This window comes from Hypanus sabinus, chromosome 2 (assembly GCF_030144855.1).
Source record: "Hypanus sabinus isolate sHypSab1 chromosome 2, sHypSab1.hap1, whole genome shotgun sequence".
Classification (NCBI taxonomy): Eukaryota; Metazoa; Chordata; class Chondrichthyes; order Myliobatiformes; family Dasyatidae; genus Hypanus; species Hypanus sabinus.
This window is the reverse complement of record NC_082707.1, coordinates 8,600,113-9,176,828: the sequence shown is the minus strand read 5'-3', so window position 1 is coordinate 9,176,828 and position 576,716 is coordinate 8,600,113. Positions and strand designations below refer to the sequence as shown.

The 576,716-nt window shown below is 46.4% G+C and overlaps 4 protein-coding genes and 1 long non-coding RNA gene across 5 annotated transcripts in view; 3 read left to right on the top strand and 2 right to left on the bottom strand.

Annotated features, from left to right (window-relative positions):
* tnfsf10 (TNF superfamily member 10) overlaps nt 1-16,087 on the top strand; it is a 41,093-nt gene extending 25,006 nt beyond the window's left edge. The window contains exons 3-5 of the mRNA XM_059991791.1: nt 2,838-2,883; nt 5,258-5,377; nt 13,274-16,087. Of these exons, the coding sequence (XP_059847774.1) occupies nt 2,838-2,883; nt 5,258-5,377; nt 13,274-13,725 (618 nt within the window). The 3' untranslated portion in view covers nt 13,726-16,087. The remainder of the gene's footprint in view (nt 1-2,837; nt 2,884-5,257; nt 5,378-13,273) is intronic.
* Nucleotides 16,088-53,317: 37,230 nt separating this feature from the next.
* On the top strand, nt 53,318-72,958 carry ghsra (growth hormone secretagogue receptor a). The gene is made up of 2 exons (XM_059985954.1): nt 53,318-54,086; nt 72,567-72,958. Exons 1-2 carry the CDS (start codon nt 53,318-53,320, stop codon nt 72,869-72,871), a joined length of 1,074 nt encoding a protein of 357 aa, XP_059841937.1. The 3' UTR covers nt 72,872-72,958.
* A 49,736-nt stretch (nt 72,959-122,694) lies between these two features.
* On the bottom strand, nt 122,695-468,184 carry fndc3ba (fibronectin type III domain containing 3Ba). Its single transcript, XM_059991776.1, has 26 exons — nt 467,953-468,184; nt 375,377-375,514; nt 344,447-344,522; nt 252,695-252,771; nt 250,729-250,969; nt 246,937-247,230; nt 223,260-223,318; nt 211,360-211,517; nt 208,830-208,889; nt 204,896-205,034; nt 204,233-204,286; nt 201,541-201,665; nt 199,101-199,275; nt 195,034-195,120; nt 189,665-189,803; nt 184,247-184,318; nt 182,719-182,837; nt 174,592-174,697; nt 170,744-170,913; nt 169,200-169,313; nt 165,974-166,123; nt 152,967-153,241; nt 141,243-141,464; nt 138,181-138,347; nt 136,522-136,649; nt 122,695-127,509 (listed from the first exon to the last, which is right to left on the bottom strand). Exons 2-26 carry the CDS (start codon nt 375,485-375,487, stop codon nt 127,198-127,200), a joined length of 3,630 nt encoding a protein of 1,209 aa, XP_059847759.1. The 5' UTR covers nt 375,488-375,514; nt 467,953-468,184; the 3' UTR covers nt 122,695-127,197.
* LOC132404176 (uncharacterized) lies at nt 380,417-401,725 on the top strand. Its single transcript, XR_009515442.1, has 3 exons — nt 380,417-380,434; nt 395,276-395,651; nt 397,970-401,725. It is a non-coding gene; the product is annotated as an uncharacterized LOC132404176 (long non-coding RNA).
* An 82,179-nt stretch (nt 468,185-550,363) lies between the features above and the next one.
* Nucleotides 550,364-560,528, bottom strand: LOC132406299 (transmembrane protein 212-like). Its single transcript, XM_059991763.1, has 4 exons — nt 560,320-560,528; nt 557,670-557,729; nt 556,502-556,822; nt 550,364-553,955 (listed from the first exon to the last, which is right to left on the bottom strand). Exons 1-4 carry the CDS (start codon nt 560,506-560,508, stop codon nt 553,935-553,937), a joined length of 591 nt encoding a protein of 196 aa, XP_059847746.1. The 5' UTR covers nt 560,509-560,528; the 3' UTR covers nt 550,364-553,934.
* Between the last annotated feature and the right edge of the window lie 16,188 nt (nt 560,529-576,716).

Below are 576,716 nucleotides of genomic sequence, written 5' to 3'. Positions count from 1 at the left end.
CAGGTGGAGAAGAAGTAAGTGGCCAGAGTGGGCAATAGAAGAAGAGGAGAGGGGGAGGGAAGTTTTTTTTACTGAAAGGGGAAATTGATATTCCTGCCTTGGAGGCTACCCAGATGGAAAATAAGGTGTGGCTCCTCCACCCTGAGAGTGGACACATCTTGGCCCCATCCATAGATGCTGCCTGCCAGCTGAGTATCTCCAGCATTTTGTGTCTGTTACTTTAAACAACTTTTTATTAATGCTCTTTGCATTGTGAATACATGCTGTTATTTATGTATTTATTACATTTTATTCCACATCTGTACTTTAATCTTTGAATTTATTTGTTATTCTATAATTGTTGAACGTTGTTTTTTGTTGTATGTTGTGCCAACTCAATAGAGTTCAGAAAAAGTAAGGGGTGATCTCATTAGAACCTTCCTGATTCTGAAAGGCCTGGATAGAGTGGACACAGGATCTGTGGGCACAGCCTGAGAATAGAGTGACGTCCTTTCAAAATTGAGATGGAGAGGAATTTCCTCAGCCAGAGAGAGGTGAATCGGTAGAATTCATTGCCAGCGAGGGCTCTGGAGATCAAGCAGTTGGGTATATTTAAATCAGAGTTCAGATGTAAATATCTAACCAGCAATTCATTGCATAAAAGCATGCAGACATGGTCAAGAGGTTCAGTTGTTGTTCAGACCAAATGTCAGAATGGGGAAGGAATGTGCTCTAAGTGACTTTGACTGTGGAATGATTGGTGGTGCCAGTTGGGGTGGTTTGAGTATCTCAGAAACTGCTGATCTCCTGGGATTTTCACACACAACAGTCTCTAGAGTTTACAGAGAGTGGTGTGAGAAACAGAAAGACATCCAGTGAGCGGCAGCTCTGTGGGTGAAAACGCCTTGTTAATGGGAGAGATCAGGGAGAATGGCCAAACTGGGTCAAGCTGACCGGATGGTGACTGTAACTCCGATAAGAGTGTCACAACAGTGGTGTGCAGAAGAGCAACACATCGAATCTGAATACACAACACGTCGAACCTTGACGTGGATGAACTACAGCTTCAGAAGATTGTGAACACATGCCCAGTGACCACTTTATTAGGGACCAGAGGTACATAATAAAATGGCCACTGAGTGTTTATGGCAAGTTATGCCGATCTTTGATCAAGTCCACATCTGCACTGAAATGAAAACAAGAAATGCCTGAAATGCTCAGCAGGTCTGAACAAGTGAAAAAGAGTTAAAATTATCCCTTCAGGTTGAAGAGCCTCGGTCAGGTGATGATAAATCAGAACTGACAAAGGTTTTTTGACTCCAGTGTTGTTGAATTTGTTTTACTTCCCACAAAAGATATTTCTGGCATTTTCTGTTTTTGTTTTAGATCTCCCATTTTCCAATTTCCCACTCAAGTTGTCCATGGTGATAATATTAGGCCTGTCCTATACATGCCCCCAGACATCTCTATGTAGTCTTTGAGCAGTAGAGTGCAGAAACAGACCTTTTGGCCCACCTAGTCTGTGCTGAGCTGTTAATTGGCCTCATGCCATCGACCTGGACCTGGGCCATAGCCCTCCATACCCCTCCCATCCGTGTACCTATCCAAACTACTCTTCAGTGTTGAAATTGAACCTGTTTTCGCTGGCAGCTCCATCTACATCCCACCACACTCCTGAGTTAAGAGGTTGCTCTTCAGGTTCCCCTTAAACATTCCACCCTTCACCCTTAACCCTCGAACTCTAGTTGTAGTCTCACCCAATGTCATTAGAACAAGCCTCCTTGTGTTTACCGGGTCTATCCCCCCACCATAATTCCAATGTGCCATAAACTCCTTTATGACCCCATCTACCAGTGATGTCACATTCAAGGAATTATGGACCTGTATTCCCAGATCCCTCTATTCTATCTCACTCCTTAGATCTCTGTGTAAGTCCTACCTTGGTTTATCTGCCCAAAGAACAGCACCTCCCATTTGTCTACTTCCATCTGCTATTTATCAGCCCATTTTTTCAGCCACTTCACATCCTGCTGCAAGCTTCCATTCGGCCCATCGAGTTTGCTCAGACATTCTTTAACACCCTTATAAATTATTAACGTATCAACCACTTTAGATATACCCAATGACGGACTCCACAGCTGTCTATGACAATAAATTCCACAGATTCACCAACATTTGATGAAATTTCTGCTCATCTCTGTTCTAAATGGATGTTCCTCTATTCTGAGTCTGTGCCCTCTGGTCCTAGACTCCCCCACTAAAGGAAACATCCTCCCCACATCCATTCTATCTGTGTCCTCTGGTCCGAGACTCCCCCACTATAGGAAACATCCTCCCCACATCCACTCTATCTGTGTCCTCTGGTCCGAGACTCCCCCACTATAGGAAACATTCTCTCCACATCCACTCTATCTGTGTCCTCTGGTCCTAGTCTCCCGCACTATAGGAAACATCCTCTCCACATCCACTCTATCTGTGTCCTCTGGTCCTAGTCTCCCCCACTATAGGAAACATCCTCTCCACATCCACTCTATCTGTGTCCTCTGGTCCTAGTCTCCCCCACTATAGGAAACATCCTCTCCACATCCACTCTATCTGTGTCCTCTGGTCCCAGACTCCTCCACTGTAGGAAACATCCTCTCCACATTCACTCTATCTGTGTCCTCTGGTCCCAGACTCCCCCACAATAGGAAACATCCTCTCCACATCCACTCTATCTGTGTCCTCTGGTCCCAGACTCCCCCACAATAGGAAACATCCTCTCCACATCCACTCTATCTAGGCCTTTCAATATTCGAGAGGTTTCAATGAGATGGGAGTATTTTTTAAACTCACACTTCTTCAAAAATATTTTACAGACCATAGCGAAGCGGTATGAACAGAACATGTCTCTCATTGCGAAAGGTAAATGCACCCTAATTCTCATTAACATTGATTTCTTCTTCTGGAATTCTTATTCTTCCTCCGTTTCCTCTTCTACAGTTTCCTACTCTGGCCGCTTACCTCTTCTCCTCACCTGCCTGTCACCTCCCCCGATGTCCTTTCTTTCTTTCTCTACACTCTTTTCCAGTCAGATTCCTCATTCCTCATCCCTTTTCCTTTCCCACCTACGTGGTCTCGCCTATCACCACAAATTGAATTGACTTTATTTCATAGATCCTTCACATACATGTGGAGTAAAAATCTTTATGTTATGTCTCGGTCTAAATGTGCAATCATAGTAATTTATAATAAATAGATAGAAGAGTCAATATAACATAGAATACACTCAAACCAGAGTGAGTTAATCAGTCTGATGGCCTGGTGGAAGAAGCCGTCCCGGAGCCTGTTGGTCCTGGATTTTATGCTGCAGTACCATTTCTCAGATGGTAGCAGCTGGAACAGTTTGTGGTTGGGGTGACTCGGGTCCCCAATGATCCTTCGGGCCCTTTTTACACACCTAACACCTGAATCATGGGAAGGTTACAACTTCAGATGCGTTGGGGTGTCTGTACCACTCTCTGCTGTGTCCTTTGGAAAGTTCATGTGCACAGCATCCACTGTACCACACTCAGCTGTGATGCTGTGATCCAGGGAGAAATTGGGGAATTCAAGATAAAAGATGAGGGGCAGATGATGAAAGGGTCAGGGGGAAGGAGAGAAAAGAGATTAATAAATACACAAGACCATAAGACATAGAGGCAGAAATAGGCCATTTGGCCCATTGGATCTGCTGGACCTTTCCGGCATGACTGATTTATCATCTCTCTTAACCCCATTCCCTGCCTTCTCTCCATACCCTTATGAATCAAAAACCTATCAAGCTCCACTTTAAATACACCCAATCACCTGACCTCCACAGCTGTCTGTGGCAATGAATTCCACAGATTCACCACCCTCTGGCTGAAGAGATTCTTCCTTATCTCTGTTCTAAACAGACATCCTTTTATTCTGTGCCCTCTGGTCCTAGACTCCCCCGCTATAGGACATATCCTCTCCACATCACTCTATCTGTGCCCTCTGTCCTAGATTCCCCCACCATAGGACATATCCTCTCCACGTCCACTCTCCACATCACTCTATCTGTGCCCTCTGGTCCCAGACTTCCCCACTATAGGAAACATCCTCTCCACATCCACTCTATCTGTGTCCTCTGGTCCCAGACTCCCCCACTATAGGAAACATCCTCTCCACATCCGCTCTATCTGTGCCCTCTGGTCCCAGACTCCCCCACTATAGGAAACATCCTCTTCACATCCACTCTATCTGTGTCCTCTGGTCCTAGACTCCCCCACTATAGGAAACATCCTCTCCACATCCACTCTATCTGTGTCCTCTGGTCCCAGACTCCCCCACTATAGGAAACATCCTCTCCACATCACTCTATCTGTGCCCTCTGGTCCTAAACTCCACCACCTTACGAAACTTCCACTCTAGGTCTTCTAATATTCAATTAGTCAGTTACAGTGTCTTGTATAGACATTGTATATACAATGTTCCGATAGATCAGTTCCTTAAACTGTGCATGGAGGTCATTCAAGGAAAAACAACATGAAGCAGAACAAAGTGTTACAGTTATAGAGAAAGTGCGGTGCAGGCAGACAATAAATGCAAGACCACAATACCTCTTTTTTGAGATGGATCCCATTTGGAGGACTGTTCGGTAGTCTTGTATATCAGTGGGATAGGAGCTGTCCTTGAGCCTGGTGGTATGTGCTTTCAGGTATTGTTAGCATTAACCTGATGGCAAGAACATCAATTCCTCCTGGTAAAAACAATTCCCTCCTCCTCTCCACCACTCCTATTCCCCACTCTGGTCCCTTACCTCTTCTCAACTTTCTATCCCTTCCTGTGGGCCCACTCCTCCCATGGTCCATATTCCTCTCCTACCAGATGTCTTCTTCTCCAGCCTTTACCTTTCCTACCCATCTGTCTTCACCTCTCTCTTTCTAGCTCATCCTCCTTCCCCTCCCCCCACCCTTTTATTCTGGCACCCTCCCCTTTCCTTTCCATTTCTTAAGAAGGGTCTCAGCCCGAAACATCGACTGTTAATTCATTTCCATAGATGCTGCCTGACCTGCTGAGCAACTCCAGTATTTTGTGTGTGCCATTTTTGTATATTTTACACGGGGGGATAAGAGACGGTGTCCGGGGTGGATGGGGTCTTTGATTGCTCTAATGAAGTGTGTATTCATACGAGGTAGATTGTGAGATAAACACTCCACCTCATCATACAAGCAGTGACCTGAAGACCCTGACGACACCTGAGCTAACATTGTTTGATCTTCGATCGGCCTAGGTGAACTCCCCCGGTTCCTTTCGTACCTGAGGCAGTCGGGATCTGGAGCCCAGCCACCCGTACAAAAGGTAGCAGCTCACCTCATAGGGAATCACAAGATGAAGACAGTTTCTCTGGAAGGTGAGCACAGGTCGCAGTCACGCTGATGATCTATCGTAACCTCCGCAGGGGTTCTCCACCTGAGAGACCTCCAACATGAATTCATTCTGTTAATGCAAATTTCCTGTCTTATCCAGTCTTCCCAACCACTGAGGCCAGGCTAGCTGGTCTATAATTTCCTTTCTGATGCTACCCTCCTTTCTTAAAGAGTGGAGTGACATTTGCAATTTCCCGGTCCTCTGGCACCGTGCCAGAGACCAATGATTCTTGAAAGATCGTTAACGATTCCTCCAAAATCTCTCCCGCTACCTCTTTCGGAACCCTAGGGTGCAGTTCATCTGGTCCGAGTGACTTATGTGCCCTTAGGTCTTTCAGCTTTTTGAAAACCTACTCTCCAGTAATTCTAACTGCACCCACCTCTCTTCCCGCGCACCCTTCATTGACAGATGTCATGAAATTTGTTGTTTTGCAGCAGCAGTACTGTGCAAGGCAAAATAAACTATAAACTAAAATAAACATTTTACGCTCAGTGGCCACTTTATTAGGTATACCAGTGCACCTGCTTGTTAATGCACTCTCTGGAGTTTATGCCCTGGCTAATCAAGAATCTTTCAAACTCTTCTTTAAATGTGGCCAATGACGTGGCCTCCACAGCTGTCTGTGCCAATGAATTCCACAGATTCACCACTCCCTGGCTAAAGAAATTCATTCTCATCTCTGTTCTAAAGGGAAGTCCCTCTATTCTGAGGCTGTGCCCTCTGGTCATGGAGGTGCTGGAAGACGTCAACAGGTCAGGTAACTTCTATAGGAAACTCTGCAGTCACTCTATCAAAGCCTTTCCACAGTCAGTAGGTTTCAATGAAATCCCCCCCCCCCCCCCCCGTCCCTCTGATTTCCAGTGCTTATGGGCATAGGACCATCAAACGCTCCTCATGTGATAAGCCTTTCAATCCCTGAATCATTTCTGTGAACCTCCTTTGTCAGTACATCCTTTCTTAGATAAGGGGCCCAAAACTGCTCACAATACTCCAAGTAAGGCCTCACCAATGCTAGATAATGTGAGGTGGTTCATTTTGGTAGATCAAATATGATGGCAGAATAAAGTATTGATGGTATGGCTCTTGGCAGTGTGGAGGATCAGAGGGATCTTGGGGTCCGAGTCCATAGGGCATTCAAAGGTGTTGCACAGGCTGCCTCTGTGGTTAAGAAAGCTTACGGTGTATTGGCCTTCATCAATTGTGGAATTGAGTTTAAGAGCCGAGAAGTAATGTTGCAGCTTTATAGGACCCCGGTCAGACCCCACTTGGAGTACTGTGCTCAGTTCTGGTCACCTCACTACAGGAAGGACAAGGAAACCAGAGAAAGGGTACAGAGGAGATTTACAAGGATGTTGCCTGGATTGGGGAGCACGCCTTATGAGAATAGATTGTGTGAACTCGGCCCTTTCTCCTTGGAGCGACGGAGGATGAGAGGTGACCTGATAGAGGTGTACAAGTTGATGAGAGGCATTGATTGTGTGGCTAGTCAGAGGCTTTTTCCCAGGGCTGAAATGGCTGGCACAAGAGGGCACAGTTTTAAGGTGATTGGAAGTAGGTACAGAGGAGATGTCAGGGTAAGTTTTTTATGCAGAGGGTGGTGAGTGCGTGGAATGGGCTGCCGGTGGCGGTGGTGGAGGTGGAAACGATGGGGTGTTTTAAGAGACTCCTGGATGAATACATGGATCTTGGAAAAATAGAGGGCTATGGGTAAAGCCTAGGTAGTTCTAAGGTAAGGACATGTTCGGCACAGCTTTGTGGGCCGAAGGGTCTGTATTGTGCTGTAGGTTTTCTATGTTTTCATAAAGCCTCAGCACTACATCCTTGCTTTTATATTCTAGTCCCCTTGAAATGAATGCTAACATCACATTTGTCTTCCTCACCACCAACTCGATCTACAAAGTAAACTTCAGGGAATCCTGCACAAAAACTCCCAAGTACCTTTGGACCTCAGATTTTTGAATTTTCTCCCAATTTAAAGTCTACGCATTAATTCCTTCTACCAAAGCGCATGACTATAGACCTCCCGACACTGTATTCCACCTGCCACTTCTATGCCCATTCTCCTAATATGTCCAAGTCCTTCTGTAGCCCCTCCACTTCCTCAACACTACCTACCTCCCCACCTATTTTCGTATTGTCCGGAACAAAGACCCTTGGGGAACTCCACTAGTCACCGACATCCGTCCAGAAAAGTCTTCCTTTATTCCCACTCTTTGCCTTCTGCCAACCACCCAATGCTCTATCCATGCTAGAATCTTTCCTGTAATACTGTGGGCTCTCAACTTCTTAAGCAGCTTCATGTGTTGCACCTTGTCAAAGTCCTTCTGAAAATCTGTACGCAACATCCACTGATTCTCTTTTATCTATCCTGCTTGATATTTCTTCAAAGAATTCCAGCAGACTGTCAGGGAAGATTTTCCCTCCAGGAGACCATGCTGACCATGGCTTATTTTACTATGTGCTTCCGAAAGCACATTCTTGACAATCGACTCCAACAACTTCCCAACCATTAAGGTCAGACTAACTGGCCTATAATTTCTTTTCTTCTGCCTCTTTCCCTCTTTGGAGTGACATCTGCAATTTTCCAGTCTTCTGCAACCATTGCAGAATCTAGTGATTCTTGAAAGATCATTACTAATGCCTCCATGATCTCTTCAGCCACCTCTTTTGGAAAACTGGGTGTAGACCATCTGGTTCAGGTGACATACCTACCTTCAGACCTTTCAGTTTTCCAAAATCCTTCTCATAGTAATGGCAAATTCATTCACTTCTGCCTCCTGACAGGCTCAAATTTCTAGCATACTGTTAGTGTCTTCCACACTGAAGCCCATGCTACATACTTACTCAGTTTTTCTGCCATTTCCTTGACTCCATTACTACCTCTCCGGCATTATTTACCAGTGGTCCGATACCTGGACCACTGGTCTGGATGTCTGGAGTGTATTATATTGTAGCTTTTTAACAAGTTGTCTTCATTTTTCTTCTGTCATATATCTTTGGGATTCTTTTTCTAATTTTGTAATCTCTTTTTCTAATTGATCTATTTCTACCATATATTCCTTCTTAATTTTAGAAGTATAACTTATTATCTGACCCCTTAAATATGCTTTCATCACTTCTCATAATATAAATTTATCATCAACTGAATATGAGTTTGTATCCAAAAAAAATTGGATCTGTTTTTTCATAAAATCACAAAAATCTTGACGTTTTAATAAAATTGAATTAAATCTCCAGCTGTAAATCAATTCCTCCTTATCCATCATTATCATTGTCATTACCAAGGGGGAATGATCTGACAGTATTCTCGCTTAATATTCTACACTTTTCACTCTATCCTAAATATTCATTGATAATAGGAAAAAATCAAACCTTGAATAAGTTTTATGTCTATTTGAATAAAATGAATAATCTCTTTCTCTTGGATTAATTCTTCTCCATATATCAATCAAATTTAAGTCTTTCATCAATGATAAAGTTAGCTTTATTACTTTTGATTTTGTAATAGCCTTAGTTGACCTATCTAGAACTGGGTCTAGACAAAAGTTAAAATCGCCACCTATTAATATTTTATCATGTGCGTCGGCCAAATTCAAAAAAACTTCTTGTATGAATTTTGCATCATTTTCATTTGGTGCATAAATGTTCATAAGAGCCATAATTCCAAAAAGATTTGACAATGTATAATCACATATCTCCCCACAGAATCAATTAGTACATTTTGTATTTTAATTGGTAAGGTTTCATTAACCAAAATTGCAACTCCCCTCGACTTTGAATTAAATGAAGCTGCAATAACACTTCCAACCTAATCTCTCTTTAATTTCTGATGTTCTGTCTCTGTTAAATGTGTATCCTGCAAAAAAACTATATCTCCTTTCATTTTCTTAATATATGTTAAAACTCTTTTTCTTTTCACAGGTCCATTAAGCCTGTTAACATTAAAACTTAAAAAATTGAGTAAATTAGTCATTCATAATACCTTGGGGAGTCTCTTTAAAATTCTCCATGTTGCTATGTGTCTCCCCCCCCCCCCCCCAATCATCCAGGCAAAAAAAGAAAAATAGAAGAAAGATAGCAAAGAAAAAAATAACAAAATACCCCCCCACTAATGTTGTGAATGAATAGAAACACAACATTACCCCGCTCCGTCTTACGGGTCATGGCAATCGCCAGGATCATACACTTGAATCCCGCAGCAATCGATCAGAAGCTCCTCCAGCTCCCCCGTAACAAAAAAAAATGTATATAAGTGAAGAAAAAAAAATTAAGATCTCTACTCCCAATGAATATTCCTCAATTTTTTTAATTTTGTTCCCCTTCTATCATAAGGTATATTTGTATATTCTTCTACTCATAAATGTCCATCAAATCCGATCCCTATCTCAATCTTCATCTTTAATCCATTTCATTTCCATAATTCTTTACCGCATCTCACGAATATTAGGAAGTTCTTGTACAAACTCCTCCGCTTTCTGATGATCAGTAAAAAATCTTTCTTCGTCATCCAAAAACATTATCAGTGTTGTTGGGTAGCTCAATATAAATTTATAACCCTTTTCCCATAAGATTTCTTTCACTGAAAGTGGCGTGCATCTTAAATAGACTCCAACAACCAAGTCCAGCTCTGGGCCTTCACATGTGCCATGGCTACTTAGCCCGGTGGGATCATTTCTACTGATAGGAGAAGAGGCAAAGGTGGATTACTGACACCTTAGAACCAGTTACTTCGGACAGTTCAGGCTCGTCAGACATGGTTGGCGGCTCATCTCAGAGGAGGAGATCTCTGATCTGAACCCTCCCCTGGTTTGCACCTGTACCCACTCAAGGGGAAGGCTTTGGGTGTAAATCCCAATGAAGAATCCGGAGTTGCAGGCACTGACACAGTTCTATGTTGAGTTTAATGTTGACTGGCAACTCGTGCGACACTTCAGGTGCCAAACTGCATTGGTTTCTGTCACTCTTTTGGATTCATCAGGTGCGTAGAGAGGGGGACCTTGTTGCTTGGTAACAGTTTTCTCTCCATATCATACTGCCCTGGCTTGCATATCATGCAGACAGCTAGGATACAGCAGCCATGTTCAACCCTGACTTTCCGAGGGCCACCTCTGTTCTAGTGTGAATACTTGCAATAAAATGCATCTCAAGGTAGTATAGAGTGACATATATGCATTTCATTTATAAATTTACTTCGAACTTTGAACTTCACTTATTCAAATATCTGTCAATCACCAAAATCTGGCCCTCTCCCTCTACTCCTCGACTCCACCGGTTCAAATTTCTGTCAGTCACAAATGGATTCAGAGGATGCTGGAAACCTTAAGTTCCAGAGGAACTCAGCAGGTCAGGCAGCATCTGTGGAGGGGAAACAGGAGTCAATGTTTCAGGCCCAGATCCTTCATCAGTGCTGGAACTGACCCTCACCTGGACTCGTCTATTAAGTGATGAAGAGTTCCAGTCTGAAATGTCAACTGTTTATTCCCTTCCACAAATGCTACGGACCTGTTGAATTTCTCCAGCATTGTGTGTGTGTTGCTCTGGATTTCCAGCCTCTGCAGAACCTCTTGTGTTTATGATGCCCTTTCGCATGCTCCTCTCCCTTCTGCTTCCCATTTGTTTTAGCTTCAGCCCCCTTCCTTATCAGACCATAAGACTACAGGACATAGGAGCAGAATTAGGCCATTCAGCCCATTGAGTCTGATCCGTCATTCCATCATGGTTGATCCCGGATCCCACTCAATCCCATACACCTGCCTTCTTGCCATAACCTTTGATGCCCTGACAGACCAGGAAATGATCAACTTCCACCTTAAATATACTCACAGATTTGGCCTCCACAACACTCTGTGGCAGAGCATTCCACAGATTTACTACTCTCTGGCTAAAAAATTTCCTCCTCCCCTCTGTTCAAAAGGGTCGCCCCTCAATTTTGATGCTGTGCCCTCTAGTTCTGGACACCCTCACTATAGGAAACATACTCTCCACATTCAGCTGATCTAGTCCTTTTAACTTATGGTAGGTTTCGATGAGATTCTGTCCCTCCACCCCCAACATTCTTCTAAATTCCAGTGAGTACAGGCCCAAAGCTGCCAAATGCTCCTCATATGTTAACCGCTTCATTCCCGGAACAATTCTTACAAACCTCCTCTGGACTCTCTCCAATGACAACAGATCCTTTCTGAGATATGGGGCCCCAAACTGTTGACAATTCTCCAAGTGTGGCCTGACTAGTGTCTTATAAAGCTCCAGTATTATCTCCTTGCTCTTATATTCTATTCCCCTTGAAATAAATGTCAACATTGCCTTCTTTATCTGTAAATTAACCTCCTGGGAGTTTTGCACAAGGACACCTAAGTCCCTCTGCACCTCTGATGTTTGAACCTTCTCCCCATTTAGATAATAGTCTGCACTATTGTTCCTTTTACCAAAATGCATTATCATAAATTTTTGAACACTGTATTCCATCTGCCACATTTTTGTCCATTTTTCCAATTTGTCTGTTCTGCTGCAATTGCATTGCTTCCTCAGCACTACCTACCCCTCCACCTACCTTCATATCATCTGCAAACTTTGCCACACAACCATCAATTCCATGATCTAAATCATTGACAAACAACGTGAAAAATGGCAGTCCCAATACTGACCCCTGCAAAACACCTCTAGACACCAGCAGCCAACCAGAAAAGTAACCCTTTTTATTCCCACTCACTGCCTCCTGCTTGTCAGCCATTCTGTTGACCTGTAATGCCGTAGGAGTTTCTCTTGTTAAGCAGCTTCGTGTGTGGCACATTTTCAAATGCCTTCTGAAAATCCCAATAAAGGACATCCACTGCCTCCCCATTGTCCACCCTGCTTGTTACTTCCTCAAAGAACTCTAACAGATCTGTCAAGCAAGATTTCCCTTCACAGAAACCGTGATGACTTTGACTTAGATTATCATTAGTATCTAAGTACCTCACAACCTCATTGTTAATAATAGACTCCAACACTTTCCCAGCCACTGTTAGGCTAACTGGCCTATAGTTTCCTCTCTTTTCCCTTCCTCCCTTTTTATAGAGTGGAGTGATGTTTGCAATCTTGCAGTCCTCTGGGAACATGCCAGAATCAAGTGATTCTTGGAAGATCATGACAGTGTATCTGTTATCTCTTCAGCAACCTCTCTTGGGTCTCTGGGATTTAGTCCATCTGGTCCAGGGACTTATCCTCTTTAAGACCTTTGAGCTTGCAATAACAATGACACTCACTTTTGCTCCCTGACACTGCTAGTGTCTTCCACAGTGAAGACAGATGCAAAGTACCCATTAAGTTCATCTGCCATTTCTTTGTCCCCATTCCTACCTCACCAGCATCATCTTCCAGTGTCCAATATCAGCTCTCACCTCCCTTTTACTCCTTACATAACTGAAAAAGACTTTTAGGGTCCTGCTTTATGTTATTAGCTAGTCTGCCCTCATATTTAATCTTTTCCCTTCTCATGACTTTTTTAGTTGCCTTTTGTTGGATTTTAAAAACTTCCCACTCATTTTTGTCCTTTCCTTGGCTTTTATGCAGTCCCTTGTCAGCCACGGTAGGCTACCCCTGTCATTTGAGAACTTCTTCCTCTGTGGGCCCTATCTATCCTGCACCTTGTCAACTATTTCCAGAAACTACGCATCTCTGCTCTGCAGTATCCTCTGTCAATCCACTGGGGCAAGCTCCTCTCTCACGCCTCTGTAATTCCTGATGAAGGGCCTCAGCCAGAAACGTTGACTATACATTCCCCTCTGTAGATGCTGCCTGACCTGCTGAGTTTCCCCAACGTCTTGACTGTGTGTTGCTGATAGATTGTTGTTTGTGAAGTATGCCGCAGTTCTCATCGCCTTCCCTCTTTGTGGTGCAGGAACGTCGTCAAGGAATCTCCACGGCCAGAAGATACAGGCGTGGGAACCCAAGAGAGGGCAGGCATTCCTACACAATGTGGAGTACACTAACGGAGAGCTGATCGTTCCGCAAACTGGGCTCTACTATGTTTATGGCCAGACCTACTTCCGTCAACAAGACATATCGAGGGAGAAAGGTTCCAGTCCGGGCGAGATGCTATCCAATTCTAGGAACAAGCAGATGGCCCAGTACATTTACAAGACCACTGCCTATCCTGACCCTATTCTATTGATGAAACATACCAGGACTACTTGCTGGGCCAGGAATGCAGAATACGGCTTGCATTCCATTTACCAGGGTGGGATCTTCGAGCTGAGATACCAAGACCGGATATTTGTGGCAGTCAGCAACGTCAGCCTGATTGACGTGGCCGGGGGCTCGAGTTTCTTTGGAGCTTTTCTCATCAGCTAGTCAGCAGGCCTCTGCTGACACGCTCCTGCAGTGTTTTGTTTTTGATCCGCAGAAGACAATCAGGCCCTAATGAAGGGCCTGAAGAATGCTTCAACAATTTCTCAACCTACAGGCAACAACACTTCTTTCATTGAGCAACTGTCCCAAGATTGCTTAGTGGGTTGTGAGAAACTGAATGTTAGAGCATCTGCAGAGAAATGTGTGTTCATTGGTGCTGATTTCCATTAGACATGGGATCAGAGTAAGGCCATTCAGCCCATTAAGGCTGCCCCACCATTCCTCAAGGTTGATGAGTTTTTCAACAGTACAGGAGGAGAGCCTTCTGTCTGCAACCCTTAGTGCCCCCTTACCAAGCCAGAAGAAATAAACCCAATGGTTTGGCCTTCACCACTGCCTGGGCATGCATTTCAAACATACAACACCCTCTGCTGAAGAAATCCGTCCCTGACTGATGCACCATCAATAACTTTCTCTGAGACGTAAAGGCGAGATATCGGCTTTTATTGACTGGAAGAAGGAACAAGCAGTGGTTGACCACCATACTACATCCTGGAGACTGAGGGAGGAGCAGTGCCTCCAATCGCTTTTATACAGGGGTCTGTGGGAGGAGCCACAGGAGCAGTCAGCAGAGGGGCATGTCCAGACAGGTATATGTAGTTCACCACATTGACTCATTTCTAAAGGGGCATCCTAGTGCAATACCCATGGATTCTAACCTCCCTTACTATTGGGAAAATCCTCTCCATGTCTGTTGCATTGACACCACAGCCAAGAAGGCTGACTAGTGTCTCTATTTCCTCAGGAGGCTAAAGAAATTTGGCATTACCCCATCGACCCTCACCTCTTTATCGGTGCACTTCCTTTTCGGTATTTGGTAGGTGTCAATGAGATCTCCACCCCCCCCCCCCAACCGTTGTGAACTCTATTGAGTGCAGGTCCAGAGCCATCAATGCTCCTTGAACATTGAGATTTTCATTCTTGTGAATCTCCTCTGGACCCTCGCCAGAGCCAGCACATCCTCCCTTTAGATATGTGGCCCAGAATTGCTTACAATATTCCCCCCGGATCTGACTCCAAATCCATCTCCTCCCACCAGGCCACAGGGTTCCACCATTCAAAGTGGATATTTGACCATGATTTTTTTGGGACAAACTTGACTAAAGTCACTGGAGAGGATGTGTAAGCTGATTTGAAGAGACATGGAAACAGAATGAGACCATGTGTCCCATTGAGTCTGTTTTGCCATGCCGTCATGGCTGGTTTATTATTCCTCTCAACCCCATTTTCCTGCCTTCTCCCTGTAGCCTTTGACAATCGTAATGCTCAAGAGCTTATCAAGCCCCACAACCCTGTGAGGCAGGATTGGAGAGATTCACAGCCCTCTGTGATGAGAAGTCAGGGGAATGCCTCACAGGGCTAGTGATTATGATTCCATCCCTGCCACTGTCTGTCTGATCTCACAGCGATCACATGGGTTTCTCCAAGTCTCTCCCACATCCCAAAGGTGTATGGGTTAGGGTTAGAAAGTTGTGGGGATGTCCTCTAAACCCAGGATAGCCAGACTGCGGCCTACAGTGAACGTGGAGTCGTGGACAGTGGGCATCTGACTTCTCCAGCGGACTTGCTGCGATTAACAGACGTGGGGCGCTGGCCAACGGGGCTTGATGGCTGGACTTCCGCTTGACCCTCAGGCCTCAGCATCGATCCCAAACCCAGCCCATCACTGAACAGTAGGGCCCAAACTCCGGACTCACCAGTGATGGGACCCTGTACAGGAGGCTTTCTCTCCAGTCTCACTGATTCGCGATATCCCCACCTCCTCATTCACCAATGTAAACCAGAAGATGGTGATGGATTCTAACAACTGATGACCCACCCCAAATCCCACTGGTTCAGCTCACTTAGAACATAAGACATTGGAGCATCATTAAGCCATTTGAATCATCATCTGCTTCGATATTGCTTCATGGCTGATTTGTTATGCCTCTAAACCCCATTCTCCTGAGCCAATGCTACTTGCACTCAGAATGTATGTTTGAGAAAGTTTTATTTTTTTAGCTTATACAGAAAGAGTTCCCCTTTGACTTTGGGAATCAGAATCAGATTTATCAGTACGGACGTGTGTGCATGAAAGTTATTTGTGAAAGCAGTATGGTGCAAAGACCAAAAAATTACCAAAAACTGGAAAACATACTGAACGTTAAAAGGAATAACAACACCCTCCTGCATTTCCACGCATCCGCCCTGAGCAAAATCAGGATCAGCTTTAATATCACTGATATATCTTAGCAGATTTGTTGTCATTGTGACAGTTAGAAACAGCAATACAGAATAATAAAAATAGTGAATATATACATAGAGTAGTTATTGAATAAGTAGTGCATAAAAAAGCAGCAAGGTAATGTTGATGGGTTCATTGTCTGTTCAGACATCTGATGGTGCTGGGGAAGCAGCTGTTCCTGAATCAATGAATGTGCCTTCAGGCTCCTGTAACTCCTCCCTGATGGTAGCAAAGAGAAGAGGGCGTGGCCTGAGTGATGGGGTCCTCAATGATAGATGCTGCTCTTTTTGAGGCATCACTCCCTGAAGATGTCCTGGATGCTAGTGCCCGTGATGGAGCTGGCTCCCACCATTCCTCCACCATAACAGGTAGGATTCCCTTGCCCTTAGTGGCAGCTGCGAAAGGAGAGACTGAACAAGCAGAAGACCCAACCACTGACCACAGCCACCACCTATTATTGCCCACACGGCACCAGAATATGAGGATGCAAGGTTAGCCTCTACTGCCACCTGAAGACCCACCAATAGACAATCCCTTCAAAGAACATCATCCCTGATTCGCGAGATCACACTGCTACCCACCACCCCATTAGCCTCCATACCCAGAACATCATTCTCCACAATGTTCACCACTTCTAATTGGACGTTACCACTTGAGGCTCTCTGTTGGTTGAGTTTGACCATGGATGTTGCATTCTAGCGGTCTTTGTGATGTGCAAGAGTGGACATTATGATAAGGAGAGCAAGCTGATGCCCAGGCAGCAGGTTCCCCCTCTCCACGCTGCTGATGAATCCAAAGGAATGGCAGAGACTGATACAGTTTGGCAGGAATTCTATCCAGCATTGAACTCAGTGTAGGAACTCCAGCTCTGAATTTCTCCTCTTAGCTTACTTCTGAAGCCTACCCCATGAGTGGGTATAGCTGCAAGGCAATGGGGTTTGAGATCAGAGTTTTCCTTCTTCCTAAATAAGCTGTTAACCATGGCTGATGAGCCCCATCTGCCCAAACAAGTGGTTCTATGGCTTTAAAGCCAATCCTACCACTAAACACATCTTTACCTCCCTGTATTCTCCACTTTCTGCAGCTATCACTCCTTCCATGCTTTCCTTGACTATTCGTCACTAATCTCCCTCTTGGCCCTTAGCCCTGCAAGCAGAATAGGTGCTAACTACCCATTCACCTCCTCCCTCACCTCCATTCAGGGCCCCAAATAGTTCTTCGTGAGGCGACTCTGCCACCTCGCGAGTCTTTCAGGGTCACCTGCTGTAACTGATGCGCCTGGTGTGGCCTCCTCTGCATCAGTGAGGCCTGACGTAGATTGGGAGACCACTTCATTGAACGCCTTTGCTCCACCCTGAAAAAGAATTTCCTGGTGGCCAACCATTCTAATTCTCAGCCCCATTCCCATTCTGACATGTCAGTCCATGGCCTCATCTTCAGCCAAGATGGAGCCACACTCAGGTTGGAGGAGCGACACTTCATCTTCTGTCTGGGTAGCCTCCAACCTGATGGTATAAACGTTGATTTCTGTAACTTCTGGAAATATCTACCCTCCCTACCTTTCTCTCTTTCCATTCCCATTCTGGTTCCCCTCTGGGCCCTGAGGGAGTAGAAATTGTCGAATAACCGAGGATCGTCGCATTATGGGTTATCCATAGATCCACTGGGATCACACAGGAGAAACTAATCTTCTAAGGTTGGAGGAGCAACACCTTGTATTGTGTCTGGGTAGCCTCCAACCTGAAGGCACGAATATCAATTTCTGCTGGTAAAATTTTCCCCTTCTTCTCTACTATTTCTCCTTCTGGCTAAGGATCTCTATTCCTCATCTGCCCATCGCCTCCTCCTTCCGTTTCTCCCATAGTCCACTTTTCTCTCATATTAGATTCCTTCTTTAGCCCTATACATTTTCCACCTATCGCCTCCCAGCTTCTCACTTCATCACCCTCCCCCACACCCCAGGTCTCACCTATCACCTGTCTGACTGTACCCCTTCCCTTTCATCACCTTCCCCCACCCCCACCACACCACCACTTATCTTTCAGTCCTGATGAAAGGTCTTGCCCTGAAGGTCTTCTCCATAGGTGCTGCCTGGCCTGCTGAGTTCCTCCAGAATTTTGTGTGTGTTCTGGATTTCCAGCATCTGCTGAATCTGTTGTGTTTATAATGGAGCAATGTTCATGAATTCATGAACTATTCAGAAATCAGACAGCAGAGGGGAATAAGCTTTTTCTAAAAACTGTACCTCCTACCTGATAACAGCAATGAGAAGAGGGCATGTCCTAGATGAGTTTGAAGAGCAGTCCCTTTGTATTTCTTCAGTATAAGGTCAGAAGTCAGAGATATTCACCAATGATCGTATATGTTCAACGCTACTCAAACTGTTTGAAAAATAAAGTAGCCTTCAGCTAGAAAATTTACAAGGATTTTGCTAGAAGTTGAGGACCTGAGTTATAAAGAAAGTTATAAAGAAAGGTTCACACACGAAGTGCTGGAGGAACTCATCAGGTCAGGCAGCATCTGTGGCAAAGAGTGACAGTTGACGTTTCAGGCGGAGACCCTTCAGGAATCCTAACGAAGGGTCTCAGCCTGAAATGTCAACTGTTTATTCCTCTACATAGATGCTGCCTGGTCTGCTGAATTCTTCCAGCATTTTATGTGTATTGCTTTGGATTCCCAGCATCTGCCGATTTCTCTCATGTTTATAAAGAAAGGCTGAACAGGTTAAGGTTTCTCCTCTGGAACATAGAAGATTGAGAGGAGATTTGATAGATGGATACAAAATGATGAGGGGTGTAGATAGGGTAAATGCAAGCAGGCTTTTTCCACTGAGGTTGGGTTAGACTAGAACTAGAGGTCTTGTGTTAAGGGTGAAAGGGGAAATGTTTAAGGGGCACTTGAGGGGTACCTCTTCATTCAGAGGGTGGTGTGAGAGTGAAATGAGCTGCCAGTAGGAGTGGTGGATGCAGGTTTGGTTTCATCATTTACCTTGGATAGGTACATGGATGGGAGGGCAATGGTCCGGGTGCAGTTGATGCAGGCGTGTCTACGATAATAACAGAACCCTTGAGGATCATGAGGAAGTGATCAGATAATTTGTACTGAAGATAAACCTCTCCTGCCACTGTCACTTACCATTATTTCCTCCATACTGTATACCCTAGATTTATACATTCATCGAGCAAAGGAACAGCCACTTCGGCCTGTCTAGTTCATGCCAAACTACTTTTCTGCCCAGACCCATTGATCTGCAGCTGTGCTATAGTCCTGCATAGACCCCATCCATGTACAAATTTCTCTTGAACACTTAAATTGAACCCCCCATCCACCGCTTCCGCTGGCAGCTCATTACACTCTGTCATCACCCTCAAGAGTGAAAAATTTCCCCATGTTCCCCTTCTTTGAGGATGTGTCTAAATACATCGATGAAGGTAGAGCTGTGGATGTAGTGTATGTGGATTTCAGTAAGGCATTTGATAAGGTTCCCCATGCAAGGCTCATTCAGAAATTAATGAGGCATGAGATCTAAGGAAACCTGGCTTTGTGGATCCAGAACTGGCATGCCCACAGGTGGTCGGTGACTAGTGGTGTGCTTCAGGGATCTGTTCTGGGACCCCTCTGCTTTTTGATTTTTATAACTGACCTGGATGAGGAAGGGGGGTAAGTTTGCTGATGACACAAAGGTTGGGGGTGTTGTGGATAGTCTGGAGGGTTGACTAAGATTACAGCAGGACATCAAAAGGATGCAGAACTGGGCTGAGAAGTGGCAGATGGAGTTCAACCCAGATAAGTGTGAAGTGGTTCATTTTGGTATGTCAAATTTGAAGACAGAATATAAAATTAATACTAAGACTTTTGGCAGTGTGGAAGAACAGCGAGATCTTGGGGTCCGAGTCCATCAGACACTCAAAGCTGCTGCACAGGTTGACAGAAGGCATATGGTGTGTTGGCCTTCATCAATTGTGGGATTGTGTTCAAGAGCCGTGAGGTAATGTTAAATCTATATAAGACCTTTGTTAGACCCTCTGGTCACCTCACTACAGGAAGGATGTGGATACTATAGAGAGAGTGCAGAGATTTACAAGGATGTTGCCTGGATTGGGGAGCATGCGTTGTGAGAATAGGTTGAGTGAACTTGGCCTTTTCTCTTTGGAGCAACGGAAGATGAGAGGTGACCTGATAGAGGTGTATAAGATGAGGAGAGGCATTGATCGTGTGGACAGTCAGAGGCTTTTTCCCAGGGCTGAAATGGCTAGCATGAGAGGGCACAGTTTTAAGGTGCTTGGAAGTAGGTACAGAGGAGATGGCAGGGGCAAGTTTTTCACACAGAGAGTGGTGGGTGCGTGGAATGCACTGCCGGTGACAGTGGTAGAGGCGGATACAATAGGGTCTTTTAAGAGGCTCTTAGATATATTGAGCTTAGAAAAATAGAGAGCTATGCGGCAAGGAAATTCTTGGCAGTTTCTAGAGTAGGTTACATGGTCAACACAACATTGTGGGCTGAAGGGCCTGTAATGTGCTGTAGATTTCTATGGTCCTATAAACATTTCACCTTTTACTCTTAATCCATGACCTCTGGTCTCACCCAACCTCAGCGAGAAAAGCCTGCTTTCATTTACCCCTCGTAATTTCGTATGTCTCGATCAAATCTCCCCTCCAGTTAACCTGTCCCTATAACTGAGGTCCTCAAGTCCCAGCAACATCCTTAAGCATTTTCTCAGCATTTTATCCATCTTATTAATAGGAGTAGACAGTTTAAGTGGTTCAATACAAACTCGATCGGCTGAAGGGCTTGTTTCTGTGCTATACTTTTCCATGACTCCATGACTTTATATCTTATATATAGGTAGGTGGCCAGAATTGTGCACAATACTCCAGATTAGTTGTTACCAACATCTTGTACAATTTCAACATAACATCCTAAAATCTGTGTTTAATACATTGATTTATGAAGGAAGATGTGACAGAAGCTACCATGGTGGCCCTATTGGCCTGTGATGCAAACATTTGGCTGGCATCAAAGTTTTGAATGTGGTGTAACACTTCATGGATGAGAATAGCTCAGTCGAAAGGAGTGAAGGCTGGCTGAAAGCTGCAGTTTGGTCAGCAGCCCATAGAGCACAGAACATAGAGTGTTACAGCAAAGTACAAGTCCTTCAGCCTATGATGCAGTGTCAACCCACAGAACATAGAACACAGAGCAGTACAGTGCAGGCCTTTCATCCTATGATGTAGTGCCAACCATTTAACCTCCTCTAAAATCGATCTAACTCTTCCCTCCAAAATTACCCTCCATGTTCCTTACATCCAGGTGCCTCCCTAAGAGTCTTCTAAGTGTCCCTGACGTAGCTGCATCTACCACTGCTCCTGGAAATGCACATACCACTCTCTGTTTTAAAAAGAAGCTTCTCCTATACTTTGCTCTAACAACTTTAAAATTATGTTGTTCCATCCTGGGGAAAAAGACACTGGTTGTCCACTCAATCTATGTCCCTTATCATCTTGTACCCATCACCCTCCTTCACTCCAAAGAGAAAAGCCCAATATTGCTCAACTTTTTCCTCATGAGAGATGCTCTCTAATCCAGGCAGCATCCTGGCGAATCTCCTCTGCACCCTCTCTCATCCAGGCAGCATCCTGGTGAATCTCCTCTGCACCCTCTCTAATCCAGGCAGCATCCTGGTGAATCTCCTCTGCACCCTCGCTAATCCAGGCAGCATCCTGGTGAATCTCCTCTGCACCCTCTCTAATCCAGGCAGCATCCTGGTGAATCTCCTCTGCACCCTCTCTAATCCGGGAGGCATCCTGGTGAATCTCCTCTGCACCCTCTCTAATCCAGGCAGCATCCTGGTGAATCTCCTCTGCACCCTCTCTAATCCAGGCAGCATTCTGGTGAATCTCCTCTGCACCCTCTCTAATCCAGGCAGCATCCTGGTGAATCTCCTCTGCACCCTCTCTAATCCAGGCAGCATCCTGGTGAATCTCCTCTGCACCCTCTCTAAATCTTCTACATTCATTCTATAATCAGGTAACCAGAACTGAGCACAATATTTCAAATGTGCTCTTACCAAAGTTTATTAGAGCTACCTTGTGGCTCTTGAACTCAATCCCAATCAAGGACAGCACACCACATAGCTTCTTAGTGACCCTATCAATTTGTGTGGCATCTTTGATGAATCTACAGGAAGGATGTTGAAGCCATAGAAAGGGTGCAGAGGAGATTTACAAAGATGTTGCCTGGATTGGGGAGCATGCCTTGTGAGAATAGGTTGAGTGAACTTGGCCTTTTCTCCTTGGAGCGACAGAGGATGAGAGGTGACCTGATAGAGGTGTATAAGATGATGAGAGGCATTGATTGTGTGGATAGTCAGGCTTTTCCCCAGGGCTGAAACGGTTGCCACAAGAGGACACAGGTTTAAGGTGCTGGGGAGTATGTACAGAGGAGATGTCAGGGGTAAGTTTTTTTTACTCTGGTGAGTGAGTGGAATGGGCTGGCGACAACAGTGGTGGAGGCGGATACAATAGGGTCTTTTAAGCGACTTCTGGATAGATACATGGAGCTTAGAAAAAATAGAGGGCTATAGGTAAGCCCAGTAATTTCTGAGGTAGGGACGTGTTTGGCACAACTTTGTGGGCTGAAGGGCTTGTGTTGTGCTGTAGGTTTTCTATGTTCCCATGTTTTCTATGAATGTGGAGCCTGTGATATCTCTGCTCCTCCACATCATTGAGAATCCAGACATTAACCCTGTATCGTACTTTCAAGTCTGACCTTTCCAAGTGTATCAGTTTGCACACTTTTCTGGACTGAACTCCATCTGCCACTTCTCAGTAATTGGAATATTTGTGGCGGAGGTAGAGAAGCCCTGCATCTGTCAATGTTCTGTTGCTACCGATGACAACCTTCTACACTATCCACAACACCACTAATCTTTGTGTCATCTGTAAACTTACATCCGTCCACCTCATCTAAGTCATTTTTCCATCCCTTATTATGAAGCTTCACTTACTCCAGCAGCAGCACCCAGTGTCTGCAGTGTTTCCTCTCTGAGGCCACTCCCAGCAGCACTACTCCTATCTGGGATCTCCACCACCGAGAGGAAGGGTAGCAGGAACAGGGAAACACCATTCGTCACTGGCTCCACTCCTGGTCTCAGAACCGACAGCTAAAGACTGGAGGTGGTCTCTGGAAGATCTATAGGTTCTGTTACACCTGATCACATGTTCAACCAAGAAAGGAGAGAGAACTGTGAAAGGTCTCAACACCATTATCAGGGACCAATGCTTCCACTTGAGAAATGCAAGAACAATTTCATCTATTGTCATCTGACTGTACAAACGAAAACTGCTCCTCTGGAGCACGGTGCACCCGCACAACATACATCACACACAGCACATAAAACAAAATATTACCATAAATAAGTTAATAAAATAAAGTAAATTAACCTTTGACCAGTGAGCAATCCGGACATCGGAAATTGAGAGGAGGGGATTTCTCTCAGGTCCACTCCAGAGTAGAAGAAGGCAGCGGCGGATCCCGGCAGTGCAATTGAGCCCTGACCAGTGACCAATCCGCGTTTAGGATTGATTACAAGAGCAAATTAAAGGAAGGCAGGGGTGAATGCTGCAACCATTGTCTGAGTGGGCAGCGTCAGAGTGGTAAACTTGAGGCTTTAATTCTCCCAGGATTCGGGCAAGAGAGGCTTCAGTTAGAGAAGGAAAAAGCTCTAGGTAAAGCTCTTTTTCCCCCCTTCCCTTCTTTATATCTGCTCAGGACGGCGGAGATGCCTGGCAGGATAGCTGAATGCTCCACTTGCAAGGAGCTACAGCTTCTAACAATCTGTATTAATGAGTTGGAGCTGGAACTGGATGAACTCTGAATCATTTGGGAGGCTGAGGGGGTGATAGATAGGACATGTGATGAGGTAGTTACACCCAAGGCGCAGGACACAGGAAACTCGGTGACAGGAAGGGGGAAGGGGTTAAGGAGCCAGTGCAGAGTATCCCTGTGTCCATCCCCTCAACAACAGGTATATCTGTTTGGATACTGTCGGGGGACGGGAGGGATGACGTCCCAGAGGAAAGTCACATTGGCTAGTCTGTGGCACTGAGTTTGTCTCCGTGATGCAGAAGAAATGTGGGGAAGAGATGTGCGGGGGTGATAGGGGATTCATTTGTTAGGGGAACAGACGGGAGGTTCTGTGGGTGAGAACGAGATTTCTGGATGGTATGTTGCCTCCCGGGTGATAGCGTCCAGAACATCTCAGATTGTGTCCTCGGCAAGTGGGAGGCTGAACAGCTCGAGGCCATGATCCATGTAGGTACCGATGACACGGGTAGGTCGAGTGATGAGGTTCTGAATAGGGAGTTCAGAGAGTTAGGTGCTACGTTAAAAGGCAGGACCTCCAGGGTTGTGAATTCAGGATTGCTACCCGTGCACTGTGCTTGTGAGGACAGAAGTAGGAAGATTATTCAGCTCTGAACATAAGCCAGGAAATTATCAACTGGTGAGTCTGACATCAGCTGTGGGAAAGTTATTGGAGACTATTTCAAGAAGCCACATATATAAGCATTTGGGTAGACAGAGACTGATTAAGAACAGTCAGCATGGGTTCATGCACGGTAGGTCTTGTCTAAGCAAACTTATAGCGTTCTTCTAGGAAGTTACCAGGAAAGTGGTTGAAGGCAAGGCAGTGGATGTTGTCAACATGGACTTTAGAAAGGCATTTGATAAGGTCCTGCATGGGAGGTTGGCCAAGAAGGTTCCACTGCTCAGCATTCAGGGCGAGGTTCTAAACTGGATTAGGCATTGGCTTTGTGCAAAAAGCCAGACAGTGGTAGTATATGGTTGTCTCTCTGACTGGAGGCCTGTGGCTAGCGGTGTGCCACGGGGATCAGTGCTGTTGTTTGTCATCTATACCAGCGATCTGGATGATAGTGTGGTTAACTGGATCGGCAAATTTGAAGATGACACCAAGATTGGGGGTGTAGTGGACAGTGAGGAAGCTGTCATGCCTTGCAGAGGGATCGGCATCAGCCGGAAAAATGGGCTGAAAAATGGCAGATGGAATTCAACGCAGACAAGTGCGAGTTTTGTACTTTGGTAGGACAACCAGGGTAGGTCTTACACAGTGAACGGTAGGGCCCTGGGGAGTGTGGTACAACAGAGGGATCAGGAAACACAGGCCCATAATTCTTTGAAAGTAGCATCGCAGGTAGATAGAGTCACATGGAAAGTTTTTGCCACATTGGCCTTCATAAATCAAAAATGTATTGAATACAGGAGATGGGATGTTATGTTGAGGTTGTATAAAACATTGGTGAGGCCTAATTTGGAGTATTGTGTGCAGTTTGTGTGGTGAGTTGTGTACAGGAAAGATGTAAACAGGGTTGAAAGAGTACAGAGAAAATTTACAGATTTGACAGAGATATCAAAAATTATGCAGGGTATAGATAAGGTAAATGCAAGTAGCTTTTTTTTCCACTGATTGGGTGGGACTAGAACTAGAGTTCATGGGTTAATGGTGAAAGGTGAGACATTTAAGGGGAACACAAGGGAAAACTTCTTCACTCAGGGGGTTGTGAGAGTGTGGAACAAGCTACCAACACGTGGTACATTCAAGCTTAATTTCAATGTTTAAGAGATGTTTGGATAGGTAAATGGATAGTAGGGATAGGTTTTCATAATGGACTAGTTGGGCCGAAGGACACATTCCTTATTGTGCTGTACTCCTCTAAGACTCTAAATAGAATTCAAAAAGCATGAAGTGCACAGCATAGATAAACAATACAGTGAGCAGAAAACAGCTCACTATCCTAGTGACGAGACCGCAGTGGTGGCAGGGTAGTCATTAGTCTCACAGCCTGAGGTCTGACAGTCCCAGTCCTGAACCTCTTTCCTGATGGAAGTGGGTCAAAGAGATTGTGGGATGGACGGTGAGGATCCTCAACAATGCTTTGGGCCCTTTGTCTGCAACGCCCTGGGTAAACGTCACAGATAGAGGGGAGGGAGTCCCCTATCTTTATGGAGTGTCAGCAAATCTCAGAGAACTTTCAAACCCTGGCGGTGGGGGGGTGGGGGAGGTGTTCCTAAGAAGTTAAGTGTTGACTGGCAGATGGAGCATCATCCTGTTGTAGAGGTCCCATCGCTGTGCAATAAGGAGTTTGAAATGGAGGAACGATATAAACTGCTGGAGGAAATGAGCGATTCAGGCAGTATCTGTGCAGCAAAGTGGGCAGTCAATGTTTCAGGGCCAACATTTAGATGGAAGGTAAGCAATGTTGAGGAAGCAGGGAGCGTGCAAGAGTTAGACAGATTAGGAGAATGGGCAATGATAGATAGGCCTAGATCGAGTTCATGTGGAGAGGATATTTTTAGTAGTGGGGGGGTTTAGGACGAGAGTGAACAGCTGCAGTGTAAGACATGGGAGGATTAGAAGGATATCTCTACAGAATAGATGGATTTATTTAGCCGGGGTGGTACAGCTGTGGAATTCATTGCCTCAGATAACTGTGGAAGCCAAGTTATTAGGAAGATTTAAAGCACAGGTTGATAGGGGTTGTTGATTAGTCATGGCATCAAAGATTATGGGTAGAAGACATGAAAATGAGATTGAGGGGTAATAAATCAGCCAAGATGGTTTGGTGGAGAAGACTGGATGGGTTGAATGGCCTAGGCCCACTCCTCTGTAGGAATGTTGCTATCAGCAAACAAGAAATATCCTACCCCAACACCTTTCAGATCATTGTCAGAGACTTCAATCAGGCTTGTGTGAATAACTCTCTGCTCACTCATCATCAACATATCCCCTGCAGCACCAGGGGTCTGTACTCTGATTATGAAGCCTGCTGTCCCATGACTCGACTTTCAAGAAATCTGATCACTCGGCAGTCCTACCTGCTTACAGACAGAGGCTAAAGAGTAAGACTCCGGTGACAAGGACAACAAAGAGGTGGCTGTAGGAGGCAGAGAAGTGGCTTCGTGTCAATGGACTGGGCCATGTTCAAGGACTGATCAGAGGATCTGAATGAATACACTGCAGGTGTAACAGACTAGAAAAGCAATTGTCGATCAGTGTGTTCCCACAAAATCATTCAGCCTCTTCCCCAACCAGAAGCCCTGGATAAACTGTGAGAGCTGCAGGCTGCCAGAGACACCACTCTAATTACCTTACACTTGAGACTGTGGAGCTGAGCACAGCTCCAGTGCCATATTTAAGCTGGCCGCATCAAAGGTGGTGCCAAATTAGTGTGTAGGAGGGAGATTGAAAATCTGGCCAAATAGCGCTACAACAGCAACCTCTCACGCAATATCAGTAAAACCAAGGAGCTGATTATTGACGTCAAGAGGAGGAGACCAAAGGACCATAAGCCCGTCCTCATCAGGGGATTAGGGGTGAAGAGGATCAGCAGCTTTAAATTCTTCGTTGTTATCATTTCAGAAGCCCCGTCCTTGGCCCAACACATAAATGCAATTATGAAGAAAGTGTCGCACCACCTCTACCTAGCAGTACATGAAACAGCATGGCATTAGAAGCCATGACAGACTTTTACAGATGTGTGGTGTAGAGTACCACAGCCTGGAATGGTAGCACCAATGCCCTTGGATGGGAAATCCTACAGAAAGTGGTGGAAATGGCTCCGTTCCCATCAGTCAGCACATCGACACCGTGCGCTGTTGTAAGAAAGCACCCCCACCATCCAGGCCATGCTCTCGTCTCGCTGCTGCCATCAGGAAGGAGGTACAGGAGCCTCAGGACACGCACCAGGTTCAGGGACAGTTATTACCCCTCAGCCATCAGGTCCCACACCACCAGGGTCAGGAACAGTTATTACTCCTCAATCATCAGGTCCCACACCACCAGGGTCAGGAACAGTTATTACCCCTCAACCATCAGGTCCCACACCACCAGGTTCAGGAACAGTTATTACCCCACAACCATCAGGTCCCACACCACCAGGTTCAGGAACAGTTATTACCCCTCAACCATCAGGTCCCACACCACCAGGTTCATAACAGTTATTTCCCCTCAATCATCAGGTTCCACACCACTAGGTTCAGGAACAGTTATTACCCCTCAACCATCAGGTCCCACACCACCAGGTTCAGGAACAGTTATTACCCCTCAATCATCAGGTTCCACACCACCAGGTTCAGGAACAGTTATTACCCTTCAACCATCAGGTCCCACACCACCAGGTTCAGGGACAGTTATTACCCCACAACCATCAGGTCCCACACCTCTTGGTTCAGGAACAGTTATTACCCTTCAACCATCAGGTCCCACACCACCAGGTTCAGGGACAGTTATTACCCCTCAACCATCAGGCTCTCGAACCAGTGGGGATAACTTCACTCAGCATCACTTGCCCCATCACTGAACTGTTCCCACAGCCTATGGACTCACTTTCACAGACCCTTCATCTCACGTTCTCAATATTTAATACTTATTTATGTATTTATTATTATTATTTTGTTTCTTTTTGAATTTTCACAGTTGATAGTCTTTTCCAAATTGGTAGCTTATTCATCCTGTCAGGTAAGGTCTTTCATTAGTTCTGTTGTGTTTTTTAGACTCACTGTGCATGCCCATGAAAAAATGAATCTCAGGCTTGTACATAAGTGTACATTGATAATAATTTTACTTTGAACTTTGAATGTCTTATGACAAAGACAAGGTTCGCTGAAAGTGGCATCGCAGTTGGACAGGATGGCGAAGAAGGCTTTTGGCACTGGTGTTCATTAGTCAGGGCGCTGAGGAGAAGAAAGGGGACATTACATTGTAGTTGTGCAAGACTTTGCTGAGGCTGCATGTGGAGTATTGTGTATCCTATTAGAGGAAAGGGGTAACTACGTCGGAAAGAGTAGAAAGAACATTTATGAGGATTTTGCCTGTACTCAAGGGACTGAGTCACCCGGGCACGTTCAGCAGAATGAGGGGAGATTTGGTAGAGGTTATGAAATTTAGGGAGATAGGGTAAATGCATGCAGGATATTCCCACTGAGGTGGGGAGGGACTAGAACTAGAATTCATGGGTTAAAGGTGAAAGGTGAGATATTTAAGGGGAAGCTGAAGGAGAAATTCTTCACTCAGAGGGTGGTGAGAGTGTGGAATGAGCTGCCAGCTGAAGAGGTGGATGTGAGTTTGATTTTAATATTTACAAGATAGGTACATGGATGTGATGGGTATAGAGAGCATGAGGGCATCAATAAGGTGAATAAAACACAGGTGGGGGTCAAAGATAATTTGAGACAGTGTTTTGCAGTCTCTGGGAAGCGAGCATGTACTTGGATGGCCTCATGTGAAGAAACTTTAAGGCTTGGTGCAGCCGATGTTCAACTCCTTTTTGCCAGTTAAAGTGTCCATTGATCACCGATTAAAGTGCTGAGGAAGACTGAGACATCGAGGTGAATGCAAAAGGCCAGCGGAAGTTTCAGTGCCAACTGCCCGTCTTTTGATTGCTGCTGGCAAAGGAATTTGTGCTTGGCCTGTGCTAGGTGGTAGGCCTCTACCTCGTGCAGTGTCCCTCTCTTGCAATGAATGTGGGTGATATCGGAGGAAGGTATCGTGGTTCTGCGCTTATGGACTATGGACTTCTTCAGTCTGATGGTTCTTCTGTTTTCTTGTATGAGGGGAGGATGTTTGAGAGTTTTTTGTTCTGTAAATGTTCTGTTAGTTTTTGTGCAGGAGAGGGCTTGTTCCTGTTCAGTTTTGTGTTGTAAGAGGGGGATTCTGGGGGTTGATGCTGTTCATTTTTGTACTGGGGGGCAGGTGGGTTTGGTGTTTCTCTCTGAAAGACTTCCATGCTCTTTCCTTGTTTCGTGGCTATCCAGAGAAGACGAGATTCGGAGTTGTGTACGGATACATGCTTTGATAATAAATGAACTTCTGAAATTAAGGTCATGGGAAAAGGCAGAAGAAAGGGGTTGAGAGAGACAATAAATCACCACGATGGAATGGCAAAGCAGACTCAAAGGTCCCAAGGTTTAAAGGTTCATTTACTTTCAAAGCATACCACTCTGAAATTTTTCTTCTCCAGAGAAAGAAAAGAACTGCAGTATAATCATCAACCAGCAAATCACCCACCCCTACACACAAAAAAAAAATGAGAAAAACTGGCAAAAAACACAGAAAATAAAAACTCAGACTGAAAAACTGGTCCATAGTCTATTTTCCAAATCCATATCACTATCCATATCCAAAACAGAGAAAACCTACGTTACTTTCTCCAGGCACAGCAGCAACCTCTCCAGTGGCAGAGCGATGCCATTAGCTATCAGAAAACAGTTGTCACCCCTCTCTGGCAACAGAGTGATCCCACCAGCAATCAAAAGGCAGTCTCCCCTCTCCATAGCAGATCAAAAGGCAGTCTCCCCTCTCCATAGCAGATCAAAAGGCAGTCTCCCCTCTCCATAGCAGATCAAAAGGCAGTCTCCCCTCTCCATAGCAGAGTGATCCCACCAGCAATCAAAAGGCAGTCTCCCCTCTCCATAGCAGAGTGATCCCACCAGCAATCAAAAGGCAGTCTCCCCTCTCCATAGCAGAGTGATCCCACCAGCAATCAAAAGGCAGTCTCCCCTCTCCATAGCAGAGTGATCCCACCAGCAATCAAAAGGCAGTCTCCCCTCTCCATAGCAGAGTGATCCCACCAACAATCAAAAGGCAGTCTCCCCTCTCCATAGCAGAGTGATCCCACCAGCAATCAAAAGGCAGTCTCCCCTCTCCATAGCAGAGTGATCCCACCGGTGATCAAAAGGCAGTCTCCCCTTTCTGGCAACAGAGCGATCTCATTAGTAATCAGTAAACAGTTGTCTACCCTCTCCGGTAGCAGAACCATCCCACTGGTGATCAAAAGGCAGGCAACTGGCACTTACCCTCTACTTCTGCCTGGATGCTTCAGTCTCCCTCATGGCTTTGAATCAGTGCCCAATGGAAGCTTTCATCGGTGAATTGGACATCAGCTCACTCCCCATCTCGCAGCCTTCTCACCACAAGGTTCACCTCATGGCATCCTCCTGGAGAATGCTCTGGAACACCCAAACTGCAAATCACAGGTTTCAGCAGCTCCAGATTTGCATTCAGCACAAAAAATTGACATACAAGACATAAAAGAAATGAAAACGAGTTTTAAGGTGAGAAAAGAGGGTCCTGATGGACAGCGTTTTCATGCAGAGGATGGTGAATATATGGAGCGAGCTTCTTGAAGAAGTGGTTGATGCAGGTTCAGTAACAGAGATGTGGATAGGAAACACAGGCAAATGGGACCAGCTTTGTTGGACGTTTCAGTCAGCATGGTCCAGTTGGGCCAAATGGCCTCTTTCTGTACTATGCAACTATGATTATAGTGTGTACGGTCTGGGTTGAGATTGAGAAGGGCTAACAGCACCCAAAGGCCTTGGAAAAACTACCACTTTTGAGTTGTGTTCAGATTCAGATTTATGTGTCAGATGTACGTCTGACAGATGGTGAAATGTGATGTTTGTGTTAATATAACACAGTCGAGGATGTGCTGGGGGCAGCCCGCAAGTGCCGCCACAGAATCTGGCGCCAACACAGCGTTCCCACGATGCTAAGCAGCAACAACAACAGAGCGAAACACAAAGGCAAACAACTGCACTGAAGAGGCCATGCAGCAACGACATCAGGACCACCAGACTCGAAACAGCTACTTTCCCCAACACCTCCACCCACTAACCCAGCTCTCCACTGCTTTATCATCTCCTGTCAGTCACCTTATGTACAGGCACTCCTGTGCCTAGTCTCACTTTATGGACATACAATCAATCTATGTATATAAGCTATCCTATGTATTTTATTTATTGTGTTCATTATCTTACCATGCTTTTTGCGCTGCTTCCAATCTGGAGTAACAACTATTTCATTCTCCTTTACACTTGTGTACAAGAAATGACATTAAACAATCCTGAATCTTGAATCTTGAGTTTTGAGTATTGAATTCTCCTACACTCCAGGGAATAAAGTCCTAGCTTATCAACCTTTGCCTATATCTCAGCTCCTCAGATCTTGGCAACATTCTACAAAAAGTAACGGATACAGCCAAGCCCACCCACACCATTGAGCACATCTCCACAAAACGACATCACGGACAAGCAGTGTCCATCATCAGGGGCCCCTCCAGCCAGGACGTGTTCCATTCTCACTGCTGCTGACAGGAATATCAGTGCTCACACCACCAGGTTCAGGAGCAGTCATCTCCCCTCACCCCGAACCACGGGGGGTAACTTCACGCAACTTCACTTGCCCTATCACTGAACCATTCCCACAACCTACGGATTAACTTTCATGGATTCTTCATATCATGTTCTTGATATTTATTGCTTATTTATTATTATTTCTTTCCTTTTGTGTATGCACAGCTTGTTGTCTACTGCACCCTAGTTGATCACCCAAGTTGGTGCGGTCTTTAATTGATTTGATTATGGTTATTATTGTTTTATGGATTTATTGAGTATGAACACAAGAAAATAAATTTCCCGGTTGTATGTGGTGACATATATGTACTTCGATAATAAATTTACTTTGGACTTTGAACATGATTAAAAATTTTCTTTGCTTATTTCAAGCTTTCACTCTTTCAAGCTTATTGATATCATGTGTAATGAAAGGAAGCTCCTTTCCCACTGACCCAACCCTCCACACACAGAAGGGGTTTAGACGTTTTGACGGGGAAGTTGGAGAGGTGATGGGCGGTAACTTTCTTGGAATGGCTATTGAAACTTATTCTGAAGTGAAGTGTGAAAGTCTAATTTCAAAGTTCAAAGTCAACTTATTATCAAAGTACATATATGTCACCATATATAAGCCAGAGATTCATATTTTTGCAGGCATTCACAGTAAATTCAAGAAACACAATAGAATTAAAGACCACACCCAAAAGGTTGACAGATACCAATGTGCAATACTGTCGAAAAAGAAAAAAAAGAAATAACAATTATAATAATATTACAGGTTAAGCAAGCAAGAACAACTAACTTAATAGATATAACTATTCCAAACACAGATAACTTACAGAAATTATGAAGTGAAAATCTCCAGAAATATGCTGAATTACAAGAGGAAATTGAAAGATGATGGAACATGAACATTGTTGCAATAGTGATATCTACAACTGGTATCATCACAAAGTCACTACACAATAGCTTCAAACAATTCAGTCTACACAGAAATATCTATGTAAATCATCAGAAAATCACAGTACTATAAAAACTTTGTGAATTATCCAAAAGTTCCAGGCATTTGAAAAATGAGTATGCTTGGCTATGCCTGTACTTTTACCAGCTTGAGTGGAGAAATAATAAATAATAATAATATGAAAAAAGCAATATTTATTAAGAAGATGAGATGAAGAGTCCTTGAAAGTGAGTCCATAGGTTCTGGGAACGGTTCAATGTTGGGGTGAGTAAACTTGAGTGAAGTTATCTCTTCTGGTTCAGGAGTCTGATGGTTGAGGGGTATTAACTTCCTGAACCTGGTGGTGTGGGACCTGATAGTTGAGGGGTAATAACTGTTCCTGAACCTGGTGGTGTGGGACCTGATGGTTGAGGGGTAATAACTATTCCTGAACCTGGTGGTTTGGGACCTGATGGTTGAGGGGTAATAACTACCTGAACCTGGTTGTGTGGGACCTGATAGTTGAGGGGTAATAACTGTTCCTGAACCTGGTGGTGTGGGATCTGATGGTTGAGGGGTAATAACTATTCCTGAACCTGGTGGTTTGGGACCTGATGGTTGAGGGGTAATAACTATTCCTGAACCTGGTTGTGTGGGACCTGATAGTTGAGGGGTAATAACTGTTCCTGAATCTGGTGGTGTGGGACCTGATGGTTGAGGGGTAATAACTGTTCCTGACCCTGGTGGTGTGGGACCTGACGGTTGTGGGGTAATAACTGTTCTTGAACCTGGTGGTGTGTGTTACAAGGTGGGGAGGGAGTGCAATTTGGCCCACTATATCTGTGCCAGACATTTCCTCTCATTAGCTTTATCAATAGGCCAATGGCTGGGACTTACGTAGCATTGGGGATATTTCCAATTGTGGGGGAGTCTAGGACCAGAGGGCACAGCCTCGGAATACAACAACATCCCCAAGGAACAGAGATGAAGAGGAATTTCTTTAGGTAGGAGGTGGTGAATCTGTGTAATTTATTGCCTCAGATAGCTGTGGAGGCCAAGTTATTCAGTATATTTATTGCAGAGGTTGATAGGTTCTTGGTTGATAAGGAAGTTAATAATGAGAAAGCACTAGAAAGGGGTAAAGAGGGATGATAGATCGATCTCAATGGGCCAGATGCCTTAATTGTGGTCCTCACTCAAGGTCGTGTGTAAGAGGGAAGAACACATAATGGCCACTTTATTAGGTACACCTGCTCATTAATATAAATATTTAAAAAATCAATTGTGACAGCAACTCAATGCATGCAGACACGGTTAAGAGGTTCAGTTGTTGTTCAGACCAAACATCAGAATGGGGAAGGAATGTGATCAGTGACTTTGACTGTGGAATGATTTTCGGTGGCAGACAGGGGTTAGATTACCTCAGAAATAACTGCTTTGGGATTTTCATGCACAACATTCTCTGGAGTTTACAGAGGATGGTGTGAAAAACAAAAAAAAAACATCCAGTGAGCAGCAGCTCTGTGGGTGAAAAAGCCTTGTTAATGAGAGAGGTCGGAGGAGAATGGTCAGACTGGTTCAAGCTGACGGGAAGGTGACAGTAACTCAAACAATCTCACGTTACAACAGTGGGTGCAGAAGAGCATCTCTGAATGCACAGCACATTGAACCTTGAACTGGATGGGCTTCAACAGCAGAAGGCCATGAACACACACTCAGTGGCCACGTTATTAGACCATAAGACCACAAGGTCAAGGGGCAGAATTAGGCCATTTGACCCATTGAATCTGCTCTGCAAATTCATCATGGCTGATCCAATTTTCCTCTCAGCCCCGATCTCCTACCTTTCCTCCATATATTTTCACACCCTGACCAAGCAAAAATCGATCATCCTCTTCCTTAAATGTACATACAGGCTTGGCCTCCACAGTTGCCTGTGCAAGGAATTCCACAGATTCACCACTCTCTGGCTCAAGAAATTCCTCCTCGTCTCCATTCTAAAAGGACGCCCGTCTATTCTGAGGCTGTGTCCTCTTGTCTTAGACTCCACCACCATTGGAAACATCTTCTCTACATACACTCTATCAAGGCCTTTCACCATTCACTCGGTTTCAATGTGATTCTTCTGAATTCCGGTGAATACAGACCCAGAGCCATCAGACACTCTTCATATGACAAGCCATTCATTCCTGGAATCATTTTTGTGAATCTGCTTTGAACTCTCTTCAGTTTCAATACATCCTTTCTAAGATAAGGGGCCCACAACTGCTCACAATACTCCAAGTGAGGCCTCACCAGTGCTTTTTAAAGTCTCAACATTACATCCTTGCTTTTATATTCCAGTCCCATTGAAATAAATGCTAACATTGCATTTGCCTTCCTCACCATAGACTCAACCTGCAAATTAACCTTTAGGGAATTCTGCACAAGGACTCCCAAGTCCCTTTGTGCCTCAGTTTTTTTGTGTGTTTTTTCTCCATTTAGAAAATAGTTAACCCTTTCATTTCTTCTACCAAAGTGCATGACCATACACTTCCCGACACTGTATTCCATCTGCCACTTCTTTGCCCATTCTCTTAATCTGTCAAAGTCCTTCTGTAGCCTCTCTACTTCCTCAAAATTGTCTTCCCCTCCACTAATTCTCATATCGTCTTCAAACTTTGCAACAAAGCCATCAATTCCATCACCCAAATCATTGATATATAATGTAAAAAGATTTACATTAGATTAGGCAGGACTGGGCAGAAGTCGAGGTCAACATGGACCAGTTGAAGCTGTTTTTTAATTATCATTCATTTATACGTAAATACCCAAGAATACAGCTAAATGAAACAGGGTTGCTCAAGGGCCATGGTGCAAAACACAGTACCATCAGTCAAACGCAGCACTAGGCACCCATAGCACATATAAGACAGCAGTGAAATACACTCACACAAATATATATCATATGGTCCAAGTCCTTGGGTGTCATGTCCTGTAAACTGACAATGCACGGGTGTTATCAGAAACACAAGCAGATCTCAGCAGACTGTAGATGAACATACGCACATACACTTGATCCAGCTTGTCTTGCACTGAGTGAACACCGGAGGGCAGCACTTAACCTTTAGGGAATTCTGCACAAGGACTCCCAAGTCCCTTTGTGCCTCTGTTTTTTTGTGTTTTTTCTCTCCATTTAGAAAATAGTTAACCCTTTCATTTCTTCTACCCAAGTGCATGACCGTACACTTCCCGACACTGTATTCCACCTGCCATTTCTTTGCCCATTCTCTTTCCCATTCTGGAGGGGCCGACCTGCACCCCAGCACTGACGCTGCACTACACTGTCTCCCGTATCTCCCTTCCTGGACGGCATAGGCAAGCTGGTGTCTTGAAGCCTAGCCGGTCTGCAGGCAGGGCCTGTTTCCAGGCTGTATTGGTCTATGACTCTAAGAGTCAATCTTATCACAGCGGGTAACCATTCAGTAGGATAGAAGCTGCCTTTGTGCCTGGTGGTATGCACTTTCAGGCTTTTGTATCTCCTGGCCGCTGGAAGAGGGGAGAAGAGAGATTGAGCGCTCATTTCTCTGCGACTGTTGTTTTTCTGCAGGTGCTCCAGTTAGAAGGCCTGTGGTTCGACAGGGCTGTCACCCCAACTTCTCAAGCGCCACTGATGGGCAAGAGACACTAACCAACCCGGTTATGGGAAAGAAGGCGCTGTACTGGCGCTGTTTTGCAGCTACTAGTAGGTAGCGGTCTAACACTAGAAATGCCTCATCTGCCAGCCCATTTAGTCAGAGTCGCAGAGCACCGCACCACAGAAACAGGCCCGTTTGGTCACCTAGTCCACGCCGAGCCATTAATCTGCCTAGTTCCGTCGACCTGCACCCTGACCATAGTCCTCTATGCCCCTCCCATCCATGTAGCTATCCAAATTTCCCTTAGGTGTTGAAATCGAACTCGTGTCCTCCACTTTCACTGGCAGCTTGTTCTACACTCTCACCACCCTCTGAGTGAAGAAGTCCCTCCTCATGCTCCCCTTAAACATTTCACCTTTCACCCTTACTAATTTTGTTCTTTCTCACTAGGATTTAAAAATGAGCTTTTTTTGTCAAACGTGCATCAACGTACAGTGCAATGCGTCAACCACTCCACTGTCCGAGATGTTGCTGAGGGCAGCCCGCGAGTGTCACCATGCCTCTGGCGCAACATAGCATGCCTACAATTTATTAACTCAAACGCATACGTCTTTGGAATGTTTGAGTAAACCAGAGCACCCGGATGGAACAGGGACAAACTCCTCTGTATGAACAGCAACAGGAATTGAATCACGGTTTGCTGGTGCTGTAAAACGTTGTACTAGCCACTCTGAACTGATCAACTGGCTGGAGTGTTCACTGAGCTCTGTAAACTCTCGCTTCAGTGGTCTGAGTTACTCACCTGCCTCAAGCAGGCATCAATTATACCAGTGCCTAAGAAGAACGTGCCTCATTGACTAGTGTCCAGTAGCTCTGACATCCACTGTGATGAAGTGCTTTGAGAGGTTGGTGATTGAGCATCAACACCTGTCTGAGAAATTAGCTGGATCCCCTCCAATTTGCCTACTGGAGAAACAGGTCCACAGCAGATGCCATCTCCCTGGCTCTTCACTCAAATCAGGAACATCTGGACAGTGAAGATGCTCTTCATTAACTACAGCTCAGCATTCAATACTATCATCCCCCGAAAACTAATCAATATGCTTCCTGACTTCGGCCGCAGTAACTCTTTGTGAAATTGCATGCTCTCTTCTCACTGCGCCCATGAGGAAGGAGGTCCAGGGGCCTCAGGACCCACAACTGCAGCTTCAGGAACAGTTATTACCCCTCAGCCATCAGGCTCTGAGCCAAAGGGGATAACTTCACTCAACTTCACTCACCCCAACACTGAACTGTTCCCACAACCTATGGAGTCACTTTCAAGGATTCGTCATCTCATGTTCTCGATATTTATTGCTTATTTATTTATCATTATTATTTTGTTTCTTGTTTTCTTCTTTTTGTATTTGCACAGTTTGCTGTCTTTTCAACACTGGTTCTTTGTCCATTTTGTTGGATATAGTCCTTCATTGATTCTATTGTGTTTCTTGGTATTTACTGCAAATGCCCACAAGAAAATGAACCTTTGGTTTGCTTCTGCAGAGAGTGGTAACCTGTGCGAGTCTGGGGTCTTCGAGAGTGAGATGTTGACCTGGAGACAAACAACAGGGAGAATGGAACCAGCACAGAGAAGCACTAGAACCAGGCACCACACAGAAGGTACACAAGGGACTCGACTTTCTCAGCAGTTTGCGCAGAAACGGCATGTCATCTATAACTTTGACCAGCTTCTCCAGACACAGAGTGGAGAGCTTCACAGGCTCGTATGGAAACATCAATACCCAGGAATGGAAAAGTCCATCACAGGCAAAGTTCTCCCCACAACTGAGTACATCTACAATGACTGTGGCAAAAGAAAGCAACGTTGATCGTCAAGGATCCCCACCATCCAGGCCATGCTCTCTTCTCACTTCTGCCCTCAGGAAGGAGGTACAGGAGCCTCAGGACCCACATCACCAGGTTCAGGAACAGTTATTGCTCCTCAACCATCAGGCTCCAGAACCAGCATGGATAACTTCATCACCCTCAACATGGAACTGTTTCCACAACCTACAGACTCATTTTCAAGGATCGACAACTCAAGCTCTCAGTATGATTTATGTATTTGCACAATTTGTCTTCTGTGGCACATTGCTTGTTTGTCAGTCCTTGTTTATCAGAATCCGGTGCATTGTCTTTGGCATGTGTTGTGAAATCTATTGCATTGCAGCAGCAGTTCGATGCAATGCATAAAAAACTGAATTTCAGTAAGTATATTCATGTATATTAAAGTGTAAAGCTAAAATTAGTGGTGCAAAAACAGAATTAAGTAAAATAGTAGTGAGGTAGTGTTGATGGGTTCATTATCCATTCAGAAATCGGGTGGCAGAGGGGAAGAAGCTGTTCCTGAATTGCTGAGTGTGTGCCTTCAGGCTCCTGTACCTCCTCCCTGAAGAGGGCATGTCCTGGGTGGTGGGGGTCCTTAATGCTGGACAGCTCCTTGCTGAGGCACCGGTCCTTGAAGATGTTTGGGATACTACAGGGGCTATTACCCATGCTGGAACTGACAAAGCCTACAACTTTCTGCAACTGACTGCAATTCTGTGCAGTAGCACCCCCCACCCTCTGCCCGTAGCAGACGGTGACGCGGCCTGTCAGAATGCTCTCCGTGGTACATCTGTAGGGTTTTTTTGAGTGTTTTAGTTAGCAAAGCAAAACCCCTCAAACTCCGAATGAAATATAACTGCTGTCTTGGCTTCTTTAAAGCTGCATCGACATGTTGGGACCAGGTTAGATCCTCAGAAATCTCGGCAGCCAGGAACTTGAAGCTGCTCACTCTCTCCACTTCTGATCCCTCTATGAGGATTGGTATGTGTTCCTTCGTCTTGCCCTTCCTGAGGTCCACAATCTGCTCTTTGGTCTTACTAATATTGAGTTCAAAGTTCAAAGTAAGATTTATTATCCGAGTACATTCATAGCATCGCATGCAGCCCGGAGACTCCTTTTCTGTGGGCATACTCAGCAAATCTATAAACCGGTAAACATCTGGAACTAAAAACTGTAAACAATCTGTGCAACTGCAGATACAAATAAATAGCAATAAATAAATAAATAACAAGCATGAATTAACAATCTAACAGAGACCTTACTCCCTTTTGTTCAAGAGCCTGATGGCTAAGGGGTAGTAACTGTTCTTGAATCTGGTGGTGCGAGTCCTGAGGCACCTTCATCCCTATGGCGCTCCTGTGCTGATGGAGATTGTGGAGGAGAACATTTTGCCAATCTGAGCTGACTGTGGTCTACAAGTGAGCAAATCCAGGATCCAATTGCACAAGGGGGTATTGAGGCCCAGGTCTTGGAGTTTACTGATTAGGTTTGAGGGGATGGTGGTATTAAAGGCCAAGCTGTAATTGATTCTGATGTATGCATCTTTGTTATCCTGATGTTCCAGGGTTGTGTGAAGAGCCAATGAGATAGCATCTGCTGTAGACCTGGAGCAGATCCAAGTCGCCACTCAGACAGGAGCTGATATGCTTCTACACCAGCCTCTCAAAGCACATCATCACTGTGGATGTAAGTGTTACAGGGCGATAATCATTTAGACAGGTCACCACATTCTTCTTGGGCACCGGTATGATTGAAGCCTGCTTGAAGCAGGTGGGTACCACACACTGCCGAAGTGAGAACTTGAAGATATCCGTGAATACACCAGCCAGCTGGTCGGTCCCGTCTTCATTACTCGGCAAAGGTGCTCCATCCAGACAGGATGCTTTCCTTGGAAGTAGAAGGTTGATTCTGCGACACCACTCAACTAGCTGGTACATCTGGCTCCTCTCACCCTCTCATCACCATCTGAGATTCTGCCAACAATGGTTGTATCATCAGTAAACGTGTGGATGACATTTGAGCTGTGCCTAGCCACACAGTCATGGGTGTAGAGAGAGTTGAGACGTGGGCTAAGCACACACCCCTGAGGTGACCAGTGTTGACAGTCAGCGAGGAAGAGGTTTCCAATCCACACAGACTATGTTCTTCTGAGGAGATGGAGTTATAAGAAGCCCAGGTTCTGTATCTCTTCAGTCAGGGCTGGAGCAATGATGGTGTTGAACGCTGAGCTCTAGTCAATAAAGAGCATTCTGACATGGGTATCTGTATTGTCCAGGTGATCTTATGCCATGTGCAGAGCCATTGAGATCACGTCTGCTGTGGACCTATTGTGGCGATAGGCAAGTTGCAGTGGGTCCAGGTCCTTGCTGAGGCAGGAGTTCATTCTAACCATGATCAACCTCTCAAAGCATTTCATCACCGTAGATGTGAGAGCTACTGGATAACAGTCATTTATAACCATATAACAATTACAGCACGAAAACAGGCCATCTCGGCCCTTCTAGTCCGTGCCGAACGCTTACTCTCACCTAGTCCCACCGACCCGCACTCAGCCCATAACCCTTCATTCCTTTCCTGTCCATATACCTATCCAATTTTACTTTAAACAACAATACCGAAACTGCCCCTACCACTTCTACTGGAAGCTCGTTCCACACAGCTACCACTCTCTGAGTAAAGAAATTCCCCCTCATGTTACCCCTAAACTTTTGCCCCCTAACTCTCAACTCATGTCCTCTTGTTTGAATCTCCCTTACTCTCAATGGAAAAAGCCTATCCACTTCAACTCTATCTATCCCCCTCATAATTTTAAATACCTCTATCAAGTCCCCCCTCAACCTTCTACGCTCTAAAGAATAAAGACCTAACTTGTTCAACTTTTCTCTGTAACTTAGGTGCTGAAACCCAGGTAACATTCTAGTAAATCTTCTCTGTACTCTCTCTATCTTGTTGACATCTTTCCTATAATTTGGTGACCAGAACTGTACACAATACTCCAAATTCGGCTTTACCAATGCCTTGTACCATTTTAACATTACATCCCAACTCCTATACTCAATGCTCTGATTTATAAAGGCCAGCATACCAAAAGCTTACGTTCATAAGTTCTATTGTATTTATTTATTTTTCTTGTAAATGCCAGCAAGTAAAAGAATCTCTGTGTAGTATAATGTATAAATACATGCTTCAAAATTAAATTTATTTGAATCAAACTCTGAGGAATGACTTAACCCTCTTCCCCCTACCGACTTGCAGTAGGGGATACCGCAAATAGGGCCATTGCTTCACAATGTCAAAGACCCTGGTTCGATCCTGACCTTCACACTGTCTGTGTGGAGTTTGCACGTTCTCCCTCTGACCATATGAGTTTCCCCCAGGTGCTTTGTTTTCCTCCCACACCCTGGAGACGTGTGAGATGGAGGGAGCTGCAAATTGCTCCCTAGCTAGAGGGTGAGTGGGCACTGAACACAGAACAGGCCCTTCAGCCCAAGATACCTGTGCTGACCACGACATTAAATGAAGCAAATCTCATCTCCCTAAACATGTCAAATTCACCAATGACACAGCAGTGGTGGGGCTCAGCACCAACAACAATGAGACGACCAACAGAGGGGAAGTGCAAGAGCTCGAGGCCTGGTGCCAGCAAAGAATCTTAGCTCCTGTTGCTCTGGAAATCAAAGTTATCTAAGCTCTCAAAGTTCAAAGAACATTTATAATCCAAGTCTATACTATACCGTGAGGTTCATCTTCTTGCAGGCAGCCGGAAAACAAAGAAACACCATCGGATCGATAAAAAATCCCTCACCAAAGAGACAGTCGTAAATCTGGTGTACAAAAGAGAAAGAACAAATCGTGAAAACAAATAAAAAAGCAAAAAGAAATCGACAGACCATGAACCACAGACACCTAGAGTGAATTCATAGACTATCACACAGACACAGACACCACACACACACACACACACACACACACACACACACACACACCATCCCTTGTCTAATTCACGTGCCGCACACATCTTTTCCAGAGGTCAGTTAACTTACCACATATGTGTGGGAGGAAATGGAAGCTCGGGGTGACAGGGCGAGTGTGGAAAACATGTGCATGGACAGTGCCAAAGGTTGTGGAGCTACAAAGCAGAAAAGCCTCCTTGCCGGGACTTGAGGCACTGTGTTGAATGGAGAGGTCGGACAGGGTGAGACTCGGGGGACAGGTGATCTTACAGAGGTGTATCAGGTCATTGGGATGGGGCATAGGGAGTGAGAATGCACACGGATTCTGCAGGTGCTAACATGCTTGAGTAACACATGCAAAAAGCTGGAGGAACTCACCAGGCCAGGCAGCATCTACAGAGGGGAATAAACATCTGATGTTTCAGGACTGGAAAGGATGGGGGAAGAAACTAGAATGAGAAGGTGGGGGTGAGGAAGGAGCACAAGGTACAGGTGAGTCCAGACGAAGGTGCAAGTGGCGGGTGGGATGAAGTAATAAGCTGGGAGATGATAGCTGGAAGAGGTAAAGGAAAAAAGATGGAATTTGATAGGAATTGAGATTGGACCTTGGGCAAAAGGAAAGGATGACGGGTCCAGAGGAAGGTAATGGACAGGTGAGAAGGGGTGAGAGACGAGATAAAATGCAGAAGGGAAGAAGATGGAAGCGGCAGGGTGGAGAATTTACCAGATGTTTGAAAAATCAATGTCTTTGCCATCAGGTTAGAGGCTAGCCAAATATCATATGAAATGTTGCTGCTCTGGCTTCATTGTGGCTGTGGAGGAGTCGACCGACCGAAATGTTAGAAAGTTGAACTGTAATGGATGGCCACAGAGAGATAGATATATAGAGAGAGGGATACAGAGGGAGATATATTTATAGAGAGAGAGATGTGCCAGACCAATTAATTTAGTAATCAGATGGCCATATCTTCCGACTTTCCCCACATTCATGAGCCTATCTAAACACCTCTCAAGAGTCTCTAATGTACCTGCCTCTACCACCTCCCCAGGCAGCACATTCCAGACACCCACCCCTCTCTGTGTAAAAAAACTTGCCCCTCACATCTCCCTTCAGCTCAACCCATCTCTCACCTCCTATACATAATAAGTGACCTTGCATCTATGCGGTCCACAGGTCTGCAAAACAAAGTTGCAGATGCTGAAAATCCGAAATGTAAGTGAAAGGTGCTGAAAGGGTTTTTGATCTGAAGCATTAACTCCGATTCTCTCTTTACTGATGTTGCCTGACCTGCTAAGTGTCTCCAGCAATTGTTTTTCTTATTTATTTCCGTGAACCTGTGAGTTCTTTGTACACTCAGTGGCCACCTCCTGTACCTAATGAGCATGTTCATGGTCTGCTGCCGCCCATCCACTGCAAGGTTCAACGTGTTGTGCATTCAGAGATGCTCTTCTGCACACCACTGTTATAACTGAGTTACTGTCAGCTTGAACCAGTCTGGACATTCTCCTCTGACCTCTTGCATTAGCAAAGTGTTTTTCACCCACAAAACTGCCACTCACTGGATGTTCTTTTCCTTTTCACACCATTCTCCGTAAACTCTGGAGACTATTATGTGTGAAAATCCCGGGAGATCAGCAGTTTCTGAGATACTCAAACCACCCCGTCTGGCACCAACAATCATTCCATGGTGTTCACATTCCTTCCCCATGCTGATGCTCGGTCTGAACAACAACCGAACCTCCCGAGCATTTTCAGCACGTTTTAACTTTTAGGCACTGAGTTGTTGCCACACAATTGGCTGAATAGATATTTGAATTAATGAGCAGGTGCACCTGATGAAGTGCCCATGTTTGGTTTTATATTTGGATGTGGATGAAATCAGCATCAATGACAGCAGTAATAGTGCAGGAGTAATGGGTATCCGTCTCCCCAGCCATTGTAGGTGTTCAATGTAAATTTATTGTCAAAGTACATTCTGTATATGTCACCACGTGCAACCCCGAGTCGGGGTTCTTGCAGGCACTATGTTCACTTGTTCACTATGTTCACTTTCTTGCAGACATTCACAGAACAACGGAACCAATGAGAAACCACACACAAAGACGGACAAATTGTGCAGATAGAACGAGAAGCAACTCAGGAAAAGTGAAATAGATAGGTAAATAAATAAATAGTCAACCAATCAAATAAATGAATTAAATACAAGTAATTAAATATATTGACAGGTTATTAGATAGAACATAGAAATATAGAAACATAGAAAACCTACAGCACAATACAGGCCATTCAGCCCAAAAATCTGTGCCGAACTTGCCCTTACTTTAGAAATTACCTACAGTTACCCATAGCCTTCTATTTTTCTATGCTCCATGTACCTACCCAGGAATCTCTTAAAAGACCCTATCGTATCTGCAGAAAGACAGACAGATAGAGAGATAGATGGCCAGATAGTAGATAAATAGATAAATAAATACATAGATAGATAGATAATACTGAGAACATGAGTTGTAACCTCTTTGAAAGTGAGTCTGTAGGTTATAGAATCAGTTCATTGATGGGGTAAGTGAAGTTACCCCCCTGGTTCAGGAGCCTGATGGGGTAATAAATGTTCCTGAACCTGCTGGTGTGGAACCTGTTATTAGTCCCATGTTTTTGGCTATTTAACAATAAAGCCCCCTGCCCATTGTATCTCGTCAGACCTCTGCCACAGGATTATGATCAGATGGTGCACAGATTTTTTTCACATGTTGCTTACTCTTTCCCTCTCTGCCTCTCTCTCTGACGCTGTGAGAGCTAGCGGGGAACCTATCAGTCAGCAGAGCACACTCCCCGGCAGACAGCACTCCCTGTTTACCAGAGAGCAGTCTGATCCCAGGCTAGCTCCTGCACATCCCTACAGCTCGCTTCTCACACACGGACCGTTTTGTATGAGGAGTGGACTTTGTTTAAGGAGTGAATGGATGTTTGTTCAGACTCAGTAAACACAAAAACTCTCTCAGCGGGCCAGTTAAAATCTGCACAGAAGGTAAAAACTCGTTGGTTATTGGAGGAGAGTGCCACTTGTCCAGAGATTCAGGTACTCACTATTTCTCATTATTCTGCTTTTACCAAAGTCTAACTGCAACTGTTAGTAAGTTTAATCGTACTGTTAGTTTCTGATTCATGGCATTGTTTTTATTTTCTACCTAATCCATGTGTTGGATTGTTTAACTCATGTGTGGCACTTTGCGATGAGTCTCTCTGCCTCTCTTCAGCTTTGCCTCAATCTCTCTTTCTACCCATCCTTACATCAGCCTTACTCTCTGACTCTCTCTCTGTCTGTCTCCAGATCCCCATTAACCTCTCTGTCTTTTTCACTGGTCCTTCGGTCTATCTCGCTGTTTCTCGCTCTCTGTCGGTTACTGTTTCTCTCTCTCTCTCTCTCCCTCTTTCTGTCTCTCTGACTCTTTCTCCCTTTGTCTCTCTCTCTCTCTGTCTTTCCATTTCTCTCTCTCATAAACACAGGAGATTATATAGATGCTGGAAATCCAGAGCAACACGTACAAAATGCTGGAGAAACTCAGCAGGTCAGCAGCATCTATGGAAATGAATAAACAGTCAACGTTCTGGGCCGAGACCCTTCTTCAGGACTGGAAAGGAAGGGGGCAGAAGGCAGAATAAGACGTTGGGAGTAGAGGGCAGAGTAGCGCCGAGTGTTTATTCATCTCTGTAGATGCTGCCTGCCCCTGTCTCTCCTCTTCCCTCCCCCTCTTTCTCCATCTTTCCCCATTTTTCCTATTGCTTTAGTTGTTCAGTGAACATCATTCCACTCTGGACACTCGGCTTTCTTCCCACATCGGAAAGGTGTGCGGGTTGTCAAGTTGATTGCCCCAGTGGGAGAGTTTGGAAATAGGGGATTTGGATAAGGATGGTGTGAAGGGGATGTTAATGGTTAGTACAGACTCGATGGGCTGAGGGGCTGTGACTTAGCTTTCTTATATCCCTCCTTATAACTCAACATCTTTCCCCATTCCTCTTTCACCCTCTGTCTATCACTATGTGGCTCTCCTGGGCATTTCTATCTTTCCATTCCCTTCTCCCTTTCCACTCTCTTTCCCTCCATCTCCATCCCTGTTTACTCTGTCTTGCTTGGTAATCCTCTCTTTCCCTCTCTCTCTCTCTCACCCTCTCTCTCATTCTACCTCGTGTTTCTCTCTCCAGATCCACCAGGGTTCATTCACTCTTGCTTGATGCCTCTCCCTGTCCTCCCTCTTTCTATGCATCTCCACGTCTGTTTCTGTTCCTGACCCCTCTCCTCCCTTTTTTTCTCTTCCTCTCTCTCACCTCTTCCCTCTGTCTCTAAACCCTCCCATCTTTTCTCCCCAACTCCCATCCCCATCTCTCTCCCCTTTTCTCACCTCTCCCACTCTTTCGCAGTCTCCCTCCCCGTGCCTGCTCTCATCCCCCTCTCTCCCTCCCCATGCCCTCTCTCCCCTCCATCACCTCTCCCTCCCCGTGCCTGCTCTCATCCCCCTCTCTCCCTCCCCGTGCCTGCTCTCATCCCCCTCTCTCCCTCCCCGTGCCTTCTCTCATCCCCCTCTCTCCCTCCCCGTGCCTGCTCTCATCCCCCTCTCTCCCTCCCCATGCCCACTCTCATCCCCCTCTCTCCCTCCCCATGCCCTCTCTCTCCCCTCCATCACCTCTCCCTCCCCTTGCCCTCTCCCTCCCTGTGCCCTCTCTCATCCCCCTCTCTCCCTCCCCATGCTCTCTCTCATCCCTCTCTCTCCCTCCTATATCCTCTTTCATCCCCCTCTCCTCCTCCTTTCCCTTCGCCTCTCTTTTCTTTCTCTCTCCAAATCCAACCCACTTTTTTCACCCTTACTTGGTCTCTCTTTCCATACCCCCTTCTGCATCTCTCTATCTCTCTCCTTCCCCACCTCTCCCTCTCCCTCACTCTCTCCCCTCCTCTATTTCCTTCCCCGTCTCCCTCTCCCTCAATATGGGAGTACACCTCTGTAGAGAGATCTGTGTATATTTAACCGTGTAGTCAGGTTCTTCCTTTACAAACGCAGAATGTGTTCTGGGCTTTGAGAGGCTCTGCACCTCCCCACTCTGACCCTGAAAGCAGAAATAGAATTTGGAAGAAAATGTTTTGCACCAGGGAGAGAAGGGGGAAGAAATGAATCGCTGGAAAGGGGGGTGCTGGAAACAGAAAAGGAGAGAGAGAGGGGAAGAGAGGCAAAGGGAGTGAGAAGGAGGAGAGAAAGAGGTAGAGAGAGAGGGGGAGAAAGAAAGGTGGGGAGAGAGAGAAAGTGTGAGGGAAAGAGAGAATGGGATGCAGATAGAGAGAGTATAGAGGTGGAAGAGAGAGAAAAATGGGGAGAGAAAACGAGAGGAGTGAGGGAAGGATAGAGAGGTGAGGAGAGAGGGAAAGAGAGAGAGGAAGGGAGAGGAAAGAGTGGGAGGAAGAGGGAAGGAGAGAGAAAGGGAAAGAGAGAAGGAAAGGAAGTAAGAAAGGGGAGGGAGAGAGAAAGAAAGAGGGAGGAAATGAGAGATAGAGAGAGTATAGAGGTAGGGGAGAAAGGAAGAGAGGGAGGGAGAGAAAGAAAAAGAAAGAAAGAAAGGATGGGGAGAGAAAGAAGAAGAGAGGAAAGAGACAGAAAGAGAAGGAGGAAGAGGGAAGGAGAGAGAAAGGGAAAGAGAAAAGGGTGAGAGAAAGAGAGGAAAAGAAAGAGAGAAAGGGAGAGAGAAGAGAGGGAGGCAGAAAGAGGAGGAGAGAAAGTGAGAGAGAGAAAGAGTGGAAGGGAGAAAAAGAGTGAGGGAGAGAGAGGTGGGATTGGAAGAGGAAGGGAAGGGTGGAAGAGGGAAGGGGTAGAAAGAGGCAGAGAAGGAAGGAATGAATGATTGAGTAGCAATAAGAAGAAAAGGTTTGGGTGAGAGGGGAGAGAGAGGGGTGAGAGGGAGGGAGAGGGAGGGAGAGGGGAGAGAGGGATGAGGGGGAGAGAGGGATGAGGGGGAGGGAGGGGTGAGAGGGGGAGAGAGGGAGAGAGAGGGAGAGAGGGAGAGAGAGGGGAGAGAGGGAGGGAGAGGGAGGGAGGGAGAGAGAGGGAGAGGGGAGAGAGGGGGAGAGAGGGGTGAGGGGGAGGGAGGGGTGAGAGGGGGAGAGAGGGAGAGAGAGGGAGAGAGGGAGAGAGAGGGGAGAGAGGGAGGGAGAGGGAGGGAGGGAGAGAGAGGGAGAGGGGAGAGAGGGAGGGAGAGGGGTGAGAGGGAGAGGGAGGGAGAGGGGGAGAGAGGGGGAGAGAGGGGTGAGAGGGAGGGAGAGGGGAGAGAGGGAGGGAGAGGGAGGGAGAGGGGTGAGAGGGAGAGGGAGGGAGAGGGGGAGAGAGGGGGAGACGGGAAGAGAGAGAAACAATTGGAGATAGAGATCTGTGGGCCCAACACGTCAATGCAATCATGCCAGCATCTTTACTTTCTTAGACGGTTGAGGTTCAGCTCCTCAGATGAATTGTTGAAAGTGTCCAGTCTGCTATGGCAAACCAAATGTGCAGAAACGTAAAGCTCTGCCTAATATGTCACAGGCACGTCCCTCCCCACTATTGGTAGTATCTACAGGAGGTGCTGCCTCGAGAAGGTAATGTGCATCGCCTGGGCCACCCCATCTTCTCGCAGCTGCCATCGAGCAGGAAGCGCAGAACACTGAACAGCCCTTCAACCATTGGGTTCCTGAACCACCCAGCTCTGATCACTGCAGCTTAGAACACCAGCACTGCAATCACTGCAGTGAAACAGACATCTTTCTGGTTCTAAATGTGTTGTAAAATTGTGTAAAATTTAAGCTTTATTTAGGCTTCCTTGTGAGGTTTGCCTATCCGATGCTAAGTGTCTGTGATGCTGCTGCATGCGAGCCTTTATATTCTAGACCTCTTGAAATGAATACTAACATCACATTTGATTTCCTCACCACCAACTTAATCTGCAAATTAACCTTCAGGGAATGCTGCACAAGGACTCCCATGTCCCTTTGTGCTTCAGATTGAATTTTCTCTCCATTCAGTCAAACCTTTCATTTCTTCTACTTAACTGTATGACCATACACTTCCCAACACTGTGCTCCATCTGCCACTCCTTTGCCCATTCTCCTAATCTGCCCAAGTCTTTCTGTAGTCTCTCTACTTCTTCGAAACTACTTGCTGCTCCACCTATCTTTGTATCATCACCAAAATTGGACACAAACCCTACAATTCTGTCATCCAAATCATTGATATATACAAACCCCATTTCCAGAAAAGTTGGGATATTTTCCAAAATGCAATAAAAACAAAAATCTGTGATATGTTAATTCACGTGAACCTTTATTTAACTGACAAAAGTACAAAGAAAAGATTTTCAGTAGTTTTACTGACCAACTTAATTGTATTTTGTAAATATACACAAATTTAGAATTTGATGGCTGCAACACACTCAACAAAAGTTGGGACAGAGTTAAAATAAGATTGAAAAGTGCACAGAATATTCAAGTAACACCAGTTTGGAAGACTCCACATTAAGTAGGCTAATTGGTAGCAGTTGAGGTATCATGACTGGGTATAAAAGTAGCATCCATCAAAGGCTCAGTCTTTGCAAGCAAGGATGGGTCGTGGCTCACCCCTTTGTGCCAAAATTCATAAGAGAATTGTTAGTCAGTTCAAAAGGAACATTTCCCAATGCAAGATTGCAGAGAATTTAGGTCTTTCAAAATCTACAGTACAAAATAATGTGAAAAGATTCAGAGAATTCAGAGAAACCTCAGTGCGTAAAGGGCAAGGTCGGAAACCACTGTTGAATGCGCGTGATCTTCGAGCCCTCAGGCGGCACTGCCTAAGAAACCGTCATGCTACTGTGACAATTATAGCCACCTGGGCTCGGGAGTACTTCGGAAAACCATTGTCACTTAACACAGTCTGTAGCTGCATCCAGAAATGCACCTTGAAACTATAGTACACAAGGAGGAAGCCATACATCAACTCTATGCAGAAACGCCAGCGAGTTCTCTGGGCCTGAGCTCATCTCAGATGGACTGAAAGACTGTGGAACCATGTGATGTGGTCAGATGAGTCCACATTTCAGCTAGTTTTCGGAAAAAAAAGGGCGTTGAGTTCTCCTTGCCAAAGATGAAAACGACCATCTTGATTGTTATCAGCGAAAGCTGCAAAAGACAGCATCTGTGATGGTATGGGGCTGCATCAGTGCCCACGGCATAGGTGAGTTGCATGTATGTGAAGCTACCACTGACTCTGAGGTGTATATTAGGATTTTAGAGAGACATGTTGCAATCAAGGCAACGTCTCTTCCCGGGACGTCCATGCTTATTTCAGCAGGACAATGCCAGACCACATTCTGCACGGGCTACAACAGCGTGGCTTTGTAGACAGAGTGCATGTGCTTGACTGGCCTGCTGCCAGTCCAGATCTATCTCCTATTGAAAATGTATGGTGCATCATGAAGAGGAGAATCAGACAACGGAGACCACGGACTGTTGAGCAGCTGAGGTCTTATATCAAGCAAGAATGAACAAAATTTCCAATTGCAAATCTACTACAATTAGTATCCTCAGTTCCAAAATGATTAAAAAGTGTTATTAAAAGGAAAGGTGATGTAACACAATGGTAAACATGCCTCTGTCCCAACTTCTGTTGAGTGTGTTGCAGTCATCAAATTCTAAATTTTTGTATATTTACAAAATACAATTAAGTTGGTCAGTAAAACCATAGAAAATCTTTTCTTTGTACTTTTGTTAGTTAAATAAAGGTTCACACGAATTAACGTATCACAGATTTTTATTTTTATTGCATTTTGGAAAATATCCCAACTTTTCTGGAAATGGGGTTTGTAGTATAAAAAGAATCGGTCCCAACACAGATCCCCTACTAGTCATTGTCAGCCAACTAGAAAAGGCTCCTTTTATTCCCACTCGCTGCCTCCTGCCAATCAGCCAATGCTCTAACCATGTCTATCTTTCCTGTAGTACCATCGGCTCTTAACTTGTTAAGTAGCCTCATGTGTGGCACTTTCAAAGGCCTTCTGAAAATCCAATTACACAACTTCCACCGATTCTCCTTTGTCTATTCTGCTTGTTATTTCTTCAAAGAATTCCAACAGATATGTCAGGCAAGATTTTTCCTTGAGAAAACCATGCTGACTTTGGCCTATTTTATAATGTGCCTCCAAGTACCCTGAAACCATATCCTTAACAATCTTCTCCAACAGCTTCTCAACCATTGAGGTCAGACTAACTGGCCTATCATTTCCTTGTTCCTGCCTCTCTCCCTTCCTGAAGAGTGGAGTGACATTTGCAAATTTCCATTCCTCCAGAACTATGCCAGTATTAATTGATTCTTGAAAGATCACTACTAATGCATCCATAATCTCTTCAGTCACTTCTTTCAGAACCCTGGGATGTAAACCATCTGGTCCAGGTGACTTATCTACCTTCAAACCTTTCAGTTTTCCAAGAACATTCTCCATAGTAATGACAACTTCACACTCTTCTGATCCCTGACACTCTCAAACTTCTGGCATAGTGCAAGTGACTTCCATAATGATGACTGATGCAAAATACTTAGTCAATGGATCGGCCACTTCCTTGGTCCCTCTATTACTACCTCTCCAGCATCATTTTCTAGCAATCCAATATCCACTCTCACTTCTTTTTTTACACTCTATGTATCTGAAGAAATGTTTGGTATCCTCTTTAATATTATTGGCTAGCTTACTTTCATATTCCATCTTTTCCTTCTTTATGACTTTTTTAGTTGCCTTCACTTGGTTTTCAAAAGCTTCCCAGTTCTCTGACTCCCAGTAAACTTTACTATTGCTCTCCCTTCAGCTTTAATGTTGGCTTTGACTTCTCTTGTCAGCCACGGTTATGTCACTTTGCCTTTAGAATACTTCTTTCTCTTTGTGATGTACATATCCTGTGCCTTCCGAATTTCTTCCAGAAATTCCAGCCATTGCTGTTCTGCCAGCATCCCTGCCAGGGTTCTTTTCCAATCAATTCTGACCAGCTCCTCTCTCATGCCACTATAATTCTCTTTACTTCACCGTAATACTGCAACATCTGACTTTAGCTTCTCCTTCTTGAATTTCATGGTGAATTTGATCACTTGTCCCTGAGGATACTTTTACCTTAAGCTCGCTAATCAGTTCCCATTCATTGCACAAGACCCAATCCAAAATAGCTGATCCCCCAGTGGGCTCAACTATGAGCTGCTCCATCTTGTAGACATCCTAGAAATTCCCCCACATGATTTTCTCAATCTCCTTGCATATAGAAATCCCCCATATCTTTCACAACACTGCCCTTTTGATATGCATAGAATGTCAAAAAAGGGAGAGAGAGAGAGAGAGAGAGATTGAGAGAGAGAAACAGAGAGAGAGAGATTGAGAGAGAGAGAGACAGAGAGAGAAAGATTGAGAGACAGAGAGAGAGAGAGACAGAGAGATTGAGAGGGGTGGTGGGGGAGGGGGAGACTCAGCAGATATGCTCTCAGAGAGACCACCACATGGTCTTTCTGCACCTGCTAAACTTCTCCTTCTCTTGCATTGTAGGTTGGGAGTCCGGACTCTGGGCTTTTGGATGTCTCAGCACTCTATATCTTCAAACTCCTGCACCATTCTGACTCGCCTTGGCTGCTGTGATGGTGAGGTACCTCTCTGTCAGCCATTATTCAGTCTGACACCACGGAGACATACTTCTGCGATCTCACTTCCTAGACTGGAGACTAGCCATGTTCAACCATTTGGCCACCATGAACTGCACCCAGAACTGCAGCCTGTACACTGTGGACTACTTGGATTATGACATTAACCTCTTCTCCACCCCCATCCTGACCTTGGTCACCACCGCTTGTGTTCTGCTGGCGTTGATAGGGATTAGCGGCAACGTTTTGACCATCCTGATTGTGCTGAAGTTCAAGGACATGAGGACCACTACCAACTTCCATCTGTCTAGCATGGCTCTCTCAGATTTGTTCATTTTTCTTTGCATGCCTTTGGATTTGTACCGCATGTGGAAAGAGAGACCGTGGATTTTTGGAGATTTGCTCTGTAAGCTCTTCCAGTTTGTGAGTGAGAGCTGCACCTATTCCACGATCCTCAGCATCACTGCTCTGAGTGTGGAGAGATACTTTGCCATCTGCTTCCCACTCCAGGCCAAGATGGTCATCACCAAAGGTAGAGTCAAGGTGCTCATCTTCTTCCTCTGGTCCTTGGCATTCGCCTGTGCCGGACCCATCTTCATCCTGGTTGGCGTAGAGGTTGAGAATGGGACTGACCACCTTCTGACCAGCGAGTGCAAGCCAACAGACTATGCCCATGAATCAGGCCTTCTCAACACCATGGTCTGGGTTTCCACCTCCTTTTTCTTCTTGCCTGTCTTTTGCCTGTCAGTTTTTTATAGCCTAATCGGGAAGAAGCTCTGGAGGCAGAGGAGAGTTGACTTGGCATCCAACATTAGCAACAGGGAGAAGAGCAACAAGCAGACAGTGAAGATGTTGGGTGAGCTGATCTCAGTCTATCTATTCTCAATCCCTCTGTCCCTCTCTCTGGAACTTCCACATGAACCAAAGTGTTCACAAATGATGGGGCTGTTGTTCACCATAGTCAATGAAATAAGATCAGGAGAAGATCAGGAGATCAGGCAGCATGGTAGTGTAGTGGTTAGCACAATGCTTTACAGTTCCAGCAACCTGGGTTCAATTCCCACCGCTGTTTGAAGGAGTTTGTACGTTCTCCTGGTGATCACGTGTTTCTCCCCCGGGTGCTCCGGTTTCATCCCCCAGTCCACATGTGTTGGTCATTGTATGTTGTCCCGTGATTAGGCTAGGATTAAATCAGTGGTTTCTGGGCAGTGTGGCTCGAAAGGCTGGAAGGTCCTATTCTGCGCTGTATCTCAATAAATAAATAAAAAGGTCATAGTGAGAGAACTTTACCGGAGACTCTCCTTCCAGTGACACCGATCAGACACTGTGGAGACCTATACCATCCTCCTTAGACATAACTGTAGATTCTCAGAAGGAAGCGCTTTGTTCACTCTGCACTGACTGGCCACTTCTTTCAGTACCTCCTTCACCTGATAAAGTGGCCACCGAGTGCATGCTGCTATAGCCCATCCACTTCAAGGTTTGACGGGCTGTGCTATCTGAGACCTGCTGAGTTCCTCCAGCAGCTTGTGTGTGTTGCTCTGGATTTCCAGCATCTGCCGAATCTCTTGCGTTTGTACTCTGTGTCCATACTCTTTTCTCGGTTCCCCTTGCAATTCAGCTCAACAAACTGTTCAGAATGGCATCATAGAATGTCACAGTCATACAGCACTGAAACAGGCCATTTGGCCCAGCTGGCCTATGCTATCTATCCAGTCCCCATTTACACTAATCCTACAATAATTCTTTTTGGTACACCCATGTTGGCATGTGGCCAAGTGGTTAAGGCATTGGTCTAGTGATCTGAAGGTCACTTGGAGTATTGTGAGCAATTTTAGGCCTCTTAACTAAGAAAGGATGCTCTGACATTAGAGAGGGTTCAAAAGAGGTTCTCAGTTGTCATCTGAGGAGTGTTTGATGGCTCTGGGCCTTTACTCAATGGAGTTTAGAAGAATAAGGGAGGATCTCATTGAAAACTATCGAATAGTAAAAGGTGAATTGATAGAGTGGATGTGGAGAGGATTCAGTAGGTTTCAATGAGATTCCCCTCATTCTTCTAAACTCCAGCAAGTACAGGCCCAGAGCCATCAAACTCTCTCAGATGTTAACCCCTTCATTCCTGAAATTATTCTAGAGAAATTCCTCTGAACCCTCTCCAATGCCAGCACGTCCTTTCTTAGATAAGGGACCACATGAACAATTGACCGAGTAGCCAATTCGTCTTTGCAATGCGGGAGAAACCTGGAGCACCGGGAGGAAACCCACTTGGTCATGAGGTGAACATGCAAACTCCTTACAGACAGCTCATTGCCAGGATGGTACCAGGGTCACTAGTGCCTTGACAGAGTGTGGCCCCAAACCTTTCTCGCGGAGAGTGACGGGTACTTGGAATGAGCTGCCTGGGGCGTCAGAATCCTTACTGGCGTATGTCGTGAATTTTTTTGTTTTGTGGCGGCAGTACATTGCAGTATATAATAATAAAAACTATAGATTACAATAGAAATATATATAACAGAGCAAAAAAAGAGAAGAAAATAGTGAGGTAGTGTTCATTGTCCACTCAAAAATTGATGGTGGAGAGGAAGAAGCTGGTCTTGAAACATTGAATGTGTGTTTTCAGGCTCCTGAACCTCCTCCGTGATGGTGGGTACAATACAGTGGTAGTAATCAAAGTGCTTTCAGGTGAATTTCAGGGATTGGAGCAATGTGAAGCATTAATTCAATTTGCACTATGCTGGGCACAGTCTTTATGAGTCAAAGGGTCTTCTCCTATGTGGCATTGTTTTATTTTAGAAACATAGAAAACCTACAGCACTGTACAGGCCCTTCAGCCCACAAAGTTGTGCCAAACATGTACTAACTTTAGAAATTACGTAGGGTTACCCATAGCCCTCTATTTTTCTGAGCTCCATGTACCTGTCCAGGAGTCTCTAAAAATACTCTATCATATCTACCTCCACCACCGTCACTGGCAGCCCATTCCACGCACTCACCACTCTCTGCGTAGAAAACTTACCCTTGATATCTCCTCTGTACCTACTTCCAAACACCTTAAAACTGTGCCCTCTCATGCTAGCCATTTCAGCCCTGGGAAAAAGTCTCTGACTATCCGCACGATCAATGTCTCTCATCATCTTATACACCTCTATCAGGTCACCTCTCATTCTCTGTTGCTTCAAGGAGAAAAGGCCGAGTTCATTCAACCTATTCTCATAAGGCATGCTCTCCAATCCAGGCAACATCCTTGTAAATCTCCTCTTCACCCTTTCTATGGTTTCCTGTAGTGAGGCAACCAGAACTGAGCACAGTACTCCAAGTGGGGTCTGACCAGGGTCCTATATAGCTGCAACATTACCTCTCGGCTCTTGAGCTCAATCCCATGATTGATGAAGACCAATGCACTATACGCCTCTTTAACCAGAGTCAACCTGTGTAGCAGCTTTGAGTGTCTTCTATGAAGTTCCAAACTTCACACAGCCTGTGAAGTGCATTCTGAGGTACATTCGCTCTTACAAGGATTGAAGGGTGCAGTTTTATTCACTGTGGGACCTTGAGTCTTTTCTGTAAGGTACGACTGAACACTTCTTCATGAGGTAGCCCTGTGCGTGAATGGCCACAGGAAAGTTCTACTCCTGGTCTCTAAGCATCGGTCGCAGAGCTGACTTCATAATGGGAACTTTAGAGACTTCAAACTAAAAGATTAATTCCCTGAAGTGACATTCTGAAATGTGATTCTAAGTGCAGACTGTTTTAAAGGCTGTGTAACTCTAGAAACAATTAGATTGCTCTCAGTTCTAATAAATACAGAAAAGAATCAGATCATAGAATTGTTATGAAACTCAAAGAGGATGTTTGACCGAGTGAGACCATACTAGGTTCTAGTAGAGTCATCGCCTACCCTTTATAGAGTCATAGAAGAGTACAGCACAGAAACAGGCCCTTTGGCCCATTGGGTCCATACTGAGCCATTTTACACTGCATACTCCCATTGAGCTGAACCACGACCAAAGCTCTCCATATCCTTACCGTCCACGTACCTATCCATCCTTCTCTTAAACATTGAAACTGAGCTCGCATGCACCACCCGCACTGGCAGCTGATCCCCTTTAAATTTCAAGTTTATTTATTTTTTATTTGGAGATACAGTGCAGAGTGGGCCCCTCTAATTCTTCGAGCCCCAGCGTCCAGTGACACCCGACAGCCCTGATTAAATCCTAATCTAATCATGGAACAAAGACCAATGAACTTACCCAGTACGTCTTTGGACTGTGGGAGGAAACCGGAGCACACGGAGAGAACCCACGCAGAGGATGTACAGAGACTCCTTACCGAGAACACCAGGACTGAACTCTGAACTACAACGCCCTGAGCTGTAATGCTAACTTGCCTCACTACCCACAAGGTGACAAGACAAGTTTAATGAAAGTTTAATACAGCTAAATGAAACATCGTTCCTCTGGAACCAAGGGACAAATCACACCATGATTGCTCTTAGCAAATTTTTCTACTGAAGAGTCTGCCATTGTCTTCATCCGGTCAGTGACCGGAACCATTATCAATACTCTTCAGAGATTGTCTGCCTGGCAATGGTGGTCGCATAACCAGGACTCGTGACATGCTCCACCTGTTCCCATGGCTTCACGTGACCCGGCTCCGGGAGGCGGTGGGGTGGTGCTAAGCAGGTGGTACACCTTGCCCAAGGGTGACCTGCTGGCTAGCGGAGGGGAGGAGCACCTTACACCTCTTTTGGTAGAGACACATCTCCACCCGTGCCACACCAGGACCACCAGACTCAAAAATATTTACTTACCCCAAATAGGAAGGCTGATCAATACCTCCACCTACCAACCCACCCCCAATTCCTTTACCATTTCCTGTTAGTCACCTTATGTACAGACACTCCTGTGCCTAGTGTTACTTTATGGACGTATGAACTATCTTACGTATTTATATTTATTCTTTTTTTATTATTGTGTTTTTTACATTGTGTTGTTTGTGCTGCATCGGATTTGGAGTAACAGTTATTTTGTACTTGATGTTGGGTGGTGGAGTGGAGATATGTCTTTCTCAAAGGAGGTGTAAAGAGTTCCTTCCCCTTGGCTCAAAGGGCTAGAAGGCCCATTCTATACTGTGCCCCAATCGTAAATAAACCTCGAACTGTACAGCACAGGACCAGGCCCTTCAGCCCACAGTGCTGTGCTGACCAATTACACTGGTAATCAAATGGCTGACTAAACTCATCCCTTCTGCCTACACAATGTCCACGTCCTTCCATTCACGTGCCTATCTAAACACCTCTTACCATGGGCTTAGCGGTTCGCACCGTGCTATTCCAGCTGGAGGTATTCCAGGTCCACAGTTCAATCCTGATGCTGTTCGCAGTCCCTATGGAATGTGTGGAAACTCCCCGAGCGCTAGGAGCTTCCTCCCACAGTCCAGAGACCTACCAGCTCAGAAGATTAGCCGTTGTGAAATTGTCCCAAGATTAAGCTAAGGTTAATCGGGTTTGTTGGGGGTTGTTAGTGCAGTATGGCTCCAAGGGCTGGTAGGGCCGACTCCTCTCTGTATTGCAAAATCAATAATTGCAAAACTCCCCAATGTTGCTGCTTCTACCACCTCCCCAGGCAGCTCTTTCCGGCCACCCGCCCCTCTCTGTGTAAGAAACCTGCCTCTCACATCTCCCTTGAAATTACCCCCCTCACCTTAAATGCACATCCTCTGGTGTTAGACATTCCAACCCTGGGAAAAAGCTACACTCTGTCTACCCCAGGCAGTAGAACAAAATTCCCCTTAAATCTTTCACCTTTAACCTATGACTTCTAAGGCGGGAATGGGGAGCTCAATCACACAGGAAGAGATGGAAGTAGGCTGCCCACTGCCACAGAGAGGTTGGACTGAAGAATGGAGAGAGACTTCAAGGGATTTGGAATTGCAGGAGATGGAGAGGGGAAAGATGAGCACAAGGGCTGCATGTCCCAACATCATAATGTATAGTATCCTAGGTAACCAGGAAGAAGATCAGGAGAATAATCCCAGGAATGGAAGGGTTAATGTATGAGGAGTGTTTGATTACTCTGGTCTGGGGTTTTGAAGAATGAGGGGTGATCTCATTGAATAATGAAAGGCCTAGATAGAGTGGATGAGGAGAGGATGTTTCCTGTAGCGGGAGAGTCTAGGACCAGAAAGCACAGAGTCAGAATAGAGGGACAGCCATTTGGAACAGAGGGTGGTGATCTGTGGAATTCATTGACATAGACAGCTCTGGAAGCCAAGTCACCGAGTATATTTAAAGTGGAGGTTGATAGATTCTCGATAAGTAAGGGTGTGCAGATGAGAGGGATAATAAATCAGCCATGATGGAATGGTAGAGCAGCCTTGATGGGCTGAATGGCCTGACTCTGCTCCTATATCTTATAGTCTTATGGTCCTACATCGTTATGCAAAATGTCCTCAGCAAAACATCCAAATATTTAAGTCTTTCCAGAAGATCACAATTTTGCAGGACTTCCTTTGCATTTAGAGACAGTATGTGACTGTTCAAATTATGTGGAAAGAAATCTTCCTGTGAATTTAAACTGTATTTAACCAATGGAAATTATTGTCCACATTGTAGCCAGCCATCTGTCCCTGTGTTGATCCTTGTAAACTTTAATGATTTTTGTGTATTTTTTTCTTGAGGTTAAAAAAATGTTGGCTTGGAAGAATCTTGGTCAGTAGTGTTTGAGCCCACTCGGGCAAAGAGAGCTCAGTCCACGCTGATCCAACACTCACAGTCAGGGCAAGGACAGTATGACTTAGATACAGACTAGAGATCCCTCTACACTGATCCAGGGCATGCGACATAGAACTTACAACACGGAACATGGCAACACAGTACAGGCCCAAACATGCAAAAAGCTACTTAGAGCTGAACGCCTGATGGGGACCAAACGTAAGTGAGCTGCCCCAAATGGACACTAGGAGCCCCTTCACCAGAGGGGCTACACCTCTCTAACAATTATTTGACATTTTATTCTCATGAAACAGACTCTATCTACCCTATTGACACTCATTTGCCACTTTATTATGTACACCCTGCACCGAATGAAGTGGCCGCTGAGTGTCTGTTCATGGTCTTCTGCTGCTGTAGCCCATCCACTTCAAGGATCGACATGTTGTGCGTTCAGAGATTCTGCACACCACTGATATAACACCTTGTTATTTCAGCTACGGTCATCTTCCTGTCAGCTCGAACAGTCTGGCCATTCTCTCATTAACAAGAGGACTTTTGATCTCAGAACTGCTACTCACTGGATGATTTTATTTATTGTGCCATTCTCTGTGAACTCTGGAGACTGTTGTGTGTGAAAACCCCAGGAGATCAGCAGTTTCTGAGATACTCAAACCACCCCATCTGGCACCAATCATTCCATGGTTAAAGTCACTTGGGTCACATTTTCTGCTATTTGGTCAGAACAACAACTGAACCTCCTGACCATGTCTGCATGCTTTTATGCATTGAGTTGCTGCCAGATGATTGACTGATCAGATATTTGCATTAATGAGCAGGTGTTCAGGTGTACCTAATAAAGAGGCCACTGAATGTATATTTTTCATAATTTTATATACTTCTGAAGTATATAATTTTAAATACATTTGGGCATAAAATAAAATGTATGAATAATGAAATTCCTCCTCACGTTGACTAGGTGAGCATCATATGTCCCAATGTGTGGCTCCCATACTTTTACAATCTGTACCAACCTAACTAAGTGGGCAGATGGAATATAGGATGGAAGAATTGGAAGTGATCTATGTGGAATAATTTTGTAAACCTCTATCCGATCTCCCGTCAGCCTCTGCCACTCCAAAGAAAACAATCCCAGTTTATCCAACCTCTATGCAGGCGGCATCCTGGCGAAGCTTTTCTGCACCCTCTCCAATGCCTCCACATTCTTTTTATCGACGAGTGACCAGAACTCAGTGTAATAATCCAGATGTGGCCCAAGTAGAGTTATCAGGTCTCCCCTTCAGCCTCTGCCATTCCAGAGAGGACATCCAAGTTGGTCCAACCTCTCGTTACGTCTTTCCCCAATCCAGGCTGCATCCTGGTGAACCTCTTCTGCACCCTCTCCAAAGCCTCAACCCCTCACATCCCTCCTGCAATAGGGCAATCAGAATCGCACACAATACTCCAAATGTGGATGAAAATCTGAGAAATAGAAGATACTGGAAACAATCAGCAGGTCGAGCAGCATCCGTGGAGAAAGAGACAATTAATATTTCAGGTCAAAGATCTCCTTTATTTTCCCTCCCTGGAAATACTCGACATGGGTCAGGCCAAGAAGACAGTTCTTCCGAGGAAGTAGTTGTACTACAGGTTGAATATGAACACATCAGGAACCTGAAGGTCCAAAATCATCATTTTAAGAACAGCCTCTTCTCCACTGCCATCAGATTTCTGAATAGTCCATGAACCCATCAACACTACCTTGTTATTCCATTGTTTTTTGCACTTTTTATTTATTTTTGTAAATTTGGCAGCATGGTAGCATAGCGGTTAGCACAACACTATTACGACACCAGCAATCCAGGTTCAATTCCGTTACTGTCAGTGAAGAGTTTGTACATTCTCTCCATGCCACATGGGTTTCCTCCCACATTCCAAAGACGTACAAGTTTTTTTTGCTCACTTTTCTTTGCTCTCATTTTGCATTTTTATGTATCTGTACTTATTTATAGTTTTTATATGCATTGCAATGTACTGCAGCCATGAAACAACAAATGAAGTGTTATTAATCCTGATTCTGATTCTGTTAGTAGGTTAATTGGTCACATGGGTGTAATTTGGTAGCACGGCCTTGTTAGCCTGCAAGGGCCTGTCACCGTGCAGTATCTCTGAATTATATTATTCTTTTATGTCTTGCACTGTCCTGCTGCCTCAAAACAACAAATTTCTTGGCAGATGTCAGTGATAATAAACCTGATTCTGATTCTCAAAGGCTCTAGTCTGGCATCCATGGGAGCTGATGGGTGCTGAGCCAGAGAGTGTCAAATTAGAGAGTTAGGACCAATCATAACTTCACTCAGCTCAACACTGAAGAGATTCCACAACTGATGGACTCACTTTCAATGACTCTACAACTCACTACTAATTATTCATTATCATTATTTTTTGTATTTGTGCAACTTGCTTTCCGTTGCACATTGATTGTTGTATGACTTTGTTCAGCTGTAAATGCCTGCAAGAAAATGAACCTCAGGTGACATTTACACTCAGTGGCCACTTCATTAGCACACCTGCTTGTTAATGCAAATATCTAATCAGCCAATCATGTGGCAGCAACTCAATGCAGAAATGCATCATACATGGTCAAGAGGTTCAGTTGTTCAGACCAAACATCGGAACGGGGAAGAAATGTGATCTGAGTGACTTTGACTGTGGAATGATTGTTGGTGCCAGATGGGGTGGTTTGAGTATCTCAGAAACTGCTGATCTCTTGAGATCTTTGCAGGCGTCAGCCTCTAGAGTTTACAGAGAATGGTGCAAAAAAACAAAAGCACCAGTTCTGTGGGCAAAGAAAGCTTTGTTAATGAGAGAGGTCAGAAGAGACTGGCCAGACTGGTTAAAGCTGACAGAAAAGTGACAGTAACAGTGGTGTGCAGAACAGCATCTCTGAATACACATCACATTGAACCTTGAAGTGGATGGGGTATGGTTGAAGACCACAAACATACACTCAGCAGCCACTGCATTTGGTAACTCCTGTAACTAATAAAGTGGTCTCTGTATGTAAGTATTTTGATAGTAAACTTGTTTTGAGCTTTGAAACTGTGGTTCCCTTGTAAGGAATCCCAAGTTTAAAGCCACGCATGGGAAACAGTTCTTCATTCCCTTTTCTCCAAAAACAACCAGCATTTCTAACCTTGATTGTTCACCTTTGCTATATACATTTGCAGAAAGCCCCATTGTTCGGGGATCTTGGTTAACCTTTCTCTGTCCTGTAATTTTCTGCAGTAATCTGATTCTTTGAAGTATCCTTTGACAGCTCATTCATTGTGTCAGGAATTCTCCCAGATGGTTGAACTATAAATACCATGGAGAAAGACTTAATTGAAAGGTCAAAATACCTCTCACTACACTCTGCTTGGTCTCGTTCATTATAAAGGGAGACTGTTACTAGCATCAACAATGAATTTTCTTTCTTCTGACATTCATAAATTTCAGTGATTATTAATGATATTCATTGAAGGTCTTCTCATGATCTCAACCTCTAAATATTTTCAAATTTTCTTTTCCATATACACACCAATCTTATCCCTTCCGCCTCTGAGCAGAATCAGAGTCAAAGTTCAAAGCACCTTTATTATCAAAGTACATACATGTCACCATATACAACCCTGAGATTCACTTTCTTGTGGACACACTCAGTGAATCGATAGCATAGTAACCATAACAGAATCAATGAAAGACCAGACCAACTTGGACATTCAACCAGTGTGCAAAAGGCAACAAATCATGCAAATATAAAATCGAAAGAAATAATAATAATACATAAATAACAACTTATATCGAGAACATGTCTGGTCCCAATCCATTACTCTTTGTTGGACCTTCTGTTCAAAAAAAACTTCCCCTTCAGATGTCTTTTTAAAATTCCCCCTCTCACCTTAACTGCATGCCCTCTGGTATTAGGCATTTGAACCCTGGGAAAAAGATATACTCTCTGTCTGCTCTATCTATGCCTATCATTGTCTTATAAACCTCTATCAGATCTCCCCTCAGTCTCTGCCGCTCCAGAGAAAACAACACGTTTGTCCAGCCTCTGGTTACAGCGCATGTGCTCTAATCCAGGCAGCACCCTGCTAAGCCTCTGGTTACAGCGCATGTGCTCTAATCCAGGCAGCACCCTGCTAAGCCTCTGGTTACAGCACCTGTGCTCTAATCCAGCAGCACCCTGCTAAGCCTCTGGTTACAGCGCATGTGCTCTAATCCAGGCAGCACCCTGCTAAGCCTCTTCTACAGCCTACTCACAAGGTACTTGGACAGGCAGAGTCATAGAGCCATAGACCATTACAGCACAGAAACAGGCCCTTCAGCCCATCTAGTCTGTACTGAACCATAGTTCCAATGACCTGCACTTGGTTCAGAGCCCTCCATTCATTTCCCATTCATGTACTATCTAAATGTCTCTTAAGTGTTGAACTCACACCCGTATCTAACACATCTGCTGGCTGCTCGTTCTGGAGGCTAAGGGCTGGTTGACAGGACATACAGGGAGGTAGTTACCTCTTAGGTGCAGTCAAGGGAAAATTTTTGCCTGACAAATCTTTTGGAATTCTTTGAGGAAATAACAAGCAGGATAGACAAAGGAGAGTCAGGGGATGTTAGTTACTTGGATTTGCAGAAGGCCTTTGACAAGGTGCTGCACATGAGGCTGCTTAACAAGAGCCCATGGTATTACAGAAAAGTTGGTTAAATCAGTGGCTGATTAGCAGGAGGCACTGAGTGAGAATGAAGGAGGCCTTTTCTGATTATCTGCCAGCGGTGTTCCACAGGAGTTTGTGTTGGAACTGCATATTTTCATGTTGTATGTCAGTGATTTGGATGACGGAAATTGATGGTTTTGTGGCCAATTTTGCAGACGATGTGAAGATAGGTGGAGGGAGGGGCAGGTAGTGTTGAGGAATCAGGGCTGAGAGACTGGAGGAATGGATGAAGAGGTGGCAGATGGAGTAATGTGGTAGAAGGAATAAGGGTGTAGACTATGGAGAGAAAATACAAAAATCAGAGGTGCAAAGGGACTTGGGAGACCGTGTGCTGGATTATCTTTAATGTTGAAATTGACCCCAGTACATGGATAAGAAAAGCTTACAGGAAGACAGACCTAATGTGGACAAATGGGACTAGCTTAGATGGGAATCTTGTTTAGCACGGACCCATTGGGCCGAAGGGCATGTTTCCATCCTGTATGGATCTACCCTTATTCCATACCCTTACTTTCCCTCTTTCTCTTGATGTTTATACGAGGAAACTGAAAAGCCGAAACTAAGAGCAGAGAACTTAAAAGGGTCCATTTATACTGGTGGGAGATATTTAAACAGGATTAGCCCTGTCATAACAGAATATCTTGTAAACAGTATATCCAATTTAATTAGGATGTAGTCTATGCAGGGCTAAAATGATATTTATCACAATCTGCATACTGGCAAGATACAACTGCAGAACTTAGAGTCCAGGAGGAAGATAAATTTTCAATTAACAATTTCCCTAGCAAATCAAAACAAATTAGAATACATCAGCGGCCACTTTATTAGGTACACTGTACACTTGCTTATTAATGCAAATCTCTTATCAGCCAGTCATGTGGCAGCAACTCAATGCATGAAAGCATGCAGACATGGTCAAGAGATTCAGTTGTTGTTCAGACCAAACATCGGAATGGGGAAGAAATGTGATCTAAGTGACTTTGACTGTGGAATAATTATTGGTGACAGACAGGGTGGTTTGAGTATCTCAGAAATTGCTGATCTTGTGGGATTTTCACACGTAGCAGTCCCTGGAGTTTACAGAGAATGGTGTAAAAAACAAAAAGGAAAATCCAGTGAGCAGCAGTTCTGTGGAAAAACTGCCTTGTTAGTAAAAGAGGTCAGATTAGAAAGAACAAAATAATTGTTACTCCAGACCTGATACCACACAAAAAAACACAATAAGATTAGAATAGATTAAATTAGATTCAACTTTATTGTCATTGTGCCAAGTACAGATACAAAGCAAATGAAATGCAGTTAGCAGCTAACCAGAAATGCCAAAGAATAGTGTTATTTACAAAATAACTGCAAATAAAAAGTGCTACAGCACACAAATATAAAAGTACTGGGATAGTACAATATGGGTGCAATACTGTGATGTGAGGTTCAGCAGGGTCACAGCCTCATGGAAGAAGCTCTTCCTGTGCCTGCTGGTGTGGGAGCGGAGGCTCCTGTAGCGCCTACTGGATGGGAGGAGAGTAAAAAGTCCATGGTTAGGGTGAGATGCATCCTTGATAATGCTTTTTGCCCTGCCCAGGCAGCGTTTATGGTGGGTGTTCTCAATGGTGGGCAAATGGGTGCCGATAATCCGCTGGGCAGTTTTCACCACCCACTGGAGTGCTTTGCGGTTGGATACGGGACAATTGCCATACCACACTGAGAGACAGTTGGTGAGTATGCTCTCAATGGTACAGCGGTAAAAGTCCGTCAGTATCCTGGGACAGAGGTGAGCTTTCTTGATGCTCTGCAGGAAATAAAGACACTGTTGCACCTTTTTGATCAGGATGGAGGAGTTCAGGGACCAGGTGAGATCCTTGGAAATATGGACACCAAGGAATGTGAAGCTTGATACACGCTCCACTACAGCTGTGTTGATGTAGATGGGGACGTGAGTGTGGCTCCTAGCATGCCTGAAGTCCACAATGATCTCTTTGGTCTTCTGGGATTATGCACCCAAGGGTGACTGTTGCTTTAAGTGGCTTACCATTAACCCTTCAAAGTTCCATCTCCCAGACCACACCCCATTTATATTCTTCATTCATGGATCCTGGTGTGAATAGAGTGGCCCTCACACATGCCTGAACAAATAGGTAATAAGTTAGAAAGGAACTGCCTGAAGATTAAGAACACAATAATAATAAAAATCAATAATATAAGTATGTAGCATAGCTTTTTACATAGTTTGGATTTATGTCCATTCTGTAGGAACAGAATGAGGCCATTCAGCCCACCTAGTCTACTCCACCATTCTGCCATGGCTGATCCATCTTCCCTCTCAGCCACACTCTCCTGCCCTCTCCCTATAACCCCTCATTCCCTGACTAATCAAGAAGCTATCAACCTCTGCTTTATATATACCCAATAGCTTGGACTCCACAGCTGCACTTGGCAACAAACCCCACAGATTCATCACTCCTTGGCTAAAGACGTTCCTCCTCATCTCAATTCGAACACACACACACACACACACACACACAATCCTTCCTTTCCAACCCCTTGCACGTCCTGTACTCTGAGCTCTGGATTTCCCTGCCAGAACCTCTCCTCTTTTAAAACCATCTTTAAAACCTGCCTTTTGAGTGAGCGAATCGATTCCAAATTTGATATTTGTTGCTCTGGCAACCAGACCGGATAGGCTTAAGCAGTTCTTTGCTAACTTACTTGTTCAGGCATGTGTGAGGGCCGCTCTGTTCATACCAGGATCCATGAATGAAGAATATAAATGGGGCGTGGTCTGGGAGATGGCTGGAGAAATTTGAAGGGTTAATGGTAAGCCACTTAAAGCAACAGTAACCCTTGGGTGCACAGACTTGTTTTGTGGCCACTGTTACGAATACTAATGGGTTCTAATGGAAAATCTTTGGGATTTTGCCAAAATTCCGTAATGTAAGAACAGAATTCTGGAAATAGATGTTCACTAAAGTGTACACTTTATCCCTCAGTAATTTTGCATTGTTTACTGGTTTTATCTAATGGTCTGGAATTAATCTGAAATATTTTCTTTACAAGGATGTTGCTGAGATCGGAAGACCATTCAGGGTTGTGTATGGTGACATATACATACCTTGATAATACATTTACTTTGAACTTTGAGTTAAAGGAAAAGTTTGTATAGGTTAAACTTCATTCCCTGGAGTGCAGGAGAATGAGGGGAGATTTGGTAGAGGTAGACAAAATTAGAAGGGTACAGGTAGGATAAACACAAGTAGGTTGTTTTCCACTGAGGTTGCGTGGGACTATAACTGGAGGTCATGGGTTAAGGGTGAAAGGTGAACTGTTTGAGGAGAACTTGAGGGGAAACTTCTTCACTCAGAGGGTTGTGAAAGTGTTAAACGAGCTGCCAGTGAAAGTGGTGGACACAGGTTCGATGTCAGCATTTAAGAGGAATTTGGGTAGTTACATGGACGGGAGGGGCACGAAGGGATATGGTCCCGATGCATGTTGATGGGATTTGGGAGAGTAATAGTTTACACAGACTAGATGGGCTGAAGGGACTGTTTCTGCGCCATTGCACTCTTTGACGTTCCAGTGCTGGGTTTAATTGTCTCTGGCAGCCAAAAGGGGTGAGGCTAATAGTGGTAGGGTGCAGGGAGTTGCCCTGGAAATTTGTGAGAACTTAACAAGAGGGAATTGCCAGAGGGAAACAAAAGCAGCTGACACAATGAATTATGATCAAGGACGAATTATTTGTTACACAGATCTACCATTGTAATAATAATCAGCGAGGCACAGAAAGATCTGTGTTTACCGACAGGCACCTGTACTGTCTCCACGGAAGGGCACGTGAACTTACACAACCAACACCTACATACAAACTAACTAAGTTTTCCTGACCTTCCATGAACAGTCAGAGAACAGAGAATATATTAGCCATTAAAAATGAATTTCTGCTGCTGGCCATATGTTCTTCATAGTCCCGTTTTGAATCTCCACATGACCGTGGGGCGACTCACATCCGTGATAGTTGGTCTCCAACAGAGTTACTGCTGCCAAAACACTTGAAGCACCTGTTTTTATATTTATTTCCGACCAATTCAAAGATTGCACTCCGGTGTCCTTGCCTGTAGGACATGTGCCTGACCTTAACACCTTTTTATTGACTCTGCTCCAGGCCAGCATCCATTTATTACTGCCCTCTTCCCAGCAAGTGACAATCGGTAATTTATGGCTCTTTGTTCTCAATCAGCAACCAGTTTGAATCAACAACACACACAAAATGCTGGTGGAACACAACAGGCCAGGCAGCATCTATAGGGAGAAGTGCGGTCGACGTTTTGGGCCGAGACCCTTCGTCAGGACTAACCAAAAGGAAAGATAGTAAGAGATTTGATAGTAGTGGGGGGAGGGGGGGAAATGCGAAATGATAGAAGACCAGAGGGGGTGGGATGAAGCTAAGAGCTGGAAAGGTGATTGGCAAAAGTGATACAGAGCTGGAGAAGGGAAAGGATCATGGAATGGGAAGCCTCAGGAGAAAGAAAGAGGGGGAGCACCAGTGGGAGATGGAGAACAGGTAAACAACTAAATATGACAAGGATTGGGTAAGAAGGGGAGGAGGGGCATTAACGGAAGTTAGAGAAGTCAATGTTCATGCCATCAGGTTGGAGGCTACTCAGCCGGTATATAAGGTGTTGTTCCTCCAACCTGAGTTTGGATTCATTTTGACAATAGAGGAGGCCATGGATAGACATATCAGAATGGGAATGGGGTGTGAAATTAAAATGTGTGGCCTCTGGGAGATCCGAATTAAAATGTGTGGCCACTGGGAGATCCCATTCCCATTCTGATATTTCTATCCATGGCCACATGTCCCATTCCCATTCTGATATGTCTAGATATATGACAGTAGAAAGGACAGGCTGGTCAGTAATTGGTTAAACCGGGAGAGGGGGAGGGGTGAACTAAAGAGCTGCGAGGTTGATTGGTGAAAGAGATAAAGGGCTGGAGGAGGGGGAATCTGATAGGAGAGGGTAGGAAACCATGGAAAAAAAGGAAAGGGGGAGGAGCACCAGAGAGAGGTGATGGGCAGGTAAGGAGATAAGGAGATAAGGTGAGAGAGGGCAACAGAATTGGGGAATGGTGAAGCGGTGAGGGGGACAATTTACCAAAATCTATGTTCAAGACATCAGGTTGGAAGCTACCCATACAGGATATAAGGTTGTACTCCTGTGGTCTCATCACAACAGTAGAGGAGGCCATCGACTGACATGTTGGAAAGTCAAGAGATGGGAATGGGAAATAAAATTGAAATGGGTGGCCACTGGGAGATCCCACTTTTTCTGGTTGATGGAACGTAGTTGCCGGGGGCTGGATTAGGAGGTAGAGCGTAAGGTAAGGTCGGACATAGAACATAGAACAGTACCACAGGAACAGGCCTTTCGGCCTACAATGCTGTGCTAAATCAATTAAATTAGTAATCAATTGGCCAACAAAACTAATCCCTTCTGCCTACACAATGTCCATACCCTTCCATTTTCCTCACATTCATGAGCCTGTCTAAACACCTCTTAAAAGTCTCTGATGTTTCTGCCTCCACCACCACCCCAGGTAACGCATTCGAGGCACCCACCCCTCTGTGTGAAAAAACGCCCCTCACTTCTCCTTTGAAATTACCCCCTCGTGCATTAAATGCTCTCTGGTGTTAGACATTTTTACCTGGGAAAAAACTGTTCTCTGTACTCTATCTCATTCCTATGTGGTTTGCGTCATGTGCCGTAGGCAACCATGCTCGTTCCATGACCATTTCTTGCCAAATTCTTCTGCAGAAGTGGCTTACCGTTGCCTTCTTCTGGGCCGAGTCTTTACAAGACAATTCATGCCAGCCATTATCAATACTTTTCAGAGATTGTCTGCCTGGCGTCAGTGGTCGCATAACCAGGATTTGCGGTATGCACCGCCTGCTCTTACGACCATGCACCTCGTGCTCTGTGGCTTCACATGATCCTGATCGGGGCTAATCTGGTGCTACACCTCACCCAAGAGTGACCTGCAGGCTAGCAGAGGGATGGGGCACCTTATACCACCTTTGGTAGCAACATATCTCCACTCTGCCACCCATCTACTCCATCTATGCATCTCATAATCTTATAAACCGCTATCAGACCTCCCCTCGGCCTCTGCTGCTGCAGAGAAAACAATCTGTTTGTCCAACCTCTCGTTATAGCACACACCCTCTAATCCAGGCAGCATCCCTTCTGCACCCTCTCCAAAGCCTGGACATCCTGTACCGGGCCAGCCACACCTGTGTACCCTCCAGATGTAGCCTAACAAGCTACAACTAACTTCCTGACGTTTGAACCCAGTGCCGGCTTGCCATATCCCTTGGCACGCTGGAGCCATTCTGCCAAGGGGAGACCTCACTGACAGTTTTGGAGTTATGCAAGGCACTGATAGGGTGGACAGTCAGCAACTTTTCCCCAGGGTGGAACCGGAAGACATGAGTTTAAGATTAAAAGGAAAGGTTTAAAGGTGGCATGAGGGGCAGGTTCTTTACACAGAGAGGGTAGTAATCAAAGCCCCATTCCTCAGTCCCACACTCTCATACACATTCCTCTAACCCAAGCACGGCCTCCGACCTCCAGCGGACTCGCAGACACTGGGACCCGACTTCCTCCATGGACAGACTCAGATCTGCCTGACTTCCTCCAGCACTTTGTGTATGCTGCTTCAGATTGTACTGTTCCGTTGTATTTATTATCACTAAAGCTCAACGTTCAATTTATTCTGTAAGATACAGGAGCCAAAATAGGCCATTTGGCCCATCAAGTCTGCTCTGCCATTTCATCATGGCTGATCCACTTTCCCTCTCAGCCCCAATCTCCTTTCATGCCCTGACCAATCAACCTCAGCCCTAAATATGCATAAAGACTTGGCCTTCACATCCACTTGCGGCAAAGTTCAATATGTATCATTAAAGTACGTATGTCACCACATCCTACCATGAGATTCATTTTCTTGCGGGCATTTACAGGAAAAATTTAAAAACTACATTAAAATCAATGAACCACCACACGCACACAGAGACAGTAAATAAATGAATACTGAGAGCACAAGTTGTAGTTTCCATGAAAGTGAGACTGTAGGTTGTGGAATGGGTTCAGAGTCGCGGTGAGTGAAGTTACCCACCCAGGTTCAGGAGCCCGACATCGGAGGGTAATAATTGTTCCTCAGCCTGGTGGTGTGAGACCCAAAGCTCCTGAGCCACTGATGGTATCTGTGAGGAGAGGGCATATCCTGGATGATGGGAGTCTTTGATAATGGATGCTGTTTCCTTCCTCCTTGTAGAAGTGTTCCCCTGTAATGGAACGGGTTGTGTCACCTCTTAATGTGGACTTTTCTGTTCCTGGGCATCGGTGCTTTCATACCAAGCCGTGATGCAACCAGTCAGGATGCTCTCCACCGTGCATCTGCCAAAGTTTGTCAAAGTTTTAGATGGCATGCTGAATCTGTGCAAACTTTGAAGGAAGGAGAGATGCTGTTGTGCCTTCTTGGTGCTGGTCCCAGGGCAGAACCTCTGATATGATGTCGAGGAAATTCATTACACTGTTCACTCTGTGAGCAACGAATTATGTTGTACCTTGCCGTTCATGACAACATAACAAAAGTGTCCTTTCCATGACTGAGTGGATTTCCTCCAGGTGCTCCAGTTTCCAACCACATTCCAAAGACGTACGGGTTAATTGGTTAACTGGGCATTGTAAGTTGTGTGGTCAGGCTACGGTTAAGTAAGTGGGTGTCTGGGCAGTGTAACTTGTTGGGCTGGAAGGATCTGTTCCACACTGTATCCCTAAAGAATTAAAATAATTTGATCTGCTCTCATCCCTTGCAGCTGTGGTCATCTTCGCCTTCGTTCTTTGCTGGCTGCCGTTTCATATTGGGCGATACCTTTTCTCCAGAGCCTCGGAGGAGTGGTCTGAGCACATGTACCGGGTCAGCCAGTATTGCAACCTGGTCTCCTGTGTTCTCTTCTACCTGAGCGCAGCCATCAACCCCATCCTCTACAACGTCATGTCCAAGAAGTACAGAGTGGCTCTCTTCAAGCTGTTCCACCTCACCCAGGATCTGAGGAGGACTCTGTCAAAAAGCAAGGACCATAACTTACCGAGCTGGACTGAATCCTCGGGAAGCACTTGACCTCGCAACATCCCCCAGTTGGAAAGGCTGCAATGTCCGTGCACCTCACTGCACATAGTAAGGCGGACTCAGTGAGATGGACAAAGCGGTCAGCCGCGGGATGGGTGGACGTACATGGTTTTGGTCAAGTCATGTTGTGTCATTGTATGCACAACAGCAACTGAATAAAATAAACCTTGCAATTCTAAGGGATTTCTATCACCTTACCTGTCAAGGCCATTTATAAACTCTCAAACTGTTCTTTGTTGCAAACATACACTACACACAGTGGCCACTTTATTAGGTACCTCATGGCTAATAAAGTGGCCGCTGAGTGTATGTTTGTGGTCTTCTGCTGCTGTAGCCCATCCACTTCAAGGTTCAACGTGTTGTGCGTTCAGAGATAATCTTCTGCACACTCACTCACTGTCGTAACATGTGGTTATTTGAGTTACTGTTGCCTTAATTTCAGTTTGAACCAGTCTGGCCATTCTCCTCTGACCTCTCTCATTAACGAAGTATTTTTGCTCACAGAACCTCCGTTCACTGAATGTTTTTTTTCTGTTTTTCGTACCATTCCCTGTAAACTCTAGAGGCTGTTGTGTGTGAAAATCCAAGAAGATCAGTCTTTGAGATACTCAAACCACCCTGTCTGGCACCAACAATCACTCTGTTGTCAAAGTCACTCAGATCACATTTCTTCCCCATTCTGATGTTTGGTCTGAACAACAACTGAACCTCTTGACCACGTCTGCATGCTTTTATGCATTGAGTTATGCCACATGATTGGCTGATTAGATTTTTGCATTAATGAGCAGGTGTACAGGTGTACCTAATAAAGTGGCCACTCAGTGGCTAAGCTGGGGGTGGTGTGGTTTAGCCCCTGTGACTTAGGTTCAATTCCCTCCACTGTCTGTGTGGAGTTTGTACGTTCTCCCCATGACCATGTGGACTTCCTCCGGGTGCTGCGGTTTCCTCCCACAGTCCAAAGACACACTGATGAGTGGGTTAATTGGTCATACGAGTGTAATTGGGCAGCATAGTAACACAATGGTTCACACAATGCTTTACAACACAAGCAATCACCGATCAGGGTTCAATTCCGGCCTCTGCCTGTAAGGAGTTTGTATGTTTTTCCCGCAACCACGTGTGTTTCCTCCGGGTGCTCCGGTTTCCTCCCACAGTCCAAAGATTAATCGGTCATGTGGGTGTAACTGGGTGGCATGGGCTCGTTGGGATGGATGGGCCTGTTACTGTGATATGTGCAGTTTTCCGTAATACTGAGGCAGAAAGGATTCCCTTGGATGTGGTCAGGGTGCTGATTGGCAGGTGTCTCATCCATATGCACTGTCTTTCAACTATGTGTGGTGGAGATCAGTTGACATGAAAATGCAGGCATTGGGTTCCAATCTCTGAAGGCTGTAAGACCATAGGAGCAGAATCAGGCCATTTGGCCCATCATGTCTGCTCCATCTCCCTCTTAACCCCATTCTCCTGCCTTCTGCCCATAACCTTTCATGCCCTGGCTGATCCAGAAAATTGGGATCAATGTTTTTCATAGATTGATATTCATAGCGTTATACATCAGAGAAACAAGCCCTTCAGCAGATGCATCAATGTCCATCTAGGGCATCCAAAGTGGACCAGCTCAGACTCTGCAGTGACCATCTCACATCCAGAAGCTGCTCAGGATCTGGGTGATTTTTGGATCAGATTACAAGATTAGCTTTATTTGTCACAGGTACATTGTAACATTTAGACATCCAGTGAGCTGCATCCTTGGCAATCAATGACCAACAGAGTCTGAGGATGTGCTGGGGGCAGCCCACAAATGTTTCGATGTTTCCAGCACAGACATAGCATTCCCTCAACTTATTAGCCCTAACCCGCACATCTCTGGAACGTGGAAGGAGAATGGAGCACTCGGAGGAAATTCACGCAGTCACAGGGAGGACATACAAACTCCTTACAGACAGCAGTGGGAATTTCAATCTGCAGCACTGCCAGGGAATGTGGAGATTCTGTTCATGATCAGCTAGTTTCCAGAAGCACAAAGGAAACTGAGCAGCCATATGGTAGCATTTGGATTGTCAGCACTCGGACTTTCAAATCAATATGGAGGATGCACTTCTCAGGTCAGGCACTTTGGGAGAAAGAGAAACAGGGTCAACATTTGAGGTCCAGAACCCTTCACCAGAACTAGGAAAGGGAGAAGACAAAGTTCTAAATGGCAAAGTTGATGGGGGGGGGGGGGGGAGCGGTGGAATGGATAGGACAAATGGAATATACACTCTGTGGTCACTTTATTAGGTACACCTGCTCATTAATGCAAATATCTAATCAGCCAATCATGTGGCAGCAACTCAATACATAGAAGCATGCAAACATGGTCAAAAGGTTCAGTTTTTGTTCATAATAGGGAAGAAATAGGGAATCAGAATTGGGAAGAACTTTGATCTAAGTGACTTTGACCATGGTGCCAGACGGGGTGGTTTGAGTATCTCTAGAAACAGCTGATCTCCTGGGATTTTCACACACAAGTCTTTAGACTTTACAGAGAATGGTGCAAAACACAAAACAAAAACATTGAGTGGCAAACATCCAAATTATTGTTGGTGCCAGACGGGGTGGTTTGAATATCTCAGAAACTGCTGATCTCCTGGGATTTTTAAACATAACTGTCTCTAGCATTTACAGAGAATGGTGTGAAAAACAAAAATCATCTAGTGTGTGGCAGTTCAGTGGGTGAAAATGCCTTGTTAATGAGAGAGGTCACAGAGGAGAATGGCCAGACTGTTTCCAGCTGACAGGAAGGTGACAGTAACTCAAATAACCACACGTTACAACAGTGGTGCGCAGAAGAGCATCTCTGAAAGCACAACACATCAAACCTTGAAGTGGACGGGCCACAGCAACAGAAGACCACAAACATGCACTAAGTGACTATAGCAGATGTGTCTGAAACTTGTCCTCAAGTTTACCCACGTCTTGACCGTGTCTGCATGCTCCTATGCATTGAGTTGCTGCCACATGACTGGCTAGTCAGGTATCTGCATTAACGAGCAGGTAGAGTTTTAATGAAGTGGTGCTGAGTGCATACCCTATCCTGGGTTCTAGGTTTATTAGTAATTGGTTTTATTGTTGTCAGATGTTCCAAGGTACAGTGAAAAGCTTTGTTTGATTGCCATCAGCCTGAACAGGGGTTTCCAACCTTGTGCATGTTTATGGACCCCTACCATGGACCCCAGGCCGGGCTCCCCTGGTAGGTGAAGAAGCACAAGTTGTGTACCAGTGCAGACTCACACAGCTAATTTTATTTATTTAGAGATCCAGCATGGATCGTCCTTCTGGCTCAACGAGTCGCAACGCCCCTCAACCCACCAGCTTAATCCATCCTAATCACGACACAGTTTACAGTGACCACTTAACCTACGAACTGCTACGTCTCGGCCAGTGGGAGGATTCAGAGCACCCAGAGAAAGCACATGCACTTATGGGGAGAAGGTACAAGCTACTGACAGGTGACACTGGAACTGAACTCTGAACGCCTGAGCTGGAAGAGCACCACACTAACCGCTGCACTACCGTGGCCCCCACAGACGTATTGTCCAGCACACAGATCTGTTGAGATACCACCAGCACAGATGGAGAGCACTCTGCCGATTATGTCTGTGCTCACCCACTGGTAGCAATCTCATATTATCCTTGTGTACTATTTTTACTTATACTTGCCATTAGCAGAGTCTTAGAGTCATGTGGTGTGGAATCAGGCCCTTAGATTCTCCCCATATACTCATCAACTGCCCCCAGATTCTACCACTCACTCTCCTACCTACTTACTGAGGGCAATTTACAGTGTTCAATTAACCCAGCAACCCCCATATGTTACATCTGAGGTTCAGACCCCTCTGAACATCACACTTCACGGGCCATTGTTGTTCACTGTTACCTCCAGACACAACTAGGTGACCCAAACTTTATTACCTCACACTGAGTTCCATCTGGCACCACTGTGCCCAATCTTCAAGCTTATCCCTGCCCCTCAACCTTTAAAGCAACCATCCTTTACAACTACGGCTCCCCCGACCTTGGTGAGGTCAGCAAACCGGGCCTACAGGCTGCAGGCGTTCACACCCAGGTCATTTCCAGAAGCCCCAGTATTCATCGCAGGGTTCACATATGCCATAAGACATAGGAGAAGAATTAGGCCATTCGGCCTGTTGAGTTTGCTCCACCATTCCATCATGGCTGATTTAAATCATAAGACTAGGACCATACGAGCAGAATACTCCATAAGACCATAAAATATAGGAGCAGACACAATTCAGCCCATCCAGTCTGCTCTGCCATTACATCAGGGCTGATTTATTATCCCTCTCAACCTCATTCTCTTGTCTTCTCCCCACCCTGCCTAATCAAGAACCTATCAACCTCCACTTTAAACTTACCCAATGCCTTGGCCTCTACAGCTGTCTTTGGCAAAGAATTTCACAGATTCACCAGCCTCTGCCTAAAGAAATTCCACCTCATCTCTGTTCTAAATGGTCTTGGATTCCTCCACGTCCACTCTATCTAGGCCTTTCAATAATCAACAAGTTTCAGTGACATCCCCCTGTACGCTTCTAAACTCCAGCAAGTACAGGCCTGGAGCCATCAAACACTCTGCGTATATCAAGAATCATTCTTGTGAACTTCCTCTGAACGTCCTCCAATGCCAGCATATATTTTCTTAGGTAAGGAGTCCAAAACACAGTCACAATAGGAAACACCCACTCTACATCCACAGATGGTCAGTGTTGGATTATTGGATGCTGTTATCCATGGCAACCAATTTCAAAGAAAAGGGCTTCAACTTTTTACTTCAGTGACAATGAGAAAAATAAATGTAACATTTCTTCACAGGGCACAGGGATCTGAACAAAACCCCACCTGTTCATTCTCCCATCCTGAAGCAGTGACTGGAATGCATACGCACTGTGTCTGTAAGTCATTTAACATCTAAATATTTAAAGCTGCATAACTTCCAGCAAAAAAAAATATCTTCACGATTTGTGGCAAAGTGACAATGTAGCCGAGTGCTGTACATTTTATTGAAGTACATGTGAAGTGGTTTTGTTGTGAGCAGATCTTTACTAGATGTGCACGTGTCTTTCATCTGCTGGATTGAACTTTTAATTGAATAAATATTCTGAAACTCAACTTCAAATTCTTGCTGATTTCCTCTGGTGCTTTCTCTGTTGCTTTAGTTTCCATCACTGACGTCTCCACCACTCCATTCCCACACCAACATGTACAGACTAGATCACTGCAGCACGTTTTTTACTGGCCTTCCAAAACAATCTACTGACAACATTCAACCCATTCAGAACACCACTGCTAGACTTTCAACCAAAACCAAGATGAAGGAACATATCACTCCCTTCCTGCTTGCTCTGCAATGGCTTCCTCGATCTTTAAGAATTGATTTTAAAGTTCTCTTACTTGTTTATAAAGCTCCTAATGGTCTGGGACCAGAGTACATCACAGTATCATTTTTGTTTTATAATTCTGCTCGAGATCTCAGGTCTTCTGCTGATGGTCTCTTAAATTTAAACAATCTCCCTCGAAATAATAAATTAGCTATGATAGAATGGTGAGGCTGTCTTGATAAACTGAATGACCAAATTCTGCTCTGAAGTATTATGGTTTTCTGGTCTAAAAGATAATTGGCAGGTCAGCTTTTCTGAACTATGCTCCAAAACAATGGAATTCAATAGCTAAAACTATAGGGGATATAGACTCTGTTAAACACCAGCTCAAAGCCTATTTACTTAACCTTGCTTTTAATGAACACCTTTTTGTCTTTTATTTTCACATTTATTTTTGATCTTATCTTCATGTTTGCACTTTTATCCCATTAAATAGGTTGCTAGGCATTGCAGCTTATTGGGCTGAAAAGGCCTGTTCTGGGCTGTGAAATGAAAAATAAATAAGCAAATTCAAGTTTATTGTCATATGTACAGATGTATACCACCAAATAAAACAATGTTTCTCCCAGTCAAGGTATATGCTCAGACCAATGGTATGAGATGTATCTATTTTGATGCGAGGAGTATTATAAATAAAGCAAGTGAGCTTGGAACGTGGATTCGCGCTTGGTGCTATGGTGTTTGACCATTACAGAGACTCGGATGGTGCAGGGGCAGGAATGGCTATTTTAAGTGCCAGGCTTTCGATGTTTCAGAAAGGAGAGGGAAGGAGGCAAAAGAGGTGGGGGCGTGGCACTGTTGATCAGAGATAGTGTCACGGCTGCAGAAAAGGAGGAAATCGAAGAGGGATTGTCTACGGAGTCTCTGTGGGTGGAAATTTGGAATAGGAAGGGGTCAATAAATATGTGTTTCTTAATAGACCACTCAATAGTAACAGCTATATCCAGGGGCAGATAGGGAGACAGATTCTGGAAAGGAGTAACTTCTGGAAAGTACTTGATCTGGTATTGAGAAATGAACCTGGTCAGGTTGAGGTAAACTACCTGTCTGGACATGCCCCTCTGCTGACTGCTCCTGTGGCTCCTCCCACAGACCCCTGTATAAAGGCGATTGGAGGAACTGCTCCTCCCTCAGTCTCCAGGATGTTGTGGTCCCTTTTGCTGCTAATAAAAGCCTATCGTTCGCCTCCTGTCTCTGAGAGTTATTGATGGTGCATCAATTTTATTAACAGCAAAATCAAAAATGATAAAATTTTGAGGTGGAGAATAGAACTCTCCATCTACAACTATGACATCCTGTACTGACCTGGAAGGCTCAATGAGCCCCCTGATGCCCTATCCCGGGGAGCGTGTGCCAGCGCACAGCTCGACCAGATATACACCCTCCGTGCAGATCTTTGCCACCCGCGGGTCACCCAACTTCACCATTTCGTGAAAGCCCGGAACCTGCTTTACTCCCTTGAGGAAATCAGGATGATGACCAGGGACTGTCAAGTCTGCGCAGAGTGCAAACCGCACTTCTACCGTCCTGACAAGGCACAACTTATCAAGGCCCCTTTGAGCAACTGAGTGTTGACTTTAAAGGCCCCCTTCCCTCCACTGATTGCAATGTCTACTTTCTCAACATAATCGGTGAGTACTCGCGGTTCCCCTTTGCCATCCCCTGCCCCAACACCACTGCCACGTCCGTCATAAAAGCCCTGCGCCAGCTCTTCACTCTGTTCGGATATTCCTGCTATATCCACAGTGATAGAGGGTCCTCATTTATGAGTGATGAGCTGTGCCAGTACCTGCTAGCTAGGGGCATTGCTACTAGTCGGACCACGAGCTATAATCCCCGGGGAAATGGACAGGTGGAGAGGGAGAATGCCACGGAGTGGAAGGCCACACTCTTAGCCCTTAGGTCAAAGGGATTGCCGATCTCTCGATGGCAGGAGGTCCTCCCCAAGGCACTGTTATGTACGTCCAACAATGTCACCCCTCATGAGTGACTCTTTTCTTTTCCCAGGAAGTCTGCCACTGGGACCACCCTACCAGCTTGGCTGACGTCCCCAGGGCCAGTGCTGCTCCGGAAACATGCGAGGAGCAATAAATACTCCCCGATGGTCGAGAGGGTTCACCTTCTACATGCGAACCCCCAATATGGCTACGTGGTCTTACCTGATGGGCGGGAGAACACGGTCTCCGTCTGCAACCTGGTGCCCGCAGGAGCAGCAGACCCCTACCCCGAACACTCCACAGTGACAATGAACCCTGTACCCACCGGTGTATATACCCACGAGACACCGCGCACACCAAGCCCTACGCAGACTCCTCACAGCTCTCCCACGTACACGTATGAGGGATTACTGACGCCTAACGGGCTGGCACCTCCAGTCAGGCCAGAGGCAGCATAACCACTGTCACCAGTGCAAACACCACCGGAGCTACGTAGATTGCAGTGACAGACTCGACCACCTGATAGACTTAACCTGTAAATATACTTGTGAGAAACTTCACCCCATGGGGACTCTCTTTTAAAACAAAGGAGAGGTGAATGTGGTAAGCTATGTATACCTGTCTGGACACGCCCCTCTGCTGACTGCTCCTGTGGCTCCTCCCACAGACCCCTGTATAAAGGCAATTGGAGGCACTGCTCCTCCCTCAGTCTCCAAGATGTTGTGGTCTCTTTTGCTGCTAATAAAAGCCTATTGTTCGCCTCCCGTCTCCGAGAGATGGTGCATCACAGGTGTCAGGTCTCTCAGTGGGAGAGCATTTTGGAGACAGTGATCACAATTCTATCTCCTTGACCATAGCATTGGAGAGGGATAGGAACAGTCAAGTTATGGAAATGTTTAATTGGAGTAAGGGGAAATATGAGGCTATCAGGCAGGAAATTGGAAGCATAAATTGGAAACAGATGTTCTCAGGAAAATGTACAGAAGAAATGTGGCAAATGTTTAGGGGATATTTGCATAGGGTTCTGAGTAGGTATGTCCCAATGAGACAGGGAAAGGATGGTATGGTCCAAGATCCATGGTGTACAAAGGCTGTTGTAAATCTAGCCAAGAAGAAAAAGAGCTTATGAAAGGTTCAAAAAACTAGGTAATGATAGAGATCTAGAAGATTATAAGGCTAGCAGGAAAGAGCTTAAGAATGAAATTAGGAGAGCCAGAAGGGACCATGAGAAGGCCTTGGCGGGCAGGATTAAGGAAAACCCCAAGGCATTCTACAAGTATATGAAGAGCAAGACGACCAATCAAGTGTGACAGTGGAAAAGTGTGTATGGAACCGGAGGAGATAGCAGAGGTACTTAATGAATACTTTGCTTCAGTATTCACTACGGAAAAGGATCTTGATGATTGTAGAGATGACTCACAGTGGACTGAAAAGCTTGAGCATGCAGATATTAAGGAAGAGGATGTGCTGGAGCTTTTGGATAGCATCAAGCTGGGTAAGTCACCGGAACCAGATGGGATGTATTCCAGTCTGCTGTGGGAAGCAAGGGAGGAGATTGCTGAGCCTCTGGCAATGACCTTTGCATCATCAATGAGGATGGGAAAGGTTCCCGAGGATTTGAGGGTTGTGGATGTTGTTCCCTTATTCAAGACAAAGAGTAGAGATAGCCCAGGAAATTATAGACCAGTGAGTCTTACTTCAGTGGTTGGTAAACTGATGGAGAAGATCCTGAGAGGCAGGATTTGAGAACATTTGGAGAGGCAAAATATGATTAGGAATAGTCAGCATGGCTTTGTCAAGGGCAGGTTGTGCCTTATGAGCCTGATTGAATTTTCTGAGGACGTGACTAAACACATTGATGAAGGTAGAGCCGTAGATGTAGTGTATATGGATTCCAGCAAGGCATTTGATAAGGTAACCCATGCAAGGTTTATTGAGAAAGTAAGGAGGCATAGGATCCAAGGGGATATTGCTTTGTGGATCCAGAACTGGCTTGCCCACAGAAGGCAAAGAGTGGTTGTAGACGGGTCATATTCTGCATGGAGTTCGGTCACCAGTGGAGTGCCTCAGGGATCTGTTCTGGGACCCCTACTCTTCATGATTTTTATAACTGACCTGGATGAGGAAGTGGAGGGATGGGTTAGTAAGTTTGCTGATGACACAAAGGTTGGAGGTGTTGTGGATAGTGTGGAGGGCTGTCAGAGGTTACAACGGGACATTGATAGGATGCAAAACTGGGCTGAGAAGTGGCAGATGGAGTTCAACCCAGATAAATGTGAGGTAGTTCATTTTGGTAGGTCAAATATGATGGCAGAATATAGTATTAATGGTAAGACTCTTCACAGTGTGGAGGATCAGAGGGAACTTGGGATCCAAGTCCATAGGACACTCAAAGCTGCTATGCAGGTTGACTCTGTGATTAAGAAGGCATACGGTGTATTGGCCTTCACCAATCATGGAATTAAATTTAGGAGCTGAGAGGTAATGTTGCAGCTATATAGGACCCTGGTCAGACCCCACTAAGAGTACTGTGCTCAAATCTGGTCACCTCACTACAGGAAGGACATGGAAACCATAGAAAGGGTGCAGAGGAGATTGACAAGGGTGTTGCCTGGATTGGGGAGCATGCCTTAGGAGAATAGATTGAGTGAACTTGGCCTTTTCTCCTTGGAGTGATGGAGAATGAGAGGTGACCTGATAGAGGTGTATAAGATGATGAGAGGCATTGATCATGTGGATAGTCAGAGGCTATCTGACTACCCAGGGCTGAAATGGCTAGCATGAGAGGGCACAGTTTTAAGGTTCTTGGAAGCAGGTACAGAGGGGATGTCGGGTACGTTTTTTACACAGAGAGTGGTGAGTGCATGGAATGGGCTGCTGGCGGCGGCGGTGGAGATGGGAATGACAGGGTCTTTTAAGAGACTCCTGGATGGCTACCTGGAGCTCAGAAAATAGAGGGCTATGGGTAAAGGGTTAGGGTTACGCGGGTAAAGCCTAGGTAGTTCTAAGGTAGGGACATGATTGGCACAACTTTGTGGGCTGAAGGGCTTGTATTATGATCTACGTTTTTCTATGTTTCTATCTTTCTAATGCTTCTCCGGATCAAGGTGTATACCACCAAATAAAACAACGTTTCACTGGATCAATGTGTTACCGCCAAATAAAACAGGGGTGGCCAACCTTTGATATTCCATCTGTCAATTTTATCACGTACAAGTTCAGATGCGCCATACAACTCTTGTACCCCCATTCAATTCTCATAAAAATGTTAATATAGACATATTTAGCATTTTTACATGATATATTGATTTAATATAAAAACAAGATAAACATTACTTATCTTAATGAGACTTTTAACAAATATATTTTGTCTTCTTTTGATTTCTTCCTTTTACTTAATCACGTATTCTTTCCGTAACTCAGACCCAAGCACTACCTTCAGTTTTTCTTCTGGTTCAGTCTGATGTTGTGTTCTATAGTTGTCTATTAAGATCATGTCTTGTATTATCTGAGAAAGTATTTTCACAAACAATGCACAACAGTTTTCCTGACGGACCTGCTATAAATAAGAATTCATTTTCCCTCTGTTCATTGAAATCATGCTTACTATCACTTTCTGCTTTTCTTTTGCTCACTTTCTTTTGCACTATGATGGGAAACTGAATGTAAAAACAAGGCTTAATTTTTGAAAAAGTACAAAACTGCAAATGTTCACAAAGGACGAACGAAGCACAACACCGTAGTGCACGAGTGTCAATTGTAAACTGACTGGCAAAAACCTGCGACGCACCGCCGGTGCAGATGCCTGGCACCTCAGGATCAAACAAGTATCAAACGTGTATTGAACAGTTATGGAACGACTGAAGAACAAAAGTCCTTCTTTCCTAGTTTGACTCATTGAACATTTTTTAAAAATTGAAACCAGATTAAATTGAAAGAAGATAACTTTTGCCAAAAGATGTGCATGAAATCATAAAATCACTAAAAATAATTGCTAAGTTTTAGATTTATTCTCAGCAAAACCCATTTCTAGATCTGAGCTACATGAATTCCTGTTATAGATTATTTTTCTACAAATTGGTTTTTGGTTAATACTTTTTGCATGAGTAGGCTTACTTTTTATTATTATCACTGGGGTGCAATGCGCCGCTTCTGATCATCACTTTTGGTGCAAGCACCATAGGTTGGCCGTCCCTGAAATAAAACAATGTCCCTCTGGATCAAGATGTATACCACCAAATAAAACAATGTTTCTTCCGATCAAGGTGTAAATGACCAAATAAAACAATGTTTCTCTGGATCAAGGTGTAAACCAACAAATAAACCAATGTTTCTTCCAATCAAGGTGTAAACCAACAAATAAAACAATGTTCCTCTGGATCAAGATGTAAACCAACAAATAAAACAATGTTTCTCCCGATCAAGGTGTAAACCACCAAATAAAACAATGTTTCTTCCGAGCAACGTGTAAACCAACAAATAAAACAATGTTCCTCTGGATCAAGATGTATACCAACAAATAAAACAATGTTTCTCCCGATCAAGGTGTAAACCACCAAATAAAACAATGTTTCTTCTGAGCAACGTGTAAACCATCAAATAAAACAATGTTTCTCTGGATCAACATGTAAATGACCAAATAAAACAATGTTCCTCTGGATCAAGGTGTAAACCAACAAATAAAACAATGTTTCTCTGGATCAAGGTGTAAACCAACAAATAAACCAATGTTTCTCTGGATCAACGTGTAAACCAACAAATAAAACAATGTTTCTCTGGATCAAGGTGTAAACCACCAAATAAAACAATGTTTCTCTGGATCAAGGTGTAAATGACCAAATAAAACAATGTTTCTCCTGATCAAGATGTAAACCACCAAATAAAACAATGTTTCTCTGGATCAACATGTAAATGACCAAATAAAGCAATGTTCCTCAGGTCCAAGGTACACAACACATTACATATAACTCACACACAACACATAAATAAATTGACAACTAACAAGGTGCAGTTATGACGTAAGTTAAAAATTTAAATGGTATAATGTGACTGTTGATAGTGATGAGACCTGGGTGGTGGCAGTGATTTCAGTAGTGTCGTGGCCTGGGGGGAGAAGCTGTTTCCCATCCTAACAGTCCTTGTCCTAATGCTACAGTATCTCCTGCCTGATGGTAGGGATTATTGACAATGCTAAGCAATTTATAAAGTTCTTCTTGTTAATTGCTGGTGGGAAATGTACAGGCAGAATTACTCAACTGCACCCACTATCTCTCCTTATCCCACCAGCTACAATGTCTTTATTCCATGGACCATTGTCAGTAAGACCAAGAAATTGATTGTGGACTTCAGGAAGGGGAAGTCAAGAGAATCCACCAGTCCTCATCGAGGGGCTGTCAATGGAAAGTGTGAGCAGTTTCAACATCTCTGACAATAATCCTGGGCCCTACACATTGATGTATTTATGAAGAAGGCGTGTCAATTGTTATATTCCATTTGGAGTTTGAGGAGATTAGTGTGTCACCAAGGACTGGCAAATGTACCGTAGAGAGCATTCTAACTGGTTGTATCACTGTCTGGTATGGAGGGGGCACTGCACAGGGTCGGGAAAAGCTGCAAAGAAAATTGTGAACTCAGCCAGTTCTACCATGGGCACTAGCCTCCCACTGTTGAGGACATCTTCAAACAATAATGCCACAAGAAGGTGGCATCCATCACGGAAGAGATTCACCTTCTGGAAAATGCCCTCTTCTCATTACTATCATCAAGGAGGAGGCACAGGAGCTTGAAAACACACTCTCAAAGTTTTATAAATACCTTCTTCCCCAACACCATCAGATTTCTATGAATTATGCAAAATTTCTACAGGAAAACACAATTAGAACAAGAAAAACTAAATCTACAGAATTTTAGCACAAGATTGCCAAAATGTAGCAATTAGGGTTTTGCTGGTCAAGACCGAATGGTTAAAGAGTAGTAGCTGTTCCTGAACCTGGTGGTGTGGGACTTCAGGCTTCTGTATCTGCTGTCCAAGGAGAACTGCGAGAAGATGGCATGAACTGGATGATAAGATTTGCCCTCTTGAGGCACCTCCTTCTGTATAGTGTGGAGGGATGTGCCTATGACATCTTGGACTCAGTTCTCTACTCTTTGCAGCTTGTGACAATCCTGTGCCTTTGGATCACCATACCAGACCATGAGGCAACCAGTCAGGATCATTTCAACAGAACATCCGAGAGTTTGCTAAAGTATTCAGCGACAAGTTAAGATGGCGCTAAATGGCAACTCCCTTGCTTGCATCTTCGGAAGCAGCTCTATTTCCACCTTTAATATTTTTATTTTTCCCTTTCAGGAGTTACATGCTGACTTTGGTTCTTTGCGGGAAAGGGACGTGTTCTTGGAGTTTCAGGACTGGCCAAGGGTTCGGTCTGAGTCTGGCTCAGAAATGGAAGCCTAAGATTTGGGGCTCTGGAGGCAGGTGGACCAAGGGTCAGTGTCACGGCAGGAGACACGTGTGTCATCAGGGGAATCAGAAAATCTACTGCTGAGGGATCTTTGCAATATTCAGGTACAGAGCTAAAAAAAAAAGCAACATAATGGACTTTTAACATCGTAAACCAGTGAGGTGTTTGTTATGTCTCCCCACTAGCTGGGAAAATGGAGACACCCCCTTCTACCTTATTAGGGAAAGAAAGAACTTGTGGTATGTCAAATACCAGGTGAAACGCAAAGTCTTTGGGGTAACTGTGTCTGTGTCCTTGCTATCGCTTTGCTCACGCTGGAGTACTTGGTGGCAGTGTCGATGTTTGCTTTTTTTTGCTGATGGGTGGAGGGGGGAATGTTGCTCGCTGCCACTTACGAATGGGAGGGGGAACTGGGGGGGACTTTGGGGTTCTCACATTTAACTGTCATTCATTTTTTGGGGCACTTCTCTGTTTTCATGGATGGTTGTGAAGAAAAAGCATTTCAGGATGTATATTGTATACGTTTCTCTGACATTAGATTGGACCTTTGAATCTTTGAACAAGCCGCACCTTGTTAACATTCAAAGAAAGTAAAGGTGATGCTGTACTTTGTCTCACTAGATGAGGGGGACCTGTACAGGAGAGACGGTTTGCACCTGAGCTAGAACAGGAAGATTGACCTGGCGGGAAGGTTTGTTAATGCTGCACGGTGGGGTTTAAACTAGAGCTGCAGGGGGATGGGAACCAGAGTGCCAGAACAGTTAGCAGAGAGGTTGTGAAGAGATGTTGGTAAGACCTCGGACAAAGGTAGGAATCAAAAGGTTGAGCGTGGAGTGACTGGTGTCTGGAGATGAGTATATTTCAATGCAAGAAGTATTGTAGGAAAGGCAGAAGAGCTCAGGGATCAACACATGGTATATTGTCGCCATTAGTGAGACTTGGTCACAGGATGGGCAGGACTGACATCTTAATATTCCGGGTTCCATTGTTTTAGATGCAACAGAGCAGGAGGGATAGTGTTACTAATCAGGGAAAACATCACGGCAGTGCCCAGTCAGGACAGACTGGAGAACTTGTCTAGTGAGGCGATATGGGTGGAACTGAGGAATAAGGAAGGTATGGACCATGTTAATGGGACTATATTACAGACCACCCATCAGTCTGCGGGATTTCGGTAATCAAATTTATAGAGAGATCACAGACTGTTACAAGAAATATAAGGTTATTAATAATAGGTGACTTTAACTTTTCACATATTGACATGGAATCCCACACAAGGACTGGATGGGATAAAGTTTGTCAAATGTGTTCTGGAAGGTTTCCTTATTCAGTACCAGAGGTCCCAACAAGAGAGTGTGCAATACTTGATCTGATTTTAGGGAATGAGTCAGGGGAGGTGACAGAAGTTTGTGCAGGGGAACACTTTACATCCAGCGATCATAATGCTGTTAGTTTCAAAATAAGTATGCAAAAAAATAGATCTAGTCCACAGGTTGAGGTTCTAAATTGGAGAAAGGTCAATTTTAATGCTATTAGAAGAGGGCCTGGCAAGGGTGGACGGGGCAGGCTGTTTTCTGGCAAAGGTGTACTTGATAAGTGGGACGCCTTCAAATGTGAATTTCTGAGAGTACAAAGCTTGCATGTCCCTTTCAGAATAAAAGGTAAAGATAAGAGATGTAGGGAACCTTGGGTTTTCAGAGTTATTGAGACCCTGGTAAGAAAGAAAAAGGAGGTGCGTTGCAGGATCAAATGCTTATGGAGTACAAGAAATGTGAGAGTACACTTAGGAAACCAATCGGGGGGCTAAAAGATGGCACGAGGTTGCTCTAACCGAGAGGGTGTAGGAGAATCCTAAGGGGTTCTACAGATAAGTTAAAAACAAAAGAATTTCAAGGGACAAAATTAGTGCTCTAGGAGATTAGAATGGTAATTCATGTGTAGAACCAAAGAGATGGGTGGATCTTAAAGTAGTTTTTTTCATTCATTTGTATTTATTCAGGAGATGGACACAGAGTCTATAGAAGTGAGGCAAAGTGTTATCAACTTCATGGACCCTGTACAGAGCAAGGTGTTTAATGTCCTGAGGCAATGGTGGATACACCCATAGGGCCTGACAAGGTGTTCCCTCAGATCCTGAGGAAGCTCTGTGTGGAAATTGCCTGGGTGCAAGCAGAGATACTTAAAACATCATTAGCTACAGGAGAAGTTCCAGCGGATTGGAGGATAGCCAATGTTTTGTTGTTTAAGAAAGGCTCTAAAAATAAACCAGGAAATTACAGCCTAACGAGTCTAACATCAGTGTGGGAAAGTTATTGAAAGGTGTTCTCAGGACATGATGTATAAGGATTTGGATAGCCAGGGACTAATTAAGGATAGTCAGCATGGCTTTGTTCATGGTAGGCCATGTCTAACCGATCTTGTAGGGTTTTTTGAGGAAGTTACCAGGAGAGTGGATGAAGGCAAGGCAATGGGTGTTGCATATATGGACGTTAGCAAGGCATCTGACAAGGTCCCACATGGGTGGTTGGTCAAGAAGGCGCAGTGGCTCAGCATACAAGATGAGGTAGTAAACTGGATTAGTCATTGGCTTTATTGGAGAAGCCAGAGTGGTAGCAGATATTTGTAATGTAAAATCTGTACAAATAAAATGTGGCAATTACTGAGATGTACTATAGGCCTCCAACAAATCAGTGGAAAATATAGGATTAGATTTGTAGGTAAATCACACAGAACTTTCAGAATTATAAGGCTATAGCAGTGGAGTATTTCAAATTCCCCAATATTAACTGGGATCATTTTTATTGTGAAAGGGATTTTGGAGGTGGAATTCTATGTGCCAATAGTTGAACAGATGTACAAGAGGTCGTATAAGGAGGGGTTGAACAACTAGGAATGCTCTCTCTCCAGCACCGGAGGCTGACGGGTGATCTGGTAGAAGTATATACAAATATGATCAGGGAGATAGCCAGAGTCTTTTTTGTCCAGGATGGTAATGTCAAAAATTAGAGTGCGCAGGATTATAATGAGAGGGAGGAAGACTAAAGATTTACATGGTAAGTTATTTACACAAGGTGCCTGAAATGAGCAAGAGGGAAATAGCAGAAACAGATATATCATTTAAGAGGCTTTGACATAGGCAGGTGAACAGACAGGAGCTGAGGGATACTCACCATCTGCAGGCGGTTATGCAGTTTTATTTGGCATCTTTGTCAGCACAGGTATTAATGGCCAAGGGGCCCACTCCTGTGCAAACTTTTATCTGGCAGGTATTGGAAAAGGTCAGAAGGAGCACATTTTGGTAATAGTGACAGAATATTTGTAAATTTTGAGGTAGTTACGGATAAATATAGGAACAATCTAGAAGTTAAGGCTCTGATTTGGGTAACAGCCAATTTCAATACCATAAGCCAGGACTTGGCCAAATGGAGAGCAGGAGCAGTTACAGTAGAAATAGAGGCAGAGGTGGAGATAGAGAGGAAGACAAGAGAGATAGAGATGCTAGAAATGGAGACAGAGACAAGGATAAAGATAGAGGTAGAGGAAGAGATACAGGCAGAGGTGGAGGCTCAGATACAGATAGAAATGGAGTTAGAAATAGAGATGGAGATGGTGATAGATGAAAGTGGAGATGGAGGTGGAGATAGAGGCAGAGATCGAGGTACAGATAGAGTTAGAGATACAGATACAGTACAGATAGAGAGAGAGAGAGAGAGAGAGAGAGAGAGACAGATGGTAGAAAGAAGTGGGGAGAAGGAGTGGAGGTTGAGCTGGTGGATCCAGGTGAGGAAGAGTTGAAGGGGGGGGGTTAATGGAAATGATGTCAGAGCTGGGAGTTGACAAAGGGCTGAAGAAGATGGACTCTGACAGGAAAGAAGGTGGACCACAGAGTAAAGGAAAGGAGTACGTGGACAGTGTGCAGATGGAGAGGGCTATGGAGGGGAATGAGATGGGATGATGGGGCCAGTGGATAAAGGAAAACAAAGGGGAGGCTTCGTGGCTTCTGACCCCTACCTTTCCAGTCCTCATGAAGTTTTTGGCACTGAAAGGTCGACTCTTTATTCCCCTTCATAGATACTGCCTGACCCGCTCAGTTCCTCCAGCATTTTGTGTGTGTTACTCAAGATTTCCAGCATCTGCAGAATCTCTTGCATCTCAAATCACTACATGGTGCATTGAGTCGTACAGGGAGAACAAAAACAGAATGCGGACTAAAGTGCAACAGTTACAGTGAAAGCGCAGTGCCAGGCGATAATAAGATGGAGGTCATAACCAGGTAGATTGTGAGAACAAGAGTCTGTCATATCATACTAGGAGATGATCCAATAGTCTTTTCCTTAGCATGGTGCTACACACTTTCAGGCTTTCGTATCTTCTGCCCAGTGGGAGAGGGGAGAAGAGAGAATATCCCGGGTACGAAGGGTCCATTATTATGCTGCCTGCTTTATAGAGACAGTGAGAAATGTTGACAGACAACATGGAGGGAGAGGGTGTCCTGACTACTTTTCCTGTGGCCCTGGAATGCCTGAGTATGTTTTGGGGGATGTAAGAGTGTGGAACGAGCTGCCAATGGTTACTGCTGGTTTGATTTCAACATTTAAGAGAAATTTGGATTGGTTAATGGATGGGAGGGGTATGGAGGGCTATGATCCAGGTGCAGGTCAATACAACCTGGCAGATTAATAGTTCAGCATGGACTAGATGGGCCAAAGGGCCTGTTTCTGTGTTGTAGTGTTCTGTGACTCTATGACATTGCCTGGATTGAAGGATTTTTTTTATATATATGGGGAAAGATAGGATGAGCTGGAGGCACAATACAGACTCCCTGATAGCCACTGGGATATCGGGGAACAGATAAGTAATCAGATTAAGGAAGTGTGTAACAATAATAGGGTTGTTATCATGGGGGATTTCAATTTCTCTAATATAAACTGGACCTTCTTAGTGTAAAAGGTTTAGATGGGGTTTAATTTGTTAACTGTCTCGAGGTAGGTTCCTTAAATCAACCTGTGGATGGTCCATTGAGAGGAGGGGCCACACTGGACCTGGTGTTGGGTCATGAGCCTGGCCAGGTGACTGACCTTTCAGTGAGTGAGCAGCTAGGGAACAGTGACCACAACTCCTTATCTTTCAGGATAGCTGTAGATAAGGATAGGTATGGTCCTTGTGGGAGAGTTTTAAATTGGAGTAGGGAAAATTACAGGGCATTAGGCAGGAATGAAGAAGCTTTAATTGGGGACACCCTTACTCTGGCAAGTCCACATCAGAGGTGGAGGGAGTTTAAAGATCAATTGCACAGAGTACAGGAAAGGTACGTTCCTGTTAGAAGGAAGGACAGGAATGGAAAGATAAGAGAACCTTGGGTGCCCAGAGACGTGCTGAATTTAATGAAGAAGAGAAAGGAAAAGTTTGTAAAGGTTTGGAAGTCAGGATCAAACAAAGCCCATGAGGAGTTCAGAAACTGGAAAAGCTGGATTTTAGTAAGGTGTTTGACAAGTCCCTCGTGGGAGGCTAGTTTTGAAGATTATGATGCATGGGGTCCCTGGCGAATTGACTGTTTCGATTCAGAACTAGCTTGCGCATGAAGACAGAGGGTGGTGGTTGAAGGGACTTATTTCCACTGGAAATGTATAATTAGTTCCACAGGCATCTACTGTTTGTGATGTATATTAATGACCAGGATAAAAATGTAGGTGGGTGGATTGGTAAGTTTGCAGATGATACCAAATTTGTTGGAGTTGTGGATAGTGTAGAAGACTGGCAAAGAATACAACATGAAATGGGCAGAGGAATGGCAGATGCAGTTTAACCCAGATAAATGTGAGGTGTTTCACCTCGGTAGGACAAATGCAAGGAGACAGTACATTGTTTAAGGACAAGATCCTTAACAGAGTTGCTGAGCAGAGAGATCTTGGGATCTAAGTTATTGCTTCATGAAAGTGGCTACACAGGTCAATAAGGTTAAGAAAGCTCATAGAATGTTTGCTTTTATTAGTCAAGGCATTGAGCTCAAAAGTTAGAAGGTTATGTTGCAACTGTTAAAACTCTGGTTAGGCCACATCTAGAGTGTTGCATAAGTTCTGGTCGCCCCACTATAGGAAGGCTGTTGCGGCTTTGGAGAGGGTGCAGAAGAGGTTCACCAGGATGCAGCCTGGTGTAGTGGACATGTGCTATCATGAGAGGCTGGATAAAATTGAATTGTTTTTTTCTGAAGCTTCGGAAGCTAAAAGGTGATCTGATAGAGGTTTACAAGATTATGAGAGGCATAGATAGAGTGGAGAGAGAGTATCTGTTTCCCAGGGTTGAAATAATACCAAAGGGCGTGCATTAAAGGTGAGAGGGGTAGGTTCAAGAGGGATGTGAGGGGTAAGTTTTTTTTTCTCAGAGTGGTGGATTCCTGGAATGTGCTGCCTGGTATGGTGGTGGAGCCATATACATTGGAGGCTTTTAAGAGATTTTAGCTAGGCATATGGATGCAAGGGAGATGGAAGGATATAGACGTGGAATAGGTAGGAGGAGGGATTAGTGCTTGGCTGATTTTTTGATTTATTTTTTAGCTGGTTTGGAACAACATTGTGGGGTGAATGACCTCTTCCTGTGCTGTACTGTTCTATGTTCTCTGTACTCTTAAGATCAATTAGCCAGGAGGTGCTTGAGAGGTCAGCCTGAATTCCAATTACTTTAGAAAGTAGAGTATAGAAGCTGAACTGTTTGAAAAGAAATTAAAAACAGCGGTATCCTTGACAAGAAATTGCTTAATGCCGGTGAGCACAGGGAGAAAGGGTGAACAAACTTTGTCTGGGGTTTGTATGCCTGATATCATTAAGAGAGAATTAGATTACTAAAGTGAGGCAATTGCTAAAGTTTGACAATGGTTCCGAGTAAGATGAATTAGCCCCTAAAAGCTAATGCCTTGAATCATTTACAGCTCCTCATATTCTAAGAATTCATAGCTGGATTTGGAGCTCTGAAAATAGAATAATGGTTTAGATAAAGTTACAAAGTGATTCACCATTTTATTGCCGATCCTGGCACTGGGCCGACAATGAGGAATATTGTCTGAAATGTCCACTTCAGAAAAATCAGGATGAATCCACTCCAGTTAATTAGCCCCGTTATTAATTTCTCAGTCCTTGTCAGAGTGCTGGAAGATGTCAGGACAGAATGATCAAGTGGTTTTTACTCCCCTGTAATCTGTGGCCATTTTGCTACTTACCTTCTGGACCTAATGAAGCAGCCACTGAGTGTTTGTTCGTGGTCTTCTGTTATTGCAGCCCATCTATGTTCAGCACAGCACTGTTGTAACTCATGGTTAGTTGGGTTACTGTCACCTTCCTGTGAGTTTGAACCAGTCTGACCATTCTCCTCTGACCTCTCTCAGTCACATGACATTTTGACCCACAGTGGGGCTGCTCACTCAATATTTTTCACACCATTCTCTGCAAACTCTGGAGACTGTTATGTCTGAAAATCCAAGAAGATCAGCAGCTTCTGAGATACTCAAACCACCCCATCTGGCACCATCAATCATTCCACAGGAAAATTCATTTAGACCACATTTCTTCCCCATTCCAATGTTTGGTTTGACCATCAACTGAGCTTCTTTCCAATGTCTGCATGGTTTTATGAACTGGGTTGTTGCCACATGATTGGCTGATTAGATATTTGCATTAATGAGCTGGTGTACGGGTGTATCTAATAAATAAGACCACTGAGAGCACTTCCCTCTTCCACAAGACTATAAGATTCACCACTTTCTGGCTAAAATATTCCTCCTAATCTCTGTTCTAAAAGAATACCCTTTCTGTTTTGATGCTCTGTCCTCTGGTCCTAGCCTCTCCCACTACAGGAAACATCCTCTCCACATCCACTCTATCTGTGTCCTCTGATCCTAGACTCCCCCACTACAGGAAACATCCTCTCCACATCCACTCTATCTGTGTCCTCTGGTCCTAGCCTCTCCCACTACAGGAAACATCCTCTCCACATCCACTCTACCTGTGTCCTCTGGTCCTAGACTCCCGCACTATAGGAAACATCCTCTCCACATCCACTCTATCTAGGCCTTTCAATATTTGATAAGTTCCAATGAGATCCTCTAAACTCCAGCAAGCCATCAAATGCTCCTGATATGTTAACTCTTTCATTCCCAGGATAATTCTCGCAGCCTTTTCACAGCTACCATGAGGCAGGAGGTACAGAAGCCTGGAGCCCTGTCTGACTAGGCTCAGGAACAACTACTTCCCTTCTACCATTCCCTTCCGTAACCAATCAGCACAGCCCAAACCACTACCTCAGTACAGCAACACCGTGAACACTTCACTACGATTTTCCTTCATCTAGTTGCTCTCTTTTTTGTATAATTTTGTATACCTTAGATTGTTTTCCTATGAACACTGCTCAATTCAAAGTAAAATTTATCAGAGTACATGCATGTCACCACATACAACCCTGAGATTCTTTTTCCTGTGGGCATTCTTGGCAAATCTATAGAACAGTAACTGTAAACAGGGTCAACGAACAACAAACTGTGCAAATGCAAAGATAAATGAATAGAATAAATGACGAGAGCATTGCCAAACCAAAGACTGTGGATGAACCAGGAGGTATGGCATCTGCTGAAGGCTAGATCTGTGACATTCAGGTCTGGCAACCCAGGCCTGTACCAAAATACCAGGTATGATTTGTGGAGGGCTATTTCAAGGGCAAAGGGACAATATCAAATGAGGTTGGAGGCAACATCAGATGCACGGCAACTCTGGCAGGGTCCGCAAGACATCACTTCCTACTAAGTGAAACCCAATAGCATGAATGGCAGCGATGCTTCACTACCAGATGTACCCAACGCCTTCTATGCTCGCTTTGAAAGGGAGGATATAACTACAGCTGCAAAGATCCCTGCTGCACCCAGTGACCCTGTGACCTCTGACTCAGAGGCCAATGTTAAACTGTCTTTAAAGAGGGTGAACCATCGCAAGATGGAAGGTCCCGATGGAGTACCTGGTAAGGCTCTGAAAACCTGTGCCAACCAACTGACAGGAGTATTCAAGGACATTTTCAACCTCTCACTGCTACGGGGGCAAGTTCTCAATTGTTTCAAAAAGGCAACAATTATATCTGTGCCTAAGAAGAATAGTTTTAGCTACCTTAACGACTATCGCCCAGTAGCACTCACATTGACGGTGATGAAATGCTTTGAGAGGTTTGTCATGACTAGACTGAACTCCTGCCTCAGCAAGGACCTGGACCCATTGCAATTTGCCTATCGTCACAATAGATGCAATCTCAATAGCTCTCCACACGGCTTTGGACTACCTGGACAACACAAACACCTACATCAGGATGCTGTTCATCGACTATGGCTCAGCATTTAATACCATCATTCCCACAATCCTGATTGAGAAGTTACAGAACCTGGGCCTCTGTACCTCCCTCTGTAATTGGATCCTCGACTTCCTAACTGGAAGACCACAATCTATGCAGATTGGTGATAATGTATCCTCCTCACTGACGATCAACACAGACGCACCTCAGGGGTGTGTGCTTAGCCCACTGCTCCACTCTCTATATACACATGACTGTGCGGGTAAGCATAGCTCAAATACCATCTGTAAATTTGCTGATGATACAACCATTGCTGGTAGAATCTCAGGTGGTGATGAGAGGGCGTATGGGAGTGAGATATTGCATAAGTAGAATGGTGCCACAGCAACGTCAGTAAGACAAAAGCACTGATTGTGGACTTCAGGAAGGGTAAGACGAAGGAACACGTACCAATCCTCACAAAGGGATCAGAAGTGGAGAGAGTGAGCAGCTTCAAGTTCCTGGGTGTCAAGATCTCTGAGGATCTAACCTGGTCCCAACATATCAATGCAGTTATAAAGAAGGCAATACAGCGGCTATACTTCATTAGGAGTTTGAAGAGATTTCGCATGTCAACAAATACACTCAAAAACTTCTATAGATGTACTGCGGAGAGCATTCTGACAGGCTGCATCACTGTCTGGTATGGAGGGACTACTGCACAGGACTGAAAGAAGCTGCAGAAGATTGTAAATCTAGTCAGCTCCATCTTGGGCACTAGTCTACAAAGTACACAGGATATCTTTAGCAAGTGATGTCTCAGAAAGGCAGCGTCCATTATTAAAGACCTCCAGCACCCAGGGCATGCACTTTTCTTGCTGTTACCATCAGGTAAGAGATACAGAAGCCTGAAGTCACACACTCAGTGATTCAGGAACAGCTTCTTTCCTTCTTCCATCTGATTTGTAAATAGACATTGAACCTTGGACACTAAATCACTTTTTTTAAATATACAGTATTTCTATTTTCGTACGATTTAAAAAACTATTGAATATGCATATACTATACTTGATTTACTTATATATTATTATTGTTGTTTTTTCTATATCATGTATTGCATTGAACTGCTGCCACTAAGTTAACAAACTTCATGTCACATGCTGGTGATAATAACCTGATTCCAATTCTGAAATAACAGGATAAAGAGTCCTTAAATTGAGACCATCGGGAATGGAATGAGTGCAGTGACGCCCTTTTGCTCAAGAGCCTGATGGTTGAGGGGAAGTAACTCTGCTTGAACCTGGCCGTGCGAGTCCTGAGGTAACTGTACTTTCTGCCCGATGGAAGCAGGGAGAAAAGAGAATGGCGTGGTGGTGAAGATCTCTGATGATGGATGCTGCTTTTCTACGGCAAAGTATCATGCAGATGTGCTCAATGGTTGGGAGGGCTTCACCTGAGATATATTGGGCTGAATTCACTACCAGAAAAAGAATTTCTGGATGTACATTGTATACATTTCTCTGACATTAAATGTACCTGTTGAAACCTTTTGTAGGATTTTCCACTTTGGTGTTCCCATTCCAGCCAGTAAGCACACTTTCCACCACACGACTACAGACGCTCTATTTCTGATGCTTTGTGCCTGTGATGCTTCTGCAGGTGAGGTTTTCATTGCACCTGAGCGTACCTCCACTTGCGCAGACGACAATGAACACTGCTCCCGCTGAGCTGTGCAGTAACGGGGGCTTTGTCGCTGCGCAGGTCGAACTGAATGCAGCTACAAAACGTTTATGAAAGGTGAAAGATTTTCTTTGTCATACTGTATCAAAACTATGTGATTTTTCAATTTTCATTCTAAATATTCTAGGTTCAACATTCAAAGTAAGTATATGATCAAAGTACATATATGTCACCCTATACAACCCTGAGATTCATTTTCCTGTGGGGAGACTCAATAAATCCATTGCAGAATAATAACCAGAACAAAATCAATGATAGACTGCACCAACTTGGGTGTTCAAATAGTGTGTGCAAATGCAAAACGAAAGAAATAATAATGAATAAATAAATAAATAAGCAATAAACATCAAAAACATGAGATGAAGAGACCTTGAAAGTGAGTCTGTAGGATGTGAAAAAGTTCAGTGATGGGGTGAGTGAAGTTATCCACACTGGTTCAAGATCCTGATGGTTGTAGGGTAATAACTGTTCCTGAACCTGGTGGTGCGGGACCTGATGATTGAGGGGTAATAACTGTTCCTGAACCTGGTGGTGCGGGACCTGATGATTGAGGGGTAATAACTGTTCCTGAACCTGGTGCTGTGGGACCTGATGACTGAGGGGTAATAACTGTTCCTGAACCTGGTGCTGTGGGACCTGATGACTGAGGGGTAATAACTGTTCCTGAACCTGGTGCTGTGGGATTTGATGGCTGAGGGGTAATAACTGTTCCTGAACCTGGTGCTGTGGGACCTGATGATTGAGGGGTAATAACTGTTCCTGAACCCGGTGGTGTGGGACCTGATGGTTGAGGGGTAATAACTGTTCCTGAACCTGGTGGTGTGGGACCTGATGGTTGAGGGGTAATAACTGTTCCTGAACCTGGTGCTGTGGGACCTGATGACTGAGGGGTAATAACTGTTCCTGAACCTGGTGCTGTGGGACCTGATGACTGAGGGGTAATAACTGTTCCTGAACCTGGCGGTGGGAGTCCTGAGGCTCCTGTCCCTTCTGCCTGGTGGCAGCAACGAGAAGAGAGGATGGTCCGGATGGTGGGGGTCCCTGATGAAGGGTGCCACTTTCCTGCAACACCATTTCATTTAGATGTGCTCAATGGTGGGGAGGTCTTCACTCATGATGGACTAGGCTGTATCCACTACTTTTGTAGGATTTTCCACTCGACATTGGTGTATCAAACATGCATATTACAAGAAAAATACATTCAAAGTGCCACACAGTTTTCAGTCTGTGTAAATATTTCCTTCCCAGAGCAATGGTTGGTCCGCACAGCTGTAAAATCAAATTGGGGGGGCGTTGACTTTAATTTTGAGGGGCAAATGCCTGCCCTGACAGTATATTATGGAATGAGGAATCAAGATGCAACACTGAAACAAGCCAACAAGCATCAAGGAGAAAACCCAAGCTTCGTTGGATTACTTGGCCTTGGACTTTTCTCCTTGTCCTCGGCCTTTTCCTCTTGGAGCGACGGAGGATGAGAGGTGACTTGATGTAGGTGTATAAGATGATGAGGGGCAGTGATTGTGTGGATAGTCAGAGGCCTTTTCCCAGGGCTGAAATGGCTAACACAAGGGGGCACAGTTTTAAGGTGCTTGGAAATAGGTACCGAGGGGATGTCAGGAGTAAGTTTTTCACACAGAGAGTGGTGTGTGCATGGAATGCACTGCCAGTGAAGGTGTTAGAGGCAGATGCGATAGGGTCTTTTAAGAGACTCAGGTAGGAACATGGAGCTTAGAAAAATAGAGGGCTATGTGCTAAGGAGATTCTAGGCAGTTTCTAGAGTAGATGACATGGTCAGCACAACATTGTGGGCCGAAGGGCCTGTAATGTGCTGTGGCTAGGCATAGCTCAAATACCATCTATAAATACAACCATTGTTGGTAGAATCTCAGGTGGTGACGAGCGGGTGTACAGGAGTGAGATATGCCAACTAGTGGAGTGGTCCTGCAGGAACAACCTGGCACTCAAGGTCAGTAAGATGAAGGAGCTGATGGTGGATTTCAGGAAGGGTAGGATGAAGGAACACATACCAATCCTCATAGAGGGATCAGAAGTCTGATCCCTCTATACTTCGTTGGGAGTTTGAAGTGATTTGACATGTCAACAAATACACTCAAAAATTTCTATAGATGTACCATGGAGAGCATTCTGACAGGCTGCATTACTGTCTGGTATGGAGGGGCTACTGCACAAGACACAAGAAAGAAGCTGCAGAAGGTTGTAAATCTAGTCAGCTCCATGTAGTTTTAAAATTTACTCAATATGTGTATACTGTAATTGATTTACTTGTTTATTTATTATAATCATTATTATTTTATTTTTTTCTCTCTTCTATATTGTGTATTGCATTGAACTGCTGCTGCTAAGTCAACAAATTTCACGTCACATGCTGGTGATAATAAACCAGATTCTTATTTCTGATAAATTTCTATGTTCTATGTTGTATTAGGGTCTAAACTGTTATTATTCTTGTAGTTCAACTTTCTTTATACATGCTTATACACTCAGCGGGCATTTATGAAGTGCTGTAGCGGTGTGCTACAAACAGCGCTAAAATTACGACACGGAGTCGGTAACTGCAGTCGAAGGAAAAACTTTATTCGAAAACTTCAGCCTCACTTTTAAGCCTCTGTCAACCGGCCCCCCATGGCGAAGAGGCCCCAAAGCTCTGTGCTCGCAAACCCCCGAAGGCTATCTAATTGTGAGTCGGTTCGCATACGCTAGGAAATGAGCCGCCACAGTGCCACCAGCACCTCTCATACTGAATAAAGTAGCCAATGAGTGTATGTTCGTGGTCTTCTGCTGACATGACCCATCCACCTGCAGGTTCGATGTGTTATGCATTCAGAGATGCTCTTCTGCACACCACTGTTGTAATGTGTGGTTATGTGAGTTACTGTCACCTTCCAGTCTGGCCATTCTCCTCTGACCTCTCTCATTAACAAGGCATTTTCACCCACAGAACCACAGCTCTAGAACTCTGTAAACTCTAGAGACTGTTGTGCATGACAATTCCAGGGGATCAAGTGAAACTAATCAAGTGGCCACTGAGTGTACATTTGAGGTTCTATTTAAAATAACATCACTCTCATGCCATCGGTGATCATTACTGACCAGAGAGAGACTAACCATCTAACTTCAATAGTCAATGACACTACCATCACTGACCCCTCCATCATCGTACACTATCAAAAGCATCCTACTTAGATGTGATGTGGCCTGGTATGCCGACCCCTCCGTCTGTGACTGTCAGAAACGGCAGAGAGTTGTGGACGCAGATCAGCATATCACAAGAACCAGCCTCCCCTCCATGATGTCTATCTGTATTTCCCTCTGCCTCAGTAAAGCAGCCAGAATAATCAATGACCCCACCCACCCCAGACATCCTCCCCTCTCCCCTCTCCCACTGGGCAGAAATACAAAAGCCTGAAAACATGTACCAGCAGGCTGAAGGTTGGCTTCTACCCAGATACTAAAACACTATTGAATGGTTCCCTGGTACAATAAGGTGGACTCTTGACCTCACAATCTACCTCATTATCGCCTTGCACCTTATTGTCTGCCTGCTCTGAACTTTCTCTAAACCGTTCTGCATTCTGTGATTGTTTTACCTTCAACTACCTCAACGCCCTGTGTAATGAAATGATCTGTATGAACAATATACTAGACAATTAGTTTAACTGTATCTCGGTACATGTGACAATAATAAACTGGGGTTCCAATGGTAAACGAGAAGTTCACTACCCCACAGTGTCTCACCCAGCATGCGAAACATTCCCTCCTTCCTCCACCAACGCTCCGTGGCTGAAGTGTGCACTGCCTACTCTGCGATCTAGGGCATAAGGGTCTGGAGTTTGGGGTCCTGGGATTGATATTGAAGGCTGAACCTGAAGGCCAATCAGAAGTCCTTGTATCTGAAGCCCTGGGAGCCCGCGGTCTCTGAGGAATTTGGCCGTCAGTCTGCTGGAGGCCCGGAGACCTGCCCTGGCATTGGAGGACTGTCTGTGTGGGCGGATGGGAGGGAGCATAGGGGCTTGTTTCTCTGTTATCGTCATGACGTGTGCTGGCGATATTGCAACCCAAGTGTGGAGGAAAGACAGACACTGATGTAGAAATGGCGACTGGAGTTAATTCATAAGAATTCCAACACAATGACACTGTGAGATGTAACATTCTCAAAACCAGGACCCTGCGATCAGCACTAATCAGGCGTCCGCTTAAGTAATACAAGTAACACAGAGTCGTGGAGCCTATCAAAGTAAACTTAAGCAGAAAGCACCAGGAGACAGCATTACAAAGAGCAAGTCGTTTGAGCAAAACACAAGGAACTCTGAATGATTGACGTCTCTCGGAAAACAACAATCAACCAATTTCACTGCTCTCAAAACTCAAAGCGCAATTCTCTCCGGTGCCCTGCACAGGCTCGAGGAGTTCATTATAGCTGTCGTTTCATTGCTGGCTGTGTTCTGTGTCGATCTGCTGCACATTGAGGGTATTCTATGTTGGTGCCAGAATATACCAGCTAGCTGAGTGGTATCGCAGCAACACAAAATGTCAATGAGATCAAAGAACTGACTGTGGACTTCAGAAGGGGTAAGATGAGGGAACACACACCAGTCCTCATCGAGGGATCAGAAGTGGAATTTCAAGTTCCTGGGTGTTCCCATCTCTGAGGATCGATCCCGGACCTAACATATCGATGCAACTACAAAGAAGGCACGACAGTGACTATAATTCATTAGGAGTTTGAGGAGATTTGGTACGCCACCTAAAACTCTTGGAAATTTCTACAGATGTATTGTGGACAGCATCACTGATTTGTACAGGGAGGGCCACTGCAAAGGATTGAAGTAAGCTGCAGAGTGATGTAAACCTTGTCAGCTCCATCATGGCCACAAGCCTCTGTAGCATCCAGGACATCTTCAAGGAGCGGTGCTTCAAAAAGGCAGCAGCCATCATGAAGGACCCTCATCACCCAGGTCATGCCTTGTTCTCATTGCTACCATCAGCGAGAAGGTACAGGAGCCTGAAGCCACACACACAACGATTCAGGAACAGCTTCTTCCCCTCTGCCATATATTTCTGAATGGACATTGAAACCATGAACACTACCTCACTACTTTTTAATTTTTATTTTGTGCTACTTATTTAATGTAATCATTATATATATATATATACTTCAACTATAATTCAGTTTTTTTTCTCTATAATTATGTATTGCATTGTACTGCAACTGCAAAGTCAATAAATTTCATGACATATGCCAGTGATTCTGACCCTGAATGTGTGCCCCCAGTATTTCCTTCAATCGGGTTGGTTCTTAATACAAACAACGTATTTCACTGAAAGCTTTGAAGTCCATGTGATAAATAAATCCACCTGAATCTGAACAGCGGCAAAGACCAGCAGAAGGACAAGAGTTCTCAGAGAGCACCACCGCCTACCGGCTCCCCTTCAGCCACACACCAACCTGACTTGGAAATACATCGCCGTTCCTTAACCCTGGAACTCCCTCCTCAACAGTGCCGTGGGAGCACCTTCCCCAGGACTGCAGAGGGTTAAGAAAGTCTGGAATAATTTGCAGAGTTTGTGAGATAAAGTTCAGAGTAAACTTATCAAATTACATATACATCAGCATATACAACCCTGAGATTCATTTTCCTGCCAGTATTCACAGTGAATTCTCCGAGACCACAACCTTGTCCTGGTTTGGAGGCTGATGTGCCTCAATAACCCAGAGGGCGATGTAGGCTAGAATCCTTTTACAACTGAGTGACCAAGGAATTTGCTGTGTTGTGTTGATCAGAGTGCCACATGCACCAAACAAAAGTATAAAAATAAAGTTAGAATTTAAAGTTCAGATATGGAATAAGATGTGCAGAAATACATAAATGCCAGCATGAATGACGTGTCAGATGAAGAGCGTCTGATGGCTCTGGGCCTGTATTCACCGGAATTCAGAAGAATGAGGGGTGATCTCATTGAAACCTATCAAATGGAGAACGGCCTTGAGAGAGTGGATGTGGAGAGGATGTTTCCTGTGGGGGGAGAGTCTAAGACCAGAGGACACAGCCTCAGAATAGAGAGGCATCCTTTTAGAACAGAGATGAGGAGGAATTTCTTTAGCCAGAGAGTGGTGGAATTTGTTGCCACAGATGGCTGTAGAGGCCACAACTTTACATATATTTAAGGTAGAGGTTGATATATTCTTGATTAGTCAGGGCTTGAAGGGGTATGGGGAGAAGGCAGAAGGTGGGGACTGAGAAAAAAATTGGATCAGCCAATTGATGAAATGGCAGTGCAGATTCGAAGGGCCAATTTTGCTTCTATATCTTATATTCTTAAGGTCTTATGGCATTTACTGAGGGGAGAACTGATAGAGCTTAAAAGATTACAAGACAAATAGATAAAGTAGATTGACATGAAGATGGCCAAGGACAGACAGAGATGGAAGACCTTCATTGCTGCCCTAAGTGTCAGGAGGCAGTAAGTAATTCACAGTAGATACACAGAAGCACAATAAAATCAATGAAAAATATTAGCAAATGTTTTATAGCGAAATTCAGAGAGGAGGGACAGAAACAGTGATAGATTAATTATCCTGACACCCAAACAAGAGATTCCATGATCCAAGAGACAAGATCATAAACTTGTATGTTTATAGTTCAACATGGCAAAATTTAGAACACCTTAAAGAAATGGACAGGAGAACAGACTCCATAACGATACCAACAAGTGGGGGTGTAGTGGACAGCGAAGAATGCTATTAAAGCTTTCAGTGTGGTCTGTAGAAACTGGGAAGGTGGACTGAAAATGGTACTCAGAAATTAATGCAGACGAGTGTGAAGGGAGGACAAACTCGGACAGGGCTATCACAGAGAAGACAGGGCAGTCTGTGGTGCGGTGGAACGGAAGGATTAGAGAACACAGACCTGGAATCCCTTGGTGTCACTGGCGTACAGAGTCATAGGGAGAACTCCGGGCACATTGGCCTTCATAAATCAGGGCACTGAGTTCAGGATGTAATGTTGGAGTTATACAAGATGTTGGTAAGGCCAAATTTGGAATATCGTGTGTAGTTCTGGTCACCTACCTACAGGAAAGATATCAATAAGCTTGAAAGAGAACAGAGAAAATGAATAAAAGGTGTTGCCAGAACTTGAGTTATTGGGAAAGGCTGAATAGGTTCGGACTTTATTCCCTGGAGCGCAGGAGAATGGGCAGAGATTTGATAGAGGTGTATAAAATTATGAGGGCTATAGACAGGCCAAATGCGAGCATGCAGTTTCCACTGAGGTTGAATGAGACCAGAACTAGAGGTCATAGGTTAGAGGTGAAAGGTAAAATATTTGAGGGAACCTGAGAGGGAACCTGTTCATTCAGAGGGTGGGGAGGATGTGGAACGAGCTTCACTCAGAGGGTGGGGAGAGTGTGGAACGAGCTTCACTCAGAGGGTGAGAGTGTGGAACTCGTTCATTCAGAGGGTGGGGAGAATGTGGAACGAGCTTCACTCAGAGGGTAAGAGTGTGGAACGAGCTTCACTCAGAGGATGAGAGTGTGGAACGAGCTCCACTCAGAGGGTGGGGAGAGTGTGGAGCGAGCTTCACTCAGAGGATGAGAGTGTGGAACGAGCTCCACTCAGAGGGTGGGGAGAGTGTGGAGCGAGCTTCACTCAGAGGGTGGGGAGAGTGTGGAGTGAGCTTCACTCAGAGGGTGGGGAGAATGTGGAACGAGCTTCACTCAGAGGGTAAGAGTGTGGAACGAGCTTCACTCAGAGGGTGGGGAGAGTGTGGAACTCGTTCACTCGAGGGTGGGGAGAATGTGGAACGAGCTTCACTCAGAGGGTGGGGAGAGTGTGGAACGAGCTTCACTCAGAGGGTGGGGAGAGTGTGGAACGAGCTTCAGTCAGAGGGTGGGGAGAGTGTGGAACTCGTTCACTCGAGGGTGGGGAGAATGTGGAACGAGCTTCACTCAGAGGGTGGGGAGAGTGTGGAACAAGCTTCACTCAGAGGGTGGTGAGAGTGTGGAATGAGCTTCACTCAGAGGGTGAGAGTGTAGAACGAGCTTCACTCAGAGGGTGGGCAGAGTGTGGAACTCGTTCACTCAGAGGGTGGGGAGAGTGTGGAACTCGTTCACTCAGAGGGTGGGGAGAATGTGGAACGAGCTTCACTCAGAGGGTGAGAGTGTGGAACGAGCTTCACTCAGAGGGTGGGGAGAGTGTGGAATGAGCTTCACTCAGAGGGTGAGAGTGTAGAACGAGCTTCACTCAGAGGGTGGGGAGAGTGTGGAACGTTCACTCAGAGGGTGAGTGTGTGGAATGAGCTTCACAGAGGGTTTGAGTGTGGAACGAGCTTCACTCAGAGGGTGGGAGTGTGGAACTCGTTCACTCAGAGAGTGGTGAGGGTGTGGAACTCGTTCACTCAGAGGGTGAGTGTGTGGAACTCGTTCACTCAGAGGGTGGGGAGGGTGTGGAACTCGTTCACTCAGAGGGTGGGGAGGGTGTGGAACTCATTCACTCAGAGGGTGGGGAAAGTGTGGAGTGAGCTTCACTCAGAGGGTGAGAGTGTGGAACGAGCTTCACTCAGAGGGTGGGGAGAGTGTGGAACGAGCTTCACTCAGAGGGTGGGGAGAGTGTGGAACGAGCTTCACTCAGAGGGTGGGGAGAGTGTGGAGTGAGCTTCACTCAGAGGGTGGGGAGAGTGTGGAACGAGCTTCACTCAGAGGGTGGGGAGAGTGTGGAACGAGCTCCACTCAGAGGATGGGGAGAGTGTGGAACGAGCTCCACTCAGAGGGCGAGAGTGTGGAACAAGCCGTCAGTGGAAGTGGTGGATGCGGGTTCAGTTGCAACATTTAAGACAAGATTGGATAGGTACATGGACAGGAGCAGTATGGTCCAAACTGCAAAGTGAATTTATTATCAAAGTACATACATGCCGTACTGGGTTCCATTTTCTGTGGGCATTCTTAGTAAGTATAAAGAAGCACAATAGGAACAATGAAGGAAGATGTGACTGGGTGGGACTGGGCTGGGCCTAGGTGGACTGAAGCACCTGTTTCTGTATGGTACTACCTGTATGGTAGTGCCCTATGACTCCACGCACATGGGGTCACCGACGGCGTGAGGCAGCGGTACTACCTGCTGATCAACAGGAAAAGACTCTTTCGTGTCACAGTGAAAGCAGACCTCCGCAAAGTGATCCAAATTAATTACAAATACAAAAGACAAAATAATTGATTGCAGAAGTACATGAAGCAAAGAGAGACCAACGGGCTTGACAGACCAAGAAGACATCAGCTAGCGGGGACCCGCTGCACCGCTGTCTGCATGGTATTCCAGTTGTTGGAAGTTAGCGGGTCCCCTGCATGGTGGAATCATGCACAGACTGAGCAGAGATCTTCAGTAAAGACAGATAAGGATTAAAAATTACAAATTGAGTGCTATACCAAACTAACAGGGACAGTCAAGAGGGAATTAAACAGCCAGTGTCTCTCTCTGACTCAATGTTTAGCAGGAAGATTAAATCAATGTAAAATGGTTTATCTGCACATTCCCTTTTACAAATGAGAGAGCTGTGGGTTTTTTTTAATAAATGTTTGAAGTTTATTTGCTGAAGTTTGATAGATGACCAGTTTAATGCACGAGCGAAGCACAGAACAGAATGCATCGATGCCAAATGCATGTGGCCCTGGCAGCTTCCACACGCACCCTGAGATCCCTTCAGATCAGCAGCAGGCGTGGACCCGGTGGAGGGAATGTACCATGCACAAACACAGACACACTCCACGTAGACAGACAGACAGACAAGAACACACACACACAGACATGCAGACAGTGTCTGTTAAATGTATTCACCTCCTTGGAAGTTTTCATGTTTTATTGTTTTACAACATTGAATCATAGTGGATCTAATTTGGCTTTTTTGACACTAATCAACAGAAAAGACTCTTTCATGTCAAAGTGTAAAAAAATTTCTGCAAATTAGTTTATTACAATTAGTAAATGCAAAATAATTGCAGAATTGCTCATGCCTTTCAAGTCAGCATTTAGTAGATGCACCTTTGGCAGCAATTACAGCCTTGAGTCTGTGTGGATAGCCCTCTATCAGCTTTGCATATCTGGACACTGCAATTTCTCTCCATTTTTCTTTACAAATTGCTCAAGCTCTGTCAGATAGCATGGGGATTGTGAGTGAACAGCCCTTCTCAAGTTCCGCCACAAATTCTCAGTTGGATTGAGGTCTGACTTGGCCTCTCAAGGACATTAACTTTGTTGTTTTTAAGCCATTCCTGTGTAGCTTTGGCTTTATGCTTCGGGTCATTGTCTTGCTGGAAAACAAGTCTTCTTCCACGTCTCATTTCTCTTGCTGACAGCATCAGGTTTTTCTCCAGGATTTCCCTGTGTTTTGCTGCATTCATTTTACCCTCTACCTTCACAAGCCTTCCAGGGCCGGCTGCAGTGAAGCATCCCCACAGCACGATGCAGCCATCACCATGCTTCACGGTAGAGATGGTGTGTTTCTGATAATGTGTGATGTTTGGCTCACCCCAATCATAACGTTTAGTTTGATGGCCAAAAAGCTCAGTTTTGGTTCCATTAGACCATAGAACCTATAGTACATATGTGTGCAGTATAGGGAATAAGGCAGATAAACGTAGCACAGTTACAGATTGGCAGGTATGATGTTGTGGGCATCACTGAATCACTGCTGAAAGAAGATTATATCTGGGAGCTTAATGTCCAAGGACACTCATTGTACTGACAGAACAGGCAGGAAGGTTGAGGGGTTTGGGTGGCTCTGAGGGTAAAAAATAAAATAAAATCATTGGAAAGGGGTGAAATAGGGTCAGAAGATATAGAATCATTGTGGGTAGAGCTAAAAAACTCAAGGGTAAAAAGAACCTGATAGGAGACACAGACAGACTGCCAAACATTAGCAAAGATGTAGTGCAGGTATACAGATTACAACGGGAGATAGAAAATGCATATCAAAAGGATAATGTTACAATAGACATGGGGATTTCAATACACGGGGAGATTGCGAAAATCAGGTTGGTCCTGGATTCCAGGAGGAGAATGTGTAGTAGAACATGTTGGCTTTTTAGAATAGTTTGTGGTTGAGCCCACTAGAGGATCAGCTATTCTGGATTGGGTGTTGTGCAATGAATTAGAACTTATTAGAGAGCTTAAGGTAAAGGAACACTTTGGACTCAGTGATCATAATGTAAAAGAAAGAAACATGTAGATATCTGACCACTTGAAAATTATGTTAGCGAGGTAGGAATGGGGGAGAAGGAAATGACAGACAAACTAAATAGTATTTTGCATCAGTCTTCACTGTGGAAGATACTAGCAGTGTGCCGGCAATTCCAGAGTGTCAGTGGGTAGAAGTGAGTGAAGTTAACAGTGCTAGAAAGAAGGTTTCTTGGAATCTGAAAGGTCTGAAGTTGGATAAGTGACCTGGACCAGATGATTTACACCCCAGGGTTCTGATAGATGTGGCTGAAGAGATTTTGGAGACATTAATAAAAGTCTTTCAAGAATCAACAGATTCTAGCATGGTTCCAGAGTATTAGAAAATTACAAATGTTACTCCACTCTTCAGGAAGACAGAAAGGAAGAAAAAAAGGAAATTATAAGCTAATTAGCCTCAACTTTGAAGCAATAACGAGCAAAGGAGAATTGGTGGATGTTGCGTACTTGGATTTCAGAAGGCCTTTGACAAGGTGCCATACATCAAGTTGAGAGCTCGTGGTATTACAGGAAAAGTACTGACGTTAAGAGAGAATTGGCTGACTGGCAGGAGGCAAAGAGCGGCAGTAAACCTTTCTGGTAGGCCGCCATTGACTAGAGATGTTCCACTAATCAGTGTTGAGACAGCTTCTTTTTACACCTTATGTCAATGATTTAGATTGTAGAATTGACGGCTTTGTGGCCCTGCTTGCAGATGATATGAAGATAGGTGTAGTGTTGAGGAAGCAGAGAGGCTGCGGAAGAACTTAAACAGATTAGGAGAGTGGACAAAGAAGTGGCAGATGGAATACAGTGTCAGGAAATATATGGTCATACATTCTGGTAGAAGATATAAAAGTGTAGACAATTTTCTAAAGAGAGAGAAAATCAAAAATCTGAGGTGCAAAGGGACTTGGGAACCTTTGCATAATTTCCTAAAGGTTAGCTTGGAGGTTGATTTGGTGGTGAGGAGGGCAAATGCAATGTTAACATTTCAAGAGGGCTAGAATATAAAAGCAAGGATGTAATGTTGAGGCTTTATGAAGCTCTGGTGTGGCCTCACTTGGAGTATTGTGAGCAGGTTTGGGTACCTTATTTTAGAGAAGATGCGTTGACATTGGAGAGGGTCGAAAGGAGGTTCACAAAGATGATCCCGGGATTGATGGTTCCAGGCCTCTACTCACTGTGATTCAGAACAACGACGGGTGACCTCATTGAAACCTATTGAATGTTGAAAGGCCTCGATACAATGGATGTGGAGAGGAAATTTCCCATCACAGACAAGAGAAAAACCGGCAGATGCTGGAAACCCAGAGCAACACACACAAACGGCTGGAGGAACTCAGCAGGCCAGGCAACATCTATGGAAAAGAGTACAGTCGATATTTTGGGCCGAGACCCTTCAGCAGGTCTGGAGAATAAAAGACGAGGAGTAGAGTTAAAAGGTGGGGGGAAGGGCGGGAGAAGCACAAGGTGATGGGTGAAATCGGGAGAGGCAAAGAGTGATGTAAAGAACTGGGAAGGATACATGGCTGTGGCGGTGGGTCTGGGTAAGCACATGGTTGAAGATTCAGAGGGGGAGCAGTGAGACAGGGTTACACTAAACTCCCATCGAAGTGAGGCCTCACCAGTGCTTTTATAAATCCTCAACTTCACAGCCTTGTTTTTATATTCTAGTCCTCTTGAAAGGAATGCTAACATTGCATCTGTTTTCATTACCACCAATTCAACCTGCAAATTAACCTTTAGGGAACTTGCAGCAAATTTGTGTGATCTGTGAGCATGGACCTCAAAATCTAAGAACCCTGCAATTAATCGTATGCTCTACTTTCAAATTCGATCTTCCAAAGTGAATCACTCAACCCTGTCCAGGTTGAACTCCATTTGCCGCTTCTCAGCCCAGCCCTGCACCCTGTCAATATCCCGCTGTAACCTATGACAACCCTCCACACTATCCACAACTCCACCAACCTTTGTGTCATCTGAAAACTTACAACTCCCCCCCACCCGACCGCCACTTCCACTTCCTCATTCAAGTCACTTATAAAAAAAGAGCAGGGATCCCAGAACAGATCCCTGCAGAACAAACATATCTTCATACTTTCTGGTAGTTGACTTGGAAATTACAGATTCTGATTGAACTACAACAGTTCCCAACTATTGTGAGCAGTTCTAGTTGCCTCATTATGGAAAGAATAAGGAAGTCTTAGAGTCTTAGAGATGATTTATCAAAATGCTGCCTAGATTAGAGAGCATATCTCATCATGAAAGACTGAGTGAGTTAAGGCTTTTCTCTTTTGAGTGAAGCAGGGTGAGAATTGACTTCATAGAGTTGTACGAGATAATAAGAGGCATAGATAGACTTTCCCTCAGGGTGGAACTGGCTAATATGAGGCAGGATAATTTTAAAGTGATTGGAGAACAGTATGGGGGATGTCAGAGATAAGGTTTTACACAGAGCGTGGTGGGTGTGCAGAGGTGAGGTAGTAGAGTCAGATACAATGGGGACACTTAAGAGTCTCTTGGACAGGCACATCGATGAAAGAAAAATAGAGGGGAATGTGGGAGGGAAGAGTGAGACTGACATTGGAGTCGGATAAAAGTCTGGCACAACATTGTGTGGCGAAGGGGTTGAACAGTCCTGTAAAGTTCTATCTTCCATATCGGAGTTCGGATTTTTCCAGTGGAGTGTGTGGATTGCATAGTGGTAAATGCAGATACATTAGGGACATTTAAGAGACACTTCGATAGGCATATAGATGATAGAAAAATGGAGGATTATGTGGGAGGGGAAGTTAGACTGAACTGGGGGTAGTTTAAATGTTCAGTACGACATCGTGGGCTGAAGGGCCTGTACTGAGCCGGAGTGTTCTATGTTCTACGCGGGCACGGTCCATTGGTGATGGACCATCAGTCCAATTATTCAACAGATGGAATTGAGTGAGAGCTACGCTTTGGGAGGACAAGCCAGGGTTGGGCCTACACAGGACACTGCGGTGTGCGGAAGAACAGGGGATCTGGAGATATGGATCCATAATTCCTTGAAAGTAACATCACAGGGAGATAGTGTTCTCTGTTCTGTAAATATAAAACACAGTCATATTATGTCCCCAGGGGATCTTTAGTGTATTAATTAACCCTTTCATTCCTTTCAACAAGATGTAGAACGGTCTGCGCCCTGGCTGGTTCCAAATTTACTGATCTTGCAATGTATACATTCCAGGAACTCATTGTTGATATCATTTATTTTATTTATTTAGAGATACAGCATGGACTGGGCCCTTCTGGCCTTCCAAACCAGGCCACCCAGCTACCCACCCATTTAACCCTGGCCTCATCGCAGGACAACTTACAATGACCAATTAACCTACTAACCTGTACGTCTTGGCGGGAAACCCACACCCCCAGGAAAGGATGCACAAGCTTTCTTACGGAGGAATGAACTCTGAATTCTGACATCCTGAGCTGTAATAGCGTTACACAGACCTCTACGCTAGTGTAGTGTCCTGCGTCTTGCAAACATTCCAGGAATTCATTGCCGGTACTGTTTATATTAATTAAGTTTGGCAAGTCCAGATGTAGATTAAAGTTCCCCACGATTACCAAATTCCACTGTACAACGAAGTTTTGCAAAATGTTGGCTCCTCTGATTTTGTTTTGTTTATGATAGACTGCTTAAAGCGGAACACAAATATAATTTCAGACCACTTGTGTCACGTACAGATTTGGAGAAACAAGAAATTAACTTTTATTGAAAGTAGTGTGTTTAATTGCGTATTGGTGCTGATGCTTTGCAATAATTCAACTAAGCTAACAATGATTTGTTGATAATTTTCATTTGTACTCAGTATCTGAGGCTTCTCACTTACGTGTCCAACAGAATTCAGCCAGTATCGATGGATTCCAGTTGCCTGATGATGTTCCTCTATGACTGCAATGCCCCGCTGAAACCTTTCACTGTGCTCATCACTGACACAGCCAGCATTTGTAGGGCAGAAGTCTAAACGGGAATGCAGAAAATGTACCTTCAGAGACAGGTTGCATCGCGTGTTTTCAGCTTACATTGTGGGCAACATTTTAACTGACTTGAATTATAAACTGCAAAAACAAATATAGGTGATTTAAAAAATAGTGTGTGAGGGGGAAATTTCATGGCGATTTTCCTGATCAGCAACCCAAGATCCATATTATTCACTCAAAAGAATTCAGGATCTTTGTTGTTCAGTCTTATCTTTGCCTCATTGGACTATGAGGCCAATGAAAGAGATAGTGATAAAGGATATTATTGAAATGTTACAGCCAAAATCCTGACACAAAACTCATAAATAAAATAAATAAATAAAATTCTTAACTTTATTTAACTCCTTGTCATGTTGAGCTTTTATTATTGGGAAATTGTGTAGCAAACTGTCAAAAAAGTTCAAAGTAAACTTATTATCAATGTACATATATGACACCATACATCACCAGAGATTCTTTTTCTTGCAGGCATTCACAGTAAGTACAAAGAAACACAAAAGGATCAATGAAAACCTCACATAACAAGACAAACAACCAACATGTAAAAAACAACAAATACAAAAAGAAAAAGAAACAAAAATAAATAAATAAGCAATAAATATTGAGAACATGACTTTGGGGAGATTTGATAGAGATATGTGAAATTATGAGGAGTATCGAAAGGGTAAATGCAAGCAGGCTTTTTCCACTGAGGTTGGGTGGGACTAGAACTAGAGGCCATGGGTTAAAGGTGAAATGTTTCGGGGGAACTTCTTCACTCGAGGGTGGTGAGAGTGTGGAACAGTGCAAGTAGTGGATGTATCATTTAAAAGACATTTGGATAGGTGCATGATGGTAGGGGTATGGGGGGGTTACGGTCTGGGTGCAGTTTAAATGCTTTCAGCATGGACTAGATGAGCTAAAGCATCTATCCTTTATTTTTCTATGACTTTATGAAGAGTATGGGAACAGTTCAATGTACTGTAATGTAAGCAAATGTCTTGGTTAGTTTACTGAAATACAGCAATTCATTAATTTCTGGGAGGAATTTATTCCTGGAAAACATTTTGGTAAGCAGTGTTAGAAGCTGAAGAGACTGACCTCTTCAGTAAAAGGGCATTCTGATCTCTACAGAGAGACAAGCCTTCATAGTGAAAAGAGCTCAATCAATCTGAAACACCAATTCAAAGAGGCAACACAATTTGATGCACCAAAGAAAAGCACCCTAATTGGATACACCATGGTTTGGTATGGGAGCTGCCCGAGACAACATGAAACAGAGAGAGCTGTGGACACAACTCAGCACATCACAGAAACCAGCCTCCCCTCCATGGACTGCCTACGCTTCTCACTGCCTCAGTAAAGCAGTCAGCATAATCAAAGACCAGTCCACTCTGGACATTCCCTCTTCTCCCCTCTCCCTTTGGCAGGATATACAAAAGCTGAAAGTACTTACCACCAGGCTCCCATGGACTTGTCCAAAACATCAACTGTTCATTCACCTCCTTAGATGCTGCTTGACCTGCCGAGTTCCTCCAGCATTTCGTGTTCTGGATTTCCAGCATCTGCAGAATCTCACATGCTCATGATGTGCTTGCTCCACCAGGCTCAAGGGGCGTACCTACACTGTTATTAGACGTCTATGAAATGGCTCCCCAGAGCAATAAAATGAACTCTTGATCTCATCATTTCAGAAGGCCTTTGACAAGGTGCTGCGCACAAGACCATAAGATACAGGAGCAGAGTTAGGCCATTTGGCCCATCGAGTCAAGAGACTTACAAGGATGTTAGAGGAGATTTACAAGCATGTTGCCTGGATTGGAGGGTGTACCTTATGAGAATAGGTTGAGTGTAATAGGCCTTTTCTCCTTGGAGTGACGGAGGATGAGAGGTGACCTGATAGAGGTGTATAAGATGATGAGAGGCATTGATCAGAGGCTTTTTCCCCCAGAGATGAAATAGCTAACATGAGGGGGTATAGTTTTAAGGTGCTTGGAAGTAGGAAGTAGGGCACATTAGGGGCGTATTTTTCACGGAGAGTGGTGGGTGCGTGGAATGCTCTGCCAGTGGTGGCAGTGGAAGCAGATACGATAGGGTCTTTTAAGAGCCTCTTAGATAGGTACTTGGAGCTTAGAGAAATAGAGGGCTAGGTGGTAGGGAAATTCTAGGCAGTCTCTAGAGTAGGTTACATGGTCAGCACAACATTGTGGGCTGAAGGGCCTGTAATGGGCTGTAAATCTCTATGAGTGACCTCCATCATGGCTGATCCAATTACCTATCTTCTGCCTTCCTCCTGTATCCCTTCAAGCCTTGACTAATCAAGAATTTATCAACCTCTGCCTTAAATATACCCAGTGACTTGGTCTCCACAGATTCACCACCCTCTAGCTAAAGAAATTCCTCCTTATCTCCATTCTAGATGGATGTCCCTCCATTCTGAGACTGTGTCCCCTGGATTTAGACTCTCCACCATAGGAAACATAAAACCATAAGACATAGGAGCAGAATTAGGCCATTCAGCCCATCAAGTCTGCTCTGCCATTCAATCACGGCTGATACTTTTTTATCTCCTCCTCAACCCAGTTCCCGGCCTTCTCCCCATAACCTTTGATGCCATGTCCAGTCAAGAACCTATGAATCTCTGCCTTAAATACACCCAATGACCTGGCCTCCACAGCTGCACATGGCAACAAACTCACCATCCTTTGGCTAAAGAAATTTCTCTGCATCTCTATTAAATGGACGACCCTCTATTCTGAGTTTATGCCCTCCTGTCCTAAACTCTCCCACCATAGGAAACATCCTTTCCACATCTACTCTGTCTAGGCTTTTCAACATTCAAAAAGTTTCAATGAGATCCCCCCCTCATCCTTCTGAATTTCAACGAGTTCAGACCCAGAGCCATCAAACGTTCCTCGTATGATAACCCTTTCATTCCTAGAATCATCCTTTGTGAACCTCCTCTGGACCCTCTCCAATGCCAGCATATCTTTTCTCAGATGAGGAGCCCAAAACTGTTCACAGTACTCAAGGTGAGGCCTCTCCAGTGTCTTATAAAGCCTCAGCATCACATCCCTGTTCTTGTATTTCAGACCTCATGAAATGAAAGCTAACATTTTGCCTTCCTCACCATTGACTCAACCTGCAAGTTAACCTTCAGGGTGTTCTGCATAAGCACTCCCAAGTCCCTCTGCATCTCAGATTCCTGGATTCCCTCCCTGTTTAGAAAGAGCCTGCACATTTATTTCTACTATCAAAGTGAATGACCATACATTTTCCAAGCTCTCTTGCCCATTCTCCTAATCTAAGTCCTTCTGCATTCTACCATTTCCTCAACATTATCTGCCCCTTCACCAATCTTCATATCATCTGCAAACTTGGCAACAAAGCCATCTATTCCATGATCTAAATCATTTATATACAGCATAATAAGAAGGGGTCCCAACACCGATCCCTATGGGACTCCACTAATCACTGTAAGCCAACCCAACAAGGATCCTTTTATTCCCACTCGCTGCCTCCTACGAAACAGCCAATGCTCTAACCATGTCAGTAACTTTCCTGTAATAGCAAGGGCTCTTAACTTGGTAAGCAGCCTCATGTGTGCCACTATCAAAAACCTTCTGAAAGTCCAAATATACATCCACTACATCCCCTTTATCTACCCTACTTGTAATCTCCTCAAATAATTCCAACAGGTTTGTCAGGCAGGATTTTCCCTTAAGGAAAACATGCTGACTTTTTCATATCTTGCCTTATGTCACCGAGTACTCCATCACCTCATCCTTAACAATTGACTCCAACATCTTTCCAACCACTGAGGTCAGGCTAACTGGTCTACAATTTCCTTTCTGTTGCCTTCCTCCCTCCTTAAAGAGTGGAGTGACATTTGCACTTTCCAGTCTTCTGTCACCATGCCAGAGTGCAATGAGTTTTGAAAGATCAATAGACAATAGGTGCAGGAGTAGGCCATTCAGCCCTTTGAGCCAGCACCGCCATTCAATATGATCATGGCTGATCATCCACAATTAGTACCCTGTTCCTGCCTTCTCCCCATTTCCCTTGACTCCGCTATCTTTAAGAGCTCTACCTAACTTTTTCTTGAAAGCATCCAGAAAATTGGCCTCCACTGCCTTCTGAGGCAGAGCATTCCACAGATCCACAACTCTCTGGGTGAAAAAGTTTTTCCTCAACTCCATTCTAAATGGCCTACCCCTTATTCTTAAACTGTGGCCTTTGGTTCTGGACTCCCCCAACATCGGGAACATGTTTCCTGCCTCTAGCATGTCCAATCCTTTAATAATCTTACATGTTTTAATCAGATTGCCTCTCATCCTTCTAAATTCCTGTGTATATAAGCCCAGTCGCTCCAATCTTTCAACATATGACAGTCCCACCATCCCGGGATTAACCTCGTGAACCTATGCTGCACTCTCTCAATAGCAAGAATGTCCTTCCTCAAATTTGGAGACCAAAACTGAACACAATACTCCAGGTGTGGTCTCACCAGGGCCCTGTAGAACTGCAAAAGGATCTCTTTGCTCCTATACTCAACCCCCCTTGTTATGAAGGCCAACATTAGCTTTCTTCACTGCCTGCTGTACCCACATGCTTACTTTCAGTGACTGATGAACAAGGACACCTAGATCTTGTTGTACTTCCCCTTTTCCTAACTTGACACCATTCAGGTAGTAATCTGCTTTCCTGTTCTTGCCACCAAAGTGGATAACCTCACATTTATCCACATTAAACTGCATCTGCCATGCATCTGCCCACACACCCAATCTGTTCAAGTCACCCTGCATTCTTATAACATCCTCCTCATATTTCACATTGCCACCGAACTCTGTGTCCTGTAAATTTGCTAATATTACTTTTAATCCCTTCATCTAAATCATTAATGTATATTGTAAATAGCTGCAGTCCCAGCACCGAGCCTTGCGGTATCCCACTAGTCACTGCCTGCCATTCTGAAAAGGACCCGTTAATCCCTACTCTTTGTTTCCTGTCTGCCAACCAATTTTCTATCCATGTTAGTACCCTACCCCCAATACTATATGCTCTAATTTTGCCCACTAATCTCCTATGTGGGACCTTATCAAAGGCTTTCTGAAAGTCCAGGTACACTACATCCACTGGCTCTCCCTTGTCCATTTTCATAGTTACATCCTCAAAAAATTCCAGAAGATTAGTCAAGTATGATTTCCCCTTCATAAATCCATGCTGGCTTGGACCGATCCTGTTACTGCTATCCAAATGTGCTGCAAGTTCATCTTTTATAATTGACTCCAGCATCTTCCCCACCACTGATGTCAGGCTAACTGGTCGAAAACTCCCTGTTTTCTCTCTCCCTCCTTTCTTAAAAAGTGGGATAACATTAGCTACCCTCCAATCCTCAGGAACTGATCCTGAATCTATAGAACATTGGAAAATGATTACCATTGCATCCACGATTTCTAGAGCCACCTCTTTAAGTACCCTGGGATGCAGACCATCAGGCCCTGGGGCCCAAAACTGTTCACAATACTCCACACAAGGCCTCAGCAGTGCCTCATCAAGCTTCAGCATCACATCCTGGCTTTTTATTTCTTCTAGCCAAGTGCATAATGTACACTTCCTGCCACTGTATTCCATCTACCATTTCTTTGTCCTATTTACTTTTGAACTTTGGTGCTGAAAGGAATCACACTGGGCATGGAGAAGATGGGCTGAAAGGCCCCTTCTTTTGATATTCTATTACTCTATTCCCTCTCCTGGAGCAATATTGGTGCAGGAAACGGACAGTTCACATTTCAGGTCAAGTCTCTTCACCGGCAGTGAAAGTTGGAGGGGATACTGTCGGTGTGAACAGGTGGCTGGCAGGTGAGGGTTGGATCCAGGCGAGGAGGGGAGAGTGGGAATAGTAACTGAGGCTGGGAGGTGATAGAAGCAGAGAAAATAGGTGCAGGAGTAGGCCATTCGGCCCTTCGAGCCTGCACCACCATTCAGTATGATCATGGCTGATCATCCAACTCAGAACCCTGTACCTGCTTTCTCTCCATACCCTCTGATCCCTTTAGCCACAAGAGCCATATCTAACTTCCTCTTAAATATAGCCAATGAACCGGCCTCAACTGTTTCCTGTGGCAGAGAATTCCACAGATTCACCACTCTCTGTGAGAAGAAGTTTTTCCTCATCTTGGTCCTAAAAGGCTTCCCCTTTATCCTTAAACTGTGACAAAGTTTAAGGATGGAGGTGACAAAGCACTGTAGAAGGTGGGATCTGATAGGATCATGGAGCGTGGCATCAAATGAGTTCAGTGGGGAGGGGAGATGGGAACAGAGAGGGGGCAGCGGACGGTGAGTGGGGTGTGTGGGTGACGGGCAGCTCTTCTCTCTCTTCCCCCACTGCTATCTTTCAGTCCACAGATACTGTCTGACATGGTACTCAGGACGCCAGTGTCTGCCAAATCTCTCATGCTTACATTGTGGAACATCCAGGCAACAGCAAAATGTTTCAGCTCCAGCAGCTGAGCCCAGTTCACACAGAATGGGTGTGTAACTGCAGTGACCATGTACCTTGCAGCCACTGTATCAGTAGTGGGAATAGATGCAGAGGTTGCTGATGTCGGACTCTACAACTCCTGTTCTTAACAAAAAAGCAGCATCCATCACTAAGGACCGCTCACTACCCAGGAAATGCTCTCTTCTCACTGCTGCCATCAGGCAGAAGGTACAGGAGCCTCAATACCAACACCACCAGGTTCAGGATCCTGAACCAGTGTGGATAACTTTAGTCACCTCAACACTGAACTGATTTTACAACCTATAAAAGCTCATGGTCTCACTATTGTTTATTACTATTATTGTTTAGTTTTTATTTTTATGTTTGTGCAATTTATTGTCTTTTGTACAGTGGTTGTTTGTGTGTAGCTCCCACTATCTATAATGATCCCAATGTTGTGAGTCTCCAATAGCCTGACAACCCAGTTCTCCTCCTGGCCTTCACGTGTGACTAAATTACAAAGCAGAGCAAAACCATTTCTACTATTAGGAGAAGGAGCAAAGTCGAGTTATTGGCACCTTAAAACCAGTCACTTTGGGCAGATGGAAACCATTAGCCATGGTTGGCAGCTCATCTTGGAGAAGGAAAACTGATCTCAAAGCTCCACTGCCTTGTGGCTGTACCCCCTCATGGGGAAGGCTTTGGGAGTAAACCCTGAGGAAACAAAATCTGGAGTTGGAGTCCCTAAGGCAGTCCTATGTTGAGTTCAACACTGACTGGCAACTCCAATGATGCCACTGGTGCCAACCTGTATCGGTCTCTCCTGTTCCTTTGGATTAACAGCATGGAGAGGGGGAGCCAGTGACACGAGAACAGCTCGCTCTCAGTATTGTACTGCCCTGGCTTGCATATCACATAGACAGCTAAGATGCTTATCCATGGTCTACCCTGACCAATGGAGGGCCTAACTTTCCATGGGCTGAGGCAATGGAAACATCTAGAACATAAAGCTGTACAGCACAGGCCCTACAGTCCACGATGCTGTGTCATCCTTTTAACCTATTCCAAGGTCAATTTAAATCAATCTAACCCTTCCTTCCCTCAGATGCCTCCTTTTCTCACCCCAAATCCAGGTGCTTATCTACTTGAATGTCCCTAATATCTGTCTTTACCACCACCCCGGCAGCACATCCCACACATTCACCACTGTGTAAAAATTCAACCGCCAAGATTCAATTTTACACCACAGTGTAAAACAAATCCTATACTTCTTCCAATCAGCTGAAAATGATTAGCCATTGCCATGCTGGGAAAGTGTCTGGTAGTCCACTCAGTCTGTGCCTCTTATCATCTTGTACATCTCTATCAAATCACCTCTCATCCTCCTTTGCTCCAAAGAGAAGCCCTAGCTTGCTCAATCTTTCTTATAAGAAATGCTCACTGTTCCAGACAGTACCTTAGTAAATCTCCTCTGCACACTCTTGAAAGCTTCCATATCCTTCCTATAAAGGTGACTCCAAGTGTGGTCTAACCAGTGTTTTATGGAGCTGCAACATTAACTCCTGGATCTAGAGCTCAATCCCCCAATTAATTAAGGCCAATGTTCCAGATCCCATCTTAACATGAGTCTGGGAACAGATCCCTGTGGAATTTCACTGGTCACTAACCTTCAGGCAGAATATACTCCATCTACGGCCACACTCAACTTGCTGTGGGCAGGGACTTCTGAATCCAGACAGAGCAGTCACCCTGGATCCATCTCCTCCCGACATTCACCAGTGAACGTTATCCAATGCCTTACTGAAATCCATAAGCACCACATCCAGTGCTCTGCCTTCAGCAGTTTGTCACTCAAAGAATTCAATCCAGTTCTAGAGACACAACCTGGATGGGTTATAAGGGCAATATACCTGAAATCAGTTTGTCTTCCCGTGGATCAAGATGTTCTTAGATCATAAGATATAGGAGCAGAATTTAGCCATTTGGCCCATTGAGTCTGCTGTGCCATTTCATCATGGCTGATCCATTTTCCCTCAGCCCCAATCTCCTGCCTTCTCTCTGTATCCCTTCATGCCCTGATTAGTCAGGGATCTATCAACCTCTGCCTTAAATATTCATAAAGACTTGGTCTCCACAGTCACTAGTGGCAATGAATTCCAGAGTCACCACTCTCTAGCAAAAGAAATTCATCCTCACCTCCATTCTAAAAGGATGCCTGTCATGACACTGGAGCAGGGATCCAATCGCAGACCCAGATATTCACTGAGTAGCAAATCCCCAGGTGCAAACAAAGTCAGTGTCAAAGTTCAGGCAGAGATCAAAGCATCCAGAGAAATCCAGAAACCAGAATCAGGCAGCATAGATAGATGGGAATGCTAGAAAGGCTCAGGAAAATTTCCTGGGTGAAAACACAGGACTGAAATACACGGAGCAATAAGCAGAGAGGCAGGTGATAGGTGGAGCACAATGAGACATGGGTGGCAGTAATACAGGTAATAATGAGAAACAGGTGAGAGGCGGAGTACTCAGTGATACTGGGTCCGGAGTAGAGCAGGAGTGGAGACAGGAGCACATGGCAATACAAAACCACAGACTGACAGCTAGGGGAAAAACACAAAAATACAGTGTTCAACTGGACGTATTGACATGCCCTTCTATCCTGAAGCTGCGTACTCTGGTGTTAGACTCTCCCACCATTGGAAACATCCTCTTTACACCCATTCTATCAATATTCAACCACTTCAATATTCACCTCTGCTCTTCTGAGCCACATGACCAGACTGTGCCAGAGACCCAGTCACTGTGGCTGCCCCCCTCAATGGTCTCTAAAGTTGTACACTTATTATTAAGGGGAATGGCCACAGGTGTACTCTGCTTTTCCCCTCCTCACCCAATGAGATCCCACCTCATTCTTCTAAACAGTGCCAGAGTCCTCAAACATGCCTCATACATTAACCCTTTCCTTCCTCAATTCAGTCCTGTGAATCTCTTCTTGACCCATCAAAAGTCAGTATATCCTTTCTTAGAGATGGGGCCCATGAGTGACGACCACAAAGTTTTCACACGGTTTCTTTCCCTGTGTATCTTTTCTTATTGTGAATAAAATCTATTTTTGAATTTGAGAAAACACTCTGACAGGTAAGATACTGATTGGTCCTCAAAGACAGGAATCCTTGGCTGAGAGCTGACAGTAATATGGGGAATAAAATAAAACAAGTCTCTCCGTCATACCAGAAAGAATTAAAACATTTATTTGGGCATAAATATATTACATATATACGCTACAGATAAGGTTTAGTCTTACATACATAGGGTAGTATTTGCAAAATCTATACATTAAAATTGATAGGACAGTTTTATATAATGTTTATGAAATAATCTAAAATTTACAATACACATGCTTATGAATTTATTTCTATTTACCATTTTAATGAAAAGCTTGGAATGTATATTCAACACTTGAGGTAAAAGAGAGGCGCGTAAATTGTCACAATTCAGATTATTCTTTGAGAAGTTGTATCGCTGCAGGAGGAGATGAAATCTCAAATTCAAAGTACTACTCACTCTGAAGCAAACTGGGAGGGGAGGAGAGAGTGAATGGAGGGGGGAGAAGGGGAGGAGGGAGAGAAGGGAGCAAGGAGGGTCAATGGAGAGAAGGGGAGAGAGAGAAGGGGAGGAGGAAGAGAGACTAGAGGGGGAGGGTAGGGAGGGGAGTAGGAGAGGGCGAAGAGAGTGGTGTAGATAAATGGGAGTAGGAGAGAGAAGGCAGAGAGGGGAAAGAAGAGGGAGAGAGAGAGAAGAGTGAAGGATTGAGAAGGGCGAGGGGGAGAGAGTGGAGAGGGGGAAGAGGAGAGGGAGAGAGAAAAGGGAGAGAGGAGAGGGGACAGAGATTGAAGAGACGGGAGGTGGTGTGAGTGAAGTGAGTGGAGTGTACGTCTGAATAGAAAACGTGTGATGCCAGGAATGGAGGATTTAACGTTAGGCAGTGAACAAGTGAGTGACACAGCACCCACCCCGAGAATAATTTATTAATTAAAATAACAAAAAAATTCACCCGACTCGGCACTTTATCAGATTGCTTATCGATGCGAAGAGGACTGGAATTTCAGACATGTGCGTTAACACCTTGCGTACCAGAATCCCACAGCATAATCTCAAGAATCAAATCATTTCAGATTGAGAAGGAATGGAAAAAGAGGTGGAATTGTAGTGTTGAGTGCTTGTGGCATTGGGAGGAAGCAGGCTTGAATGGAACGCACAACGAACTAATCTCTAAAAGAGTCCATTTCTTTCTCTATGGAAGCAACACGTTATGGTCCTTTGAAGACTACGGATGCTGTGTATATGAAAGACCTCGAACACTACTAAAAGCAAGTTTTACAAAACACAAATAACACTTTAAATTAAAAAAGAGGTTAAAGTAGACAGGCCCAATGCTTTGGTAATAGAGGATTATCAAAAAAAATGCTGAAATGTAACTATCTGTTCTGACTGTTTTTACCAAGCTCAGAATCTGTAAATAAACAGCAAGAAATTAACTATAAATCACGTCTAATATTGTGCTACATCAACTGATAAAGACAGAACCACCTATGACTATTTGGCGGAATGGGGAATGGGAGGGAAATCTCAATAAGAGAGGCACAAGGTCAGCTGTGAAATCCAGGGTTTGTGTTACCCTGGTCGTGCCTTCGGGATGTGTCACCACATCGATGAACTTCACAGGACAACGTTTAGAAGACATCCCCCCAATTCCCCCAAACACACATGCTAAAAATAAAAGCATGGATACTAGCCTGGCTATGTGTAAACATTTCATTCATGAGTAATGCTTTTGGTAATCTTTGCACACGCACGACACACACACAAACACACACTCACATACAAATACATGCACGTGTGTACTGTTGGATCTGACTGCTAATTTTAATTGTCATTTTCTGTTGTTTAACAATTAACTGCCTGCTTGTATTTCAAGTCGCTTTATATGCAAAACAGTAGGGCATGCCTCTCATGCAGCAGCTCCCAAACTGGGGTCCACAGACCCTTGGTGAATTGTAAGGCTCCACGGCATAAAAAAGTTTGGAACCCCTGCCCAGCAGTATAATTCTGAAAGCTTCTCTGTATTTCATTAAATGAATAAGTGTTTTCTCAATGGTTAATTTTTACTGCAGAAAAAGTATTTTCAATTTGGTTGTCTCTTAGCTACTGATTTGATTGGAATTTTTCTGATCTTTAGGTGTAATCTATGCTAGGCACCATCTTTAGTGTCTCCCTCCTTCAGTTAGTAGTAGCCCAGTCCCCATTTTTTTCAACTTCTGACTGTTCTACCAAGTCTTAAAAAAACGATCGTGAAGCAACAAGTTTTGTGCCTCGGTCCTGACATCTGAAAGAACCTTGGATTTAAACAGCAGAATCCAACAGTACGCATACGTGCAATGACGCGAGACAGAAAATCAAATCTCTCTGCATCTGAGATATAACGTAACAAAGCGTAACGTAACTAAAACCTAGACACATTCGCGAGGAGCTTCTAAAATAGGAACAATTCCCGGACAGACACACAATAAAATAAACAGCAGTGTGACCCAGAGAGAACACAATAAGCATACTTAACAATAAATAAAAGGATTGCACTGTAACTGGCTTTTCATTTAAAGTACTGAATGCAAGTAAAAGTATAAATAAGAAATGTACTAAATGCTGGAATCCTTCCCCCAGTCTCAAGTTTGGCCAGGGGAGAGAGGAGATGACAGGGGCTGGAGTAGAAATTTGCAGCTCTCTCCTCTGATGTTTTCAACCCTGAAGCAACACCAAAATCGCCCATAATGGAAGGTCATCTCTCAGCGCTCAGCCGGGCTGACATTCCTTCTGCAAAGCTCCCAACGCACAACCTCTTCCCTTTCCATCCATCACATCCCGACGCAGTTGCTGTTGACTGGGCAGCAACTGTGAGGATGTAACTCGGGGAGACGGTGGGTAACTGTGAGGGTGTAACTCGGGGAGATGGTGGGTAACTGTGAGGGTGTAACTCGGGGAGATGGTGGGTAACTGTGAGGGTGTAACTCGGAGAGACGGTGGTAACTGTGAGGGTGTAACTCGGGGAGGCGGTGGTAACTGTGAGGGTGTAACTCGGGGAAATATGATTTGCCCCATCAGCCTGGTGGGTGGCAGTGGTGGGCCGGGGCAACGGGATCCAGTGATGTACACCAAGCACAAACCCTTTCACTGTAACCCTGCACACGACTGCCTCACTTTACCCCTGCCTGTCAGAGGACCTGAGTTGACCAGGGTCCCCGATGACCACGACAGGGTGAGGGCTGAGATGTCGAGGCAATCCGTGAGTTGAGGGTGGGGGATAAGGGGAGCTGATCTGATCGGCGGTAGGAGGTTGTGATCACTCCCCCCCCAGTTTAATGGCAGTGTTAAAATCTGGCAGTGGGTGGCTGCATTTCCACGGTGGCTGGGTCAGGGTGGGGGTGGGGGTGATAGCTGACAGCAGAGAAGGAGGTGAAGGAGCGAGTGTGGGGCAGGACCACCTCACTGCGACTGTGGCACCCCAGGACATCTTCATCCTCAATGGCTTCATCCTCAGCCGTCCCACACTCCTCCCGCTCCCGGATTGAGAGGATCGAGAAGCCTGTTGGCCTTGGGGAGACCTGATTAGTCAGGGAAGAGGGTTAGCTGACTGGGAGAGCACGCTCAACAACTCTCCCACTTCCTCTCCCTCCCCCCCCCCACAGCATTTCGCTTGTCATTTCCCATAACGGACAGAAAGTCTGGCCTGCTGTAATTAACGTAAAAAGACTCCCCACTCATCCTAGCCACCATGCTGAGCAGAACCAAGGGGAGAGAAGGTGGGCGTAACCCCTCCTTCTGACCACTGACATCTGGCACCCCTCAACACTCTCCAAGGGCTGCCCCAGCGGCTTCCCCATCTTCCATTGAGTGTGGAAGGATTTATTTAGAGATACAGCATGGAAAAGGCCTTTCTGGCCTTTGAGCTGCATCGCCTTAGCAACCCAACTTAACCTGAGCCTAATCACAGAACAATTTACAATGACCAATTCCACTACATCTCTGGACTGTGGGAGGAAGCTGTAGCACCTGGAGAAAACCTCACATTCCACAGGGAGTACGTACCAGCTCCTTACAGAGGATGCTGGGATTGAACTCTGAACTCTGATGCCCCGAGCTGTAACAGCATCACGCTAACCACTCTGCTAGCGTGGCACCCACTTAAGGCCTGCCCTCTCCTGACCAGACCTCCTCCCAGTGTGAAAATCTTAGTTAAAAATTATATATATTTACGTATATGTATATAAAATTCCCAAAGAGCACATGGGAGTAGAGGCCGAAAAGTTGGCTGCTCCCATGCTGCTCACTGCCACCCGAACCAACACCCCTCACTTCAGAGGAAGGCAACAAGCTGACAAAAACAGAGGGCACAACCACTGCGTCCATGCCAGAGGAGGTACCTCAAGGATCCTGTGAAGATTCCCCAACCCAGAGAACTGTTGAGAGAGGAGCTTTGGTGACTTGACTGGGCGTGAATGACAGAGGGAGTTTTCCAGAAAAAAAGGAAAGTCAATATCAAAATTAAAAAATAAAAGAATGATTAATAGCAGGTCAACAACGGAATAATTCGATGTATTTTTCTGGCACTAGTATGCAGCTAAATTTATGCCTCAACAGTTATGAGTGTGACCTTTCCTTTTGCTTCCTGCTTCCTCACTTCACAATGAAGTACTGTAGGATAAAGGCGATGAAAATGGAGAGGCTAGCAAATCCAGCAAGGATAAGGGCGGCAAACTGCTCGTCGCTGGCCATCATACCGCGGGCCTGCGTGGCATCGACAGTTCGCAGCTCGCCGGCCAGGGAGGGCTCCTTGCGCCGCAGGGTGAAAATGGCCGAGGGGCTGAAGGGTCCGGTCAGCTCCTGAGACAGGTCTCGGCACTGGCGGCAGCAGCAGACGCGGAACCGGTAGTCCGTATTTGTCTGGAGGCCTGAGATCTGGAAGGTCGTGTCCTCACCCTTGTACACCTGTGGGGTCAGAGGGGAAAGACATTCAACAGTGAGGGAGAGGGAGAACCAGCAGCCCATTATGCAGTATTGAGCTTAACGATACTCATTCCACTGCCCCAATTCCCTCCCATGGCTCAATCTAATCCCGCTGCCCAAATTCCTTCCCATGGCTCAATCTAATCCCACTGCCCCCTATATACCTACAGCAAAGTGTCAGTCCCCAAACTTATCCCACTGCCTCCTCTCTCCCCACAGTCCTGTATCAGCCCCCAAACATCCTACTGTCCCACTCTCTCGCCACAGTCCTGTATCAATCCCCAAACTAATCCCACTGACTCACTCTCTCCCCATAGTCCTGTAACAGTCCCCAAACTAATCCCACTGACTCACTCTCTCCCCATAGTCCTGTAACAGTCCCCAAACTAATCACACTGCCCTGCTCTTTCCACAGTCCTGGGTCAATCCTCACATTCATCCCACTGGCCCACTTTCTCACCCAAAAGTCTTGTAACTATCCGAAGTTAGTTTGATCTGATAGAGATGAATATGAATTAAACCAATATTTATTTTTTGTTGTATGCAAGTGTTGTTTTGTAATTTACAGTTAGCCGGCAGTAAACAAACATCAAGGAATTTTGAAAGGGCAAATCAACTTCCCAAGCACCTGCTCCTTGTAACTACACTCACACTCTTGAATTTCCAGGATACTGCTAGTGACTTCCACAGTGAAGACAGACACAAAATACATATTCAATTCATTCCCATTTCTTTGATTCCCCCCCCCCACCCCAGTGTTATTTTCCAGCAGTCCGATATCCATTCTTGCCTCTCTTTTACTCTTAACGTATCTGGAAAAAATATTTGGTATACTTTCTTATAAAGGCTTTCTTTCAAAGGCTAGCTTACCTTCATATTTCATTTTTTCTCTCATTGCTTTTTTTAGTTGTCTCATGGCAAGAGCACATACTTGTAAAGTGATTGGTTTCTTTTACCCAGAGTGGGAGGGTGCAGAACAAACTGGCACCAGTGGCGGTAGATGCAGATATATTAAGGATGTTTAACGGGTACTTAGACAGGATGAAAGGAAAATGGAGAGCTAAGTGGGGGGAACGGGTTAGATTGATCTTGGAAATGGTTGGCACATTATTGTGTGCCGAAGGGCCTGTAATCGTCTGTACTGTTCTGTATAATTGTTTACACCATCGATGCTCTCACTCATAGCAAGAAAATGAGGTTGTGAAGAGCAGGCATGAAGACTGATGTACATAGTAGCAGAAAGGCCTGAAGGTCCTACAGAAAGAAATGAATGTACTACTGCTACAGAAAGAATTGAATGTCGTACACAAAAGCCTGAAGGTTCTACAGAAAGAATTGAATGTCCTACACAAAGGTCTGAAGATCCTACACAAAGACCTGAAGGGCCTACACAAAGACCTGAAGGCTCTACACAAAGGCCTGAAGGCCCTACACAAAGACCTGAAGGGCCTACACAAAGGCCTGAAGGGCCTACACAAAGGCCTGAAGGCCCTACACAAAAACCTGAAGGCCCTACACAAAGGCCTGAAGGCCCTACACAAAGACCTGAAGGGCCTACACAAAGGCCTGAAGGCCCTACACAAAAACCTGAAGGCCCTACACAAAGACCTGAAGGCCCTACACAAAGACCTGAAGGCCCTACACAAAGACCTGAAGGGCCTACACAAAGACCTGAAGGCCCTACACAAAGACCTGAAGGCCCTACACAAAGGCCTGAAGGACCTACACAAAGGCCTGAAGGACCTACACAAAGGCCTGAAGGACCTACACAAAGACCTGAAGGCCCTACACAAAAACCTGAAGGGCCTACACAAAGGCCTGAAGGCCCTACACAAAAACCTGAAGGACCTACACAAAAACCTGAAGGCCCTACACAAAGGCCTGAAGGCCCTACACAAAGACCTGAAGGCCCTACACAAAGACCTGAAGGCCCTACACAAAGACCTGAAGGCCCTACACAAAGACCTGAAGGGCCTACACAAAGGCCTGAAGGCCCTACACAAAGGCCTGAAGGACCTACACAAAGGCCTGAAGGACCTACACAAAGACCTGAAGGCCCTACACAAAAACCTGAAGGCCCTACACAAAAACCTGAAGGCCCTACACAAAGGCCTGAAGGCCCTACACAAAGACCTGAAGGGCCTACACAAAGGCCTGAAGGCCCTACACAAAAACCTGAAGGCCCTACACAAAGACCTGAAGGCCCTACACAAAGGCCTGAAGGTCCTACACAAAGACCTGAAGGCCCTACACAAAGACCTGAAGGCCCTACACAAAGACCTGAAGGCCCTACACAAAGGCCTGAAGGCCCTACACAAAGACCTGAAGGGCCTACACAAAGACCTGAAGGGCCTACACAAAGGCCTGAAGGCCCTACACAAAAACCTGAAGGGCCTACACAAAGGCCTGAAGGCCCGACACAAAGACCTGAAGGCCCTACACAAAGGCCTGAAGGACCTACACAAAGGCCTGAAGGACCTACACAAAGGCCTGAAGGACCTAGACAAAGGCCTGAAGGCTCTACATAAAGACCAGAAGGACCTAAAATGAGAACAAAGTGATTTTGATCAGCTATGAATCTCTTTTTTGGTTTTTGTGAGTTTTCAGCCTCAGATCAATAATTGGCTCTGTACCCACCAGCCAGAGACACAGGAGATGGAAGGTGCAGGAATTTGGAATGATGAATCAGTGGGTTGAGCAGCAAATGGACAATCAGCTTTTGGGATCAAGACCCTTGGATGAAGAGCCTCGATCCAAAATCTCGAGTATGGCAATATACACTGTGCAAATAATGAATTATAAAACAGGCAGGAATATTCTTTGAAATGCACGCTGGAGTCCACTGGAGGCTGGAGACCCAGAGCCTTGCCCTGGGGTTGGAGGACTGTCTGTGTTTGTGAGTGGGTGTTCGGTGGCAGGGAGGGAGGAACGGGGCTTACTGTGGTCCATGTTGTTCTGCCGAGCATTGTGGGAATGCTATGTTGGTGCTGGTACGTACAGTATAGTGAAATACATCATAAACATCAAACAAATAACTCAGAATTGTTCTGGGGCATCCCACAGATGTTGCCATACTAACATAGCATTCTCAAAACTCACTAACCCTAACTGTATATCTATGGACAGCGTAAGGAAACTGGGGCACCCGGAGGAAACAGGCGGTCAAGGGGGAGAACGTATGGACGCCTTACAGACAGAGGTGGGAATTGCTCAGTGATGCTGAAAGCCAATTGCACCAACCCCTGCGTTACTGCATTGAGAACTTTGCTTTTTGTAATACACTCAGCGGCCACTTTATTAGGTACACCTGCTCGTTAATGCAAATATCTAATCAGCCAATCATGTGGCAGCAACTCAATGTATAAAAGCATGCTGGCATGGTCAAGAGGTTCAGTTGTTCAGACCAAACACCAGAATGGTGATGAAATATGTCCTAAGTGTATAAGTCCATGAAATGATTGTTGGTGCCAGATGGGGTGGTTCGAGTATCTCAGAAACTGCTAATCTCCTGGGACTTTCACACACAACAGTCTCTAGAGTTTACAGAGAATGGTGCAAAAAACAAAAAGCATCCAGTGAGCGGCAGTTCTGTGGGTGAAACTAAATGTGAGAGTTCAGGGGAGAATGGCCAGACTGGTTCAAGCTGATAGGAAGGTGACAGTAACTCACATAACCACCACGTTTCAACAGTGGGTGCAGAAGAACATCTCTGAATGCACAACCTGTTGAGCCTTGAAGTGGATGGGCAGAAGACCATGGACATACACTCCATGGCCACTCAATGACTTGGATAAGAATGTAGGTGGTGTGATTAAGAAGTTTTCTGACAATGCTGACAAATTTTCAGATAATTGGTGGAGCCATAGACAGCAAAGCAGGTTGTCTACAGATGCAGCAGGAACATTGAGAGTGAGAATGAGAATCAGAATCAGTATGTGAAACACACCAGAATTGATAGCGGTTCAGTACCAAACATATAACGAGGGGCAATAACATAACACCCAACACACCAGCAGCCAACAATTTACAAGACAGCAGTGGCAACAGTCATGAGCAATCAGCAATTAGCAGAACGATCACATGCGCAAACACCAATATTCAAACTGAAATAAATGTGAGATATGAACAGACTCAATAATTATCACAGAACAAGGAGAGCAGGAAAGGCCATTGAACTGATGTTGTGTGGGGACAGTCAGGATATCACACCTGAGTGAATTTTGTGGAGAAGCAGGAGAGCTACAGGAATGAAGATTCAGAAATGACGTGTAGACCTGGTGGTGATGGACTTGTAGTGTCTCCCTGATGGCAACTTGGTGAATAGGTGACTGACAGGGTGGGTGGAGGGAGACGTGGTAGCAGATGCTAAAAGCAAGTGTGAGGTAACAGACTAAGTGTAGAACGTATAGAGTAAATGGCATGGACCGTAGAGAGCTGCGTTTGGAGAAATAAATTAATTTATTCAGAGATACAGCATGGTAACAGGTCCTTCGAGCCCAATGAACCCATGTGACAAATGAACCTTTCTCGCCTGTAGGCATGTGGGAGGCAACCCAGCTGAAACCATATGATCACAGGGAGAATGTACGGTACAAACTCCTTCGAGACAGCGTTGGGATCTGAACCCGGATCGGCGGAGCTATACTAGTGTTACACTAACTGCTACGGGCCACCCCAAAGATCCTGGTGTGAAAGCCCGAAGCTCCATGAAAGTGGTGACACAGGTGGATAGGGACGTGAAGAAAGCTCTTGGTATATTTGCTTTAGTAGGCCGAGGCACAGGATATGAGAATTAGTATGTTATGTTGCAAATGTATCAGGTTCTTCCGATTCAGATTTGTCAGTGAAATGAGTTTTTTCTGTTAACAAATCCAACCTAAGGGTGTGCTGGGTAGCCTACAAGTGTCCATAAGATCACAAAACATCACAGCAGAATTAGGCCATTCGGTCCATCCAGTCTGTTCCACCATTTCATCATGGCTGATTTATTATCCCTCTCAACCCCATTCTCCTTGACACTCATCAACCTCCACCTTGAATATACCCAACGAACTGCTTTGCATGGGTTCCAGTACCAACATTGTACCTGATGATGACAGGAGACCTGTTTTATAGGGGAAACACTGTTGTACTGGGGCAGTTCCACTCTCTCGACCTCAGATGCCCGGGTCTAGTGGTATAAGTAGTCATCACAACTGGGATCTTCCTCGATAACAATGGATGACCATGATGTCTTCTGACCCTTCGCTCTCCAAGGAGTGTTACAGAACCATCTACCTGGCCGTTGGATCTCACTGTCGATCTCATCCGCCCAGTCTGCCCGCGCTGACTTCACACACTAGGACAGGAATGTCCCTACCTCACCGGGGTATGAGGGCTGCCGGCTACCCTCACCTGGTTTAGCGTGCCTCTCGAGGATGTGGTCGCTGTCACATGCAGACAGCTACTTGGAGCCACAGGAGAGAGCTGAAAGTCCGATGGGGACCAGACGTGAGTGAGCTGGCCCAGAGTGGAGAAGACAAGCCCTTCACCAGAGCTGCTACCCCTCCCTGTCAACCTCATAAAGCCCCCCATAGCATCCACACAATGCTCGGCAGAACAACAAAAAACACAGCAACGACAAAACAATCCCCATCCCTCTCTCTCACACGAGTCCAGGACAGGCCCAAGGATGAGTGGAGTTGCTGGAATTACAGACAGTGAGCTTCACCTTCCCCTGTGGGCTGGGAGCTCTAGCCATCAGCCTCAACTGGCAGTCTACCGACTGACCTTCGGGTTTCAGATTCTCGGAGTATTTGTACAAACTGCCAGGTGTGGGGGAGGGAGCAGAGCCCCAGTGGTTGTCTCCAGGATACCTTGTGATATACAGTATGGTGCAGAAGTCCTAGGCACCGATGTAGAGAGTGAAAGACTTCTGCACAGTATTGTAGTGATTTTAATATTGCACTGCACCGCTGCCGCAAAAAGTAACACATTTTATGACAGGTGAGTGATGATCAACCTGATTCTGATACGGGTCTCTATTGTGGACTGAGAGTGGGAAATGGGAATCATTGTTGGGGAGAGGGGAGGGAGCAGGAAGCACCAGACAGACATTTTGCAATGATCAATAAACCAATCTTGCCCGGTGTCTCAGGGCTGGGTGTGTCTGCACCCTTGCCACGCTCTACCCTGGACTCCTTCTCTGTTCCACACCCCTCCAGCAGCACTCTACCTTCACCACTCCCACCAAACTTACATCCTCGCCGTCCACGCCATGTCGACAAATACAGGACTGTACAAAACTCCTAGACACCCTAGATATATACAGTGCCGAAGACATTTACACAGTACTGTACCTTGTGGCTTATTGTTTTAATGCACTGCACCATATTCTCACAATGCCTTTCGGCTCCAGCGATTACCAATTCCCACCACTGTCTGTAAGGGGTTTTCATGTCCTCCGTGTGACTGCGTAGGTTTCCTCCAGGTGCCCTGGTTTCCTCCAAATTGTGGTGACACTTGTGGGCTGCCCCCAGCACATCCTTGGACTGCGTTGGTCGTTGACACAAACAACGCATTTCACTGAGTGTTTTGAGATACACATCACCAATAAAGCTAACATTTTAAAAAACGATCTTACCGTTCTCTGTGGCTTCTCGATTCTTGCCTTTAATCACTTTATTCTGCATTCTGGTATTGTTTTACCTTATTCTACCTCAGTGCACCATGTAATGCTGAGACTTTGTAAGGCATTTGTCAGATCACAGCTGGAGTATTGCCAGCAGTTTTGGGCCCCTTATCGAAGAAACGATGTACTGACATTGGGGAGGGTCCAGAGGAGGAGGTTCGTGAGAATGACCCCAGGAACGGAAGGTTAACATATGAGGAATGTTTGATGGCTCTGGGCCTGCACTCACTGGAGTTTAGAAGGATGGGCGGTTGGGGGGGGGGGGGGGTCTCATCGAACCTTATCAAATATTGAAAAGCCTAGACAGAGCTGATGTGGAGACATTGTTTCCTACTGTGGGGGAGTTTAGAACCCAAGGGCACAGACTTGGAATAGAGGTACGTCCCTTTTGAACAGAGATGAGGAAGACTTTCTTCAGCCAGAGGGTGATGAATCTGTGGAATTCATTGCCACAGACCACTGTGGAGGCCAAGTCATTGAGTATACTTAAAGCTGAGGTTGATAGGTCCTTGATTGGTCAGAGCGTCAAAGGTTACAGGGAGAAGGCAGGAGAATAGGGTTGAGAGGGATAATAAATCAACCGTGATGGAACGGCGGAGCAGACTCAATGGGCCATTTGGACTAATTCTGCTCCTGTGCCTGATTGTCCTTTGGTCTTAACAGTTTGTGGGACGAGATTTTCACTGCACCACGGTACATGTGACGATAATAAATCAATACCAGTTCCACCAGCAAGAATGAACATGAAGCTGGTGGGCTCGTATTGGCTCAATTCCTGTCTGGTTACGATCAATCCCTGGAAATGGGTAAACAGGTAGCTCTGTCCTCCTCCCCGGAGCTCAGAGAACACTTGTTTACAGCTCTGATCACGCTTCCAGCTTCCTAACTATTGTTTACCATGTGTGAGGAATTAATGCTGGCAAAGGGTGCCATTGTCATGGTGACGGATGAAGTACGCTAAGTGGACTTCCTCCCCTCTTCTCCACCACGGCTGCAGCCTCGCACCAACCCTCCAGTCACCAGCAACACATGACAGGAAATTTGGGATGAACATAGACCATAGCCCACCCGTAAGTTGTGCTGAATCAATTAAATTAGTAATCAAATGGCTGACTAAACTAATCTCTTCTGCCTACATAATGTCCATATCCTTTCATTTCCTTCACATCCGTGCACCTATCTAAAGTCTCTTAAAAGCCCCAATGTATCTACCTCTACCACCATCCCAGGCAGCACATTCCAGATGCCCACCCCTCTCTGTGTAAAAGACTTGCCCCTTATGTCTCCATTGAAATTACCCCTCACCTTAAAAGCGCACTCTTTGGTATTATACATTTTCAACCCTGAGAAATTTACTTTGAAGTGTCTGAAAACAGCAGGATAGGCGCCTTTGAGTCTGTGGGGACGTGCAATCTTGTACCCACTTGTCTTTGCTTTAGGCCCAGAGCGTCACACCTATAATGTTGGCGCATCACTGTACCAAGACCTCCAGAGTAAGTTGTGGGCATGCAGAAATGTGGCAATACTTGTGGGCTGCCCCCACCCCTCCCCAGCACAACCTGTTGGTGGTTGTCGATGGATACGATACATTTCACTGTGTGTTTCGAGGTTCTGATGTCGATCAATGTGAAGATAGAATCCTGAGGGATTACATTTATCACAAATTTTATTTAGTAATAACCTATTTACTGAGAGACTCTGCGGAGTAGGCCCTTCCTGCCCTTTGTGCAGTGTCGCCCAGCAACCCTGGATTTAACCCTGGCCTCATCATGGGACATTTTGCGATGACCAACTAATCTAGCAACCAGTATATCCTGGTACTGTGGGAGAAAACTGGAGCGCCCAGTGGAAACCCATGGGGCCAGGGGGAGAACGTACAAACTCCTTTCAGGCAGCAGCAGGAATTGAACCTGAGTCGCCGGTACTAGAAAGAATCCTAGCTGGATGCAGCACGGCCTGGTACAGGTACATGGTGTGTTACAGTGCTGGCTGTAAGATGGTGGTTCCGCTGTCTGTGAGGAGTTAGTACTTTCTCCCCGTGGCCACGCGGGTTTCCTCTGGCGACTCCAGTTTCCTCCCACAATCCAAAGACGTACCAGTTAGTACATTATGTGCTGGTATGACTGAAATCAGCCGGCGTGGGCTCATTGGGCCGGAAAGGACCGAATTAAATAAAAAAGCTGGAGGAATTCAGCAGGGTAGACGGTCTCTGTAGAGGCCAGTGAGCCCAGACCCCGCACCGAGACTGGCTGAATCCACTCTGCCACATCCACCCACCACCCCCCCCCCACCCCCGATGCACACGCTCACTCCCCATCACCAACCTGCTTGTAGACCAGCTCCCTTCCGACCGTAACCTGGAGGATGTAACCAATGGGGTCGCCTCTCATTGGCGGGATTCCCTCCCACGAGACCTCACACGTGCTTCCTTCCAGCTGAGTGACACGCGGAGCTGGAAATCAACAGTGCACAGTAGCCAGTCAGTACCTCTGCTCGGACCCTTCTGTAGCCCCTTCGCACTGCGCACTTCGAGAGACAGGTGGCAGCTGAGGGATGCCCGGCAGTGAGGGGCAACACGTCCTCAGGAAGCTTACTGCATACATACCACACTCTGTGTGAAACTGTTGTGACCTTTCCCTCTCACCTTGAATCTCTGCCCCCCTACCCTGGGGAAAAAGGCGGTTACTGTTCACTTCTTACTTCCCACTACAGACACACTGTTCACTCCCTAATTCCCACTACAGGCACACTGATCACTCCCTAATTCCCACTACAGGCACACTGTCCACTCCCCGTTTTCCACTACAGACACACTGTTCACTCCGTTTCCCACTACAGACACACTGTTCACTCCCCGATTCCCACTACAGACACACTGTTCACTCCCCGTTTCCCACTACAGACACACTGTTCACACCCCGATTCCCACTACAGACACACTGTTCACTCCGTTTCCCACTGCAGGCACACTGTTCACTCCCCGATTCCCATTACAGACACATTGTTCATTCCCCGTTTACCACTACAGACACACTGTTCACTCCCCGTTTCCCACTACAGACACACTGTTCACTCCCCGTTTCCCACTACAGACACACTGTTCACTCCCCGATTCCCACTACAGACACACTGTTCACTCCCTGTTTCCCACTACAGGCACACTGTTCACTCCCCGATTTCCACTACAGACACACTGCTCACTCCCCGCTTCCCACTACAAACACACTGTTCACTCCCCGCTTCCCACTACAAACACACTGTTCACTCCCCGATTCCCACTACAGGCACACTGTTTACTCCCCGATTCCCACTACAAACACACTGCTCACTCCCCGCTTCCCACTACAAACACACTGTTCACTCCCCGATTCCCACTACAGGCACACTGTTTACTCCCCGATTCCCACTACAAACACACTGCTCACTCCCCGCTTCCCACTACAAACACACTGTTCACTCCCCAATTCCCACTACAGGCACACTGTTTACTCCCCGATTCCCACTACAGACACACTGTTCACTCCTCGATTCCCACTACAACCACACTGTTCACTCCCTGTTTCCCACTACAGGTTCACTGCTCCAGAGCTGGAGTCTTTGATGAGTTGAACGCTGATTGGCAATTCCTGCAACACTGCTGGTGCCAAAGTGTGTTGGTCTCTGCCGTTCCTTTGAATTCATCAGCTTCATGGAGAGGGGGAACCTGCTACATGGGCAACAGCTTGTTCTGCAGGTTGTACTGCCCTGGCTTGTGTATCATGTAGACAGCTAGGAAGCAAGATTGATCCATGGTTGACCCTGACCAACAGAGAGTTTCAATACCTGGGAATGATAAACTGAACGTAGAACTAAATGGATCTGAAACTGAATCTCAGTGGATGAGCTAGACTCTCTCATTCCTTCCATTGCACCCGGAGTCTCCATCATTCCACGCCCTCAGGTAATGGCCCATCCCTCACCTCCCCCCGCCATTTGAGACTTACCTTTGACAGCAGGGGGCAGTGATTTGGTGGTGCTGAAGAGGTAGGCGTCTGAGAAGGGTCCCTCGCCGGCTTCACTGAGTGCCTGGATCCGGAACTGGTAACAGGTGGACTCCGTCAATCTCTGTACCTTGTAGGTGTGGCTCGGTCCTCTGTAGATCGGCATGAACCTGTGGTGGTCAAGCACGAAGCAAACTCAGTAACAACAAACTCTCCCCATGTGTTACAAAGTTTGGAATCAGGTTCTTTACCGGCAGACGTTGTGAAATTGGCTGTTTTGCAACCCAATAGATAATCACAAAAAGCAGTATGAGAAAGCACGGTGCAAAAGTCTTAGGCACATATGTGTACCTAGGGGGCTGAAGAGTTTTGCACAGTACTGTATTTGTCAACGTGGAGCGGAGAGTGAGTTTGTAAATCTGGTGGGAGCGAAGGATGCTGGGAATGGTGAGGGTGGCGCGCCGCGGGAGGGGTGTGCGACTGGTGGCAGAGAAGGCGTGTCAGGGGTGGGAGGTGTCAGAAGTAGTTTTTTTTTACACAAAGACTGACGGACACTGTTTCCTCTAAGCTGCATGGGTATGCAGCCACACAGTAAATGAAATGCCTCCAAGCACACAGCCTTTGTGGCCATGCAGCTGGGATTTTCTTAAGACTTAAACATCTACGTGCGTAGTTTTCAGAGCATATAAGAATTTCCTGCTCAGACCAGTGGTTGGTTTGCACAGATGTAAAACAGTTAGAGGCAACTTTGCTTTGCCGAAGGGCCTGTACTGTGCTGTGCTGTTCTAAGTTCACATTATCACTGGCAGAGAGTTTAGGCTGATCACTTATTATTGTCATGTATGCCGGGAGACAATGAGAAACTATTTTTGGTACACTCCACACACAGCCAAACTCAATGGGTCGGGCAGCATCTGTGTACAAAAAGGGGCAGTGGGACCCTCATCTGACTGAAATACAGAGGGGGAATAGTCGTGGAAAGAGTCATGGGAAGGGGTGGAGCAAAAACTGGGAGGTAATGGGTGGATCCAGGTGAGGAGGAGAGAGGCAGATGGAGAGGGGGAATAGGGTCAGAGGCTGGGAGGTGATGGGTGGATCCAGGTGAGGAGGAGAGAGGCAGATGGAGAGGAGAGAATGGGGATAGGGTCAGAGGCTGGGAGGTAATGGGTGGATCCAGGTGAGGAGGAGAGAGGCAGATGGAGAGGGGGGATAGGGTCAGAGGCTGGGAGGTGATGGGTGGATCCAGGTGAGGAGGAGAGAGGCAGATGGAGAGGAGAGAGTGGGGATAGGGTCAGAGGCTGGGAGGTGATGGGTGGATCCAGGTGAGGAGGAGAGAGGCAGATGGAGAGGAGAGAGTGGGGATAGGGTCAGAGGCTGGGAGGTGATGGGTGGATCCAGGTGAGGAGGAGAGAGGCAGGTGGAGGAGAGAGGAGAGTGAAAATGATATAACTGAGAGGTGAAAGGGGAAGTGGCAAAGAGCCAAATAAGATTTGTGGTTGGAGGATACATTTTGGCCTGAAATCCCAATATCCCATCAAAGGCAGATGGGCCTCAGTTTAGCTCAGTGGGACAGTTGAATGGATATCTCTGGAGGGTGAGATTATGCTTTATGAAGTAATTCTCTCTCTGTCTTTCTCTCAGTCTCTCTCTGTTTGTCCTGCCTGTCTATTTGTCTGTCTGTCCTTGTCTACCTCTCTACCTCTCTTTCTCTTTCTTTTTCTCTGTCAGTCTCTCACACACCCCTCCTGAGGTTTCAGAAACTTAGCTTTGGACAAGTTAATTGTTAAGCACCCAGCACCTTGTCAATATGCATTCTCAGAAAGCTGTGACTAAGTGGTATTGGGTTCCAGGAAGATCGGCATCGTGATAACACTGGCTCCACGGGGCAGCCAGACCTCTTTGCCACAGCTTGCCCTGCACACACATTGTTCCCCCGAAACCTCCCTAATCCTGACACAGTGTCAATCTAATCCAACTCCAAAGGGAGGAACAGCCCATGTCCCGCTTTGTCTGAGGGATGCCCGTCCAGGTGGAACACCACCCAGGTCTCAGCCCCCACTATCGGAAGGCAAGTTTCATCAAATGTCCCCACCATCTGGGCCGTGCTATCTTCTTGCAGCTACTGTCAGGGGGAGGTACAGGAATCTGAAGCCCATCACCACCAGCTTCAGGAGGAGCGACTTCCCTTCAACCGTTTGGTTCTTGAGCCAACCAACATGGCCTAATCATTACAGTTTAGCAACATGATGACCACTTTGTTGAGGTTTTATAAGGCATTAGTCAGACCGCAATTGGAGTATTGTGAGCAGGTTTGGACCCCTTATCTAAAAGATGTGCTGGCATTGAAGAGGGTTCAGAGAAGGTTCATAAGAATGATTCCTGAATGAAGGGGTTAATATTTGATGTCTCTGGGTCTGTAATCAGGAACTTATTATCCCTCCAAACCCTATTCTCCTGCCCTCTCCCCTTTGATGCCCTTACAAGTTAAGAATTTATCAACCTCCACTTTAAATATACCCAATGACTTGGCCTCCATAGCTGTCTGTGGCAATGAATTCCACAGATTCTCCACTTCAAGCTAAATAAATTTCTCCTCACTCCATTCTAAGTGGAGTCCCTCTATTCTGAGGCTGTACCCTCTGGTCTGAGACTCCCCACTATAGGAAACATTGTCTCCACGTCCACTCTCTCTAGGCCTTTCAATATCCAATACCTTTCAATGTGTTTCCCCTCATTCTTCTAAGGTTCAACAAGAACAGGCCCAGAACCATCAAACACTCCCCACACATTTATCCTTTCACTGCCGGAATCATTCTTGTGACCCTCCTCTGGACCTTCTCTAATGTCACCACATCCTTTGGGTAAGGGACCCAAAACTGCTCACAATAGTCCAAATTGGTTCTGACCAATGCTTTGTAGAGACTCAGAGCATTACATCCGTGCTTTTAATATTCCTGTCCCGGTGTACATATTCAAACACAGCAAGTTTCCAACACATGAGCTGGTAAAGGGCATTGTTTGAGGGTGGGACAGGCCCACGGGAGGGTGTGTGGCATGCTACTCACTTCCCACTTGGCTCGGCCATCTGGAGGGTGTAGATGGTGTCCACGTCCACGCTCAGCACGGCCTTGGCGCTGCTACTCTCTCCCCACCTCAGCCGAAGGCTCTGGGGCCCTGAAGCGGTGCACTCAAGGCGAGGTGGCGCCGGGGGTAGGGACTGCGTCCTGGCTCTCACTGGCTCGCTGAAGGGACCTGCGCCCATCCTGTTCACCGCCTGAACCTTAATCCTAAATCAGAACAGAGAGATTCGTTAAGGCCCCGTCTCAGACACGGTCAGACAGGAGATTGCGTTTGTGCGTTCATTTGAGGGATGAGTGCCTTGCAGCTGAGTTGTCTCTCCCTCGTTGTGGCTGAGAAGATCGTGGTGACCTCCTGCTGTTGGATCTGGTTATGTTGTGATCCAACTGTTCTTCAGAAGCCCAGAATGCAGTGGAAAACTTGCCGGTGTCGGCCATTTTATTAGCTGTTACAAGCACGAAGAGCGGACAAAGAAAAGAAGTTGTGGTTGTCGAAATTGTTTGATGCCAGTTCCTGTACACGAGTGTAAAGAAGAACAGATTTATTTATTTACAGTGTGGAACAGGCCCATCGAGCCAGATCGCCCAGCAACCCCCCGATTTAACCCCAGCCTAATCATGGGACAATTTACAATGGCCAATTAACCTACCAACTGGTATGTCTTTGGACTGTGGGGGAAAACCGAAGCACCCGGAGGAAAGCCACGCGGTCACGGGGAGAACGTACAAACTCCTCACAAATCTGTATTGGACTCGGGTCCTGGCACCGTACAGCACTGTGCTACTGCGCCACACCTTGCTACTCTGGATCGGATGCAGCACAAAAAACCACACACAATAAAATATAGAACATAATATTAAAAAACAGGAAATATAAATACATAAAATAGAGTATATACATAGATTGTATGTGCATTTAGTGACACTAGGCGCAGTAGTGTCTTACATAAGCTGACTCTGACAGGAAATGATAAAGTAGTGGTGGTTGGAGTGTGGGTGGAGGAGTTGATCAGCCTTACTGCTTGGAAAGTAACTATTTTGAGTCTGGTGGTCCTGACGTGGATGTTATGTAGCTTCCTCCCTGATGGGAGAGGGACAAACAGTCCATGAGCAGGGTGGGTGAGAGTCTCCATGATGTTACTGACCCTTTTCTGGCACCTTTCTGTGTATATGTCCTTTGTTGGGAGGGTAGGTTGGCCAGTTCTGACTACCCATTGCAGAGCCCTGACCACCCCAGTGTAGTTTCCATACCCTGCAATCATACAGCTTGTTAGGATTTCTCTACTGCATATCTGTAGAATGACGTGAGTACAGAAATGCATAGTTTCAGTTCACTTCAACCTCCTCAGAAAGTAGAGATGTTGGTCGTCTCATATTCTGACTGAAGATAACAAAATTCCAGTGATAACAATTAAGCAGATTCAAGTGGCATGACACCTATGGCAGGCGCACAAACACACTCATTCACACACACACACACACACAAACACACAGATACATACACACTCACTCACACACAGATACAAACACATTCACTCACACACAAACACACTCACACACACTCACTCACACACACAGATACAAACACACACACACAGATACAAACACACTCACTCACTCACACACAGATACAAACACACTCACTCACTCACACACAGATACAAACACATTCACTCGCACATAGATACAAACACACTCACGCACACACACACACACACAGATACAAACACACACACGCACACACACAGATACAAGCACACTCACTCACACACACACACAGTTACAAACACACTCACTCACTCACACCCAGATACAAACACACTCAGACACACACACACGCAGATACAAACACACTCACTCGCACACAGATACAAACACATTCACTCGCACACAGATACAAACACACTCACACACACACACACACACACACAGATACAAACACACACGCACACACACAGATACAAACACATTCACTTACACACACACACACACACACACAGATACAAACACACTCACTCACACACAGATACAAACACATTCACTTACACACACACACACAGATACAAACACACACACACACACACACACACAGATACAAACACATTCACTCACACACAGATACAAACACACTCACTCTCACACACACACACACACACACACACACACACACAGAACAGATAAACTGAAGAGATGGATGCAGGTATGAACATTCGAACACACAAACACACCCACATGCACAAACACAGATAGACACACATACAGACACATTAATAGGCAGAGATAAACAGAAGAGCCAGATATAGTTTTAAACACTCACTCCCGAGCACACAGCTCCTACACCAGGAGTCCCCAATCTTTATGATGCCATGGACTGCTACCATAAAGCAAGGGATGAGTGGTCCCCAGGGTGGGAGCCCCTGCCCTACACGGACACTTGTTTGTCAGGGAATCAGGCCTACACCACAGAGTCTTTAAAGCGAAAGTCTGAGAGTTGACAGACAAACTTAAAGGCCACATGTTCACTTTATGGATGGGAAGGCGTGGAAATTTCTTTCTTTATTATACTTATAGATACCGAGTGGAATAGGCCCTTTGTCCCAATAAAATTTGCTGCCCAGCAACCCACCTATTTAACCCCAGCCCAATCATAGAACAATTTACAAAGACCAATTAACCTACTGACCAGTGTGTCTTTGGACTGTGGGAAGAAACTGGAGCACCCGGAGGAAACCAGTATGGTTCACAGGGAGTGTGTGCAAACTCCTCACAGACAGTGCCGGGATTCGACTCGGATCACCCTGAGCTGTAATAAGATCGCTAAGCTACCACGGTAGAGACGCTCCCACTGACTAACCAGCTGTCACCAGCTCACACTCTAAGGGCAGGAGTTTGGAATAATTTACTAAAATTAGTCCTTGCAAACTTTCAACAATAAAGGAAGCGACTGGTTTACGTATTGAGTATCTAAAATGGTTCATTAATTGTGTGGCTACACAACAAATTAATTGATGCTGCAGTTCCTCTTTGCTTTTCCAATATTGTGGCTGCTGTGAAAATTTATTCCTTTATACCTCATTATGGAATATCTAAAATAATGTTGCATTCATTTTATGATAGGTTTTAATTGTCACCTGATTCTGCCTGTATTACAATAATTGTTACCTCAGGCTAAAACCTTACACAGCACAATCGAAATACTTCCCACCTCTATTACTGATGGAATTATGAAATATAATACTTTGTGTAATTATTGTTTTGTTTGTTATTTCGTCTCGACACTTTTATTTGAATAATCTAAAATTTAAAAATAAGGACGCAATTTGTTCTAAATTTTAATATCTTTCAAATTACTTGCACTGCTGAGAGGCTTCAGTTTGCAGATGTGCTATTTTATCACAACATTTATTTACAAAGGCTTTCGATCTCGAACTGGGGAATTGCAAAAAGAACTCACAGTGCCTGTGTCACAGTGAAGGCCTATGTACACCTCTCTAACCTTATAAGCCTCTATTCGATCTCCTCTCAGCCTTTGCCACTCCGGAGAAAACAACCCAAGTTTGTCCAGCCTCTCCTAATACCACAAGCCCTCTAATCCAGGAAACATCCTAGTGAACGTCTTCTGCACCCTCCCAAAGTCTTCTACATCCATCCTGTAACGGGATGACCAGACCTGCACACAACACTCCAAGTCTGGCGTGACTATTAAGGCCACAAGACATTAAGACGCACAGTAGAATTAGGCCATTCAGCCCATCAAGTCTTCTCCACCATTCTATCATGGCTGATTTCTGTGCATTTATTATCTCCCTCAATAGCAATCACACTGGGTCAAGAACACAGTGTGCTGGACAATCATGATGCCAAATTAAACTAATTCTCTACACAAGCAAACATTCTGTAGATGCTGGAAATCCAGAGCAACATGCACAAAATGCTGGAGGAACTCAGCAGGTTAGGCAGCATCTGAGGAGGGGAATAACCAGTCGAGGTTTTGGCCAGAGACCCTTTATCATGACTGGAAAGAAAGGGGGCAGAAGCAGGAACAAGAAGGTGAGGGGAATGGTAAGAAGTGATAAGTGAAGTGAAGATTCAGAGAGGAGCAGAGATCACAGAGGGGGAGCAGTGAGAAAGGTTCTCATAACTGTATAAACTTCATTCTGATCTCCCCCCAGCCCCCAGTGCTACAGGGGAAACAACCCAGCTTTGTGCAGCCTTTCGGGATAGTACATGCTCTCCAATCCATGCAGTATCCTGGTGGAGTCCTCTGCACCCTCTCTAAAGCCTTCCTGCAATGGGGTGACCACAACTGCACATAACTCCTCAACTCCAAGTGTGCCGTGATGTGATGATGGTTCTCGGGAGGTTTAGTCTGGGATGTTCTCAGTGTGTTCTGCCTCGAGGGACAGTCTGTATGTTCCGCATTACAGTTCAAACCTAGGAGAAGTGAAGTAGCACCAAGAGTTTGAGTTGGTGGCTGTGACTCAAGGTCAGATCCATCACCTTCCATCAGCTGCAGGAAACTATTGTTCATAGCTCCCTGAATTGTCCACAGCTCCCTGAATTCTCCACAGCTCACTGAATTGTCCACAGCAAACAAAAGTCCATAGCTCCCTGAATTGTCCACAGCTCACTGAATTGTCCACAGCTCCCTGAATTCTTCACAGCAAACTGAAGTCCATAGCTCCCTGAATTGTCCACAGCAAACTGAAGTCCACAGCTCCCTGAATTGTCCACAGCTCACTGAATTGTCCACAGCTCCCTGAATTGTCCACAGCTCACTGAATTGTCCACAGCTCCCTGAATTGTCCACAGCTCCCTGAATTGTCCACAGCTCCCTGAATTGTCCGCAGCTCCCTGAATTGTCCGCAGCTCCCTGAATGGTCCGCAGCTCCCTGAATTGTCCGCAGCTCCCTGAATTGTCCACAGCTCCCTGAATTGCCCACAGCAAACTGAAGTCCGCAGCTCCCTGAATTGTCCACAGCTCCCTGAATGGTCCACAGCTCCCTGAATTGTCCACAGCTCCCTGAATTGTCCGCAGCTCCCTGAATTGTCCACAGCTCCCTGAATTGTCCACAGCTCCCTGAATTGTCCACAGCAAACTGAAGTCCGCAGCTCCCTGAATTGTCCATAGCTCCCTGAATTGACCACAGCTCCCTGAATTGTCCACAGCTCCCTGAATTGTCCATAGCTCCCTGAATTGTCCACAGCTCCCTGAATTGTCCACAGCTCCCTGAATTGTCCACAGCTCCCTGAATGGTCCACAGCTCCCTGAATTGTCCACAGCTCCCTGAATGGTCCACAGCTCCCTGAATTGTCCACAGCTCCCTGAATTGTCCACAGCTCCCTGAATTGTCCACAGCTCCCTGAATGGTCCACAGCTACTCAGGTTGATCGGGGATCAAGAGGCATATGGCATGCTTGTCTTTATTAGCCAAGGCAATGATTTCAAATGTTCGAAAGTTATGTTGCAGCTTTATAAACCTCTGGTTAGGCCACATCTGGAGTACTGCATACAGTTCCGGTTGTCTCATTACAGGAGGATGTCGAGGCTGCAGAAGAGGTTCACTAGGACAACGCCTGGTTTAGAGGGCATGTTCTATAACCAGAGGTTGGACAAACTTGCATTGATTTCTCTTGAGTGGCAGAGCATGAGGGGGAGATCTGATGGAGGTTTATCAGATTATGAGAGGCAAAGGTAGAGTAAAGAGGCCATATCTTTTTCCCAGGTTGAAATATCTAATACCAGAGGGTATGCATTTAAGAATCAGAATCAGGCTTATTATCATCAACATGTGTCGTGAAATTCAACTTAGTAACTGCAGTTCAATGCTATACACGATAATATAAAAAGTAAATAAATAAATTATAGTAAATGTGTGTGTATATATATATATTAGAAACATAGAAAACCTACAGCACAATATAGCCCCTTCGGCCCACAAAGTTGTGCTGAACATGTCCTTACCTGAGAAATTACCTGGGGTTACCCATAGCCCTCTATTTTTCTATGCTCCATGTACCTATCCAGGAGTCTCTTAAAAGACCCTATCGTGTCCACTTCCATCACAGTCATTGGCAGCCCATTCCACACATTCACCACTCTCCATGTAAAAAACTTACCCCTGACATCTCCTCTGTACCTACTTCCAAGCACCTTAAAACTCTGCCCTCTCGTGCCAGCCATTTCAGCCCTGGGAAAAAGCCTCTCACTATCCACATGATCAATGCCTCTCATCATCTTGTACACCTCTATCAGGTCACCTCTCATCCTCTGCTGCTCCAAGGAGAAAAGGCCAAGTTCAAACTATTCTCATAGGGCATGTTCCCCAATACAGGCAACATCCTTGTAAATCTCCTCTGCACCCTTTCTATAGTTTCCACATCCTTCTTGTAGTGAGGTGAGGGGAGGTAGTGTAGTGTAGTGAGAACTGAGCACAGTACTCCAAGTGGGGTCTGACCAGGGTCCTATAAAGCTGTAATATTACCACTCGGCTCTTTAACTCAATCCCACGGTCAGTGAAGGCCTTCTTAACCACAGAGTCAATCTGCACAGCAGCTTTGAGAGTCCTATGGACTCGGACCCCAAGATCCCTCTGATCCTCCACACTGACAAGAGCCTTACCATTAATACTATATTCTGCCATCATACTTGATCTACCAAAATGAACCTCCTCACACTTATCTGGGTTGAACTCCATCTGCCACTTCTCAGCCCAGTTTTGCATCCTATCAATGTCCTGCTGTAAACTGTGACATCCCTCCACACTACCCACAACACCCTCAAATTTTGTATCATCAAAGCTGATTCCTTATGCCTTTGTATATGCAAAAACAGAAATTACATATATCTGAAAAAATCTGAGGTAGAGTTCAAGGGTTCAATGTCTGTTTAGGAATAAGATGGCAGAGGGGAAGAATATGTTCCTGAACTGCTGAGTGTGTGTGAGGGGTAATTTCAAAGGAGATGTGAGGGGCAATTTTTTTTTACACAGAGATGGGTGGGTGCCTGGAGTGCGCTGCCTGGGCTGGTGGTAGAGGGAGATACTTTAGAGACTTTAAGGAGATGTTTAGATAGGCAGCTGATTGTGTGGGAAATGGAAGGATATGGATATAATGTAGGCAGAAAAGATTAGTTTAGTTGGCCATTTGATTGTTGATGTAATTGGTTTGCACAACGTTGTGGGCTGAGGGGCCTTGTCCTGTACTGTACTGTTCTATGTTCATCCATGAGGCCACAGGAAATACACCCCACAGTGTGTCTGACTCGCACAAGTAGAGCTCCACAATCATTCCATCTCCAGCGATCCCTCGAAGCTGCTGCACAAGTTGATTTTATTTTATTTAGAGATGCAGAGTGGAATAGGCCATCCAGCCCTTCAGTTCCCAGTAACCCCTGACAACTCCAATTTAACCCTAACCTAACGGGACAGTTTACAAGGACTAGTTAACCTACCTAGTTATTCATGTGCCTATCTAAGAGTCTCTTAAATGTCTCTAATATATTTGCCTCTACCATCACTCCGACAGGGCATTCCACTCACCCACCACTCTCTGTGTCCAAAGTCCTACCTCGGATATCCTGCCTACACTTTCCTCCAATCACCTTAATTGGATGTCCCCTCTGAGTTCTCCCCTCTCCCCCTTTGGAGAGGATGTTTCCTACAGCAGGGAGGTCTAGGACCAGAGGGCACAGCCTCAGAATAGAGGAATGTACATTTAAAAGAGAGATGAGAAAGAATTTCTTTAGCTAAAGGGTGATGCATCTGTGGAATTCATTGCCACAGATGACTGTGGAGATCAAATCATTGGGTATATTTAAAGCGCAGGTTGATAGGTTCTTGATTAATCAGGGCGTCCTGTATGTATGTATGTATGTATGCATGTATGTTCCTTACACACCACTCTGTGTGAAGAATTTGTGCCTGAGATTCACATTAAATCTTTCCCCTCTCACCTTTAACCTTTGCCCTCTAGTTTAAAACTCCCCTACCCTGGGGAAGAGACTATGACCGTCCACATTATCAATGTTCTTCATGGTTTTAACCTGCCTCTGTACCAAGCATTCCCAACCTTTTTTATGCCATGGACACCTAGGAGGAACTGCGGACCACAGGTTGGGAACCTCTGTCCTTATGGTCATCCCTCAACTTACTTCGCTCCAGGAACAACAGTCCCAACCGATCCACCGTCTCCTTATAACTCAATCTCTCTGATCCCATTAACGTCCTAGTGAATTTTTATATGCGCCCTTACCAGCTTAATCATGACCAGAATTGCACACACTGCTCTGTAGAGTCATAGAAAAGCACAGAACAGAAACAGGCCATTTGGTTCATCTTGTCCATGAACCATTTAAACTGCCTACTCCCATCGACCAGCATCAGGACCATAGCCCTCCATATCCCTACCATCCATATACCTATCCAACCTTCACTTAAACATTAAAATTGAGCTCGCGTGCACCACTTGCACTGGCTGTTCATTCCACACTCTGACCATCTTCTGAGTGAAGAAGTTTCCCCTTCACGTTCCCCATAAACTTTTCACCTTTCACCTGGAACCCATGATCTCTGGATGTAGTCCAACCTAAACTCCGTGGAAACTGCCTAAGTACCCTAAATATACCCCTCATAATTTTCTATACCTCTGTCAAATCTCCCCCCAATCTTCTCTGTTCCAAAGGAAAATGTCTTAACCTGTTTATTCTTTCTTTATAGCTCAGGTCCTCTAGTCCCTGCAACATCCTTGTGAATTTTCTCTGTACTCTTTCAAACTAACGTTGCTCCTGTCGGTAGGTGACTGAAACTGTCCACGATGCTCCAAATTAGGCCTCAGCAACGTCTTGTACAACTTCAACACAACTCATCTTCTGTACTCAATACTTTGATTTATGATGGCCAATGTACCATGGACTCGTATTCCCAGATCCTTTTGTTGTACCACATTCCTCAGAGCCCTACTGTTCACCGTGTAAGATCTACCCTGGTTGGTCTGACTGAAATATAACACCTCGCACTTGCCTCACATTCAATTCCATCTGCCTTTTTAAAGCCATTTTTCCAGGTGATCCAGATTCCTCTGAAAGCCCTGATACCCTTCCTTGCTGTCGAGAACCTCCAACCTTAGTGTCATCCACAAATTTGCTGAACTGGTTTACCACATTATCATCCAGATCATTGATATAGATGAGAAACAGCAATGGACCCAGCACTGTTCCCTGTGGCACTCCACTAGTCACAGGCCTCCAATCAGAGAGGCAACCCTCTACTACCACTCTCTGGCTTCTCCCACAAATCCAATTCACTACCTCATACTGAATGCTGAGCGACTGAAACTTCTAGACCAACCTCCCATGTGGGACCTTGTCCAATGTCTTGCTAAAGTCCATGGAGACAACATCCACCATCAAACTTCCTGGTAACTTCCTCAAAAAACTCTATAAGGTTAGTTAGACACAACCTACTACGTAAAAGCCATGCCGACTATCTCTAATCAGTCCATATCTGTCCAAATATACCTGGTCCCTTAGACTACCATCCAGTAACCTTCCCACAACTGATGTCAGACTCACCAGCCTATAATTTCCTGGTTTATTTTTAAAGCCTTTCCAGAACACTGGGACAACATCCTCTGGCAACTCTCCTGTTGCTAAGGATGATTTAAATATTTCTGCTAGGGTCCAGGCAATTTCTGCATTTGCCTCACACAGTGTCGAAGAGAACACCTGGGGATTTGTCCACCCTGGTTTGCCTCAGGGTAGCAAACACCTCCTCCTCAGTAATCTGTACAGGGTCCATGAAGTTGATACCACTTTGCCTCACTTCCATAGACTCTGTGTCCGTCTCCTGAGTAAATACGGATGCATTAAAAATAATTTATGATTTCCTCCATCTGCTTTGTTTTGATCTTCAGAGGGCCAATTTTATCCCTTGCAATTGTTTAGCTCTTAACATATCTATAGAATCCCTTAGGCCTTCTTTAAGCCCCCCTGATTCTTTAAGCATTCTCTTGCATTTCTTATACACCATAAACACCTCATTTGTTCCTACCTGCTATGCACCTCCTTTTTTTTTCTCTCTTAACCACGGCCTCATTACCACTTTGAAAACCAAGTTTTCCTACACTTGTTACCCTTACCTTTCATTCCAAATCTCACTAACAATATCATAACTCCAGGCGTTGATCCAAGCCCTGAGTTCGCCCACGTTTCCTACAATATTTCTTGAATTGAAATTCTGTATACGCAGCTCAGGACATTAGTCACACCACACTCAGCCTTTTGATTTCTGACTTTGACTGAGGTGTTAACAACATCTGTCTCCACTATCTGTTCTGGCACTCTGGTTCCGATCCCCCTGCGACTCTAAACTAAGTGTGGCCTAACAAACAGCTGGTAACTCCTGTGCTGGATGCCAGAGGAATTTAGCAGGGTGGCACGCTAGCGTAATGTTGTTACAGCACCAGTGACCTGGGTGTCTGTCGCTGCCGCTGTCTGCAAGCAGTTTGTTTGTCCTTCCCGTGACTGTGTGTGTTTCCTCTGGGTGCTCTGGTTTCCTCCCATATTACAGTACAGTTACCAGGTTAATTGGTTCCATTGGCTAGTGCAAGCTCAGAAGGGCCTGTTACCATGGTGTTACTGTACTAAATACAAATTAAAATAAATAAACCAGGCAAACATCTACAGAGGGAAATGGATAGCGGACGTTTTGGGCTGAGATCCTTCATTTGCACCTAAAAGCAGGAATGAAATTCAGGTCTGGACCCGAAATGTTGACTGTCCATGTCCTTCCACAGATCCTGTCTGACCTGCTGAGTTCCTTCATCATTTTATCTGTTCCAGAGTTCCAATATCTACAGTATCCCATGATCACAAGAGATTTGGAAATCGTGAGGAACAGAGAGCATCTATAAAGAAGAATAAACAGCTGACATTTCGTACTGAGACCCTTCTTCAGGACTGGAGAGGAAGGGGTAGATGCTAAAAAGCTTCCCCTTTGTTTTCCCTTATCCATTGGCCCCATCATCCCAACTCTTTCCTCTCCTTTTCCTTCTCCATCTGCATATTGCCCACACACTCCTCCCTTTGGATCCACTCCCCACCTTCTTCCCCAATCAGAGTCCATCATTTTCAGCCCTTTGTCAATGCCCAGCTTCTGACATCATTTCCATTAACCCCCCCTTCACCTGCCTATCACCCCTTCCTCATGATCCACCTATCACCCACTTTCACTAGCTCCATCCCTTCTCTCCACTTCTTAATACTGTCTATTTCCATACGTCTATCTCCATCTCTCTTACTCTGTGTCTATTTCTATGTATAAATCTCTGTCTCTGTGTATCTTTATCTCTTTCCATATCTACCTTCATCTCCACCTCCAAGACTATCTCTATCTCCATTGCTATCCCTCTATCTCAATCTCTACTCTCTTTCTCTTACCTATTTCTGTCTTCTTCTCCTTCTCCATATCTATTCCCATCTCCATCTCTAATCTAAATATAACGTTGTGTGCATGTTATGTTGGTGCTGGAACGTGTGGCAACACTTGTGGGCTGCCCCCTTTGGTTGCGTGGGTTGTAACACAAACCATGGAACAGTTGATGTTTCAGGTCGAGACCCTTCTCCCGTCTCCTATTCTCAATGCTTTGACCAATGAGGGGACACAGGAGGAGAAAAAGTAGAAACAAGTACAGGCCCTTCCGTTAGGGTGTTACCTGTAGGAAGTGTCTGGCAGGAGATGGCGTATGACGTAGGCTGTGATGTTGTCCACAGTGAGCAGGCTCTCCCCGAGCTCGATGTTGTATGAGAGGATCTCAGAGCCATTGCTGGGTGGCTCGTCCCACTTGAGCGCGAGGCAGGTGGAGGTCAGGCTGGGGTCCAAGTGCTGGTCATCCAAGACACAGACGTTGGACACGACACCAGGGACCGAGGCGGGCGTGGTGTAGGTGACCAGGCTGCTGTGGGCCCCTGAGCCGGCCTGGTTAGTGGCCTGAGTGGAAGACAAGAGAGAAATATACATCAACTCATCACCAAATGCACATGAGGTTCATTTGGTATGCCAGCTGTTCTGCCCACGATCGCAAGAAATGCTAAAGAGCTTTGGACGGAAACAGAGATCTCAAGAAAGATTGAAACCAGTGACACACCTGAGAGTCGTAGACACAGCTCAGGACATGATGGGAACTAGCCTCCCCTCCATGGACTCTGTCTACACTTCTCACTGCCTCAGAAAAGCAGCCAGAATCATCAAAGACCCCAACACCTTTAGCATTTTGTACTAATCAATGTGTATCTTAGCAGAGACACAAATAACATCTCCAATTCACCAATACACAAATTCGACTGTACCTCTAGGACTCACTGATAGTTATATCTATTTCTCTCATGATGAAACTTTAGGACAAATGCAGTATCTGAACTTGGGGTGAATGTTTAGGTAAAGAGAATGCTCCACCTCAGATACTTCCAAGCCATTGCCAGGATGAGGGGTGGGTCACAGGGCTTCTCTTGTACAGTAGGGAAGTGAGATCCCCTGAGGGATCACTCCAGCCGCGTGCCAACCTCATCATCAGTCAGCTGTTTGCATAAAATTAGCATAATGCGATTACAGCACCAGTGACACAGCATCAATTCCCACCATTGTCTCTAAGGAGTTTGTTCATTCTCCCTGTGATCCTTGGGTTTCCTCCAGATCCTCCGGTTTCCTCCCACATTCTGAAAAGTACGGCATTTTACTGTACATTGTGATGCTTCTATGTGGCTACATTATGAGCTAACTCCTGTATCTAATAAAGTGGCCACTGAATGTATGTTTGTGGTCTTCTGCTGCTGCAGCCCATCCACTTCAAGGTTCGACGTGTTGTGCATTTGGAGATGCTCTCCTGCACACCACTGTTGTAACATGCGGTTATTTGAATTACTGTTAGTTTGAGCCAGTCTGGCCATTCACCTCTGATCTCTCTCATTAACAAGGTGTTTTTGCCCACAGAACTGCTGCTCACTCAGTGTTTTTTTTTTTATTTTTCACACCATTCTCTGTAAACTCTAGAGACTGTTGTGTGTGAAAATCCCAGGAGGTCAGCAGTTTCTGAAATACTCAAACCACCCCATCTGGCACCAACAATCATTCCTCGGTCAAAGTCATATGTTTTCCCCAGTCTGACATTTGGTCTGACCAACAACAACTGAACTTCTTGACCACGTCTGTATGTTTTTATGTATTGAGTTGCTGCCATGTGATTAGCTGATGAAGTATTTGCATTAACGAGGTGTACCTAATAAAATGGCCATATGTACATTTAACAAGTAACGCTAATCTTTAAGTGAGTGCATTGGGAAGATATGAATGAAGTTCAAAAGTCAAGAATGAAACACTGGAACTGGCAAGGTGTTCCAAAAACAAGACCTTTGCAAATGAAGAGGTGGAAAAAGTTCCCCTGTTGAGAAGATTTCAAAACTGAACTCCACAAAATGTTTCACAGGACTATGAATCAGTGATATTAAACAGATCTAAAGGGAGATTAGCTTTTCTTGTCAGTGGGGAGAAGAGAGCATGGCCTGGATGGTGCAGGGTATTGATGATATACACTGCTTTCTTGTGGCAGCAGTCCTTATAGATGTGCTCAATGGTGGGGAGGACTTTACCCATAATGGACTGAGATGTTGAGCAGGTCCGGATGTAGGTGGGGTATCGGTCAGGTGTATGGGGTACAGGAACATGGGGAGAAGGGTGGGAGAGTGGGGTTTGGGCATACAGCCAGGAGGTGGATCACTGGCAGTGGGTGTCATCTGAACTGAAATCAGAAAGCAGTCAGTGGGTCAGAATTCCATCACGGATGGTCTCAAGCCCGGCTATGAAAGGACAAGGGTTGGGCATGGGCCTACCAACCCAATCCCATAAAAAGAGGAAGCATCTTCGCCCAGAAAACATATGGGCACCATGGTAGCGTAGTGGTTTGCATGACACTGTAATAGCTCAGCGTGTTGGAAGCTTGGAGTTCAATCCTGGTGTCCTTAGTAAGGAGTTTCTGTACGTCCTCCCTGTGGAATGCGAGTCCTTCCGAGTGCTCCAGCTTCCTCCCACAGCCCAAAGACATACTGGGTAGGTTAATTAGTCATTGTTAATTGTCCTCTGAATAGGTTACAGATAATTGGGTAAGTCGGTGGTTGCTGGGTGGTGTGCCTCGAAGGGCGTGAGGAGCCACTGCATCTCTAAATAAATGAAGTTATGTGGTGAAAGCCACAGGGCCAATCACCGTTCTATCACCCAGGACCAGCACCATTGGAAGGTAGATTAAGACCACAGACACAGGAGCAGGATTAAGCCATTCAACCCATCGAGTCTACTCTGCTATTCCATCATGGCTGATCTACTGTCCCATGCAACCCTATTCTCCTGCCTTCTCCCCGTAACCTCTATCACCCTGACTAATGTAACGACCATGTATAACAGGACGAAGGCAGCAAGTGCTAATGTGGAATCCTCAGAGGAAAGGGAAGGGAGGCTGGCCAGACAACTCATGAAGCTGACACCAAGAAGATGGGCTACACCTGGGGACAACATGAAAGACTGGCCCAGGACAGAGGGTTCTGGAGAGCTGCTGTACGTGCCCATTCCTGCACTAACTAACTAGTTAACTAACTCTAAGAGTCATGCAGCATCTGTGAAGACAGGGGCAGAGTCACTGTTCCAGATGTTTGATCTGCAAACATTTCCACCACCTTCTGACTTTGCTTCAGCCTTTAGGCACCAGCTTACCAATTTTTACCCGTGCACCATTGGGAGCATTCTGTCTGGGTGCTTCATGGCTTGGTATGTCAACTGCTCTGCGTGTGAGCACATGAAACCGCAGAGAGTTGTGGACACAGCTCAGCACATCACGGAAACCAGCCTCCCCTCCATGGAGTCTGTCCACACTCCTCACTGCCTCAGCAAAGCAGCCAGTATAACCAAAACCACACCCACCCCGAACATTTTGTTTTCTCCCCCTCTCCCACCAGGCCTGAAAGCATGCATCACCAGGCTCAAAGACAGCTTCTAACCCGCTTAGCAGAATAATCAATGGCTCCCTAGTGCATACGACTAGACAATCTTGATCGTTCTGAACTTGCACCTCACTATCTGCCTGCAGTGCACTCTCTCTGTAGCTGTCACACTTATTCTGCAATGTTATTGTTTTATCTTGTTTTATCTCAATGCACTATGTAACAGTCTGACCCGTATGAACAAGTTTTTCACTGTATCTTGGCACATGTGGCAATAATAAACCGATACTGATACAAATTTTAAATAATTAATTAATTGTCCGTTGTGCCGCTGACATTTAAGGTGTAATGAAGGTCCTCCATCTCCAGCTGTCCTTGGTGCTTCTGTTTGACCAGTCAGGGTTGTTAGCCCTCAGCTGAAACCCCAAACCTGGACGACCAGTGCACCACTCTTAGCCTGGCGTCTACCCTTTAACCTGTTTCGTATGGGTGACCCTACCAAGAGCTGGAGCAGAAAGCTCTGACACCAGCCAGTGCAGTTCTCTGGGTCACTGAGGGACCCAAGCCTCCAAACCACAAGATTGTGGTTAATGCTGCAAAACATGACAAAGTCTCATGTGTTTATCGTTCTACAGCTGTTACTCTTTATTCTGGATTGGGTTAGTTTTTTACCTTGTTCTACCTCAATGCACTGTGCAATGGTCTGAATCCGTGTGAACAGTGCGCACGACAAGGTTTGTAGTCTACCTCAATGCACTGTGCAATGGTCTGAATCCGTGTGAACAGTGCGCACGACAAGGTTTGTAGTCTACCTCAGTGCACTGTGCAATGGTCTGAATCCGTGTGAACAGTGCGCACGACAAGGTTTGTAGTCTACCTCAGTGCACTGTGCAATGGTCTGAATCCGTGTGAACAGTGCGCACGACAAGGTTTGTAGTCTACCTCAGTGCGTGTGGCAATAATAAACCACACCAGATATTGTGGGTGCTATGTAAATGCAGCTGGCTGCGGCTGTTACTAAAAGGAGGCTTGTCTTTAAGAGCAAGTTCACTTTTTCGACTGCATCAGCTTGGTGATCTGCAGCAGATCCTGAAACAAGGGGTGGGGAGATGCCTCGTGAATCATCTCCTTCCTGGCTGAGGCTTCAGCGGCACAGTTCTATAAATATTGATGAAAGAATTGTAGGTGAATATCGGAGTGTGATGATGGGTGAGCACAATTACGCTGCAGTTTGATTGTGCTTGGATGGATTCAGCCTAAGGTTGTATTCGTAACAGATCCAACATCATTTCATTCTAATTCTCACTATTAATCCATACGGCCATCCGGGCTCACTCGTCAGTGATCACTTCTCCATTTTTTATATTTAATGTGTTCTCCATCCTGATCTGCTCTGGTCTTCCAGGAACTTCACTTCCTCTGGAGCTCAGCTGTGGAAGGAGCTTCTCATCACCGACCACAGGAACAGTAGCTTAGCGGTTAGTGTAAAGCTACTACAGCTCTGGAGTCCAGGGGTCATTTCCAGTGTCGTGAGTAAGGAGTTTGTACGTCCTCCCTGTACAGTGTGGGTTTCCTCGGGTCCTCTGGTTGCCTCCCACAGTCCATATAACCATATAACCATTACAGCACGGAAACAGACCATCTTGGCCCTTCTAGTCTGTGCCGAACGCTTACACTCACCTAGTCCCACTGACCCGCATTCAGCCCATAACCCTCCATTCTTTTCCTGTCCATATACCTATCCGATTTTTAAAAAAATGACAATATTGAACCTCCCTCTATCACTTCTACTGGAAGCTTGTTCCATACAGCTACCACTCTCTGAGTAAAGAAGTTTCCCCTCGTGTTACCCCTAAACTTTTGCCCCCTAACTCTCAACTCATGTCCTCTTGTTTGAATCTCCCCTACTCTCAGTGGAAAAAGCCTATCCATATCAACTCTATCTAGCCCCCTCATAATTTTAAATACCTCTATCAAGTTCCCCCTCAACCTTCTATGCTCCAAAGAATAAAGACCTAACTTGTTCAATCTTTCCCTGTAACTTAGGTGCTGAAACCCAGGTAACATTCTAGTAAATCTCCTCTGTACTCTCTCTATTTTGTTGGCATCTTTCCTATAATTCGGTGACCAGAACTGTACACAATACTCCAAGTTTGCCCTCACCAACGCCTTGTACTATTTTAACATTACATCCCAACTCCTATACTCAATGCTCTGATTTATAAAGGCCAGCATACCAAAAGCTTTCTTCACCACCCTATCCACATGAGATTCCACCTTCAGGGAACTATGCACCATTATTCCTAGATCACTCTGTTCTACTGCATTCCTCAATGCCCTACCATTTACCAGTCCAAAGAGGTAAGGGTAGGTTAATTGCTCATTGTAAACTGTCCCATGACTAGGCTAGAGTTGCTGGGCAGTGCAGTCCATTAGGCCAGGAGGGCCCGTACCACATTGTATTTATAAATAAGTGAATAAAAACAGTCCATTCAGCCCACCTTGTCTGTACTCACCACTGTCTATGCTATCTATACTGATCTCATTTGCCTGCTCTTGAAGCCTTGGCAATGTAAGTGCAGTGTGAAAGTCTCTGCCTCCACAACCTTCTCATTGGGTGGATTCACATGCTAGCCCTGGTCCAGCCATGTTGATATACGGCCAGGGAAAACATCTATACCTGTCCTGCCTCAGGAGGCTAAAGGAATTCGCCAGGTCCACGTTGATCCTCCCCAATTTATATCGATGCAGCATAGAAAGCATTCTCCCTGGATGCATCACATCTCAGTAAGGCAACAAGAAACTGCACAGAGCTGTGGGCACGGCTCAGCACGTTACAGAAAACAGCTTCCCCACCATGGGCTCTGTCTGCAGGATCAAATATCCCACCCACCCCGGGCATCCTCTCTTCTCCCCCCTCCCATTTACCACTCTGCTCAGGGACAGCTTCTACCCCACGGTCATCAGACTCTTGACCGTCCCCCAAGTACGGTAAGATGGACTCTCGGCCCTATCTACCACATCACGTCCCTTGCCTGCCAGCATTGCACTTCCTCTGTAACACTTTATTCTAAATTCTGCTATTGGTTTACCTTGTACTATGTGCCGCACTGCAATAGTGTGATGGAATCATCCATTTAGTCATCACTTTATGAGGTTCCTCATGTCCGGATGTTTGTGGTCATCTGCTGGGTACTCCATCCCCTTCAAGGTTCAACGTGTTGTGTGTTCAGAGTTGTTCTTCTGCACACCACTGTTGTAACGAGTGGTTACTTCTGTCAGCTTGAACCAGTCTGGCCATTCTCCTCGGACTTCTCTCATTAAAAGAGCATTTTCATCCACAGAATTGTTGATCACTGGATGATATGTGTTTCTTGCAGTATTCTCTGAAAGCTCTAGAGAATTTTGTGTGTGAAAATCCCAGGAGATCAGCAGTTTCTGTGATACTCAATCCACCTCGTCTTGCACCAATAATCATTCCACGGTCAAAGTCACTCAGATCACATTTCTTCCCCATTCAGACGTTTGTTCAGATCAACAACTGAACCTCTTGGCCATGTGCTTTTTTTGCATTGAGTGGCTGAGTCTACAGGAATGGATGTCAGGGGAGCTGCATGGCTTCTGTCGTAGCGAGGGAAGGCCCCATGCCTCAGTATCGTCTGTTTACAGCAGCCCAGGAGAGAGGGATTAGAGGAGGTGTGCTGAGGGTGGTATGGCAGGGTGTCAGACCTGGAGTCAGTGCTGCCCCCCAGTGTTGGTGCGACAGAAGACAAGCCATATTGTGTTCGATTGTAGACAGCAGTAGCATTCCAGGATTATATATTTCTTGTGTAACTGTACTTTATTGATATCTTATGCGTGCTTGCTATCTTGCATATACTATATGTGCATTGTGCTGTGTGTGACTGTTGGTAATCTGTTTTGCACCTTGGCCTGAGAGTAATGCTGTTAAATGTAATGTGATGACGCAAAGGTTGGAGGTGTTGTGGATAGTGTGGAGGAATGTCACAGTTTACAGCGGGACATTGATAGGATACAAAACTGGGCTGAGAAGTGGCAGATGGAGTTCAACCCAGATAAATGTGAAGTGGTTCATTTTGGTTGGTCAAATATGATGGCAAAAGATCGCATTAATGGCAAGACTCTTGGCAGTGTGGAAGATCAGAGGGATCTTGGGGTCTGAGTCCATAGGACACTCAAAGCTGCTGCGCAGGTTGAATCTGTGGTTATGAAGGCATACAGTCCATTGACCTGGAGTACTGTGCTCGGTTCTGGTCACCTTACTACAGGAAGGATGTGGAAACCATAGAAAGGGTGCAGAGGAGATTTACAAGGATGTTGCCTGGATTGGGGAGCATGCCTTCTGAGAACAGGTTGAGTGAACTCGGCCTTTTCTCTTTGGAGCCACGGAGGATGAGAGGTGACCTGTATAAGATGATGAGAGGCATTGATTGTGTGGATAGTCAGCCTCTTTTTCCCAGGGCTGAAGTGGCTAGCATGAGAGGGCACAGTTTTAAGATGGTTGGAAGTAGGTACAGAGGAGATGTCAGGGGTACTTTTTTTTTACGCAGAGAGTGATGAGTGAGTGGAACGGGCTGCCGGCAACGGTGGTGGAGGCGGAAACGATAGGGTCTTTTAAGAGACTCTTGGACAGGTACATGGAGCTTAGAAAAATAGAGGGTTATGGGTAATACTAGGTAATTTCTAAAGTAAGTACATGTTTGGCACAGCATTGTGGGCTGAAGGGCCTGTATTGTGCTGTATGTTTCCTATGTTTCTATGTCCAATGTAAACTTGACACAACATTTTGTTGAGTTTGATTGCTATTTTCTGTATGTTCCCCACCGATAACTGGTGCCCTTGTCCTGGAAGTCCTGCCTTCTATGTTGGCTATGGAACCTACTGATCAGAACAGTTATCCTCAACTTTTACTTTTTGCACCATTCTTTGTAAACTCTAGTGATTACTGGGTGTGAAATTCCCAGATCAGCCCCTTCTGAGATACTCAAACTACCCTGTCCACAGTCAAAGTCACTCAGATCACGTTTCTTCCCCATTCTGATGTTTGGTCTGAACAACAACTGAACCTTTTGACCATGTCTATGTTTTTAGGCATGGAGTGCATTTTATGCAATCACGTGATTGACTGAATAGATTCAGTGTATTTGCATTAACGAGCAGCTGCACAGGTGCATCTAATAAAGTGGTTCGATATACATAGACAGTGTGATAGCGATAGAGAAAGGGAGAGATGCAGAGATAGAGAGAGAAAGAGCCTGAATGAGACTGACAAAAACAGCGTGGAAACAGGTCAGGGAGAGAGAGAGAGAGATAGAGAGAAAACAGAGAGAGGAGGCAGAGGAACAGAGAGAGAGTGTGTGAGACAGAGAGAGAGAGAGAGAGAGAGAGAGAGAGAGAGAGAGAGAGAGAGAGAGAGAGAGAGAGTGGGAGGGAGGGAGATACAGAGACAGACAGAGAGTGAGAGTGAGAGAGAGAGAGAAAACAGAGAGAGTGAGAGGGAGAGAGAGAAAACAGAGAGAGTGAGAGGGAGACAGAGAGAGAGAGGGAGGCACAGAGAGACAGTGAGAGAGAAAGAACCAATGAAAGGAAGTGGTTATAGAAAGAGAGTGGTGCACAGAAGATAGAGAGAAAAGTGAAATGGACAGGAAGTGGGTAGGGGAGGAACAGCAAACGGGGAGATGGAGCGAGCGAGAGAGCAAAGGAGAGAAGGAGAAGAATGGGAAAAGAAGAGCAAGAAATGAGAAAAGGAGAAAAGGATTAAGTAAAAGGAAGAAGCTCAAGAAATAAAGGGAGAAACAGGAAAAGAAACAATGAAAGAAGGAGAGGGAAAGAGAGAAGGAGTGAGGGGGAGAGAGAGAGGGAGGGGAGAGAGAGAGAGAGGGAGGGGAGCGAGAAGGAAAGGGGAGGGGGAGGGAGAGGGATAGAAGGGGGAGAGGGAGCGGGATAGGGGGAGAGAGAGAGAGAGAGAGAGAGAGAGAGAGAGAAAGAATCATACATAAACAGGAAGATCTGTTAATAACCCAGGTGACAGAAACCTGCTTCCAAAAGCCATTAAAATGCATTTGAAATTGTAAACTGGCTGGAGCATCAGTCACACACTTGTTTATTACAGCTAATAGTGATATATTCAGACAATCAGTCCCACTGCACAGAGCGGAGAGCAGAGGCCAGCTGATGCCCAGGGAAGACTGCAGTCATCAACAGAGAAACACCACGGGCATCTGAGGGTAATTCCACTCACGGCCACTGAGACACTCAGTACCCTACCCTGGTGTTACACATTGACAGACACGTCCCCACCGGTACCCTACCCGGGTGTTACACAGTGACAGACACGTCCCCACCGGTACTGTACCCTGGTGTTATACAGTGACAGACCCGTCCCCACCGGTACCGTACCCTGGTGTTACACATTGACAGACACGTCCCCACCGGTACCCTACCCGGGTGTTACACATTGACAGACACGTCCCCACCGGTACCGTACCCGGGTGTTACACAGTGACAGACACGTCCCCACCGGTACCCTACCCCGGTGTTACACAGTGACAGACCCGTCCCCACCGGTACCCTACCCCGGTGTTACACAGTGACAGACACGTCCCCACCGGTACCGTACCCCGGTGTTACACAGTGACAGACACGTCCCCACCGGTACCCTACCCGGGTGTTACACAGTGACAGACACGTCCCCACCAGTACCCTACCCGGGTGTTACACAGTGACAGACACGTCCCCACCGGTACCGTACCCTGGTGTTACACATTGACAGACACGTCCCCACCGGTACCATACCCTGGTGTTACACAGTGACAGACACGTCCCCACCGGTACTGTACCCTGGTGTTACACATTGACAGTCACGTCCCCACCGGTACTGTACCCTGGTGTTACACATTGACAGACATGTCCCCACCGGTACCGTACCCGTGTTACACATTGACAGACATGTCCCCACCGGTACCGTACCCGTGTTACACATTGACAGACCCGTCCCCACCGGTACTGTACCCTGGTGTTACACAGTGACAGACACGTCCCCACCGGTACCCTACCTGGGTGTTATACAGTGACAGACCCATCCCCACCGGTACCATACCCCGGTATTAACAGTAACGGACCCATCCCCACCGGTACCGTACCCAGGTGTTACACATTGACGGACCCGTCCCCACCAGTACCGTACCCCGGTGTTATACAGTGACAGATCCGTCCCCACTGGTACCATACCCCGGTGTTACACAGTGACGGACCTGTCCCCACCGGTACCGTACCTGTGTTATACAGTGACAGACCCGTCCCCACCGGTACTGTACCCGTGTTACACAGTGACAGACCCGTCCCCACCGGAACCGTACCCCGGTGTTACACAGTGACAGACACGTCCCCACCGGTACCGTACCCGTGTTACACATTGACGGACCCGTCCCCACTGGTACCATACCCCGGTGCTACACATTGACAGACCCGTCCCCACCGGTACTGTACCCTGGTGTTACACAGTGACAGACCCGTCCCCACCGGTACCATACCCTGGTGTTACACAGTGACAGACCCGTCCCCACCGGTACCGTATCCCGGTGTTACACAATGACAGACACATCCCCACCAGTACCGTACCCTGGTGTTACAGTGATAGACACGTCCCCACCGGTACCCTATCCGGGTGTTACACAGTGACAGACCCGTCCATCTGTTACTGTAGCTTCTGCCTAGACAATGTCCATATCCTTCCACTTCCTCACATTCACGAGCCTATCAAAACGTCTTTTAAAAGTCTTTATTGCATCTGCCTCTACCACCTCTGCAGACAGTGCATTCTACACACCCACCATTCTCTGTGTAAAAAACCTGCCCCTCACATCTCCTTCAAAATTACCCCTTATCACCTTAAATGCATGCCCTCTAGTGTGGGACATTTCTACCCAGGGGAAAAAATTCTGGCTAACTTCTCTATCAACGCCTTACATCACCCTATCAACTTCTATAAGATCTCCTCTCAGCCTCAGCTGCTCCAGAGAAAATGACCCAAGTTTGTCCATCCTCTCCTCATATCGCATGCCCTGTGCTCCGGTGGATACAGCCCAGTTTAGCTCCCCTCACCATTGAACGCATCTATAACAAGCACTGCCACAAGAAAGCAACATCCATCACCAAGGACACCAGCATCCAGACCATGCTCTCCTCTCACTGCTGCCATCAGAAGGGGGTACAGGAGCCTCAGGTCTCACACCACCAGGTTCAGGAACAGTTATTAATCCTCAACTATCAGGTCTCACACCACCAGATTCAGGAACAGTTATCACCCCTCAAGCATCAGGTCCCACACCACCAGGTTCAGTTATTAATCCTCAACCATCAGGTCCCACACCACCAGGTTCAGGAACAGTTATTACCCCTCAACCATCAGGTCCCACACCACCAGGTTCAGGAACAGTTATTACCTCTCAACCATCAAGTCCCACACCACCAGGTTCAGGAACAGTTATTACCCCTCAACCATCAGGTCCCACACCACCATGTTCAGGAACAGTTATTACCCCTCAACCATCAGGTCCCACACCACCAGGTTCAGGAACAGTTATTACTCCTCGACCATCAGGTCCCACACCACCAGGTTCAGGAACAGTTATTACCCCCCAACCATCAGGTCCCACACCACCAGGTTCAGGAACAGTTATTACCCCTCAACCATCAGGTCCCACACCACCATGTTCAGGAACAGTTATTACCCCTCAACCATCAGGTCCCACACCACCAGGTTCAGGAACAGTTATTACTCCTCGACCATCAGGTCCCACACCACCAGGTTCAGGAACAGTTATTGCCCCTCAACCATCAGGTCCCACACCACCAGGTTCAGGAACAGTTATTACCCCTCAACCATCAGGTCCCACACCACCGGGTTCAGGAATAGTTATTACCCCTCAACCATCAGGTCCCACACCACCAGGTTCAGAAACTCATGTTCTCAGTATTATTCATTATCTAGTTATTTATTATTTAACTCTTTATTACTGTTGCTATTATTTTGTTTTGCACAGTTTACATTCTTTTGGAGATCCGTTATTTGTCAGTCTTTATGTGTAGTTTGTCATGATTTGATTGTTTTTCTGTTTTACTGTAAATGCCTGCAAGAAAATGAATCTCGGTGTTGTATATGGTGACATGTGCAGCTCGATAGTAAATTTAGTTTGGCTTTCAGCTCACAGCAGCATCTCTTCTGCGCTCTTTCCAAACCTCTAAATCCCTCCTGTACAGACGCCGTGAGCAGAACTTAATGCAGCTCTCCAGAGTAACTGAAGCATCGAGCGAGATTAAAGTCATCGAGGGTGAGAGTGCAGGTGTTGAGTGCCGCCTGCCTGGACTCCCTCTCTTCTCACTACTGCTGCTGGGCTGGGGGCGCAGCATTCTTGGCTTCCATGCTGTCAGCTTCAGGAGCTTTTATTGGCCTGTAGCTACCAGGCTCCCGGACCGTCTTCCCTTGCCTCAGTGCTGGCTGGCTGGCAGTTCATGTTCCATGTTTTATTGCGCACTATTTTTACAATTTACGCCATTTGTCCTCTCTCACAAATTGGGTACATGGCGATTTTGTTGTGTGCCTTTTATGAATTTGATTGTTTTAGGGGTGAGTCTGAAGGTTGTATATGGTGCAGGTACTTTGAAGATAACCTTGAACTTTGAATGGTGACTCAATGGGAAGAAGGGGCCTTACCTGAAGCCGGCAGCAGTATCGAGCAGCTGGTGTGAGGTTGTCAATCTCGAAAACCGTCTCTGTCCCAGAGTAAACGACCTCCATCTCGTCCTCCGCCGCTCCCCATTCTAGCCTGTACTCCGAGATGTCGGCTGTAGACGTCTCTGGGCTCTGTAATCACAGCAGGCTTCACTGAGGGGCAGTCACAGCACACGCCCCCACCACCAGCAAACAGCACTGGGGGACATTAAGACCATAAGACATAGGAGCAGAATTAGGCCATTCGGCCCATCAGTTCTGCTCTGCCATTCAATTTTGGCTGATTTAGTATCCCTCTCAACCCCCTTCTCATGCCTTTTCCATATAACCTTAGACACCCTGTCTAATCAAGACCCTATCAACCTCTGTGTTAAATATACCCAGTGACTTGGCCTCCACAGCCGTCTGTGGCATTGAAATTCACAGATTCACCACCCTCTGGGTAAAGAAATTCCTCCTCATCTCTGTTCTAAATGGACACCCCTCTCTTCTGAGGCAGTGCCCTCTGGTCGTAGACTCTCTCACTATAGGAATCATCCTGTCAACTCTATGCACATCTGTCAATGAGATCCCCCCCTCATTCTTCACAACCCTAGTGAGTACAGGAGTAGTGCCATCAAATACGCCTCACGCATTAACCCTTTCATTCCTGTGAATCTCCACTGGATCCCCATTTCTGAATCTATTCCACATTTCGGGGAGGTTGTAAGGTTCACAAAGGAGAAAGTTCAAACCTTCCTGTCTGCTGTTTAGCGAAACAAGACTAACATCACACAGTCAGGCCCGGTCGATGAGGAAGCGCGGGTAAATGGGAGCTCACCATAGCCAGACATGTCTTCACAGTGAGCTAAAGGACAAACAGTTCTCTCAAACTCAGAGGGGGAGGGCTGAGGAGGAAGGACTTGGAAATCCATTTTGTTAGACACTCACTGCTAATCAATAGATCATGGATATTGTCATAGCAACAATAATGTTGCCACCATGGGTCTGAGGAAGTGGCAGTGTCCTCTACTCCCACACAACCCCCATGATTCGACCACTCAATGACTGACATTTAGAGTGGTACCTCCTTCTCAAGCTGCTTAATTAGACCATAAGATATTGGAGCAGATTCAGGCCATTCAGCCCATTGAGTCTGCACCATCATTTCATCATGCCTTCTCCCCGTAACCTTTGATGCCCTGACTAATCAAGAACCTATCAATCTCCACTTTAAATATGCTCAATGACTTGGCCTCTATGTCAGTCTGTGGCAATGAATTCCACATATTCTTCAACCTCTGGCTAAAGAAATTCCTCCTCATCTCTCTTCTAAAGAGACGTCACTCTGTTCTGAGGTTGTGTCCTCTGGTTCGAGACTCCCCAACTATAGGAAACATTCTCTCCATGTCCACTCTATCTTGGCTTTTTAATATTGAATAGATTTTGCTGAGATCCACCCTCATTTTTCTAAACTCCAGCATGTACAGACCCAGAGCCATCGAACGCTCCTCCTACATCAATGCTTTCACACCTGCGATTACTCTCATGAACCTCCTCTGGACTCTCTCCAAAGCCAGAGCATCATTTTTCAGTATTGGGCCCAAAACCGCTCACAATACTCCAAGTGCAGTCTGACCGATGCCTTATAAAGCCTCAGCATTACATCCTTGACTTTACATTCCAGTCCTCTCAAAATCTATATACTACTAAAATTCTCATGCTCTGCTCATGACCTCCAATTAGCCCAAACGGTGCAATACAGCAATACTTTTTTTGACTAAAACAAGTTAAAATGCGCTTACAAAATGCATGCAAAGTTCAGGGTTATATATTTGTATAAAATTGCTCACTTGTCAATCAACAGGCCCCGCTTTCCACAACCTGAGCCGATTCCAGCTTTAACGGAAACCAGCCTCAGGAGTGCCTCACGATGCTCACAGCAGCGACACCAACCACAGCAAAAGGGCAGGGCTATCACGCCCATTTAGGAGAGCGCCAACCGCATCATCAAGAATAATCAGCATCCTGGATGTTTTAGTGTTACTGCTTCATATCTTCTATCCAGCATTAGGGTAAAAAAAACATGAACAGCCTAATTATGCCGCGTGGAAAGAGATGGGGGACATTATGGTCAAGAGATGATGCCAAACGTTGTCGGGAAGCAGCAAGGAGAGGGAGAGAACAAGAATTGGATGAGGCCAGGGCCGCACGACTCCAGGATCAAAGAGTCAGGACAAAAAAGACGACAGAAGCAGAGGAGGACAGGCATGCATGTCTCCAGAATGACAACAACAGGCACAGAAGGAGGAGAGAACAAGAATCGGATCAGGCCAGGGTCACGCGACTCCAGGATCAGAGAAAGAACAAATGGTAGAAGAGATGAAGAGATGAAAGGGCTGTGCGTCTCCAGAATGACAAAAACAGGCACAGAAGGAGGAGAGAGGAAGAGAGAGACTATGTTTGTCTTGCTATACGTCTTTCTTCTTTAATAAACTGAGTTTTCCTTCTTTAATTTCCAAAGCACATCACATCAGTCTGCACTACCTTTCTCTCAATGGGTGCCCCAACAGGCCACCCGGTTGTCTAGCTAATGCTAACATTGCATTTGCCCTCCTCACCACCGATTCAACCTGCAAATTAACCTTTAGGGAATCCTGCACAAGGACTCCTTTGCACCTCAGATTTTAGAAACTGAGGTCCTGCAACAATGTCACTCTTTCTGTTTCATTTCCATTATTTCATGATATTTCAGGAAAATATCAGATCAAACACTTATGAACATACATTGTTCCATTGTGTTTTGTTTGCAGTCATCAGCCTAGAGTGGGTAGATTTTCATTCAGAGATACGGCACAGTAACAGGCTCTTCCAGCCCAGCATCACCCACTAACCACAATCTCAGAGAGCCAGTCCATGTCCAGAGGGCACAGCCTCAGGGGACACGGATAGAACTGAGGTGAGGAGGAATCTCGTTAGCCAGAGGCTAGTGCATTGTGGAATTCATTGTCTGTGAGTATACTTAAAGCAGAAATCCACAGAGCTTTGATTAGTCAGCGTGAGACATGATGGAATGGCTGAGTTGACTCGATGGACTGAATGGCCTAATTCTGCTCCTCTTCCTCATGTTCTTATGATTGAGTTGTACAAACAGTATGCAGGACATGTGAGAATATGAAACCTGTCAGGTGGGGTTCCTGGCTCAGCCCTGCATTTAGATGCCACCTACCTCCCAGTTCACGAGTACACTGGTGACCGATGTGCAAGAAAGGACCGGTGCTTTACACTGTACTGGTGGGCCCTCTGCCGTGGTGAACTCTGTCATGTCCGAGAATGGTCCATACTGTCAGAGAGCAAAGGAAAAGTCAGGGAAAGAGAGGGACAAACCTCTGAGTGTATATACTGCACCTCGCTGACAGGAAGGGGAGTGAGACTGAAAGCCCCAGCATCTATTTAACAATGATTCAGAGCTCTGAATGGGTGGCAGGGTCACTGCGGGTAGTGCTGCTGCATCACAGCTCTGGTAACCCACCTTCAACCCCGAGCTCCACATGTGTGCGAGTGTGAGGGTGAGAGTGAGGGAGTGTGAGTATGAGAATGAGGGAGTGTGAGAGTGTGTGATAGGGTGTGAGCATGAGAGTGAGGGAGTGTGAGAGTGTGTGATAGGGTGTGAGCATGAGAGTGAGGGAGTGTGAGAGTGTGTGATAGGGTGTGAGAGTGTGTGACAGAGTGTGAACATGCGAGTGAGGGAGTGTGAGTGTGAGAGTGAGGGAGTGTGCGAGTAAGAGTGAGGGAGTGTGAGAGTGTGTGATAGAGAGTGAGCATGAGAGTGAGGGAATGTGAGTGTGAGAGTGTGTGATAGTGAGGGAGTGTGAGAGTGTGTGATAGGGTGTGAGTGTGTGATAGGGTGTGAGAGTGTGTGATAGGGTGTGAGAGTGTGTGACAGAGTGTGAACATGCGAGTGAGGGAGTGTGAGTGTGAGAGTGAGGGAGTGTGCGAGTAAGAGTGAGGGAGTGTGAGAGTGTGTGATAGAGAGTGAGCATGAGAGTGAGGGAATGTGAGTGTGAGAGTGTCTGATAGTGAGGGAGTGTGAGAGTGTGCAAAAGTGCAAGTGTGAATATGAATGAGGGAGCATGAGTGTGAAAGAGTGTGGGAGTGAGGGTAAGAGTATGAGTGAGTGTGAGAGTCTAAGCATGAGTATAAAAGAGTGAACGTGATTGCAAGAGAGTGTGCGAGAGGATTAGTGTGAGAGCATAAGAAGGTGTGTGTGAGTGATGCTCGAGGGTTCGTGAGGTGAGTTTGGACCCAGGCAGCTGACCTGCGGGGGTGATAAGCATTAAAAATAAAGCTTTACTTGTTCCATGTATATCGAAACATCCAGTGAGATGTGCTGATTGTGTCAACGACGGACACAGTCCGAGATGTGCTGGGGCAGCCCGTCGGTGCTGCCATATTTCCACGCCAACACAGCATGCCCACAAGTTACTAACCCTAACCCGTACACCTTAGGAACATGGGAGGAAACCCGAGCGCCCGGAGGAAACCCATGGGGTCACGGGGACAATGTACAAACTCCTTACAGGCAGCGGCAGGAATTGACCCCTGGTCATCGGCGCTGTAAAGTGTTGTGCTACGCTACCGTGCTAAGGAGAGCAGAGCGAGGTAGAGGGCCAGCATCGTGCAGGCAGCAGAAGTGGGGAGTCCCAGAGCATGGGAGGTATTGTTGAGACTCCATACATGAGCTTTCGGGAAGGACGGGTGGAGGTGACTCACCCCTGAATCGCTGGCGCCCCGCACCCTGAAGACGTAGGTGGTGCTGGGCAGAAGGCCGCTGACGGTACAGTGTGGCGCCTGACCACGGTAAACCTCGGCCGCTTCCTGCTCCCCCACACTCATCTCCACGCTGTACTCCGTCACCAGGGAGTCCTCATCTGGTGGGGGGCCTGCAGAGAGGGAGAAGGAGAGGGAGAGAGGGAGGGGGAGAGAGGGAGAGGGAGAGAGGGAGAGGGAGAGAGGGAGAGGGAGAGTGGGAGAGGGAGGGGAGAGAGGGAGAGGGAGAGAGGGAGGGGGAGAGAGGGAGAGGGGGAGAGAGGGAGAGGGGGAGAGAGGGAGAGGGAGAGGGGGAGAGGAGGGAGAGGGGGAGAGAGGGAGAGGGAGGGGAGAGAGGGAGAGTGGGAGAGGGAGGGGAGAGAGGGAGAGGGGGAGAGAGGGAGAGAGGGAGAGGGAGAGGGGGAGGGAGAGGGGAGAGAGGGAGAGGGGGAGAGAGGGAGAGGGGAGAGAGGGAGAGGGAGGGGAGAGAGGGAGAGGGGGAGAGGAGGGAGAGGGGGAGAGAGGGAGAGGGAGGGGAGAGAGGGAGAGTGGGAGAGGGAGGGGAGAGAGGGAGAGGGGGAGAGAGGGAGAGAGGGAGAGGGAGAGGGGAGAGAGGGAGAGGGGGAGAGAGGGAGAGGGGGAGAGGGGGAGAGGGAGAGGGAGAGTGGGAGAGAGGGAGAGGGAGAGTGGGAGGGGGAGAGAGGGAGAGGGAGAGGGAGAGGGAGAGTGGGAGAGGGAGAGTGGGAGAGGGAGAGGGAGAGGGGGAGAGAGGGAGGGGGAGAGAGGGAGGGGGAGAGAGGGAGGGGAGAAGGGGAGGGGAAAGGGGGAGGGAGGGGGAGAGGGAGAGGGAGAGAGGGACGGGGAGAGGGAGGGAGAGGGGAGAGAGGGAGGGGAAGGGGAGAGAGGGAGGGGGGAGAGGGGGAGAGGGGAGAGGGACAGAGGGAGAGAGGGGAGAGAGAGAGAGGGAGAGAGGGGAGACAGGCAGAGGAAGTTAGAGAGATAGAGGGTCACGCACAGTGCAAGAAGGGAGAAAGGCGGAGGAGAAGGGTTAAAGAGGAAATGGAAAAGGAGAGTGGGAGAGTAAGAGGGAAAGGGAGAGTGCAGAGGAGGAGGAGGCATAGGGAGGGGAAACAAGGGAGGGAAAGGAAGGCGGTGAGTGAGGGACAGAGAGGTGGGAGTGGGAAGAGGACAATACAGATAGAGTAAAGGAAATTAATAAAGGAAATCTACACCGTTATTCCCTGACAACCCCTCTTGTCCACTTTCACCAACTACAGCTGCAAGAAAATTTCTCCTTCCTCCCCATCAGTCATCTCCATTAAGCAGTTCATCTACCAATTATTTGAAAACTCTCATTAACTTCCACTGTCTTCAGCACTCTGGGGATTCAGCATCAACTGGTATTTGATGGTCCGTGCGGGTTCATCTCAGTGATCTACATCTCTGCAATAAAAGAATTCCTGACTTGGTCTACTTGGATGGATGGTAGACAATACTTGTACTCTGACCAGCTAACTTGGAGTATTGTGAGCAGTTTGGAGCCCCTGAGCTTAGAAAGGATGTGCTGGCATTGGAGAGGGTTCAGAGGTCCATGAAAACTATTCAGGAATTAAAGGGTTAACGTATGAGGATCAATTGATGGCTCTGGCCCTGTATTCAGAGTTTTATAGAGCTGCAACACTACCGCAAGGCCTTGAACTCAATCCCGATTAATTAAGGCTAACGCACCATACACTTTCTTAACCACCCTTGGACTCTTGAACTAACCTCTTGAGCATTAAAACGGATTGTTGATCTCCCACTCTAACTCATTGCGATCTTGCACCTCACTGTCCACCTGCACTGCACTTTCTCCAACTGCAACACTTAATTCTACATGACCGAAAGGCTGTGTAGACTCAATGGACCAAAGGGTCTAATTCTGCTCCTATGACGTGGTCTCTTATAGCTTTTCCCTCGTTACACTCGCTACCTTGATATAGTGATGTTGTGAAATAATCTGTATGGATGGCACGCTAAACCTCAGATATACTGTGTGTGTATATATAGAAAACCATAAGACATCGGAGCAAAGTAAGGCCACTCAGTCCATCAGCTCTTCTCTGCCATTTCCCATTTCCATTATGACTGAATTATTATCCCTCTCAACCCCATTCTCTTGCCTTCTCCCTGTAACCTGACTAATCAGGAACCAATTAACACCATTTTAAATAAATCCAATCATTTGATCTCTACAGCTGTCCTGTGGCAATGGACCTTCTGGTGAAAGAAATTAAGGCTACGTCCACACTACACCAGATAAATCTGTAACCGAAGCTTTTTCCTCTTTGTTTTTACCCTTCGTCCACACTAAAACAATGTTTTCGTCCCCTGAAACTGGAAGTTTTCTAAAATGCTCTCCAGGATGTGTAATTTTGAAAACACCGCTTGGCCGGAGCAGTGTGGACGGGGTAACTGGAGAAATCTCAAACCACTGTCGTGACTTGCCGGGACAGACGGTGACGGCAGCGCGCCATTTCATTGTTTTCTTGAACGTAACCTAACAATTTCAGAACAGACAACAATGAGACTGAAGCTAATAGAGTTAGAAATGTACTCACCAAATACTTTGACCCATAACTTACTTAATAAATAACTATACTCACTTTGCCCTGTTTTCTATTCTTGCTCGAATGAAGGTGGTTTACCTATTTATGCAAGTACTTCTCTGACAATAGATGTGTAACAGCCTAATGTAACATTGTATGGAAATACAAGACAATACTGATGCAGACATGTTTTATACATTTAATAAGGTGCTTTATTAATGCAACAGAGTTAGTCAGTTTTTCGATGTTCATCGTCAGTCGGGTCATACTGTCCGTGAACTCCCTGTCGGTTGCCTCCGTACGCTCCAGTATTTGTTTTTTTTTTGGTTTTAAATCCTCCTGCGCGAGAGCCAACAGCTGTCCGTCATTTAAGTTTCTCTAGTCTGTAACTGAACAAACGCGCACCAACTCTTTCACAGCGAGATTCAACACCAACCATGTCGCTTGTTTTTGGTAGATGTGTCCTGTGCATGTGCAGTAGGAGATTCGCCAAAATCTCCGTTTCAATGTGGACAGAGATATTTTCAAAAACCCTTGGTATGGACGCCTATCGTTTTTACGCAAAAGGCATTTTCAAAATTATCTGGTCTAGTGTAGACGTAGTCTAAGCCTTATCTCTGTTCTAAATGGATATCCCTCTATTCTGAGGCTGTGCCCTCTGGGCTTAGACTCCTGAATATAGGAAATATTCTCTCTAGGTCCACTCTATCCAGGCCTTTCAATATTCAATAGAATTCAAACAGATTCCCTCCCATGTTAAAATAAGAAACTAATAATAAACTAATTACCCAGTCCAGCCCCTTTATTATATGTCTAATACCACAGAGCATGTATTTAAAGTGAGAGGGGGCAAGGTGATGTGAAGGGGAAGTTTTTATTTACACAGAGAGTGTTGAATGTCTGGAATGCGCTGCCTGGGGTGGTGATAGAGGCAGATTAATCAGAGATGTTTAAGAGATGTTCACATAGGTACATGAATGTGAGGAAAATGGAAGGATATGGATGTTGTGTAGGCCGAAGAGATTAGTTTAGTTGATGACAGATTTAATTGATTCGGCACAACACTGTGGGCCAAGGGGCCTGTTCTTGTCCTGTACTGATTTCTGTTCTAAGTTTATTCCCATAGAACCTGCTAAGTGGACCCTGAGGTCTGAGAGATTCCCTCCCTGAACCGCTACCCATCTCCCTTTGTCGTCAGAAATGATTCCTTTACTCGGCACTTACCCCACTCGATCTGAAGCTCCTTGTGTTTGGCTTTCCCCACGAGCCTGGGAGGCTGGCAGAATCCTGGTGCCGTGCTCAGGGTGCGGGCGGACAGACTGTCAGAGCACTGCAGCAGCGAGGCCGGTGGCACAGAAGGACAGAGAATTAGTCATGCAGCACGACAGAAGTGAAATAGGCTCTTTGACTCTATCCAAACTTCAATCAAACTATCAAACCCACAACCGCCACTTCCACTGGCAGCTCGTCCCATACACGCACCATCCTCATGTCATAGAAAAGTAAAGCGCAGAAACAGGCTCTTTGGCCCATCTAGTCCACGATGAACCATTTAAACCAGCCAGCCACAGGGGCCATAACCCTCCATACCCCTACTATCCATGTACCTATCTTACACATTGAAATCGAGCTCGCACGCACCACTTGAGCTCATTCCACACTCTTATCACTATCTGAGTGCAGATGATTCTCCTCATTTCCCCTTAAACTTTTCACCTTTCAGCTTTAACCCATGACCTTCAGTTGTAGTCCCACCCAGCCTCAGTGGAAAAAGCCTGATTACATTTAGCCTATGTTTACATCTCATAGTTTTGTAAACCTCTGTCAGATCTACAAGAGGCAAGTGCAGAAAATAATGGAGCCCAAGCAGAGATACTTAAATTATCCTTAGTGACAGGGGAGGTACCTGAGAATTTGAGGGTAGCCAACGTGGTTCCGCTGTTTAAAAAAGGCTCTAAACAGAAACCAGGAAATGATAGGCCAGTACATCTGACACCATTTGGAAAGTTATTGTAAGGTACTCTAAGGGACTGGATATAAGTACTTAGATAGACAGGGACTGATTAAGGATAGCCAGCATGACTTTGTGCATGGTAGGTCATGTCTAATCAATCTTACAGAGTTTTTTGAGGAAGTTACCAGGATGAAAGCAAGGCAATAGATGTTGTCTACATGGACTTTAGTAAGGCATTTGACAAGGTCTGGCATGGGAGGTTGGTCAAGAAGGTTGAGTCGCTCAGCATTCAGCATGAGGTAGTAAATTGGATCAGACATTGGCCTTGTGGAAGTAGCCACAGATGGTAAGAGAAGGATCTGCTTCAACTGGAAAAAACAGGCTCAAAAATGGCTGATGCAATGTAATGCAGAGAAATGTGAGATTTTGCAGTTCGGTAGGATCGACCAGGGTAGGTCTCGCACAGTGAATGGTCGGGGACTGAGGAGTGTAGTAGAACAACGAGATCTGGGAATACAGGTCCATAATTCATTGAAAGTGGTGTCACAGGTAGATAGGTTTGTAAAGAAAGCTTTTGGCACGTTGGCCTTCATAAATCAGTGTACTCAGTTCAGGAGGTGGAATGTTATGCTGAAATTATATAAGATGTTGTTGAGGCCCAATTTGAAGTATCGTGTGCAGTTTTGGTCACCTACCTACAGGTAAGATGTAAACAAGATTGAAAGAGTGCAGAGAAAATTTACAAGGATGTTGTTGGGTCTGGAGGACCTGAGTTATAAGTTAGTACTGTTTTCTTTAGAATGTAGAAGATTAAGAGGAGATTTGATAGAGGTATACAAAATTATGAGGGGTATCGATAGGGTAAATGCAAGCAGGCTTTTCCCACTGGGGTTGGATAGGACTACAACCAGAGGTCATGGGTTAAGGGTGAAATGTGAGGAACGAGGGGAAACTTCACTTATAGGGTAGTGGGCAGAGAGTGTGGGATACGTTGCAAGCAGAAGTGGTCTACGCAAGCGCAATTTCAACATTTAAGAGAAGCTTGAATAGGTGCATGAATGGTAGCAGTATGAAGGGATATGGTACTGATGCAGGTTGATGGTAGTTTAGATGGTTTTAGCATGGACTAGACAAGCCAATGGGCCTGTTTCTTTAAGATTCTAATCCCTCCCTCAAACTTCTACATTCCAAGGACTAATCTGTTTAGTCTTTCCTTATAACACAGGTCCTCCAGTCCTTGTAAATTTTCTCTTTACTTTTCCAGCCTTGTTTGCATCTATCCTGTTGTTTTGTGACCAAAAATGCACACAATACTCCAAATTCAGCCTCACCAACGTCTAGTACAATGTCAGCATAACATCCCATCTCCTGTAGGCAGTACATTGATTTATGAAGGCCAATGTGCCAAAAGCTTTCTTTACAACCCTCTCTACCCGTGATGCCACTTCCAATGAATTATGGACCCGTATTCCCAGATTCCTTTCTTCTACCATTCACTGAGTAAGACCTATCCTGGTTTATCCTCTCAAAATGTAACACCTCAAACTTACCTGCATAAATTCCATCTGTCCATTAATTGGCCTGAGGGTCCAACACAGAAATGTAAGGGTGGGTGTGCTGGGGACAGGGGCCATCACCAACGAATCATGCCCACACAGAAATTAGAACAGTACAGGACCCTTCAACCCATGACGTTGTGCCGAAATTTTAACGTACTTCAAGATCACTCTAACCTTTCTCTCCCCCATAACCCTGCATTTTTCAACTAGCCATGCGTCTATCGAACAGTCTTCTTGAATGTCCCTATGTATCTGTCTCTACCAGCACCCCGGGCAGTGTATCTACACTCCCATCACTCTCTGAGTAAAAAACTACCTCTAATATCACCCTCTATACTCCCCTCAAATCACCTTAAAATGATAGCCCCTTGTATTAACCATTTCCACCCTGGGTCAAAGTCTCTGACTGTCCACTCTATCTATGCCTCTTACCATCTTGTACGACTCTATCAAGTCACCTCTCATACTCCTTCACTCCAAAGAGAAAAGCTCTAGCTCACTCAACCTTTCTTAAGGACACAGTCTCAAATCCAGGCAGCGTTCTGGTAAATATTCTCTGCACTCTCTTTATAGCTTCCTCAACCTCTTGGGAAATTATAGGAGAAAGTCCTTTGGAATGAGATCTGGTTACAAATGGAAAAAACATAAGACTTGTAACCATATAACCATATAACAGGCCATCTTGGCACTTCTAGTCCGTGCTGAATGCTTACTCTCACCTAGTCCCACTGACCCACACTCAGCCCATAACCCTCCATTCCTTTCCTGTCCATATACCTATCCAATTTTACTTTAAATTACAATACTGAACCTGCCTCTACCACTTCTACTGGAAGCTCATTCCACACAGCTACCACTCTCTGAGTAAAGAAGTTCCCCCTCGTGTTACCCTTAAACTTTTGCCCCCAACTCTCAACTCATGTCCTCTTGTTTGAATCTCCACTACTCTCAATGGAAAAAGCCTATCCACGTCAACTCTATCTATCCCCCTCATAATTTTAAATACCTCTATCAAGTCCCCCCTCAACCTTCTACACTCCAAAGAATAAAGACCTAACTTGTTCAATCTTTCTCTATAACTTAGGTGCTGAAACCCAGGTAACATTCTAGTAAATCTTCTCTGTACTCTCTCTATTTTGTTGACATCTTTCCTATAATTCAGTGACCAGAACTGTACACAATACTCCAAATTCGGCCTTACCAATGCCTTGTACAATTTTAACATTACATCCCAACTCCTATACTCAATGCTCTGATTTATAAAGGCCAACATACTAAAAGCTTTCTTCACCACCCTATCCACATGAGATTCCACCTTCAGGGAACTATGCACCATTATTCCTAGATCACTCTGTTCTACTGCATTCTTCAATGCCCTACCATTTACCATGTATGTCCTACTTGGATTATTCCTACCAAAATATAGCTCCTCACACTTATCAGCATTAAACTACATCTGCCACCGCTCAGCCCACTCTTCTAACTGGCCTAAATCTCTCTGCAAACTTTGAAAACCTACTTCATTATCCACAATGCCACCTACCTTAGTATCATCTGCATACTTACTAATCCAATTTACCACCCCATCATCCAGATCATTAATGTATATGACAAACAACATTGGACCCAGTACAGATCCCTGAGGCACACCACTAGTCATCGGCCTCCAACCTGACAAACACTACTACTACTCTCTGGCATCTCCCATCCAGCCACTGTTGAATCCATTTTACTACTTCAATATTAATATCTAACGATTGAACCTTCCTAACTAACCTTCCATGTGGAACCTTATCAAAGGCCTTACTGAAGTCCATATAGACAACATCCACTGCTTTACCCTCATCAACTTTCCTCGTAACCTCTTCAAAAAATTCAGTAAGATTTGTCAAACATGACCTTCCACGCACAAATCTATGTTGACTGTTCCTAATCTGACCCTGTCTATCCAGATAATTATATATACCATCTCTAAGAATACTTTCCATTAATTTACCCACCACTGACGTCAAACTGACAGGCCTATAATTGCTAGGTTTACTCTTAGAACCCTTTTTAAACAATGGAACCACATGAGCGATACACCAATTCTCCGGCACCATCCCCGTTTCTAATGACATTTAAAATATTTCTGTCAGAGCCCCTGCTATTTCTACACTAATCTCCCTCAAGGTCCTAGGGAACATCCTGTCAGGACCTGGAGATTTATCCAGTTTTATATTCCTTAAAAGCGCCAGTACTTCCTCCTCTTTAATCATCATAGTTTCCATAACTTCCCTACTTGTTTCGCTTACCTTACACAATTCGATATCCTTTTCCTTAGTGAATACCGAAGAAAAGAAATTGTTCAATATCTCCCCCATCTCTTTCAGCTCCACACATAGCTGTCCACTCTGATTCTCTAAGGAAACAATTTTATCCCTCACTATCCTTTTGCTATTAATATAACTGTAGAAACCCATTGAATTTATTTTTATCTTACTTACCAAAGCAACCTCATATCTTCTTTTAGCTTTTCTAATTTCTTTCTTAAGATTCTTCTTACACTCTTTATATTGCTCGAGCACCTCATTTACTCCATGCTGCCTATTTTTATTGTAGGTATCTCTCTTTTTCCTAACCAAGTTTCCAATATCCCTTGAAAACCATGGCTCCCTCAAACTTTTAACCTTTCCTTTCAATCTAACAGGAACATAAAGATTCTGTACCCTCAAAATTTCTCCTTTAAGTGACCGCCATTTCTCTATAAATTCTCTATAAACCGCCATCTCTCTATTTCTCTATCCTTCCCATAAAACAAATTGTCCCAACCGCTCTTTCTGAATCCTTTCACATCTCCTCAAAGTTAGCCTTTCTCCAATCAAAAATCTCAACCCTGGGTCCAGTCCTATCCTTCTCCATAATTATATTGAAACTAATGGCATTGTGATCACTGGACCCGAAGTGCTCCCCGACACATACCTCCGTCACCTGACCTATTTCATTCCCTAACAGAAGATCCAACACTGCCCCTTCTCTAGTTGGCACCTCTATGTATTGCTTCAAAAAACTATCCTGCACACATTTTACAAACTCTAACCCATCCATCCTTTTTACAGTATGGGCTTCCCAGTCTATGAGTGAAAATTCTTAGGTATTGAAAGCGTGTCTTCATTGAAGGGCAGGTTCTGTCTTAGAAATGATTGAGTTTTTTGAAGAGGTGAGGAAGATGTCAGATGAGGGTAGGGCAACAGATGTTGTCTACATGGACACATGGACAAGATCATCTGAGCTGGGCTGATTCCACAGATTAAGGCACACAGGAGTCACCGTGACGTGCTGGATTGGATTCAGAATGGGTTTGGCCATAGAAGGCAGAGGGTAGTTCAAAGTTCAAAGTAGATTTATTATCAGAGTACATATATGTCACCATATACTACCCATATTTATTTTCTTGCAGGCATTCACAGTAAAAACAAAGAAATGCAACATGCAAATAAATATGGACAACCAATGTGCAAAAAACAAATTGTTCAAATATAAAAAGAAAAACTAAATAATATTGAGAGCATGAATTGCAGAGTCATTGAAAGTAAGCCCATAGGTTGTGGAATCAGTTCGGTGTTGAGATGAGTGAAGCTATCCATGGTGGTTCCGGAGCCCGATGAGGGGTCACGGTAGAGTGGTGTTCTGTGGCGATCAGTGTTGTTTGTGAAGTACTTTAGTGATTTGGACAATGTAGGTGGGCTGATTGTTAAGTTTGCAGATGACACAAAATTGGTGGAGGTGTAGATCATGAGGGTAAGACCATAAAATGTAGCAACACAATTTGCTCTGCCATTCCATCATGGCTGATTTATTATCCCTCTCAACCTCATTCTCCTACCGTCTCCCCATAACCTTTGACACCCTGACTAATCAAGAACCTGTCAACCTTTTCTCTAAATATACCCAATGTCTTGGCCTCTACAGTGGCAATGAGTTCCACAGATTCACCACCAACTGGCTAAAGAAATACCTTTCACCTCTGTTCTAAAGGGACATCGGTTGCCAAAGGATTCTGCAAGATGTCAGTTGGAAATATGGACAGAGAAATGACAGATGGTGGTTAAACTGAACAAGGTTGAGGAGCTGCACTTGGTGAGATCAAATGTAAGGACAGAGTTATGCAGTAAATGGACAAACTTCAGGAAGAACTATGTACAGTCGGAGCTTGGGTTCCAAGTCCATAGGTCCCTGGAAGTAGCAATACTGGTAGATAACACATTCAAAATGCTGGAGGAAGTCAGCAGGCCAGGCACTGCTGAGTCTCTGATCTGTGGAGCTCCTCTGTGTACATTCTGGATTTCCAGTATCTGCAGAACCTCTTGCGTTTGTTGGGTGGTATAGAAAATCTGTGCAGCACCGTTTGCTTCATCAGTCAGGGCACGTCCCATCTCCAGAATTCCCACACCAGTGGATTGGAAATGCTCGGAGCATTACCATCTGGGGAAGGCAGTGCAATCGAAATGTCCTTCATATTCCCGGAATTCTGTGGCCTTTTCTTTCCAAGGGGTTCTTAAATCTAGAGACTAAACAAGTGCTCATACCCACACCAATGCTGAGATCCTGACCTAAATTCTACTTCCGGGTTTGGGGAGGTGGGGAGGTGGGGCAGTGGTGGAAGGAGGTTCCAGTAAGGAAAGGGTTAATACGATATCCAGGCAAGGACAGAGCGCACACGGCCCGGGCAAGAAACCCTTTGCACACCAGGGGTCAGGAGAAGCAATAAGCGCTCCAAGGCACACACACCTAATAAAGGCCAATTGCTTTACTAATTTCAAAGTATCATTGGTTATCAGCTTGTAGTTTCTACTGAGTTTTAACAAATGATAACTGATTTTTCAGGTAAATAATTCAAACGTAAACAGTTTACCACATGATCAATATCCGTAATTGATAAACCAATTCTGTATACAAATATTATTTTCTGTTCAGACTTCAGAACCATGTGGGTGACAGAGGCCATGCTGTTCTCTTTGTGCACAAGTAAAACAAAGTGTGGTTGAGTTGCAAGAAGGCATGTGTTCCATTTATTTTATCATTGGTGATAACAGGGGAGCGTTGCAAACTTAATTGCTCCATCACAGGTGACCATGCTTTGGCCTCCTGGGCCCTGACCTCTGGAATACCCACCCCACACTCCTCTACGTCGTCTCAAAACCCACCTTAAACCTTCAAGTTTCCATGGCCATGAGACAAGGGAGCAGAATTGGGCTATTCAACCAACTGAGTCTGCTCCACCATTCAATCAAAGCCGACTTATCTTCCCTCTCAATCTCAATGGGCCAGAACGGTGGAGCAGCAGGAAACGTAATGCTTCATGTGTAAGATCGGGATTCAATTCCCTCCACAGTCTATAAGGAGATTGTACATTCTTCCTGTGACCACGTGGGTTTCCTCCCACATTCCAAAGACATACGGGTCAGGGTTAGTGAGTTGTGTTGGCACCAGAAGTGTGGCGACTCGTGTGGGCTGCCCCCAGCAAAATCCCTGCTAATTTGATTTGATGTCAATAGTATGCTTCAGTGTTCACTCGGTAAATAAACCTAATCTTAATCTACCTTCATTCTCCTGTCTTCTCCCCATGACCTTTGACATCCTCACCCGTCAAGAACCTATCAAGCTCCACTTTAAATATACCCAATGACTAGGCCTCCTTGGCCATCCGTGGCACTGAATTCCACACATTCACTACCCTGTAGCTGGGAAATTCCCAATCCGTGTCCTAAAGCCTTCTTGCACAGTTCGGCTTGGTGCCTGGCGCACCTTGGGTTTTTTGTCTGCGAAACAGTGGCTATAAAACGTTGGGTGCTGTACCTGGCTGTGACCCCCGGTGCTGATACAACAGGCTCTAAACCGATATAAGGTGCCGGGCTTCAGTTCCTCGCAGGCGTACTCGTTAGACGATCCGCTGTACACCACCTCCCACTGGCTTCCTGTAAAAGGACATTGAGAAGGAAACTGAGCATCTCCCAACGCTCCCTCGTCCAATCAGCACCGAAGATTCATCGCACACCAGGTGTGGATATCAACCTATAAGTAGGCAGAGGACTGACCTCTGCACCCAGTGTCATGGAGACTAGGGCAAGGTACAGCAACTCCCCATGGCTTATCACACAGTATAGTCCCTTAGCTTGACATACTGGGGAAGGGTGGATACAGGAATGGGTTCCTAACACACTCACCTGGCAAATAAGGGATAAGGGACTGGCTCCCAGCACACTACACTAGGGAATGAGGATAGACTGTGATCCCTATAAGCTGTAGTCAAGACAAGTCACTTTTTATTGTCATTTTGACCATAACTGCTGGTACAGTACACAGTAAAAACGAGACAATGTTTTTCAGGACCATGGTGCTACATGAAACAATACAAAAACTACACTGAACTACATAAACCAACACAAAAACTACACTAGACTACAGACCTACCCAGGACTGCATAAAGTACACAGAACAGTGCAGGCGTTACAATAAATAATAAACAAGACAATAGGCACAGCAGAGGTCAGTAGGTTGGTAGTCCGATGGCTTGGGGGAAAATCTGTTACATAAACAAACAGCTGAATGGCGGCGTTCGGGATTCCATCCATTTCTGTACTCCTGCCAAGTATTTCGTTGCCACAGATGTAGTCCAATTTATTGTCCATTGGAGAGCAGAATGGACGGGAGAGCCAGCCGGCTAGGGCTTGCTTTTTTCCCAGCTCAGACTCCTGTCCGCTTGCCTCACTTCCGCTTACGACATCCCCACCTCCGGCCACCGGCATCAGGCGACTCCGAGGACTGCAGGCCCGATTCCCTCAGCAAGCCGAGGCCGAGCAATCTAACCAGCAGATTTTCACGAAGGTTTGTTTTTGGGTGATCTCTGTATTGTAGCAGTATCTGGCGATGGTAGATAGTCGCTCTGTTATCCATTGCCCTAAACCCTAATTGTGCCTTAAAATTAAATTAAGAACTAAATTAAAGTAGCACCAGATCCGAAAGGCCGCTGCTGCCGTGTGTCGCGCCACCTACAGGATCATGGGACTGTACTGTACTGGGGAATGAGGGATACAAGTCTGACAGTATTCCAAAGTCACTGTAGTGGGGAATGAGGGATATGAAATTATATTTTTAATCAATTCTTTTGGAATAAACAAACAGTGAGCATCTTCCTGGGATGCTAGCATTTTAAAGTAGGTTTCTCTAAGGCATCATCCCGGGAATAAACCTCACTCTACTGGCTTAGACATCGGTGGCTTGCAGGGGGCTTCCAGTATCCCTGGAGTGGGAATTCCTGGAAAACCCAGCTCCAGTGGGAAACGGAGACTTTAATATAAAAGGAGGAAGATTAATGAGAGCTCACCCTCTGAACTTCCCTCCGAATACTCCAGCAGATACTTGAGAATTTCTGATCCCCCATTGTCTTGTGGCGAATCTATGAAGACCAAAAGGGTTGGTGTTAGGAAAGCAATTACCAATAGGGTCATTGCATTACTTGCAACTACAATCTACATCGTTAAAGAGACGAACAGGATCGGACCCGAAGATAGAAAAAGATGAAGAATATTTGTCACGTACATGGAAACAAACAGTGATATGTGTCACTTGCATTAATGACCATCACAGTCCGATAATGTGCTAGGGGCAGCCCGGAAACATCACCAGACTCCCGGTGCCAACAACTAGCTAACCGAAATCGGAACATAGGAGAAAACCGGAGAACCTGGAGGAAACCCATGTGGTAACGGAGAACACAGAAACTCTACAGACAGTGAAGGGGATTGAAACCAGATTGCTGGCATTGTAAGCCACAAAAACTAGGTTAAATGATTTAAGGAACCTCTGGAGAAGGGGTTCACCAGGATGCTTCCTGGATTAGAGGGCATGGGCTATCATGAGTGGTTGGACAAACGTGGGTTGTTTTCTCTGGAGGGGTGGAGGCTGAGGGGAGATCTCATAGTGTTTATCAGATTATGAGAGGCATAGATAGATTAGATAGACAGTATCTTTTTCCCAGAGTTGAAATCTCTAATACCAGATGGGATATATTTAAAATGAGAGGGGGTCATTTCAAAGGAGGTGTGAGAGGCAAGTTTTTTTTACATAGAGGGTGGTGGGTGCCTGGAATATGCTGCCTGGGGTGACGGTAGAGGGAGTTACATTGGGGACATTTAAGCGATGTTTAGATAAGCACATGAATGTGAGGAAAATGGAAGGATATGGACACTATGTAGGCAGAGGGGATTACTTTTGTTGGCCATTTGATGACTAATTTATTTGGTTTGGTACAACATTGTGCACTAAAGGGCCTGTTCCCGTGGTACTGTTCAAAGTTCTATGAGTGCAAGACCCAAATTATGAAAGCATGGGCACCAAAGAGGTGTGCATGGGTCTCGGATTGGAGGAGTGGAGGAGTGAGGTGAGACAGTGGTTTGAACACAACCATGACACCCTTTGCACTGATACATAGTAGGACTAGAGGCCAACAGCAGTCAGTGAGATAAACAAATAAAATTAAGGGTCAACTTTATTTGTCCTAATGCCTCACTAGTCTTTTGATCGCTCTGTACCTGATGGTGAGAGCATGCCACCGTGCCTGGAGAATGTGGCCCAAGTTTTTCTACATTTTGGATGTGGACTTGGACTGCAGACTACAGACTTCTATTCAGTCTTACAGTTTTTTATACTCTTCGATTTTTGTCCAATCTTCTTCACTTTTTTTGTGCAGAGAGTGCTATTTGGGGGTTGAAGTGCCTGTTCTGGTTGTTCCTTTTTTTGTGTGAGGGGAGATCTGTTTGTTCGTATTTTTGTGTGAGGGGGATTCGAGGGTTGAGGTGCCTGTCCATTTTTGTTCATTATTTTTGTGCAGGGAGCTGGGAGGAGGAGGTTGATGACTGTGCTGCTTTTCTTTTCTCTCTTGGTTTCATGACTACCTGGAGAAGAACTGTTTCAGAGTTGTGTTCTATGACAATAAATGAACTTTTTTTTGAACGAATCGAGCTCTCTAACTGAGTATGCTGAGACATTTTCCCTAGCTAGTAATGTTACCCATAAGACACAGGAGAAGAATTAGACCATCTGGCCATTGAGCCATCGAGCCATCTGGCCATTGAGCCTCCTCTACCATTCAATTATGGCTGATCTTTTCTTCCCCTCCTCAGCCCCACTCTCCCTAACCATTAATGCCATGTCCAATCAAGAACCTATCAATTTCTGCCTTAAATACACCCAACGACCAGGCCTCCACAGCTACATGTGGCAACAAATTCCACAAATTCACCACCCTTTGGCTAAAGAAATTTCTCTGCATCTCTGTTTCGAATGGACAACCCTCTATCCTGAGGCTATGCCCCCTTGTCCTAGACTCCCCCACCATGGGAAACATCCTTTCCACATCTACTCTGTCTAGTCCTTTCAACATTCGAAAAGTTTAAATGAGATCTCTCCTCATCATTCTAAATTCCAGCGAATACAGACCCAGAGCCATCAATTGTTCCTCGTATGATAATACTTTCATTCCCTAAATTACCTTTTGAATATCCTCTGAACCCTCTCCAATGCTAGCACATCTTTTCTTAGACGAGGAGCCCAAAACTGTTCACAATACTCTAAGTGAGGCCTCACCAGTGTCTTATAAAGCCTCAGCATCACATCCCTGCTCCTGTATTCTAGACCCCTTGAAATGAATGCTAACATTGCATTTGCCTTCCTCACCACCAACTCAGTCCACAAGTTAACCTTTAGGGTGTTCTGCACAAGGACTCCAAAGTCCCTCTGCATCTCAGATTCTTGGATTTTCTCTCCATTTAGAAAATAGTCTGCACATTTATTTCTACCACCAAAGTGCATGACCATGCATTTTTCAACATTGTATTTCATTTGCCCCTCTCTTGCCCATTCTCCTAATCTGTCTAAGTCCTTCTGCATCCTACCTGTTTCCTCAAAACTACCTGCCTTCCACCAATCTTCTTATCATCTGCAAACTTGGCAACAAAGCCATCAACTCCATCATCTAAATCATTGATATACAGCATAAAAGAAGTGGTCCCAACACTGACCCCTGCGGAACACCACTATTCACTGGCAGCCAACCAGAAAAGGATCCTTTTTTTCCCACTCACTGCCTCCTACCAGTTAGCCAATGCTCTAACCTTGAAACTAGAAACTGTCCTGTAATAACATGGGCTTGTAACTTGGTAAGCAGCCTCATGTGTGGCACCTTGTCAAAGGCCTTCTGAAAATCCAAATATACAACATCCACTATATCCCCCTTATCTATCCTACTTGTAATCTCCTCAAAGAATTCCAACAGATTTGTCAGGCAGGATTTTCTCTAAAGGAAACCATGCTGACTTTGTACTATCTTGTCCTGTGTCATCAAGTACTCCATCACCTCATCCTTAACAATTGACTCCAACATCTTCACAACCACTGAGGTCAGGTAAACTGATTTATAATCTCCCTTCTGCTGCTTTCCTTCTTTCTTAAAGAGTGGAGAGACATTTGCAATTTTCCAGTCCTCTTGCACCATGCCAGAGTTCAATGATTTTTGAAAGATTATTTCTAATGCCTCCACAATCTCTCACACTGCCTCTTTCAGAACCCTAGGGTGCAGTTCATCTGGTCCGGATGACTCATGTACCCCTGGGTCTTCCAGTTTTTTGAGCACCTTCTCCTTTGTAATAGTAACTGCACTCACTTCTCTTCCCTCACAGCCTTCAACATCTGACACACTGCTAGTGTCTTCCACAGTAAAGACTGATGCAAAATATTCATTTAGTTCATCTGCCGTCTCCTTGGCCCCGTTATTATTTCTGCGGTCTCACTTTCTAGCAGCCCTATATCTACTCTCATCGCTCTTTTATTTTTAACATACCAGAAAAAGCTTTAACTATCTGCATTGATATTGTTTGCTAGCTTGTTTTCATATTACATCTTTTCCCTCCTAATAATTCTTTTAGTGCCCTCTATAGGTTTTTAAAAGCTTCCCAATCCTTTAACTTCCCACCTATGTTCCCTCTAAGCTGTGCGCATGTGCACAGTTCCGGTTTGTACAGCTGCATCATGGCGGCAGCCATCTTTGGCAGACAATGTTCATATCATGGAACATAGAACATAGAATAGTACAGCACATTACAGGCTCTTCGGCCCATAATGTTGTGCAGAACCTCAAACCCTGCCTCCCATATAACCCCCCACCTTAAATTCCTCCATATACCTGTCTAATAGTCTCTTAAACTTCACTAGCGTATCTGCCTCCACCACTGACTCAAGCAGTGCATTCCACGCACCAACCACTCTCTGAGTGAAAAACCTTCCTCTAATATCCCCCTTGAACTTCCCTCCGCTTACCTTAAAGCCATGTCTTCTTGTACTGAGCAGTGGTGCCCTGGGGAAGAGGCGCTGGCTGTCCACTCTGTCTATTCCTCTTAATATCTTGTACACCTCTATCATGTCTCCTCTCATCCTCCTTCTCTCCAAAGAGTAAAGCCCTAGCTCCCTTAATCTCTGATCATAATCCATACTCTCTAAACCAGGCAGTATCCTGGTAAATCTCCTCTGTACCCTTTCCAATGCTTCCACATCCCTCCTATACAGAGGTGACCAGAACTGGACACAGTACTCCAAGTGTGGCCTAACTAGAGTTCTATAGAGCTGCGTCATTACATCGCATCTCTTAAACTCTATCCCTCGACTTATGAAAGCTAACACCCCATAAGCTTTCTTAACTATCCTATCTACCTGTGAGGCAACTTTCAGGGATCTGTGGATATCTACCCCCCGATCCCTCTGCTCCTCCACACTACCAAGTATCCTGCCATTTACTTTGTACTCTGCCATGGAGTTTGTCCTTCCAAGGTGTACCACCTCACACTTCTCTGGGCTGAATTCCATCTGCCACTTCTCAGCCCACTTCTGCATTCTATCAATGTCTCTCTGCAATCTTCGACAATCCTCTACACTATCTACAACACCACCAACCTTTGTGTCATCTGCAAACTTGCCAACCCACGCTTCTACCCCCACATTCAGGTCGTTAATAAAAATAACAATAAGTAGAGGTCCCAGAACAGATCCTTGTGGGACACCACTAGTTACAATCCTCCAATCTGAATGTACTCCATCCACCACAACCCTCTGCCTTCTGCAGGCAAGCCAATTCTGAATTCACCTGGCCAAACTTCCCTGGATCCCATGCCTTCTGACTTTCTGAATAAGCGATACATTGCGGAGTAGGCCCTCCCAGAGCTTTGTGCCACACCGTCCCAACAACACCACAACCCCAATTAACCCCAACCCAATGACCAATGAATCTACCCGGTACATCTTTGGACTGTAGGAGGAACTGGAGCAGCTGAGGAAAATGTACATGCCATGGGTAGGAAGTACAGAGACTCCTTACAGACCAGTGCCGATATTCAGCTCCGAACTCCGGTAAGCCCCGAGCTGTAACCGCATCATGCTAACACCCTGCCACCGTTGATCTGGATGAACGGCAGGCAAGACGAGGTCTTTGCTGTACCTCAGAACGTGTGACAATTAAAAACCAATTCCAATTTCCCAGTCCATGTGTATCTTGGTCAGCATGGAGCAGATGGGCCAAAAGGCCTGTTTCCATGGTGTGAGACTTTGTGACCAGGAAAACCCCAGGAGGCTGTGGGATGAATTACATCAGAGCCCCAGGGGTCTGTCCCAGGATTCTACCAGTGAGCTGTGATCGTTATCGGCTGTCGAGCTTAGGGAGATGAAGGGCGGAGCGGTGGGGAAGGTTTATACTTACCCCACTTGAGGTGGAGACTGTGCGAGGTGGCGGGGCTGACTAGGTAGGGTGTGGAGGGTGGTCCTGGCTGGTCTGGGTTGGTGATGCAGACGAGGACCTCACTGGGGTTGCTTTTGCCTTCCGAATTTGAAGCTATCAGCTGCAGATAGAAACATGGCGATGTCAGCAGTCATCAGACACCAGTCACGCACTGCAGAGCAGTGGACCCAGCCCAAACTGTCTACATTCCTCACTGCCTCAGTATAACCCCCCCCCCCCCCACACTGGGCAGGCTCTCTCCTCCCCTCTCCCACTGGGAAGCAGAGACAAAAGCAAGTAGAGATTTTTGTACCAGCAGGCTCAAGGACAGCCTCTACCCCATTGTTATTAGACTACTGAACGAAGCTTTCACATAAAAAAATGTAAACTCTTTGTTTATTTAGAGGTACACTAAGGAAAAGGCCCTTCTGGAGCAATGAGCTACACTGTCCAGCAACCCAGCTAGACTAATCACTCACTTAGTTACAATGACCAGTTAATCTACTAACCAGTACGTCTTTGGACTGTGGAAGGAAACCCATGCGGTCGCGGGGAGGAACTCCTTACAGCTGACAATGGAATTAACATGCACACCCTTGGCCCTGAGCTGTAAGAGCGTTGCACTATCTGCTACACTACCGAGGCCCTTTGTCTGCCTGCACTGCACTTTATCTGTATCAACAGCAACTCTATTCTGCCCTTTGTTTCCCCTTCATACTACCTTGAGCTTTGTGTATGTGGTGATGAGGAAAGCATGTAAATAACAGCTTTCTACTCTCTCTCAGTACATGAGGGGCAAGGGGCACCAAGGTAGCAGTTTGCACGATGCTTGAGGTGTCAGAGTTCAGAGTTCAATTCCATTCAACTCTGTACAAAGTTTGTACAGTCTTTCCAGGAACACATGGGTTTCCTGCAGGAGTTCCAATTTCCTCCCACAGGTCAAAGATGTACTGGTTAACAGGTTAATCAGTCATTGAAAACTCTTCTGTGATTAGACTAGGATTGAAATGGTGGGTCGCTTTATGGGTTGTTGGGCTGGAAGGGCCTGTTTCACTGTATCACTAAATAAATATCATAAAAATCCATGAGACAGTAATAACAGTCCCATTCCTGTTCCGACATGTCAGTCCATTATGCCAAAGTGAAGCCACCCTCAGGGTGGAGGAGCAACATCTTATATTCCATCTGGCAAGCCTCCAAACTGATGGCATGAATAATTACTTACCCTTTTGGTTAAAAAAGAGTTTGCATCCTTCCCGTCCTTATCCTATCACTCCTTCCTGGAGCCTCTCCTCCTTCCCTTTCTCCTGTGGCCCACTCTCCTCTCCTATAAGATTCCTTCTTCTCCAGCCCTTGACCGTTTTCACTTAGCCTCCTTCCCCTTCCCCCACCTGACATCTTCCCCCATCCTTCTTAGTCCTGAAGAAGGGTCTTGGCCCAAAATATCAACTCTATATTACTTTTCCTGGATGCTGCCCGACCTGCTGAGTTCCTCCAGCATTTTGTGTGTGTTGCTCTGGGTTTCCAGCATCTGCAGAATCTCTTGTGTTTATCACTGTTTACCACTCATTAGGTGCTGCTGAAGTAATTGAAAGGTGGGGAAATAGTATGTGCACAACAAGACTCTGCCAAAAGTCCACTGGGCATTGATCAGACAGAGCACTTTCTGCTGCTGTACAAAGACCCTGGGAACCCTCTCTCCATTCCAAATTATTGCCCATGGGATCTCACCTGTCTACCTGAGAGAGCATCAGGAAGATAGCACTTCATCAGACCTCTGGCTGGCATTACTCCACCTGTTTCCGGAGGGAAGCCTTGGGCTTGCGGTCCACCCACGCAATGCCCCTCCTCACTCCCACACTTGTCTTGGGCATCCTCCACTACCAGAGTAAGGCTAAACAAATACTCAGGAACAGCAGCTCATGTCACGTTCAGGACATGAGACAATATCAAACCAATCCCATTCCAACATCAAATTCCTCAACTTCTGGTCACTTGCTCCCCTCTCTGTCCCTTTTTCCCCTCCTCCTGATCTACCCAGATCCTCCTACACCCAACCCAGCCCCCTCAACCTGTTACTTTCCCCTCTCCACCCTACACCAACTGACCGTCAGCCATTCACTCCTCTCACCTCCCTCACCACTGCTTCTGTCTGCTTCCCCCACCTCCCTCACTTGATTCCATGCTCCGCCTTCCTTTCCTATCAGATCCATCATCTGCAGTCCTTTGTCACTTCCATCTCCTCCCTGCCTCAGTCACTCTCCCCTCCTCCATCTGTCTACCACCCTCCTCAGTCATTCTCCCCTCCTCCATCTGCCTACCACCCTCTATCTTTTGACATTGTTGAAGGTTCTTGAGTTGAAACACTTTCTGTCTGATTGCCCCTCCTGCCCCCCACAGATGCTGCCTGTCCAGCTGAGTTCCATTTTGTGTGTTGCTGCAGATTCTGGTATCTGCATTCCCGTGTGTGTCCTGTCCATTAAGAGGGTTCTGGCCCAATGGACAGACCGCTGGGGAAAGGGTGTACAACGTGAGTCATTATACCAACCACTTCCTGCCCAGACAGTGAAGATTGAATATAGCCACAGAGTAATACACATAAAAAGCTCTGAAGGTAGACAAGTCTCCTGGGCCAGATGGTGTACATCCCAGGGTACGGAAGGAGGTGGCTCAAGGCATTAGTAAGGGTCTTTCAAGAATCACTCCATTTTGGAAAGGTTCCAGAAGACTGGAAAATTGCAAATGTCACTCGACTCTTCACGAAGGGAGAGAGGCAGAAGACAGGAAATGATAGGCCAGTTAGTCTGACCTCAGTGGTTGGGAAGATGTTGGAGTCGATTACTAAGGATGAGATCTCAGGGTATTTGGAGACACATGAAAAAATAGGCCAAAGTCAGCATGGTTTCCTCAGGGGAAAATCTTGCCTGACAAACCTGTTGGAATTCTTTGAAGAAATAACAAGCAGGATAGACAAAGGAGAATTGGTTGATGTTGTGTACTTGGATTTTCAGAAGGCCTTTGACAAGATGCCTCACATGAGGATGTGAGGCTTGTGGTATTTCCTGTAATACCACAAGCTACGAGCCCTTGGTATTACAGGAAAGATTCTAGCATGGATAAAGCAGTGGCTGATTGGCAGGAGGCAGAATGGGAGTAAACAGAGTCTTTTCTGGCTGGCTGTCAGTGACTAGAGGTGTTCCACAGGGATCTGAGCTGGGACCGAGTCTTTTTGCGTTATATGTCACTTGATGGCTTTGTTGCAAAGTTTGCAGACGATATGAAGATAGGTGGAGGGGCAGGTAGTTTTGAGGAATTAGAGAGGCTTCAGAAGGACTTAACAGATTAGGAGAATGGCAAAGAGTAGCAGATGGAATACAATGTCAGCAAGTGTATGGTCATGCGCTTTGGTAGAAGTGAAAGGGTCAACTATTTTCTAAATGGAGAGAAAATACAAAAAATCTGAGGTGCAAAGGGATTTGAGAATCCTTATACGTGATCCCCTGAAGGATAATTTGCAGGTTGAGCCTGTGTTGAGGAAGGCAAATACAATGTTAGTATCCATTTCAAGAGGACTAGAATATAAAAGCAAGTGTAAGGGGGGGTCTTCTTTGTGTACTGGGTATGAAAATCAAAATGGCTTCTTCGTTTTGTTAAAAGTAGGAATGCTTCTTTGTTATGATAAGTGCTTTCGCTCGCAGTTTGTTTGGGTTAAAATTTACTGATAACGAGAATTGTATTCGTTTGTTAACCAATTGGGATTAATGTTATTCTTTCTTCTGGGTCTGTAAACTGATTGTTGACGGGCATTTTGAGGAGTCGGCGCAATGGGGTGAGAGAGAGAGGATGCAGTGCTGTAAGCTGGGCGACGGAACGGACACCAAGCGGGGGAGTCCGAGGCCCGGAGGTTGGCGAGAAGAGGAGACGAGGATGGATATGCTTGGTTGATCACTGTGGGTGGTCCTGAGCTGCGAGTCGAGGAGGTCTGAGGGGATCGAATGGTGGCCAGAAGACTTCGTTAATTGAGCTCCAACAGTTGTGCACGAAGTGGTTTGGACTTTGATAAGTTTTGGCGCCTTTCTTTATTTTCTTTTCCTTCATATACACTGCATCATTATTAATCACTTAGTTATAGTAATCTTTATAAATTGTAATCATTTAATCGCATATGGTGTCCAGTCTGTTAATTGGCGGGGTTGTGGACATCACACAGCATCCGCACAAACTGGTTATCCAGTTTGGCGGGGCTGAAGGCTGCTCCCCCTAGACAGAAGCGAGCTGAGTGAGCCTGAGGCAACTCGGGGGTTACACAAAGATGTAATCTTGAAGCTTTATAAAACTTTGGTGAGGCCTCACTTGGAGTATTGTGAGTAGTTTTGGGCCCTGTATCTTAGAAAAGATGTGCTGAAACTGGAGAGGGTTCAAAGGAGGTTCACAAAATTGACTCCAGGATCGAATGGCTTGTCATATGAAGAGTATCTGATGGCTCTGGGCCTGTATTCACTGGAATTCAGAAAAATGAGGGGTGACCTCATTGAAACCTATCAAAAGGTGAAAAGTCTTGACAGAGTGGATGTGGTGAGGATGTTTCCTATGGTGGTGGAATCTATGGCCACAGGACACAGCCTCAGAATACAGGGGCTTCCTTTTAGAACGGAGATAAAGTAGGAATTTTTAGCTAGAGTCTGGTGAATCTGTGGAATTCTTTGCCACAGGCAGTTGTGGAGGCCAAGTCTTTATGTATATTTAAGGAGGAGATGGATAGAGTCTTGATTGGTCAGGTCACGAAGGGATACGAGGAGAAGGCCGGAGATTGGGGCTGAGAGGAAATTGGATCAGCCATGATGAAATGGCGGAGCAGACTCAATAGGGCAAAATGAACTAATTCTGCTTCTATTTTTTATGGTCATAAAATGCTGGAGGAACTCAGCAGGTCAGGCAGCATCTATAAAAGTGAATAAAGAGTTGATGTTTTGAGCTGAGATCATTCAACAGGAGTAGAAATAAAGGGGAAGAAGCCAGAATAAGAAGGTGGGAGGGGGGGGGGAAGAGTACAAGCTGGAAGGTAGTAGTTGTGATCAGGTGGGGAGGAAGGTGGGTGGGTGGGGCTAGGTGGGTGAATTAAGAAGCTGGAGGTGATAGATGGAAAAGTTAAAGGGCTGAAGAAGAAGGAATGTGACAGGAGAGGTCAGTGGACCATAGGAGAAAGGGAAGGAGGAGGGAAATGAGAGGCAGGTGAGGAGAAGAGAAGAGTTGAGTGGGGATCCAGAACAGGGAATGGAAGAAGAGGGAAGGGAGTGGGGAGAAAAATGATCTGAAGCTAGAGAATCTGGTAGAGGAACAGGCCAACTTACCCTGAACTTGTATTGTGTGTTCCTGGTCAGTGACTTTACTGTGCAGGTCAGCTCCTCCCCTGTGTATTTTGTTTGGAAGCCCGACACCTGTGGTAAAGCAACATCTTCAGAATTGTCAATGACCCTCCCACCTGAACACCACCATCTCTCTGACCCTCTACCATCAAGTAGAAGGTACCCCTGTATAAGACTGTATGGCTTCTTCCCCGGGCTGTGAGAGTTCTGAACACCCAGTACACGTTACTTATCAGTAGCAAACAATATGCTGTATGTCTACTTCATATCATCTTGTAGCTCAAGTTTAATTATCATTTAAACATACAGGAATAGCATGAATATAACCGAATGAAAGAGTGTCCCTCTGGGGCAAGGTGCAAAACACAATACTAACAGTCATACATAGCACAAAGCACATATAGCAGTAAAACAGAGTCTAAATCTATTTTATTTATTTAGTTAGAGATTCAGCAGGGAACAGGACCTTCTGGACCAATGAGCCGGGCCGCCCAACAACCCACCTTCCGGACAATTTACAATGACCCATTAACCTACTGACCAGTACATCTTTGGACGGTGGGAGGAAACCTGAGCACCCAGAGGAAACCCACACATTCCACAGGGAGGATGTACAGAGGATGCCAGGATTGAATTCCGATCTCCGATGCCTTCAAATGTAGTAGCATAACGCTAACTGCTATGCTACCATTTTTCTAGTCTAACTTTCCTATGCTTCCTTGCACTTTAATATAGTTGCCTGTATACATGGAATTATTCAGTCATTTTTCCAGTAATTATAGTAAAGCAACTTCTGTATTTTTCTAGAAGCTTCTTAGATCTTTTCTATAGCAGATGTCATGCGACTCAAACCTGGCTATTCTATAGGTTAATTGTTATCATTGGAATATTGTTATCTAATCAGGATATTAAAGAATCTAGTCATGAGCTCTCTGTGAGAGGAGTCGGAGAGCTTCGGGCTCCGATGTTTATAGAGCACTTGTATTGGTTAATTGCTGTTTAACGAGAGCCATTAATTGTTAGATTTGCTTGTGCTTGTTTGCTCAAGCGACTGGCTGTAATGCTGTCTCCTGGTGCTTTCTGCTTACTTTGATTGGCTCGGGATTCTGTGTTACTTGCATTATTCAAGTGGACACTTGATTACCACTAACCGCGGGGTCCTAGTTTTGAGAATGTTACTTCTCACGGTGTTGCTTGGGTGAGCCACTGATGTTCTGCTGGAGTTATTGTGAATAAACTCTGGTCGCCATCTCTACATCAGAGACTGTCTCCTGGGTTCTGATATTGCCAGTGCACACCACAACAGTCTCTTAGGTAGGATACATGAAAATGGAGGGTTATGGACAGCACTGGAGGGAATGATTAGATTGATCGTCGAGTAGGCTTATATAGATTGGTACAGCATTATGGGCTGAAGGGCCTGTACTGTTCGATTTCAGATATTACAAGAAGCATTTGGAGGCTTGGAGGATGCGGTCAGGCTCACCAGGATGGTGCCTGGATTAGAGGGAATGTGTCATCATGAGAGGTTGTCAACCGTGGGTTGTTTTCTTTGGAGTGGCGGAGGGAAAGAGGAGGTCTGGAAGAGGTTTATAAGATTATGAGAGTTATAGACAGAGTAGAAAGACAGTGTTTTTTCCCCCAGAGTTGAAATATCTAATATCAGTGGGCTAGCATTTAAGTGTGAGAGGGGTTAAGTACAAAGGAGATGTGTTGGGCAATTTTTACTGAAAGTGGTGGACATCTTAAACTGCAGCCAGGTGTGTTGGTGGATGCAGGTATGACAGAGGTCTTTATGCGATTTTTAGATGGGGACATGAATGTGCAGAGAATGGAGGGATATGGACATTACACAGGGAAAAGGGATTAGTTTGCTCTGGTACTTAACTTTCATCAGAGAGTGGTGAATCTGTGGAATTCATTGCCACAGATGGCTGTGGAGGCCAAGTCATCGGGTATATTTAAAGAGGTGGTTGTTAAGTTCTTGATTAGTCAGGGTACAAAGATTACGGGAAGAAGGCAGGAGTGCATGAAGGCATGAGAGGGTTAATAGATCGGCCACGATGGAATGTACGAGCAGACTCAATGGGCTGAATGGCCTAGTTCTACTCCTTTTGTCTTACAGTTTTATGGTCTTACAGTCCAACCTGGTGGCAGCCTCATTATGGCAGTGGGGAGGTCATGGATGACATGTCAGAATGGGAATGGGCATTGGAATTAAAATGGTGAACCACTGGGAAATTCTGCTATTTGTGAATAGAACGAAGGTGCTCAAATATTGAAAAGTCTGATAGAGTTGACATAGAGTGGTTGTTTTTTGCAGTGGGAGAGTCTAGGACTGGAGGACACTGCCTCAGAATAGACAGGTGTCTACAGAGCAGAAATGAGGAAGGTGAGTTCTTTGCCACAGAAGACTGTGGAGGCCAAGTCACTGGGTATATTTAAAGCAGAGGTTGACAGGTTTTCAACTAGTAAGTGTTTTAAGGGTTACGGAGACAAGGCAGAAGATTGCGGTTCAGAAGGATAATAAATCAGCCCTGACGGTATGGTGGAGAAACTCGATAGACTGAATGGAGTAATTCTGCTCCTATGTCTTATGGTCTTAATCAGTTGAGCACAATATTGTGGGTCCCTGTGCTGTTCTGTTGAAGGTTATGGAAAAGTGCCATTGAGTGGCATTGGGAGAAGTTGGCAGCTGGTGGTCTGGATGGACACTGTATGCAGAGGGGCCTGTTCCTATGCTGTCCGGCACTATCCCCTTGGCTCAGACAAGGTGAATGGTAACAGTCTTTTCTCCAGGGAAAAGCAGTCTAAAACTAGGGAGCGCAAAGATAGGTGGAGGGGTAGGAAGCAGAGAGTCTACAGAAGGCCTTGGACAGATTAGGGGAATGGACAAAGTCATGGCAGATGCAATACAGTTTCGTCATGCACTCTGGTAGAAGAAATAAATGCATAGACTATTTTCTAAATGGGGAGAAAATTCAAAAATCTGAGGTGCAAAGGGACTTGGAGTCCTGTGCATGATTCCTTAAAGGTTAACTTGCCGGCTGAGCTGGTCATGAGAAAAGCAAATGTGATGTTAGCATTCATTTCAAGAGGACTAGTGTACAAGAGCAAAGATGTAATGCTGAGGTTTTTAAGGCATTGGCCAGACCACACTTGGAGTATTGAGAGCAGCTTTGGGCCCCACATGTAAGAAAAGATGTGCTGGCATCAGTGAGGGTCCAGGGGAGCAAATAATCCTGGGAATGAAAGGGTTAATGCATATGGTCGGCTTGATGGCTCTGGGCCTGTACTCACTGGAGTTCAGAAGACTGAGGGGGGGGGGGGATTTCATTGAAACCTATTGAATACTGAAAGGCCTGGATAGAGTGGATGTGAGGAAGTTCAGGACCAGAATGCACAGCCTCAGAATAGAGGGACGTCTACTTAGACAGAGATGAGGAGGAACTTTAGCCAGAGAGTGTTGAATCTATGGAATTCATTGCCAGAGGCAGGTGTGGAAGCCAAATCATTGGAAACATTTAAAATAGAGGTTGATAGGTGCTTGATTATTCAGGGTGTCAAAGGTTACGAGGAGAAGACAGAACGGGGTTGAGAGGTATCATAAATCAGCCATGGTGGAATGATGGAGCAGGCTCGATGGGCCGAACGGCTTAATTCCGCCTCTTTCTTATGGTCCGATAGCATAGACTTAGGGTGAGAAGGGAAAGGCAGAATGAAAGGATGAGGATGCTGCCTGACCTGCTGAGTCCCTCCAGCATTCTGTGTTCCAGATATCCAGCATCTGCAGACTCTTTCAGACTAAGAAATACTTGGAAAGGTACACGCAGTGACGGGCCCGATGCAGGAAATTCGGGCTAGCAGGGTGGTTGGTATGGACTAGATGGGCCAAAGGACCCACATGTATTTGTTTCGCTCTGTGACTCAGTGGTTGTGTGGGAATCTCCAAACAAGGAGGATGATGGAGACAGGGTCAGGCTTGGGCTCGCTGATCATTCTGCTGATGTAGGCGGCGTTCAAGGGGCTGGGCGATGCCCCTGGTCACTCACCAAGCTGCTGTCCTCCATCTCCAGCACATAGGTGATGAGTTCCTCGGGCAGCGTGGCGTCCGGCCGGCTCCACTCCAGGGACACCCAGGTGACCCCTGCCCGCACCAGGCGAGGGGAAGCCGGCGTCTGAGGCACGTTCCCTGCCGTGTAGCACACCACCTCCTGGCTGAAACCACTACAAATCAGGAGTGGGAAGTGAGGGGGAAAGGAATGAGAGGAAGGGAATGGGGGGAAGTGAGGAGAGGGGTGGAACGGGAGGAAGGAAAAAGGGAGGGGTGTCAGAAAAGGAGAGCGAAGGGAAGGAGGGGAGAAGAGATGGGGAGGGGAGACGAGAAGGGGAGAAGGAGGCCGAGAAGTGGGAGGGGAGCAGAGAAGTGAGACAAGAGGGAAGGGTGAAGATGGAGGGAAGTGGGGTAAGGAAAGAGAGGGTTTGCGAAGAAGGAATGATTGGGGAGTGGAAAGCGAGGGGAGAAGTGACAGGAGAGAGGGAAGACATGGGAGGATTGAGGAGAGGGGAGGGAGTGAAAGGGTTATTGAGATAAGGAGGGAGATGGATGGGTTGGGATAAAGGAGGGAGGTGGTGGAGGACAAGTGAGGGGAGGGGAGGGGAGGGGATGGTAGGTGAGAGGAAGAGAGGTAAGGGTTAGTAGGGGAGAGGATGAGGATGGGGTTGAGGGGAATGGCGGGGAGGGACAATGTGATTGAGGTAATGAGATAAAAGAGATGGGAGGTGGTTAAGGAGGAGTGAGAGGGTAGTGAGGAATTGAGGGATGAGTGAGGTTAGAAGAAGATGGAGGGAAAAAACACATCGTTAACTGAGGGCATCCATTGGCCAGAGCCCTTGTATAGACATATGAGGAATGGCCAGGATGGGGACTGCACAGTGGGATATGGACACAGGGGATGGTTGGGTGAGAGTCCACCACCCCACAACAGCATCTCTGACCTTCTGTTGTTCCTGGAGTTACTCTGTGCATACAGACCCCAGTCCACAGTTTAACCCAACTCCAGGCTGTGTGTTCTTGTGCTGTTAGTCTGCTCCCTTGCTGGAGAATTACAGGCTGGTCTTCACAGGGCAGTGATTACAGTCAGAGACCACACTTTCAGCTTGATTCCAGGGAACATCTAGCTCAGGAAGAAGCCACGACAATTCTCACCACCTCAGTAAAACAGCCAACATAATCAACGACCCCACCCACCCACCCCAGACATTCTCTCTTCTCCCCTCCATAGGGCAGAAGATAGCAAAGCCTGAAAGCATGTATCACCAGGTTCAAGGGCACCGTTTATCCCACTGTTATAAGGCCAGTCTCCCCTCTACGAACTCCGTCTACACTTCTCACTGCCAGTGTAATCAAAGACCAGACCCACCCTGGACATCCTTTCTTCTTGCCTCTCCCATTGGACAGAAGATACAAAAGCCTGAAGAGTTCCATCAGGCTCAAGGAGACCATTCCACTGTTGTCAGACTGTTGAATGATTCTCCAGTACATTTACATGGACACTTGACCTCACAATCCAACTCGTTATGATCTTGTAGCTTATTGTCTACCTGCACTGCACTTTCTCTGCATTCTGTTATTGTTTTACCCTCATTCTATCCCAACGTAATGATCTGATCCGTACGAACAGTGTGCAAGAGAAGCTTTTCACTGTATCTCAGTAATAAACCAATTTGCCAGAAACTCCATTCTCTTCTCAATGGCCACTTTATTAGGTACACCTGTTCACCTACTCACTAATGCAAGTATCTAATCAGCCAATCATGTAGCAGCAACTCAATGCATAAAAGCATGCAGACGTGGTCAAGAGGTTCAGTTGTTGTTCAGATCAAACATCAGAATGGGGAAAAAATGTGATCTAAGTGACTGTAACGTGGAATCATCTGGCTGATGTATCATAGAACCAATCATCTGGTTGGTGCTAGTTGGGGTGACTTGAATATCTCAGAAAATGCCGATCTCTCGGGATTTTCTCCCAGGACACAAAAGTCTCTAGAGCTTACAGAGAATGGTGCAAAAAGCAAAAAAAAAATGTTGTGAGAAGCAGCTCTGTAGGTGGAAGTGCTTTGTTAATGAGAGAGGTCAGAGGAGAATGGCCAGACTGGTTCAAACTGACAGGAAAGCGACAGAAACTCAAATAACCTCACGTTACAACAGTGGTGTGCAGAAGAGCATCTCTGAATGTACAATATGTTGAACCTTGAAGTGGATGGGCTACAGCAGCAGAAGACCATGACTGAAGACCATCTTCTTAGCACGTCATGGACGAATGCTTATTAAGACAAGTGGTGGGATCCTCAACTCATCCTGGCTCTGACCTAGGTCTGGGCTTCAACCCTTGGCCAAAGTCTACAATTTAGTCCACAACCAGATGACAACACGGTGCTCGGATGACGACGGCCCACCCCTTGCTAGATCCGTTGGAGAAGACCACCTACCTGGTGCCAATGTCATTGCATGCGGCCACTCGGAAGGTATAGCCAATGGCCGGTAGGAGCTTGCTAAGCTTACACTGCCGCTGGCTTCCCAGGTAACATTCCCGGAATCCATTATTCCTTTTCCCCTAGGTACAAGGAATGGAGAGAGCCATTTAGATCAATTGATCATCACACAATTCAGCTTAGCTCCCAGATCTATCGCCAGGAGTGACCGGAACCATGAGGACTAGAACACAGAACAGTACAGTACAGGAACAGGCCCTTCAGCCCACAACAGTGTGCTGAACCAATTAGTCATCAAATGGCCAATTAAACTAATCCTTTCTGCCTACACAATGTTCAAAGTAAATTTATTATCAAAGTACGTAAATGTCACCAAGTACAACCCTGGGTACATTTTCTTGTGGGCATGCTCAATAATTCCAATAACCATCAATGAAAGACCACACTAATGTGGCAGACGACCAGTGTTCCAAAGACAACAAACTGTGCAAGTACAAAAAGAAAGAAATAATTAATAATAAATAAGTAATAAATATCGAGAACATGAAAGTAAGTCCATTGTTTGTGGGAATAGTTCAGTGATGGGGTGAGTGAAGTTGAGTGAAGTTATCCCAATTGGTTCAAGTGCCTGATGATTGAGGGGTAACAACTGTTCATGAACCTGGTTGTGTGAATCCTGAGGCTCCTGTACCGTCTTCAGCTAGAAGAGAGCAAGTGCTCACATTCATGTGCCTATCTAACAAAGTCAAACACCCCTACCACCACCCCAGGCAACATGTTCCTAGCATCTACCTTTCTCTGTAAAAAACTTGCCCCCTGCATAGCCTTTGAAATTTCCTCCTCTCACCTTAAGTGCATTCTCTTTGGTATTAGACATTTCCACCCAGGGAAAAGTGACTGTCTGTCTACTCTGTGCTTCTCATAACCTGATAAAGCACTATCACACTGTGGCACCTGTGTTATCAAACAGAATTTAACTTAGAACATCACAGGCCCAAACATCGACCAGAGATCTGGATCGAAGGCCGAAGGTCAGTTGGAGATCCTAACCAAAGGCCAGATGTCCGGAATGAAAGCTAAGTGTTGAAAGGAGGTCTGGATTAAAGCCCAGAGGTCGATTGAAGGTCAATTAGAGGTCTGGACCGAGGCTGGAGGTTCGCACTGAAGGCCAAAGGTTTCCAAAGGTCCAGACGTCGAGGCCCGGTGAATGGGGTCTGAGTCAACGAATCTCTGTGAGCCTGCTGAGGAATGCAGGAGCCACCGTCTGCAAATTGCAGACAAAACAGACGACCTCAGTAGATTTGCAGGTGGAGTGTTGCCTCACCTGGAAGGACTGTTCGGGGGTCCTAAATGGAGGTGAGGGAGGGAGTGAATAGGCAGGTGTAGCATGCAGAAATAAGTGCTAGGAGGTAGATCAGTCAGAGGACGAATGGACAGGGGAATCACAGAGGGAGCGATCCCTCGGAAAGTGGGGGTGGGGGAGTCGTAAGAATATAGTGGAGTGATCCCTGTGGTAAGTGAGGGTGGGGTGGGAGGAGGTAGAGGTATGTTTGTGGTTGGATCTCTTTGGAGATGGTGGGGGTTGTGGAGGACAATGTGTTGGATGCAAAGGACCATGGGGTGGTAGGTAAGGACAAGACGAACTCTATCACTGTTAAGGTAGCAGGAAGATGGGTGAGTGAAGATGTTGGGGAAATGAAGGCGATGTGCGTGATATTACCATCTATGGTGGAGGAAGGGAAACCCTGTTCTTTGTAGAAGAACATATCTGATGTACTGGAAAGGAAAGCTTCATCACGGGGACACTCGTGATGGAGATGAAGGAACTGAGGAGAGGGAATAGCATTTTAATAGGAGACAGGGTGGGAAGAGATATAGCCAAGATAACCTTGGGAATCGGTAGGTTTATAAAAGATGTCAGTGAACAGTTTGTCTCCAGAGATGGAAGCAGAGATTGAGAAAGGGGTGGGAGGTGTCAGGGATGGTCCAAGTGAATTTAAAGGCAGGGTGTAAGTTGGAGGCAAGGTTGATGAAATTGATGAGCTCAGCATGGGAGCAGGAAGCAACACCGATGCAGCTGCAGAGATGGAGAGTTGGAAGACTTGGAACATGGACAATGAAAAGGCAGCCAGAGCTGGGGCCCAGGTGGGTTGCCATGGCTACCCCTCCAGTCTGGAGAAAGTGGGAGGGGCTGAAGGAGAAATTGCTGAGGGTGAGGACCAGGGAGGAGGATGGCGGTAGAGGGGAACTAGTTGCGTTTTTTTTAACTGAGAAAGAAGCAGTGAACTTTAAATTAATCCCTTCTGCCGAGATATCCTTCCATTTTCCTCATTCATGTGTCTACCTAAATGGTAATTAAAAGTCTCTAATGATTCTGACTCCACCAACACCACAGGCAGCACATTCCAGGCACCCAGCCCTCTCTGTGTGAAAAAACTTGTTCCTAACATCTCCCTCTCAACTTAAATGCATGTCCTCTGGTATTAGACAGTCCTGTTTCATTTATGGATCTAATCATTGTTTTGAGTAGAGTTAGGAAGAGACGATTACAAGCATTTTGTGCTTCAACATACGATTTACACTTTGCTTCCTTCCAACTGAGTGTCAGGTTTTTGGAACACTGGTTTCTCAGAACTCTGAGCTGAGTGGTGGCAGGCAGTATACCCCAGATCAACCCATAAATGCTCACCTCGTCCCACTCTAGAAGGTAACTGGTTATCTTTGATCCGTTGTCAAGAGGTGCCTGGAGAAAGAGATACAAAAGATTTACCGTGAACTCCCCCATGCTCTCCACACAGGCCTGTGACATTACCCAATGTAATCCCACTCCCCACTCTCTCCCCACAGTCCTGTATCAGTCCCCAAACTAATCCCACTGTCCCACTCTCTCCCCACAGTCCTGTATCAGTCCCCAAACTAATCCCACTCCCCACTCTCTCCCCACAGTCCTGTATCAGTCCCCAAGCTAATCCCACTGACCCACTCTCTCCATACACCCTGTATCAGTCCCCAAAATAATCCCACTGTCTCACTCTCTCCCCACAGTCCTGTATCAGTCCCCAAGCTAATCCCACTGACCCACTCTCTCCATACACCCTGTATCAGTCCCCAAACTAATCCCACTGTCCCACTCTCTCCCCACAGTCCTGTATCAGTCCCCAAGCTAATCCCACTGACCCACTCTCTCCATACACCCTGTATCAGTCCCCACACTCATGCATCTGCCCCACACTCCCGCTGTACCAATCACCAAATATTCCCATTACCCACACTGTCCCAAGGCCTACCGGTGTTACTCGTGAAGCCCACATCTTTATGATTTAAACCTCAATGTGCCAGTGTCATAGCTTACCTTCCACTGGATGGTCAGCGTGCTTTTGGTCCGTTGTGAAACTTTGGGTGGGAAGGGGGTGTCGGGAGCACAGCTCTGCGTGGTGAAGCTGACAGGTTCTGAATACGACCCTTTGACCGAATTGTAGATGGTGGAAACTCTGAGGGAAGAGATGAAGGAGGCAGGAGAGTGAGGAGGGGGTAGAACATCAAGGTTGGCCGGAGGACTTGGAGGACGTAATTCTCATTGGGATTTTTCCAATACATCACAGCCTGATATGGAAATACCAATGCTTGTGAATGGAAAATCCTACAAAAGGTAATGGATATGGCCCAGTCCATCACAGGTAAAGCCCTCCCCACCACTGAGCAAATGTAGTGCTGTTGCAGCAGCCATCATCAAGGACCCCCACCATCCAGGCCATGCTCTCTTCTCACTTCCTCACTGCCCCTCAACGAACAGGCTCTTGACCCGAGTGAATAACTTCACTCGCCCCATCACTGAACTGTTCCCACAACTTATGGACTCACTTTCAAGGACTCTTCATCTCAAGTTCTCAATATTTATTCCTTATTTATTTATCTGTTATATTTTTTCTTTTCTTTGTATTTCCTGTGAATGCCCACAAGAAAATGAACCTCAGTATTGTACATGTGGAAGTATCTGTACTTTGATTATAAATTCACTTTAAACTTTAGGATACTTTGAACATGCCCTGAGACTTAGCCAACGCCCCACTGTAAACAGAGTGGAGAGCACGGGGATCAAATCTCCTGTAAGGGCTCTTGTCCTCCTTTGGACCTCAAGTGTTAGAAGTAACAGCCAAAGAAGAGCCAGCTCTGTTAGAACTGACTAACCGCACTCCTCAGCCACTGGGCCAATTCCACCACTTACCATCAGTCAACAGCACTGGTCAAAATTGTCCAATGGGTCTTCACAGAACATAGATCAGTACAGCACAATGTAGTGTTGACATGAATCCAGCCACTGTCTCCCACATTACACTCCATCTGTCTATCATCCATGTGTAAACGCTCCTTATGTATCTGTCTCTACTGCCACCCCTGGCTGGGCATTGCAAAAAAATCCACCACTCTGTGTAAAAACTCTACCTCTGACATCTCCCTACACTTTCTCCAATCATCTTAATTGGCTTCTCACCCTCCCCCTCTGGAGAGGATGTTTCCCATAGTGGGAGAGGACAGGGCCACAGGGCACAGCCTCAGACAGATGCGGAGGCCAAATGATTGGGTAGATTTAAAGCGGAGGTTAATAGGCTCTTAATTATCAGGCTGACAAAGGTGGGCAAATCCAGTGGAGAGGTAAAATAAATCAGCCATGATTGAATGGTGGAGCAGACTTAATGGGCCGAAAGGCCTAATTCTGCTCCTATGTATATCTCGAATGAACCTGCCTCTACCTCCACCCTGCCAATGTGTTCCATCCACACACCTCCCTCTGAGTAAAAAATCTATCTCTGACATCCCCCAATCACCTTAAAATGATGCCCCCTCGTATTATCTATATCTGCTCTGGGAAAAAGCTCCTGGCTGTCCTCTCGATCAATGCCCCTGATCATCCTGTACAACTCTTTCAAGTCACCTCTCACCCTCCTTCATTCCAAAGAGAAAAGCCCGAGCTCACTCAACCTATCCTCATAAGGCACGCTCTCGAGTCCAGACGCATCCTGGTTAATCTCCTCTGAACCCTCTCTAAAGATTCCACATCCGACCAGAAATAAACATAATACTCCAAGCGCAGACTAACTAGAGTTTTATTGAGCTGCATCATAAGAGATGGTGTCTAAGTAACTGAGGAGATGTCGGGGCAGGTGATCGGAGGTGCCTGAGGGAGGTTGACCAGGGGAGCAGTGGAAAAACTGAGTTGAGAATTCGACAAAAGGACAGCAAAGAACAGATCTGTGTTGTCAGGGAAGAACAGGCCTGGTTCCTAAAACCCCAAACTGGTTCAAGTAGGACACTGAGGACAGGTATTTGAGGTGTGTCAGGGGACAACGGGCCTGGTTTCTAAAAACCCATGCTAGTTCGAACAGGACATTAAGGACAGGTATTTGAGGTGTGTCAGAGAAGAACGGGCCTGGTTTCTATGACTCCACGCCAGATTGAACAGGACATTGAGGACAGGTATTTGAGGTGTGTCAGAGAAGAACGGGCCTGGTTTCTATGACCCCACGCCAGATTGAACAGGACACTGAGGACAGGTATTTGAGATGTGTCAGGGAAGAACAGGCCTGGTTTCTATGACCCCACGCCAGATTGAACAGGACACTGAGGACAGGTATGTGAGATGTGTCAGGGAAGAACAGGCCTGGTTTCTATGACCCCACGCCAGTTTGAAAAGCCACTCAGGGCACTCAACACAGCCAGCAACTAGAATATAAAAGCAAGGATGCAATGCTAAGGCTTTATAAGGCATTGGTCAGACAGCTCGGAGTATTGTGAGCAGTTTTGGGCCCCTTATCTCGGCAGAACTGTGCTAGCGCTGGAGAGGGTGCAGAAGAGGTTCATGGGAATGAAAGGGTTAACACATGAGTTGCTATCGATGGCTTTGAGCCTGTACTTGTGGAGTTTGGAAAAATGCGTGGGGGGGATGGATCTCATTGAAACTTATCGAATACTGAAAGGTTCAGATAGAGCAGATGTGCAGAGGATGTTTCCCATATTCGGGAAGTCTAGGACCAGAGGGCACAGCCTCAGAATAGCAGAACACCCATTTAGAACAGAGATGAGAAGTAATTTCTTTAGCCAGAGGGCGGTGAGCCTGCAGAATTCATTGCCACAGACGTCATCGTATATTTTTAAAGCAGAGGTTGATAGATTATTATTGATTAGCCAGGGTGGCAGAGATTAAGGCGAGAAGGTAGGAGAATGGAATTGAGAAGGATAATAAATCAGCCATGATGCGATGGCAGAAAACTTGATGGGCCAAATAACCTAATTCTGCTCTTACGTCATTCCAGTTACCAAGTAACCCTAAATACAACTGAGCTAAATACTCTTATTTCTGCCTCCCAATCACCTTCCTTTATTAATATATATAGTACTCATCTAGATGTGCTTGTAAACATTGCTAATGTACCCGTCTCAGCCATTATTTCTGTTAGCTCATTCCAAATACGCACCAGCCTTTGTGTGAAGAAGCTGCCGCTGATGTCCCCTTTGAATCTCTCACCACTGATCTTGTTTCAGCACTTCACCTTGAGCAAAAAAGACTATGCGCTTCCATCCTGTCTATGCTCCTCATGATCTTCTTATACTGCTGTCAGGTCACCCCTCAATCTCCACACTCCAGGAACAAAGTCCTACTCTATGCAACCTCTCCTTGTAATTCAGCTCCCCCAGTCCCCAAGTCCAGACAACAGAAATGCAGCATAAAGTGCAACAGTTACAGAGAAGGTGCAGTGCAGGTAGACAATAAGGTGCAAGATCATAACGAGGTCAAGAGTCCATCCTTGTTGTAGGGGCCATGCAATAGTCTGGTAACAGAGGGGTACAGTCTGTCTTTGAGCCAGGTGGTTTGAGTTTTCAGGCTTTTGTATCTTCGGCCTGATGGGAGAGGGAGAAGAGAGATTGTTCGGGGAGGGTGGGGTCTCCACCTACCCTTCTCACTGCCTCAGTAAAACACCTCACAAAATCAGAGTCCATGGAGTGGAGGCTGGTTTCTGCGAGGTGCTAAGCTGTGACCACAACTCTCTGTCACTCCTTATGGTCATGTGCAGAGCAGTTGCAGTATCAAGCCTTAACGCATCCAGACAGAATGCATCGATAAAACTGGTGAGAGTCGACAGGGGACGTGCCAAATTTCTTTAGCCTCCTGAGGAAGTGGAGGCGTTGGTTGTAGGGTCTAAGTCTCTGGACCAGGACAGGCTATTGGTGATGTTCACTCCTGGGAGCGAAGCTCTGAAGCTCAACACCGTTGAAGGAATGCCACTCACCTGATGTGGTAGTCTGTTGTTGGGCGCAGGTCAGTGAGGCTGCATTCCAAATCTTCACCACTGGAAACGGTGCAATACAGCGGTTACAGAGATCCAATCTTACACAGCGGGGCACGTCATTCACCACTGAATCCGTGCCTTTAAAAGATTCCTCATATTAGCCCCACACCCTGCCCCTTTCCCTGCAAGTATTTACCAAGGTTCCTGGGAATCTGACAGAATCCAAAAGAGGTGACTGGTTACTCCATAATCAGAATGGGTGAGGGGTCATAGCGAGAACTAGGCCTCAAACCGTGGTGTTGCCTGCTTGCAGCCGCCCATGAGTGAGGGGTTGGAGCCGGTGATTTCAGACGAGTGCGTGAGGAGGCTTGGTGGGGTGTGCATGTTGGAGTTGGTGCTGACCCCAGAGTTTGCTCGGTAGAAGACAAGCTGTGTTGTGTTCCACTGCAGGCTGTTGCAACTTTCATGGTCTCAGGGACTAGGACTATCTTTTTAAACTCAAAGTGCACTGCAGATTCTGTGGTCAAGTCAAGACGTACAAAAAAGCTGGATGAACTCAGCAGGTCGGGCAGCATCCGTTGAAAGGAGCAGTCAAGGTTTCAGGTTGAGACCCTTCATCAGGACTAAAGAAGCGGGGGCAGGGGCCCTATAAAGAAGGTGGGGGGAGGGTGGAAAACCAATCAGAGGAAAGATCAAGGGGTGGGGGAGGGGAAGCAGGGAGGGGATAGGCAGGAGAAGTGAAGAAGGAATCTAAGGGGAAAGCACTACGGGTAGTAGAAGAAGGCAGAGTCATGAGAGGTGATAGGCAGCTAGAAGAGGAGACAGAGTGAAGGTGGGATGGGGGAAGGGAGAGGGAGGGAATTACTGGAAGTTGGAGAATTCGATGTTCATACCAAGGGGCTGGAGACTACCCAGACGGTAGATGAGATGTTGTTCCTCCAACCGAAGTTTGGCCTCATCATGGCAGTAGAGGACGCCAAGTATGGACATATCCGAATGGGAATGTGAAGCAGAGTTGAAGTGAGTGGCAACCGGGAGGTCCTGTCTGTTGTGGCGGACGGAGCGTAGGTGCTCGACAAAGCGGTCCCCCAATCTGCGTCGGGTCTCGTCAGGACTATCTTTTTTGTGCACTGTATTTTCCTATTATCTTACATGTGCTTGCTATCATATATGTGCTAGATGTGCCTTGTGTTGTGTGTGACTGTGTTGCACCTTGGCCCTGGAGTAACACTTTTTCATTTCATGGGTATTCATGTATGATTGAATGACAATTAAACTTGAAGTAAAGGGTTCGCCTGGGAGTGGGGTGCTTGAGATTTGTAGTCTTGTGTCCTTACAAAATGGCAGCAGTACAGAGGAGAGTCACTCTGTACTTAACCGAATATTCCCAGTCCTGGAATATGTGAATAGAGCTTCACCTGGGAGTGTGTGATGGGACGGTGTGGAGAGAGCACAACTCTGTGTCTGATCCCAGGAGTGTGTGATGGGATGGTGTGGGGGGATATTCACTCTGTGTCTGACCCCGGGAGTGTGTCATGGGATAGTGTGGAGGGAGCTTCACTCCGTGTCTGACCCCGGGAGCGTGTGATGGGATAGTGTGGAGGGAGCTTCACTTTGTGTCTGACCCCGGGAGTGTGTGATGGGATAGTGTGGAGGGAGATTCACTCTGTATCTGACCCCGTAAGTTTGTGATGGGATAGTGTGGAGGGAGCTTCGCTCCGTCTCTGACCCCGGGAGTGTGTCATGGGATAGTGTGGAGGGAGCTTCGCTCCGTCTCTGACCCCGGGAGTGTGTCTTGGGATAGTGTGGAGGGAGCTTCACTTTGTGTCTGACCCCGGAAGTGTGTGATGGGATAGTGTGGAGGGAGATTCACTCTGTGTCTGACCCCGGGAGCGTGTGATGGGATAGTGTGGAGGGAGATTCACTCTGTGTCTGACCCCGGAAGCATATGATGGGATAGTGTGGAGGGAGCTTCACTTTGTGTCTGACCCCGGGAGTGTGTGATGGGATAGTGTGGAGGGAGATTCATTCTGTGTCTGACCCCGGGAGTGTGTGATGGGACAGTGTAGAGGGAGTTTCACGCTGTGTCTGGTCCCGGGAGTGTGTGATGGGATAGTGTGGAGGGAGCTTCACTCCGTGTCTGACCCCGGGACCGTGTGATGGGATAGTGTGGAGGGAGCTTCACTTTGTGTCTGACCCCGGGAGTGTGTGATGGGATAGTGTGGAAGGAGCTTCACTCTGTGTCTGACCCCGGGAGTGTGTGATGGGACGGTGTGGAGGGAGATTCACTCTGTGTCTGACCGCGGGAGTGTGTGCTGGGATGGTGTGGAGGGAGCTTCACTCTGTGTCTGACCCCGGGAGTGTGGGCTGGGATGGTGTGGAGGGAGCTTCACTCTGTGTCTGACCCCGGGAGTGTGTGATGGGATAGTCGTGTCTGACCCCGGGAGTGTGTGATGGGATAGCGTCTACCTGAGGCAAAGTTCTCCAATGCTCTGTAGACTCCCCACGCCGCCGTCTCCGGGTTCCTCACCTGTAAATGATCTTGTATTTGCCGTCCTTTCCCTTGTCTGACGAGGCCACCTCGTAGTTGCACGTGGAGGGGAGCCCATTGGTGTGCTTGTCCCCGTTGACCAGACCCACAGGAGGTGCCCACGTCAGTAGCGCTGCCCTAGCTTGTACATTGGACACCTGGCCAAAGAGATGGGCAGCAACATCAGGACCACTGCCAAGAAACATCCCACAAACTGGCCACATCTTTTCCCCACATCCTTCACACGAACATAGCACATGGAAGATGACATGGTTATGTAGGGTTAATGAATGAAGAGTGTTCGATGACTCTGGGCCTGCACTCACTGGAGTTTAAAAGAATGAGAGGAGTTCTCATTGAAACCTATCGTGTATTGAAAGGCCTAGATCGTGTGGATAAGGAGAGGATGTTTCCAAGACTACAAAGCACAGCCTCAGAATGGAAGGATGCCCCTTTAGAACAGAGATTATATCGGATTTCTTTAACCAGAGGGTGGTGACTCTGTGGAATACATTGCCACAGGAGGCCAAGTCAATGAGTTTAAAGTGGAGGTTGATGTGTTCTTGATAAGTCAAGGTCTCAAAGATTATGTAAAAAAGGCAATCGAGTGGGGTTGTGAGGGATAATAAATCAGCCATGATGGAATGGGGGAGCAGCCTCAATGGGCTGAATGGCCTAATTCTGCTCCTATGTCTTATGGCCTTAAGGAAAATGCATGGTCATGTACTCTGGTAGTAGAAATAAATATGCAGACTATTTTCTAAATGGGAGAAAACCCAAAAATCTGAGATGCAAAGGGACTTGGGAGTCCTTGTGCAGAATACCCTAAAAGGTTAACTTCCAGGTTGGGTCAGTAGTGAGGAAGGCAAATGCCATGTTAGCATTCATTTCAAGAGGTCTAGAATACAAGAGCAGGGATGTGATGCTGAGGCTTTATAAAGCACTGGTGATGGCTCACCTTGAGTACTGTGAACAGTTTTGGGCTCCTTATCTAAGAAATAGATAAACCTTTGACAAGGTTCCACACGGAAGGTTAGTTAGGAAGGTTCAATCGTTAGATATTAATATTGAAGTAGTAAAATGGATTCAACAGTGGCTGGATGGGAGATGCCAGAGAGCATTGATGGATAACTGTTTGTCAGGTTGGAGGCCGGTGACTAGTGGTGTGCCTCGGGGATCTGTACTGGGTCCAATGTTGTTTGTCATATACATTAATGATCTGGAGGATGGGGTGATAAATTGGAGTATTAAGTATGCAGGTGATACTAAGATAGGTGGCGTTGTGGATAATGAAGTAGGTTTTCAAAGCTTGCAGAGAGATTTAGGCCATTTAGAAGAGTGGGCTGAACGATGGCAGATGGAGTTTAATGCTAATAAGTGCAAGGTGCTGCATTTTGGTAGGAATAATCCAAATAGGACATACATGGTAAATGGTAGAACATTGAGGAATGCAGTAGAGCAGAGTGATTTAGGAATAATGGTGCATAGTTCCCTGAAGGTGGAATCTCATGTGGATAGGGTGGTGAAGAAAGCTTTTGGTATACTGGCCTTTATAAATCAGAGCATTGAATATAGGAGTTGGGATGTAATGTTAAAATTGTACAAGGCATTGGTGAGGCCAAATTTGGAGTATTGTGTACAGTTCTGGTCACTGAATTATAGGAAAGATGTCAACAAATTAGAGAGAGTACAGAGAAGATTTACTAGAATGTTACCTGGGTTTCAGCACCTAAGTTACAGAGAAAGGTTGAACAAGTTAGGTCTTTTTCTTTGGGGCATAGAAGGTTGAGGGGGGACTTGATAGAGGTATTTAAAATTATGAGGGGGATAGATAGAGTTGACGTGGATAGGCTTTTTCCATTGAGAGTAGTGGAGATTCAAACAAGAGGACATGAGCTGAGAGTTAAGGGGCAAAAGTTTAGGGGTAACACGAGGGGGAACTTCTTGACTTAGAGAGTGGTAGCTGTGTGGAACGAGCTTCCAGTAGAAGTGGTAGAGACAGGTTCGATTTTGGTATTTAAAAAAACTTGTATAGGTATATGGACAGGAAAGGAATGGAGGGTTATGGGTTGAGCGCGGGCCAGTGGGACTAGGTGAGAGTAAGCGTTCGGCACAGACTAGAAGGGCCGAGATGGCTTGTTTCCGTGCTGTAATCGTTATATGGTTATGAAAGACATGCTAGCATTGGAGAGGGTTCAGAGGAGGTTCACAAGGATGATTCTGGGAATGAAAGGGTTATCAAACGAGGAATGTTTGAATGCTCTGGGCCTGTACTCACTGGAATTTAGAAGGATGAGGGGGGATCTCATTGAAACCTTTCAAATGTTTTGAATGGCCTAGACAGAGTAGATGTGGAAAGGATGTTTCCCATGGTGGGAGAGTTGAGGACAAAAGGACACAGCCTCAGGATAGAGGGGTGTCCATTTAAAACAGAAATGTGGAGGAATTTCTTTAGCCGAGGGTGGTGAATTAGTGGAATTTATTACCACAGGCAGCTTTGGAGGCCAGGATATTGGGTGTGTTTAAGGCAGAGCTTGATAAGTTCTTGATTGGACATGGCATTAAAAGTTATGGGGAGTGGAATTGGGGAGGGGAAAAATGAATCAGCCATGATCGAATGGCGGAGCAAACTCTAAGGGCCAAAGGGCTTAACTCTGCTCCTATGTCTTATGAAGTACTGTATAGTTCTTTTGGCCCATGATGAGACACCTATTTTTTCCTGCCTACAAATCATCCATATTCCTGTGCGTTCATGTACGTATCTGAGAGCCTCAAATACCTTTATCACTTCTACCTCCACCACTATTCCTGGCAGCGCACCCTGTGCAAAAGAAAATGCCCCTGGCATTTAATTTCCTTTGTATTTACCCCCTCCCAAATCAAATGCACACACCGTGATACTAGACATTTCAGCCCTGGGAAAAAGATATTGTTTGTCTCATAATATTCACTCAGCTCTTCCTTCACGTTTAGATGTGACAAGTAAAACAGATCGACTCAATATTTCAATCCCGGGAAAAAGGTGCTGTCTGTCTACTCTATCCTTGCCTTGCGTAATCTTATAAACCTCTGTCAGATCTCCCCTCAGCCTCTGCTGCTCCAGAGAAGACAACCCATGTTTACCCAACACTGCCACAAGTAAACAGTGCCCATCGTCCAAGCTTCTTGAGCAGGAGGTACAGGAGCCTTAGTTCCGGAACAGTTATACCCCTCAACCATCAGGCTCCTGAACCAGCGTTCATTCATCCCAGCTCTGAACTGATTCTACATTCTGCAGACTCAACAACTCACGTTCTCAGCAAAACACACAAAATGCCGGAGGAACTCAGCAGGCCTGGCAGCATCTATGGAACTGGGTAGACAGTCAAAGTTTCAGGCCGAGACCCTTCAGCAGGAGGAAGCTGCCTGGCCTGCCGAATTCCTCCAACATTTCGCGTGTGTTGCTCTGGATTTCCAGCATCCGCAGATTTTCTCTTGTTCTCAGTATTATTATTTCCTGTTTCTTTTTTTATTTGCACAACTTGTCAGTCTTTGTGTGTAGTTTTCATTGATTCTACAGTATTTCTTTGTTCTACTGTGAATGCCCACAAGAAAATGAATCTGGTGACGTACATGTACTTTGAAAATAAAGTTACTTTGAACGTTGAAGCCGGCAGCATGCTGGTAAACCCCTTCTGCAGTTTCTGTAATCCTCCTGATGTGGGCTTGAGCAGAGTTCCAATTAGAACTCACTGCGATTCACTGCTACCCCTCCCTGTCGGAGTGAGCTCACCACTCTCACTACCAATCTCTTCCCAGCCGCACGAGGCTGAGTTTAGGGTGAGAGGAACCCGAGTGCCCAGGGCTCGCCTGAGAGTGATGCACGGTACGGGGTTTGTCACGAAGGCCGGTGGGGGCAGGGTCTCTCAGCGAGTCCCAGAGTGGACACAGTGGGACTGGGGCCATAAATACTCACCCCACCCACATCAACACTCCTGCAAAAACGGTGGCTGTATCTGGTTTTGAACACTCCACCTAAACAAAGAACACAATGATGTTCTGCCGACATTTCAAGCAACAGGTGGAAACACAGCAGCCTTGCTTGGAGCGGACATTCTTTCAGAGAATGTCAGTCTTTAGAGTGGCTTTGGCTCATCAGGTTCAGGTGAGGTCTTGTAAGTTACTCTCTCTCTGGTTTTATTTGTCCATTCCTCATCTATCAGTGCATGGTACAGTGAGAATGGCTCCAGGGGCAGTGATCTGTACTGTGTGTAGGATGTGGGAAGTCTGGGAGATCTCCAGTCTCCCTGATAAACACATCGGCACCAGGTGCACCGAGCTGCAGCTCCAGAGAGAACGTGTTAAGGAACTGGAGCTGCAGCTTGATGACCTTTGACTCGTGCAAGAATGAGGAATTGATTGACGGGAGCTACAGGGAGGTAGTCACCACTAGGTGGTGGGACATAGGTAACTGGGTGACTGTCAGGAGGAGGGAAATTCACAGCCAGAGCAGAGTACACCTGTGGCCGTTCCCCTCAATATGAAGTGCACAACTTCAGATTCAATTGAGGGGATGACTTACCGGGGGGAGCCACAGTGACCGGGTCTCGGGCACGGAATCTGGTCATGTGGCTCAGAAGAGCAGACAGCTGAAGAGGACTGCAGTGTTGACAGGAGATCCCTCAGTCAGAGGAACCGAGACTGGGTATGATCAAGACACCCAGATGGCAAGTGGCCTCACTGGTGCCAGGATCAGGCCTTTTCTCCATGGAGCAATGGAAGATGAGAGGTGACCTGACAGAGGTGTACAACATGATGAGAGGTATTGATCGTGTGGATAACCAGAGACTTTTTCCCAGGGCTGAAATGAAAAGGGTGCATGGAATGCTCTGCCAGAGACCATGGTGGAGGGTCTTTTAAGAGACTCTTAGATAGGTACATGGAGCTGGGAAAAATAGAGGGCTACGCAGTAGGGTAACTCTAGGCAGTTTCTACAGTAGGTTACATGGTCGGCACAACATTGTGGGCTGAAGAGCCTGTAATGTGCTGTAGATTTCTATGTTTCAATATTCTAAAGTGGTAACACAGGGTTGGAAGATGTTGAATCATTGTAGATAGAGCTGAGGAACTACAAGGTTAAAAAGATCCTGATGGGAGTTATATGCAGACCCCCAAAAAAGCAGTAAGGATGTAGTCTACAAATTACAACAGGACATAGAAACTGCATGTCAAAAGGGTAATGGGGGTACCTTTTTACCCCCCATCGTCATGGGGGGTTTCAATATGCAGGTAGATTGGGAAGATCAGGTTGGTGCTAGATTCTAAATGGGCGATTTCTAGAGTGTCTACCAGATGGCTTTCTAGAGCAGTTCATGGTTGAGCCCATTAGGGATGAGTATTTTGGAGTGGGTGCTGTGCACTGAACCAGAATTGATTAGAGAACTTAAGGTAAAAGAACCCTCAGGGAAACGTGATCATGACGTGCTCAAATTCACCCTGAAATTTGAGAAGCTAAATTCAGATCTATCAGTAATACAGTGGAGTAAAGGAAACTACAGTGGCATGAGAAAACAGTCGGCCAGAATTTGTTGGAAAAGAACACTGGCAGGGAAGACGGCAGAGCAGAAATGGCTGGAATTTCTGGAAGCAATTTAGAAGGCACAGGCACACAAAAAGGAGTACTCTAAAGGTAAGATGACACAACCAAGGCTAACAAGAGAAGTCAAAGCCAACATAAAAGCCAAAGTGAGGGCATATAATAGAGCAAAATTAGTGGGAAGTTAGAGGACTGGGAAAACTTTAAATACCAAAAGAAGGAAACTAAAAAGTCATTAAGAAGGTAAAGATGGAATACGACAGTAAGTTAGCCAATAATATTAAAGAGAATGCCGAAGGTTTCTTCAGATACACAAGGTGTAAAAGAGAAACGAGAGTGGATATTGGCCCGCTGGAAAATTATGTTGGAAAGGTAGTAATGAGGGGCAAGGAAATGGTAGACGAATTGAATAAGTATTTTGCATCAGTCTTCACTGTAGAAGACACGAGCAGTATAGTAGAAGTTTCAAGAGTCAAAGGTCATGAAGTATGTGAAATTACCATTACAAAGGTGAAGGTTCTTGGGAAATTAAAAGGTCTTAAGGTGGATAAGTCACCTGGACCGGATGGTGTGCAGCCCAGAGATATGAAAGAGGTGGCTGAAGAGATTGTGGAGACATTAATAATGATCTTTCAAGAATCACTAGGTTCTGGAAGACTCAAAATTTGCAAATGTCACTCCACTCTTCAAGAAGGGAGAGAGGCAGAGGAAAGGAAACTATAGACCAGTTAGTCTGACCTCAGTGGTTGGGAAGATGTTGGAGCCAATTGTTAGGGATGAGGTTTTGGGGTACTTGGAGGCACATGATAAAATAGGCCACAATCAGCATGGTTTCCTCAAGGGAAAGTCTTGCCTGACAAATCCATTGGAATTCTTTGAAGAGAGAATAAGCTGAATAGCAAAGGAGAATCAGTTAAGGTTGTGTACTTGGATTTTCAGAAGCCTTTGACAAAAAGCCACACCTGAGGATACAAGCTATGAGCCAATCGTATTACAGGAAAGATTCTAGCATGGATAAAGCGGCAGCTTATTGGCAGGAGACAAAGAGTGGGAATAGAGGGAGCCTTTTCTGGCTGGCTGTCAGTGATTAGTGATGTTCCACAGGGGTGTGTGTTGGGACCGATTCTTTTTATGTTAAATGTCAATGATTTGGATGATGGAACTGATGGAATTTTTTGCAAAGTTTGCAGATAATATGAAGATAGGTGGAGGGGCAGGTAGATTTGAAGAAGTAACTGGGCTAGAGAAGGACTTAAAACAGACTAGGAGAATGTCAGATGGAATACTGTGTCAGGAAGTGTACGGCCATGCACTTTAGTAGAAGAAGTGAAAGGGTTGACTACTCTCTAGATGTAGAGAAAATTCAAAAATCTGAGGTGCAAAGAGATTTGGGAGCCCTTGTGCGGGATTCTGTAAAGGTTAATTTGCAAGTTGAGTCTATGGTGAGGAAGGTAAATGTGATCTTAGCATTCGTTTCAAGAGGACTAGAATATAAAAGCAAGGACATAATGTTGACATTTCATAAAGCACTGGTGAGGCCTCACTTGGAGTATTGTGAGCAGCTTTGGGCCCCTTATCTTAGAAAGGATGTGCTGATACTGGAAAGGAGGTTCACAAACATGATTCCAGGAATAACAGCTTGTCATAGGAAGAGTGTTTGATGGCTCTGGGACTGTATTCACTAGAACCCAGAAGAATGAGGGATAACCTCACTGAAACCTATTGAATGGTGAAAGGCCTTGATATAGTGGATGTGGAGAGGATGTTTCCTATGGTGGGAGTGTCCATGACCAGAGGACAGAGCCTCAGAATAGAGTGACGTCCTTTTAGAATGGAGTTGAAGAGGAGGAATTTCTTTATCCAGAGAGTTGTGAATCTGTGGTAATCATCGCCACAGGCAAATATGGAGGCCATGTCTTAATGTATAGGTAAGGCAGAAGTCGATAGATTCTTGACTGGTCAGGGCATGAAGGAATACGGGGAGACGGCAAAAGACTGGAGCTGAGAGGGGAAATGGATCAGTCTGATGAAAGCAGATGCAGTGGGCCAAATGGCCTAATTCTGCTTCTATACCCTATGATCTTATTACTCCCGACACTTCCCTCCAATCACCTTAAAATTATGTCCCCTCATGTTAAGCCTCTTTCCCCCCCCTGTGAAAATGTCTCTGACTATTCACTCAATCTTTGGAAGAAGCCATAAGACTGAAAGGCATAGGAGCAGAATTAGGCCACTCAGCCCATTGAGCCTGTTCCACCATTCATTATAGCTGATTTATTATCCCTCTCTACACCGTTCTCTTGCCTTTTCCCTTTAACTTTGATGTCCTGACTAATGAAGATTCTGTTAAATTCCACTTTCTACCCAAACCTGGGGTGGTGTGGAACAAAGAGCATAGCCCAGAATGTTGTACCTCTCCTTTAATCTACTCCAAGATCAATCTAACATCGCCTTCCATTTTCTCTTTCATGTATGACCCTATCTCAGAGTCTCTTCAATGTCCCTAATGTACAGTATCTGCCTCTACCATCACCCCAGGCAGGACGATCCATGTACCCACCATTCTCTGTGTAATAAAAAAACTATCTCTGACACTCACCCACCTCCTCTCCAAACACGACACCAACCAGCTCTCCACCCTGCCAACATCTTCCCTTGGACTTTGGACTGAGGGAAACAAATTTACACAGTCGGAGCAAACACGAGGAAATCTGCAGATGCTGGAAACGGCCCAAAACATCGACAGCGCTTCTCCCTATAGGTGCTGCCTAACCTGCTGTGTTCTACCAGTTTTGTGTGTGTTTTTGTTACACAGTTGGACTAGGTTCGAGCTAGGTTGATGTAGTGCCCATCTGACCAGGAGGTATGGCTCTGCTGCTCATTAGCCATCTGCTGGCCAACCAGACAACTACAACACAGCAGAAAGTTCAGTCAGCACAAGACTTTCTGCAGACGCTGGAAATCCAGAGCAACACAAACAAAATGCTGGAGGATCTCAGCAGGGCAGGCAGCATCTGTGGAAATGAATAAACATCAGGACAGGTGAAGGGTCTTGGCCCAAAACATCGACTGTTTATTCCTCTCCACAGACGCAGCCTGATCTGCTGATGCCTCCAGCGTTTTGTGTGTGTTGCTGAAGGTTCAGTATCTCAATAACCTGGAACTTATTCAGAATCAGCTTATGATCACCAGGATACAGTACGTCATGAAATTTGTTGTTTCCAGGCAGAGGTGTATGTTACTATAAAAAAAACATATGAATTCATAATAATAATAAATAGATATAGATAGAGCAAAAAAGGAATAGTGAGTGTGTTCATAGGTTCATTGTCCATTCAGAAATCTGATGATGGAGGAGAAGAAGCTGTTCCTGAAATACTGAGTGTGTGTCTTCAGGTTCTGTACTGCCTCTTTATGGTCTAATAGATCTACACTGTTATGATCCCAGCCCCCTCCTTTGTGAGAATCGCAAGAGCACCCGTTGGGGGGGGGGGGGGTCAGTAGACCCAGGAAGTGAGAGAGAGAGAAACGTGAAAAATTGCACATCCCACCAGGGATACAGAATAAGATGCCAGCAACTATTGTCTCATGGAGACCACGTGAAAAGCCCTCGGGCAAGGTGGGCTGGTTGAGAGAGAGATTGCATCATCCCAACCTGATTGAGACCTGCGGCCCCGTGAGGAAGTATAAAGGAGAGTCTCAGGGGGACAGCCCCTCAGACGCACCCAGAAGACACGAGAGAGCGATCCCGCAGCAGCGGGATGCCATTCTGAAGGAAGCCACGGCAGGAAACCGCTTTTAACTAACATCGGGGAGAGGAAACCAACACTTCCCCGATTTCACGGAAGATTCATCAAGACTCGGCAAGTTCTTTCTCTTCTCCTCCCAATCTCTCTCTCTCGGTCGCCCCACGCAAAACGCAGCGATTTTCAAAGGGCTGAGGCCCGCAGACTTTCAGAGTGACTTTTATATTTCCAATGGACAATCTATTAACCCTTAGACACCAGCAGAGCTCACTTCTTAATGATGATGATTTAGATTGAATGCTGACAATGTGCACTATCTGAATGTATGTATTAACCCTACTTTTGTGTCCCTTTACGAGTAAAACGTTTGAAAATAGTGACATCAGACTTCAACGGACCTCTCTATCTTTGCTGGTAAGTTCTCCAGTTACGGGATTCGTAACAACACACACACACACACACACACACACACACACACGGTCTGTACAATGCTGGATTGAAAAATGGAGGGTTATGGGCAGTACAGGAGGGGTTAGATTGATTGTGAAACAGGTTTATAAACACTCAGCACAAATGTGCACTTGCTCAGTAATGCAAATATTTAATCAGCCAAGAACTCAATGCAATAAAAAATGAGGTTTAGTTGTTGTTTAGACTGGCCTAACATAAACCAGAGAAAATCTGCAGATGCTGGAAATCCAGGCAACACACACAAAATGCTGGAGGAACTCAGCAGGCCAGGCAGCGTTTATGGAAAAGAGTACAGTCGACGTTTTGGGCCAAAACCCTTTGGTGGGACTGGAAATGTGTTCGAAGTGACTTTGACCGAGGAATGATTGTTGGTGCCAGATGGGGTGATTTGAGTATCTCAGAAACTGCTGATCTCCTGGGATCTTCTTGCACAACAGTTTCTCGAGTTTACAGAGAATGGTGTGAAAGACATCCAGCGAGTGGTGGTTCTGTGGGTGAAAATGCCTTGTTCATGAGAGAGGTCAGAGGGAATGTCCAGACTGGTTCAAGCAGACAGGAAGGTGACAGTAACTCACACGCTACAGAATGATTCAGAACCACATGATGCAGAAGAGCATCTTTGAAGGCACAACATGTTGAACCTTGAAGTGGATGGGCTACAGAAGCAGAAGACCACAAACATACACTCAGTGGCCACTTTATTAGGTAGAGGAGATCAGCACAACATCGTGGGCTGAAGGGCCTGTACTGTGCTCTGCTCTTCTACATACTTACACTTGGTAACATCCAGGACTCACGAGAGGGGATGTGAAACCAAATCCCTCTTCCTAACCAACACACACTAAAAACTGGAGGAACTCAGCAGGCAGGCAGCATCTATTGATGGGAGTAAACAGAAGACGTCTTAGGCTGAGGCCCTTCACCAGTCTTGCTCTGAAACTTTTGTTCCTCTCTGTAGATGCTGCCTGACTCGATGAGCATTTTGTGTGTGTTACTCTGGATTTCCAGCATCTGCAGAATCTCTTGTGTTTGCCTGTATCTAACTAGACTGTTCCAGTGAACTGATCACGCCATCTTTGCATGGCTTTCACCATCCCACCTGGGGTTAAACGTCCAGTGTTGGGGGTCCTGTCACTGCCATGTGTACTGAGAGAGTGGAAAGCTTTCTTGGCACGCTGTCCAGATAGATCATGCCGTACATCAAGGCCGTGGCCACCAGAGGCCTGTCTGGTTGGGTGAATGGGGCTCATTTTTACTTGTTCTGTTCCGTGAACATCGCAAGTATGCTATGTTAGCACTAGAACCTGTGGTGACACTTGTGGACTGCCCCCAGCTCAGTCTCGGGTGTGTGCACTCTACGTATCAATGTACCTGTGAGAAGTAACCATGAATCTTGCGAAAAGGGAACTACACTGTAGAATGTACATGCAGAGGCCACTTTAATTCTTTATACACATAGAAATATCTATAGATAAATATAATGTATACACGTGTGTGTACTAGAACGAGGGGACATAGCCTCAAGATTCGGGGGACTAGATTTAGGACGGAGATGAGGAGGAACTGCTTTTCCCAGAGAGTGGTGAATTTGGAATTCTCTGCCCAATGGGTCACAGGGGCCCATGGGTGGGGAGATTTAAGGGCGCGATTTTGACTCAGTAAAGGCATTCTGAGTTCAGCTCTCTCTGCCTCTGTGTGTTTCTTTAGTAGTGCGTTGCGCGTGACTACAATATATACATCAGTAAATATATTTAAGACAAGATTGGATAGATTTTTGCATAGTAGCAGAATTAAAGATTATGGGGAAAGGGCAGGTAGGTAGAGTTGAGTCCATGGCCAAGATCAACCACAATGGTTCGAAGGGCCAGGTGGTCTACTCCTGCTCCTATTTCTTATGTATACATCATATATATCTATAGATATTTACATGTATATATATTTTTATTGTAATTTTTCTGTATTACACTGTGCTGTCGCAAAACAACACATTTCATGACATATGCCAGTGATATTAAACATGATTCTGATTTCTTGTTCCAAACTACTCTCTGCTTTGCCCAGAGGAGTCTGGGTCAGGCGCTGGAACGAACCGAGGATTCCGTACATACCTGTGGTTTGCCCATCCCCGAAAGCATGTCTTGAACTCTCTTTGTTTCCGAATCGTAATCTGGAAATCAAATTTGGAGACGAAACTGGTTAGAGTTGTGGGTGACCACTAGATGGGGCTGAGCTCCCACAGTATTGACATCAGTGTTACAAAATTGGGATTGGTGGCAGCTCCAGGACGGGAGCTTTTAGTTCAAGATACAGTGTGGAGCAGGTCTCTTCCGGCCCAATGGGCCACACCATCCAGCAACACACCTATTTAACCCTAACCTGATCACAGGACAATTTTCAAAGACTAGCAGCCAGTAGGTCTTTGGACTCTGGGAGGACACAGGAGCACCTGGAGGAAGTTCCCGCAGTTCATGGGGAGGATGAACAAACTCTTCTCAGTTGGCATTGGAATTGAATTCTCAGCTCCGACACCCCGAGCTAGTGTCACGATACCATGGTGGAGACTGTCTGCCCATTCCAATTTCAGCTGAGCCCATCAACCTTCAGACAGTCATCCAGTTGGTCACAGAGATCAGATTGACTGAATTTGTAGCTACTTAGACGGTTCGGCCCATCGGCTCTGCCCTAGATCCCAGCCGTCAAATCTCACTCCCCAGTAGCCCTATGATTTATTCTGTCTTTACCAGTGACACCATTTTATCCCTGTCAATCAGCTCTGCAGAGCTTCTACCCCTCACCACACACTAATGGACAGCTTACAGCAACTAATTAACCTCTCGACCCACGTCATGGGGAAACCCTTGCAGACATAGGATTGCCAGGCAAACTCCACACTGAGAGTCCAGACTCCCTGAACATGACTCCACTGGAGTCAGAGAAAAGTACAGCACAGAAGCAGGCTCACTGGCCCAACTAGTCCATGAACCCCCTCAACATGTCTCCCCTAAAGTCATAGGAAAGTACAGCACAGTAACAGGCCCATTGGCCCATCTAGTCCATGCCAAAACTATTATACTGTCTACTCCCTTTGACCCAGCCCAGACCACAGCCCTCCATGTCCCTACTATCCATGTACCTACCCAAACTTCTCTTAAATGTTGACATTGAGCTTGCATGCACCACTTGTGCTGTCAGCTTGTGCTGACAGCTCATTGCACACTCTTTAGACACTCTGAGTGAAGAAATTTTCCCTCATGTTCCTCTTAAACCTTTCACCTTAACCCATTGTATCCTGGTTGTATCCCATTCAACCTCAGTGGAAAAAAGCCTGGTTGCATTTACCCATCTATACCCCTCATAATTTTGTATCAAATCTCACCTCAGTCTCCTGCAGTCTGTGTTCCAGGTTCTCACCTATTCAATCTTACCTTAGGCTCTCCAGACTATTCCCCATTTGCACTATTTATTTCTTATTGTAGCTTAGAGGAACATTTTACATCTTGCACTGCTGCCTTTCTTTTCACTGTATCTTGGTTCATGTCAGATTAATATACACAGCCTAGAAAAAGTATTCACACCCTTCAAGTACGTATTCAGTAGATGCATCTTTGCAACAATTACATCCTTGAGTCTGTGTGGACGGGTCTCTATCAGCTTTGTACATCTAGACACTGCAATTTTTCCCCATTCTGCTTTATAAAAGTGCTCAAGTTCTGTCAGATTGCATGGGGTTCGTAAGTGAAACTGGTTAAAAAGCTGAGCCTACTGGGCCTGAACACCTCCCTCTGCAACTGGATCCTAGACTTCCTGACCGGGAGATCTCAGTCAGCCCGGATCGGGAGCAGCATCTCCAACACCATCACACTGAGCACGGGGGCCCCCCAGGGCTGTGTGCTCAGTCCACTGCTGTTCACTCTGCTGACCCACGACTGTGCTGCAACACACAGCTCGAACCATATCATCAAGTTCACCAATGACACGACCGTGGTGGGTCTCATCAGCAAGAACGACGAGTCAGCTTACAGAGAAGAGGTGCAGTGGCTAACGGACTGGTGCAGAGCCAACAACCTGTCTCTGAATGTGAACAAAAAAAAAAGATGGTTGTTGACTTCGGGAGGGCACAGAGCAACCGCTCTCCGCTGAACATCAACGGCTCCTCAGTAGAGATTGTTAGGTGCACCAAATTTCTTGGTGTTCACCTGGCGGAGAATCTCACCTGGTCCCTCAACACCAGCTCCTTAGAAAAGAAAGCCCAGCAGCATCTCTACTTTCTGAAGGCTGAGTAAAGTCCATCTCCCACTCCCCCATCCTCATCACATTCTACAGGGGTTGTATTGAGAGCATCCTGAGCAGCTGCATCACTGCCTGGTTCGGAAATTGCACCATCTCAGATCGCAAGACCCTGCAGCGGATAGTGAGGTCAGCTGAGAAGATCATCGGGGTCTCTCTTCCCGCCATCACGGACATTTACACTACATGCTGCATCCACAAAGCAAACAGCATTATGACGCACCCCTCATACAATCTCTTCTTCCTCCTGCCATCTGGGAAAAGGCACCTTACTGCCCTATTGTCTTGTTTATTATTTATTGTAATGCCTGCACTGTTTTGTGCACTTTATGCAGTCCTGGGTAGGTCTGTAGTCTCGTGTAGCTTTTTTTTCTGTATTGTTTTTATGTAGTTCAGTGCTGTTTCAGGTAGCACCGTGGTCCTGAAAACCATTGTCTCATTTTTACTGTGTACTGTACTAGCAGTTATGGTCAAAATGACAATAAAAAGTGACCTAACTTGAACAGCCCTTATCAAGTCCAGCCACAAATTCTCAATTGGATTGAGGTTTGGACTTTAACTTGGCCACTCAAGGGCATTAACTTTGTTGTTTTTAAGCCATTCCTGTGTAGCTTTGGCTTTATGCTTGGGATCATTGTCTTGCTAGAAAACAAATTTTCTCCCAAGTGGCAGTTCTCTTGTAGAATGCATCAGGATTTTCTCCAGGATTTTCCTGTGTTTTGCTGCATTCATTTTACCCTCTACCTTCACAAGCCTTCCATGGCCTGCTGCAGTGAAGCATCCCCACAGCACGATGCAGCCACCAGCGTGCTTCATGGTAGGGATGGTGTGTTTTTGATGATGGACAATGTCTGGCTTACACCAAACACAGTCTGATGGCCAAGAAACTCAATTTTGCTTTCATTAGACTATAGAACCTTTTACCAGCTGACTTCAGTCTCCCGCATACCTTCTGGCAAACTCTAGCTGAGATTTCATATGAATTTTTTTCAACAGTGGCTTTCTCTTTGCCACTTGCCCATAAAGCTGGGACTGGTGAAGCACCCGGGCAACAGTTGTTGTATGTGCAGTCTCTCCCATCTCAGACACTGAAGCTTGTCACTCCTCCAGAGTTGTCATAGGTCTCTTGGTGGCCTCCCTCGATAGTTCTCTTCTTGCACAGTCACTCAGTTTTTGAGGACAGCCTGTTCTAGGCAGATTTACAGCTGTGCCATATTCTTTCCATTTCTTGATGATTGACTTAACTGTACTCCAGGGAATATTCAGTGACTTGGAAATTTTCTTGTATCCACCTCATGACTCATGCTTTTCAAAGATCTTTTTACAGAGTTGCTTGGAGTGTTCTTTTGTCTTCATGGTATAATTTTGCCAATTCACCAGCAGTTGGACCTTCCAAATACAGGTGTATTTTGAAACACCTTGACTACACACAAGTTCATATATAGCTAGGGCACCTTAACTAATTATGTGACTTCTTAAACCAATTGCCTGCACCAGTGATGATTTGGTGTGTCATATTAATAGGAATAAATACTTATGCAATAAATTATTTTGTGTTTTATATTTGTAATTAATTTACATAACTTTGTAGAGATCTGTTTCCTCTTTAACACGAAAGAGTCTTTTTCTGTTGATCACGGTCAAAAGAAGCCAAATTAAATCCATTATGATTCAATGTTGCAAAACAATAAAACACGAAAATCTCTAAGGTGGGGGAATATATTTTACAGACTCTGCATATATTGTATATATGTGTGTGTTTGTGTGTATATATAGTGGAGAGGTGGAAATATGTTTCTACCAAGGAGGGGTAAGTCACCCTTTCCCTCCGCTAGCTTGCAGGTCACCCTTGTACAAGCTGTATCACCTGCCCCACCCCCTGATCAGGGTCACGTGAAGCCACAGGAGTAGGAGGTGGATGGTTGTATGAGTAGCCGGTGCAGATCACAAGTCCTGGTGATGTGACCACTGATGCCAGACAGACAATCTCTGAAGAATATTGATAATGATTGGGGTTACCCATCTTGTAAAGACACTGGCTATTAAATAATGGCAAACCACTTGCATAAAATAATTTGCCAAGTATATTGTGATCATGAGACCATGATATACAGTTCTACAACACTGAGCAAAAGTCTTAGGCATATCTGATATGAGTCTCCATTGTGGACAGAGAGTGGGAAGGGAACAGGGAGAGAGGAATCATGGTTGGGAAAATGGAAAGGGAGAGGGGAGGGAGCGGGAAGCACCAGAGAGACACTCTATATTGATCAATAAACCAGTTCTTTAGAATCAAATTGCCTTGCCAGATGTCTCAGGGCTGGGTGCATCTGTACCCATGCTACCACCCACCCCTGGAACTTCTTCTCTGCCACCTGTCCCACACCCCTCCACCCTCGCCATTCCCAATATCCTTTGCTCCCGCCAGATTTACAATCTCGCTCCCTGCTCCATGTTGACAAATACAGTTCTGAGCAAAAGCCTTAGGCTTCCTAGCTATCTCGATATGCCTGAGCTTTGCACAGTACTGTATCTGCGTGAGTGCAGGTTTACTGCCATCTTACGTCTGCTGGCTCTGCGACTGTATGTACTGTGCTTTGCAACTTGGTCGCAGAGGATTGCTCTTTCATTTGGCTGTATACCTGAGTATTCACATATGGTTGAATCACAATTAAACTTGAACTTAGTAAACCAATACCAATGCCAATTTCAGACATATGTTAGTAAAATTACACCTGCATGGTGGGTGGCATGGTGTCGTAGTCATTAGCGCAATAAATCAGATTTGAGTTGGCACCACTGTTAAGGAATTTGTGCCTTCTCCCTGTGACTGACTCCTCGATGCACCCCACTTCCTCCCACACTCCAAAGCCCCATCGGTCATGAGGTTAACACACGCAAAATGCTGGAGGAACTCAGCAGGTCAGGCAGCATCTATGGAAATGAATAAGTAGTCGATGTTTCGGACCAAGAGCAATGGAAAGGTTGGGGGTAGTTACCAGATTGGGGGGGGGGGGGGTGGAGAGGGAAAGGGGATTGCTAGAAGGTGACTGGTGAGGGGGAAAGGGCTAAAGAAGAAGGAATCTGATAGGAGAGGAGAGTGGACCAAAGGAGAAAGGGAAGGAGGAGGGACACCAGGATTAGATGATAGGCAAGTGGGGAGAGGTACAGTCAGAGTGGGGAACAGAAGAGGGAAGGGGGAGGGAAAAATTACCTGATGGAGAAATCAATGTTGCTATCCTCAGAATAGAAGGACGTCCATTTAGAACACAGAGGTGAGGAGGAATGTCTTTAGCCAGGAAGTGGTAAATCTGTGGAGTTCATTGCCACAGAAGACTGTGGAGGCCAAGTCTTTGGGTATATTTTAAGCAGAGGTTGGTAGGTTCTTGATTGGCCAAGATGTCCAAAGTTATGGGGAGAAAGCAGGAGAGGGATAATAAATCTACCATGGTGGAATGCCCAGAGAAGACTCGATGGGCTGAATGGTCTAATTTTGCTGCTATGTCTTATGGCCTTGATTTACCTCCTGTACCTATGTGCCTATGATACTGTTTTTCATTCCACCTGTACCTGTGCACACTGACAATCAAACTGACCTGACTAGACGGAGAGTAGGAAGAATGAAATGGGTTTGATGTAAACGGGCTGAGTGCTGGCGAAAAACGCTGCTTTTACCCCCATAATTTTGTAAGGAACCCTAACAGGATTTTCTTCTCATAGAATATAGAAAAGTACGGCACAGGAACAGGTCCTTCAGCCCGCAATCTTTTTCAAAGTTCAGAGTAAATTTGTAATCTAAGTAAATCTTTGTCACCATATGCAACCCCGAGATTCATTTTCTTGCGGGCAACTCCAAGCACCATAACAGAATCAAAGAAAGACCTCACCTAATTGGACAGTCAACCAGTACGCAAATACAAAAAGATGAAAGGAAATAATAGTAGTAAATAAAATTAAAAAACAAGAAATATCGAGAACATGAGATGAAGAGTCCTTGAAAGTGAGTCCATTAGTTACAGGTACAATTCAGTGATGGAGCAAGTGAAGTCGATTGAAGTTATCACCACTGGTTCAAGAGCCAAACCTGTTAAATTAGTAATCAAATGGCCAAGTAAATGAAGCCCTTCTGTCTACACAATGTGCACATCCTTCCATTTGCCCATCTAAAAGTCTCTGATATTCCTACCCCTACCACCTCCCCAGGCAGCACATTCCAGGCACCCACCACTCTCTGAGTAAAAAACTTGCCCCTCACATAGTCTGTTCTTGATAGCATTACCATCCTGGGCTGTGTGTAGGAGCTGAGGAGAGTGTGGGGAGATTAAGATGAGGGCTGGGAGTTCAGCCATTTTATGTATTCCAGTCTCCGCCACTTCATCTGAACCACAAGCCTGTCCTGAATTAACTTGGGAGGGCAGCCAGCAACTCAGATTGACTGCAGACAACAGCCCAAGGGGGAGGGGGCTGCACTGACACAGCACTGCTTAGGAGGAATGACCCACAGTCCTACTTGTGAAAACCCAGCCATGAGAGGAATATGGGGGTTAGTGTACACCAAACACTTGGTACCTGATGATCTGCTCCTCTGTGGGTGGGAGGGGGGGGAAGGAGCTTTATTCGCTGTTGTTGTTACCTGTTGTGTACTGTGTTGTTCTGCCAGGAATTCTGGGAATGCTATTTTGGCACCAGGTTGTGTGGTAACACTTGTGGGCTGACCCCAGCACATCCTTAGGTGCGTTGGTTGTTAATGCAAATGATGCATCTCACTGTACCTTCTGATGTACCCAAGATAAACATTTTTGAATCTTGGTCTGTTGATGTTTGAGGGATAAACATTGGCCAGTATACTGGTCATGAAACTTCTATCCGGGGAAGACTGGAGCCTCATCTGCAAACAACTCTGACAGTTGTTCAGGTTTATTTGTCATACACCCATACAGGAAAACCCATCAATACAGCCAAACAAAACAGTGTTCCTTTAGGGCCAAGGTGTAAAAACACAGTACCGACAGTCGTACACAACACAAGACACACAGAGAACATATAAGTTCGCAGTAGCCAAAGTCCCTGAGTAACACGTCCTGCCCACAGGCAAAAATACGCACGTATGTTTGTATGACCCTCCCTTAGTATCGTTCCCCCCGGTAACCACATTCCACAGTGTGACCCTCTCTCTCTGTACCGCCCCTTCCATTGTGTGACCCTCCTCAGTACCATTCCTCCCACAGTGTGACCTTCCCTCAGTACAACCCTTGCCACGCTGTGACCCTCCCTCAGTAACACCCCTCCCAGTGTGACACTCCCTCAGTACCACCCCCACACTGTGACCCTCCCTCAATACAGCCCCTTCCATCATGTGACCCTCCCTCAGTACCACCCTTCCACAGTGTGACTCTCCCTCAGTACAGCGCCTTCAGTACTGCAAAGATTTTGGGCTCTGGAGTGATTCCTAGAGTCAGCCAGTATGGGACAGAATGCATCATCCTCTAAGAGCCAGGAGAGTGGGCATGTCTCTGCCACTCCTCTCTCCCTTTTGCCTCTGCCCTCAACCAATGGAGGGGTGGGGGTAGAGGGGTGAGGGAGCAGAGGGAGTAGCCTGGCTCGCACTTGATGCTGAAACCCAGCCAGATTTTTGTGGGTTGGATCGATTTTCCAGCCCTTCTGCCAAGCTGTGAACAATGGTTCTTTAACGAGCATCTCTCTCTTTCCCAGCATGCCATGCTGCCGGCTGCCGAGGATACAGAAACCACCCCACATATTACAAGGCCTGCTGGGGCCAGCTTCAGCATTGACAGACTCCCTGTGAACTCCCAGCCACCATCAGCGCAGAATCTCCATCTAAGGCCACTCTCCTTGAAGGAGACTTGGTCTGTCATCAAAGACTCTGGCAAATTTTTACATATTTACCGTGGAAAGCATTCTAACTGGTTGCATCACTGCCTGGGGTGGAGGGACCACTGCACAGGATCGGAAAAAGCTGCAAAGATCAGCCAGCTCCATCATGGGCACTAGCCTCCCTATCATCGAGGACATCTTCAAAAGGCAACATCCACAATTAAGGACCCCATCACCCACAACATGCCCTCTTCTTATTACTGCCATCATGGAGGAGGTACGGGAGCCTGAAGATACACACTCAAAGTTTCAGGAACAGCTTCTTCCCTCCACCATCAGATTTCTGAATAGACATTGAACCCATGTGCACTACCTCGACACACACAAACATATATATGTGCGTGTGTGTGTATATCTGTGTGTGTGTGTGTGTGTGTGTGTGTGTGTGTGGGGGGGGGGGGAGGGAGGAAGGGAGGGAGGGAGGGAGGGAGAGAGAGAGAGAGGGAGAGGGAGAGGGAGGGGGGAGGGGGAGGGGGAGAGGGAGAGGGAGAGGGAGAGGGAGAGGGAGAGGGAGAGGGAGAGAGAGAGAGGGAGAGGGAGAGGGAGAGGGGAGAGAGAGAGAGAGAGAGAGAGAGAGAGAGAGAGAGAGAGAGAGAGAGAGAGAGAGAGAGAGAGAGAGAGAGAGCTCTCTTTTTTGTACTACTTATTTAATTTAATTATTAACATCTATTTCCTATTGTCTCCCTTGGACACTCGTGACTCCTGGCCAGAGAAAGGACAGCTCTCGGTCTTTCAGCCTCCCTCTTTGGGGGTGGGGTGCTTGGCTGGCTGCGTCATTCTGTCATACGAAGCTGCAAGGCATCGGACCACAAAACCCTGCGGAAGACTGCCGAGAGGATCTCCCTCACCCCGTTTGTGACATTTACCAGGAGCGTTGCACAGGAAGGGCCTGAGGATGTCACACATCACCCATCCCACAATCTCTCTGACCCACTACCATCAGGAGGGAGGTACAGGAGCATCAGGACTACGGCTGTCAGACTGGGTAACAACTTCTTCTGGGAGACGAATGCCACCTCCAAGGTCCTGTCACTAGGACAGTCAGCTGTTGACTGTGTACCTGGGCTGTGCACTATATGCATTTTGAATTATATTTTATTAACTTATTTCAGTAGTATTTTGTTTTACAGTGCCTTGAAAAATTATTCAGCCCCTGTTCTATTTTCACATTTTACTGCCTCATTTTTCTAAATTTAACAGATACCGAGGTAGAATTTTTTGAGTTAATCTACTTAAACATTGCGCACCATGTCAAATCACAGGAATATTCGAAAACCTGTTAACAATTTACTAAAAATCAAATTGTGAGGCTGAAAACCTGACGAAGGGTCTCGGCCTGAAACGTCAACTGGAGTGTGGAACGAGCTTCACTCAGAGGGTGAGAGTGTGGAGTGAGCTTCACTCAGAGGGTGAGAATGTGGAGTGAGCTTCACTCGGAGGGTGAGAGTGTGGAGTGAGCTGCACTCAGAGGGTGGTGAGAGTGTGGAGTGAGCTGCACTCGGAGGGTAAGAGTGCGGAGTGAGCTTCACTCGGAGGGTGAGAGTGTGGAGTGAGCTTCACTCGGAGGGTGAGAGTGTGGAGCGAGCTTCACTCAGAGGGTGGGGAGAGTGTGCAACGAGCTTCACTCAGAGGGTGGGGAGAGTGTGGAACGAGCTTCACTCAGAGGGTGGTGAGAGTGTAGAACGAGCTTCACTCAGAGGGTGGGGAGAGTGTGGAACGAGCTTCACTCAGAGGGTGGGGAGAGTGTGCAACGAGCTGCCCTCAGAGGGTGGTGAGAGTGTGGAACGAGCTTCACTCAGAGGGTGAGAGTGTGGAACGAGCGTCACTCAGAGGGTGGGGAGAGTGTGGAACGAGCTTCACTCAGAGGGTGGTGAGAGTGTGGAATGAGCTTCACTCAGAGGGTGGGGAGAGTGTGGAACGAGCTGCCATCAGAGGGTGGTGAGAGTGTGGAACGAGCTTCAATCAGAGGGTGAGAGTGTGGAACGAGATTCACTCAGAGGGTGGGGAGAGTGTGGAACGAGCTTCACTCAGAGGGTGGGGAGGGTGTGGAACGAGCTTCACACAGAGGGTGAGAGTGTGGAACGAGCTTCACTCAGAGGGTGAGAGTGTGGAACGAGATTCACTCAGAGGGTGGGGAGAGTGTGGAGTGAGCTTCACTCAGAGGGTGAGAGTGTGGAACGAGCTTCACTCAGAGGGTGAGAGTGTGGAACGAGATTCACTCAGAGGGTGGGGAGGGTGTGGAACGAGCTTCACTCAGAGGGTGGGGAGAGTGTGGAACGAGCTTCACTCAGAGGGTGGGGAGAGTGTGGAACGAGCTTCACTCAGAGGGTGGGGAGAGTGTGGAACGAGCTTCACTCAGAGGGGTGTGAGAGTGTGGAGTGAGCTTCACTCAGAGGGTGAGAGTGTGGAACAAGCTTCACTCAGAGGGTGGGGAGAGTGTGGAACGAGCTTCACTCAGAGTGTGGAGTGAGCTTCACTCAGAGGGTGAGAGTGTGGAACGAGCTTCACTCAGAGGGGGGTGAGAGTGTGGAATGAGTTTCACTCAGAGGGTGGTGAGAGTGTGGAAAGAGCTTCACTCAGAGGGTGGTGAGAGTGTGGAACGAGCTTCACTCAGAGGGGGGTGAGAGTGTGGAATGAGCTTCACTCAGAGGGTGAGAGTGTGGAACGAGCTTCACTCAGAGGGTGGGGAGAGTGTGGAGTGAGCTTCACTCAGAGGGTGAGAGTGTGGAACGAGCTTCACTCAGAGGGTGGGGAGAGTGTGGAACGAGCTTCACTCAGAGGGGGGTGAGAGTGTGGAATGAGCTTCACTCAGAGGGTGGGGAGAGTGTGCAACGAGCTTCACTCAGAGGGTGGGGAGAGTGTGGAACGAGCTTCACTCAGAGGGTGGTGAGAGTGTGGAACGAGCTTCACTCAGAGGGTGGGGAGAGTGTGGAACGAGCTGCCCTCAGAGGGTGGTGAGAGTGTGGAACGAGCTTCACTCAGAGGGTGAGAGTGTGGAACGAGCGTCACTCAGAGGGTGGGGAGAGTGTGGAACGAGCTTCACTCAGAGGGTGGTGAGAGTGTGGAATGAGCTTCACTCAGAGGGTGGGGAGAGTGTGGAACGAGCTGCCATCAGAGGGTGGTGAGAGTGTGGAACGAGCTTCAATCAGAGGGTGAGAGTGTGGAACGAGATTCACTCAGAGGGTGGGGAGAGTGTGGAACGAGCTTCACTCAGAGGGTGGGGAGGGTGTGGAACGAGCTTCACACAGAGGGTGAGAGTGTGGAACGAGCTTCACTCAGAGGGTGAGAGTGTAGAACGAGATTCACTCAGAGGGTGGGGAGAGTGTGGAGTGAGCTTCACTCAGAGGGTGAGAGTGTGGAACGAGCTTCACTCAGAGGGTGAGAGTGTGGAACGAGATTCACTCAGAGGGTGGGGAGGGTGTGGAACGAGCTTCACTCAGAGGGTGGGGAGAGTGTGGAACGAGCTTCACTCAGAGGGTGGGGAGAGTGTGGAACGAGCTTCACTCAGAGGGGGGTGAGAGTGTGGAATGAGCTTCACAGAGGGTGAGAGTGTGGAGTGAGCTTCACTCAGAGGGTGAGAGTGTGGCGCGAGCTTCACTCAGAGGGGGGGGAGAGTGTGGAACGAGCTTCTCTCAGAGGGTGGGGAGAGTGTGGAGTGAGCTTCACTCAGAGGGTGAGAGTGTGGAACAAGCTTCACTCAGAGGGTGGGGAGAGTGTGGAACGAGCTTCACTCAGAGTGTGGAGTGAGCTTCACTCAGAGGGTGAGAGTGTGGAACGAGCTTCACTCAGAGGGGGGTGAGAGTGTGGAACGAGCTTCTCTCAGAGGGTGGGGAGAGTGTGGAGTGAGCTTCACTCAGAGGGTGAGAGTGTGGAACAAGCTTCACTCAGAGGGTGGGGAGAGTGTGGAACGAGCTTCACTCAGAGTGTGGAGTGAGCTTCACTCAGAGGGTGAGAGTGTGGAACGAGCTTCACTCAGAGGGGGGTGAGAGTGTGGAATGAGTTTCACTCAGAGGGTGGTGAGAGTGTGGAACGAGCTTCACTCAGAGGTGGGTGAGAGTGTGGAATGAGCTTCACTCAGAGGGTGGGGAGAGTGTGGAACGAGCTTCACTCAGAGGGGGGTGAGAGTGTGGAATGAGCTTCACTCAGAGGGTGAGAGTGTGGAACGAGCTTCACTCACAGGGTGGGGAGAGTGTGGAGTGAGCTTCACTCAGAGGGTGAGAGTGTGGAGCGAGCTTCACTCAGAGGGGGGGGGGAGAGTGTGGAACGAGCTTCACTCAGAGGGTGAGAGTGTGGAGTGAGCTTCACTCAGAGGGTGATAGTGTGGAACGAGCTTCACTCAGAGGGTGGGGAGAGTGTGGAACGAGCTTCACTCAGAGGGTGAGAGTGTGGAGTGAGCTTCACTCAGAGGGTGAGAGTGTGGAACGAGCTTCACTCAGAGGGTGAGAGTGTGGAGTGAGCTTCACTCAGAGGGTGGGGAGAGTGTGGAACGAGCTTCACTCAGAGGGTGGTGAGAGTGTGGAGCGAGCTTCACTCAGAGGGTGAGAGTGTGGAGCGAGGTTCACTCAGAGGGTGGTGAGAGTGTGGAACGAGCTTCACTCAGAGGGTGAGAGTGTGGAGCGAGGTTCACTCAGAGGGTGGTGAGAGTGTGGAACAAGCTGCCGCGGAAGTGGTGGATGCAGGGAAGATTTCAACATTTTAGAGAAGTTTGGATAGGTACATGGATGGGGGGATGCATGGAGAGCTGTGGTCTGGGTGCAGGTTGATGGGACAGACAGAGAGACAGACATACTTTATTGATCCCAACGGAAATTGGGTTTTGTTACAGTCGCACCAACCAAGAATTGTGTAGAAATATATCAACATAAAACCATAAATAGTTAAATAATAATAAGTAAATTATACCAAGTGGAATTAAGTCCAGGACCAGCTTATTGGCTCAGGGTGTCTGACACTCCGAGGGAGGAGTTGTAAAGTTTGATGGCCACAGGCAGGAATGACTTCCTATGACGCTCAGTGTTACATCTCGGTGGAATGAGTCTCTGGCTGAATGTACTCCTGTGCCTAACCAGTACATTATAGAGTGGATGGGAGACATTGTCCAAGATGGCATGCAACTTGGACAGCATCCTCTTTTCAGACACCACCAGCAGAGAGTCCAGTTCCACCCCCACAACAACACTGGCCTTACGAATGAGCTTGTTGATTCTGTTGGTGTCTGCTACCCTCATCCTGCTGCCCCAGCACACAACAGCAAACATGATAGCACTGGCCACCACAGACTCGTAGACCATCCTCAGCATCATCCGGCAGATGTTAAACGACCTCAGTCTCCTCAGGAAGTAGAGACGGCTCTGACCCTTCTTGTAGACAGCCTCGGTGTTCTTTGACCAGTCCAGTTTATTGTCAATTTGTATCCCCAGGTATTTGTAATCCTCCAGCATGTCCACACTGAACCCTTGGATAGAAACAGGGGTCACCAGTGCCTTAGCCCTCCTCAGGTTCACCACCAGCTCTTTTTCACATTAAGCTGCAGATGATTCTGCTCACGCCATGTGACAAAGTTTCCCACCGTAGCCCTGTACTCAGCCTCATCTCCCTTGCTGATGCATCCAACTATGGCAGAGTCATCAGAAAACTTCTGAAGGTGGCAAGACTCTGTGTTGTAGTTGAAGTCCGAGGTGTAGATGGTGAAGAGAAAGGGAGACAGGACAGTCCCCTGTGGAGCCCCAGTGGTGCTGACCACTCTGTCTGACACACAGTGTTGCAAGCGCACGTACAGTGGTCTGCCAGTCAGGTAGTCAATAATCCACGACACCAGGGAAGCATCCAACTGCATCACTGTCAGCTTCTCACTCAGCAGAGCAGGGCAGATGGTGTTCAACGCACAGGAGAAGTCAAAAAACATGACCCTCACAGTGCTTGCCGGCTTGTCCAGAATGATAGTTTGGCATGGACTAGATGGGCCAAAGGGTCTGTTTTTGTGCTGTAGTGGTCCATGAATCTATGACTCAGCCAGTTCTTCAGACAGCTTGTTCCATATATTCATCATCCAGGGGTGAAAATGTTGCTATTAAATCTATCCCCTTTCACCCTAAACCCATATTCCTGATGAACTAACCCTGGGATAAAAGCTGTGCACATCCACTGTATCTCTGCCTCTTGTGCCCTTAACTATGATCACCCCTCCTACACTCAGATGAAAAGATTCCAACCAGCTCAACCTCTCTCCATAAGTCCCAGCAGTGTGCTCAGAAATTTCCTCTGCACTCTTTCCAGCTTATTGGTATCTTTCCTATAGCAGAGCAACCAAACCTGAATACAAGGGAATCTGCTGATGCTGGAAACCTTGAGCGACACACACACAATACTGGAAGAACTCAATAAGTCAGGCAGCATCCATGAAGGGCCTTGGCCTGAAACATCAACACAATATTTCAAATGCAGCTTCACAAGTATAACTTCAAATTTCAAGCTGAATAGCCATTCAACCATAACATGTATACTGCTAAACGAAACATTGTGCCTCTGGGGTCAAGGTGCAAAACACAGTAAATACAGCCCCACATAGCACACAGCACAACTGCAACATGACGTCCAAGCTTCTGGACCTAGAGGCCTGACTGAAGAAGGCCAGTGTGCCAAAAAGCCTTCTTCACCACCCTGTCTACCTGTGACACTACTCTCAGGGAATGTTTCCAAGCTCCCTTTGTTCAACAACATTCCCTATGGCACTTCTGCTCATTGGGAAAGTCCTACCAAAATTTTCACTTCCACAAAATAACACCTCCCATTTATCTGTATTAAACTATTTGAGAAGAGAAGTCCTTTGTTACATTCTGACAAAAGTTCGCCAACCCAAAACATTGTCTCTGTTTTTCTTCTCACAGATGTATCCTGATCTGGTGAGTGTTTTTGCTTTCTGTTTTCATTTAAGACTGTAATATCTACAGCAAGGGCAGAATTAGGCTCTTCAGCCCATCGAGCCTGCTCTACCATTCCATCATGGCTGATTTAATATCCCTCCAAACCCCATTCTTCTGCCTTCTCCCTTAATCTATGACACCCTGACTAATCAAGAACCAATCAAACTGTGCTTTAAATAGACCAGTTGACTTGGCTTCCACAGTTCCACAGATTCTTCACTCGTTGGCTAAAGAAATTCTTCCTCATGACTGCTCTAAATGGATCTCCCTCTATTCTGAGGCAGGTGGAGGAGAGCGAGGCAGTTGTGAGGGAAGGGGAGAGGCATGGTGGGTGGAGGGGTTGGAGATGCAGAGCTGTGCTCCAGTAGAATGGCTCCTGCACAAGGGGCTACCTTGTACTCTGTCAGGATGTTAACTGATAGGACTTTGCTCAGCTGATAGGAATGTGTCAGAATCATGTGGGACGGCTGGGAATGAAGCTGCGTCTCTGGGGGGCGGAGGGGCCGGAAGCCCAGGCGCCTGGCTCTGTGCCTGGTATAAGGCTGTGCAGAAGGGAGCGAAGGGTGGGTGGGTGGGCAGAGACAAACTGAGGCTTAACAAGGCATTGGTCAGACCACACTTGGGAGTATCTTGAGCATTTTTGGGCCTCTTATCCAAGAAAAGATGAGCTGGCATTGGACAGGGTCCAGAGGAGGTTCACGGGAACGATCCCAGTAATGAAAGGGTTCATGTATGAACAGCATTTGATGGCTCTGGGTCTGTACTCGCTGAAATCATAGAGTAATAGAAAACTACAGTGCAGAAACAGGCCCTTTGGCTCATCTAGTCCATGCTGAACCATTTAAACTGCCTCCTCTCATTAATCTGCACCCTTCATACCCCTCCCGTCAGAACACCCATCCAAACTTTTCATAAATGTTGAAATCAAAATTGCATTCACTACTTGTGCTGGTTCACACTCTCAGCACCCTCTGAGTGAAGTTTCCCTTCATGTTCTCTTAAAACATTTCACCTTTCACCCTTAACCTTGTCGTATGCCTTGCTGAAGTCTATGTAAACAACATTTACTGCCTTGCCCTCATGCATTCTCCCGTAGCTTCCTTGAAGATTGGTTAGACATGACCTACCACGCACAAAACCATGCTGACGATCCCTAATCAGTCCATGAATATGCAAGTACTCATATATCTGGTCCCTTAGGGTAACTTCTAGTAACTTTCCCACTACTGATGTCAGGCTCACCGGCCTATAATTTCCTGGTTTATATTCAGAGCCTTTCTCAAACAGCAGAACACCATTGGCTATCCTCCAATCCCCTGATACCTCTCCCGTCACTAAGCATGATTTAAGTATCTCTGCCAGGGCCCCGGCAATTTCTGCACAGGGTCCGAGGGAACACCTTGTCAGACCCTGGGGATTATTCCACCCAGATATGCCTGTCTCCCAAATAAATCCATTTAAGATCTCCCCCATCTCTTTTGGCTCCATGCAAAGATTACCATTTTGATCTCCCAGAGGACCAATTTTGTTGCTTGCAAATCTTTTGCTCTTAAAGTATCTGCAGAAACCTTAGGATTCACCTTCACTTTTGTCTGCTAGAGCAACCTCATGCCATTTTTTAGCCTTCCTGATTGCTTTCTGCAGTGTTCTCTTGCATTTCTTGTACTCAAATACCTCATTTGTTCCTATTTGCTTGTACCTGCTCTTCACATCCTTTTTTTTCTTAACCAGGGCCTCAGGAGGTTAAAATAACAGGGGGGAAGGGGGATCTCATAGAAGCCTATCAAATATTGAAAGGCTGAGACAGAGAGGACATGGAGAAGATGTTTCCTATAGCGGGGAGAGTCAAGGACTAGATGGTGCAGTCTCAGAATAGAGGGAACTGAGAAGAGAAGGAGTTTCTTTATCCAGAGGGTGGTAAATTTACATATTTATTGAGATACAGCATCCTTCCATCCCTTCGAGCCATGCTCCCCAGCAATCCCACGATTTAATCTGAGCCCAATTATGGGCCAATTTACAATGACCAATTAACCTACCAACTGGTGAGGACTTTGGACTGTGGGAGGGAATGGGGGGACCCAAAGGAAAACAGGAAAACATACAAACTCCTTACAGGCAGCGGTGGGAATTGAATCTGGGTCACTGATTGTACTAACTACTGCACTACCATGCTGCCCCAATTCTGAGGAAGCTGTGGAATTCATCACCTCAGACATCTCTGGAGGTCAAGTCATTGAGTATATTAAAGCAGAGGTTGACAGGGTCCTGATTAGTCAGGGTGTCAAAGGTTACTGGGAGAAGGCTGGAGAATGGGGTTGAGAGGTATAATAAATCAGTATGATAGAATGGCAGAGCAGACTTGATCGGCTGAATGGCTAATTCTGCTTCTCTACAATCTATCTTATGGTCTTAAATGAAAACAGAAAGCAGGAACACTCACCAGGTCAGGATAAAGTAATTCTCTTCTTACAGATAGTATGATTCAGATAAGTGTCAGTTGTTATATATGGGGTAGACAAAATTTTCACAGTGAACAGTGATGGCGGAGCAGACTCGATAGGTCAAATGGACTAACACTGATCTAGTGAATTCTTGTTCTGGGATGATCTAATCCGAGCAATTGAACATGGACACAAGGAATTTCTGTTCTGGACCCGCTAAACCTGAGACCATTCTCAAATACACAAGAAAATCTGCAGTTGCTGGAAATCCAAGCAACATCCACGAAATGCTGGAGGAACTCAGCAGGTCAGGCAGCATCTATGGAAAAGAGTAAACAGTCGACGTCCAGGTTCTCAGATTAAGCTGGGTATTGTGTACAATGGCAGTTTGCAGAAGTAATCTCATTATCTCGACCCAGTGTCTGTGACCTGGTTTGACTGGCTTGAAGCAAAATTGAATAGAACAAAGGAAGTCACCAAAGGCATGAAGTTGTGTACTCCTTGGACTACATCCAATGGGAAGGGTTTCTGTGTCAGTCAGGTGACTCATAACCAATCACACTGAAGTGCATCATCTCAACTGGTAAAGAATGCATATAAAAACAGACGGTTGAATGCAAAGTAGCGATAACACCAGAGACCCTCCATCACGACGAAGATCCCCCATGCCAGGGGCTGGACGAAGAAAGGATCGATCGTCTGGCCAACAGAGATCCCCTATTTCAGTGTTAGAAATTGTAAACGTGGTCTGAGTGAGTATCGGTAAAGAAGCAACAGTAGAATCCATGTTGGCCCGCAGTCAACAAAGTTACACTGTTGTTTGTGCAGAGACAATAAAGTGCAAGCTTTGATTAATTATGAGTTGTCTAGTAAATTTCCTAACCTAGTTCCGTTGACAAATGGTCAGCAGAGTTAAATTTGCACAGACACATGGAGCAGCCTCATATGTGTTCAGAGATGTCGTTTCACACTCCGTCCACAGACCTTCAGTGGTCACACACACACACACACACACACACACTCACTCACTAATGAAATCTGCCAAATCCTCTCAAACTTGTCAAACACACTTGGGAGCTGAACGTTGAGCCACACAACAAATTTTATGCAACATGTTAGGGGTATGCATGGACACAGAGAAGCTATAATTTTCGCCAGGTATGCCACACCTACACCTCCATCCTGACAGGCGGAGGAGAGTGAGGGAGATACATGGGAGGGGGAGAGGCGTGGTGGGTAGGGGGTTGAACTCGACAGAATGGAAGCGCAGGGCTGTGTTCCAGTAGGCCAGCTTCTCAGACAAGGGGCTACCTTGTTCTTTGTCAGGCTGGTAACTGATAGGACTTTGCTCAGCCGATAGGAATTTGGTCTCTGTGGCAACCGCACAGTGTCAGACTGGGAAGGAAACTGCATCTGTGGAGTGGGGGGGGCTGTGGAAGGGGCAGGGAGCCCAGAGGCCTGGCTTTCTGTCTGTTACAGGGCTCTGGATGACATGCTGTGTCATGTGGGGTGGGGGGACCCAGGCTGGGGGGAAGGATATAAGTCTGTGAGTTGGGGAGGCGGTGGAGGTTCACTAAGAGAAGTTATTAAGACCTTAAGACAAAGGAGCAGAATTAGGCCATTCAGCCAAATAAGACTGCTTCTTCATTCTGTCATGGCTGGTTTATTATCCCTCTAAATCCAATTCTCCTGCCTTCTCCCCATAACATTTGATACCCTGACTAATCAAGAACCTATCAACCTCTACTTTAAATACACCCAATGACTTGGCCTCCATAGCTAATGAATTCCATAGATTCATCACCCTTTGGCTAAAGGAATTTCTCTTCATCTCTAATCTAAAGGGATATCTTTCTATTCTGAGGTGTGCCCTCTGGTCCTAGACTTCGCTACGATAGGAAACATTCTCTGCACAGCCACTCCGTCAAGACCTTTCAATATCTGATAGGTTTCAATAAGATCCACCCTTCTCATTCTTCTAAACTCCAGCAAGTACAGACCCAGAGCCATCAGACACTCCTCATACATTAACCCTTTCATTCTCACAGATTCTCGTCTACCTCCTCTGTAGGCTCTCCAAACCCAGCACATCCTTTCTTAGATAAGTGGCCTAAATAGCTCATAATACTCCAACTGCTGTTTGACCAGTGCATTACAGTCTCGCTTTTATATTCTAGTCCTCTCAAAATCAATGAAAACATTGCATTTGCCTTCCTTACCACTGACTCAGCCAGTAAGCTACATTAAGAGAATTCTGCACGAGGACTCCCAAGTCCCTTTGCACTCTGAGCTCAGAATTTTCTCCATGTTTAGAAAATAATCTATACCTTTATTTCTTCTGCCAGAATGCATGACCATTCTTTCCCCTACACTGCATTATTAATTGGAGTTGGATTGGATAAGGTTGGTGAGGGGGGGGGGGGGGTGTGCTGGGGCAGCGATGGGTGGAGTGTTGGGGTAAGGTGGTTAGGTGAGGGGTGTGGGGGTGGGGAAGATGGGAGTGATGATTATTGGGCTGGCTGGGGACTGATGGGGAGAGGTGAGGGGTGTGGGGGTGGGGAAGATGGTAGTGATAGTTATTGGGCTGACGGGGGACTGATGGGGAGAGGAGAGGGGTGTGGGGGTGGGGAAGATGGTAGTGATAGTTATTGGGCTGGATGGGGACTGATGGGGAGAGGTGAGGGGTGTGGGGGTGGGGAAGATGGTAGTGATAGTTATTGGGCTGGCTGGGGACTGATGGGGAGAGGTGAGGGGTGTGGGGGTGGGGAGGATGGTAGTGATAGTTATTGGGCTGGATGGGGACTGATGGGGAGAGGTGAGGGGTGTGGGGGTGGGGAAGATGGTAGTGATAGTTATTGGGCTGGCGGGGGACTGATGGGGAGAGGTGAGGGGTGTGGGGGTGGGGAGGATGGTAGTGATAGTTATTGGGCTGACGGGGGACTGATGGGGAGAGCTGAGGGGTGTGGGGGTGGGGAAGATGGTAGTGATAGTTATTGGGCTGGATGGGGACTGATGGGGAGAGGTGAGGGGTGTGGGGGTGGGGAAGATGGTAGTGATGGTTATTGGGCTGGCGGGGGACTGATGGGGAGAGGTGAGGGGTGTGGGGGTGGGGAAGATGGTAGTGATAGTTATTGGGCTGCTGGGGGACTGATGGGGAGAGGTGAGGGGTGTGGGGGTGGGGAGGATGGTAGTGTTAGTTATTGGGCTGGATGGGGACTGATGGGGAGAGGTGAGGGGTGTGGGGGTGGGGAAGATGGTAGTGATAGTTATTGGGCTGCTGGGGGACTGATGGGGAGAGGTGAGGGGTGTGGGGGTGGGGAAGATGGTAGTGATAGTTATTGGGCTGGATGGGGACTGATGGGGAGAGGTGAGGGGTGAGGGGGTGGGGAAGATGGTAGTGATGGTTATTGGGCTGGCGGGGGACTGATGGGGAGAGGTGAGGGGTGTGGGGGTGGGGAGGATGGTAGTGATAGTTATTGGGCTGGCGGGGGACTGATGGGGAGAGGTGAGGGGTGTGGGGGTGGGGAAGATGGTAGTGATAGTTATTGGGCTGGATGGGGACTGATGGGGAGAGGTGAGGGGTGAGGGGGTGGGGAAGATGGTAGTGATGGTTATTGGGCTGGCGGGGGACTGATGGGGAGAGGTGAGGGGTGTGGGGGTGGGGAGGATGGTAGTGATAGTTATTGGGCTGGCGGGGGACTGATGGGGAGAGGTGAGGGGTGTGGGGGTGGGGAAGATGGTAGTGATAGTTATTGGGCTGGATGGGGACTGATGGGGAGAGGTGAGGGGTGTGGGGGTGGGGAAGATGGTAGTGATAGTTATTGGGCTGGATGGGGACTGATGGGGAGAGGTGAGGGGTGTGGGGGTGGGGAGGATGGTAGTGATAGTTATTGGGCTGGATGGGGACTGATGGGGAGAGGTGAGGGGTGTGGGGGTGGGGAAGATGGTAGTGATAGTTATTGGGCTGGATGGGGACTGATGGGGAGAGGTGAGGGGTGTGGGGGTGGGGAAGATGGTAGTGATAGTTATTGGGCTGGATGGGGACTGATGGGGAGAGGTGAGGGGTGTGGGGGTGGGGAGGATGGTAGTGATAGTTATTGGGCTGGCGGGGGACTGATGGGGAGAGGTGAGGGGTGTGGGGGTGGGGAAGATGGTAGTGATAGTTATTGGGCTGACGGGGGACTGATGGGGAGAGGTGAGGGGTGTGGGGGTGGGGAAGATGGTAGTGATAGTTATTGGGCTGCTGGGGGACTGATGGGGAGAGGTGAGGGGTGTGGGGGTGGGGAAGATGGTAGTGATAGTTATTGGGCTGGATGGGGACTGATGGGGAGAGGTGAGGGGTGTGGGGGTGGGGAAGATGGTAGTGATGGTTATTGGGCTGACTGGGGACTGATGAGGAGAGGTGAGGGGTGTGGGGGTGGGGAGGATGGTAGTGATAGTTATTGGGCTGGATGGGGACTGATGGGGAGAGGTGAGGGGTGTGGGGGTGGGGAGGATGGTAGTGATAGTTATTGGGCTGGATGGGGACTGATGGGGAGAGGTGAGGGGTGTGGGGGTGAGGAAGATGGTAGTGATAGTTATTGGGCTGGATGGGGACTGATGGGGAGAGGTGAGGGGTGTGGGGGTGGGGAAGATGGTAGTGATAGTTATTGGGCTGGATGGGGACTGATGGGGAGAGGTGAGGGGTGTGGGGGTGGGGAAGATGGTAGTGATAGTTATTGGGCTGGCTGGGGACTGATGGGGAGGTGAGGGGTGTGGGGGTGGGGAGGATGGTAGTGATCGTTATTGGGCTGGATGGGGACTGATGGGGAGAGGTGAGGGGTGTGTTGGTGGGGAAGATGGTAGTGATAGTTATTGGGCTGGATGGGGACTGATGGGGAGGTGAGCGGTGTGGGGGTGGGGAGGATGGTAGTGATAGTTATTGGGCTGGCTGGGGACTGATCGGGAGATATACGAGCTAGGGATGCTGACTGGCGATTTTGGAGGGATGTTGTGGATGGGGTGTATTGGGCTGGGGAGTGTGGATAGGGGGTATTGGGCTGGGAAAACGTTGGTGATGGGTATGTTGGGGTGGGTAAATATTGGAGATTTGGGGTGTTGAAGGGTGAGGGATGTTGAAGAGTGGAGTATATTGAAGGGTTGGGGTATTTTGGAAGTTTAGGTATATTATAGGGTGGGGGATGTTGGGGCCAGAGGTCAGGAATATTCATGGCCGAATGGAATTGCTGACGTTAGTCCATGAGGTGGCGTAAGCTTGATATGCCAAGTGGCCTCTGTGGCAACGAAGAGTGTAGATTGGTAGAGTGCAGGGAGAGGCTGTGAGGGGGTGGGAGTGCAGGAGTCTTTGTTGTTGGGTCAGAGTGATATCTCTACGTTTCTTTTCTCTAGCTCTCCCCTTGCCCCATCCTTACATCTTCCCCTACAACTTCTTTCTTCTCCTGCTCTCCTCATTCAGCCTTCCAGCCAGACACCCTCCCCTCACCTCCCCTTCCACTTGCTCCACCAGCTGTGATCTCTCCCCTCCCTCCCAACCACTCACTCCCCCTCCACTCTTCCGGCTGTGATCTCTCCCCTCCCTACCAACCACTCACTCCCCCTCCATTCTTCCAGCGTGATCTCTCCCCTCCCTTCTGGACACATAACAGTCAGTGCGACACTAATACAGCTCGGGGCGTCGGACTTTGGGGTTCAATTCTGGCACTGTCTGTATGTTCTCCCCTTGAATGCGTGGGGTCCTTCCGGGTGCTCTGGTTTCCAAAGGGGTACCAGTTAGTAGGTTAATTGCTCACTGTAAATTGTCCTGTGATTAGGCTGGGGTTAAATCAATGGGTTGCTTGGCGATACGGTGGACCTGTTCTGCACTGTAACTCAATAAATAAACCCAAGACATTTTGAGTCACTGCCCGAGTCAGCAGATACACTAGGTCGGCACAACATTGTGGGCCGAAGGGCCTGTAATGTGCTGAACTATTCTATGTTCTAAATCAATGGGTTGCTTGGTGATGCTTTGGATCTGTTCTGCACTGTAACTTAATAAATAAACCCAAGACGTTCTGCCAATGCTGGGGGACCTCAGCAGGCCAGACAGCATCTATGGAAAGGAATAAACAGTTGACATTTTGGGCCAAGGCTCTTCACCAGAACTCCCCTCCCTCCCCTCCTCCCTATCTCCTTTCCCCTCCATTTTGCACTCTCGAAGCCCGGCCCTCCCCTTGACAACTGCCCCTCTTCCTCACCTTGGATCTCCTGCTCGCTGGTTTTGGGGCTGCTCCTCGCTCGCCGCTCCATCTTCTTGAGGCTGGATCCTCCGCCCCCTCCCCCTCCGCCTCCCACGCCCATCACACACGGCCCCTTTCCGTAGCCGTTGTAGATCGCTGTGCAGGAGCTGACGTGGCTCTTGTAGATGGCCGTGGGCGGGCTGTTGAGTCGGTTCTGACGGTCGGTCTTCAGCTTCTTGTGGAGTCGGTCGTGTTTGCTGTACTGGTCCTCCCTGGTCGTGTAGCTGGACATCCCGTACAGAGGGATAAATTCTGAATAGGAATGGGAGAGGGAGAGTTAGTGGCAGGGAAACAGCAGGACTAATGACAGTGGAGACGCATGACCCCTTCCAACACCACATCGTTCCATAATTCCTTAGTGCGTCTGGGCAACTCAAAACCAGTTCCTTTCCCCAAGCACTCAGGCTGATCAACACCCCACCCCTCCACACTCCCCCAGTCACCGCTATTTATCATCTCCTGTCAGTCACAGACATCCCTGTACCTACTGTCACTTTATGGACATACAACCAGTCTGTGTATATAAGCAATCGTATGTTTTTCTGTTTATTGTGGTTTTTTTACTACTGTGTTCTTTATCTTGCTGTGTATTGGCTCAGCTGCCAGGTCAGGGATGAGTGGAGAGAGAAGATTAATTGAAGGATTGGACCACAGGAGGTTTTTATTCAAGGAAAGTGCTATCTTCAAAGGAAATTCCAAAGCATTCTGCCACCTTTATCCATGATCTATTCCTGGATTTTCCAACACATCATATTTTCTGTCGATGGGGAGGAGAAGTGCAAACTTGCCTTGCAGTTTTTGATGATGGGCTCCTTGCCTGCTCTGCCATAAGAGTCACAGAACACTACAGCACAGAAACAGGCCCTTCGACCCTTCTTGTCCGTGGCTGATTATGACCTGATCTTCTGCCTAGTCCAATCCACCTACATCTAGACTAAATTCTACCAAACCCCTCCCATCTTTGTACCTATCCAAGCTTCCTTTAGATGTTTAAATTGAACCTGAATCCACAACTTCAGTGGCAGCTCATTCCACACTCTCACTACCCTCTGAGTGAAAACGTCCTCCCTCCTGTTCCCCTTAAACATTTCATCTTTCACCCTTAACCCATGACCTCTAGTGCTAGTCCCAGTGGAAAAAGCCTGCTTGCATTTACCCTACCTATATGCTTCATAATTTTGTTATGTCAATCAAATCTCTCCTCATTCTCCTGCATTTGAGGGAATAAAATCCTAATCTATTCAACCTTTCCCTTAACTCAAATCCTGGCAAAATCTCCTCTGTATTCTTTCAAGCTTACCGATGTCTTTGCTGTAGATAGGTGACTACACTCCAAATCAGGCCTCAACAATGTCTTGTACAATTTTAACATATCATCCCATCTTTATGTCCTCAGTACTTTGATATAGGAAAGCTAATGTGCCAAGGTTCTCTTTACAATCTTAACTACCCGTGACGCCACTTTCAAGGAATTATGGATTTGTACTCCCAGATCCCTTTGTTCTACCACACTCCTCAGTGCCCTACCATTCACTATTCAAGTCCTGCCCTGGGTTGTCCTCCCAAAATGCAAATCTCACACTTGCCTTTATTAAATTCCATCTGCCATTTTCAGCCTGTTTTCCCAGCTTGTCCAGACCTCACGCCAAGCTTTGATATCCCTCTTCGCCGTCTGCTACACCTGTATATGCTTTCTTTGTGCTCTTATCTACCTGCGATTCCTTTAACCCTTGTCTAAACCTTTTATCAAAGGAAGAAACCTTACAAAGATTGTGAACACAAGACGCAGAACAATACTTTGAAGAAACAAGCCCTTTGGCCCACAGTGTCATACTGAACCTTTTTAACCAATGAAACCAAAACCCTTCTGGTCACACAAAGTCCCTACCACTCCCTCAGCCCATGCCCACAGAGGGGTCCTAAACAATCCTCCCAGACCTGAACTTTCCAAAGTACCCTGACAGAAAATGCCATCGGCACTCTAAACCGCATCTCAACCCACAAGCCTGCAAATCCACCGGTGACATTCTTACTCATTCTCTCACCCGTACTTCCCCCTCACCAATGAATTCTTCTTTCTCACCTGCACTCCCTCTCTCCCTTGCCTGCACTCCCCCTCCCTCACCTGTCCTGCCACTCTCTCACCTGAATTCACTCTTTTTCACGTGTACTTCCCCTCCCTCACTGCACTCCCCCTCCCTCATTGTACTCCCTCCCCCTGACCTGTACACTCCCTCAAGAGTACTACTCCTTTCTCACCTGTACTAGCCCCTCACTCACTGGTACTCCATCTCCGCAACTGTAATCTCCTCCCATTCCCCCAGGTCAGATCCTTGTCCATGTGTCTCACCCCCTCTCCTCCGGTCAGAGTATCTCACCCCCTCTCCCCCACCACCCCGGTCAGAGTGTCTCACCCCCTCTCCCCCCCCCCCCGGTCCATGTGTCTCACCCCCTCTCCCCCCCGGTCCATGTGTCTCACCCCCTCTCCTCCGGTCAGAGTATCTCACCCCCTCTCCCCCACCACCCCGGTCAGAGTGTCTCACCCCCTCTCCCCCCCCCCCCCCGGTCCATGTGTCTCACCCCCTCTCCCCCCCGGTCCATGTGTCTCACCCCCTCTCCCCCCCCGGTCCATGTGACTCACCCCCTCTCCCCCCCCCCCCCGGTCCATGTGTCTCACCCACTTCCCCCCCCCAGTCCATGTGTCTCACACCCTCTCCCCTCCCCGGTCCATGTGTCTCACCCCCTCCCCCCCCAGTCCATGTGTCTCACCCCCTCTCCCCTCCCCGGTCCATGTGTCTCACCCCCTCCCCCCCCCAGTCCATGTGTCTCACCCCCTCTCCTCCCCCCAGTCCATGTGTCTCACCCCCTCTCCCCTCCCCCGGTCCATGTGTCTCACCCCCTCTCCCCCCCAGTCCATGTGTCTCACCCCTCTCCCCCCAAGTCCATGTGTCTCACCCCTCCCCCCCGGTCCATGTGTCTCACCCCCTCTCCCCCCCCGGTCCATGTGTCTCACCCCTCCCCCCCCCCAGTCCCCCCCCCCACTCCCCCCCCCGGCCCATGTGACACCCCCTCTCCCCCCCCAGTCCATGTGTCTCACCCCCTCTCCCCCCCCCCCGGTCCATGTGTCTCACCCCCTCTCCCCCCCCGGTCCATGTGTCTCACCCCCTCTCCCCCCCAGTCCATGTGTCTCACCCCCTCTCCCCTCCCCGGTCCATGTGTCTCACCCCCTCTCCCCCCCGCCGGTCCATGTGTCTCACCCCTCCCCCCCCAGTCCATGTGTCCCCCCCCATCTCCCCCCCCCCGGCCCATGTGACACCCCCTCTCCCCCCCCCCCAGTCCATGTGTCTCATCCCCTCTCCTCCCCCCAGTCCATGTGTCTCACCCCCTCTCCCCCCCCCGCCGGTCCATGTGTCTCACCCCCTCTCCCCCCCCCCGGTCCATGTGTCTCACCCCCTCTCCCCCCCGCCGGTCCATGTGTCCCCCCCTCTCCCCCCCCGGTCCATGTGTCTCACCCCCTCTCCCTCCCAGTCCATGTGTCTCACCCCCCTCTCCCCTCCCCGGTCCATGTGTCTCACCCCCTCTCCCCCCCCCGCCGGTCCATGTGTCTCACCCCCTCTCCCCCCCCCCCCGGTCCATGTGTCTCACCCCCTCTCCCCCCCCCGGCCCATGTGTCTCACCCCCTCTCCCCCCCCCCAGTCCATGTGACACCCCCTCTCCCCCATGGGTCAGATCTTCGGGACTGATATTTACCTTGCTCCCCATATATAGTGGGTGGCAGGTGATGCTGGTAGAACGGCGGGGGAATGTCTCCCGGACCTGTGACTGGCGGGTAGTATGCTGGGTGAGTGTGAGAAATGAGTTGCGGGTGATGCGTGATATATGGGGGCAGGTGGGGGCTCGGAGACATCGCTGAGGGGTAACTGGGCGGGAAGCACTCCGGGGACTGTGGAGTGACCACCACCCTGCGGACACCTGTGCTGTCTTCGATCACCTGCGGAGAGGCGGAGGGAGAGGGAGAGGGAGAGGGAGAGGGAGGAGAAGAGATGGGGAGAGCGAGAAGGTGGGAAGAAAGAGAGGAGATGGGGAGAGTGAGGAGGAATGAGGGGAGTGGGAAGAGATGGAAGAGAGAAGGAATGGGAGAGTGAGAGAGGAAGAGGAAGGTGGGTAATGAGAGATGGAGAGGAGAGAGAAAGAGTGGGGTGATGGGAAGGGAGAGAGGGTGGGGGAGTGAGTGAGGGAGGGGTGAGAGAGAGAAAGTGGGAGTTAGTACATTCTGAGACAGTATTACAGAATATTTTCCCTACATTGTGTCCCAGTTACATGCAAGAAACCACAGGTCACTGTTGATCGACAGAATCCCATTCCAGAGAACAGTCCCTGACTCCAACGAACCTGCTTCCCCCCACTCCCCCACCTCTCTGTGCTCACGCCTGCACACAGGAGGCCCGCGGAGCAGCAAGGTGGGGGGATCCCTCCCCCTCGCTGTGTTTCTGGTAGAAGCAGAGAGACACACGCTCACAGCATACACACACAGAAACAGGAGCAAATCATCAAACCAAGATATTCTGCAGATGCTGGAATCTAAGCAACGCACACAAAATGCTGGAGGAGCTCAGCAGGCCAGGCAGCATCTGTGGAAATGAATAAACTGTCAACTTTTCAAGCCGGGACCCTACATCAGGACTGGAAAGGACAGAAACAGACACCAGAGTAACATGCATGCAAGAATATGTGCTGAGAGGAGCGCGCGCACACACTCACACACACACACACCCGCCGCCCCCCCCCCCACCCACCGGACCGGACAACAGGCACATTTCCACTTCCTGAGTTCAAAAATAGGTCACCACTGTTTAGTTAAACTAATCACTAATTCACTAATTATATCCCGATCCCAGGAATCAACTTACAGAACTGAACAGTAACAATTCAGTCTTATACTTACCCTTATCATGAATTCTCTGTACCCACAGAATCCCCTCCTACAGCCCATGGACCCTCTACCCCAATACTGACTCTCCCCACCCACCGAATCCCCTCCCACAACTCACTGACTCTCTGTACCTCCTCCAACTCTCAACCATCGAACCCCTTCCCGCAGCCCACAGGCACTCTTCCCGTTACCAATGCTCCCCACACCCATGAATCACCTCCGACAGCCCAGACACTCTCCCTAGTTACCAAAGGTCCCCATACTTACTGAATCCTCTCACACAGCCCTCGGACACTCTCCCCATTCACTGATTCTCCCCCCCTCACACCGAATCACTTCCTACAGATCATGGATTCTTTACCCATCATCAACCCTCCCCACAGCTCATGGACACTCTCCATGTCGTATACTCTCAGCCTGCTGAATCTTCTCTTTGAAGAAGATTTGTACCTAAAACAAGCCATGAAATGTCCTTTCTATTTTCTTTCTCTCAAGACTGGAACTCCTAATGGCCTCAGTCTCCTGGTGTCTTCCACCATCACACTAAGAACCCATTGGCTAATTAAAGCTGGGAGGCTGACAATTCCTCTCCTGGGTTCTATTCGAGGGGGAATAGACCTGATCTCCTTCATTAGATCTGAGCCTCACCTTAATCACTCACCAGTGAGGTGACCCTCAAGACCTGCTCAGCACCCACACTTTCCTCCCATTGGTGCCCCTTCTCCTTTCCTTTCTCTCATGGTCCAGTGCCCTCTCCTCTCAGATTCCGTCTTCTTCACTCACCTGTGAGATGTAACCTGGCGGGACGTGAATGGGGGGAATGGATCCATTGGGGGACATCATGGGCACCTCAGCTGGACCTGCAAGAACACACATCGTGAGAGAGGGATTGGAAAGGCAGTGAGTCAGGTCCGGAGGTGCGAGTCGAGCTCATGTTCCTCATTCTCCCGTGATGTTCACTCCTCTCCGTGATGCTGAGGCTGTGAGGCTGCCCCAGATGCTACACACTGTGTGTCTGCAAGCATTGTGTAAATTCACCCCACCGATATGATGAACTGAGATGGAGGCTTTGGGACTGCTCAGGGGATACGGACCTAAGGACTCAATCTGCTTCGGAATGCTTCTCCTATCACTTCTATTGCTTGCATGATTTGTTTTTCTTTTTCTCTGTACACTGGGTGTTGGTCTTCACTTTTTTTAATTGGGTTCCTCTGGGTTTCTTGCGTTGTGGCTGCTTGTAAGCTGACAGATCTCAAGCTGTACAGTTTATACATTTGCTGATAATAAATGTACTGGAATCTTGAATCCTGAACCTGTCATGAAATGCTTTTTGCAGCAGCTGCCAAGTGTAACACATAAAATTACTACAGTACCGTGCAAGACTAGGGCACCCTTATCTATAGATGTGGCTAAACCTTTGCACATTACTGTATGTCATGAAATCTGTTGTTTTCTACAGCAGTACAGAATAATAAAAACTGTAATTTACAATGAGAAGTACATAATATTTAAAAAATAAATTCAGTAGTACAAAAGGAGAGGGAAAAGTAGTGTTCATGGGTTCAAAGTCCGTTCAGAAATCTGATGGCTGGGGGGAAGAAGCTGTTCCTATAACATTGAGTGTGTGTCTTCAGGCTCCTGTACCTCCTCCTTGATGGTAGTAGTGAGAAGAGAGCATGTCCTGGGTGGTGGGGGTCCTTAACGATGGATGCCACCTTTCTGAGGCATTCCTTTTTGAAGGTGTCCTAGATGCTGGAAGTCTAGTGCCTGTGATGGAAATGGCTGAGTTTACAACTTCCTGCAGCTTTTTCTGATTTTGTGCGGCGGCCTCTCCCGTACCAGACGGTGATGCAGCCAGTTAGAATGCTCTCCATGGTACATCCGAATCAGGTTTCTTACCACGGATTTTAGTGACATGAAATTGTAGCAGTTTTCCCACATTAAGAGCTCCCCCGTGCAGGTTTGCTGTCAATGTTGTATACATTGGACAGTCACCACCACAGCGCAGACGAAAGATCACCAGAAATTATAAAATAAATCAGTCGTTCAAAAAAGTAATAAAACAGTGTTCCAGTTTTCACCGACCATTCAGAAATTTGATGGGTGCCATAGTATCGTAGCGGTCAGCACAATGGTTTGTAGTGCCAGCAATCAGGGATTCGTTTCAATTCCCACCGCTGTCTGTGCGGAGTTTCTACGTTCTCCCTGTGGTGTGTACCACCTGGGTTTTGTCTTTTGTCCAGTGCTTTGGTTTCCTCCCACAGTCCACAGTCCAAAGATGTACGGGTTAGGGTTAGTACGTTGTGGCAACATTAGCGGGTGGCTTCCCCTGTAAGTATTTCACCTTTCCTCCTTTACCCACGACCTCTAGTTTTAGTCCCACCCAACGTCAGTGGAAAAAGGAGAGAAACCATTCTAATTTTGATAACTTATATCCAAAGTCCTCTAAATCAGGCTGGAAGAAGCCATCCTCGAATCATCACTGCGCCCCAGAAGAAGAATCCTTGCTGCACTCCCTCTTTCAGGAGGGTGTCCCTCCTCAGGTAGGGAGGCCAGACAGTGTTCCAGGGAAGTCTCACCACCACCCACAGAACATAGAACAGTACAGACGAGAACGGCACCTTGGGGACAAATATACTAGAATCATTGATGTCATGCCCAAGACAGCTCACCAACACTTCTTCCTCAGGAGGCTAAAGAAATTTGGCATGTCCCTGTCGACTCTTACTGATTTTTATCAGAATATCATAGAAAGCAATCTCTCTTGGCAACTGCTCTGCCTGTGACTGAAAGAGACTGCGGAGAGTTGTGGACACCACAGAAACCAGCCTCCCCTCCGTGGACTATGTCTACACTTCTCACTGCCTCAGTAAAGCAGCCAGTATAATCAAATACCCCACCCGCCCCAGACATCCTCTCCTCTCGCCTCTCCCATCAGACTGACGCCACGCAGACAATCTCTGAAGAGTACTGATAATAGCCGGGATCTCCCATCTTATAAAGACACTGCCCAGAAGAAGGCAAATAGCAAACCACTTCAGCGGAAAAATTTATCGAGAACGATCCTGAGAGACCAGGATCATAGAAACATAGAAAATAGGTGCAGGAGTAGGCCATTCTGCCCTTCGAGCTTGCACCACCATTCAGTATGATCATGGCTGACCATCCAACTCAGAACCCTGTACCTGCCTTCTCTCCATACCAAGATCTCCCACATCATACAACACCGCATATAATGAATGAATGAATGAATGGGAGAGGTTGCATAACCAGGACTTGTGAGATGCACCAGCTGCTCATATGACCATCCACCACCTGCTCCCATGGCTTCACTTAGGGGGGTAAGCTCCCTTGACCAAGGGTGACCTGTAGGTTTGTGGAGGGTAGGAACACCCTACCCCTTTCATGAAAATGTATCTCAACCCTGTCACCCAATCCCAACTGGCAGAAGATACAAAAGCCTGAAAGCACATACCACCAGGCTCAAATACAGCTTCTGTCCACTGTTATCAGACTTGGGAATGAGCCTCTTGTACAATAAGACAGACTCTGGCCTCATAATCTACCTGGTTATGATCTTGCACTTTACTCTTTACCTGTACTGCATCTTTCATAGAAACATAGAAAACTTACAGCACAATACAGATCTTTTGGCCCACAAAGCTGTGTTGTACATGTCCCTAACTTGGAAATTACTAGGCTTATCTACAGCCCTCTATTTTACTAAGCTCCATATACCTGTCCAAGAATCTCTTAAAAGACGTATCTGCCTCCACCACCATTGCCGGCAGCCCACTCCACACACTCACCACTCTCTGAGTAAAAAACTTACCCCTGACATCTCCTCTGTGCCTACTCCCCAACACTTTAAACCTGTGCCCTCTTGTGGCAACCATTTCAGCCCATTTCAGTAGCATTTACACTTCATTCTACATTGTTATTGCTTTACCTTGTTCTAATTCAATGCTCTGTGTAATGATCTGATCCGTAGGAACAGAGTGCAAGACAAGCTTTTCACTGTATCTCAGTACACATGACTATGATAAGCCAAAAAGAATGTTTTTAAAAAAAGGGTTAAGTAATCACGATGAGGGAGATGGGTGATCAAGGGTTCTTTTACACATGCGATGTCTGAGGAAGTGCCTGATGATGGCAGGAGAGAAGCTATACTTAAAACATTTAATGATTGGTCACACATACATTGAAACACAGAGAATGTGTCATTTGCGTCAACAACCAACACAGTTCAAGGATCTGCTGGGGGCAGCCCGCAAGTGTCACCATGTTTCCGGCGCCAACAAAGCACGCCCAGAACTCACTAACCTTAACCCGTATGCCTTTGGAATGTGGAAGCAAACTGGAGCGCCAGCCAGTCAGAAGGAGTTAAAGATTAAAGACTAACTCTATATGTCACGCATACATTTTGGGTCAACAACCAGTGCAGTGTGGGGATTGTTGGGGGCAGCCGACAAGTGTTGCTCTGCTTCTGGCACCAACATAGGTGACCACAAACGGCAGCAACACTGGATGGAGGAACCATACCTTGAGGTCTCGCCAGCGAGGGGCACCCTACAACCATGAGATAGATCTGCAGAATTAGGCCATGCTGCCTATCAAGCGGAAAATCCCACAAAGGGTGGTTGATTCAGCCCGGTACGTCAGGGTAAAGCCCTCCCACTGAGAACATCTACATGAAACATTGTTGTAGAAAAGCAGCATCATCAGAGATCCTCACCATCCAGGCCGTGCTCTCTTCTCACCCCTGCCTTCAGGTAGAAGCCACAGGGCTCGTCTCACCAGGTTCATGGATGGTTACTACCCCTCAACCATCAGGCTCTTGACCAAAAAACACTCATTCTATTACCAATGGCTTCACATTAAGACATCTTTAGCTTGTTATTTCATGCTCTCGTTATTTATTGCTATTTATTTATATTTGCATTTGCACAGTGTTGTTCATCGATCCTGTTTACAGTTACTATTCTATAGATTTGCAGGGAAATGAATCTCAGTGTTGCATGTGATGACACGTACGTACTCTGATAATAAACTTTACTCTGAACTTTGAGTCTGTTCCACTGTTCAATTATGGCTGATTTTATTTTCGAAGGTTCAAAGGTCAAGTTTAAGAGAAATGTATACTATATTCCGAAATGCTTTTTCTTCGCAAATCATCCACAAAAACAGAGACATGCCCCAAAGAATGAACGACAGTTAAACATGAGAACCCCAAAGTCCCCCCCAGCTCCCCCCCGCACGTAAGTGGCAGCGAGCAATGATCCCCATACCACCCCCCAGCAAAAATATACGCGCATCGGTACATTCACTGAACCCTACGTGTGTTAAGCAATAGCAAAAACACAGACCTTGCAGTTACCCCAAAAGCTTCGCATTTCATCCAAATTCGACAACCCACAGGTTTTCTCTCTCCTGGCAAGGGAGAGGGAGGTGTCCCCCATTTTCACAGCGAGCGGGAGACATAACAACAACCCTCTGGTTACGATCTTAAAAGTCTGTTTCGTCGCTGTTTTTGAGCTCCACGTCCGAAGATTGCAAAGACCTCGGGTCTTCGAGCCCACAGCAAAGGATTTTCCGGCCTCCCCGATGACACACGGGTCTCCGGCTGTGACACCGACCCTCGATCCGCCCGTCTCCAGAGCCCCGAGCGCTTAGGCTCCCGAACACGATCGAGACTCTCAGGCCAAACCCTTGCCACGTCGAATGGCAGCAGGTTGTGGGTCCCATTCCCATGAAGAACTGAAGCCTGCGTGTAACTCCAGGCCAGGGTGCTCCATAGCCCCGTTCCCCTGCTCTCTGCTCTCCTCCAGTGACACTTAACTTCCTTACAAACCTGTCAGCTCATCCATGCTGACAGGGTGCCAATCCATGGACATGAGCAACAGTAGACCATTTGGCCCTTCCAGTCTATTCCATCATTCCAGGGCAGACAGCTTCTTCTGTCTCAGCTCCACGTCCCTTACACAGGATGAACTGACAGCAATGCCAAATCTTGACTGGGCCGCTCAGCTCAGTTAACTGTATCCTGCCCTTCCCCGGCTGCGGGACCAGGCGCAGATCACAACCCTCCTCCCCCTGCAACCAGACATCCCCTCACTCACTCCTCCCTCGACAAGATCCGCAAAACATCTCCCATGTGCAATCCTCCCTTAACGATTAGCCTTATTGGTACATCGAGCCCTGCAGTGAAACGTGTCACTTGCAGCAGATCAAGTTAGCAGTCTGCTTTTCTGGCACTAACCTAGCACGTCTATAACTTTGTAACCTGATCTGTACATCTTTGGACTGTGGGAGGAAGCATTGAAAACCAGTGAAAAGCGTCATCTGTTTCAGTGACCAACACAGTCTGAGGCTGTGCTGGGGGCAGCCTGCAATTTTTGCCCTCCTGGTGCCAACACAAATGCCCAAAACTTACGTGCCCCAACCCGTACGTTTTTGGAATTTCGAAGGAAACCGATGCAGTCACAGGGAGAACATACAGTCCGCAGTGGGAATCGAATCCCAGACTTTCAGTTGATTAATGTTATGCTAACCGCTATGCTACCGTTAAAGCCCCATCTCTTACAAACAAGTGCCTCAGTCCAGTGGGAAAGCTGAGGGGCACCTCCCCCCTCACTCTCTCCACAAACAACTGGAAATGCCTTTATAATCATCACTTTCACGCTGGTTTGGTATGGCAACCTTTCTCATTTCATCCCAACAGGTCCCACTGATCTGGGATGGAACGCTGGAGGATAGCGAGCAGGGGATCACCATTTCCCAATCAAAGATGAGTTCTGCACATAAGCAGACATTCCTGTGCTGAGAGAAACAATTTAAACCATGGTAAATTTGCCTGGACCACTCTGTCCATCCAGCCATTGCTAGCTCACAACAGCACGGTAGCATAGCGAGTAGGGCAACGCTTCACAGTGCCAGTGATCGGGATTCAATTCCTGTCGCTGTCTGAGGCAGTTTGCATGCTCTCCCCTTGATTCTGTGGGTTTCCTCCAGGTGCTCCGGTTTCGGGTCAGGGTTAAAAAGTTGTGGGCATGCTGTGTTGCTACCGTAAGCATGACCACACCTGCAGGCTGCCCCAGCACATCCTCGAACCATGTCGGAACTTACCGGAATTTCTGCGTGCTTAGTTGCAGTAGCATCTTCAGGTCCAGAAAATGGTGCAAAAAGAGATAGCGGTAGAGGTTGTAGAGCAATTACTACTGATCCTTTTGGGCTGCTTATCCAAGAAAAGATGTGCTGGCATTGGAGAGGGTTCAGAGGAGGTTCACAAGGATGATTCCGGGAATGAAAGGGTTATCATACGAGGAACATTTGATGGCTCTAGGTCTGAACTTGCTGGAACTTAGAAGGATGAGGGAGCTCTCATTGAAACCTTTTGAATGTTGAAAGGCCTAGACAGATGTGGAAAGGATGTTTCCATGGAGTGGGAGTCTAGGACAAGGGGGAACAGCCTCAGGATAGAGGGGGGGTCCACTTAAAACAGAAATGAGGAAAATTTTCTTTAGCCAGGTGGTGAATTTGTGAAATTTGTTGCGTTAGGCAGCCGTAGAGTCCAGGTCATTGGGTGTATTTAGAAATATAGAACACTACAGCACAGTCCATACCCTTCAGCCCTCCATGTTGTGCCCACCCATATAATCGTTAAAATAAATTACTAAACCCACACTACCCCATAACCCTCCATTTTCCTTTCATCCATGTGCCTGTCCAAGAGGCTCTTAAGTACCCCTAATATTTTAGCCTCCACCACCATCCCTGGCAAGTCATTCCAGGCATTCACAACCCTTTGTGTAAAATACTTATCCCTGATGTCTCCCCTAAACTTCCCTCCCTTAATTTTGTACATATGCCCTCTGGTGTTTGCTATTGGTGCCCTGGGAAACAGGTACTGACTATCCACCCTATCTATGCCTCTCATAATCTTGTAGACCTCTATCAAGTCCCCTCTCATTCTTCTACGCTCCAAAGAGAAAAGTCCCAGCTCTGCTAACCTTGCTTCATATGACTTGTTCTCTAATCCAGGCAGCATCCTGATAAAACTCCTCTGCACCCTCTCCATAGCTTCCACATCCTTCCTATAATGAGGTGAGCAGAACTGAACACAATACTCTAAGTGCAGTCTCACCAGAGATTTGTAGAGTATACTTTAAGTGGAGATTTATAGCTTTTTGACTGGTCACAGCATCAAAGATTTAGGGGATAAAGCCAGGGAGTGAAGCTGAGGAGCGGAGAAAAGGATCAGCCATGATGGAATGGTGGAGCAGACTTGATGGGCCAAATGGCCTACTTCTGCTCTGATGTCTTATGGTCTAATTCACATTCACGCTCGGACCACTAGACTCAAAACCATTCCTTTCCCCAAGCAGTAAGGCTAATCAACACCTCCACCCACTAACCCACCCCTCCACACCCAACCACCACTACTTCATCATTTCCTGTCAGTCACCTTATGTTCAGACACTCCTGTGTCTTGCGTCACTTTATGGACACACAATCGATCTATGAATATAAGCAGTCTTATGTATTTATTATGTTTTTATTATTATTGTGTTCTCTGAATCTTATAGTGTTTTTACGTGCTGCACCAGATCAGGAGAAACAATTATTTTGTCCTCCTTTATGCGTGTGTGCTGGAAATGAGTGACGGGTGGAGAATCGTCTCTCCCAAAGGAGGTGTAAGGTGCTCCTCCCCTCTGCTAGCCGGCAGGTCACCCAGGGGCAAAGTGTAGTACCTACTTTGCACTCCCACCCCTGATCAGGGTCACGTGAAGCCATGGGAGTAGCTGGTGCATATCGGAAATCTTGGTTATGTGACCACTGACAATCTCAGATGATTATTGATAATGGCTCGGGTCACCATCTTGTAAAGATATTGTCTAGCTGTCCATAGCAAACCACGTCTGTCGAAAAATTTGCCAAGAACCATCATGGTCGTAGAAAGACCATGATCGCCTGCCTACGTCATACATATCAAACAAACTGGAAATTGTGTTAAACATTGAATCTAGTTTATACCTTAAGCTCTCCAGTTGGTCCCACTTCCCCAAGGCAGCCCTGAGGCGGACCAGCGTCAAGCAGCCTGGCTGTTGCTTTGCCCGGCAGTGTCCAAGGAGATACTACTACCCTTGGCACTGGGCTGAGCCCCAGCAACAAAGGACAGCACAGCCTTATCACCCGTCAAACCACCCAGGGAAAAACCATGCCTTAACATCTCACCAGTGGGGAGCCTCAGGACTATGAAATATAGCAGCAGAATTAGGCCATTCAATCCAGTGAGTCTGCTTCACCATTCATTGAGTCTACTCTGCCATTACATCATGGCTGATTTTATATTCCCTCTCAATCCCATTCACCTGCCTTTTCCATGTAACTCTTACCAGTCAAAAACTTTTGAACCCCTGTCCAATAATTTGGCCACCACAGCTATATGTGGCAATGAATTCCTCTTCAACTCTGTGCTAAAGGACGTCTATCTATTTGGAATTGATAGCATGCTTGCAGATGATAAGTGGAGAGGCAGGTAGTTTGAGGAAGTAGAGAGGCTACAGAAGGACTTGGACAGATTAGAAGAATGGGCAAAGAAGTGGCAAATAGAACACAGTGTCGGGAAGTGTATGGTCATGCACTTTGGTAATAGAAATAAAAGGGTAGACTATTTTTTTAAATGGAGAGAAAATTCTAAAATCTGAGGTGCAAAGTAACTTGGGAGCCCTTGAGCAACCTTCCCTAAAGGTTAATTTGCTGGTTGAGTCTGTGGTGAGGAAGGCAAATGCAATGTTAGCAGTCATTTCCGGAGGACTAGAATATAAAAGCAAGGATGTAGTGTTGAGACTAGTGAGGCCTCACTTGGAATATTGTGAGCAGTCTTGGGACCTTTATCTTAAAAGGGATGTACTGAATATGGAGAGGGTTCATAGGAGTTCATGAAAACGATTCCAGGTTTGAATGAGTTGAATTTTTGATGGCTCTGGGCCAGTGTTCACTGGAATTCATAAGAATGGAGGGGGGTGACCTAATTGAAACCTATTGAATGTTGAAAGGCCTCGATAGAGTGTATGTAGAGAGAATGTTTTCTATCGTAGGACCAGGAAACACAGCCTCAGAATAGAGGGGCATCCTTTCTGAACAGATATGAGGAGGAAGTTCTTTAGTCAGAGGGTAGTAAATTTGTTGTGACAGGTGGCTATGGGGGCCAAATCTTTACGTATGCTTAAGGCAGAGGTGATAGATTCTTGATTAGTCCGGGCATGAAGGGATATGGGGAAAACACAGGAGACTGGGGCTCGGAGGGAAAATAGATCAGCCATGATGAAGCGGTGGAGTAAACTCAATCAGACAAATTGTCTACTTCTGAGCTGTGCCCTCTGTTGCGAAACTCCCCCAATATAGGAGGCATGCTGTCCAAAATCTGCTGCATCCATACCTTTCAATCTTCGATAGATTTCAATGAAGTCCCTCCTCAGTCTTCCGAATTGCAGTGAGCACAGGCCCAGAGCCATCAAACGCTCCTCATGTGTTAACTCTTTCTTGTGAACATCCTTTGCACCATCTCCAATGCCAGCACATGTCCTTGCTTTCGATAAGGAGCCCAAAACTGCTCGCAGTATTCCAAGTGTGGTCTGACCATTGCCTTAAGAAGCCTCAGCATTACATTCTTTTGTATTCTAGTCTTCTGAAAATGGCTGCCAACATTGCAGTTGCCTTCCTTACCACTGACTCAACCTGCAAGTTAACCTTGAATGAATACTGCACGAGAACTCGCAACTCCCTTTGCATCTCTGGGAGTATTAAACTCTCGCGTGATTCATCTTTCCGGTCTCCCCTGCACTGCAGAGAAAACAAGTCAAGTTTGTCCAAGCTCTCCTTATGGCTCATTGCCTTCTACTCCAGGCAACATGCTGGTGAACATACAGTCTGGTAGAATTCCTATCACAAATAGGATAGGCACATGAACTGGCAGATTGGTGGAATATGGACATTAGGTGGGCAGAAATCAGTTAAGTTAGATATTTAAGGTGGAGGGAGATAAACATTTCAAAGATCGAGGAACTGATGATGATGGGGAATTGGCATAGAGGAACTGCAGGTGACACGAAGGTTGGGGGTGTTGTGGATTCTGTGGAAGGTTGTCATAGGTTACAAAAGGACATTGACAGGATGCAGAGCTGGGCTGAGAAGTGGCCGAGTTCAATCTGAAAAGTAATTCGTTTTAGAGGGTCCAACGTGGAGGCGCAGTACAGGGTTAATGGCAGGATTTTTAGCTTGTTCAGTCAAGCTCATCTTCAGGTTTATTGTCACTCAACCATATGGCCAAATGAGATAAGACAGTACATATATCTCACACACTACACAAAGGTAACATTACCACAAATCAATTAACAAACAAGAAACTGCATTTACGACACAAATCTAAAAGTAAACAGCACGATGCTACTGGCGCTTCCAATGTGGTGGGACTGAATTCAGTAGCCTCATGGCTGCTCCCCATCCTAACGGTTCTTGCCCTAATGCTACTGCCCCTCCTGACCGTAGGGGGTCAGAGACGGATGGATGGATCAGAGGAATCATTAACAGTGTGGAGGAACAGAGCAATCGTGGGGTCCACGTCCATCGATCCCTCAAATTTGCTACGCAGATTGATCAGAAGGTTAAGAAGGTGTTAGGTGTTTTGGCTTTTATTAGTGTGGATATTGAGTTTAATAGCCATGAGATAATGTTCCAGCTCTCTAAAACCCCAGTTCACCACATCTGAAGTGGGCTGCACAGTTCTGTTTGCCTCATTACAGGAAAGACGTGGATGCTTTAGAGAGGGTGCACAGGAGATTCACCAGGTTGCTGTCTGGATTAGAGAGGGTGCAGAGGAGATTCACCAGCTTGCTGCCTGGATTAGAGAGGGTGCAGAGGAGATTCACCAGGATGCTGTCTGGATTAGAGAGGGTGCAGAGGAGATTCACCAGGATGCTGTCTGGATTAGAGAGGGTGCAGAGGAGATTCACCAGGATGCTGCCTGGATTAGAGAGGGTGCAGAGGAGGTTTACCAGGATGCTGTCTGGATTAGAGAGGGTGCAGAGGAGATTCACCAGGATGCTGCCTGGATTAGAGAGGGTGCAGAGGAGATTTACCAGGATGCTGTCTGGATTAGTGAAGGTGCAGAGGAGATTCACCAGGATGCTGTCTGGATTAGAGAGGGTGCAGAGGAGATTCACCAGGATGCTGTCTGGATTAGAGAGGGTGCAGAGGAGATTCACCAGGATGCTGTCTGGATTAGAGAGGGTGCAGAGGAGATTCACCAGCTTGCTGCCTGGATTAGAGAGGGTGCAGAGGAGATTCAGCAGGATGCTGCCTGGATTAGAGAGGGTGCAGAGGAGATTCAGCAGGATGCTGCCTGGATTAGAGAGGGTGCAGAGGAGATTCACCAGCTTGCTGCCTGGATTAGAGAGGGTGCAGGGGAGATTCACCAGGATGCTGTCTGGATTAGAGAGGGTGCAGAGGAGATTCACCAGGATGCTGCCTGGATTAGAGAGGGTGCAGAGGAGATTCAGCAGGATGCTGCCTGGATTAGAGAGGGTGCAGAGGAGATTCACCAGGATGCTGCCTGGATTAGAGAAGGTGCAGAGGAGATTCACCAGGATGCTGTCTGGATTAGAGAGGGTGCAGAGGAGATTCACCAGGATGCTGTCTGGATTAGAGAGGGTGCAGAGGAGATTCACCAGCTTGCTGCCTGGATTAGAGAGGGTGCAGAGGAGATTCAGCAGGATGCTGCCTGGATTAGAGAGGGTGCAGAGGAGATTCAGCAGGGTGCTGTCTGGATTAGAGAGGGTGCAGAGCAGATTCACCAGGATGCTGCCCGGATTAGAGAGGGTGCAGAACAGATTTACCAGGATGCTGCCTGGATTAGAGAGCACGTTTTGAGAAAAGGTTGAGCAAGTTAAGGTTTTTCTCTCTGGTGCGAAGGAGGATGAGAGGTGCCGACAGATGTTTACAAGATGATTAAGAGTCATCGGTTGTGTGGACAGTCAGAGACTTTTCCCCAGGGCAGAAATGGCTAATAGGAAGGAGCATAACTTGAAAGTGACTGGAGGAAAGTGTCAGAGAGTCCTTTACACAGAGAGTGGTGAGTGCGTGGAACACACTGCCAGAGGTGGTGGTAGAGGCAGATATATTAGGGACATTTAAGAGAATCTTCAATAGGCTCGTGGATGATAGGAAAATGGAGGGCTGTTACTGATTTTAGTTAAAAGGTCAGCACAACATAGAGGGCCAAAGGGCCTGTAATGTGCTTGAATGTTCTATATTCTAAGAGGCGTGTAAGTCAATATAGATCAGCCACAGTCGGCTCCCTCTTCTATTTTCTGATGCAATTAGAATATCTAAGTAAGGAGAAATGTTCTAGCCATCTGGCAGGAACATTGAAAGAGAGCTGGTGGGAGTCTCTGCTTTTAGAAGATCTGTCCAGGAGAATGTTTGAAGCAAAGATTTCCTGATCTTGGGGGCACAACCTTCAGTGGTGAGGCAATCTCAGTTTTGGAACTGTAAACAGGCCGGGACTGAGGGGCTGCAAGGCTGGGGGTGGTTAGCGAGGAGGAGGGAGGATCGGAAAGCACGCATGAGGGGGCTAAGTACATATCTGTGGCTCGCTTGCATTGCCATTTAACCACTAGGTTAGATGATCCAATGTAAATGACAGGACACGTCCCTGAGAGAAACGCAAAGCTGGCAGCTCAGTGAAGAAGGTTGGAGACATGGAGGGAGAGATATAACAAATAAATGTTTGGCCCATCAAATCCTTCTCACCATCAACTGTCCACATACCCCCTTGCAGCATTAACTTCTTTAATCTCCCACTGCTGCAGTCACAGGTTCCCACATGCATTCCAGTGCCCAAGAAGAGCAGGGTGAGCTGTCTCAATGACTATCGGCCCGTTGCTCTCCCAGCTACTATGATGAAGCACTTTGAGAGGTTGGTCACAAACAAGAGAAAATCTGCAGATGCTGGAAATCTGAGCAACGCACACAAAACGCTGGAGGAACTCAGCAGGCCAGGCAGCATCTGTGGAAAACAGTACAGTCGATGTTTTGGGTGGAATACCCTTCGGCAGGACTGGAGAAAAAGCTGAGGAGTAGATTTGAAAGGTGTGGGGGGGGGGGGCGGAGAGAGAAATACCCAGTGATGGGTGAAACTTGGAGGGGGAGGGATGAAGTAAAGATTGGTGAAAGAGACAGAAGGCCATGGACGAAAGAAAAATGGGGGAGGAGCACCAGAGGGAGGCGATGGGCAGGCAAGCAGATGAGGTGAGAGCGGGACTAGGGGATGGGAAATGGTGAAGGGGGAGGTGTTGGAGGTATTACTGGAAGTTTGAGAAATCAATGTTCCTGCCATCAGGTTGCAGGCTACCCAAACGGAATATAAGGTTGCTGGGAATAGCCTACTTCACACTGCACGGCCAAATAAATAAATAAATGAACACGGAGACTCCAATGTGAAGGATTGAAAGAGGCTGCGGCTAACATAATTTACAACCCTACCTACCCGAACATCCTCTTTCCTCCCCCCTTCCATCGGGCAGAAGGCACAAAAACCTGAAAGCATGTACTGCTAGGCTCAAGGATGGTTTATACTCCACTGTTATAATGGTTCCCTCATACAATACGCTGGACTCTTGACCTCATCGACTACCTCATTATGATCTTGCACCTTATTGTCTAGCTGCAATACTTTAATTAAAAAACACTCTATTTACAGAGCACTTCTCATATAATGCAGTTTGAAGTGCTTTACAGTGGGATAAAGTACAAACATGAAAATAAAATAAAAAACACAAATAAACAGGAAAATAACATATGTTCATGAAAAGTAAGGTTAAATAAGTAGATTCAACCGAAACAGCATCCCAAATAGTTGTAGGTATTGAGGAGCATGGTTCAAAAAGCTGAGTTCCCAATTATTTTTTGAGGGAGAATATTGGGTTGGAGGAATGGAGGGTTATGGGCTGAATGCGGGTCAGTGGGACTAGTTGAGAGTAAACGTTCAGCACGGACTAGAAGGGCCGAGATGGCCTGTTTCCGTGCTGTAATTGTTATATGGTTATATTTAGGAGACCGGCAGAAGAAGACATGACAGCTCGAGCAGGATTATAAAATGAAATGATTCTGTATTGTACTCTGGTCCCAGCCCACTCAGAGTTTAAAAACAAGGAAGAGGACTTTAACCCTTACATACTGTTCGGGTCAAATTGGACCCATTTTGACATTTGACAGCAGTAAAAACACCCTAAATGCCATGTTTTTTAGCTGAAATTTGACGACTTTTCCTAAAGTGACCCAAAATGCACAAATCTGACCTGGATCTATTGAAATGGATTTTAGATTTCTGAAACATTAACTAAAGATTAATCACCCATTTATTAATGTCAGATAGGCTGTTTATACAGTCTAAATAGATCTGTGATTCAAAATTTGGTATAGACACTTGTTGTGAGGGGATTCTTGGGCTGGGGCAAAATTGACCTGGACCATACTGTGAAGATATAGAATATGAACAGTATGTAAGGGTTAAAATCACTTCTCCAAGATACAGAAAGCCAATACAGAGTAGCAAATGTGGGAGTGATCTGTTTCCACCCTGGTTTTGGTTAAAAGTCTAGCAGTACTGTTCTGAATGAGTAGAAGTTTGTCAATAGATTGCTTTGGAAGGCCAGTAAAAAGTGTGCTGCATTAAAATATTCTATTCGATATAAAGATGGGAGTTAATTTTTTCAGTATCATTATCTAACAGAAATGGATGTACCTTTGCAATATTTCTTACGTGTAGAAATACTGCTCTGGTCACCTTCATTACATGGGATTTAAAGTTCAATTATGGATCAAGGATAACAGCCAGCCTAGTTACTTCTGGTTTTACAAGCGGAGCCAAGTTCCCATGCTGACCAAGAAGTTTTTATCTCTTTGCCTTTGGAACCAACCAGAAGTATTTCGGTTTTATCTTCGTTTAGTTCTAAGGGATTATTGCTCATCCATTTGTTTATTTCAGCCAGAGCACAAGTCCGGGAAGATGGGATGTTATCACTATCAGGCTCAACCATAATGTACAAGTTTGTATCATCAGCAAAAAGCAGAAATCAAGTTTATTCTGTCTGATGATGTCTCCTAAGGGGAGCCTGCACAGTATTGGGAGAAAGGTAGGGGATCAATACACGCACTAAAATTTCTCTCTGAGGTACATGAACAAAACCAATTGAGGACACCACCAGAGACACCCATCCAGTTCTCAAAGTGATCCGGAGAATGCTGTGGTCAATTATGTTTGTATTCTGCATTCTGTAAAGCTGAGGCTCCATAAAGCATCGATTAGACTGCATTTGGAATATTGGGAGCAGTTTTGAACGCATTATCTAAGAAAAATTGTGCTGGAAATGCTGAGGGTCTGGAGGAGGTTCATCTGAAGGGTTAACATACGAGGATTATTTGATGATTCTGGGCCTGTACTCACTGGAATTTAGAAGAATGAGGAGGGATCTCATGGAAACCTATTTCATATTGGAAAATCATGATAGCGTGAATATGAAGAGGATGTTTCCTCTAATGAGGGAATCTAGGACAAGAGGGCACATCCTTAGAATAGAGGGGCATCCACCTAGAACAGAGATGAGGAGGAATTTCTTTAGCCAGAAGGTGGTGAATCTGTGCAATTCATTGTCACAGACGGATGTGGAGGCGAAGTTGAGAGGGGTAATAAATTAGCCATGATGGAATTGTGGAGCAGACTCAATGGGCTGAATGGCCTAATTCTAATCCCATACCTTATGGGCTTATCATTATTGTTTTTCCATGCACCACCTCGATGCACTGTTGTTATGAATTGATCTGTATGAACAGTGTGCAAGACAAGGGTCTCACTGTGGCAAGAATAAAGCAATGCTGAAATGAGAGCCAAAAAATTAGAAGTACTATTTTTGATTCATCAATTAAATTTGAAGAAACTTGGGGACCGTTCATTCGACACTTTCACATGAATTAATTTGACTTCTTCCAGACCTTTACTTTTATTATTCTTGTTCTGGTGTGGAGTTCCGGAGTTTTTTGACACTATCATATACTTATAAACTATTATTATTGCCCATGTTAGTTTAGGTTTAGTTTTTTTTATTATTTCTTTAAATATACATTTTTTCTTATATTTTACATTTTTTTCTTTTTCTTTTGATGATTATTTTTAATCTTTTCATGTATAATCAATATAGATTAGATTGATATTGTATGATCCTTTTTCCCTGATAGTTTAATAAGATATTGTTATCTTGTTATCAACTCAATTTCAAATCTATTGTATTCATAACATATGTAATATAATATTATGTTATGTTTTTTTTTAAAAATTAATAAAAAGATTGAAAAAGAAAAAAGAAAAGAAATGAGAGCCGTTGGAAGCTGCAGAGACAAATAATTTTCTGCAGGGAGTCAGCAGGTTGGCCGAAATCTGTTTGGGGAGCAGACAGATGCAGGGCTTCCAGCCGAAACCTGGGCAATCGCTCTCTTGCCCGCAGACTCAGCTCGTGTTGCTGAGCTCCTCGCTGTGTGTTAGAGCCATAGAAACACTGCAACACAGACAGAGGCCACTCAGCCCATCTAGTCCAAGCCAAACTATTTATTTACCCACTCCCATCGACATGCCCTCCATACCCCTCCCATCCATGTACCTCTCCAAATTTTTTCTCAAGCGTTGAAATCAAACCCACATCCACCACTTTCACCTCCCGCACTCTCACCATTCTCTGAGACAAGGAGATCCCCTCAGGGAGACATTTCGCTTTCACCCTAACCCATGAGCTCTAGCTCCAGTCTCACCAACGCTCAGTGGCAAAAGCCTGCTTGCATTTACCCTATCTATACCCATTATAATTCTGTACACAGTACTCTATCCTATCTCCACGCAACCTTATACGTTCTATGGAATAAGGTTCTAACCTAGTCAACCTCTACCTGAGTTATAGGGAAATGTTGACTTTGTTCCCTGGAGTGCAGAAATGTTGTTCCCAGTTCTCCAGCACTGGGTTCTAGCATCTGTTCTAGATGCAGGTCTAGCATCAGCACCACTGTGCTAAGCACCCCAGCCAAAGCCTGGAGTTAGATTTGCAGCTGGAACCGGAATTGGAATGAGCATTGCTTCATTATTGTCACATGTACAAGATACCGTGAAAAGCTTGTCTTGTGTAGAGTTCAATTCTTGGGTTAGTACAAGTAAAACAATAATAGAATGCAGAATATAGTGTTAGTTACAGCGAAAGTGCATGGCAGATAGACAATAAAGTGTAAGGTCATGTTGACGTGGACTCTAAGATCAAGAGACTTCCTTATTGTACCAGGGCACCATTCAACGGTCTGATAACAGAGGGGTAGAAGCTGTCCTTGAACCTGGCATCTGTTCTTTCAGACATTTGTATCTTCTGCTTGATGGGAGAGGGGACAAGAGAGACTGTCTGGGGACGGTGAGGTCTTTGATTCTGCTGGCTGCTTTACTGAGACAGTGAGAAGAGTAGACAGAGTCCATGGAGTGGAGGCTGTTTTCCATGGTTTGCTGAGCTGTGTCCACAACTCTCTGCAGTTTCTTGTGGTAACGGGCAGAGCAGTTGCTGTACCAAGCTGCGATACATCCAAACAGGATGCTTTCTACGGTAAGGGTCGATGGGAACAAGGCTGATTTCTGTGTCCTCCTGAGGAAATACAGGCATTGGTGAGGTTCCCTGGCCTGCATGGGTAGGCCAGCACAGGCTATTCTCTGCTAGGAAGTTGAAGCTCTCCACCCTCTCAGCCTCAGCACTGTTGATGTGGACATCAGCATACCCACTGCACTCTTTCCTGAAGGCAACAGCCAGCTTTCTGCTTCTGTTGACATTGAGGGAGAGGTTGTTGCCAAACACCATGTCACTCGGCTCTCTATCTCCTTCCTGGACTTGGCTACATCGTTATTTGAGATATGGGTACTGGCTGGGAGTTCTTGCCACTCTCGGCTGCACTCTGCTGGTTGATGGGCCAGGAAATGGTGTAGAAAGGGTTAACCAAAGGAGGGGAAGGGGCTTGGAAACCTTCCCTGCAGCCAGCAGACGGTATGCTCGTCACCTCCCGTCAGTCAAACCAGAACTCCGGCGCCCAGGAAACCTACAGCAGATGTCCTCAGGGACTGACACCCTTACAAAGCAAACATTTCTTTGCTTTAAAAGAGGTACTGATGACCTTGGGCATCTGCGTGGCTCAGCTGAACAGACCCTCCCCTCTCACCAACCCACTTGGCGTGTTTATATTGCAGCCGCACTTCTGTTTTTCTTCCAATAAACAGGAAATTTGGTTGAAATAGTTGACAAATAGCCAGGGAACTCATGCAAGTTTCCTTCTCCACCGGAGCCACCCCCCCCCCCCACCTCCCACTACTACACTCCTTCGCTACCCAGCACCCTCCCCCACCATCTTGCTCAACTTCTGTAAGTAGTAAGAAACTTAGAACAGTACAGGCCTTTCAGCCCACAATGTCCTGACTGTATGATCAATCTTACAATTCCCTCCCACATAATCCTCCATTTATCTGTCATCCATGTGCCTATCTTAAATGTCCCTAATGTATCTGCTGCTACTACCAACTTTGGCAGGCGTAGACCGCACCCATCACTCTCTGTGTATTAAACCTAACTCTGACATCATCCCCCCATGCTACCCTCCAATCACTTTAAAAATACGCCCCCTCATTTTAGCCATCTCTGCCCATGGAAAAAGTCTGTCTATGCCTCTTGTCATCTTGTACACCTCCATCAAGTCACTTCACATTCTCCTGCACTCCAAAGAGAAGATCCCTAGCTTGCTCACCCTATCCTCCAAAGACATGCTTCCTGGTAAATCTGCTCTGCACCCTCTCTGAAACTTCCAGGACAGAACTTGCGCCTCGGTAACATCTAACTCAGTCTTTGGAAGTCCTCCTAGACAGCCAGACTGTCGCCTCATGAAGTGTATCAGGAACAGCTTCCTCCCCCCACCCTCAGATTCCTAAATGGACAATGAACCCACATGCACTACCTCAGTATCTTCTATTTCTTTTTGCACTACTTATTTTATTTAATTTTTAAAATGTATTTCTTATTGTAGTTTATAGATTCTTATTGTTTTGTATTGCAACGTACTGCTGCCACAAAACAATGAATTTCATGACACATCAGTGATATTAAATCTGCTCAAAGCAGTCAGTGAGGGGGGAAGCACACTTCCTGAACCGACTTAGCATGGCCCCAAATTACCACCTTGAACCTATACCTGGATCTGCACCTATGTGTTCAATTAACCTACCTTTGGATTGTGGGAGGAAACCAGAGCGCCCGGCGGAAAGCTAAACGGTCCCAGGGAAAACATCCTTATAGTCAGCGGTGGGATAGGGACAGCAAGTTCCTTTCCCAACACTCCCATGCCCTCCCCCTGCAAAGGTGCTGTTTGACTCGCTGATTTCCTCCCAACTATAGCTGATTCGGTCCGACGGTCCCCCGGGTGTTCCGGCTGTATCGCACAGATGCATCAGTTAGTTTGTCATTGTAAATTGTCTGAGATTAGGCAGGGGTTGCTGGGCAGTGTCACTCGAAGGGTTGGAAGGGGCTTTTCTCTGCTGTATATCTATATTAAACTATTTTTAAAACCCAGTCTACTCTGTTTGGTAACTCCAGCTCCCCAATCGGGACACCAGCGCACAGCTCCTGAGTAGTCAGCATCTCCCTACCCCTGTTCACAGTTCCCAGGGAGAATGCTGCATGTTAATAATGCATGGCAGGCAATGTGGAATGTCTCTGAAATAGGCAGCAATGTCAGCAACGAGTTGGTAGAAGCGTTTCCCGATGCAGCCTCTTCTACAATGGTGAGACCAACTGCAGATTGTAGGACCGCTTTGTCGAGAACCTCCGCTCCATCTGCCAAAAGCAGTGTTTCCCAGTGGCCAAACATTTTAATTCCTATCCACAATCCCTTTTCTACATGTCAGTCCATGGCCTTCTCTTCAGCCACAACAGGGTTAATGTAAAAGTGGTCATCTGTGAGAAGTGTTTGAGTGTAGAAAAATGAGGAGAGACCTCATAGAAACCTATCAAATATTGAAAAGCCTAGAAAGAGTGGGAATGGAGAGGGTGTTTCCTATAGTGGATGAATCTAGGACCAGAGGGCATAGGCTCAGAATAAAGAGGCGTCCATGGAGAACAGAGATGAGGAGGAATTTCTTTAGCCTACCTCATCCTCTTTCCCCTCCCCCATCTTCTTATTCTGGGGTCTTCCCCCTTCCTTTCTGGTCCTGAAGAAGGGTCTCAGCCTGAAATGTTGGCAGTTTGTTCCTCTCCGCAGATGCTGCCTGACCTGCTGAGTTCCTCCAGCATTTGTGTATGTTATTCACGTTTGAGAAGATTCACAGAGCAAACATTCAAATTTCACTGGGACTGTGAGGCAGAGGCCCTCCCTCCTCCCCCACACTCATGGCAGCAAGGCAAAGATAAAGAAAAGACAGAAGATCCTCGAGTGACTTTGCAAAGGAGAACAAAGGCTGCTTTGTCTCTGAGAAAGGGGGTCCTGACCAACACCGGTAACCCAACCCCGCTCGAGCCGGTGAAAGAGAGACTAGTGTCTCACAGGCAGATAGAGTGTCAATAGATAACTTCAAAACGGAGAGTGAACTCAGAAATCAGAGGTGCAAAGAGGCTTGCAAGTCCTCACGTGGAATTCCCTAAAAGCTGACTTGCAGGTTCAGCCGGTGACGAGGAAGGGAAATGTAATGCATTTTGAAAGTACTAGAATATTAAAGAAAAGGTGTAATGCTGAGGCTCTATAGGGCCATACTTGGGGTATTGAGAGCAGTTTTGGATCCCATATCTAAAAGTTAATGTATGAGGAGAGTTTGGTGGCTTTGGGTCTGTACGTGCGGCAGTTCAGAAATAATGAGGGGGATTTTATTGAACCTTATTGAATACTGATAGAGTGGATGTTTCCTGTTGGAAGAACGTCTAGGACCAGAGGGCACAGCTTCAGCATAGAAGGACATCTCTTTGGAATAGAGATGAGAAGGAAGTTCTTTCGCCAGAGGGTGGTGTATCTGTGGAATTCATTGCCACAGATGGCTGTGGAGGCCAAGTCATTGGGTATATTGAAAGTGGGGTTGATAGTTTGTTGATTAATCAAGGTGTGAAAGGTTATGGAGAATGGGGTTGAATTGGGCACTAAATCAGCTATGATGGACTGGCGGAGCAGACTCAATGGGCCGAATGGCTTAATTCTGACCCTTAGTATTATGGTTTAGCTACAGATGATCTGCAGCGTGTTAATGTAAACTTTGCATCTAATTGGAAGTGTTCCCTCATCTCCAGAAGTGAGGGGCTTGAAGCCTCCCCTCCAGGATTGGTGCCCACAGCCCAGCTGTGGGACTGCAGGGGGCAGGTAAGGCCACATAATACAGGAGCAGAATTAGGCCATTTGGCCCATCGAGTCTGCTCCACCATTCCATCGTGGCTGATTTATTATCTCACTCAACTCCATTTTCTTGCCTTCTCCCCATAACCTACACATCTGGAGAGACCAGATGTGGGAGGAAACCCCACGGTCAGAGGATATAATCCACGTGCCCATCTATGTAAGGGTTCTGTAAATGCCTCCAATCTGCATCCCCGGTAGTGCACTGCATTCACCAGCTTAGCATGCTGAATCTCTGCCAACCCTTGCCCAGGAGCACCTGTACACTCAGCATGATTCCAGAACCTTCCACCCTGCTTTCCCCGGCTAAAGCAAAGAGGCAGGCTCTGGATAAAGTTAGGAATGAGCTGGGAAGACATTGCTTCATGCAGAGGGTATTCTCTCCTGGACAGCTGCAGAGACTAATTTTTTTCTGGATATCGGTCTGTTAGGATGGGAAACTGGCTGTGACTCTGCCACCACCGAAGTCTGATTGTGTATGAAATGCCAGTAGCATTATACAGTTTACTTTTTAACATGTCGTAAATGCACCTTGTCAATCTTCTGGAATATATTTTATTATTTTATAATTTATTTGTAGTGATATTAATTGTGTGTAATTAGTGACTCCGTTTGTGGTGATTTTACTTTGTGTGTTGTGTGCTACATGTTATCATTCCAAGAAAACATCCTCTATGGTGTGTTGGCTTCAAGCAAGAGAACCAATCGCTGCCCACAACTGCGCTCCAAGGACACCCACAAGCGGGACATGAAGGCACTGGACTTCAACACTGAACCCTGGGAGAAACTTGCAGACAATCGCACCAAGTGGAGAAGCACCCAGAAATGACATCTTGTCAGACGAGGAAAAATTGCCGAAAGCAGCAGAAGACAAACTGGCCCACAGAGAGGAGGGCTAAATCTCCAGCAGAGTTGGGACCACTTATAGATGTGAGCTTTGCAACTGAGACCGCCACTCTCGCATTGGTCTTGTCAGCTACAGACAGCGCTGCACCAACAACGTAGACAGCCAGGATGTCACATCTGCAGTCGACCTCAACCAACAAGGGTCACATTTGAGTGTGAGTTACAGTATTCGTACAGTGTCGTGCAGAGGAACGTTGTTTTTCTTGTTGGTAGACATGTATATGGTTGAATGACAATAAATTTGAACTGATTCGAGGAGTTTGGACACATTAAGTCAAACATCATGGACACAGATGTTTTGGCCCAAACTGGTCATTGGCTTCATAAAGGGTGATGGTGCACACGTTTCTGTTGGTGTGAACATCTCCAACAGCCATTCTGATGTCATAGCCAAGAAATCTCACTAACACCTCGACTTCCTCAGGAGGCTAAAGAAACGTATCATATCACTTTTGACTAACCAACTTCATAACTTCTTATGGAAATGGCTCTGCCCATGACACGAGAAGCTGCAGTATCACCAACTCAAGGCTCAACACGGTATAGACACACCACAGAAAGCGTTGTATCCAGATTAATACATCAAGAAGTGCCAGGTGATCTACTGTTCATCCCAGAGAACGTAGGGGAGTATGGGAGGGTGAGGGGTTGTCTGGAGAGTGGGCTTGAGTCTCTCGGTAACAGGGAGGGGAAAGGACAGAGAGGAGGGGAGTGTGGGAGGGTGAGGGGTTGGCTGGAGAGTGGGCTTGAGTCTCTCGGTAACAGGGAGGGGAAAGGACAGAGAGGAGGGGAGTATGGGAGGGTGAGGGGTTGTCTGGAGAGTGGGCTTGAGTCTCTCGGTAACAGGGAGGGGAAAGGACAGAGAGGAGGAGAGTGTGGGAGGGTGAGGGGTTGTCTGGAGAGTGGGCTTGAGTCTCTCGGTAACAGGGAGGGGAAAGGACAGAGAGGAGGGGAGTATGGGAGGGTGAGGGGTTGGCTGGAGAGTGGGCTTGAGTCTCTCGGTAACAGGGAGGGGAAAGGACAGAGAGGAGGGGAGTATGGGAGGGTGAGGGGTTGTCTGGAGAGTGGGCTTGAGTCTCTCGGTAACAGGGAGGGGAAAGGACAGAGAGGAGGGGAGTATGGGAGGGTGAGGGGTTGTCTGGAGAGTGGGCTTGAGTCTCTCGGTAACAGGGAGGGGAAAGGACAGAGAGGAGGGGAGTATGGGAGGGTGAGGGGTTGTCTGGAGAGTGGGCTTGAGTCTCGGTAACAGGGAGGGGAAAGGACAGAGAGGAGGGGAGTATGGGAGGGTGAGGGGTTGTCTGGAGAGTGGGCTTGAGTCTCTCGGTAACAGGGAGGGGAAAGGACAGAGAGGAGGAGAGTGTGGGAGGGTGAGGGGTTGTCTGGAGAGTGGGCTTGAGTCTCTCGGTAACAGGGAGGGGAAAGGACAGAGAGGAGGGGAGTATGGGAGGGTGAGGGGTTGTCTGGAGAGTGGGCTTGAGTCTCTCGGTAACAGGGAGGGGAAAGGACAGAGAGGAGGGGAGTATGGGAGGGTGAGGGGTTGTCTGGAGAGTGGGCTTGAGTCTCTCGGTAACAGGGAGGGGAAAGGACAGAGAGGAGGAGAGTGTGGGAGAGGGATGGGAGAGAGGAGGAGAAGGGAGAGTGGTGAAGGTGGGAGAGGAAAATGTGAGTGAGGGTTACAGGGGCAGAGGGAGAGAGGGGAAAGAGGGGGAAAAGTAGGGATGGGAATGTCCAAATGCCCGCAAAGCTCTCCTTTTATACAAGCTTCGCCGACCTGCAAGTAACCTCGTCAAAGTGCACTACTCCCGCCACTGATGGGGCCTCTGGGATGTCCGAACACTCAATTTGATATACTTTGATAATAAGTTTACTTTGAACTTTTAATCCCTCACTTACCTTCACTGGAGAGGATTTCATCCAGTTCCACCCCCTCTGGACAAATAGCCACCCCTGAAGTAGGCAATAACTGGCTCCAGGGAACCGTGCTGCGTGGTCAGCAGACCAGTGAGATGGACCCTGGACCCAATGAAGGCGGGGGAGAGGTGAGGGGCTTACACTAGCCCACATTCTGTGATCCAAACACTCATACTGAACTTGCTCAGGGAACTTAAGAGAGGCACCCCCATCAACAGATGACCATTGTGAGGACTTCTGACCCATTCCCTTCCACTCTCTTCTTGTTACTACCATCAGGGAGGAGGCACGGGAGCCTCGAGACCCATACTCTATCCTGCTTGCCCCCCCCCCCCAGATTCAAAAGGAGATGCACCAGCACGAAGAGGTGGCATCTACCATGAAGGAGCTTCACGACCCAGGACAAGACCTCTTCTCATTACAACCATCAGGGAGGCAGTCGGGGGTCTGAAGACACACATTTACTGCTTTAAGAACAGCGTTTTCTCCTTTACCACCAGATTTCTGAACAGTCCTTGAACCCATGAATACTACCTCATTATTCCTCTTTGTACTACTTATTCATTTATTTTTGTAACTTTTAGTAAGGTTTTATATCTTGCATTGTACTGTTGCCACAAAACAACAAATTTCATGATTTATATTGGTGATAGTAAATCTGATTCTGATTCTGATGGTTGAACCAGACAATGAATCCTTAAACACTACGTCATCATTTTTATTCCACTTATTTAATTTTTTACATATAAAAAAAACCTTATTGTAATTTATGGTATATTTTATGTCTTGCACTGCACAGCTGCCAAAAAACAAGAAATTTCACGCCATACAGTAGCGCCCAAAAAGCTGGAGGAACTCAGCATTATGGAAATGAATAAACAGTTGACGTTTCGGGCCAAGACCCTTCCTCAGGACTGGATCAGAATCGGGTTCAAAATCACCGGCACGTGTCATGAAATCTATTGTTTTGCAGCAGCAGTACATTGCAATACAGAATAAAAACCTATAAATTACAGAAAGAATTATACATAAAAATTAAATTAATGCAAAAAGAGCAAAAAAAGGAAAAAAAAATATTGTGGTAGTGTTCATGGGCTCATTGTCCATTCAGAAATCTGATGGTGGAGGGGAAGAAGCTGTTCCTGAATCATTGAGTGTGTGTCTTCAGGCTCCTGAACCTCCTCCCTGATGGTAGCAACGAGAGGAGGGCATGACCTGGGTGGTGGGGGTCCTTAATGATGGATGCCACTTTTTGAAGCACCACCTTTCAAAGATGTCCTTGAAGCTGGAGGCACATATCGGTGATAATAAACTGATTCCGATGTTAAATGCCACAGCCACACACACAAAATGCTGGAAGAACTCTGAGATAATAAACATGATTTGGATGGATGTTCTGTACCAAATCCCGGTGGAGCTGCTATTACAGGGTTTACAGTACGAAGTGTGACCGATCAGACAGCAACCAAACATCAGGAACAAACAGCGGCATAACATTATTCCAGGGAAGTATGCGGAAAATCACATCAGCAAGCCATTTTAATCAGGCATTTCAGACTGACAGGACGGCTGTTCTCAGAAGCTGCCTCTGTCGTCCTCAGAGACGTCAATCTCACAACTTTCTCCACACTGCACAGGCAGTGCTGGCTTCTGCCCCTTCCTTTTCCAGTCCTGATGAGGAGTCTCGGCTCAAAATGTCGACTGTTTATACCCCTCGATAGATGCTGCCTGACCAGCTGAGTTCCTCCAGCCGTTTGTATTATCTCTTGTGTTTATAAAATGCAGGCAGGCACTGGAAACCGGCTGTGTTGTCTCTCAACCAGACCTCACTCTCTCTGAGTCTGTCTGCTCCTAGTTTATTTACTCTCTTCATCTGTCTCCCTCCCTTTCTCACACTTTTCCCCTCTACCTTATTATCACAAGAGAATCTGCAGGTGCTGGAAATCCAGAGTAACACACACAATGCTGGAAGAACTCAGCAGGTCAGGCAGCATCTATGGAAATGAATGAGATTTCTACCTGAGATCCTCTCTACCTTTCTCTATTTCTCCTCTTCCACATCCTTTTGTGTTTCTTCCCCCCCCCCCTTACCTTTTATTCTTTCTTACTTCCCTTCTGATGTTTGTACTTCTGTGTGCTTGTAATGTTATTTTGATGCTGTAGTTTCCTTTGGGCTCAATAATTTATCTATCTATCTAACTCTTCATCTCTCTCCCTCACTGCCCATATATTCCTGCAATTTAAACACAAAATACTCTGCAGATGTTATGGTCAAAGCAACACATACAACATGCTGGAGGAACTCAGCAGGCCGGGCAGCATCCGTGGAAATGAACAGTCAACGTTTCGGGCTGAGACCCTTCATCAGGACTGAAGAAGGAGGGGGCAGCGGCCCTATAAAGAAGGTGGGGGGAGGGGGGAAGGTGCCAGGTGAAAAACCAATCAGAGGAAAGATCAAGGGGTGAGGGAGGGGATAGGCAGGAAAGGTGAAGAAGGAATGTGCAGTAGAAGAAGGCGGAATCATTAGAGAGGTGATAGGCAGCTGGAGGAGGAGGTAGAGTGAAACTGGGATGGGGGAAGGGAAGGGGAGGGAATTACCACAAATTGGAGAATTTAATGTTCGGGGACTACCCAGATGGTAGATGAGGTGTTGCTCCTCCTCCTCAATGAATTTGGCCTCATCATGGCAATGGCATCTATTGTGGCGGACGGAGCGGAGGTGCTCAACGAAGCGGTCCCCCAATCTGCGTAGGGTCTCACCGATGTAGAGGAGGCCACACCGGGAGCACCAGATGCAATAGATTACCCCAACAGACTCAGAAGTTAAGTGTTGCCTCACCTGGAAGGACTGTTTGGGGCCCTGAATGGTGGTAAGAGAGGAGGAGTAGGGACAGCTGTAGCAATTACGCTTGCAGGTATAAGTGCCAGGTGGAAGATCCGTGGGGAGGGACATGTGGACAAGGGAGTCACGGAGGGAACGATCCCTGCGGAAAGCTGAGGGGAGTAGGGAGGGAAAGATGTGCTTAGTGGTGGGGTCCTATTGAAGGTGCGGAAGTTGAGGAGGATAATGTGTTGGATCCGGAGGCTGGTGGGGTGGTAGGTGAGGACAAGAGGAACTCTGTCCCTGTTGTGGTGACGGGAGGATGAGCTGAGGGCCGAAGTGCGGGAAATGGAGGAGATGCAGGTGAGGGCATCATTAATGACAGCAGAAGGGAAACCACGATCCTTAGAGAAAGAGGACATTTGGGATGTCCTGGAACGGAAAGTCTCATCCTGGGAGCAGATGCAGCAGAGTCGGAGGAACTGGGAATAGGGAATAGCATTTTTGCATGTGGCAGGGTGGGAAGAGGTATAGTTTAGGTAGTTATGAGAGTCACTGGGTTTATAGAAGATGTCAGTGGACAGCCTGTCTCCAGAGATGGAGACCGAGATCGAGAAAGGGGAGAGAAGTATCCAAGATGGACCAAGTGAATTTATGGGCCGGGTGGAAATTAGAGACAAAGTCGATGAAATTGATGAGCTCAGCATGGATGCTGGAAACAGCACCAATGTAGTTGTCAATGTATCGAAGGAAAAGTTGGGGAGCAGTACCAGTATAGATTTGGAGCATAGACTGTTCCACATAATCCACGGAGAGGCAGGCATAGCTGGGGCCCATGCGAGTGCCCATAGCTACAGTCCTGGTCTGAAGAAAGTGGGAAGAGGCCAAAAGAGAAGCTATTAAGTGTGAGTACCAGTTCTGCCAACCGGAGGAGTGGGGTGGTGTTGGGGAACTGGTGAGGTCTATTGTCAAGAAAGTAGCGGAAGGCTTTGAGGCCTTCTTGATGGGGAATTGAAGTGTATATGGATTGGACATCCATAATGAAAATGAAGCAGTCGGAACCGGGGAACTGGAGGTTATTGAAGAGGTGGAGGGCATGGGATGTATCCCGGATGTAGGTGGAGAGGGACTGAACTATCGGTGAGAAAATGGAGTCCAGGTAGGCAGATACAAGTTCAGTGGGGCAGGAGCAGGCCAAAACTATGAGTCTACCGGGACAGTTAGGCTTGTGGAGGTAAAAGCAAGCAGTGCGGGGTGTGGGAATTATGTGTTTTTTGACTGAGGATGGAAGGTCTCTGGAGTCGATAAGGGCAGTGATGGTACGGGAGACAATGGTTTGATGTTTTCTGGTGGGGTCCTGTTCCAGGGGTAAGTAAGAGGAGGTGTTAGAGAGCTGCCGTTTGGCCTCAGTGAGGTAGAGGTCCGTCCGCCAGACCACTCCGGCACCAACTCTGCGGGTTTGATGGTGAGGTTAGGATTAGTGTGGAGAGAGTGGAGGGTAGTGCGTTCAGAGGGAGTGAGGTTGGAACAGGAGAGAGGAGAGGTGAAGTTGAGACGGTTGATGTCTCGGTGACAGTTGGAGATGAAAAGATCGAGTGCAGGTAGAAGGCCTGGGGGCGGAGGGAGTTTCCAGGAGGAGGAGGAGGGTTGAAGGCGGGAGAAGGGGTCATCAATAGGGGGAGGGAAATCCTTGTTAAAGTAGTAGGCTCGGAGACGTAGGTGACATAAGAAGACCCAGCGTCATGCCGGGCATGGAACTCACGGAGGTGTGGATGGAGCGGGACAAAAGTGAGGCCCTTGTTAAGCACAGAACACTCTGCCTCAGAGAAGGGAAGGTCAAAGGGGATGGTGAAGACATGGCCAGGGTTGGGGCTGGGGTCAGAGGAGGGTAAAGAATGGGAGGTCTCAGGAGGGAGAGGGGGTTGGGATGTTCAGGGAGAGCAGGCTGAGGGGAGGATGAGGGATCAGAGGATTGGAGGGGGGATGAGGGGTAGAGGGAAGGTTGAGAGTCGTGGGGAGGATAGGGGGTGGTGGAGGAATAAGATGAGTGGTGGGACCCAGCAGCAGTAATAACGATCCCGATCTGGAGAGGGTCAGGATCTCGGTCCGAGCTGGATCTAGAGCTGGGGGTGTCAGAGCCTGTGGCCTGCAGGGCACCAGAACTGAGGTCTGAGTCAGAAGCGAGTGAGTCCAGGGCGCGCCTGGGGCTGATGCCCATGTCCAGGAGGCCGTGGTTCCAGTCGGGGTCAGAGTCAGAGACAGATGGGTCTTCGGCCTGCTGAAGGCCTGAGAAGTCGAAGTTCGAGGGGTCTGGGTCCGGGCTGGAGGCCGTTGTCGTCGTGGGCTGCAGGCGGGCGAGCTTGTGATCCTTCTTGGACGTGAGGAAGGAGAAGAAACGGCAGTTGGGGGTGTGAATCCAGTGGAGAATTAAGTGTAGGAGAGGTCCGTGGCAGACAGTGGAGAGCGAGGCCCGCAGTGGTGGCAGAGAGAGGGACAAGGCCCGTAGGTATCTCCGCATGGTGGTGAGTGTGGCTCGGAGAATCCGGCGGGAGCAACGGTCAATAAAACAGAGGTACCTGGGATCCTCGCTGGGCCCGAACTGGAACCGGAGCTGGAATCCCTGCAGTACGAGATGGTGGTGGAGACACGTTCCCAGGAAGGAGATGTGTCTGTGGTAGCGGGTCTGGGTCAGGATGTGGTTGAAGAGTCGGAGAGAGGCAGACCTTCTTTATAGGGCCCCTGCCCTCTTCCTCTTCAGCCCTGACGAAGAGTCTTGGCCTGAAACGTTGACTGTTTGTTTCCACAGATGTTGCCTGACCTGCTGAGTTCTTCCAGCGTGTTTTGCATCTTCCTGCATTTACCTTCTGCCACTGTATCTCCATTTCTCCCACATACCCTCTTATCACTCTCCCTCTACCTCTGTCACTATCTTTCTCTCTCCAATTGGCAGTTTGTGTGGCTTCAGAGCTGTGTGTCAGACATGGATAGAAGGAGCACTGGGGCCCCAGAGGGGACTGTATTGACTCCCTTCCGTTTACCCTGTATACCTCAGACTTCCGATACAACACTGAGGCATATCAAATGCAGAAATTCTCTGATGACTCAGCAATAGTTGGGTGTATAAGGGAGGATGGGAGGATGAATACAGGGCCCTGGTGGAGGATTTTGTCAAATGATGCAAGCTGAATCATCTACAGCTCAACATCAGTCAGACAAAGGAGATGGAGGTGGACTTCAGCAAGACTAAGCCTGCACTGCTCCCTGTTACTATTGATGGTGAGGACATGGATGTGGTGAGGACCTACAGGATACTGACCCACCAGCAGTTGGATCGTCTAAATACAGGTGTATTTTTACTATGATCAATTGAAACACTTTGACTGCACACAGATCTCCAAAAACAGATCTCCATTTATCTAATTCTGTGACTTCTAAAACCAGTTGGCTGAACCAGTGATGATCTGAAAAGTCATATTAAAACAGGGTGAATACTTATACAATCAATTATTTTGTATTTTATATTTGTAATTAATTTAGATCACTTTGTAGAGATCTGACTTCACTTTGACATGAAAGAGTCTTTTTCTGTTAATCATTGTCAAAAAGCCAAATTAAATCCACTTTGATCCAATGTTGTAAAACAATAAAATTTCCAAGGGGAGGGGGGGAAATACTGTACATAGAGCCTCCCACTCATCCTCTTATTGTTCATTGCTTCTCTCTCTCCATCTCCATGAACAACTCCCTCTCTCCCTTACTCCGTGTCTGTCTACTGCACCACTGCTTCTATCCATTTCTCCCACATACACTCTCATCACTTTCCCTCTCTCCTTTTCACTCCCTTCTCTTCCTTTGCATCTGTTTTCCCATCCTGACTCTATTTTCTCACTCCCAGCATCCTCAATCCTCCACGTCTATGAATGCCCCTGCCCCTCTCTCCCTTCCTTGTCTGGTGGACATTACAGATGCCAGCACCATCTGAGGAGCAGGAGAAGATGTAGATTTTTGTCACAGGATGGGACACCCAAGGTGGATGGAAACGTTCACCAAACCCTTTCTGTGTTTATGTCTGTATCCAGTCAGAGTAAGGACTCAAAGAACGTGGGTACCAAGTGTCACAGCTCTGGCTGACAACTCTATCTATGCCTCTTATCATCTTGTACACCTCTATCAGGTCACCACTCATCCCCCTTCTTTGCAAAGAGTAAAACCCTAGTTCGTTCAACCTTTCCCATAAGACATGCTCTCTAATCCAGACAGCATCCTGGTGAATCTCCTCTGCACCCTCTCTAATCCAGGCAGCATCCTGGTGAATCTGCTCTGCACCCTCTCTAATCCAGGCAGCATCCTGGTGAAACTCCTCTGCACCCTCGCTAATCCAGGCAGCATCATGGTGAATTTCCTCTGCACTCTCTCTAATCCAGACAGCATCCTGGTGAATCTCCTCTGCACCCTCTCTAATCCAGGCAGTGTCCTAGTGAATCTCCTCTGCACCCTCTCTAATCCAGGCAGCATCCTGGTGAATCTCCTCTGCACCCTCTCTAATCCAGGCAGCATCCTTGTGAATCTCCTCTGCACCCTCTCTAATCCAGGCAGCATCCTGGTGAATCTCCTCTGCACCCTCTCTAATCCAGGCAGCATCCTGGTGAATCTCCTCTGCACCCTCTCTAATCCAGGCAGCATCCTGGTGAATCTCCTCTGCACCCTCTCTAATCCAGGCAGCATCCTTGTGAATCTCCTCTGCACCCTCTCTAATCCAGACGGCATCCTGGTGAATCTCCTCTGCACCCTCTCTAATCCAGGCAGCATCCTGGTGTATCTCCTCTGCACCCTCTCTAATCCAGGCAGCATCCTTGTGAATCTCCTCTGCACCCTCTCTAATCCAGGCAGCTTCCTAGTAAATCTCCTCTGCACCCTCTCTAATCCAGGCAGCATCCTGGTGAATCTCCTCTGCACCCTCTCTAATCCAGGCAGCGTCCTGGTGAATCTCCTCTGCACCCTCTCTAATCCAGGCAGCATCCTGGTGAATCTCCTCTGCACCCTCTCTAATCCAGGCAGCATCCTGGTGAATCTCCTCTGCACCCTCTCTAATCCAGGCAGCATCCTGGTAAATCTCCTCTGCACCCTCTCTAATCCAGGCAGCTTCCTAGTAAATCTCCTCTGCACCCTCTCTAATCCAGGCAGCATCCTGGTGAATCTCCTCTGCACCCTCTCTAATCCAGGCAGCATCCTGGTGAATCTCCTCTGCACCCTCTCTAATCCAGACAGTGTCCTAGTGAATCTCCTCTGCACCCTCTCTAATCCAGGCAGCATCCTGGTGAATCTCCTCTGCACCCTCTCTAATCCAGGCAGCATCCTTGTGAATCTCCTCTGCACCCTCTCTAATCCAGGCAGCATCCTGGTGAATCTCCTCTGCACCCTCTCTAATCCAGGCAGCATCCTAGTGAATCTCCTCTGCACCCTCTCTAATCCAGGCAGCATCCTGGTGAATCTCCTCTGCACCCTCTCTAATCCAGGCAGCATCCTTGTGAATCTCCTCTGCACCCTCTCTAATCCAGATGGCATCCTGGTGAATCTCCTCTGCACCCTCTCTAATCCAGGCAGCATCCTGGTGAATCTCCTCTGCACCCTCTCTAATCCAGGCAGCATCCTGGTGAATCTCCTCTGCACCCTCTCTAATCCAGGCAGCATCCTTGTGAATCTCCTCTGCACCCTCTCTAATCCAGGCAGCATCCTGGTGAATCTCCTCTGCACCCTCTTTAATCCAGGCAGCATCCTAGTGAATCTCCTCTGCACCCTCTCTAATCCAGGCAGCATCCTGGTGAATCTCCTCTGCACCCTCTCTAATCCAGGCAGCATCCTTGTGAATCTCCTCTGCACCCTCTCTAATCCAGACGGCATCCTGGTGAATCTCCTCTGCACCCTCTCTAATCCCAGGCAGCATCCTGGTGAATCTCCTCTGCACCCTCTCTAATCCAGGCAGCGCCCTGGTGAATCTCCTCTGCACCCTCTCTAATCCAGGCAGCATCCTGGTAAATCTCCTCTGCACCCTCTCTAATCCAGGCAGCATCCTAGTAAATCTCCGCTGCACCCTCTCTAATCCAGGCAGCATCCTGGTGAATCTCCTCTGCACCCTCTCTAAAGCTTCCACATCCTTCCTCTAATGAGGCAACCAGAAATGAATGCAATTTTCCATGTATGGTCCAACCAGGGTTTTATAGAGCTGCAATATGGGGTCCCATGGTTAGAAGGACACTATTGCAGCTGGGGCCGTCTGGAGTTTGGAGTTCAATTCCAGAACTGTTCTGTACATTCTCCCTGTGGAATGTGTGGGTTTTCTCCGGGTGTTCCGCATTCCATCCACAGTCCAATGACACACCATTGGTCATTGCAATTTGTCCTGTGATTGGGTTAGCACTGATCGGGATTGTGGGTTAGCTGGGGTGGCATAATTGGCCTACTCCACACCGTAGTGTGAAAAATAAAATAAATGAAAAATATTACCTTGCTGCTTTGAACTCAATCCCCAGACTGACAAAGGCCAACGCACCATATTCTTTCTTAACCACCCTCTCGAATTGTGCGGCCCCTTTGAGGGATCTATGGACATGGATCTGTTCCTCCACACCGATTCAAATCATGGCATGTGTCTCTATGGTCACCTCATCATCCTTGCTCCAAAGAAGATAGCCATAGCTCACTCAGCCTTTCGTCATTAGATGAGGTCCTGATGCAGGGTCTCAGTTCAAAACATTGACTGTTTATTGCACTGCCTGTCCCGATGAGTTCTCCAGCATTTTGTGTGCATTGTTCTGAGGATCTACCTGTGCTTGTTTTGGTGGAAGACAGGCCTGGTCCCACCACACTGTCCCACTCAGTTGGACATTGTCGCACTGCCTGACCTTTGAGGAAAAGATTTTCCTAGTGTTGTGGTGTGGCTGGGGAGGAGGGGGAAGGCATGTGAGGCAAGTTTACAGAGTGGAGGGTGCCTGCCATATGATGCAAGGGCAAGTGGTGGAAATAGATACAACGATGGTTTTAATAAACTATGAAATAGCTCCTCAAGGTTGTTATAGCCAGGGCTGTGGTAATGGGGATAAACTCCCACTATCTATGAAATGCTCCCAATGGCACTTGCCTCTAATACCCTCCGACAATCAAGGCCAACACCTGGCCTTCACACTTAACTTAGCTACAAAGCCCAATGGAACCATTTCGTGGGCTACTGGTGCTTTAAAACTAGTCGCTTTGGGCAGATGGGGCTCATCAAAATAAATTTTCTGCAGCTTTCCGATCAGGAGCACTGGAAGTAGGCTGGAGAGGCGGGGGCTGAGGCTGCTCCTGAAGTCAGCCCAACAGTTGGACAAGGATAGAACGGCACAATGGTTTACGGTATGGGTGATGCAGATTCAAATCCCGCTGCTGCCTGCAGGGAGTTTGTACTTGGGTTTCCTCTGGTTTTCTCCCACAGTCCGAAGACGTACTGGATACTAGCTTAATTGGTTTTTGTAAACTGTTTCGTAATTAGGGTAGGATTAAATCACAGGAATGCTGGGCAGTGCGCTCGAAGGGACGGGGGCCCTATTCCGCTCTGTATCTTGATAAATAAATAATTCACCAACAAGTGCCATGGTAGTGTAGTGGTTAGTGTGACGCTATTACAGCTTGGGGCTTTGGAGTTCAGAGTTTGACTCCACTGCCATCTGTAAGGAGTTTGTACATTCTCCCCGTGATCGTGCAGGTTCCCTCCCACAGTGCAAAGACCGTTCTCCCCAGGATCACATGCGTTTCCTCCAGGTCCTCTGGTTCCCTCCCACTGTCCAAAGATGTACAGGTTTGGGGTTAATTGATCTTTTTAAGTTCTCCTGTGATTCATTTGGGGTGGAGTCAGGTGTTGCTGGGCAGTGTGGAAAGCATACCCCACACTGTATTGCCTGATTAATAAAGGAGGAGTGAATGTGGGATGTTTGGACTGTCTGGAGATTTATAACACTCCAGCAACTTCTGTGTATGTACGCATTGAAAACTGCAAAGATTACAGGGTTAAATTTACAAGCAAGCAATAATGTTATTCAAAAAAGGGAAGCAGACGTGATATGAATGTTGCTTAAAGACAGTTGTCCCTCAAAGAACAGCATTATATAATGAACTGCAATCACTTATGCAGAAGTTTTCAGTGGGAAATTGTGGGCAAGGCTTGAGTACAGCAGATGGAATTACTTCCAGTCCCGTGGGTCACACATGCATCAGACTGTACATTCAGCAGTGGCCCTTGTTGGAGATCAGGAATTATTCCACCAGAAGATACAGGAAGTGAGTTAGGCCATTCAGCCCATTGAATGAGCTTTGCTATTCCATCATGGCTGATATTTTTCAAACACAAGAGGCCCTGCACACTCGGCAAAACTAGAGCAATAATAAACACACACACACATTGCTGGGGGAACTAGGCAAGTCAGACAGCATCTACAGAGGAGAACAGTTGTGGGCCGAGATCCTTCATCAGGACTGGAAAGGAAGAGTAGAGATGCCAGAGTAAAAAGTGGTGGGAGAGGAAGGAGGTTAGTGAGAAGGTGATTGGTAAAACCAGGTCGAGGAGGAAAGCTGGTGGGGGGGGAGGGTGGTTGCTGGAGGTTGCTGGCGGTGTGGCTCAAAGGGTTGGAAGGGACTTTTCTGCGCTATACCTCTAAGTAAAATAAAATAACTTAGACCAGTACGGCTTTGTACAGAGCACGAGATTCTGCAGATTTTGGAAATCCAGAGTAACACACACAAAAAGCTGTAAGGCACACAGCAGGTCAGGTAGCGTCTATGGAAATGAATAAACGGTCAACGCTTTATGCTGAGACCCTTCACCGGGTCTGGAAAATAAGGGGGGGAGGCCAGAATATGAAGGTTGGTGGATAGGGGAAGGAGGACAAGCCAGCTGGGTGGAGGAGGTGGGAGGAAGTAAGAAGCTGGGAGGTGATAGGTGGAAAAGGTAGAGGGTTGAAGGAGGAATGTGATATCAGAGGAGAGTGGACCATGGGAGAAAGGGGAGGAGGAGGGGCACCAGGAGGAGGTGATAGGTGGGGGGGGGGGGAAGAAGAGGTAAGAGGCCAGAGTGGAGAAATAACAAGGAGGAAAAGTTGAGAGGAAAAATCAGATTCAATGGAATATGAGGTGTCTTTCCTCCCTGAGTGTGGACTCATTGTGGCCAGGGACAGATGTCTCGGAATGGGAATAGGAACAGGAATTAAAACAGTTGGCCACTGGAAAGTTTCACTTTTTGTGGATGGAGCTGAGGTGCGTGATAAAGTGTTCCCCGAACCTGTAGAGCAGGCCTAGTCTCCCAACTTGTGTCCATAACACTTCACCTTTAACCCCCTCAGGCCCTGGAGGAGGACCTTGGCAAATGGTGCAAACTGAATCATCTGTAGCTCAGCATCAGTCAGACAAAGGAGATGGTGATGGACTTTAGGAAGACGAAGCCTGCACTGCTCCCTGTTACTACTGATGGTGAGGATGAGGATGTGGTGAGGAACTACAAGTACCTGGGTGTGCACCTGAATGACAGACGTGAGCACCAACATGGAGTCTGGGTACGAGAAGGGCCAGAATCGCCTCTACTTCCTGAGGAGACTGAGGTCCTTTGGAGTATGCAGGCCTCTCCTTCACATGTCCTACTAGTCTGTTGTTGCCAGTACAATCTTCTATGAGGTGGTGTGCTAGGGCAATGGCATCAACATGGGTGATGCCAACAGGCTCAATAAACTGATTAGAAAGCTTGGCTCTGTTATTGGAGTCAAACTGGACACACTGGACACACAAGGTGCTAGTACAAAGTATGCTATGGAAAATCCTGGCAATTCTGGACAGTGTTTCTCACCCTCTGTATGCCACCTTGGCTAAACAAAGGAGCACTTTCAATAACAGACTAAGACAATGGCATTGCTCCAAGGAGCGCTATATGAAGCCATTCTTACCCTCGGCCATTACGCTCTATAATGAGTCAACCTATAGCCAAAGATGTGATGACTCCCCCTTACTTATATTTGTATAACTGTGCACTTGTAATACTACTGTGACACTGTAATTTCCTTTGACTGGTATATATTTTACCAAGTTGTGCCATGAGACAAGAGGCCATAAGACATAGGAGCAGAATTAAACCATTTGGTCCATTAGGTCTGATCCACCGCCCTGTCATGGCTTTGAATTTTCAACCCCATTCTCCCACCTTCATCCTGTAACCGTTAACCACCTAACCAATAAAGAATCCATCAATCTTTGCCTTAAATACACCAAATGACTTGGCCTGCACCGCAGTTCGTGGCAGTAAATTCCACAGGTTCACATCCTCTTGCTGAAGAAGTTCCACCCTCATTTCTGTACTGAAGGGATGTTTTCTATTCTGAGGCCACTCTATCTTGGTTGTTTAGTATCTGGTAGGTTTTAATGAGATCTCACTCATTCTTCAATGAGTACAAGCTTGGAGACATCACACGCATGTCATACACATGCCTTTCTTCCTGGGATCGTCCTTCTGAACCTCTTCTGGACCCTCTCCAATACCAGTACATCTTTCCTTTGATACGGGTTTCAAAATCGCTCGCAACATTTCAGATGGTCTGATCCAGAAACCCCCAGCAGAGAGGTACACCAGTAAACCCACTCATTAATGCAAATACACTTTCATTTGGAGATACAGTGTGGAGAAATCCCTTCTGCTCCAACGAGCTGTGCTGCCCAGCAACCCACCTGTTTAACACTAGCCTAATGACAGGACAATTTACAGTGGCCCCAATTTAACGGATATGGCTTTGGACTGTGGGAGGAAAGCAGAGCACCTGGAGGAAACACAAGTACAAACTCCTTACAGAGGATGCTAGAATTGAACTCTGCTGCCCTGAGCTGTAATAGCATTATGCTAACCCCAAATCGGCCAAGCACGTGGCAGCAAATCGATGCATGAAAGCATCTGCACACGGTCAAGAGGTTCAATTGTCCAGACCAAATATTTGAATGGGAAAGAAACAGGGTCTAAGTGACTTTGACCAATGAATGATTGTTGGTGCCAGACGGGATGGTTTGAGTATCTCGGATTTTCTCCCACAACAGTGCCAGTGATGGGTAGAACAGCATCTCTGAACACACAGGTCGAAGCTTGAAGTGGATGGGCTCCAGCACCAGGAACATACTCTCAGTGGCCACTTTGCTAGGTACACGAGGTACGTAAAAAGTCACCACTGACTGTATATCCCAGTCCTCTCGAAGTGAACCCACTGAGCAGACTTCCTGCACCCAGCACGCTGCACCGCACCTGTTCAGTGCCATTAACAAAGCAGCTTTGACTGCAGCAGACCCGATGGGCTGAATAGCCTCACTCCACTCCTACAAGAGAATCTGCAGACGCTGGAAATCCAAGCAACGCACACAAAATGCTGGAGGAACTCAGCATCCATGGAAGAGAGTAAACAGTCGATGCTTTGGACCTGATGAAGGGCCTTGCCCTGAAATGTCAATTGTTTACTTGTTCAGCATGTCCCCTTGTGATTATAATTCGGTCTCTTCCTGGAAGCTTTTTTGGTTCCACATTATGTTGATACAGACCATCTGATTGGTTAACTCTTATCTACAAATTTGAATGGAATGTCTCTTGTCTATGATACAAGAAGGGCTGAACACATTAAGCCGTCATCTTTTCTCTCCTTCTCCTTTCTTGGTTCTGTTTTCTTTCTTGCTACTCCCCTTTCCTGATTTTTTTTGTTCTATTAATATAAAATAATTATGAAGCAAAACACTTTATGCCTTTATCTTGACCTCAGAAAGCACCTTGGTTCAAAAACATCAGAATCTAACAGTTCCAATGCACTTCTCTGCAGATCCTAAGTTATGGCTAGCAATTCCAAGGTAGAGATGGCATGTCAAGAAGGCAGCATTTGTCTTTAAGGACTTCTATCATCCTGGACATGTCCTCTTCTCATCGCTATCATCAGAGAGAAGGTACAGCAGCCTACAGGCTGAGGGTTCCTGATATTTTTTATGCCATCGACCCTACAATTATGCAAGAAGTCTGTGGATCCCAGGCTGGGAACCCCTGCTATAGACCCACATTCAGTAATTCAGCAACAACTCCTTCCCTCTGCCAACAACAGACGTCTGAAATGGTAAAAGATTTTCAGCCGAAACACCGAGTGTTTATTCATTTCCCTAGAAGCCATCTGATCTGCCGAGTTGCTCCAGCATTTTGCTCTGGATTTACAGCAGCTGCAGAATCTGATGTTTAGAGCTGGCAAGTAAGGGGTAAGATGGCAGAATGATGTAGAGTCTCAGCCTGAAACTTAAACTGTTTATCCATTTCAGTAGACCTGCTGGGGTCCTCCTGAATTTTGTGTGTGTTACTCTAGGTTTCCAACATCTGCCGAATCTCTTGTGTTTAAAATTTCTGAATTGTCCACAACCCCTCACCATCCAGGACATGCCCACTTCTAATTACTATCATCAGGAGCTGGTTCAGGAGCTTGAAGACCCACACTCAACGACTCAGGAATAGCTTCCTCCCCTCTTCAAATTTATTGTTATGTGACTGTACACAGGTACAACACAATAAAACTGGAGCTCGGTGTACCCACAAAACATACATTACCCCAGCACATAAAATATTACCACAAATAAGTTAAAAAATATAATTCAAAATGCATGTAGTTCTCAGCACTGGTAAACAGTAAACATCTCACTGTCATAGTGATGAGACCTCGGTGGTGGCAGGGTAGTCATTAGTCTCACAGCCTGGGGAAAGGAGCTGTTACCCAGTCTGACAGTCCCAGTCCTGATGTTCCTGTACCTCCTTCCTGATGGCAGTGGGTCGGGGAGATTGTGGGATGGGTGGTAGGGATAAGTGGGTTTCAGCAGTCTTGGAGAAGAGAGGTGGAAGAGCTGAGGAGGGTATGTCAGGACTCAGGGCTGCTGAACCCACAGCCTCCTTGAACTCTGTCTACACTTCCCATAACCTCAGTGGAAAAGGAAGGTGTTAGAAACCAGAATTATTTGGAATTCATCAAATACTTTCCACTGAAGAGGACACAAAGAGTTGCTCCGGAAGTGTTGAAGAACCAAATGGAGAAGTGAAATTATTTGGTCAGGGATTCTACCAGGCTGTTGTTGGGTTCACGTCGTACAGGGTTGGATGGAGAAGTTGTGCGATGCAAGGATGATAGAGGAAAATGGATTTGGGGTAAATCAGTCATGATATCACTGGAGCAGAGTGCAATTGAGGGGCCGAATGGCCTGTTCTTCCACTTTTACTGATGTTCAGAAAGTTTATGCCATCTCAGGGAAAGCGAGAAACCCCTCAGTAAGATCTTAAACAAAAGAGATCCTGGAAATCCAAAATGACGCACACAAAATGCTGGAGGAACTCAGCAGACCAGGCAGCATCTATGGAGAGGAATAAACAGTCGACATTTCAGTGACAGACACTTCATGAGTGCTGGAAAGGAAGATGTGATGAAGCCAGAATAAGAACGTAGGAGGAGGGGAAAGAGGACGCCAACATTAAACAGTTCCCTCAACTTTCAAGGACCATCTCATGTTCTGCAATATATTGCTTATTTCTATATTGTTATTATTTTGCTTGTTTTTTTATCTCTGCATATTTGCAATGCTCGTTGTCTTTGTTAAGTACGTGTTTTTCATTGATTCGCTTGTGTTCCCTTGTATTTACTGTGAATGCCCAGAAGAATCGCAGGATTCTATAAGTACTTTGATAATAAACTTACTTTGAAGTTTGAACTTTGAACAAGCTGGCAGGTGATGGGTGTGACCAGATGAAGGGGAAGGCTGCTGGGGGTGGGCGAGAGGTGAATGATGTAATATCTCCTTTGTGAATGATCAGCCATGATCTCAGAATGGCGGTGCAGACTCGAGGGGCCGAATGGTCTACTTCTGCACCTATTGTCTATTGTACCTCATGTTAACATTGGTTCATGTCTTGCTCTGCCTCTCATTCACCCCCTTTCCCTCACCCACTCTGCCTCTCTTTCTCTTCCTCCTCAGCAACCTTGCTCCCTCGCTCTCTCACTCTTGTTGCTCCACACGTTCCTGTCACATTGGATCTGATTTACCACACTCATTAGAGACGGTTTCCTTTGCCAGCCTGCAACTCCAGATGTCCGAGCACATTACTGCCTTACGCACTTGCTCAGGAATGTGCAAAAAAGTTTCTTCTTGGCAACAGGACAGACAAACCCAGCCCTTACCCAAAGCAACTGCCCACTGCTCTGCCACACTGCCTGGGAAGTGTGACATGGGACTGTAGCAGGGAGCAAGTACAGCGCGGTACCATAGCAGGGAGTGTGGGGTGGTACCGTAGCGGGGAGCGTGGCACAACCGTAGCGTGTAGCGCAATGCTTTACAGCGCCAGTGACCTGGGTTCAATTCTGTTTGTCTGCCAGAACTGTTCAAATCCCTGGAATTCCTCAGTCAAAAATATACAGAGCCTGTGACATGACCAGCTGAAGCTTTGAACTTGGAATGTTTTAACCCTTTCTACTCCGGGATGAGCCTGTCAGCTGATCAATGCCACCCTCTAGGACCAGGAAACCAGGGTAGTCTTTGAAATTGGGAGAGGTTCCTTCCCAGGTAAGGGTTTGTGTGGTCCGGGTAGGAGGTCAAAACAGCTTGAGGCAAATGCCTGTATTTCATGGTGGCACAAGAGATCCTGCAGATGCTGGAAATCTTGGAGCAACACACTCAAAATGCTGGTTCAACAGCTCTGATGAACAGTCTTAGCCTGAAACCTTGACTGTACCAGAAGCCAGAGGGGCAAAGCTCTGTGCTGGAGGCCTGAGTCTGTGAGTCCACTGGAGGCCCCGGAGACAGCCTGTCCTGGGGTCTGGGGTTCGAGGCGTGTGGAGGGTGGGGGGAAGGGGCTTGCTTGGCCATTGTTTTGTGGTGTCTCTGTGCTGCTTTGTTTGTGGTGTTCCACTGAGCACTGTAGTCATGTTCAAAGGTGACAATTGTGTCTGGTGTGCACGCGCCTTCCAACAATATCCCCACATGTGCGAGCAATGCTTGCAGGCTGCACCCAGCACTTCCTGAACGTGTTGTTAACGCAAGTGACACATTCCACTGCATGTTTCGATGTACCTGCGGTAAATGAGTGAATCTGAATCCATTAATTTCCCTCCACAGAAGCTGCCTGACCTGCTGAGTCCCTCCAGCATTTTTTGTGTGTTAACCGGTATTTCAGGGTCTTTTTTTTAGCTCCATCCACCCTGCTGAAGGAACTCAGTGGGTCAGGCTGCATCGTCTGCAGATGCTGAAAATCCAGGACTCGAACCCGGTTTAATACCACTGGCATATGTCATGAAATTTGTACAATTAGACCACGAGGACAGAGTTAGGCCATTTGGCCCATCATTTCATCATGGCTGATCCAATTTTCCCTCAGCCCCAATCTCCTGCCTTCTCCCCATTCCCCTTCAAGCCCTGACCAATCAGGAACCTATCAACCTCTGCCTTAAATATACATAGAGAGTTGGCCAATTTACAGTACATAATAATTTTTAAAAACTTCAACCTACAAGAAAAAAAATTATTTAAGTAGTGCAGAAGGAGAGGAAAAAAAGGAAAAAAATTACTAAGGTAGTATTTATGGGTTGAGTGTCCATTCAGAAAGCTGATGGTGTAGGGGAAGAAGCTGTTCCTAAAACACTGAGTGTGTGTCTTCAATCTCCTTTACCTCCACTCTGATGGTAGCAATGGGAAGAGGACATGCCCTTAATGACAGATGCCACCCTTTTGGAGGCATTTCCTTTTGAAGATGTCATCAATACTGGGGAGGCTCGTGATGGAGCTGGCTGAGTTTACAACTTTCTGCAGTCTTTTCCGATCCTGTGCAGTGGCCCCTCCTTACCAGACGGTGATGCACCCAGTCACAATGCTCTCCACAGGATGTCTGTAGAAAATTGTGACAGTCCTTGGTGACGTACCAAATCTCCTCAGACTTCTAGTGAAATATAGCCGCTGTGGTAACACACACAAAACACATGAGGAACTCAGCAGCTTCTGTGGAGGTAAGCGGACTGTCAACATTTTGGGTCATGACTCACAGAGTTCCTCCAGCTGTTTGAGTTTTTTAAGCTCTGGTTTCCAACATCTGCCCTCAATCGGACTGGATCACTTCACAATCAGGATCCCAGGCACTTGATTCCAGTGCCCAAGGCTGGACCCCATCAGTCTGCATCAACTCGATAACCCCCGAGGCCTTGAACAGGGATGGAGGGGTAATCCTCTGCCCACCCCTAAAACAAAATAACAAGTACAAGATTTTTTCCAGCATCCAAGGCACCTTCAAAAAGGCGGCATCCATCTCTGAGGACCCTCACCACCCAGGACATGCTCTCTTCTCATAACCACCATCGGGGAGGAGGTAGAGGAGCCTGACGACAGACACAAAATGATCCAAAAACAGCTTCTTTCCCTCCACCATCTGATTTCTGAAGGGCCCATGAGCACTATCTCATTATTCCTCTTTTGCACTATTTTTTTATTTTGTAATTTATAATGGTGACATATAAACCCAACACAACCATCAATGCTCGCCTTGAGACCCAAAGATCCATCAGCCTTCAGAGAACAAATGTAATATACTAAATCCAGTGTGGAGATTGCCCCAAACACTGTGTGAAACAAATGGGGTGAAAACTATCCATGAGACTACATGACATCAGAAGACACGATCCTCTGACCCTAAGATATGGGAGCAGAATCAGGCCATTTCACCCATTGAGTCAGCTCTGCCAATTCATCATGTCTGATCCATTTTCCCTCTCAGCCCCAATCTCCTGCCTTCTCCCATTATCACTTGATGCACAGACCAATCTATCAATTTCTGACTTAAATATACCGAATGACTTGGCCTCCACAACCACCTGTGGCAATGAATTCCACAGATTCACCACCCTCTGGCTGAAGAAATTCCTCCTCATCACTGCTCTATTCCTCTGGTCCTAGCCTCCCCCACTCCACGCCCGCTTTATCAAGGACTTTCAACACTAATCAGTACATTAGGACCAAGAAGGACACAGGTTTATCTGGTGAACTATAAAATCCTGGCACAAGCAACAAAACAAGAAATCAAGGGAATTTTGCTTCTCAACCAAGGACTCTATTAACCAGCGTATTGAACTGGACTTGACTTACAAACATTTGTATCTGCAGGATTGGGGCCGAGGGTGAGCCGCAGACACCCAAGGAGTCAACGACCACAACGACCGATTACCAGGGATATAGGCCTGCGGAGGTCATTCAGCTATCCAGCTGGACAGGCCACAGCGGAGATGAGTGGCCAGCGTGACCGCCAACCAATCAGAGCCACGTGACAGACCAATATAACCTGGGGCACTCTGCAGAAACAACACTGAATTCCACACTGATGAGCATTTCGCACCTAATCTCCAGGCTTGGCAAACATCCCTACAAACGAGCAGCCAACCCGAGCTACCGATCTCTTCTTTCATTTCAAACTTTGGAGACTGTAGTGCATGAAAATCCCAGGGGATCAGCAGATTCTGAGATACTCAAACCACCCCATCTGGCACCAACAATCATGGTCAAGGTCACTTTGATCACATTACTTCCTAATTCTGATGGTTGATCCGAATAGCTCTGGACCATGTCTGCATGCTCCTATGCACTGAGCTGATGCCACATGATTGGCTGATTAGATGCTTGCGTTATCGAGGTGTACAGATGTGCCTCATAAAGTGAACACTGAGCGTGTGTACAACCAGAATTCAACCCCAAACTGTGTGGAGCTTTCACAGACCCTTGTGCTGTGTGGACGTCCCCTACCCCCACCACCCCGGGAGCCCCCATTTCCTCCCACGTGCTGAAGATGGTTGTTACATCACTCGTTGCCATAAATATCTCTGAATGTACGGATGAGGGGTAGAATCTGGAAGTGAGATCGTGGAAATGTGCAGAGACTTAAAAAAATGGGATGAGTGTAAATGGCTGATGGCACAGACTTGATGGGCTGAAAGGCCTGTCACATCGTTGTACACCTCTGTTACTGAGCATGAGGGAAGAGTTGATAGAGGTATACAATATTATGAGGGGTATAGATAGGGTAAATGTAAGTAGGCTTTCACACTGAGGCAGGGAGGTCATAGTTTAAGGATGAAAGGTGAAATGTTTAAGGGGAATGAGGGGAACTTCTTTACTCAGAGGGCGGTGAGAGTGTGGAGTGATTTGCACTACAGCACAAGAGGTGGATGTCGTTTCAATTTCGGCATTTAAGAGAAATTTAGATAGGAGGGGTGTGGCGAGCAACGGTGCATGTGTGGGTTGTAGAGACTAGGCAGTGATGTGGACTAGATGGGCTGAAAGGCCTCTCTCCGTGCTGTAGTGCTCTACCAAACTACTGTTCCATATCCTCCAGAACCACAGGCTTCACACAGACCCTCTCTCTCTCTCTCTCCCGGAAGGACGCTGAGGCTCCCACTGCTCCACACACCCATGAGTGTGACCTGTTCGCGTGTGTTTCCTGGTGATGTGGCTCACACACCCCAGCACTGAAGAGAAGTGGAGGAAGGCAGACTCACGACTTCGGACGTCAGATGTCCACTTCCCTTCCACATGCCAGTCAGCTGCCAGTCTTCCTTCAACTTGCACTGACTGAGAACCCGACAAAGATTTAATAGAAACCTGAGAGCTCTCTTTTTTTAACAAAATCTATACGGAATTGTTCCCTAAGGCTGTCAGAGCCAGGGCTGGTAAGCTCCCACTACCGATAGCATGTGCCTCTGACAAGCAGGTCCAACTCCTGGCTTTCACGTGTGATTTATGTACTGAGCCCAGTGGAACTGTTTCTACTGACAGGAGAAGAGGCAAAAGTTGGGTTACTGGTGCTTTCAAACCAGTCACTCTGGGCAGATGGACTTTGCAACCACGGTAGGCAGCTCATCTAAGAGGAGGTAAAACCCCACTGGCTTGTCGCTCTACCAACTCATGGGCTGGGCTCCAGGAGTAAACCCTGAGGACACATCTGGAGCTGGAGTCCTTCGGGCAGTCCTTCAGGAGTGCAACTCCTTTGACACGGCTGGTGCCAGAGTATCGGACTCTGCCGTTCCCTTTCATTCAACAGCTGCGGGGTGGGTGGGGGGGGGTCGGCTGCTCACTGGAAACACAAAGTACACTGCAGATGCTGTGGTCAAATCAACACGTACAAACAACCTGGACGAACTCAGCAGGTCGGGCAGCATCCGTTGAAATGAGCAGTCAACGTTTCGGGCCGAGACCCTTCGTCAGGAGTTTGCTCTCCATATCGAACTGCTCTGCCTTGTGCGACATCTGTGATTGACTCCTCCCAAAGGAGGGGTGCAGCTGATCAGGTCAGTTTGCCCAGTAGTTATCAGCAATGAACTGCCGGAGAAGGGAGCTGCGGCAGCTTGACGGTTAATGCAATGCTGTTAGAGCCACAGGTGTTGGAGGTCAGAGTTCAATCCCAGCGCCGTCTGTAAGGAGTTAGTACATCCTCCCCGTGTACTGGTGGGTTTTCTCCACACGTTACGGTCTGCTCCCACAGCCTAAAGATACACCAGTTAGCAGGTTAACTGTTCTTCGTAAATGGTCCTCTGATTAGGCTAGGGTTAAATCGGGGACTGCTGGGCGGTGGGGCACCAAGGGCCATAAGAGCCTGTCCTCACTTGATCTCTAAATAAACAAAGATACATTTTTAAAAAGTTGGTAAGTGGATTGGAAGAGTTCAGAAGGATATGATCCAAAGGTTGGTAAATAGGATTAGACTGGGTGAGGCATGAATAAGGGGTTGAGGACCTGTTTCTGTACTGTAAGGCCTACACCCTGGAACCACTTTATTAGCTAACTCCCTACCTAACAGAGTCACCATTGAGTGTATAACTCTATGTCAGTGACCAGTGCCAGTCAGTAAAACATACACTAACAGTGGGAGAGACGATGACCAGTGCCGGTCAGTAAAACAAACAAACACTAACAGTGGGAGAGACGATGACCAGTGCCGGTCAGTAAAACACTAACAGTGGGAGAGACGATGACCAGTGCCGGTCAGTAAAACAAACACTAACAGTGGGAGAGACGATGACCAGTGCCGGTCAGTAAAACAAATAACACACTAACAGTGGGAGAGACGATGACCAGTGCCGGTCAGTAAAACACTAACAGTGGGAGAGACGATGACCAGTGCCGGTCAGTAAAACAAACACTAACAGTGGGAGAGACGATGACCAGTGCCGGTCAGTAAAACAAATAACACACTAACAGTGGGCAAGACAGGGACGCAGCATGAAGTTGACCCACACCACCTCAGCAACTCTACAGCCCGAATTTAACCTTGACCTACTCATGGGACAATCTGCAACGGCCAGTTAACCTACCCGGTACCGGTGCCATTGGACTATGGGAGGAGAACGTACGGAGATTCCTTACAGAATGGTGCTGGAACTGAACTCTGAGCTCTGGAACGCTCCTGAGCTGTAATAGTATTGCATTGACCACTATAGTATTCGTGTATTTATTATTAATGCATATTTCACTCCATATCCATTTCTATGGCATTGGTCAGAGCACATTTGGAATACTGAGAGCAGTTTTGGGCCCCGTAACTAAGAAAAGCTGAGGAGCATACCTTGGTTCTGTGCCTGTCCTGGCTGGAGTTTAGGAGAATGAAAGGGGATATCTCATTGAAACGTTGAATGGTCTCCATAGAGTGGACATGCAGAGGATGGTTCCTATGGTGAAGAAGTCAGGGTCCGAAGGGCAGAGCTTCAGAAGAAAGGAACGTCCATTTAGGACAGTGGTAAGCAGGAATTCCTTCAGCCAGAAAGTGGGGAATATGTGAATTCCTTGCGCAGATGGTTGTGGAGGCCAAGTCATTGAGTATATTTAAAGAGAAGTTTGATAAGTTCTTGATTAGTCAGGGTATCAAAGGTAACAGGGAGAAGGCAGGAGAATGGGATCAAATGGGAAAATAAATCAGCCAAGACTGAATAGCAGAGAACACTCAATGGGCTGAGTGGCCTGATTCTGCCCCTATGTGTTATAGTCTTATGGTCTTAACCTCCAACTTTATTTTTATATAATTCTCATTCTTTAAAAATGTTAAATTCTGTTGTTTTTTGTTGCATGTTGTGCCCTGACTGACACAGCACTATAAATTCCTGATACTGTACACATAAATGAACGTGGTGAATAAAGTTGGTCCTTGCCCCCTGTGTCTGGTATAAAAAGCCATAACATGCAGTATATCTAATTAATAAACGTGTGATTTCTCTTTTTACATAAAAGCTGATGAACCTATAACAATAATTATAATTTAACATTTTGGTCACCCTGTTAGACGAAAGACATTATTAAAGTGGGAAGAGTGCAGATGAGATGTTGCCAGGATTTGAAAAGTTATGCAAATGAGGATTTATTCGCAGGAGAATGAGGGAAGACCCAATGAAAGTTCAAGTTCAAAGTACGTATACCACTACAAGCTTTCGATTTATCTTGCAAGCAGCCGCAGGAAGACAAAGAAATACAGAAATCTATGGCAAACCACATACAACAAAGAGCAACGCACATCCGAAGTGGAAGAGAGGATAAATCAAGCAAATAATAAAGAAGAAACACTGAGAATGTGGGCTGCAGAGACCATGTGGAGTGACGTCAGGGCCGAGGCGAGTGAAACCGTCCACACTGGTCCAGGAGCCCCATGGCTGTAGGAACACAGCCGTTCCTGGTGGTTTGGGGCCCAGGACTCCTGCAGCTCCTGACTGATGGAAGCAACGAGAGGAGAGGGAGACGGCTCAAGCACAGGCCGGTGGGACGGGAACCGGTGGGCGATCTTGGCAGGTATGGAGTGGCGGGCTGAGCACTGGTCCGTTTTCTCCTTTCAAGCCTGGGTGCTTTTATCTATGCCTATGATATTAGGACATGGGGTATAGGCAGGGTGAACACAAAGGGTCGTTTCCTCACTGAGGGATTGCTAAGAAGTAAGATGATACATCTAAGGTGAGAGATTTTAAAGTGATGTCAGAGACAGATTCTTCACACAAAGGATGGTGCATATTCGGAATGAGCTGACAGGAATAGTAGCTAAGATGGACACATGAGCAACATTGAAAAGCCCATCTAGATAGGAACACGGATAGGAGAGGCTCAGAGGACTCTGGGCAGATGGCAACCCAGCTGGGCTGAAGGGTCTGTATGACTCTATAAGTCTATGAACTAACTATGTGTATCAAATATTATATAGCGTATTCCGCTTAATTGGGACACATTGCGACAAGTAAATTTTTGGTCCAGTTAAGCAGTTGCCCCAATTAGACAAAGTTTTATGGAAGCAGCTACAAATATATTTTTAAAAAACACAAATTATATATGTAAATGGAATACAGAACATATTAGAACACTACCAACACTACTACTACAGTACAATAAAACCGCATTATGTAGAATGTAGAACACAGAAATCTACAGCACATTAAAGGCCCTTCGGCCTACTCTGGAAACTGCCTAGGATCTCCCGACCTCAGAGCCCTCTATTTTTCTATGCGCCATGTACCTATCTAAGAGTCTGTTAAAATACCCTATTGTATCCACCTCCACCACCGTCACTGGGAGTGTATTCCACGCACCCACCACTCTTGTGTGTAAAAAACTTACCCCTGACATCCCCTTGTACCTACTTCCAAGCACCTTAAAACTATGCCCTCTCATGTTAGCCGTTCCAGCCCTGGGAAAAAGCCTCTAATTATCCACATGATCAATGCCTCTCATCATCTTATACACCTCTATCAGGACACCTCTCATCCTCCGTCTCTCCAAGGAGAAAAGGCCAAGTTCACTCAACCTATTCTCATAAGGCATGCTCCCCAATCCAGGCAACATCCTTGTAACTCTCCTCTGCACCCTTTCTGTGGTTTCCATATCCTTCCTGTAGTGAGGTGAACAGAGCACAGTACTCCTAATAGTTATTGATAGAGGAATTCATCCAGTGTCCACTGCTGTGTTCTGTTATGGACTGTAAATGAACAGGATCAGTGCAGACACCTAGAACAGATTGTATTGCTTTCATACAATGCTGTCAACAACAGTATCCCGCAAATCTTTATTTTCATTGTAATATTCAAGATGATTGCTGATCTCTTCAAATTATTTGTTGAAGTAGTGAAACCATTTCCTTTTTCACTCCCGGCCATCTGTGTCATCAAGACTGAATGTTTGAAACCACAGTGAGCTAAACAATTTGGGATTGTCTTACTGCTTATTTTTCGCCAAATCACTACTTTTTTAACATAAAAATGTGCAACTTACCTACTTAAAAACTGTTTGCTCTAACAGCCATTTAAGTGAACACACCTGACGCTAGTTAGAAGCAGTTTGGCAACAGTCCCTTGTCCCAATTAAGCAGTGTGGTGTCCCAATTAGATTTGTACAATGTACTGTGTATGTTAATCAAAATGGCTTCTTTGTTCTGTTAAGAGCAGGAATGCTTCCTTGTATGATAAGTGCTTTCTCTCACAGTTGTTTAGCTTTGGACTTGCTGATATCGGGATTGTATTCATTTGGGGAATGTTATTTTATCTTGTGGGTCTGGGAGCGGGGGTTTTCGCGGTCTTTTCAGGGGAGTCAGGAAGAAGATGCCGAGGAAGGTGGACGTGCGCTGCACTGCTCGGTCGACCACCGGGGTGGTCCCAGGTGCGAGGACGTGGAGGTCAGAGGAAAGTGACGAGGGGTCGAATGGTTCAATGGTTGAGCTCCAACGATGTGCACTAAACTGACTGAACTTTGATAAGTTGGCGCCTTTTACTTTATTTTCTTTTCCTTCATATATATTGTATTGCATAGTACTCTTTTAGTTTTAGTAAAATCTTTAAAGTGTATTCCATAACGGTATCTGGTGTGAGTTTGATATGGTGCGTGTGCGCGCAGCATAAACTTGATTCCCACAGCACCTGCGAGTACGGGAGGTGGGGTTGGTGAGGGGCTGGATCTCCTTTTCCCCAGACATATACCAGCCTGTTGGGTAAGTGTTACAGATTAAAGGAATCCTGGCTGTTTTCTAGATTCATTTTTGTTCTTTGTCCCAAATATGTGACTGGCCTGATTTACCGATAGCCCAATTAACCGCAATCCACAGTATTAGCTATTTATATACAATACAAAATTAAAATTAGTTATACACAGTCAACTAAAACATTACCTAAACATAAACTGCACATTTTCCAATCCTCAACAGCACAATATAGAGGCAGACAGCACTGAAGCAGTGACTTAGTGAACTTTGACCATTAGTCAAGTACAATTATATACAAAAAGTACATATGTTTACCAGCATGTGATCCATAACCTTACGTAACTCAGTGATTCAAGTTTTTGTCTAAATACATCTAAAATGTTTTGAGTCTCTGCACTAACCGCCCCCTCAGGCAGCGAGATCAAGATTGTAATCAACTTCTGGGTGAAAAAAAAATACTCCTCAGTTTCCCTTTCCTTTAACGCTTGTAATCTTCACCGTAAACCTACAATAAATTCTCTAGTTTTTAACAGCCATACCATGGGGAAATATTCCCTACATTCTCACCCATCTATGCCCCTCATGATTTTATGCCCCTCCATTCAAAGCCCCTCCTCACAACTCAAACATTCCTCTGAATTTCAACCTCTGACTTTTTGCTTGTAGCATCCCTTCCATGGAGAAAACGGGTGGCGGGTGGAGATACATCTCTACTAAAGAAGGTGTAAGGCGCTCCTTCCCTCCGCTAACCTATGTGCTTGCACAAGTGATAGCACCTACTCAGCAAGCAGCTGGTGTACATCACAAGTCTTGGTTATGCGACCACTGTTGCCAGGCAGATAATTTCTGAAGAGTATTGATAATGGCCGGAGTCTCCCATCTTGCAAAGACACTGCCCAGCAGAAGGTAATGGCAAACAAGAGAAAATCTGCAGATGCTGGAAATCCGAGCGACAGACTCAAAATGCTGGAGGAACTCAGCAGGTCAGGCAGCATCTATAGAAAAGAGTATAGTCGACATTTCAGGGCAAAACCCTTCGGCAGGAGGTAACGGCAAACCACTTCTGTGGAACAAATTGCCAAGAACAAACATGGCCATGGACAGACCAAGATCGCCTACATCATATTACGTGATGCATAATGAATGAACCCTGGAGAAGAGCCGATGTGCTTTCACCCACCTACGCCCCTCATCAGTTTATACACCACCATCATAATGTCAGATCAAAACGTCAAGGCCTCAGAGCGGAAAACAAACCAAGAGACATGCAGATGGGCACAAGACTGTGAGAGAAGTGGAAGGGTACGGACAAAAGAGATTTCTTTAGTTGGCCATTTGATTTAATCGGCTCAGCACGACATCGTGGGTTAATAAACCTGTTCCTGAGCTGTACGGTTTGAAGCTCTGTCTTCTAGCCCAGACAACGTCCTTAACCGTTCCTTAGTACAGGTCACAAATACTGATAAATGCATCTTCTCCAAAGGGTTTAACACCAAACAAAGCCACAGCCAAGTATACGTGGCTATGGGTACAGTTTACCACATACATCTCTGATGTACAATTATGAATTCCCAAAGTTAACATAAACCCAGTAATAACAATAATTACAGCTGCTGGCACTGTTGTGAGGACAGATAAAACTGCTGAGTCTATCCTGGAATGCTGCCTACGTGGAGTTAGTATGTTCATATGGAAAGGACAGCACCATCTTGACTTTCTGAAGAGATTAAGTTCAAATTTATTATCGAAGTACATATACTATATTACACTTAGATTCATCTTCTTGCAGGTATCCACAGGGAAATAAAGAAATACAATAGAATCTATGATTCTTTTGGATAACAAAGACTGATAAACATTCAATTGCAAGAGAGAACAAATTGTGCAAATAGTAAGAAAGTGAACCAATAACAGATAGAGTATGCGGTGCAGAGTCCCTGAACGAAAGTCCAAAGTCAGTCCAGCAAACACTCTAGCAAACTTCGACAGATGAAATACCAATGAAAGTATCCTGACTGGCTGTCACAGCAATTTTAAAAACACAGGAACATAAGAAGCAACAAAGAATAGTGAGTTTAGCCCAATACATCACAGGCACACCCCTCCCCACCCTCCCCAATACTGGTCATATCTATAGGAGCTGTTGGCTCAGGAAAGTAACACCTCTCAGCAAAGATCTCCACCATCCGGGCCACGCCATCTTCTCACAGCTACCATCGGGCGGGAGGTACAAAAGCCTGGAGTTCCACATCAGCAGCTTCAGGAACAGTTATTACCCTACAACTATCTGATTTTTGAACAACCCTAATCACTACAGTTTAACACCAACCTGATCACTTCCCACTTAAATCTGAATTGTGATCTTTCCTTGAAAAAAAATGGTGTATAATTTGTTTAATTTAATTTATGGAAGCAGGTCTATGAACCAGTCCTCATTGGGGGGGGGGGGGGGTCAGAGGTGAAGAGAGGCAGCAACTTTAAATTCCTCTGTGTTATCATTTCAGAGGACCATGTTCTGGGCCCAGCAACTAAGTGCAATTACAAAGAAAGCATGGCAGCATCTCTACATCCTTAGAAGTCTGCAAAGATTCGGCATGACATCTAACACTTTGGCAAACTTCTATTGCCCTTGAATGCAAGAGCCTACAAAAGAAGTGGATACAGCCCAGTCCGTCACGGTTAAAGCTCTCCCCACCATTCAGCACCGCTCGCAAGCACTGTCACAGGGAGGCAGCCTCCATCATCAGGGGCTCTCACTTCCTAGGCCATGCTCTCTTCTCGTTGCTGCCATCAGGACGGAGGTACAGGAGCCTCAGGACCCACACCACCAGGCTCAGGAACAGTTATTACCCTACAACCATCAGGACCCACACCACCAGGTTCAGGAACAGTTATTACCCTACAACCATCAGGAAGGAGGTACAGGAGCCTCAGGACCCACATCACCAGGCTCAGGAACAGTTATTACCCTACAACCATCAGGACCCACACCACCAGGTTCAGGAACAGTTATTACCCTACAACCATCAGGAAGGAGGTACAGGAGCCTCAGGACCCACATCACCAGGTTCAGGAACAGATATTACCCCTCAACCATCAGGTCCCACACCACCAGGCTCAGGAACAGTTATTACCCCTCAACCATCAGAACCCACACCACCAGGTTCAGGAACAGTTATAACCCCTCAACCATCAGGTCCCACACCACCAGGTTCAGGAACAATTATTACCCTACAACCATCATGAAGGAGGTACAGGAGCCTCAGGACCCACACCACCAGGTTCAGGAACAGATATTACCCCTCAACCATCAGGCTCTTGAACCAGAGGGGATAACTTCACTCAACTTCACTCACCTCCACTTTCAACCATTCCCACAACCTATGGACTCACTTTCAAGCACACTTCATCTCATGTTCTCAATATTTATTGCTTATTTAATATTATTTAATACTGGGTGCAGCCATTCATTGATTTTATTATGTCCTTGGATTTACTGTGAATGCCTGCAAGAAAATGAATCTCGGGGTTGAATATGATGACATATATATTTTGATAATAAATTTACTTGCATTTACTTTGAAAGTTGAATGTCAAGAACAGGAGATGTACAGGATATATTAATTGGTCATTGTAAACTGTCCCGTTAGGTTAGGGTTAAATTGGGCTTGTCAGGAGTTGCTGGGAACTGAAGGGCTGAAGGGCCTATTCCACTCTGCATCTCTAAGTAAAATAAAATCAACTTGTGCAGCAGCTTCGAGGGATCGCTGGAGGTGGAATGATTGTGGAGCTCTACTTGTGTGAGTCAGACGCACTGTGGGGTGTATTTCCTGTGGTTTGTTACAAATCCTCCCCTTCCATGATCCATGATGAACATTGACAGGTACAGCACAGCAACAGGCCCCTCAGCCCACAATGTTGTGCAAACCAATTACATCAACAATCAAATGGCCAACTAAACTAATCTTTTCTGCTACACAATGTCCCTATCCTTCCATTTTCCTCACATTCATGAGCCTGTCTAAACATCTCCTAAAAGTCTCCAATGTATCTGCCTTTACCACCACCCCAGGCAGCCACTACTCTCTATTTAAAAAAAACTTGCCTCTCACATCTTTGAAATTACCCCCTCTCATTTTTTAATGCATGTCCTCAGTTATTAGACATTTTAAACCATGAGAAAAAAAGGTACCTGTCTACTCCTCTCACAATCTTACAGACCTCTATCAGATATTTCCCCCAGCCTCTACTGCTCCAGAGAAGACATCCAAGTTTGTCCAATGTCTCGTTATAGCACACAGGAACAAGATAAGAATGGCTGACAAGCTACTCAGAGTGGGGCAGGAAAATGTTCTGTAAGTCTCACACTGCCCAGAACCTTCTGGAAGCGATAACTGTCGGGGGGGCGGACAAAAAGAATTTGAAGCCCAGGATGGGAGAGATGTTGAGCAGGTCTAGTTGAAGATATTGCTGAGGGAACTGGTCCAGGCCTATTGGGCCGAATGGCCTGTTGCACAGTGTGATTCCATGGTGAGGTGCTGGTGAGCAGACGTTTCGGCTGGAACTGGCTTTCAGAACTTCCCACACAGTGCTGCCACTTCTGTTATGTTGATCCAAACATTGACAATTGCCTTCAATTAAACTGAGCTGGAGCAATTGGATGCTGTCAGCACAAGAACATTGAGTGCTGTCGGATTCTCCCTGCCAACAATCCTTTGCTCCACTGTCAGATGCATCTTGGAATTGTTATTAATTTATTATTCTCACACGCAAGAGTGACTTGCATACTAATACAGGTTAGATCATTTGACAGGCCAGTAAAACAATAACAGTGCAGAATAAAGTTTACCAGCTTCAGAAAGTGCAGTGCAGGTAGGCAATAAAGTGAAAGGTCATTATGAGGTGGATGGTGAGTTCATCTTATCTTATAAGTTGATCCTTAATGAGATACAGCACCCAGAGCAGACCCTTCAGGCACCGCTCAACAGTCCCTTGATTTAATCCCAGGACAATTCACAATGAACAATTAACCTGCCAACCAGTTCGTCCTTGGACAGTGGCAGGAAACCCACACAGTCACGAGGAGAACATACAAGCTCCTTGCAACAGCAGTGGGATTTGAACTTGGGTCGCTGGTGCTAACCACTACGCTACCATGCCAATTTATATGTTACGGGGAAATGGCGGGAGAAAGGGATTGAGAGGGATAATAAATCCCCCATAATGGAATGGCAGAGCAGACTCCATGGGCACTGGCCTCATTCTGCTCCTGTGTCTTACGGTTTTATGGTCTTCTCATACTAGTAAATTGTTGAATCATCTTACACTTGGTGGCCACTATGTTAAGTGCCTCCTGTACCAAATAAAGTGGCCGCTGAGTACATGTGCATGGTCTTCTGTTGCTGTAGCCCATCCACTTTAAGGTTTGTGTCATTAACACCTGTACACCTGCTTGTTAAGGCAAATATCTAATCAGCCAGTCGTGTGGCAGCAACTCAATGCATAACAGCATGCAGACGTGGTCAAGAGGTTCAGTTGTTGTTCAGACCAAACATCGGAATGGGGAAGAAATGTGATCTGAGTGACTTTGACTGTGGAATGATTGGTGGTGCCAAACGGGGTGGTTTGAATATCTCAGAAACTGCTGATCTCCTGGGATTTTTAAACACAACTGTCTCTAGTATTTACAGAGAATGGTGTGAAAAATAAAAAACATCCAGTGTGTGGCAGTTCTGTGGGTGAAAATGCCTTGTTCATGAGAGAGGTCAGAAAAGAATGGCCAGACTGGTTCAAGCTGACAGGAAGGTGACAGAAACTCAAATAACCACACGTTACAGCAGTGGTGTGCAGAAGAGCATCTCTGAATGTACAACACAGCGAACCTGGAGGTGGATGGGTCACAGCAACAGAAGACCACGAACATAAACCCAGTGGCCACTTTGTAAGGTCCAGGAGGTTTGGCACCATTTACTACCCTGAAACTCTTTTTCTTTGCAGCATTTACAGGAAAGTAAAGAAACACAACATCAACAACTACACAAGACAGACTGACAAGCAACCGATGTACAAAGGGAGGCAAAGTGTGCAAGTAAGAATAATCCTGAGAGCATAAGCTATACAGAGTTTTTGAAAAGGAGTCTGTACGTTGTAGAATTAGTGAGTGAAGTTGTTCAATCCGGACCAAGAGCTCGATGGTTGAGAAGTACCTGTTCCTGAACCAGGTGGTGTGGGGCCTAAGGCTTCTGTACTTTCTATCCGATGAGAAGAGAGCACGACCTGGGTGCTGGTGGTCTTTGAAGATGGATGCGACTTTCCTGCAACAGCGCTTTGACGTGCTCAATGCTGGGAGGGCTTTGCCTGCGATGGACTGGGCCATATCCTTACCGTACTGATTTATTTAATTTTAGTGATAAAGCACGGTAACAACCTTTCTGATTCACAAGCCCGTGCCACCCAGTGACACTCAACTGACCAATTAGTTGACTAACCCATATGTCTTTGGAATTTGGGAGGAAACCGGAACACCCGGAGGAATCCCATGAGGTCACAGGGAGAATGTGCAATCTCCTTAAAGACAGCAGTGGGAATTGAACCTGCATCACTGGTATTCTGAAAGTGTCATGCTAGCCACTACACCGCCATGCTGCCCAAAGTCTACTTCCTGAAGCCTTTTCCATTCCAGGACATTGGTGCTTCCATACCAGGCCTTCATGATACACTCAGCTGGGCATCTATAGAAGGGTAGCAAGCTTTTACATCTGGACAGCCAGAGGCTTTTCCCAGGCTGAAATGGTTAACACCAGAGGGTAAATGGTTTTAAGGTGCTTGGAAGTAGGTACAAGGGGGATGTCAGAGGTAAGTTTTTCACACAGAGAGTGGTGGGTGTGTGGAATGCACTGTCAGGGACAGTGATAGAGGGAGATACAATAGGGGCTTTTAAGAGACTCTTAAATAAGTACATGGAGCTTGGAAAAATAGAGGACTCTGCAGTAGGGAAATCCTAGGCAGTCTCTAGAGTAGGTTACATGGTCAGCACGACATTGTGGGCCGAAGGGCCTATAATGTACCGTAGATTTCTATGTTCATGACATGCCAACCTTACGGCAAAAAAAAGGCTGCAGAAGGCTGCTCAAGATAGTAAAGAATTTAGGCTAAAGGGATATCATGGACTTGATAGGCCTAAAATAAGTTAAAACTGACAATGTCTCTGAAACTGTGGCAGGGGTTACTTGCGAGAATGTGGCTCTGCCAGAGGCCCAAGACTCTGAACAGAAACATCCAAGAAATCAGCATGAGCTTGGCTGGAGTCTGGGAAGGGAAAACTTGGCAAGTTTGCGAATAGTTTTGGTGTCCTCGATGAGAAAAAAATAGCTATGTTTGCCACAGAGGGAGTGCAGCGCAGATTCTCCGCACTGATTGGCTGACAGAGGCGATATTGAGTCAATCTGAGTTCAAGATGGCGCCGAGCTGTGACCTCTGTTTTCGGCTTCAAATGGATGGTTTTAGGGACAGAGAGGGGAGTTAGGGATCAGGTTACAGTTTCAGGGACAGAGAGGGGAGTTAGGGATCAGGTTACAGTTTTAGGGACAGAGAGCGGAGTAAGGGATCAGGTTACAGTTTTAGGGACAGGGATATCGGAATCAGAGGCCAGGTCGGTGTCATTCAAAGCACAGTGATGTGGGATATCTGCGGACTGCATCAAACTGGAAGTGCAGAAGTTGAGTTTCATTGGTATATATTTGGTGAATGCGCCGTGGTCCAACAGTAACACTGATTTGTTTATTTATATACATCTACAGTCAAATGACAAACTTGAGCTTGAACTTGGCCAGTGCCCTGGGATCTGTGGATCTCTGTGAGCCTGCTGGGGTGGTCAAAGGCCCAGTGTCAGAGTTCAAACCTGTTTGTTTACTTAGAGAGTGAAACAGGCTCTTCCAGCCCTCCAAGGCATGGCGCCCATCAACCCCTGATTTAACCCTAGACTAATCACGGGACAATTTACAACGACCAATTAACCTTTCAAATCTCTTACTATCTTTCCTTTCAGTTAGTCCTGACGAAGGGTCTCGGCCCGAAACGTCGACAGTGCTTCTCCTTATAGATGCTGCCTGGCCTGCTGTGTTCCACCAGCATTTTGTGTGTGATGGTTAACCAATTAACCTATTCACTGGTACATCTTTGGACATGGCACCCATCCACCCCCGATTTAACCCTAGCCTAATCACGGGACAATTTACAACCACCAATTAGCCTATTCACCAGTACATCTTTGGACTGTGGGAGGAAACCGGAGCACCCGAAGGAAAGCCATGCAGTTCACAGGGAGAACATACAAACTCCTTACCGAGTTGTAATGGCGTCACGCAGAAGGGGCTCGTCAGCTGCTGTTGACCGCTCAGCTAGGAGAAGGACAATTCTGCTGCCTTGTGGATATACCTGCTGATGGGGAAGGCATCAGGGGTAATCTGGAGTGGGAGTCCCTGAGGCAGTCTCTGTTGAATTCGATGCTAACACAGTGCAGAACTGGCCCCACTGGCCCTTCGACATGCACCTCCCCTACAAACTCTGTTTCAACCATAGCCTAGTGACGGGACAATTGACATTGATCAATTAACCAAATAACTGGTACATCTTTGGACTGATGTAACCGAATTAAGCTTCGAATTCGATACCCTGAGCTGTAGTATTGTTGTGCTAATGGCTACCACACCATGGTACCTGCTGGAAACCAAACAATATGGACTAGGGCTGGGGGGGGGGGGGGGGGTGTGTGTGTGTGTGTGTGTGTGTGTGTGTGTGTGTGTGTGTGTGTGCGTGTGTGTGTGTGTGTGCGTGTGTGTGTGTGTGTGTGTGCGTGTGCGTGTGTGTGTGCATGTGTGTGTGTGTGTGTGTGTGCGTGTGTGTGTGTGTGTGCGTGTGTGTGTGCGTGTGTGTGCGTGTGTGTGCGTGTGTGCGTGCGCGTGTGCGCGTGTGTGCGTGCGTGCGTGTGTGTGTGCGTGTGCGTGTGTGTGCGTGCGTGTGTGTGTGTGCGTGCGTGTGTGCGTGTGCGCGTGTGCGTGTGCGTGTGTGTGTGCGTGTGTGTGTGTGCGTGCGCGTGTGTGAAGGAGGGAGGATAGGGGATTGCTTTGCTGCTGTTGTTTTGTACTGCTTTGTCTGAATACTGTGGGCATGCTACATGTGCTACATGCTACGTTTACATCGGAGTGTAAAGCATCACTTGCAGGCTGCCGTGGCACAACCTCGGTCATTAACACTTTTTACGGTATGTTTTAATGTACACGGAAATAAATACGAACCTTGAATTGCTTAACTTGATGCATTTTTCCCAGAGAAGGGGAACCAAAGCTAGAGGGTATGGGTTTACACTGAGAGGGGAAAGCTTTATAATCTTGCTCGAGCTCTCAGGTCTTCCTCTGCCGGTCTCTGAAATTTAAATAATCTCCCTCTAAAGATAATCGGCAGCTCGGCTTTTTCAAACTAGGCTCTTAACATTCAATGCTTAAAACTGTGAGGGCTGCAGACTCATTGACACTTTTAAACACCACATCAAAGTGTATTTATTTAACCTGGCTTTTAATGATCCTCTTTTGGTCTTCTATTTTCTTGTTTACACGTTTTCCCAGCATGAACCACTTTGAACTACATTGTATGAAAAGTGCTCAATAAATAAGTTATTATTATTTGTCAGCTCAAGCTGGTAAAACCTGAGGTACGGGTATAGCCAAGCATGTTCATTTCTCAATCGCTAGGAACTTTCAGACTATTCCACTGCTGTTTGGTATTATGGCTTTCTGAATACTCGCATGAATATTGCTGTGTTGGCCTGGTTGTTTGATGTTATTGTGTAGTGACTTTGGGGTGATGCCAGTTGTAGATATTACTATTCTGACTATGTATACCCTGCTCATGCTCCAAGTAGTGGTTAGCGTAATGCCATTAACAGCACCAGCAACCCAGGTTCAATTCCCGCCACTGTCTACAAGGGGTTTGTATGTTCTCTCTGTGACCACGTGTGTTTCATCTGGGCACTCCAAAAGACGTACAGTTGGTAGGTAAATTGGTCACCAGGTACGACTGGGTGGCACAGGCTCGTTGGGCTGAAAGGGGCTACTACAGGGCTTTATCTCTGAATTAAAAAATTAAAAATGGAGGGCTATGTGAGAGGGAAGAGCTCGACTGATCTTGGAATCGGATATAAGGTTGGTACAAGATGGTGAGCCAGGGGGCCTGTATTGTTCTGTACTCCGTGCTCCACAGAATCAGGCGTTATGGTAGTGTAGGGGTTAGCGTGATGTTTATACAGTTTGGGGTATTATGGAGCTCAGAGTTCAATCCCAGCATCCTTTGTAAGGAGTCTCAGTGCTTCAGACTGAGAAGCACTGAGAAGTCCCCGGACTTCTCCTATCATTTCACAATTCCCCCTCCCCCTCCTACTTTTAAATCTCTTACTACTTTTCCTTTCAGTTAGTCCTGACGAAGGGTCTCGGCCTGAAGCGTCGACAGCGCTTCTCCCTATAGATGCTGCCTGGCCTGCTGTGTTCCACCAGCATTTTGTGTGTGTTGCCTACACTTTAAGTTGTCCTGTGATTACGTTAGGATTAAATCAGGGTTGTTGAGGGTTACTGGGTGGTATGGCTCATGGGGCCTGTTCCGCACTGTATCTCTGAATGAATAAATAAATAACTAAATAAATTATCAAAGAGCATTTGACTCAGATTACTTAGGGAGCTATTAACTTTAATTAAATTCTTTCATGAAGTGTGCACTCTCGTCATAAGCCCTGCTTCAAGTTCACCACTCTAGATTGCAAGTGCCCTTCTTTCAGCTCCAAGGAAAGCTGCAGCAGTTTTTCTGTGTTAGTGGGAGTCCCTCATCCCTGGGAAAGTTCCCAGTAACATTTACACACCAAAGCTTCCTCGCTGAATGGCTGGAGGGGCCTGAGTTAGACGCTCCTGCAGCTGGGGCTGAACTAGTCATTACATTAATGCTGGCCATCACTTCTTCGCTCTGTGACTGCATCAAAGGAGAAGGCTGTGGAGGCAGGTGGTTCCCAGGCAAATCATGGGGATCAGGTAACCAACAGCAACTCAGAGATATGATATATTGGTGTGATATACTGCATCCAGTGCTCCTGATGTGGCCTTCTATATATTGGTGAGACCCGACGCAGACTGGGAGACTGTTTTGCTGAACCACCAGAGAAAGCAGGATCTCCCAGTGGCCACACGTTTTAATTCCACGTCCCATTCCCATTCTGATATGTCTATCCATGGCCTCCTCTACTGTCAAGGTGAAGCCACGCTCAGGTTGGAGGAACAACACCTTATATACCAGCTGGGTAGCCTCCAATCTGATGGCATAAACATTGATTTCTCTAACTTCTGTTAATGCCCCTCCTCCCCTTCTTGCCCCATCCCTTCCTTCCTTCCTTCCTTATTTATTTATTATTTATTTATTTATTATCCCCTTGATGCACCATCAATAACTCACACTGAGACGTAGGCGGCTACGTCTCAGTGTGAGTTATTGATGGTGCATCAATTTTATTGACTGGAAGAAGGAACCAGGAGTGAGTGTCTATCATACAAGGTCCTGGAGACTGAGGCCGATCTTCAGGCCGCAGGTCTCCTTTATACAGGGGCCTGTGGGAGGAGCCACAGGAGCAGTCAGCAGGGGCGTGTCCCGACAGGCACATAGTTCACCACACCCCTTCCCTTTTTCCTCTCTCTGTCCCTCTCACAATCACTCCTTGCCTGTTCTCCATCTCCCTCTGGTGCACCCTTCCCTCTTTCTTTCTCCCTAGGCCTCCTGTCCCATGATCCTCTCCCTTCTCCAGCTCTGTATCCCCTTTGCCAATCACCTTTCCAGCTCTCAGCTTCACCCCATCCCCTCCGGTCTTCTCCTATCATTTCACATTTCCCCCTCCCCCTCCCACTTTCAAATCTCTCACTATCTTTCCTTTCAGTTAGTCCTGACAAAGGGTCTTGGCCCAAAACGTCGACAGTGCTTCTCCCTATAGATGCTGCCTGGCCTGCTGCGTTCCACCAGCATTTTGTGTGTGTTGCTTGAATTTCCAGCATCTGCAGATTTCCTCGTGTTTGAGCAACTCGGAGACATTGGCTTCTTTCGCTGGTGCCTGTTGGGAGTTACCAGCATTAGGGTCACACAGTAGGGCCTTCAACCACCCAGTTACACCTTCTTCAGTTTATTCCCCTCAAGCCATGCAGCACAGTGGCCAGCGTGACACCATTCCCGTTCAGGTTTGGCTTGAGCTCTTCTCCGATCTTATGACCTCCACCATGCGAGGGGTATCCTCTGAATACTTGGCCTTTATACACCTTTCAATCACCTGATTGGTGGTCATTTCGGAAGCTCAGTTGTGATGTGGTGTCAGAGTGCACAGTTCAGTTCTGGAGGACTCTGTAAGGAGTTTGTACATTCTCCGCGGGACAAGTGTGTGTGTGTTTACTCTGGGGGCTCCGGTACCCTCCCAGAGTAACGATGTGACGATGTGTAGGTTGATTGGTCATTGTAAATTGTCCTGTGCTCAGGCTCAGATGAAATAGCTGGGTTGCTGGGCAGTGAAGCCCAAAGGGCCGCAAGGGCCTGTTCAGTGCTGTATCTCAGAATAAATGAAAATAAACTCTTTTGGTAGCTCTTACACGTCTTTCAGCATTGTTTCCTGATCAGTCAGGGTGTCAAAGGTCACAGGGAGAAGGCAGGAGAATGGAATTGAGAGGGAAGAAACTCAGCCATGATGAAATGGCGGCACACCCCAGCGCACCTACAGCTATCACTACTGATGCCGGGCACAATCAATTGGGCGGAGGCGTGTGGCAGCCGCTCGCCTTCTTCAGCTGGCACCTCCCCCTCCGGAGAGGAACTACAGCATGTTCGACCACGAGCTACTCAATCTCTATGGCCATCCGCCATTTCCATTTTCGACTGGAGGGTCAATATTTCATTGAGTTCGTTGACCAGAACCCTCCCCACCCCCTCCTAGCAAATGCCAAAGCATCAGACTCTTAGTCAGCATGGCAGCAACGCCACCTGGCCTACATTTCAGCATTCATGAATGACATACAGCATCTTAAAGAGAAAAATTATGTGGCGGCTGACTGCCTCTCACGGCCCGCCGTTGATACCATACACACTGGGGCATGGTGGCCAACCAAGCTGCTGACCCAGAGGTCCAGGCTGACGGGACAACAGTCACAGGCCTGCGGTTGGCTGATGGCAAGTTGAGATTTGCAGGAGTTTCTCTCCTTTGCAATACCTCGACTGGTCACTCCTGCCCTATGGTGCCTGCAAACTAGAGGCAACTGCTTTTGGTGTGTTTGTAATGGAAGTAAAGGGTTGCAGCTCTAGCAAAGTAGGTAAAATAGCTCTCACATGGCTCATTCACAAAACATGGGGTGGGTAAAATAAATAGTGGGCAGACTGACCCACCCACCCCGCACGTTGTTTGGATATGTGCGGAAAAGAGAACATCGAGGAGAGACTCATATGGTCACAGGGAGTGTTGAAGAGCGAAAGAAGTCACTGGAGAGAAGTACTGGTAGGTACAAAGCAGCTTCTCTATTTGATAGAACAAGCTACAGCAGGCATCGGTTGAAAGCCTGGCTGGCCCAACGTGGGGCTCTAACCCTAACCCTAACCCTAACCCAACGTGCTAAACGTCAAAGGACATTTCCATATCTACAATGTGTCTACATTGTTTTCTTTTAAGGCAACATCCACACTAAACCGGATAATTTTGACAATGCCAGTTTCGCATAAAAGTGATAGGTGTCCACACTATGCATTTTTGAAAATATCTCTGTCCATATTGAAACGGAGATTTCAGCGAATCTCCTCCTCCTGCGCATGCGCAGGACACATCTACTGAAAACAAGCGACATGTTTGGTGTCGAATCTCGCTGTAAAAGTGAGTGTTTGTGTAGTTACAGACTAGAAAAACTTAAAATGACAGATAGCTGTTGGCTTTCGCGCAGGAGAACTTAAAACTAAAAAAGACAAATACTGGAGTGTACGGCAGCAACCGACGGGAGTTCACGGACAATATGACCCGACTGACGACGAACATTGAAATACTGACTAACACTGTTGCATTAATAAAGCACCTTGTTAAACGTGTAAAACATGTCTGTATCAGTGTTATCCTGTATTTCCATACAATGTTACATTAGGCTGTTACACATCTATTGTCAGAGACGTACTTGCATAAATAGGTAAACCACCTTCATATAAGCAAGGACAGAAAACAGGGCAAAGTGAGTATATTTATTCAGTAAGTTATGGGTCAAAGTATTTGGTGAGTACATTTCTAACTCTTCTGGCTTCAGTCTCAGTGCCATCCATTGAAATTGTTAGGTTGCGATCAAGAAAACAATGAAATAGCGAGCTGCCGTTTGATAGTGCTTTCAGATTTCTCTGGCTACCCCGTCCACACTGATCCGGCCAATCCGGCATTTTCAAAATTACACACTCTGGACAGCGTTTTTGAAATTCACCGGTTTCGGGGGACGAAGACGCCATTTCAGTGTGGACGGAGGGTAAAAACGAAGAGAAAAAGCTTCGGTTACAGATTTATCCGGTGTAGTGTGGACGCAGCCTAAACTACACACGAGCTTCACACCTCCTGATTCACACCCACAACACAGACATTTAAATGCATTTTAATCAGCATTGTCTGGTCTGTGATTCACAGCTTTTGGGAACCTATTATTCAGAGCTGCATTTTAAATCAAATCTACAATTTATATTTAGATTTGAAGACTGATGGCTGGAGTCATTTGCTAAATATACATGTGCTAAACCCAAATGTAGCTCTAACAAGCAGAACATGTAAACTCCACACAGACAGCACCCAAGGTTGGAATCGAACCAGAGACTCTAATTTGTGATTAACAGACTGATGATATGAATCAGCTTCACAGGACATAGAGCACCACAGCACAGTACAGGCGCTTTGGCCCACCATGTTGTGTCAACATTTAACCTGCTCCAATATAAATCTAACCCTTACCTCTCCCAGAGCTCTTTATTTTTCTTTCATCCATATGCCTATCTAAGAGTCTCTTAAATGTCACTAATGTATCTGTCTCTATCACCACCCCGGGAAAGGCGACCTATCCTGTGTGCTTGTGTTATCTATGTCTGTCCATCCAGACCTTGGTGTCTTCTGGAGGAACCCTCTCACCTTCAAGGCTCACTACAGAAACAACTTCCATGGAAGCCGCAAGCCTGCAGTATGGTAATGTACATCTGACAGGAAATAAACTGTAAACAGTACAGCACAGGAACAGGTCCTTCAACCCACAAGGTTGATTCAAATCAATTAAATTAATAATCAAATGACCAACTAAACTAATCTCTTCTGCCTATCCTATGTCCACAATGTCCCTATCCTTCCATTTTCCTGTATAAACGTCTCTTAAAAGTCTCTACCACCACCCCAGGCAACTCATTCCAGGCACCCACCCCCCTCTGTGTGAAAAAAAACTTGTTCCTCACATCTCCTTTGAAATTACCCCCTCTCAGGAAGAAGATACTGTCTATCTACTCTATCTGTGTCTCTCATAATCTTATAAATGCTCAGATCTCCCTTCAGCCTCCGCCACTCCGGAGAAAATCCAGCTTTGTCCAACCTCTCGTTACAGCACCTGCCTCTAGTCCAGCTACCATCCCGGTGACCAGGGAGGATAAGTTCACTCACCACAGGTCTGAACTGATTCTACTTCTACAGACTCACTTTCAAGGACACGTGTTCCCAGTATTATTTATTTGCACGATTATTCTTCTTTTGCACATTGGTTGTTTATTAGTCTTTCTTTACATAGAGTTTTTGATAAATTCTATTGTACAGTATTTCTTTTTGTACTTCTGTCTTGGCATGCAAAGTCAACTTTGTGGACGAGATCAGCTGTGAGATTCAACAGCCAGTGTAAAGCTCAGTGGAGAGCGAAGGGATGACAGGGCACAGAAGTCATGGGCATCCACTACCACCAAGGAAGAACCCAGTTGTCAGGAATGACTATAACCACCGGATCTGGATCCAAGGTGCAGAGAGAGGAATGAGTTTTCCACTTTAAAAACTCCCCCACACAGGTCTCCTCTCATCATCGATTATGATGGACAACCAACGATATATATAGATACAACTGAATGATAATAAGCAGGAACTTGATGACTCAGTCACTTGAACCTCACCCTGACTGATGACAGCACCTTCTCCAAAGCCAAAGTAGGGTCTATTGACTAGCTGGGTGGACAACGTGGTTGGCATGGGTGTACGTGTTCTGTATTGCTCTATGACTCGATATGCACAATTACATGTGTTCATCCTGGAAGAGCAATGCAGAGCACAGACCATGGGAAAAATAATGTTCACAAGAAAGACACAGATGAAACAAATTTTACAAGACAGAACACAACTTGAAACAAGAAATAGATCAAAGTCCATTTTAGTGGAAAGTGGTCAAAACAGTCATAGTTTGGCCAAACTGTGGACATTTGGGTTTTGATCGAAAGGAAATAGCTGTTGTTGAAACTGGTGGTGTGGAATGTCGGTACACTGTCCACCATAAATGAACATGTTGCCACTTTCAGGGACCTCCCTTGCCTTTATCAAGTACCTCCTCTACCTGGTAAAGTGGCCACTGAATGTACGTTTGTGGTTTCCTGCTGCTGCAGCCCATCCACTTCGAGGTTCGACGTGTTGTGCATTCAGAGATGCTCTTCTGCACACCAGTGTTGTAACATGTGGTTATTTGAGTTACTGTCGCTTTCCTGTCAGCTTAAACCAGTCCATCCATTCCCCTTCGACCCCTCCCATTAACAAGGCATTTTCACCCACAGAACTGCTGCTCACTGGATTTTTTTTCTCTCTGTAAACTCTAGCGTCTGTTGACTGTGAAAATTCCAGGAGATCAGCAGTTTCTAAAGTACTCAATTGACCCTGTCTGGCACCAACAATCAATCCTCAGTCAAAGTCAATTAGTCCACATTTAGACCATTTGACCATAAGATATCGAAACAGAATTAGGCCATTTGGCCTATCAAGTCTTCTTAGCCATTTCACCAAGGCTGATGCAATTTTCCTCGTAGCCACAATCTCCTGCCTTCTCCCCGTAACCCTCCTTGCCCTAACCAATCAAAAGTCTATCAAACTCTACCTTAAATATACATAAAGACTCGGCCTCCACATCTACCTGTGGCAAAGAATTCCACAGATTCATCACTCACTGCCTAACAAAATTCCTCATCTCTGTTCTAAGAGGACACTCTTCTATTTTGAGGCCCTGTCCTCCGGTCTTAGACTCTCCCACCATAGAAAGCATCCTCTCCACATCTTCTCTATCAAGTTCTTTCATCGTTCGATGGGTTTCAATGAGGACACCCCTCATTCTTCTGAATTCTTGTAAACAAAGTTCCAGAGCCATCAGACACTCTTTATATGATAAGCTATTCAATCCTGGAATTATTTTTGTGAACCTCCTTTGAACCCTCTCCAGTTTCAGCACATCCTTTCTAAGGGCCGAAAGCTACTCATGATACTCCAAATGAGCTCTCCGCAGTGCTTTATAAAGTCTCAACATTTCAACCTCCCTTTCCTATTCCAGTCCTCTTGAAATGAATGCTAACATCACATTTGCCTTCCTCACCACTGACTCAACTTGAAAATTAACCTTTAAGGAAACCTGCACAAGGACTCCTAAGTCCCTTTGCACCACAGTTTTTTTTTAATATTTTCTTGCCATCTAGAAAATAGTCAAGCCTTTCACTTCTTCACCATTCTAATGCTTGGTCTGAACATCTGAACCTTTTGACCACGTCTGCATGCTTTTATGCACTGAGTTACTGCCATGTGATTGGCTGATTAGATGTTTGCATTAAAGCAGGTGTACAGGTGTACCTGAGAGTACATACCTGTAGCCAGCTCCTAGCTTCTTGCTGATCTGACTGAAATCTCGTATCCATTCTGCATTTCCCCAGGCAGCCTGCTCACCTCGTGCACACTGATAGGTTCTTAGCTCACCCTTGAAAATATCCTAAGGCTTTGCTTCCACCATCCTTTGAAGAAAGAGGGTTACAAAGACCTCTAAGACAAAGAGTTTCAGATTTATTTTGCTTTATCTATTTAGAGATACAGCATGGAACAGGCTCTTCTGGACCAACTCACCTATTTAACCCTAGCCTAATCACAGAACAACTTACAATGGCCAATTAACTAGCTAACCTGTGTGTGCATGGACTATGGGAGGAAACCAGGGCACCTGGAGAAAACCCATGGGAAGGGTGTACGATCTCCTTACAGACAGTGTTGGAATTGAACTCCGAACTCAGAAAGCCTGAGCAGTAGCAGTGCTGAGCTTACTGCTACGTTACTGTGGCGCTTATCATTCACGTTCAGATTTATCGATCACACGTGTATCAAAACACACAGTGAAATATGCTGCGGGCTGCACGAGTCGCCAAACATGCCAACACCAACACAGCGCACCCACAATGCTCGGTAGAGCCACTCAGAACACAACAAGCAAAATGATCCCCTTTCCTCCCTCCGTCAGTCGTCCAGCTCCAGGACAGGCCTCTAGGCCTCCAGGCTTCAGTCGTCAGGGTATGACATCTGGAGTTCAGATCGCCACTTGGGCTTCGATCTTCAACATCAACTGCCAGATCGCGGATGACAGGACCCCGTGGCTCGAACTCCGACTGGGTCTTCTTCGTGCCTCCTACTCACATGGACTCACCAAACTGGGACAGCCCAACACCTCAGATCTTCTTTATCCACATCACTGACCTTCCGCGCATGGAGCGGAGGCCTAGACTCCGAATGTTGTTTGTCCTATGTCCACGTAAGACACAGGAGCAGGATTAGGCTATTCAGCCCAACGAGTCTGCTTCACCATTCCACCATGGCTGATTTATTATCTCTGGCAACCCTATGCTCCTGCCTTCTCCCTGTAACCTTTGATGCCCTGATTAATTAAGAACCTATCAACCTCTGCTTTAAATATATCCAATGAGTTGACCTTCACAATTAACTGTGGAAATTAATTCCACAGATTCACTGCTCTCTGATGAAATAAATTCCTTCTTATCTCTGAACTAAGTGGATGTTCCTCTATTCTGAGACTGCGCCCTCGGGTCCCAAACTCCCCCAGTATGGGAAACACCCTCTCCGTATCCATCTAAGCCTTTCAATATTTGACTGATTTCAATGAGATACCTCCCAGTCTTCTCAACATACAGGCCCAGAGCCAAATGCTCCTCATACATTAACCCTTTCATTCCTAGGATCATTTTCGTGAACCTCCTCTGTACCCTCTCCAAAACCTGTACATCTTTTAGACAGGGGGCCCAAAGCTGCTCACATTGGTGTCCTTTGAACATAGAGCAGAGGTCTGGCCTCTAACTCCTTTACATGCCTGTCCCTAAACCCTAATCTTACCCTTAACTCCTCTGCATCCCTGTTCCTAAACCCCTACTGACTCCTAATTCCCCTCTCTCTCTCTCTCTCCAAAGCCATCCCAAGGATCAGAAAGAACTAAAAGTGAGTCATGATAGCAGCAGAAACCACAATCTGGTGCTAACTTTAAGCCATCCCACCTTTGAATTAACTGGAAAGTTCTTAAGAGGTGTCACAATAACAAACTTGTACTCAACATCAGTAAGACTGTGGATTTCAGGAAGAAGTTGTTCAGTGAACACACACCATTGAGGGATCAGCAGTGGGAAGGGTGAGCAATTTCAAGTTCCTGCTTGTCAAGATCTCTGAATATCTATCCTGGGCCCAACATATTGATGCAATTACAAAGTAGGCAAATCAGCAGCTATATTTCATTAGGAGATCCAAAGACTTAGAGTATCACCAAGAATACCCATCAAATTGACATTCCTGTCCTTAAACCCTAATCTGACCCTTAACAACTCTACATCCCTGTTCCTAGATCCTAACTGACCCCTAATCACCCTCTCTTGCTCCAAAACTATTGTGGCTCAGATTTAGTTGTTTGAGTTATAAGGGATGGTTTTGGAGCAACAGATGGTGATTAGGGGTCAGGTGGGATTTAGGAACAGGGCTGTAAAGGAGCTAAGGGTCGGATGAGGGCTTAGGGACAGGGATGTATCATGGAGAGCATTCTGACTGGCTACACCATCATTGGGTATGGAAGGGGCATTGTACACAGTCAGAAAAAGCTACAGGAAGTTGTAAACTCATCATGGTCGCGAGCCTGCCAAGCATCAAGAACATCTTCAAAAGGCAATGTTTCAAAAAGGAGGCACCCATCATTAAAGACCCCCATCACCCACAACATGCCCTCTTCTCCTGGCTACCATCAAGGAGGAGATACAGAAGCCTGAAGACACACTTAACATTTTAGGAACCATCTCTTCCTCTCAACCATCAGATTAGTCCATCTACACCACCTCAATATCTTTTTTTGCTCTCTTTTTGAACTATTTAATTAGTTCATTTATATATATATATATTTCTGATTGTAATTTAGAGTTTCTTAATTATTATGTATTGCATTGTACTGCTGGTGCAAAACAACAAATTTTATGACATATGCCACTGGTATTAAACCTGTGCAGTGATTCGCCAGTTCTTAATCTCTTACAAGAGGAAACTCCCTCTCTGCACCCTCCTAACCCAAACTGACAGTGACCTTGTTGGGTGCCTGAATGTAGTCGTTCCCCTGGTTGGAAAGGGACAAGCTTGCGATCTGCCCATGACTATGCAGTGTGAGGGTCGTTTCTCCTCGCACAGGAACCTCTGCAACAAAAGGTCGGATGGAAAATCACAGTTAGACTCTCTCGTAATGTTTCTCACCCTCCAGGCAAACCGTTCTGAAGTGAAATTAGTCAGGATTTATTCCCATCATAAACATCAAAAGCAGAAGTACAATAGGAACTCCACAGCTTTCCAAAACTAATTTTCCCAAAAGAGAAAACAGCAATTGGGAAGACTTCAGTAAAGTGGTTAATTACAGCACGGTGTGTACACTGAACAAAGTGGCAGGCAGTGTTTGTGATCAAAGAGCTTCATTGCAGTTCATACATAAGTCACACCAGAAACAAAAACAGCTGTCTTCCCTTGTCCGCTTTGTGGGGGCAGTTTAAAATGTCATGAGAGTGAGAGTGCAAGGGTTAATGTATGAGAAGTGTTTGATGGCTCTGGGCCTGTACTCACTGGAATTTAGAGGAATGGAGGTGGGGGAATCTGACTGAAACTTATTGAATATTGAAAGGCCGAGATAAAATGGACGTAGAGGGAATGTTTCCAATAGTAGAGGAGTCTAGGATCAGATGGCACAGCGTCAAAATAGAGCGATGTCCATTTAGTACAGAGATGAGGAAGAAGTTCTTTCGTCAGAGGGTGGTGAATCTACGGAATTCATTGCCACAGATTCACCAGTCATTGGGTATACTTAACACTAAGATTGATAGGTTCTAGATTAGTCAGGGCATCAAAGTTTATGACAAGAAGGCAGGAGAATGGGGTTGAGAGGGATTATTGGGCTCTCTTCCAGGGAAGGTGGGAGGGGTACAGAAGAAATGATTTGCACCAGAACTGGAGGGGGATTAATATCCTAGTGGGAAGGTTTGCTAATGCTGCACAGTGGGGTTTAAACTAGAGTTACAGGGGGATGTGAGCCAGTGCCAGAACAGTTAGTGGACAGTTTGTGAAGAGATGTTGGGAAGACCTCAGACAAAGTCAAGAATCAAAAGGTTGAGCACGAAGTGACTGCATATATTTCAACGCAGGAGTATCGTAGGAAAGGTGGATAAAGTCAACACCTGGAATTATGACTTTGTGTCAGTACCTCCAGTAGAACTCTGTCTTTTTGTGTGTTTCCCCCTAGTTGTCAGTCTGTGGTTTTGTATTGCCATGTGCTCCTGTCCCCACTCCTGCTCTACTCCGGCCCCTGTATCACTGAGTACTCCGTCTCTCATCTGCTTCTCATTATTACCTGTATTACTGCCACCCACGTCTCATTGTGCTCCAGCTATCATCAGCCTTTCTGTTTATTGTTCAGTGTATTTCAGTCCTGTGTTTTCACCTGTTTGTTGCCAGATTGTGCCAGTGAGTTTTCCAGAGCCTTTTCAGCATTCGTATCTTAACTCTGTCCGTCCAAATATCAACTCTGCCTGTTTCCTGATTCTTGTTTTTGGATTTCTCTGGAATTTTTGACATCTGTCTGAACTTTGACTCTGACTTTGTTGCCCCTCTGGATTTGCTACTCAGTAAATATCAGAGTGGGCACAGTACTTGGTCTGCGAGCGGGTCCCTGCCTATAGCTGCTATGCACCTCCCTTTATCCACTTAACAAGGGCCTCAGTATCTCTTTGAAAACCAAGGTTCCCTACACTTGTTTTGACAGACACATACAAGCTTTGAGTCTACGGGTGAGGCTTGGTTGTAGGAGGGGCAGGACTAGCAGGACTGGCAGCTCAATATTCCAGGGGTCTATTGTTATAGGTGTGATGGAGTTGGAGGGATTAAAGGAGGACGGGTGGCATTATTGGTCCATGAAAAGTTATGGCTGTGCTCCATCAGGACAGACTGGAGAACTCGACTGGTGAGGTGTTATGGGCGTAACTGTGAAAATAAACAAGGTATGACCATGTTAACGGGGTTATATTACAGCCCACCCAACAGTCCGAAGGATTTTGATGATCAAATTCATTAAGAGACTGCAGACAGTGGCAAGAAACACAAGGTGGTGGTTGTAGGTGATTTTCGATTTTCCTCATATTGACTGGGAATCCAACACTAAAAGGACTAGATGGGATAAGTTTGTCAAATGTGTTCCTTCATCAGTGCGTCGAAGTTCCACTGAGGAGGCGTGGGACTCTGGATCTGCTGTGAGGGAATGAGACAGGACAGGTGACGGAAGTTTGTGTAGGGGAACACTTTGTTTATCACCATGATGCCTTTGTGTAGGGCACCATGTTTATCACCGTGGCATCAGTTTCAAAGTAAATAAGCAGAAGGATATGCCTGGTCTGTGAGATGTGATTCTCAAACGGACAAAGGCCAATTCTGATGGTATCAGAAATGATCTGGCAAGTGAGGATTGCAACACCACGTTTTTGGGCTTAGAAAGTGGGAGACCCTCAGAAACAAAATTTTTTGAGAGTGCAAAATTTGTATGCGTCTGTCAGAATAAAAGGTAAGGATAACAAGTGTAGGGAACCTTGCCGTTCAAAGAGATACTGAGGCCTTGGTTATGTGAATAAAAGTAGGCACAGAGAGCAGCTACCGGCAAGTAGGAACAAGTGAGGTGCTTGTGGAGTACAAGAATTGCAAAAGTACACTAAGAAATAATTCAGGAAGGCATAAAATTGCTCTAACAGACAAGGTGATGGAGAATCCTAAGGGATTCTACAGATATGTTAAGAGCAAAAGGATTGCAAGGGACAAAATTGGTCCTCTGGAAGACCAGAATGGTAATCCATGTATGGAGCCAAAACAGACAGGAGAGATCTTAAATAAATTTTTTGCATCCGTATTTACTCAGGAAATGGACACAGAGTCTATAGAAGTGAGGCAAAGTGGTATCAACTTCACAGACTCCATACAGATTACAGAGGAGGTGTTTGCTATCCTGAGGCAAATCAGGGTGGATAAATCCCCAGGGCATGACAAGATGTTCCCTCGGACCCTACGGGAGGCAAGTACAGAAACTGCCAGGACCCTGGCAGAAATATCTAAATAACCCTTATTTGAAGGTACTTTAAGGGACCAGATATATAAGTATTTGGAGAGACACGAACTGATTCATGATAGTCAGCAAGGGTAGGTCACGTCTAACCAATCTTATAGAGTTTTTTTCGGGAAGTTACCAGAAAAGCTTTGACCAGTGACCAGTCCAGACATCGGAAGTCTGGAGAGGAGGGGACTTCAATCAGGTCCACCGCCCGAGGATAAAAGGCAGGAGCTGTTCACAGCAGTGCAGTAGAGCTTTGACCAGTGGTCAGTCGGTGTCTGGGATCGATTAGTAAGAGCAAATAAAAGGAAGGCAGGGACAAATGCAGCCAGTGTCTTCTGCGTGACCATAGTCAGAGTGGTGATCCTAAGGCTTTAGCTCTTCAAGGCTTGTCAGAGAAAGCAAAGGAAAGAAAGGCTTAAGTTTTTAAGGCAAACACGAGGAAATCTGCAGATGCTGGAAATTCAAGCAACACACACAAAATGCTGGTGGAACACAGCAGGCCAGGCAGCATCTATAGAGAGCAGTGCTGTCGACGTTTTGGGCCGAGACCCTTTATCAGGATTAACTTTCCTTTCAGTTAGTCCTGACGAAGGGTCTCAGCCCGAAACGTCGACAGTGCTTCTCCCTATAGATGCTGCCTGGCCTGCTGCGTTCCACCAGCATTTTGGGTGTGTTGCTTATGTTTTTACTTCTCTTCTTTACATCTGCTCACCTAGGACAGCAGAGATGACAGGCAGGATGGCGCACTGCCTCTCCTGACGAATGTGGGAAGCCAGGGAGACCTCCAGTATATCTGCCCACCACAAAGTGGGAAGTGCATCAGCTGCAGCTTCTAACAAACCGCGCTAAGCAGATGGAGCTGGAACTGGATCATTCAGGAGGCTGAAGAGGTGATAGATAGGACATTCATTTGTTTATTGAAATGCCTCTTAAAAGTCCCAAAAGTATCTGCCGCTACCATCAACCTAGATAGAACATTCCAGACACCCACCACTCTCTGTGTAAAAAACTTGCCCCACACATCTCCTTTTGAAATTGCCCCTCTCATCTTAAATGCACACCCTCTGGTATTGGACATAACAACCTCGGGTAAATAGTTACATCTGACTACTCACACTCTCTGTTCACACAGGTAAAGGTCCTACTGAGACCTTATAAAGCAATTGTCTGACTGCACTTGGAGCAGTTTTGGGTCTCTTATTGAAGAAAAGGTATGCTGGCATTAGGGAGGGTCTGGAGGAGGTTTAAGAGAATGATCCCAGGAATGAATAGTAGAAGGAATATTAATCCCAGTTAATACATGAGGTGCCTTTGATAGCTCTGGGCCTGTACCCACTGGGGTTTAGAAGGATGATGGGAGATCTCATTGAAACCTTTCAAATATTGAAAGGCTTAGATAGAGTAGAGGTGGAGAAGATGTTTCCTATCATGGGGGGGATCCAGGACCAGAAGACCCAACCTCAGAATTGAGGTATGGCCATTTAGAACAGAAGTAAGGAGGAATTTCTTTAGCCAAAGGATGGGGAATCTGTGGAATTCATTGCTATAGAGGACTGAGGAGACCATGTCATTGGGTATATTTGAAGTGGAGGTTGATAGGTTCTGAATTAGTCAGGGTGTTGAAGGTTCCGGGGAGAAGGCAGGTGAGTGGCTTTGAGAGAGATAATAAATCAGCCTTGATGGAAAGGCAGAGCAGACTCGAAGGGCCAAATGGCCGAATTCTGCTCTATGTCGTATGGTCTTCGGTAAACGATCTTGCGCTGAAGTAATTAAACTGACTCCTAATCTCTTCAGTTTACCTATGGTCCTTATCTTTCCATTCTCTGTACATCCACATGCTCATTTATGCAACCGACTCTGAAGCACCTCTATCTTATCTGATCCATCATCACCCCGGCAACGCATTCCAGGCACCCACCCTGGAAAAAAAATTTGCCCTGCACATCTCCTTTGAACTAACCCCCCTCAGCTTACTAATCCACGCCATCCAGATCTGGACATTTCATGGATTGAACTGCACCTGCCTCTTCTCAGGCCAGCTCTGCATCCCGTCAATGTCCTGCTGTAACCTCCTACGTACAACTCCAACAACCTTCGTTTCATATGCAACTTACTAACACACCCTTTCACCTCCTCATCCAAGTCGTTTATAAAAGTCACAAAGAGCAGAGGTTCCAGAACAGATCCCTGAGGAACACACACAAAATGCTGGAGGAACTCAGCAGACCAGGCAGCATCGAAGTAAATCAATAAACAATCGATATTTCAGGCTGAGATCCTTCATCAGGACTGGAAAACAAGATGAGAAGCTAGAGCAGAAGGTGGAGAGAGGTCAGGAAGAAGTAAAACATAGAAAGATAGAAAACCTACAGCACAATACAGGCCCTTCGGCCCACAAAGCTGTGCCGAACATGTCCTTACCTTAGAAATTACCAGGAGTTACCTACAGCCCTCTATTTTTCTGAGTTCCATGTACCCATCCAGGAGTCTCTTAAAAGACCCTATCTTATCACCATCTTATACACCTCTATCAGGTCACCTCTCATCCTCCCTCGCTCCAAGGAGAAAAAGCCAAGTTCACTCAACCTATTCTCATACGGCATGCCCCCCAATCCAGGCAACATCCTTGTAAATTTCCTCTGCACACTTTCTATGGTTTCTACATCCTTCCTGTAGTGAGGCAACCAGAACTGAGCACAGTAGTACAAGTGGGGTCTGACCAGGATCCTATATAGCTGCAACATTACCTCTCAGCTCTTAAACTCAATCCCACAATTGATGAAGGTCAATGCACCGCATGCTTTTTTAACCACAGAGTCAACCTGCACAGCTGCTTTGAGCGTCCTATGGACTCAGACCCCAAGATCCCTCTCATCTTCCAAAATGCCCAGAATCTTACCATTAATACTATATTCTGCCATTGTGGTGACCCATTTCCTGGCACATCCGAACCGGCTCACAATTAGCCAGCTTGCCTGCTAAGGGAGATAGCCTACGAGGGTTTGCGAGCACAGAGCTTTGGAGCCTCTGCGCCACGGGGGGCAGGTTGAGGGAGGCTTAAAAGTGAGGCTGAGAATTTCGAATAAAGTTTTTCCTTCGACAGCAGTTACCGGCTCCGTGTCGTAATTTTAGCACTGCATGTAGCACACCGTTACAATTGGTGACCCCGACGGTCCAAACGATTTTTGGACCAGAAATGACCGGTGCCGCCTCTGTTCATGCGGTTTCATTGAAACTGCCGGGTTTCTGGACACAGCGACCGAACCTATGGTTCCAGCAAGCCGAAGCCCAATTCCACGTTCGCCAGATCACCTCAGAAGACACCCGCTACTACTACGTGGTGAGCTCCCTCGACCAGGACACAGCAGCCCAGGTCGCGGAGTTCGTACAGTCGCCCCCGGCAGACGACAAGTACACGGAATTCAAAACCCTGCTCCTCAGGACTTTCGGACTCTCAAGGCGCGAGCGGGCTGCCCGTTTACTGCACCTGGATGGCTTGGGCGACAGACCTCCTTCGGCTTTAATGAATGAGATGTTGTCTCTGGCCGACGGACACACACCCTGCCTCATGTTTGAGCAGGCATTCCTGGAGCAGCTGCCCGAGGACATACGCCTGCTGCTGTCCGACGCGGATTTCAGTGACCCCCGGAAGGTGGCAGCCCGGGCGGACTTGCTGTGGAACGCCAAAAAGGTGAGCGGAGCGTCCATCGCACAGATCTCCCAGCCACGCTCCCGGCAGCAAACCAGTCCAGGCCCGGCCGCAGAGCCCGCCAACCCCCGGCCCATTGAACACTGGTGCTTCTACCACCAGCGGTGGGGCGCAGAAGCCTGCCGTTGTCGCCCGCCCTGCAAGTTCCCGGGAAACGCCAGGGCCAGCCGCCGCTGATGGCTACGGCGGCTGGCCATCGGGATAGCCTCCTGTATGTGTGGGATAGAAGGTCGGGACGCCGGTTTTTGGTCGATACTGGTGCTGAGATCAGCGTTTTACCTCCGACAAGTTACGACACCCGCAGCAGGGCACCGGGTCCCCCCCCTGAGGGCCGTGAACGGCAGCACAGTAAGGACCTTTGGCACCCGTCAGGTGCAGCTACAGTTCGGCTCCAGCCGGTTCACGTGGGACTTTACACTGGCCGCCGTAGCCCAACCGCTTCTGGGTGCGGATTTTTTGTGGGCTCACAGTCTACTGGTCGACCTGCCCAGGAAGAGACTGGTACACGCCGAGACCTTTCAGACGTTCTCCCTGGGTGCAGTCCAGTTGCCAGCCCCTCACCTCGGCTCCATCACGCTGTCCGACAACGACTTCACCAGGGTCCTGGCGGATTTCCCATCGGTTCTGGCACCGCAGTTCACAGCGGCCATGCCCCGACACGGCGTACAGCACCGCATCCCGACCCAGGGACCACCCCTCCACGCCCGCGCTCGGCGGCTTCCCCCAGACAAGCTCCGACTGGCGAAGGAGGAGTTCCAGAGGATGGAGGAATTGGGGATCATCCGGCGGTCCGACAGCCCATGGGCCTCCCCCCTGCACATGGTGCCCAAAGCGACAGGGGGCTGGAGACCGTGCGGCGACTACCGCAGGCTGAACGAGGCTACCACACCGGACCGCTACCCTGTGCCGCACATTCAGGACTTTGCAGCAAACCTGCACGGCGCACGGATCTTCTCCAAGGTAGACCTTGTCCAGGGTACCATCAAATCCCGATGCATCCTGACGACGTCCCCAAAACGGCTCTCATCACCCCGTTTGGCCTTTTCGAGTTCCTCCGCATGCCGTTCGGCCTGAAGAATGCCGCACAGACGTTCCAGCGGTTAATGGACGCGGTGGGACAGGACCTGGACTTCGCGTTCATCTATTTGGATGACATCCTCATAGCCAGCAGCAGTCGTCAGGAGCATCTGTCCCACCTCCGTCAACTCTGCGTGCGACTGAGTGAGTACGGTCTTACAATCAACCCCGCCAAATGCCAGTTCGGACTCGATACCATTGACTTCCTGGCCACAGGATTACTAAAGGCGGGGCAACCCCTCTGCCCACTAAGGTAGATGCGGTCCGCCACTTCCCCCGACCCACCACGATCAAAGGCCTTCAGGAATTCGTAGGTATGGTCAATTTCTACCACCGCTTCCTCCCTTCAGCTGCCCAGATCATGCGCCCCAGCAGGTTTCGTTTGGCACGGACTCCGCAAACAGGTCAGTGAATGGGCCAAAACGTGCATGCACTGCCAGACGGCCAAGGTGCAGCGGCACACCAAAGCCCCACCGCAGCAGTTCCATCCTGCCCACCAGAGTTTCGACCACATTCATGTGGATATCATGGGCCCCCTGCCAGTGTCGCGTGGAGCGCGGCACCTCCTGACTATCGTGGACCGGTTCACAAGATGGCCAGAGGCGGTCCCGCTCACCGACACCACCTCCGAATCTTGCGCCCGAGCCCTGATCACCACCTGGATATCTCGCTTTGGTGTACCGGCCCACATTACCTCCGACAGAGGCGTCCAGTTCACCTCCAGCCTGTGATCAGCTATGGCCAGCCTTTTGGGGACTCAGCTGCACCACACAACTGCCTACCACCCACAGTCGAAGGGGCTAGTGGAGCGTTTCCACCGTCACCTGAAGTCGGCCCTCATGGCCCGCCTGCGAGGAGCCAACTGGGCGGACGAGCTTCCCTGGGTCCTACTCGGCATCCGCACAGCACCCAAAGACGACCTGCACGCCTCGTCGGCCGAGTTGGTATACAGCGCGCCCCTGGTCGTCCCCGGGGAGTTCCTACCAGCCCCACGGGGGCAAGAGGAAGATCCCGCAGCAGTCCTGGGCAGACTACGCGAGAAGCTCGGTAACCTGGCCCCCATACCCACTTCACAGCACGGGCAGAACCCGACCTGCGTACCAAAAGACCTGCAGAACTGTAAGTTTGTGTTTGTACGAAGGGGCGGACATCGGCCACCGCTGCAGCGGCCATACGAGGGGCCGTTTATGGTGCTCCGGAACAACGGGTCCACGTTCGTGCTGGACGTTGGGGGGAAAGAGGAGGTTTTCACGGTGGACCGACTCAAACCGGCCCATGTGGACCTGGCGCAACCGGTCGAGTTTCCGGCACCTCGGCACAGAGGCCGACCTCCCAAGCAGGTTCCGGCCCAGACTGTGGACATTGGGGGGTGTATCGCCGGTTCTGGGGGGGGGGGTTATGTGGCGACCCATTTCCTGGCACATCCAAACCGGCTCACAATTAGCCAGCTTTCCGGCTAAGGGAGATAGCCTACGGGGGTTTGCGAGCACAGAGCTTTGGAGCCTCTGCGCCACGGGGGGCAGGTTGAGGGAGGCTTAAAAGTGAGGCTGAGGATTTCGAATAAAGTTTTTCCTTCGACTGCAGTTACCGACTCCGTGTCGTAATTTTAGCGCTGCATGTAGCACACTGCTACACCATCATATTTGACCTACCAAAATGAAGCACTTCACATTTATCTGGGTTGAACTCCATCTGCCACTTCTCAGCCCAGTTTTGCATCCTATCAGTGTCCCACTGTAACCTCTGACAGCCCTCCACACTATCCACAACACCCCCAATTTTTGTGTCATCAGCAAATTTACTAACCCATACCTCCACTTCCTCATCAAGGTCATTTATAAAAATCACAAAGAGTAGGGGTCCCAGAACAGATCCCTGAGGCACACCACTGATGAACGACCTCCATGCAGAATATGACCCGTCCACAACGACTCTTTGCCTTCTGTAGGCAAGCCAGTTCTGGATCCAAAAAGCAACGTCCCTTGGAATCCATGCCTCCTTACTTTCTCCATAAGCCTTGCATAGGGTACATTATCAAATCCATATACAAGTACAAGGTGATAGATGAAACTGGGAGAAGGGGAGGCATGAAGTAAAGAGCTAGGAAGCTGAAGGTGAATTAAATAAAGGACTGGAGAAGGGGGAATCTGATAGGAGAGGGTAGAAGACCATGGAAGAAAAGGAAGAGAGAGGAGCACCAGAGGGAGCTAATGGGCGGGTAAGATGAGAGAGGGAAATGGAATAGGAATGGTGAAGTGGGATGAGGTTCAATTACCTGCAGTTCGAGAAATCAAAGTTCACATCTCTGGGTTGATGGCTACCCTGACACAATATAAGGTGTTGCTTTTTGTGATTTTTATTAACTACCTGGATGTGGGGGTGGAAGGGTGGGTTGGCAAATTTGCAGACGACACAAAGGTTGGTGGTGTTGTAGATAGTGTAGAGCATTGTCAGAGATTGCAGAGAGACATTGATAGGATGCAGAAGTGGGCTGAGAAGTGGCAGATGGAGTTCAATCTGGAGAAGTGTGAGGTGGTACACTTTGGAAGGACAAACTCCAAAGCAGAGTACAAAGTAAATGGCAGGATACTTGGTAGTGTGGAGGAGCAGAGGGATCTGGGGGTACATGTCCACAGATCCCTGAAAGTTGCTTCATAGATAGATAGGGTAGTTAAGAAAGCTTATGGGATGTTAGCCTTCATAAGTCAAGGGATAGAGTTTAAGAGACACGATGTAATGATACAGCTGTATAAAACTCTAGTTAGGCCACACTTAGAGTACTGTGTCCAGTTCTGGTCGCTTCACTGTAGGAAGGATATGGAAGCATTGGAAAGGGTACAGAGGAGATTTACCAGGATGCTGCCTGGTTTAGAGAGTATGGATTATGATCAGAGATTAAAGGAGCTAGGGCTTTACTCTTTGGAGAGAAGGAGGATGAGAGGAGACATGATAGAGGTATACAAGATATTAAGAGGAACAGACAGAGTGGACAGCCAGTGCCTCTTCCCCAGGGCACCACTGCTCAGTACAAGAGGACATAGCTTTAAGGTAAGGGGAGGGAAGTTTAAAGGGGATATTAGAGGAAGGTTTTTCACTCAGAGAGTGGTTGGTGCGTGGAATGCACTACCTGAGTCAGTGGTGGAGGCAGACACACTAGTGAAGTTTAAGAGACTACTAGACAGGTATATGGAGGAATTTAAGTTGGGGGGTTATATGTGAGGCAGGGTTTGAGGGTCGGCACAGCATTGTGGGCCGAAGGGCCTGTAATGTGCTGTACTATGCTACGTTCTATGTTGCTCCTCCAACATGACTCAGGCCTCATCATGGCAGTACAAGTGGCCATGAACTGACATGTCAGAATGGGAATGGGAAGTAGAATTGAAGTGGGATATCCTGCTTTTTGTGGCGGATGAAGCAAAGGTGCTTGGCGAAGCGGTCTCCCAATCTACATCGGGTCTCACCGATATACAGGAGGCCACACCAGGAGCACCAGGTATAGTGGATGACCCAGCAAAGCGGTCTCCCTGCGGAACACCTACGGTCACCTACCTCCAGGTGGAATATGATCCATAAACTGCTCTCTACTATTTGAAATCTACTATTCTGAGCCTGGAGTAAAACATCCTGACTACCTTGCCTCCATTAGGACCCCAAACAGTCCTTCCACCTGCTAACCTACTGGGTTCAGCTATTGTATCCAGTGCACCTGATGCGGCCTCTTCTACATGTTGAGACCTGTCATAAATTGGGGTGGGGGGCTGCTCTGTTAAACACCTCCACTCCATCTGCTGCTGAAAAAGAAATTTCCTGGGGGTCAACCATTTTAATTCCTATTCCCATTCCCGTTCCAACATGTTAGTCCGTGGCCTCCTCTTCTGCCATGATGAGGCCACTCTCGCTGGAGGAGCAACATCTTATATTCTGTCTTTTGGTAGCCTCCAACCTGATGGCATGAACTCCAATTTCTCCTTCCAGGGTATTTTTTTTTCCTTTCCCTTTCCTTTCTCTTCAATTCCCCACTCTGGCCTCTTGGCTCTCCTCACCTGCTTATCATCTCCCCCTTGGCCCCCTCCTTCCCTTTCTCCCATTGTCCATGCCTCTCTCCTACCAGATTCCTTCCTCTCCAGCACTTTACCTTCCCCACCCACCTGGCTTTACCTTCCAGCTGTCCTCCTTCCCCTCCCCCAGCTTTTTATACTGGCATTTTCCCCCTTTTCTTCCAGAACTCAGCATGAAATGTTGACGGTTTATTCATTTCCACAGATACTGCCTGACCTGCTGAGCTCCTCCAGCATTTTGTTACTCTGGATTTCCAGCATGTGTGGAATCGCTTTTCTTGTGTTTCGAACCATCTACGCCTCCCATAATTTTTTAAGACTCACCCAGACTCTGCCACCCCAGATGTGACCTAACCAGTTTTATAAAGCTGCAATGTAACTTCCTGACTCTTGAACCCAATGCCTTGACAACACATTGAACTGTACTGGGGTAGACAGGAAGTCACTATACTGGGTAACCAATGCTGCCCAATGCATTATCGGCACCAGCCTACCCACAATCAGGGACACATATACAGAAAGGAGCCGGAAAAGGGCCAGTAACGTCATGAAGGTTCCCATCCACCCTATTCATGAACTGTTTATTCCACTCCCTTCAGGGAGGAGGGTACGTAACATCCACACCAGGACCACCAGACTCAAAAACTGCTACTTTCCCCAAGCAGTGAGGCTGATCAACACCTCCACCGACTAACCCACCCCTCCACACCCCCAACCTCCACTACTGTATAATTTCCTGTCAGTCACCTCATGTACAGACACTCCTGTGCCTCATGTCAGTTTATGGACATGCAATTAATCTATGTATATAAGCTATCTTATGTATTTATATTTATTGTGTTTCTTTATTATTATAGCATGCTTTATCTTCTTATGTTTATTTAATGCGGCATCGGATCTAGAGAAACGATTACTTGTCCTTCTTTACACGTGTACTGGAAATGACATTAAACTATCCGGAATCGTGAACCACCTTCTTGCTTAAAAACCAGAAGGGAGGAGGCAGGTTAAATGACTGATCAAAGTTCACCTACTCTTTCGATAGCTATGACCCAATGCTCACCCTTCTAGTCTCACAATGCACACTCGTGGTCCCCCCCTTACTCTGGGACATCAACATCCCTGCTCCTGCTTCTGTTTATTCAGCCCGCGTTTAGTTTGGGCTGTGGATTTGCTTATAAAACTGGAGAAGTTCGGCTGGCCAGAGGCGCGCAGTTCTCTGGGTTAAACAGTGGAGCCTCAGTGGAGCGTCTGTGGCAGGGGTTAGGAGGTCCAGATTTAGAACTTTCTGAGCTGCATTCTGGTGCCAGCACAGACATTACACTGCTTCCTGTCCAATGTCACCGCTTCTCCAGTATCCCCGACCCGATATCCCGGGCGACAAGGTAGCAAAACGCTATTACAGTGTCTGTATGGACTGCCTAGTTTTCCTCTAGGTGCTCCAGTTTCCTCCCACATTCCAAAGAGACACAGGGTAATAGGTTAATTGGTCACGTGGGTGTGGGCTCAATGGGCCTGTTAACCAGGCTGTATTGCTAAACTTTAAAAAATAAATTCAATAACCCCTAGATTCACCCATCGCCACAGGGAACAGTTCACAGCAGGGCCTTCTCCTCAAGCTGAAACATGTTGACAGCTGCGTACAGGAAAAGGAATGTCTTCCCTAATCAGTGTGTATGGAAGAGGCTTTTGGCAGCAGCAAGGCCAAAGGGCACAGAAAGGAATGGGTGCTGAATCCAGGAGAAAAAGGAGGCTCCACATGTGCTAACTGCTGTCTGTTCTAGAGAAACTATCCAAGTCTGAGACTCACTGCTGGAATTCCAAATCGTAGGAACTATCCCCACTATCCCCTATGTGAAGCTTTTGAAGTTTGCAGACGACACCACCGTCATCGGACTCATCCAGAACAGTGATGAGTCTGCATATCGACAGCAGGTGGACCAACTGGCGCTCTGGTGCAGTCGGAACAATCTGGAGCTGAACACACTCAAGACAAAGGAGATGATAGTGGATTTCAGGAGACATTCCCCCCATTATGTCCCCCCTCACAGTCCTTGGCAGCCCTGTGTCCACCGTGGAGAACTTCAGGTTCCTGGGAACCACCATCTCTCAGGATCTGAAGTGGGAGCAGAACATCAGCTCCATCCTGAAGAAGGCCCAGCAGCGGATGTACTTCCTGCGGCTCTTGAGGAAATATGGTCTGCCTCAGGAATTGCTGCTGCAGTTCTACACTGCAGTCATTGAGTCTGTCCTGTGCACCTCCATCACTGTGTGGTTTGGAGCCGCCACCAAGCAGGATAAAACCAGATTACAGCGCACAGTGAGGACTGCCTAGCGCATCACTGGAGCCTCCCTGCCCTCTATTGTGGACCTATACTCTTCCAGGTTGAAGAAGAGGGCGGGGAACATCATAAAGGACTCCTCCCATCCTGCGCATGGACTGTTTGAACTGCTTCCATCTGGTAGGCGCTCCAGACTAAGACTAACAGGCACTGGAGAAGTTTTTTCCCTACTGCGGTCACTTTGCTGAACAGTTAACTGCCGGTTAACTGTCGGCTAACTATTACTTGGATTGCACTACTTGTATGTATAATCTATATTTTCATTTATATTTATCATCTGTTATGAGCAGAGAGACAACATCTGTCGGAAGTAAATTCCTTGTATGTGTACAGGTACTTGGCGATTAAAGTCTGATTCTGATTCTGATTCTCTCTCTCCCTTGCAAGGTGATGAAACTGCTTCCAAAGATTAACCGGAGCCAACCCTCCATTATTCCTCCTGCCTCCTCACCATCAGGCACATCTTCAAAAGGCAATGCCTGAAGAAAGCAGCGTCCATCACGAAGGACCTTCACCGTCCAGAACACGCCAACTTGTCATTACGACAGGAGCCTGGTGTCATTACCACACTCACCATCACAGGTGTCATTACCGCACTCACTGTTTTAGGAACTTCTTCCCCTCCACCATCAGATTTCCGAATGGATAATGAAGCCATTAATACTAACTGACTATCTTTATCTCTTCTGGTACTATTTATCTATCTAACCGCCTGCCTGTGGATCTATCAATCTATCTATGCATAGAAGATACAACAATACAGCACAGGAACAAGCCAAATAAATTAGTCATCAAATGGCCAACTAAACTAATCTGGTCTGCCTACACAATGTCCATATCCTTCCATTTTCCTCACATTCATCTGCTTATCTAAATGTCCCTATGATGTATCTGCCTCCACCACCACCCCACGGAGAGCATTCCATGAACCCACCACTCTCTGCGTAAAACACAGTCAGAGATAAGCCATCAGAGTTCTCGCCACTCTCTGTGACGCTTTCCCTGTGAACACACCTGTTTCCTCCGGGTGCTCCGGTTTTCTCCCACAGTCCAAACACGCACAAGGTAGGGTTAGTAAGCTGTCAATGTGCTCTGTTGGCACAGAAGCATGCCGACCCTTGTGGGCTGCCCCCAGCACAACCTCAGACTGTGTTGGTCTTTGACGCAAATGACTCATTTCACTGTGTGCTTCGATGTACCTGTGAGAGATAAAGCTAACCTTTCACCTTTATCATCCTGTTGAACGGTGGGGCAGGGCAGGAAGGACCAGGTGACCAATTCCTGTTTCAATTGCTTCTGTTCGCATAAAGTACACGGGGAAACAATAACAGAATGCAGAACGCAGTGTCACAGTTACAGAGGACGTGCATTCAGGCAGACAATAAGGTGCAGGGCCATAATGAGCTAGACTGTGATGTCAGGAATGCATCTTTTCATACTAGGGGACCATTGAATAGCCTTGTAACAGTGGAATAGAAGCTGTCCTTATTTTTGAGTTTTGTATCTTCGGCCGAATAGAGGGTGAGGTGGTGGGAGGAGCGAGTGGAGGGAATGTCAGGGTGGGAGAGGTCTTCGGTTAAGCCGACTGCTTTGCAAAGGCAGCGGGGACTGTAGACAGCGTCCATGGAGGGGAGGTTGTTTTCCGTGAAGTGCTTCATCTTACACTGGGTGCCACATAGCGTAGCAGTTAGCATGGTGCAATTAGAGCTCAGGGCATTCCGGAGTTTGGAGTTCTATTCCGGTGCTGTTCTGTAAGGAGTCTCTGTCAGTCCTCCATCGAGATTGCATGGATTGTTCCCAGACGCTTCTGTTTCCTTCCACAGTCCAAAGATGTACTGGTTACTGAGTTAATTAGTTGTCCTGTGATTACGTTAGGGTTGTGTCACTCAGAGGGCCAATTCCACACTGTATCAATAAATTTCTAATTAATTAATATCACTAACTTCTGTGAAGTGTGAAATTTGTTGCTTTTTGCAGCAATACTGTGCAATCATAAAGTTAGAGAAATAACGAGTGCAAAAGAGATAAATAAATTAGTGGCACGTCACACTGACAAGTGATACGGCTTAGGGATGCTGCAAATATTTACATTTACTAACCCTGCACTCCATCCCGGTTACCTTCCTCTCTCTCGGAGATCCCCACCCCAGGACAAAGCAGGCGGGACGGGGAGGTCACGCATTCCTTGGAAGATGCAAGTACACTCCTGAAGTTCAAGTTGATTGTCATTCGACTGTGCGTACAGAGTCAGGGACCAAGGTTCAATGTATAGTACATAGATCACATACAACACAGAACATTATATTAACACAACACCATCAACGGATAAAAAAGTATTCTGCAGACGTACAAGTTGACGTGGAGTGCATATACAACACAGTTAAAGGTATAGAAGTGTGGAGGAACAGAGGGAACCTGGGGTTCACATCCAGAGATTTGCTGCACAAGTTGATGAGGTGGTTTAGAAGGTGTTTGGTGTGTTGTTCTTCATTAGTCATTGGATTGAGCTCAAGAGCCGCAGAGTAACGCTGCAGCTTATAAACACCTCGTTAGGCCACACTTGGAATGGTGTGTTCAGTTCTGGTTGCTTCACTATAGGAAGGGTGAGGAAACTTTACAGGGGGTTCAGAGGAGATTTCTGAGGATGCTGCTTGGATTAGAGAGCATGAAGAAAGGCTGAGTGAGCTAGGAACAGCTGGAGACTTCTTCCCAAGGTGGAAATGGCTAATATAAGCAGACACAATTTTAAGTGATTATTGGAAAGTATAGGGGGGTATATCAGAGGTATGTTTTTTACACAGAGCGAGGTGAGTGTGTGGAACACCCTGCCAGAGGTGGTGGTGCAGGCAGATACATCCCGGACATTTAAGGGCCTCATAAAAAGGCAGACATTGATGGGGAGATTAAGAGCAAAAGCACATAATTTTAAGGTTTGTGGAAGATAGTCTCGGGGACTTGTCAAACAGAGAGTGGTGAGTGTGTGGAACACCCTGCCAGGGGTGGCGGTAGAGGCAGATGCATTCCGGACATTTAAGAGATTCGTAGATGAACACATGGATGACAGAAAAATGGAGAGCTACATGGGAGGGAAGGGTTAGATTGATCTTGTAGTAGGCTAAAACATAAAATTGTGGGAAGAGGGGCCTGTAAATTGATGAACTGTTCTATATACAATGTTTAATCCCTACCCTTATTTCTGAATCCACTATGGACTTGCTCCCCGCCCATTTTGAACCTCAGCAAGTTGCTTTCGCTCCTCCCAGCCCTCCCCCCTCCTTCAATTTTGCTTGTTTTATTTAGAGATACAGCTGGACCGGTCCTCCCAGCTTAACGAGCCAGACGGCTCAGCCGCCCACCCACTTAACCCGAGCCCTATCGCAGGACAAATAACCACTGGGGAGAACGTACAAGCTTTCTTACCGAGAACAACAGAACTGAACCCTGAACACACTGCCCAGAATTGTAGGAGCATCGTGCCACCAGCTACACTACTGTGGTGCCTACTCCTCCAGCTGCCTGGGCCACATGCTCTGGAATCCCCTCCCTCAACCTTTCTGCCTTCCCCTCCTCCTCCAAGTGAAAGATTGCCACCCTCCAATAACCTCATTACAATCACACCCCGTGCTGTCAATAGAACGGTGTAGCACAGGAACCCAGGCCATTCGGCCCACAATGGTGCCGATCCAATTAAATTAGTTATCAAATGGCCAACTAAACTAATCCCCTCTGTCAACACAATGCCCATATCCTTCCATTTCCCTCACAATCATGAGCCTATCTAAACATCTCTTAAAAATCTCTAATGTATCTGCCTTCAGCACCACCCCAGGCAGTGGATTCCAGGCCCCGCCACTCTGCGTGAAAAATCTTGCCTCTCACATTTCCTTTGAAATTATCCCCTCTCACCTCATACTCTCTGGTATTGGTCATTTCAACCTCGGTGAAAAGATACTCCCTGTCTACTCAATCTATGCCTCTCATAATCTTATAAACCTCCATCAGATCTCCCCCTCTACCTCTGGCATAACAGAGAAAGCAACCGGGTTTGCCCAACCCCTATGTCTCCCATGAAAGGCTTTGCAATGTTTCTTTAATATATTGCCCTTGAGGTACAACGTGCAGGAAGGTAATTGCATTTGCCATGGCAACCAAACACAGGGATGAATGGAGTTTAAAGCAACAGCTCGACACTTGACCCGAGATGCACGATAGCAACGGGCTTCCTGGGGTCAGGCAAACAGGTACAAATATCCCATCAAACCTCACACAGCAACTAGACTATGCCCACGTGATTACTATACAAATAGTAAAGACACCCCAAAAGGCAGCTGCATATAACAGTACAAAGAGGTACCCGGCCTCACTCAGCCCAACACCGAACTGCTCCCACAAAACCTAAGGACTACCTTTCATCTCATGCATCAATATTTATTATTTATTTATAACTATTATTTTGTTTTATTTCTTTTGTACGAGGAGTGATTGATAAGTCTTTGGCCTAAAGTAGAAGGAAATGAGTTATACAGCTCTCATTACATGCACATGTAGTTCAACTCTTTGAGTGATTATGCAGAAAGTTTGAAGTTAATAACTCACCTCCTTCTACCTTAGGCCACGAACTTATCAATCATCCATCTGTGGACACTCTCTGAAGGTCCAAGATCCGTATGCTCCACGACATCAGTGTGTAAATGTAGGAGGGGACGATGTTGAAAAATAAATGTGCTAGGTTTTCTAAAATTGACTCCTTCTACCTCAGGCCATGAACATATCAATCACCCCTCGTATTTGCACAGCTTGTTGCCTTTTGCACAGTTTTTATTGTCCATCTTTCCTGTGTGCACTGATTCTATTGTGATTTTTTTGTACTTACTGTGCCTGCCCACAACAAGATGCATCTCAGGGTAGTACATGGTGACATATTTGTACTTTGATAATCAGTTTACTTGGAATTTTAAACCTGGTCCATCACCTTTGTGTGGCAGCATGGACATAGACTCTTTGCCCTGATCTATTAAACACCCATTTACAACAATCCTATATTAATCTCATTATTATCTCCCCATCTTCCTACCAACTCCCCAACCTCCAAAGATTCAGCCACTCATCCACACATCTGAAATGACCAATTAATCTACTAAACCACAAGTACCTGTATGTTACCACCTTGACTTGTCCTGGGCCCAGCTCACAGATGGAATCATCAAAACACACCAGTGGCTTTACTTTCTTAGAAGGGTGAGGAATTTCGACTTGTCACTGAACACTAACAAACTTCTACAGCTGTCCCGTTGAACATCACAGTCTGGTACGGCAATTCGAATGCACAGGAACATCAGTAAGCTGCAGAGGGTAGTGGGCTGTCATGGGCACATCCCTCCCCACCCATAGAGGCACGGCGTCAAGAAGGCAACGTCCAACGTCAAAGACTGCGCCCTCCGTGAGAACTTCCCAGCTTACCTTGGATGCATTGTAGGGAACCATCTTCTGCTCTAATGGTGAAGGTTTCTCCAGGGTTAACCTGAACCAGGATAACCTATAACAGAGAGGAAAGACTTATATGTTAGAACATAGAAGAATACAGGCACTTCAGCCCATGACAGATCAATCTGGCACTTCCCTCACCCCGTCACCCAGGACTTGTCTTCCTTCCTCCCCACTGCCATAACATTTCTGAATGGAAATGGACAGTGAAACCACGCACACTAACTCATTCTATTGTTTATTTTGGCTCTCATTTTGCACTTCTTATTTAAATTATATATATATATAAATAATTGTATTTTATAGCGTATTTTATGCAATGCAAATACAAATTTCCCAAAATATGCCAGTGATATTAAACCTGTCGTGATTCTGACACACAACCCTCCATTTTTCTATTGTCCAAATATCTAAGAGTTTTTAAACGCCCATTTAGACCACAGTATAGGCCCAGCGCTCACACTTCTATGTTGACATTTTAATCTACCCTAAGATCAATCTATCAGACTGGGAGACCGTTTCGCTGAACACCTACGCTCTGTCCGCCAGAGAAAGCAGGATCTCCCTGGGGCCGCACATTTTAATTCCACGTCCCATTCCCATTTTGATATGTTTATCCATGGCCTCCTCTACTGTCAAGATGAAGCCACCCTCAGGCTGGAGGAACAACACCTTATATTCCATTTGGATAGCCTCCAACCTGATGGCATGAATATTGACTTCTCTAACTTCCGTTAATGCCCCTCCCCTTCTTACCCCATCACTGATATATTTAGTATTTTTTCTCTCTCTGCCTGTTCTCCATCTCCCTCTGGTGCTTCCCCCCCCCCCCCCCCCACTTTCTTTCTCCCTAGGCCTCCCGTCCCATGATCCTTTCCCTTCTCCAGCTCTGTATTCTTTAGAATCACCTGTCTGGCTCTCAGCTTCACCCCACCCCCTCCAGTCTTCTCCTATCATTTCACATTTACCCCTCCCCCTCCTACTTTCAAATCTCCTACTATCTCTCCTTTCGGTTAGTCCTGACGAAGGGTCTCGGCCCGAAATGTCAACAGCGCTTCTCCCTATAGATGCTGCCTGGCCTGCTACGTTCCACCAGCATTTTGTGTGTGTTGCTTGAAATTCCAGCATCTGCAGATTTCCTCGTGTTTGTCAATCTAACCCTTCCCTACATTTGCCTATCCAAGAGTCACTTGAATGCCTCTAACATATCTGCCCTTGCCTAGCACCCACCAATCTGTGTTAAAAACACAGTCATTCACCCTATACTCTCCTCCAATCACGTTATGACCTCTTGTATTAGCCATTTCTGCCCTGGGAAAAATTCGCAATCAATGCCTCTCGTCATCTTGTACACCTCCATCAAGTCACCTCTCATCCTCCTTGCTCCAGACAGAAAAGCCTGAGTTGATTCAACCTATTGTCATAAAACATGCTCTATAATCCAGGCAGCATCACGGTCAACCTTTCCTACAGTCTCTTCCACACCATAATCAGGCACCCAGAAATGAACACAATACTCAAAAGTGCAACAAAGTTCAAAGGACAAAATAACTTATTATCAAACTACACACACGTCACCATATGCTACCGTGAGACATTCACGGTAGAACAGAGAAACACAATAGAATCATTAGAAAACAATATACAAAGACTAACAAATTGTGCAACTACAAAAAGAAACAATAATAGTAGTAACAAATAAATAAACCACTGAAAATATGAGTTGTCAAATCCTTTAAAATGAGTCCATAGGTTGTGGAATCAGTTCGGTGTTGAGGTAAGTGAAGTTATCCACCACCCCCCCCCCCCCCCACCCTGGTTCAAAGCCTGATGGTTGAGGGGTAGTAACTGTTCCTGAACCCAGTGGTGTGGGACCTGATGGTTGAGGGGTAATAATTGTTCCTGAACCCAGTGGTGTGGAACCTGATGGTTGAGGGGTAATAACTGTTCCTGAACCTGGTGGTGTGGGACCTGATGGTTGAGGGGTAATAACTGTTCCTGAACCTGGTGGTGTGGGACCTGATGGTTGAGGGGTAATAACTGTTCCTGAGCCTGGTGGTGGGGGACCTGATGGTTGAGGGGTATTAACTGTTCCTCAACCCGGTGGTGTGAGGGTTGATGGTTGATAACTGTTCCTGAAACTGGTGCTGTGAGCCTAAGGCTCCCGTACCTTCTTTCTGATGGGAGTAGTGAGGGGAGAGCATGGTCTGGATGGGGGGGTCCTTGATGATAGATGCTGCTTTTCTGTGGCAGGGCTCCTTGTAGATGTGCTCAGTGGTGTCGAGGGATTTTCCTGTGATGGACTTGGCTGTATCTACCACACTATGTAGGCAAAAATACAGTACACCAAGTGTGGTCTAACCGGAGTTTTATAGAACTTCAATATTACCTCGTAGCTCCTGGTCTCAATCCCCCAACTAATGAATGCCAATACACATATGCATTCTTAACCATCCTATCACCTTGCCAGCACCTTTGAAGGATCTATGGACATGCATCTCAAGATCGTTCTGTTCATCCACGTTGCTAAGAATCCTGCCATTAACCTTTCAAGTTCAACCTTCCATGGTGAATCACTTCATACTTTTCCAGATTGAACTCTATCTGCCACTTCTCAGCCCAGCTCTGCAGATGAATAATCAACTTGGGCCTCACCTTAAGTACAGGGCTTGATGTAGAGTACGAAGCTTGTATGTGCCTGTCAGAATAATGGGTAAAGGTAACAACTGCAGGGAACTTCGGTTTTCAAGAGATATTGAGTCCCTGGTGAAGAGAAAAAAGGAGGTGCACAGTAGCTACAGACAGGTAGGAACAAATGAGGAGCTTATGGAGTATAAAAATACAAGAGAATACTGAAGAAAGAAATCAGGAAGGAAAAAAGAAGGCATGAAGTTGTTCGACAGACAGGGTGAAGGAGAATCCTAAGGGATTCTACAGATATGCTAAAAGCAAAAGGATTGCAAGGGACAAAATTGGTCCGCTAGAAGACCAGAACGGTAATCCATGTATGGAGCCAAAAACAGACAGGGGAGATCTTAAATAAATTTTTTGCATCCTTATTTACTCAGGAAATGGACACAGAGTCTATAACAGGGAGGCAAAGTGGCGTCATGGACCCTGTACAGATTACCAAGGAGGAGGCATTTGCTTTCCTGAGGCAAATCAGGGTGGATAAATCCCCAGGGCCTGAAAAGGTGCTCCCTTGGACCCTATGGGAGGCAAGTGCAGAAATGGATTTATTTGGGAGACAGGCATATCTGGGTGGATAAATCCCCAGGGTCTGACAAGGTGTTCCCTCGGACCCTGTGCAGAAATTGCCGGAGCCCCAGCAGAGATACTTAAATCATCCTTGGCTGCAGGAGAGGTTCCAGAGGATTGGAGGACAGCCAATGTTGTTCTACTGTTTAAAAAAGGCTCTAAACGGAAACCAGGAAATTATAGTCTGGTGAGTCTGAGCTATGGAGGGTATTCTAAGGGACCGGATATAAGTACTTGGATAGACAGGGACCGATTAGGGATAGTCGACATGGATTTGTGTGCAGTGGGCCATGTCTAACAAATCTTATAGAGTTTGTTGAGGAAGTTACCAGGAAAGCAGATGAAGACAAGGCAGTGAATGTTGTCTACATATACTTTAGCAAGGCATTTGACATGGTCCCATATGGGAAGTTGGTCAAAAAGGTTCAGTCGCTCAGCATTCAACATGAGGTAGTACATTGGATTGGACATTGGCTCTGTGGGAGAAGCCAGAGAGTGGTAGTAGAGGGTTGCCTCTCTGACTGAAGGCCCATGATTAGTGATATGCCACAGGGATCAGTGCTGGGTCCTTTATTTTGTGTCATCTGTATCAGTGATAGGGATGATAATGTGGTCAACTGGATTAGCAAATTTGAGGTTGACCCACACATTTTCTGTAAACTCTAGAGACTGTTGTACATGAAAATCCCAGACCAGCAGTTTCTGAGATACTCAAACCACCCCGTTTGGCATCAACAATCACTCCAAGGTCAAAGTCACTCAGATCACATTTCTTCCCCATTCTGACATTTTATCTGAACAACAACTGAACCTCTTGACCATGTCTGCGTGTTTTTATGCATCGAGTTGCTACCACATGATTGGCTGATTAGATATTTGTATTAATGAGCTGGTGTACGTAACAAAGTGGCCACTGTGTGTAAGTACATACATCACACACAGCACATAAAACAAAATATTACCACAAATAAGCTAATAAAATATAATTCAAAATTCATGTAGTGCACAGCACAAGTAAACAGCTCACTGACCCAGTGACGAGACCTCGGTGGTGGCAGGGTATTCATTAGTCTCACAGCCTGGGGGAAGAGGCTGTTACCAGTCTGACAGTCCCAGTCCTGATGCTCCTGTACCTCCTTCCTGATAGTAGTGGGTCAAAAAGATTGTGGGATGGGTGGTAGGGATCCTCAACAATGCTTTGGGTTTTTTGTCCTGGTTACTATCACAAATGGGGGGAGGGAGATCCTGGTGATCGTCTCAGTGGTTTTTACTGTCCTCTGTAGGGTCTTGCTGTCCAATGCCTTGCAGATTCTGAACCACACAATGATGCAGCCAGACAGGACACCCTCGATGGTGCTCCTGCAGAAAGTTATCAGAATGGGGACAGGGAGCGCTATATTCCTTAATCTCCTCAGAAAATGTAGGCGCAGCTGTGCCATTTTGATCAGTGAGGAGGTGTTGAGGATCCGGGTTAGAACAGCACGATAGAAGCTGTCCTTGGGCCTGCTGCATGAAAGGCTGTGGGGTGCAAAAGGGAGAATAACCAGGGTAGGAAGGGGCCCTTGATTGAGGCACTAGGAAGTGCAAGGATATACTGGTTTTGCAGATGGTGCAGTGGAGGTTCACCAGGTTGATTCCAGAGATGAGGGGGTGTAGACTATGAGGAGAGATTGAGTCACCTGGCTCTGTACTCACTGGAATTAAGAATGAGAGGAGATCTTATAGAAACGTGTAAAATTATGAAAGGGATAGATAAGATAGAGGCAGGAAAGTTGTTGCCACTGGTAGGTGAGACTAGAAATAAGGGGCATAGCCTCAAGATTCAGGGGTGTAGATTTAGGGTGGAGATGAGGAGGAACTGCTTTTCCCAGGGAGTGGTGAATCTGTGGAATTCTCTGCCCAATGAAGCAGCAGAGGCTACTTCAGTAAATATATTTAAGCCAAGGTTGGATTGATTCTTGCATAGTAGGGGAATTGAGGGTTGTGGGGGAAAGACAGGCAGGTGGAGATGAGTCCATAGCCAGATCAGCCATGATCTTATTGAATGGCGGGGCAGGCTCGACAGGCCAGATGGCCAACTGCTGCTCTATGAGTCGATGGGTGAGGTTTCACTGTGGAATGTGTTGTGTTCACACTCTCTGCTGGACAGGGCAGGTGCTGCACCATGCTGACATGCATCTGGGCATCATGGGTGTCTGTGTAAAATCAGATGAAAGCTATCGTAGACCTGACCTGCCGAACTCCTTCGCAGTTTGCAAGTTTGGAGTTTGGAGAGAGTGCTAGACTCCGACGAACGTATCACAGACAGATCCTTCCCCACCGTTGGTAGTATTTACAGGAATCTCAGGAAGGCAAAATCTAACATTGAAGATCTCCATCATCCGGGCCAGGCCATCTCCTCGCAGCTACCGTCAGGCAGGAGGTAACGAAGCCTGAAGTTCCACACTGCCAGGTTTGGAACAGCTACTTCCCTTCAACCATTCAGTTCTTGAGCTAACCGGCACAACCCTAAGCACTACAAATTAGCAACACCATGACCACTTTCAAGGAAATAAATACAGAAAGGATGCAGAAAAGGGCCAGTAACATCATGATGGATCCCAACCCCCCGCCCACTCGTGGATTTTTTGTCCCACTTCATCCACACCAGGACCACCAGCCTCAAAAACAGTTACTTTCCCCAAGCAGTAAGGCTGATCAACACTTCCACCACTAACCTACCTTTCTACACACCCAAACACCATGACTTTATCATTGCAACACACACAAAATGGTGGTGTAATGCAGCAGGCTAGTCAGCCTCTATGCAAAAAAATCAACAGTTGACGTTTTGGGACGAGACCCTTCCTGATATTGGATCTTGGCCTGAAACGTCGACTGCTTACTCTTTTCCATAGATCTGCCTGGCCTGCCGAGTTCCTCCGGCATTTTGTGTGTGTTGCTCAGATTTCCAGCATCTGCAGATTTTTTCGACTTTATCATTTCCTGTCAGAGTCAACTTATGTACAGACACTCCTGTGCCTAGAGTCACTTTATGGACTTACAATTAATCTATGTACATAAGCTATCTTAGGTCTTTATATTGAATGTGTTTTTATTATAGCGTGCTTTATCTTCTTGAGTTTTTTTGTGCTACATCAGATCCGGAGTAATAATTATTTCAGTCTCCTTTACACTTGTGTGCAGGAAATGACATTAAACAATCTTGTACTTTATCTTGAACCCTGATGAACTGCAGCTCCTCAATCCCAGCTTGCCATCGAGTGGCTATTAAAGGATTATTCACAAACCGGGACAGACCACAAGGGATTTTGTTAATTGATCCAATGGTAAACCAGCTTTTAAATCAATACAGCTCAGAAACAGGCCCTTTGGCCCAACCAGTCCCTACTAACCACAATCTCCACTCAGCCTGGCCCAATTACCTGCGTTTGGCCCACGTCCCATCAAGCCCTGCCCCTCCATGTACCAATCCAAGTGCCTCGTAAATGAAGCACTTGTGCCTGCCTCAACCACTTCCTCTGGCAGCTCGTCCCCTCCAATCAGCACGCTCAGTGTGAAAAAAACTGCCCCTCATGTGGTTTTCAATTCTTTCCCTCCTACCCGTATTCTACAGCCCTAGTTTTGGACTCCCCAAACCTTGGGAATAGACTGTCATGATCCATGTTATCTATACCTCACATAATTTAAGCATTATGATAAGGTTCTTCTACTTTTCAAGGAATCAACTTCACCCCACAGCTCAGACCAGCTGGTCCCAGCAACATTCCGGAAAATCTTTTCTGCACTCCACCCCTATCCTAATACAAGGCAACCACAGAAATCTGCAGTACACAAAGTGCAGCCTCAGTTACACAAAGTGCAGCCTCACGTATACAAAGTGCAGCCTCACTTATACAAAGTGCAGTCTCACTTATACAAAGTGCAGCCTCACTTACACAAAATGCAGCCTCACTGACACAAAGTGCAGCCTCACTGACACAAAGTGCAGCCTCACTTACACAAAATGCAGCCTCACTGACACAAAGTGCAGCCTCACTGACACAAAGTGCAGCCTCACTTACACAAAATGCAGCCCCACTGACACAAAGTGCAGCCTGACTTACACAAAATGCAGCCTCACTTACACAATGTGCAGCCTCACTTATACAAAATGCAGTCTCACTTACACAAAGTGCAGCCTCACTTATACAGAGTGCAGCCTCACTTATACAGAGTGCAGCCTCACTTATACAGAGTGCAGCCTCACTTATACAGAGTGCAGCCTCACTTACACAAAGTGCAGCCTCACTTATACAAAGTGCAGTCTCACTTACACAAAGTGCAGCCTCACTTATACAGAGTGCAGCCTCACTTATACAGAGTGCAGCCTCACTTATACAGAGTGCAGCCTCACTTATACAGAGTGCAGCCTCACTTACACAAAGTGCAGCCTCACTTATACAAAGTGCAGCCTCACTTATACAGAGTGCAGCCTCACTTATACAGAGTGCAGCCTCACTTACACAAAATGCAGCCTCACTTACACAAAATGCAGTCTCACTTACACAGTGCAGCTTCACTTATACAAAATGCAGTCTCACACAAAATGCAGCCTCACTTACACAAAATGCAGCCTCACTTACACAAAATGCAGCCTCACTTACACAAAGTGCAGTCTCACCTACACAAAATGCAGCCTCACTGACACAAAGTGCAGTCTCACTTACACAAAATGTAGCCTCACTTACACAAAGTGCAGTCTCACTTACACAAAGTGCAGTCTCACTTACACAAAATGCAGCCTCACTTATACAAAATGCAGTCTCACTTACACAAAGTGTAGCTTCACTTATACAAAATGCAGCCTCACGTACACAATGGCAACGTAACATCCCTACTCCTGTACGCAGTATCCTGACTAATGAAGGCTCGTGTGCCCTATTTTTCATCAAGATTAAGATTAGCTTCATTTGTCACAACTACAATGAAACTTATGATCGCCTCAGTGACTAACATAGTCCGAGGATGTGCTGAGGGCAATCTGCAAGAGTTCGAAGTAAATGTATTATTAAAGTACATATAATGTACACATTTGGACTACGTGGTATTCATGGATTTGTGGCTAAATTTACCAATTATATAAAGCTAAGTGGAAGAGCGGGTAATGTTGAGGAAACAGAGAGCCTGCAGAGAGACTTAGATATTTTAGGGGAATGGGCAAAGAAGTGGCAAATGAAATACAATGTTGGAAAGTGTATGGTCATGCACTTTGGTGGAAGAAATAAACAGGCAGATTATTATTTAGATGGGTAGAGAATTCAAAATGCAGAGATGCAAAGGGACTTGGGAGTCCTTGTGCGAAGTACCCTAAAGGTTAACCTCCAGGTTGAGTCGGTGATGAAGATGGAGAATGCAATGTTGGCATTCATTTTTAGAGGTATAGAATGTAAGAGACAGTATGTGATGTTGAGGCTCTATAAGGCACTCGTGAGGCCACACAGAGTATTGTGTGCAGTTTTGGCTCCTTATTTTAGAATGGATATAGTGACATTGGAGAGGGTTCAGAGAAGATTCATGAGAATGATTCCAGGAATGAAAGGGTTACCATATGGGGAACGTCTGGCAGCTCTTGGGCTGTACTCCCTGGAGTTCAGGAAAATGAGGGAGGATCTCATAGAATCATACCGAATGTTAAAAGGCCTGAACAGATTAGATATTGCAAAGTTATTTCCCATGGTAGGGGATTCTAAGACAAGAGGGCATGACTTCAGGATTGAAAGACATCCTTTTAGAACTCAGATGTGGAGAAATTACTTCAGTCAGAGGGTGGTAAATCTGTGGAATTTGTTGCCACGAGCAGCTGTGGAGGACAAGTCATTGAGTGCATTAAAGGCAGAGATAGATAGGTTCTTGATTAGCCAGGGCATCAGAGGGTATGGGGTAAAGGCAGGAGAGTGGGGATGACTGGAAGAATTGGATCAGCCCGTGATTAAATGGCGCAGCAGACTCGATGGGCTGAATGGCCTACTTCTGCTCTTGTACCTTATGGTCCTATGGTCTATACATCACCCTGTCTAACTATGATGCCACTTTCTATTATGTACGCACTTTTACCCGGGTCTCTTGTTTCATTACGTTCACAATTGCCCTGTCATTCACAGCATAAGCCTTTCACTGGTTTGACTTTACAGCATGCATCACTTCACACTTCTCTGTACTGAAATCCAACTGCCACTCTTCTGTCCTCTTCCCTAGCAGATCTCCCTGTAATCTACAATAACCTCCAAATCATACTGGCGTGCCACCGTAGCGTAGCAGCTAGCACAATGCCATTACAGCTTGGGGCATCAGAGTTTGCGGTTCGATTCCAGCATCCTCTGTAAGGGGTTTGTATGTTCTCTCTATGAATGCTTGGTTTCCACCGGGTGCGCCAGGTCCCTCCCAGAGCCCAAAGCCGTACCAGTTGGTAAGTTAATTGGTCAATTGTAGGTTGCCCTAGAGTTAATTAGGTGGGGTACTGGCTGGCACAGCTCACTGTACCAGAAGAGCCTGCTCCAGATTGTACCTCGAAATGAAGAAACTAACTAATCAATTAATTAATTTCTATGAATTACCGAGGAACATGTGTCTCAAAACTGACCATTGGTCACCAGCATCCACATGGAGAAACACCTGCCAACCAACACTAAGGCTTTATAAGGTATTGGTCAGGCTGTACCGAGTACTGTGTGCAGATCTGGACCCCTTAGACTAAGAAAACACGTGTAGGTACAGAGGAGATGGCAAGGGTAAGTTTTTTACGCAGAGAGTGGTGAGTACATGGAATGGGCTGCCGGCGACAGTGGTGGAAGCAGATACGACAGGGTCTTTTAAAAGACTCCTGGATAGATACATGGAGCTTAGAGAAATAGAGGGCGATGGGTAACCCTAAGCCATTTCTAAAGTAAGTACGTGTTCAGCACAGCATCGTGGGTCGAAGGGCCTGTATTGTGCTGTAAGTTTTCTATGCTTCTATGGCAGTGGAGAGGGTCCAGAGAAGGTTGACAAGAATGATCTTCAGAATGAAAGGGTTATGGTATGATGATTTAATGACTCTGGGCCTGTATTTAGTTTAAAATGAGGGAGGAAATCATTGAAACCTATTGAATATTGAAAGGTCTGGATAGATTGGATACGGGGAGGATGTTTCTTACAGTGGAGGAGTCTAGGACCAGAGGGCACAATCTTAGAAGACAGGCAGTCCCCGGGTTACATTCGAGTTCCGTTCCTGAGTCCAACTTTAAATCAGATTTGTACATGTCGGAACAAGTACATCCAGTATTATTTAGCGTCAGTTAGTCAAACGTTTGTCTTGGTATATAGTATATATTTTACCTTTCTATACATATAAAACACTTAAGAAACATATGTATTCCAATAATTAAACCACTGTGTTGCTTAGTGATAATTGTAGCTTTCATCAGGGCAGGGCCTTTCACATGCTCCATTATTCTCAATTATCCGTTATCCTATAAAATTGTTCCAATCGTTGACCGACTGTAGCCTAACGCTTTTCCAATGACCGTTGGCATTCCACCTCTTTCCAAACATTTTTTTATTTCCACTTTATTTTCAATCGCGATTGCTTCCTGTCAATGGAACAGAAACACTGTGGGTGGCGTGTCCCGAGCTCCGCCAGCTCCCGAGGTCCGCTGGGTCCTAAGGACCACCGCACTGAGACAGGCTAAATGGGACAAGTGGGGGCTGTGCTGGGTTTGGGTATTTGATCCTCCACAATATTCTGCGTGGGTATTTAAACTGGAGGTGGCAGTGTTTTTTTTACGAGGTCGAGTTTCGAGCTCGACATCAACCCGGCACGGATGGTACAGGAGTCACTGGATCGACACCAACCCGGCACGGGAGCGGTCTGTCACTGGATCGAACTCGAGCCCAGCGCTGATTTCACTGCACCACCAAGTTGACCGGAACGGGGGGGACGGGGTAAGGGTCAATGCTAAGAAAAATTTAATCCCAATACAAAGTTAAACACTCAACACAGTGTCAATGGCAATGACTTAAAACGGCAGACGGCGTCAGGATCTGACAAAATGGCGGACAGCGTTCTCCTTCCTCGGTTCATAAGTACAGGTTGTCCGTAAGTCGGACGTTCGTAACTTGGGGACTACCTGTAGAGGAACATCCATTTAGAACAGAGGAGTGGAGGATTTCCTTTTACCAGATTTTGGTGAAACTTTGGAAATCATTTCCAAAAATTGCTGTGCAAAATCATTGAGTATAATTAAAGTGGAAGTCAATTAGTTCTTGATTAATCAGGGCATCAACAGTTACAGGGAGGAGATAGGAGGGATAGGATAATAAATTGGCCATGATAGAATAGCGGAGAACACTCGATGGGTCGAAGAGCATAACTATGCTCCTCTGTCTTACGATCTAACACTTAATTTACTGTCTTACAGTCTAAGATCCTGTCTTCCCTCTGGGACAGAACTCCAGTCCCAGGAGTAACATTCTGATGAGTTAGTCATCTACCAGAGCAAGAATTAGTGGCAAATTAGAGGATTGGGAAGCTTTAAAAACCAACAGAGGCAACTACAAAATTAAGAAGGTGAAAATGGAATACAAAAGTAAGCTAGCCAATAATAAGAAGGAGGATACCAGTATTTTCTTCAGGCACATAATGTGTAAACAGGCGAGAGTGGATATCAGACCTCTGGAAAACTATGCTGGAGAGGTCGTAATGGGAGACAAGGAAATTGTGGACGAACTGAATGAGTATTTTGAACTGCTCTTCACTATGAAAGACTTGAGCAGTATGCTGGAGGTCAGGGGTCATGAAGTGGGTGAACTTACTATTACTAGGGAGAAGGTGCTTGGAAAATTGAAAGGTCTGAAGGTAGATAAGTCACCTGGACCAGATAGTGTACAAACCAGGGTTCTGAAGGAGGTGGCAGAAGAGATTGTGAAGGCATTAGTAAGGGTCTTTCAAGAATCACTCCATTTTGGAAAGGTTCCAGAAGACTGAAAAATTGCAAATGTCACTCGACTCTTCACGAAGGGAGAGAGGCAGAAGACAGGAAATGATAGGCCAGTTAGTCTGACCTCAGTGGTAGGGAAGATGTTGGAATCGATTATTAAGGATGAGGTCTCAGGGTACTTGGAGGCACATGATAAAATAGACAATAGTCAGCATGGTTTCCTCAAGGGAAAATCCTGCATAACAAATCTGTTGGAATTCTTGGAGAAGGAACAAGCAGGATTCCTCATCTGTGTAAACCTGCTGCACGGGCAACAGCTTTCTCTCTGTATCGTACTACCCTGGCTTGGGTATCACACAGATCAGGGAATCTCAACAGGGTTCCACATGAGAGGTTGCTAAGGGTTCCACGAGGGAGAACGTGATAAAAATAAACATTCTATTTTGAACTTTACGCAACACTAGCACTCGTAGTGGTGGGCAGTGACTGATCAGCCCCATTAGCAATCACGTTAGAGGTCTCTCAGCCCAGGATGGCAGTAAAAAGTAGGACCATGCTAATTTGTTTGACTCCATTCTCAGTTTTTGACATAAGATAGGGGACGCCATTGATAACTGGTGAGCGCTGTATTGCAGGGAGGGGAGGACTGGACGGTACGCTGATAATTGGTGAGCGCTGTATTGCAGGGAGGGGACGGCTAGACGGTAGGTTGATATTTGGCGAGTGCTGTATTGCAGGGAGGGGAGGACTGGATGATAGGCAGATAATTGCTCAGCGCTGTAATGCAGGGAAGGGAGAACTGGATGGTACGCTGATAATAGGTGATCGCTGTATTGCAGGGAGTGGAGGACTGGACGATACGCTGATAACTGTTGAGCGCTGTATTGCATGGAGGGGAGGACTGGACGGTAGGCTGATAATAGGTGATCGCTGTATTGCAGGGAGTGGAGGACTGGACGATACGCTGATAACTGTTGAGCGCTGTATTGCATGGAGGGGAGGACTGGACGATATGCTGATAACTGTTGAGCGCTGTATTGCATGGAGGGGAGGACTGGACGGTAGGCTGATAATAGGTGATCGCTGTATTGCAGGGAGTGGAGGACTGGACGATACGCTGATAACTGTTGAGCGCTGTATTGCATGGAGGGGAGGACTGGACGATACGCTGATAACTGTTGAGCACTGTATTGCATGGAGGGGAGGACTGGACGGTAGGCTGATAAATGGTGAGCGCTACGTTGCAGAGAGAGGAGGACTGGACGGTACGCTTATAATTGGTGAGCACTGTATTGCAGGGAGGGGAGGACTGGACGGTACGCTTATAATTGGTGAGCGCTGTATTGCAGGGAGGGGAGGACTGGACGGTACGCTTATAATTGGTGTGTGCTGTATTGCAGGGAGGGGAGGACTGGACAGCAGGCTGATAATTGCTGAGCGCTGTATTGCAGGGACTGAAGGACTGGACGGAACACTGATAATAGGAGATCGCTGCATTGCAGGGAATAGTGGACTGGACGGTACGCTGATAATTGTTGAGCGCTGTATTGCACGGAGGGGAGGACTGGATGGTAGGCTGATAATTGGTGAGTGCTGTATTGCAGGGATTGGAGGACTGGACGATACGCTGATAATAGGTGATCGCTGTATTGCACGGAGGGGAGGACTGGACGGTAGGCTGATAATTGGTGAGCGCTGTATTGCAGGGAAGGGAGGACTGGACGGTAGGCTGATAATTGCTGAGCACTGTATTGCAGGGAGGGAAGGACCGGACAGTCGACTGATAATTGCTGTGCGCTGTATTGCAGAGAGACGAGGACTGGACAGTAGGCTTATAACTGTTGAGGTCTGTATTGTAGGGAGGGGAGAACTGGATGGTAGGCTGTTAATTGATGAGCGTCGTATTGCGGGAGTGGAGGACTGGACGATACGCTGATAACTGCTGAGCACTGTATTTCACGGAGGGGAGGACTGGACAGTAGGCTGATAATTGGTGAGCGCCGTATTGCATGGATTGCAGGACTGGACGGTAGGCTGATCATTGGTGGGTGCTTTATTGCAGGGAGGGAAGGATTGGACAGTAGGCTGATAATTGCTGAGCGCTGTATTGCAGGGAGGGGAGGACTGGACGGTAGGCTGATAATTGGTGAGCGTCGTATTGCACGGAGGTGAGGACTGGATGGTAGGCTGATAATTGAGTTACGCAGTATTGCAGGGTGGGGAGTACTGGACGGTAGGCGGACAATTGCTGAGCGCTGTATTACAGGGGGGTAGGACTGGACGGTGGGTTGATAATTGCTGAGCGCTGTATTGCAGGGAGGGGAGGACTGGACGTTAGGCTGATAACTGGTGAGCGCTCTATTGCAGAGAGGAGAAGTCTGGACGGTAGTCTGATAATTGCTGAGCGCTGTATTGCAGGGAGGGGAGGACTGGACGGTACGCTGATAACTGGTGAGCGCTACATTGCAGAGAGAGGAGGACTGGACGGTCGGCTGATAATTGGTGTATGCTGTTTTGCAGGGAAGGGAGGTCTGGACGGTAGATTGATAATTGATAAGTGTTGTTTTGCACGGAGGGGAAGACTCGACGTAGCCTGTTAATTGCTGAGCGCGGTATTGCAGGGAGGGTAGGACTGTACAGTAGGTTGATAATAGGTGAACGTTGTATTGCAGGGAGGGGAGGACTGGACGGAATGCTAATAATAGGCAATCGCTGTATTGCAGGGAGCGGAGGACTGGACGGTACGTTGATAATTGCTGAGCACAGTATTGCAGTGAGGGGAGAACAATAGGTTGATAATAGGTGATCGCTTTATTGCAGGGAGGGGAGGACTGGACAGTAGGCTGATAATTGGTGGGTGCTGTATTGCAGGGAGGGGAGGACTGGACGGTAGGCTGATAATTGGTGAGCGCTGTCTTGCAGGGAGGGGAGGACGGTACGGTAGGCTGATCATTTGTAGGCGCTGTAATACACGGAGGGGAGGACTGGACGGTAGGCTGATAATTGGTGGGTGCTGTATTGCAGGGAGGGGAGGACTGGACGGTAGGTTGATAATTGCTGTATTGCAGGGAGGGGAGGACTGGACGGTACGCTGATAACTGGTGAACGCTACATTGCAGAGAGAGGAGGACTGGACGGTCGGCTGATAATTGGTGTATGCTGTTTTGCAGGGAAGGGAGGTCTGGACGGTAGATTGATAATTGATAAGTGTTGTTTTGCACGGAGGGGAAGACTCGACGTAGCCTGTTAATTGCTGAGCGCGGTATTGCAGGGAGGGTAGGACTGTACAGTAGGTTGATAATAGGTGAACGTTGTATTGCAGGGAGGGGAGGACTGGACGGAATGCTAATAATAGGCGATCGCTGTATTGCAGGGAGCGGAGGACTGGATGGTACGTTGATAATTGCTGAGCACAGTATTGCAGTGAGGGGAGAACAAAAGGTTGATAATAGGTGATCGCTTTATTGCAGGGAGGGGAGGACTGGACAGTAGGCTGATAATTGGTGGGTGCTGTATTGCAGGGAGGGGAGGACGGTACAGTAGGCTGATCATTTGTAGGCGCTGTAATACACGGAGGGGAGGACTGGACGGTAGGCTGATAATTGGTGGGTGCTGTATTGCAGGGAGGGGAGGACTGGACGGTAGGTTGATAATTGCTGTATTGCAGGGAGGGGAGGACTGGACGGTACGCTGATAACTGGTGAGCGCTACATTGCAGAGAGAGGAGGACTGGACGGTCGGCTGATAATTGGTGTATGCTGTTTTGCAGGGAAGGGAGGTCTGGACGGTAGATTGATAATTGATAAGTGTTGTTTTGCACGGAGGGGAAGACTCGACGTAGCCTGTTAATTGCTGAGCGCGGTATTGCAGGGAGGGTAGGACTGGACAGTAGGCTGATAATTGGTGAACGCTGTATTGCAGAGTGGTGAGGACTGGACGGTAGGCTGATAATTGGTGAGCGCAGTATTACAGGGTAGGGAGGACTGGATGGAAGGCTGATAACTGGTGAGCACTGTATTGCAGGGAAGGGAGGACTGGACAGTCGACTGATAATTGCTGAGCGCTACATTGCAGGGAGGGGAGGACTGGACAGTAGGTTGATAATTGGTGAACGCTGTATTGCAGGTAGGGGAGGACGGTACGGTAGTCTGATAATTCGTGAGCGCTGTATAACACGGAGGGGAGGACTGGACGGTAGGCTGATCACTGGTGAGCGCAGTACTTCAGCGAGAGGAGCTTATGGTTTTTAGAATCTTTTTGATTCAATATTGTCAATAATTTTTCATGTTGTAAATAGCATTAAGATCAATTTACAACCTTTTAATTAAACCTACCTTTAAAAAAATTAAATCCCATTTTAGCTTAAGCCAGTTATTTAACAGAAATTTATTATGTTTGCCTTCTGAGTTTTTAAAATTTATGACACGGAAAGAAAGAGATTAATTTCAAGTAAAGTAAACTAAGCTTCACTCCCTTTTTTTTCCAAGAAAGGTTGGCTAAAAGTTCATTCACTACCTTAAAGAGCTTTGACAATTATTTTTGGATGATTATATCTGCAACTTAATGATCATGCAGATATGCTCAGTACCATTATCTGCAGATAAGCAGGGGTTCCCTGAGACCTGAAAATTATGGAGTGTTCCTCCAAGGCAGAAATGTTGAGAAAGGCTGACGTAAACAGCTGGGATACAACTTTGTGTTCATCCTTGGCCAATGGAGGACTCAGAGATGTACGGAACTTGGGCGTTATATAGAGCTGGACTTTGAAGTCTGAGAACACTGGGTTAAAAGAGACCAGAATGACAGGTGATAGGATGTATGGAGACATAACAGAACCAAGCTCAGGCGACTGCCTTGACACTTATCTCCTACGGCTGAAGGAAAGATTTGAAAGTCTCTATCATCTGACCTAATGTTTGGATGTTCCCAAAGCAGCTGTGTCCTCTGGTCCTAGACTCCCCCCACTGTAGGAAACATCCTCTCCATGTCCACTCCATCTGGCCCCTTCCACATTCAGTAGTTCTCAACATTTTTCTAAATTTCAGCAAGTACAGGCCTGGAGCCATTAAACGCTCCTCATAAGTTGACCTATTCATTCTGAAGATAATTGCCCTATACCTCTAGAAGAGCTTCTCGACACAACAGCACTGCAGACTGCAAACTGCTTTTGAAGAAAGCATGTGCTGGCATTGGAGAGGATCCAGAGGTGTAGGGCAATGTGATCTGTGTGGTGACACAATTACCTGTGTGGTTACACTATTACCTGCACGATGACACTATTACCTGTGCGGTGACACTATGACCTGTGCAGTGACACTACTACCTGTGCAGTGACACTACTACTTGTGTAGTGACACTATTACCTGTGTGGTGATGCTAAACCTGAGCTGTGCAGTGACACTACTACCTGTGCGGTGACACTACTACTTGTGTAGTGACACTATTACCTGTGTAGTGACACTATTACCTGTGTGGTGACACTATGACCTGTGCAGTGACACTACTACCTGTGCAGTGACACTACTACTTGTGTAGTGACACTATTACCTGTGCGGTGATGCTAAACCTGAGCTGTTCAGTGTGTGAAGGTTGAGTATACAAAGGAGCCTTTACTATTTCTGACCATCTTTATGTTGCATGGTTGCTTTTTGGCCTGTTGTACTTGTTCCAATGTTAGCTGCTGTCTTTTTACTTTTTTATTTTACCTCCATCCTTCTGCAATTTAAGAATTCTCACCCTTATTTTCAAATCCTCCCAAACCTTGTCCAACACCTGCTGGCCATTGTTCAATCCTATCCTGAACATGGAAATGTCCTCATTTTTGCACCTTTCTCTTCTCTGTTTAAAACCCATCTGTTTTCCAAAACTTTAACTTCTCACCTAACACAAGGCATAAAATCCCAGATTCTGCAACACCAGGACTCTGTCTAAACTTGTTTTCTAATTACTGCCTCTCCTACTCAACTCCAAGCAGGATACATCACCTCGTCCACAACAAGCCCTTCCATATTTCATAACCCTCTTCCCTCCAGTATTTTCCAAGTGAGATAATATGCCCATATTTGTAGATTAATTAGTAAACTATTACCACATGCACACAGTGGCTACTTTATGAGGTACGCTTTCTCATTCATGCCGATATTTAATCAGCCAATCGGGTAGCACCAACTCAATGCATAAATCAAGCAGACATGGTAGAAGGGTTCAGTTGTTCAGACCAAACATCGGAATGGGGAAGAAACGTAATCTGAGTGACTTTGACTGTGGAATGACTGTTGGTGCCAGACAGGGTGGCTTGAATATCTCAGAAACTGCTGATCTCCTGGGGTTTTCATGAACAATGCTCTCTAAAATTTACAGAGAATCATGCAAGAAGCAAAAAAAAAGCACCCAAAATGTGTCAGTTCTGTGGGCAAAAATGCCTTGTTAATGAGAGAGTTTAGAGGAGAATGGCCAGACTGGTTCAAGCTGACAGAGGGTGTCATTCACTCAAATAGCTGCATGTTACAAAAGAGGTACCTACATAATAAAGTGACCATAGAATGTAGAGTCATACAGCACCAAATCAGACCATTCGGCCCAACTTGTTCATGCTGGCTGTGCTGTATAGCAAGGTAGTCCCATCTGCCCGCATTTGGCTCAGGTTGTGGAGGCCATCATTGAGTATATTTAAAGTACAGGTTGATAGGTTCTATTTGAGTCAGGGTGTTGATAGATATGCATAGAAATCAGGAGTATGGGGCTGAGAGAGATAATAAATCAGCCACCATCGAAGGGCAGAATAATTTGATGGGCCAAATGGCCTAATTCAGTCCTTATGTCCTTGTCCAAAAAGCCTCTGCTATCCATGCACTGGTCTCAATGGTTTTTGAATGTTGCTAACGTGCCTGCCTCAACCACTGTTTCTAGCAGCTCATTTCAAATGTACACCACCCTCTGTGTGAAGAGTATTCAGGAACGGTGAAAAACTTGCTCCGCCTGATACTCATGCAGGTAATCTCGTTAAACCGAGGTGGCACAAGGAAAAACTGTAAGGCAATACAGAATAATGTGTTGCAGATTAAGAGGACGTGCTGTGTGGGCAGAAAATGAGGCACAAGGTCACAACGAGGTAGAGTGTGAGGTTCAGAGTCCTTTCTATCATACCACGGGAACATTGAATATTCAGCAGAATTGAGGCTGTCGTTCAGAATGGTGGTATGCTCTTTCAGGATTTGATATACTCTGACTCCTGCAGGTGGGAAGAAGACAGAATGTCCAAGGAGGGGGGTGTGGGGGGGGGGGGGGGGGGTAATTATTTATTTTTATATTCAGATACAGTGCAGAACAGGCTTTCCGGCCCAGCAAATCACCTATTTAACACTAACCTAATTACGGGGCAATTTACAATGAACGATTAACCTACTAACCATCACATCTTGGCCTGTGGGAGGAAACCAGAACACCCGGAGGAAACCAACATGGTGACGGGGAGAACGTACAAACTCCTTACAGATTGTAGAGGGTACTGATCCTGGGTCACTTCTATTGTAAAGCATTGTGCTAACCACCGTACTACAGGGCGGTGATCATGCGGGATGCTTTACTGAGACAGCGAGATGTATAGACAGAGTCCATGCAGGAGAGAGCTGGTTTCTCTGATGTGCTGAACAGTCTTGTGAATGCTCTGCCATGCTCTGTGACATGCCATGTGAATGCTCTGCCATGCTCTGTGACATGCCATGTGAATGCTCTGCCATGCTCTGTGACATGCCATGTGAATGCTCTGCCATGCTCTGTGACATGCCATGTGAATGCTCTGCCATGCTCTGTGACATGCCATGTGAATGCTCTGCCATGCTCTGTGACATGCCATGTGAATGCTCTGGGCAGTTTCAGGCCCAGCCGTGATGCATCAGGATGGATATTTTCTATGGTGCAGCAATAAAAATTGCTGATCACCTGGGATTTTCACATACAACATTCTCTGGAGTTTACAGAGAATGGTGCGAGAAACAAAAAAAAAACATCCAGTGAGCGGTGGTTCTGTGGGTGAAAACGCCTTGTTAATGAGAGAGGTCGGAGGAGAATGGCCAGACTGGTTCAAGCTGACAGAAAGGTGACAGTAACTCAAATAACCTCATGTTATGACAGTGGTGTGCAGAAGATCATCTCTGAAAGCACAACACATCGAACCTTGAAGTGGATCGGCTTCAGCAACAGAAGATGTTGAATATACACTCAGTTGCCTATTTATTTGGTGCAGGAGGTACCTAATAAAGTGCCCATGGAATGTATCTGGCTGATACCTTGGGGATATTTAAAATGCTCTCAGTAGACACATAAATATACAAAAAGAGACAGATGAATATAAAAAAGATGTGTTGGCATTGGAAAGGGTCCAGAGGAGGTTCACAAGAATGATTCCGGGAATGAAAGGGTTAATGTAGGAAGAACGTTTGATGGCTCTGTGTCTGTACTCACTGGAATTCAGAAGGATGAGGGGGGGATCTCATTGAAACCTTTTGAATGTTGAAAGGCCTAGACAGAGTAGATGTGGAAAGGATGTTTCCCATGATGGGGGAGTCTAGGACAAGAGGGCACAGCCTCAGAATAAAGGGGCGTCCATTCAAAAGAGAGATGTGGAGAAACTTCTTTAGCCAAAGGGTAAAGGGTAAATTTGTAGAATTTGTTGCCATATGCAGCTGTGGAGGCCAGGTCATTGCGTATATTTAAGGTAGAGATTGACAGGTTCTTGATTGGACATGGCATCAAAGGTTATGGAGAGAAGGCCGGGAAAAGAGGTTAAGGAGGAGGAAAAAAGGATCAGCCATGATTGAATGATGGAGCTGACTCAACAGGCCAAATGGCCTAATTCTGCTCCTATGTCTTATGGTCTTAAGGAAAACTGGAGGGTTATGGGCAGAGTTGAAGGGAGGGGTTCCTCCAAGAAGATCACAACCATGTGGTTTGGAGGCTTGTATGCCTCAGTGACCCGGAGAGCTACACTGGCTGGAGTCAGGGCTTTGTGCTCTGGCTCTTGGTAGGGTCACCCATGCCGAACACGTCAAAGGGTAGAGGCCAGACTAAGACTGGTCAACTGGATTTCCAGGTTTGGGGTTTCAGCTCACGACTAACAACCCTGATTGGTCAAACAAAACTGTTCTGGAAACAGCAATGAATAATCCTTTACATCTGAGTGTGAGGGTATTCCTGAGTCTCCACCCAGGACTGGTGTGACTGACACTAGTGAAAACCCAGAGGGAACTACTGACACGATGAAGGAAGCCCTGAACATGGACAGAGCTGAAGGACCTTCATGGCTGCCCTATAGGCCAGTGGCATAAAGGCAGTAAGTAAGGAGGGAAGAGTTAGATTGATCATGGAGTGGGCCACTTTAGGCTAGTAGAACTTTGCGGGTCGACGGGCTCACAGTGTGCTGTGTTGATTTATGCTCTATGTTCCTGGACACAGTAGTCTGGTGGCTGAACTCGAGTTCTCTCAGCACAGCCCTCCCCTTCCCTCTCCCTCTTTTACCTGCTGGAGAACCAACCATTACGCAAGCTTGAACGAACTTTTGAACACGTCTGTAGGGCAGCCTGACATAACATGGACTTGGGTTCAGTGTTAAATAACAAAAATATTCAAACTCAAGTCCTTGATCTTATAATAACAGAACTCCAAGAGGAAAAAATATTCAGTGCATTGGCCAAAAACGTGTCAATGAGTCAATCATAAATTGTGGGTGGTGAGAGGTGACATGGGGATACAACAGAGATGAGGAGGAATTTCTTTAACCAGAGGATGGAGAATCTGTGGAATTCATTGCCACAGACGGCTGTGGAAGCCAAGACATTGGGTATATTTAAAGTGGAAGGTTGATCGGTTCTTAATTAGTCAGGGCATCAAAGGTTACAGGCAGAAAACAGGAGAATGGGATTGAGAGGGATCATAAGTTAGCCCTAGTGGGGGAGTCTTGAACCACAGAGCACAGCTTCAGCTGGGAATGTTTAAGGACAATGGATTTGACATGGACTGTTTGTCCCACTCCCATCAGGGAGGAGGCTACATAGCATCCACCCCAGGACCACCAGACTCAAAAACAGTTACTTCCCCCAAGTAGTAAGGCTGATCCACACCTCCAGCCACTAACTCACCCCTCCACACCACGACTTCATCATTTCCTGTCAGTCACCCTATGTACAGACACTCCTGTGCCTAGTGTCACTTGATGCATGTACAATCAATCTGTGTATATACTGTCAGCTAGCTCATGTATTTATATTTATTCTGTTTTTTCTATTATTGTTTTCTTAATCTTATTGTGCTTTTTTTTGTGTTTAATCGGATCCGGAGTTATAATTATTTCCCTCTCTTTTATATTTGTGCACAGGAAATGACATTAGACAATCTTGAATCTTGAACATGGCAAAGTCAAACAGGGTCATTACCCTGACAACCGTCTGTCGCTGTAGTAACCAGACACATGCCAAGGTTTACACGGCATGTTGGGTGTTGTAGTCCGTCTACAGCCCACCTGTGCCCTGTAACACGAGTCAGGGCTTCGTGTTTGCCAGAATTGCATTTTCAATGCCAATTTTTTTTACTCCTAGGCTTTTTCTCAATACCAAAGTCCAAAAAATTTGAAGTAAATTTATAATCAAAGCACATATACGTCCCCTGAGATTCATTTTCTTGTGGGCATTTACAGTAGAACAAAGGAATACGAGAGAAAGACTGCACACAAAGATTGATGATACTGAGGTATCGGGAAACGGTAAATGGGTTATGACTTTATTCTCTAGAGTGCAGGAGAATGAGGGGAGATCTTAGCTCTGCATGAATTCTGTGTTCATTGGTTAGGATATTAAATATCAAAGTTGGGACATTGTGCTGCAGTCGTGAAAAACATTTGTAAAACACAAAAGTCAAAATGGAAGTAAACTTATTATTGGATTACATGCATGTCACCATGCACCACCTTGAGAATCACTGTCTTGCAGGCATTCAAAAGGGAAAAAAGAAATACAATAGAATGAATGAAAAACCACACACAAGTACAGACTAGTGTGAAAAAGACAACAAACTGTGCAAAAGAGAAAAAGAGAAAAATAAATGAATTAATAATAAATAAATAAATAAATAATATCAAGAACATGAGATGAAGAGTCCACACTGCCTTCTCCCCATTATTTCCATTTAAAATAACAAGCAGGTTGGCTCGGTGCACACAATAACAATTCCATGCAATGACCAATCTCCATCTCTTTTGTTTTGTGTCCATACCAGCAGAAAGAGGAGATCAATTATCCAGTTTACACTAACCCACACACAGAGCTGAGAAATCACTCCTTACTGCTTGCTTTCCTGTTACCATAGCAAAGCCACAATGCTCGCATTGCAAGCCTGTGGCCTACTTACAGTCCACCCATTCTCCCACAGTGCCATCTAATATTCCTGGTTTTCCTTGAAGTGAAATTTACGAATATTTTCCCCCAATAATGCCCCATGCGCACTTCACAATTCACTCAGCATCAAAGCTCTACAGATCCTGCTAAAGTGTGTGTGATGGAATGGTGGAGAGGGAGTTTCAATCTGTGTCTGACCCCGGCATTATGTGTTGGGACAGTGTGGAGGGAGTTTCACTCTGTGTCTGACCCCGGGAGTGTGTGATGGGACAGTGTGGAGGGAGCTTCACTCTGTGTCTGACCCCGGGAGTGTGTGATGGGATGATGTGGAGGGAGTTTCACTCTGTGTCTGACCCCGGGAGTGTGTGATGGGATGGTGGAGAGGGAGTTTCACTCTGTGTCTGACCCCGGCATTATGTGTTGGGACAGTGTGGAGGGAGTTTCACTCTGTGTCTGACCCCAGGAGTGTGTGATGGGATGGTGGAGAGGGAGCTTCACTCTGTGTCTACCCCGGGAGTGTGTGATGGGATGGTGTGGAGGCAACTTAACTCTGTGTCTGACCCCGGGAGTGTGTGATGGAATGGTGTGGAGGGAGCTTCACTCTGTGTCTGACCCCGGGAGTGTGTGATGGGACTGTGTGGAGGGAGTTTCACTCTGTGTCTGAACCCGGGAGTGTGTGATGGGACAGTGTGGAGGGAGCTGCACTCTGTGTCTGACCCCGGGAGTGTGTGATGGGATGGTGGAGAGGGAGCTTCACTCTGTGTCTACCCCGGGAGTGTGTGATGGGATGGTGTGGAGGGAACTTCACTCTGTGTCTGACCCAGGGAGTGTGTGGTGGGACGGTGTGAGGGAGTTTCACTCTGTGTCTGACCCCGGGAGTGTGTGATGGGATGGTGTGGAGGGAATTTCACTCTGTGTCTGACCCCGGGAGTGTGTGATGGGATGGTGGAGAGAAGTTTCACTCTGTGTCTGACCCTGGGAGTGTGTGATGGGATGGTGGAGAGGGAGTTTTACTTTGTGTCTGACCCCAGAAGTGTGTGATGGGATGGTGGAGAGGGAGCTTCACTCTGTGTCTGACCCTAGGAATTTGTATGATGGGACGGTGTGGATGAAGATTCCCTGATTCCCTGTGTGTCTGACCCTAGGAATGTGTATGATGGGACGGTGTGGATGAAGATTCCCTCTGTGTCTGACCCTAGGAGTGTGTGGCTGGTTGGTGCAAGGGGAAGCTCTCATTGTGACTGACCCTAGAAGTGAGTGATGGGACAGCGTAGAGGGAGTTTCGCTCTTTCTGGCCCCTGGAGTTTGTGCAGTGTATTGGGAGCCTCTGTCTGTGTCTAATCCAGTAATTTGTGACGGGATAGTGTAGAAGGAGGTTTTTTCTGCGCCTGACTCCAGGGGTTTGTGATGGGACAGTGTAGTGGGAACATCTCCCTGTGTCTGATCCTAGGAGTGTGTGATGGGACAGCTTGTTCCTTTCAACCGTCCTCACCAATTTTAATCAATGCACCATCGAAAGCATCCTATCCTGATACATGATGGCTTTGTACAGCAACTGCTCTGCCCATGACCACAAGAAACTGCAGAGAGTTGTGGACACAGCTCAGCACATCACAGAAACCAGCTTCCCCTCCAAGGACTCGGTCTACATTTCTTCCTGCCTCAGTAAATCACCCAACAATCAAAGACCCCACCTTCCCCAATATTCTCTCTTCTTCCTCTCCCATCAGACTGAAGATACGAAAGCCTGAAAGCACCTACCACCAGGCTGCTCCGCTGTTATCAGCCTCTTGAATGGACCTGTTGCACAATAAGGTAGACTCTTGGCCTCACAGTATTCGATAGGTTTCATTGAGATGTCCCCATTCTTCACCGATCCTTGAATGATCCTAACATCTCTTAAATGTTGCAATCAAACCTGCATCTACCACCTCTGCCCGCAGCTCGTTCCACACTCACCCCACCCTCTCTGATGTCACCTTTAGTAATAAAATATTGCAAGACGCAGACAGGGTTCCATAAGGTTATTATAGCCAGGGAGTGTGGGTAATCGGGATAAGCTCCCACTAACTGTTAAAAACTCTCAATGATGTGCTGCCTCTGAACCAAGTCCTGGCCTGCATGTGTGACTTAGCAATAAGCCCAGTGGAATCATTCCTACTGAAGGGCAGGAGAAGGGCAAAAGGTGGGTTACTGGTGCCTTAAAACCAGTTGCTTCAGCAGATGGGCTTGTCAGCCGTAGTTATCTGCTCATCCTGGAGAAGGAAAGCTCTGATCTCAAACCTCCACTGCCTTGTGGCTGTACCCACTCATGGGGAGGGCTTTGGGAGTGTACCCTGAGGGAAAAATCCAGCGCTGGAGTCCCTGGGGCAGTCCTTTGTCAAGTTCAATGCTGACTGGTAATTCCCACCATGCCACTGGTAGCAAACTGTATCGGTCTCTGCCGTTCCTTTGGGTTCATCAGATTCATGGAGGGTGTGAGCTTGCTACATGGGCAACCACTTGCTCTCCATGTCGTGCTGCCCAAGCTGGCCCAGCTAGGACACAACATCCGTGGTCGACCTTGACTGACAGAAGCCTCACTCAGACAGACTGGACGGGAAAAGTATGTTTTCTGTAGTGGGAGAGTCTGGGACCCGAGAACACAGCCTGAGAATAGAAGGATGTTTCTTTAAAACAGAGATGAGGAAAATTTCTTCAGCTGTTGGATGGGAATCTATTTATTGAGATACAGCAAGGAACAGGCCTTTACAGCCCTGCGAGTCATGCCGCCAAGTTATCCCGATTTAATCCCAGCCTAATCACTGGACAATTTACAATGAGTAATTAACCTACCAATTGGCATGCCTTTGGACTGTGGGAGGAAACCCGAGCACCCTGAAGAAACCCACGTGATCCCTTGTACAAACTCCTTACAGACAGTGGTAGGAATCGAACCCGCATCATTGGTACTCTAAAGCGTTGTGCTAACCACTATGCTACCATTGGTGGAATTCACTGCCACAGATGTCTTGGCAGCCAGTGATTCAGTAATATTTAAATTGGAGGTTAATAGATTCTTGTTTAGTCAGGGCACCAAAGATTACAGAGGGAAGGCAAGAGAATGGGGTGAAAGGTGGTAATAAATCTGCCATGATGGAATCGTGGTGCAGACTTGATGGGCTGAATGGCCTAATTCTGCTCCTACGTCATATGCTCTTATGATCCTGATGTGAACTGCCTTTGAGGAGTTTTATTTAAAGTTGCAGAGCATTACAGCAAAGAAACAGGCTCTTTGGCTCATCCAGTCTACGTTGAAATATTATTCTGCCTGGTCCATCCACCCGCAGCTGGAAGTTTGCATTATCACCCTGTGGCTGGGCGAGTTTCCCCCAGGTCCTCTGATTCCCTCTGCCATTCCAAAGGCTTGCGGGCCAGTGGGTAACTGGCCACTTAAGCTGTCCCTTCTGCATGGGTGAGGGGTGGAATTAATTTTTATTTAGAGACACATTGCTTTAAATTTTTATTTTATATAGAGATACAGGCTCTCTGGGCCAGTGTGACCACCTGCCCGATTACACCCATGTGACCAAAGCCGTACACCTTTGGACTATGGGAGGAACCGGAGCCCCCAGAGCCCAGGGAGAATGTCCAAGCTCCTTCCAGGCAGCAGCGGGGACTGAACTGGGCCTGTGGCACTATCTACAATATTACCGAGCCGCCCAGTCGGTGGGGCGATGACAGGAATGTGCAAGGGTGGGGAATAACATGGGATCAGTGGACATGGGGAGCTGACGGTCAGTACGATCTCAATGGGGCACAGGGTCTGTGTCTGACCAAACCACACTGTCCCTGTGAGGACATGTTAGAGTTACCCAGCAGACAGCCAATCTCTGAGACACCAGACCGCGGACACAAAGAGTTTCTGCAGATTCTGGAAATCCACAGCAACACATACAAAATACTGGATTTCCAACTCTTTTTATGCAGAGGACCCCTACCATTAAACGAGGGGTTTGTGAACCCCAGGGAACCCCAGCACAAATTGTCGCAGGGACTTGTCAGATCAGGCAGCACCTAGGGAGGGGAATACACCGTTGAGGTTTCGGGCTGAGACCCTCCACTAGGAAGGGAGGCGCACAAAGCCAGAATAAGAAAGTGTGGGAGGGGTAACAGGACAAGTTAAAAGGTGATAGGTGAAGCCAAGTGGGTGAAGGAGGAGGGATAATGAGATGGGAGGCGATAGGCGGGAAAGGTTGAAGAGGGAATCTGACAAGAGAGGAGAGTGGACCATGGGAGAAAGGGTAGGAGGAGGGGCATCAGGAGAAGGTGATAGACAGGTGAGCCTGAGGGGGAACTTCACTGAGAGAGATGGGTGTAAGTTTGGAACAAGCTGCCAGTGGAAGTGGTGGATGTGGGTTTGATTGCAACATAAGAGAAGTTAGGATTATGTATGAATGGGAAGGGCAGAGAGAGCTATAGTTAGGAGCAGATTGATGGGACCAGGCAGAATTACACTTCAACACGGAGTAAATGGGCCAAAGGGCTCTGGTGTTCTATAACTCTGATTTCTCCCAGCAGTTTGTTTCTTGCTCCCTTTGCCGAATGCTGGACGGCCTTGTGTGAATTAAATGGGAGGGAACTCTGCCCTCCCCAAGCAGGCAGGCTGTGAGGCCTCTTGGCAGCTGGTCAGAGTCTTAGAGTTGTTGCAGATGCTACCAGATGTGTCAGCGCAGGATTTTGAAAACCCCCTACGCAGGCAGACTGCATTCCATCGCCATGGCAGCCTGACATTTCAACAATCTGACCCACGGCTGCTCGGACGCAGCCTGTGGGTTATGTGCCAAGGTAAGCACGTCACAGTATGGAGCAATCACTCAGGGAAGGAGGAATGTGGCTCTCTCCATCTATCCGTCACAGTGCCTCAGTGCAGGGAATTCGCGCAACCCTCTTGCTAGGACGTCTGACACCCCCTCCACTCATACTTCTGCCCTGCGGAAGGGCAGCCTTCTTAAGACCATAAGGTACAGGAGCAGAAAGAGACCATTCAGCCCATCAAATAGGCTCCATGATTCACTCATGGATAATATTTTCAACTCCATTCTCCCCATAACCTGCAACCCCTTTACCAATGAGAAACCTATCAAAAGCTGCCACAAGACCATACAACATAGGAGCAGAATGAGGTCATTCAGACCATCAAGTCTGCTCCACCATTCCAAGAACTTATCAGCCTCTGCCTTAAACCCACACAGTGACCTGACCTCCGCAGATTCTCCACCCTCTGGCTACAGAAGTTCCTCCTCACCTCTCATCTAAATGGACATCCTTCAATTCTAAGGCTGTGCCTTGTAGTCCTAGGCTCCCTGACATAGGAAACATACTCTCCATGTCTACTCTATCTAGGGCTTTCAATATTCAATAAGTTTTAATGAGATCTCCCTCATTCTTCTAAATTCCAGCAAGTACAGGCCCAGAGCCATCAAACGCTCCAACCTGATGATTCCTGGAATCATACTTGTGAACCGTCTCTAAACCCTCTCCAAAGTTAGCACATTTTTAATTATATAAGGGGCCCAAAACTATTCACAATATTCCAAGTGAATTCTCACCAGTGCCTCAGGATGCTGCCTGGTTTAGAGAGCATGTCTAATGAGGAAAGGTTGGGCGAACTGTGGCTTTTCTCTTTGCAGTGAAAGAGGATGAGAGGTCACCTGATAGAGATTTACAAGATGATAAGAGGCATTGATAAAATGGATACCCTCACCTTTTTCCCAGAGCAGAAATTGTTCTCTTTTCGGCAGAATTAAAAAAGATGAAGAATGTCGGACTGGGTTGCTGTATTTAAATCTGTGTAGCATTCGGAATAAGCTGGTTGAACTCACGGCACAGTTGATACACCATACACTTTCTTAACCACAGAGTCAACCTGCGCAGCTGCTTTGAGCGTCCTTTGAACTCAGACCCCAAGATTCCTCTGATCCTCCACACTGCCAAGAGTCTTACAATTAATGCTATATTCTGCTATTATATTTGACCTACCAAAATGAACCACCTCACACTTGTCTGGGTTGAACTCCATCTGCCACTTCTCAGCCCAGTGATGCATCCTATCGATGTCCCACTGTAACCTCTGACAGACCCTCCACACTATCCACAACACCATCAACCTTTGTGTCATCAGCAAATTATGTCGGAGCTCCTCATTTAAAGGGATGTCCCTTACTCTGAGGCTTTGCTGTCAGATCCCAGACTCTACCATCCATGGCTACGTCCTCTGCACAGCCACTCTACACAGGCCTTTCAGTGTCTGGCCGCTTTCCATGAGATCATCCTCATCTTTCTCAACTCCATCGAGCATAAGCCCTTCATTCCTGGGATCGTTCTTGGAAACCTCCTCTTCCTTGTGATATATCCTACAAATCCCCAAAGGACTCCGTGCCTCACTCACACTGGCAACATGCAATAATTTCAAAGTGAAAGGGGCACCAGTTCAGTGCAGGGGAGATTAAACAGAGGCATTGAAATCCAAGGCCCACCCCTCACGCAGCCTGCCTTCTCACGCCCTTCCACACTCCTATCTTCCCCCCTTCAGCCTTCAGCCAATGTAGACAATATTTCTGACACAGTGCAAGTTCATGGCCATCCACAGTTGAGCTGATGAGGATCGTATGCAGTAGCCGGGGTAACCAGATACAATGCAGGGTCATTTCTGACACAACCACTGACGTCAATGTGAACGTAGAATATAAATCGTACAGCACAGGGATAGACCTTTCGGCCCACAATGTTGTGCCAAGCCAATTAAGTCAGTCATCAAATGGCCAACTGAACTAATCCTTTCTGCCTACACAGTGGCCATATCCCTCGATTTCCCCAAGTCTCATACAACCATGTTCAGGAACATTTCAACCATCAGGCTCTTGAACTAGAGGGGTAACTTCACTCACCCTGTCACTGAAATGATGCCACAACCTATGGACTCACTTTTAAGGATCCTACAACTCTTGTTCTCAATATTTATTTGTGTGTGTGTGTGTGAGTGACCATGTATGTTTTGTATTTGCACAATTTGTTGTCTTTTGCACATTGGTTGCTTGTCCGTGTCTGTCAAGTGCAGGTTTTCATTGATTCTATTATGTTTTTCTCTATTTACTGTGAACGACTGAATCTCAGGATTGTATGTTTCTGGCGACCCATATACTTTGATCATAAGTTGACTGTGGGAAATTGGGAATAGCTGGGTGGAAACCGTGGTCAGCATTAACTGGTTGGGCCGAAGGGCCTGACTATATGCCGTACTGCTTCGTGACTCTGAGACTCACCTGCTGTGATCCATCGCCATTAACTAGGTGTGGGATCATGGGGACGTCTCCGTTCAGCAGAGGAGGGAGCTCCAAAGGGATCTGATCTGTCATCATCATCGTGACATACATTCATGGAGAATTCCGGGAAACCGCTTCCTGCGGACAAACGACACAACAGTGGACAGGTTAGACAGTCTCACAGAACATTCATGGAGAACTCCGGGAAACCGCTTCCTGCGGACAAACGACAGTGGACGGTTACCATGTGGTAAATAAAATAAAAGTACAGCTGTGCACTTGCAAATATACAACCAGTCAATCATGTAGCAGCATCTCATTGCATAAAAGCATGCTGACACGGTCATGAGGTTCAGTTGTTGTTCAGACCAAACATCAGGATGGGGAAGAAACGTGATCTGAGTGACTTTGACTGTGGAATGGTTGTTGGTGCCAGACAGGGTGGTTTGAGTATCTCAGTAACTCTGATTCCCTGGGATTTTCACACAACAGTTTCCAGAGTTTATAGAGAATGGTGCAAAAAACAAAAAACATCCAGTGAGTGGCAGTTTTGTAAGTGAAAACACTTTGTTAATGAGAGAGGTCAGAGGAGAATGGCCAGGCTGGTTCAAGCTGACAGGAATTCAAATAACCACGTGGTACAGCTGTGGTGTGCAGAAGAGCATCTCTGACCACAACACGTGAAGTGGATGGGCTGCAGCAGCAGAAGACCATGAACATGCACTCAGTGGCCACTTTTTTCGGTACAGGAGGTAGCTGATAAAGTGACCCAATGAGTATAGAAAAGTAGAGCACAGTGCAAGCCATTCGGCTCGTTACGTCTATGCCAGCTTCAAAGAGCAACCTCCTTATTCCTCTGTAGAATCTTTCTTCCTTCCTGCCCTCTCTCTCTAACACACACAAAATAGCCAACATAATCAAAGATCCCACACAACCCAGACATTTTTTCTTCTCCCCCCCACCTTACAGTGGGTAGAGGATACCGATATCAAGGCGCAAGGACGATTTCTATCTGCAGTTAGAAAACTGTTGAATAGTATGATAAGATGGACTCTTGACCTCACAGTCTATCTCGTTATGATCTATGCAAAGATGTGTTAGCCCTGGAGAAGCTCCAGAGCAAGTTCAACAACTGGATAGTTGAAGGAAAAGTAGCAAATTGGGTTTTTACTGTCAGATGTACCAAGGTCCAGTGAAAAATCTTTGTTTTTCATACCATCTTTACAGATCATTTCATCACAGCAGGACACTGAGGCACTACAGGGGAAATCAATAACAGAATGCAGAATAGAGTCACATTTAGCTTAAAACTATTACAGCAACAGGGGTTTGATTCCCGCTGCTGTCTGTAAGGAATTTGTACATTTTCCCCATGACTGGGAACTTCCTCCAGTTTATCTCCATATCCCAAAGACATAGGTCACCTGGGTGGAATTGGGCAGCAGGGGGTTGCTGGGCCAGAAGAGCTGGTCACCATGCTGTATCTCTGCATAGATAAATAGCAAATGCAGATGAAATGTTATGCTACAGATGTAGTAGACAGTAAGGTGCAGGATAAGGAGGTGCCATGGGAGTGTAGCGGTTAGCGTAATGCTACTACACCTCCGGGTGTTCCAGAGTTTGGAGTTCAATCCCGGTGCCATCTGTAAGGAGTCTCTGTACGTCCTCCCTGTTCCCCCAGACACTCCAGTTTCCTCCCATAGTCCGAGTAACTACCAGGTAGGTTAAATGGTTATCGTAAGTTGTTCCGTAATTAGGTTAGGATGTAATCGGGTTGTTGGGGGTGGCATGGCTCGAAGGCCAAAATCCGTGCTGTATAGCAAAATAAATAACAAAGTAGATTGTGGGTCTGAAGCCCCCACAATCATGTTAGGGGATTGTTCAATAGCTTTATAAAGGTGGAAGGGAATTTGCTGTTCTTGAACCTGGTGGTATGGCACTTCAGGCTCCTGTATCTCCTCTCCAAAGTTCAATGGGGAAGTTTGCACACAGGCAGCTTGGAATATTGTCCTTCATTGCAAAGGGGTTGCACGAGAGTAGGATGGTCTTGTCACATGATTGGTGGGACCACACTTGGAGAACTGGGCACAGCTTTGGTCACCTTTTTTCAGGAAGAATGTCCTTGCACTGTGGACGGTTCAGATATACCTCACCAGGTTAATTCAAAGTCAAAGTAAAGTTAGAATCCTTCTAACTCTGTGTGTGATGGTATGGTCAAGTATGGACAGAGATGGAGGACCTTCACTGCTGGCCTAAACGCCAGTGGCATACTGAGCAGTAAATAAGTGCACATGAACAAAGACTGACATACAACCAATGTGCAAAAGAAGACAAATTGGCCAAATAAAAAAGAAATAAATAATACTGAGAACATAAGTTTTAAAGAAATCTTGACTGTGAACCTGCAGGTTGTGAAATCAGTTCAGTGTTGAGCTAAGTGAAATTAGCCACACTGGTTCAGGAGTCTGAATGCATGGTTCCTTAAAGTTGTTATAGACAGGGGTGGTAATGGGAACAAGCTCTTGCTACCTATTACATGCTCCCAATGGCACGATCCTCAAATAGCCTCTGGCAATTGAGCTTAGCTCCCGGCATTCACAAGTGCCGTAGCTGCTAAGCCTGGTGGAACCATTTCTACTGACAGGAGAAAGGGCAAAGGTAGGTTACTGACACCTTCAACCCCATCGCTTTGGGCAGATGGGGCTTGTCAGCCATGGTTGGCAGCTCATCGAGGAGAAGGAAATCTCTGATCTCAAACCTTCCCTGCCTTGCAGCTGTACTCACTCATGGGGAAGGTTTCGGGAATAAATCTCCAGGGAAAAATCCGGAGCTGAAGTCTCCAAGACAGTCCTACATTGAGCTCAATGTGTGATGCTGCTGGTGCCAAACTGTATCGGGTCTCTGCCGTTCCTTTGAGTTCATTAGATGTATGGAGAGGGGGAGCCTGTTGCGTGGGTAATAACTTGTTCTCCACATCGTAGTGCCCAGGCTTGTGTATCTGCAGAGCTAGGCTGCAACATCCAAGGTCGACCCCAACGGAGGTCTCAGGAGCCTGATGGTTGAAGGGTAGTAACTGTTCCTGAACCTGCTGGTGTGAGACCTGAGGCTCCTGGACCTTCTGCTCAATGAGCGTAGCGAGAAGAGAGATGGCCTGGATGGTGGGTGTCCTTGAAGATGGAGGCTGCTTTCTGGTGGCAGTGCTCCTTGTAAATGTGCTCAGTGGTGAGGAGGGCTTTCCCTGTGATGGACTCCATGGGTGAAGCATTCATATTTGAAGGCGGGCTATGGTTATACCCACTGGAAGAATGAGAGGTAATCTTACTGAAAAAATCTGATGGATTAATCAGGTAGGAGGTACAAAGTCCTGAAGTCTCACACCAGCAGCTTCAGGGACAGCTACGTCACTACAAAATCATGTTCTTGACCAACCTGCACACCCTCACCCTACCTCAAAAACAGAACACTACAAACCACCTCTTGCCTTTTTCTCCCACTCAACTCTGCATTTTTCTATCATCCATGTCCTATGTAAGTCTCTTAAATGTCCCTGATGCATCTGCCCCTGTCACCCCACATTCCACACCTCCATCACTGTTTTGTAGAAAACCTATCTCTAATCATGAACATTTAACAGTACTGACCAATACGGGCCCTTCGGCGGACAATATTGTGCCAGCTTATCTCTAAGTGTCTCTGTTTCTCATTGATATCTGGTTTTGCAAGGTCTTTTTTGTCTCCTCACTGCCCACTATAATTGATGCTCTGAGTGTTGACTGTACCTGTGTTTTTGTTGCAGCTGCAAGCTTTTACATTGTTCCTGTACCTGCGCACAAGACAACATCGAACATAGAACAGTACAGCAGTGTACGGGCCCTCCTGATATTGTGCCGACCTTTTAACCTACTCTAAGATCAATCTAACCCTTCTCTCCCATATAACCCCCCCATCTTTCTTTCACCGACATACCTATCTTAATTCCTAATGGGGGTATCCAGGACTAGTGGTGTACTTTCCTCCATTTGAGTTGGAGTCGAGGAATTTCGTGGAGGGAATATTAGTCATGAATCTTTGTAACTTTCTTCCCAAGTCACAGAATGGATTGAAATTGTCCATCAGTTTACAAGGCAGATGAGGAAGAATTTCTTTTGTACTGATTTTGTGGAATTCATTGCACAGATGGCTGCGGAGGCCAAGTCATTGGGTTTATTTAAACCAGAGGTTGAGAGCTTCTTGATTAATCAGGGTGTCAAAGGTTACGGGGAGAAGGCAGGAGAATGAGGTTGAGAGGGATAGTAAATCAGCCACGATGGAAAGGGGGAGCAGACTCAATGGGCCGAATGGCCTAATTCTGTTCCTACATCTTATGGTCTTACCTCACCCTGCCATATTCCATCTCTGGGACTGTACCTACAGCTGACTAGGGCCAAGGTACTCAAACACGACAGCCAACACCCTCCATTCCAAACCCCTCCACTCTCCAGCTGCTCATTGTCTAAGATTTGTGCCACTTGTCTTAATAGCTCTTTTGTGTGGGCTTCATTGTGTGATCATCCAAGGTACTGCAAAGTTGCAACAGAAATGTGAGTCGCTTGAATAAAATATTTTACGTATGTTACTTATTTAGAGATCCAACGCGGAACAGACCCTTCCAGCACCAAGAGCTGTGTCGCGCGTACCTATTTAACACTAGCCTAATCAGAGAACACTTTACAATGACCAGTTAACTTACTAATCAATATGTCTTTGAACTGTGAGAAGAAACCCACACAGACTTCCTTACGGAGGATTGACACCCTGAGCTGTATTAGTGTCTCCTGTGGCTGCCTCCTTTCTGAGTTGGGGTTGTGGGCCTCTGGATTTCAATCAGCCTACCCCACTGCACAGGGCTGTCCACCTCCCCTATGCATCCTGGACAAGTTGGCCAAGTCTAGCCCCTTGCGGAGATGTTCTGAAATATTGCCAAGTCTGTGATTACGGCCTGCGGTTGCTATGGTGACTACTGGAAACCCAGGCGATGCACACAGCTGTTGCTGTGGTTACAGGTGGTGGACCCTTAAGGTTTGTAGTGTTAACTTAACAGAATCCTTTGCTTCCCTCCCCTCTCCCCAACCCCAGGTCTCGGGAGGAAGGTCGATCATTCTTCCTCGGCAAGCAATCTGTCACTATGCTGCAGATGGCCGCTTTCGGCCTTGACTTTTGCCGTGGCCCATTATCCTGCCTGCCGTGACTTCAGACCACGGTGCCACGGTGTTTACAAGGGGTAGAGACAGTCACAGGCCAATCAGCCCCTTTGTGACTGTCCTTGGCTGTACAACTAACTTTACACCACTTGTATAGACACAAACTCTCTTTACAGCCTAACAGCAGGGACTGGAATTGGAATTTGTAGAATTTGTTGTCACACATACAGTACAAAGCTCGTCTTACATACTGTTCATACAGATCAAACCATTCCTCAGAGCACTGAGGTAGAAACAATAACAATGCAGAATCAAGTGACAGTTACAGAGAAGTAAGGTGAAGTTCTTAACAAGGTAAGTTGTGAAGTCCTGAGTTAACTATTTTGTACTAAGGAACCATTTAATAGTCTGATATCAGCAGGATAGAAGCTGTAGCTATCCTTGGCTCCATAATGTTGGATGTGGGTTTCTTCTCACAGTTCAAAGACATATTGATTAGTAAGTTAATTGGTCATTGTAAAGTGTTCTCTGATTAGGCTAGTGTTAAATAGGTACGCGCGACACAGCTCTTGGTGCTGGAAGGGTCTGTTCCGCGTTGGATCTCTAAATAAGTAACATACATAAAATATTTTATTCAAGCGACTCACATTTCTGTGGCAACTTTGCAGTACCTTGGATGATCACACAATGAGCAGCTGGAGAGTGGAGGGGTTTGGGATAAGCTCCCACCACCCACTAAATGCTCCCAATGACATGCATCTCAAGTAACCTCTGACCAGCTCCTGGCCTTCACGTGTGGCTTAGCTATTAAACCTGGCAGAACCATTTCTACGGACAGCAGAATGGGCAAAGGTGGGTTACTGGCACCTTAAAACCGGTCACTTCGGGCAGACGGGCTCATCAGACATGGTTGGCAGCTCACCTAGGAGAAGGAAAGCTCTGATCTCAAACCTTCACTACCTGCATGCACTACACCACTCATGGGGAAGGCTTTGGCAGTAAACCCTGAGGAAAACTCTGGAGCTGGCATCCTTGTGGCAGACCGACGTTGAGTTCAACCCAGACTGGCAACTCCTGCAAAGCCGCTGATGGCAAACCGTATCGGTCTCTGCTGTTCCTATGGATTTGTCAGCTGTGTGGAGAGGAGCCTGCTTCACGGGAACAGCTCCCTCTCCTATCGCATTGCGCTGCCTTACATATCATGAAGACAGCGAGGACACAACATCCAAAGGCATACAGATGAATAATTGGTCACATGGTGCAACTGGGCATCGCGGTCTAGTCGGGTTGGGGAGACTTGTTACCGTACCTCATTTCTAAATAAAACAATTTGTAGGCCAAAGAGATATAGTGCAAAGCTTATCTCGTACACTGTTCATACAGATCAGATGGTTATACAGTGCATTGAGATAGAACAAGGTAAAACAATAACTTACAGAGAGAGAGCAGTGCAAACAGATAGTGAGGTGCAAGGTCAGAACGAGGTAGATTGTGACATCAAGATGAAGGGCCTTGGCCTGAAACGTTGACTGTTCACTCATTTCTCCAGATCTTGCCCGACCTGCTGAGCTCCTCCAGCATTTTGTGTGTTCTACTCCTGTGAGGTCAAGTGTCCAACCTGCGGTTGTAGTGAGCCGTACAATAGTGATCTACATTCTGTGTAACGGTGGGCTCCATGTCTCTCGTCTCCCTCTCTGTTTCTTTCAGGTCTCTGCCTGCTGGTGGCCCACTGCTTTGTCTTTACTAACCCTACAAAAGCCTCCGGAGATATGGACCCCCCACAACTCCCCCCCTCCCCCTCACACTTCAAGCTTCTCTGACCCCCTGCTCGTCTCTGAGGTCTCACATCCCAAGGGGCTCATTCGAATGAAGCTCTTCAGCACCCATACCTCATGCAAGAGATCGGCATGGAAAGGGTGTCAGTTGCAAGTTCCTGGGCATCAAAACCTCTGAGGATCTGTCTTGGGCCCAACATACTGATGGAATGACCGAAAAGGCACGTCAACGACTATGTTTCACTAGGAGTTTGAGGAGAACTGGAATGTCACCCAAGCCATGCAAATTTCTACAGACGTACCATAAGGAACATTCTGACTGCTGCATCACCATCTGGTAATGAGGAACCACTGCGGACAATCGGAAAAAGCTGTAGAAAGTTGTAAACTCAGCCAGCCCCATCATAGGCACTAGCCTCCCCAGCACTGAGGACATCTTCAGAAGGAGATGCCCCAAGATCATTTAATTGTCATGAATGCATCTAAATGAAACAGCGTTACTCTGGGGCCAGGACAGAAAACACAGTACCAACAGACTCACAGCACAAGATACATATAGCGCAGGTTGTAGTTTGCCTCCCAGATGCCAGGGTCCACATCCACAATATCCTGAAATAGGAGGGTGAGCAGCCAGGAGTTGTGGCACATATTGGTACCAACAGCATAGGTAGAAAAAGGGAGGAGGTCCTGAAAACAGACTACAGGGAGTTAGGAAGGAAGCTGAGAAGCAGGACCTCAAGTGTAGTAATCTCGGGATTGCTGCCTGTGTCACGCAACAATGAGGATAGGAATAGAATGAGGTGACAGATAAATGCGTGGCTGAAGAATTAGAGCAGGGGGCAGGGTAGGTGTGACCTGTACAAAAGGGATGGGTTGCACTTGAATCCAAGAGGGACCAATATGCTTGCAGACAGCTTTGGTAGAGCTCATGGACGTGGCTTACTCTAAAATGGCAGGGGGATGGGAACCGGCATGATAGAGCTGAGGACGAGCCAACAGGTTTACAAGTAGATAATGTAATATGTAATATGAATGTAAGGAAACCGCATCCTATTACTGCAATTTTTGGTTTACCAATGGTGGATAATAGTCGTTTATCCTCTTCATCTCGACGAATGATTGCATTTGTTACATTAATGGCTAGAAGATCTATCTTATTGAATTGGAAAGAAATTAGTCCTCCAACTATATTTCAGTGGTTTTCTCAAACTATCTCTTGTTTGAGCTTAGAAAAAATTAAAAGTGTTGTTTTTGATCCTTCCGTTAAATTTTAAGAAACTTGGAGACCATTTATTCAACATTTTCATATGAGTTAAATTGTCTTTTCCTAAACCTCACTTTTATTATCCTTAATTATTTGGATGGAGGTTCAGAGTTATTGGCACTACTGTATGCATCTAACATTATGCAATGGCCCATGTTGGTTAGTGTTTTTTTTCCTTCTCTTTTTCTGGGTTTTTTTTCTTTTTGTTTCTTTTGTTCATAAATACTATGAGTTTGGAAGACTATATATATTGATATTATATATTTGAATGTCTACTTAAACTATCAACTATGTACTCTCAAACACTTGTATTCATGTTTCATTTACGTTTGCTTAAAAATTAATAAAAAGATTTAAAAAGAAAGAAAGAAAAGAATGTAAGGAAGGACAAGTCAATGATTGGGTACAACTGCAGACAGAGCAAAGAGTTAAGTTGTACCACAGAGACAAAATTCTAAAGGGCGAAAATTGCAGGACTGACAGTGCTGTATTTAAATACACGTAGCATTTAGAATAAGGCGGATAAGTTCATGGTGCAATTACAGATTGGTCAGTATGACATTGTGGGCTTCACTGAGTTGTAGCTGAAAGAAGGTCATAGTTCGGAGCTTAATATCAAAGAATATATTTTGTATCGAAAGAACAGGCAGGAAGGCATAAGGTGGTGGTGTGGCTCTGTTGGTAAGAGATGGAATTACATCTTTAGAAAGAGGTGACATAGGTTCAGAGAATGTTGAATCTTTGTGGCTGGAGTTAAGAAACTGCAAGGGTGAAAAATATGGGAATCACATAAAATGTGGGACTGAGATTGCAAAGGGAGCTGGAAAGGGCATGGAATAAGGGTAATATACAATTGTAATGGGGGCTTCAATATGCAAGGGGATTGGGAAAACCAGGCTGGTGTAGGTTCGCAAGAAAGGAAATTCATTGAATGCCTACAAGATGGCTTTTGAGAGTAGTTTGTGCTTGACCCTTCTCAGGGAAAGGCTGTCTTAGATTGGGTGTTGTGTAATAATCCAGATTTTAATAGGGAGCTTAAGGTAAAGGAACCCATAGGAGGCAGTGATCACAATATGAATGAATTCATACTGCAGTTTGAGATGGAGAAATATGTCAGCTATATCAGTACCAAGATGGAATAAAGGGAACTACAGCGACATGAGAGAGAAGCTTGCCAAGTTGGATTGGAGGGGGATACTGGCTGGGATAATGGCAGAGCACAGTTGGCTGAAATTTCTGGAAATAGCTCACAACATGCATGATAAATATGTCCCATAGAAAAAGTAGTTCTCAAATAGCAGAGGGAGACAACTGTGGCTGACAAGGGAAGTTAAGGACTGCATAAAAGCCAAGGAAAGGGCATATAAGGTAGTAAAAGTGAGTGGGAAGTTGGATGATTGGGAAGCTTTTAAAATCCAACAAAAGCAACTAAAAAAGCCATAAGAAGGAAAAAGATGAAACATGAGGACAAACTAGCCAATAATATAAAGCCAGATACGAAACGTTTTTTCAGTTACATGAAGACCTGGTGCATGCAAGTGGTTAAGGCTTTGGGCTAGCGACCTGAAGGTCGTTAGTTCGAGCATCAGCCGAGGCTGCTTGTGTGTGTCCTTGAGCAAGGCACTTAACCACACACCGCTCCTGCATGTTTATAGCCCAGTGGTGGCGGTTAGTGCAGTATGGACAAGACAAGACTAAAAGGGAGGTGAGAGTTGATATTGAGCCACTGGACATGATGCTGGTGAGGTAGTAGTGGGGGGGGGCAAAGAAATGGCAGATGAACTTAATAAGTACTTTGCTTCAGTGTTCACTGTGGAAGACACTCGCAGTGTGCCAGAGGTCTGTGAATGTCAGAGAGCAGGAGTGAGTGTCATTGCTATTCCAAAGGAAAAGGTGCTAGGCAAACTCAAAGGTCTTAGGGTGGATAAGCCACCTGGGCCAGATGGACTACATCCCAGAGTCCTGAGAGAGGTTGCTGAAGAGATAACAGATGTATTGGTCATGATCTTTCAAGAATCACTTGATTCTGGCATGGTCCCAGAAGACTGGAAGATTACAAATGTGACTCCACTCTTTGAGAAGGGAGGAAGGCAAAAGAAAGGAAATTACAGACCAGATAGCCTAATCTCAGTGACTGGGAAAGTGTTGGAGTCCATTGTTAAGGATGAGGTTTCAGGGTACTTGGAGACTAATGATAAAATAAGTCAAAGTTAGCATGATTTCTGTGAAGAGAAATCTTGCCTGACAAATCTGTTAGAGTTCTTTGAGGAAGTAACAAGCAGGGTGGACAAAGCAGAGGCAGTGGATGTCATTTACTTGGATTTTCAGAAGGCATTTGATAAGGTGCAGATGAGGCTGCTTAACAAGATGAAATCCCAAAGCATACAAGAAAGATACTGGCATGGATAGAGGAATGGCTGAAAGGCAGGAGGCCGCAAGAGGGAATAAAGGAGGGCTGCCAATGACTAGTGGTGTTCCTGAGGAATTAGTATTGGAACCACTACTTTCCACATTATTTGTCAATGATTTAGATAATGGAATTGATGGCTTTGTGACAAACTTTGCAGATGATACAAAGGTAGGTGGAGGGGTAGGTAGTGCTGAGGAAGCAACGTGATTGCAGCAGGACTTAGACAAATTGGAAGAATGGGCAAAACGTGGCAGATGGAATACAGCGTTGGGAAATGTATGATAATGCATTTTGCTAAAAGTAACAGTAGTGCAGACTATTATCTAAATGGGGGGAAATCAAACATCAGAGGCACAAGGGGACTTAGGAGTCCTTGTGCAAGACTCACAGAAGGTTAATTTACAGGTTGAGTTTGTGGTAAAGAAGGCAAATGCAATGTTGGCATTTATTTCAAGGGGAATAGAATATAAAAGCAAGGAGATAAGACACTAGTCAGGGTGCATTTGAAGTATTGTCAACAGTTTTGGATCCCATATCTCAGAAATGATATGTTGCCTTTGGAGAGAGTCCAGAGGAGGTTCATGAGAATGATTCCAGGAATGAAGGAGTTAACATATGAGGAGCATTTGGCAGCTTTGAACTTGTACTCACTTGAATTTAGAAGAATGCGGGGGGGGGGGGGGGGAGGAGACTCATTGAAACCTACCTAATATTGAAAGGTGGACATGGAGAGGATGTTTCCTATGTTGAGGGTGTCCAGGACTAGAGGCTGCAGCCTCAAGATTGAGGTGCAACTTTTTAAATCAGAGTTTAGGAGGAATTTTTATAGCCAGAGTAGTGAACCTGTGGAGTCCAAGACATAGACTCTTAAGTGAAAATTGATAATTTCCTGAATGGCCAGGGCATCAAAGGTTATGGCGAGAAGACAGGTATACGGGGTTGAATGGGATCTGCGATCAGCCATGATGGAATGGCGGAGCACACTCGATGGCAGAATGGTCTAATTCAGCTCCTGTGTCCTATAGTCTTATATAAAATAGCAAGCATGTATATCAGTAAAAAAAGTCACACAATAAAAATAAGTAGTCCAAGTCCCTGACTGCATGAATGTTGCAGCAGTCTACAATCGAACACAATGCATCTTGTCTTCAGACGAGTGAACACTAGGGGCAGCACCAACTCCAGCTGGGACGCTGCACCACACCTCCTCTGGTCGAGTGCACCGATTTCAACGTCTCTCTCCTGCAGCTGTAAACAGGCAACAGCATGACTTGAGGCCTAGTGCTCATAACAACCAAGGCCACACAGCTCTACCACTGTCCACCAATACATCAGTGATGGATTTATAGCATTCCACATTAACAATGTCCAACAGGGTCTCACAATCGCTCACTGCACACCACTGCGATTGAGCGTGCTGCCATCTTATGTCCCTAGACCATCTGTGAAAAGGCAACATCCATCATTAAGGACCCCCATCACCCAGGACATGCCCTCTTCTCATTGCCACCATCAGGAATGAGGTAGCAGAGCCTGAAGACACACACTCAACAATTCAGATTTCTCAAATAACAGGGAACCCATGAACACGACCTAACACACGTTTTCTGTTTTTGCTCTCTTTTCGCACTTCTTACTTAATTGAGTATTTTATATATTTTTCTTATTGTAATTGGTAGCTTTCATTATTATGTATTGCAGTGTACTGGTGCTATAAAACAACAAATTTCATGAGATATGAAGTGATACTAAACTGAATGCTGATTCTGGTTCTGACTCCAAGGCCTTGGCGTGGTAGATGATGTCCTCGTCTGGCCTGGTTTGATGTTTAATCGTCAGTCAAAACTCAAACACAAGAGGGTGCAACTACAGATAACAGTCAGACATTCAAGGCTAAATAGAAAACAATTCTTACTCTACAGTCAATGAAAGGTGCAACCGCAACTGCACTGCAATAAACACCGCAGCCAATCTATACACAGCAAGGCCCCGCCCGCGGGAAGCTGACTGAGAGTAAAAGACAGAAGCAGGTTGGTACAGTAGCGCAGCAGTTAGCGCAATGCTTTACAACCCCAGCAATCCAGTTCAATTGCCCGCAGCTCTCTGCAAGGAGTCAGTACATTCTGCGTGTGGCCATGTGACTTGCCTTCGAGTGCTCCAGTTTCCTCCCACGTTCCAAAGCTATATTGATTCAGCTTAGGAAGTTGTGGACATGCTATGTTGGTACCAGTACACCAGCGGGCTGCCCCCAGCAGATTCTTGGACTGTGTTAGTTGTTAACAAACAATGCATTTCATGGTACTTTCAATGTTGAGATTTCCATGTGATTAATAATGCCAAATTATTGGACACTGTGAGGTTGATTGCTCTTCTAAGAGTGGACACAAGGTTGTGCAGAGGACAAAGCAGGCCTCCGTTTAGCTTCTCATCTCAAACAACAGCATCTTTATTTCATTAGGAGTTTGAGATCCGCTATGACCAAAGACTTGCAGATTGTCTGAATCAGAATCAAGTTTATCATCACTGACTTAAGTGTGAAATTTATGTATTTACAGCAGCAGTGCGGTTCAAACATTAAATTACAGTAAGAATGTATGAAATATTAAAAAAGTGCATAAAGAGAGCAAAATAGTGAAGTGGTGTTCATGGAACACCATGAACTTATTCTATCAATCCAGTTCAGGTATGGGGGAGACAGTTACAGCAGTGGTGTGCTCCGTATGCAGTATATGGGAAGTCAGGGTCAAAACAGTTGTCCCTGATGACCACACCTGCAAAAGGTGCATCCAGCTGCAGCTCCTATCAGACCGAGTTAGGGAGTTGGAGCGGGAGCTGGATTAACTACGGATCATTCGGGAGGCAGAGGCAGCGATAGATAGGAGTTATCAGGAGGTAGTCACACCAAAAAACCAAGAAGTAGGCAGATGGGTGACGGTCCAGAGAGGCAGGGGGAGCAGGCAGAGAGAGCAGAGCACCCCTGCGGCCATTCACATTAACAATAAGTATACCGTACTGGATACTGTTGATGGGGATAACCTACCAGGAATGAGTTGTAGTGGTCCTGCCTCTGGCACAGAGGTTGAACCCTCAACTAGAAAGGGGAGGAGGGAAGAGAAGAGAGCGATAGTTTTAGGGGATTCTATAGTTAGGGGGGCAGATAGGAGATTTTGTGGGGCAGATCGGGAGTCTCGGATGGTATGTTGCCTCCCTGGTGCCAGGGTCCGGGACATCTCAGATCGGGTGCAGGCTATTCTTGAGAACGAGGGCATGAACCCAGATGTAGTGGTCCATATAGGGACCAACGATGTAGGTAAGGTGAGTGAGGGGGTCCTGCTTAGAGAGTTCAGGGAGTTAGGAGTGAAGCTGAAAGGCAGGACCTCCAGGGTGACAATCTCGGGATTGCTACCTGTGCCACGTGCGAGTGAGGCGAAGAATAGAATGATTATGCACACTAATACGAGGCTGAGAGCATGGTGCAGGAAGGAAGGGTTCAGGTTTTTGGATAATTGGTCTTTGTTCCAGGGACATTGGGATCTGTTTCAAAGGGACGGTCTACATCTGAACAAGAGGGGTACTAACATTCTTGCAGGTGTGTTTGCCAGTGCTGCTCGGGGGGGTTTAAACTAGATGTGCAGGGGGCAGGGATCCAGATCCAGAGGATTGGTCAGAAGGAGCATGGGGTTAAATGTGTAGAAGGTTTGGGTGATCTTGAGAAGGTCATCAAAATTCAGGGTGCAATTAGCCCGATGGAAGTTCAAGGAGCTGGGTTAGGTACAGTAGACAGTGTTTTAAGCAAACAGAGGAGGAATGGGCTAAGAATTCTATACTTGAATGCGCGTAGTGTCAGAAATAAGACAGATGAGCTTGAAGCTCAGATGAAAATGGGGAACTACGATATTGTTGGGATAACAGAGACATGGCTGCAAGGGGTTCAGGCCTGGGAATTGAGTGTACCAGGGTATACGTGCTATCGTAGAGACAGAAATATGGGAAGAGGGGGTGGGGTGGCCCTGTTGGTGAGGAATGAGATTCAGTCCTCAGCAAGAGGTGACTTGGGAACAGGGGAAGTAGAGTCTGTGTGGATTGAGCTGAGGAACAGTAAGGGTAAAAAGACCCTAATGGGTGTTGTGTACAGGCCCCCAAACAGTAGCGTGGATATTGGGTACAAGTTGATTAGGGAGTTAACATTGGCATGTGCTAAAGGTAATGCAGTCGTTATGGGAGATTTCAACATGCAGGTGAACTGGGAGAATCAGGTAGGTGCTGGACCCCAGGATAGGGAGTTTGTGGAGTGTCTAAGGGATGTATTTTTGGAACAGCTTGTGCTTGAGCCAACCAGGAACGAGGCTATTTTGGACTTGGTGATGTGTAATGAACAGGAATTGATAAGTGATCTTGAAGTAAAGGAGCCATTAGGAAGTAGTGATCATAACATGATAAGTTTTTATCTACAATTTGAGAGGGATAAGGGCAGATCAGAGGTGTCAGTGTTGCAATTAAATAAAGGAGACTACGGAGCCATGAGGGACATGCTGGCCAAAGTTAAATGGGCGGATGCCCTGGCAGGAAAGACAGTGGATCAGCAGTGGCAGATATTCTTGGGGATAATACAAAAGATGCAAAAGCAGTTCATTCCAATCAGAAGGAAGGATTCAAAGAGGAGGAAGGGGCCACAGTGGTTGACAAAGGAAGTCAGAGATTGTATAGCATTAAAGAAAAAGAAGTATGACAGGGCTAAGATGAGTGGGAATACAGATGATTGGGAAAGTTTTAAGGAACAGCAGATCTTAACCAAAAAAGCAATACGGAGAGAAAAAATCAGGTATGACCTCAGTCTAGCCAGGAATATAAAAGGAGATAGCAAAAGCTTTTTTAGCTATGTGAAGAGAAAGAAGATAGTTAAGAACAATGTTGGCCCCTTGAAGAATGAATTGGGAGAAATTGTTATGGGAAACAGGGAAATGGCAACAGAATTTAATGCGTACTTTAGATCTGTCTTCACCAGGGGGGACACAAGCAATCTCCCAGATGTATGGATGGGCCAGGGTCATAAGATATCAGTGGAATTGAGACAGATTGACATTAGGAAAGAAACTGTGATGAGTAGACTGGTAGGACTGAAGGCTAATAAATCCCCGGGTCCAGATGGTCTGCATCCGAGGGTTCTAAAAGAGGTGGCTCAGGAAATTGTGGATGCATTGGTAATCATTTTCCAATGTTCCTTAGATTCAGCATCAGTTCCTGAAGATTGGAGAGTGGCTAATGTTATCCCACTTTTCAAGAAGGGAGGGAAGGAGAAAACGGAGAACTATCGCCCTGTTAGCCTAACGTCAGTCGTGGGGAAGATGCTTGAGTCCATTATTAAGGACGAAATAGTGGCACATCTTGATGGCAGAAATAGGATTAGGCTGAGCCAGCATTGATTTACCAAGGGCAAATCATGCTTGACTAATCTGTTGGGAGTTTTTTGAGGGTGTAACAAGGATGTTAGACAAGGGTAAGCCAGTGGATGTTGTGTACCTAGATTTTCAGAAGGCATTCAAAAAGGTGCCACATAGAAGATTGGTGAGTAAAATCAGAGCTCATGGCATTGGGGGCAGGGTTTCAACATGGATAGAAAACTGGTTGGCAGATAGAAAGCAAAGGGTAGCAGTGAATGGGTGTTTCTCGGACTGGCTGGAGGTGACTAGTGGGGTACCACAGGGCTCTGTATTGGGACCACAGCTCTTTACGATTTATGTCAACGATTTAGATGAGGGCATTGAAAACAATATCAGCAAGTTTGCTGACGATACTAAACTGGGTGGCAGTGTGACATGCGAAGAGGATGTAGATTTAGGTAAGGGAGAAATGCAAAGAGACCTAGGAGTCCTAGTTCACCAGTCAATGAAGGTGAATGAGCAAGTGCAACAGGCAGTGAAGAGGGCAAATGGAATGTTGGCCTTTGTTACAAGGGGAATTGAGTACAAGAGCAAGGATGTTCTTTTGCATTTGTACAGGGCCCTGGTGAGACCACACCTGGAATATTGTGTACAGTTTTGGTCTCCAGGTTTAAGGAAGGACATTCTGGCAATTGAGGAAGTGCAGCGTAGATTCACTAGGTTGATTCCTGGGATGGCAGGGCTGTCTTACGCAGAGAGAATGGAGAGATTGGGCTTGTACACGCTGGAATTAAGGAGATTGAGAGGGGATCTGATTGAAACGTTTAAGATAATTAAAGGATTTGATAGGATTGAGGCAGGAAATATGTTCCAGATGTTGGGAGAGTCCAGTACCAGAGGGCATGGATTGAGAATAAGAGGTCAGTTATTTAAAACAGAGTTGAGGAAAAACTTCTTCTCCCAGAGAGTTGTGGAGGTGTGGAATGCACTGCCTCGGAAGACGGTGGAGGCCAATTCTCTGGATGCTTTCAAGAAGGAACTAGATAGATATCTGATGGATAGGGGAATCAAGGGATATGGGGACAAGGCAGGGACTGGGTATTGATAGTGAATGATCAGCCATGATCTCAGAATGGTGGTGCAGACTCGAGGGGCCGAATGGTCTACTTCTGCACCTATTGTCTATTGACTGTTCAGAAAACTGATGGCTGAGGAGAAGACTCGACTTTTAAAATATTGAGTGTGGCTTATCAGGCCCCCGTACCTCCCCCGATGGTAGGGCTGAGCAGAGGGTATGTTATGGAGAACATTCTGATCGATTGTATCACTGTCAGTACCTCCCCCGAAGGTAGGGCTGAGCAGAGGGTATGTTATGGAGAACATTCTGATCGATTGTATCACTGTCAGTACCTCCCCCGATGGTAGGGCTGAGCAGAGGGTTTGTTATGGAGAACATTCTGATCGATTGTATCACTGTCAGTACCTCCCCCGAAGGTAGGGCTGAGCAGAGGGTTTGTTATGGAGAACATTCTGATCGATTGTATAACTGTCAGTACCTCCCCCGATGGTAGGGCTGAGCAGAGGGTTTGTTATGGAGAACATTCTGATCGATTGTATCACTGTCGGTACCTCCCCCGATGGTAGGGCTGAGAAGAGGGTTTGTTATGGAGGAGAACATTCTGATCGATTGTATCACTGTCGGTACCTCCCCCGATGGTAGGGCTGAGAAGAGGGTTTGTTATGGAGGAGAAGAACATTCTGATCGATTGTATCGCAGGTATGAAGGCTCCAGTGTACAGGATCCAAAGAAGTTGCAGAGGGCTGTAGACTCAGCCAGCTCCATCATGGGCACAACACTCCCCACCATTGAGGACATCTTCCAAAGGTGATGGCTGAAGAATGCAGGGTCTATCATTAAGGTCCCTCACCACCTGGGACCAGAGGACATAGTCTCAGAATAGAAGGACGTCCATTTAGAACAGAGACGAGGAGGAATTTCTTTAGCCAGAGGGTGGTGAATCTGTGGAATTCACTGCCACAGACGGCTGCAGAGACCAAGTCATTGGGTATATTTAAAGTGGGGGTTGATTAGTAACAGTGTCAAAGGATTCGGGGAAAAGGCAGGAGAATGGGTTTTAGAGGATTAATATATCAGCCACAATGGAATGGTGGAGCAGACTCAATGAGCCAAATGGTCTAAGTCTGTTCCTATGTCTTCTGTCCTCTTCCTGATACAGGTGTCCCCGCTTCACAAATGTTCACTTTACGCCACTTCGCTTTTACAAAAGACCTACATCAGTAACCTGTTTTTGCATTACAAAGAGGATTTTTGCTTTTATGAAAATTTTTCCCATATGAATGAATGGTTCTTTGCCTTACGCCATTTTGGCTTAAGAAGGGTTTCATAGGAACACTCTACCTTAGTAAAGGGGGGAACACCTGTACTAACACTGGCAAGGGGCTACAGCAGCCTGAAGACACACACTCAGCGATTCAGGAATAGCTTCTTCCCTGTCATCATCAGATTGCTGAACACTACTGCATTATCCTTTTGTTTCTGAACTCTTTCCTTATTTTTGTAGTTTGTAGGCCTTTATTTCTTTGTGCTGTACGACTCACAAATTGCACGTCATAGGTCAGTGGTAATAAAGCTGATTCAGATTCTGCAACATACCATGGTGAATACTGATCCTCTCCCAAATCCCACAACGGCAAGTTAACACATCAACAGGACAGAAGCCAAAGAGGGCCAACCATGACCTTTTGCTGCCGTTTTAACAAATGTTAATTGAGATCTCTCTCAGAACATTGGAAGCTGTAAGTCATATCCTGCAGGAGCGGAGGTGGTGAAAGGCTAATTACAGTGAGCGAAATGTCACAGCCTGCTTTGACAGCCATGACGTTGCCGTCTCCTGAATGCACAGCCAGTTCAAGCCCCAAGTGTTCACAAGGAGCCCGCAGAGGTGTAACATTCACAGTGGGGAAGGGATTGCTCGCACCCTAACCAGGGGAAGCTCCTCCAACAAGAGGCCCTCTCTTTAATGCAGCCCGTAAGGGTGACCAACGAGTGACCCTGGCCCCAGAGTAACTCACTCACTGCATTCTCTGACACCAGGCCCTGCATGTGCGTGACTCCACTCAGAAACCAGCACAGTTAACCCTTAGCTTCCCAGCACGCTGTTGTCGCCAATAGTGATTGATATCCCAGAACATGGAGGGCAGAGCACAGAAACAGACCCCTCGGCCCACAATGTTGTGCTGAACAAATTAAATTGGTAATCAAAGGGCCAATCCTAAGCTAATCCTTTCTACCTACATAATGGCCATATCCTTCCATTTACCTCATTTTCATGTACCTATTTCAAAGTCTCTGTGACCTTCAGCTAACAAACGAGAAGAAATCCCTTATCAGGGAGCAGCTTTGCCAGTCACAGGGACTGGGAGTGTTCACAGTAACAGCACAAAGGAGAGACTCCCACTGCTAGCAGTAGGCACAGACGGGAGCACTGCACCTCCCCACCCTCCTGTCCAACCATTCACCCATGTGGACAGAATACAAGGAAAGAAACAGGCCACCAGGCCCCTCAAGCCTGACCTCTCTCATCTGGTCTACACTTGCCTCAACCTCTCTTTGTGCTAGTTCCTCACAGCTCTCAATTCCTCGGTCCTTCATACATTTATCTATCTCCCACCTGAAATCAGCCTAGTGATCTGGTCTCCACTCCTTCAGGTTGTTATAGCCAGTAGTGGTGATGGGGACAAGCTCCCACTACCTATTAAAGAAGAGGGCCGAGCTTAGTTATGATGGCACTAAAAGGTGACTCCTTTGCTTGCATCTTTGGAAACAGCTCTACTTCCATCATTAACATCTCTACTTTTCCCTTTCAAGGTTCTTTTGAAGACCCCGACCTGGAGTTATACGCTGACTGGAGTTCTTTGCGGGAATGGGACCCGCTCTCAGGGCTTCACGACTGGCCGTTATTCGGCATGCCAAGGACGTGGCCTAAGAGCTAAGCTCACCCTCAGAGGCCCAGGACCTAGTGGCTCTGGAGACGGGCAGATTGAAGGTCGCAGTCCCAGCAGGAAATCGGTGCGTCATGGGACTCAGGAGATCTCTGGGCACAGAGCTCAGAAAAAGTGACGCAATGCACTTTTAACATCGTAAACCAGCGAGTAGTTTGTTAAGTCTCCCCTCTCGCTGTGAAATGGAGACACCTCTTTCTCCCTTATTAGGAAGAGCGAGCCTGCGGCATATCCAGTACAAGGTGGACGAGTAGTCTTTGGGGTGCTGCAAGTCCGTGTCTTTGCTGTTGCTTTGCTGCACATTTGGTGCTGGTTTTGCTGGTGGGGGGGAGGGGGATCGTTGCTTTGCTGCCGCTTATGCACAGGAGGGAGGGGAGCTTGGAGGGACTTTGGGGTTCTAACATTTAACCGTCGTTCACACTTTGGGGGCACTCCTCTGTTTTCGTGGATGGTTGTGAAGAAAAAGCAATAAATGTACCTTTGAAACCTTAGATGCTCCAAATGCCATGCATCTCGTAGCATCTGACAACCAAGTCCAATTCCTGGCCTTCATGTGTGGCTTAGCTATAAAGCCTGGAGGAACCGTTTTTACTGGCAGGAGAAAGGGCAAAGGTGAGTTACTAGCGTCTCTAAGCCAGTCAAATCGGGCAGATAGGCCAGATAAGGAGAACAGGCTGTTGCCCCTGCAGCAGTCACCCCCTCTCCAAGTAGCTGATGAATCCAAAGGAATGTTAGAGACCATTGCAGGAGTTAATAGTCAGTGTTGAACTCAACGTTACACTGCCTTAGGAACTCCAGCTCCAGATTTTTCCTCAGAGCTTACTCCTGAAACCTTCCCCATGAGTGGGTATAACCACAAGGCAGTGGAGGAGGTTTGAGATCAGAGCTTTCCTTCTTCCAGATGAGCTGCCAACCATGGCTGACAAGCAGCGTGCCCTGTAAGGTGCAAGTGTATGTGCACACACATACGGCACATGTTTTGCACCTAGCGCAGAAAGGAATTTAAACTGTGCACAAAATGTAGTCACCCTCTACTTCATTGGCATGTGAACTATATTTCACAATCGCAAACAATCACATTTCCTTTTCTGGTTTCTGAAGCAGACGCTGTTGACAATGTGGGGCTTGTGTTGATTTGTCTGCAGATTTTAGAACTGGCTTATTGATACAGTTTCTATTGAAGAAATTATTCAGTGCACACATGTTGCTGTCACTGGACAAAAAGTTGCTCAGCATAAGATTTTTGCGCACACTGGTCATTACAAATCAGAGGGATCATTGTCGAAGATCTCCATATGCCCAGAGTGACCGGTTTTAAGGTGTCGGTAACCCACCTTTGCCCCTTCTCCAGTAAAAATGACTCTGCCAGGCTTAGTAGCTAAGACACGCGTGAAGGCCAGGAGCTGGCCTAGTTGTCAGAGGCTATTTGAGACTCATGTCCTCGGGAGCATTTAATAGGAAGTGCGAGCTTTTCTCCACTAGCTCCCCTAGCTATGACAAACTTAAGGAACCATCAGTGCCAAACAAGTAGATAAATAAATTACAATGATGTGAGTACATTGGGAGATTGAATTTATCCAGCAAGGTCTGTTCAAGCCCCTGATAACAATGGTTTGAGGTATCACAGCAGTGTGGTGATTGGCGTAACATTATTACAGCTGAGAGCGCCGGAGTTCTGAGTTCAGCTTGAGAGTCCTCTGTAAGAAAATTTGTACACACTTCCCGTGTGCATGTGACTTTTCTCCAGGTGCTCCGGTTTCCTCCCACGGTCCACAAGACATATGTGCAATTGGTCATTGTAAATTGTCCCTTGCTTAGGTTAGGGGGTTAAATAGGTGGCTTGCTGGGCAGCGATAGGACCTATTCTGCACTGTATCTCGGTAAATAAAATGGGATAGTATCTGTCCTTGAACCTGGTGCTGCGTACGTTCATGCTAAAAATGGGATTTATTTATCACACGTACACGGAAACGTAGTGAAATGAATAATTTGTGTCAACAACTAATGTAGTCCGAGGATGTGATGAAGGCAGCGTGCAAGTGCCAAATGGCTGGATGGGATCTCAGCAACTCGCAATGCACTCTACCATTATCCTTAGACCATAAGACATAGGGGCAGAATTAGCCCCTCAGCCCATCAAATCTGCTCTGCATTCCCATCATTCATGATTTATTATCCCTCTCAACTCCATTCTCCTGCCTTCTCCCCATAACCTTTGACACTCTGACTAATCACGAACTTATCAACCTCTGCTTTGAATATACCCAATGACTTGACCTCCACAGCCATCTGTAGCAACGAATTCCACAAATTGACCACACTGCAGCTAAAGAAAATCCTCATCTCTGTGCCCTCTGACCCTAAATGACCCACATTATAGCTATGATAGCTTCTCAACAACCAGTAGTTTTGTTACATTACAACACTGTATGCTAATGAGCCCATTGCTGACTCTGCCACAGACAATCCTGTCACATTCACACCACTTTCTCTCATTTCCCTCTAGCTTTGTAAATTATTTTCTCACATGTTCTTAACTTCCCTATTATTCCTTTCCCAGCTAACCACAGTAAAGCAGCAAACCAAACCTCCAAATGCATATAAAATACTCCACAACAGCACAATAAAGGAATCGATGATCGACATCGGGAGACCACACTCCAGTCCTCATTGAAGGGTCAGTAGTGGAAACAGTGAGCAACTTTGAGTTCTGGAATGTTAAAGTTTGGAGAATCTGTCCAGGGCACAAAATAGAACACAGACAGTACAGGCCCTTCGGCCCACAACGTTGTGACAACCTTTTAACCTACTCAAAGATCAATCCAACCCTTCCATCCAACGTTGCCCTCCATTTTTCTTGGACCTACCCAGGAGCTTCTTCAATGTCTCTAATGTACCTGCCTCCACCACAACCAGTGGCACGGCATCCTATGTTTAAACTCCCTGTGTTTAAAAAAACTTCAAGAGGTGGTGCCTCAAAAAAGGCAGCATCCATCATTAAGGAACTTCAGTATCTAAGATATGTCATGTCCTTATCAGTACTGTCAGAGAGGAGGCACAGAAGTCTGACTATGGTTATGACATTTCCTTCTGAAGAGATGATCATATTACAGGAAATCAAACTCCATGCTGACCTCACTGTGTAATGGTGTCTTGTACCTTAGGTTTGGGAAATGGTCCTTTGCTCTATCTGTTATAAAGTTAAAAGGATCAATTTGTCACTAAATAACCTAACTTGTATAGATGCTCTGTTGAAAGTATCCTGACTGGTTGTGTCATGGTCTGGAATAACAACTTGAATGTGCAGGAACTCAGTCCAATACATCAGGGCATCCCTCCCCACCATCGGTAGTAACAATAGGAGGTGTTGATCATCGAAGATCTCCAGGCCATGCTATCTTTCCACAGGGATTGCACCCTATGTGACTCCCTTGTCCACTCATGGTACCCCACTGTTCTCCATCCTGGTACTTATCCTTGCTAGCGGAACAAGTGTTACCCCTGCCTCTACACCTCCTCCCTCACTACCATTCAGGGCCCCTGATAGTCCTTCCAGGTGAGGCGACACTTCACCTGCAAATCTACAGGGGTCATCTACTGATCTGGTGCTCCTGCTGTGGCCTCCTCTACAGTGCCTACAAAAAGTATTCACCACCCCACCCCGCTTGGAAGTTTTCATGTTTTGGCTTTTTTGACACTGATCAACAGAAAAGACTTTCATGTCAAATTTAAAACAAATTTCTACAAATTGGTCTAAATGTATTAAAATTATTAAACCTAAAATAATTGATTGCATAATTACTCACCCCTTTCAAGTCAGTATTTAGTAGATGCACCTTTTGGCAGCAATTACAGCCTTGAGTCTGTGTGGATAGGTCTCTATCAGTCTTGCACATCTGGACCCTGCAATTTCTCCCTATTCTTCTTTATAGAACTGCTCAAGCTTTGTCAGATTGCATGGGGATTGTGAGTGAACAGCCACAAACTCTCTAATGGATTGCAGTCTACATTCGAACTTGGCTACTCCAGGACATTAACTTTGTTGTTTTTAAGCCATTCCTGTGTAGCTTTGGCTTTATGCTTGGGGTCATTATCTTGCTGGAAAGCAAATCTTCTCTCCCAAGTCACAGTTTTCTTGCAGACTACATCAGGTTTTCCTCCAGGATTTCCCTGTGTTTTGCTGCATTCATTTTACCCTCTACCTTCACAAGCCTTTCAGGGCCGGCTGCAGTGAAGCATCCCCACAGCATGATGCAGCCACCAGCGTGCTTCATGGCAGGGATGATGTGTTTCTGATGATGTGCGGTGTTCATAGCATACACCAAGCATAGCATTTAGTCTGATGGCCAAAAGGCTCAATTTTAGTTTCATCAGACCATAGAACCGTCTTTCAGCTGATTTCAGAGACTCCCACATACCTTCTGGCAAACTCTAGCCGAGATTTCATGTGAGTCTTTTTTCCCAACGGTAGCTTTCTCTTTGCCACTCTCCCATAAAGCTGCGACTGGTGAAGCACCCGGGCAACAGTTGCTGTATGCATGGTCTCTCCCATCTCAGCCACTGAAGATTGTAACTCCTCCAGAGTTGTCATAGGTCTCTTGGTGGCCTCCCTCACTAGTCCCCTTCTCATAGTTTTACTCAGTTTTTGAGGATGGCCAACTCCAGGCAGATTTACAGCTGTGCCATATTCTTTCCATTTCTTGATGATTGACTTAACTGTACTCCAAGGGATAGTCAGTGACTTGGAAATTTTCTTGTATCCATCTCCCGACTTGTGCTTTTCAATAACTCTTTGCAGAGTTGCTTGGAGTGTTCTTTTGTCTTCATGGTGTAGTTTTTACCAGGATACTAACTCACCAGCAGTTGGACCTTCTAGATACAGGTGTATTTTCACTACAATCAATTGAAACACCTTGACTGCGCACAGGTTTACACGTAGTTCAGATGCCTTAACTAATTATATGACTTCTAAATTCAATTGTCTGCACCAGTGATAATCTGGTGTCATATCAAAGGGGGTGAATACGTATGCCATCAATTATTTTGTACTGTATATTTGAAATTAATTTAGATCATTTTGTAGAGATCTGTGTTCACTTTGATGTGAAAGATTCTTTTTCTGTTGATCAGTGTCTAAGTAGCCAAATGAAATCCACCATGATTCAATGTTGTGAAACAATAAAACATGAAAACTTCCAAAGAAACTGTACATCAGTGAGACCCAATGTAGTTCATCAAGCACCTTCACTCTGCCCACCACAAATGGCGGGATTTCGGCAGCCACTCATTTCAATTCTGCTTCCCATTCCCATTCCAAGCTGTCAGTCCATGGCCCCCTCTACTGCTGCAATGAAGCCATACTCAGGTTGGAGGAGCAACACCTTACGTTCTGTCTCGATAGCCTTCAACCAGATGGCATGAACATCAATTTTATCAGCTTCTGGTAAGTGGCCTCTTCTTCACCCTTCCCCATTCCTGTTTCCCTCTCACACCTTCTCTTCTTACCTGCCTATTGCCTCCTTTGGGTGCTCTTTCCCCTTTCCTTTCTTCCATAATCTTCTGGTCTCTCCTATCAGATTCCCCCTTCTCCAGCCCTTTATTGCTTTCACCACCCAACTTCCCAGCATTTTATTTCACCCCTTCCACTTTCCCTCTCCCCTACCACCCTGTATCTCTTCCTCCCCTCCTCCCACATTCTCAGTCTGACTCCTTTCCACGTCCTTTCCAGTCCCGATGAAGGGTCTCAGCCCAAAAGGTTGACTGTTTACTCTTTTCCATTGGTGCTTTCTGGTCTAATGAGTTCTGCAGTATTTTGTGTGTGTTGCTCTGAATTTCCAGCAGCTGCACATTTTCTCTTGTTTGTTCTCACAGATATCAACTGGCCTGAGGTCTCACGCCACCAGGTTCAAGAACAGCAACTTTCCTTCAGCCATTCAGCTCATCAACACAGTTTGCAAAACACATTTTGCAGCCTAACAATGAGAGATCGTCTTAGCCACTTTTCTTGTGATTGCCATGGAATGCTGCAAGCCCAATTCATCCGTTTATTGGCGAATGGTGGAGGAAATGCTTGGCCTCGGTCAAGCAAAGGACTAGGCCCCAGAACATGGTGTCGTGTGTTTGCAGCCACCCAGGGGAGGTGTCAGTCCTGTGCAGGGTCCATGCTGGAGTCGCTGTTGCCCTCCAGTGCCTGTATTATGTTCAACTGTAGACTGCTGCAATATTCATGGATTCAAGGACTTGGACAGATTTTTTTTTAAGTGTGAATGTAAGTTTGCTGCTGCATGTGCTATGTGTGCCTTACGCTGGTGCTACATTTTGCACCTTGGTCCTGGAGTGATACTGTTTTGTTTGGCTGTATTCATGTACAGTTGAATGACAATTAAAGTTGAAATTGACACCTTACTCTAAAATGCTCCAACTGTGATCTTTCTTGTAAAAGCTGTGCATAATCTAAGTCTTTCCTGTAAATGTTGTCTACCTGACAGTGCACACCAGAGGCAGGTAAGCTTCTTGTTGCACCTCTATACATACGGACTTGTGAAACGTGACAATAAATCTGACTTTGAGCTTTGCCGAATAATTTGGCAGTCCACTTTATTAGGTACACACGTACACCTGCTTGTTAATGCAAATATCTAATCAGCCAGTCATGTGCCAGCAACTCAATGCATAACAGCAAGCAGACATGGTCAAGAGGTTCAGTTGTTGTTCAGACCAAACATCAGAATGGGGAAGAAACGTGATCTGAGTGACTTTGACCTTGGAATGAGTGTTGATGCCGGATGGGGTGGTTTGAGTATCTCAGAGACTGCTGGTCTCCTGGGATTTTCACACAGAACAATCTGTAGCGCTACAGAAAATTGTGTGAGAAACAAGAACCATCCAGTGAGCGGTAATTAACGGGAGAGGTCAGAGGGGAACAGCCAGGCTGGGGTGACAGTAACTCAAATAACCACACATCACAACACTGGTGTGCAGAAAAGATCTCTGAACACATAACAGGTCGAACTTTGGAGTGGATGGACTGCAGCAGCAGAAGATCACAAATGTGTACTTAATGGCCACTTTATTGGGTACAAGAGTAAGCTAATAAAGAGGCCACTGTGTGTATTTCAGGGCAACCGATAGGTTACAATCGGCACCAGGACACACAAGGACCCAGCTCTAACTCAACTTGCTCTGCACCATTCAGGATCAGCTTTAATATCACTGGCATATGTCATAAAATCTGTTGTTTTGCAACAGTAGTACATTGCAATACATAATAATAAAAAACAAAGTTATAATAAGAAATATATATTAAAAATGAATTATGAAGTAGTGCAGAAAAAGCACAAATCCTGTGGAAACTCTTTGAAGGTGTCCAGGATGCTGGGGAGGCCAGTGCCTATGGTGGAGCTGGCCGAGTTTACAACTTTCTGCAGTTTTTTCACATCCTGTACAGTGGCCCCTCCATAGCAGGCGGTGATGGAACCAGCCAGAATGCTCTCCATGGAACATCTTTAGAATTTTTTGAGAATTTTTGGTGATATAACAAGTCTCCACAAACTCCGGATGAAATATAACCACTGTCATGCTCTCCTTGTAATTGCATCAATATGTTGGACCCAGGGATAGATGTTCAAAGATGTTGAAACCCAGGAACTTGAAACTGCTCACCCTTTCCACCGATGATCCCTTAATTAGGACTGGAGTGCCTTCCCTTGACTTCCTGAAGACAAAGCCACCCACTCAATATGCTTCTTACACATTGCAGGAAAGCAGCACCCATCATCAAAGAACCCCACCATCCAGGCCGTGCTGCTGCCATTGGGGAGGAGGTACAGGAGCCTCAGGTCCCACACCACCAGGTTCAGGAACAGTTATCACCCCTCAACCATCAGGTCCCACAACACCAGGTTCAGGAACAGTTATTACCCCTCAACCATCAGGTCCCACACCACCAGGTTCAGGAACAGTTATTACCTCTCAACCATCAGGTCCCACACCACCAGGTTCAGGAACAGTTATTACCCCTCAACCATCAGGTCCCACACCACCAGTTTCAGGAACAGTTATTACCTCTCAACCATCAGGTCCCACACCACCAGGTTCAGGAACAGTTATCACCCCTCAACCATCAGGTCCCACACCACCAGGTTCAGGAACAGTTATTACCCCTCAACCATCAGGTCCCACACCACCAGGTTCAGGAACAGTTATTACCTCTCAACCATCAGGTCCCACACCACCAGGTTCAGGAACAGTTATTACCCCTCAATCATCAGGTCCCACACCACCAGGGTCAGGAACAGTTATTACCTCTCAACCATCAGGTCCCACACCACCAGGTTCAGGAACAGTTATTACCCCTCAACCATCAGGTCCCACACCACCAGGTTCAGGAACAGTTATTACTCCTCAACCTGATCCAGAGGGGAAAACTTCATTCATTCCAACACTGAACTGTTCCCACAACCTATGGAGTCACTTTCAAACAAACTTTATCTCATGTTCTCTATATTTATTGCTTAATTATTTACTATGACTACTTTGGTTTTGTTTTCTCTCTTCGTGTGCTTGCACAGTTAAGTTCTTTTGCACATTGGCTGTTTATCATGTGTGTGGTTTTCATTGACTCTATTGCGCTTTTTGTATTCACTGTGAAAACGGATCTCAGGCTTGTATTGAGATACGTATGTAGATACTTTGATAGTGAATTAATTCTGAACACTTGAACTTTGAGTTCTCCAATCAGGCCGAAACAGAAGCATGCAAACTGCAAACCACCAAGCTCACTAACAGCTATGACCCCGCTGTTATAGAACTAGGAAACAGTCCCCTGGTACAAGACGGACTCTTGACCTCACAATCTATCTCGTTATGGCCTTGCAGCTTATTATGGCGCTACTCTGCATTCTGCTACTGTTTTAACTTGTATGACCTCAATGCACTGATGTGATGACGTGAGCTGCATGGATGGAATGCAAAACAAAGTTTTGCACTTTACCTCGGTATGTGTGACAATAATAAACCAATTTATCAGCTCCATAACTTGAATACCAGGAGATAATGGCTTCTACCTTAACATAACACTATTGACCATGGGGGTTATGCCAACCTTTTGTTTCCCTGACTTAGAACGCCTAATGATTAAATGTAGACCTTTCTGTTTGCCTCAGGAGTTCTCACCGTGATTCTGACCATAGTTTTAGATACCACCAGCGGCTGACTATAAGCAAGCTCGTGACACTGCATGATGTCATCCGCAGACAAAAAGCAGCCCATCCCAATGCATTTCAAATTATAGTCAGTGACTTCAACCAGGCCTGGTTGAAAACATCCTGCCCAATTATCACCAGCATGTAACCTGTTGCACCATCGGTCCCAACACAATAGACCACTGTGCTACACTACAATAAGGGATGCCTATCGTTCCTTCCCAAGACTGCATTTTGGAAAATCAGATCGTTTGGCTGTATTCCTGCTACGTGCATACAGATAGAACCTAAAGAGCAAGGCTCCAGTAAGACAGATAACCAAGAGGTGGTCGCAGGAGGCTGAGGAATGGTTACAGGATTGCCCTGAGTCAGTGGACTGGTCCATGAGGTCCTCAGAACTCATTTGAGAACCTGAATGACTACACAAGGGTCATTACAGGCTTCATTAAAACAGCTGTGGGTGAGTGTGTCCCCGCGATATCATTCAGGGTTTTCCCCAATCAGAAGCCCTGCATGAACAATGAAATCCGGAACGTGCTGAGAGCCACATCAGAGGTATTCAAGTCCGGAGATCAAGAATGCTACTGGAATCAACGAGGAATGTTCAGCAGCTGTGGCAGGGTTTGAATGCCATAACCTCGAACAAAGGTAAATCAAGTGACATAGAGGACAGCAGAACTTCATTTCCAGATGGGCTTAATGCCTTCTATGCTCGCTTTGACTATCAAAACAGGGAGCAACCATCACACATCCCCACGTCTCCTGATGATCCCCTGGTCTCAGTATCTGAAGGTGACATGTCAGCTGCCTTCAAAAGGTGAATCCAAGGAAACCATCCTGGCCTGAGTAACTGGCTGAGTACTGAAGACCTGTGCCAACCGACTGGCTGGTGTGTTCACAGATAACATATCGTCTTGATTTGGCAGAGTGTGCTACCCACCTGCTTCAAGCAGGTTTCAATCATTCCGCTACCTGAGAAGAGCATAGTGACCTGTCTAAATGACTATCGCCCAGTGACACTTACATCCACAGTGATGAAGTGTCTTGAGAAGCTGTTATAGAAACATATCAGCTCCTGACTGAGTGGTGACTTGGATCAGTTCCAAATTACCTACTGGAGCAACAGGACCACAGCAGATCCCATCTCATTAGCTCTTCACACAACCCTGGAACATCAGGACAACAAGGATACATACATCAGGAAGCTCTTTATCGATTACAGCTCAGCATTTAACACGATCATGCCTCCGAAACTAACAAGTAAACTCCAAACCTGGGCCTCAATATCCTCTTGTGGATTTCCTCGCTTGCAGTCCCCAGTTTGTTCAGATCGGCAAAAACATCTGCTCCACAATCTCCATCAACACAGGTGCACCACAGGACAGTGTACTCAGCCCCCTGCTCTACTCGCTTTACACCAATGACTGTGTGGCTAAGTACAGCTGTAACACCACGTGCCAGTTTGCTGATGACACCACAGTTGTGGACTGTATCAAAGGTGGTGATGAATCAGCATACAGGAGGGAGACTGAGAATTTAGCTGAGTGGTGTCATAACAACAACCTCTTACCCAATGTCAGCAAGACCAAGAAATTATTGTAGACTTCAGGAGAGGGAAGCCAGAGGTCTATTGAGCCGGTCCTCATTCGAGGATCAGAGGAGGAGATTCCTGAGTGTCACTATCTCAGAGGATGTTACCTGAATCATTCATATAAATATAATTGCAAAGGAAGCACGACAACATCTCTCTCAACTTCCTCAGGAGTCTGTAGAGATTTGGCATGTCATCAAATACCTTGACAAACTTCTATAGATGTGTAGTGGAGAATATATTGACTGGCTGCATCATAGCATGGTATGGGAACTCTAATACTTTTAAATGGAAAATCCTACACAAGACAGTGAATTCGGCCCATTACATAACAGGTGAAGCCCTCCCAACCATTGAGCACATCTACATGAAAGCAGCATTCATCAAAGATCCTCACCTCCCAGGCGACACTCTTTTCTTGCTGCTGCCATCAGACAGAAGGTACAAGTGTCTCAGGACTTGAAACACCAGCTTCGAGAACAGATACTGCCCCTCAACCATCAGGCTCTTGGAGAAAAAAGGATAACCACATTCATCTACTTCTGGTGTTCCCACAACCAATGGTCTCACCTTAATTCTCTTTATCTTGTTATATCATGCTCTTGTTATTTATTTATATCTGCATTTGCACAGTTTGTTGTCTTCTGTGCTCTAGCTCTTTCATTGATCCTGTTTACAATTACTATTCTATAGATTTGCTGAGTATGCTGGCAGGAAAAAGGATCTCAAGGTTGTATGTGATGACATGTATGTACTCTGATAATAAATTTTACTTTGAACTTTGAATTTATTACAGTCCCAGTGAGCCAGGCTTTCTGTAAGGAGTTTGTACGTTCTCCCTGTGACTATGAGTTTCCAAAGGTGTACAGAGTAACAAGATAGTTGGTCACATGGGAGTAATTGGGCAGAGTGGGCTCGATGGTCTGGACAGGCCTATTCTAAACAGAAAAAAATGTGGTAGGGATGACTGAAGCTAGTGTAAAAAACACAAATGCATAGTTCAGTGGGACAGAGTGAGGGTCAGGGAGAAGTCACAGATAAATGATCACGATAACGAGTTGAAGTGCCAGTAATTAGTGTTCTGCTGTCAAGATTGTCACAGCTGAAAGAACAGGAATTTGGAGGTTTTGAATTTTGTTCACGAGGGAGACTTCCATCATACATCAAGGGCTGTACCTTCTCTCTGTCTGCCACGAAAGGCAGGCTTTCCTATTTAAATACCAATCCCCATTGCCATTCTGACAAAGGCCTCCCCTGCGGTCTCAATGAAGCCACTCTCAAGTTGGAGGAGCAACACCTCATATTGTTTATTCATTGAGGTACAGTGCAGAACAGGCCCTCACGGTACTTCCAGCCTTGCAGCCCAGCAATCCCAGGCAAATCACGGGACAGTTTACAATGACCAACTAACCTACCAACCGGTATGACTTCAGACTGTGGGAAGAAACCCATGCATTCCAATGGGGAGGGCATAAAAGCTCAGGCAGTGGTGGGAATTGAACCCAGCTAGTCTGTACTGTAAAGTGTTGTGCTAACCACGACGCTACTCTGCCACTCTTCCATCTGGTAGTCACCAACCTGATGGCATGAACATCATTTACTCTAACATCCAGTAATTTCACTCCACTTCCCCCGCCCCATCTTCCTTTTCTCTCCCTTCCTCATTCTGGCTCCCTTCTCAACCCTCTCTTCTTGTTGGCCTATCACCTCCCCCTGGTGCCCCCTCCTTCCCTTTCTCCCTTTCTCCCATGGTCCACTGTTCTCTCTTATCAGATTCCCCTATCTCCAGCCCTTTACCTTTTCCACCTGTCACCCCCCCCCCCAACCCAGCTTCTCACTTCATCCACTCCCGCACCTTCCTATCCTGGCCTCCCCCCCCCCCTTCCTTTCCAAGCCCTGATGAAGGGTCCGACCCGAAATGCTTACTCTTTATTCCTCTCCATAGATGCTGCCTGACCTGCTGAGATCCTCCAGCATTTGGTGTGTGTTGCTCCGGATATCCAGCATCCTCCGAATCATGTGTTTAAGGATTATACGAGGACAGCCAATAATGATTTAAACTCTGGCTCAGTCCCAACTGAGGGGAGAATGAGACAGAGCCGTAAAGAATTCCACCGACTGTGGAACAAGATGGATGGAAAAGCAGGGTGAGCATTTCCTTCACTTTCTGCTGGGTTCAGGAAAAGAATGTTTGCTAGTCTGTTCCTGGTGAACGCAGAAAATGGCACACCATCAACTATTAAGGAGTTAAGGAAGAGGTTGTTTTTGGAAGCAAATTAATCTGTCCAGTCTCAAGACCATTTGCTGTGATTACATCTCCCATTAATGTCCACGGGTCTGTTCGTGTCTGACCAACGGGCAACTGCACTGGGACACCTCAGCGCCAGTAACTTCCTGCCTTGCTCACTCTGCACTTGGAAGCGGAAACTGGAGCCAGTTCTTGCCACAGAGTCACAGTGCAATACTGCTTGGATACAGGCCCTTTGGCCCATCCAGTCCATGCTGTGCACCGTGCTCACACCGTTAGTCCCAATTCCCTGTGTTGGGCATATATCAACTGGTTCAATTTAATATCAGAGAATGTATAGTATACAACCTGAAATTCGTATTCTTCACAGACATCCACAAAACTAAAAATCCCAAAGAGTGAATGACAGAAACATCAGAACCCCAAAGCCCCCTCAGCCCCCTCCCATGCAAAAGCAGCCAAGAGTCCATCCAAAGCTACAGTCCATGCCAACACCTCGGTATCCGAGACAGGCTCTCTGTCGCTAGTGAGGGAAGAGAAAAGAGAGATTGATCCTGCAGCAATGGGAGTGGGAGACCCACAACTATTCCTCCCTTCTAATGTACCCATCCACGACATGACTGGACATTTCTCAACCACTGCTTTGTCCATATGTTCACCATGCTCTGAGTGAGAAAGTAGCCCTTCAGGTCGCTTTTAAATCTCTTCCCTCTCGCTCTAAACCTGGGCCTAGACTCCCCTATCCTAGGGAAAAGACAGTCCAGTCACCCTCCAGTTTATCTATACCTCTAACAACTTAAAACATTTCTGTAAGGCCATCCCCTCATTCGCCTACAACTGTGGCCTCACTAATGAGCTATACAACTGCAACATAACATCCTAATCCTTGCGGCCTCTTTGGGGTTAGGAGTGAAAGGAAGAAGGCAAGAGAAAGAGGTTGCAAAAGAGCAGCAATGCTTGAATGGCAGTTGTCTTGATGGGCCAAATGGCCTAATCCCACTTCCACAACTGGACAAGAGAACTGGCTGTCCCAAGCCCCTGGAGTGGAGCAGGGCTGGTCTCCCTAGTGTGCCTCTTTCAACAATGGACTGTCTATCAGGTCTGGTCTCCCAGATGTGCCTCATTCAACAGCAGACTGTCCGTCTGCAACAGAATGCTTTGTGCCTGGGATCTTTCTATGCACACCACTTCGATTGTCAGCTGTTGGTGATGTCAGATGGTGACCAGGAGGCAAACAGGAGAGAGACAACACAAGGAAATCTGCAGATGCTGGAAATTCAAACAACAACACACACAAAATTTCTAGATTTCAAATCTCTTACTATCTTTCCTTTCGGTTAGTCCTGACGAAGGGTCTCGGCCCGAAACGTCGACAGCGTTTCTCCCTATAGATGCTGCCTGGCCTGCTGTGTTTCAGCAGCATTTTGGGTGCGTTGTTGCAGGAGAGAGACAGATCAGCTGGTTGAGTGGTGTCACAACAACCTTGCACCCAACGTCAGTAAGACCGAGGAATTGATTGTGGACTTCAGGAAGGGGAAACACACAACAGTCCTCATCGGGGGATCAGTAGTAGAAAGAGTGAGCAATTTCAAGTTCCTGGGCATCAACATCTCTCAAGATCTGTTTTGGGCCCTAACATATTGATGCAATTGTAAAGAAGGCACAACAACAGCTATATTTCACTAGAAGTTAGAGGAGACTTGTTATGTCACCTCAGACTCCAGCAAACTTCCGCAGATGTACCGCGGAGAGCATTTTGACTGGTTGTAACACTGTCTGGTCTGGAGGGACCACTCGAGAGCTCAGAAAAAGCTGCAGGAAGTTGTAAACTCAGCCAGCTCCATCATGGGCACCAGACTCCCCACCATTAAAGACATCTTCAAAAGGCGATGCCTCAAAAAGGCGGCATCCAACATTAAGGACTCCCTTCACCCAGGACATGCCCTCTTCTCATTGCTACCATCAGGGAAGAATTATAACAAAGACACATCAGCGGCTATATTTCATTAGGAGTTTGAGGAGATTTCGTATGTCACCCAAGAACAGCAACTTTCTAGAGATGGACTACAGGGACTTCTGACAACCCTGAAAGGCTCAACATTTTAAGAACAGTCTCTTCCCCTCTGCCATCAGATTTCGTGAAGACTCTCACTATCTTTCAGCTGTCTTATCGCAATTTACTTATATATTGCATGGTACAGTTTTAGTTTTTATGTCTTGAACTGTATCAGGACAGGTGAAGGGTCTCAGCCTGAAATACCAACTATTTATTCTCCTCCATAGATGCTGCCTGACCTGGCATCGAACACATGAAAGTGTGCTGTGTGTCTGTAGAATCTCCTTGTTGCTGAAATACAACAGTCAATAGGCATGTTAACAATGACACTCACCACAGAAACAATTTTTGCGGAATGGTAGCTGACCCCAGGAAAAGCAGCCTCACTGCACAGAAGGTCCCCAGAGATATCCCAAGTTCAGGTGAGGGGTAGAGGACAGGCGAGCCCTGCGGTTAACGTCTCCTCTGAGAGTCTCGGATCAAACTCTGCAGAGGTGAAGTCAGGCGACAGAGATTATCAGCTTGAAGTTGTCACTTACCTCCAGTGAGAACTCGTGGTGTGGGAGCATTTCAAGGGGGCTGCCCTTCAGCAGAAATTCCACAAATTCCAAGCACGTTGACAAAAGAGGGCTGGGAAGGGAACATTCTACCTGAGCTGAGCCGAGCTGAACCTCGCATGTTCCAACACGGGCTGAAACCGAGAAATTCCACCTCCGCACTCACTATTACAAGACAGAGCTACAGAGGAGATCACTGAGTGTTGGCAGCTCAGTAGAGAAATACCAAAGTCAATGTAATCAAAGGCCAGACCTACTAGAAAGGACCACAATGACAGACCCATCCCCACTGGAACTGTATCCCGGTGTTACACAGTGACAGACCCGTCCCCACCGGTACTGTACCCCGGTGTTATACAGTGACAGACCCGTCCCCACCGGTACCGTACCCCGGTGTTACACAGTGACAGACCCATCCCCACTGGAACTGTATCCCGGTGTTACACAGTGACAGACCCGTCCCCACCGGTACTGTACCCCGGTGTTATACAGTGACAGACCCGTCCCCACCGGTACCGTACCCCGGTGTTACACAGTGACAGACCCGTCCCCACCGGTATCGTACCCCAGTGTTACACAGTGACAGACTCGTCCCCACCGGTACTGTACCCCGGTGTTACACAGTGACGGATCCGTCCCCACCGGTACTGTACCCCAGTGTTGTACAGTGACCGACCCGTCCCCACCGGTACCGTACCCCGGTGTTACACAGTGACAGACCCGTCCCCACCGGTATCGTACCCCAGTGTTACACAGTGACAGACTCGTCCCCACCGGTACTGTACCCCGGTGTTACACAGTGACGGACCCGTCCCCACCGGTACTGTACCCCAGAGTTGTACAGTGACCGACCCGTCCCCACCGGTACTGTACCCCAGAGTTGTACAGTGACCGACCCGTCCCCACCGGTACCGTACCCCGGTGTTACACAGTGACAGACCCGTCCCCACCGGTACCGTACCCCGGTGTTACACAGTGACAGACCTGTCCCCACCGGTACCGTACCCCGGTGTTACACAGTGACGGACCCGTCCCCACCAACATCACTAAGCACTGAGACGATGGTGACTTGTCAGAGTTGTGTCAGGTACTGATGTTCGAACGCTTACCAGACGCCCCGAGTGTGCCATTGGCCTGGACATTTGGACCAAACTCATGGTGGACAGATTTGCCTGTCCTCATTTCAACCCACGACTGCCAAAAGGAGACAACTGCAGATATCTGGAAGCAATTCCTATCATCTGTACAAATCTCCATCTTCCATCCTATCCCCCGCACATGAATTGTGGATGAAAGTAACGTGTACCTTTTCCAAACCTCCTCTAATGGGAGAAGGCTGCTCCTCAGCCCCAGCTAAATATTTAGAGTGGCTATGATCTATATGTTAGTGCTTGTAGAAATATTATATTCATTCTGAGTATCTGTCTTAAATCTGAGGCTGGAAGGAGGCCAAGCCTGTCAGCCGGGGCTTGCCAAATGCTTGCCTCTGTTCAGCTCCAGGACATTGCTACGTCACCGATCCGACTCTCAGAGCACGTCACTCTGCCGCTGTCTCCGTGGGATATGTGCCGAGGGAGGCTCCGAGGGAACTCCTGCTGGCCTGGTCTGCAAACTTGGCACTAAGTCATCAATTTTGTCATTCAAATCGTTCCCGCATAACATGAGAAGTGGTCCCAATACCACTGGCAGATTTAAAGCAGAGGTTGATAGGCTCCTGATTAGTAAGGCCGTTAGAGGTTATGGGGAGAAGGCAGGAAAATGGAGCAAGAGGGATAATAAATCAGCCATGACTGACTGGCAGAGCAGACTTGATGGGCTGAATGGCCGGATTCTGCTCTTATGTCTCATGGTTTTATTGATATATCCTCCTGTACTCTCCTGCAATCATTTTAAAATTGCCATTTGGGAAAAAGTCTCTAGCCATCCACTCTATCTACGCCTCTTGTCATTTTGTATGTCCATCAAGTCACCTCTCATCCTCCTTACTCCAAAGAGCCCTACTTCACTCAACCTATCCTGGTATGGCTTGCCCTTGAATCCAGGCAGCATCCTGGTAAATCTCCTCTGCACCCTCTCTAATCCAGGCAGCATCCTGGTAAATCTCCTCTGCACCCTCTCTAATCCAGCCAGCATCCTGGTAAATCTCCTCTGCACCCTCTCTAATCCAGCCAGCATCCTGGTGAATCTCCTCTGTACCCTCTCTAATCCAGGCAGCATCCTTGTGAATCTCCTCTGCACCCTCTCTAAAGCTTCCACATCCTTCCTGTAATGCAGCGACCAGAACTGAACATGATACTCCAAGTGTGATCTAACCAGAGTTTTATTGATCTGTAACATTACCTCGCAGTTCTGCAACTCAGTCAGCTGACTAAAAAAATCAACACATCTTATGCATCTTATCAACTTCTTAACCACCCTATCAAAGGCGCCATGGACGTGTAGTAGTTAGTGCAATGTTATTACAGCTCGGGGCATTGGCATTCAGAGTTCAATCCCAGTATCCCCCGTGAAGAGGCTCTGTACGTCCTCTTCATGGGTTTCCTCCCACAGTCCAAAGATGCAATGGGTAGGTTAACTAGTCCTTGTAAACGGTCCCATTAGATTAGGGTTAAATTGGGCTTGTCAGGGGTTGCTGGGAACTGAAGGGCCAAAGGGCCTATTCCACTCTGTATCTCTGAATAAAATAAAATCAACTTGTGCAGCAGCTTCGAGGGATCGCTGGAGGTGGAATGATTGTGGAGCTCTACTTGTGCAAGTCAGACACACTGTGGGGTGTATTTCCTGTGGCCCCATGGATGAACATAGAACAGTACAGTACAGGAACAGGCCCCTCAGCCCACAATGTTGTGGCAAACCAATTAAATTAATAATCAAATGGCCAATGTCCATGTCCTTCCATTTTCCTCATAATCTTGCGCGTTATCTCTAATGCACCTGGCTCTACCACCACCACCAGCAGTGCATTCCAGGCACACACCACTCTCTGTGTGAAAAACTTACCCCTGACATCCTCTCGGTACCTATTTCCAAGCACCTTAAAACTGTGCCCTCTCATGCTAGCCATTTCAGCCCTGGGAAAAAGCCTCTAACTATCCACACGATCACTGCCTCTCATCATCTTATACACCTCTATCAGGTCACCTCTCATCCTCTGTCACTCTAAGGTTTCTTGTAAGTCTTCTCTGCATTCTCTCTGTGGTGTCCACAACCTTCCTGTAGTGAGGTGACCAGAACTGAACTCTGGTGGGGTCTCTGTGGGGTCTGACCAATGTCTTATAAAGCTCTTCTATTGCATTTCTTTGAGTCTACTGTGAATGCCCACAGGAAAATGAATCTCTAGGTAGTATATGCTGATGTATCTGTACTTCCCTAATAAACTTACTTTGAACTTTTGGGCCCAGCTCTGTCCGTGTGGGGTACACAGGTTCTCCCTGTGACCATGTAGGTGCCCAACTTTTATCCCACACCGCAAAGCGGGCTGGTGGATTAACCGCCCCCCTGTGTGTAAGCAAGGGTTCGAAGTGTGTAGGGGAGTTGATAGGAGAGGCATTTGAATGGAATCAAAGACACCAGCTGATAAAGAGGAAACCTCTTAGGTCACTTTTAAATCTGTCCCTCCTTCTTATATCTGAGCCCTCTAATTTTGGATTCTCCTTCCCTGGGAGAAAAGACTAAAGCCATCTACATTATTGCCCGCCAAGTCACTGGGTATCACAGTAGAAATCTGCAGATGCTGTAAATCCAAGCAACACACAAGAAATGCTGGAGGAACTCAGCAAGCCAGGCAGCATCTATATAAAAGAGTGAACAGTCCACATTTTGGGCCAAGACCCTTCTTCAGGACTCACTGGGTATATTTAAAGTGGAGGTCGATAGGTTCTTGAACAGTAAGGGCATCAAAGGTCATGGGAGAAGGCAGGAAATGGGTTTGAGAGGGAAAATACTTTGTAAATCAGACATGGTGGAATGGTGGAGCAGTCTTGATGGGCCGAATGGCTATTCAGCTCCTATGTCTTAGGCACGCCACTTTCTCTGCAACTGTAATTCCACACTCTGCTACTATTGTATGTTTTACATTGTCCTACCACAATGAACTCTGCAATAATCCATCTTTATTTACAGTATGCAATGTAAGCTTTTCATGATACCTCAGCACACCTGACACTAATAAACCCGTTTACCAAAAGAGGTGGGAGATTGAGGAACCCCTTCCCCCATAAACAACAGTGCCTGTAACTTTTTTTACAGTTGCATTGGCCAACCACTGCTCTGAGCAGGAAATTCTTTCATGGCCTGAAAACTGCACAACTCTTTAAATGCTTTTTTTTGTAACATACACATCGAACAACCACAACACAGGTAGATGACGTCAGGCAATCAAAACAACTGACAGACACTATAGAAAAAATAAAATGTTTTGACTAGATGGTGTCGGCGTTCAGCGGGCCAGTAGTTTATTAATAATAAGCTACCCAATTCCATTGCCACAGAGGTACTGCAGATAGTGGAAATCCAGAGTAATATACACAATGTGTGGAGCAACTCAGCAGGCCAGACAATATCTGTTTATTCCCATCCATAGGTGCAGCTTGAGTTGCTGAGCTCCTGCCGCACATCGCATGTAATGCTACCACCTTCCATATTGTGTCTAGTGTTACAATTTGTAATAGTGTTGTAACTTAAAACCCTGACACTCAAACTCTATAAAATCTTTCAAATTAAAGGTTGTGCTATGTTTATTATTTAGAAATTTTATGGATATTCATCAACATATAATTAATTACAGAATTAACTACTGTGTTGACGCATGGCCTAGTGGATAAGGCATTGGTCTAGTGATCTGAAGGTCACTGGTTCGAGCCTCAGCTGAGGCAGCATGTTGTGTCCTAGAGCAAGGCACTTAACAACACATTGCTCTGCGATGACACCGGTGCCAAGCTGCTTGGGTCCTCGTGCCCTTCCCTTGGACAACATCGGTGGCGTGGAGAGGGGAAGGCCTGCAGCTTTGGCAACTGCCGGTCTCCCATACAACCCTGCCCAGGCCTGCACCCTTCCAAGGCGTAAATCCATGGTCTCACGAGACTAATGGATGCCTATTCTATTCTATTCTATTCATTAATCACAGAATATTTCACAATTACATTAGCAGACTCCAAAATTATATTAAAATTAACTGAAGGAGATTCCAGCTGCCCAGCAGCAAAGGGTATGTGAGCAGGAGCATTTCAGTTACTGTGCGGCCACGCAGTTCAGGCGTAACAGTGCCCGAATAACACTGAAACCAGCGTGTTCCACATTGAGCTGCAGACCTAGCTTAGGCCCTTGAGGGTTCCCATGGCAACATCTCTGATATCTAAGTAGTCTTTTCAAGTGAAGCAGTAATTCACTTGAACTTCTTCGTGACAGAATCTGGTGTTTGCAACCTGCTCAGGTTTGGCATTGCAGAAAGTAAACACCGATCGGCAGCACTTTCGCAAAATTCCTTGTTCTGCCTCCAAGGTTAAAAAATGGTAAGAATCAATGTGGGACAGAACAAATTTCTTTAACCTCATAGAACATCAAGCAGTACAGCATAGGAACAGGCCCTTCAGCCCACAATTAATGACTAAACTAATCCCTCTGCCTACATGATGTCCATATCCTCCCATTGTTTTCACATTCAAAACATCTTTACAAAAGTCTCTAATGTATTTGCCTTTAGGGTAGGCATGTTATAAACCTCTCAACTCTCCAGTTTCAGACTGGAATTAGTCTTAGTCTATCAGTGAAAAACTTGTCTTGCACGCTGTTCATACAGATCAGATCATTAACTGTGCATTGCACAGAGCAGGTATAATGGAAAGCAATAAAAGTGCTGGAAAGAGCTCCAACTAGTGAAGAAATGCAGTGCAAAAGAACGATAAAGTGCAAGATCGTAACAAGTTGATAACCATGGGGTAGAACCTGATGGTACGCGCTTTCAGGTTTTCAAATCTTCTACCCAGTGAGAATGTCCAGCGTAGCTGGGGTCTCTGTTGATACTCTGAGGCAGTGAGAAGTGTAGACAGAGTCCATGGAGGGGAGGCTGGTTTCTGTGATGTGCTGAGACACAACTCTAAGGAAGTTGAGGCATTGTTGAGGTTGTTTGGCTGTGACATCCACATGGTTGGAACAGGACAGTCTGTTGGAGATGTTCTGTGAACTCAATGCTGTCAACTTCAACACCGTTAATGTAAACAGGAACATATGAACTACCCCCACCCAGAGTCAATGACCTTAGTTTTTGCTGACATTTTATCTCATGACACCAGGACATTAATCACTATCTCCATGACCATAAAACCATAAAGTATCAAGTGTGGATTATGGCCATCAGATTATCGAGTCTGCTCTGCCATTCCATCATGGCTGATTCATTATCCCTCTCAACTCCATTCCCTGCCTTCTTCCCAAATCAAGAACCTGCCAACCTCCAACTCAGATATTGTTCAAATTCAAGGTTAATTATCAGCCAACTATGCATGAATACCCATGAATACAGCCAAACAAAAATGTGTTACTCTGGGGTCAAGATGCAAGACAGTCACACAAAAAAATATAGTCCAAGGCTTGGGGTCCATGAATGGTGCAGAGATCTGAGTTCGATATATACCCAATGGCCTGGCCTCCACAGCCATTTGTAACAATGAATTCCACAGACAGGCTCGCCTATCATTTTACAGAGGGGAAGAAGCTGCTCCTGAATCGCTGAGTGTGTGTCTTCAGGTTTCTGTACCTCCTACCTGACGGGGTCCTTAATGATGGATGCACCTTTCTGAGGCGCTGTTCCTTGAAGAAGTGTTGGGTACTACAGAGGCTGGTATCCAACATGGAGCTAACTAATCTTACAACTTTCTTCATCTTTTCGATCCTATGCAGTCGCACCTGCCCAACCCCAGACAGGATGCAGCCTGTCAGAATGATCTCCATGGTACATTTATAGACATTTTCAAGTGTTTGAGGTGACAAGCCAATTCTCCTTAAACTCCTAATGAAATATAGCCACTATCTTGCTTCTTTACAGTTGCATTGATAGGAGAATGGCCAGACTGGTTCAAGCTGTCCATAACTCAAATATCCATACAATACAACAGTGGTGTGCAGAAGAGCATCTCTGAAAACACATCTGACCTTGAAGTGGATGGGCTACAGCAACAGAAGATCATGAACATACACTCAGTGGCCACTTCATTAGATAAAGGAAGTGTAAATGTGTACACACAGAAAATAAATGAATCTGAATCTGCTGTATTTGTTTCTGTGTTTTTGTTTGAGTGCTGTGAGATTGCCATCTAACTGGTTCATCAATTCTGACCGGCAGGAATCTCTTTGACCCATGCTACCATCAGGCGGGGGTACCACAGCATTAGGACAGGAACTGTTAGGATGGCTGTGAGACTACCGAACTCCGTCTCCACCCAGAAGTGCTATACTGTTTATTTTTGAATTGTGTCGTAAATACACCTTATTATTTGTTAATTTATTTGTACTAATATTGGTTTCAAGTTGAAGTTGTAATTCAAATTATTATCACATGAATATCACCAAACGAGATGTTCTTGTAGACAACAGTGCACACGACAGTGCATATAATTCACACACATAACACAAAGTAATATTACCACTAATTAATTAACAAATAATAAAGTGCATTTGATGCCCTGACTAATCAAGAACCTATCAACTTTCAGTTTAAATATATCCATCTGTGACCGCCCTCAGGTCTTAGTCTCCCCCACTAGGGCTGATTATTATCCCTCTCAACCACATTCTCCTGCCCTCTCCCCATAACCTTTGACACCCTGACTAATCAACCTCCACTTTAAATATACCCAATGACAGCCTCCAAGCTGTCTATGGCAATGAATTCCAGAGATTCACCACCTAAAGGAATTCCTCCTCATCTCTGTTCTAAGTGGATGCCCCTCTATTGTGAGGCTGCGTCTCGTGGTCCTGGATTCACCCACTATGGAATCATCCTTTCCACATTCACTCTATCTAGGCCTTTCAATATTTAAGGTTATTTGATTTGTGGTAATATTACTTTGTGTTGTGTGTGAGTTATATATACTGTGTTGTGCACCTTGTTCCGGAGTAACGTTGTTTCGTTTGTTGGCATACATTTGTACGGTTGAATGACTTCCATTTGGATTTGAACTTGAACTTCAGCAGGACGGGTTTCAGAGCATAGGCTCTTGGTTAAGCAGTAGTGACCAGCAGGAACTTGTACAGAAGCCTGGACTTGCAAAACACCTCCAGACAGCAGCGTTTCAGCAGCAAGCACTTCAGAGAGCTGAATCCACAACGAGAAGCCTGTTGCTTTCTGCGGCTCGAACATCTGCAACTGTTCCAGGCACTCGTCCAGCTCGACAACTTCCTGATGAGTGGGGGACTGATCTGGGAATCGCCACATCATCGAGTCAGGCTTCCAGAGGCAGCGAGTGGGGAGGTGCACTGGAATGGTGGACCGGGGGAGTGTGGCAGAGGCAGATGCAGAGAGAGATAGATACAGGAACCGACAGGGAGGGCGAGAGAGAGAGAGAACATGACTGAGAGTGAGAGAGACAGACAGAGAGAGACGCACACAGAGACAGAGGCAGACAGACAGGCATACAAGAACATAGAGACAGCAAGAGGGAGACAGAGACACACAGGCAGAGAGAAAGAGAAACAGAGAGACACAGGCAGGGAGAAAAAGAGAGACAGAGAGACACACAGACCAAGGGAGACAAAGAGAGGGAGAGAGACATACAGAGAGAAAGGCAGAGACATGGGGAAGGGAGGGAGAGGGAGATATACAGAAAGACAAAGAGAGAGAAAGACTGACAGACAGACATAATGAGATAGAGAAACAGGGACACACAGACAGACAGGAGACAGAAAGAGGAAAGATGGGGAGGTAGATCACAGACGGGTGGACGTGGGTAAACACAGAAATGTGTAAAGGGCGGGGAGCTAACAGACCCTCAGAGACAGCAAATAGAAATCGGTCAGAGTGTTGAGAAGGGAATAAAGAGCCCTTCTCCTGCTCCCTGAATACAACTCCTTCAACCACATTATGCTAAGCACAGTCCTTTTGCACAGAGCTGATAACGAGCAAAGCCGCTGGAGGTTGTAGTGAGGAAGTGAGTGGGTGCATACCTGATTCATCATATTCAGAGGAATCGGCCTCGAGCTCAGAAATCCAACCCTCTCCAAGAGCCTGGAGCACCTGGATTCAATCCCTGCTCCGATAGGCTTGGGGCTTGGGACTGGATTTCCAGAGGCCCTTTGGTTATGGGCTTTCGGGGGGGGGGGGGGGGGTATTTAGTGTTACACTGTACTGCTGCTGCCAAACAACGGATTTCACGACATCTGCCATAAGGGTGAACATTTTCAAGTTTCCGGGTATCAACATCTCTGAGGATCTATCCTCGGCTCAACATTAATTACAAAGAAGGCACTTCATTAGGAGCTCGAGGAAAATGGGCATGTCACCCAAGGCAGATTTCTATAACGTACCATGGAGAGCATTCTAACTGGCTGCATCACTGTCTGGTCTGGAGGGGCCACTGCACAGGACTGGAAAAAGTTGCAGATGTTGTCAGTCAGCTCCATCAGGGGCATTAGACTCCCCAGCCTCCAGGACATCTTCAAGGAGCACTGCCTCAGAAAGGCAGCATCCATCATTAAGGACCCACATCACCCAGGGCATGCCCTCTTCTCAATGCCACCATCAGGTAGGAAGTACAGGAGCCTGAAGACCCACACTCAACGATACAGGAACAGCTTCTTGTCCTCTACCATCAGATTTTTTTCTCTCCCTTTTTGCACAATTTATTTAAAGTAATACTTCTGTAAATGTATTTCTTATTGTAATATATAGTTATCATGTTCTGTGGCTGCAAAACAACTAACTTAACAACACGTGTCAGTAATATTAAACCTGATTTTGATTCTAAATGGATGTCCTCTCCATCCCTTTGAATGGACATCCCTCTATTCAGAGGCTATGCCCTCTGGTTCTAGACTGCCCTCCTATAGGAAACATCCTCTGCACATTCCCTTAATCTAGGCCTTTCAATATTCAGAGGCTATGCCCTCTGGTTCTAGACTGCCCTCCTATAGGAAACATCCTCTGCACATTCCCTCAATCTAGGCCTTTCAATATTCACAGGCTATGCCCTCTGGTTCTAGACTGCCCTCCTATAGGAAACATCCTCTGCACATTCCCTCAATCTAGGCCTTTCAATACTCAGTGGGTCCTTTGGGTGTGAAGGGCCCAACTCCTCTCTAAGCACATCCTTCACCAGAACCAACTCCATCCCTCGACTATTCCAGAGGAGAGCTGTGAAGAAAGGGGCAGAGGGTGCATGAACTCTTACCCCAGCCAAGCTACTTGGTCATAATAAGAACATAAGGACTAGGAGAAGAAGTCGGACATCTGTGCTGTGGAGCCGGCTCTGCCATTCAATAAGATCATTGCCGATTTGGCCGAGGATTCTGCTCCATTGACTTGCCTTTTCCCCCTTACCCTCATTCCCCTGCTTTGCAAAAATCTACACTAAGTGGCCACTTCATTAGGCACACCTATACACCTGCTTGTTAATGCAGGTACCTAATCAGCCAATCATGTGACAGCAACTCAATGCATAGAAGCATGCAGACATGGTTAAGAGATTCAGTTGTAGTTCAGACTGAATGAACATCGGAATGGGGAAGAAATGTGATCTAAGTGACTTTGACCGTGGAATGATGGTTGATGCCGGATGGGGTGGTTTGAGTATCTCAGAAACTCTGATCTCCTGGGATTTTCACACACAACAGTCTCCAGAGTTTACAGAGAATGGTGTGAGAAACAAAAAAACCCAATGAGCAGCAGTTCTGTGGGTGAAAATGCCTTGTTCATGAGAGAGGTCAGAGGAGAATGGCCAGACTGGTTCAAGCTGACAGGAAGGTGACAGTAACTCAAATAAACACACTTTACAACAGTGGTGTGCAGAGGAGCATCTCTGAATGTACAGAACAACAAAATTTGAAATGGATGGGCTACAACAGCAGAAGACCATAAACATACACACTGTCGCCACTCAGGAGGTCCTAATAAAGGGGCCAGAGAGTGCATCTGACTGTGTCTTAAACATGTTTAATGATGACATCTCTATTAATTACCTGGCAGAGAATTCACAGGTTCAATAGTCTCTGGGAAAAGCAGTCTCTCCTCATCTCCATCCTAAACACCATCCCCCAAATTGTTAAGACTATGAGCCCTCGTTACCCATGAGTGGAAACAACTTTCCTGCCTCTATCTTATCCACCCCTTTCATAATTTTATTTGTTTCCATAAGATGACCTTTCATTCTTATGAATTCCAGTAAGTTTAGTCCAGGTGAATCATGCTTCCTCAAAGGTTAACCCCTCATCTCCTGAACCAACGCAGTGAACTTCCTCTACACCGTCTCCTAAGCCAGTGCGTCTTTCCTCGGGTACAGAAACTAGCAGTGCACTTAGTACCCCAGATGCACCAGTACCATATACAGTTGTAGCATAACTCACTGTTCTCAAATTCAATTACTCTAGCAATGAAAACCAATATTTAATTCGTCTTCGTGATAACGTGTTGCACCTGCAAACTTTTGTGATTCATGCACAAGCACTCCAAAGTCCCTCTGTACAGCAGCATGCTAAAATCATTCACCATTTAAATAATAATCTGATCTTCTCTCTGATAGTCTTGCAAACTTCGAAGATGTTCCACGGAAAGCATTCTAACTGGCTGTGTTACTGTCTGGTATGGGGTGGGGGGACACGGTGGGCAACTGCACAGGATTAGAAAAAGCTGCGGATAGTTGTAAACTTCATCAGCTCCATCATGAGCATGTACCTTCCCAGCATCTGGGACACTTTCAAAAGGCAATGCCTCAAAAAGACTACATCCATCATTTAGGATCTCCAATCACCCAGGACAAATTTCACAACAGATGCCAATGATATTAAACTCAATTCTGATTCTGTTACTATTTCTCCTCCAACATTTACAAACACCATACACCACCATGGAGGATGGAGAAGCAAACAGAGGTAAAAACCACATCCCATGTTATAGACTCGGAGAATTGTACAGGCCACTTGGGCCATCTCACCTTCTATACTTACCCGGTCTCCTAACCCTTCATCCTTAATCCACTATGCCTCGGCAAACCAGATATTCGCAAATGCTGTCAGAGACTTTGCCTCCATCATTCTCCCAAAAATGCGTTCAAGTTACTCACCACTCTCTGGATAGTGCTATTGCCCCCTTGAACCCCTCTCTACCCCTCTGAGGAATTCATGGCCACAGACAGCTGTGGAGGCCAAGTCATTGGGTATATTTAAAGTGGAGGTTGAAAGGATCCTCATTAGTCAGGGTTTCAAAGGTTACGGGGAGAAGGCAGGAGAATGGGGTTGAGAGGGATAATAAATCAGCCATGATGGAATGGCGGAGCAGATTCAATGGGCCAATCGGCCTAATTCTGCTTATGATCTTATGAATATCATCCCCTACCCCAAGGCTAGCTGGTTTTATTCCCCCTGAAATGGAGAAAGTTTCTTTAATCTATCTTCTCCACAATTCTCATAATTTAATGTACCTCAATCTTGTCCACTCTTAACCTCCTCAGCTCGAGGGAGAGCAGTCCCACCTTCTCTACTCTCTGCTCAGAACTGAAACGGTCCAGAGAAACACACACTAAATACTCAGCAGGTTAGGTAGCACCAATGGAAGGGAGAAAACAGTTGACATTCTAGGCAGAAACCCATCATCAAAAACATCCATCTGAGGCAAGTTCCTGGTGGAATCTCCTCTGCACCCTCTCCAGCACTGCCACATTGTTTCAAATTCAAGTTTGTCATTGTACATACATACAACCGAATGAAACAACGTTCCTCCAGACCACATTGCAGCAACAAAACATCTATCACACAGTACATAAAGTAAAACATTATCATTAATTAATAAGATGCAATTCAAAATGCATGTAGTGCACAGCGCAGGTAAACTGTAAACATCTCACTGTCCTAGTGATGAGACCTCGGTGGTGGCAGGGTAGTCATTAGTCTCACAGCCTGGGGGAAAAAGCTGTTACCAGTCTGACAGTCCCAGTCCTGATGCTCCTGGACCTCCTTCCTAATGGTAGTGGGTCAAAGGGATTGTGGTAGGAATTCTCAACGATGCTTCAGGACTTTGAATTCAACGTTCCTGGTAAATGTCACAAATAGCGGGGAGGGTTTTTACTCCTTGGTGATCAGAACTGAATGCACTTCTTAGGCTGAGGTCTGGATAAGTTATACATGGGCTCGTCCTTTCTACACTCTGGGTGATCAGAACTGAATGCACTTCTCAAGCTGAGGTCTGAACAACATTTGCTAGCCGATACACACACCTACCTCTTCAATATGATGGTTTAATATTGTCCCAGATACCAAGGCCCAGTGAAACACATTGTTGTGTGTACCATCCATACAGACCACTACATCACACAGTACACTGAGGGAAAACAATGACAGAATGCAGAATCTAAAAACGCAAACACGAGGAAATCTGCAGATGCTGGAAATTCAAGCAACACACACAAAGTGCTGGTGGAACATAGCAGACCAGGCAGCATCTATAGGAAAAAGTAGAGTCGACGTTTCAGGTCAAAACCCTTCGTCAGGACTAACAGAAAAAAAGAGATAGTAAGAGATTTGAAAGTGGGATGCAGAATGCAGAATAAAGTGTTGCAGTTACAGAGAAAGTGCAGGACAGGGAGACAGCAAGGTCACAACAAAATAGATTGGAGGTGAAGAATTCATCTAATTAGACCATAGAACACAGCAGCTGAATCAGCCATTCCATCATGGCTGGTTTATTATCCCTCTTCATCCCCATTCTCCTGTCTTGACTAATCAAAAATCCATCAGCCTCCATTTTTAATATACCCAATGACTTTGCCTTCACAGTGTCAGTGGTAATAAATTCCACAGACACACCACCCTCTGGCTAAAGAAATTCCTCCTCATCTGTTCAAAACAGACATCCTTCTATTCTGAGGCTAAGCCCTCTGATCCTAACCTTCCTCAGTATAGGAGACATCCTCTCCAATCCACTCTATCTACACCTTTCAATATTTGATAGATTCCAACGACATCCCCCTCATTCTTCTGAACTCCAGAGGATTGTACTAGGAACCTGATCACTAGTCCAATTTGAGCAGATAGAAGCTGCTCTGAAGCCTGGTGATACCCTTGTGCTCAGATCCATTTATCTCCAATTCCCATAGCGCTTTCCCCAAACTTTACTTAAGACCATAGGACCTAGGGGCCAACTTGACCGACAAAAGGAGCTAGAGGAACTCAGCAGGTCGGGCAACATCACGCAGGAGCACAACAGTTAGCGTGGCACCATTGCAGGTTGGGGCAAGAGTTGAGAGTTCAATCCCATCATCCTCTGAAAGGAGTTTGTGTGGATTTCCTCCGGGTGCTCTGCCTAATAGGTGAATTGGCCGTTATAAATTGACCTGTAAATAGGTAGGTGTCTGGGCAGCATAGCTCGTTGGCCTGTTCTACTCGAAATAAACAACAAACAAACAAATAAATATCCACGGAGGGAACTGAACAGTCAATGTTCCAGGCTGAGACCCTGTCCACTAGTCTAACACTCCATTACCCAGGGAGAAGAGACTGTGGCTGGGCTGTTTGAGTTTATAAACCTCTGGCAGGTCACCACTCAGCCTCCTTCATCCCAGGGAAACACAATTCCAGCCTGTCCAGCCTCTGCCTATGATGCCAACCCTCGTCAATATGCTACACCCTCTTCAAGACAGGCCTGAGGCAGGTCAGCCAAGAAGATAAGGGGATAAGTTTACAGGCTGAGTGGCCTGTGTTTCAAGCACAGTTTGCCTGACTGAGGTTTGAACTCACCTCTCCTCCGACTCCTCCTGCCAGGAACTGCTCCAAATGTTGTCATGTGCAATTTTTCACTGATTCTATTGTCTTTCTTTGTATTTTCTGCGAATGCTCACAAGAAAACAAATCTCAGGATGGTATATGATGACATATATGTACTTTGACAATGACTTTTCTTTGAACCTTGGGTCTCCACGTGCGTCCAGTGGGAAGACAGGAACTCCAGTGTTTGGGGTCATACCTCCCACAGGTACCACAGTAAAGTCCTAACCATGAAGAACAGCCCTAGAACGGGACGTGAGCGGATTACTGCCTCCCCACCCCCTGCTGTGCCCAAATTCCGGGGCAGGGGAAATAGGGCTCTGAACATACAACAGTGTACATGCTAATGGCCCTTCAGCCCAATGCTGTGTCGAATTTTAACTTAACCCTTCCTTCCCACATAGCTCTCCATTTTACTATCACCCACGTGCCAAACAAGAGTCTTTTTACTCCCCTCGATGTGGCGGAGAGTATATTGACTGACTGCAACACAACCTGGCCCGTCACAGGTAATGCCCTCCCCACCACTGAGCACATCTGCATGGAGTGTTGTTGCAGGAATGCAGCATCCATCATCAGGGACCCCCACCACCCAGCTCATGCTCAATTCGCATCAGGACGGAGGTACAGGAGCCTCAGGACCCACACCACCAGGTTCAGGAACCATTATTACCCCTCAGCCACCAGGATCTTTAACCAGAGGGGATAACTTTGCTCGCCCCAAAACTGAACTGTTCCCACAACCTAAGGATTGACTTTCAAGGACATTTCATCTCGTGTTCTAGATATTTATTGCCTATTTATTATTATCATTTCTTTCTTTAGAAACTGCAGAGTTTGTTATCTTTTGCACATCGGTTGTTTGCCTGCCCTGTGGTGTGCAGTCTTTCATCAATTCTATTGTGTTTCTTAGATTTACTGTGAATGCCTGCAAGAAAATTAATCTAAGGTTTGTAAATGGTGACATACATGCACTTGGACAATAAACTTACAGTATGTTTCTTTAAATCTAAAATGTCCCTAATGTATCTGCCTCTACCCCACCCCTGGCAGTGTGTTCCACTCACCCACCACTCTCTGTGTGAAAAGCCTACCCCTGACATCACCCCTGTACTGTCCACCGGTCTCCAGTCACCAGCGTCAGATTTAACATCACTGACATATGTTGTGGACCTTGTTTTGCGGCAGCAGTACATTACCATGCAAAAATCATTTAAAACAATTATAAATTATAATAAGGTGGCAGGTTGGAGAGACATCTCCACCAAAGCAGACGTAAGGTGCTCCTTTCCTCCGCTAGCCTGCAGCTACCCTTGGGCAAGGTGTAGCACCTGCTTAGCCCCTCCCACCTCCCGGTCAGGGTCATGTGGATAGGACCACGTACGATCTCCAGAATTGGCATCTGGAACGTGAGGACCATGTACGATCTCCAGAATTGGCATCTGGAAGGTGAAGACCACGTGCGATCTCCAGAATTGGCATCTGGAACATGAGGACCATGCATGATCTCCAGAATTGGTATCTGGATTGTAAGGACCATGTACGATCTCCAGAATTGGCATCTGGAACGTGAGGACCATGTACGATCTCCAGAATTGCATCTGGATTGTGAGGACCATGTACGATCTCCAGAATTGGCATCTGGATTGTGAGGACCATGTACGATCTCCAGAATTGACATCTGGATTGTGAGGACCATGTGCGATCTCCAGAATTGGCATCTGGAACGTGAGGACCATGCACGATCTCCAGAATTGGTATCTGGATTGTAAGGACCATGTACGATCTCCAGAATTGGCATCTGGAACGTGAGGACCATGTACGATCTCCAGAATTGCATCTGGATTGTGAGGACCATGTACGATCTCCAGAATTGGCATCTGGATTGTGAGGACCATGTACGATCTCCAGAATTGGCATCTGGATTGTGAGGACCATGTGCGATCTCCAGAATTGGCATCTGGAACGTGAGGACCATGTACGATCTCCAGAATTGGCATCTGGAATGTGAGGACCACGTACGATCTCCAGAATTGGCATCTGGAATGTGAGGACCACGTACGATCTCCAGAATTGGTATCTGGATTGTAAGGACCATGTACGATCTCCAGAATTGGCATCTGGAACGTGAGGACCACGTACGATCTCCAGAATTGACATCTGGAATGTGAGGACCATGTATGATCTCCAGAATTGGTATCTGGATTATGAGGACCATGTACGATCTCCAGAATTGGCATCTGGAATGTGAGGACCATGTAGGATCTCCAGAATTGGTATCTGGATTGTAAGGACCACGTACGAAGCTGGGAAAACTCTACAAGTTACAAAAGAATTTCAGAACAATAAATTAGGAATCTGGGGACTCTGTGAAACTAGATGGTCAAATTCAGGGCAAGTACAACTCACTTCAGGGGAAACTATCATCTATTCAGGACACATGGAAGAGAATGCACCACACACTGAGGGAGTAGGATTAATGTTATCAAAACAAGCAAAGGGGTCAGTTTTGGCTTGGGAAACATCAGGATCCAGGATCATGTCCGGATCCGTCTGCACCAGTAATAGGAGAAAAAAAAATTGTGTTAGCCTATGCCCCTACAAATGACATGGACACCATCGTCAAGGGAGGTTTCTACAACAGACTGCAAGTACTCCTGGAGAAGCTGAAGAGACATCTCCATCCTCATGGGAGATCTCAATGCTATAATTGGAAATGACAACACAGGATTTGAAAACATAATGGGGCAGCATGGACTTGGAGGCAAAAATGAAAATGGTGAGCAATTTGTAGACTTTTCTGCATTCAACAAAATGGTAATCGGTGGCAGCATATTCACTCACAAGCTGATCCACAAGGCAAACATGGATTTCACCAGATCATCAAACAGAAAACCAGATCGACCGTATCTGTATCAGTAAGAAGTTCAGAAGATCCATGCAGGATGTCAGAGCCCTTAGTGGTGCGGACATGACATCAGATCATCATCTTGTTGGCGGTAAACTTCCGCTCAAACTTAAAAGGAATTATGCTGCAACAAGCCAAACAAAAAACCTTGCAACACAATTTCTGAAGGACCAGGGGAAAAGACAACAATTCAACTTAGTATTGCAGAATGGATTTCAAGCCTTGGAGAACTTAACTGAAGAATCAAGTGTGGAGGGGATCTGGGAACAAGCCAAAGATGTCTGGACCAGCACATTTGAAGAAATTCTAGGTAAAAAAGACTTCCAACACAAACCAGGGATTTCTGCTGAAACACTCAGAAAAACAGAGCAAAGAAAAGCAAAAATGGTTGCATTTATCAAAAGCAAAACAAAAGCAAAAGACTGTTGCACAGATAAACTACACAGAAGCAAATAAGAAAGTGAAAGCAAGCATCAGAATGGACAAACGAAACTATATGGAAAACCCAGCAAGAGAAGCAGAGCAGGAAGCATCAAAAGGGAACGTGAACAGACTGACACAACCAAGAAACTCTCTGGCAAATTTCAACCAGTGGAAAGACCAATTAAGGATAAAGAAGGACAAGTTCTGACAGGAGTTGAGGACTGGACCCAAAGGTGGGCTGAACACTTTGAACAGCTTCTAAACAGACCATCACCAGCAGAAACACCTGTCATCCCACAAGCAGAGAACAACCTAGAGATAGAATGTGGCACTCCTACCAAAGAGGCAATCAGAATGGCAATCAAGCTCCTGAAGGACGGTAAAGCTGCAGGACCTGATGGTATACCTCCAGAGGCACTCAAGAGCAGTATGGATGTATCTATTGAAATGATGCACATCATAAAAAAGGTCTGGAAAGCAGAAGTAGTACCCAAGAACTGGAGAATAGGACATCTAGTTAAAATCCCTATGAAAAGAGATCTCCAGGAATGCAAAAACTACAGAGGGATAATGTTGCTTTCAGTGCCAGGGAAAGTTCTGAGTAGAGTCATTTTAGAGAGATTGAAAAATGCAGTGGATGAGAAGTTTAGAGATGGACAAGCAGGATTTCAACAAAACAGGTCTTGCACTGATCGGATTGCAGCTCTTAGGAATATCATTCAACAGTCGTTGGAATAGAACACATCACTGTACATTAATTTTGTAGATTATGAAAAAGCACTTGACAGCCTGGACAGAGAGACATTGTGGAAACTAAAGAGGCACTTTGGGATTCCAGAGGCATTAACTAACTTGGCAAAGAAGATCTATGAAGATATGGAGTGCAGAGTAATCTATGTAGATACTTTCAAGGTGAACACCGGGGTTCGACAGGGATGCTTACTGTCCCCTTTTCTCTTCCTGCTAGCGGTGGACTGGATTATGAAGCAAATGATAGATGGCAAGAAGAGTGGAATACAGTGGACATTGTTCAGACAGCTGGATGATCTTGACTTTGCTGATGATTTGGCACTTCTGTCACACAGCCATGCTCAGATGCCAGAGAAAACAGATCTCCTAGACTCCACACCGCAGAAAATAGGGCTACACATCCATGTAGGGAAAACAAAATTACTAAAAGTAAATGCAGGAAACAACACAGTTACCCTGAGAAATGCTCCTCTAGAAGAAGTTGAGTCATTTGCCTATCTGGGAACCATTGTCAACAAGAAAGGAGGTACTGATGAGGATGTAAAGACCAGGATCCAAAAAACCAGAGGAGCCTTTATTATACTACGTCCAGTTTGGACGGCAAAAGAACTAAGGTTAAACACCAAAATGAGAATCTTGAACTCAAATGTCAAATCTGTCCTCCTGTATGGCTCTAAAACTGGGAGACTGACATCAGAGGTAATCAGAAAAACCCAGACCTTCATCAACAAATGTTTACGTCAGACTTTGGGGCTAACATGGACAGACTGTGTGAACAATACAGAATTATGTCAAAGGACCAACCAGACACCAATTGAGGCAGAGATCAAGAGAAGGAAGTGGTGCTGGATAGGACAAACGTTGAGGAAGCCCCCGAACAGTATCACCAGACAAGCCCTCACATGGAATCCTCAGGGCAAGCGAAATTGAGGTCGGCCCAAGTCCACATGGAGGAGGGAAGTGTTAACCGACGCCAGGAGAGTGGGAGTGACATGGTCACAGCTGGAAAGACATGCACAAGACAGGTTGATCTGGAAAGATGCTGTCGATGGCCTACGCTCACTTGTGAGTTGAAAGGCAGAAGAAGAAGATAAAAGGTCCTGGGAAGACCATGAAAGTCTCCAACATGCAACATCGCACATGACAAACAGTATATAAAAAATTAAATTAAATAACTAGTGCAAAAATAGAAATTTAAAAAGTAGTGAGTAATGAACATGGGTTCAATGTCCATTCAGGAATCTGATGGCTGAGGGGAAAAAGTTATTTCTGAGATATTGAGTGTTTGTCTTCAGGCTCCTGTACCTCCTCTCTGATGGTAGCAATGAGAAGAGGCATGTCTGGGGCACTGGAGGTCCTTAATGGAGGCCCTTGAGGCATTGGATGCCATCTTTCTGAAGTATCGCCCTTTGAAGATGTCCTCGACGCTAGTGATCTTTAAGAGATCACCTTAAAACTATACCCTCTGGTATCAGTTAGATCTCCCCGGAGAAAGAAGGCACTGGTGCCCACTCTATCAATGCCTCTTATCATCTAATATACCCCTAATGTTGCTACTCCAAGCACGTTCCTTGTATTCATGGTGGCCTGAACCGTGAGGAGAGTCTATGCCAAATGAGTGGCGGCAGGAAGGAGACTTGGTGATGAAGCTCCAGGGATCTGTACAAGGTTAAGGGCAGCCAGGAAGGTTCAGGCTCACCAGAGACAATGGCACACAGATGTTGGAACCTGGCGCAATGCGCAAGTTGCTGGATGAACTCAGCGGGTCAGGGGTGGGGGTGGGGCACTGGAATGCCAACATTTCAGGTGGAGACCCCCTTCCAGACTGAAGGAGAGGTGATGGTCAGAATAAAGAGGGGAGAGGAAGGAGTGGAGGGAGAGGTAAGGGTAGGAGCTGGGAGGTGATGGATGGATCCAGGTGAAAGGGGTGTGATAAGCAGATGGAGGAGGGGTGTGTGGCAGCGGCTGGGAGTGATGGGTGGATCCAGATGAGTGAGAGTGGTAGGCAGATGGAGGAGGGTAGTGTGAGAATACCGACAGAAACTGGGAGGTGATAAAGGGCTGCAGATGGTGGAATTTAGTAAGAGAGAAAGGTGGAGCACAGAACCAAGTGAGGGAGGTGGTGGGGGGTGGATGGGAGCAATGGGGGAGGTGGGGACCCAGTGGGAGTGGTATGAGGGTAACGGGCATAGGAAGAACAAACAACGACTGACCCCCTGACCTCTCCTCATTCTCAAAGCCCTGTCCTTAAGCCTAATCTCCATTGACCTGGACACCAGCTGGCTCCTCGCATCTCTAACGTTCTAGGATTGCCTCACATTCCACACCAGGCACATCCAGCACACTGAACCGAGCACCCGGCCACATGTGCCAACATGGCACTCAGAGCAAACGCTCTTTGTGTTTCTGGTATTGTCCTAGTTCAGGAGGCTCTCTGGGACTAGGGTTACGCACAGACCCAACAAGGAGGGCCGATTTCTTCCCCAAGAAAGAAATTAATAAACCAGGTGGGCTTTTAAAACAAACAGGATTTTGTGGTGAATTAGGTCATTCTTTTAAATTCCAAATGACTGACTCATTTCAAATTCCAGAAATGTTATGGCTTGAACTGAGACACACAAAGAGACTGCAGTATCTGGGAGCTGGAGGAACACATGTGGGTGGTACAGAAGGGCAGTGATGCTGTTACAGTGCCAGTGGCCTGGGTTCAAATCCCGCCGTGGTCTGTAAGGAGTTTGTACACTCTTCCTGTTACCACACGGGTTTCTCCGGGTGCTGCAGATTCCCCCCACATTCCAGAGATGTTCCGGTTCGTAGGTCATGTGGCTGTAATTGTGGGGCACAGGCTTGCTGGGCTGGAGGGGCCTGCTATCTCACAACAAAAGGACTCTTACAATCTGTGGGGGTACTCAGTATCTACGGGGTGACGATTCAGGCGGAAACCCTGCATCGGTCCTCAACAATTCCTTTACTCCCACACAAGCCGCTCGATCGTCTAGAGTTTAAACCTGGGATCCAATAACCAGCCAGTCCCTCACACACGGCTTCCCATCTCCATTGGGGCTGTTTCATTTTCCTGTGGACTTTGCTGTCATCTGACCCACTGTTCACTTAGACCATATGACATAAAAGTAGAATTAGGCTATTTGATTTATTATCCCTCTCAACCCCATTCATAAGAACATAAGAAATAGGAGCAGGAGTAGGTCATTCGGCCCAGCAAACCTGCCCACCATTCAATAAGATCATGGCTGATCTGTCCATAGACTCAGCTCCATCTACCTGTCTTTCCCCCACAACCCTTAATCCTCTTACTATGTAAAAATCTATCTAACTGTATCTGAATTATATTTAATGAAGAAGTCTCAACTGCTTCCCCGGGCAGAGAATTCCACAGATTCACCAATTTCTGGGAAAAAGTTTCTCCTCATCTCCGTCCTAAATCTCCCCTGAATCTTGAGGGAATGTCCCCTAGTTCTAGTCTCACCTACCAATGGAACAATTTTTCTACTTCTATCTTATCTATCCCTTTCAAAATTTTGTATGTTTCTATAAAATCTCTCATTCTTCTGAATTCCAAAGAGTATAATTCCAGGCGACTCAATCTCTCCTCATAGGTTAACCCCTTCATCCCTGGAATCAACCTGCTGAACCTCCTCCGCACTGCTTCCAAAGACAGAATATCCTTCCTTCCTCAAGTATGGAGACCAGAACTGAACACAGTACTCCAGGTGTGGACTCACCAGTACCCTGTATAGTTGGTGCTCTTGAATTCAATCCCTCTAGCAATAAAGGGCAACATTCCGTCTGCCTTCCTAATAACTTGCTGTACCTGCAAGCCAATTTTTTGCGCCTTCTCCCCGTAATCTTTGACACCCAGACTGATCAAGAACCTATCCACTTCTACTCTAAATATACCCAATGACTTGACCTCCACAGTGATCTGTGGCAATGAATTCCCCAGATTCACCACCCTCTGGTGAAAGAAATTCCTCCTCGTCTCTGTTGTAAATGGACGTCCCTCTATTCTGAGGTTATGCCCTCTGGTCCCAGGCTCTCCTTTTATAGGAAACATCCTTTCTACATGGACTCTATCTAGACCTATCAATATTCGGTTGGTCTCAATGAAATCCTCCTCGTTCTTCTAAACTCTGGCAAGTACAGGCCCAGAGCCATTAAATACCCCTCAAGTCAACCCTTTCATTCCTGGAATCATTCTCATGAACCTCCTCTGGACTCTCTCCAATACCAGCACATCCTTTCTGAGAAAAATCTGCTCACAATACTCCGTATAGTCTGTCCAATGCCTTATAAAGCCTCAGCTTTATATCCTTGCTTTAAATTCTAGTCCTCTCGAGAAGAACGCTGACATTGCATTTGCCTTCCTTACTACAGAATCAACTGCAAGCTAACCTTTAGGGAATCCTGCACAAAGACTCCCCAGTACCTTTGCACCTATGATTTCTGAATTTGTTCCCCATTTGGAAAATAGTCGATACCTTTATTCCTTCTACCTAAGTGCATGGCCATAAAATGATGGGTAGACCATAATTAAATTGGTAACTCTTCACTTCTGCCAACTAGTGGCCCAAGGAAGATCCCAGGATAGATTGTTGATAGTATCAAGCACCCCATACAATCTCAGCCCCTGCACTGACAGGCCAGTGTCAATGAAGAATAACCAGCATACAATCAGTGATCACTTTATTAGGGACACCTGTACACCTGCTCGTTAACACAAATGTTTCAGCAGCCAATCATGTGACAGCAACTTAATGCATAAAAGCATGAGGATATGACCAAGAAGTTCAGTTGTTGTTCAGACCAAAGATCAGAATGGGGAAGAAATGTAATCTGAGTGACTTTGACCGTGGAATGATTGTTGGTGCCAGATGGGGTGGTTTGAGTATCTCAGAAACTGCTGATCTCCTGAGATTTTCACAAACAGACTCCAGAGTTTACAGGGAGTGGGGTGAGAAACAAACAAAATACATCCAGTGAGCAGCAGTTCTGTGGGTGAAAATGCCTTGTTAATGAGAGAGGTCGGAGGAGAATGGCCAGACTGGTTCAAGCTGACAGGAAGGTGACAGTAACTCAAATAACCAGACGTTACAACACTGGTGTGCAGATGACCATCTCATACAACACATCCAACCTTGAAGCGAATGGACCGCAACAGCAGAAGATCACGAACATACAGAAATACACTCAGTGGCCATTTTATTTGGTACCTTTTGTACAGAAGCCTGAAGAACCAAACTAAACATTTCTGAAATAGTTTCTTCCCCTCTGCCATCACATTTCTGAATGGTCCATGAACATTACCTCTCTATTTTGCTCTTTTTACCCACCTTTCCCACCACATTCTCAAAATTGCTGCCTCTGGAACCACTGCATCACCTGTCCCCCTTGCTCCTACCGACCCTGGTTCATCACTCACATCCTTAGACATGCACTCCAGGCAGACAGTCAAAGCTTCTCTCGACAAAGCTTCAAAAACAACCCAACAGAGGTGCCTACCTCAGAATCCCCTCACACCCCTATTTACTGCAGTGGAAACTGCAAGCGGGATCAAACTCCTGGGGGTTCTCATCTCACACAATCGCACGTAACCTCAGAACACGTTCTACACAATCAGGAAAGCTCAGAAATGTCATTGCTTTCTGAGGAGGTTGAACAGAGCTGTACAATGGACATCCATACTCACGTCTGTAAACAGATGCACAGTAGAGAGCACCCTAACATGCTGAATCACTGGAGGGCTGATAACATGATGAAGGATGTCCCTACCCTGTTCATGGACTGTTTGTCCCACTCCCATCAGGGAGGAGGCTGCGTAGTGTCCACACCAGGACCACCAGACTCACAAACAGTTACTTCCCCCAAGCAGTGAGGCTGAGCAGGAATGGATGCTGGCAGTGTGGGATGGGTGCAGTCTGAGCAGCAGCAAGGATTCATAGAGCAGTACAGCACAGAAACAGACCCTTCTGCCCATCGCATCCATGCCAACCAGAACACCCATCTAAGCCAGTCACATTTGCCCACATTTATTTATAGATACAGTGTGGAAAAGGCCGTTCCAGCCCTCCGAGCTGCACTGCCCAACCCTAGCCTAATGGCAGGGCAACTCACAATGACTGATACATCTTTGGACTGGGGAGGAAGCCAAAGAACCTGGAAGAAAATGATGCTGTTCAAAGGAAGAACAAACCAACTCCTTACAGACTGTGGCAGGAACATTACAGCCCCAAGCTGTAATAGTGTCACACTAACCATTAAGCTACCAATGCACATATCCCTCTAAATGCAAGGGTCTCGGCCCAAAACATCGACTGTTTATTCCCCTCCATAGACCGGATGAGTTCTTCCAGCATTTTGTATGTGTTGCAAACCTGTCTAAATGTCTTTTAAACATTGTAATTGTACCTGCTTCAACCACAACATCTGGCAGCTCGAACCATATTCCCACCACCTTCTGGATGAAGAAGTCCCTGACAAATTTATCCCCTCTCACCTTTAACCTTGGGCCTCTGCTTTCTCGTTCACTTTCCCTGGGAAAACAACTGCAAGCACTTAATCTCACCTTATTTATTTAAGTTTTTAAAAACATTGAGATACAGTTCAGAGTGAGGCCTTCAGGCCTTCTGAGCCACGATGTCCAGCAACACCCAACAACACTCATATAACAACTTACGATGTTCCATTACGCTGCTAACTGGACTGTGGACGTCTCTGGACTGTGGGAGGAAACACAGACTTTCCACAGGGAGGATGTACAAACTCCTCACAGAGGACGGAGGGTTTGAACTCCAAATGCCGATGCCCCGAGCTGTAATAGAGACTCGCTAGCTGCTGCACTACACTGGTCTTCATGGATTTATAAACTCAAAACTCACTAACCCCTACACTACCGTGGTCTTCATGGATTTATAAACTCAAAACTCACTAACCCCTACACTACCGTGGTCTTCATGGATTTATAAACTCAAAACTCACTAACCCCTACACTACAGTGGTGCTCATGGATTTATAAACTCAAAACTCGCTAACCCCTACACTACTGTGGTGGTCATGGATTTATAAACTCAAAACTCAAAACTCGCTAACCGCTACACTACCGTGGTGATCATGGCTTTATAAACAAACTCAAAGTTTAAAAAAAAATCAGAGTTGTATATTACCATATACCACACTGAAATTCAGATTCTTGCAGAAAAATACCATAGAATTTACAAAAATCTATACATTAACAAAGATTGACAAACAAGTAATGTGCATTAGAAGACAAATTATACAAATAAATAAATAATACTTAGAATATGAATTGTAGAGTCCTTGAAAGTGAGTCTGTAGGTTGTGGAATTGGTTCAGTGTTGAGGTAAGTGAAGTTATCCACACTGGTTCAGCAGCCCAATGGTTAAAGGGCAAGAGGTCTTCCTGAACCTGGTGGTATGCTGCTCCTGTACCTCCTTCCTGAAGGCAGCAGAGAGAGGAGAGCATGGTCTGGATGGTGGGGGGTTTTGGTGATGGGTGGTTTTCTTGTGACAGCGATCCGTGGAGATGTGCTCGGTGGTGGGGAGGGTGTTGCTTGTGATGGGCAGAGCTGTATCCACCACTTTCTGTAGGGTTTTCCATTCCTGGGCATTGGTGTTTCCATGCCAAGCCATGATGCAACCAGTCAGAATACTCTGCACTATGCTTGTCAAAGCTTTTGATGACATGGCGAGTCTATGCACATTTCTAAGACCTCTATAACTTCACCTCTCATTTTCCTATATTCCAAGGAATAAAATCCTGGCCTTCCCAAACTCTTACCATAACTCAGTCCCTTGAGTCCTGACAACATCCATAGGGTGCAATAGTAATGTAGCAGTGAGCATGACACTATTACAGCTTGGGACGTCAGAGTTTGGAGTTCAACTCCAGTGCCCTGTGTAAGCAAGTTTGCATATTCCTTCCCGTGTGCACATGGGTTCCCTCCAGGTGCTCTGGTTTCCTCCCACAGTCCGAGGACGAACCAGTTAGTAGGTTAATTGTAAGTTGTCCTGTGATTAGGCTAGGGTTAAATCAGTGGGTTGCTGGGCACCATGGATCAAAAGATTGGATGGGACTGTTCCATGCTGTATCTCTAAATAAAATAAATCTAGTTCGGATGCTTTCTATCTTAAAAACAGGCTGACGAGACCTGGACACAATTTTTCCCTATAAAGATTAAAGATTATAAAGATTAGTTTTCTTTGTCACATGTACTCAAAAACTTACAGTGAAATGCATCATTTGGTTCAAATCAAATCAGTGAGGATCATGTTGGGCAGCCTGCAAATGTCACCGCTCTTCTGGTGCCTACGTAACATGCCTGCAACTCACAAACCCTAACCTATACACCTTAGGACTTTGGGAGGAAACCAGAGCACCCGGAGAAAACCACAATCGTGGGACAACGTACAAACTCCTTACAGACAGCAGCAGGAATTGCACCCCGACCACTGATTGCTGGCACTGTTAAGCTAATTGCCTGACCAGAAGTATACATCCTTTCCCTGCCCTTTCTCTGGTCAGCGTGTCTCGTGGGGATGTGTGGGTGTGTTCTGCACAGACAGGTAGTGGCCAAGCACAGCTTTCACTCCTCTTAGAACACCAAGGAAGTGAAACTCCAAGCAGATATAGAAACATCCAGCGAACGGCAGCTCTGTGGGCAAAAACACTTTGCTAATGAGAGAGGTCAGAGGAGAACGGCCAGACTGGCTCAAGCTGACAGTAACTCAATAACCACACATTACACAGTGGTGTGCAGAAGAGCATCTCTGAATGCACAACACGTCGAACCTTGAAGAGGATGGGCCACAGCAGCAGGAGACCATGAACATACACTCAGTGGCCACGATATTAGTTACAAAAAAGTGACCACTGAGTCTACGTACTTGGATAATGAAAATTTATTTTGACTGAACTTGAATATGATAGCGATGCAGTCTCTGCTGATTAGAAACTAGTGTGTTCCTCGGATCACCAGCAGTAAGGACAAAATGAAGGATGATGTCCCTCTGGTACAGCCTCACTAACAATGGTAACATGCAGTTCACATAACACGATTACAGCACCTTGGAGATATGGGGTGACTGGGCAGCGTTAGCCCCTCACACACTGTTGGTCCCCTCCAAACACTCTGCTCTCACCTGAGGCTCCAAGTAGCCATTTGCATGTGACAGTGCCCACACTCCCAGTACACGGTTTCGACAGGTGGGCCAGACCAGGGGAGGGTAGCCGGCAGCCCTCATACCCCGGTGAGGTAGGGACATTCCTGTCCTAGTGTGTGAAGTCAGCGCGGGCAGACTGGGCGGATGAGATCGACAGTCAGATCCAACGGCCAGGTAGATGGTTCTGTAACACTCCGTGGAGAGTGAAGAGCATGACAAGGCATAGAAGATGTCACGGTCATCACTGCAACCAAGGAAGACTACTCGTACCACTGGATCTGGAACTCTGAGGTAGAGAGAGAGAGGAGCTTTGCCACTTTTTTAAAAAATTATTTATCTATTGAGCTATAGCGTGGAACAGGCACTTCCAACTCAACGAGCCGCGGTGCCCAGCATCCCCGATTTAACCCCAGCCTAATCATGGGCCAATTTACAATCACCAATCAACTTCCTAACGGGTACATCTTTGGACAGAGAGAGGAAACCAGAGCACCTGGAGGAAACGCACACTGTAACGGGGAGAACGCATGGACAGCGGTGGGAAAACTCTTCTGCACAGGTTTACTGTCACCAGAAGATTCAAAAAAAGAGATTGTGGGACGGGTGAGAGAGATCACTGACAATACCAAGAGCCTTCAGAATGCAGCTCTCCTGGGTTAATAGGACAATTGGTCACGTGGGTGCAGTCGGGCTTGCAGGCTCATTGGGCCAGAATGGCCTGTTATTGTACAGTGCATTAACACCTCAGTCTGCACTTCAACAACGTGCCAGCTTCTGTTCTTCTCAAATTTACTGACAAATCATTTCTACAGTCAGACAGGCAAGGTACAAGTTTCCACCTTCAGCTCCCTAAGGGTATAGAATTGGAGATGCTGCCAAGGACGCATTATCATCATTGCACAAAGAACAGCGGCAAGGAAAACACAGCGCACGTGTCAGGGCTTGTGCCAAGCAGTGCAAGACCTGCAGTGGTCTTCATCACAGGCGGCTGAATGCAGAAAGGGGCATTGGTGGTTAGCAGGGTCTGGCTAGGTGATTTCATACACCTGCACACATACGCACCCTGACAGACCTGTGCATACACACACACACACACATCTATACAAACTCACACACGCACAGTAACTTGTGCTTGCACACTCTCACATCAACACACACACAGTAACCTCCGCATGTACTTGCACAGACACACGCACACGCACTAATCCATGCATGAAGTTTCTCAAATACAAACACACGTGTACTCATGCATACATTCAATCACATACAAGCAACCAAGTACCTCAGACACGCACAGACCAGCCCCTGTACCCGCATACGCACACCATGACTTTCAAGACCTGAAAACAGACAAAGACTTCAATGACCACGTGCAGGAATATGTACGCTCCAGTGCATCTCAAAGGCCACTAAACAACTGCAAAAGGCCAAAGTCCAAATCTGTGTCATTTTCTCTCCCTCTCTCCCCTGCCTCTCCGTCCTCCCCTTTACAGCAGGGCAGGAAGCAGTCAGAGCAGAGATCCCAGCGGACGATGAATCACAAAGCACGCAGTGACGGGGTGTGAAGACTGGCCGAATTCATTCCCAACTCCACACAAGGACACTTTTCTTGTTCGGGTGAGTCAACTGGACCAGATCCAATATGATCCCAGCAAAACCAAAGGCCAACCCGTTCACTTCCCAATATTTCTCATGGGCTCCACAACCCCTTTAACCGAAAGAGAGATGCTAGGTACTCTGCCCTGTGAGATGAGACCATAAGACCATAGGAGCAGAATTAGGCCATTCAGCCCATCGAGTCTGTTTCGCCATTCCATCAGGGTGATTGAAGTTTCCATCAAACCCACTCTCTTGCCTCTCCCCATAATATTTGACACCCTGCCTAAATCAAGAACCTATCAGCCTCTGATTTAAACATACCTAATGACTTGCCCACCACAGCCGTCTGTGGCAAAGAATTCCACAGATTCACCACCCTCTGGCTGAAGAAATTCCTCCTCAACTCTGTTCTGAAATGATGTCAATTCAGAGGCTGTACCCTCTGGTCTTAGACTCCCCTCACCACATCCATTCTACGAGGGCTTTCAATGTTCGACAGGTTTAAATGAGTATAAACCCACAGCCACCAAATGCTCCTCATACGTTAACTCATCCATTCCAAGAATCATTCTTATGAATTTCCTTTGGACTCTCTCCAATGACAACATATCATTTCTGAGATAAGGGGCCCAAAACCACTCACAATACTCCAAGTGCGGTCTGACCAATGCCTCATAAAGCCTCAGCATCACATCCTTTTATATTCTAGTCCTCAAATGCTAACATTGCATTTGCCTTTCTTACCACTGACTCTACCTGAAAATGAACCTTTAGAGAATCGTGCACGAGAACACCCAAGCCCTTCTGCACCTCTGACTGACTATTATAAACCAATTTACCCAGGGGGTGAGGGAATCCATGCAGTCACAGGGAGAACATGCAAATTTCACACAGAGAGCCCCTGAGGTTACGAACAAGTACACTTTTCATTGCCCCCCGTGCATCCATGTACTTTTGGCAGATGGCAACAAACTCCGCTTTGACTTTGACCCACTGGTTCCCAAACACAGGAGACCAGCGCTGCCTGCTGAGGCACTGTTCATGGGTGGAGTGGCCCCTGTTGGATTCCCATGTTTCTGATGCAAGTTCTTTCGAAGACCAGGAAAGAACCTTGCTGCTGCATGATTATTTTATTAAACAACGTTATATTAAGGGTGAAAGGTGCAAACTTTAAGGGTGGGTGGTGAAAGTGTGACATGAGCTGCCAGCACACTTGGTGCACGGGAGCTTGATTTAAACGTTTAAGAGTCTTTGGATAGGTGCAAGGATAGTAGAGCATGGAGGTTGCTGTGAATAGGCAGTTTAAATGGTTCAGCATGGACTAGATGGGTCAAAGGGCCTGTTTCTGGGCTGTACAGTTGGCCCTCCTTATCCACAAGGGATTGGTTCCGGGACCCATCGCGGATACCAAAAAACGCGGATGCTCAAGTCCCTTATTCAACCTGTCTCAATGCGATGGACCTTAGGAGCCAGCGGAACCCCAGACCTTATTTAACCTGTCGCAATGCGATGGACCTTAGGATCCAGCGGAACCCCAGACCTTATTTAACCTGTCTCAATGCGGTGGACCTTAGGATCCAGCGGAACCCCAGACCTTATTTAACCTGTCTCAATGCGATGGACCTTAGGAGCCAGCGGAACCCCAGACCTTATTTAACCTGTCTCAATGCGGTGGACCTTAGGATCCAGCGGAACCCCAGACCTTATTTAACCTGTCTCAATGCGATGGCCCTTAGGAGCCAGCGGAACCCCAGACCTTATTTAACCTGTCTCAATGCGGTGGACCTTAGGATCCAGCGGAACCCCAGACCTTATTTAACCTGTCTCAATGCGATGGACCTTAGGATCCAGCAGAACCCCAGACCTTATTTAACCTGTCTCAATGCGATGGACCTTAGGATCCAGCGGAACCCCAGACCTTATTTAACCTGTCTCAATGCGGTGGACCTTAGGATCCAGCGGAACCCCAGACCTTATTTAACCTGTCTCAATGCGATGGACCTTAGGATCCAGCGGAACCCCAGACCTTATTTAACCTGTCTCAATGCGATGGCCCTTAGGAGCCAGCGGAACCCCAGACCTTATTTAACCTGTCTCAATGCGGTGGACCTTAGGATCCAGCGGAACCCCGGACCTTATTTAACCTGTCTCAATGCGGTGGACCTTAGGACCCAGCGGAACCCCGGACCTTACTTAACCTGTCCAATGCGGTGGACCTTAGGACCCAGCGGAACCCCAGACCTTATTTAACCTGTCGCAATGCGGTGGACCTTAGGAGCCAGCGGAACCCCAGACCTTATTTAACCTGTCTCAATGCGGTGGACCTTAGGACCCAGCGGAACCCCAGACCTTACTTAACCTGTCTCAATGCGGTGGACCTTAGGACCCAGCGGAACCCCAGACCTTATTTAACCTGTCGCAATGCGGTGGACCTTAGGAGCCAGCGGAACCCCAGACCTTATTTAACCTGTCGCAATGCGGTGGACCTTAGGACCCAGCGGAACCCCAGACCTTATTTAACCTGTCGCAATGCGGTGGGCTTTAGGAGCCAGCGGAACCCCAGACCTTATTTAACCTGTCGCAATGCGGTGGACCTTAGGAGCCAGTGGAACCCCAGACCTTATTTAACCTGTCGCAATGCGGTGGACTTTAGGAGCCAGCGGAACCCCAGACCTTATTTAACCTGTCTCAATGCGATGGACCTTAGGAGCCAGCGGAACCCCAGACCTTATTTAACCTGTCTCAGTGCAGTGGACATTAGGACCCGGCGGTGGAGCTCTGAATCCACAGTGTTTCTGTTCACAAAAATAATCACGATAACGATTGAAAATAAAGTGGAAATAATAAAGCGATCAGAAAGAGGTGAAACGCCATCGGTCCCTGGAAAAGCGTTAGGCTACGTCGGTCAACAATCGGAACAATTTTAAAGGATAAAGTGAGAAAGGCCCTGCCCTGATGAAAGCTCCAATTATTACTAAGCAACACAGTGGTTTAATTATTGGGTTTTGGGGTTTTGAATTTTTGATCCTCCACATCAACCCGGCACGTTCCTGGCGCTGAAACATACGTTCTTAAGTGTTTTATATGCACAGAAAGGTAAAATATATACAATATACTAAGATAAACGTTTGACTAACTGACACTAAGTAATACTGCGATGTACCTGCTCCAATTTACTTATTAAGAGAACTTCCAATTTTTTCGATCCTGATTCATGATAACCCACGCACATCCTCCCGATACTTTAAATCACCTCTAGGTTACTTATAATACCTAATATAATGTAAATACTATGTAAAATAGTTGTTATACTGCATTGTTTAGGGAATAATGACAAGAAAAAAAGTCTGTACATGCTCGCAACAAGAAGTGCTGGAAGAGCACTTCTGGATTTTCTCGATTAGCGGTTGGTTGAATTCACGGATGCGGAACTCGCAAATAAGGAGGTCTGACTGTACTTTTCTATGACTATGTACTCTTAGAACAAAGAGATCGGAGCTTAAAAGTGGCAGGGGTCTGAGAGCAAAGGAAAAAGAATAAAGTTGGCGAACCAATATGCACGGCCCTTCTTATACTCCACAGATCAGAGACACATTCGGTTCAAATATATAGATAAGAGTTCACCAGTCAGATAGCCCCACTCATATAGTGTGAAATCAAGAAGCTTCCAGAATAATACAAAGAACTGTAACTACTAGGGGACACAATGAACAACTACATATACATACTGTGTCCACTTGCAGTTACAAGTATATAAGCAGTTGTATAAAATACAAGTCAGTAATTAATTGTTAAACTGCAAAAAAAACAATTATACAGTCTAATCCAACAGCAGTGTTTCCAGAGTGAAAATACATCTCCACCAAAGGAGGTGTAAGGTGATGGGGTGGAGATACATCTCTACCACACAGAATGAGGCAATGGCAAACTATTTCTGTAGAAAAAATTGCCAAGAACAATCATGATCATAAGACCATGATCACCTGCGGCACATAATGACAATGAACCCAACAACCCTCTGACAGGCCAAGGACCTTGCCAGCTCTCCAACCTTGGGCAAGTGATTTGCAAACTGCGATCTTTCCTCCAGGAGGAACACACAGAAAGCAGTGGAGAGACTCAGCAAGTCAGGCAGCATCTATGGAGGGGAATGGACAAGTGATGTCTGAGATAGAGATCCATCATCTGGATAGAGGGGGAAGGGGGGAAGGAGCCTGATGAAGGTTCTTGGATGAAACACTAACTGTTTATTTGATTTTGAGATACAGCGTAAAACAGGCCCTTCCAGCCCAGTATGCTGCATTGTCCAGCAAATCCAGAATTAACCTACCAACTGGTACATCTTTGGAATGTGGGAGGGAAGTGGAGTACCCAGAGGAAACCCACACGATCATGGGAAGGACATATAAACCTCTTTCAGAGTACGCCAGAAATAATCTCCAAATTCTGATGCTCTGACCTGCAATTGCATCGTGCCAACCCCTCCATGGATGCTGCCTGACTTTCTGAGTTCCCCCAGCACCTTGAGTGTGCTGTTCAATTTATTCCACATCTTTTAATTCATTGACTTGAAATTATCCTCACAGAGAAGGTTAGTCGCATGAGGCTTCTGGATTATCAGAGCTACAAGTAATTAGATCAACAACAAACTCCTTGAGAAATTCTGTGGATCAGGTGGCATCTGTGAGAAGTGGACTGTCAATGTAACAGGTTGAGACCCTTCATCTGCACTGAAAGAGTGGAGATCAGATGAATGGCCTTGATGCAAAACATCAACTGCCCAGCTCTCTCCATAGATGCTGCCTGACCTGCTGAGTTCCTGCAGCATCTTGTGTGTGTGACTCTGTATTTTCAGCAACTGCCGAATTTCGTATCTTGCCTTCAGGGCCTGCACAGATATACAACATCCATCATTAAGAACCCGATCGTCCAGGACATGCCCCCTTTTCATTACTACCACCAACGAGGAGGTACAGGAGCCTCAAGGCACACACTTAATATTTCAGGATCAGCTTCTTCCCCTCCAACATCAGATTTCTGAATAGACAATGAACCCATGAACATTATCTTAATATTTTACATTTTCCTCTCTTTCTGCATTACTTATTTAACTTTTATATACTGTATATATACATGTAAGTTGTAGATTTTATTATTACATATTTCACTGTATTGTTGCCTCAAAATAACAAATTTTGTGATATATGCCAGTGATAGTAAACCAATTTCTGATTCTGATAACATACTAAGCAAAGAATCTCCCTCTGCAACGGTGCTGAGTCAAACAGACTGTAACTTCCTTTTCGGAATTCAGCTTCCAAACTGCCGGTGTGACTTGGCTTTCTTGCGGTATGAACCAAAGCCTCAAAGGTGAAGGACGTTTGCGGTGTGGCATGTAACGACCAAATCGAAGTGGAAGGGCCCGGGCCCAACAGCATAGTATAGGCCCTTCAACCCACAATGTCACCTACTCCAGGGTCAATCTAACACTTCTTTCCTACATAGCTCCCTTTTTCTATCATCCATGTGCCAATCCAAGAGTCTATAATGTCCCTAATCTATGTGCTTCTACCACCACCCAACAGGGGCTTCATTGCACCCACCACGTTCTGTGCAAGAAACTTACCTGACACCTGCTCTATAATTTCCTCCAATCACCTTAAAGTAGCCATTTCCACCCTGAGAAAAAGACTCTGGCTGTCTCCTCGATCGAAGTCTCTTAGCATCTTATACACTATTTCAAGGCACCTCTCATCCTCCTTCGCTCCAAAGAGAACACATTAGTTTGCTCAACCTATCCTCCTATGACATGCTCTCTAACCCAGGCATACAGAACATTGAAAACTACAGCACAATACAGGCCGTTCAGTCCATCTTTAACCTACTCCAAGGTCACTTTTTTTTTACTTTTGACACCCTGCTCCTCAACATCCTGCTCCAGCACTGTCTGCCTATTATTTTAAATTTCCAGTACTGCACAAACTATTTTTATCACCTTTCAAAACTGCAATGGTGGAAATCTTCAGCAAGCCAAGCAACATTATGGGAAGCGTTGGGGTGTCAGTCACAATACAGGCTTGTCAACCCCTTTGTCCTCAAAAGACGATGCATCAAAAAGGCAGCATCCATCATTAAGGACCCCCAACTCCCAAGACCTGTCCTCTTCTCATTGCTCCCATCAAGGAGGAGGTACACAGTCAATGTTTCAGGATCAGCTTCTACCCCTCCACCATCAGATTTCTGAATGGAAAGTAAACCATGAACACTGACTCATTTTTTTCTCTGTAACTTCCATCACCTCTCAACAGGATCCCACCTATCATGCGCATGTTCCCCCCCAACTTTCTGCAGGGATCGCTCCCTACATAACTCCCTTGTCCATTCATCCTGCCTAACTGATCTCCCTTCCTGGAAATTATCCTTGCAAGTGGAACAAGTGTTATACCTGCCCCTACACCTCCTCCCTCGCTACCATTCAGGGATCCAAACAGTTTTTCAAGGTGAGGCAACACTTCACCTGTGATCTGTTGGGGACATTTACTGTGGTTGGGACTCCCGGTGTGGTCTTTTGTATATTGGTGAGACCCAACATAGACTGGGAGACCGCTTCACTGTGAATCTACGCCAGATAAAGTGGGATCTCCCAATGTCCACCGATTTTAATTCCACTTCCCATTCTCATTGCGATATGTCTATCCATGGCCTTCCCGACTCCCACAATGAGACCACACTCAGGTTGGAGGAGCGACAGCTTAGATTCTGTTTGAGTAGCACCCAACCTGATGGCATGAACATCTCAGACTTCTCGTAACTGCCCTCCATTTCACCATCCCTTATTCCTGCTTCCCTCTCCTTACCGGCCCATCAGCTCCCTCTGGTGCTCCTCCCCCTTCCCTTTCCTCCATGGCCTTCTGGTTTCTCCTTCCTCTTCTCCGGCCCTGTATCTCTTTCACCAATCAACTTCGCAGCTCTTTACTTCACCCCTCCTTTGCCCAGTTTCACCCATTACCTGCCTCCTTAAACCTCTTCCTCACGTCCCTCCACCTTCTTTCCCTGACCACTGATTACTTTTCCCAGTCCTGGTGAAGGGTCTCGGAGAGGACTGTTCACTCTTCTCCACAGATGCTCCCTGGCCTGAGGAGTTCCTCCAGCATTTCGTGCACGTTGGCTGAACTTCCGGCATCTGCAGATTTTGTCATCTCACTATTCTCACATTTTTCTCTCTTTTTACACTATATAATTGTCACTTATAGTTTTTATCATTGTGTATTGCAATGTAGTTGCCACAAAACAACAAATTTCACAACACATGCTGGTAATATTAAACCGGATTTGCATTCTTACTCTCTTTCTCGTTCGCAGCCCCTGCTCTGCTCACTTCATATCTGTGACTCTGCAGCTAAGCACCCGCTCCAACGCCATATTTAAGTTTGCTGATGACACCACTGTCGTTGGCCAAATGAATCATCGTGACAGATCAGCACGTAGGGGGGAGACTGCAGATCAGGTTGAGCGGTGTCACATCAACAACCTCTCACTCAAAGTCAGCAAGACCAAGGAGCTGATTGTTGATCACAGGAGTAGGAAGCCGAGAATGATCTGTGAACCGGTTCTCATCAGGGGATCGGAGGTGGAGAGGGTCAGCAATTCAAATTCCTTGGCTTTCATATTGCAGAGTGACCAGCACATAAGTGCCAACACAAAAAAAGGAACAACACCTCTACTTTCTTATAAGTTTACATAGATTTGGTACGTCACCTAAAATTTTGACGAACTTCTATAGATGAACAGTAGAGAGTATCATAACTAGGTGTATCACAGCCCGGCATGGAAACAGCAAAGCTCAAGAATGGAAAATCCCACAAAAGGTAGGGCATAGTCCCTCATAGGAAAAGCCCCCCCCCCACCACTGATCACATCCACATGGCACACTACCACAAGAGAAAAGCATTCGTCACCAAGGACTCCCACCATGCAAGCTATGCTCTCTTCTCACTGCTGCCATAGGAAGACGGTACAGAAGCTTTAGGTCACACACCACCAGGCTCAGGAACAGTTAATACCCCTCAACCATCAGGGTCCTGAGCCTGTGAGGATAACGTCACTCACCTCAACTCTAAACTAATTCCACAACTTACAGACTCACTTTCAAGGACTCAACATCTCATGATAACAGTATGATTTATATATTTTCAGTTTGTCTTCTTTTGCACATTCATTGTTTCTCAGTCTTTATAAAACCACAAGATATAGAAGCAGATTTAAGCCATTCTGCTCAGCAAACCCGCTCTATCATTCCATCATGGTGGATTTAGTTTCAATTTCAACCCTATTCTCCTGCCTTCCCCCCAAAACCTTTGACACCATTACAAAGCAAGAACCTGTCAACCTGTACTTTAAATCTGCTGGTGAGGAGTGGTTTTTCACAGGGGTCAGTGTTGGACCACTTTTTTTTTACGCTGTATGTCAATAATTTGGATGATAATATTGATGCCTTTGTGGCCAAGTTTGCAGATGATACCAAAGTAGGTGGAGGGGCAGGTGGTGTTGAGGAAGCAGTGTGCCTGCAGAAGGAATTAAGACAGATCGGGAGAACGGGCAAAGTTGTGGCAAATAAAATACAGTGCGGGAAAGTGTATGGTCATGCACTTTGGTAGAAGGAATGGAGGCAGCGACTATTTTCTAAATGAGGAGAAAATTCAAAAATCAGAGGTGCAAAGGGACTTCAGAATCCTTGTGCAGGATTTCCTGAAGGTTAATTTGCAGGTTGAGTCAGTGGTGAGAAAGGCAAATGCAATGTTATCATTCATTTCAAGAGGGCTAGAATATAAAAACAAGGATGTAATTCTCAGGCTTTATAAGGCATTGGTCAGACCACATAGTGTATTGTGAGCGGTTTTGGGCCCCTTATCCAAGAAAGGATGTGTTGGCCTTCGAGAGGATCCAGGGTAGGTTCACAAGAATGATTCTGGGAACAACAGGGTTAATGTATGAGAAGTGTTTGATGGCTCTGGGGCTGTACTCACTAGAGTTCAGAAGAATGAGAGGGCTTCATTGAAACCTATCAAAAAGCGTGGGTGTGGAGAACATGTTTCCTATAGTGGGGGAGTCTAGGGCCAGAGGAAACCACATCAGAATAGAAGGACATCTGTTTAGAACAGAGATGAAGAGGAATTTCTTTTGCCAGAGGGTGGTGAATCTGTACACGGCTATGGAGACCATTATATTGGGTATATTTAAAGTGGAAGATGATTGGTTCTTGGTTAGTCAAGGTATCAAAGATTATAGGGAGGAGGCAGTAAGATGGGGTTGAGAAGGATAACAAGTCATCCATGATGGAATGTCAGTGAAGACTCGATGGGCCAAATGGCCTCACTCTACTCTTATGTTTTATGATTTAAAAATACCCAATGACCTGGCCTCCACAGTTGTCTGTGACAACTAATCCCACAGATTCACCCTCTGGCTAAAAAAAAGCTCTCTTCTTCTCTGTTCAAAAAGGATATCTTTCCATTCTAAGCCTCCACCCTCTGGTCCTAGGCTCTCCCACTCTAGGAAACATTGTCTCCACATCCACTCTCTCTAGGCCAGAGGTCGGCAACCTGCGGCTCCAGAGCCACATGCGGCTCTTTGATCTCTGTGATGCGGCTCCCTGTGGTTTGTTAGCTTTTGAAATGTAATTCGAAATTTGAAGATTATGGTGATCTTGTACAATCTGAAAACTTTGCGGAGACACCGTTTCCTGGCACATCCGAACCGGCTCACAATTAGCCACCGTTCCGACTAAGGGAGATAGCCTACGGGGGTTTGTGAGTACGTGTCTTTTGGAGCATCCGCGCCCACGGGGACGGGTTGAGGGAGGCTTTAAAGCAAGGCTGTTTAGTTCGAATAAAGTTACCTTTGACTGCAGTGTCTTTATTTTAGCGCTGCGTATAGCACACCGCTACAACGTGTTTTTTTATCACTATTAATATACATCACAACTGCCAATGCCTGACGCCCGCCAGTGCGCGCATTCTTTTAATTCTTCGATCCAAGGTAGGCTACCTTTGGAGTAACCTTCAACCCAACGTCTTTTTTTCGGAGTTCAAAATGTTTTTGTTGCATGCAGAAATGTAATTTCGTTTTCTCTGCAGGAGTTCATCAATTTCATAAATGCAACACATTATAGTTTGTTTATACATAGCATAAAGGCAAAAAAAACCCGTTGTATGCAGTGTTATTTCATTTTGTGGCTCCCAGTGTTTTCTTTTCTGTGGGAAATGGGTCCATATTGGCTCTTTCAGTGGTAAACGTTGCCGACCCCTGCTCTAGGCCTTTCAATATTCAAAAGGTTTCAATGAGATTCCTCCCTCCCATTCTTTTATTTTCTGGGGGTGGGGAAGGAATGGAAACAATCATGGAAAGAGACTTCTCTCTTGCTGCAATGGAAGCGACAAACACAAGCTGAGCAAGGCTCCACTTCTGAACTCAAGGGATTCTGCAGATGCTGGAAATCCAGAGCAACACACACTAAATGCTGCAGGAACTCAGCAGGTCAGGCAGCATCCATGGAAAAGAGTAAACAGTTGGCATTTCTGAACAAAAACGTAAGGAACAGGGAAGGTGGGGGGTGGGAGGAGTACAAACTGGCTGGCTGGTGAGAACAGGTGAGGGGGAAGGGGAGACGAAGTAAGAAGCTGGGGGGGGTGATAAGTGGAACAGGTATACAGCTGCAGAAGGAGAAATCTGATAGGAGAAGAGAGTGGACCATGGGAGAAAGTAGGAGGAGTTGAACCAGAGGGAGGTGATGAGGAGGTGAGCAGAAGAGAAGGGATAAGAGGGGAGTCAGAATGGACAATGGAAAAAGAAAGAAGGGGAAAGGATGAGAAGTTACCAATGCTGGAAAAATCAATGCACATGTTGGTGTGATTCCAGAAGATGGCTGGAATTTGACACAACACACATTGCCTGATTCTCAATCAGTGGAAAGAGTGATTAGTTTCAAGTTCCTGGGTGTCTGAGGATCTATCCTGGGCCCAACATATCGATGCAATTACCAAGAAGGGATGACTGAGGCTACATTTCATCAGAAGTTTGAGGAGATTTGTTATGTCACTAAGGACTCTTGCAACTTTCTACAGATGAACCGTGGAGAGCATTCTAACTGGTTGCATCACCGTCTGGTATGGAAGGACCACTGCACAGCTCCAGAAAAGGCTGCAGGAAGCTGTAAACTCAGCCAGCTCCATCACGGGCACCAGCCTCCCCAGCATCCGGGACATCTTCAAACGGTGATGACTCAAAAAGGTGGCATCCATCATCAAGGACCCCCACCACCCAGGACATGCCCTCTTCTCACTGATACCATCAAGGAGCCTGAAGACACACCCAACGATTCAGGAATAGCTTCTTCCCCTCTACCATTAGATTTCTGTATGGACAATTAACCCATGGACAGTTCCTCAGTATTTTTCCTCTCTTTTTTGCAGAATATATTTAATTTATTTTTATATATACTTATTGTAATTGAAAGTTATTTTTATTCTGTATTACACTGTACTGCTGCAGCAAAACAACGACATATGCCGGTGACATTAAACATAATCCTGATTCTGAAGTGGTACAGACCTGCAGAATAAACAGTAACTCTGTCTCCTTACACAACAAGTGATTCTCATCATGGAGAGAGATGAACCATACAGTTACACAGTGACTAATTCTTGCCCTGGGAATAAACTGACTACTCACTGTTACATAGTGAGTAATCCCTACTCGAGAGAAATGGGCAATGCTGTCACAGATCCAGCAGCTGCTGGGAAGTGTTTAATACATGCGGAGTCAGGGGGCCACATTTGCACAGCAGTTGGAGTGACACTAATTCAGCCGAAGATGTCAGAGCTCAGAGTTAAATTCCGGCTCTGTCTGTGAGGAGTTATGCATTCTCCTTGTCAACCACGTGGATTTCCTCCAGATACACCGGTTTTCTCCCACATTGCAGACATACCGACCGGTTAGTAGGTTAACTGGTCATTGTAAATTGTCCTGTGGTTAGGCTGAGGTTAAATAGGGAGATGCTGGGCAGTGTGGCTCATTTGGCCGGAAAAGGCCTACTCCATGTTGTATCTCTGAATAAAAAAATCTGTAAACAGATGAGGTTACAACAGGACGTTGAAAGGATGCAGAGTTCAGTGTGGAAATATGTGAAGAGATTCGCTTGAAGGCAGAGTACAGACTTAATGAGAGGATTCTTAGCAGCGTGGAGGAACACAGGGAACTTGGGATCCACACCCACAGGTCCCTCAAAGTTGCCACACAAGTTGATTGGGTGGTTAAGAAGCCATATGGTGTGTTGGCCTTCATTAAACAGAGAATTGAGTTCAAGATCCGCGAGGTAATCAAAATCAGAATCAGGTTTATTGTCACCGGCATGAGACATGAAATTTGTTAACTTTGCAGCAGCAGGTTCAATGCAATACATAATCTAGCAGAGAGAGAAAAAAAACAATAAGTAAAACATAATAATAAATAAACAAGTAAATCAATTACATATATTGAATAGATGAAAAAAAAGTGCAAAAACAGAAATGCTGTATATTAAAGAAAAAGTGAGGTAGTGTCCAAAGATTCAATGTCCATTTAGGAATCGGATGGCAGAGGGGAAGAAGCTGTTCCTGAATCTCTGAGTGTGTGCTTTCAGGCTTCTGTATCTCCTTCCTGATGGCAACAGTGAGAAAAGGGCATGGTGCAGCTCTGTGAAACTCTGATCGACCACACTAGGAGTGTTGTGTTCAGTTCTGGTCTCCTCATTCTGGAAAGGATGTGGAAGCGGTAAAGAGGGTGCAGGAGAACTTACCAGGATGCTGCCTGGATTAGAGAGTGTGGATGTGGAAGTTGTAGAGAGGGTGCAGATGAACTTACCAGGATGAAGCCTGGATTAGAGAGTGTGTTTTGAGAGGAAGAGTAGAACGAACTAGTGCTTTTCTCTTTGGAGTGTGGGAGGATGAGAGGAGACTTAATAGAAGTGTACAAGATGGTAAGAGGCATAGATCAAATGGACAGTGCAGGAAAGGCACAATATGAAGGTGATTGGAGGAAAGCATAAGGCAAATCTCAGAGGTACAGAGTGGTGTGTGTGAAATGTTCAGCCAGTGTGGTGGTAGGGACAAATACATTAGGGTTATTGAAAAGACTCCACACACCCACTCCGCTCACTTAAAGAGCTTGCCTCCATCATTCCCCTAATCATCTTAATATTATGCCTCCTCATATGAGCCATTTCCACCCTGGGAAAAAGACTCCGGCTGTCCACTCTATCAATGCCTCTTATCATCTTATACACCTCTGTCAAGTCACCTCTCATTCTCCCTTCCCAAAGAGATAAGCTCTTGTTTTCTCAATCTATACTCACTCTACCAATGTCCCTGGCCAGTTGGACAGATGATCTGGACAGGCCACAGTGAACAGTGTCAGCATTTCAGGACATCTCAAATGTAGAGATCATAGAACTCGGTACTGAAAGGAGGCTCGAGACGACGCTGTGGAAAGAAATGATCTTTCTCAGCTTAAAAACCTGTTACAGGGAAAAGTGTACGCAAAGGGCATTGGTCAGGGAACGAGTGAGTGAATCAGTCGTGTGAAACCACCGAAATAATGACGGGGTGACTTGGGGTCATTTAATGCAGAAGGGGTTACTCGTGCATGCACTGTTGTGCAGGGAGTAGTCAGCAGCAAAGTGGAAGTTAGATAATAATTGAAAGATCAGAGACTCTGGAGAGGAAATTGTGCAGATGAAATCGTGTAGGACTGATACAGTTCTGTGGGGAGAGAGTGGGACAGTGGAATTAGTTTGGGGACTGATACAGCTCTGTGGGGAGAGAGTGGGACAGGGGGATTAGTTTGGGGACTGATACAGGACTGTGGGGAGAGAGTGGGACAGTGGGATTAGTTTGGGGACTGATACAGGGTGTATGGAGAGAGTGGGACAGTGGGATTAGTTTGGGGACTGATACAGGATTGTGGGGAGGGAGTGGGATGAGTTTGGGGACTGATACAGGACTGTGGGGAGAGAGTGGGACAGTGGGATTAGTTTGGGGACTGATACAGGACTGTGGGGAGAGAGTGGGACAGTGGGATTAGTTTGGGGACTGATACAGCTCTGTGGGGAGAGAGTGGAACAGTGTGATTAGTTTGGGGACTGATACAGGACTGTGGGGAGAGAGTGGGTCAGTGAGATTAGTTTGGGGACTGATACAGGACTGTGGGGAGAGAGTGGGTCAGTGGGATTAGTTTGGGGACTGATACAGCTCTGTGGGGAGAGAGTGGAACAGTGTGATTAGTTTGGGGACTGATACAGGACTGTGGGGAGAGAGTGGGTCAGTGGGGTTAGTTTGGGGACTGATACAGGACTGTGGGGAGAGAGTGGGTCAGTGGGATTAGTTTGGGACTGATACAGGACTGTGGGGAGAGAGTGGGGAGTGGGATTAGTTTGGGGACTGATACAGGACTGTGAGGAGAGAGTGGGTCAGTGGGATTAGTTTGGGGACTTTTACAGTGCTGTGGGGAGAGAGTAGGGCAGTGGGATTAGTGTAGGACTGATACAGAGTTGTTGGGACAGCACAAGGCAGTGGGATTGGTTTGGGATTGATACAGAATTGTTGGGAGAGTGTGGGGCAATGGGTTTGGTTTCGGATTGACACAAGGTTGTCAGGTCAGTGGGATTACATGGGACTCTCTTGAACAATCAGGTGTGCTCACAATGGGCTAAAAAACTTCACAAAGGAAATTACAAAATAGGAAGGGAGGGAGCATTCACTGTGCACTAAAGTGCAATATCGACACACATATTTTCATAAAACGTTGTCCTTGCACCTTGTAGTTTATTTGTAACTTTAGCCTGCTCCATCACAGGCACTAGCCTCCCCAACCCATTGAGAACACATTCAAAAGATGATGCCTCAGAAAGGTAGTGCCCATCTTTAAAGACCTCCGTCACCCAGGACATGCCCTCTTCTCATTGCTACCATCAAGCAGAAGATACGGGAGCCTGAAGACACACAGTCAATGTTTCAGGAACATCTTCTCCCTCTGCCATCAGTTTCTGAATGAATACTAGCCACTACTTTTCTTTTGCTCCCTTTTTGCACTACTTATTTAATTATATATCATCTTATTGCAATTTGTAGTTTTTTTTAAATCACGTTCTACTGCTGCAAAATAACAAATTTCACTGCATATGCCAGTGATATTAAACCTGATTCTCACTCCCAGGAATACATTAAGCATTTTGCATGAACTGCCTTATTTCCAAAGAATTAAAATTCTAACAAAGTCAAGGGGGAAAAAAAACTATAGAAACTAAGTACAGAAAATTCTGGAACACCCAGTGGGTCGGGCAGCATCTATGGAGGGAGGAGCATGTAAGATTTGGGAAAGAGGGAGCAGCAGCAGGGTGCTGGGGAAGCAACAGGTAGGGTGAGGAGAGCATCTCCCCAGGGTGAGCCCAGGAATCTTGCTATGTAAGCACTGGATAGGTAACAGCCCACCTTAAACTCCAGAGATCCCAGAAGAAGCAGCAATTCACCTGTACATTTTCAAAGTTCAAACTAAATTTATTATCTAGATGTCACCAAGTACCACCTTGAGATTCATTTTCTTGCCGGCATTCACAGAAGAATTAAGAAATACAACTGAATCAATGAAAAACGACTGAGAAAGACTTCAATGGAAACATAAAAACATGTGTAGCAACATCAAATTTAACTGTAATTCATTGTGTACATTCACTTTGGCAAATGATGTGAAAAAAACTTTTAAAATTGCCTTTCTCTTACTTGTCTTCAAAGACAAGGAGAACTTTTAAACTCCTTACGGACAGCACTGGAATTGACCTGTAATGCACTTGATGGCCATGATGAAATGTAGAGCAGACTTGATGGGCCAAATGGCTTAATTCTGTTCCTATTATCTTCATGGTCTTATCTTATAGTCATTGTGGTCTCCCACGTACTAGACAATCCAACCAATTCTCAATCTAATCTATAGTACATCCTTCTGCAGCCTTAGACAACGTCGCTCACTATTCACACCACCAAGCCAAGTTTAAGATACAAGAAAACCTCTGTCTACGCACATCCCAGCCTGCACAGCTCAATATGGAAGTCTACAAATTCAGATAACCTGTGGCCACTTCATTGGTTCCTTCTTAACCTAATAAAATGTCCACCAAGTTCCTGTACCTGGTCTTATTTTCATGCTGTAGCCCATCCACTTCAAGGTTCAACATGTTGTGCATTCATAGATGTTCTTCTGCACACCACTGATGTGGTTATTTGAGTTACTACCACCTTCCTGTCAGCTTGAACCAGTTGGGCTACCACATGATAGATACTTGCACTAACAAGCAGGTGTACAGGTGCTTCCAACAAAGTGGCCACTCGGTGTAATTCAGTGGTCCCCAACCACCAGGTCGCAGACCTGTACCGGGCCGCAAAGCATGTGCTACCAGGCCGCGAGGAAACGGTATGATTTGTCGATATGAAACGATATGAGTCAGCTGCACCTTTCCTCATTCGCTGTCACACCCATTGTTGAACTTGAACACACGTGAAGTCATTACCCAGGCAAGGTCATCAGTCGCTTAATCGCAGTGATACCCTCATGCCAGGGATCACTGGTTGGCCTCGGGTAACCAGCCGGCTAGAAGAGCCGTTGGTACTGGCTTGGAGCGCGGACAGATGGGCGCCGCCTCTAAACCTGTTTACCACACCGAATGTTCGTGAGGAGCCCAGTGCTAAAATATTCACAGAAGACCTAATTCGGGCACAGGGTTTTGTAAGTAGCAGAGCAGCTACCTCGCTGCGAACTACTGAAAGTCATCCCTCAAGCCAAACTTTTGTTGGCTGATAGATCTCACTGGTGTGATGCAATGATTTTATATATTCATACGAGGAAAATATGCGGTGTGCATTTAATATCCAAACGTTACTTAAAATGTTATGATGCTATTGACTTATAAGTGAGTTATAATTGACTTATCACTATATTCATGTGAGGAAAATATGCGCTGTGTGTTTAATATTAAATTTGTTAGATAAACCATTTTAGAAACAAAATTGAGTATATTAGCCATTTATAAGTGACATAGTTGACTTATCACATATATTCCAGTCGATATTAACACCTACACACCCCCCCCCCCGCCCCCTCGGCTGGTCCACAAGAATATTGTCAATATTAAACCGGTCCACGGTGCAAAAAAGTTTGGTGACCCCTGGTGTAATTTAAATCTGTATCTAATAGACCATTTCCAGTTTATGATTCACCTGAGAAGCAAAGACAGATTACAAGTGTTGGAATTACCTGGCTGAGTTATTTCAGCATCTGTGGAGGATTGGGAGAAAGCATGCACCTCTGTCACGTTAACCACTACACTACCAGTCCTTCCTCACCCTCTCTGCAACATCAGCCTGTCTTCTTTCATTCCTAGTGCTGACCAATGGCCTATGACCGGAAATGTTAATTCGGTTCACTTTCTCCATAGATTCTGCCTGACCTGCCGAGTGCTTCCAGCAAATTCTGTTTTTTAATTAACGTTAGTTGGCAGCAGTTATCGTAATACTTTACAATGGCAGCGAACAGCATATAGGGCTTTAATTCATGCCACAGTCTGCAAGGAGTTTGCATGTTCTCCCATGCATGGGTTTCCTCCAAGTAATCCAGTTTCCTCCCACTTTCCATAGGTGTATGGGTTAGAGTTAGTGAGCTATGGGGGAATTATGGCAAAACTTGCAGGCTGTTCCCAGCACGTCCGCAGGGTGTGTTGGTCATCGAGGTAAACGACGCATTTCACTGTCCCTTTCAAAGCATATGACAATCAAAGCTAATATTTCAATCTGGTCTGAGGAGCCACTGCACACGATTGGAAAATTTGCAGAAAGTTGTAAACTCAGACAGCTCCATTGTGGACACTAGCCTCTCCAGCAATGAGGACACATTCAAAGGGCGATGCCTCAGAAAGATAGTCCATTGTTATGCCCTGCCATCACCCAGGACCTACCCTCTTCTCATTGCTCTCATCAGGGAGGAGGTTCGGGAGACTGACGTTTCAACAACAGCTGCTTCCCCTCCACCATCAGGTTTCTGAAAGGACAATGAACCATGAACACTTGCTCAATATTTTTTTCTCTCTCCTTTTGTGTGTACAGACTTGTTGTAATTTATAGTTTTTACTGTTATTACACATGCCAGCCAGTGGTGTCGTGGCATCTGCGCTGGACTTTGAGGTGAGTGATCCTGGATTTGAACCTGCAGACTCCTTTCCAGTCATGCTGTGCTGAGTGTTGAGCCAGACCAAACGGACAAGTGCTAAAGAAGCAGCTAGGTTGACAGCCGGTGTGCCAAAGGAACAACAATTGTTTTGTATTGTAATGTACCGCTGCCACAAAACACAGATTTCACAACAAACGGTATGCTGTGATATTAAACCCGATCCTGAGACAGGGTCAGCATGTTGTGAGCGTGCCATGCTGGCACCGGAAGCTGGCACCTCCTGGGGACTGCCCCCAGCACATCCTCGGGCTGCGCTGGTTATTGATGCAAAACAACACATCTCACTGCACATTTCCACTCACGTGATAAATCATGCTAATCTTTCAATATTTAGATAACCAGTTCCAATTTCTGGTTTAATAGACTCTCCGAACAAAAGATTTATTGAACAACACACACGCCTGCCGAAGATTCAGAGCGTTCAGCTGAGCTGATACACGTCACAATTCCCAACTACTGTTTATTGAACAACCACAAATCATGGTAGCATAGTGGTTAGCATAACGGTATCACAGCTCAGGTCACAGAGTTCGGGGTTCAATTCCCGCATCTCTGTAAGAAATTTTGTACGTTCTCCTTGTGGCCGCATGGGTTTTCTCCAGATGTTCTGGTTTCCTCCCACAGTACCATTTGGTAGGTTGTACATTGTCCCGTGATTAGGCTATGGTTAAACAGGTGGGTTGTTGGTTGGTCCAAGCTCAGTGACCAGAGGGGCCTGTTCTGCACTGTATCTCAAAATAATAAAAAATAAACCCACAATTCCGCTGCCTACCATCAGTTTGGTGGAGTGGTCACCAACCTTTTTAAGCCCAAGATCCCCTACCTCGGCCTTAGTGAAAGGCAAGATCGACCCCAGATCGATTAGTTACACGCATGCGCGCCGGGGCAGAAAAGACCGGAAATAAAACCCTGCAACCCGGAAGTAGAACTAATGCATAAACACCGTGGTACACACCATTATTTGCACCGCGGACCGGTTTAATATTGACAATATTCTTGCGGACCAGCCGACAGTGGGGGGGGGGGGGGTGTTAAACACGACGGGAATACAGCAATACTTGAAGCAGGTTCCTTATGTTCAGTCTATTCAGCAATTTAGTTTTCACAGCTCTCAGCACTTAGCTGCTGTCCCGCGCTGCACACATTTTTTCCACTAAAAAAACTGAATGGGTTTGTCTTTAAGTGCAGCGTGCTTGGACTCAAGGTGCCGAAGCAGTTTTGAGGGCTTCATTGACTCATTAGGCAGCCTCCAGGCCTGAACTCCAGCCTCCTGCCCGCCACCAGACGCCCTGGCCAGGTGCAGCTGGTCGTGGGTGGGTGAGAGGACAAGGTCAGGGCTGGAGGTTCCCGTGCTGGGGCCATGGCGGCCACAGTCCAGAGAGAGCAACCGACCGAGCGAGGACAGCGACTGGCCTGCACCCGCCCCCCCTTGTAGGATCTATCGGCTGACAAAAGTTTGTTCAGTAGATCGCAGCGAGGTAGCTGCTCTGATACTTACGAAACCTTGAGCCCGAATTAGGTCGTCTGCAAATATTTTAGCACCGGGTTCCCCATGAACATTCAGTGCTGAACAGGTTCAGGGGCAGCGCCCATCTGTCTGCGCTCCAGGCCTGTAGCATCAGCACTTCCCACCGGCCGCGCTCTGGGCCTGTACCATCGGCACTTCCCGCTGGCCGCGCTCCGGGCCTGTAGCATCGGCACTTCCCGCCGGCCGCGCTCCGGGCCAGTAGCATCGGCACTTCCCGCCGGCCGCGCTCCGGGCCAGTAGCATCGGCACTTCCCGCCGGCCGCGCTCCGGGCCAGTAGCATCGGCACTTCCCGCCGGCCGCGCTCCGGGCCAGTAGCATCGGCACTTCCCGCCGGCCGCGCTCCGGGCCAGTAGCATCCGCACTTCCCGCCGGCCGCGCTCCGGGCCAGTAGCATCCGCACTTCCCACCGGCCGCACTCCGGGCCAGTAGCATCGGCACTTCCCGCCGGCCGCGCAAGGTGAAAACTAGCGCGAGGGTATCACTGCGTTTAGGTGACTGATGACCTCACGTGGGTTCAAGTTCAACAGCGGCCGTGACAGGGAATGAGGAAAGGTGCAGCTGACTGACATTGTTTCCTCCCGGCCCAGTGGTTGGGGACCACTGAAGTACACTGTGTAGTTTGGGGGAGCTATGTGCATGCGCACTGGGCAGAAAGAACAGAACTAAGACCCCGCAACCCAGAAACAATCTCTCAACGGTATTTGTGGATTTATTTTTCTTTTTTTGCGGGATCTACTGGGAAAGTCTCAAAGATAGACCAGTCGATCGCGATTGACAGGTTGGCGACCACTAGTTTAGCGCATTGCGCCAGAGAAGCCAAATCAAATTGGACAGGGATTCAAGCGTGAGGGGAACGTGGAGACGAGAACAAGGTACCATTACTGTGCCAGCTGCCAGTGAATAAAGATAATGTCCGCCTAGTCACCCTCAAATTCACGCAAATGTGGGAGAGAGCCAAAAATCACAGCTGACCACAGATATTGAAAGTCAGGGAAATTCCCCAGCACAAACCAGCCAGTGATTGCAATTTGAACCATTGTAGATGGCCTTCTGGTCGGTCGAGACCAACACATGCATAACGGTTACAGGTGTTTCTTTGTAAATTCACGGATCTAAGAAGTATCTCTCTTTGAATCTCTTTACAAGCCCGGAGGCTATTACAGAGATATGTATGTGTTAACTAAGGAAAGAGACAAATTTGGTTTCTAAATTTAAGATTAAAGGAAGATTGACTGTAAATAAGAAAGAATCAGCAACTGCTGCAAATCCAGAGCAACACAGACAAAATGTTAGACAGGGTTCCCTGATGTTTTTATGCCCTGGACCCCAGGTTGGGATCCTCTGTGAAGAACTCAACAGGTCAGGCAGCACCAACAGAGGAAAGATTAACTGTAGTGTCACCCGTACCTCCAAACTTACAGTGAATGGATCCTTTTGCATCAACGACCAACGCAGTCTGAGAATTGTGTTGGGGCAGCCAGAGTGTGTCGCTGTGCTTCCAGTGCCAACATAGCACGCCTGCAACCTGCACATATATTAATTTTTGGCATTGCTTACAAAAATTCTGCCACGCACAGTCCCACGTCTGGAGGAGGAGGAGGGTTGTGTATGGGGCTAGCAACCCCATCCCATAAGAACCAGAATGACAGAAATGTCAACTGAAACTCCGAAGACCTCACTCCCGGGAGAAGAGGGATCTCTGAAATGAGGCTACACATGGGGACAATGTGAAAGACTGGCATAGGACAGAGGACTCTGATGAACTGCTGTCAGTGGCCTGTGCCCCAGTCGGAGTAAATGGCTTAATGGAGTAATTGCTTACAAGTTCCTTAAAGTTGTCATTGTCAGGGAAGGTAGTGGGGATAAGCTCCCTCTACCTATTAAATGCTCCCAATGCAATGTGGCTCAAACAGCCTCTGACAACCAAGTCCAGCTCCTGGCTTCACGTCTGGCTTAGCTACTAACCGCAGCTGAACAGCTTCTACTGACAGGAGACAGGGCAAAGGCGGGTTACTGGCGCCTTAAAACCAGTCACCTTGGGCAGGTGGGGCTCGTCAGCTGTGGTTGGCAGCTCATCAAGGAGAAGGCTTCAGGAGTTGACTGCGAGGGAAAAATCCGGAGCTGGAGTCCATAAAGAGTTACTATGTTCAGTTCCATGCTGACTGGCAACCATTGGTGTCGAACTGTATCAGTCTCTGCCGTTCCTTTGGATCATCAGCTGTATGGAGAGGAGAAGCCTGCTGTACGATCAACAGCTCGCCCTCCATATCGTACCGCCCTGGCTTTCGTACCAGCTTGCGTATCACGTAACATCCGTGGTCAACCCCTACCAACAGAGGACCTGAAAGCAATGGCTTACAAAGGGCTCACAGCTGGAGTATAAACAGCCTGCTGCCCATTAATCCATCAAATTTAACTGGCTGGACTAGGCAAAAGACAAGACTATTCCTTTCTGTTCCACTGCTGTACTTCCTTTAGCTGAGAATTATTTATTTAGAGATACAGCACGTAACCGGCCCTTTCGTCTCAATGGTCTCCTACCGCCAAATTACCCAAACTAGCTTACTAACACGTAAGTCTGGCATTTGGGAGGGAACCAGAGCGCCCGGTGGAAACCCACAAGGTTCACAGGGAGGACGTACAAACTCCATACAGACAGGTAAGAACTGAATGCCAATCGGTATTCATCGGCAATGTATGGTGATGCACTGACTGCCAATGCGCCGCCAACACCCTGTGGAACAGGAGCGCGAGGGATGGTGGGATACAATCCCCCACACTCAAGGCTGGTGTTTGGCTGGAGATATCTCAGCTCAGAGTCGTGGCCACTGACTCCTCAGTGTGTCACTTTCACAGGTTGATAGGAGGCCCGCCTGTCTAGAGGAACACGCGAGTCTGGAGTTTGAGGCCTGAAAGTCAAACCCATCATCAGGTAGTCCTGCGTTTTTTTAAAAGAGATACAGAACGGCCAGACTCTTCCGGCCCAACAAGCCACCCCACTCAGCAACCCCAACCTAATCACAGGACAATTCGCAATGAGCAATTAACCCACTGGCACGCACGTTGTTTGGATTGTGGGAGAAAACCGGAGCACCCAGAGGAAATCCATGCTTTCAGGGGAAGGATGTACAAACTTCTTACAGACAGCATCAGAACTGGAGTTTGAACTCTGACATTCAGAGCTGTCATAACATCACGCAAACCGCTACCTATTGATATTCAGACATCAGTGAAGTCCAGAGGGCAATGGGCAAAACTAAATGTCCAAGTCCAAAACACGAAAAGCCCAGAAATAGCAGCATGAAGGTCAAAGACCAAATTCAGCGAGTCTGAAGGCCCAAAGGTTGAGGCCCCAGGGCCCACCTGTCCACAGGTCAGGTGCCTGACGCCTGTGAGTGCGGACTATGGGCTGGAGGTTGAAGACCTGAAGCCTGAGAGTCTGAGGCCAAGGACTTGAGGGCCAGAAGCAACTTGCCCTGGGGTTGGAGGGAAGGTGGGAAAGGAACTTACTTCTCTATAGTTATTGTTGTTGTTTGTGCTTGTTTTGCTGAATATTGTGGACAAAACATTCCAGTGTTGTTACTGGAATGTGGGGCGATGCTTGCCTGTTGCCCCAGCACATATTTACATTATGTTGTTTGTTAACACAAATGACCTCCTAGATCGATATATATCTTCTTTATTGTAATTTATCAGTGCAAAACAACATATTTCACGATAGGAAGCTACATAGCATCCACACCAGGACCACCAGACTCAAAAACAGTTCCTTTCCCCAAGCAGTGAGTTTGATCAACACCTCCACCACTATCCCACCCCTCCACACCCCAGCCACCACTACTTCATCATTTCCTGTCAGTCACCTTATGTACAGACACTTCTGTGCCTAGTGTCACTGTATGCACATACAATCAATCTGTGTATATAAACTATCTTCTGTACTTATATTGACTGTGTTTTTTATTATTATTATTCTGTTCTTTATGTTACTGTGTTTTATTGTGCTGCTTTGGATCCGGAGTAACAATTATTTTGACTCCTTTACACTTGTGTACTGGAAATGACGTTAAACAACCCTGACAAATGCCATGATATTACACTTTTTCCGATACATTTCACTGCATGTTTTAATATGCATTCATTTACTGATACACTGTGGAACAGGCCTTTCTGGCCCTTCGAGCCTCGCAGCCCAGCAACCCACTGATTTAACCCCAGACTAATCACTGGACAATTTACAATGACCATTAACCTACTAACTAGTACATCTTTGGACTGTGGGAGGAAACCAGATCACCCAGAGGAAACCCACATATTCAACGGGGATGAAATACAGAGATTTTTCAGAAGATGCCGGGATGAACTGCGAACTCCAATGCCTCGAGCTGTAATAGTGTTTTGTTGTCCACTACGCTGCGTGCGTTAAATAAATAAGGAACTTCTCACACAGGGCTGGTGGAGGGAGAGGCGTGTTTAGACAGACAGTCCTCAGGTTTACACTCAGAGCACAAGAGGAAAGACACAGACCCTTCATCGAGACTGTGCCGATTGTCATTTGCCTAGTCCTACCTTGGGCCTGCTGAATCCGGAAGGTCCTGGCTGATTGAGCGGGAGCTCTATGCTGCCCCTCATCTTTGACCTTTCGTCAGCCCTTTACCAATCCTGGCACCAAGCCAACACAGAAACATCCCACAGTGAAATGCTCCTTATTGAAATATTGTGACCCACAGCAGTAACTCCTCCTCTTCCTCAACCATCCCCAGGACTGGCACCCTTCCTGGCCTGGGCGAATCTGCGACTGTTGGTGGTGGTGACAGCTCTCCATCATGTCCGACAATGTGGGAGTTTTTAAAGCGGAAAAGCCGTTGCACTGGGGCAATTCCACCTTCCGGATCTCAGAAGTCCGGGTCCAGTGGTTGTCACAACTGGGGTCTTCCTTGCTTGCAGTGGATGACCATGACGTCTCCTGTGCCCTTCGCTCTCCACGGAGCGTTATCTTCCTGGCCGCTGGAGATCTCATCCACCCAGTCTGCCAAGCCCGACTTCACGTGCTAGGACAGGCATGCCCCTATCTCGCCGGGTCCCTCACTGAGTTCAGCCAGCCTGCTGAAGGAACCGGTGTACCAGGGTGTGGCTGCCGTCACCTACAAACAGCTACTTGGAGCCACAGGTAAGAGCTGAGTGTCCAGTGAACTGCCCCAGAATGGATATGACAAGCCCCTTCACCAAAGGTGCTGCCCCTCCTGCACACCTTTATACACACTCTGTATAAAGCTTTTTTTTTAATTAAACTTCCTGAAGAACTCCTGGTCTGGGTGAAACTGACAGCCGGAATGTGTGAAATCCATCCCAATTATTCACCTTGTTGGAAAACTGACTAGGATGGCGGGGGAAGAAGGGATGTCTGGAAGCCCAGCACACTCAGCCGATATGGCCATTCAGCCCATCGAGTCTGCTCTGCCATTCCAGCATGGCTGATTCATTGTCCCTCTGAAACCTAATTCCTCTCAACAAAACACACTACACTTTCTAGAAAGATTGCAGATTCCCCCCACCCCCGCCATACCGGCCACGAAAATAAAGCAATTTTAAATCCCAGTCACAATAGAGAAACCACACCAGAGCTAAAAGATCGAGAAAATAATATAAATTAAAAATAAATCAATCATTTCACCCAAACTCACTGCTACACGTCAGGAGAAAAAAACTTGAATTACCATGCAATCCGAAAGAGCAGACTGCAATAATGTGCCTGTGCCTGCCTCTCGCCTTTCTCCAATCTGACCCATGCATCCAGATTTTTTTTGAAAGCAAGATCTCGGCTGCAGCTTTTTTCCAGCTTCTCTCGGGGAGGGAGCGACACCTGACGCAATCTGGAGAAAAGTCTTAATCTCTCTTTCTCTCTCCTCTCTCCCCCTACCTCCTTCCGTGCCCACCTTTCTCCCCCTCCCGTCTCCCCTCATCTTCTCCAATTACCCTCTCCTTCTCTCTCTCCTCCCCTTATCCCTCCTATCCCTCTCTCCTGGTCTATAGTGTGACCCCTTAACCACTCTGAAACAACCCGCAGCCCCAGGGCATAATTGTCTCTCACACACTCCATGGAAACACCAACGTTAATTTCCCTTCTCACACACTCGACTTCACGTTTCAGGATTGTCAAGAGAGTGGCAGGGAACTTTTTGTTTAAAATTATAATGAAGACGGTGAATTAGATTTATTCCCCCTCTCAAAAAAATGATCTTCGAGTTCTGACTTTGGCCGGTCCGGATCATGACTCACGCCTTCTCTCAATGGGTCGGAAATTTGCACACACATCTCCCATTCCATTCCAGTGGGGTTAGGAGTCTGTCTGGAATGCGGGGGTATGCTGGGAATGCAGTCACTGGTCACACACACACACTGTATCTCCTCGGCAAATATTATTTTTAGAAGTATTTTTATATTAAATTCTAACGGGGGGGGGGGGTTAAGAGACTGAAATTAGTTATGTGTGTGTCCGTCCTGAAACAAAATACGTGGCACGCACACCTCACGATAGACACAATCTCCTCTTATTTTAACCCTTTTCTTAAGTTTCCCTGTCTGGTGGCTACCAATCTCACTGCCCCCCTCGTTATAACTGAAATAACCTGGGGGGGGGGGGGGGAGACAAGAAATAAGCACAATACTTAACCGCCTTGGAAAGAGGAGGGGGTGAGTGGTGGTTGTGTGGGGGGGGAGAGAAACCCCTCCTGTTGCAAACCGGCTTCTGCAAATCAAAAGCTGTTGCTTTCCACGGACATTACCCCCCCCCCCACACACACACACAAAAAAAAATAATTGTATGGGGGAAAGTGCAAGATTGAAAGAGGGGATAATAATTGAATATTAAGGAAAATGTTATAAAGCAAATCTCAGAGCCCAACCGATCCCCGGGGCAGCAGCGAAAGAGTCGAAGGAAAAACATTCACATACAAAAAAAAGTTTTAAACTTTGCAAACTTTTCTCCCTCTTGGACTCCCCTGTGTGTAGGTTCCCTTATCGTCATTAGAAACTTCACTGCACTCTTTCTCTCACACATACACACAGAGGAAAAATCCAAGCTTAATTCCATGGAAAAAAAAAGACACGGTTCAAAAGGATGTGGATTTCATAACCTTCTGTAACAACAGTTGTTTTTTCTCTCTCTCTCAATTCGCCAAAGGGTTTTGTTCGTTTAAAATCTCTTACCTTCGAATCTGATTGTGTTGTGTGTGTGTGTGTGTCTCTCTCACCCGGCTCGCAGATCCCTCTATTTCCCCCGGCCGTTCACAAAAAAGCCCTCAGTTACAGTTCCCCGTCTCAGAAATTGGATAAAAAACGGCTTGCGCCATGTTAGAACAAACGCACACATTGCCAGACTCCCAGCCTGCCGCTACCGTATTCGACCTAATACACACACCCGCCAGAAACATTTCTGTGACGCCTGGCCGGCTCTTTGCAGAACGGGCGGGGAGAGGATTTTCAGCTTCCAAAACCTGGCCTTACATTGTCAAGCAGGATGCCAGGAGACGGTAGACTTCGAAATCTGTAACAGTCAATCCGAATCAGAATCAGGTTTGCCCGCTTGTTTATTTATTTAGAGATACAGCGCAGAACTGGCCCTTCGGCCCAACGAGCCACTCACCTGTTGTGTGTGGCATCCGTTAGTCTCATGAGACCATGGATCTGTGCCCTCTCCAGGACACAGGCCTGGGCAGGGTTGTATGGGAGACCAGCGGTTGCCCAAGCAGCCAGTCTCCCTTCTCCATGCCACCGATGTTGTCCAAGGGAAGGGCAAGGGCCAATACAGCTTGGCACCAGTGTCGTCGCAGGAGTTGCCAGAGCGAGGTTGAAGGCAACGTCACACTGCCTTAGGGACTCCAACTCCGGATTTGTCCTCAGGATTTACTCCCGAAGCCTTTCCCATGAGTGGATATAGCCGTAAAGCAGCAGAGGTTTGAAATCAGAGTTTCCCTGTCTTAGACAGACTGCCTTCCCAGGTTGACGAGCTCCATCTACCTGTTTAACTGTAGCCCAATCACAGGACAAGTTACAATGGCCAATTAACCCGTCAGTCTTTGGACTGCGGGAGGAAACTGGAGCACCCGGAGGAAACCCGCACATTCCAGGGGAAGAATATAAAAACTTTCTTACAGAGGGCGCTAAAAGTGAGCTTGGAACTTCAATGCCTCGAACTGTAATAGCGTTGCACTAAACACAACGGTACTGAGCTGCTGCGAAACTTGTGTTTAGGCAGCAAGACATAAAATAAAGAATTATATATTAAAAATTAAACAAGTAGTGCAGAAATTGAGCAAAATTAGTGAGTTTGCATTCATGGGCTATTAAGAAATCTGATGGCAGAGGGCTAAATCTGTGGCATTCAAGACTGGTGATCCAGATCTCTACAAGAAGTCCAGGTGTGACTTATGGAAGGTTCAGAAATCCAGGAAATTCTGCAGATGTTGGAACTCCAAAGTAACACACATAAAATGACGGAGGAACTCAGCAGGTCAGGCTGCATCTATGGAGAGCAATAAAGAGATGAGGTTTTGGGCCAAGGCTATGGGAAGGTTCAGAAGTCTGCTGGAGGAACTCAGCAGGTCCAGTTCCCACCTGCTCAATTGCCTGTCTAAAGACCTGTCAACCATCAAGCTCTTGAAACAGAGGGATAATTTCAGTCAATTGGCACACGGACCAGAGCACTCCATACCCATTCCATCCATGTACATATACAAATGTTTGTTAAATGTTGTAATTGAATCCACATCCACCCATCTGCACTGGCAGCTCATTTCACCTCTCACCATCCTCTGAGTGAAGAAGTTCCCCTTCATTTTCACCTTTTACCCTTAACAATTGACCTCTACTTCTAAATGAGAGAATCCCTCTAGAGCAGATCATTTGTGTTTAGTTTTCCACTGTGCTTCTTTGTCCGACTGTGAAATCCAGTCCATCACAGGTGAAGTCCCCCTCACCACCAAGCAGATCTACATGGAGCAGGAAGGAACGTCCATCATCAAGGACTCCCACCACCCAGGCCATGCTCTGTCCTCGCTGCTGCCACCTGGCAGGAGATACAGGAGCTTCAGGTCCCACACCACCAGCTTCTTACCCCTCAACCATCAGCCTCCTGAACCAGAGGAAATAACTTCACTCACACGAACACTGAGCTGTTCCCACAACCTATGGACTGACTCACATTCAAAAACTCTTCATCTCATGTTCTCAATATTTATTGCTTATTATTATTATTTTGTTTGTTCATTTTAAACTTCAAAGTAAATTTTATGATCAAAGGATATATGTCACATTTTCATTTTCTTGCAGACATACTCAATAGATCCATAATACAATAATCAATGAAAGACCGCACTAACTTGAGTATTCAACCAGTGTGCAAAAGACACCAAACTATGCAACTACAAAAAGAAAGGAATAATAATAATAGTAAACAAGCAATAAATATCAAGAACACACGATGAAGAATCTTTGAAAGTGTGGGTTGTGAGAACGTTTCAATGATGCTGTGAACGAAGTTGCATTGTTACCCCCTCTGGCCATGAGCCTGGTGGTTTAAGGGTAAAAACTGTCCCTGGACATCATGCTGTGAGTGCTGAAGCTCCCAGACATCCTTCCTGATAGCAGGAGCAAGAAGAGAGCATGTCATGGGTGGTGGGGGGTCCCTGATGATGACTGCTGCTTTCCAGCGACAGTGTTTCATGTACTGTAGATGTGCTTGCTGGTGGGATGGGCAGGGCTTTACCGATCATAGCTGCTACTTTTTGTAGAATTTTTCAGACCAGATGTTTACATACAAGACATTTCCATACCAGGCTGTAATGCAGCCAGTCGATATATCTTCGCAGCACATCTGCAGAAATTGAAACAAAGTTAGATGTCACACCAGAACTTTGCAAGCTTCTAAGTGGAGGAGTTGCAGTTTTTTCTTCATAATTGCCCAGGACAGATCCTCTGAAATAAAAACACCATGGATTTTGAAGTTGCTGACCCTCTCCACCTCTGAGGACTGGCTCACGGACCTTTGGTTTCTTTCTGCTGAAGTCAATAGTCAGCTCCTTGGTCTTGCTGACATTGAGTGAGACTTGGGGCTGAGGCACCACTCAGCCAGATTTTCAATCTCCCTCCTATATGCTGATTCATTATTACCTTTGATTCATCCTACAATGGTGGTGTCATCAGCAAACTTATGAAATTGGAGCTGTGCTTAGCCTCACAGTCATAGATGCAAAGTGAGTCAAGCAGCACCCGGCCCTGTGATGTACTTGTGCTGATGCAGATCAAGGAAGCGATGGCGTCACCAATCCAAACTGACTCGGGTCTGCAAGTAAGAAAATCAAAGATCCAATCAACGGAGGTATTGAGGTCAAGATCTTGAAGATTATTCATTAGTTTGAGGTGAGTTCTTTCTTTCTGTATTTACACAGTTTTTTTTGTCTTTTCCATATCAATTGTTTTTCCATCTCATTATGTATGTGGTTTTTCATTGAGTGTATTTACAGTGATTACCATAGGAAAATGAATCTCAAGGTTTTATCTGGTCACATGTGTGTTCTTCAATAAAAAAAATTACTTTTAACTTTTGAACCTTGAATTATTTTCCCTCTCAACCCTATTCTCCTGTCCTCTCCCCATAATCTTTGACACCCTTACTAATCATGAAACCATCAAACTCCAGTTAAAATCTACCCAGTGCCTGGGCCTCCACGCTGTCTTTGGCAATGAATTCCACATATTCTCTAGAGTGAAGAGTGAAGGACAGAGAGAGATGGGGAGAGAGAGGAGGAGAGAACGATGAGAGAGTGATGGGGAGAGAATGATGAGAGAGAGATGGGGAGAAAATTAGAGAGGTTGATTGGGAGGGAGAGAGAAAATGATGGAGGGAGTGATAGGAGAGTGAAGTGGAGAGAAATGGAGAAATAGATGGTGAGAGAGATGGAGAAAGGGACAGAGAGAGTGATGGGTAGAGAGATAGAGAGCATGTAATGGAGAGAGAAGGAGAATTCATGATGGAGAGAGAGTGGAAGAGAATGATGGGGAGGGAGATGGACAGAGAGATGAGAAGATAGATGAAGAATCTGTGATGGAGAGAGAGCAGGGAAGAGGAGCGATAGATGGGAAGGGACATGGGGAAATAGATGGAGAGAGTGATGGGAAGAATGATGTAGAGTGAGATGTTGAGATTAAGAGAGAGGGCAGGAGAGGGACAGGGCGAGAGAGAGGAACAGGGTAGAGAGAGATGGGGCGAGACAGAGAGATGGGATGAGAGAGAGAGACAAGGGGTAAAAGAGATGAGGGGAGAGAGACAAGCGGAGAAAGAGACAAGGGGAGAAAGAGAGATGAGGAGAGACAGAACATAGAACATAGAAATCTACAGCAAATTACAGGTCCTTCGGCCCACAAGGTTGTGCCGATCATGCAACCTACTTTAGAAAATGCCTAGAATTTCCCTGGTGCAGAGCTATTTTTCTAAGCTCCATCTACCTATCTAAGAGTCTCTTAAAAGACCCTTTTGTATCCATCTCTACCACCCTTGCAGGCAGCCCATTCCATGCACCCAGCACTCTCGGTGTGAAAAACTTACCCCTGACATCTCCTCAGTACCTACTTCCAAGCACCTTAAAACTATGCCCCCTCATGTTAGCCAATTCAGCCCTGGGAAAAAGCCTCTGGCTATCCACATGATCAATGCCTCTTATCATCTCATACACCTCTATCAGGTCACTTCTCATCCTCCATCACCAAGGAGAAAAGGCCAAATTCACTCAACCTGTTCTCATAAGGTATGCTCTCCAATCCTGGCAACATCCTTGTAAATCTCCTCTGTACTCTCTCTATAGTATCCACATCCTTCCTGTAGTGAGGTGACCAGAATTGAATACAGTACTCCAAGTGGGGTCTGACTAAGGTCTTGTATAGCTGTAACATTACCTCACGGCTCTTGAACTCAATCCCACAGCTGATGAATGCCATCACACCAGATGTCTTCTTAACAACACTGTCAACCTGCACAGCAGTTTTGAGTGTCCAATGGACACGGACCACAAGATCTCTCAAATCCTCCACACTGCCAAGAATCTTGCCATTAATATTATATTGTTTTCAAATTTGACCAACCAAAATGAGCCATTTCACACTTATCTGGGTTGAAGTCCATCTGCCACTTCTCAGCCCAGTTCTGCGTCCTATCAATGTCCTGCTGTAACCTCTGACAGCCCTCCACACTATCCACAACACCCCCAACCTTTGTGTCATCAGTAAACTTGCTAACCCATCCCTCCACTTCCTCATCCAGGAAAATCATTTATGAAAATCACAAAGAGGAGGGGTCCCAGAACAGATCCCTGCTGAACACCACTGGTCACCGACCTCCATATAGAAGACAAACCATCTACAACCACCCCTTGCCTTCTGTGGGCAAGCCAGTTCTGGAATTACAAAGCAAGGTCTCCTCGGATCCCATGCCTCCTTACTTTCTGAAGGAGCCTTGCATGGAGAACCTTGTCAAATGCCTTACTGAAATCCATACACACTACATCCACTGCTCATCCTTCAGTAATTTATTTTGTTACATCCTCAAAGAACTCAATCAGGCTTGTAAGGCACGACCAGGCCTTGACAAAGCCATGCTGACTCTCTCTAATTGTCACCGAGTTCGATATGGCCCAAGTGTGGAGTGAGAGACAGTAAAGTGGGACAATAGTTCACAGACTTTAACAGAGAGAAAAGAAAACAGTAACCTCCAGGCCAAGATATGGCCGTTAACTAAAACTCTCAAGTGGAAAACGATGCCTACACTGCGGCTGAAAGGAATAATTAAATATAAAATGAATATCGCTAGTCTTCAGAGTCAGTTGACTCAACAGTCCAATTTCCCAGGCAAGGCCGAATGCAAGCAGGCAGCAAAGCATTGCTGTGCTAGGTCCAAGTCTCAACAAGCACTACGACAGAAAGAATGGAGTTAAATAGTATCACAATGAAATAATAATTAGCTGCCACGTGCATATTCAAAAGCACAATTGCCGTATCTACTGTGCTGCTGAATTCATGCTTGTGACACTAATCAGATTACATCCCTCCAAATGCTCATAAATCCTGCCTCGTTGGGTCTTCTCCAACAGCTTGCCCACCACTGAAGTCAGACTCACTGGTCTATAATTTCCTGGGTTACCTCTACTCCCTTTCTTGAACAAGGGTACAACATTTGCTGCATTCCAATCCTCCGGTACTTCTCCCGTCCCTATTGATGATGCAAAGATCATCGCAAGAGGCTCAGTAATCTCCACCCTCACTTCCCAGAGAAGATGGGTACACCTCATCCAGACCCAGTGACTTATCTAACTGAATGCTTTTCTAAAGCTCCAGCACATCCTCTTTCTTAATGTCTATTTGCTCAAGCATTTCAGTCCACTGTAAATCATCTCCACAATTGTCAATGTCTTTTTCCCTGGTGAATACTGAAGCAAAGTATTCATTAAGTACTTCCGCTACCTCCACCAACTCTACGAACACATTTCTGCTATCGCACCAGATTGGTCCTATTCTTAGATGGCTTATCCTCTTGCCCTTCACATACTTGTAAAATGCCTTGGGCTTTTCTTTAATCCTGTCCGCCAAGGCCTTCTCATGGCCCCATCTGGCTCTCCTAATTCCATTCTTAAGCTCCTTCCTAGCAACCTTGTAATTTTCTAGAGCTCTAACTATACCTTCTTGAACCTTTTGTAAGCTTTTCTTTTTTTCTTATCTAGATTTTCTACATTCTTTGTACACCATGGTTCTTTTACCCTACCATCCTTTCCCTGCCTCAATTGAAGATACTTATGCAGAATGCCATGCAGATGTTCCCTGAACATTTCCCACATTTCTGCTGTGCATTTCCCTGAGAACATCTGCTCCCAATTTATGCTCCCAAGTTCCTGCCTAAAAGCATCATATATTTCCCCCATCCCAATTAAGTATTTTCCCAAATTGTCAGCTCCTATCCCTCTCCAGCACTATGGTGAAGGAGATAGAGTTGTGATCACTACCTCCAAAATACACTCCCACTGAAAGATCTGACACCTGACCAGGTTCATTTCCCAATACCAGATCAAGTACAGCCTCTCCTCCAGTGGTTTATCTGCATATTGCATCAGTAAACCTTCCTGAACACACCTAACAAACTCCACCCCATCTAAACCCCTTGCTTTAAGGAGACACCAGTCAATAATAGGAAATTTAAAATCTCCCATCACAAAACTCAATTATTATTGCACCATTCCAGAAACTGCTTCCTTATTTGCTCCTCGATATCCCTGTTACTATTGGGGGGGGGGTTATAAAAACATTCAGTAGAGTTATTGCTCCTTTCTGTTTCTGACTCCCACCCACACTGACTCAGTAGACCATTCCTCCATGACTTCCTCATTTTTTGCAGCTATTATACTATTCCTAATTAGCAATGTCATTCCCCTACCTCTTTTACTTTCCTCTCTGTTTGTTTTGAAAAATCGAAAGCCTGGTACACTCAGCAGCCATTCCTGCCCCTGAGACATCCAAGTCTCTGTAATGGCCACAATGTCATAGTTCCACATATTGATCCACGCTCTAAGTTCATCTGCCTTGTTTATGATACTCCATATAACCATATAACAATTACAGCATGGAAACAGGCCATCTTGGCCCTTCTAGACCATGCCGAATGCTTAATACTCCTTGCATTAAAATAGACAACTCTCAAACCATCAAGCTGAGTGCATCTTTATCATCTGCCTATCCTTCCTCACCAACTCGCTACAACCTGTCTCTACTTGTCCTCCAACCTCCCCGTCCTCTGCCTCTTCACTTCGGTTCCCACCCCCCTGCAAATCTAGTTTAAACTCTCCCCAATACCATTAACAAACCTCCCCGCCAGGATATTGGTCCCCCTCAGACTCAGATGCAACCTGTCCTTTTAATATAGGTCATATTTGACCCAGAAGGGGTCCCAATGATCAAAAAATCTGACTCCCTGCTCCGTGCTCCAATCCTTCAACCACACATTTATCGTCCACCTCACTCTATTCCTATACTCACTGTTGCAAGGTCCAGGCAGCAATCCCAAGGTTACTACCTTTGAGGTCCTGCTTCCTAGTTTCCTTCTTAACTCCCTGTAGTTTGCTTTCAGAATCTCTATCCTTTTTCTACCTATGTCATTGGTACCAGTATGTACCACAACCTCTGGCTGCTCACGCTCCCAGTTCAGGATATTGTGTACGCGCTCAGGAATATCACAAACCCTGGCACCTGGGAGGCAAACGTCTCTTTTTTGTGACCACAGAATCCCCTATCTGTCCCCTAATTATATGGTCCCTTATTGCCGCTGCCCTCCTCTTCTGTTCCCTACCCTTCTGAGCCACAGGGCCAGGCTCAGTGCCAGAGGCTCAGCCACTGTTGCTTCCCACCCCCCACAACTAACAGCACTCAAAATGGAGCACTTGTTGTTAAGGGGTATGGCCACCAGGCTGCTCTCCACTACTTGATGCCTTCCCTTCCCTCCCCTGATGGTCACCCACTTATCTGTCTTCTGTGGCCCCAGGGTGACTACCTGCCTGTAGCTCCCGTCTATCACATCCTCACTATCCCAAACAAGCCGAAGGTCATCGAGATGCAGCTCCAGTTCCCTAACTCCCCAGCTGCAGCTTGATGCACCTGGCACAGACGCGGCAATCAGGGAGGCTGGAAGTCTCCCAGAAATCCCACATCTGGCACCAGAACAGAAAACCAGCCATGCAGTCATACCCACTATTCTTACGCGCCAAGCCCCGCAAGACGTTCCTTTTTTTAAACTTCTTCCCAACCTGCGCGAAGTTCTCTCTCTTCGAATTGATTGGTCCAACAGACAAAGAGAAGAGAGAGAGGAGAGATAGATGAGGGGAGAGCGATGAGGAGCGATAAGAAGAGAGATACAGAGAGACGAGGGGAGAGAGATGAACAGACAGACAATGAGGAGAGAAAGAGGGAGATGAGCAGAGAGAAAGAGATGAGTGGAGAGAGATGTGGAGAGATATAGGGAGAGTGAATGAAATGAGGAAAGAATGAAAGATGAGGATAGAGGGATGAGAGAGAAAGATGAGGAGAGAGAGATTAGGGAAGAGAGGAGGTGAGGAGAGAGAGCTGAGAAGAGAGATGAGAAAAGAGAGGAGGTGAAAGAGAAGTGCAGAGAGAGAGACAAGTGGAGACAGATATGAGGAGAGAGCACTGGGGAGAGAGAGAAATGAGGAGAGGGATGAGCAGAAGATAGAGAGATATGAGGAGAGAGATAGTGATGAGGATAGAGATAAGGTGAGAGAGAACAAGAGAGGGGGAGATGAGGAGAGAGATGAGGGGAGAGAACAATGAGGAGAGAGATGAGGAGAGACAGACGAGGAGAAAGAGGGAGAGAGAAACATGCAGAGAAAGAAATGAGGGGAGAGAAGAAGAGTAATGAGGAGAGAGAGAGATGAGCTGCGAGAGACAGATGAGGGGAAAGAATGATGAGGAATGAGCGAGAGATGTGGTGAGAGAGGGAGAGATCAGGAAAGAGAGATGAGAAGATAGAGAGATATGAGGAGAGCGAGATCAGAAGAAAGAGAGATGAGGAAAGAAAGAGGATGAGAAGAGAGATGAGAGGAGACAGATGAGGAGAGAGAAAGATGAGGAGGGAGAGAAATGAGAGAGTGTGATGAGGAGAGAGCTATGACAAGGGAGATAAGCAGTAGAGAGATGCAAATAGAGAGAGTGATGAGGAGAGAGAAAGATGAGGAGCAAGAGAGATTAGGAGAGAGTGAAATCAGGAGACAGAGCAGAGAGATAGAGAGCAATGAGAAGAGAGAACTTAGGAGAGATGGAGAACAGGAGAGAGATGAAGACAGGAGAAAGATGAGGGGTGGGAGATGCAGAGAGATGAGGTGAGGTAGAAAGATGAGCAGAGAGAGAGAGATGAGGAGAGTGGGAGAAATGAGGAGAGAAAGAAGGATAGACGTAGATGAGAAAGATGCAGAGAGAGCAAGAGTTTGGGAGATTGAGAAAGAGATGAGGAGTGGAGGAGAGAAAAGATGAGGAGAGAGATTTGAAGTGTGATGAGGAGAGAGATGAGAGATTGAGAGAGAAAGGGAGATGAGTAGAGAGATAAGGAGAGAGTTGAGAAGAGATATGAGAGAGAGAGGTATGAGGAAAGGGAGAGAGATGAGGAGAAAGAAAGCTGGAGAGAGACAGATGGAGAGAGAAAAATGAGGAGACATGAGGAGAGAAAGAAATGAGGCGAGAAAGAGCTGGGAGAGACAGATGCAAAGAGAGAGAAGAGAGAGATGAGGAGAGGGAGTGATGAGGGGGATAGAGGTGAGGAAACAGAGATGAGAGAAGGAGGAGAGAGAGGGATGAGAACAGACAGTGAGAGACGACTGAGAGAGATAATGACAGAGAGAGAGATGAGGAGAGAGATGAAGATAGAGAGAAAGATGAAGAGAGCATGTTTTGAAAAGTGCGATGAAGAGAGTGAGATGCACAGAAAGTGTTAAGAGAGAGATGTGGACGGACAGAGATGAGAGGAGAGAGAGATGGGGAAACGAGAGAGAGGAGGAGAGAGAGGGATGATGACAGACAGTGAGAGAGCGATCAGGACAGAGAGATTGGGAGAGAAAGAAGGGGAGATGAGCAGAGAGAGGGATGAATAGAGTGAGTTTTGGAGAGTGCGATGAGAGAGATGAGGTGAGAGATGCAGAGGGAGTGAGAAAGAGTGTTGAGAGAGAGTGTTGAGAGAGACAGATGTGCAGAGAGAAATGGAGACAGACAGAGATGAGAGGGAGAGAAGGGGAGAGAGATGAGGAGAGAGAGAGATGGGAGAAGATGAACAGATATTAGAGAGAGATGAGGAGAAAGCTTGTGTTGTGGAAAAGAGATAGTGATGAGGATAAGAGTGTGATGTGGAGATAGTGATGCGGAGAGAGAGATCTGCAGAGAGATGAGAACAGAGAGAGGCGAAGAGAGAGATGAGGTGAGAAGAGAAAAAAGAAAAGGCAGAGTGGAGTGAGAGACAAGTTGAGATAGGGATGAAAAGAGAGTAGTGGAGAGAGATAAAGAGAAAGAACTGGAGAGATTGAGAGGCGATGGGGAGAGAGAAGGAGAGAGAGATGAGGTGAGAAAGAGCTGAAGAGAGAGTTGAGAGAGAGAGAGATGAGAGGTATGAGGAAAGAGAGCTGAGCTGAGGGGAGAGAGATGATGAGAGGGAGAGAGGTGAAGAAACAGAGAGAGATGAGAAGAGAGAGGAGGAGAGGAGAGAGTGATGAGGAGATAGAGAGGTGGAGAGAAATGTTGATGGGGAAAGATGAGGAGAGAGCAAGAGATGAGGTGAGAAAGAGAGCTGGAGAGAAGGGTGATTTATAGAAATGATCTAAGGTAGTCATGGGAGATTTTAACATGCAGATCGATTGGGAAAATCAAGTTGGTAATGGATCTAAGGAGAGTGAGTTTGTTGAATGCCTAAGAGGTGACTTTTTAGAGCAGTTTGTCGTTGAGCCTACTAAGGGATCAGCTATACTGGATTGGGTGCTATGTAATGAACCAGATCAATTAGGGAGCTTAAGGTGAAAGAACCCATAGGAAACTGTGATCACAATATGATTGTGTTCAACTTGAAATTCAATAGGGTGAAAGTAAAGTCTAATATAGCAGTATTTCAGTGGAGTAAGGGAAATTACAGTGGTATGAGAGAGGAGTTGGCCAAAGTAAATTGGAAGTAGCTGCTGGCAGGAATGTCAGCAGAACAGCAATGGTGTGCACTTCTGGGGAAAATGAGGAAGGTGCAGGACAAGTGTATTCCAAAAATACTCAAGTGGCAAAATAGTACAACCGTGGCTGACAAGGGAAGTCAAGACTATTGTAAAAGCAAAAGAAAGGGCATACAACAAAACAAAAATTAGTGGGAAGATAGAGGATTGGGAAGTTTTTAGAAAACAGAGAGAAACTAAAAGAATCATTAGAAGGGAAAAGATGAAATATGAAAGCAAGCTAGCAAATAATATCAAAGTGGATAAGTAAAATTTTTTCAAGCATGTTAAAAATAAAAGAGAAATGAGAGTGAACACGGGATCGCTAGAAAATTAGGCAGGAGAAATAATAACAGGGGACAAAGAGATAGCTGATGAACTAAATGAGTATTTTGCATCAGTCTTCATTGTGGAAGACCCTAGCAGTATACCTGATGTTGTCGAGTGTGAAGGAAGAGAAGTGGGTGCAGTTACTGTTACAAGAGAGAAGGTGCTCAAAAAGCTGAGATACCTGAAGGTACATAAGTCACCCGGACCAGATGAACTACACCCTAGGGTTCTGAAAAAGGTGGTGGTAGAGGTATTAGAAATGATCTTTCAAAATCATTGGATTCTGGCATGGGGTGCTAGAGGATTGGTAAATTGCAAAGATCACTCCACTCTTTAAGAAAGGAGGAAGGCAGCAGAAAGGAAATTATAGACCAGTTAGCCTGACTTCAGTGGTTGGGAAGATGTTAGAGTCAATTGTTAAGGATGAGGTGATGGAGTACTTGCTGACACAGGACAAGATAGTACAAAGTCAGCATAGATCCCTTAAGGGAAAATCTTGCTGACGAATCTGTTGGAATTCATTGAGGAGATTACAAGTCGGGTAGATAAGGGGGATGTAGTGGATGTTGTACATTTGGACTTTCAGAAGGCCTTTGACAAGGTGCCACACATGAGGCTGCTTACCAAGTTAAGAGCCTATGGTATTCCTGGAAAGTTACTGGCATGGTTAGAGCATTGGCTGTTTCGTAGGAGGCAGCAAGTGGGAATAAAAGGATCCTTTTCTGGTTGGCTGCCAGTGACTAGTGGTGTTCCGTAGGGATTGGTGTTGGGACCACTTCTTTTTATACTGTATATAACTGATTTAGATGATGGAATAGATGGCTTTCTTACTAAACTTGCAGATGATATGAAGATTGGTGGAGGGGCAGGATGTATTGAGCAAACTGGTAGGCTGAAGAAGGACAGACAGATTAGGAGAATGGGCAACAGAGTGGAAAATGAATGAATGATCTTTATTGTCATTATACATAGATACAACAAAACTCTGTTTGGCTTCCCCTCAGGTGATTAAATAAAGCGGTAAATAAAAAGAAGATGGCAATAGAAAAACAGTATTAAATAGATAAGTAGCAGAAAATAAGTTACAGCATCACCAGAATATCACAGTAATGCACAAAGTGCCGTTAGTGCAAGTTTTTGAGTCCTTGTGTGTGCTCACAGTTTCAGTCATTGTTCTGTGGGAGTGGTGTGATGGAGGCCTCAGCTCTGGGGTAGAAGCTGTTCCTCAGTCTATTTGTTCTGGCTTTTAGTATCCTGAACTTATAGCTGGACAGCAGCAGGTCAAACATGGAGTGGCCAGGGTGTGTGGTGTCTCTGGTTATGCTGATTGCTTTCCTCCTGAGTCTGCTGGAGTAGATGGAGTCCAGTCCTGGGAGCTCCATCCTGACAATTCGCTGGACCGCCTTCACCACGCGATGCAGGTCTTGTCACTCAGCGGTTGAGCAGCTGGCCTACCACACTGTGGCGCTGTTGGTCAGGATGGTTTCAATTGTGCTTCTGTAGAAGTTAAGCAACAGCTTTTGTGGGAGTTTGGCCTGTTTCAACTTTCTGAGGAAGAAGAGTTTTTGTTGTGTCTTTTTTACAAGTAGCGAGGTGTTGGTGGTCCATGTCAGCTGTTTTGACAACATAACTCCAAGGAACTTTAGGTTTTCCACACTTTCCACTACCTCTCCATGTATATGGAGTGGGTGTGTACTCTGTCCTTTGATCTCCTGAAGTCAATGATTATCTCTTTTATTTTAGAAGTGTTAAGAACCAGGTCGTTGTCCTTACACCACTCCGTCAGATGATCCACCTCAAGCCTGTAGGTTGTTTCATCCTTGTCCAAGATCAGGCCAACCACTGTGGTATCGTCTGCAAATTTAATTATGGAGTTGGAGGTGTAGATGGGGGTGCAGTCATGTGTGAAGAGTGTGTAGAGCATAGGGCTCAGCATACAGCCCTGTGGGGTGCCTGTTTTTGAGATGAGGGTGGTGGAGGTGTTCTTACCAACTCTGACTTGCTGTGGTCGGTCTGTGAGAAAGTCCATGACCCATGAACACAAGGAGGAACCAAGGCCAAGAGAGTCCAGTTTGCTGACCAATTTATGGGGGATGACTGTGTTAAATGCAGAACTAAATGAAATACAATGTTGGAAAATTCATGGTTTTGCACTTTGGTAGTAGAAATAAATGTGTGGACTATTTTCTAAATGGGAGAAAATCCAAAAATCTGAGATGCAAAGGGACTTATGAGTCCTTGTGCAGAACACCCTAAAGGTCAACTTGCAGGTTGAGTCAGTGGTGAGGAAGGCAAATGCAACGTTTGCATTCATTTCAAGAGGACTAGAATACAAGAGCAAGGATGTGATGCTGAGGCTTTATAAGGCACTGGTGAGGCCTCACCTTGAGTATTGTGAACAGTTTTGGGCCCCTCATCTAAGAAAAGTTGAGCTGGCATTGGAGGGGGTCCAGAGGAAGTTCACAAGATGATTCCAGGAATGAAAGTGTTATCATATGAGGAACGTTTGATGGCTCTGGGTCTGTACTCACTGGAATTCAGAAGGATGAGAGGGGAATCTCATTGAAACCTTTCGTATGTTGAAAAGCCTAGACAGAGTAGATGTGGAAAGGATGTTTCCCATGGTGGGGGAGTCTAGGACAAGAGGACACAGCCTCAGGATAGAGGGCATCCTTTCAAAACAGAGATACGAGAAACTTCTTTAGCTAGAGGGTGATGAACTTGTGAAATTTGTTGTCACGTGCAGCTGTGGAGGCCAGGTCATTGGGTATATTTAAGGCAGAGACTGATAGGTTCCTGTTTGGGCAAGGCATCAAAGGTTACAGGGAGAAGGCCGGGAACTAAGGGTGAGAACGAGGGGTAAAAAAGGGATCAGCCATAATTAAATGGTGGAGCAGACTTGATGGGCTGGATGGCCTAATTCTGGTCTTCTGGTCTAATGAGGAGAGAGTGAGGGATGAGCAGAGAGAGATGAGGAGTGAGGAGAGAGGTAAGCACAGATAAAGAGATGAGAAGAGAGGGAGATGAGGAGAGAGAGATGAGAATTGAGATGACAAGAGAGAAGTGTGGAGAGAGTGAGGAAGAAATGAGAGAGATGTGCAGTGGCATGAGGAGAGTTGAGGAAAGAGAGAGACAAGGACAGAGAGATAAGGTGAGCGAGAGGTGAGGAGAGAGATGGAGATGAGAAGAGAGAGTGAGAGATGAAAAGAGAGAGAGATCAGGGAGAGCGGGGAGTGAGAAATGAGGAGAGAGACGGTATAATGCGACGAGTAGAGAGAGTGATGTGGAGAGAGATATGAGCTGAGAAAGAGATGATGAGAGGGAAATGGGGGAGAGCACAATGAGCAGAGGGAGAGAGCAATGGGGAGAGATGTGGAGACAGAGGGAGCAAAGTTGAGAGAGATATGAGGAGAGAGAGAAAGTAGGAGAGATGTGATTGTGATGAAGAGAGAGAACAATGTGGTGAGAGAGGGAGATCAGTAGAGAGATGAACAGAGAGAGTCAGGTAAGGAAAGAGGGAAATGAGGAGAGAGAGAGGTGAGGGGACTGAGAGAGATGTGGAGAGTGAGAGATGAGGATAGAGTGATGAGAGAGATGTGGAGAGAAACAGATGAGGAGATTGATAGAGATGATGAGGGAGAGCGAGATGAGGTTAGAGAGATGAGGAGAGAGAGAAAGGGGAGAGAGAGATGTGGACAGATAGAGATGAAGAGAAATAGAACAAAGAGGACAGAGATATGAAGAGAGATGAGTAGAGAGAGATGCGAAAAGAGAGATGAGGAGAGAGATGAAAAAGGGAGGTGAACAAAGAAATGAGGAGAGAGTGACGATGAGAGAGAGAACAATTAGGAGAGATATGAGGGGAGAGATGGGGAGAGAGAGATGAGCAGAGAGAGAGAGAACAGAGAAATTCACAGAGGAAAGAGATAAGGGTTGGAGATGAGGGCAGAGAGTGATCAGAAGAGAGCAGAGGAGAGATGAGTTGACAGAAAATGATGTGAGAGAGGATGAGCAGAGAGAGATATGAACAGAAAGAAAGAGATGAGTTTATAGAGATGTGGAGAGAGATGAGGGAAGTAGAGTGAGGAGAGTGAGAGAAATATGGAGAGAGAGAAATGAGTAGAGAAATGAGAGAGAAAGATGTGGAAAGAGATGAGGAGAGAGAGGGAGATGAGGTGATAGGGAGATCAGGAGAGAGAGGAGGAGGGAGAGATGAGTAGAGATGAGGGGAGCGAGATGATGAGAGACAGAGATGAAGAGAGAAATGAGAGAGATATCAGGAGAGAGAGATGAGCAGGAAATAGAGAGATGGGGAGAGAGGTGGACAGAGGGGGGAGATGAGAGAGAGAGAGAGAGAGAGAGAGAGGAGGAGTGAGCAAGAGATGTGACGAGAGAGGAAGAGATCAAGAGAGAGAGATAACAGAGAGACTCAGGTAAGGAGAGAGAGAGTGATGGAAATGAGGAGAGATGTGAGGAGAGTGAGAGAAATGAGGAGAGAAACAGATGAAGAGAGAGATAAAGAGAGAATGTAATGAGGAGAAAGGGAGATGAGGCGGAGAGAGATAATGACAGATAAATGAGGAGAGGGGGATGAAAAGAGAGAGATGTGGACAGAAAGAGGCAAAGAAAGAGAGAACAATGAGGAGAGAGAGGTGGGCAGAGAGAGATGAGGAGAAAGAGGGGGTGAGAGATGAGGAGAGAGTGATGAGGAAATAGAGAGGGGAGAAAGGTGAGGGAGAGATGAAGAGATGGAGAGATGAGGAGATAGGGAGAGAGACAAGAGGAGAGAGAGATGGGGAGAGGAGGTGAGAGACAGAGAGGGAGATGAATTGAGAAAGATGAGAGAGATGGACAGTGGGAAATGTGGAGAGAGGGATAAGGAGAGAGAGATATGGACAGTGGGAGATGTGGAGAGAGGGATAAGGAGAGAGAGAAAAGGAGGGAGAGAAGAGAAGAGAGACAAGAGGAGAGAGGTGAGGAGAGAGTCAATGAGAGGAAGATGTTGAGAGAGATGAGAAAAGGGAGTTGGGGTGAGAGTGAGGAGGAGAGAGATAAGGAGAGAGAGATCAGTGAAGGAAAAGATAAGAGAGAGAGAGTTTCATGATGAGAGATTGAGAGAGAAATGAGGAGAGAAAGACGTGGAGAGAATAGAGAGATGGGGAGAGCAACAGGGAGAGAGAGATGAAGAGAGAGATATAAGGAGAGAGATGAGGAGAGAGATCAGGGGAGGAAGAATTGAGGAAAGAGAGTGACATGATGAGATATTGAGAGAGATGAGGAGAGAGAAGGAGAGATAAGAGAAAGACATGAGAGGGATGAGAGAGCGAGATGAGGGGAGAGATAAGAAGAGAGAGAGATGTGGAGAGAAAGTCAGCCTGAGATCGAGCAGTATCGGGAATAATGGGGGGGAGGGAGAGAGAGTAGGAGTTGGAAGTGACAGATATGAAGTAGTGGGGGAGGTGAGGGGCAAGGGAGTGATGGGGAGTGAGAGAGACGAGGAGAGAGAGATGAAGACAGCAAAGTGAGGAAGGAGAGGGTTGAGGAATGAGATTAGGAGAGAGAGATGAGGTGAGAGAGAAAGACAAGGAGAGAGATGTGGAGAGAGATGAAGAGAGACAGCTGAGGAGACAGAGATGAGAATAGAGATTTGAAAGATAGAGATGAGAGAGAGAATGGAGGAGAGAAAGATATGAGGGGGTGAAAGATGAGGCTGGAGGGAGAGAGCTGAAGTGGGATGGTGAGAGATGGGGGAAGGGAGTGATGGGGAGGGAGAGTGAAGGGGTGGGAGAGAGATGAGGTTGGAGGGAGAGATGGTAGAGAGGGAGAGAGATAGGGGAGGGAGAAAGAAGATGGAAGGAGAGAGATGAGGTGTTGGAAGAGAGATGGGGAGGGAGCGAGATGAGGGTGCAGGAAGAGAGATGAGCGTGGAAGGAGAGATGGGAAGGGAGAGAGCTGAGGTGGAATGGTGAGAGATGGGAGAGGGAAAGAGATGAGGGGGAGGGAGAGAGGTGGGGTGGTGGGAGAGAGATGCGATGGGAAAGGGAGAGAGATCAAGGGGAGGGAGGGAGATGGGATGAGGCAGAATGATGAGGGTGGAGAGAAATGGTGGGGAGGGAGAGAAAGTGGTAGGGTTGGTGAGAGTGATGGGGAATGAGGTGGAGTATCAGTACTTTTGGCTGTGGCTTGTGTGGAGACAGAGAGATTGAAGCGGGTTGATAGTTCACAGACTTTAATGCAAACAGAGTTCAGATGGAAGGGAAAACAATAAATGCTGGGCCGAACAGGGCCATTAACTAAAACCCAGAAATGGAAAATGATGCCAACTGCAGGTGAGAGGAATTACTAAATATAAATCAAATACCACTAGTCTTCAGCATCAGTTGACTCGACAGGCCAATTTTTCAGGCAATGTTGAATGCAAGCAGGCAGTGTAACCTTGCTGTGTTCTGCTCATCACAACAAGCACTTTGACAGGAAGAATGGAGTTAAATACCGTAACAATGAAATAATACTTAGCTGACACGTACATATTCATATATGTATTTGCTGAATCTGCTGCAATGTGAAATGGAGAGAGAGATGAGGAAAGCTTTGGAAAAAGAGATGGGGAGATAGCGAGAGCAAGTGATAGAGAAAGCAATGGAGAGAGTTGGAGTGAGAGATGCAGAGAGAGATTGAGAGAGAAATGGAGATAGAGTTTGACAGAGTGTTTGAGGGAGTGCTGGACAGAGAAATGGGGAGGGAGCAGTGAGATGGAGATGGGTCAAGAGAGCTGTGGAAGGCAATGGAGAAAGATTGAGAGAGTGATGGGGAAAGAGAGAGAGAGGCAGTGATGGAGAGAAATGCAGAGAGAATGCAGAGTGATGGGCAGGGAGAAATGGAGAGGGAGATGGAAAGAGTGAAAGAGATGGAGAGAGGGATTGTGAGAGTAAATGGGGACAGAGCTGGAGAGCTAGAAGGGGAGAGAGATAGGGAGAAATGGAGATAGTGATGGAGGAGAAAACGAATGAGAGATAGAGATAGAGATGGAGAGAGTGAGAGACAGAGATGGGGAGGGTATTGGAGAGAGGAATGGGAAGGGAAGTAGAGAGAGGGATGGAGAATGATGGGAAGAGAGATATGGATGGAGAAATAAACAGAGAGATGAGGAACAAGATGGAGATAGTGGTGGAGAGAGAGTGATCTAATGAAAGATGTAGAGACTCAGAGAGTGATAGGGGGTGAGCGAGGGAGAGATATAGATATATAGAGAGATGAGGAGAGATATGGAGAGAGTAATGGAGGGAGAATTGAGAAGAGAGGCAGAGAGAGAGATGGAGAGTATGATGGAGAAAGTAATAGCAAATGTGGTGGACAGAGTGATGGACAGAGAATTGAAGAGTAAGATGATGGAAAGAGAGAGATAAAGTGAGAGTGATAGGAAGAAATATGGGCAGAGACAGATGGAGAGTGAGGTGTAAAGGGAGATGGTGAATGAGATGGAATTGAAATGGAGAGAGTAATGGGGAGAGAGATGGAAAGAGTGATAGGGCAGAGATATCGACGGGGAGAAAAGGGGGAGAGATAGGAGACAGAGTGGAAAGAAAAACAGATAGAGTTGTAGAGAGTAAGTGTGATAGATGGGGAGAGAGGTGGTGAGTGAACTGGAGTAGAGTTCAAGTGAGACATAGAGAATGGAGAGAGTGATGGAAAGAGAGAGATGCAAAGATGAGAATAGGGAGAGAGTTGGAGAGATTGATAGAGATAGAGATGGAGAAGGAATTGGAGAGAGATGGTGAGATAATGAGAGAGAAGGAGAGTGAGATGGAAAGAGTGATGGAGCAAGGTGAGGAGAAAGATGGGGTGAGATATGGGGTGAGAGATAGGGAGAGAAATGGAGAGTGGCATGGGGAGAGAGATGAAGAGAGAGTGATGGAGGAATGTTGGAGAGATGTGTGATGTTGAGTTGGAGAGAGTGATGTGGAGAGAGATGAGGATAAAAATGGGGTGAGCAATAGAATGAGAGCCGGGTGTATTTAAGGCAGAGAAGTGATAGGTTCTTGATTGGAGATGGCATCAAAGATTATGGGAAGAAGGCTGGGAACTGGGGTTAAGAAGGAGAGAAGAAAGGATCAGCCATGATTCAATGGTGGAGCAGACTCGATGGGCAAGATGGCCCAATTCTGCTCCTATGTCTTATGTTCTTATGTATATCGTGAACAGTTACGGGCTCAGCACCGATCCCTGCGGCACACCGCTCACCACTGATTGCCAACCAGAGTAACACTCATGTATCCCAACTCTCTGCTTTCTATTAGTTAACCAATCCTCTATCCACATCAGCCCCAACTCTATGCATCCTTATCTTATGGATAAGTCTTTTATCAAATGCCTTTCGGAAATCCAAATACTGTAAATCATGTCCATCTGTTCCCCTCTATCCACTATACTTGTTATATCCTCTGAGAACTCCAGACAGATCCAAAGTGTGATGGAGAGATTAATGGAGAGAGATGGAGAGAAATGGAGAGTGTGATGGGGAGAGAGATGGAGTAGAGGGAAAGATAGAGAGAGAGGTGGGGAGAGTGATGGGAAGAACTGGAGAGAGAGGGAGAGAGTAATGGGAGATTTGGATAGAGAGAGATGGGAAGATAGATGGAAGAAGAAAAGGAGAGAGAGCTGGAGGGACAGAAGGTCAGAAGGTTGGAGAAAGCAATGGAGAGGTGTGGAGAGATAGGAAGGGATGGTGACAGAGATGGAGGAACGATGGAGGGATGAGTGATGGAGGGAAAGGTGGAGAGTGAGAGAATTGGAGAAGAACAGATGGGAAAGGTGATGAAGAGAGATGGGGAGAGTGAGATGGAGATAGATGGGAAGTGATGGAGAGAGGATGAGGAAAGAGAGGTATAGAGTGATATGGAGAGAGGGATGAGGAAAAATGTGGGGAGAGCGATGGAGAGTGATGGAAAGAATTGGGGAGAGATGTGGAGAGAGATCAGAGAGAAGTGGGGAGAGTGATGGAGAGGTGGAGAGAGAGAGATGCAGAGACGGATAGTGAGAGAGATCAAATCAAAGTCAAACCAAATCAAGTTCTATTATCATTCAAAACACACATTGATACAGCATTCCTCTGGAGCTAATGGGCAAAACATTCAAAACTGCAAGCATACTTTCAAATCTAGTGAATAACACAATTCAAACTAGGGTGGGAATAATTATTTTCACTCAACAATCAGATATATAGTCCAACACCTGAGTGACAATGTCCGGAAATTGATTGTACATTCTCCTGGCAGTGATCAGATGCACATAGTCCAATCTGTCATTCCACACCCAAACACGATAGGGCAGCACTGATGGGAGAGGCCAGAATTCCAGCTGAACTTAAACATCACACAGTAAATGTTTCCTCGTCTCTCACCTGGTCTGCAGCAGCAGGCAAGCCCAAGGTTTCACATCTCCCCTGTCCTCTGTCCCACCACCAGACAAGGGCAGCAGGCCTGCAGCAGCTTGCATTATCACTGCCCAATGGAGTCTTATGATCACAAGTGAAATGTCTGAGACAATCTCCCACCGTTCCTCTGCAACAACTCTGATGCATCTGAGTACTGGAGGCAACACGGTCTGCATACATGAACAGCTCCTCTGTCTCCTTTGACACCTCAGCCACTATCCCAGCTGGCCACTTCAACAAATCAGCCAGCTCTCTCTCCAACATCCTGGCCGACTTCTCCTCCAGCTTCTGGACTGCCACTTCAACACCTCAGCCAACTCTGTCCAACATCCTTCAGCACCTTAGCCGGCTCCACTGCCACCAACAGTCTAGCTGCTCCGATCAATGAGTAGCACTGCAGTACCTGATTTTCTTGGAGTAGAATTGTCTTTGGACCATAAAAAAATAATTTTACAATGAAAGAAGCACTTTTGGTTGACCCCCAAGAAGCCATTGGATTCTCACACACAGCCATCTTACAGAAATGGATAGAGAGTGATAGAGAGAGAGATGTGAGAGAACTGGAGAGAGTGATGGAGAGAGAGAGATGGGGAGAGAGGTCAAGAGACTGATAGGGAGATGGAGGGAGGGATGGAGAGAGTGATAGGGTGAGATATAGAGAGAGAGGTGGAGAAAGAGGGCAGAGGTGGAGAAATATGGGAGAGATGATATAGCAGTGAATGATGGAGAGAGATGGGGAAAGAGATGTCAAGAGAGATGGAGAGAGAAATAGAGAGTGAGATGGAGAGATTGAAGAAGAAAAGAGGAGAGAGTTTCAGTGTGATGCAGAGAGGTATGGAGAGATTGATGGAAGGAGTGATAGAGGGAGAGATGTGTGAGAGATGGAGAGAAAGATATAGAGAGTTGTAAAGAGAAATTGGGACAGAGATGGAGAGAGTGATGGAGAGAGATGGGGAGAGAGGTGGAGAGATGGGGACAGACTGAGAGAAATGGCGAAAGTGATGTAGAGAGTGATAAAAAGTGATGATGTACAGGAGTGAGATAGATCAGTTAGTTGAATGGTGTCACAGCAACAATCAGCAATTGATTGTGGCTTCAGGAATGGGAAGTCAACAGAATTTAAAGTTGAAAGAGTGAGCAGTTTCAAGTTCCTTAGTGTTAACATCTCTGAGGATCTAACCTGGGCTATTGATGCAATTACAAAGAAGGCACAACAGCTTCACTTCATTAGAAATTGGAGGAGAATTGGAATGTCACCAAAGGCACTCACAGATTTCTACGGATGTACTGTGGATTGCATTCTAACTGGTTGCATCAGCTTCTGGTATGGAGGGGCCACTGGACAATATCAGAAAAAGCTGAGAGAGTTGTAAACTCAGTCATTTTTGTCATGAGCATTAGCCTCCCCCAGCATCAAGGACATCTTCAAAAGGCAATTCCTCAAAAAGGTGACATCCATCATTAAGGACTCCAGCACCCAGAACATGTCCTCTTCTCATTGCTACCACCAAGGAGGAGGTACAGAAGGCTGAAAACACACACTCAACATTTCAGGAACAGCTTCTTCCCCTCCGCCATCAGATTTCAGAATGGACAATTTACCCATGAACACATCCGCAGTATTTTCCCTCTCTTTTTGCACTACTTATATAAATCTATTTTTTTCTAAACTTTTTATTGCAATTTATCATTTTTATTGTTAGGTATTTCATTGTACTGTTGCTGCGTAAGAGCAACTTTCATGACGTATGCTGATGGTAATAATCTGATTCAGATTCTGACAGGGTTTTCACTCTATCTCAGTACAAATGACAATAATAAAATCATTAAGTTATTGCAAGATATTCTAAGGGCCCAGTTATAAAGGCATTTGGATAGATAGGGACTGATTAGGGGTAGTCAACGTGGCCTTTCAATATTCAATGGGTTTCAAAGAGATCCCCCTTCATTCTTCAAAACTCCAGCAAGTTCAGGCCCACAGCCATAAAACACTCCTCATACTTTAAACCTTTCATTTCTGGAATCATTCTTGTGAACCACCGCTTAGATAATGGGCCCCAAAACGCTCAGAATATTCCAAGTGTGGTCTATCCAATGACTAAACCTCAAACCATCCTTTCCGGTTTATGGAGAGAGAGGAAAGATCTTAAAGCGACATGAGGGACATGAAGGTGGGGAGTAGATGGAACAAGCTGCCGAAGGAAGTGGTTGAGGCAGGTATCATTTACAAAGAATTTGGATAGGTACATGGAGGGGAGGGGTTTGGAAGCATGTGGGCCAAATGCAGGTAATTGGGAATGTCTGGGTAGGCACTGTGTTTAGCATGGTCTGGTTGGGCCACTGAACAGGATTGGAAAGAGCTGCAGAAAGCTGTAAACTCAGCCAGCTCCATCACAGGTACTAGCCAGCTCAGTATGCAGGAGCACTGCCTCAAAAAGGCAACATCCATCATTAGGGACCCCCGCCACCCAGGACATGTCTTCTTCTGATTGCTACCGTCAAGGAGGAGGTACTGAAGCCTGAAGACAAGCACTCAACATTTCAGGAACAGCTTCTTCCCTTCTGCCATCAGATTTCTGCCAATGAACCCATGAACACACATTCTGTATTTTCCCTCTCTTATTTAAATTTATATTTTATAAACTTTTATTGTAATTTACCATTTTTATTATTAGATATTACAATGTACTGCTGCTGCAAAATAGCAACTTTCATGACATATGCCGGTGATATTAAACCTGATTCTGACAGGTTCTTTACTGTATCTCAGTACATCTTACAATAATAAAATGGGTAAGTTATTGGAAGATATTCTAAAGGACCAGATTAATGAGTATTTGAGTAGATAAGGATGGATTAGGGGTTATATCGGAGCAGTCAACATGGCTTTGTGCTTGGTAGGTCAGTCTAACCAATCTTATAGCGTTCTTTGAGAAAGTTGCCAGGAAAGTTGATGAATGGACTTCAACAGGGCATTTGACAAGGTCCTGTATGGGAGGTTGGTCCAGAAGTTTCAATTGCTTGGCATTCTACATGAGACGGTAAATCAGATTAGACATTGGCTTTGCAGGAGAAGCCGGAGAGTGATAGTAGAGGGTCGCCTCTCTGAGTGTGACTAGTGGTGTGCCTCAGTGACTGGTGCCTGGTCAATTGTTGTTTGTCACCTATACTGATGATCTGGATAATAATGTAGTAAACTGGATCAGCAAATTTGCAGATGACACCAAGACTGGGAGTGTAGTGGACAGTGAGGAAGACTAGCAAGGCTTGCGGTGGGTTCTGGACCAGCTGGAAAGAAGGTCTGGAAGATGACAGATGGAATTTAATGCAGTCAAGTGTGAGATGTTCCACTTTGGGAAGAGCAACCAGGGTAGGACTTACTTGGTGAGTGGTAGAACAAAGGGATCTGGGAATAGAGATCCATAATTCCTTGAAAGTGGTGTCACAGGTAGATAGAGTCGTGAAAAAATCTTTCAACACATTGGCCTTCATAAATTAATGTATTCTGTACAGGAGATGGATGCTATGCTGAAGTTGTATAAAATGTTGGTGAGGCCAAATTTGGAGTATTGTGTGCAGTTCTGATTATGTACCTACAGGAAATATGTCCATAAGATTGAAAATGTGCGAAGAAATTTTACAAGATGTTGCCAGAACTCGAGGACCTGAGTTATAGGAAAAGATTGAATAGGTTAGGACTTTATTCCTTAGAGTTTAGAAGAAAGAGGGGTGATTTGATAGAGGTATGTAAAATTATGAGGAATATAGATAGAGTGGACAGACATTATCTTTTTCCAAGCAATGAAATGTCAAATACCGGAGAGCATGCATTTAAGATGAGAGGGGTATAATTTCAAAATGCAAGCAAGCTTTTTCCACTGAGGTTGATTGAGACTTCAACTAGAGGTCATGGGCTAAGGATGAAAGGTGAACTACTTAAATACTTAAGGAGCAGCAGAAGCTGAGATGAGATCTGATAGAGTTTATAAGATTATGAGATGCACAGACAGAGTAGACAGACAGTATCTTCTACCCAGAATCAAAATGGAGGGCACTTAGGATGATGGCCCCTAACAGCAACTCCTTTGCCTGCATCTTCAAAAATAGCTCCATTTCTATCTTTAATATCTTTGTTTTTCCTTTTCAGGGTTCTTTTGAAGACTACACCGGAGTACATGCTGACTTCAGTTCTTTGCAGAAATGGAACCTGCTCGCAGGGCCTCATGACTGACCATTTTTTCAATATGCCAAGGACGTGGCCTGGAAGTCTCATGCACCTTCAGGGTGCTGGGTTTTCGTAACTCTGGAGGCAGGCAGATTCTGGGTCGCTGCTGCTGTAAACTGTTGTGTTGTGGGAGTACACAGAAGATCGAAAGCATTGAGCTGGCTGCTGGCTGTGCGCCCAAAGACCCGAGTTCTTTGGGCACAGAGCTTGGAAAAAGCAACATAACAGACTTTTAACACCATAAATTGGCCAGTTGTTTGCTATGTCTCCCCTCTTGCTGTGAAACGGAGACACCTCTTTTTCCCTTATTAGGGAGAGAGGGAGCCTGTGGTATGTCGAACACCGGGTGAACGAGTAGTCTTTGGGGTACTGCAAGTCTGTGTCTTTATTGATGCTTTGCTGCATGCTGGAGTGCTCAGTGGGGGGCGCCGATGGTTTTTGGCCAGTGGGGGTTGCTTTGCTCCTGCTTATGCATGGGAGTAGGGAGTGGGGGGGGGGCTTTGGGTTCTAGCATTTTACTGTCATTCATTCTTTGGGGCACTCCTCTGTTTTCAAGATGTTTCTGAGGAAAAAGAATTTCAGGATGTATATTGTACACATTCCTCTGACATTAAATGTACCTCTTGAAATGTCTAATATTAGAGGGCATGCATTTAAGGTGAAGGGGGTAGGTTCAAAAGAGATACAAGAGGCAAGTGCATTACAGAAAGTGCATTGCCAAGTGCCTGAAATGTGATGCCAGGGATAGTGCTGGAGGGTGATATGATCAAGACAATCATGAAAGGGAGGAATATGGGCATTGTGTAGATAGAAGGGATCAGTTTAGCTGGGCAGTTGAATATGTTTAATTAGCATAGCACACTATAGGGAACACTAAATGCTTTTTCAGATATATAAAGTGCAATATTGTCTTTAATTTTTTTGACAGCTGCACTGAGCAGGAAGATATCTATTACCCAGCCTGAAAACTGTGCATAACTTTGTAATATATTTTGTACTTTGTAATATATCTGCATATTTTGTAAAATGCAGATCAAACAAACTCAAAACATACCTCACAACACAGTAAACAATGTCAGGCAGTCTAAACAACTGATGGGCACAATGGCAAAAGTAAAATGTTTTGACTAGATGGAGTTGGCATTCAGCGTGCCTGCAGGTATTCCTGATTTCCATTTGGTGCTTATTGCTACAAGTGGTAGCAGTGTTGTAACCTGAAACAAAACAATGTACATACATTGAAACTCTAAAATGTTTCATACTAAGGGTGTGGTACATTTATTATTTAGAAAATTTATGTATTACGTTTATTGGCACATAATTTGCAGAGAAGACTCAATGGGGGAATGGCCAAACTCTGCTCCTACAGCTTATGGTCTTATAATTAATTAAAGGGTATTTTACAATCAAATTAGCATAATTTCAAACATATTAATATTACTTAAAAGAAAATCCAGCTGCGCAGTAACAAAGGCCACGTGCTTTTCAGTTATCGCACAGCCATGCACTCACAAGCTTAGAGGGAACAGTGATAAAATGTAAAAGAGAGACGAAAGTGGGTAGTGGAACATTGAAAAATGACAATGGAATGATGACAAGTAAACTCAATGTGTATTTTGCATCAGTCTTCACTGTGGAACACACTAGCTGTATGCCAGAAATCTGAGCTTGTCAGGGGACAGAAGTGAGTGCAGTTGCTATTACTAGGGAGAAGGTCCTTGGGAAGCTGAAAGGTTTGAAGTTAGAAAAGTTACCTGGACCTGATGGATACATACAGAGTAAAAAGAGAGGCAAGAGTGGATATTGGACTGCTGGAAAATGATGCTGGAGAGGTAGTAATGGGAGATAGTGAACTGAACTGAATAAGTATTTTGCATCAGTCTTCACTGTGAAATACACTAGCATTATGGTGGAAGTTCCAGGTGTCGGGGGTATAAAGTGTGTGACGTTACCATTACTATACAGAAGGTTCTTGGTCTGAAGGTAGGTAAATCACCTGGACCTGATGCTGTACACCCCAGGGTTCTGAGAGAGGTGGCTGATGAGATCATGGAGGCAAAAGTTATGATCCTTCAAAAATCACTAGATTCTGGGATGATTCCGGAAGTCTTGGAAATGTCACTCCATTCTTCAAGAAGGGAGGGAAGCAGAAGAAATTAATTAATATGCCAGTTAGTCTGACTTCAGTGGTCGGGACGAGGTCTCAGGGTACTTGGGGGTACATGATAAAATGGGCTGTAGTCAGCATGGTTTCCTCATGGGAACATCTGGCCTGACAAATCTGTTGGAATCCTTTGAAGAGAGAACAAGCAGGATAGACAAAGGAGAATCAGTTGTGTACTTGGAATTATAGAAAGCCTTTGACAAGGTGTCACACATGAACTGCTTAACAAACTACAACCCCATAGTATTACAGGAAAGATTCTGGCATGGATAAAACAGTAGCTGATTGGCAGGAGGCAAAGATGGGAATAAAGGGAGACTTTTCTTGTTGGCTGCCAGTAACTAGTGGTGTTCCACAGGGGTTTGTGTTGGGATCAATTCTTTTTACGTTATATGTCAATAATTTGGATGGTGGGATTGATGGCTTTGTTGCAAAGTTTAGAGATGATATGAAAATAGGTGGGGGGGGGCAGAGAGTTTTGAGGAACTAGAGAGACTATAAGGACTTAGATAGATTAGGAGAATGGGCAAAGAAGTAGCACATGGAATATAGGTTCAGGAAGTGTATGGTCATGCACTTTGGTAGAAGAAATCAAAGGTTTGACTATTTTCTAAGTGAAGAGAAGATACTAAATACTGAGGTGCAAAGGGACTTGACAGTTCTTGTGCAGGATTCCCTAAAGGTTAATTTGCAGGTTGAATCTGTGGTGAGGAAGACAAATGCAATGTTAACATTCATTTCAAGAGGACTAGAATATAAAAGCAAAGATGTAATGTTGAAATTTTATAACGCTCTGGTGAGGATGTGCTGAAACTGGAGAGGGTACAAAGGAAATTCACAAAAATGATTCCAGGATTGAATGGCTTGTCATATGAAGATTGTCTGATGGCTCTGGGCCTGAATTCACTAGAATTCAGAAAAATGAATGGTGACCTCTTTGAAACCTATCGAATGGTGAAAAGCCTTCATAAAGTGGATGTGGAGAGAATGTTTCCCATGGTGGGAGAGTCTGAGACCAGAGGACACAACCTCAGACTATCTCTGTCAGTATCTATCCTGGGCCCAACAAATTGATATAATTACAAAGAAAGTGCAGCAGCAGCAGCTATATTTCACCAGGAGTTTGAGAAGAATTGGTATGTCACCAAAGATGCTCACAAATTTCTAACTGGAGAGCGTTCTAACTGGTTGCATCACCGTCTGGTATGGAGGGACCACTGCATTGGATCGACGTCAACTGCAGAAAGTTGTAAACTCAGCCAGCTCCAAATTGGGCACTAGCCTCCCCAGTATCAAGGACAACTTCAAAAGACAATGCATCAGAAAAGCGGCATCCATTATTAAGGCCTCCCATCTCCCAGGACAAACCTTCTTCTCATTGCTACCATCAGGGCGGAGGTACAGGACCCTGAAGACATACTCTCAATATTTCAAGAACAGCTTCTTCACACCCACCACCAGATTTATGAATGGACGATGAACCCATGAACACCTCCTCAGTATTTTTCTCTCTCTTTTTGTATAAATATTTAATTTATTTTTATATATACACTTTTTATTGTTATTTATAGTTTTAATTACTATGTATTGCAATGTACCACTGCTGCAAAACAACAAATTTCTCTCCATATGCGGGTGATATTGAACCGGATCCTGATCGTGGTTCTGAAGTTCAGGACATTGCAAACTGCCTTGAGCCTTGCCAAGTTATGCAGAGCTGGTCTGCTTTGTGCCTGGTAATGATTTCACAGTCATTAAGATAAGGAGATTAATTACAGAATGTCAGTGCAGTGAAGCAAGTTGGTGCAAGGGGACAAGGTACTTCCACAATGGTCAGAGTGAATGGACCCAGTGCGGTCAGCAGAGATCTGTGACACACTGAGATCCTCACTCCCACTGACACACACACTCCTCACTCCCACTGACCCACACACTCCTCACCCACACTGACCCACACACTCCTCACACTCACTGACACACACACTCCTCACGCCCACTGACCCACACACTCCTCACCCTCACTGACCCACACAATCCTCACTCCCACTGACCCACACACTCCTCACCCACACTGACCCACACACTCCTCACCCACACTGACCCACACACTGCTCACCTCCACTGACCTACACACTCCTCACCCTCACTGACGCACACACTCCTCACTCCCACTGACCCACACACTCCTCACTCCCACTGACCCACACACTCCTCACCCACACTGACCCACACACTCCTCACTCCCACTGACCCACACACTCCTCACCCACACTGACCCACACACTCCTCACTCTCACTGACACACACACTCCTCACTCCCACTGACCCACACACTCCTCACCCACACTGACCCACACACTCCTCACCCACACTGACCCACACACTCCTCACTCCCACTGACCCACACACTCCTCACCCACACTGACCCACACACTCCTCACCTCCACTGACCCACACACTCCTCACCCACACTGACCCACACACTCCTCACCCACAATGACCCACACACTCCTCACCCACACTGACCCACACACTCCTCACTCCCACTGACACACACACTCCTCACTCCCACTGACCCACACACTCCTCACCCACACTGACCCACACACTCCTCACCTCCACTGACCCACACACTGCTCACCCACACTGACCCACACACTCCTCACTCCCACTGACACACACACTTCTCACTCCCACTGACCCACACACTCCTCACCCACACTGACCCACACACTCCTCACCCACACTGACCCACACACTCCTCACCCACACTGACCCACACACTCCTCACTCCCACTGACACACACACTCCTCACTCCCACTGACCCACACACTCCTCACCCACACTGACCCACACACTCCTCACCTCCACTGACCCACACACTCCTCACCCACACTGACCCACACACTCCTCACTCCCACTGACCCACACACTCCTCATCCACACTGACCCACACACTCCTCACCCACACTGACCCACACACTCCTCACTCCCACTGACCCACACACTCCTCACCCACACTGACCCACACACTGCTCACCCACACTGACCCACACACTCCTCACACTCACTGACCCACACACTCCTCACCACCACTGACCCACACACGCCTCACACTCACTGACCCACACACTCCTCACCACCACTGACCCACACACTCCTCACCCACACTGACCCACACACTCCTCACACTCACTGACCCACACACTCCTCACCCACACTGACCCACACACTCCTCACCCACAATGACCCACACACTCCTCACCCACACTGACCCACACACTCCTCACTCCCACTGAACCACACACTCCTCACCCACACTGACCCACACACTCCTCACCCACAATGACCCACACACTCCTCACCCACACTGACCCACACACTCCTCACTCCCACTGACCCACACACTCCTCACCCACACTGACCCACACACTCCTCACTCCCACTGTCCCACACACTCCTCACCCACACTGACCCACACACTCCTCACCCACAATGACCCACACACTCCTCACCCACACTGACCCACACACTCCTCACTCCCACTGACCCACACACTCCTCACCCACACTGACCCACACACTCCTCACACTCACTGACCCACACACTCCTCACCCACACTGACCCACACACTCCTCACCCACAATGACCCACACACTCCTCACCCACACTGACCCACACACTCCTCACCCACACTGACCCACACACTCCTCACCCACAATGACCCACACACTCCTCACCCACACTGACCCACACACTCCTCACTCCCACTGACCCACACACTCCTCACTCCCACTGACCCACACACTCCTCACCCACACTGACCCACACACTACTCACTCCCACTGACCCACACACTCCTCACCCACACTGACCCACACACTCCTCACCCACAATGACCCACACACTCCTCACCCACACTGACCCACACACTCCTCACTCCCACTGACCCACACACTCCTCACTCCCACTGACCCACACACTCCTCACCCACACTGACCCACACACTACTCACTCCCACTGACCCACACACTCCTCACCCACACTGACCCACACACTCCTCACCCACAATGACCCACACACTCCTCACCCACACTGACCCACACACTCCTCACTCCCACTGACCCACACACTCCTCACCCACACTGACCCACACACTCCTCACTCCCACTGACCCACACACTCCTCACCCACACTGACCCACACACTGCTCACCTCCACTGACCCACACACTCCTCACCCTCACTGACCCACACACTCCTCACTCTCACTGACACACACTCCTCATCCACACTGACCCACACACTGCTCACCTCCACTGACCCACACACTCCTCACCCTCACTGACCCACACACTCCTCACCCTCACTGACCCACACACTCCTCACTCTCACTGACACACACACTCCTCACTCCCACTGACCCACACACTGCTCACCCTCACTGACCCACACACTCCTCACTCCCACTGACCCACACACTCCTCACCCACACTGACCCACACACTCCTCACTCTCACTGACCCACACACTCCTCACCCACACTGACCCACACACTCCTCACCTCCACTGACCCACACACTCCTCACTCCCACTGACCCACACACTTCTCACACTCACTGACCCACACACTCACCTCCACTGACCCACACACTCCTCACACTCACTGACCCACACACTCCTCACCCACACTGACCCACACACTCCTCACTCTCACTGACCCACACACTCCTCACCCACACTGACCCACACACTCCTCACCCACACTGACCCACACACTGCTCAAACTCACTGACCCACACACTCCTCACCCACACTGACCCACACACTCCTCACTCTCACTGACCCACACACTCCTCACCACCACTGACCCACACACTCCTCACACTCACTGACCCACACACTCCTCACCACCACTGACCCACACACTCCTCACCCACACTGACCCACACACTCCTCACCCACACTGACCCACACACCCCTCACACTCACTGACCCACACACTCCTCACCACCACTGACCCACACACTCCTCACACTCACTGACCCACACACTCCTCACCACCACTGACCCACACACTCCTCACCCACACTGACCCACACACTGCTCAAACTCACTGACCCACACACTCCTCACCCACAATGACCCACACACTCAACTCCACTGACCCACACACTCCTCACACTCACTGACCCACACACTCCTCACCACCACTGACTCACACACTCCTCACCCACACTGACCCACACACTCCTCACACTCACTGACCCACACACTCCTCACCCACACTGACCCACACACTCCTCACCCACAATGACCCACACACTCCTCACCCACACTGACCCACACACTCCTCACTCCCACTGACCCACACACTCCTCACCCACACTGACCCACACACTCCTCACCCACAATGACCCACACACTCCTCACCCACACTGACCCACACACTCCTCACTCCCACTGACCCACACACTCCTCACCCACACTGACCCACACACTCCTCACTCCCACTGACCCACACACTCCTCACTCCCACTGACCCACACACTCCTCACCCACACTGACCCACACACTGCTCACCTCCACTGACCCACACACTCCTCACCCTCACTGACCCACACACTCCTCACTCTCACTGACACACACTCCTCATCCACACTGACCCACACACTGCTCACCTCCACTGACCCACACACTCCTCACCCTCACTGACCCACACACTCCTCACTCTCACTGACACACACTCCTCATCCACACTGACCCACACACTGCTCACCTCCACTGACCCACACACTCCTCACCCTCACTGACCCACACACTCCTCACCCTCACTGACCCACACACTCCTCACTCTCACTGACACACACTCCTCATCCACACTGACACACACACTCCTCACTCCCACTGACCCACACACTGCTCACCCTCACTGACCCACACACTCCTCACTCCCACTGACCCACACACTCCTCACCCACACTGACCCACACACTCCTCACTCTCACTGACCCACACACTCCTCACCCACACTGACCCACACACTCCTCACTCTCACTGACCCACACTCTCCTCACCACCACTGACCCACACACTCCTCACACTCTCTGACCCACACACTCCTCACCACCACTGACCCACACACTCCTCACCCACACTGACCCACACACTCCTCACCCACACTGACCCACACACCCCTCACACTCACTGACCCACACACTCCTCACCACCACTGACCCACACACTCCTCACACTCACTGACCCACACACTCCTCACCACCACTGACCCACACACTCCTCACCCACACTGACCCACACACTCCTCACCCACAATGACCCACACACTCACCTCCACTGACCCACACACTCCTCACCCACACTGACCCACACACTCCTCACACTCACTGACCCACACACTCCTCACCCACACTGACCCACACACTCCTCACCCACAATGACCCACACACTCCTCACCCACACTGACCCACACACTCCTCACTCCCACTGACCCACACACTCCTCACCCACACTGACCCACACACTCCTCACCCTCACTGACCCACACACTCCTCACTCTCACTGACACACACACTCCTCACTCCCACTGACCCACACACTGCTCACCCTCACTGACCCACACACTCCTCACTCCCACTGACCCACACACTCCTCACCCACACTGACCCACACACTCCTCACTCTCACTGACCCACACACTCCTCACCCACACTGACCCACACACTCCTCACCTCCACTGACCCACACACTCCTCACTCCCACTGACCCACACACTTCTCACACTCACTGACCCACACACTCCTCACCCACACTGACCCACACACTCCTCACTCTCACTGACCCACACACTCCTCACCCACACTGACCCACACACTCCTCACACTCACTGACCCACACACTCCTCACCCACACTGACCCACACACTCCTCACTCTCACTGACCCACACACTCCTCACCCACACTGACCCACACACTCCTCACCCACACTGACCCACACACCCCTCACACTCACTGACCCACACACTCCTCACTCCCACTGACCCACACACCCCTCACCCACACTGACCCACACACTCCTCACCCACACTGACCCACACACTCCTCACACTCACTGACCCACACACTCCTCACCCACACCCCACCCAAACACTCCTCACCCACACTGACCCACACACTCCTCACCCACACCCCACCCAAACACTCCTCACCCTCACTGACCCACACACTCCTCACCCATCTCCTACTCAAACACTCCTCACCCACACCCCACCCAAACACTCTTCACCCACAATGACCCACACACTCCTCACCCACACTGACCCACACACTCCTCACACTCACTGACCCACACACTCCTCACCCACACCCCACCCAAACACTCCTCACCCACACTGACCCACACACTCCTCACCCACACCCCACCCAAACACTCCTCACCCTCACTGACCCACACACTCCTCACCCATCTCCTACTCAAACACTCTTCACCCACACTGACCCACACACTCCCCACCCTCACTGACCCACACACTCCTCACCCATCTCCTACTCAAACACTCCTCACCCACCCCCCACCCAAACACTCCTGACCCACACTGACCCACACACTCTTCACCACCACTGACCCACACACTCCTCACCCACACTCCACCCAAACACTCCTTACCACACACTCCTCACCCACACTGACCCACACACTCTTCACCACCACTGACCCACACACTGCTCACCTCCACTGACCCACACACTCCTCACCCACATCCCACCCAAACACTCCTCGCCACACACTCCTCACCCACGCCCTACCCAAACATTCCTCGCCACACTCTCCCCACCCACGCCCTACCCAAACACTCCTCGCCACACTCTCCCCACCATCATACTGCTCACCCACACAGTTGAGGTCCTATTGTGAGGGTCTTTTGGGCTTCACTCGTTGATGGGTTCTGATCTCCAGCTCTCTCCATCCCTCCAGCCCATTGTCGACACTGGGAGCTGGGTTCCCTCCCACCTCCTGATAACTCCATCCACACACTCTCCACATCCCCAAGCTCCCCACCATCATACTCCCTATCCACACACTCCCCACCCTAAACAATTTACCCTCACACAGTCCAGAGTCGGCACTGGGAGCTGTGTTCCCTCCCCACCCCGTCGACACCCCCACCCACAGCCATCTTGCTTTTATCAATGATCATTATAATTGAAAAGCTTCAGCTCATTCAGAAGGCCACTGCTAGTCAGATAAAACTTCTCAGGATATAGTTTCATCAACAAGAACAGGAATCAACACTCCACGTATGCGTATGAAATTCTGATAAGAAGTATACAGCATGAAATTTAAATGAGGACACAATCCAGAAAAACGAAGACACTATCATTATTGAATAAAAAGTTAAGCAATGGACGAGCAGACTCCTCTATGGAAGACATCCCACGAGCTGAGCAGACTAGAGGCCGACAAGGAAACGTTGAACATGCAGCTCAGAGTTGGAGATCTCTTCCCAGAAACAGAAGGGTTTCTGTGGCAATACAGGAGCAGATAGTCAACAAAACGAATAATCAAAAATACACAATAAAAGACCAACAAATTCCAGATGATAATTGATGAGTTGCTGGGTCCTTGAAAGCCAGTCCGTAAGCTGTGGAATGAGTTCAGTGATGGAGCAAGTGAAGTTTAGTGAAGTTATTCTCTTTGGTTGAAGAGCCTGATGGCTGAGCAGTAATAACTGTTCCTGAACCTGGTGATGTGGGTTCTGAGGCTCCTGTACCTCTTTCCTGATGGAAGGAAGATGAAGCAGCGAGGAAAGAGCATGGTCTGGATGGTGGGGTGTTTGATGATGTTTGCTGCGTTCTTGTTGCCGAGCTTCTTGTAGATGCACTCATTGGTGGGGAGGGCTTTTCCTGTGCTGCACTGGGCTGTATCCACTACTTTTTGGAGGTTGTTCCATTCTTGGGCATTGGTGTTTCTGTACCAGGCCACGATGCAATCAATCAGAATACTCTCCACTGTGCACCTACAGAAGTTAGTCAAAGTTTTAGATGACATTCCAAATCTAAGAAAGTAGAGGCACTGATGTGCCCACTTCGCAATCGTGCATACATGGTGCTCCCAGGATTGACCCTCAGAGAGGAATTTAGAGTTGCTGGCCCTCTCTATCTCTGATCCCTGATGAGGACTTGCTCACGGTCCTCTGATTTTCTCCTCCTGTAATCAATAATCAGCTCCTTGATGTTGCTTCACCACTCCTACACCGCCTCTGGGCCTGAACTCTGGAACCTCCTCCCCAACAGTGCCAAGGGAGCACCTTCCATCTTCTCAAGGGCAGTTAGGGAGGGACAATGTGCTGAACAATGCCTCATCCCCCCCCTCACCAAAAAAAGATTATTGAATCAAATATTAGTTTTCCATCTTGCTCTATGTGAAGGAGAGCTTGGACTCCATCTCCCCAAACTTTTTCTTTGTCCAGAAAACGAGGTTCAAAAGGTTCATTTTAATATCAGAGAACGTATACACTATACAACCTAAAATTTGTTCACAAAATCCATGAAATAAGAAACCCCATTGAATGAATGACAGAAACACCAAAGTCCCGAAGACCCCCTTCCCCCATCCTTCGCACAAACAGCATCAAACCCCCTCCTGCCCAACTGCACCAGCAAACTTCCCAACCATGCAAGCAACAGCAGCAGCTCCCAAAGATCCACAGTCCACAAACCAGCACCTCAGATCTCAGAGGCTCTCTCTCCCAGTGAGGGAGATGGAGGTGGCTCCTGCAATGAGAGCAGAAACCAGCAACTTGCCATTCCCATGATACAATCTTCTGCATTGCTTCTCCAAGCCATCTGTCTCGAAGACCGACAGGCTCTCTTTATCCATGAAAAGAGAGAGAGAGGTATCATTCAAGTACCAGGGCCTTCCTCCGACAGCAGCCAGACCCGCTGCCTGCTGTCTCGGTGTTCCAGTCTCCCACAACACTTCAGTAAGTGAAATCAGTGAGGAACCAGGATGTCCACGGGGCTGCTCCCAACCCTGAGGTCACACGTCTTCCAGGCCAATCTTGGATAGATAGTGAAGTGCTTGACCCTATAGTCGGTCCGAAAACCCACCGCTTCCGAAGATCACGGCCTCTGACAGAATTACAATCACCTTGAAGAGAACAAAGGAAGCCATGACAAGACAAATAAGCTGTTTCTTAGATGAACTGGAAGGAGTCGCCTTGGTCTGCAGGATCTGCTGGAGCCATCTTTCCTCGCTCCAGGCAGCAAGAGTTCTGTAACTGCTTATTCACTTCCACGGATGCTGCCTGGCCTGCTGAGTTCCTCCAGCATTTTGTGTATGTTTCAGAATCTCTTGTGTTTATGATGCACCGATCTGCGCTGTAGGATGAAACGGAGCACCCAGAGAGAAAGTACTGTTCTCACAGGGCGATCCTGCAGACTCCACATGGACAGGGCCGAAGGTCAGGATTGAACCTGTGTCTCTGACACTCCACTGTGCCACTGTGCTGGGTGACTGTTTCCCTGCTAGGTCACAGTCAGTGCTTAGAGACTGAGAGACAGATGGTTAACTTCACCCAGGTCGGCCCTCAGAAATTAGTGTCATTTCCTGCAGCCCGCAGCCTGCCCAAAGTAAACACAACTTCAAAGCAAGCCTCTTCTTGCTGCTACCATTGAGGGCGAGGTGCAGGAGCCTTGGCCAAATGCACTTGCGTCCGTGCGGAATTTGTCTCCGTGGCTGTGAACTCCCTTTCCGGGATTCTGCAGTTCATGATCCCTCTATTATCTTCTTTTTAATTGTTGGCACAATTTGTTCTTTTTTCACACATTTGATGGCCGACTTTTTTCTGTGTAGGGGTTTTCATGGATTCTATTGTGTTCCTTTGTTTTGTGGCTGACTGCAAGATGAATTTCTAGGTTGTATATAATTATTATAATTTACTAAAAACTGCAGTCATTTGTCCATTATGTGCTGTGTTGTATGATGTGGGCGATGATGGTTTTTCATGACCATGATTGTTCCTGGCAAATTTTTCTACAGAAGTGGTTTACCATTCCCTTCTTCTGGGCAGTGTCTTTACAAGACGGGTGACCCCAGCCATTATCAATACCCTTCAGTGGTCACATAACCAGGACCGGCTGCTCGTACAACCATCCACCACGTGCTCCCATGGAGTCACATGACCCTGATCGGGGGGGCTAAGCAGGTGCTACACCTTGCCCAAGTGTGACCTGCAGACCAGTGGAAGGAAAGAGCACCTCCCTCCCTTTGGTACAGCTATACCTCCAGTCCGCCACCCTGATGGCACACATACTTTGAAAATAGATGTGCTTTGAACTTCCCATCAAAGAAAAATAAAGAGCACTCAGCTTTTGAAACATTTGGGGTGTCCAGAGCCAGGATGGAGGAGATAGATGTATCCTTGGTAAGCAGAGATGTTACAGGAGTTGGAGAAAGGGAGATGCCATTTTGCTGAATGGAAGAACAGACTTCAGAATCAGAATGAGAATCAGGTTTATTATCACCGGCATGTGTCCTGAAATTCATTAACATTGCAGCAGCAGTTCAATGCAATACATGAAAATATAGATAAAAGTGAATTACAGGAATTATATTAAATCGTTAAATTAAAAATAATGCAAAAACAGAAAGAATTACAAAAGTGAGGTAGAGTTCATGGGTGCAATGTCCATTTAGGAATTGAATGACAGAGGGGAAGAAGCTGTTCCTGAATCGCTGAGTGTGCCTTCAGGCTTCTATCTCTCCTACAGCATGTCCTGAGTGGTGGGAGTCCTTAATGATGGATGCTGCCTTCTCAGGCATCGCTCATTAAAGCTGTCTTGGATACTACAGTGGCTAGTACCCATGATGGAGGTCACAAATTTTACAACTTTCTGTAACTTCTTTTGCTCACGTGCAGTAGCAAGCCCACCCCCCCGCCCCCCGCCCGTACCAGAATGCGGCCAGTCAGAATGCTCTCCACAGTACATCTGTAGAAGTTTTCGAGTGTTTTCGGTGACAAACCAAATCTCCTCAAACTCCTATATACCCACTTTTTTGCCTTCTTTATAACTGCATTGATATGTTGGGACCAGATTATATCCTCAGAGATCGTGACACTCAGGAACTTGAAGCTCACTCTCTCCACTTCTGATCTGTCTATGAGGATTGGTTTGTCTTCCCTCATGTTACCCTTCCCGAAGTCCATAATCAGCTTTTTGATCTTACTGATGTTGAGTGCCAGGTTGTTGCTGTGACCCCACTCAAATAACTGGTATATCTTGCTCCAATACACCCTCTCGTTACTATCTGAGATCCTGCCAACAATGGTTGTACCATAAACATGAGGAAATCTGCAGATGCTGGAAATTCAAGCAGCACATACAAAATGCTGGTGGAATGCAGCAGGACGGACGAAGGGTCTCGGCCCGAAACATCGACTGTACTTCTTCCTATAGATGCTGCCTGGCCTGCTGCATTCCACCAGCATTTTGTGAATGGTTGTATCATCAACGAATTTAGAGATGGCATATGAGCTGTGCCTTTTCAGCGATAGGATGGGCTGACTGACACTGGCTTTCCCCTGTTTACAGATTCACAGATTCATAGAGTTATCCAGCCCAGACAAACAGGCCCTTCAGCCAAATAAATCCATGCTGACCAAGGTGCTCATCTATACTAATCCCATTTCCTATTATTTGGCCCATATTTCCCTAAACTTTTCAGATCCATGTAGCTGCTCAGAAGTCGAAATTGTACCCACCTGTAGCACACCATACCTTCACCAGCTGTGCAACAGTTACCCCTCACATGCACTTTGAATCTTGTTCCATTTCACCTTAAGCCTTTGTCCCTTAGATTTAGACTCCTCTACCCCGGGAAAAGACTGTGACCATCCATCGAGAGATTCCAATTTATTTATCACACGGACATTGAGAGAGAGAGAGAGGGAGAGAGAGAGAGAGAGTGTGTGTGTGTGTGTGTGTGTGTGTGTGTGTGTGTGTGTGTGTGTGTGTGTGTGTGTGTCTGTGCTTGTATGTCAGTGTGTGTTTGTATGTGTGTCTGTGTTTCAGTGTGTGTGTGTTATGGAACAAGCAGTGAATGTGGATGTGTGGATGTCCTGGCCTAGGAAGGCAGCAGCTGGCTCAACTTTGCTCTCACACATCCCTTTGGACATCTGGTTGGAGCTGGTGGTGGGTTCCAGCTCCTGGCCCCACTCTGGGCCCCTCTGTCTCCCCAGACCCAGACCAGAACAGCTGGGTCTGTGGTATGCCTTGCTTTGCTGTGAAATGGGCCATTAGTATAACACTATTACAGCAACGGTGACAAGTTCGACTGCCTGCACTGACTGTGAAGAGTTTGTACGCTCTCCCTGTTGCCACCTGGTTTCCTCCCATTTTCCAAAGATATTTTTGCTTGGGGTAGTGGTTTGTGGGCATGCTGCGTTGGGCCAGTACGGTACTGCAGTGTAGAAATTCTAATCGCTCAATCTCTCACCTCTAATGCCCTTTTGTTTTTAGCCGCTTCACCCTGGGAAAAAACTCATGCATTCACCCTGTCTAAGCTCCTTGTGATCTCATCCAGTTATGCCTCAATTTCCTTCATTCCAAGGATCAAAATTATAAAACATTGGAGCAGAATTAGGCAATTTGGCCTTTCAAGTTTGCTCTGCCATTCCATCATGGTGGATTTACCATCCTTCTCAATCCCATTCTCCTGCCTTCTCCCTGTAACCTTTGACACCCTGACAAATGGTCCATTGCTGTTTATCATCTATATCAATGATCTGGTTAACTGGGTCAGCAGGTTTGCGGACACACCAAGACTGGGGCTGTAGCAGACAGCAAGTAAGGATATAATGGCTTGCAGAGGGGTCTGGACAGCTAGAAAAATGGCATATGGAATTTAATGTAGACCATTGGAGGTTTCGCCTGTTAGTAGGACCAAACGGGATAGGTCTTGCATAGTGAATGGTAGGGCACTGAGGAGTTTGGTAGAACAAAGGGATCTGGGAATACAGGTCCATAGTTCATTGGCGTCAAGGGGGGATAAGGTCATAAAGAAAGCTTTTGGCACATTGGCTTTTATAAAGCAAAGTACTGGGTGCAGGAGATGGGATGTTATATTAGAAGTTGTATAAGATGATAGAAAAACCTAATTTGTAGTATTGAGTGCGGTTTTGGTCACCTACTTACAGGAAAGGTGTAAACAAGGTTGAAAGAGTACAGAGAAAATTTACAAGGATGTTACTGGGTTTGGAGGACCAGAGTTAGAAGGAAAGATTGTACGTTAGGACTTTATTCCTCAGAAAGTAGGAGATTGAGAGGAGATTATATAGAAGTATACACAATTATAAGGGGTATAGATAGAGTAAATGCAAGCACACCGAGGTTTGGTGTGACTACAACCATAGTCATGGGTTAAGGATGAAAGGAGAAAAGTTTAAGGGGAACATGACAGGAAACTTTCTCACTCAGGTTTGTGAGAGCGTGGAATGAGCACAATTTTAACGTTTAAGGGGAGTTTGGACAGGTACATGGATGGTAGATGTATGGAGGGCTATGGTCTCGGTGCAGGGCATTAGGAATAGGCAGTTTAAATAGCTCAGCACTGACTAGATGGGCCCAAGGGCCTGTTCCTGTGCTGTGCTCTACGACTATAATCAAGAATCTATCAACTCCGCATTAAATATTCCCATTGTCATGACCTCCACAGCCATCTCTGACAATGAATTCCACAGATTCACCACCCTCTGGCTAGAGAAATTCCTTCAAGTCTCTGTACTAAATAAATGCCCCTCTATCCTCTCCACATCTCCATTCTGTCTAGGCCTTTAAACATTCAATAAGTTTCAATAAGATTCACCCTCATCTTTCTGAACTCCAACAAGTACAGGCACTGAACTATCAAATGCTCCTTATATGTTAACCCTTTTATTCCCTTTTACTCTCCGGCTCCTCTCCAATGCCAGTACATTTTTTTTAGATAAGGAGCCAAAACTGCTCACAATACTCCAAGTACAATCTGACCAGTGCCTTATAAAGCCTCAGGATCATATCCTTACTCTTATATTCTAGACCTCTTGAAATAAATGCTGACTTTGCATTTGCCTTCCTCACCACCTTTGGGGAATCCTGTGAGAGGTGAGAGGTCTTCCAAGTCCCTTTGCACTTTGGATTTCTGAATCTTTGCCTCATTCAGAAAACATCCATGCTTTAATTCCTTCTACCAAAGTGCATGACCATACATTTCCCGACCTTATATTCCATCTGCCACTTTGTCCATTCTCCCAATCTGTCAAAGTCGTTCTGCAGCTTCTCTGCTTCCTCAGCACTAACCGCCTCACCACCTATCTATGTCATCCGGAAATTGGCCACAAAGCCATCAATTCTGTCATCCAAGTCATTGATATATAACATAAAAAGAATCGGTACCAACACTGACCCCTGGGGGGCACCACTAGTCACTGGCAGCCAGTCAGAAAAGGCCCCCATTATTCCCACTCTTTGCCTCCTGCCAATCAGCCAATGTTTTATCCCTGCTAGCATCTTTCCTGCAACACCATGAGATTTTAACTTGTTAAGCAGCCTCATGTGTGACTCCTTGTCAAACGCCTTCTGAAAATCCAAGTTCACAACATCAACCAAGCCTGCTTGTTACTTCCCCAAAGTATTCCAACAGGTTTGTCAGGGAAGGTTTTCCCTTGAGAAAACCATGCTGTTTGTTCACTAGTACCTGAGAACTGTGAAGAATTCTAGAGGAGTTTTTGCATTAAATACTCGTGTTCTTGAGTACAGAGCATACAAGTCAGGAAGTCATAGTTCAGCTGTATAAGGGCTTAGTTACACCACACTTGGAGTACTGCATTCAATTCTGGTCACCCAATTATAGGAAGAGAGGGTCCAGAGAATACTTACCAGGAATCTATAACTTTAATCAAGAATCTATCAACCTCTGTATTAAATATACTCCACAGTTGTTTGTGGCAATGAATTGCACAGATTCACTACCCTCAGGCTAAAGAAATTCCTTCAAATCTCTGTACTAAATGAACAGGATATGCGATAATGGGAGGTTGGACAAATTTAGGGTTGTATTCTCTGGAGCTTCAGAGGTTGAGGGGAGATCTGATAAGATTATGAGAGGTGTAAATAGAACAGACAACCTGAATCTTTGTTCCCAAGGCAGAAATGTCCAAAACTTGAGGACGTGCATTTAAGATGGGGAGGGGGGGATAGTGTGAGAGCAATGTGAGGGGCAAGATCTTTACACGGAGAGTGGTGGGTGCTTGCCAGGGGCAGTGGTGGAAGTAGATTTAAATATTTTTTATATATTAAGTGATACAACGCGGAATAGGCCCAACAAACTGCACTGCCCAGCAACCCACTGATTCAATCCTGGCATAATCACAGGATAATTAACTAACTGGTTCACCTTTGCACTGTGGGAGGAAACTGGAGCACCTGGGAGAAATTAACATGGTCAAGGAAATGATGTACAAACTTCTTCCGGGCACCATCAGCATTAAACTCTGAACTCTGATGCCCCGAGCTGTGATTGTGTAGCACTAGCCACTACACTACCGTTGAATCCTCCAGATAGAGGTGTGATAGAGTCTTTAGATAGACACATGAATATGCAGTGAGTGGTAGGAATTGGATCGTGCGCAGGCCAAAGAGGTTTAGTTGAATTTGGCATCATGACCCACACAGATATTGTGGGCTGAATGGCCTGTTCCTGAGCCGGACTGTGATTGGTTGATTACTGTCATGTGTGCCAAGTTTACACCAACCAGAAACACAATCTCACCACTTCAGTACATTGAGTTAGGACAAGGTGTGACAATAATGGAAGCAACTCACACGGAGAGAAAATACAAGAGATGGAGGCACAAAAAGAATCGGGATTCCCGAAAGGTTAACGTGCAGGTTGATAGTGTGATGAGGAGGGCAAAAGCCACGTTAACATTTCAGGGCTAGAATATAAAAGCAAAGATGTAATGTTGAGACTTTATAAAGCACTGGTGAGGCCTCACTTGGAATATTGTGAGCAGTTTTGTGCCCCTTTTCTTAGAAAGGATGTGACTGGAGCGGGTTCAAAGGAGATGCATGAAAATGATTCCAGGATTGAACGGCTTGCAGTATGAAAAGCATTTGATGGCTCTGGGCCTATATTGGCCAGAACTCTGAAGAACGAGGGGTGACTTCATTGAAACCTATCGAATGGTGAAAGGCCTTGATAGAGTGGATGTGGAAAGGATGTTTTCTATAGCGGGAGAGTCTAACACCTGAGGACACAGCATCAGAACAGAGGGGCATCCTTTTAGAATGAAGATGAGGAGGAATTTCTTTAGCCAGAGAGCAGTGAATCTGTGGAATTCATTGACACAGGCAGCTGTGGAGGCCAAGCCTTTATGTATATTTAAGTCAGAGGATGATAAGAGTCTTGACTGGTCAGGGCATAAAGGGACACAGGGAGAAGGCAGGAGGAAGGGGCTGAGAGGAAAATTCGATCAGCCATGATGAGATGGTGGAGCAGACTCGATGGGCCAAATGCGCCTATATCTTATGGTCTTACATTTTTAAAATGCTAGAGTACAGCAGTCAGGCAGCAGCTATCAAGATGAATAAACTGTCAATGTTTCAGGCCGAGACTCTTCATCAGGACTGGAAAGGAAGGGGAAAGACACCAGAATAAAAAGATGGGGGGAGGGGTGGAAGGATAGGAAAGGTAAAGGGCTGAATCTTATAGGAGAGGAGAGTGGACCACAGGAGAAAGGAAAGGAGGAGGGGCACTGGGGGAAATGTCAGGCAGCTGGGAAGAGGTAGAAGTTCAAAGTGGGGAATCAAGGAGGGGGGAGGAAATATGTTTACTGGAAACAGAAATGGATTTTCATGCCATCAGGTTGGAGGGGTACAGATGGAATATAAGGTGTTGTTCCTCCACCCAGAGGTGGCCTCATCATAGCACTAGAGGAGGCCATGGACCGACATGTCGGAACAGGAACGAGAATCTGAATTGTAATGTTTGGTCACCAGGAAGTTCCACTTCTGGCGGTTGTAGCGGAGGTGCTCGATGCGGAGTAAAGTGTTACAGTTAACAGAGAAAGTGCAAGATCATAATGGTAGCTTGTGAGGTCAGGAGGCCATCTTAGCATCCTAGGGAACCATTCAATACTTACAACAGAAGCTGCTGTTGAATCTGGCGGTACATGCTTTGAGGCTTTTGTATTTTCTACCTGATGAGAGAGGGGAGAAGAGAGAAGGTCCAGGGTGGGTGAGGTGTTTCATTATACTGGCTGCCTTACCCAGGCAGTGGGAAGTGTAGGCAGAGACTATGGAGTGCAGGCTGGTTTCTGCGATGTTCTGAGCTGTGTCCACAACCCTCTGAAGTTTCTTGTGGTCACAGGCAGAAGCACTAGCCATACCAGGCCATGATGCATTAGAATAGGATGACATCAATAAAAGTCAGTGAGGGGTCAATAAGCAATGTTGAATTTCTTCAGCCTCCCCAGGAGGAAAAGGGCTTGATGTGGTTTCTCCACAGCCAAAGAGTAATCAGGGCAAATTGAAATATTATAAAGAGTGGCCACTTTATTTGCTTGTTAATGCAAACATCAGATCAGCCAATCATGGCAGCAACTCAGTGCGTAACAACATGCAGGATTGTCAAGAAGTTCAGCTGTTGTTCAGACCAAACATCAGACTGGGGAAGAAATGTGACTTTGACCATGGAATGATTGTCAGTGCCAGGCGGGGTGGTTTGAGTATCTCAGAAACTGCTGATCTCCTGGGGTTTTCATGCACAATAGTCTCTAGAGTTTACAGAAAATGCTGTGAAAAACAATGAAAGAAATCCAATGAGTGTCAGCTCTGCAGGCAAAGCCACCTTATTCATGAGAGAGGTCAGAGGAGAATGGCAGACTGGTTTAGGCTGACAGGAAGGTGATAAGAGGAAATCTGCAGGTGCTGAAAATTCAAGCAACACCCACAAAATGCTGGTGGAACGCAGCAGGCCAGGCAGCATCTGTAGGAAGAAGTACAGTTGACGTTTCGGGTAAAAAAGAAAAGATAGTAAGAGATTTGAAAGTAGGAGGGGGAGGGAGAAATCTGAAATGGTAGGAGAAGACTGGTTGGAGGGGGTGGAGTGAAGCTACGAGCTGAAAAGGTGATTGGCAAAAGGGGTACAGAGCTGGAGAAGGGAGAGGATCATGGGACGGGAGGCCTAGAGAGAAAGAAAGAGGGAGGGGAGCACCAGAGGGAGATGGAAAGTAGGCAAGGAGTGATTCTGAGTGGGACAGAGAGAAAAAAAGAGAAAGAAGGGGGGGGAAGATAGATAAATAAATAGGTAGGTAGATAGATAGATAAATAAATAAAGGATGGGGTAAGAAGGGGAGAAGGGGCATTAACGGAAGTTAGAGAAGTAAATGTTCATGCCATCAGGTTGGAGGCTACCCAGCCGGTATATAAGGTGTTGTTCCTCCAACCTGAGGGTGGCTTCATCTCAACAGTAGAGGAGGCCATGGATAGACATATTGGAATGGGAATGGGAGATGGAATTAAAATGTGTGGCCACTGGGAGATCCTGCTTTCTCTGGCAGACTGAGCATAGGTGTTCAGCGAAACGGTCTCCCAGTCTGCGCCGGGTCTCATCAATATATAAAAGGCCACACCGGGAGCACCGGACACAGTATACCACACCAGCCGACTCACAGGTGAAGTGTCACCTCACCTGGAAGGACTGGCTGGGGCCCTGAATGGTGGTGAGGGGGGAAGTGTAAGGGCAGGTGTAGCACTTGTTCCACTTACAAGGATAAGTGCCGGGAGGGAGGAGGGGGCACTCCTTGCCTGTTCTCCATCTTCCTCTGGTGCTCCCCTCCGCTTTCTTTCTCCATAGGCCTCCCGCCCCATGATCCTCTCCCTTCTCCAGCTGTGTATCCCTTTTGCCAATCAACTTTCCAGCTCTTAGCTTCATCCCTCCCCATCCTGTCTTCTCCCATCATTTCAGATCTCCCCTCCCCCCCACTTTCAAATCTCTTACTATCTCTTCTTTCAGTTAGTCCTGACGAAGGGTCTCGGCCTGAAGCATTGACTGTACCTCTCCCTATAGATGCTGCCTGGCCTGGAAGGTGACAGTAACTCAAATAACCACACGTTATAACAGTGGTGTGCGGAAGAGCATCTCTGAATGCACAGCACATCAAACCTTGAAGTGGGTGGGCCACAACAGCAGGAGAGCACGAACATACACACAGTGGCCACTTTCTCAAGCACAGGAGATTCCCAGTAAAGTGGCCATCGAGTGTATTTTCAACTGAAGTTAGTCAATCTTCCAACTGCTTCCCACCCGCTGTGAAGGAGTCCAGGGTGGCGCTGCCCTTGTCCTCCTCCTGCCTGTGTGAGCTTGATCCTCACCAACTGGCACGGCCGTTCCTGTGTAACTATTTGCAAAAAGGGTTCTGCTGGCTGATACAAACCTTGGGAGGCAGTGAGAGAAATGCAAAGTCTTTCGTGAGGCTGACAGAAGAGAGGCAGCGAGCTGGCGGACTTCCTGAAACGTTTTCCTGGAGCCCTCCCTCTGAATTCCTGGCTGGCCCAACTCAGAAACTGGTCGGCATACAGTCATCGGCTGACTTTGTTTAAATGAGTTAACCAGCCAGACTTCTGCCCAACAGCAGTCCCTTCTGTACACCCAGAGGAATTCTACTGTGGTGATTTAAAGTTACAGTGCCCCCGCCACATGCTGGCACCCACAGAGGGCGCTGATCTCCATAAAATGAGGTCTGCAAGTCTCAACCTGGCTCATGTGGACAGACCTCGCAAACCTTCCTTGCAACGATTTCTATTGCAGCCAAACCCGTTTCCTGACAGCTGGCCAAAGAATGTTCCAGAAACCTCTTCTGACTCTAAAATATTATTTTCAAGTGAAGTTTCAGCCAGTCTTCCAAATGTTTGCTAAAGTCTCCACATCTGTTCTGTGGGACCCCAGCCTAACACTGCTCTCGTCTTCCTTCAGAGTCCCCTGCCTCGCACTGGCTGTCTGCCCTCTCCCTCCTCTTCTTCCAGCAGCTGCTGCACCTCAATCCCCTTCTCATCACCCAATCAGCCAAGTACCTCCCTCCCAACCATGGTCCAGCCAATTCTCTCTTCCCTTCTGAATCCCTCCCCTTCCATCTCACTCTCTCTTTCAGTTTCTCTCTCCTTCTATCTCTGCTTCTGACTTTCTCTCATCTTCCATTTTTCTCTCTCTTTCTATTCTCACTGTCTCCTTCTCTCTCTCTCCTGTCTCCCACTCCTTCCAACTCCCTCTCCTTCCATTTTTCTCTCTTTCTGTCTCTCTCTCTCCTGTCACTAACTCTCTCTTCTATCTCACTCTTCTTCATCTGTCTCCTTACATCTTTCATCTCTCCTTCCATCTCTCTCTCCTCCCATTTCTCTCCATTTCTGCTTCCATATTCCTCTCCCTGTCTCTCTCCCTTTCCTTCTCTCTCCTTCCATCTTCCTTCCTTCTGTCTCCTTGTCTTCCATCACTCATTCCGTTTCCCTTTCTTTCCATCTTACTCTCTCTTTCTGCCTCTCTCTCCTTCCATCTCTCTCGCTTCTCTCATCTCCATCTCTCTCACTCTTTATCACCTTTCTCACACCCCCTCTCTCTGCATGCTCACTCACACTTTCCTTCCCTCTCTCCACATTCTCATTCACATCCTCCCTCTCTCTCTCTCTCCTTTCTCACTCACATCATTCCTCTCGCTCTCTTGGCATTCTCACTCATGACTTCCCTCTCTCTCTCTCCCCTTTTCACTCAATCCTTCCTTCAATCTCCCCTTTCAACTCATACCTCTGTCTCTTTCTCTCTCACACCTTCCCTCTCTACCTCTCCCTTTCTAACTCACACCCACCTTCTCTCTCTCTCTCGCATTACTTTCTCATTCACACCTTCCCTTCTCTTTATCTCCCCTTTCTCATTCATAACCTCCCTCTCTCTCTACTTTCTCATTCACACCTTCCCTTCTCTTCACTTCACCTTCATCACTCACATCTTCCCCTCTCCACCACCCCATTCTCACTCATTCCTTCCCACTATTCTGAGGTTGTGTCTCCCACAATTTGAAATATCTTCACATCCACTCTGTCAATGCCTTTCAACATCCGATAGGGTTCAATCAGGACACCCCTCATTCTTCTGAATTCCAGTGAATACAGGCCCAGAGCTATCAAATACTCTTCATATGACAAGCCATGTGAGGCTTCAAATGCTAACATCACATTTGCCTTCCTCACCACGATTCAACCTGTAAATTAATATTTCGGGAATCCTGCACAATGACTCCTAAGTCCATTTGTACCTCAGTTTTTTGTATTCACTCTTCATTGAGAAAATAGTCAATTTTAATTTCTTCTACCAAAGTGGATGACCATACAATTCCTGACACTGTATCCCATCTGCCATTTCTTTGGCTAATCTGTCTAAGTCTCTCTGTAGCCTCTCTACTTACTAAAAACTACCTGCCCCTCCAACTATCTTCATACCACCTGCAAACTTTGCAACAAAGCCATCAATTCCATTATACAAATCACTGACATATAACATAATCAGTCCCAACACAGACCCCTATGTAACACCACTAGTCACTGGCAGCCAGCCAGAAGAGGTTCCCTTTATTCCACTCTTTAACCCCTGACAATCAGCCACTGTTTATCCATGCTTGAATCTGTCCTGTAATACCATGGGCTCATAGCCTGTTAAGCAGCCTTGTGTACCACACCTTGTCAAAGGCCTTTTGCAAATCTATGTACGCAACATCAAATAATTCTCCTTTGTCTATCCTGCTTGTTACTTCTTCAAAGAATTTGAACAGATTTGTCAAGCAAGGTTTTCTCTTGAGGAAACCATGCTAATTACAACCTATTTTATTATACACCTCCAAATACCCTGAGACCTCATCCTTAATAATCATCTTTAACACCTTCCCAAATTTGAGGTCAGCCTAACTGCTTCTAGTTTCCTTCCTTCTGCCTCTCTCCCTTCTTGAAGAGTGGAGTGACATTTGCAATTTTCCAGTCTTTGGGAACCATTCCAGAACCTAGTGATTCTTGAAAGATCATTACTAATGCCTCCACGATCTCTTCAGCCACCTCTTTCAGAACCCTGTGGTGCACACCATCAGGTCCAGGTGGCTTATCTACCTTCAGACCATCAGATTTCCAAGAATCTGCTCTCTAGTTATGGTAACTTCATACACTTCATTCCCCTGACTGCTGGAGCTTCCACCACACTGCTACTGTATTCCACAGTGAAGACTGATGCAAAACACTTATTCAGTTCATTTGTCATTTTGTTTTCCCCCATTACTACCTCTCCAGTATCATTTTCCAGTGGTCCAATATCCACTCTCGCCTCTCTTTTACACTTTATGTATCTGAAGAAATATTCGGTATCTTCTTTATTATTATTGGCTAGCTTGCTTTTGCATTCCATCTTTACCTTCATAATGACTTTTTTAGTTGCCTTCTGTTGGCTTTTAAAAGCTTCCCAATCCTCTAACTTCCCACTAATTTTTGCTCTATTATATGCCCTACCTTTGGCTTTCATATTGAATTTGACTTCTCTTATTAGCCGCTGTTTCCTTTGGAATACTTTGCCTATGGAATGTAAATATCCTGTGCCTTCTAAATTGATTCCAGAAATTCCAGCCATTACTGCTGTGCTGTCAGCCCTGCCATTGTTGTTTTCCAATCAATTCCGGCCAACTCTTCTCTCATATTCCCTTTAATTCCATTTAATCCACTGTAATACTACCATATTTGACTTTTGTTTCTCCTCAAATTTCAGGGTAAATTTCATCATATGCTCAGTCTCCCCTAAGGGTTCTTTTACCTTAAGCTCTCTAATCAATTCTGTCAATCCCTAATCACTTTATTGCACAACGCCCAATCCAGAATAGTTGATCCTCTCATGGGCTCAAGCACAAGCTGCTCTGAAAAGCCATCTCATTGGCACTGTAGAAACTCCCCTTCCTGTAATCTAGCACCAGCTGAAGTTTCCCGATCTACCTACATATTGAAGTCCCCCAAGACCATTGTAACCTTGCCCTTTTGGCATGGATTTTCTATCTCCCATTATAATTTGTAAGCCACATCCTTACTACTGCTTGGGGTCTGTATACAACTCCCAGCAGGGTCTTTTTACCCCTGTAATTCCTTAGCTCTATCCGCAATGATTCAACACCATCTAACCCCATGTCACCTCTTTCTAATGGTTTGATTTGATTTTTTTATCAACAGAGCAATGCCACCCCCTCTGCCTTCCTGCCTATCCTTTCGATACAATGTGTATCCCTGGACATTAAACACCCAGTTATAATCTTCCAGCCGTGATTCAGTGATACCAACAGCATCATACCTGCCAATCTGCAACAGTGCTACAAGTTCATCTACCTTATTCCATATACTGTGTGGATTCAAGCACACCTTCAGTCCTGCCAATTTTTTTCACCTTGTACATGGCAACTCATCCTGTTGACTGCAAGTTTTCCCTGTCAACAGCCTCTCTTCACTACACATTGTTTCTGTTTGTAAACTAGATGCCTCATCTTCAACACCATTATCTGCCTTTCCTACAATACTTCTTGAGTTTCAGTGAGATCCCCGCTCATTCTTCTAAACTCCAGTGAGTACAGGCCCAGAGCCTTCAATCGCTCCTCACAAGTTAACCCTTTAATTCCTGGAATCATTCTCATGAACCTCATAAATGTTCTTTTAAAACAAAATTGGAATTAAAAACTTAGTCTCCGAAACAGTAACCATGAAATGACTGTGCACAAACCCCTCTCTCTGTAAACATCCTGGTGCAATCAGCCAGCTCCAACACCCTCCCTAACATAGAGGACATTTTCACAAGGTGGTTCCTCAAGAAAGCAGCACCCATCATTAAGAACTTCCGTCACCCAGGACATGCCCTCTTCTCATTGCCACCATTAAGGAGGAGGTACAGGAGACCGAAGACACACATTCAATGTTTCAGTAACATCATTTTCCCCTCTGCAATCAGCTTTCTGAATGGACAACGAATTCATGTACAGTATCTCAATTCCTCTTTTGTACTGTTATTTTTTTTGTAATTTTTAATAATTTTTATCCCTTATATTGTACTGCTGCCACAAAAGAATTTCACGATAATGACAAAAAAATCAGATTCTGTTTCTGATTCAGTCCTGTGCTACCTCATGCATCACTCTTTGTCCACAGTATGTCGATGATATCGCTTCAATTTTCTGATCCGTGATTTTAATTCCATGTGGTCAATCTCAGCCCTTCCCTTCTCTTCTTCAGGGGATAGGTCAGTGACCAGTATTCTCTAATGAATCCACAGATTGTACCTCTATGTGATCCATAGACATAGAAACATAGAAAACCTACAGCACAATACAGGCCCTTTGGCCCACAATGCTGTGCTGAACATGTCCTTGCCTGAGAAATTACCTAGGGTTACCCATAGCCCTCTATTTTTCTGAGCTCCATATACCTGTCGAAGAGTCTCTTAAAAGACCCTATCGTATCTGCCTCCACCACTGTCGCCGGCAGCCCATCCCACACACTCACCAGTCTGTGTTAAAAACTTATCCCTGATATCTCAGCCCTTCCCTTCTCTCGTTCAGAGACAGTTAGTGGTTACCCACTAACCACCCCACCTTGACTGTGCCCCTTCCCACCTTCTGTGAGGATGGTAAACAGTCACTGTAAAGTGATGCGCTGACCGCTACTCTACCATGCCACCCAGGGGTGGAGGCACCAGAAGCACTGTGGAAAGAACAGAGGGCGTGCTGAAATCCATGCTGGGTTGGGGGCTGGCCCCTGCAGACTGGCTCTCCTGTTGGAGCTGCTCACTGATATATGCTCTCTGGAAGATAAAATGAATTGTGTTCATCCATGCCTGACCCAGTGGGAGTTGAAGAACTGCTGTGTGCTCATTCTTACAGAAACATGGCTCCAGGACAACATCTCATGCACCATCGATCTTCAATTCATAACACTCAGACACTTATAGTAATATTATTTTTGTAACTATATATTCTGGCCCGTAACTATCTGTGCTGTATGTGCCTTGGCCTCAGAGAGCAATGTTTCATTTAGCTGTGTACATGTGTATGGTTGTAAGACAAATCAACTTCAACTTGGACTTGAACTTGTGCTGACCTTTTCCTCCCAGTCCATCTCATTCCAGCCACAGGTTCTCCTCGCCATTTCCAACAGCCTACTGGAAGCCTCATGCTCCATAGTTCTGCACAGTTCCATCAAAATCCCACCTTCAGACACACAGAACACAGAACAGCACAACCACAGGCTCTTCAGCTGTAATGTCTGTGCCAACCATAATGCCAAACTAATCCCATCTGCCTGCACGTGCCCATTCTTCAATTCCCTGTCCATTCATGTCAAAATTCTCCTTAAATCCTGCCATCTTACTTGCCTCTGCTGCCTCTCCTGCCACCCCGTTCCAGGCACCCACCACTCACCGAATGAGAAACTAAGCCCTCAACTCTCTCTTAAACATTTCTCCTTGAAGTTCTTCCCCTTGTATTTAGACCATATGATCATAAAATGAAGGAACAGAATTACAAACAAGGGAAAATCTCCAATGCTGAAAATCTGAGCAACACACGCAAAATGCTGGAGGAACCCAGCAGGCCAGGCAGCATCTATGGAAAAAGGTACAGTCAACGTTTTGGGCCGAACTCCTTCAGCAGAACAGAAATAGGCTATTCAGCCCATTGAGTCTGCTCTGCTATTTCACCATGGACGATCTATTTTCCATCTCAGCCCCATTCTCCTGCCTTCTCCCCATTTCTCTTCATGCCCTGACCAATCAGGAACCTATCAACCTCTGCCTTAAATATACCCAATGACTTGGCCTTCACAGCCACCTGTGCAATGAATTCCACAGATTCACTGCTCTACGGCTAAAGAATTTCCTCCTCATCTCCGTTCTCAAAGGACGTCTCTCTATTCTGAGGCTGTCTCCTCTGATCCTGGACTACCCCACAATAGGAAACATCCTCTCCACATCAGGCCATTCAACATTTGAAATCCCAGGGGATCATCAGCTTCTGAGATACTCAAATCACCCCATCTGCCAACAGCAGTCTTTCCATAGTCAAAGTCACTTAGATTACATTTCTTCCCCATCCTGGTGTTTGGGTTGAACAGCAAATGAAGCTCTTGACCATCTCTAAGAGCTTTTATGCATTGAGTTGCTGCTAATGTGGTAAACTATATACACCTGTCTGGACACGCCCCTCTGCTGACTGCTCCTGTGGCTCTTCCCACAGACCCCTGTATAAAGGCGATTGGGGCACTGCTCCTCCCTCAGTCTCCGAGATGCCGTGCTCCGTTTTGCTGCTAATAAAAGCCTATCATTCACTTCCTGTCTCCAAGAGTTATTGATGGTGCATCAATTTTATTAGCAGCAATTGTAAAACATGGAGAGCATTTTACGACCGGACAGACTGGACCTCGACCCCACAATCCCAGGAAGCTGGTGACGCTTTCGAACTCTGGCTAGCATGCTTCGAATCGTACCTGGAGGAGATGCATGTGACCGACCCTGCCATGATGCGCAGGGTTCTCCTCTCCAGAACCAGTCCAGGGGTCTACTCCATGATCAGAGATCAAACGGACTACTGGGGTGCGATGGATGCCCTCAAACGGCAATACCGGTGGCCAGTAAACACCGTCTACGCGAGACATCGCATAGTGGCACGGCGGCAGCGGGCCGGAGAATCGAGCACTGAGTCTGTCCGGGCCCTACGGACACTCGTGCGGGCCTGCGACTGCAGGGGAATGACGGCGGAACAGCATATGGAGCTGCTAGTAAGAGACGCCTTCGGTACAGGGGTCAGGTCAGTGTACACGCGCCAGCGGCTGCTGGAACACACTGATCTTACCTTACATTTGGTGATCGAGCTGGCCGACATGCTGGAGGCCACTCTGCACTATGCTGACGCTGTCCAGGCGCATGATCTCCTGCCGGCCCCATGGACACCGCAGACCCCGCAACCCGCCGGCGAATCGACCTCGGCTGCTGCCAGTCGCGAGTCCGTGAAGTCCCCGCAACCCGCCGGCGAATCAACCTCGGCTGCTGCCAGTCGCGAGTCCGTGAAGTCCCCGCAACCCGCCGGCGAATCAACCTCGGCTGCTGCCAGTCGCGAGTCCGTGAAGTCCCCGCAACCCGCCGGCGAATCAACCTCGGCTGCTGCCAGTCGCGAGTCCGTGAAGTCCCCGCAACCCGCCGGCGAATCAACCTCGGCTGCTGCCAGTCGCGAGTCCGTGAAGTCCCCGCAACCCGCCAGCGAATCGACCTCGGCTGCTGCCAGTCGCGAGTCCGTGAAGTCCTCGCAACCCGCCGGCGAATCGACCTCGGCTGCTGCCAGTCGCGAGTCCGTGAAGTCCCCGCAACCCGCCGGCGAATCGACCTCGGCTGCTGCCAGTCGCGAGTCCGTGAAGTCCCCGCAACCCGCCGGCGAATCGACCTCGGCTGCTGCCAGTCGCGAGTCCGTGAAGTCCCCGCAACCCGCCAGCGAATCGACCTCGGCTGCTGCCAGTCGCGAGTCCGTGAAGTCCCCGCAACCCGCCGGCGAATCGACCATAGCTGCTGCCAGTCGCGAGTCCGTGAAGTCCTCGCAACCCGCCGGCGAATCGACCTCGGCTGCTGCCAGTCGCGAGTCCGTGAAGTCCCCGCAACCCGCCGGCGAATCGACCTCGGCTGCTGCCAGTCGCGAGTCCGTGAAGTCCCCGCAACCCGCCGGCGAATCGACCTCGGCTGCTGCCAGTCGCGAGTCCGTGAAGTCCCCGCAACCCGCCGGCGAATCGACCTCGGCTGCTGCCAGTCGCGAGTCCGTGAAGTCCCCGCAACCCGCCGGCGAATCGACCTCGGCTGCTCCCAGTCGCGAGTCCGTGAAGTCCCCGCAACCCGCCGGCGAATCGACCTCGGCTGCTGCCAGTTGCAAGTCCGTGAAGTCCCCGCAACCCGCCGGCGAATCGACCTCGGCTGCTCCCAGTCGCGAGTCCGTGAAGTCCCCGCAACCCGCCGGCGAATCGACCTCGGCTGCTGCCAGTTGCAAGTCCGTGCAGTGTTACTTCTGCGGACTCGAAAAGCACCCCCGACAACGCTGCCCGGCCCAAGAAGCTGCCTGCTCCAGCTGCGGAAAGAAGGGCCACTTCACCAAGGACTGTAAGTCCAAACCACCAGCGGGGTCGAGCAGCGTCGCATGCGAGGCATGGGGGTTGCCATCTTGCCTGCCCGCCACGTGCGAGGCATGGGGGTGGCCATCTTTGTCGGCTCCACCTCGCGTCGCCTCCAACCCACGGGTGCTTACCGGGCACCAAAATGGCGATGCAACTCTGGCCTCCGTGACCCTCGACCAAAGCGCGCTCCACACCAGCTTGCAAGGTCAATGATGGACATCCTGGTGGAGGGGCACAGGACTAGCTGCCTGTTTGACACGGGTAGCACTGAGAGTTTTATTTACCCGTATACGGTGCAACACTGCAGACTCATGACACGGCCGATAAGCCAGAAGGTCACCATGGCTTCTGGATCTCATTCCACAGACATCTGGGGGGGAAGGGTTGTGTAGCAACATTGGTGGTGCAGGGCACAGAGTATCGGGACTTTGTGTTACTGGTCATGCCTCAACTGTGTGCCCCTGTGCTATTGGGGCTCGACTTCCAGAGCCAGCTGAAAAGTGTGACAATGGAGTATGATGGGCCCCTCCCACCAATCACTGTCAGAAATCCGCAGTTCTATGTGACTTCGTCTCATACCCTGCTACTGACCACACACACACACACACACACACACACACACACACACACACACACACACACCGACCCTCACATCCCACCCAACACCATGCCTACAGCTGTGCTACTGACACCATTTGCAGCCTCTCCACCCTCAAGATCCCTCCCCCACCGCTGTTCGCCAACCTGACTCCCGACTGTAAACCTGTGGCAACTAAAAGCAGGAGGTACAGCGCGGGGGACAGGGCCTTCATTATGTCGGAGGTGCAGCAGCTGCTCAGGGAGGAGATCATTGAGCCAAGCACAAGTCCTTGGAGGGCCCAGGTGGTCGTTGTTTGGACTGGGCAGAAAAATAGGATGGTCGTGGTCTATAGCCAGACCATCAATATGTTTACGAAGCTTGACGCGTACCCCCTACCCCGCATCGCGGATATGGTCAATCAGATAGCTCAGTACAAGGTATACTTGACCATAGACCTAAAATCTGCTTACCATCAGCTCCCCATCCGCCCGGAGGACTGCCCCTACACTGCTTTTGAGGCAAGCGGCAGGCTCTATCACTTCCTGCGCGTCCCCTTCGATGTCCCGAATGGTGTCTCTGTTTTCCAGAGGGAAATGGACCGGATGGTGGACCAGTGCCAACTGAAGGCCACGTTCCCATATCTGGATAACATCACCATCTGTGGTCACAACTGGCAGGATCACGACGCCAACTTCCAACGATTTTTCCAAGCGGCCAAAGCTCTTAGCCTTACCTATAACGGACAAGCGTGTGTTCGGAACCATCCAACTTGCTATCCTTGGGTGTCGTGGAGAACGGAGTCATTGGCCCTGATCTGGACTGTATGAGCCCTCTGTTGGAACTCCCTCTTCCCACCACCCTCAGAGCCCTCAAACGGTGCCTGGGCTTCTTTTCTTATTACGCCCAATAGGTCCCTCACTACACAGACAAGGCCCACCCCCGGTCAAGTCCACTGCATTTCCACTCTCAGCTGAGACCCGCGAGGCCTTCAGCCGCATTAAAGGGGATATTGCTAAAGCAACGATGCATGCGGTGGACAAGACCATTCCCTTCCAAGTAGAGAGTGATGCCTCCGACTTCGCGCTGGCTGCTACCCTCAATCAGGCAGGAAGGCTGGTAGCATTCTTCTCCTGTACCCTTCAAGGCCCTGAAATTCGGCACTCCGCAGTGGAGAAAGAAGCCCAGGCCATAGTGGAAGCTATTAGGCACTGGAGGCACTATCTCGCCGGCAAAAAGTTCACCTTGCTGACCGACCAGCGCTCAGTTGTGTTCATGTTTAGCAACCAACAGCAGGGCAAAATCAAAAATGATAAAATTTTGAGGTGGAGAGTAGAACTCTCCACCTACAACTTTGGCATCCTGTACCGGCCTGGAAGGCTCAATGAGCCCCCTGATGCCCTATCCCGGGGAGCGTGTGCCAGCGCACAGCTCGACCAGCTATACGCCCTCCATGCAGATCTTTGCCACCCGGGGGTCACCCGGCTTTACCATTTCGTGAAAGCCCGGAACCTGCCTTACTCCCTTGATGAAATCAGGACGATTACCAGGGACTGCCAAGTCTGCGCTGAGTGCAAACCGCACTTGTATCATCCTGAAAAGGCACAACTTTATCAAGGCCACCCACCCCTTTGAGCGACTGAGTGTCGACTTTAAGGGCCCCCTTCCCTCCACCGACCGCAATGTCTACTTTCTTAACATAATCAACGAGTACTTGCAGTTCCCCTTTGCCATCCCCTGCCCTGATACCATTGCCATGTCCGTCATAAAAGCCCTATGCCAGCTCTTCACTCTGTTCGGATATCCCTGCAATATCCACAGTGATAGAGGGTCCTCATTTATGAGTAGCAAGCTGTGCCAATACCTGCTTGCTGGGGGTATTGCTACTAGTAGGACCATGAGCTATAATCCCCGGGGGAATGGACAGGTGGAGAGGGAAAATGCCACGGTGTGGAAGGCCACACTCTTAGCCCTTAGGTCAAAGGGATTGCCGGTCTCTCGCTGGCAGGAGGTCCTCCCCAAAGCATTCCACTCCATCCGCTCCCTGTTATGTACGTCCAACAATGCCACCCCTCATGAGCGACTCTTTTCTTTTCCCAGGAATTCTGCCACTGGGACCACCCTACTGGCTTGGCTGATATCCCCAGGGCCGGTGCTGCTCCGGAAACATGCGAGGAGCAATAAATACTCCCAGATGGTCAAGAGTGTTGACCTACTTCATGCGAACCCCCAGTATGCCTATGTGGTCTTACCTCATGGGCGGGAGGACACGGTCTCCATCCAAGACCTGGCACCCGCAGAAGCACCAGACATTGGTGAGTTCCCTACCCCGAACACTCCACGGTGACTATGAACCCGTACCCACCGATGTATATACCCATGAGACACCGCGCACACCAAGCCCTACACAGACTACTCACGACACTCCCATACTGGGCACCACGCACACGCATGAGGGGTTACTGATGCCTAATGGGCTGGCACCTCAAGTCAGGCTGGAGCCAGCACAACCACTGTCACCGGTACAATCACCACCGGTGCTATGTAGATCGCAGCAGCAGACTCGACCTCCTGATAGACTTGATCTGTAAATATACTTGCAAGAAACTTTGCCTCGTGGGGACTCTCTTTTAAAACAAAGTGGGGTGAATGTGGTAAACTATGTATACCTGTCTGGACACGCCCCTCTGCTGACTGCTCCTGTAGCTCCACCCACAGACCCCTGTATAAAGGCGATTGGGGCACTGCTCCTCCCTCAGTCTCCAAGATGTCGTGGTCTCTTTTGCTGCTAATAAAAGCCTATCGTTCACTTCCTGTCTCCGAGAGTTATTGATGGTGCATCAGCTACATGATTGGCTGATTAGATATTTGCATTAGCGAGCTGTTGTAAAGGTATACCTAATAAAGTGGCCACTGAGTGAAAATGAGGTGAACTTTGTTCTTTTGTGGCAGCAATACAACGTAGGCATAACAAAGGAAAAAATGAGTGAGATAGGACTTTCCTCTTTGGAGCAAAGGAGGATGAGAGGTGGCTTGATAGAGGTGTACAAGATGATAAGAGGCATAGATCAAGTGGATGGCCAGAGACTTTTTCCCAGGGTGGATATGGCTAATACGAGGAGGCATAATTTTAAGGTGACTGGAGGAAAGTATAGGGGGGATGTCAGAGGTAGATTTTTTTTACAGAGAGTGTGGTAGGTGTGTGGAGGCAGATACATTAGGGACATTTAAAAAACTCTCAGATAGGCACAGAGGTGATAGAGAAATGGAGGACTGTATGCGGGGAGGGTTAGATTGATCTTGGAGAAGGTTAAAAGGTTGCATAACATCAACTGTGCTCCCGTTCTATGTTATGTTCCATGTTCCATATTCTATGTTTCATGCCCTATGTTCTATGTCCTTTATTCGATGTCCTATGCTGTATGTTCCATGTTCTATGTTGTGTTCCATGTTCCATATTCTATGTTTCATGTTCTATGTCCAAAGTTCTATGCCCTTTGTTGTATGTTCCATGTTCTACGCTCACATACTTCGTCATCTCCAGGAGTCAGCACTATTGATGGAGGAGCAACCGGGATCTCAGTGACCATTCGGCTGCAGCCACCTCACGCAGAGTGACCTCTTCCAATCTTGGTCTCCGCTTGTGGGACCAGCGTTAGTTGCCACCCCTCCAGCACTGTCTGAGAATCTGGAATCAACTCCCTACAGCAGGCTGGAGGATTGCCCAAACTGTCAGCAATGAAGTCAATGTTTTTTTTTTAATTTGGAGAGCGTGGAAGGGGAGATGGTGCCAAGTCCTTCGTTGGCTGGAACACAGAACACAGGATCCAGGAAGTGGGCCTCAAGCTGTTTAAACAACAGCGAGGCCACCTTTTCAACTTTGTTGCTTTTTAGAGTCATCAAGCACCACAGCACAGAAATTGGACCTTCAACCTGTCTTGTCTGTGTTGAATCACAACTCTGCCTACTCCCATTGACCTGCGCCTGGACCACAGCTCTCCATATCCCCCTCATCCATATACCTGTCCAAGCATCTCTTAAACACTAGAATCAAACCTACTTCCACTACTCCACTGGAAACTCGCTCAACACTCTCTCAAATTTGAGGAAGGACATTCTTGCTATTGAGGGAGTGCAGCATAGGTTCACAAGGTTAATTTTTGGAATAGCGGGACTGTCATATGTTGAAAGATAGGAGCGACTGGGCTTGTATCCACTGGAATTTAGAAGGATGAGAGGGGATCTGATTGAAACATGTAAGATTATTAAGGGATTGGACACGCTGGAGGCAGGAAGCATGTTCCCGCTGATGGGTGAGTCCAGAACTAGAGGCCACTGTTTAAGAACAAGGGGTAGGCCATTTAGAACAGAGATGCAGAAAAACTTTTTCACCCAGAGAGTGGTGGATATGTGGAATGCTCTGCCCCAGAAGGCAGTGGAGGCCAAGTCTCTGGATGCTTTCACGAGAGAGTTAGATAGAGCTCTTATAGATAGCGGGGTCAAGGGATACGGGGAGGGGGCAGGAGCAGAGTACTGATTGTGTATTATCTAAAATAAAATAAATTCACTAAAATAAGTGAATGGCGGTGCTGGCTAGAAGGGCCGAAAGGCCTACTCCTGCACCTACTGTCTATTGTCTATTGTCCACCCTCTCAGAGAAGACATTCCCCCTCAGGTTCCCCTTAAGCAGGGTCACTACAGGAACTACAGAAAATCTTACAAAAAGTAGTGGGTATAACCCAGTCTATCACGGGTAAAGCACACCCCACTATTGAGCACACCTACACAAACTCCTGTCGCAGCAAAATAGCATCCATCATCATGACGTGGTGCAGTTGGATTTTCAAGAAGGCCTTTGACAAGGTGCCACACATAAGGCTGCTTAACAAGCTACAAGCCCATGGTATTACAGGAAAGATTCTAGCATGGATAAGGCAGTGGCTGATTGGCAGGAGGCAAAGAGTGAGAATAAAGGGGGCCTTTTCTGGTTGGCTGTTGCACATGGTCTATGTTGGGACTGATTTTTTCTTTACATTATATGTCAATGATTTAGATGATGCAATTGACGGCATTGTTGCAAAGTTTGCAGGAAGTAGGTACAGAGGGGATGTCAGGGGTAAGTTTTTTTACGCAGAGAGGGGTGAGTGCGTGGAATGGGCTGCCAGTGACTGTGGTGGAGGCAGATATGATAGAGTCTTTTAAGAGACTCCTGGATAGGTACACGGAGCTTAGAAAAATAGAGGGCTATGAGTAACCCTAGGTAATTTCTAAAATAAGGACATGTTCGGCACAGCATTGTGGGCCGAAGGGCCTGGAATGTGCTGTAGGTTTTCTATGTTTCTATAATATAAAGATTAGTGGAGGGGCAGATATTTTTGAGGCCATACAGAGACTAGAGAAGAACAGACAGAATATGAGAAAAGGCAAAAAGTGGCAGATGCAATACGATGTTGGGAAGTGTATGGTCATGAACTTTGGTAGAAGAAATGAAAGGATTGAGTATTTTCTAAATGCAGAGAAAATACAAAAAAAGTGATGTGCAAAGGGTCTTGGGAGTCCTTGTACAGGATTCACTAAAGGCTAATTTTCAGGTGAGTCTGTGGTGAAGAAGGCAGATGTAAAGTTAGCATTCATTTGAAGAGGACTAGAATATAAAATCAAGGATGTAATGTTGAGACTTTATAAAGCTCTGGTGAGGCCTCTTTTGGAGTATTGTGAGCAGCGTTAGCCCCTTATCTTAGAAAGGATGTGTTAAAATTGGAGATGGTTCAAAGGATGTTCACAAAAATGATTCCAAGATAAACCAGCTTGGCATATGAAGAGCCTTCAATAGACAATAGACAATAGACAATAGACAGTAGGTGCAGGAGTAGGCCATTCGGCCCTTCTAGCAAGCACCACCATTCACTGTGATCATGGCTGATCATACACAATCACTACCCCATTCCTGCCCTCTCCCCATATCCCTTGACCCCGCTATCTATAAGAGCTCTATCTAACTCTCTCTTGAAAGCATCCAGAGACTTGGCCTCCTCTGCCTTCTGGGGCAGAGCATTCCATATATCCACCACTCTCTGGGTGAAGAAGTTTTTCCGCATCTCTGTTCTAAATGGCCTACCCCTTATTCTTAAACTGTGGCCTCTAGTTCTGGACTCACCCATCAGCGGGAACATGCTTCCTACCTCCAGCGTGTCCAATCCCTTAATAATCTTATATGTAATATCTAATATTTCTAATATCTAATATCATTTATGTAATATCTAATAATCTTCTATGGCTGTGGGCCCGTATTCACCGGAATTCAGAAGAATGAAGGGTGATCTACTTGAAGCCTATCAAATGGTGAAAGACCTTGATAGACTGGATGTGGAGGGGATATTTCCTACGGTGGGAGTACCGAAGATCAGAGGATAGAGCCTCAGAATAGAGGGGCTTTATGTAGAACTGAGATGAGGAGCTATTTCTTTAGCCAGAGGGTGGTGAATTTGTGGAATTAATTGCCACAGGCAGCTCTGGAGGCACAGTCACTGAGTATATTTAAGGCAGAGGTTGATAGATTCTCGATCGTTCAGGGCATGAAGAGATACAGGGAGAAGGCAGGAGTTTGGGCCTGAGAAGAAAAATGGATCAGCCATGATGAAATGGTGGAGCAGACTTAATGTGCCAAATGGCCTGACTCAGCTCTTATATCGTATAGTCCTATGAACTTCTCAGGGGCATTCACCATCCAGGTCATCCTCTCTCCTCGTTGTTGCCATAAGGAAGGAGGTACAGGAGCTTCAGGTCCCACACCACCAGGTTCAGGAACAGTTATTACCCCTCAACCATCAGGCCTTTAACCAGAGGCGATAACCTCATTCAAATTCATTCACCCCCATCACGGAACCATACCAACAACATATGGGCTCACTTCAAGGACTCTTCATCTCATGTTCTCGATATTAATTGCCTACTTAATTATTATTATTTCTACCTTCTTGTGGTTGCATGGTTTGTTGTCCTTTGCACATTGGTTAAACGCCCAAAATCGTGCGATCCTTCATTGATTCTATTATCGTTATTATTCCATTATGAGTTTCCTGAGGATGGCCACAAGAAAGTAAAATGTAAACTGGTATATTGTGATATATATGAATTTAGCAAATAAATTTACTTTGGACTTAGAACTCCACATGGACATCCCAGTGAAACTGAATCTCCCATCCACACAGTCTGCTACCTTCACTAAAGTTGGTCTCCCAGTTCAAGAGAAAGGTTGTGTATGGTTTTGGTCAACTTATCAGAGGGAAGGATTATGTACAGGTCTGGTCACTCTGTCCAAGGGAGGGATTAGGTACCAGGTTAGGATTAGGAACAGGTCTGGCCACGTCTTTAGAGGGAGGGTTTATGTACAGGTCTGATAAATTGGTTAGGTTTAAAATGTGTACAGTTATGGTCACCTGGTTAGAGGGAAAGAGTGTATGTGGTTTTCATCTCCTGGTAAAAGGGAAGGATTGTGTATGGGTTTGGTCACACTGTTAGAGGGAAGGATTGTGTATGGGTTTGGTCACCTGGTTAGAGGGAAGGATTGTGTATGGGTTTGGTCACACTGTTAGAGGGAAGGATTGTGTATGGGTTTGGTCACACTGTTAGAGGGAAGGATTGTGTATGGGTTTGGTCACACTGTTAGAGGGAAGGATTGTATATGGGTTTGGTCACACTGTCAGAGGGAAGGATTGTGTATGGGTCTGGTCACCTGGTTAGAGGGAAGGATTGTGAATGGGTTTGGTCACACTGTTAGAGGGAAGGATTGTGGATGAGTTTGGTCACCTGGTTAGAGGGAAGGATTGTGGATGAGTTTGGTCACCTGGTTAGAGGGAAGGATTGTGTATGGGTTTGGTCACCTGGTTAGAGGGAAGGATTGTGAATGGGTTTGGTCACACTGTTAGAGGGAAGGATTGTGAATGGGTTTGGTCACACTGTTAGAGGGAAGGATTGTGGATGAGTTTGGTCACCTGGTTAGAGGGAAGGATTGTGAATGGGTTTGGTCACACTGTCAGAGGGAAGGATTGTGTATGGTTTTGAGCACCTGGTTAAAGGGACGGATTGTGAATGGATTTGGTTACAGTGTTAGATGGGATGATTGTGAATGGTTTTGGACACCTGATTAATGGAAAATGTAATGGAACGGGAAAGAGTGCAAAGACGATTTACAAGAATTGCATCAGGACTCGAGGGATGGTTTTATAGGGAGACCCTGGGCAAGCCTGGACTTTACTCCTTGGAAGCAAAGAGTCTGAGAACTTACAGAGGTGTACAAAATCATCACAGAGTAAATGCACACAGAAATGAAATCTCGGACTAGAGGCAGAGGTTTCAGTTGAGAGGGGTAGTTGAAAAGGACCCTGAGGACAAATCCTTCAGGCAGAGGGTGTGAGTGTATGTGATGAGTTGGGTATAATTCAGTTACTTATTTAACGATACTGTCCCTACTGGCCCTTTAAGCTGCAGCACCCCAGCAAACGCGGTACCCCGATTAACTCTCACCTAATGATAGGACAACCTACAGTAACCAATTCAGCTACCGGGTGTGTCTTTGGACTGTAGGAGGAATGTGGAGCACCCAGAGGAAACTCACACAGGCCGTGGGGAGGATGGACAGAGATGCCTTACAGAATGATGCTGGAATTGAACTCCCAGCTGAGGAACACGCTGAGCTGGAATAATATTGTCTAACTGCTACACTACCATGACACCAGAGAAAAAGAAACACTTGGACACTACGTACATCACCAGGAAAGTGTGAGATCAATAATTCCCACCCTTGACCAATGCTATTAAGCAAGAGGTCTCTGGACCACAGGCTGTGAATCCCTGGATAAGGGCCAAATGTGAGCAAACAAGACTAGCCCGGATTGGAATCTTGGTCAATGTGGTCCAATTGGTCAGCATGGGCCAGATATGTGCTTTGGCACTCTAAGTGTATAGAGTAATAGAACATGGAACAGTATGGGACAGGAACAGGCACTTTGGGCCACAATATCTGCAATGAACAAATTTCACTAAATTTCTTCTAGCCTCACATGCTGCATACTCCCCCTTCCCTAAACACAAATGTTTCTGTCAAAGATTCTCTAAAACATATCTATCATACACACCATTTTCACTACAAGTCATGGCAGCCCATTCCTCAGTCAAAAAAAAAAACCCTTGCAACTGCCGTAAACATTTCCCCTCTCGCCTTAAATGTATTCCCTCTATTCCCTCCAGTACTTAACCTTTTGACTCAGGGGAGAGAGGACAGTGAATACTGAACACTTCAGTACAGGAACAGGCAATGTGACCCACAATCTTCCATTAAACTAATGGACTAAATTAACTAATCTCTTCTACTTGTCCATTGTCCCTATCCCTCCATTCTACATTCATGTACATGTACATCACATGTGGATTCAAGCGAATCCCTACATTCATGTGGCTTTCTAAGAGCCTCATAAAGATGTCTATCGTGTGTGCTTCCAGCACCAGGCCAGACATACACAGACCAGGAGAGATTTCCTCACCCAGAGGGTGGTGAACCCTTGGAATGCCATCTCTTTGACCTCCTACCACCGGGTGGAGTGTACCACAGTTTGGAATGAGGGTTGTTAGGCTGGGTAACAGCTTCTTGCCCCAGACTATGAGACTTCTGAGCAGTCTGCTATCACCTTGCACACAGCGCCAGAAACAGTAAAGATGCGTATATTTAACTGTCTGGCCACTGGACCTTGAGGCCAGTGGTCCCCGATTCGAATCCAGTTGGCTCCTTGCCTGCTTTCCATCTGTGCTGGGTTGTGTGTTGAGTGAAAAGAAACAGACAGACACTAAGGAAATGGCAAAGGTTGTTGTCTGATGCTCAACAAGGTGCAGAGAGGAACAACATTTAACCTCGTTTTGTATCTGCACTTTATGGCAACGTGTACATCTACAGAATACTTTTTATCCATTAATATTGTTTGTGTTTAAGTGTTTATAATTGTATTATATATTAATTATATTGTATATATTGTAATATAAAGTGTATTATTTGTGTTTAAGTATATATAAAATCTTTTCCACCTTGGGTTCGAGGAACATTGTTTCATTTAGAAGTATACCTGTGAGCAGTTGAATAACTATGAACTCAAACGTGAGTTCTCCCCCCTCGGAGGCTTGTAGAATCTCAGAGTTTATTCAGGCAGAGATTTTTGAGTATGAGAGGAACTGAGGAACAAGAGGTGGTTGAAGATTGGTGTTATTTGTCACATGTACACTGTGGGCAGTTTTTCATTGCACTTCTTTGTTGTATTGTGAATACCTGCAGGAAAATGAATCTCAGGGTGGAATGGTGACACATTCAGAAGGCACTTTGATAATAAAGCAACACAGTCCAAGAACGTGCTGGGGACAGCACGCAAGTGTCACCACGCTTGCTCCCAGCCTCACCATGGAACACCCACAACTCACTAACCCTAACCGGTACGTCTTCGAACTGTGGGAGGAAACCCACACTGTCACAGGCAGAACGAGGAAACTCCTTACAGACAGCAGCGTGAATCGAACCGCAATCACTGCTCCTGTAAAGCATCATGCTACAATCAGTGAACAGCACAACAGTTTGACCTTATCCTGCTCCGATTTCTTCTATACCTTGAGTTTAACAGGGAGTTTTACAGCATTGGAACAAGCCAACTCATCCATGCTGACAATCGTAACCAGTGAGCCAAACCCACCTGCCTGCATTTGGTACCACCCTTTTGTCCCACTCCCTTCAGGGAGGAGGCTACATAGAATCTACACCAGACTCAACAACAATTCCTTTCCCCAAGCAGCTCCACCCATCCACACCCCCAACCACCACTACTTTATCATTCCCTGTCAGAGTCACTTTATGCACAGGCACTCCTGTACCTAGTGTCACTCTATGGACATATGATCAATCTATGTATATGTATTTACATTTATTGTGTTCTTTATCTTATTGTGTCTTTTCTGATGCATCGGATCCGGAGTAACAATTATTTCATTCTGCTTTACACTTGTGTGCTGGAAATTACATTAAACAATATACGGACTATTTTCTAAATGAGGAGAAAATCCAAAAACCTGAGATGCAAAGGGACTTGGGAGTCCTTGTGCAGACCACACTAAAAGTTAACTTACATATTGAGTTAATGGTGAGGAAGGCAAATGCAATGTTAGCATTCATTTTCAAGAGGTCTAGAATACAAGAGCAGGGATGTGATGCTGAGGCTTTATAAGGCACTGGTGAGGCCTCACCTTGAGTATTGTGAACAGTTTTGGGCTCCCCGTCTAAGAAGAGATGTGCTGACATTGGAGAGGGTCCAGAGGAGGTTCAGAAGGATGATGCCAGGAATGAAAGGGTTATCATACAAGGAACATTTGATAGCTCTGGGTCTGTATTTGGTGTAATTCAGAAGCATAAGTGGGGATTTCATTGAAACTTTTTTTAATGTTGAAAGGTCTAGACAGAGTAGATGTGGAGAGTATGTTTCCCATGGTGGGGGAGTCTAGGACAAGAGGGCACAGCTGCAGGATAAAGGGATATCCATTTAAAACAGAGATGCTGAGAAATTTCTTTAGCCAGAGGGTGGTGAATTTGTGGAATTTGTTACCACAGACAGTTGTGGATGCCAGGTTGTTGGGTGTATTTAAGACAGAGATTGATAGGTTCTTGATTACTCAAAGCATCAAAGGTTAAGGGAGAAGGCACAATGATAATCAGAATCAGGTTTATTATCACCGGCATGTGACATCAAATTTGTCAACTTAGCAGCAGCAGTTCAATGCAATACATAATCTAGCAGAGAGAAAAAAATAAAATAATAATAAAAAATAAACAAGTAAATCAATTACAGTATGTATATTGAATAGATTAAAAATGTGCAAAAGCAGAAATAATGTATGCTTTAAAAAAGTGAGGTAGTATCCAAAGATCCAATGTCCATTTACGAATTGGATGGCGGAGGGGAAGAAGCTGTTCCTGAATCTCTGAGTGTGTGCCTTCAGCCTCTGTACCTCCTACCCGATGGTAACAGTGAGAAAGGGGGCATTCCCTGGGTGCTGGAGGTCCTTAATAATGGATGCTGCCAGGTAGGAGGTACAGAAGCCACAACCTCGAACTGTACTGTATTGGTCTTTGATGCCAATGAAGCCTTTTAGGTCATCTTTATTTGTCACATGTACATCACAGTACACAGTGAAATGAGCCATTGTATCAAATCAAGTATGATAATGATGGTCATGAGTCCTGATGAAGATTCTTGGCACAAAATATCGATTGTTTATTCCCCTCCACAGATGCTGCCTGACTTGCTGAGATCCTCCAGCATTTTGTGTGTGTGTTGCTCTGGATTTCCAGCATCTGCAGAATCTCTTGTGTTGATGAAATTGTCTTCTTGCCCCTGTAGCTGCAATACCAGCAATAGACTATGGGGGGCAGCCCTACCCATGAGAACACATTGTGCTCACCACTGTCTGCACTGGCCAGGAACTGCAGCTCCCCAGCTCCCTGCTCCCATCCACTTGGATCTGATGACTTTTAAAAGTTTCTTTAGCTGCTCCCTTCCCCTGCAACTTAGAACATGCTGGAACTGAAATAGAAGATCTTTTGCCATATTGTAGATCACTAAAGAGGACTCCATCATCCCCTGAAACTATCGAGCCATAGAGTCACAGAGCAACAGAAGAAGTGTTCACACTTGAGTCGAGTACGATCTTTTCTTGAGGGGCTGTCTATTGCTGGGTCCTCAGGTGGCTGTAGAGGCCGATCCCCCTTCATCCTGCCCCCTTCCCCACTTGCTGATCGCAACAGGACTTAATCTGGAATGCTAGGGTGGTTTTCCTTAATGGAGAGTGCCTGTGCATGACTGTGTATAACGTGGAGAGGCAGCCACCGCTCAGTCTCTGACAGATCAGGGTCAGGGTCCAGTGGCATGGAGCATAAGGCAACTGGGGACCCTTCACTGCTGCAGCCTTCCTCTGCATTCACTGCCCTTGTGAAGTGTCATCATCTCCCGCCAGCCCCATCGTCCAGGTCTTGTTTGGATCTCTCTTTGTCTGGAACGTCCCACTTCGAGCTGACCACCATGAGTGACCCACCAGGATCTAATCTCCAGACGGCATCACTCTCGGGATCTCAGGAACACATAAACCTCTCCACAACAAGGTGGTGATCCTCGATGAAAGACGGGGAGCAATGCAGCTGGGATCAAGCACTTCGGCTCTGTTAGCCCACACCAACCAACGAGCCCAGCCAACTTCCTGCATTCAGTCCATATCCCTCTGAGCCCCATCCATCTGAAGTGTGACACTTCATACCTGCCTGAACCACTGCCCCGGAAACCTGTTCCATACACTCTATGCACACAAATTCAGATTCACATTCATCCATTTTCACAGGTACATCGAAGCATACAGTGAAATCTGTCATTTATGTCAACAAGCAACACAACCTAAGGATGTGCTGGGGGCAGCCTGCACCACACCACCGAGGCCAACATAGCATGCCCACAATACTCAGCAGAACAACACAAGCAACAAGAACCAAACAAGAAAACAAAAGCAAAACAAGTCCCTTTCTCACCCACCCACTCAGCCACACAGACAGGCCATCTCCGGGCCTCAAACTCCAGGACAGTCTGCCTCCAGGCCTCAGACTCCAGGACAGTCTGCCTCTGGGCCTCAGACTCCAGGACAGTTTGCATCTGGACCTCAGCCTCAGTACAGGCCATCTCTGGGCCTCAAACTCCAGGACAGTTTGCATCTGGACCTCAGCCTCAGTACAGGCCATCTCCGGGCCTCAAACTCCAGGACAGTCTGCCTCCGGGCCTCAGACTCCAGGACAGTCTGCCTCCGGGCCTCAGACTCCAGGACAGTCTGCCTCCGGGCCTCAAACTCCAGGACAGTTTGCATCTGGACCTCAGCCTCAGTACAGGCCATCTCCGGGCCTCAAACTCCAGGACAGGCAGTCTCTGGGCCTCCAGACCTTTGCCCCGGTTTCACAGATTCTCAGATCATGGGTCCAGTCCCTGGCCTAGATTCACATGCACCAGGTCTCTAACTTCTAGGTAAGTGAATCCAGGCCTGGGGCCTTGACCTTCGGACTCATGGAATTTGGTCTTCAACCTTCAGGCCTCACTCATTGATCTGCCCATCGATCTCTAGCAATGGGCTCCAGACTTCACCAACTTCTGAATACCAGCCCTGGGGTTCTCCAGTCAGGAGTTTGACCTTTGGTGCTCAGCTCCAAGGACACACATAGACATCCGTGTGGTAGGTTAGCCCTTAAGTCCCTTTCAAATAGAGTTAAAGAGTCAGGGAACACTACAGCACAGAAACAGGCCCTTTTGGCCCATCAAGTCCATGCTGAACCATTAATCTGCCTAGTCTCATCGACCTGCAGCCGGGCCACAGCCCTCTGTACCCTTCCCATCGTTGAACCTATCCAAACTTCCCTTAAGTGTTGAAATTGACCCTTCATTCACCACTTCCTTCATTCCACACTCTCACCACACTCTGAGTGAAGATCCCCCTCAGCTTCCCCATAAATTGTTCACCTTTCACCTTTGACCTATAATCTTTAATCCTTGTGTCACCCAACCTCAGTGGAAAATGTCTGCTTTTATTTATCTATATCTATGCCTGTCATAATCTTGTATACCTCTATCTCTCTTGTCAGTAGATTTAGAGTAAGGGGGGGCAATCTCTAAATCTTTTCCTCATCTGATTATCTGTAGCCCCTTGGTTTTGGTGTTCCTTACCCTGAGGAAAGACTGTCACCATTCACCTGATCCATACCTCACATACTTCTACACACATGCAATTTATAGTAATTTTATATCCTTGCACAAAAGTGCTGCCACGAAACGCCCCAATTCACATGGCATAATAAATTGGGGCGATACAGTGGCATAGTGTTTCATGCAAAGCTACTACAGCTTGGGGGTTGCAGTTCTGAGTTCAATTCCAGCACTCTCTGTAAACATTCCTCCTTGTAAACAGTGTTTGTTTCCTCCGGGCGCTCCGCTCTCCTCCCACAGTCCAATGATGTATGGGTTAGTAGGTTCATTAGTTATTGTAAATTGTCCCATGGTTAGGCAAGGGTTAAATCAGTGCGTAGCAGGCTGTCACACTTTGATGGGCTAGAAGAGTTTATGCATGATATATCTCTAAATAAAAAAAAGTTTCAGATTGTAGAAGATGGTGATAATAAATCTGATTCTGGTCTGATAAGGTCTTCCCTTATTTTATAACCATATAACAATTACAGCACAGAAACAGGCCATCTCGGCCCTTCTAGTCCATGCCAAATGCTTACTCTCACCTAGTCCCACAATCAGCCCATAACCCTCCATTCCTTTCCTGTCCATATATCTATTCAATTTTACTTTAAATGACAATACCGAACCTGCCTCTACCACTTCTACTGGAAGCTCGTTCCACACAGCTACCACTCTCTGAGTAAAGAAATTCCCCCTCGTGTTACCCTTAAACTTTTGCCCCCAACTCTCAACTCACAGCCTCTTGTTTGAATCTCCCCTACTCTCAATGGAAAAAGCCTATCCACGTCAACTCTATCTATCCCCCTCTTAATTTTAAATACCTCTATCAAGTCCCCCCTCAACCTTCTACACTCCAAAGAATAAAGACCTAACTTGTTCAATCTTTCCCTGTAACTTAGGTGCTGAAACCCAGGTAACATTCTAGTAAATCTTCTCTGTACTCTCTCTATTTTGTTGATATCTTCCCTATAATTCAGTGACCAGAAATACTCCAAATTCGGCCTTACCAACTCTTGTACAATTTTAACATTATATCCCAACTCCTGTACTCAATGCTCTGATTTATAAAGGCCAACATACCAAAAGCTTTCTTCACCACCCTATCCACATGAGATTCCACCTTCAGGGAACTATGCACCATTATTCCTAGATCACTCTGTTCTACTGCATTCTTCAATGCCCTACCATTTACCATGTATTTCCTATTTTGATTATTCCTATCAAAATGTAGCACCTCACACTTATCAGCATTAAACTCCATCTGCCATCATTCAGCCCACTCTTCTAACTGGCCTAAGTCTCTCTGTAAACTTTGAAAATCACTTCATTATCCACAATGCCACCTACCTTAGTATCATCTGCATATTTACTAATCCAATTTACCACCCCATCATCCAGATCATTAATGTATATGACAAACAACATTGGACCCAGTACAGATCCCTGAGGCACATCACCAGTCACCGGCCTCCAACCTGACAAACAGTTAACCATCACTACTCTCTGGCATTTCCCATCCAGCTACTGTTGAATCCATTTTACTATTTCAATATTAATACCTAACGACTGAACCTTCCTAACTAACCTTCCGTGCGGAACCTTGTCAAAGGTCTTACTGAAGTCCATATAGACAACATCCACTGCTTTACCCTCGTCAACTTTCCTCGTAACCTCTTCAAGAAATTTGATAAGATTTGTCAAACATGACCTTACATGCACAAATCCATGTTGACTGTTCCTAATCAGACCCTGTCTATCCAGATAATTATATATACCATCTCTAAGAATACTTTCCATTAATTTACCCACCACTGATGTCAAACTGACAGGCCTATAATTGCTAGGTTTACTCTTAGAACCCTTTTTAAACAATGGAACCACATGAGCAATATGCCAATCCTCCACACCATCCCTGTTTCTAATGACATTGGAAATATTTCTGTCAGAGCCCCTGCTATTTCTACACTAACCTCCCTCAAGGTCCTAGGGAATATCCTGTCAGGACCCAGAGATTTATCCACTTTTATTTTCCTTAAAAGCTCCAGTACTTCCTCCTCTTTAATCGTCATAGTTTCCATAACTTCCCTACTTGTTTCCCTCATCTTACACAATTCAATATCCTTCTCCTTAGTGAATACCGAAGAAAAGAAATTGTTCAAAATCTCCCCCATCTCTTTCGGCTCCACATATAGCTGTCCACTCTGATTCTCTAAGGGACCAATTTTATCTCTCATTATCCTTTTGCTATTAATATAACTGTAGAAACCCTTCAGATTTATTTTCACCTTACTTGCCAAAGCAACCTCATATCTTCTTTTAGCTTTTCTAATTTCTTTCTTAAGATTCTTCTTACATTCTTTATATTCCTCGAGCACCTCATTTACTCTATGCTGCCTATATTTATTGTAGATCTCTCTCTTTTTCCTAACCAAGTTTCCAATATCCCTTGAAAACCATGGCTCTCTCAAACTTTTAACCTTTCCTTTAACAGGAACATAAAGATTCTGTACCCTCAAAATTTCACCTTTAAATGACCGCCATTTCTCTATTACATCCTTCCCATAAAACAAATTGTCCCAATCCACTCTTTCTAAATCCTTTCTCATTGCCTCAAAGTTAGCCTTTCTGCAATCAAAAATCTCAACCCTGGGTCCAGTCCTAACCTTCTCCATAATTATATTGAAACTAATGGCATTGTGATCACTGGACCCGAAGTGCTCCCTGACACATACCTCTGTCACCTGACCTATTTCATTCCCTAACAGAAGATCCAACACTGCCCCTTCTCTAGTTGGTACCTCTATGTATTGCTGCAAAAAACTATCCTGCACACATTTTACAAACTCCAAACCTTCTATCCCTTTTACAGTATGGGCTTCCCAGTCTATGTGTGGAAAATTAAAATCTCCCAGATCACAATCCTGTGCTTACGACAAATACCTGCTACCTCCTTGCAAATTTGCTCCTCCAATTCTCACTCCCCATTAGGTGGTCTATAATACACCCCTATAAGTGTTACTACACCTCTCCCATTCTTCAATTCCTCCCAAATAGCTCCCTAGACGAGCCCTCTAATCTATCCTGCCAGAGTACCGCTGTAATATTTTCTCTGACAAGCAATGCAACACCTCCCCCTCTTGTCCCTCCGATTCTATCACACCTGAAACAACGAAATCCAGGAATATTTAGTTGCCAATCACACCCTTCCTGCAACCATGTTTCACTAATAGCTACAACATCATATTTCCAGGGATCAATCCATGCTCTAAGCTCATCCACCTTTCTTACAATGTTCCTAGCATTAAAATAAATGCATTTAAGAAATTCTCCACCTCTTCCTCTCTGTTTATCTCTGACAATACAAAGAACTTTACTGTCTTCTTTTTCTTCCTTCTCCCATACATCTGCTCCTACACTCTGGTTCCCCTACCCCCTTGTATCTAGTTTAAATTTACTGGAGCCTCTCTAGCAAACCTGCCTGCAAGAATATTTGTCCCCCTCCAGTTCAGATGTAAACTGTCCCTCCAGAACAGGTTCCACCTTCCCTGGAAAACTGCCCAATTATCTATAAATCTGCACCATGTCTTCAGCCATGTGTTGATCTGCACTATCTTACTATTTCTAAACCCACCTGCACGTGGCACTGGTAGCAATCCTGAGATTGCTATCCCGGAGGTCCTGTCTTTTAACTTGACACCTAGCTCCCTAAACTCACCTTTCAGGACCTCCTCACTCTTCCTACCCACGTCATTGGTCCCTACATGGACCACGACATCTAGGTGCTCACCCTCCCTCTTGAGAATACTGAGACGATCCGAGATATCGCGGGCCCTGGCACCAGGGAGGCAACAAACCATCCAGGATTCTCGATCTCTTCTACAGAACCTCCAATCTGTCCCCCTATCGAATCCCCTATCACTACTGCTCTCCTCTTTTCCCTCCTTCCCTTCTGAGCTGAGTGTCCAGTCTTGGTGCCAGAGTCACAACCACTGCAACTTGTCCCTGGTAGGTCATCCCCACCAACAGTATCCAAAACGGTATACTTATTGATGATGGGAACCGCCACAGAGTTGCTCTGCTCTTCCTGTCTATTCCCCTTCCCTCTCCTGACAGTCACCCAACTACCCGTCTCCTGATTCCTTGGGGTGACTATCTCCCTGAAACTCCTATTTCTGCCTCTGCCTCCCGAATGATCCGAAGTTCATCCAGCTCCAGCTCCCTGACTCGGTTTGTCAGGAGATGCACCTTTCGCAGGTGTAGTCATCAGGGACAACATTCTGACTTCCCACATACTGCAAACGGAGCACTCACTGCTGCCTTCATTACCTACTCCTAATCTAATTAGATTAATTAAAGGAGCTTACCCGACCTTACCTCACCTGGAGTGAAGCTCGTTCTCAGCCTCGGCTCGCTATTTAAATTCTCCCGCTGCTTCACGCGCCTGCGCAGTCGTGCCCCATTCAGCGCCCCCCCCCCCCCGCCCGATCGAGCCGAAGCCGCCCCACCCCCGACGATGGCGGCCTTGGGGTTGAAACCTCTGGCGCCCTACGTCACGCGCCTGCGCAGTCGTGCCCCGTTCAGAGCGCCCCCCCCCCTCCCCCCCCCCCGCCCGATCGAGCCGAAGCCGCCCCACCCCCGACGATGGCGGCCTTGGGGTTGAAACCTCTGGCGCCCTACGTCACGCGCCTGCGCAGTCGTGCCCCATTCAGCGCCCCCCCCGCCCGATCGAGCCGAAGCCGCCCCACCCCCGACTATGGCGGCCTTGGGGTTGAAACCTCTGGCGCGCTACGTCACGCGCCTGCGCAGTCTGGCCTCTTTGCCGCGACCAGCTTCTCCCCGAGCGCCTTTTTCTACATTGCAACGAATAAAGACCTAGTCTTGCCAACCTGTCCCCATAACTCAGTCCTGACAACTTCCTTTTGAGCCTTTTCTGCACTCTTTCTAGTTTAACCAGGTGTCTCCTATAGCAGGGAACTGCACTGTGCTGCCACGTACACTGGAAACAGACGGTGAGCTGCATCAGTGGGGAGAGGGGGGATATTTCCATCCCGGCCCTCCCTCACCACCAACTCCATAGCCAAGAAAGCCCAGCAGCGTCTCTACTTTCTGTGAAGGCTGAGGAAAGTCCTTCTCCCACCCCCATCCTCACCACATTCTACAGAGGATGTATCGAGAGCATCCTGAGCAGCTGCATCACTGCCTGGTTTGGGAATTGCACCGATCGGATCGCAAGATCCTGCAGCGGATCGTGAGGTCAGCTGAGAAGATCATCAGGGTCTCTCTTCCCGTCATTACAGACATTTACACCACACGCTGCACCCACAAAGCTAACAGTATTGTGAGGACCCCACACACCCCTCACACAAACTCTTCTCCCTCCTGCCATCTGGCAAAAGGTACCGAAGCATTCGGGCTGTCACGACCAGACTGTGCAACAGTTTCTTCCCCCAAGCCATCAGTAGTTGCTGGAAAGGAAGGCAAAAGCAAAGTTAGCATTCATTGCAAGAGAACTGGACTATAAATGCCTGATGCCATGAATATAAGACCACAAGACCATTAGAAGCAGAATTAGGCCATTTCGCCCATCGAGTCTGCCTCACTATTTCATCATGGCGGATCCATTTCCCTCTCAGCCCCAATGTTTTGCCTTCTCCACATATCCCTCATGCCCTGACCAGTCAAGAATCTATCAACCTCTGCCTTAGATGTGCATACAGCTGCCTGTGGCGATGAATTCCACAGAGTCACCACTTTCTGTTTAAAGAAATTCTTCCTCATCTCCATTTTAAAAGGACGTCCCTCTTCTCTGAGGCTGGCTTCTCTGGTCTTAGACTCTCCCACCATAGGAAATATCTCTTCCACATCCACTTTATCAATATCCATTTCCGCTTCTGGTAAATTTTTCCCTCCGCCTCACTTCTTCGATTTCCTTTCTGGCTTCTCACCTCTTCTCACCCCCTCATCTTTCACCTATGGTCCACTCTTCTCTCCTATCAGATTCCCTTCTCTCCTGTCTTTCTCCTGGCTTCACTGATCACCTCCTATCCCCTCCCCCACCTCCTTATTTGGGCATCTTTTCCCTTCCTTCCCAATCCTGAAAAAGCATCTTTGCCCAAAACATTGACTGTTTATTCCCCTCCTGACCTGCCGAGTTCCTCCAGCATTTTGTGGGTGTTGCTCTGGATTTCCAACATCTAAAGCATTTCTCATGCCTGGAATGTAAAAGCAAAGCTGTAATGCTGGGGCTTTATAAGACGTTGGTCAGGCCATACTTGGAGGATTGTGAGCAGTTTTGGACCCCCCTTATCTTAAAAAAAAGATGTGCTAACATTGGAGAGAGTCTAAAGACAATTCTCAAGAATGATTCTGGGAATGAAAGGGTTAATGCAGTAGGAGTGTTTGTTGGCTCTTGGCCTGTACTCTCTGGAGCTTAGATGAATGAGGGGGATCTCACTGAAAGCTGTTGAATATTGAATGTGGAGAGGATGTTTCCTATAGTGGGGGAGTCCAGGACCAGTGGTCACAGATAGAGTGGATGTGGAGAGGATGTTTCCTACAGTGGGGGAGTCTAGGACCAGAGGGAACAGATAGAGTGGATGTGGAGAGGATGTTTCCTATAGTGGGGGAGCCTAGGACCAGAGGACACAGATAGAGTGGATGTGGAGAGGATGTTTCCTATGGTGGGGGAGTCTAGGACCAGAGGACATAGCCTCAGAATAGAGAGACATCCCTTTAGAACAGAGATAAGGAGGAGTTTCTATAAGCAGAGGGTGTGAATCTGTGGAATGTTTTGCCACATATGGCTATGGAGGCCAGGCCTTTGAGTATATTTAAAGCAGAGGTTGATAGGTTTTGATTAGTTGGTGAGTCAAAGGTTTCAGGGTGAAAGCAGGGGAATAGGGTGGAGAGGGATAATGTCAGCCATTATAAGATGGCAGAGCAGATTCAATGGGCTGAATGGCCTAATTACCACTGGGCAAATCAAATCGACAATGGAGGTAGAGGCACACAATTTTAAAAGTAGTGTTCACAGACTCTGGGCTTTTTAAATGCCTCTGTCATGAGCCAATGATGGTAAGAATAGGATGATTTGACAGATGAATATGTGGCTGGAAAACTGGTGAAGGGGGAGGTGTTCAGATTTCTGGATAATTGAGGTCTCTTCAGGGGAAGGTATGACCTGTCCAAAAGAGATTGGTTACGCCTGGACCCGAGGGGGACCAATATCCTTGTGGGCAGGTTTTCCAGAACTGTTGGGGAGGGTTTGTACTAATTTGACAGGAAGATGGGAATCAGAGGGCACAGGATAGATACATCCCAAACAGGAAGCAGTATGCTAAAGGTAAGATAACACAATCATGGCTAACAAAAGAGGTGAAAGACTACATAAAAGCAAAAGAGAGGGCATATAATAGAGCAAAATCAGTGTGAAGGTAGAGGATTGGGAAACTTTTAAAAACCTACAGAAGGTAACTAAAAAAAATAAAGAGGGAAAAGATGGAATATGAAGGTAAGCTAGCCATTAATAAAGAGAATAGCAGAAGTGTTTTCAGATACAGAAAGAGGAAAAGACAGGTGAGAATGGATATCAGACTGCTAGTAACTGAGAGGTCATCATGGGGAATAAGGAAATGGCAGACAAACTCAATAAGTATTTTCCATCAGTCTTCTCTGTGGGAGACACGAGCAGTACACTGGAAGTCTGAGTGTCAGAGGACAGAAGTGAGCGCAGTTGCTATTACTAGGGGATGGTGCTTGGGAAGTTGGAAGGTCTGAAGGTAGCTCTATCACCTGGGCCAGGTGGACTCCATCCAGGATTTGGAAAGAGCTAGCAGAGGAGGTTGTGGAGGCACAGATAGTGATCTGATCCTTCAAGAATAAAATATTAGGGCATGATTGCCAATGTCACTCCTATCTTCAAGAAGAGAGGCAGAAGAAATGAAATTACAGGCCTATTAGTTTGACTTCAATGGTTGGGAAGGTGTTGGATCTGATTGTTAAGGATCTGGTTTTCAGGGTACTTGAAGGCACATGATAAAAGAGCCCAAAGTCAGGAAGGTTTCCTTAAGGGAATATCTTTCCTGACAAATCTGTTGAAATAACATGTAGGAGAATCGGTGTATTTTGTATCCTTGGATTTTCAGAAGGTCTTTTAACTTCACATGAAGCTGCTTAACAAGGTAAGAGCCTATGGCATTACAGGAAAGATACTGGCATTGGCTGATTGGCAGGAAGCAAAGAGTGGGAATAAAGGGAACCTTTTCTGGTTGTCTGCTAGTGACTAGTAGGGTCTGTGCTGGGACTGCTTCTTTTTAAATTATAGGTCAATAGGTGACAGAATTGATGACTTTGGAGCCAAGTTTGTGGATGATAAGAAGGTAGGTGGATGGGCAGGTAGTGTTGAGGAAGCAGGGAGGCTACAGAAGGACCTAGACAGATTAGGAGAATGGGCAAAGAAGTGGCAGGTGGAATACAGTGTTGGGAAGTGGATGGTCATGCACTTTGGTAGAAAGAATAAAAGTATAGACTATCTAAATGGGTAGAAAATTAAAAAACCCAAGGTGCAGAGTGACTGGGGAGTCTTCATGCAGAATTCCGTAATGTTTAACTTGCAGTCTGTGTCAGTGATAAGGCAGGCAAATACGCTGTTAGCATTCATTCTGAATGGACTAGAATATAAAAGCAAGGATGTAAAGCTGAGGGTTTATAATACACTGTAGAGGTCTCTCTTGGAGTATTGAGAGCAGTTTTGGCCCCTAATCTACGAAAAGATGTGCTGACATTGGAGAGGGTTCGAAGGGGGTTTATGAGAATTATTCTTGCAATGAAATCTTATGAGGAATGTTTGATGGCTCGGGCCTGTACTCACTGGAATCTAGAAAGATGAAGGTGTTTCTCATTGAAACTTATCGAATGTTGAAAGGCCTAGATAGAGTGGATATGGAGAGAATGTTTTTATAGTGGGGGAGACCAGGACCACAGGGTACAGCCTCAGAATAGAGAGAAGACCATTTAGGATGGAAATGAGGAGGAATATCTTTAACCAGAAGGTGTGGAATCTGTGGAATTCATTGCCACATACAGCTGTGGAGGCCAAATCATTGGGTGTATTTAAAGCAGAGTTTGAAAGGTTCTCGATTGGTCAAGGTATGAAATATTATGGAATTCGTCCAGCGGATTGTTTGCTGATACATGTACTGAACTGATTCATTGATTCACTCAACCCCACACCTTATAGGCTCACTTTCAAGGTCTCTATAACTCACGTTCTCAGTATTGTTTATTGATTTACTTAAACCATCACTCCTACTGGGGCCTATGCACCAACAGCAGTTCACCAGTGTCCACTGCCCTGAGCCAGTGATCAAGCTGTCCCCAGATGTAGTCCATCTTCGAGATGAAGATCCTTCCTCTCCCAGGGACGAGGTCTTTGGGGCTTCTGTTGGTGTTTCTACAGCTCTGGGTTTTTATGGGATGGAGTTGCTGGCCCCATGCCCAACCCTCCTTTTGTAGTCAGGCTTGGGACTATCCGTAACAGAGTTGGATTATTTATTTATAGTTTATTTATTATTATTATTTTAATTAATTTGTATTTACAAATTTGTTTGTCTTCATTTGCATACTGGTTGTTTGTCTGTCTTTGCTTGTGTGTAGTTTTACACTGGTTCCACTGTGAATGCCCACAGGAAAATGAATCTTGGGTTGTGTATGGTGACGTACACGTACTTTGATCATAACTTTGAATTCACACAGGTGCTAACACTAAAACATACTTGGTCATGGGGAGAAAATGAAAATACCCACCGCTGCCTGTAAGGAGTTTGCACGTTCTCCCTGTGACCGCGTGGGTTTCCTCTGGGTGCCCCCGTTTCCCCCCACAGTCCGACGATGTCTGGGTTAGGGTTAGTGAGCTGTGGACATGCTGTACTGGTGCCAGAGGTGTGGCAACACTGACCCTATTGCATCCTTGGACTGTGTTGGTCACTGATGGAAATGACCCATTTCACTGTTTGTTTCAATGTACACGTGACAAAGGAAGCTGATCTGTTTTATTCTTTTTATTAGAACTTAGAACAGTACAACTCAGTAACAGGCCCTTTGGCCCACAAAGCTGTGCAAACCCAATTAAATTAATAATCAAGTGGCCAACCTCTGCCTACACAGAATCCCTAATCCTCCACTTTCCTCACATTCACACGTATATCTAAATGTTTCTTAAAATACGTAATGTATCTGCCCCCACCACCACCCCAGGCAGAACATTACAGACACCCACCACTCTCTATGTAAAAAAACTTGCCCCTTACATCTCCTCTGAAACTACCCCCTCTCATCTTAAATGAATGCTTTGTGGTACTAGACATCTCAATCCTGGGTAAAAGATATCATCTGTCTACTTTATAAGACCATAAGATATAGGAATAGAATTAGGCCATTCAGTCCATCGAATCTGCTCTGCCATTCAACCATGGCTGATTTATTACACCTCTCAACTCCATTCTCCTGCCTTCTTCCCGTAACCTTCAAAGCCCCGATTAATCAAGAATCTACCACCCTCCAAGGTGTCGGGGTGGAGACATGTCTCTATCGAAGGAGGTGTAAGGCACTGCTTCCCTCTGCTAGCCTGAAATACGAAAGTTTAGACCCCTAGATCAGGGTGACATGGAGCCATGGGGACAGGTGGTGGATGGTCGTATGAGCAGCTCTTGACCATGTCTGCATGCTTTTATGTACAGAGTCGCTGCCACATGATTGGCCGATTAGATATTTGTATTAACAAGAAGGTGTACATTATAAAGAGACCACTGGGTCTAATTATATTTGGCCCGGATTTCTCTTTGGCTGTTGGGAATTCACACTAACATCTTTACTTCCTCAGGAGGCTCAAGAAATTCACAATTTCCTCTTTGACCCTCACCAATTCCAGATAGGCACATGATGAAAAAAAAATGAAGGACCATGTAGGAGGGAAGGGTTAGATTGATCTTGGAGTAGATTAAAAGATCAGCACAGCATTCTGGGTTGAAGGACCTGGACTGTGCTGTAATGTTTTAAGTTCTATGTTCAATTAACCTACTGACCCTCATGTTTTTGGAATGTGGGGAGAAGCCCATGCGGTCACAGGGAGGATATGCAAATGCCATATTGGCTTTTGTTTCAAGGGGATAATCCTGAGGCTCTATAAAACACTAGTCAGGCCACACTTAGAGTATTGTCAACACTTTTGGGCCCCATAGCTCAGAAAGGATGTGTTGTCATCGGAGAGAGTCCAGAGGAGGTTCACGAGGATGATTCCGGAATGAAGAGGTTAACATACGAAGAGCATCCGGCAGATTTGGACTTGTACTCACTGGAATTTAAAAGAATGTGGTTGACCTTTTAGAACAGAGTCAAGGAGGATTTTTTTTTAGCCAGAGAGCAGTGAATCTGTGGAACTCTCTGTCACAGACTGCGGTGATTCTGTGTGTATATTTAAAGTGGAAGTTCATTGTTTCCTGATCGGTCAGGGCATCAAAGAATATGGTGAGAAGGCAGGTGTATGGGGTTGAGTGGGATCCGAGACCAGCCATGATGGAATGGCAGAGCAGACTTGATGGGCTGCATGGCCTAATTCTGCTGCTATGTCTTATGGACACACAGTCTCCAGAGACTGAGGTTTGTAGATTCAGTCAACTTCATTATAGGCACAACCTTCCCACCATCGAAGACATCTTCAAAATGCGATGCCTCAAAAAAGTAGCATCCATCATTTAGGACCCCTGTCACCCAGGCATGCCCACTTCTCACTGCTACCGTCAGACACACACTCAGTATATCAGGAGCAGCTTCTTCCCCTCGGCCATCGGATTTCTGAATGGACAATGCACCATGAACACTACTTCACTGTTCCTTTAGAGGGCTGTTGATTGATTTTGTAATTTTTAGCAATTTTCTGTCTTCATTCTGTATTGATGCCGCAAATCTGCAGATCTCACATCACATCAGTCTTTGATAATAGTTCTGATTCCGAAACGAATTCAGTCAGTGCTGGAGGATGGGATCGAAGCCGGGTCTGTGAGGTGGTGGCTGTATGTGCTGCCTGCCTCCACACCCAGTGTTAAATAACTCTCACCGATCCTCCCTGTTCAGATTTAATCATCTCAGTCTCAACTTCAGGTCTGTCATCCTCTGTCACGCTCGCTGGCACTGACACTCAGACAGAGTTATCAAGCACACCGACACAGGAGCATGATGTGCAGCCTATCTGGTCTCTGTCAAACTATTATTCTGCCTAGTCCCATTGACCTGCACTCAGACCATAGCCCTCCGTATCCCTCCCATTCAGGTAACTTCTCATTAAATGCTGAAATGAAATCCACATTCACCCCTCATGTTCATCTTAAGCATTTCACCTTTTGCCCTTAACCCATCACCTCTAGTTCTAGTCCCACCCAACCTCAGTGTAAAAAAAACCTGCTTGAATTTACCCTACCTGTACCCTTCTAATTTTGTAAACCTCCATCAGATCTCCCCTCATTCTTCTAAGCAGGGAATAAAGTCCCAACCTATTCAATCTTTCCCTATTCAATGTTCTAAAGTCCCAGCAAGATCCTTCTAAATTTTCTCTGCACTCTTTCAATCTTATTCACACCTTTCTCCATCTATACCTATACTGAATACAGTCCCGTTCCCTGGTATTCCAACCACACCCCTCCCTGGAGGGACATGACTTCACCTCCCTGCACCCTTAAGGTACCTCCCTCAACCTCTCCTCCACTGCCAACTCTGCGCTGGACTTTCTTTCGGCCGTTTGGCCCCGGGAAGTTGTAAATGGCAGCTGCCAGGGGGCTGTCCCAGAGTTACTGGTAGGGAGTAGGGGAGTTGTTGCTACAGGGACCAGGGTGGGGTGGAATGGGAAAAGGGAAGGGGCAGTAAAAACAGAGACCAGGGTGCAGAGGGGGAGAGCAATATGAGGCAGGGAGGGTGATAGAGAGAGAGAGATAAAGAGAGAGGTGGGTGGAGAGAGAGGGGGCAAGAGAGAGTTGGAGATGGAGAGGGAGAAAGAAGAGTAGGAGAGAGGGGAGGGAGGGAGAGGCAGAAAAGGGAGAGAGAGGTTGGAGAGTAAAGAGGGGGGGAGAACAAAGGAGAGAGGGGGAAGAGGAAAAGAGAGGGAGAGAGAACAGGAGAGTGGGGTGAGAGAGGGAGGATGTGGGGAGAAAGGTGGGCAAGAGCTTGGGGGGTAGAAAGAGAGGATAGAGAAAGGAAAGAAGGAAGGGAGAAGGGGGTAGAGTGTGGCAAGAGAGAGAAAGTGACAGAGACCTGGGAAATGAGGAGGAGAGTGGGAGAAGGGAGGGAGACAGGGAAAAGAGGGAAGAGAGAGAGAGGTAGGAGTGAGGAGAGAGGGAAAGTGGGAGAAAGGCAGAGGGAGAGTGGGAGTGAAGGAGAGGGGGAGAGAGTGGGAGGGAGTGGGGAAGAGGGAGGAAGGGGAGAGAGAGGAGGGAAAGCAATGGGGTGATATAGTAACACCAGCCACCCCGGCCCCTCCGTGACGGAGCCCCGAGTTACGGAGGTATTTCTGGTCCAGTTGATATCTACATGCCAGTAATCCAGAGACCAGGGCAGTGTGAGGCTGTGTTACCATCTCCAGCGTTGACCCTGTGGGTGAGCAAGAAGAAGGTGTGATTGCATGCCCCAAACTGATGTTCGACTTTACCATTTGGGATTTTAGGTGATGGGAGAGTCCTGGGGTGGGATGAGGGTTGCTAAGAAACTCTCAGGGGTGCATGATCTGAGATAGATGATCGGGGTTGCGGGTGGATCCGACAGGAAGGAAGGACATGAAGAGCGATGTGGGCACATCAGTTCTATGTGCCCATGGGATTGCAGGTAGAGGGCCTTTCATTCACTCCTCATCCCAGCAAGCCTCATCCTTCCAGACTGATGCCAATGGAGGCTCATAAAAACTCACACAAGAACAGACCCTTTGGCCAACTTGTGTTGGCGTTAGACCTGACTGTTTAATTGTTATTTTCTTTGCAATTTAACAGTTACCCGCTTATAATTTAATGGCATATGCATATACCAGTTTAATATGCCTTTAGTGGTGATACAAACTTTCTCTCTCTCTCTCCTTCTTTCTTTCTTTCTCACTCTCTCTCTCCCTCCCTCTCTCTCTGTCTGTCTCTCTCCCTCTCTCCCTTTCCCTTTCTCTCTCTCTCCCTCTCTCTCTCTCTCCCTCTCATTCTCTCTCCCTTTCTGTCTGTCTGTCTTTCTCCCTCTCTTTCCCTTTCTCTCCCTTTCTCTCTCTCTTTCTTTCTCTCTGTCTCTCTCTCTCTCCCTCCCTCTCTCTCTTTGCTCAGTAGACATCCATCACTGTCTGTCCAATTTTCCTTTGTTCTATCATCTCTTAATAACACGATCATGAAGCAGCAACTTTTCAGCCTCTTTTCTGGCCTAAGATAATCTTGGATAAAAATCAGAATTAACACTGGCCATTGAATGGTCCTCTGAGCTCCTGGCTAGAGTGTGACCCATTTTACTTCACCTGGAAGTGCCCCAGGTGTAGAGTCCATGAGAGAAAAAGAACTGACCACGGTCTCATGAGGCCGAGAAAATTCCACACGTCCCTTTCGAGCCTCGGAAATTTTTACAGGTACACCACGTCACAGCTTGGTATGGCTCATAACCATGAGAAACTGTAGATATAGCTCAGAAAACGGCCCCCAATCCAGGGACTCTGTCTACACTTCCCACTCCCTCGGTAAAGCAGCTGGTATAATTAAAGTACCCGCTCATCCCAAACATTCTCCCTCTCTCCCCTCTCCCACTGGGCAGAAAGCACATACCACCAGGCTCAAGCACAACTTCTACTCTGATATCAGACTCTTGAACGGTTCCCTAGTGCTATAAGGGAGGCTCTTAGAGTATTAGAGTCATTACAGCACAGAAAGAGGCCTTTCAGCCCATCTACTCCTTGTCATACTGTTATTCTGCCTAGTCCCATTGATCTACACCTCCCATCCATGTCCCTATCTACACTTCTCTTACATGTTGCGACTGAACCCACGTCTGCTACTTCCACTGACAGTTCCACTGTCACCATCCCCTGAGTGAAGAAGCTCCCCCTCACGTGCCCTTTAACTATTTCACCTGTCACCCTTAACCCATGACCTCTAGTTCTGGTCTCACCCACTTCCATGGAACAGTAGGTTGCATTCCTCCTGTCTACACCCTCATAACTTGCATACCTCTTTCAAGCCTCTGGTTTATCCAGTTTGTTATAGCTGGGGGTGGTAATGGGGACAAGTTCTCACTGCCTATTAAATGCTCCTCATGCGTGCATTGCAAATAGCCTCTGACAACCAAGTCCGGCTTTGGCCATAACACGTCCCTTGGGTATTAAGCCCAGCAGAATCACTTCTACTGACGGGAAAAGGGGGAACAGCTTTAAAACCAGCCGCTTCAGGCAGATGAGGCTTGTCAGCCGTGGTTGGCAGCTCATCGAGGAGAAGGAAAACTCTGACCTCGAACCTCCGCTGCCTTGTGGCGACACCCACTCACGGCTTTGGGAGTGAACCCAAGAGAAGGATCCGGAGCTGGAGTCCCTGAAGGAGTCTTACGTTGAGTTCAATGCTGACTGGCAACTGTGTCAGTCTCTGCCGTTCCTTTGGGTTCATCAGATATGCGGGGGGGGGGGGTGGGGAGCATGCTAAATGGGCAACGGCTTGTTCTACATATCGTATTGCCCAGGCTTGCATATCTGGACAGCTGGATCCTGACCAACGAAGGCCTTAGATCAAATCATTCCCCTGTTCTCCCGGGAGTAAAGTCCTAATCTATTCAACCTTTCTCTATAACATAGGTCCTCAAGTCCTGGCAACCTCCTTATAAATGTTCTCTGTACTCTTTCAACCTTCTTTCTCCACCTCCTCCAATGCTGACCAAGTTCATGTAATAAACTAATTCCTATTCCAGTTCCAAATCTTTACATGTGTCCAATTAACCAGTTGTCTTGGCTAGCAAGTGATCTACCCTTCCCGAGCAAAATACCCGTAGTTCCTGAGGGTCCAGAGAGGGTGTAGGGGAAACCCTGACCCCACCGCCTCACCCCTCCTACCCCCAGATCTCCTGTTGTCTGCCCACGGGGGGGGGGGGGGGTAGATGGGTCGGATCATTAGCCAGCGCAGGGGAGGTGTACATACGCTGAGGGTGCCCGTCCTGCTGTACCGGAGGGCGAGCCTGAGGCAGATGGCCAGGGCAAGGCAGAAGGTGGCCAGCCCGAGAGCGGAGCCCAGGACGTGGAGGCCCAGGTGGTAGAACTCGTGAAGCGGAGGATCCAGGCAGACGGGGGACAAGCCGTAGGGGTAGGGGAAGCGGACGGCGTAGCCCAGGTAGCCCAGCCCGCTAGCCCCCGCGTAGGAGAAGTAGCAGAGCGGCCCGATCAGAACAGCCATCAGCTCCACGGTGAACTGTACGGCCGAGGTCACTAAAGTCATCAGGGCAAAGGTCAGCGTGGCTCCAGGCTGCCAAAGGAAAGAGACATCAGTCAGGAAAAGTGACCATGCCAGCCCTGTCCCCTCCTGACCTTTCCATGAAATCTTCCTGACTCCTCCATAAACCCACTCTGACCCTTGGATAACCACTACTTTCCCCTTCCTGACCTTTGCATAACCCCTCCACAATCCATAAGACCATAAACCAAACAACATAGAAGCAGAATTAGGCCATTCAGCCCATCGTGTCTGCTCTGCCACTCCATCATGGCATATTTATTGTCCCTCTCAACCCCATTCTCCCACCTTCTCCCCAAACCTTTCACACCCTGAATAATCAAGAACCTATCAGCTCCACTTTAAGTATACTCAATGTCTTGGCCACAACTGTATGTGGCAATGAATTCCACAGATTCACCAAATACTTCCTGATAAAAATGCATGTCCTTCTATTCTGGAGCCGTGCCCACTGGTCCTAAACTCCCCCACTATAGGATGCATCCACTCCACATCCACTCTGTCTCTGCCCACTGGTCCTAGACTCCCCCACTAGAGGAAACATCCTGTTCATGTCCACTCTATCTAGGCTCTTAAATAGTTGATAGGTTCAATGAGATGTCCCCCTTTGTTCTCCTAATCTGTTATGTGCCACTACCATTAACTGAGGGGATTCCATGGAGTACGAGTTGGGAACCTCTGGGGGGATTCTAAACTCTCCTGTGGACTCCCTGCTTCCACAACACTACTTGCCCTATGTTCATATTGTCTGCGGACTTGGTGACAAATCCCTACACTCCTGAGCCCCTTTCTCTCACTCTTCAAAGTTTTGACCAAGTCAATGTTTTCATGTTTTGCTCCGAAGTTTGTTCATCATTACCAGAGATCGTGAGCTCTCCTCCCTCTCAGCCAGCAGCACCAGCACTCCAACGATGAAAGCCTGTTAACGAGAAGGGCCGAGGTTTGAATTTACTCTTATTCCCAAAGACGCTCAACATGCCTTCCAACCCCTTGTCTCACCCTGTCCCAGACACAAAGTGCTGACATTCAAACTTGGAAGAGAGTCACACTGTGGGTGGGTGGTACTGAGGGAGGTTCACTGTGGGAGGGGCTGTACTGAGGGAGGATCACACTGTGGGAGGGTGGTACTGAGGGAGGTTCTGTGGGAGGGGCTGTACTGAGGGAGGATCACACTGTGGGAGGGTGGTACTGAGGGAGGTTCACTGTGGGAGGGGCTGTACTGAGGGAGGATCACACTGTGGGAGGGTGGTACTGAGGGAGGTTCACTGTGGGAGGGGCTGTACTGAGGGAGGATCACACTGTGGGAGGGTGGTACTGAGGGAGGTTCACTGTGGGAGGGGCTGTACTGAGGGAGGATCACACTGTGGGAGGGTGGTACTGAGGGAGGTTCACTGTGGGAGGGGCTGTACTGAGGGAGGATCACACTGTGGGAGGGTGGTACTGAGGGAGGTTCACTGTGGGAGGGGGTGGTACTAAGGGAGGGTCACACTGTGGGTGTGTGGTACTGAGGGAGGTTCACTGTGGGAGGGGATGTACTGAGGGAGGATCACACTGTGGGAGGGTGGTACTGAGGGAGGTTCACTGTGGGAGGGGCTGTACTGAGGGAGGATCACACTGTGGGTGTGTGGTACTGAGGGAGGTTCACTGTGGGAGGGGCTGTACTGAGGGAGGATCACACTGTGGGAGGGTGGTACTGAGGGAGGTTCACTGTGGGAGGGGGTGGTACTAAGGGAGGGTCACACTGTGGGTGTGTGGTACTGAGGGAGGTTCACTGTGGGAGGGGGTGGTACTAAGGGAGGGTCACACTGTGGAAGGGTGGTACTGAGGGAGGTTCACTGTGGGAGGGGGTGGTACTAAGGGAGGGTCACACTGTGGGTGTGTGGTACTGAGGGAGGTTCACTGTGGGAGGGGCTGTACTGAGGGAGGATCACACTGTGGGAGGGTGGTACTGAGGGATGGTCACACTGTGGGTGGGTGGTACTGAGGGAGGTTCACTGTGGGTGAGGTGGTACTAAGGGAGGGTCACACTGTGGGAGAGGTGGTACTGAGGGAGGGTCACACTGTGGGAGGGGCCATACTGAGGGAGGGTCACACTGTGGGAGGGGTGGTACTGAGGGAGGATCACACTGTGGGTGGGTCACACTGAGGGAGGGTCACACTGTGGGTGTTATAGTGGCCAATTAATGCACTGACCCCACACATCACTGGGGGAAACCATACACACACAGGGAGAATATGCAGACTCCACACAGACAGCGGCAGAGGTTGGGATCGAACCAGGATATCTCAGCTTGTGAGGCAGTGGCTCTCTCTGCCAAACCACGCTGTACCCTACATTTTGGGTAATTTGTACCTCACTTCTGTTTAACCCGTGATGTTTGACACCCTGGCAGTGTATCCCAGTGAAACTATGAGAACTCTCACAGGTCTCCAGTCATTCCAGGGCTTTGCCTGTACAAATGAATCCCATTGTTCACCAGGACTTATTATAGTTCACCTGTACTAATAACTCCTATAGTATACCTGAATGTAATAACATTTACCTGTACTTATCAACCCATAGTGCACCTGTACGTATTGACCCACAGTGCACCTGTACCTATTGACCCATAGTGCACCTGTACGTATTGACTCATAGTGCACCTGTATGTATCGACCCATAGTGTACTTGTACTCACTAGTGCTGCACTACAACTGTAATTATTATCCTCAAAATTCTCCTGTGCTTATCAGCACTGTGCTATGCCTGTACAATCTCTTTATTTCACTTGTAGTTGTCAACTCTCTACTGTGACTGTCCTTATCAGTACTCTGGTGCTCCTGTATTCACCATTTCTGAAATTGATGTTGTAGTCCACCTGTACTCGTTGACTCTACTCTGCACCTGTATTTATCAACACTGCACCCCACCTGTACTTATCGACTCTGCGCTGTGCTTGCAGTCATCAACACTGCTCAGCATCTTACTTACTGGCATGGGCTGAATGTGCTATATTTCTCTATGATTCTGTGTGCTGTGCCTGTATTTATCAACACTGCACTGTGCCTGTATTTATCAACACTGTGCTGTGTCTGTACACATCAACACTGTGCTGTGCCTGTACTTATCAACACTGTGCGGTGTCTGTACACATCAACACTGTGCTGTGCCTGTACACATCAACACAGCGCTGTGCCTGTACACATCAACACAGCGCTGTGCCTGTATTTATCAACACTGTGCTGTGCCTGTATATATCAACACTGTGCTGTGCCTGTACACATCAACACTGTGCTGTGTCTGTACTTATCAACACTGCACTATGCCTGTATTTATCAACATTGCACTGTGCCTATAGTTATTTACTCTGCACTGAGCCTGCTCTTACTGACACTGCTTTGTACCTGTATAAATCAACACTACGCTGTGTCTCTACGTCGATGCCTGGGTCCTGAACTGCCTGTAGGAGTTGTTCCCACAGCCGCTAGATAGAGAGTTGGGATGGTAGACTGAAACATCTCTCTCCTACCAGGGCTCCATTCCAGATGGGACAGGCAATCTGTACGTTCCATCCTGCAAACCATGGCTTGTAGTAAAAGACCGGGAAAAAGCTGATGATCCCCAGGAAGATGCAGGTCGTCCCGAGGGCAATGAGGGATCTCCCCACATGGACAAATCGGCTGTTCATTCCTCTCTCTGTCTCTTCAATAAGCTGCATTGTAACCTGTGTTTATAGCAGGAGTCCCATGGTAACCATCGCCAGGTAACCTAGCCAGGTCCTAGCAGCTCACAGTCACGTGACCACTGGCACCAGGTAATCCGATGTCAAAACTATTTGTGGTAACTGGGTTCTGACAGCTCACTGCTATGGCAACCATTGTCTGGTTACCAGGTCTTGATGGTTCACTACCCTTTAGCAACTATCACTGGGTGTAATGTGGTGAAGATTACCAGGCAACCAGGTCTTAGCAGCTCACTGCCCTAATGCAAGTATCTCTGGGTAACCAGGTCCTCTCAGCTTATTGCTCCTTAGCAACTATCACTGAGTGATCAAGTCCTTGCAGCTCACTGCAGCTTGATAACTATCATTGGGTAACTAGATCCTCTCAGCTTACTTTTTTGTTAGCATCTACCATTAGGTGACCAGGTCCTCTCAATTCACTGCACTTTGGCAACTATCGCTGAATAACCAGGTCCTCCCTGCTCACTGTACCTTGGCAACTATCATTGGGTAACCAGGTCCTCTCAGCTCACTGCACAGTAACAACAATCACTAGGTTAATAATCATGTTGTGAGAAGGGCAGAAGGATCAAGCAGTGGGAAAAGGAACCTAAAAATTTTGGAAGATATTGGAGGAGGAGAATGGGTATAACAAGGGATAGCAAGCAACACATACAAAATGCCAGAGGAACTCAGAAGGCCAGACAGCATTGATGGAACAGAGTATAATTGATGTTTCGCGCCAAGATTCTTCCTCAGGACTGGAAAAAAGAGGAGGAATCAGAGTACAGCAAGGAAAATGTGGATTTATTAAAAATATATAGGGAAAGAGTACAGGCAACCATGGAGTTAATTACTGCAACCCAACTCCTACTGACTCACTCCGCTGAGAGACAAGGACAGACAGGAAGCAGGAAGTCTCTGCTTGTCAGCTTGAAGAACTCTGGAAATGAAATCTGTCTCTGACACAAGGGTCCCTGACTCCAGCTGCAACACATCCATCAGCATAATCTTGGCACCGTTCTGGCGCAGAAGGAGGTCCAAAAGACCAGAGAGCCACTGAACTTTGGCAGAATTCTGGCTGGATCTTCAATAAATGGTGAACAACTCTCTATACCCGTGACTGTGTGGCCAGGCACAGCTCAAATGCTATCTATAAATTTGCTGATGATACAACCATCGTTGGCAAAATCTCAGATGGAGACAAGAGGGTGTACAGGAGTGAGATATACCAGCTAGTTGAGTGGTGTTGCAACAACCTGGCACTCAATGTCAGTAAGACAAAAGAGCTGATTGTGGACTTCAGGAAGGGCAAGACGAAGGAACACAAACCAATCCTCATAGAGATCCAAAGTAGAGAGAATGAGCAGCTTCAAGTTCCTGGGTGTCAAGATCTCTGAGGATCTAACCTGGTCACAACATGTCAATGCAGCTGTAAAGAAGACAAGACACTGGCTGTATTTCATTAGGAGTTTCAGTAGATTTGGTTTGTCACATGAAACACCTGAAAACTTCTATAGATGTACCACGGAGAGCATTCACACCGGCTGGTGTGGGGGGTGCACTGTGGTGGGTACTGCACAGGATCAAAAGAAGCTCCAGAAAGTTGTAAAGTTAGTCAGCTCCATCTTGGATACTAGCCTCCGTAGTACCCAAGACCTCTTCACCGAGCGGTGCCTCAGAAAGGTGGAATTCATTATTAAGGACACCCACCACCCGGGGCATGCCATCTTCTCATTGTTACCACCAGGAAGGAGGTCCAGAAGCCTGAAGCACACACTCAACAATTCAGGAACAGCTTCTTCCCCTTTGCCATATGGATCCTAAATGGACATTGAAGCCTTGAAGACTACCTCTCTTTTTTAATTTCTGTATTTGCACAATTACTTTTAATTTAACCATTATATAGATATATATATATTTACTGTAATTCGTGTGTGTGTGTGTGTGTGTGTGTGTGTGTGTGTGTGTGTGTGTGTGTGTGTGAGTGTGTGTGTGTGTGAGTGTGAGTGTGTGTGAGTGTGTGTGTGTGTGTGTGTGTGTGTGTGTGAGTGTGTGTGTGTGTGTGAGTGTGTGTGTGTGTATGAGTGTGTGTGTGTGTGTGAGTGTGTGTGTGTGAGTGTGTGTGTGTGTGTGTGAGTGTGTGTGTGTGTGAGTGTGTGTGTGTGTGTGTGTGTGAGTGTGTGTGTGTGTGTGAGTGTGTGTGTGTGTGTGAGTGTGTGTGTGTGAGTGTGTGTGTGTGTGTGTGTGAGTGTGTGTGTGTGTGTGAGTGTGTGAGTGTGTGTGCGTGTGTGTGTGTGAGTGTGTGTGTGTGTGTGAGTGTTTGAGTGTGTGTGTGTGTGTGTTTGTGTGTGTGTGAGTGTGTGTGTGTGTGAGTGTGTGTGTGTGTGAGTGTGTGAGTGTGTGTGTGTGTGAGTGTGTGTGTGTGTGAGTGTGAGTGTGTGTGTGTGTGAGTGTGTGTGTGTGTGTGTGTGAGTGTGTGTGTGTTTGTGTGTGTGTGTGTGTGAGTGTGTGTGTGTGTGTGTGTGTTTGTGTGTGTGTGAGTGTGTGTGTGTGTGAGTGTGTGTGTGTGTGAGTGTGTGAGTGTGTGTGTGTGTGTGTGAGTGTGTGTGTGTGTGAGTGTGAGTGTGTGTGTGTGTGTGTGTGAGTGTGTGTGTGTGTGAGTGTGTGTGTGTGTGTGTGTGTGTGTGTGTGTGTGTGTGTGTGTGTGTGTGTGTGTGTGTGTGTGTGTCAGTCCAGGCAAGAGGTAAGCTCTCATAGGTTTGGGCTGTGCACTGGGATACTGGGAAGTGTACAGACCCCATGGATGGTCCCTGGGAAGGGAGGAGGGTTGGGGAAGGAATGGGGAAGACGCTAGAAGGTATGGGGAGGGGAAGGAGGACAAGATAGAAGTTGATAGGTGAAGTCAGATGGGTGGGGAAGGGGAGAAGTAAGAGGCTGCGAGTTAATAGGAGGAAAATGTAAAGGGTTGAAGAAGATAGAATCTGACAGGAGAGGAGAGTAGCCCATGGGAGAAAGGGAATGACTAGAGGCACCAAGAGGAGGAGTTAGGCAGTTGAGGATGAAAGGTAAGGGGGGGGGGCAGACTGGGGAATTGAAGAAAAGGGAAGGTGAAGCGTGAAAATTACCAGAAGTTGGCCAATTTGCTGTTCATGCCATCAGGTTGGAGGTGACCAAGACGGATTATGAGGAGTTGCTCCTTCTCCGGAGGATGGTTTCATCGTGATCAACGAAGAGGCCCTGGATTGAAACGTCAGTGGGAATGGGGTTTGGAGTGAAATCCTGCTTACTGCAGATGGAGTGAAGGTTCTTGACCAAGCTGCCCCCAAACTACCTCAGGTCTCGGCTCAGGAAGAAACAGTACAAGACAAGTCCTTAAAGCTCACGGTTATTACTTTCCACAGTGAGGAGAAGCAGGAACGACTGTAGCCCCATTGCCCTCACATGGTTGTCACAATGTGTGTTGGTAATATCTCAACCCAGAATGGACTTTACCCACAGACACGTAGCTTTGGTTGCACTAAGCTTCAGTTTGCCCCTCAGCACATCCTCCTGCACCCAGCCAGCAGAATTCCCTGTCCATTGAGGAGTCTGAATCCCAGCAGAGGCAGCTGGGGAATTTAAGTTCAATAACTAAATCAATTTAGCGACTCTAAAAATAAGAACAAGTAAACATGAAACCTAATGGGAAAATCTCCATAAGGCCATAAGACATAGGAGCAAATTTAGGCCATTTGGCTCATCACATCTGCTCCACATCATTACTAATTTATTGTCCCTCTCAACCCCATGCTCCTGCCTTCTCCCCGCAATCCTTGACACCCTGACTAATCAACAACTTTTTAACCGCTGCTTTAAATATAACCAATAACTTGGCCTCCACAGCTGTGTGTGGCAATGAATTTCACAGATACACCACCCTCTAGCTAAAGGAATCCCCCTCTCATCTCTGTTCTCAGACTGAGCCCTCTGGTCTTAGACTCTCTCACTATAGGAAACATCCTCTCCATGTCCGCACTATCTAGGCCTTTCAATATTTGACAGGATTCCATAAGATCTTCTAAACTTCAGTGAGTACAGGCCCAGAGCCATCAAGTAGATAGAGAAACAGTTAACATTTCATATTCCCTCTTCAGCTTCCATCAGCATGGCCCAGTTGAGCCAAAGGGCCTATTTCACAGTTGGATAACTCCATAGGGTGGCAGGGTGGAGATACGTCTCTACCAAAGGAGGTGTAAGATGCTCCCTCCCTCCACTAGCCTCCAGATCACCCTTGGGCAAGGTAGCACCTGCTTAGTCCCCTGATCAGGGTCACGTGAAGCCATGGGAGCAGGTGGTGTATATCACAACTCCTGGTTATGTGACCACTGACACCAGGCAGACATTCTTGGAAGAATATTGATAATGGCTGGGGTCACCCGTCTTGTAAAGACACCGCCCAGAAGAAGGCAATGGCAGACCACTTCGATAGAAAAATTTGCCAAGCTCATATGATCATGGAAAGACCATGACCACCCATGTCATATGACGCGGGTCATAACATTCGAGTGATAGCTCTATGCTTTGAGGACAGCTTGAACCACCTTAACTCTGTGAAGGCGGCAGAATCAATCGAGAATTCTTCATCAGTCTCACTCAGTTTTGCAGTTAAATGATTAATTTTGGAATAAACAATATGCCTCTCCTTCTGAGAATGACTTCAGATTCTGCCTCAGTAAATGTCACGTACTCAAGCCTCTCCCCATGAGGCGTTTGTTTTCTACACACAGTGCCAGTCTCACCTTTGGACCAATCAATACACATCTGCCACTATGATCATTCAAACATAAATTTTCGGGATATGGGTGTTGTTGGCAAGGCATTTATTGACCATCCTTTATTATCTTGAGAAGGTGAAGGTGGGCGTTGAGCCGCCTTCTTAAAACACAGCAGTCCTTGTGAAGCTGGTGCTGTTAGGATGGAGAGAACATTTCTAGGAGATATAATTCAGGAAATATGTGAAAGAATTGGGAAAAAAAGGAGATAAATTTCAGGCAGTGGATAACTCTGGAGGGGACCTGTAGGTGACATTCCCTGTGTCTGCTGCCTGCAGCTTTAGAAGACGTGGGAAATTTGGGAGGAGCTGATGGAGTCGCAGTCCAATTAACTGCTGAATCGTACAGGTGAACAGGTGAGAAACACCAGTGCCAGAGGTGACACATCCCAGTCTAACAGGTGAGATACCCCAGTCTCATAGCTGAGATACCACGATCTAACAGTTCAGATGCCCCAATGCCAACAGGTAAGATATTTCAGTCTAACAGATGAGATGTTGCAATCTAACAGGTAAGATTTCCCAGTCTAACGGGTGAGATATCCCAGACTAATAGGCAAGATACCCCTTTCTAACAGGTGAGATTTCCCAGTCTAACAGGTGCAATATTCCAATGCCATAGGTGAGATCCTCCAGTGCAAACAGCCTTGATCACTTAGGGTAAAGAATGGAACCCATCGTACTCTGTCACAAAACACAAACTGCTGGTGGAACTGAACAGGCCGGGCAACATCTGTCAATATTTGGGGTTTCGACCCTTATTTATTTTTTACCCTGGATTCCACCAGTTGCCATTGCTTGTGCTTTGTTCCCTGGGAAACTACAGGCTAAACTTCCAAAGCAAATCCCTAGGCCTGTTCTCCTGTTCCTATTCAAATCCATAATCTCTATGCTCAGAATTCCAGGAGTTTAGGCTTGATGCATTAATCTGTTATCAAGGGAGAATCTGCAGATGCTGGAAATCTGAGCAACACTCACAAAATGTTGGAGGAACTCAGCAGGCCAGACAGCATCTATGAAAAAGAGTACAGTTGACATTTCAAGCAGAAACCCTTCAGCAGTACTGGAGAAAAACAGTTTTTATCAGGAGCGTACAGGAGTGAAATATGCCAACTAGCAGAGTGAAGTTGCAGCAACAACTTTGCACTCAACACCAGTACGAAGAAAGAGCTGATTGTGGACTTCAGGAAGGGTAAGACGAAGGAACACGTACCAATCCTCATAGAGGGATCAAAAGTGGAGAGAGTGAGCAGCTTCAAGTTCCTGGGTGTCAAGATCTCTGAGGATCTAACCTGATCCCTACATATTGATGCAGTTATAAAGAAAGCAAGACAGGGATTATACTTCATTAGGAATTTGAAGAGATTTGGTGTGTCAACAAAACCTCCCAAAAACTTCAGTACACGTACCATGGAGAGCATTCTGACAGGCTGCATCGCTGTCTGGTATGGGGGGGGGGGGGGGGGCTACTGCACAGGACCGAAAGAAGCTGCAGAAGCTTGTAAATCTAGTCAGCTTCATCTTGGGCACTAGTCTACAAGGCATCCAGGACATCTTCAGGGAGCAGTGTCTTAGAAAGGCAGCGTCCATTATTAAGGACCTCCAGCACTCAGGGCATGTGCTTTTCTCACTGCTACCGTCGGGTAGGAGGTACAGAAGCCCAAAGGCACACACTCAGCGATTCAGGAACAGCTTCTTCCCCTCTGCTATCCGATTCCTAAATGGACATTGAAACCTTGAACGCGACCTCACTTTTTTAATATACATTTTTCTGATTTTTGCACGATTTTTAATCTATTCAATATTAGTATACTGTAATTAAGTATACTAATTATTATTAAGTATAGGCATACATCATTAAGCATGCCTGCAGGAAAATGAATCTCAGGGTTGTGTATGGTGACATGTGTGTACTTTGATAGTACACTTACTTTTGAACTTTGTTCTTTTTCTTTCTAAATCTTTTTATTAATATTAGTAATATGGACAGAATACAGATGATATATTGATAAAGAAATTACCAACATACACATTCCATTACATATGAAAAAAAACATACATACTAGTTACAAAATAAATGAGTTTACCAAGACATAAGCCATAAGATATATGTATGGGCATAGTAAATCTAAATATTTCATAATGTATAATATAAAAAAAACAAAAAAGAAAGAAAAAAAAATTTATATAATGCAAAACTAACTAATCTAATCTAATAACTATTACTAATAAGTAATATAAAAGAAAGAAAAACAAACAAAAGAGAAGGAGAAAAAAAAAGTGGGCTGTTTATAATATCTCACAAAAATAAGTATTCATCAATGCCGTCACTTCCGGCATTTACAAGATATTTTTGATATTATTTCTGTGGTTTTGAATATTGATTTACAACGTCATCCTATTACCGCAATTTTTGGTTTACCAATGTTAGATTCACAGCATTTATCTTCTTCAGCCCGTCGAATGATTGCATTTCTAACTCTGATGGCTAGAAGATCTATATTGTTGAATTGGAAAGAAATTGATCCTCCCACTGTATTTAATTGGTTCTCTCAAACTATGTTATGTTTAAATTTAGAAAAAATTAGAAGTGGTACTTTTGAGACTTCTATTAAATTTGAAAAGTTATGGAGACCATTTATTCAACATTTTCATATGATGTAATATGACCCTGTGCCAAGTACATTTGATTTCCTAGCTTTTAGCTTATGTATTTTGAGAGGACTTTTGAACTTTGAGCTTTGAACTCATTCTCAGTATAATTTATTTGTTTATTTATGTATTGTATTTACACTGTTTGTCTTCTTTTGCACATTGGTTGTTTGTCAGTCATTGTGTGTGGGTTTTCATTGATTCTATTGTATTCCTTTGTTCTACTGTGAAGAAACAAGAATTTGTGAATTCTGAAGAATACTCTGAAATGTCTGCAAGAAAATGTATCTCATATATACTTTGATAATAAATGTACTTTGAAGCTTAAATTTTTGAATATTAAAAGATGGATGAGAGGGGTGAATGTTCAGGGAGGGAATACATGGCTCAGGCAGGTAAAGGCACAGGCGTCATTGGAGAAATGACAGAAAGAAATGATCTATGCTTCACAGAAGGTTCACTGGAATGATCCAGCGTACAGAAGGGTAAAAGGAAGTCAGATTCTTTCATTATGTCACATATACCACAAGACCACAAGATATAGGAGCAGAATTAGGCCATTTCTGTTCTACCATTTCATCATGGCTGATCCATTTTCCCTCTCAACCCCAATTTCCTGTCTTCTCTCCGTATTCCTTCATGCCCTGACCAAATCACAAACCTCTGCCTTAAATATACCCAATGATTTGGCAACAAATTCTGCAGATTCACCACCCTCTGGCTAAAGAAATTCCTCCTCGTCTCTGTCCTAAAAGGACGAGGTGCAGTGAAAAGCTTGTCTTGCATACTCTCCATACAGACCACAGTGAACTGAGTGGATTATGAAGGTGGTGCCTGCAGAGGCCACATATTCTGTTGCACTTTGGGCAAGATTAAGTGGAGGCCATGGTCAGTGGTTGAGTCTTTTAGTTGTTCGGTCTTTCTTTCAACACTTCGACAAGGATCATGGTTGTGAGTTCCTGAGATGCCACCTGGAGCAAGGTCCTGGTAGGGTCACCTGTGGTGGTAAGATCAGGGGGAGTTTCCAAACAAAGAGCAATCCAGACAAGACAGACAGACATACTTTATTGATCCCGAGGGAAACCGGGTTTCGTTACAGCCACACCAACCAAGAATAGTGTAGAAATATAGCAATATAAAACCATAAATAATTAAATAATAATAAGTTAGTCATGCCAAGTGGAAATAAGTCCAGGACCAGCTTATTGGCTCAGGGTGTCTGACACTCCGAGGGAGGAGTTGTAAAGTTTGATGGCCACAGGCAGGAATGACCTCAGTGGGGGAGCTGGTGGAAGGTGACGACATGTGGCAATGGCAGTGAAGGGTCCCCAGTCATCGTGGATGCCATTGCACTGCAGAATGCATCAGCAACCCCGCATTATGATTATGATGGCTGCTTGACCGATGCAGCGAGAAGTGTTTTAACTGGGAGATGGTGAAGAGGACTCTGCTCTCTGTTGAGATGGAGAGGGTTGGGAAAGGGCAAAGGGCCATGGAGATATCTGAACAAAAGTATTGTTTAAAGACCCGCACTATCCACAACAACTATTGCCAACATCAGGGAGGAGGTACAGGAGCCTAAAAGCCCATACTCAAAGTTCATAGTGTATCTATTATCAAAGTACATAAATGTTAGCAGATACCACCCTGAGATACACTTTCGTTCAGGCATACTAAATGAATCCAATAGCCATAATAGAATTAAAGAAATGCCACACCCAACAGGATGGACAAGGAGAGTGCAAAAGACAACAAACTATGTAAATACAAAAAAACAAACAAAACATACCAATTTGAAAGACTGGAAAATGAACAGGATATACATTGTCCCGATAGTAACATATACAACTGGTGTCCTCCCAAAGGTACGACACAATAGCATCAAACATTTAGGGCAACACAGGAACATTTATGTAAGTCTTCCAAACACCACAAGAGTAGTCTGAAAGTCCCTAGCAATGGAGAAATTGGCTATGGCTGTACCTCGGGTTTTACCAGCTTGAGCTGAGAAATCATAATAAATAGGCGATCTGTAAAAATACAGAAATCATAATAAATAAGCGATCAATAAGCAATAACTCAGGAACACCTTCCTCCCCTCACCATCAGAATGTGAACATTACCTCATTATTCCACTTCTGAAATATTTTTTTCGGGAGGGTAAAGTCCGCTTGGGGGAGGATGGAAGGTTGGAAATGGAAGTGGTGAGGATGTTGGAACAGAATAAAATGCAGCAAACAGAAACATCAGCTAATGTTCTGAAGAAAAGATCAGACAGACTAGGCTAGAGTCGGGAAGTATGAAAGGAGGCTTCACCGAGATGACAACAGATGACAACATCCCCCCCGTTGTGAACCTGATGGATCACAACAGGGGGGACGTGAGGATAAGTTTTCCTTATGGGAGAATCTGGAATTATATGCTATGCAGTGGGGCACCACGATAGCAGAAAGCAGTTAGAGCTCGAGGTGTTGGAGTTCAGAGTTCAGTTCCGGCATCCTCTGTAAGGAGTTTGTACGTTCTCCCTGTGGAGTACTTGCATTTCCTCCAGGTGCTCCTGTTTCCTTGTACAGTCCAAAGATGCACTGGTTAGGAGGTGAATTGGTCATTGTAAGTTGTCCTGTGATTAGGCTTGTGTTAAGTAGGTGGGCACTGGGTGGTGCAGCTCGCTGGGCCAGAAGAGCTCATTGTTCCGCACTGTATCTCATGGATGAATGAATAAATACATACATACATACATACATACACACATACGTACATACATACATACATACATACATACATACATACGTACATACATAGATATGTACACTCAGCAATCGTGATCTGGGTTGAAATCCCACTGCAGTATGTAAGGAATTTGTACATTCTCCCTGTGACCATGAGGGTTGCCTCTGGGTGGCTGCTTTCCTCCCACAATCCAAAGACATAAGGGTTAGCGTTATGGGCATTCTGTGTTGGCGCCAGAAGTATGGCGACTCCTATGGGCTGCCCAGCATGTCCTTGGACCGTGTTGGTCAGTGGCACAAACAATGCATTTCACTGCACGTTTCGATATACGGGTGACAAAAAAGCCTAATCTTCCTCTTTCCTCCAGCTGCTTGCCTCTGACTGGAAGGTGAGGCAACTCACATTACATGGCCCTCAACATAACCTCTTTAGTCACGGAAGCACAGCAGTGTCTACTGAGGTGACTGAGGTGACTGAGGCTACACCTCCCGACAACCCCTCCACCCATTCAAACAATTTTTTGAGTAGCGCCATCGACACCATCCAAACAACTGCACTCTTTGGTACAGGAACTGCAAAGCATCAGACACAAGTTCCTACAAAGGATTGTGAGGACCGCTGAGAGAATCATCTGGGTCATGTATGGTCATGCACTTTGGTGGAAGAAATAAATGGGCAGACTATTATTTAGATGGGGAGAGAATTCAAAATGCAGAGATGCAAAGGGACTTGGGAGTCCTTGTACAAGATAACCTAAAAGTTAACCTCCAGGTTGAGTTGGTGGTGAAGAAGGCAAATGCAATGTTGGCATTCATTTCTAGAGGTATAGAATATGAGAGCAGGGCTGTGATGTTCAGGCTCTATAAGGCACTTGTGAGACCACTCTTAGAGTATTGTGTGTAGTTCACAAGATCACAAGACAAAGGAGCAGAAGTAGGCCATTCGGCCCATCGAGTCTGTTTCGCCACTCCACCATGAGCTAAACTATTCTCCCATCTAGTTCCAATTTCCAGCTTTTTCCCCATATCCCTTGATACCCTGACTAATTAGATACCTATCAATCTCCTCCTTAAACACCATCAATGATTGGGCCTCCACAGCTGTATGTGGCAACGAATTCCATAAATCCATGACCCTCTGGCTAAAAAAATTTCTCCTCATCTCTGTTTTAAATGGGTACCCTCTAATTCTAAGACTGTGATCTCTTGTCCTGGACTCACCCACCAAGGGAAACAACCTTTCCACATCTAACCTGTCCAGTCAGTTTCAGGCTCCTTATTTTATACAGACATTGGAGAGGGTTCAGAGAAGATTCACAAGAATAATTCCAGGAATGAAAGAGTTACCCAACAAGGAACGTCTGGCTGTATTCCCAGTGTTCAGGAGAATGGGGGGGGATCTCATAGAAACATTCCAAATGTTAAAAGGCCTGAACAGATTAGATATGGCAAAGCTATTTCCCATGGTAGGGGAGTCTAGGACAAGAGGGCACTATTTCAGGATTGAAGAACGTCCATTTAGATCAGTGATGTGGAGAAATTACTTTAGTCAGAGGGTGGTAAATCTGTGGAATTTGCTGCCACGAGCGGCTGTGGAGGCCAAGTCATTGGGTGCATTAAAGGCAGAGATAGATAAGTTCTTGATTAGCCAGGGCATCAAAGGGTATGGGGTAAAGGCAGGGGAGTGGGGATGACTCGAAGAATTGGATCAGCCCGTGATGGAATGGCAGAGCAGACTCAAAGGGCCAAATGGCCTACTGCTCCTATACCTTATGGTCTGTTTTCCACCAATCAAAGAAATTTATCAGGAGTGCTGCATATGCAGGGCCCTTAGCATTGTCAATGATCCATCCCACAGTCCCTTTGACAGCCTACCATCAGAGAGCAGGTACCATAGCATGAGGACAAAGACTGTCAGCATAGTAAACGGCTTCTTCCCACAGGCCGTGAAACTACTGAACTCCCTGCAGACACCAAGAACGAAGTGCCAGAAGCATAATAGTGCTTGCTATTTAACTTCTGTCATGAATGCACCTTATTTTAAATGCCAGTCTTCTGGGATATATTTGTTAATTTATTTGTGTTGTATGTGTGAATTACCTGTACTGTGTTGTGTACCTTGGTCCTGACGAATGCTGTTTCGTTCAGCTGTGTACCATTGAGTGACAATGACCTGATCGGAACATGAACCGGAATGTCACAAGTCATTAAATGTGTTAACTTCTGTTGCTAGGCAATAAGTCAACAAACAATGAATGCACAAGCAACGATTAATTTTAATTCAATAAGATTCAGCATGACATCTAAAACTTTGACAAACATATATAGATGTGCAGTGCAGAGTTTATTGACTGGCTGCATCACAGCCTGGCATTGAAACACCAATGCCCTCAAACTGACAATCTCACAAAAAGTAGTGGATGCAGCCCAGTCCATCACGGGTAAAGCCCTCCCCGCCTCTGAAGCGCTGTCGCAGGAAAGCAGCATCCATCATTAAGGACCCCCACCACCCAGGCCATGCTCTCTTTTCACTACTACCATCAAGATTGTGCCTCAGGTCCCACACCGCCGGTTCAGGAACAGTTATTACCCCTCAACCATCAGCTCCCACATCACCCGTTCAGGAACAGTTATTACCCCTCAACCATCAGCTCCCACATCACCGATTCAGGAACAGTTATTACCCCTCAACCATCAGCTCCCACATCACCGATTCAGGAACAGTTATTACCCCTCAATCATCAGGTCCCACATCACCGGTTCAGGAACAGTTATTACCCCTCAACCATCAGGTCCAACACCACCAGTTTCAGGAACAGTTATTACCCCTCAATCATCAGGTCCCACATCATCAGTTCAGGAACAGTTATTACCCCTCAACCATCAGGTCCCACACCACCAGGTTCAGGAACAGTTATTACCCCTCAACCATCAGGTCCCACACCACCAGGTTCAGGAACAGTTATTACCCCTCAACCATCAGGTCCCACACCACCAGGTTCAGGAACAGTTATTACCCCTCAATCATCAGGTCCCACATCACCGGTTCAGGAACAGTTATTACCCCTCAACCATCAGCTCCCACATCACCGGTTCAGGAACAGTTATTACCCCTCAGCCATCAGGCTCTCAAACCAATGGGGATAACTTTACTCAACTTCATTTGCCCCATCACTGAACTGTTCCCACAACCTATGGACTCACTTTCACAGACTCTTCATCTCATGATCTTAATACTTTTTGATTATTTATCTGTTATCGTTCCTTTCTTTATTTGCACACGTTGCTGTCTTTTGCACACTGGTTGAATGCACAAGTTGGTGTGGTCTTTCATTGATTCTATAATGGTTGTTATTCTATAATGGATTCATTGAGTATGCCCACAAGAAAGTGAATCTCTGGGTTGTATATGGTGACAAATATGTTCTTTGATAATACATTTACTTGGGATTTGAACTTTGTTAGTATCTTGGGGAACTATTCAGGGAGTCGTTGCCCAGGATATCTCTTCATCACAGCGGAGTTTCTTTCAGCCGGAGTCCCGCGTCTGTTCACAGCGTTGTCCTGACGAAATGGTGCCTCAGCAGAGGACAAGGGTGACGTTAGTTATTTTTTAAAACTCTATTTCGGAATCAGAATCATTTTCTTGACAGTATGTGTAAGACACCAGAAATGACTTTGGTTCAGTGCCCGGGACAATACCATAACAGACAATACAATAGTTACCAACAATTTACAAGACAACAGTGCAAACAGCAATGAGCAACGAACAATTAGCAGAACGGTCACTTGCGCAAAAGTCAATATTCAAACTGAAATGAATGTGAAGATATGAACAGACTCAATAATTATGAACAGAACAAGGAGAACAGGAAAGACCATTGAACGGATGTTGTGCAGGGACAGTCAGGGTATTACATCTGAGTGAGTTTGTGGAGAGCTACAGGAATGAAGATTCAGAGATGACGTGTAGACCTGGTGGTGATGCACTTGTCGCATCTCCCTGATGGCAACTTGGTGAATAGGTGACCGACAGGGTGGGTGGAGTCAGCAGTAATATTTCTAGTTCTTTTCTTTGCTCTGGCGATGAACAGGTCTTTGAATGTTATTTATTTAGCGATAAGATGCAGAACAGGTTCTTCCAGCCCAATGAGCCGCACTGCCCAGCAACCCACCAATTTAACCCCAGCCTAATCACAGGCCAATTTACAATGACCAATTAACCTACTAACCACTACACCTTTGGAGTTTGGGAGGAAACTGGAGCACCCGGAGGAAACCCACACATTCCACAGGGAGGATGTACCAACTTTTTACTGGTGGCATCATTCAAGCTCACGCCCTGGGCTGTAATCGTGTCGCACTAACCGCCATGCTACAGTGGCGCCCATCAGACGGATACTGGAAATCCAGGGGAATACACACAAACTGCTGGAGGAACTCAGCAGGCCAGGCAATACGGAAAGACTCTCCAGTCCCCTCCATCGATGCCGAGTTCCTCCAGCACTTTTTGTGTTGGACCAAAGTGGAGTCTCTTGTCACATGCACAGTGAAAAACTTGGGCTGCAATGGCATTGCACTATCCGTCCAGTGTTCAGATTTCAATTCTGGTGCTATTCTGTACATCCTCCCTGTGTATGGGTTTTCGCAGCTCCTCTGATTTCTTCCCTCAGTCCAAGACAAACCAGAAAGGTTAATTGGGGATTGTAAGATGTCGATGATTAGGGTAGGGTTAATCAGGTTCTGGGGTGACTGGGTCAGCATACCTCGAAGGGCTGGAATGTCCTACTCTGTGCTGTATCATTAAATCACAGGCACATCACATCAGATAATTCACAGGAACAGAACAAATTGTACCTAAATTTTTAGTAGTTGGGGGCCATCATCAAGGATTTCCCCCCTTCCCCACTGTGCTCTCCTCTCGCTGCTGCCATCAGGAACACGGTCCAGTAGCCTCAGAACTCCCACCGCCAGGTTCAGGAACACTTCTAACCCCTCAAACATCCGGCTCTTGAACCAGAGAGGAGAACCTCACTTGCCCCATCAGTGAACTCAGAATTCTTCAACTCAAGTTCCAGATGTTTATTACTTATTTATTTGTTGTTATATTTTTTCTTTTTTTTTTTGCACAGTTTGTTGTCTTGTCCATCTTTGTGTGCAGTGTATCTTTGTATTTGCTGTGAAAATGAATCTCAGAGGACAGGCAGTATTTTGATCTTTGAGTACTCAAGTAGAGTCTGATGCTCTCTGATCATCTTTGGTCTGTTCTCAGGTGACTGTAGACGCAGCGGTTCCCAATCTGGGGTCCATGGACATTGGTCCTTTGCATGAGAAAGGTTGGAAGCCCTGCAAGAAGCTGCTCTGGGATCCACATATTCTGGTGCAGTGTGGGCTCTGGTTAGTGGTTAGGTCTTCTGGTTCAGTCCCTGCCGCTTGTCCTCTGCAGCACAGTGGGGATCGTTCTCATGTAGTGCAGTCCCCCCTTGAACAGATTTCCTGAAGGAAGGACAGAATGGGAATTAAGAAGGGGTCGATTGTAGTGAAAAGTGGTCAGAGTGTTCCTATACTGAGGGAGCGACTGGGGTCGTGCAGGCCCGTTGCCTGTCACAGAGCCAGAGAGCAGTACAGCATGGACACAGGCCCTTTGGGTCAACCAGTCCGTGCCGAACACAGCGCCCGTTCCACTGAAGCCCAATTTCCTGCATTTGGCCCTCATCTCTCCAAGCCCTGCCCCTCCCCGCACCTATCCCAGTGCTTCCCAAATGATACTGTTTACCTGCCTCAGTAAGTATGTACACTTTATTATCAGGGTCAATATGTCACCATATACAACCCTGAGATTCACTTATAGAATAGTAGCTAAAACAGGATCAATAAAAGATCATCTAGAGTGTGAAGACAACAAACTGTGCAACCACAAATATGAGCAAATAGCAAGAAATATGAGAACGTGAGATTAATGAATAAAGGGTCCTCAAAGTGAGATCATTGGAGTGGGAACATCTCAATGA

Bases quoted from the DNA above. Each gene is read 5' to 3' on its own strand.
- fndc3ba (XM_059991776.1), bottom strand. From the start codon at position 375,487: ATGTATGTCACGATGATGATGACAGATCAGATCCCTTTGGAGCTCCCT. The intron at 208,890-211,359 runs GTGAGGAACCCG...CACCGTTTCCAG, and splicing joins AAATACAAGATCATTTACAG to TGGTGAAGATTTGGAATGCA. The intron at 169,314-170,743 runs GTGAGTCACCTC...GCTCTCTGACAG, and splicing joins GGGGCGCCAGCGATTCAGGG to TATGGACCATTCTCGGACAT.
- ghsra (XM_059985954.1), top strand. From the start codon at position 53,318: ATGTTCAACCATTTGGCCACCATGAACTGCACCCAGAACTGCAGCCTG. The intron at 54,087-72,566 runs GTGAGCTGATCT...CATCCCTTGCAG, and splicing joins GCAGACAGTGAAGATGTTGG to CTGTGGTCATCTTCGCCTTC.
- LOC132406299 (XM_059991763.1), bottom strand. From the start codon at position 560,508: ATGCAGCTTATTGAAGAGACAGAGAGAGGAATGAACAGCCGATTTGTC. The intron at 557,730-560,319 runs GTAGGAGAGAGA...TCTCGTTAACAG, and splicing joins CCATCTGGAATGGAGCCCTG to GCTTTCATCGTTGGAGTGCT. The intron at 556,823-557,669 runs GTAATGATGAAC...TTCCTTTGGCAG, and splicing joins AGGAGAGCTCACGATCTCTG to CCTGGAGCCACGCTGACCTT.